The 480,233-nt window shown below is 34.0% G+C and overlaps 9 protein-coding genes across 20 annotated transcripts; 4 read left to right on the forward strand and 5 right to left on the reverse strand.

Annotated features, from left to right (window-relative positions):
- Nucleotides 1-6,012: 6,012 nt before the first annotated feature.
- LOC111047789 lies at nt 6,013-29,580 on the forward strand. 2 transcript variants are annotated; one of them, XM_039421004.1, is made up of 6 exons: nt 6,013-6,158; nt 16,269-17,265; nt 20,328-20,536; nt 24,116-24,262; nt 26,011-26,258; nt 28,362-29,580. In XM_039421004.1, the coding sequence occupies exons 2-6, from the start codon at nt 16,269-16,271 to the stop codon at nt 28,552-28,554; spliced, it is 1,794 nt and encodes a 597-aa protein (XP_039276938.1). In that variant the 5' UTR covers nt 6,013-6,158; the 3' UTR covers nt 28,555-29,580. The 2 variants fall into 2 exon arrangements, with proteins under 2 accessions (XP_039276938.1, XP_022189322.2); XM_022333630.2 differs by lacking the exon at nt 6,013-6,158 and adding an exon at nt 10,060-10,240.
- A 12,173-nt stretch (nt 29,581-41,753) lies between these two features.
- LOC111047788 lies at nt 41,754-50,774 on the reverse strand. Of its 2 annotated transcripts, none has more exons than XM_022333629.2 (3): nt 50,513-50,774; nt 45,895-46,012; nt 41,754-41,911 (listed from the first exon to the last, which is right to left on the reverse strand). In XM_022333629.2, the coding sequence occupies exons 1-3, from the start codon at nt 50,623-50,625 to the stop codon at nt 41,843-41,845; spliced, it is 300 nt and encodes a 99-aa protein (XP_022189321.1). In that variant the 5' UTR covers nt 50,626-50,774; the 3' UTR covers nt 41,754-41,842. The 2 variants fall into 2 exon arrangements, with proteins under 2 accessions (XP_022189321.1, XP_039276939.1); XM_039421005.1 differs by lacking the exon at nt 50,513-50,774 and adding an exon at nt 50,228-50,507 and having other exon boundaries at nt 41,762-41,911.
- A 1,791-nt stretch (nt 50,775-52,565) lies between these two features.
- On the forward strand, nt 52,566-68,018 carry LOC111047787 (general transcription factor IIH subunit 4). The gene is made up of 10 exons (XM_022333628.2): nt 52,566-53,082; nt 57,981-58,085; nt 59,299-59,430; nt 60,027-60,212; nt 61,616-61,796; nt 62,956-63,039; nt 63,639-63,826; nt 66,611-66,788; nt 67,396-67,533; nt 67,832-68,018. The coding sequence occupies exons 1-10, from the start codon at nt 52,934-52,936 to the stop codon at nt 67,901-67,903; spliced, it is 1,413 nt and encodes a 470-aa protein (XP_022189320.1). The 5' UTR covers nt 52,566-52,933; the 3' UTR covers nt 67,904-68,018.
- Nucleotides 68,019-68,881: 863 nt separating this feature from the next.
- Nucleotides 68,882-113,341, reverse strand: LOC111047786 (PAN2-PAN3 deadenylation complex catalytic subunit PAN2). Its single transcript, XM_022333627.2, has 21 exons — nt 113,142-113,341; nt 110,945-111,135; nt 109,282-109,451; nt 107,283-107,409; nt 105,839-106,035; nt 103,609-103,816; nt 101,345-101,643; nt 99,410-99,506; nt 97,705-98,004; nt 96,537-96,815; nt 95,146-95,308; nt 91,480-91,650; nt 86,349-86,515; nt 81,990-82,176; nt 80,838-80,995; nt 79,070-79,230; nt 77,536-77,750; nt 76,470-76,599; nt 72,076-72,297; nt 71,133-71,242; nt 68,882-69,367 (listed from the first exon to the last, which is right to left on the reverse strand). The coding sequence occupies exons 1-21, from the start codon at nt 113,197-113,199 to the stop codon at nt 69,195-69,197; spliced, it is 3,783 nt and encodes a 1,260-aa protein (XP_022189319.2). The 5' UTR covers nt 113,200-113,341; the 3' UTR covers nt 68,882-69,194.
- A 3,810-nt stretch (nt 113,342-117,151) lies between these two features.
- Nucleotides 117,152-238,220, reverse strand: LOC111047784 (PH and SEC7 domain-containing protein). 7 transcript variants are annotated; one of them, XR_002605870.2, is made up of 20 exons: nt 161,554-161,924; nt 160,261-161,169; nt 157,790-157,856; nt 154,993-155,046; nt 152,868-153,060; nt 151,641-151,894; nt 150,138-150,253; nt 148,726-148,901; nt 147,200-147,626; nt 143,634-143,759; nt 140,292-140,536; nt 138,517-138,710; nt 137,310-137,502; nt 136,476-136,687; nt 134,686-134,914; nt 133,403-133,547; nt 130,836-130,979; nt 127,407-127,567; nt 119,964-120,038; nt 117,152-117,538 (listed from the first exon to the last, which is right to left on the reverse strand). XR_002605870.2 is itself a non-coding variant. In XM_039421007.1 (19 exons), the coding sequence occupies exons 2-19, from the start codon at nt 160,402-160,404 to the stop codon at nt 117,490-117,492; spliced, it is 3,129 nt and encodes a 1,042-aa protein (XP_039276941.1). In that variant the 5' UTR covers nt 160,405-161,078; nt 161,554-161,924; the 3' UTR covers nt 117,152-117,489. The 7 variants fall into 7 exon arrangements, 4 of the variants coding, with proteins under 4 accessions (XP_039276941.1, XP_039276940.1, XP_039276942.1 ...); XR_005570459.1 differs by lacking the exons at nt 160,261-161,169; nt 161,554-161,924 and adding an exon at nt 237,831-238,187; XR_002605869.2 differs by having other exon boundaries at nt 119,818-120,038; nt 160,261-161,886.
- A 3,494-nt stretch (nt 238,221-241,714) lies between these two features.
- LOC120349851 lies at nt 241,715-303,058 on the forward strand. 4 transcript variants are annotated; one of them, XM_039421014.1, is made up of 7 exons: nt 241,944-242,119; nt 242,781-243,564; nt 248,098-248,197; nt 248,817-248,918; nt 250,595-250,750; nt 300,594-300,686; nt 302,798-303,058. In XM_039421014.1, the coding sequence occupies exons 2-6, from the start codon at nt 242,789-242,791 to the stop codon at nt 300,651-300,653; spliced, it is 1,194 nt and encodes a 397-aa protein (XP_039276948.1). In that variant the 5' UTR covers nt 241,944-242,119; nt 242,781-242,788; the 3' UTR covers nt 300,654-300,686; nt 302,798-303,058. The 4 variants fall into 4 exon arrangements, with proteins under 4 accessions (XP_039276947.1, XP_039276948.1, XP_039276945.1 ...); XM_039421013.1 differs by lacking the exons at nt 300,594-300,686; nt 302,798-303,058 and adding an exon at nt 252,211-252,706 and having other exon boundaries at nt 241,715-242,119; XM_039421011.1 differs by lacking the exon at nt 300,594-300,686.
- An 803-nt stretch (nt 303,059-303,861) lies between these two features.
- Nucleotides 303,862-410,049, reverse strand: LOC111050585. The gene is made up of 12 exons (XM_039420051.1): nt 409,990-410,049; nt 386,770-386,887; nt 341,456-341,548; nt 318,697-318,996; nt 316,510-316,638; nt 315,348-315,462; nt 313,411-313,709; nt 312,497-312,756; nt 311,626-311,776; nt 311,114-311,195; nt 309,632-309,859; nt 303,862-308,770 (listed from the first exon to the last, which is right to left on the reverse strand). Exons 2-12 carry the CDS (start codon nt 386,857-386,859, stop codon nt 304,776-304,778), a joined length of 5,742 nt encoding a protein of 1,913 aa, XP_039275985.1. The 5' UTR covers nt 386,860-386,887; nt 409,990-410,049; the 3' UTR covers nt 303,862-304,775.
- On the reverse strand, nt 386,872-427,343 carry LOC111050588 (kelch-like protein 31). Its single transcript, XM_039420052.1, has 2 exons — nt 426,514-427,343; nt 386,872-386,887 (listed from the first exon to the last, which is right to left on the reverse strand). The coding sequence occupies exons 1-2, from the start codon at nt 427,341-427,343 to the stop codon at nt 386,872-386,874; spliced, it is 846 nt and encodes a 281-aa protein (XP_039275986.1).
- Nucleotides 427,344-431,384: 4,041 nt separating this feature from the next.
- On the forward strand, nt 431,385-433,162 carry LOC111050586 (BTB/POZ domain-containing protein 6). Its single transcript, XM_022336931.2, has one exon. It carries the CDS (start codon nt 431,573-431,575, stop codon nt 432,812-432,814), a length of 1,242 nt encoding a protein of 413 aa, XP_022192623.2. The 5' UTR covers nt 431,385-431,572; the 3' UTR covers nt 432,815-433,162.
- Nucleotides 433,163-480,233: the final 47,071 nt, after the last annotated feature.

Genomic DNA, 480,233 nt, shown 5'->3' on the forward strand with positions numbered 1-480,233 from the left:
TAAGCAAGTTTTGGAAGTGGACCTTTGTCAAGTAGCTAGTTCTGATACTGTAAATGAATCAGGTCTGCTTTGGAAATCTAAAACAACAAAGAGCTTGAAGAAGAGGTTTAAAAATTTAAAACAGAATTTATTCAAATAAATGTTTTATTAATAAGCATATTGTAATAACACAAAATCTTATATGAAATGTTAAATCAATGAAATATTGTACAAAAATTATGGAAAAAATAATCTCTCTTCAAATATTGAAAAATAAGCGAGAACAATGTTCATGTAAATTATTCTATGACCACTTGAACAAAACAACCTCTTGAAAATCATTCAACTTTCAATGAACACAGTAGATTGAAAATAGCTGATCCCCTCAAAGTGACAGGTTGGTCAACAGTAATATATATATATATATATATAATATATATATATATATATATATATAATATATATATATATATATAGATTTTATATTCTGTAATATTGATTTTCACTAGATATAAAAATTTATGCCAGTTTTTCAGAATAAACAATATTGTAGGAGCTTACAACTAGTAAGCATGGCTTTTTACTTTCCTTGCCCTATTACCATAGGTAAGGAGAGTATTGCTTTCCGAAAAGAATTAAGGTACCCCAATTTCTAAATATCTATACGTTTCAAGGTCCCCTGAGTCCAAAAAGTGGTTTTTGGGTATTGGTCTGTATGTGTGTGTGTGTATGAGTGTATGTGCGTCTGTGTACACGATATCTCATCTCTCAATTAACGGAATGACTTGAAATTTGGAACTTAAGGTCCTTCCCCTATAAGGATCCGACACGAACAATTTCGAACAAATCCAATACAAGATGGCGGCTGAAATGGCGAAAATGTTGTCAAAAACAGGGTTTTTCGCGATTTTCTCGAAAACGGCTCCAACGATTTTGATCAAATTTATACCTAAAATAGTCATTGATAAGCTCTATCAACTGCCACAAGTCCCATATCTGTAAAAATTTCAGGAGCTCAGCCCCATCAATGCAAAGTGTGATTTCGGATTCCCAATTATCAGGCTTCAGATACAATTTAAACAAAAAATTTCAATTGGAAAAGATTGAGCATAAAAATATCTATAATTATGTTCAGTGACATTTCCACCTAGAATTAAAAATAAGCTCGAAATTCAAGAAAATGTGTTTATTATTTAACAAAAATCCTGAATAAATGCTGTAAATCACCCCGAAGACTTCTGCTACTGCAGACATTGACAACAGGGTTAACAGCTAGATGGAAATTCGATGAGAACTACTTTCCAAAAATTATTTGCCAGCCCGGGAATCGAACCCGGTACCTCCCAATTTCCAGTCAGGAATGCTTACCCTTACACCAAACTGACAATCTCTGGATAGCAGCTCTCATTTTATACAAAGCCATAGCGGCCAACCAGTTTACAGATGGAATTAAACAGAGAATGCATTTATTCAAATGCTAATTAATATATAATTATTATTCAACGAAAATCCTAGATAAATGCTGTAAATCACCCCGAAGACTGTCAGTTTGGTGTAAGGGTAAAGCATGGGGATGTTTCACAGAGACAAGTAGTGTTTTTGAACGATATTAGTGTCACAGAGACAAGTTTCACAGGAGCAAGTATTTCTATAAATGGCAGTCTCACAGGAACAAGTTCCCACAGAGACTAGCAGTTTCATAGAGATAAGGTCTCCGTCCAAAGTAGTAGCGCTATAAATGGCAGTCTCATAGAAGCAAGTTCTCACTGGAACAAGGTACGTGTTTCACAGAAGCAAGGTCAGTGTCGTAGAGACAAGGTAGCGAATGGAGGAAGAAGTTAGGCGTGCTGCCTACATCTGAACTTGAAGGCACTCCATTATTTGTTCTAGTAAATTTAATGTCTGCTGTTTAATCATGTAGGTATTTGATTATGATTAAAGGTTTATCATATAAGATAGGGATGGGTTGGTAACCTATTAGAATTAGATAGAAGATAGATAGAATTATGAAGATAACTTAAATAAATAAATAAATTGAGTTCTATGCAAATGTAATATTGTTTTGTAATATCCATTGACTTATTGACATCTTTGAATTTTTCTGCAAGTATTTGTATTATTGTATCAGCCCTTTTTATATCTCCATCATCAATAAACATTTTGTTGTTTGTGAATTATTCTAAGCCTATGTCAAAAAGGCAAAATGAAATCAGTCATTATTTCTGTAAAACTTTGTTTTGTATTTAGAAAAATCATTATCACAGGTATCAACTTAGCACTATTACATTTTTCAGGTTTACAATTACAATTCTTTTCAAACATTCTAGTTTCCAGAGTTAATTACAATTTGTATAACAATTGTAATTTCAATTTGGCACTTAGTTGGGTCTGTGGTGCAAGAACTAGACAAGAATAGTGTTAGTTCTTTTATCAAATTCTGTTTCTCACACCATATAGTCCACTCAAGTTAGGTTGGCTTTACAACCCAACCTGCCACGAGACTCATCAACAGTAGTACTATGTATTATTGTGAATAATAATTACTATTATAGCCCAGTCAATAAAGGTTTTTTCGATCCGAAAATTAAATAAAAGCTGAATCTTTTACCATCGATAGAACCCTCCCAGAGGGTCATTCTCCCAAAAGTCCCAAGAAATCCCCTTGGAGTTTTCCCCCCTAGCCCCCCTCAAAGTTGAGAAATGCAGGTAATCACGGAAAATCAATTATCTCTGTACCCATTTATTGGAAACAGTTCTATTATATGCCATTCGATTTGTTACATTATGGACTACAATATTAGTCATATTCATTCCTTCAATAAAATCAACATTTTTCTTGATAAAATAATATATATGTAGAAATTTAGGGGGTTTGCGATTTGATTTTTTTGTTTTCTTCGATTAACTTCAAAGCAAATAGTTTTAAAGATAAATGAGCCAAATAATTAATGTAGCCACTCTCATTGCAAATCCATTGATGTATATTATTATGTATTTGCAATTCGATTTGACGCCATGGAGGGGAAAACAGTCGACGCGGAACGGCGCGGCTGACTCTCTTAGCCATAGTAAACAGCAAACTGGAAATCAATTATCTCTGTAACCATCTATTGGAAAAAATCTATCATATGTCATTCGATTTGTTAAATTGAGGACTACAATACTAGTTGGATTCATTTCCTCAATGAATCGAAGTTTCCTTGATAAAATTATATAATTTAAAAATTTAGGGGTTTTTTGATTTGATTTTTTTGTTTTCTCCGATTAACTTCGAAGCAAGTAATTTTAAAGGACAACGTGATGGATAATTATTGTAGCCACATTCATTGCGAATCCATTGATGTATATTGTTATGTATTTGCGATTCAAGTTGACGCTGTGGAAGGGGAAACAGCCGACGCGGCTGACTCCCTTCACCATAGTAAACAGAATAATACTGCTGTCTACATTGCATCTCATTTACACTATGGCGCTCGAAACAATTAATTTTGTCTATTGTTTTGACATGCGCTGTATATAGATTTTCACTTTCAATATTCTAAAAAATATTACAATTTTCTTGATTTAACCATGCTCATGATAAAAATCAGGATTTCGTTGTTTGCTCACAGAATTTATTATATTAATTTGAAGTGTGCCTTCTCCATACGAGTCAGAGGTAACACAATTTGATAACTCTAGTTTCAGATGTTGATGTTTTTCAACGAAGTTTCATGATATATTATTATGTGTTCGACTCCTTCATCCTTATTTTGTAAAAATGAAGATTCAAAATTTCTTTTTATAGCTTTTCTTGTGTTTTATCTTGTTTCATCACTCTTCATAATTTAAACACTTCATAATGGAATGAATATCATCAGATTACGTGAACAGAAAAATAAAAGGGTGGGCCTACCTGAGATACTATATGATAACACTGTACTCCTGATAAGTTGAAAATTTTCAAGCTGAAAGTAGATTAATTTGTTGCACATTCGGTTCAAATATTAACAAATGTTACCAAATATAACCAATATTATCATATATAGTGAGAACGAATTACTCTGAGGCTTTCTATTCTCACTGAACATGAAGAGGCAATACCAAGCCAGAATCGCAGTTCCGTTCAAACTATTATTATTATCAGAGCTTCCAAATTGATGCAATGTAACTGTAGCTATGTTATCCCCATCTCACAATTTCCCTATTTATCCTTATCCTGATTCGGAATAAAGTAGTTGATCTCTATAATCACAAAAATCAATGTACAGTACCTATAATAAATAGTAAAAATAACAAAATTTCTAGTAATAATGCAACTTTTTATAGGACTGTCATATTGGACTGTCTAAATAATGTAGATTCAACTAGTAAGAACGGAAGATAAGCTACTTTACTGAGAGAATCATAGAAAGTTTCAACTCAACAAGCCCAGCCGTCTTTTTATCAACCTGGCTTGGAGAATATTAACTGTAGAAAACAGCAAACACTGCACGCTATGATTTTTCAGGAAATTGCCACTGTTAACACTATTTTAAATATGTATTATATTATGTAATAGTATGAATATTTTATCGGTTGCAAACAATATCTTTGTCTGTCGTAGAATGCATGATTTAGCACATATATAACAACAAAATGATTTTAGAGAATTAAAATGTAAAAAATTAGTTTCATCGCATGTCAAAAAAATAGACAAAATTGATTGTTTAGAGCGCCATAGTGTGAATAAGATGCAACTTAGAAAGCAGTAGGCCTACTACTGTATTTTACTGTTTACTATGGTGAAGAGAGTCAGCCACGCCGTACCGCGTCGACTGTTTCCCCTTCCACAGCATCAAATCAAATCGCAAATAAATAACAATATACATCAATGGATTCGCAATGAATGTGGCTACATTAATTATTTGTCTAATTTTCTTCATATTATTTGTATCGAAGTTGATCGGAGAAAACAAAAATCAAATCGAAAAACCCCTAAATTTTTACATATATATATTATATATATATATATATATATATATATATATATATATATATAATTTTATCAAGGAAACTGTCTGATTTATTGAGGAAATGAATACCGTACGACTAATATTCTAGTCCATAATGTAACGAATCGAATGACATATGATAGATTTTTTCCAATTAATGGTTACAGAGATAATTGATTTCCAGTTTGCTGTGGCTAAGAGAGTCAGTCGCGCCGTTCCGCGTCGACTGTTTCCCCTTCCACAGCGTCAAATCGAATCGAAAATACATAACAATATATATCAATGGATTTGCAATGAGAATGGCTACATTAATTATTTTAAAACCACTGGCTCATTTTCCTTTAAAACCACTTGTTTAGAAGTTAATCAAAGAGAACAAAAAAATCAAATCACAAACCCCCTAAATTTTTACATATATATATTATTTTATCAAGAAAACTGTTAATTTTATTGGAAAAATGAATATAACTTATATTGTAGTCCATAATGTAATGAATCGGATGGCATACAATAGAACTGTTTCCGATCAATGGTTACCGTACAGAGATAATTGGTTTTCCGTGTTTAACTGCATTTTTCATGTTTTAGGGGGCTGGGGCGGAAAGCTCCAAGGGGATTTCTTGGGACTTTTGGGAGAATGACCCTCTGGGAGGGTTCTATCGATGGTGAGAAATTCAGCTTTTATTTAATTTTTGGATCAAAACTGCTTTTTTGGACCTTCATTGACTGGGCTATTATTAAATAGGTAAATTACTATGCCAAATGTCCAAATACTATCTTGTTCTAAGGAATATTTGTACCTGTGACAAAAGATGTGAAGATGGGAAAATGAAAATTTTGAAGCACAAATCCCTCAACCCTGAACATCCTTTATCCTTGTTCAATACTATAATATCAACTGAAAAATCAAGAATAAAGTTTGAGTAGTTACTTGAAACTGGCGCGATGCAAATTCAGACTTGTTGTGTAGGGAAACTTTGGGGCAAATTTGTCAACATAGGGAAATTTGTCTGTAGTACTGGCACTCCTGGAGGCAAGCACAGCCACAGAACAAGCAATCGAAGCAAATGACGAAATTACAGACGAATTGGACTCTGCTTTCTCCTGCTTTGTCTACAACAATAATTATTGTGGAAAATAGCAGTTTATGGAGTTTAATTCAATTTTGTAGTATATAGTTGACTTTTAACTTCTAGATTTTTACAGGTATGATATCTATCTTTCCATAAACTAGATTAAATTTAAAGTGTCAGACGATTTCTGGAGGTTATGTTAACCTACCTTGCGATTTCCGGATTTATCAGTTTTATTCTCATAACATGATCTATGTTTAAAATCTTTTATAGTCTTGTTTTTTATCATAATCATAGAAGATAGCATCAAATTTCAAAATTTACAGAGATTAGTAAACTAGTAAGTTTTTATCAACTTTGTATAAAATAAACAATAACATCTTTGTAACCTCTGTAGCACGTGTTGATAAATATAATTTTCAGTTAACCAATAATATTTTATTAAACCACACTATTTCTGTAAAAGATTATTATCTCTAAAGTGTATACTGTATATCTTGTAAACTTATTTTTGTAGTTTATTTTTACAGCTTTGAAAGCATGTAGAAAAAGCCACAACTTTCTAAGCCAAACTAGTTTCTTCTGTGTTTTCAACATTTTTTGCTTGTATTGCGCCTTTTTTCCAAAAATCCTAGTTTATAGGTTTCTTAATTGAACTAACCATTATTTAATTCAAAATTTTCCCTATGAAAATAACAAAACTAACCTAGTAAGCATATTTGGCAGTACGTCTTTTATTCTTCTACTGATGGACATTAATTCAAAAGTAAGACTACTAAGTATATGCATTTATATAAAATATGAAGGTTTAAATAATACACTTATAATTATACACATAACATTATTTTATAATTGTAAATTGAACGATTATTAAATTTATTTGAAATGGGAAGATTTCAAAAATTAATTACAATTCAGCTGATAGCAATATCATATTTTTCAAAATAAAAGTAGGTACCTAAAATAAATTATGTCATCTCATGATGATAACACAGAATTATTAATCATTATTGTAAAGCTGTGTTTACACAAAATTCATTAAATGTTTATTTTTTCGTACTTATAGATTCTATTAGATTATAGTATTATACTATCAGATATATTAGTATTATATGCTGCTACTTACACCAAATTTATATTAATACCATAAAAAAATTTATAATATACCGTATACAAATATTATGATAAATATACTATATTCATTATATGCTGATGCTTAACACCAATTTATATCCATAAATTACATCATACATAGAATGTGTGATAGAATGAATGGGGCTCAACCAACTGACCCAACTCCCATTTGACCCAACCTACCACTAGACCCAATTTTTTAAAATAGAGAGAAACCGCAAAACCATTTGACCAAATAGACATCTGACCCAATATACCATTTGTCCCAACTCTATGAATATCAAAAACCAACTGACCCAATTGACATCTGACCCAACCTACACTTGACCCAACTACTGTGCTGCACTCTGGCAAAACGTCTGCAATGTTCCAGGCTTGGTTACTCTCTACTACGGTCTACTCTCCAGGTAAAAGTCTAGAAGGCCTTGAAACCAAGCACAACTGTTTTGACAGTTCTTGCTATCTTTGAGGTTGGATTTGTGTTATTTTGTGATTTTGAGGTTAGATCTGTATTATTAAATTTGGATGAGCATCTTATCAATCAGTAAATGATTGATGATTATTCAATTTGATATAGGTAACTTTTCACAACTAGATTTTACCTTACTCCAAGTATTGTAGTCTATTGTTGCTATCATAGTTTTATTAAGTCAGAAAAAAGCTGTTGACAGGTATCCTACAGCCTACGATATAAGTTCTGTAAGCCAATGGAATTGAGTTACTGTATTGGAAATAGAAATTGGAAATGAATATTTATGGACATTCCTTATAACCTAGGTTAAACCTACAACATAAATAATTGTAGAGAATGACTTTGATGGAATCTGCCTTAAAAAATTTCCTCACAAGTTTCTTCCCTCAGTAAATTTGGATAAGTGTTTCTAGAATACATCGATTTAGAGTAGCCTACCTACATAGTTTTATGAATATTTCAGAAGCTATGTTTCTGGTTGTACTATTTATTTACTGAGAAATAAACAATTTGCACAACGAAATTTGTAAAAAAATCAAATAATCTCCATGATATAGTACTCTACAATTCTCGGTTACCGGCACTTATGAGACTGCATTTCTCAGTTGAGTTATTTATTGAAGTTGTCGAAGGAGTACCACTCATCAAGAAGGCATTGATGTTTTGCACACCATAAACTATGCCACGAGAGCGCAGCACAGTAGTTGGGTCTAGTGGTAGGTTGGGTCAGATGTCAATTGGGTCAGATGGTTTTGTGATGTTTATAATATTGGGGCAAATGGTATATTGGGTCAGATGTCTATTGGGTCAAGTGGTTTCGCTGCTTTTCTCGATTTAAAAATATTGGGTCAAGTGGTAGGTTGGGTCAAATGGGAATTGGGTCAGTTGGTATGCACCCGAATGAATGATAGTCTTGTAGGGAAACATTCACAATTTCTGCATCAGCTATGATTTTTCAGGAAATTGCCACTGTTAACACTATTTTAAATATGTATTATATTATGTAATAGTATGAATATTTATCGGTTGCAAACAATATCTTTGTCTGTCATAGAATGCATGATTTAGCACATATATAACAACAAAATGATTTTAGAGAATTTAGAGAATTAAAATGTGAAAAACTAGTTTCATCGCATGTCAAAAAAATATACAAAATTGATTGTTTAGAGCGCCATAGTGTGAATAAGATGCAACTTAGAAAGCAGTAGGCCTAGGTACTACTGTATTTTACTGTTTACTATGGTGAAGAGAGTCAGCCACGCCGTACCGCGTCGACTGTTTCCCCTTCCACAGGATCAAATCAAATCGCAAATAAATAACAATATACATCAATGGATTCGCAATGAATGTGGCTACATTAATTATTTGTCTAATTCTCTTCATATTATTTGCTTCGAAGTTAATCGGAGAAAACAAAAATCAAATCGAAAAACCCCTAAATTTTTAAATATATATATTATTTTATCAAGGAAACTGTCTGATTTATTGAGGAAATGAATATGACTAATATTCTAGTCCATAATGTAACGAATCGAATGACTTATGATAGATTTTTTCCAATTAATGGTTACAGAGATAATTGATTTCCAGTTTGCTGTGGCTAAGAGAGTCAGTCGCGCCGTTCCGCGTCGACTGTTTCCCCTTCCACAGCGTCAAATCGAATCGAAAATACATAACAATATATGTATCAATGGATTTGCAATGAGAATGGCTACATTAATTATTTTAAAACCACTGGCTCATTTTCCTTTAAAACCACTTGTTTCGAAGTTAATCAAAGAGAACAAAAAAATCAAATCACAAACCCCCTAAATTTTTACATATATATTATTTTATCAAGAAAGCTGTTCATTTTATTGGAAAAATGAATGTAACTTATATTGTAGTCCATAATGTAATGAATCGGATGGCATATAATAGAACTGTTTCCGATCAATGGTTACCGTACAGAGATAATTAATTTTCCGTGTTTAACTGCATTTTTCATGTTTTAGGGGGCTGGGGCGGAAAGCTCCAAGGGGATTTCTTGGGACTTTTGGGAGAATGACCCTCTGGGAGGGTTCTATCGATGGTGAGAAATTCAGCTTTTATTTAATTTTTGGATCAAAACTGCTTTTTTGGACCTTCATTGACTGGGCTATTATTAATAGGTAAATTACTATGCCAAATGTCCAAATACTATCTTGTTCTAAGGAATATTTGTACCTGTGACAACAGATGTGAAGATGGGAAAATGAAAATTTTGAAGCACAAATCCCTCAACCCTGAACATCCTTTATCCTTGTTCAATACTATAATATCAACTGAAAAATCAAGAATAAAGTTTGAGTAGCTACTTGAAACTGGCGCGATGCAAATTCAGACTTGTTGTGTAGGGAAACTTTGGGGCAAATTTGTCAACATAGGGAAATTTGTCTGTCTGTAGTACTGGCACTCCTGGATGCAAGCACAGCCACAGAACAAGCAAATGACGAAATTACAGACGAAATGGACTCTGCTTTCTCCTGCTTTGTCTACAACAATAATTATTGTGGAAAATAGCAGTTTATGGTGTTTAATTCAATTTTCTAGTATATAGTTGACTTTTAACTTCTGGATTTTTACAGGTATGATATCTATCTTTCCATAAACTAGATTAAATTTAAAGTGTCAGACGATTTCTGGAGGTTATGTTAACCTACCTTGCGATTTCCGGATTTATCAGTTTTATTCTCATAACATGATCTATGTTTAAAATCTTTTATAGTCTTGTTTTTTATCATAATCATAGAAGATAGCATCAAATTTCAAAATTTACAGAGATTAGTAAACTAGTAAGTTTTTATCAACTTTGTATAAAATAAACAATAACATCTTTGTAACCTCTGTAGCACGTGTTGATATAATTTTCAGTCAACCAATAATATTTTATTAAACCACACTATTTCTGTAAAAGATTATTATTTCTAAAGTGTATACTGTATATCTTGTAAACTTATTTTTGTAGTTTATTTTTACAGCTTTGAAAGCATGTTGCATGTAGAAAAAGCCACAACTTTCTAAGCCAAACTAGTTTCTTCTGTGTTTTCAACATTTTTTGCTTGTATTGCGCCTTTTTTCCAAAAATCCTAGTTTATAGGTTTCTTAATTGAACTAACCATTATTTAATTCAAAATTTTCCCTATGAAAATAACAAAACTAACCTAGTAAGCATATTTGGCAGTACGTCTTTTATTCTTCTACTGATGGACATTAATTCAAAAGTAAGACTACTAAGTATATGGATTTATATAAAATATGAAGGTTTAAATGATTCACCAATATGATACAAGTCATTGTTTTAACGTGTAGTTGCCGATAGAGAACCGCTAAATCTGATACACAATGTAGGAACCAAGTTATCTTAGCTAGTGTTATTTCTATTCATATTTTATACACCAAATACTTAGTTCATCAAATAAATAACTTGAAATTGTATGTCGCAGACCTTCCCAAAAAAAAAACATTTGATCAGCTAAGCACTATTAATATTCATTTGAATTATTTAATAATGGATTTACATAGTAGTTCCAGCGGTTAGCGTAAAGGTATGTTTATTGGTCTAATAATATTGCCAAAAAAGCCTCATTTCTTCATATATAGTGTTTCTATTTTTTGCCACAAGATAAACATGACACGGCGTGAATGCTATTTTGCCAGTTTTTGATGATTTTTTTTTATATAAATATTATTTGAGCATAACTTATAACCAAAAGATTCAAGAAACGTGTGATATGGGAAATCAAGAGAAATTAGCGTTTTACATGTACATTATATTTTTTTATTCATCAATATAAGGCACAAATCATAGATATAATTGGTTAAGTAACAACAGGCACAACCTGAAACTGACAAGATTTTTTGCTGAGAATAATGCTTACGAAAGCTCTAGACTTGTGCGTGATTAATATGTGAGGAACTACATCTTTGTGATAGCTCCGAACCTCCAGGAGGGGGGGGGGGTGTTTAAACTCATAAGTTCGATATTTATAGGACATAGGAGTATACAGTCTGCACTGCATAGATAGTCCTTACAACGGGAGTAGCAGGCACATGAACATTGTATCAACTTGTAGCTAAGCGGCAGCTTATCAGCGCGAGCATGGAACCAACTGCTTTCCCATATTATACTGCAAATTTTCAAATTTGTATGCAGTTGATGTTTCCATATTATCAATTCGAGTCCAATATAGGTAATATTCCATTGCTAAATTAATGTGGAAGTAATTGGCTCAGTGGTGGCGCAGATAGGCCATAGTTGAGATAAGTTGAGGTCGATAACCACACTACTCCCGTTGGACTGGTGTCTATTAGAGAAGCCAACTCCGCTAATTTAATTTAATTTTAAGAACAAAATCGCATCCCGGTGGTCTAAATTCACATAAATCTGTACTATCACGCATCTAACTTCATCATCCTTTCCGTTGAATTCTTACAATTCAGATTGATCATAAATCGAAACAGAAATATTGCCTTAATATCTTCTTCATTTTTTCTTTACCCACACTTTAGCAATCAGTAGCCTAATATAGCCAAATACTTGAATACCTTTATCGAGTTATTTAAAATATTGAAATTTAGAAAATTGATGCAACCTTACTCTTTAAATACTAGATATTGATTTATTAAAAAATAATTGTTGTGAAAATCACTGAAACATACTCAAAAGGTTATAAAGTTATTATAGTTACACTCACTTCCAACTGTTATTCTTCCTTATAAATGAGATCAATATTTCCCAACGTTGAACATATTTTAAGTGAATTTCTTAGTTACTTTATCTAAAACTCTTTCACCGACCGGTGACCCATCTGTCCCGGTCCAACTGCCAACTGGCCAATGCCCCTCCAACCAGCAACCACCTCATGCACTAGTATTTCTTCGAAGCTCATCTGCTATTTTTTATGTCTGCCCTTAATTGTTCCTCTCTTCCTTACACTCTCAAGAGAGGCTACTCTCTACACTCATCCTCACCAACTTATTTACATACCCTAACTATTATTATTATATTATTATTATTATTATTATTATTATTATTATTATATTATTATTATTATTTGAAAATTTACATATTTGAGGGCACCAGGAACTGAATACCATTATTGCCCTCATAACACACATTGAGCATACAATTTGAAAATATAATACATTAAAATGAAAATATAATAACTTAACTAATATACTATTGAGTTTTAGAAAAAACAAAATACAAAAAAAAATAATAGAAAACCTTGCAAATATGAAACTTATAGTATAGCAGATAAAAGAAGAAGAACTAAGTATGTAACTAATACTGAAGAATTCAAGAAGAAAAGAAAAAAGAAACAAAGAAAAGAGAATTATGGAAACTTTGCAAATATGAAACTTATAAATAAAAACACTAATATATTATGTAATACATAGGAAAGAAAAAAAAACAAAACTTAACAAACATAAATCTTATTCAAGTCCCGCCTGAACACACTGTCTGAATCAAAAAAAATCTAATGCATCATTAAGCCTATTGTATAATCGAAGAGACCTAAACAGGGGAGCATTGTAACCACTGACCGTTCTACATCTGATAATATCAAAGGTGGGATGATCTCTGGAGTTGAACGCAGGAACATGGAACCTGATCAATGAGAGCAGCGAAGGAGAAGAAAATCGACCCCTTAACAGACCATGCACGAAAATCAATGATTCTCTCTCCCGTCGTAATCTCAATGATACAAAGTGAAAGGTACCTCTCAAACGGTCTGTAGGAAAACCCAAAGGACAGGATTGGCCGAAGCGCTAGTAATAGAGAAACCTTAAAAACTTATTCTGAACTACCTCAAGACCATGAGTACACAAATCAGTATAAGGGTTCCAAATCACAGAGCAATATTCCAACACACTCCGGACCAATGACACATAAACAGTACATATTGCATCAAGGTTATTGAAGTTAGCTGTATTCCTCATAACAAAACCTAGCATTTTATTGGCTCTAGCTATGCTATAGTCTATGTGTACTGAGAACCTGAGACAGCTATCAAAGATTACACCCAAATCCTTACATGTATCGACTCTTTCCAGATTCATACCATGTACTTCATAAGAAAAGTTCAGCTTCAATTTTTTTCTAGAAAATGAGATACACTTACACTTCCTAACATTCAAGTCAAGTCCATTGATAGAAGACCATCTAGCCAATCTGTCAAGATCTTGCTGCAACAAATTACAATCATTGGAGTTAGTAATCTCCATGTAGAGCTTTACATCATCAGCAAAGATCAAACATTTTGCTTTCTTTAACTGGAGAGGCAGTTCATTGATCAATAGAAGGAATAAAAGAGGACCGAGTACACTCCCCTGTGGAACTCCTGAAGTGCTGAAAAAGGGAGTTGATCTAGAACACCTGACCATAACATAATTGGTACGATGGAATAAGTAACTTCTGAAAAGATTCACAAGTTGCACACAAAACCCCAAATCATCAAGTCTCCTCAACAGTGCTCCCTGATCAACACGATCAAATGCTTTTGCATAGTCTGTGTAAATGACATCAACCTCACCTCCAGAATCCATTACCCTCGAAACATCCATAGTGAACTCCATCAAATTGGTGACCACAGACCTTCCAGGGAGAAACCCATGTTGACAGTCCGATATCAGAGGACGGGAGTAACACAAAATCTCACCATACAAAACACGCTCAAAAACCTTTGCGAAGACTGACAGCAGGGAGATCGGACGATAGTTATCAATCAGATCCTTTCTGCCAGACTTGAAAATGGGTATTACCTTGGAAATCTTCCACCTTGTAGGAAATAAACCTTTCGCCAAAGATAAATCGAATATATATTTCAATGGGTCAAACAACACATCTATGCAACCTTTCACTATGAATGCAGGAACCTCATCCTCACCAGGAGTAGTGAGTGGCTTCATTCTATTAATTGCCCTCCTTATGCTCTCAACAGAAACTGATGAAATAGCTAATGAACTGGAAGCCAAATCCCTTCTAATTCCATTTTCCTCACTAATCTGATTCACGTTATCACTAAAGGTGCAAGTAATTGGAGTATAAACCGACTTGAAGTACTCAGCAAAACCATCCGGCAATTCAGATCCCACAAAGGCCCTATCACCGAGCTCCATCCTCTGACAGATCCCCTTAGCCTCACGCTTACTATTCACAAACTTCTAGAACTCCTTCGACTCACCCTTGATATTTCTCTGTACCCTAGTCATATACTCATCATGAGAACAGGATATAAGATTCTTCAGCTCTCTTCTAAAATCGTTGAACCGATTTCTATGATAGGCCGAAAAATTTTTCTTCCGTGCGAGTTTGTTTTTCCTCTTAATCATCTGTATGATATTCCGATTAAATTAATGTGGAAGTAATTGGCTCAGTGGTGGCGCAGATAGGCCATAGTTGAGATAAGTTGAGGTCGATAACCACACTACTCCCGTTGGACTGGTGTCTATTAGAGAAGCCAACTCCGCTAATTTAATTTAATTTTAAGAACAAAATCGCATCCCGGTGGTCTAAATTCACATAAATCTGTACTATCACGCATCTAACTTCATCATCCTTTCCGTTGAATTCTTACAATTCAGATTGATCATAAATCGAAACAGAAATATTGCCTTAATATCTTCTTCATCCTTTCTTTACCCACACTTTAGCAATCAGTAGCCTAATATAGCCAAATACATGAATACCTTTATCGAGTTATTTAAAATATTGAAATTTAGAAAATTGATGCAACCTTACTCTTTAAATACTAGATATTGATTTATTAAAAAATAATTGTTGTGAAAATCACTGAAACATACTCAAAAGGTTATAAAGTTATTATAGTTACACTCACTTCCAACTGTTATTCTTCCTTATAATAATAAGATCAATATTTCCCAACGTTGAACATATTTTAAGTGAATTTCTTAGTTACTTTATCTAAAACTCCTCTTCCACCGACCGGTGACCCATCTGTCCCGGTCCAACTGGCCAATGCCCCTCCAACCAGCAACCACCTCATGCACTAGTATTTCTTCGAAGCTCATCTGCTATTTTTTTTTGTCTGCCCTTAATTGTTCCTCTCTTCCTTACACTCTCAAGAGAGGCTACTCTCTACACTCATCCTCACCAACTTATTTACATTCATACCCTAACTAATCATAATCAACTCCGGCTATGTAGATCAATATTATAATATCACTGATTAATAATCACATCTAGAAAAACACTCTTTGTAATTTGTCAAGCGACTTTGAACGCCTCTACAGCTCTCTACACCTCTACAGCTCTCGTTGTATTAACATCCTCTTACTCGATAAAAATGAAAAACCAATCTAAACTTATTCAATTCTATCTTCTGCACATAGGCATAAACCCCCATCTGAGCTGTCCTTCCTATACCTTATTTATTAATTGAGTTACAATTAACACACATCTAACAGTTTAATTTTCAGACGATCCTTCTTGTCTTTCCAATCACTCTTTGCAGGAATTATATTTGACGAAAACTCATTTGTTTTCAGGAAGCACATTTCTTGGGCTTGCAGCTTATGGAATGAGTTTGACTGTAGTTTTCTAAAAGTAGCCTATTGCATTCATCTGTTGTGCTAATTTTGTGTTGCCAGATGTCTACCTCAATGGATGGCGAAGATGATGTAAATAGTCAGGATGAGCTGAGTGAGATAGAGGCTCGTCTCTACTCCATAGTCCACTACAACGATCTCTCGAAGCCGCTGGACGAGAGCATCGCTTCTCAATACGACATCGAGGTCACCGCCGATCAGCAGATCATAGTCACTCTCAAAGGTCAACCTGATGAGGGGGGTGAGGCCAGTGAAGCCAAGCGACAGAAACTGAGTGAATTTGGGGGTAGCGGTGACTGTGCTACGGACCAAAAAAATAATCAAAGTAGTGCTCAAAGTGATGGAATTTTAGGAGAAATTGATAAGGACAAAATTACTTCACAAACTAAAACTTTAGGAGATATTGATAAAGGAGACGGTGATGTTTTAGTTTTAACCGTAGAAGAATCTGAAGGCTTAGATAACACATCTGAAACAAATCCTCCAAAACCTGATGAAAGGAGCAACCATCAACGATTTGACCCCGCTGTTGACAATAGTGTGAGTAATAAGGGTAATGAATCCTTTAACGGTGGTGTTAGTCCGGGTAAAAAGAAGAAGATTAAAAAGAGAGGGAGAAAGAAAGACAATGAGTGGGTTGTTGATTTAACGTCAGATAACGAGGATTCTGATTGTCTAGTTGTTAGTGACGAAAAAAAAGGTAACGTGGAGGATGATGGTTTGGTTTTAAATGTATTGGGTGATGTTGAAATTGAAAATGAAAATTCACTTCCGACTACAAATAAGACTGAAGAAAAAATTGTTGAAGGTGAGAAAAGTGCGGGGAGAGTTGATGTGAGTGGAAAAACTGTTGCTAATGGAAGTGTGGAGCGAGAACGTTTAAAGTCGAACAAAAAACAAAGAAGATCGAGAATAAAGATGAAAAGGAAAAGTTTCAATTGTCCGAAAACGTGGACGGCGTCAATGGTGAAATTCTACTGTAAGACTTCTAAACTACGAGAAAATTTCAATCATGATACGCTCCTCGTCAAAATGAGAGGTAATACCAATTCAATTAATTTTCATTTTATTTTTGTAATTTGTTTATAAATATTGTTTAATGCTACCGGCTTTAAAAATTCGTCTCAAAGAGTGAATAATCTATTGGTTAAATACTTTCTTTTGTTTTAGTGAAGGTAATGTCAGATCGAATTAAATTCAATTCACGAAATTTTTTCACAATTTCAGAATCAAATTACTTGAAATTGTCACAATCACTTTTTCAAGTTATTAATAAATGTAGAAACTAGTTTCAGTTGCTACGCCAACTTAACATTGAGCATATAGAAGCTTAAACTTCAGTTACTAATCTCTATTCACTATTCACTCCCAATCACTCTTCACCTGCCGACTATTCAATGTACCAATCCCAATCTAGATAACATGAGTGTCTGAGTCATCTCAGAACGTCTCAACGTCTGCTATTTGCCCCTTTTTACTCACTGAAACGACCCGACAAAACAGAAAGCTCTACGATTAGTTGATTGCCAAACCAATCAACCAATCTGAGAACATTCCGTCGTGTTGTGTCGGCGAGAAATCTGTGAGTATGAAAACGACCATTGGCAGAGATAGAAAGTCTGAAAGTTTTGAAAAGAATGGATTTGGTAATAAATTATGGAAAGTTTAAGTTTTTTATTGACGAAAAGGTAGGTGGACAAAAGATATGTGGATCCAGGTATTAAATTTTTACTTAGTACCAAGGTAGCTTAGGATAGGTACCAAGGAGATTACATTTTTATCGCCCAATTTTGTAGCTGAGAGTGACGATTACCCGCAACCCGCAATCATTCATTTCACTCTGGTAGAAAAGTTGCATCTCCGTACCTAGATGCTCTAGTAACTATTCTATATTATTCAAAACAAATTTTATCTCCAATACTCACAAATGTGTGATAACAAATAAATGAAAAGAAAACAACAACACATACAGCATAATTGGTAATAAATAATCAATAGTCGTTGACACAATAATCAATAAATACAAAGTAAAGGGAACAAAGGAAAAACATCTCGAGGCTTAGCCTGTGGAGGATGGGGATCAGTTTCATATACAGAGTGCTTCAGAAGTAGTGTCGAACATTTTAGGGTATTGTTCCGGAATGAAAGGAGACTACAAATGTCGTACAGTATTTGAAGTGTCCAAAACTAAGCGGTTATCCTTATAGTTGCCATTTTGTTTTTTTCACTTAGGAATTTTTATCTCAAGAACGAAATTTTGTATTGATCTGAAATTTGGTATGAATATTTATGCTATCAAGACTCAACTTGAAAAAAAAACATAAAAAATTGTCAATGTAAATTTTCAAAATGGCGGCCATTTTAAATTTTTTATTGCAAATTTCATGACAACTATTCACTTGACAAAAAAATTACAAGAGACAAACAGCAATTTTTATCAAGATTACCTTATTTATTGAAATTGGTCGAAGAATAACAGAGGAATTAGGCCTAATTCTTTTCGTACTGCATGCATGACCATTAACAAACAAGATCATCTGTAAAACATTGTAAATCAGCTATATGGCCATACTAGCCGTCAGGCTCGCTTCGCTCGCCATATCCGTCTAGCCAGGGGTCTCCGCCCCCTGGACCCCCGACTGGATCGTCCAGGAATGAGATCAGCAGGCTCGCTTCGCTCGCCTGCATTTTTCATTTGAGCATTTTTATCATATGTTAGGACAATCCAGTCGGGGGTCCAGAGTAAACGTCTGGCTAAACGGATATGGCGAGCGAAGCGAGCCTGACGGCTAGTAATATAATATTCCCAGGATTGAAGTAGCAGTGCCCAATCAATTTTTCCGCGATAAATGCATTTAAATCTTCAACTTGGTGCCAACCTAACAAAGTCAACTCAACTTAATGCCAACCTGACAAAATTATTAATTTAGTTGCCAGTTAACAACTGTTTCGAAGAGGTACTCTATCTAGATTATAGTTCTATAGTAACATATGATATAGAAATTTCAATTATAATTAAGAGATTGGGAGAAGAAGAATATACATGCTAAAAGACGAACTTTAAACCCTTAAAAACAACCCTTAGAGTTAAAATATTGCCAAAAGATTTCTTAGTGCGCCTCTAAAGGGCCAACTGAACATACCTACCAAATTTGAACGTTTTTGGTCCGGTAGATTTTTAGTTCTGCTAGTGAGTGAGTGAATCAGTGAGTGAGTGAGTGAGTGCCATTTCGCTTTTATATATATAGATGGAGCCATACCGAGTTTCTAAGCTTCATCTTAATACAATTGGAATTGATAATTTAATATTGATGTTTGAATGGTAAAAAGTTGTCATGTATGCAGTACAAGAAGAATTAATTTCTTTGTTATTCTTTGACCAGTCTTAATAGACTGGTAACCTGCTAACTCGCATCAATTATTCTGCACTCTCAATCAGTTTCAGACATTATTCAGGCTAAAAAAGAAAATAATTGTATGCGCTTGTTGCTCTATTTAAACTTATTTTGACTATTTAAAATAATTTCATCTTGAATGTATTTAAAGGAATGTACAGTATGTAGATTGCATTTTATTGCAGGCCTTATTGGTAAAATGTACTCCCTGTTGTTCATTTATATTATGGCAATGAAAAAGCTGCTGATGTCATCCATACAATAAGTTATTTGTTGTATATTTATTCATTTTTTACAATTTATTAATTCATACAATAATTACAACATCAAAATGATAGGAAGATAAAAAAATAAGGTAACCTTGTGCTATTCCTCTCCCAAATTTAGATAAGGTTACAGATAGTCCGAAATTGGTTGTCTTGTAGTTCTTCACTTCACAAAATGTTCAGTCCTTTATTATTTTCGCAAAGTATTTTCAAACCAAACATAGAAGAAATATTTCACATTATTATCACTAAAATAGGGAATATTCCACATATTAAAGAAATAATATGCCTCTTTGTTGATTTCCTTAAGAGATTAAACAATTTAGGCGCCAGATATATTAATTCTATATTACACTATTTCACTTCAATTTGTGGAATTTTGTTCGACATGATTAGATGTTTCTTTTGTAACCGATATGATTGACGTTCTCCTTTGGCAGCCAGCAACATTCCGCGTGACAAGTGGGTTGTCTCGAAAGTGGACAAGCGGCCGCCCAACAACCGGCTGTCCCACACGCGGTGCGACCGCTGCCGTCAGTTCGGTCACGTGAGCCGCTTCTGCATTGAGCCAGTCAAGCCCATCATCTGCTACATGTGTGGGGGCCACGGACACCGCGAGAGCAGGTGTCCTGAGCGCAAGTGCTTAAATGTCAGTCAAACCTTTCACCTTATTAGTTTACTTATTAGCTACTTATTCGTAACTCATTTGATGTTCATGATGGTTTGTTTAGGCTACTTCAAACTCTATTTTTTCTTAGTAAATCAGTGTTACACAACATCCATTCATTCATAGACAATACATTATAATGCGGGTAGATTCAGTTGGCCTGTATACTATAGTCTGATCATCGAAAGGAGAGACAAAAAATAAAGTTTGCGCTTGTGTATTTTTTTCATTGCGGTTGATGCCCACAAGCTTTTTTGCTTGTGGGTGAGTAATGGGAAGTGCGAGGGTGAATTGTGAGATGATCAAACGTCCATGCCTATTCGATTGGACCAGGTAGCACTAGCAGACTGAGGGTGCAACGCCTTAGTCAACTCGGCTATCTGGTCGGCCAGATTAATTTAAAAGTGGTTACTCCTATCAGCTATTAATATTGCTAAATTAATAAATAAATGAAAATCAATATAGGTATAAAAAACAAAATGAAGTTTGAGGTTGAGTGGTAGAGAGGTAGAGAAGTCTCAACTCCGCCTGATAGAGAATATTTTTTTATTTTCAAAACTAACAGATGCTTTGCATCGGGGAAGTTGGTCTTGTAAAATGCAATCTCCGTATGTCCAGGAAACATCAGAGAATAGAATAAATATCTATTATTTTGCTTAATCACGTGGATAATCTTAATAAGGGTTAAAAAGTTATGGCAAGAAACATTGGTTTTATCATGTCTCGAACCCACAATCTTTTTGATTCATGAATCGCGCGCGCTACGAACTAGACTATTGAGTCACTTGGAGGAAGCCCTGTTTTGTTAGGCTTCTATGGCTACGTATAACAAACTGGAAGCATGACGAATTGAAATCTTGACAAAACATGAAGACGATTTGACGATTTTTGAATGGACCTATAACCATCCTCGGTAAATGAAAAATCTATATGTAAAATTTTATGTTAATCAGTTCAGACATGATGATGCGTCATTCGTGAAATTCCTATCCCCTACATGTATAAGCCGACTCTTCTTTTTATTATATTTTAGTTAAGCTGATATGAGTCATCAATTATATACAAAAAAAGGTTTATGTTTGTCTCTTCCGATGAACAGACTATAGAATAATGTAACCTGCCCGCAAAACAGAATTAGGCTATTTAAAAACATCGCAAACAATATCAAAACTATCACAGTTCATTTGTATAAAGCTTGGAGATAAATATTCTTATAGATAATTAAATTTATCTTTTAAATGCTCTGTTCATAACCAAATTTTTGGAATATCTCAATCTATCAAAATATTGGGAAAGAACCTGTTTTGATATGTGCTTGTTCTTATTTTGCAATCATTTTTATGATTTGTGTACTATTATAAATGCTTTCTGTGTTGTGGTAGAAATTCATATTAGATAGAACTGTTTGAAATTACCACAACTTATTCATTAGGAAATTAGAAACTAGTTTCGGTTGCTTCACCATTATCAATCTGTAGAAAACTCCAAAAAACTGGTTTATTAGAGATAATAATTTAGCAAATGAGACTATTCAAGCTGTAACAATTTAAAATAGTTTTTTGTATTAAATAATTTACTTTCGTTCATGTAACTCATGAAATAGTGCTTGGTCCAGTACTGTAAAACGACATCAAAAGATTACTCTTAACGATTAGGCTACTAATTTTGGTTACTGTATCCATTTACGTTCTTCATTAAAAAAGCATAATACAATTCTTGTATAATAGCGAAACCACCTCCAGTTAGATTCTCCGGCCTCGGGAAAATGGTAACATTGCAAAAGTAGGTTCAGTCAGTCCGATTTTAAAGCAGTGAAAAGCAAGTCAAGTTGGAAGAAATAAGGTTAAAATGCATTGAGTTATTCAATGCATGCCGTGCAATTGCAGTCTAGCAACTGGTAACGTGAGATTCGCTTTATTAAGTCAGCATCTGATTAACACTGGAGTTGGTATCCTTGACTGTAATTAAACAAAGCAGACACATCTATCCTTTTCGTTGCCATATTGTTTTTAGACAATGTAGAAAGATAATTAATTACCAAAATTTCAGATCTCAATTATAGAAATTCCTTATTAAATCATTGAAAATATATTCTTTTGACGAATAAAATTTAACTGATTACGGTAGTATTAGAAAGAATGAACATAGGATATATTGGGAATGCTGTCCACTATAGAAGGCAGTGGTAACGCAGAGAATCGGTAATTATGTTGTCCTGGAATTTCCACTGATTTAATAAAGTGAATTCAAATACAGTAAATTGAATTCGTATGGCTTTTGATGGTGGGTAATCCCTTACGGGAAAGTCTCACCTCGCCTGAATATATCATTCAAGCCGTCAATGGGCCTTATGACTGTCATACTTCGGCCGGGACCGACATAGGTGACCTGGTCAAAAGCTTTTGGTTATGAGCCCGGGATCTCGGGGCTGCTAGCACTCTTTCCACTAGACCACAGATCACTCCTATTCAAATTCAATAATTTATTCACATCCAATAATACAAATTGTACAACAAGGCAGAGTCAGAATAGTTTATAAACATACAATAAAGCACTATAGACCTAGTATTGCAGAGTTTCCAGATCGTTGGACTAAACTTCCCATTTGTTTGTCATAATCAATAAATTGTGTCAGAGATACTTTTGCTCTTATGCAGAAGATCCTATTTCATCATACTATGAATCACCATATACCTAGTATTGCAGAGTTTCCAGATCGTTGGACTGATTTTCTTCAAGATTCAAGATTCGTTTTATTAACCATCAGGCTACAATTATAGCATTAGGCAAGTCATAATACATACTTTTAAAAAGTAGTCTACACACAATTGAACAGAAAATCGATACAAATTGAACAGATAAAGCATATCTACATTACATAAAATGAATTCAATTCAGGTATTCAGGTATTCCTCAAGTGAGTAAAAGGCATTATTTTTCAGATAACTGTGTACAATTTTCTTAAATTTGTTTGGAGGCAGATTCCTGGTTGTTTGAGGCAGTTTATTATACAATATGCACTGTTGGAAAGTATTGCTTCTCATAGTTTTAGTGAGTCTTATTTGTGGTGCTACAATGTTTCTACTGTTCCTGGTATTATATGCATGGTAATCTTCATGAATGGAAATTTTTTTTTGAGTTTTTCTTGACGTGAATTAAATTGGAATAAATGAAGAGAGATGGAAGGGTTAGTATACCCAAATTAGGGAAATGTGGCCTGCATGAATCTCGCTGTGTTAGTCCTAGGATAGCTCTAAGAGCCTTTTTTTGTCATAAGAACACTGTTTTAGCATGAACGGAATTACCCCATAGACGCACACCATAACTCAAATGTGAGTGGAAAAGCCCAGAATAGGTCAATATGAGTGTATCCAAATTCACGCAGCCTCGCAGTCTCTTGTTCTAAACTTAACATTTGTTTGCCCTAATCAATGAATTGTGCTCTGCTTTTATGCAGAATATCCTATTTCAAGCCTGAGTATAATTATTATTGTAAAGGTAATGTGGTGTGCTGAATTTTTATTTATATTTTTGTAATAGTTGATGTATTTGTGTTGTCAGTGTGGCAGAGAAAGTGACATCTATGTGGAGATGTGCGCCGAGTGTCATTGCGCCATCAGCGAAGGCATCCTCTACTGTGCGATCTGCAACAGTCTCACTCACCACACTAATCTCTGCCCCAACCTCTGGAGGGCATTCCATATGACTGTAAGTCAATCAATCAATCATTTTATTCAATAAAAATGCATTACAAAATTGGTCCTGAATAGATTTTACAACAGGTGCCTACAAATAATAAAATACAATAGCATGCTGATTATTTCATTCACTCACTTGAAAATGGCATTAATGTTGAAACATGTGAACTATTAGACGTTTTTAAAAAGGGTACTTGGATATTTTATATGTTGGTTAATAAGAGTAGCCCTCACCAAAAAGTTGATAATAACATGCTAACTTTGAACAGTATGTCTCATCAAACATGTTCATCAGTTGGAGGTATTCATCAACTTAATGTCTATAGAGAGAGGTCTTAATTTTAGAGAAGCCTCAATATGGCCGCTCCACATGTCACATCGGCCGGGACATTTGAAAATCTTATCTCTGGGGAACCTGAATAACCTAATTCCGTCGGAAGACTTATGATAACTGAGGTGAGCAATGGCCCGTTTCCTCTAGAAAATATAGTCTTTGTATACTAGAAGAAAAAGTAAGCAAACTTCAAAAGAAGACTCAATCGGCCATATTGAAGCTGAATGCTGCATCATTCATTGCCGCAATAACATAATTGAATCTTGGCTTGACCTCTTTCTACATACCTTGTACCAACTGAATCCAATTGTTTGTTTGTATTTTATTACTGCTGGATACCGCAATACAATTGAGAATTGTATTCAATTTTATTATGTAACTTTCGCTTCTGTTATCTACCATGCATATTGAAAATATTTTCATGTGGCGACTCCTGTATGAAATTGCTGCTAGTTTAATTCTGAACTCTGATATTCAAGTTAGTTTAAGTCAGTGGAGACGATAGGGAGACATTGTTGTCAGTTTTCTTTTTCCACCTCCTTCTATAGTAGATTGTTGTGATTCAAGTGTAAATCTGAACTGTTATTGTTGATTAATATCAACAACTAATCAATTTTATCTCAAATCTCTTTCATTTGTCAAGAAAAAAATATTTTTTAAATGATTTAATAATAAATTCATAATTGAAATTGAATATTTTGGTAGTTCATCATATTTCTACATAATTTACAATCAATTTGGCAACGTGGCGGAGTTGGAAAAATATAGAACTGTCTGCTTTGTCTTATGACACACGTATAGCAAACCATACCGGTTTTAATGTTAGGGCGTTACCATATTAGGCGTTTTTTCCAGGCCCTCACCCAATCAGCGAATTGTAGAGCTCCCTGTCCTGCAAACTCTAAGAACGCGTAATATGGTTTCGCCCTTGATCAGGTGAAGAATATTTTGTTATAAATCTAATGGGATGAATTTAGTAACAGCTAAGTACACTCAGTGGCAAAATGGAGTCAAAGAGATTTGGCAACCCTGTTCTATCTTTCTTCACTGCCATTATAACGTGGACCTCACTATAGAATCCAAACATCATTTTAAGTCAAGTCAAATCAAGCTTTAGGCCCGCCGCAATGTAGACCCACGTTAATCCACGAAAAGCAACACACGCCGTGGGATGTTTTGTAAACCATTGCTATAGAATTATTCATAATCAATCAGCTGACAAGTGGATTATTCAATGCATGTATTACACAGATGTCTGGAGAAGCTTAGCAATGGTTTACAAAACATTCCACGGCGTGGGTTGCTTTTCGTGTATTAGCTTGGGTCTACTTTGCGGCGGGCCTTATTCCAGTATAAAATTATAATCTTATTTCAATACTATCCATTGCTAGAATCTAAACATCATGCAAAAATGCATGTTTCAGACAACATCGGGCCCCCTAATGGTGCCGCACACGGACATGAGCCGACGAAAGTTACACTGCTCCAACTGCGCAAGCGAAGGTCACATGTTCCACGAATGCCGCAACACGTTCCACGTGACCCCCTTTGCGCTGTGCGCCGTCTCACCTGTTGTGCCCGACTACAGCCGTATTGCGCAGCACTTTGCGCAGTTGCGTGGCGACCAGCACTTGTGTATTGCGCTCCAGTTGAGGAACGACCAGTATCAACGGTAAGAAATTATTTTAAGCATTTTTTGAACTCGTAATTTGAAAATAGCTTGATTAATTAAACGAGCCTTAGCGAGTTCTCACTTTTGACTTATTCAAGGCCAAAGTCGGTGTCCGTCTGTATGTTCTACAATAACTTAAGAAAGAATTGATCAATCAACTTCAAATTTTGAACACGTATTCTTCGAACCTTTTCACATGTCAAGTTCGTTTGACAGCAAAATTGACTCACTCCTTCGTCCTTTTCTTTAATTGTTTAATTCATTTAAAAAAGCTGATGCTCTTTGTTGATTTGGAATTGTTAATTTATTCAATCATTCAGAATTACACAACTTACAGAAAAGTACCACAGGCTGTTTGGGAGTTATCACAAAGACTGTCCTTTATGCATTTTTATACCATGAAGATGATAGCTCTCGTGAACATGGTCTGGTGTATATTTTTGTTAAGGCTGTTCGGTACACCTTTTTATTTTTATTTAAATTGGATAATCTTTTTCAATATAATTGTTAAGATCGTTATAAGAGTGAGAAAAGTGGTAACTGAAATTTTCAAGTTATGAGTTGTTGAAGTGCTATAATCCGTTTTCTTTCCAGATCATAAACGGTTTCGAAATTTCTAATATGCGTTTTTTCGCGATTAATGCCAAAATAAACAAGTTATCGAAATTGCAATAAATGTTACTTTTTTATTTATGAACGATATGGGGAGTAAAATGTTTCAGTTAAAGATTCAATTTTTATGGGGAGTTCAAATAATATAGTCGAAACCGTTTATGATCTGGAAAGAAAACGCAATCTGAAAAGTTAGCACTTCAACAACCCATAACTCGCTTATTAGACCACTTGAAACTTTCAGTTGCCACTCTATTCTCACTTTTTCTCACTCTTATAATGATCTTAACAATTATATTGAAAAAGATTATCCAATGTAAATAAAAATAAAAAGGTGTACCGAACAGCCTTAATACTTACTCACTACATTTTAAGTTACTTTACTGAATAGTTTACTTAATAGTTACTGAAAAGTTTACTGAATAGTCATTTGAGTAAGTCGATGTAAATACTACTTCTGGTCCTATCAAAACTTCTCCAATTCCAACTCTGTTAGCGCAGTTCAGACGCAACTAATCTGTGTTTTTGTAGCATTATAACTCCAGATTATAATATTTGGATGCATTACTGAGAATTGAGAAATTAGTGGATTGTTGAGTAGTTTGAATTAGTCTGATGTGAGCACCCTACACCCGTCATCGACTTACGAAAACATGAATAGTGCACGTCGAAAATGGCTGAAATTTTAGTAAATATTAAAATATAGAAAAACGATACACCAAAACCTGCTAACGAGGGTCATATTCATGGTTAGATTGGGAACTTTTCAAACTGCCCTCGTACTCATTTAGTACAATCTTCATTCAAGATAATCTAGTTCACCCTGACGCCAGCCACTAACGTAGTGTTTTTCTGTGGATTTTCGACTGACAGACGAACAGTCTTCTGTGACAGATCACCAGTCAGGTTATTTCAGACTTTATATCCTACATCGGTTATTTTATTTTGCTTTTTATGGAAATTGAAATACTATGCTATTTGAGTGTTTTGAAATTTCTGCCTACAAGTTGATGCATTTCTAAAGAGTGATATGGGCATAAAAGTAATGTTGTCAAACATCTTTTATGCCGGTAACCACAGACTGTCAGCATGAGTGAGACAGAACATTGTAAACTGTGTTGAGACAAGGATAGCAAGCCTCTGTTAAAGTTCATGTTAGTATAACGTGAATTTCACTGTAGTCGACAGTTCTCTCTATTTAGAACAAAGAGTAATTGTACGGAAAAGCGCTGTTTTGACAGGCCTTGAAAGAGAAGGAAAACAGTTTAGAGCTATCATACCTGTTGTCTCCAAACTTTGTAAATAAATTTACAGAAAATTGAATAAATTTGAAAAAACATATATATGAAATTTAGCACATCCATGTTAACTAAAGATGTTTCAGTTATGAAAAAAGGTCAGTTGCAATTACACCGCTGCAAATTTTCTTGTGACTGAAGCATCTAGAGCAAAAAGTTTAGCTGAACTAATTTTCTTTTTTGTTTCGATCAGGTTGGCAGCAGCTGAGGGATGCTCGTTCCTGCAGGAGTTGAGTGATACGGAGAATGTGACTCTTCGCATGCAGGAGCAGAGCTTGACTATTGAGGGGGAGCATGAAGCCTACTACCCGGTGTGTAGGGCGGTCGCCATGTTTCTGGCTCAGGGTAACTGTGAAACTGTTGAAACTGTTTCTCTTTTGGAGTGATAGAGGTAATCAGTTGCAGTGTCTGAATACTGTTGTAGGGTAATAACAGTTCTGTGTAACTGTTTCATTGGTCATCTATTAGGGTTATCACAGTTACACTGTTCCTTGGCCAGGATAACCGCTAGAATACTAGATAACCGCTTAATCAACAGATCTCAAAATGGAAATTCATCCCCAGTTATTCTTAAGAGATTCCGTATGTAAATAGATTGGAAACGAAATCCATATAGGTGGCTGTGCTACTTCAACTGGTGACCTTGTCAAAAATGTACTCTGGTTAATCTGGGGTTAACTATTGCAACACCTACTTATAGAATATTAGTGATATGTTGTTTTTAGGAAGTCCCTTTTAACTGCTCGTGCTATAGTGATCCTCCTCTTTAGAAACGTATAACATACTTTACTGTATTGATGGAAGAGTACACCTGACAGATTGTTATCATGCAGTTGTGAACAGGTCACTTAATGTATTTATTAATTGAATAGAGCAAAAAATACAATTAGAAAAACTAATTTATTGACCTAGTTCTTTTCTCTTTCTTATTCGCTTCAGTTTATTTAATATTGAGAACATGCTAGTTAATTTTGAAGATCTGATTCATTGATCTAGTTTCTTCTCATTGTGATCAATTTAATAATAAACATGAGCGAGTTTTTTCGAGTTAACCCATCTATTTCACAATTATTCATCCATATTCTTTGTTACCATTCATTTAAGTAAGCTAGGCAGGAAATTGTATCCTTGTCTTGAAATATGATATTTGAAAATCAATTTCAATCTAAATGTCGAAATATTTGTCACATTTTTTTGCCTGTAGCATTTATCTTAGTAATGTAGGAGGGGAATTATTGTGAAGATAGTTCAGTCACGAGAATAGGTATGGCAAGTGAAGAATACGTGAAGCCTACGTGTGGTTGGCTGCCCTGTTGATTAGTGCAAAACATACATCAAGAGAAACAGAGCAAATATTCCCTTCTCATGCCTCTACAATTTAAAACATATATATGAACTATCTATGACATTATTATAAAAAGTAGCTTATTTACTAATACTTATTTATTGACCTAGTTTGTTTAGTTTCTCCTTGAACTGTTAGCAAACCTTAACAATAACACCAACATTTTCCATTCAATCATTAATGCTGGCAGTTGAAGTGAATCTCACTACAGCCGACAATAACTCTTATGGTCAGTTGAGCGTCTTTTGGAGTGGAGCTCTGCCCCTGAGACATTGATGTCACGGTCAGCCCTATTCACAGCAAACCTTGAATCACAGCAAGTTTGCACGTGTACTTTGAGACTTACTGAATGCAACAGTGCTCTGTGACATGGCTGTGACTTAGAACGGTTGAGACTGATTATCTGATGTGTCTCTCTGCGGCATGACTGTGAGCCAAAAAGGCTCTGTGAGGGATGACCGAGACCCAAAACCAGACCGCAGACTCAACTTGAGTTGACCTTTCTCCGGATTGGTTACAGCCTTCTGTCACGTCAATTAAAGCTGTAGCGATTGCTCTGATGAATCCGACATTGCAATGTCTGTAGTGAAATTCATACTATCAGTATTCGTTGAATTGGAATTGTTGATTAGGAATGTTGTCAGTCTTGAAGTGAATTTCACTAGAAACTATTATGAATCCGATATGATCGGTTTAACTGATAATCCGGATTAGCGTGGGTCTACTGTAATAGAAACATGCCCTAATCGATTCAACTATTCAGTTTTGTTACTAGTAAACTGTAATTATTGATGCACATATATGACTGATTCCTAGTTTGACATTTTAGAGTAGATAGGCATCAAGAAATGAATCCATTTTTTTCGGGTGATATGTGCACCTTTGAATCTTAAGGCTTACGATTTTATTTCGAACTAAGTTTGTTAATCAACTGGGTTTCTATTCCTAACCTAGGAAGTTTTAGGGATTGATCCCTTGTAGCGACCTCTGAATTAAGTGGGTGAACGAAATCGCCAATAAGCTAACTATGACTAGAAGAGAATAATAGAACTAATCAATGAGAATAGAACTTAAAGAGAGAATAAAGAACTCCGATTATAGAGATACTTACAACGTTATTACTCTTGAAAATGCTCCATCAACAGCTCTATGTCACTTTTGCACTGATGTGAATTGATTGTTTGTCTGGTCAGCAAAATGTTGGATGATGTTAGATCGCCTCGTTTCAAAGGGCCTTTGTTACATGTACAAACGAGAAAGTTTAATTTAATTTATTCTCTGAGTTTAATTTTGTAGAGTACACTTATTTACCAGCAGCCCATACAAGAATATTATCTTCAGCAGGACTATTATTTATAATCATCAATTAATGGCCTTAATACAATGGATATAAGCTTCTAACAATAGAATAATAGCTTCTAGTATAGAATATATACTGTAGGGCTATAAAATAAAACAATTTTAGCTTCAAACAAGGAATATAAAACCTTTCTTTACTGGACTGTGATATGGCTCATTATTTACTAATAACATGAAATATAAAAGCCATTAAATGAATTATTTGTGCAAATATCTTCTTTTTTTGTTAGCATCATGCATATGGATACAATATTCTAACATACAATATGAATCTACTACATAGAGCTCTTCACAAAAAAATTTAAGCCCACATACAGTATATGGCCTTGATGCAAATGGATCAATCTCCTAACATGGAATATTCATCTACTACAGATTGCTCTTTTCCCATAAATGAAGCTCTTATAATATAAAGCCATATTATGGCCTTGATGCAAATTGATCAATCTTCTAACATGGAATATATATCTACTTCAGGATGCTCTTTTCGTGAAAATGATGCCCGTATATAAATGGCCTTGATGCAAATGGATCAATCTTCTAACATGGAATATATATCTACTTCAGGATTCTCTTCTCGCGAAAATGTTGCCCGTATATGGATGGCCTTGATGCAAATGGATCAATCTTCTAACATGGAATATATATCTACTTCAGGATTCTCTTCTCGCGAAAATGTTGCCCGTATATGGATGGCCTTGATGCAAATGGATCAATCTTCTAACATGGATATATATCTACTACAGGATTCTCTTCTCGCGAAAATGTTGCCCGTATATGGATGGCCTTGATGCAAATGGATCAATCTTCTAACATGGAATATATATCTACTTCAGGATTCTCTTCTCGCGAAAATGTTGCCCGTATATGGATGGCCTTGATGCAAATGGATCAATCTTCTAACATGGAATATATATCTACTTCAGGATTCTCTTCTCGCGAAAATGTTGCCCGTATATGGATGGCCTTGATGCAAATGGATCAATCTTCTAACATGGAATATATATCTACTACAGGATGCTCTTCTCGCGAAAATGATGCCCGTATATGGATGGCCTTGATGCAAATGGATCAATCTTCTAACATGGAATATATATATCTACTTCAGGATTCTCTTCTCGCGAAAATGTTGCCCGTATATAGATGGCCTTGATGCAAATGGATCAATCTTCTAACATGGAATATATATCTACTTCAGGATTCTCTTCTCGCGAAAATGTTGCCCGTATATGGATGGCCTTGATGCAAATGGATCAATCTTCTAACATGAAATATATGAGAAGCCTAATTCCAAAAGGTACTATATCCACTTTGGAAAATTTTTCACAAACAGAGAAAAACACAGCTTCTTCACTTGAACACTCTTTGGAGAATGGATGCTCTTCCCAGTTGATTCCAATCTTCTGTAAAAGGTTTCGCACATCTTTTTTTGGAGGTGTTATGTGATCGGATTTCTTGACTCGTCGTAATGGTAGCACAATGTTTGAAACATGTATATTCTTTTTGAAAATATTGTGTTGAGTACCTGTTCCTTCTGTGTAAAACTGCCGCACTGTTATCAATCTTGGAGTAGTATGGCCAAATGTAATCACTTTAGCATCAGTGATATTGAAACCCTTATTAACCTTCAGAAATGGTTTGACAGCTTCATTCCAATTTTGAATTAATACTGTATTTGATGCATGCAGAGTTCCCACTGATTATAGTATTTCATTGTAGTCTTCAGAATCAATGATTTGTAGTTTCTTCCTCAGTTGTTTCTCAACCAACCCAAATGCTCTATCAGCGGGTAAATAGGAATGGCCTCGAACCGGAAACACCCACTCCAAGTTGATTCCTTGTTTTGAACAATATTTTGTAAGCATGAAAAGCATAGCATAGTTTTTATTTTGGCCCGTGCAAGAGTCACAAAACACACGCAAAGTTTTAATGTGTCTATTGAGAGGTGCTTCAACAATGATGGGTAAAACCCTATTCAAAAAATGAGATAGACAGGAGACTATCTGATTACTACCTCTCCCATATTCACTCTCCAACCAACTATAGAAATGAACATTTTCTTTTTTTATTGATGCCTCCAAGTCATGAATAATAATTCCAAACGTATAATACCATAACTGCCGGGAATAGTAGGCTTCAGTTATCTGAGTTTTTGGTAGTGGTTGGTTTTGCATAAGATCAAACACTATTGTTATGCTGTCCCTGGGTCGTAGGTTCAAATGCTTAAAAAAACATTTGCTGCGAGTTTTATGAAGAATGTACTTAGCAAGCAATTTCTTTTTCTCCTCAGGATCAGTTTCCAATTTTCTACTTAATTTGAGATTAACACATTCACTGCAAATATCAACCTTCTTTGAACCAAATCCCAAATTGAAGTTATGTGTGAAAACATTCCAATAAGTGCTGTATTTACAATCCATATCACCATACTTTCCTTTATACAACATCCACATATGTTTTATAGACAGACTGCTGGGCAGGTATGACCGCATTGGAGCGTTATTTCGGCCATAGTGTTTCTCTTTACATCTGAATGATTTGATATGGTCAATTAATGTATCTTTTCTGTCCTTATGTATCAGAGAGAGTCGTGCTCCTCCTCTCTTCTCAGTCATGTCTTCATCGAGTGTAGTAATTTTCTGTGCTGCTAATTCCACTTTCCTTCGATTGACTGAAAGTATGCTCATGAATGATCCCTCACAAACTTGAATTGGAGCAAGGACGCCTTGAACATAGAAGTTTGTAGAATAGTTCTTAAGTCTTTGTGTATTGTTTTCATTGATCCTTTGTCGTTTCACTGTGGACACCGTTATATTTCTTTGGATGAATTTCGACCGATCTGTTGCACTGGTTAAAGTCCAATACTTGGTATGAAATTGCTTGATCTCATCTTCTGATAGTTCACTTACCTTACAAAATGTGTTTGCTTTATGCTTACAAGAAATTTTACAGCCTTTATCTTTCTCCTTTTGTTTATTCAGCCTAGTGATTGTTTTCTTCCACAAAGTCTTATTCACAGTTTTTTTTCGCGAATGTTGTGGTCTAGTCTCAGTGCAGAAGTCCCAGCTATCCTCTTCTTCATCATGGACAACATGTTCCTCACAATCTAGTATTACCTCACTCACATCAACCGTTAATTGTAAATTTTAAGGAGTAAAAAGGTCTACTGTTATCATTTACAAATATAATGGTGAATCATTAAACATTAACCAAAAACAACACTGCCCAAGAAAGACATAACCAACGGCAACATCTGAGTTCTTGTTCACAACTCATTCCAACTTCAAAGTCAGTGTTGCCAATCCATTGTAGACCAGAATGAGTTTGAAAAATATTATTATTATTAACAATGTTAAATATAAATGAAACAAAATTCATTCTATAATTGTTATTATTTACTTTGTAGTGTTTTCACTCAATTTTCAATATTCAATAGGTATTAGTTTCATATCATAGAAATACTAGGTATATGACTAGGACATTGTACAGGAAAACTAGTTTCCACAGGTCATATTTTATCATTTACAATGGAAGATTTTTATTTAATCTGTCAGGTTGACTCTCCCAACAAACATTAGTAGGCTAGTGTAATCTAACAAAATATTGTACAAATTGATGTTGTTAATATTTTTTCCAACTATAGCAATACTCAAATAGGTTGCCATCTCTTTTCTAATTATTGTTGTGAATGCAGATTTTTTATTTGTAAATAATGGAATAAAATTTTTATCATACTGTATGTTTATGGTTTTATTCAAACGTTTCAGGTTTTGGCTTTTCATAATCTATATAAATAAAAATCGAGCCTCAAATTTTGACATTCAATAACTTTTATGTGTGCACCAAATTTGATGATTTTTTTAGTGGTGTTCGTTATGTTCAGGACCAGGTTTATGGCCTATCAAATTTATAATCCGACTTCAGGACTCTTTCCTAGGCTCCTTCAAAGTTTACATGTAATCCTTATGGGAGAAGATTTGAGAGCTGGCCACACACAGAAATAAAAAACAGCTGTTATAATCATTGCGTCATCCAACAGCCGTCGATAAGGTGCGTTCAGATATATGCGCCGCGAACATGAGCAATTCACTTTTAATCAGCTGATGCCAAGCTTTTTATATCTGTATCTTACCGTTTCTGTAAAAATACAGATATAGTCAGCTGATTAAAAGTGAATTGCTGATGTTCGCGGCGCGTATATCTGTACGCACCTTTAAGGTAGGCGCACACAGATCGTCATCGGACGGACGGCACGGATCGGATGATTAGATTGAATCACTCCAATTGAAAACAATGCATCAAATCTAATAATCCTAACTGTCCGATGCGTGCCGTCTGTCCGATGACGACCTGTGTGCGTCTACCTTTAGATAATAGACTAGAGTGTGTGCTGCTCCATAACCATCCATGTATTTTATTCTAAACGCCCCGACTAAAAACAAAATGACTGTTCTGTGTGTACGGTAACCATCCAGCAGTGCGGCCTCAGGTTAAATACATTGCTTTGTTTCGAATAATATTATACTGTCTTCAGTGTTTAAAATTAATTGATTTTCAGAAAATTATTTATTTTGGAGTTGAATAATTATCTATATAAATGAAATCCATTACAATTAATGATTGGAATAATATTAATAATAGCATCTAAAGTTACCAGCTGTACACTAGGCTACCAAGCTAAACATTAGTGTTTTCATTTTCTGCCTAATAATACAAAAATAATTGATTGGAGTAAATAAAAGTGTTTGGCTCATTTTTATAGTATGTTTGAAGTTTAGTAGGTACTATATATTGGTATGGAATGGCATATTTCGTACCTAGGGCCGAAAATGAGACTTTCCCGGCTGGAAATCGATTTTCAAGTCCGAGGCCGTAGACCGAGGACTAGAAAAGATTGAAAGCCGGAAAAACATTTTTGCCCGTGGTGCGAACGCTATTTTTCGCCACACAGTAAAATATACATTAATATATATATATGAGAATAATTGTTCATTAAGCACTTCCGAAAGCAAAAGTGGGAGGTCATAGCTCTAGCAAATCTGAGGTAATCTGAATATCAGGAAATTGTCCAAGTATTTTTATTTTTTATTCTGATTTGTCTAAATAACCTAAAAGATTATGTTCAATTATGTGGGAGGTTGAGTTTATACTTTTTTATTCTTTCATATGACAATAAGATGATATTATTATAAATGTTTTAATTATTGAATAATAAACACAAATAATGAAAAGTTTTTTGATAAGCTGTTTTAGCACACTTGAAATTTGGCCAATCTGAATGTCAAAGTCAACAATGCTTTTTGTCATCGACTTGGGAAGTTTAGGTTAGAAGTTCTATCCTACTCTGAAAATCAAATTTGGATAGTTTATAATATATATCTTATCTGTATTTCATTCATCCAAATAAAATGATAGTATATTATTGCAGAATACTTTATTCAATTCTAGAAGCATAAACTGATTCTGTTTTATAAATTATTTGTAAAAACGTTCAGCACCATGGATATTGCCCAAGTAGTTCCAAAATTATTCACCATGTTTCGTGATAAACGAAGTACTATGAGGTTTGAGGTTAGATTCTATTATACTCTGAAAATTGAATTTGAATAGTTTATAATATCTTATTTGTATTTCATTCATCCAATTAAAATGATTCTCGAAAGTTGTGAATGTGTAAAAGTCAATTCAATTTATTTCAAGAAACCAAAATACAATAGAATACAGTGCATGCCATGATAGCAGAGTACAATGTAGACATTTTTATTAATATTAAATGTATCATAAAAAAAATTTACTAAAAAATAATTTGGTTAGCAGATGTTAACATCCCCGAAGCCAGTTACTTATTTAAATATCAGTTACAGTTATTACATATTTTAGTTATAAAACTGCATTTGCACCAAAGTTATTAACAAAATGTTTATTTCTCCGTCATTATAGATTCTATTAGATTGAACATAACTTATCATACACAATCATGATGAGCATATGTGTTTGTCAAGTTCCGTTCAATCTAATAGAATCTATAAGGACGGAAAAATAAACATTTTGTTAATAACTTGAGTGTAAACGCGGCTTCTTAAAGCTGGGTTTACACCAAAGTTATTAACTTAATCCTTATAGATTCTATTATATTGAACGGAACTTGACAAACACATATGTTCATCATATGTATGATAAGTTATGTTCAATCTAATAGAATCTATAAGGATTAAGTTATTAACATTTTGTAATAACCCTGGTGTAAACCCAGCTTTAGTCACATATATTCAGTTATTTATTCAGGCTTATTATTAATCGATCTTTTTCATACTTAATTTACCGAGGATGGTTATAGGCCTATTTTTAATTCTTCAAGATTTCAGTAGGTCAATGTTTCATTTGGACTCTTGCGGAGCATGGACCTGCAAGTTTTTAATAAAAGTTGGTACCTATTTGAAGTTATTACTGATAAATGTAATCAATTGTACCATTGATTTCTATCAAAACCCTGGATTCTCCAATTATAATTACGAGATCAGGGTTCATCCTCACTCACCAATTATTTAAAAAGTTTGTGAAGCAATTTAAATTTTCCAGCTATTTTCCAGGAATAAGAATCAGAATAATTTTATTCCTTCAATGCATAACAATGCTATCGGAACCGTCAATTTGATAATAATACTGTACATAACTTCAGGTTTCAATCTCACAATAGTAAAATGTACATAATATAATAACTCAGTAATGATTGAGAGCTCGACGAGAGCGGTCGTATCGGAGTGGTTGCTGCGTCAGCTGTGCAAAGTTTAAACATTCCGTAACAAAATATTTCGTGTTAGTGAACCGTCTTGTCTTATTTGCTCTAAATCCGTTCGGAATTCAGGTGAGCTGATTTCATGTGTTGACTGTGAAGCGAATTTTCATATAGGATGTGGTCCTATAAATTTATTTGATCTGAATAAATACTGAAAATTGATGATTTGAGTGTGTAGAGCTTGAAAAAAATATTCTCAACTCTTAGAAATCAATTATTTAATTAATATACTCGTAAATGTAAGGTGATGTTTTAGACCCATTTGAATAACACTCTCTCTCTCCATAGCAACAGTTTGTTTAGAGACCAAAATGGCGTCGTAGCAACGGCCTACGTCATCACTTACATCGCCTATAATGAAGTTTCCCTCTTTGAAGTCATAATAATGATTAAACTACGACTTTCCCGAACAACATTCTTCAACTTGGCACTAGATTTCGTGGAAACCAAGACTTCAAAATCTTCACCAAGATCTCTCGTATAGTTACAGAACTGTTTTCCCTGACTATCTGTTAGAAACGTAACTCTCTGTCTCTTCTTGGGGATTACATTCTTACGACACTTTAGGTGAGCTGATTCAATCTGAGTTGAGAGGGGTTGGTGAATCTCAGCTGTCAATTCAAATCTATGCGGCATCAAGGGTGGCGACGTGTTGGAAGAGAGAACCGAAAATCTATTCTTTGTCTCAAAAGTATTACTCTCTCTCAGTCTATTCTTAGCCTATAACATTTCTTGACGTGATAAAAGTCCGTAGCTTCAATTGAATCCTGCTCTCAATTTATATCTCCTCTATCACGAAAACTATTTTGCTCAATTTGAAAAATATGTATTACAATAAAAATAAATATTAAATGCAATATTCAATTGCATTTTTATTTTTCACTCAAACTGCGTTTAGATGCTTCTAGATTCACAATTCGTGATTTCAGAAAATTTATTTCCTCGTCTGCTTTCCCTTCATTAATCAATGAATCTTCATTCGTCGAGTCTTCATTGTCTTCTTTGAAAAATATAAATAACGAATAGAGAAAGTTCACTGATAAGAAAACAGGTGTCCACTGCCGACAGTCAGCGTTGTCATAGCAACCGGGGGACGCTACTATTTTGCTATCAGTTACGTCAGCCGGCGCTTATCGTCCTGGTGTGAAATCAAGATAAGGGGTACGGTACCGTATGCTATGAAGTTGAATACCGCTTGCGACTACAGTACTTGAAAGCAGCTAGAAACTACGAAGGAAGAATTATCAAGCCGGAAGATTGAATGAGAGAGATAGTGATTGATGATCCAACTAAAAGCACAAAGGATAGCTCCGAAGATGTACAGCAGACAGTCAATCGCAACAATTGAGCAACAGATGAAGTAGAAATTGATACGGAAAACAGCGACGCTGAGGAGTATTCCTATTCCTTCTTACATATTACTTCACAATAGGATGATTATTGGTCTCAGTTTTTGTAGGGGTAAATTTATATTTGTTAGGTTCACTGCAGGGGGTTCAAATTTCATCAAGCTCGAAAAGATGTATTCTAATAATGATTCTCTTGCACTGTCAAGTAGGTTAGAAACAGAAGTCTATTACTGAATGATTCAAATTCCAATAATTACTCACTTGCTTCACACATTACTGCAAGGCCGTCACTAACTTTCTGAACAATTTATCAATTTTTGATGAAGAACTACCGAAAACACAATTAAATACAAAAAATAATAGACACAACACTAGAGCAACCATTTGAGGCAGCCAGTGCTACCAACCTCGACCAGAGTGCTACCAAACCCTCTACCAGATCAAGGTCACGCATTCAATTTTTTTATAAGAGTTTTAAATCCCCTGCATGTTTTACTTTCCTTGCCCTATTACCATAGGTAAGGAAAGTATTGCTTTCCGAAAAAAATTAAGGCACCCCAATTTCTAGATTTCTATACGTTTCAAGGTCCCCTGAGTCCAAAAAAGTGGTTTTTGGGTATTGGTCTGTATGTGTGTGTGTGTATGAGTGTATGTGCGTCTGTGTACACGATATCTCATCTCCCAATCAACGGAATGACTTGAAATTTGGAACTTAAGGTCCTTTCACTATAAGGATCCGACACGAACAATTTTGATCAAATGCAATTCAAGATGGCGGCAAAAATAGCGAAAATGTTGTCAAAAACAGGGTTTTTCGTGATTTTCTCGGAAACGGCTCCAACGATTTTGATCAAATTCATACCTAAAATAGTCATCAATAAGCTCTATCAACTGCCACAAGTCCCATATCTGTAAAAATTTCAGGAGCTTCGCCCCATCAATGCAGATAGATTCCCAATTATCAGGCTTCAGATACAATTGAAACGAAAAAAATCAAGTGGAGTAGATTGAGCATGAAAATCTCTACAATTAATGTTCAGTAACATTTTCACCTAAAATTGAAAATGAGCTTTAAATTCGAGAAAATGTGATTATTCAATTGCAAATTATTGTTGATTCTATTAAATCATTCACTATGAAGAGATAGCAGACCTCATGTGTGTCTCCAGCGTTATTGCCCTGTCACCAGCTGGCTGTAATCTTTGAATAGTAGACTTGAGATGCGCGGGAACACTAGCGTCAGGTGATCAATTTTCATAACGGCAAGGAAAGTTGTGTGAGTGCGCCACACCAGATTTTTGGGTATTGGTATGTATGTGTGTGTGTGTGTATGAGTGTCTGTGTACACGATATTTCATCTCCCAATTGACTTGAAATTGGAACTTAAGGTCCTTACACTATAAGGATCCGACACGAACATTTTCGATCAAATGCAATTCAAGATGGCGGCGAAAATGTTGTCAAAAACAGTTTTTTTCGCGATTTTCTCAAAAACGGCTCCAACGATTTTGATCAAATTCATACCTAGAAAAGTCATTGATAAGCTCTATCAACTGCCACAAGTCTCATATCTGTAAAAATTTCAGGAGCACTGCACCATCTATGCAAAGTTTGGTTTTAGATTCTCATTTATCAGGCTTCAGATACAATTTAAACAAAAAAATTTGAGTGGAAAAGATTGAGCATAAAAATCGCTACAATTAATGTTCAGTAGCATTTTCACCTAAAATTGAAAATAAGCTCGTAATTCGAGAAAATAAGATTAGTCAATTGCAAACTGTTGATTCTATTAAATCATTCACTATGAAGAGATATGGGTTATAGATTTTGAGGTGTGCATCCAGCTAAAAGTTTGTTATGAGATGCATCAAATATTTGGCGGTACGAAGTTCGCCGGGCCAGCTAGTTCAGTAATATTATTATTATTGATTGAAGTAGGTGATCCAGTCATCAGGTAACGAATATTCTGACTAAAATTGAAAGAATAACTCAATTTCATTGGAATTTGAAATTTATAGTAATATAAAATTTTAGTAATCTAAAACGAATATTTTAACATTAACGTTTCTATCTTTTTTGTTTATAACCACAAACTGATCCATTAAAGTAATCTTGATCTGATCTATAGTGTCATTTTGTCAGAAAACCTTTACTGTAGTGAGATCCACGTTATAATGGTATTGCTATCCTTGTCTATCATTCAACAAAGCGGATACCGCTATCTCTTTCTCGCTTTGCTCTGTTGCCAGATCGTCTTCCAACAATATAGAATTAATAAGTAATTACCACAAAATATTTCATCTTAATTATCAAAATTCATTACGGAATTATTGAAAAATATCATTTCTTGCTTAATAAAATATAATTGATTATTTTTAACGAGAATGAACAGTTAATATTACATCATAAACCTGTATCAATTACCGTCTAGAAGGCATTGGCAAGACAACTGCAACGCACTGAACTCTATACTAACTCTATGAACTCTAGTATAGAGTTCACTGCTGCAACGTTGTCTCCTATCTTTCTCCACTGCCATTATAACGTGGAGGAGATGGCTCCTGGTTTTTATCGTTTCAAATGTCAGTCAGGGGTCTTCTCCTGGTGTGGGTATTATAGCACTTCGAAATTTAAAATGTCTATGAATTTTTCTACATTATCAGGAAATTTACACTTTTACATTCGAAGGAGACAAGGATTAGAGAGGGAAAAGTTGACTGAAGATAAACGATCATGTACTTAGCGAATTAAAATTTATTGATTACAATTAACATAATCATACAACAAACTATACAGCACTATTGCACATACATTATTATAGGTACTCATTTCTCAGGGGGAATGCCAAGCTCTTCATCGGTCCAGTCTTGAGGAAACAGGTTTGGGAACTCTCCCTGTCGACATAAAAACCCAACAATCTATTAATAAGTCATTATTTTTCAAATTACAAATGAAATTAAGGAGACAAATTAATTTCATTGGATGCTAAGGAGATATTTTGAAATACAAATTATGGGTCACAAATCTGGATGTGTTCCAGGTATGATCAGCAGACCTATTTACTGCAACCCCAAGGTGGATAGATAAAAGGTATAACGTTCGTCATTTGATAAGAGCTTTTATGGTCGGTTTTATTTTTGCGTGACGTCACACTTTCCCGGTTTCAATTTATTATACATCCTCTCTTATGGGAGATAAAAACTAAATCTCTTATAAATATTGAAATAACACATGAAATCATATTTCCTTCCAAGAGAAGCTGTCCATAGCAATTTTCTACATGAAAAATAGGATGAGTAAAATAATATTATAATTCATCATGTAATTTATGCCCTGTAATAGCGGCGAGAAAGAGTAGAACTGGAGGAACTACAGTAACTATATTATTACCCACAGTATGGCCATTGACTGTCACGCTTCTGATTGGTTAGATCGGTCACATGGTACAAATCCGCTATTAAGATTCCAAACAAACTTTCAAGTCCTATCTTATAGCATTAGACATTTGGAACTTATCACTTATTTTACCGATTGGAAACATATTATGAACTTAAGATGAGTTTGATATATCATTTTCGAAGAGAAATTGATTATACTTTAATATAGACAAAAAAGATAACTTAAAAAAACACTAATAAAGCTTAAAACATCAATTTTCCTTCCCTCGGACTCCTCTCGGACCACTTCTAGAGCTTTCGCGGACAACTTATTGGGAACCAGTGATCTATATAAATATGTAGAAAGATGAATTTCAATTTTGAGTATTTCCTTATCCCATTTATTGGAACCAACTTCAAATAATCCAATTTCAAAATATTTTTTGTGGCTCAATTGAATATAACATTTTATGAAATATTTAACCATGATTAAGTGCTGATTAAAGACGTCTTGACTTCTCTGATTGATTCTCTTCAGGACTGAGTACCCTACCCATAACATGTTGGTACAATAGCTATTGATATGATTTTCGAGTTGCATTACCACGAGCAGTGGTTAAGGTTAGAAATATCACTAAATATAAACAATAATGGTTATGTGTGCTATTTTTCAATTTTTTACATGTTTATTGAATTCATTAAGTAGTACTATGGCTAGAATAATTGGCTATTCCAGAGTTTATATTCGATGTTGTGCTTTACAATATTTTCGTCAGACTTATTGGCTGAATAAAACAAACTATTTAAATGTTATGGAATCTATTGTGATGAGAATTCCATCATGCTTCTAGAAATAGATTTGAGAACTTTATTATTTGTCAATGGAACAAAATTTATTACAATATCATGACACATTTCAAAAGTTTTATGGTTTTTTTTGGAAATTCAGCTTTCAGGTTACGTTACCTACCTTTCATTTTTACTCGCTATTATCTACGATTTACTATTTCAAGTTCCAAAACTATATTGGGAATATAGAAAAACATGAAAGAAATTATATCGAAGTTAATAATCACAAAAATATACTTTAATAAGTAAAAGCAAGCGATTTTACTTATAATCCCATATAAGCTCCATTGTAAAATTCAAATATTAGGAATCTTCATGGCCGCGGCGGGAGAAAAAAATTCCAATGGCCATACTGTGGGTAATATAGTTACTGTAGGCTATAGTAAGGTCCAGTTATAATGGCAGTGGAGCAAGATAGGAGAACAGTGTTGCCGATTCTCTTCCTTGCCACTACCTTTTATAGAGGATAGCTGATACTGGTTTATCTCATGTAATAATAATAATATTAATTTTTCATTCTTGTACAAGATAATCAAATATATTTTATTAATCAAGAAAATATATTTTTCAATGATTAAATAATAAATTTCAATAATTGAGATTAAATATTTTGTTAATTATATTTCTACATTGTTGAAAAATAATCTGGCAACGTTACGGAGCTAGAAAAATAGCGCTATCTGCTTGATAGACAAGAAGCAACACCAATGTTAATCAAATACAGTACTGCCATTATAACGTGTACCTCACTACAGCCAAATTAGACTTAACACTTCCTTCTCAATTAATAGTTTCTCCAGATCTACTCTATATCGATGCTGTAAGCTGCAACCTACCAATATGGGTAAAATAACGACTTATCGTTTTCAGACCAAGGGCCAAGCAACACAAAGCGTTTTTAGTCGAATCGGTAGGACAGGAATCTCTCCGATTGGCTGATAGAGTTGGGGTTCGGGAATCAGCTGATAATCATCCAATAGGAGAGCTCCTGCCCTACAGACTCGTGTGAAGACGCTTGAAAAAACTTCGTGTAACTTGGACCTTACCTAACATTACCTAAATAATATATTCATTGGCATTTGTAGGCCGAAACTCGGAATTGTCCTCTGATTGGCGGATAGTCAGCTTTTGGTGAGAATAAGCCAATAAAAAACAACTTCTGAGTCTCGGCCGGCAATCGGTAAGTGTGAATGGCGAATGTCAAAATTGGTAGACACCCAAAATGAACGGGAGACTGGTTGCACAATCACATTGTATATTAACCAATAAAGGAATGATAGAAATTATGGAAACAGCTTGATATTTCTTTTACATGAAAGTTTGACAGTAGTTTCCATTGAGAATCCTATTTGAATAAAAAAACTACTTTTCTGTCGCTTCAAAATAATTTTGGTCTGCCATTTTGAATTTAACTTGATTTATTTTTTCAATGAGAAGGTGATGGTCATGAGAAATGATCTCGACACAGAATTTCAAGAGAAAGTGAATGGCAAGAAAACCTCACATAGATATCTCAAACTGTTTCAAAGTTATTCCGATTATAAGATACTAATAAATAAAGAAAATGAAATAAATGAGTAGGCTAATAGTTCAGACAATGAATGCTCAAAAAAGGGTATAGAGGGAAAAGTTGGGAAGACAATTTTTGACCCCACAGTTCTGTTAAGGGTAGTAAGGAGGTAAACATATTGAAAGTCCCCACCCCTACCCCCTGTGCTAAGGGGGTGGGGTGGTTTAAAGGTACCATTTTTTGGTTTCTCGCATAAAACTCAAAAACTATGTATCTTAAGGACTCGACTGTCATATAACAAATTAAAGTTTACATAATTTCCTGCAATATTCATTCTACAACTTTTTTTTCATAATCTCCTCTAGTTTCTAGATTTTCTCGCCGGGTCCGGTTTTTCGCCCGGGTGTGTGTCCTTCTCCATGCCTTCCTGTGTATTTTTCACTTCGCCCGGCAAAAAAACCGGCCGGCAAAAAACCGTTCGTGTTTCCCCGGCCTTACGTGTAAAACTCTGTAGCGGAATTATGTACTTTCTATTTAAAAAAATTAAGTTGGATTCAAAATGACTGTTCAATTGGATTCAAGATGGCGGACCAGAATTTTGAAGCGACAGAAAAGTAGTTTTTTAATTATTCGAATAGGATCCTCAAAAACCCTACTGCCAAAATATCCTTGTAAATTAAATATTAAGCGGTTCCCATAATTTCCACTAACCCCATATACTACTTTCGGTTGTTACATAATTACAATTTTATCAATTTAAAGTAATAATTATTATATGTCTGTAATATCTGGCATTCTCATACACATAAAATGTATTTTAACCAATCATTTATTGTCATATTGCAGGAGCGGTAACAATTTGTGCATTTAACATTTTTGAAAGAATACTGGAAGTTGAAAAATACCCGTTGTAACACTTATTGACAGTTGAAAATACCATCCAATTTTAATTTGATTCGTCGATTGATTTTCAAGCAAGTCTAACCATTTGAGCAAAGAATGCTGATCCATTAGTCAAAGAAAAGTACAGTAGTCAAAAGACATGACTTTTAAAATATCAAAATTATGGAAGTGTCAAAACTAAAAAAAGTTCTAGTTTCCAATGCTCAATTTTGTTTGTTGCAATTTGCAAAGTACTTACGGTGATCATATCATAGTCGTGCCAAATATGCCACAGGAACCACCACCATGCTAAAGTGCAAACACCTTGTGCCATTTTTTCTGATTCTGGTTGCAGTTTTCCCATTCGATAGGCAAAACTGAAAAATAGAAGATTGATTGTAATGCACATTAAGTTTAATAGAAAAACAGAACATAAGGAAGACTGATTGGATCAGAAAGAGGAAGGGGGAGGAAGAAGACTATGGACAGGTTGCAGTGGGGAAGTTTGAGCGTCTAATGAAACTTTCGATGAACTAGTGTTTGTGAGATGAATGGTGTGTTTGTGAGTGATTCAGATGAACTAGTTCATCTCATGCTTTCTACAGCTCAAAGACAAAATGGTTTTTTGTATGAGGAAAAAATGGTGTGTATATTTTTGTCTCTAATGATAGGTATTCTGAATCATGTCCAAAGATAATCTGGTCTCATAATTCTGATTTCAGTCTTTCCTCGTCCACAAATGCATGTTGTAGAGAGTTTTTTGATATCTGCTAAGAAATCAAGGTATCACTCGTTTAGTCCTTGAAATCTGGCTCGAGGACGTTGGCGTTCAATGCTTGTAACTGGTATAGGAGAAAGAAAAGGTTTAAGATTATTCACAATTTACCGTAAATATACCAAAATTCCCCACCCCTACCCGCTGTGCTACGGAGATAGGGGGGTGGTTCAAAGGTACCAGTTACTCGCATATATCTGGAAAACTATGCATCTGAAATATATGTTGCATGATCGATAAAGTAATTCTAGGATTAACTATCCTGTACAAAATTAAAGCTTACAAGATTGCCAACAACGTTTATTCCTTTCAAACCTCGTGTGGCATTTTTGAAAAAACACGTTGTCCTCCATTTTTTTTTGTTATTTTTTGTCTAATAACTTTTTAACAATTCATGATTAAAATCTATACTGAATATATGAAGAGCATACCTATAGAGCATTACATTCTCTTAAATTTGATGTATAATTTCTTCATTTTATGCATTTCCCCACGACTGTTGCTGCAGTTGTATTGTTGAGTGTGAAATCTTCACATTTGCAACAATAGATCAATTGACAACGGAATTTGGAGGGAATGTTTTGAAATCAAACTTTTTGACTTTGCAGCTCTGTTTGGACCAGTTAGGAGGTAAACATACCAACAGACCCCACCCTTCCCCTTGTGCTAATGGGATGATGGTTGTTCAAGACTTTCTTTTTTTCATTAGAGGATTACAAGCTTATATCTTGTGAACAATGCGCTCCATTGAATGACTAAAGTGAAAAATGACATGAACTCATTTTTTCGAAACTTCTATTAATTAAAGTTTGGTAGAAAGACAGTATCGGGATATGCCTGTTGTCTTCTCCCAATGATATTATAATATTGTAGCCTAAAAATGATTTCTGAATTACAATGAAATAAAAATAAATAAATAATAATATGGTAGTCATATTTTTCATTTGATCTCTGTTTTATTTTAGGTTTTTGCTATTGGAAAATCTTTTTTGTTTTTTCTCTCTCAAAACGAGTTATCACTCTTTAGTTTTTTGCAGTGATATGAAATAGTATTTTCTTGTCATCAACTTGATTTTATATTGTGTAATTTTTAAATTTAATATTTTGAATCGGACTTTTTGCGATTCCCACCAGCTGTCAAAGACTTTCTTTTGCTGGTGGTGTCTGGAAAATTTTTAGTTTTTTAGTTCTGGGTAGGCTAGTTATTCTATTTTATTTTCTTCTGATAAGTGTTTGATTTATCACGTTGTTAAATTTTGGCAATTAGGGATTGAATTGAATAAAAAAATAATCATCATCATCCGAAAAAAAAGCTTTGTAAATTTTCCACTATTTTTGTGATATCTCATTAGTTTTCGCGACATATGCACTTGAAAGTGTGAGAATTTTAAAAATACAGGTTTTCAAACTATTTTTTTCAGTTTCAAGGATTATAACTTCCAAAAATTTATCAAAAAATAAATAGCCTACTTAACATAGGGTTGATGAGAATTAAATTATTTTGTATTTCATGTATTATTTCACTATTTCAGGCTTTTCTCCAATCGTTATAGCAGCTTTAGTGTCGAGAGAGGATTCTTCAATTCAGTCACAATAGATTTTTTTAAAATTTCTATTGCAATTTAGTCTAAAAAGACTAATGAGCAATTTTTTCCTAATATGATAATTGGTTAAATATTAATAAGATAGGTAGTTCTCACCAGTACTACTAATTCTAGCAACTGACTTGAAATTATTGACAAAATATAATAATAGTAATAAAATAAGTTATCATGTATTAAAGATACACATTCACACTATCAACACTGCTCTGCTTTTGACACTTTCACTCCACAGCACCACACAACTCGAAGGGTTTGGTCCGCTTCAATCTGCACAGCATATGTGTGTTGTCAAGTAGCTGAGCGATTTCTTCATTTTCATGCCGTTGGATCCTGTCTGCATGCTTGTGTGCAATCTCTGTTGCAACGAACTCCACCTCCAGGTCTCTGTGGATGTCGACGTTCCGGCTGAATCTTGGAGCATCGACGATGTTCCTGAAAACTTTGTTCTGGAATCGTTGAATTACATCAACATTGCTCTTGCTGACACAGTCCCAGAGTTGGATTCCTTACATCCATATGGGTTTCAGGATTTGCTTGTAGATGTGGATCTTGTTGTAGGTTGAAAGAGAAGAATTTCGGCCTATCAACCAGTAGATTTTTCTATAACTTATTCCCAGTTCTTCTCTCTTTTTCTTCACATGTGCTTTCCAACGCAACTTTGCATCCAGAGTCATGCCTAGGTATTTGGCCTCGTTAGCAAATGGAACAGGTTTAACATTGATGGCTAGGGGAATTTGCTCAAATTTTCTGTTTGTGAAGTTGACTTGGACAGACTTGGTATCATTTACATTGATTTTCCACAGTTTAGCCCAACTGGAGATTTCATCAGCAGCATCTTGAAGTTTCCTCATAGATTCCTGACTATTGTCGCCCAGAGTTAGTACAGGAGTATCATCAGCGAATGTTGCCACTGTATCATTTTCCAACTCAGGTAGATCGCTAGTATACAGTAGATAGAGAACTGGCCCAAGAACACTACCTTCAGGTACTCCTGCTCTAATTTCTTTCAGCTCTGAATAGGCGGCTTCCTGCTTGACTCTGAAATATCTTCCCACTGGAAATGACTCCAATATTTCAGTGTATTCAATTGGGAGCATAGACTTTCTTAATTTTGCTAATAGGCCTCTATGTCACACCTTATCAAATGCTTGGGCAACATCCAGGAATACTGCACTACAAATTTTCTTCTCTTCAAGAGCCATTTCAATTAAATTGGTAATTCTGTGGACTTGCTCTATGGTAGTGTGTTTCTCTCTGAATCCGATTTCAAAAGCAGTTTTTCAAATAGTTTTAAAATTACAAGTAGGAGAAAAATTGGCCTGTAAGATGAAACATCATGTGGTGTTTTTCCAGGCTTTAAAATCATTATGACTTCTGCAACTTTCCAGTAATCTGGGACATATCTAGGCATGAAGGATGTATTTATAAGGAACGTAAGCTTCAAGATAGCCTTCCTGGGAAGCTGTTTCAATACATCTCCAGTTATGAGATCAAACCTTGGTGCCTTACTGGTTTTGATGCTACTCTTGATCTTATTTTCAATAGATTATTAGACAAAGTAATTTAAAGGGAATGTCTGAAACCAAATTTTTGACACTGCAGTTCTATTCGAGGTAAAAATATCAAATTTTTCATCTCTAACCTCTTACCTTGAGGTGTGGTACTATTAAGTTCACACTTGATGTAAAATTGAAGAATTTACCCCCGGCACTAAAGCTGCTATAACAGTTGAAGGAAAAATGATATACTGAAATAACATATGGAATAGAAGATAATTTTCAATGATCTCCAACCATGTAAAATATATTTAAATTATTTTGTTTGATGAATTGTTGAAGAGTTATAAGCCTTGAAACTAAAAAAACTAGTTTTAAAATTGCTCAAATCACTGATATTAGTATGTCTGTTCTTCAATTCAAGAGAAAAATTCCAAGTTGTATTTATTTATCACTCAATTGCATCTAGCAGGCAGCTAGGCCTGTACTATCTAACAACCTAGATAGTACGGTCCTTTCATCAAAAAGAACAAAGGGAGTCAATCTAGTTGGCTGATAAGCTCGATCTGTATAAAGCTGGATTATAACATAAATCAGTGACAGTAAAAATATTGATTAGACTGTTCCTACTCAGCATGGCTAAGCGAGTATGAATAATCCTATTATAGGAATATGAATAATCCATTAAAACTTATAGGTAAAACTTGCACAATGTACCGGTCACTTTCACTGTCTGATATGTGCAGCTTGAAAGTTTGAAAAATATGAGTCAAAGTGAACAGACGACTTGAGGCTCTAACTTGGGTCATCGGTAAGAACTTTCTACGCTCGTTCAAAAATCATGAAATGCACCCTAAATTTGATTCAATTCGAAAAGGTAATTTTGAATGATGATAAAGTACACGTTTTGATTCCTATCTGTAGAACCTATATATGTAAATAATGATAACCTTTCAAAAGTCATAGGCTAAAGAGGTTAGAGTGTCTGATACATTAACTTACCCATGATCATCGTGTGATGACCTTATAGCAATTCTCGTAGTTGGACTTTTTGGAGATTGTAGAACACATTTAAATTGTTTTGCTAATTTCAAACATCGAAGTACTGAGGACATTTTGAAAAAACAGTATTTTAAAAACTCAAATTCTGTTTAACTCTTCAGAGATTTATGGTATGGATACAAAATAAGGATTCCGACTTAATAAAAGAATTAACAGCTGAGCTGCAGCTGATATTAGATGTAAGCCACGTATTGACGAGCGCATAGGTGCATGGGAGTCAAGTTAACACTGACGCCTCAGCGAGACAATGTGCGTGCGTCAGTACGCGTTCCAAACATACCTCAGCATTCAAGAAGCTATAGTGAGGTCCACGTTATAATGGCAGTGTATGATTGACAATACCGTTGCTGTCTTTTTCTATCATACATAAAAACATATAGCGCTATCTCTCTCTCGCTTTGCGATGTTGTCCGTTTGCCAGAATATTTTATTTCTACTTTTGACAGTGACTGTACAAAAGTAAACAAACAATTCTCAGCCGCCATTTTTTTCTTCATTCTATCAAAATACTTGAGTAAACAAGTCGAATAATTTATTTTAAATGTATTTTTGAAACAATTAAATAATTTTTAGACATTACCGTAGGAGAAACATAAATTAAAATACCTGAAATGACATTTTAAAAGTTGATAACTAACCATCCTAGACTTCATCCATGCTTCAGTTAGCCTACACATATAGGTTAGACCTACTCGTACCGGTATAAATAATATTGAAATGTTATTTTTTTCGAATTTCAGGACAGAAGCAGTAATTTGTTTATTTTTGACAATTGCAGTTCACTTGGTGTATTTTAATACTTTCTATTTCATGAGGTTGTGTTTGGGCATTGGGTGAGAAAGTCATGAATACGCTTTTAGAAGCATTTAAAGTAAGCAGATGTTCATCGAGCCATGATTGTGCTACTCTGAGACCATTTTCTGCGCTAAGGCCATTTTCTGTGCTACTCTGAGACCATTTTCTGCGCTAAGGCCTTAGCGCACGTCCTCCCAGAAATTGCCGGTGAAAGTGAGAGCGGTATCATCAGCAAAGGATACGATTGAGCAGTTTCCAATGTCAAATTTAAGAAAATCATTAATATTTGTTTATATATTATATTAATCAATATTGTTTATATATTAATCAATTTTTGATTCTGCATTGTTGAAAAACGACCTGGCAACAGAGCAAAGCAAGAAAGAGATAGCGCTATCTGCTTTGTTGAATTATAGACAAGGATAGCAATACCATCGCTAATCACTGCCATTTTAACATGGACCTCATTATATAGGATATTCTTGTTTATTATTCAACAAAGCAGATAGGGCTATCTCTTTCTCGCTTTGCTCTGTTGCTGTATCATCTATTACCAATGAATAATATACATAAATCAAATTATTGAATGTATGATGGATGATCAATTAACAAATCAAATATTTTGTCTCAATCATAAGAATCCATCAAGAAATGATTGAGAAATATAATTTCTTGCCTTATAAAATATAATTGACTATTTCAAACGAGAATGAACAGTTAATATGACATCAATAAACTTGTATCAGCTACCGTCTATAGAAATCATTGACAAGACAGATAATCGGCAACATTGTTCTATCCTTTTCCACTGCCATTATAACGTGGACCTCACTATAGAAAGGGATTTTCTTCCTCAGTGCTCCCACACATGCCTCTGTGAATAGCGTATTGACGGGCGAACGCACGCCCATAGCCGCATGCCTCATAAGAGGCAACGCTCGTACGTACGCCGCTAGAGGGATTTCGATATCAATCTATTTTAACATTGATATCTTCGAGTCGATACTATACTACCAATTTAATTGTCAATATACCAGTATTCCGATAGTATCGATCTCAGACCAGACCAGTCTAAGGTATCGACTATCTTATATCGTTACAATCTTAACAACTATTGATAGGTTTATATCGATGTATTGAATGATTAATCTGACTCAAAACCCAGAATACCAGATAAGCAATATTATTTGAAATAGATTGATATAATACATATATTTGATATTTGGTTAGCAGCAAGTCCAAAAGTTGATTATTTGTTTTCTGCTTATCGAATTGAGAGTTGACAATGTCTATCGGCTCTCCCATCGAACAGTCGATTTTCCCCCTAGTACGGTATAGTCGAATACTAGCTTTATCATCCTTGGTTGAATTAGTCAATGTCAACTCAATAAATCGACTGTCTGCAAGAAATTCTCGACCTCTTTCTTCGACTTTTAATTTTTCGGAAATTTATGTTTTGCTTTTGCTTGTTGCTGTATGGTTTTTGTTATGTTATGTAAAATGCATTACTTTGTTGTTTTTAATTGAAATATCGTGTTATCTCAATTTATAAAATAAATTATAACCATGGGTGAACATAGCAAATCAACTCCTCGGCTCAACTTGAAGTCAAAAACATTACAGTGTAAAAATCTTCACGATTACTTGAAAACTTTACCGACCGGTGTGCTTGATAGACTTTACAATCATCCAACCACTTGTCTGGCCGTTTTTAAGTAAGTATATTTGTTTTGGTGAACTTCTTGTTCTTCTTGTTTAAGTTTTATAAATTATGATAGTTTATAAACATCTATAATCTATCACATTTTAGATGAATTTGTTTAGTTAGGTACGCTATATTTTCACCAAATTGTAGCAACCTCCTCAGCAAAAATTTATGTGAGACACAATCAAAGGCCTTGGTCGGATCACTGTGCACAAATTCCAAAGAATTTCTGGTCTTAAAATCAGCCAAGACCCTTTCCACAAAAGACAATAGCCTACTGCTGTTGAAGTACCTTTTCTAAATCTATGCTGGATCACTACAAACAACCTTTTCAATTCAACACACTTACTTTTTACTTTTTTGTGTCCGAGCGATAAAGGCATTAAATGCCAGCGGCATTTCCCTACCACAGGTCATCAATGGTGCATTTTGTTGGGCTTAGGGCACACTCCAAGAGATGTCCAGTGTCCTGGAGCTCCCCACACTCGCAGTTCAGGTCGCCATTATCTATTTGATGATATCTAGCCCGATTCACTCTTGTTGGCGCAACTCCAGTTCTGAGTTGGTTCAACACCGCCCATGTTCGCCAGTCCAGGTCAAGTCCTGAGGGTATTAGTGCTTGTTTTGGGAACCATGGAGGTGGATCGGCAGATGTAGAGTCCATAAAGCCCTTCCTAGATTTTAGCTTTGAAGGTGGTGGTTGCTCCATTTGGTAAATTACATGACGTGCATCAAAAGTTTGAACCGCTCTATGTATTCAGTTTTAGTTCTGCGTACTCCAGGTCTTTCAATGCCTGCTGCTCTGTGCAACTTCTCAATGGGAGTAGGTTTCATACACCCTGTTATTAGGCGGCAGGTTTCATTAAGTGCTGTGTCGACCTTCTTGGTATGTGCTGACCTATTCCACACAGGACATGCGTATTCACCTGTTGAGTAGCATAGTGCTTTGGCTGTGCTTAATAATACAGTTGGCTTTGCACCCCATTTACTACTTCGAAGTTTCCAAATTGTTTCTTGTGCTCACTTTGAGCATTGTATTTTGACAATGAGCTTTATATGTAAGCGATCTATCCAAAACAACTCCAAGGTACTTTGGCATCTCTGAGTGTTCTAGCAGCTGGTTGTTCCATGTAACATTCAGACGTCTCTTTGCTTCCTAGATTTCAAATGGTAGGCGCATACTATTGTTTTAGCTGGATTTGGTTCTAGGGAGTTTGCTCTATAGTACTCTGTCAGACCTTGCAGGCCGTTTGTAAGTTTTTCTCAACTCCCGGAAAAGTTTGATCCCTAAACCTAGCTCCGTAGTGCAGGCTGGATGCTTGTCTGACTCGGACTAGGCGCTGAGACAGCAAATAATAGCAGCGTTGGTGGGAATGCGAGCGGCCGCAGTAACATCTTCCACCCAGCAATGGTCGGCGTAGTTCTGCCTAGCGGACAGACGAAAGATCAATCCAGTCGGTTATTTGATCCCTCCAGCCAGGCTCAGCCAAGCAGCCGAGACAAAAGAACAATGGAGTGACGGTCTTATTCGCGTCATCAGCAGTTTTCTTTCTCACGATTATTTTTATTTTTGTGTTGCCTATAAACTCCAGTCACCAGTAAAAAGTTTCCAGAAACTTGGTGTACTACCATATTAATGAATTTTCATGATGATTTTTAATTATTTAAAAACATTGTTGACATTCTGAGCGTTTTGGCTAAACTTGGGGTCGCTGAGAACGTATCTGCAATCAGAATTTCTCTATCACGAAAAAAACCCAGCTGTTGATCTTCCGGCAACCGTTAACAGTCATCCTGCAATGCGGCCTAAACACTTCCAAGCCAGACACCCATTTCAAATGACAACAACGCCAAGCTGTGAGATACAATCCTGCACTGCGGCGCTAGGTTAACAGCTAATGCAAGATCATCCGCATACAAGAAGTGGTCTACATCTGCAAAGATAGGTTGGTCATTGGTGTACAGATTGAAGAGAAGGGGTGACAGTACACCACCCTGGGAAAGTCCATTTCTTTGGTTCCTCCACCGGCTTTTTTCCCCTTCAAAGCTGACATAGAAGCGTCTGTTCTGCAGTAGTGATCCTACTATTTTTGCTAACTGGTGGTTTCCTGTTGTAGTCGCCAGAGATGGCTCTGAAAAGTGCCTTTTTTTGGGTTTGTGGGACATTTGCCTTTTGCTCGGTGGTTGAAGGATTGGCCGTCAGTAATTTACTGTCGTTACCAGGGTACGCCCGATTGCTCAAAACTTGTTTAGATTCGCTTTCGTTTGCTTTTTTTTGCTTTAATCTCATGGATCGCAATCTTCGTGGAGGCTCCTTTCTTGTACTCCAATTCAAATAGACCACACATGAAAATAAATGTAAAGAAACAGTAAATCAAAAATGCACCTTCCTAATAAAGATACAAAAAACAGGCTTTATAGATAGTGTGACGTGTTGAATAGAATGAAAGGAAAAATAGATAGCCAACAATGGTTTCCCATGTAATAGGCTGGTAGAGGGTAAAGAGAAGGGTGAAGGAATGAGGGTAAGGATGAAAGGTGAAGAGGAGTGAAAAATGGAATGATGGGGGAGAAAGAGAGGAAAAAATAGAAAGAGAAAAAATGAATAAACAAGCAAAATTGGTAAGCAAGTCCAATTCTAACAAAAAATATAGCTAAAGAAATGTTGAAGAAATCATCGTCGATGTAGAATTCTTCTCTAAATGATTCACCAGCTGCTCCTTCTCAACTGACTCCATCATTTATTCAAACATGGGGCAATGGACACCGGCCTGTAATTTTTTAAAAGATTAGGATCTCCTTTCTTATATATTGGCACAGTTCTCGAGTTTTTCCGCTCATCGGGGAAAACACCTTCCCAAAGACAGCCATTGATTTGCCAAAGGAACTGCCGCAATGTCCACCTTAACTTCGAGGAAACTCCATACACATCTCGACTCTGAGAAATCCTGTAGCTCTCAACTATTCTCTCCACATGTACATGGCTTATCATCCTCCATGACACAATACCTGGAGCCTCACGTTCAACAAATTGTGTAGGCTCCGTGTTATTTTCATTCAAAATTTGAATTTGAGACCTAGATGATGATTTAGTCTCTATGAATATGACATTACAATTTCTCCGAGCTAGATCCATTTGCTTTCTATAGAACCGATTAAATTTTCCACATAGTCTTTGAAAATCATCATTATGCCTTTATCTAGGACAATATCAGTACACCAGTCTCGACCTGATTAGCCTGATCTGGACCCATTCTTCATGAGATTCGACCTGCTATATTATTTCAATGGGAAAGCGCCTTAATAAACACCTTGACAAATATTCAGGAATGTGGAAAAAGTTTCCTCTGGCTTCAGCAGTGCTGCAAGCTGCATGCAGGACAAAGCCATCCCAGTCTATCCTTAGTAAGGCTTCCTTCTGGCATGCAATATTGTCAACATTTATTTTTCTATGTTTAAACACATAATTTATATGCCTGTGTCTTGATCACTTTATGATCCGGCACACTACACCATAGTGATCAGCAATCAATGGGCCCACAACATCCGACATACAGAGTGTTTCAGAAGTAGTGTCGAACATTTGAGGGTATTGTTCCTGGATGATAGGAGACTACAAATGTCGTATTTGAAGTGTCCAAAACTCAGCGGTTATCCTTATAGCTGCCATTTTGTTTTTTCACTTAGGAATTTTTATCTCAACAACAAAATGTTGTATTGATCTCAAATTGTGCATGAATATTTATGCTATAAAGACTAGACTTAAAAAAATAAAATGAACAATTTTCGATGTAAATTTTCAAAATGGCGGCAATTTTAAATTTTTGATTGCAAATTTCACGAAACTTTACAAAAAAATGTACAAGAGACAATCAAGTTAGCAAATTTTATCCTTATTTATTTAGACTGGTCAAAGAATAACAAAGAAATTAATTTTTTTCGTACTGCATGCATGACCACTTGTCACCATTTGAACATCAACATCAATATTAAATTTTCAATTCCAATTGTATTTAAGATGAAGCTTTGAAACTCGGTATGGCTCCATAATGGTCATCCAGCTGATTTTACTATGTTTTTCAGATAATCTTGTTTGTTCATAGTCATGCATGCAGTACGAAAAGAATGGATTTTTCTGTTATTCTTTGACCAATCTTGATAAATAAGATATCCTTGAAATATTGATAAAATTTGCTAACTTGTTTGTCTCTTGTACATTTTTTGTAAAGTGAACGGTATTCGTGAAATTTGCAATCAAAAATTTAAAATGGCCGCCATTTTGAAAATTCAAATCTAGAATTTCTTATTTTATTTTTTAAAGTTGAGTCTTTATAGCATAAATATTCATGCCAAATTTCAGATCAATACAACATTTCGTTCTTGAGATAAAAATTCCCAAGTAAAAAAACAAAATGGCAGTTATAAGGATAACCGCTGAGTTTCGTACACTTCAAATACGACATTTGCAGTCTCCTATCATCCAGGAACAATACTCTAGCATATTCGACACTACTTCTGAAACATCCTGTATAGTCACATGTATTCAAGTTAGTGATTGCTGTATCCAGACACGCCTTAACCCTAGTAGGCAGCCTCTTTCCAATGAAAATTTCCAAACCCTGCTGCAAATTTGTGGAAGACTGGAGAGCTAGGAGAGCTGGCATCCAAATAATTCGCCACATATGAACATTATTTTGTCATTATTTGTACGAGTCGAAAATTTCAAACAGAGATCCAACGTCTCAAAGAATTCTTCCATGTTGCCATGAGGTGAGCTTTACCTGAATAGTTAAGCTCAGCTGAAGTGTCTTCAACTAAGGTGAATAGTTGTGCTTTTCTTGTCAAGGTTGAGTTTTTTCAGCTTTATTGTATAATAGCCTAATCATTTATTTTGCATTTTGTTTTCAGAGAACTACCAGATATTGCCAAACATTATGTTATTAGAATGTTGTTTGTAGAGCAGCCGGTACCTCAAGCAGTTATAGCTTCTTGGGTTTCTCAGCTACATGCTCAGTAAGTATTTTTTCAATAAATTGTATATTATCCTCATATACGACTTTATGTAGACCTAAATATACTATTCTTACCCATAGATGAATGTATTATTGGTTACATTAATTTATGGATAGTTACATAATTCATGCTTTAATTTAGAGATAAAGTTTTCTCCGGGTACTTGAGTAAAAGTAAATTCCGCTTGGTCAGCTGCTTCTCCTGTTGATGATAAACGACTTGCACCTGGTATGGATGGTTCTAACTTACTTTTTTCTGATGACACCACCATCATTGGTCAGGGCAGACGCCCCTTTGATGCCAAATTCAAAGCTCAGGAACTCTTTTGTAGGCCAAGAAGTGGCCTAGTTTTCCAATAATAAGCTGACGTTGAATGAGACAAAGGCTTAGGAGATAGAGTGTACTCTCAGCAGAACAGAGTTTTTCGCTGCCGAGTCTGTGACTTTACTTTGTTTTGGTATTGATAGCAAATTATCATGGGTGTCTCATATCACCAAGGTTGGCAAGAGCCTCGAGCATTGTTCATATACATCATCTAAGATGAGGGGACTACTTAGTGTTGAACGCCTGCTGTTGCTGTATCATGCAGTATTTTCCAGCCACATTCAGTATGGCATCTTGATATGCGGGCATTCGGCGCATGTGTAAAACATACTCCAGTTCCAGAAAAAGGCACTCCATGTAATGACGTTTAGTGAGTACTATGCATACTATCAGCCCATAACTTTTATTCAAGCAAGCTTGACTAATGTAATCTCCCTCTTACGGGGAGGTCCCACCCAGCCTGAATGTCAATGGGAGTAATATATAAGCCGGGAACGATAGTTTAACGTACTCATCCAAATTACTCCATTAGTGATCAACCCCCTAATTCGGTCTAGCCTACTACATTCACTTGTTTAGCAGATCTTCAATTTTTTATAATAAATACGATGTTCTAGAAGAAGTTTTATGATAGACAATAAAGTGATGAAAAATACGCTTTATAACTTAATAAAATAAAATAGTTTTATCTACATCCTAAGTGAACTTGAGCTCAACTTAAACTAGCGCCTGCTTGTATGTATTTAATTCTAACATTTACACTTACAGTTTGAATTGAGGTATAGTATGAGCATACTTCCCTATGACTTTCAAACATTAATGCTAGGTAAACCGTGAACTAAAACATTTTATTCTTGATTTCTAATGTTTTAAAAATGATATTTTACAGAGAACATAAAGAAGTAGCGAGCACATTGAGCGAATTGAGGGTGTGGCAGGAAGCAAGTATTCAAGGTGGTTTGCCCGGATGGATCCTGAATCCAACTTTCAAAAAGAACGCAAAAATTGCACTGCTTGGCGGGTGAGTCAATTTCAAATGTAATTTTGTGAAGTTGCTGTTAACAAAGAGTTTAGAGGCTAACAAGTGTCGTATGAAAGTGTTCACACATTGGCATTGGCAGACAGGCCGACACTAATCTAACAGTGTGTGAACACAATCATAGAAATCAATGGTTTGTGTTTTCAATAGTGTAATGTTTATGACCCAAAGAATGAATAATCAATCCTGTATAATTGAAGAGGTGGATTCCAATGCGTACTAAGTCAAAAAATGTAACTTTTCAATAATACAAAAATTTGACTGCAAACTGTAAATTATTATTTCTTTTACTCAAGTTGATTCCATTATTGTCAATCGTTTTTGTATCAATTTTCTCTGCACCATTTCTTTATGACATTTTAAGTGAATTTATCTGTAGATTTTTTTCCAAACCGAACTAAGTCACCTGACTTAGTGCACTTTTGAAAAATATCATTATGATTTGAGTTGTAATTATTATAACTCTAGAAACTGTAAATTTAGCTATTTATCCAATTTTCCATATGTCATTTCACAAGTTATTTATTCATGTATTCACTTATGATGCAATTGTCAAGTATTAACGTTGATTGATCTAGTGGGAAAGCGTGGACAATGTCTGCTGCGCTGGAGGCGGACGCTAAGCCGCGTGACGTGAGCTACCTGGACAAGTACGCGATGGAGCGGTGGGAGTGTGTGCTGCATTACATGGTCGGCTCACAACAGCAGGAGGGCATTTCCGCCGATGCCGTCCGCATTCTCCTACATGCCGGCCTCATGAAGAGGTAGGTTATCATCCCATCACACTGTCATAATGTTGATATATTTGTGACTGACTAACATCAAAAATATTAGGGCACCATTACACAAACATACAGAGTGAGTCATATGTATGGAAACCCTTCAATAAGTTGGAGAATGTTGTAGATATAATACTGTAACTTTTAGGATAGTTACTTTTCGAGCATCTTTTGAAACGAAATGTAAATAGTAGTAAACAGATTACTAAGTAAATAACCTGTTTATTCAATGTGTCTCATGATTCATTGGAAAAAGTTTTGTTTTAAGTTTCGTTACTTTACCAATAATTTCTTTAAAAAAACTCTTCAAAACTTCAATCAGCCGCCATTTTGGATACAAGCATAACATTTTTATTGATGTAATCTTTCTTGCTTTAGAAAGGCCTTGAAAATTATGTACTACACAATGGGTGTTTACATTTAAAATATTCGAGTTACAACCCCTAAGTCTTTCCCTTATGAGGGATTGAAATTCTGTTGTACGTCAAAAGGTAGAGTATTCGACCAATAACTTATCCTGAAAGTTACAGTATTATATCTACAACAGTCACCAACTTACTAAAGGGTTCCCATAAATATGACTCACTCTGTATTTATGATTGATTGATTTGCTGTCTCCATTTGAAACCCAGGAGGGCGAAGTTAGGGCCCTCTGTTACACTTAACCCTGCTTATCACTCAACTTAGCCCTTGACCCTTAACTTAATCAGATACAGTATTCAGATCGTAGATAATTGATTGTTTATGATCATCAAATATTTTATTTTACCAAGTCTGTACAGAATGAAATATTTAATAAAAGTTGTTAAAATATCTATGATTTGATACATGAAAATACATTTCTGATGTACGATATCTTCTAGGGATACTCAATATTTTTTGATGAATCAACTAGTAGCCCTACCTTACATTTTCATAGACCCGACATGTTTAGGCTATAATGCCGCTATCGAGTGTGAAATGAAATGATTCGGAAAATATTTTAATGTCATTGCCACTTTCTCTGTATCCTTTATCAATTATTACTGAAAATATTGAATTTTTCTCTATTATTCAGCATAGGCCTAATGAAAATCAATGCAATTATAATTTCAGAAGCTCATAATCTAGATACAAAATAGTTCTTTCATATTCATCTCATCATGTTAGTAGTTGGAAGTTGGAGGCATTCTGACCATTCTTAGTGATCCATGGTCTAAGAATATTCAGTGCTGCAAAATATCATTGCATATATATCTGTATTCTTCAGTCTACCTAAACCCCAAAGTATTATAGTTTTTGAGGGGCTCATAATTTCAATTAGCAATAGTTGTATGATTTCATAATTGTGGTTGTTATAATAAAAATCCATTTTCCAATAGGTAATTATTGCTTGTTGTATTTGTCAGAGATGAAGAAGATGGCAGTCCTGTGATAACCCGTGAAGGCTTTCAGTTCCTGCTACTGGACACACCGGCGCAAGTATGGTATTTCATCCTGCAATACCTGGACACGGTCGAGTCGAGAGGCCTCAACCTGGTCGAGTGTCTCACGTTCCTTTTCCAGCTCAGCTTTAGTACTCTCGGCAAGGTCAGCTATTTACGACGAAATATTCATAAATTCAAATAGTAACTGCAATAGAACCTCGATAGTCCATCATTTATGGGACCGGCGAGTGACTGGATCAGCAAAATGATGTTTACTTTGAGTTAACTCTACCTCAGTTTAACGTTTTACTTTAAGTTTAAGCCACGTCCTGGTCCAATTTAGTCTAAACGTTGGCAGTGCTTACTGCCCTTGGAAAGCAATGTGCAAAACATTGCGCATTCCTTGTTATTTTAATTAAGTTAAGTTTTGATAATGATGATTTGAATACTTTGTGATAGAAGAATGAATGAAAACCCAAAAGGAAAAATCTATGAAACAGTCATGGTTGACATACGGAGCGGAGACCTGAACAGTTAAAAAAGCCCATGAACTCAGACTGGAGGTCAAATGAAGATGCTGAGGTGGAGCTGCGGCGTAACTAGAAGGGATAGAATCTGAAATTAAATAATAAGAAACAGAATGAAGGTTACAGAAATATCAAAGAAAATATAATAAAAATTACTGCAGTGGTACGGACATGTGGAGAGAAGGGAGGACGATTATATGGGGAAAAAGATCGACCACTTAGATGTAAAAGGCACTAGGAGGAGGGGAAGACCTTGGAAGAAATGGGAAAATTGTATCGCTCAATATCTTGCAGAGAAGGGACCAACACCAAACGAGGCCCATGACCGAGACTCCTGGAAGCGACTGACTCGAAACCCCACTCCTGACTGACCCCACCTGAGTGGGAAAAGGCTGAGAAGGAGAGGAGAAAAAAAAGAAAACTGATAATGGTATGCTGTGTAAAGTTTAAGCAATGGTTAATCCGAAGATCTGCCTCAGGCCCTTCGACCTTGAGGAAAATCTCAAATTGTGAATTGAAAAATCTTCACAGATTTCACATGAACGTCGAGATTTTTCTTGAGGCTGGCCTTTTAATTGCAAGTTGAATGAAATAATAATATTTCTTGTATATTTCTTTGTACTTCCACAACTGTACCGCCACAGCTAGAAAATGTGCAGTAGGTCAAGTTTTACATTTATAAGAAGCGTATCCCTTTTGAAAGCTTCCTAGTGACTGGAAAAATATGGTTGTAACTTGATGTGTAGCATTGTTTCTCTTTTTAAAATGTAGAATTAAATCTATTTTCTTTTCTAGGATTATAGCACAGATGGAATGAGCGAAGGTCTACTGATGTTTCTGCAGCATTTGCGAGAATTTGGACTGGTTTACCAAAGAAAAGTGAGTTGAATTCTAATACATTCCATTACAAACTATTCATCATTATATATTCAGTACATTTTATAACTTCATCAATTTCAAATTTGCGAGATGAATAGTTTGGATGAAACCTATGTGTAAATTGGGTCTAATGGTGACTACCATCATCGACTATCATTCCTTTTGAATTGACATTTTTTCTTTCATATTGATATGCAGGCCTACATGAACTTAAATTAAATATGTCCATACTTAAATTATGTTCTTACTCCATAAGAACCACGACTAATTCAATAAGTACGATTGTGAACCTTTCCACTATTTATTTATTGATTTGTAAATTACATAATTAAAAAGATGTTGAGAGATGAAAACGGGTGAACCCTTCAATATTCTCTTAATATTTTGTATAATCCTGATGTTAAGAACAACTTACCAAAACATGGCTCCAACCCAGTAGGATCAAGTTAGACCTAAACAGTTTTTTTTTGTAATCTAGTTGAATAAATTAATGTAGTCCAATATTTTGTTCAATATTACTCACAAAATACTCGAGTATGGTAACACATTTGTCATCTTCTGGTCGGCTTAGTGATAATTTGTTGTGTTTTTGTGTTAAGAGGAAAGCAGGCAGATTTTACCCGACACAGCTGGCTCTCAATATGGCGTCGGGCGATAACAGGTCTGCGAGTCACGGCTCGGCCAGGGAGGGATACATTGTTGTCGAAACCAACTACCGCGTCTACGCCTACACCGACTCCAACCTGCAGGTCGCACTGCTTGGCCTCTTCTGCGAGATGATGTACAGGTCATTCATGATTTTCTACTTCTTATTACGGACTATATTAGGGCAGTATTGAGAGACGAATTTTGAACCGTTCTCAGGATCACAGTAGAGCTGCAATCGTAGAGCATATAAGGCAGCAAAGAATGTATCTGAAGGTAGCATAGTAGGTGGTTGAGAGTGTTTGAATATGCATCTAAAAACCCTCTGTGTTAGAGTGTGTGGGAGTTTATGCATGTATCTAATTGTTCTCGCCTCCTTCCACCCTACCCTCGCTACTCCCCCGTTTAATACGTGCATTATTCTCAGCACTCTCAGCTGCATTCTCTGATACCTTCGCCGGGTTTGACTCTTAGTCAGGTTTCCTTCTATAAACAAGCTTGAAATGAAATTTGTTCACAAACTGAAACTATGTTTAGTCAAGCATACATGTAACCTGACTTGAGATATTGTGACATTTTTCATATAATGTGTATTATTGTGAATTTTTAAATAACATACAAATGGTTGGGCTAATCTCAGTTGACTGATGAGGCGTATTTTCCATATATTTCTTCTAAAGCTCAAGTACAGCTCTCCTGTGCCTAGACTGCTTATTTGCTGGAAAAGCCTATTGTAGCGTGAGTTCACTTCCCGGTTGATGTCTATAAGGACTTTGTTTTTCTTATATTCTTCCAATATTCGAATTACATCTGTCCTGGTTTCCATTCTATGTAGCTCATTCTCAAGTCCAGCACTACGAAGTTTTTGGTTTAGTTGAGATATCCAATTATATTTCACTTTGTTTGCGAGCATCAGATCCAACTCCTGGAGTCTCTCAAGGCATATTCTTGGCAGCCTCCCGGTCTCCATTCTCTTTACTTTCAGATACCACATCAGCAGCATTTTTTTCAGGACTATACACTCACTGTGGTTCAATCCTAACTCAACGCGTATATAGTGCATTGGGGTATTCTTTCTCCAAAAGTAGAGTGATTTGAAGAAATGCTTATCGGCTGATTCAATCCTGTCACAGTAAGATGGTGCCCAGACTTCAGCTGCGTACAAAAGGGTAGATGCCACAATAGACTGGTGAAGTCGTACAATTGTCTCCAATTGGCTTACTCTTGTAGCGATACATATATCTTTTAGTTTATTTGCTGCCATCCGCGCCTTCTTACTAGCCTCGTCCATATTTGAAGAGAAGAGTCCAGATGAAGAAAAAACCGTTCCCAGGTAGCAATATCTACTTGTAGTTTCAATTTGCTGATCCTGAAAAGTGATCTGTTGTCTGTTACCTCAACCACCTCTTCTTACTGGTATCACTTTTTTTTAGAACATTCACCTACAGATTATTCAACGTAGAGTATCCCATCAAAATATCTGATGCTCTTCTAATACCCCTCCATGTCATATCTAGAACTACAAGATCATCTGCATATAGCAGCGCCACAAGATCTCTGTCTCCCCTCAAAATAACTCCTTTACATCCTCGATTTTCAAAAAAGGATACAATGTCGCTTATGAACATTGAAAAGAGTAGAGGACTCATTGAATCACCCTGCAAGACGCATTTGGTGACATTGATTCTCGATTCCGAGCCAGTGTTCAATTGTACAACTGCAATATCATATATGGACTTGATAGTCTTAATCATTTTTGTGGATATGCCAAGACTAGAGAGCTTAGGCCATAATATTGAATAATCCAAACTATAAAATCTCGTTTGTAATCCACGAACATGGTGAAAACTGTCCTTTTTTGGAGTCGAGTAGCTATGTTTGCAGGCTTGTGCGTGGGTAATGAGACGGATCATGAGAGATGTTGTCAGAGAGAGAGAGTAGGTTCCAAACCACGGGAAAGCGAAGTTAAAACTCTAAATATATTTTCAGAATAATTTATATTTTATATTCAGAATAAAAAAAATGTAGAAGTATTTTTTCAACTGATTCCTTTGTATTTTTGAGCGCTAAATGCAAATTTGAACTTTGCAACATTAAATTAGGCCTACGCCACAAAATATTCGCTTAAGCCAATTTTATTCTCTACTAGCCGTCAGGCTCGCTTCGCTCGCCATATCCGTCTAGACGTCTGGACCCCCGACTGGATCGTCCAAGAATGAGATCAGCAGGCTCGCTTCGCTCGCCTGCATTTTTCATTTGAGAATTTTTATCATATGTTAGGACAATCCAGTCGGGGGTCCAGACTAAACGTCTGGCTAAACGGATATGGCGAGCGAAGCGAGCCTGACGGCTAGTAATATAATATTCCCAGGATTGAAGTAGCAGTGCCCAATCAATTTTTCCGCGATAAATGCATTTAAATCTTCAACTTGGTACCAACCTAACAAAGTCAGCTCAACTTAATGCCAACCTGGCAAAATTATTAATTTAGTTGCCAGTTAACAACTGTTAATAGTCAACTGTTAGATTATAGTTCTATAGTAACATATGATATGGAAATTTCAATTATAATTAAGAGATTGGGAGAAGAAGAATATACATGCTAAAAGACGAACTTTAAACCCTTAAAAACAACCCTTAGAGTTAAAATATTGCCAAAAGATTTCTTAGTGCGCCTCTAAAGGGCCAACTGAATATACCTACCAATTTTGAACGTTTTTGGTCCGGTAGATTTTTAGTTCTGCGAGTGAGTGAGTGAGTGAGTGAGTGAGTCAGTCAGTCAGTCAGTGAGTGCCATTTCGCTTTTATATATATAGATGGGTGTTTGCACATACCATAAGTGATATTCAAATCATGATTAAAGTATTAAGAATAATTTTTCCACAGTTTATGGACTGATCAGACTAAACGTAATTTTCTTTTGTAGGTTTCCGAACCTAGCAGTGGGCATCCTAACCAGGGACTCAGTGCGCATGGCACTTCGCAGCGGAGTGACAGCTGCGCAGATGGTGGGCTTTTTGCGTCTGCACGCGCATCCACGCATGGTGCAGGCCGGACCCCCCACTCTTCCGCCAACCATCGTCGATCAGATACAGCTGTGGCAGGTATGCTTCGAAAGTATAGGTTTCATATTATATTGTGTGATCTTAAAGTAGTTATGGATAATTCAAAATGAGTCACACTAATGTTTCAACCTAGTTCGACTTCTATTTGTTTTGTATAAAATAATGAACGCCTTGATCATGTCAATTTAATTCCATTTATCTCAGTCAAGAACAAAATACATACATGTCTTTTGAAATCTTTCCAGCACACCACACCGTTTAGTAAATTGTATTTTCTATTGTTTTTTAATAGTTTTTTATTTTAATTATATTTCATTTGTTTTGTATGTTTAGATTATTAATATTGATAGTCAATAGTTCAAACCTCATAATTCACAGTATCCTAAATATTATAATTTTTAATCTTTAACACTTGCTTGGCAATTGATTAAAATTATGTTAAACGTTGAATAATCTCGTCGCACTGTGAAAAATAATAAAACTCATGCATTATGTTTTGATTTGATAAATAATAATTGGATGTTGAAATGGTGGAATTAATACATTATCTTAATATGCATTTAATTGGACAATAAATGTATGTTATTCACAATGGCTAAATGATATTTTGTTAATTTCTCATGGTTGTGATTATGTTAATTTGTAGAACGAACGTGACCGGTTCCTATTCACCGAGGGAGTTCTCTACAGCCAGTTCTTGTCACAGGCTGACTTCGAAGTGCTCAGGGACTATGCTCAGGACATAGGCGTGCTCACCTGGCAGAATGATAGGCGCCGAACTATGGTCAGTCCAACTTTCAAACGTTTCTTATCAGGTTTTCAATAGAGATTAATCTAGTAGGTGGAAGGCACATACGTCTATACTTACATTAAGTCAGCTAATAAGATGTAAGAAACAATTTGATATGTTTCTCTTGTCAGATTTCGTAAATTCTAACATCACGAGTATCTAAAGCATTCCTGTTTGCAGACAAGAAGTTTCTCAAGCAGACAGTATTGTGTATTTAACAAAAAATAATTTTTACCAATTTGTTAGCTGTAAATTTTGATGTCTGTATTTAATTGTTTGGATTATGTTTCAGGTTGTAACCAAACAAGGGCATGATGAAGTGAAAAAGTTTTGGAAAAAACATTCAAAAGGCAACGGTTCTTGATTTACAGGAGAGCAACTGTGATTATTCGAATTTCAACCAGGCTAGTTTAGTTATAAGTGTGTTTGTATATATTTTGTACCAAACAATGTACCAATTAAACTAATTGTACTATATAGTATTTTGATTTTATTTGCAACTTGATTCAGTTCAACTAGTAGTATGGTCTTTTTCAAGAGAGGAATAAAAATCTGCAATGAAATTTTCAAAATACAAGATATAAAATAGAAGAATACAGATACAATCGATTTGGGGTATTGAAAATTTCCATATTTCATATTGCACTTTTGCTCTTCCATAGCTCCTCTGTTTAGTAGCTAGTATCGCCAAATATATTTTTGCCCTTACATATTGTGCATATTTTAACCAAATCTGAGATAAATCTTTGTCAAAAAGTCTATGGATTTCCAAGTATTCTGAACAGATAATCAGATTTGATTGATAGACATATTATAAAACTGAAAATACATATATTATGTTCAGGAGATTCAGCAAGTTGAAATTGAAATTGCAGTTTTGTCAACATTGCTTACCAAAATTGCTGAAAATTCGCATTCTTATGCTCCTTCATGCGAGAAACACAAATCTGCAATGAGATTTGCGAAATGCGTTCTCGTTCAGTAGATATGATTATTTGTAAATATACGAATTTGATGTTTGCAGCTCCATAATTCAGCCTGTATAGTAACTAGGCCACGCCAACCTGTATACAATAGTAGGGTTTTCTGAGATATTTTATTATCTAGTAATGTTTCATCATTGCTTATTACTAACAATAGTTAGTTTTTCTGTTTCTTTGTATCAAACAAAAATCTCCTCTATGCCCTGAACTATAATAGTGAGATTCACTTTCAAATATGAATTTTCTGACTCCAGCGATTCTTATTCAACCACTGCTGACAGTTTCAAGTAAATATCACTGATGCTAATAACAATTTCTCAAATAATTTATGGAATAGGAATGAAATTGAATTAAAACCATTATGCTACCAAAAAATATAAATTCCAATTTATTACTATACACAGTAGTTATGACAGTTACAAAACATTGTTATCACTGGTACAACAACAATATCACATTATTAAGTACTTGGTGGAAAACAATCAGCTGGATGGAAATCAGCTGTAAAGTAGTCAGCTGGATCGAAATCAGCTTGAAAGAAGTCAGCTACACTGTACTATGCTATGCTGTACTTCAGCTGAAGAGAAATAAGCTGGATGTACTTTAGCGAAAGAGAAAAAGCTGGATGGAAATAAGCTATTGATAAATCAGCTAGATGGAAATTGACTGAATTCAGCTGTCGACACCAGGCACTTTCCACTGGACCGATTTGCCAACTTTGTACATCTCCTCCAGACTGGACTTCACCTTCCCCTCAGCCTCCAGCTTCTGGTACAATTCATAGAGCTGCAGGGCTGCACGCGCATCCTCGATTGAGTCGTGTGTTTCCGATTGGATTTTCATTTCTGCAAAATTAAATAAGAGAATATAATGATAGGAAATAGTTAAAATCAAGGAAAAGCCATCAAGTTGAATAAAAAAGCCTACATAAGATGTATCACAGATGTAGAATAAGTCTATAATATACAAACGCAACCTTTAAAAAATAATTCTTAATATTACATTTGTAGAAAGCTTAACAGATTTTGTCTATTTTGCATGCGTTTTGTATTATTGAGGATTATTTTTTTTAAAGGTTGCGTTTGATTATTATAGACTTATTTTACATCTTTCTCTTCAAAATTGAACTTTCTACAAGTTTTGTAGAATTATATTTTGTGTTTATTGTACATTTAACATGGTAAATCTGCTTCAAACCTAAACAAACTTGTTTTTCGGGACCAATTTTCACGCATTTTGTCACATATCTTAAAAACTACTGTAGCTACAGGTCTAGAAACTGTTTTAATAAATTTTTCAGTTCATTTTAGATAAAGTACGCTGAATGTTACATCTTAATTAACAGCCAACACATACCCGTAGGGATTCATTTCAGCAGGGGAACTGAAATTCAGACTTGGTAATTAAGCATTTTCGGACCTATGTTATTAGAACTGTTTTCTTCTTTTTATGTAAGGAATCACATTCTGGATTATGGGCACTTTTTAGAACATCCTGTATAATTGTAAGAGGACGGTGACACGAACTCCTTCCAAACGATTCGACGGATCCGTCTATGGAACCGTCACAACGCAGGAGAGGTTCAACTTTATGAGAATGTCGAAAACGTTAATCCCTTCAAAAGTTATTGAAAATATTAATATCATCGTAGTCGTTCATCGTTCTATTTGTAATATTGTACTATTTATTATCATCTTTTAGAATGATATCATCATCATCATCTTTTAGAATGTTTTGATGCTAGATATTACTTCACTGCGAAATGTTCGGATTGGCCAGCTAGTTACAATAAATATAATAATTTAATTTTGACTATTGAAAATGACATAAGTGCTCGAAACTAGTCTTGTTTATAAACAAAATATAACAGAAGGGTACTAGTAATTTTCTATAATTCAATTATTTCACTGCAATTTTACAAAATTTACAAACATATAGCAAGAATATGAACATATAAAAAAAACTTTATCAAGCTTAATAAATACGATAAATACAAACATAGTTTATCTCTTTCCTGTATAGTAATATAAATATAAAGAAAATAAAAATCTCAGTACCCTTTTTTAAAATATTTTATCACAATATGTTTCGGTCATTTATGCCATTTTCAAGTGATATGAATTAAATAAATAAATACTACTGGAAGATTCTTATTTTAATAAGAATCATGTAGTGATAAAATATTTTAAAAAAGTGTACTGAGATTTTTATTTTCTTTATATTTAAACATAGTTTAATTTAATCCTAGATTGGTACCACACAGTAGGTGCTACCATTAAAGCGTACGTATTGCATCCTTGTTGAGGAAGGACAGCATTTTAGAAAACTCATGGTTAAAGAAATACATCATCTTCTACATTTCCAAAAATCAGTTTCCTTCTACAACAAAAAATATAAAGTAATCTTTCATTTATTTATTCATATGATAAATAATTATAATATCGGAATGAAAAAAGGCGCTAGCCCAAAACTTGTCCCTAAATTTTGTCCAATAAAATGTTCAAAGTCGGTTTAAGACTTCTTAATTACTCTTATCAGTTATAAATTTCTTACAAAATGCTGTTTTTCATGAAATTCATGAAAATAATTTTTTTAAATGAGAATACTTGCCTAGATAGTGCCAGGCCAGAAAGCGGAGTGACACCATGCGTTGATGCTGCAGATGGAAAAGGTGCACTGTGTCAATGACCTGCTCAGGGGGAACCACCAGATTGATAACCCTAAAACACAAACATATCAATAAAAAATCACAAAAATACACAGTAAAGCAGCACCAGTATTTTTCAAAACACAGTGAGTTGGGATTAATTTGCATAAATTTCTAGAGCTAGAACATTTCCGATTACTGGGTATCTGAGAGTAGCTTCTTTTCAAAGTGTGTGTACAGCCCTACTTTTCAATGAATATCTACTCTCTTCAACAGAAAAAGAATATAATTGATTCTTATGCGAATAATCACAGATTGGCAGACTATAAATTGGTAAGCACTCCTAAGAACCTTTCTGCCCAGTACAGCAGAAATTTGTTTTAAAACTAGTCTCTTTGGGTCTCACAGCCAAATTCATGTATTACAATATCACGTCACTTGTACTCCTATGTTCATCATAGCGTTATTTATGTATGAGTGTTCCTAATACCATGCAATACGAGTAGATAAGTAAAGCATCAGCTCTCCTCACCTGAGATCATTTCCTCAAGCCGTGCCCAACAAACCTGACTCCGCTGTCAACCAAGTAGCGTAACTTTAGATACAATATTATTGATGCAAGTTCCAGAGTCCAAGCTCCTTGTATGGATTTGAGTAATGTAACCAAACAACAACCAAAACTTTTATTGTTTTTGAAGGGACGGATTCAAGGATCCAAAGGTTCAAAGAACCCTACACGTCAAGCGAAGCTTATTGTGTTTCCAAGTAGTATGTTACTTAGGAAAATCAATTCCTGTGTCCTTTACAAGAACCAGGAGTTTTTAAGATAACAACTAAACTCCTCGAAGGGGTCGTAGCCTATGAAACGTTGTAATAAATGCATGCAATACGAGTAGATGACTTCACCTGAAATCATTCCTCAATCCGTGGCCAACAAACTTGACGCCGCTGTCGACGAGGTAGCGCAACTTGAGGTAGGTGGACTTGAGGGTGGTGAGGTGCTTCTGACTGCTGTTGACGTCCAGGTCGCCCGGTTTGATGCCCGAGAACTGCGTCAGGTAGTCGGCCACTTGCTCCTGCGTCGAGATGTAGTCGTCGATGAACGGAGTGCCTTTCAGCGCGCCTTGGCTACAACATATAACATACACAACATACATCAATTCAAATTAAAAAAAAAATGTCTGCAACAAACATACTTCATCAATTCATAAAAATGTCAACCAATACCCTTCTATTATAGATAACCGCTCAAAAATAGTCTGATAAAAATTGGAGCAAATGAGCAACGACGTAGTCAATTCTTTAGGTGTATTATCAATTCAAATTAAAAAAAAAATGTCTGCAACAAACATACTTCATCAATTCATAAAAATGTCAATCAATACCCTTCTATTATAGATAACCGCTCAAAGATAGTCCGATAAAAATTGGAGCAAATGAGCAACGACGTAGTCAATTCTTTAGGTGTATTATAAAAATATTAATACTCATTTATGACCATCTGTGGACCACGTTAATCAACTCTTATTTGGCAATGTTCCACCCATATGTTTCAATTACTAGCAGACTTTTTTCAAGCGGTTGACTATATAATTTTTTTCTTTTTGGATAAGTATTATTTCTTTCATTTGTATTATTTTTATCACTTTTTTCATTTGTATTTTTTGTATGATCTTTAATGTAAAGGAGACATATTTGGGGAAACAAGTTGACTCCATTTTAGGAATGAATAAATAATGCATTACAGTAGTAATACTTAAGTGAATATAAATTTATTACTTTATTAACAAATAGCGTTACCAATTTTTTCACAAATTCAGCCTTAACCGGTTTGTGCACACAAAGAGCGATCAGTCATTCCGAGAAGTATTCAATTCAATTCATTTTTTCCTTCTGAATACAATTCAAAGCAGTTACATAGATTCTTAAGCAATAATATTTATACAATTAAATAATCGATATAATATACTTACTAAAATCAAAACAACGAAATATAGAAATATACTAAACAATAAAACTCTTGAGCTATCACAATTTTATTCTTGTATAAAATTCTAGTATCAGATAGGAAAGAGCTTACATAGGCAACTAAGGCCTGTGCGTAAGCTCGAGTTACAATAACAATATGCGTTATATCTATTATTATAATGAGAGATCTGAATTTTTATTAGAGATCTAAACTACATTGAAATAATTTTCAATGATGAATCTATAATTCTTATGCATTAAGAAAGGATTGAAAAAAAGTGGAAAACTAAATTATAAATAATGTTAAATTTATAAATAAAAGATGACGAAAACCAAGGAATAGCGAGGAAGGCTAAAATTTAAATAACAAATACAAGTCAGGAAAAGAAGAACAGACAAGCATGACAGAACAGAAAAATAATTCCTCTGAAGGCGCCCAAATTGAATTAAACACGTGCACCCCCAGTAACAATGAGTGAGACGGCATTATACTCTCTGATATCAAACAGCCAGTTCTTCAAGTGCCACTTGAACGCAGAGGTAGAAACTACATCCAATAGTCTATTCTGGTTGGAACGGAGAAAAAATTTCGGAATAAAATATGAGAAATGTAAAAGCAATTTGTCTTTGAAAAGGATCTTATTTGTTGAATTGTGTTTACACCTACTGCTGATGCATATCTTTTATTATAAGAATGTTCTGTAGGAGTAAATATTAAATGGGAATTATTATAGATGTAGATGTAGTAGTAGCCTTACATAGAAAAATCAATCAATCAATTTTATTTAATATTATGAGAAGCGTCTCTTTCTCGTACTAATTCAATAATTTAACAACTTGTTTCTAAGAACGCGGAATTAGGGGAGGTTAGAAGGAGAAGGAGTAGTGGGTAGGATAAGAAGAAGGAGCAAACGTTTATGTTGGAGAAAAAGGATAGTTAATAGGAAAGTAAAAGAAACAGATAAGGAGAGAAGCGAGAGAAAAATTGTAGAACTTTTGGCTGACCCTAGTGTGTGAAACTGGATACAAATAATAAAATGAAAATAATAAATAAAAATAATAAAAACACATAGTTAATTCGTACACAATTCCGCAGTCAATTTATTATCTTCGATATTTCAACTGAGAAAAAAGAGTTATGAAAAAGGAATAAATTAATGCGCCATGTGTTTGACCACAGTGTAATCAACTTGCTTCACGTCAATGACAAATGAGGTTTTCAAAGGTTCAATATAGATGGATTAATTCATTTATTAAGACAGAGGAGGACAGAGATGCATATAATAATGAAAAGAGAAAGTGTAAAATGTTATTGAAGAAGAGAAAGAAAATGCATGGGAAGGTTTTGTAAATAAATTGAGAGATGACGTGAAAGGAAATAGTAAAATGTTTTATAGGATAATGAAAAATAAGAAGAAGAAGAATGAGTTGCCACAAAGAATGGAAGGAGAAGACGGGAGAATTGTAGAGAAGCCTGAGGAAATAAAACTGTTATGGGAAGAATATTTCAGGAAACTTCTAAATGGACAAGATGAAGACAACAACGAGGGAGAAATAGAGGAAGAAGGAAACAACCAGTGGGAGACAAACCAGGGTAATATCAGCTGGAAGGAAATGGAAGATGCAATTCAGAGAATGAGCAGTGGAAAGGCACCCGGACCTGATGAATTATCAGTCGACATGATTAGGGCAGCTGGACCGATTGGAATACAATGGTTTTACCGAGTTCTGAAATGCATCTGGAAAAACAAAGTAATCCCAGAGGACTGGAAGAAAGGAGAAATAATTCCTTGTTTAAAAAAGGAAGTAAGAAGAATTGTAAAAATTATAGGGGAATCACCTTGATGAGCCACTGTGCGAAAATCTTCGAAAGAATATTACTAAACAGAATCAGCCCAAAAATCGAGCTTGAACAAAGTGAGGAACAATATGGTTTTCGACCAGGCCGCAGTACAGTAGATCTTATATTCTCCATAAGACAACTGATGGAAAAGAGCTGGGAATATAATAAGAAGATTGTGATGCTATTTATAGACATAGAGAAAGCGTATGATTCAGTGGATAGGCAAGGTTTGTGGCAGGAAATGGAAAATTTTGGGATTGAGAAAGAACATATTGGCATAATAAAGGAGATGTATAGGGGATATAAGTGCAGAGTAAGAACACAAAGTGGTTGTACAGACGAGTTTGAAGTAAGGAATGGGCTAAAACAGGGAAGTATTCTATCACCAGCCTTGTTCAATGTAGTTATGGAAGGAATGAATAGACAAGTGAGAGAGGAAGTAGGAGAAAGGGATAAGAAAATGATATTTGCAGATGATATGATGATTTGGGGAGAAACAGTTGAGGATGTACAGATGCAGTTGGATGCTTGGAGTAGGGTTATGGAGAAATATGGTCTGAAAATAAGCAGGGAAAAGAGTGAAGTAATGGTTTTTGGAAGGGATGACAATTTTGCCGGAGATATCAGATTGAATGGAGAACCCCTGAAAAATGTTGGAAGTTTCAGGTACTTGGGCAGTTAAATTGCAGATGATGGGAGAATAAACCACGAGATAACTAGAAGATTACAAAAGGGGGGGAATTTCTACCAAACAGTGAAACATTTGATTTGGGATGGAAAAGTACCAGAAAAGGCAAAGATTATGATGTACAAGATGTATTACGTACCCATCATATTATACGGAGCCGAGACATGGACGATGACGGAAAGAGAGTGGAGTCGAATACAGGCAGGAGAAATGAGGTTCCTCAGGGCAATAAAGGGGAAGACAAGAAGAGACAGAGTTAGAAATGAGGATATAAGAAGAGAATTGAACATGGGGAGTATAAGGGAAAAGGTTGAAAGTATGAGACTACGCTGGTTTGGGCACATGAAGAGAATGAGAGAGGATCGGCTGCCAAGGAGAATGGAGGAGATGAGGATTGAAGGGAGGAGACCAAGAGGACGACCGCGACGACGATGGACAGACTCAGTGGCCAACGAAGTGGAGAAGAGAGGACACCGATGGCGGCAGGTGGAGGACGAGCGATGGTGTGAGGACCGAACAAGATGGAGAGGCATTGTAAACACCCAGACCCGGCACTAGCTGGAACGGGACCCGGATATGTATGTATGTATGTATGTAATTCATTTATTGATTGGATGAGGTAAACAATACAATATTAAGAAAAGGACTAAGGGATTCACTCAATGAAGTTTACTTTGGGTGACATTGAGTGATGTTTAACTTGATAATTCAACATTCAATAATAAGAATTTGCATCACTTCAATCATTCATGAATTTATTTTTATTAATTAAATAATATTAATAAATGCAAAGCTACTCACCCTCTAACACAAGATATGCGGGCGACAGACATATGGGACGGCTTGGAGGCTGAACTCTTACCATCAGCACGAGAATCCTGATCTTCTTGGTTGAGGGTAACAAATTCAGCGTCCATTGCCACCAAGTCTCCTAAAAGTGCACACAGACAAAACCAATGTTATAAATTAAAGAAAAGCCTGTATAAATTTATTAAAATATAGCACATTCATAACAATCAACAAATTTCAGTTCACGGTAGTCAAATATCTAAGCGAGTATGACTGTTTAATGGCCCCCATTTTAGCTTCAAATTCTATTATGGAGAGAAGAAACGTATGAGATCGTCAAAAGCTGTTACTAGTGTACCAGACAGTTCTCCTTCAGTATTACATGAATTATTACGGGTAGAGTGGAAGAAAGGTGCTTCAAATTTGTTAACAAATCTTGTAATTTATAGAGTTTTTCATTAAAGATCTCTTCACTTTGACAGATGATTTCGACCATATAGTTGAAGTTACAAGTATCAAAATGGTTCTAATTTATCCAATATGTCTTGCCAAATTACCATAAGAAGCTATAGCGTTCAACAACAAGTAAAACGATTAAATTGTTTTATCAAAATGATAATTGTTCTGTGCAAGCAATGCTTCAAGAGCTTGACTCATTTTACGGTCGCAATACTTGTCCTAACGATAGGACTTATTGCAATGTGGTGAACAAATTTGAGAAAACTGGCTAGGTAAATGTTCGGACAACACCTTTACAGAAATGGTTTCCAAGAATATTGTCACTGTAAAATAATGAGAATGTGCAGGACAATCAGCAACAATCATGACGCACAAGATCTCGGCCTCTCTTCAACTTGGCGAATACAGCCAATGATTATCGACTTATTGTGACTTAAACTGGCCGATATGGATGTGGACAAAATGCGATTTTATCAAAACGATTCATGATTTGATTTCATTTTTTCACTATAAGAGAGTTTCTCAGGTCTGCAGCAACTCCTCCATGCGTACAGGGAAGCTTCCATTGCATGAGAGTTTATAAAATATATAATATTTAGTATTGATAAGGTTGGCTGACCAGGTCCAGGCAGTTCATCGGTTTCGAGGGGCACAAACGTGATGCCCTTGCCACAGCGAGCCAGCGATATGTCTTCGGAGAGGACATCGACGGTGATGGGGTTGGTGTGGGGAGCCAGGGACGCCTCCAGCGACCGATCCACAAAGTACAGAATGCACGGCACCTTCCAGTCCAGCGAGAACCACACTGCTTCTTGCCCGTTCACCGGCGATACGCTGCGGGTAAACAAATATCATGCGGGTAAAAAGATTTGAAAAAATCAATCCGGATTTTAATTTACTTATTGATAGGAGGTTACATTAATAATAGGAATGACTAATAAAATCTTTTCAATTCATTCCAGAAAACTTAAGTATTAACATAAGTATTTTAATAAGCCTAGTATGAGCTGGTTGATAATGATGATGGTGCTAGAGATGAAGAGTGAGTTACATTGCAACACTTATATCACTAATGAAATTAAACATAAGTATTTTAATAAGCCTAGTATGAGCTGGTTGATAATGATGATGGTGCTAGAGATGAAGAGTGAGTTACATTGCAACACTTAATAGCAGGTTGTCCAGACTAATATGATAACCCATAGAATTTTTGGACCGTACTATGCTAGCTAAAAAGCAGTTTTAATCAATATTATAATAAGAAAACAAAGATATTGTCAAATTTCACTAAACAAATTTGACAATATCTTTGTTTTCTTATTATGGAGAGATTTCACAACATCACCATCAATTCTACTAGTTTCAATCAAGTTGAACTTGAGTGATTAAATCACTCAACGATATGATCGAATTTCTTATAAGTTGGGTTCAAGAGTTTTAACCGCAACCTGATTCAATTCCGTTTAAACCTGCTTTGAGCTATGGGGGGCATGAGCATGAGCATATTCTTACACGTTGATTGAAGCACCAAGTTATGCAACAGAATATTTGAATAATAGTAATGTATCATTCTTATATAAAAAGCAACAGGAGGAAAAATTATACATTTATTCAAAAATCAAAACAGTAGGAGAGGAGAGAAAAATTAAGTCCAGAGCTTCTCTTCTTTTGAGATTCAACCAGAGTTCCAAGGTGATCATTGGTTAAGCTATTTTCAATTCTTCAAACCCCAAAAACTACATAATCTGTTAATTTTGAGACTATTCTCACTAGAATTCTAGATATGAAGTACTACATAAAAAAAGATGGAGCATCAATGGAAATACAAATACAGCTAGTGTGAGAAACTAGACATTATATACAACTAGAGAGATGAGAAGTATTTTGTTAGCGAAGAATTTTAATAAAGAAGTGAAATTCAAACTTCAATCAAGTACAACTCGTTCTAAATAAAAGGAAAATTACTTGAGTCAAGTGATGCACACGGAGACTTTAACCATACAAGAATTATAGAAACTAAGAGAACTGCTTTGGATAAATTAAATAAACAAGATGAAAACCAAGTAAATAAAATTAAGGCCAATGAACCCATAAAAATGACTAACCCGTGATAAATGAATGACTGAGAGCTTGTAATTGAATAAATGACTAACCTGAAATCGTTGAAGATATACCACTGTGATAACTGTTGGTTGGCAGATCGACTGTGATAGGATTGGCTTACATTCACTATCGATACCAGATTCTTCTTCTCCTCATTGATGTAACAGACAACTGCATACAGGTCGTACACTATCGTCTGTTTACCAGGAACCTGCACAACAATCAGAAATTATTGAATAAATACAACAAATTGATGGACTAAATAATAAACATTAACAATAATATTAGAATTGTGTTAAGTAATCAACATACTGACTGCTTCAATTTCTTCCCAGGGAGAGTTAATTGAGGGTGAAGCTGGCTGGCTCTCTCTTACACTCAAATCTCAAACAATACAGAAATTAAAGAAGTTTTAATCTATCATAGAAGTTTCAAGTTATAATAATTATTAATATAAATTACATATATTTGATATTAAAATTTGCCCTCAGCCCTCAATAAAGATTTGTTTAATTACATTACATTAAATTGTTACAGCCAGTTATTTATTGTGACTATCCTAAATAAATTTATTAATTGAAATTTCGTTTGAGTTGATGAATTTGCTATCAGCATTGAATAGTCATTTTTAATCATTAATTTAATGCAAATCAACACATCTCACAACCATTTATCAACGTAACTCCCTTGATTTTCATGGAACAAGGAAAAGAATAAGAATAAGTTTGTAAGAATAAGATTTTATTCGCCATTAGACATTAAACAAACATGCAATAGGCTTCGTCTTGATAAAAACAATACATTAAAGTATAAATTCCTTCAATAAATTATTAGACATTTAATCTTCAACAAATTTTCAACACAATCAGATAACAATATTAAAATCACAATCCATAAATTCTTTAAAGGTGCGTACAGATATACGCGCCGCGAACATGAGCAATTCACTTTTAATTAGCTGATGCCAAGCTTTTTATATCTGTATCTTACCGTTTCTGTAAAAATACAGATATAATCAGCTGTTTAAAAGTGAATTCATCATGTTCGCGGCGCGTATATCTGTACGCACCTTTACATTGTAAAATTGGTTTTATCTTAGCCATTTAATAATAACAAATTTGATTTTTTTACCGGTAGCATTCTTATCTCAAAAGGAAGTTTATTAAACATTGCACATCTCTGGTTTTTATGAGTTTTATGATAATCTTATCCATTATTCGTAAACTATTAGGAATAACTGAATAACAAGTACTTGAACACTGATCTAGATGCAATAATAAAGTGAGAATACAAGTAACAGGTAAGGTGGAAAGTAATAGATGAGTCCCTACCAGCTAAGACTGCCTTCAAGAAAGCAGACGGGGCCACTCCGGCCACTAATGAGGGTAATGAAGCGGAATCAGAGGACAATAGAGTGTGATAGTCGAGAGTTGGAGGATGAACCTTTTTGGAACAATAGCCCAGTGTACAGGTAGCGCGGCCCCGTCTCCTTTCTTTAACCCCTTTTACATTGTAAAATTGGTTTCAACTTAGCCATTTATTAATAACAAATTTGATTTTTTTACCGGTAGCATTCTTATCTCAAAAGGAAGTTTATTAAACATTGCTCATCTCTGGTTGTCTTATGATAATCTTATCCATTATTCGTAAACACTTTTCATGGAATGCTGCCTTCTGTGTGATCAATCAAGAGTTGCATATTTTTATAAAATAGAATCTATTTTTGTACCGGTGTCGTTCTTTTTCATTTCAAAACTTTCTCTAGTTTCTAGATTCATTTCAATCCTAGTATATTCTCTGAAAACTATTCATAAATACCTTATTGCTAGACAGATCTACAGAGTCGACTTCGGTTTTGGCCAGCTTCTTGATGGAGACCTCGCCTGTTGAAGAGAGATTCAGCTGAATGTGCTGCGGCAGCCACGAATGCGAACAGTACAGGTGACTTGGGCTCACGTTCGAACTGCTACTTGCTTCTGAAAACAACAATCATGCAAAGATAGTTCAGGATCAACAATTATTAATTTACACTCCTTTAATTACAATAATAAAAAAAATTGTGTTACATTGCAAAAATATCAGTTTCATATGCATCCGAAGTTGTGAAATCAAGATTAGAATGGAGCAAAGCACGAACAGAAAAGCTTATTTGAATCTGCGGTGTATAGGTGTATTATGTATCTAGATGAAAGCAACAACAGCGAGCAATATATGGAATTAAAATACTTTTCACGAATTTAACCCGAAAACCTGGCATTTAGCAGTCATTCTTCAAACAGAAAAACGAAAAACAAATAATTTACCCGAATTAACACAACAATTAGATACGAGTCTGTTGTCAAGCAGTCTCCGCACTGTTGTCAAATCGTAAGCAATCGAGAAATATTATTAGAATATTTTATATCAATTATAAAAATTTATTACTAAATTATTAATTATTTTTTGTGAGATATATTAACTATCAACATCAACAATAATCAACAGATGATGTAATCAACAGATTACATCATATAATACCGGGAAGATTTTAATCTAACTTTCATCTACAATAGAAGATGATAGAAAAAACTTGGCAAATATGCCTCCTATCATTCTCCACTGACTTTTTTTAACGGATTTCACTGTAGGCAGAATTGATTGGAAGAAGTCATTTTGAAGTTGTTCCAGGAATATGTTGTTAAATAATCAATAACGTTTTATAACTAACTTTTAATAATACTGTGTATGTATTTAAACAATCAAGAATAACATAAATATGTCCGGGAGCGAGCCCAAAACTTTTCTTAACAATTTGTAACTAGCATTGCTCATGACTCAACTTGTGGATAACTGTAATTATTGGTATATTTATTTTATTCTATTTATTATTCTAATTTTCACTGAATGGGAGAGAAAAACTGAGGATACTCCTTGTACTATTTCTCTCCCAAATTTAGATAATATTTTAAAAGTCCAAAATGAGGTTATGACCTTGACGTCCGGGATGCTTGAACCGACAGCCGACCCGGGTGCAGGCGTTGCCATAGCGACAGGGCTTGTTGCTGGTGGGACCGCCCCCTGTCCCCCCGCCAGGGCTCCCCCCCTCGCTGCCACCCTGCTGTGCGTCCAGCGCCTTCTTAACCAGACCATCCATCTGGTTCTGCCAGAACTTCTTCTCCTGCAACACAACATCACATTTTCATCTATTACAATATTATTATAATTTCGAAAGCAAAATTTAACTTCTTTTCACAAATACATCCCAATGAAATAAAAAGTTACGCCAGAGGCAGGCCTATAGTTCCAGCAAAAAATATCATTTTAGAACCTCTGAAATTGGAGGATTGAAAATTGAGTTTATTTTAGAATTTTATTCTTTTGTTCCTAAGTTATGTTAAAACGACCAATATCATTCTACATAAAATTCTATCAGTTATACTTTTTCGCCACACTGCACAGAAAGCAGCTGTTTTCCAGTCCCTACGTAGATCTGAAAGGCATAGTTTGCAGACGACTCTCGTCTGACGTCAGAACAGGTTTCTTTCCGGCTAAGAAACATTGAACCAAGAAAGGTGAAAGAGAAATGGTCTTTAGCATTGGGAGCTAATGTATCGGATTTTCGGATAGCTGATGCAATGCATCTATTTATTGTCTCTTTTGATTTAAAATTATCACCTAAGCCAAGCTAGATGACAACTCTACTTGACAACATCAGCTGTTGGAACGCACAAGAGACCCACGAAACCGCCTAACTATTTGTCGTCAGCTATACCTGTAGTGTGGCGAAAAATATCATACGCGACTCTCTCAGAAAGGTGTTTTCCTACAGATACCTTGAAAAGTGACCATTTCTGCACTGATTGCAGGCCGCAAAGAATCACTTTTCCGCTCTAGTGCGGGAAAAATTTTTTCTGCACTCCAGATTTGCAACATAGCAACACAAAATAGTTAGTAGGTTATATGGAGCACCAGTGCAGGAAAATGAAAATTAAGTTGGTAACTGTGGTATAGTGTGGTATAGTGTTGTGGTGCACGTTATAATAATATGAAGGCAGTGGACAACAGTGTATGACAGCGACAGCCACCACATGAGTGACAGCCGCCTTCATTCATTTACTACTACATTATTCAATTTTAAATAAATTAAGGGTTTTATTAATAACAGCATCAAAGTGCGCAAAGTTCCTCTGCTGCACTCAAGAAACCATTCCGCCCTCGCCTGCGGCTCGGGCGTGAACGTTTCTTTCGGTGCATCAAACTGTCACTTTGCGTACTAGTTGCACAAATAACTATTATGGTATTCAGAAAACATATTCCTGGGCTCGGCAAGCCTCGCCCGGGAAACTGCCCTCATACCGTAAACACTAACTTTCTGTGCTTGTAGCGTAATACACTATTTTGTCACAGTCATTCAATCTCAGCTGTTTTCCATGCATGAAATCAAGCCGGTAAACAGCTGTTTGCAGAACAAATAAACATATGATTATCATTACAGCATACTCTACAGTAATGAAACCATATGTTTTCTTCACATTCGAATATGTTTCCTAGTTCTGAAATAGGAGCAGCAAAACTGCTACAAAAAACACCTTCAGCGCTCCAGGAGGAAGTTTTGTCAACTTCCACAAAATTCCTGATTTGGAATTTGTTAACTAGGTTATGTTTATAGAATGCATATAGTAACTTCAGCACAAGCAGGTAATGTTTTCTATTTCTCAATTAGGGTATTCTTCTTTAGATTATTATGACAAAAAATAGTGTACGTTACATGGATGTGAATGTCTTTTGCAGTGCTCGAATGAAATTCTAGTCTCGCCTGTAAAAGGCTCCTTCCCGTCCATGTGACGTAAGATACTATTACAGACCAAGCCGTATAGTGTATTTCTTTTTATCTCTTGTAGTCATTTGATATTAATAAAGCACTTCATATCTCTATCTATATCAATCTATCTATCTACTGTTACAGATCGATTGATGATTGACCGGGGAGCAAGAGTGGAAAGCGAGAAGAGCGTGAAATAGAGAGGTAACATCTCGCGTAACGTTCATGATCGGAGCGATTGCGGAGCGAGTGCGGAGCGTGCGCGGAGCGTGTTGGAGGCGCGTATATCTGTACGCACCTTAATGAGCTTGAGGACTCCCATTTGTAATTTGTAAGTGCTCTTTCACAATTGAAATGATCAATTTCTTTGCAATCGTTGTATCCTGACCTGGACACTGTCCATGCCGCAGTTGACAGTGAGTAGGGTGGGCAGCTGCTGGAGTCGCCGCGACTGGAGCGTCGGCTGAAATCGCTCGCACTGGTCGCACCAGGCTGGCGTAGTCTGCTCGGGGCACAGACTCGAACGCAGCACCTCGCAGAAACTCATCTCGCCTTCTGTGCCACAAACAACAACAATCACTATTTCTATAAATTCTGCACAAAACAAACAACATTTATCACAATTTATATAATTTCTGTTTATAATTTATAAAAAAACAGTTACAAATGCAAAGCTTATGTGTGCATCATCCGCAATAAAAAAAGGACAGGAAGAAGACAAGAGAAGATGGAGTAGATGAAAATTGAATTCAATAATTGCCTTCATTAAGGACGGAGTTAGGACTCTATGTGCTCTCTGCGACACAACCCTTTACGAAAGGGAGAAAAAGTAGGAAGGAAAGTAAATGCATGAATTTAGACAACCATTTATTTAACAGAACTAATTATGCAGTTACTGAGTGTTGAACGGGCGAACACAAATGCTTTGATAATGAAAAAAAAATATTTTGATAAACAAAAACATACCTACATTGAAAAACGACGTGTCAGTTCCAGTACTCAAGATTTAAAAAAATATTTATTTATTTATTATTGATTCATTGTCGTGTGCATCTACAATTCATATTGCTCAACCAACATGAAGTTAAATTATGACTTTTATAACAGCTACCTATAATAAGATATTGTGCTTTATGCAGATTGGTAACGTCGCATAGTAGGCTAATTCCACTTGTCAGCCCGAGTCGAAAGTAGTGGAAAGTCCAAGAATGGTTGAAATGCATTGAGTTATATTGCATATGTAGCGTTGCACAGCACATTTCAAAGTGTTGTGCATGGTATTTATGAGGCTGGCCAGGGCCGCTAACGACAGACGACAGAACATGCATTATGAACATGTGTGTACACAAAGGAACACACACATGTTCGTCATGCATATTTTGTCATCAACGAGAGGCTTTGAACAAAACCAGCTCTTTGACAACATAAACCTACAGCAATATTCTACTACAGCTTCTAACATAGAATAAACAATTAATAAAATAAATAACCACCGGAAAATTACAAATTGTAATGATACAGAGATAATTTAACCTTAAATACAGAGCATCGAAGAGAAAATAAATAAAAAAATCGAAGATACAAAAACCTAACCTCACATAATTTTTTTCGGAGCCTTTCGCTGTGATGACACAACAATTTATTTTTTATTCACAAGTACGTAAAAATTTGAGTTTCACTCAAATAACAGGTGACATGTCAGTATAATCTAATAAAATTATTCCTATAGCTATCCTATAGCTTAACCTTCATCCACTCGCGCGGGCGGCAAATTGGCCGCATTTTAAGAATTTTTGTTATATTTCCTAATCTGGCAATTAGTGAGTGGTGAAAGTGCCATGTAATCCTCTCCCATTATCTTCCCTAACTTCTTCAGCCCTTATCCAGCTCAGTTGGTGACTTGCCTGAGCATAGGGGTGATTTTTAGCGTGTGACTACCAAATTATTTATACAGATATCTCTTCAATTTATCATTTCTATTCACATTACAATGCATCATTTTCATTTCAAACCAATTTGTAATGTATTTATTTTTTCAGGTCATCTCCTATGGCTTGTAAAATTGCAATAGCGTAACTGCAAGAAAACATAGATGTGGATTAGATACTTCTAAGTTCTAGTGGATTGTAAACTTTTACTCATTATCAAATACATTTATCAAAATTTGTAAGAAGTAACTGAACTTTTTTCATTTCAACCAACCCCTGATATTTCAATGTATAACTTTTTTACACGACTAGTACGGCCTAATATCGGCCTAATACTGATTCTATAACTCGAGCAGATCGATTGATGATTGACCGGGGAGCAAGAGTGGAAAGCGAGAAGAGCGTGAAATAGAGAGGTAACATCTCGCGTAACGTTCATGATCGGAGCGATTGCGGAGCGAGTGCGGAGCGTGCGCGGAGCGTGTTGGAGGCGCGTATATCTGTACGCACCTTAATGAGCTTGAGGACTCCCATTTGTAATTTGTAAGTGCTCTTTCACAATTGAAATGATCAATTTCTTTGCAATCGTTGTATCCTGACCTGGACACTGTCCATGCCGCAGTTGACAGTGAGTAGGGTGGGCAGCTGCTGGAGTCGCCGCGACTGGAGCGTCGGCTGAAATCGCTCGCACTGGTCGCACCAGGCTGGCGTAGTCTGCTCGGGGCACAGACTCGAACGCAGCACCTCGCAGAAACTCATCTCGCCTTCTGTGCCACAAACAACAACAATCACTATTTCTATAAATTCTGCACAAAACAAACAACATTTATCACAATTTATATAATTTCTGTTTATAATTTATAAAAAAACAGTTACACATGCAAAGCTTATGTGTGCATCATCCGCAATAAAAAAAAAGGACAGGTAGAAGACAAGAGAATATGGAGTAGATGAAAATTGAATTCAATAATTGCCTTCATTAAGGACGGAGTTAGGACTATATGTGCTCTCTGCGACACAACCCTTTACGAAAGGGAGAAAAAGTAGGGAGGAAGGTAAATGCATGAATTTAGACAACCATTTATTTAACAGAACTAATTATACAGTTACTGAGTGTTGAACGGGCAAGTCTAAACACAAATGCTTTGATAATGAAAAAAAATATTTTGATAAACAAAAACATACCTACATTGAAAAACGACGTGTCAGTTCCAGTACTCAAGATTTAAAAAAATATTTATTTATTTATTATTGATTCATTGTTGTGTGCATCTACAATTCATATTACTTTGCTCAACCAACATGAAGTTAAATTATGACTTTTATAACAGCTACCTATAATAAGATATTGTGCTTTATGGAGATTGGTAACGTCGCATAGTAGGCTAATTCCACTTGTCAGCCCGAGTCGAAAGTAGTGGAAAGTCCAAGACTGGTTGAAATGCATTGAGTTATATTGCATATGTAGCGTTGCACAGCACATTTCAAAGTGTTGTGCATGGTATTTATTAGGCTGGCCAGGGGCCGCTAACGACAGAACATGCATTATGAACATGTGTGTACACAAAGGAACACACACATGTTCGTCATGCATATTTTGTCATCAACGAGAGGCTTTGAACAAAAACCAGCTGTTTGACAACATAAAACCTACAGCAATATTCTACTACAGCTTCTAACATAGAATAAACAATTAATAAAATAAATAAACCACCGGAAAATTACAAATTGTAATGATACAGAGATAATTTAACCTTAAATACAGAGCATCGAAGAGAAAATAAATAAAAAAATCGAAGATACAAAAACCTAACCTCACATAATTTTTTTCGGAGCCTTTCGCTGTGATGACACAACAATTTATTTTTTATTCACAAGTACGTAAAAATTTGAGTTTCACTCAAATAACAGGTGACATGTCAGTATAATCTAATAAAATTATTCCTATAGCTATCCTATAGCTTAACCTTCATCCACTCGCGCGGGCGGCAAATTGGCCGCATTTTAAGAATTTTTGTTATATTTCCTAATCTGGCAATTAGTGAGTGGTGAAAGTGCCATGTAATCCTCTCCCATTATCTTCCCTAACTTCTTCAGCCCTTATCCAGCTCAGTTGGTGACTTGCCTGAGCATAGGGGTGATTTTTAGCGTGTGACTACCAAATTATTTATACAGATATCTCTTCAAATTTATCATTTCTATTCACATTACAATGCATCATTTTCATTTCAAACCAATTTGTAATGTATTTATTTTTTCAGGTCATCTCCTATGGCTTGTAAAATTGCAATAGCGTAACTGCAAGAAAACATAGATGTGGATTAGATACTTCTAAGTTCTAGTGGATTGTAAACTTTTACTCATTATCAAATACATTTATCAAAATTTGTAAGAAGTAACTGAACTTTTTTCATTTCAACCAATCCCTGATATTTCAAATGAACAACTTTTTATACGACTAGTACGGCCTAATACCGGCCTAATACTGATTCTATAACATAAATGAATTATAAAATGCCCTTGATGAAAAATATTACTGTTATATAATTACATTTATATATTACAATATAAAAATGTACTAATACCATAATATATCAACTATGGTCATGTGTCAATAATTATATAAAATGATCATAGATATTCAATAACAAGTCATCATAGTCTAATACCAGCCTTAAAACTTCACGAAGGCTACATAAATATTATAGGTAATTATAAGCTATATGATTTATCAAAATCGTATTATATCCCTGTAATAACTTATATTACAGGGTAGTACTTGTAATCAGTGACATTGGAAATATATTATACACTTTGGGAATGAATAAACCTAAAAAATTCAAGAGCGGCCAAATTTCCGCCGCGCGAGCGGAATTGTAACTCCACAAGGCGCGAGCAGATGAAGGTCAATATTGTAGATAAGAGTCATCTATTTACAAAGTCAAAAAATCTAATCTCTATGTATCAATGTGTACTAACGTATTAGATATTAGTAATGTATGAGGACAAGAGTGTACACATATGTTCATCATGTCCTTAGGCCCGCCGCAAAGTAGACCCACGAAAAGCAACCCACGCCGTGGGATGTGTTTTGTAAACCATTGTTAAGCTTCTCCAGACATCTGTGTAATACATGCAATCACATCCACTTGTCAGCTGATTGATTATGAATAATTCTATAGCAATGGTTTACAAAACATCCCACGGCGTGGGTTGCTTTTCGTGGATTAGCGTGGGTCTACTTTGCGGCGGGCCTAAGTGGCCTGCCTTAGGATCAAAACATAGTGGAGCGTCGCAGGTAGGGTAGATGGTGGATGCGGAAACATTAAGATACATGCATCAGCATGCATTATTCAGACACTCTCAGCTACCTTTTCTGCTACACTCTTCCTCCGACACTCCACTACATTTTACCCTTGGAAGTGGCTGTACTTTTATTTATCATCATGTCTACTGTTTTTTTACACCAAATGTTTCAAGATTTATAATGAAAGAAATTCATGGAAATGTCGAATGCGGAGACATTTAGAAAATTATCTCTCTTAGTTACTTTCTCTGTTAAACTCTACCCTCGACGCTCTACTATATTTTTACCCATGGAAGTGACTGTACTTTTGTGACTGTGTGACTGCCTCTATGATACATACTTTAGCACTGGTAAACTTTCTGTTAAAGAATTGTTTAAGAAATATAAGAAAAGGTTCAGAACATTACTCTGGGAATCTAGACGAAAAAAATGACGAATTTATCATATCCTCTGGCAATAAGGGCAAAGCAATATGGACTATCATAAAGAATGAATGTGGCAGTAAACGACGGTTTGAGGGTACTGTTGGTGATTTAACTTCAAACCAGTTCAACAGATTTTTTATTGAAAAGATTGATGAAATTGTAAATAGTGTAGCTAAAAAGGGATGTAGACAGAGCTCAGCAGAATATCTACAGTAACTCCAGACCTTCTTGTAAATTCAGTTTCAGACTAGTCAGTAAGATTGAGGTCGAGAATGTCATAAGAAACATGAAATCCAGCAAATGTGCTGATATCTATGGTATGAACACTTTTTAAATTAGGAATAGACTATCTAAGTGAAGTGTTAGCTCACATTATAAAAAGTTGTATATTAAACTCTATGTTTCCTGATGCATTGAAGTTTGTAAAGGTAGTTCCAATATTCAAGAAAGGTAGCAAATCTGATTGCAATAGTTTCAGACCTATCTCTTTAGTTCCAATTATATCTATAGTTTTTGAAAAGCTGTTAAATATTCAGATTGTTCAGTATTTTGAGGTGAATAATCTGTTCAGTGACAGTCAGTATGGCTATAGGTTGGGAATGGGAACGATTAAAGCGACGATCTCCCTATATGATCAGCTATTGGAATCTTTGGAAAATAAAAATCAGACTGATGTAAGACTTTTCGACCTGTCGAGAGCTTTCGACACAGTTTGCCATGAAGTTTTTCTGAAAAAAATAGAATTTTATGGTTTTGAAGAATCTGCTAGCAAGCTTATTCAGTCTTATCTGAGAGATAGGTTTCAGAAAGTGGTTTTTAATGGTGTTAGGTCTAATTACTTGCCAGTTCGTTATGGGGTACCTCAAGGTTCAATATTGGGCCCAACTTTGTTCATTATATATGTGAATGACATGCCTAGAGTAATTGGACCCTCAGCCAAGGATATTTGTTTGCTGATGACCTTGCAGTTTGTGTAAGTACAAAATCTACCTTGGCAATCAATAGAATCAGGTCCATAGAGAATATTACACTGATGATTGAGGACTGGTGTAACGCAAATTTACTGTGTTTAAACTTACATAAAATTAAGAGTCTTAATGTGTCTTATGGCAACAATGTTGATTTGAATGATCTGAGAATGGTTAATTTTCTTGGTTTTGATGCTGACTCTAGGCTGAATTGGAAAGACAATATTGATGAAGTGGCGGGTAAGCTGTGTAAGGGATTGTTTATGTTAAGAAAATTGAGAACAGGAGTAAGTCTATCAGTGTTGCGAATAGTTTATTTCTCTCATATACATAGTTATCTATCTTATGAAACATTATTGTGGGCTTCCCAAAAATATAGTATTAGATTATTTAGACTGCAGAAAAAAGCTGTGGGAATAAGATGTGGTCTTCCTTCAAGAGGACACTGTGGAATAGCTTCAAATTGATTGAAATTATGACACTTCCTGCTGTGTTTGTGTACCAATGTCTCAATCATGTCAAGGTAAATTATAACTCCTATGTTCAGCAGGGTATGTGTCACAACTATAATACTAGAGGTAGGAATAAACTAGTCTTGAAGTTTTGCCACTATGCAAATACTCAGAAAACTTTCTATTACATTTCTCTGAAACTTTTCAATGCCTTGCCTGAGAATATGAAAAATTACCATTAAAAATATTCACTAATAGAAGAGTTCTATGACGTAGTTGACAATATACTTGAAAATGAGTGAACTAGGCATATGATTATGTTTTATGAGTGTGTTTTACTTATATTGTTATGAAAATAAGTATATTTTTATGTTTTATAATTTATTGTAATAACTTCTTGTTTGTAATTATTATTCAATCTAACATTGACATTTGTAATGCAATTGATGTTCTCAATTAGCTGCTGCAATAAAATATTTTGACTTTGACTTTTATTTATCGTCAAGGCATCTGTTTGTTTTACACCAAGTGTTTCAAAATGTATAATGAGTGAAATTGATGAATAATATATAGACTGACCGATTTGTTCGGGATAGATGAGATTGCAGACGAGGAGAGAGGACTCGCGACTGATGGTGTGGCCACACGTGAGGCAGCGGTGGATGTGCAGCTGCTTGCTGCCAAACAGATTGCTGATGTCAGCTGATTCACCCTCACTCGATAATGACTTTGCGCTACTTGTTTCTTGTTCTGTCGTAAAGAAAACACATAAGCAAACTTTATTATCAAAATGATAATTTATCAAAAAATACCATATAATAATATTATTTCTTCATTCGTTACTTCACACAACAACAACAAAACTGGATACTCCCAATTTGAAAAAATAGTGATTGGGTCATATGCATAAAAACAGAGCATATGCTCATGAGCATGAGCATAGAGCATAAGGTTTTTCTCATGAGCATTAGGTATAAGCATAAGTATTTGCTCATTTTTATATGAATAAGCTTTACCTTATACTCTTACCTTATGTTCCTGAACTCTGGAGCAAATGCTCACGTATTTTAAAGATTTTTCATTAGCTGATTCGCCTTTGTGACCTTACTTTGTTTTTATAGCTCACGTAAGCGCTAAATATGTAAATATAGACACCGCTTGTGTTTGGTCGTCTGCTCTGTTCTCTATCCATGAATTGAGTTTTAGGTAAGTTGAGTTATGAATTTTGAAATAATAGCATGAAAAAATGTCATATCTATAATAATCTTTAGCATAATCTTATAATCTCAATAGCCTTCTTATACACTCTCATTTTCTTAAATGCCTATTTCCTATTCTGTGATAGCTATCTTTATATCGGCTAGGTATCTTTTGTATTTATTCTTTTGTAGGAATAATGGTGATATATATCATGATTGAATCTAAAAAGAGTTTTGTAGTTTTCAACTATTGGTTGTGATCGTATCTGGTATAGTTTCCTCTTACTCACACGAACTAGTTGAGCCATTTTACTATGAGCAAAAGGTGAAAAGCTGCTCCATACTAGACTCACCTTTTTGATTCATACAATTTTGAGCATAAGCTTTTACTTTTGAGCAAATTCTCAAACTATTTTTTTGATGAGCATGAGCAAAAGGTTTTGCTCACTTTTATTCATAGAAAATGAAGCATATGCTCCATATTTTAGAAGTATAAGCAAATGCTCATATAAGCGAAACTTTATTCATATGGCCCATTGTGTCAAATATTTTACTTTAGTTACTGCAGATTATTAATGAATAACTAGTTTCTTCTTCCTATTATAATTATTACAAATGAGTGGTTATGACAAATTTTGTTTAAACAAAACAAGAGTTAATAACAAGAAAATGATGGTAAAACTGTAAAACCGAAATAAATTCTCGTCTTTTTTATAAAACGTCGTGCATACTACAAAATGTTTATTCTTTAATAAAAAAATCACCTCCACGAAAAAATATATGAATAAGGTTGCTTTCAAAATTCTTCATTTTTAATTACACTTCAACTATTTAATGATAAAATGTTTGAAAATTGTGATATAAATAGATTCTTTAACGGAATTTAAAAAGAAATGTATCCTAAAATTGAGTTAGTGTAATTTGACTTATGTTACCAAGCTTGAACTGTTTTTCGTTAATTATTTATTTTAATGTAAGCCGTTTTGGGTGTATCCCGTGGCTTAATTTTGTATATACATTGTATTGTAAATATTTTTGGTGAATAAATAAATAAAAGTATTTCCAAAAAAGTTGAACTAAAATTATAGTTTAAACCATCAGCTGACTCAATTGAAACACATTGTAATAAATGCAACCATAAAATGATTAAACGGATGTAATAGTGAAACCAACTCTGAAGAAAGCGACCCTAAGGGCTATATGCTTAAACTACGTTTAACGCTAAACCACGTTTACTTGTAGAAATGATTGCATTTACCATAATATGTTTCATACAGGGTTTACGAGAAATGTCAGCTGTTCCTTTAATCGTATGGAACACATTATGGTAAATGCAACCATATCTACAAGTAAACGTGGTTTAGCGTTGAACGTAGTGTTAGCATATATCCCTAAACCAATATTAGTGTACTACTAAAATAAATAACATATCACAGCTCAAATAGAATTAATAATTTAATAATAGTTTCCAATACGGTAGATATAAAATCCACTCTCAATGATGACTCAAAGCATAGAAGAGCCTAGTTGAAAAAATGAAAGATCTATGAACCTGACAAAGCAAGTTTTATAGAAGGTGATGTTCACATGGAATCTAAATAGTATAAAGAATGTTTAGATACTATGAACAAACATTTTTAAGAGGGCTTCGAATCACCTAGAAAGTATTCAAACCCGCATAGTATTTCTTTTTAGTAGCCTACTCTTGTAAAAGATATTTGGCTAATGACGATAGATTTAAAGACGATACAATCATGAGTTAATAACAATAAATAAAGTGCTATCTCAAATGTTATCATATCATTAAATATGTTCATATTATACATAATTGACCGAGCGAAGTGAGGTCTAAGATTCAAGTCGACGGTTTGGCATTTCTCTTAATGTTTAAATGTTTATATGTTGCGCATTTATGGCGAAACGCGGTAATAGATTTTCATGAAATTTGACAGGTATGTTCCTTTTTAAATTGCGCGTCGACGTATATACAAGGTTTTTGGAAATTTTGAATTTCAAGGATAATATTGTAAAAGGAAAAAGAAGCCTCCTTAATACGCCAATATTAGAGTAAATATCAGAACATAAAAATTATTCATCATAAATCAGCTGTCTAGTGGACTATAATACTACCCGTTCAAAAACATCAAACATCTCGAAAATGTATCTTTCCATCAACGTTAATGAATAGTTGACTAATAGTAGTTCTGTGAACAGTAGACCTCACGCAGTATTCTCATCCACAATACCTGATTGAAGCTATAGACCTTATGGAAATACAGCAATAAACTGGCTTCTCCACACATCTGTGTAATCACTTGTCAGCTGATTTATGATGAATAATTCTATAGCCTGATTTTTACTCTAATATTGGCGTATGAATGAGGCTCCTTTTTCCTTTTATATATTATCCTTGAAATGCAAAATTTCCAAAAACCTTGTATATACGTCGACGCGCAATTAAAAAAGGAACATATCTGTCAAATTTCATGAAAATCTATTACCGCGTTTCGCCGTAAATGCGCAACATATAAACATTTAAACATTAAGAGAAATGCTAAACCGTCGACTTGAATCTTAGACCTCACTTCGCTCGGTCAATAATACTACCCGTTCAAAAACATCGAACATCTTTAAAATGTATCTTTCCATCAACGTTGTAGACAGTTGCAGCCAGACCTGATAACAGCGCTCACACTCACATTCCGGAACGACACGTCACGGTACGATAGGACAGAAAGCTCTATGTTTATTTAGGATTTTTCTAGACATTTTAAATTGATAAATTATTTATTAATTTTTGAGAAAACATAACAACAGGTCAATGTAACTTACTGAGCCGAAGGTCTACTGTTCATAGAACTACTAGTAAATTAATAAACATATTAAATGATATGATAAAATTTGAGACAGCAATGTAGTTATTGTTAACGAAAGAATGAATGACTCAAATATAAGTAAGCTGAGTTTACTAACTTATATAGGCCTAATCAGAATTGTCAAAGTAAATCATAAGCAAGCAAATGTGGAAGAATTAAAGTTGACTGACCGGTTGCTTCAGATTTTGATTTTCGTTTGGCTTGATTTTTGGATGGTTGTTGCTCAGCCTTGGGTGATTGGTTGTCTTTGATTGACTTTGGTGACTCTTTCTTGCGTTTCTTCTCTTCCATCAGTTCGTAGTGAATCTGATGCAGAATGAACCGGTTCCAGTTCTGTTGAATCAAACAAGCAAACTTGAATTTCATGACAATGATTGGTGGAAGTGTAATTAAGAATAATAAAACTAAATTAATACAAACAGCAATAAAAAAATATAAAAACTGGAAGAAATTAGAATTTTGTTAACAATGATAAAATGGAAAACTGTTGAGATTGTACGATTGTTCTCGATCCAATCTTAATTCCACTTCTAAGTTTTACTTGAGGTATATTATATATCTATTTATTCCACTATTATATTACACCACTATTATATAGACGGGCCACATTTTCTCAAACCAGCAAATAATCAATCTATTATATAAATACTTTGAAATAATCATAATCAAACTCCTCTGGTCGTGTTGTACCCTCGACCATAGAAATTATTATTAATTCTTATATTTAAACTAATATTTCAAGTACATCAATTGTGTCAACCCACTTCAGAAACGTTTACACTGTTAGACGGTTCTGCTTGTAAAATAATAAACAGAAGTAAGTTGTAAAGATGAATTTAAAAGGGTCATTCACTGCCTGTACGCCTGGTTCTCTTTAGTTAGCAGTGCAAAAAAGACAACTCATTTACAGTTTTGTACCTTTAACAGAAGTTTTGCATGACTCAACTCAGAAATAGATGTATTACCGTATCTTTTCTATTGTATCTATACATTTCTATGGCTTTATGTCGGTGGGAAGTCACTTACAGGAAGATCCCTCCTTGCCTGATATAATATAATAAATCTTAACAATCAATATTACATTCCAGCCGGGATTGCCAGCGGGGTTGTGTTCATCACTCATTTTAATAACTTATTATAGTATACTGTTTATTGTAATTATTCTGTTAGCAAATGTATTTATTTTGCGATAAACACCAATTTGTTTTAAATATCTCCCCACGATAGTTATTTTTCATGCCGGCAAGGTTAGCCGAATGGACTAAAGCGTTACACCCTTTAGTCTGCTAGCGCTGCCTGGTCGTGGGTTCAAATCCCACTGGAATACATGCACGTTCAATAAACTCATCATCACATTTCATTGCCCAAACATTAGCGAAAAGATTAACCTGGCTGGCTCAGGTCTGGTATCAGAGTTTTCAGGTCGCAACTGATCAATTTCAGGGCCTCTGATCTAACGACTGCTTTTCAGGCAGTCGGGACCGACGGACATCATCCGCAATGAAAAATAACGGATTTACAAGTACAATATTATCATCTAGACAATCAATAGAACACCGACCTGTATCAACGTGGTATAGTTAGCCTTGCGCTTATCGGCTGCACTCCCCCCACCACCTCCCCCACCCAAGTCAGGCACCTGGTTGCCCCCCTGGCCGGTGGCCTCGTGAGCATTGCGCATGCGCAGTGAGCGCAGAAAGTTGCCCGGGTGGCAGGGCTTGGGCGGCCGCGACACATCCAGCATGTGGAACAGGAAGGCCAGCTCACAGCTCAGGCAGAACTCGTTGTAGCACACGTGAGACAGCAGCAGGCGACGGAGGGGCTCCACAAAGTACAGCACCTGTGCCACATATTTTACATTACATTTTTCCTACAGTTACCATTGAATATGAAAAGTGGGTAATTAAGGGTAAAATTCCCTGAAATCCATCAAATGTTTTTCTGTGTAATTTTATTATTAATAAAAACCTTAATTTATTTAAAATTGAATAATAATAATTGAATTATAATGATTAGTAATTCAATTGAAAATTTATGTGGCTGCTTGAAGGGGGTTTATGTTATGTAAGCATTGAAATGACTATAATCAAGGCACATAATGGCAAGGCAACGCTGTTCTCCACTGCCATTATAACGTGGGCCTCACTATGAGTATTACCAACTAAATTTTGATTTTCCTGCACTGGTGCTCCATATAATCTACTAACTATTTTGCGTTGTCATGCTGCAAATCTGGAGTACGCAAAGTACTCACTTTGCGAACTAGTGCGGAAAAGTGATTCTTTGCGGCCTGCAATCAGTGCAGAAATGGTCACTTTTCAAGGTATCTGTAGGAAAATGGCATTTATACAGTATGTTGGAAAATGTTGTGAATAAAAGGTTTCAATGAAGGGTACTTAGATGCTTCATTTCCAGATAACATAACACACTTTTAATAAAATAAAAAAGTAAATATGAATCTGAGAATATTAAACAATACACGATGAAATGCAATTTGAAACTACTATGATATAATATTGTGTGTATCTATACAACTTTGACAGCGGAGATCTGGACAGCTAAGCATAGTCAGGGTTTCACGGCATCCACTCTGGTAACAAATTGAGTCTGGAGTAACTCATGTGTCAGGAGAATACGAATGTATTAATATATTTCCAATTTATATATTTAATATAAGTCCAAGTTATCGAGGATCTACAGAAGATTTGAATTACAAAACACCAACTTACCTGAATTAGCGAATTGCAGTAGGAATTAGGCAGATGTGCTTCGAGCCCACTGAAACAGGTCTTGTTGTACTGCAGATAGTCCAGTTCCTCTTGCACACCCGGCTTGCTGTACTTGACCTCCATCTTGCGATAGCGCTTTGGAATGGCCACAAATGTGTTGGCAGCACTGCTAGCCCCTCCCACTCCGCCGCCCACGTTGGCAGGACTGTTCATCAACGACCGCGACTGGTGGTCCATCGATTTCGTGTCAGACGATGATGTGCCGTTCTGCGGTGAATTGTGCACTGATATGTACGCTACCTGCAAATAAGTTATGGATTAGTTTACTACATTAATGGAGATTATAATGAATACAAGCTCTAGCACATGCATCTATTGAATTCAACCATCGTGAAATGACAGTATACTGATCACTGATCATGAATTTATTGATTATTCTTAACTTTCACAGCAATTAAAAAAAACACAATAATTTGTATACACCATGAAAATATATAAAAGAATCAAATGGCTCACAAGACTTTCGTCTGATCGTGAGCCTAAGGAAAATACAAACAAGAAATTACAAAAAGGTGAAAAACAACTATGGTAAGCAAATGAAGAACAGGAGGTTTGAAAAAAACTAAAGAAACTATAGTAAGATTAAACATGTTAACAAAAGAGAGAAAAGAAGCTAATAGAGTGTCGACAGATGAACAGAAACTAATACTAATTGGGAGAAGATGTATGAATATTTTGCCCTGCAGCATTTACCCTTCTCAAAGGATTAAACTTGCCTACATGTTCTCAAACTAATACCCTAAAACATAAACCATACTGCTAAATAGCTTATATTACGTAAATTACTTTACTAATGCCTTACATTATGTCTCCATATATGTCTGTAGACGTTTTAATCCATCTAAAGATTCCTTTTTAATATATTCATTGAAAAGCATGAAAGTCCTGCGGAACGGTATTTATCAGTTTATCACACATATAGGGGAATTGCATCCTACAAATCTGTAAACTAGTTTGTAGTAAACATTCAATGATCATGAGTTTTATCATTGTTGAATAAATTTTTTACGGCGATCATGTTTTGCGGTTATTCGCAATAGGAAATAGGTTTATGTTAGCCTACAACACAACTTAAGAGCTGGAAAAGTATTTCAGAGATACAATTTGATGATAGCATGATTGTATTTTACCTACATAGAATGATGATGTTTGTAAGTAGTATGAATATCTATTCTTGAAGGATACACGATCTTCCCAGCAACACTCAATGTTCAAATTTCAATTTGAATGATTTAAAAAATTGTAGAGATCACAAAGCGTTGGTTGATTTGAAGTGACAGTTAAGTGGGAATTATGCTCTATAAATGGATATCAAAGAAAGTGGGAATAATGATCTATAAATGAAAATCAGTGAAATAAATTAAAGACGAATAAATGTTGAACATAATGATTATGAATGGAATTTCAAACATGCATGTTAAATTGTGAGAGGTTAATAATATTTTTGGATATTTTTCTCGAAAGTTTTGGTAAATAGATTTGGATAAAAACGGAAAGCGGAAGCCTACACAGTAACTTCCCTTTGAATATAGATATTGAATGCAGTATTGCTTGATGGTTCGATTTGTGTCGCATAGGATAATAAATAATTATAAACTACTGAAACTACATAATTAGTATTAATAAATTTGTTTTCAATATTCACCTGATTCCTCAGTTTTGTATTCGGGTTGGGCGCGTAACCAATAGTTCCATTCATTTTCATACTCTGAAGAATTTCTGGGTCTATAGGCGGTGTTTGCCTAAACAATTCACAACACCATACTAAATAACAACTCGATAACACATTTAAACTAATACACTAAAACAACTTAACAAAAATCTAACAGAAACACACAAAACAGGAAACAATTAAAGCGTTTTAGGATTCAAATTGAAGCAACTCGAAATAGAAGCTACTAGCATCACGACTGAATGAAACAGGATTCTGAATATTTGATAAGAGTTTGAGAAATAAAAGCAAACATCATATCGAGCCTGATAATCTGAGATAATGACTATATATATCCAGCTACAGTGAGATTCACTTTAAACTGTCGGTAGTCCTTATTAATAACATCAATACTTCCCATTCATCAATGATTATTGTTGATATCGGCAGGAATGATAATTTTTAAACTAGCGATTATTTCTATAATAGAATTGATTGAATAAAATTGAAACCTTGTTTAGAAATGCATGTAATGAAGTAAAGAGGATCAGTTTTAATGGATTAATATTCTTAAAAAATACAGCTTTAGTTAGGTTGAGTTCTCCTAAATACTTCTGAGGTCCTCTCAATTATCCTTCAATTCTCATCTAATCTTCTTTATTCCTGTCAGTTCTTCTTTCTTTAAAGTCAATACTCTCCGCCGACAAACTCCGCTTGATGGAGAGTATTTTCATTTTACTCTCACCCATCATTTCAAGGAAAATGAAAGATGAATAAATTGTTATAGGGTTGGTTTCCGAGCTCGGGATCTGTAAGTTCTGGACTTAGAGTCTAGGACTGAAATAAGCTCTCGGGTCTAAATTGACTTTCTGAGTCACGATTTTATCTTCCAAACTCCGGAGTCTATCAAGTTCTCGACTTATTTGAGTCCAGGACATTAACGCATTGAACGTGAGGGAAATTCACAATATTTTGCTGTTGTTTTGTTGGCATTTTAGCAAAACGGAAACAGCTGATTACAGCGGGACAATTCAAATGAGCATGCTCTCCAAACCTTATTTTAAAAATACGTTCCGATTTCTTTGTTGGCTTATTCAAAGCAAAACTTTTGAAAGGTGAATGAATAAACATTTCATTTTACGTTATGCTATTATTGATCATTGATCCTAACCAGTGATTTGGAATAAAAATTTCATTAGGCTATTGAGTTTGAAAACATATTTGTTTTGAAAAAAAACTGGAGTAATAATTTATTATTGTTATTATTATTAATATGTTGAATATGACATTGAATAATAACATTCATATTGGAATATAAATTCCAAGGCAATCCTTGTATTATTTTGCTTGAACATTTTTAGGTTATGTTACAGTCGTAAAATGAGGTTCTTACGCATATTTCTGATACAATTTTATTCCAAAATGAACTTGCAAACTATAAATTATGAATTTAGATGGACTAATTCAAATAATTTAGGTATTCCATGATATCTATTTGGCTTTTTATCTACTCTAAAACAATAACTGAATTGTGTTTGCTCAGTTAAGACTAGAACTTGAATTTAAACCCTACCCCAGTCGAGGGTTTAAAATCACGCTGTTTCAAGTCCTGGACTTAACGATTTTTGATAAATCCTTGACTCAGAAAGAGGCGAGAATCTAATTCAAGTCCTGGACTTATAAGCCATTCACTCATAAAGCGAAATTATAAACTCCAGGGTCTAACATGATCTTTAAACTCCAGAGTCTATTTAAGTCCTCAACTACATTAACGCTCTGATTCAGAAAGCCAATTTTCTGACTCCAGAGTTTAAAGCCAGTTAAAGTCTAGAACTTAGTTAAATCCCGAGCTCGGAAACCGGCCCTTAGTGATGTAGATGATAATGAAATAATTTTTTAATAACAAAAGCAATTGACTTGCCCGCTCACCTGTTAACCTTTTGCAGGAACTCCTTAGGCCAATCAGACAACAGCTTTTGTTTTACTGTGGACGAGGGCGGCTGAAAGGCCAACGGCACAGCGGCCAGTATTGCCAGCCGGTCATCGATGCTGATTGGTGGATAGGTTTCGATGGGGTCGGCGAACTCGGTCGGCCTTGAGAATGTATTGAACAGCGCCCTGTCTGAGGAGGTGAGCAGGTGGATGGAGCCCCCACTGTCACCCACGGTTATCGCCTGGCACGAAGGCGAAACGTCCAGGGCTAGGCACATTGAGTTCGCGTTGTTCACCTGCCAAAAACACAAATGAAACTTAGGGAACAAATTTTCAGTTTATTCATTCATTATAACATTGGAACAGGAAGTCGTACAAGAACATGAAATACTACTTGGCTGAAATATTACGTCAGACATTTACGTTATGATACAACAAACAGTATCAACTGTGCAGTTATTCCAACAGTAAGATTCACTTCCTGTCAGATTTATTGAATGAGATGTGATAAGCAATGATATGGAATGATGACAGTTTGAAATGTATATCACAATACGTACAGTTGAAAAAGCTTACACACACTACCATGTACCGGATTAATGAGAGATCATAATGATTCTAATACTAACGCACGGTTTCTCAGTCGTTCCATAAACTATAACCATATTGTTTTGGAGACATCAGCCAAAAGATGTCAGTAGCGTAGGAAATAGCCTACCTACCTCACAACAAGCAGCATGGAATAATCAACCAAGATTTGATTGGTTACGGTACCATAACATCAAGGTCCGGTTGCACAAAGCCGGTTAAATTTTCACCGTGATTAATTTCACGAGAACCAATCAGAGAAGACGTTTTTAATAAGACGGCTTCTTGATCGGTTCTTTTGGGATTAATCACGATTAAAATTTAACCGGCTTTTGTGCATCTGGCACCAATATTGTTTACAAAATTGGCTGGTTTGGGATCATGCCATGTTGCCAGATTTATTGAACAGATAAATCGTTCCATAGCTATGGGTTCTATAAATATGTTTAAGAAACATAAAAAAATAAAAATTATTGAATACATAAAGTTATTGAATGAATAGGTATAGCGTTGTTTTTCATAAAATGTAATATTGATGAATGAAATACATAATGTGATGTTATTGAAGTAGAACAACTTATCACGCTGCTTACATACAGAGTACAACCGCGTAATAGCAACACAATGAAAGCTTGAGCAACTCCAAACTCTCCGCAAGTGAAGCAGATATTACCTCACTATAAACAGGCCCATTCAAAATTGTATGTAGCGGAAGATCAACTCATGCTTGTGATACGTTATTTTCACCCGTTTCCTTTCTTATGTAAGCAGCATTGAACTATAGTAATATTCACATTTTAGAGTAAGCACCTGATTGACATTGGTTTGCTATCCTCGTCTGTTATTGGAGAAAGTAGATAGCTCTATCTTAGAAGAAAAAATAGCATACGAAGATATTCCATGGTATAGGACGTTTATGTTCTAATTTTCAATTTTAACTCAGGCCGACAGTCCTAGTAGTTATTTTTCGTGAAGCTATGTGACGCTGGTAGTCTCTCATACTGAGCCGTTCTTACACTCTCAAAACATTAATCATAGACAGGAGTTGAATGTAATCGGCTTGAGTTAACAAAACGGCTTTAAATTAGGAACATAAACAACTTATACCATGGGATATCTCTTATGCTATATTTTCTCTATGTCTCTATCCTTAAACAACTCCGCACAATTGCTAAACTGTTTGTAGACTATGTAGAAACACAATGGACTACCAACATTTTTAATTACAATATTATGAAAATTCATTATTGAATCATATAAGCCTATCAAAAATATATTCTTGACGAATAAACTGTATTTGAGATGGGATTAACCCTTATTAACAAGAATCAACAGTTAATATAAGAAATAGAGAAATAGTACAAGGTATTCTTAGTTTTTCTCACCCGATCTGTGCTTCATTGTAAAAAGAATAAAGAATTAATATTTTATCAGATATAGGTACCGGGCGGGATGATTTGAAACAAGGCTATCTTCTATAGAAGATGATGATGAAAAAAGAAAAGTGACAAAAATTCATTCCTATACTTTATATTCCTATAATATACAGCCTTCCTTCCTACTTTGGAACATTAATGTGACAATAGGTGACCAAATGTATTTCTATACGAATACTGCCTTCCTTCCAACTTTGAAACGTTAAACTGACAATAGGTAAGGCTAAATGCGCTGACCTGATAGACGGTGAGATCAGGCTCGGAGATGCTGTGAGTGTCGACCAACTGCAGCTGGCCAATGGTGGAGGCGACTGCTATCCTCGAGGAGAAGGTGGGCATGAATCGCAGCAGCAGGGGGTCCAGCAGCAGTGGGATGGGGCTCACCACTCGCATCATACGCACGTCAAACACCAACAGGAACCGGTCCACGCCCAGGCTGCCTTGTCTGAAACAGCAATCACAAATTATAGTTATTAAACTACACTTGATTCTACAATCATTAGACACAAAAAATAACCACAATTAGTTATTTGTGCAACTAGTGCGCAAAGTGAAAGTTTGCTGCACCGAAAGAAACGTTCATGCCCAAGCCGTAGGCGAGGGCGGAATGGGTTTTTGAGTGCAGCAGAGGAACTTTGCGCACGTATTTCACATTAAATTTTTCCTACAGTTACCATGGAATATGAAAAGTGGGTAATTATGGGAAAAATTCCCTGAAATCCATCAAATGTTTGTGTGTGTGATGCTGTTATTAATAACAACCTTAATTTATTGTCAAATTGAATAATGTAGTAGTAAATGAATGAATGAAGGCGGCTGTGGTGGCATGTCGCTGTCCACGATGTCCTTGATATTATTATAACGTGCACCACAGCCACAGTTACCAACTTAATTTTGATTTTGCTGCACTGGTGCTCCATATAACCTCTTAATTATTTTTCCTACAGTTACGTTGAAAAGTGGCCATTGCTGCACTGATTACAGAACGCAAAGAATCACTTTTCCGCTCTAGTGCGGGAAAAATTTTTCTGCACTCCAGATTTGCAACATGGCAACGCAAAATACTTAGTAGGTTATATGGAGCAACAGTGCAGCAAAATCAAAATGAAGTTGGTAACAGTGACTGCTGTGGCTGCTATAGTGAGCAGAGGTGCAACGAAGCACAACGCGCTAATTATTACTATTATATATTATAACGAGGACAGCAACAGCACAGTGCCACCACAGCACACACCACACAGCCGCCTCGCCATTCAAACACTACTAAGTTATTTGATGGATTTCAGGCAATTTTACCCATAATTACCCACTTTTCATATTCAATGGTAACTGCAGGAAAAACGTAATGTGAAATACGTGCGCAAAGTTCCTCTGCTGCACTCAAGAAACCATTCCGCCCTCGCCTACGGCTCGGGCGTAAACGTTTTCTTTCGGTGCAGCAAACTGTCACTTTGCGCACTAGTTGCACAAATAACTATTGCGTTGTCATAATGCAAATCTGGAGTACGCAAAGTACTCACTTTGCGCACTAGTGCGGAAAAGTGATTCTTTGTGGCCTGCAATCAGTGCAGAAATGGTCACTTTTCAGGGTATCTGTAGGAAAAAATTCATACTCAATTATAAATTTTGGTTTTTATATACTTTGCTCGTATACTTTACGTGTAAAATTATGGCCTAATTGGCGAATTACGATTATTTTATCCGACAGAGTGCAGATCAGTAGATGCTCACAGCCAATAGTAAGTTTTTCTCTATGAAGTCAGTGCGAATGGTAGTACAGCATGGTTGCTAAGCTTATTTTTACACCGCCTTCGTGTTATCCCTATATCAGTTAGCCTCTATATGATTTTAATAATTGTTAATTCTTTTCAATAATGAATATTACATCATTCCAAATATATTATAACGATAAGAATATATATTTTACAATGTCTTAGGCCCACTAATTAATTTTCATAATTTATTTATTACATTGAGATTGAATATTCTGATATTTCATTACATTTGTACATAGATAACAAACATTGCTGGTAGACCTAATTTGGCACCGTTGCAGTTAGAAAAGAATGGGGCTTTCTGCTTTGTCTAATGAGACAGACAATGGTAGCAAACCAATGTTAATCAGACGCTGACTTTAAAGCTTTAGGATCTCTTTATAGGCCATTTTGATACAGGAAGCAGACTTCATAATCTCACAACTAATTTTCAAGTTCACTAAAAAACAATCATTATTTTATCTTCCAAAACAGCAATGATTTTACAAAAAAAAAATTCTTTATAAAACATTGAAAATTGTTGGTGATGGAGTGATTTTTTTTTATGGTTAGAATTGAATGAATAAGACGTTGATGTTGTCAATTATACCACTACGTTATACAACTGTATTAAATATAGTGACATTGACAACATCTTGGGAAAAAAGCACAACATCTCCAATACAATCAAATTATGGTTAGAATTGACTGACCGATTGGAGAATCCACAGGTGACGAGTAGGTTCTCGTGCACATCGAAGTCGGACAGACTGGCAGTGTGTGCCTCTAGGGTGTGCTCGATGTGCAGTGAGTTGGGGTCTCGCAGTGTGATCTGGCCAGCCGCGTTGCCACAGCAGATGAAGCGCGGGTGTTGTCGCAACAGCGCACAGCCCTGGTCACCCACATCCACCTACAAAACATTCATGCTAATTCAAATAGTCCAATACTAAGCAAATTGAATATTATCAAATTAAATCAATTTATTCCTCTCTATAAATACACATTACAAAAAATTATAGAAAGCATTATAGGAAATTTTCTTCACATGGGCTATGATGCCTGTGTGCGAAGAAGAGTCCGAATCATTTAATATATTCATTTTAATTCAGAGGAGGAAACAAGAGGTGAAACTAACTAAAGAGAGAGAAAAAAATGAAAGAATGGAAGAGAAGGGGATGAAAGAGAGAGTGAAAAGGAGACAGATAGAAAGAAGAAAGTACAAAATAGAAAAGTTTTAATTTCGGTCGTGGATCATCCATCAGGACCGCCAGGCCAGAGACGGACATAGCAAATTGAAAACAGATTATTATTTTCAAAAAACCTTTTAGAAATGGTAAACAGACCGCAATAACATCTCCGATGTTTCTCTACTCTGTTGGAACAGCCAAGAGAGCAACATTTTCTTGTACGCGGCATTACTGTATGTGTTAAAGATTGACAACTGAACAGGCATGTTGCAACACAAGCGATGACCATTATAATAGGGACATCGGGATGAGGCCAGACTCGTCAATCTAGGCATCCTTATGTTGCTAATGCTAGAGGCACGTGTGAAATGGTCATGATTTGATACAATTATATTTAGACTTTCCTTTCTTTTATGCATATGCACAAGTAGTGCCTTGATAAAAAGCTGTCGAATATCCAAAACCTGAAACTCCATGAAAAGCTGATCAGTAGGATAACGTCTTGGATGGCATGTAACATTATCGGATATAATAGAAAAATCTAAGCATAGATTGGAGTATACAGATTAAATTAGCTACTTATATATTAAGAGCGTAAAACGCGACTTTATTGTTACGCTAGAGAAGTTTACGCTCGAATTACATACATTTTTACAATAATACATAATATATTGTCGTCATTGTTGAGGTTATGGAGCTTACCCATCATGGAGCTTAGATAACTATATTATATCATACGGACAGAACCAGCAATCAATTAGCTGATTATAGACGAAAAATTATTAGTAAGTTATAATCTAAGAAAAATAACGTACTGTGCATACTCAGCAAGCGTAAAGTAGACTATTGGTTTCCGACCCAAAAATCAGCTATTCAGCTATTTTACGATGAGGCTTCGGTACATAGAGAAGTTTTACGAGCAGTTATAGAAAAAATATATATTTCTTTAAAGTTGTTAGTCACATCTTACCAGATTAACTTCCTGGCAAGTACTGAGATTGAACTCGATCAGATTGTGACTGTGTCCTGCCATCAAAAGAGACTGAGGTGATTGTGACAATTGAAGCAAGCACTGCATTTCTTCCATATTCGCTGATCTACAGAAACAAGAAAACAATATTAACATTGATAAATAATCGAACAATACTTTTCAACCAAGAAAACTATTTCTTCTATAGGCTTAGTTCAATTCCTACAGTAGAGAGAATAATTATAGCTTGCCAGTAAATGCAGTTCAGCTTTTATTATAGTGAGGTATCATAATTAGAACTAAGTCTAGTATTAGCAATTTTGTATGTATAATATAACAACTATGTATATGTTTTGTCAATAAACTCCTCTGGTTGCAATTCATTGGCAAACAGAGAAATTATTATTAATGTTATTAATACAAGCTATGATTGATTACTCATATTACTATTCTATTTAAGACGAGTGTTAGTGGGGTTTCACACCAAAGCTGGGCCGGGCCGAGCCGAGCCGAGCGGAATACGCGTGCGCGCTAACTATGCAGGATTGAGTCGGGAGCATTCAAATCAACGCCGGGCCGAGCCGAGCGGATTTGAGCAGTCGGCTTGACGCCCAACTCGAGCGTTTTCGGCCAAGCGGATTCTTCCTTATTTCACTTTAGTTCGATCACTCCACGTAGTGAGTTGCGCAGTATTTCATATTTTAACCTAAAAAATGTCTTGAAGCGAATCGGCAATCGGCTTCAGTGCGAACGCAGGCAGATTCCGCTCGGCTCGGCCCGGCCCAGCTTAGGTGTGAAATGGGCCTCAGTCTTCTGATGCTTACTCTAATTTTCTTATTGGCTTTTACTCAGTCTGTTCTTGCCTGCAGATTAAAGTAAAAAATAAACTGTACCACTCAATAAGCTGCATGTATATTTTGATTGTATTCATAACATCTCATCTTCAACTTTTGAATAGGTATTAGCAGTATTGCATATGCCTATAAAAATTAGATATAATTTTTCCAATGATGCTTAATATTTTTCACTCTGGTACTAGTACCATTTATTTTTTACAACATACGATTATAGACGGTTCTGAGGAGCCGAGAGACAATGTAAACAAACATGCGCGAGTGAGAGTGAATCTAGGAGCAGCTATACCGATCCACAGTAGCCAACTGACATATTTTCATAAACAGAGTAAAGTAAATTCGTATGGCTTTTGTTGGTGGGGAGTCCCTTGCGGGAAGGTCCCACCGCCTGAATATATATCATTTAAGCCGTCAATGGGCCTTACGACTGTCATACTTCAGCCGGGACCGACAGTTTAACGTGCCCATCCGATAACACGGGAGTAATCTGGTTAAAAAACTTTTGGTATTGAGAGGGTTTGATCCCGGGATCTCTATGCTGCTACGCAGGCACTCTATCCACTAGACCACGGATCACTCCTTCATAAACAGAAATCAATAACCATGCATAGAACGTAATGATTCAATGTGAATGAGAGCATTGTGAACTGGTATTTACGAGTCCAGCAACTGACTGAATATGATACGAATCACTCACCACTCTTAAAGTGCAATTCCTTAGCGGCGTCTCGAGACGCGTGGTTAGAGCCGTTGGGCTAGAGAACATAACCTATAAATTCATTAGATTCGATGACTCATTAGATTTTCGTGTTTTATGAACGTTATAGCAGCAGATGAAATAGAAGTGTTGGCTACTATATTACTTTTGTTTCATATCTAATGAATCATCGAATCTTATGAATATATAGGTTATGTGATCTAGCCGCGGCTGCTCTAACCACGCGTCTCTAGACGCGCGTCTCGAGTTAGTTCTCCTTTCTATTAATAGACTATAGCCTCGTTTATCAATTCATTTTCAAAAGTTGAAATAAATTCACTCAATAAATTATTGTACGACGATTGTTGATGTGACGGATTGTGCAACTCATGAAAATAGAGTGATGAATAAGAGAATAAAAATTATAAAGGTGATAGAATTTACTAACGTGTGAGTGAAGATAGGTATGCCACGCCGCATCTGACACCTGAGTGAGCTGGGAGTGAGTGCTAGTATGCCGTCGTCGAAGGTATGCAGACATCGCACGTCCTCACTGGCGTGGATCTGGAAGGAGGTGTGCTTCTGCAGGTCCGCGCCGTAATACGACGTCACGTGACCCTGAATGCAACAGGCAAAGCGTTCATTCATGAATTTATTGTACAAAACATTATAATAAATTCTAAATTCCTAGTTTATACATATTTTGGACTCAAAATTGGACAAAAATCGTGAAGTGTTAACATAACCTATTTTTTGGAAAATTCCTATCTAAATTTGGGAAAGGAACAGTTTTGGGCTTTAAGCCTGTTGTTCCTTTCCCAATCATTCATAGTTGAGAATGATATTGTAACCTATGTATCAATGTATAAATGTATAAATGTATAATCATAATATAATTATGACCATGGAAGAAAAACTATGCCGAGTCTTCATAATTCCTCTCCCAAATTTTAATAAAAAATTAATGTTGACTAATATTAGGTTATTAAATCAATTGGTAGTACAGTCTGAATAAACTACTTTGAGACTTAAACAATAAACTACTTTGAGACTTCAGCTTACAGTCAAACAAATATACACAAAGCCTCTATATTCGGTTAAATTGATACTTTCTTGTAGAAGTCCATGTGCCTGAATAAATTCAATGTGACAAAACTGTATTGGCTAACGCCAGCAATGAATATATTTAGGCACATGGGCATGAATGAGAAATTAGTATTTTCACAGTCTTAACCGCATACAATTTAGCAACGCTGATATTTGGTCAACTGGAAGCTTGAGTCTCTTCTTATTTTATTCAGTTAAGTCAGTTAGTAAGTCAGAGTTGAAAGAATCAACAAAAACTTGAAAGATATGTAAGAATGCATTGATATGAAAATCTTCCTTCAATTTCAAGATGGGGCCCGATGTCTTGAAAAAAACGCTTTACTCAAGTCGTAAGTACTGTTGTGAAAGTAAAACTCTACTTATTAAAACTCTACTCTCAGGTAACTTACGTATCTTATTAGACGCACATTGAATTAGCCTCTGTAAATTTACCGAGATGGAGAGTTGTAACCAAATATATCAAGTATATTGGATTTTTGATAAGTAATAATATTACCCAATAATACAACAACATGAAAATTTGTGGCATAACTTATTTTACGCATAACTCTTAAATTAATTCAATGATTTAGCTCGAATATGTTGAATAGATAGGATCATCATTGACGAATAAATATCACGTTATTAATCTGCAATACAGGATAGGATGAAAAGACATGGAAGTTGATAATAAAATTATTATCATATTTCACGGTGTGATGATTGTTTAGGAATATTTTATTAGCCCTTAGGAATATCACACTTTAATTCATTTAAAATACTGGATATACAGAGACATTAATTGGAGGCTTCCAATCGTGAACTCTAGCTGTAAAGTGTGTGCGAGAGATGAGGCTTCGATACAGATGAAATCTAATCTCCAACCAGAAACGAGCAGCTACAATATTGTATAAACTTTGAGTTCGCTACCGACTAACACCCGTTGACACAATTTTAATGATTTTCCATCCTGAACTAAGTAATTTATTAGTACATAATTTATGAATTATTTTTCTAGCACTGACACCCTGGTTGCCCATCCATAACAATTCCTCCTGCAGATCGAAGGCGACCGCCGAGACGCCGAAGCGATCCCCACCGTCCACCAGGATGGTTCTCCTCTCCTGGAATTCGGCCTCCACATTGGCATACTCCTCGAAGTTACCTTCCAAGTTGTAGGTGAAGCTTTCTTCGGCCTGCACCACGTCTTCATATACTGCACAACGAAAACATATTCAAAATTAGTCCTTTTTTCTCAACTAGCATCTTATTCAGTTACTTGACAATACTGAATTGACCGGTTTTGAATTATTGTTTATTATTTTTTCTCAAGTAACTTATCTTATTTGGTTAGGTACTTGAAAATACTGAATAAACCATTTTTGAATTATCGTCCTTTTATCTAAAGTATCAAATCAAATCAATTTATTCTTACAATTCACAAATCATACAGTACAGTTACAGTAAATTTATAGAATACACTTACGTTGTGAGAGTATCTTGATAAGTTAATTGAAAAAATGAATAAACTGGTTTTGAAATATTGTTAAGCTTGAAAAGAAGCATTTTGATTTTCGGAAATCAAATTCCGTACCCAAGTAACGGAAGATGAAGATGCTAGGCACTTGGTGTTGGGGTGTGTGCACACATAGAGCGATAAAGGTGGCCACAAATGACAGGACAAGTGTGTTGAACATGTGTGTACATGACACTTGTCCTGTCTTTAGTAGTCGGCCAAAGGCGTTTCGCGTTCTTGGATACTGAATACATGAAAACTGAAGTTTATTATTGAATTAATAGGAGAGAAAGAGAGATAGAATGAGCGACTCTTATCATATTATAAAATCTATACCGAAGATGAATAATATGCTAGGCTATGGTTTATTTATTTATTCTTATGGTTTTTATCGGCAGAGAGATCCTTTTGGATATGCCATGGTGAGATTCAGGTTAAAAAGCCAGAATCTGGTTAACTATGGTTTGCTATCCTTCCTTGTCTGTCATTTGAAAAAGCAAATAGCTGTATCCTTTTCAATCTTTGCAACGTTGCCAAATCGTTAATAGCCTATAAAGAATTATGATAAAATACTAGGATGTTTCAATATCTCAATTATGAGAATTTATTATTGAATCATGAGAAGATAGATTATTGTATTGGATGTAAAATATTTTAGATGTAACTTATTGTTCTTCTACAGGAGAATTCCTTCTACTAATTGAAGTGACACGGCAACTTGAAGAAGCTGCTTTTCTCAATAGTACACTTGCCTGCTGCTTTTTATGTATCTATTGTGATACTGTATTTGAAGTTCCTAAGCACATTCAGTTGGTTAACGATCATGACTTTTGAAAACACCAAATAAAAAAATGAAGGATCTATTATGTACTGTTATTCTATTTAAAATTGTCTTATACCATTCATTTCTCATCCACCCGTACAAAGCGTAATTTAGCTGGCCTCTGACCATCCAAGTATAAAGTTTGAAAATATATTTGAACCCATGTTGGGGCATGTTCAAGTTGAATTTTAAATTATTTCTGCAATAAAAGTTTGAGGCTTTAAGAAGCCAATAGAAACTATTGAACATCTTTATTGAAAATTTCTTATAATTTTTTTAAATATTTATAGCCTAATCATACTGACCGTGATTTCGACTTACCGCACCATTCTTGACCTCAATTAAACAGCAATTCTTACATGCTGAATATATAAATTTTAGGCATACAATTAAGATGGTGGTTAAGTAAATACAATGTCATACATAGGTAAAATTTTACGGTTTTTTACAATAAAGGACCATTACCTATAAAAATTAGCTTTGACAGAAGAATGTTCTGTATTTTCAGCTTTATATACGCAACCTCTCTTCAACAAGTATATACTTGAGATGGGCTAAATCAAGTAGGGGTTTTTATACAGATCTTGCCTAGTAACAACATGGTTACTGATATAAAACTATTGATTCAGAATTATTTAATAGGCTGGTAAGCCAAAATATTAAAATACTATAATGGTGAATTGAGGTTAGGTCGATAACTAAAAGGTTAGTAAAGTTTGTGCAGTTTATAGGAGTTTAGATTAGCAATAACACTTTGATTTTGAGACTCTCAAACACTTTATTTTTCAATAGTAACTAAATACTGGAAAACAATGCAATGAAGAAAAACTAACTTCTAATAAAGTTACTACCTGTTGGTAAATTAATAAAAAAATTTACTCACACAAAAGCTCTTCATGCCCGGTATCATACGGGCGAAGACTTCTTGATCTCAAATCCATATTACAAGTAAATTTACTTAATTTGTTTAGTAAAAAATGTTATTACATTGTCATAAATTAATTTGGTAAACAACTGAGAACTGACAAATTTGACAAGACAACCCGATCTGCAAGCGCCATATTGTTTTCAGTCTTCGTCAATCTTCGGCTATTATCGACAACGCGGTAACATGGCGGTACATTCAAAATAGTTTTTAGACTGTGGTTTGTAATGAAATAATTTAATTATTTCAAATTGAATTAATGTTAGAATGTTTATTAGTATATTTCTTTTCAAAGTGAAATTATAAATAAACATAGACTAGATCATTTTCGGAATTCTACAATAAATTTGATCATAATGGATACCGTAACATAAATAAAAACATTTATCAGTCAAGAATGTCATAGGAAATTAAAAATAAATTTTAATACCTACTTAGGTATTTAATTAACTCAACCATATTCTCTATAATTTGAGTAGCCTACGATACAGAATACAAATATGTATTCTGTGCCTACGATATCCTTCGGTTAGTGTACCGGTATTTCATTTCATTTTTCATCCCTCTGACCACCTATGAAAGGGGTAGCCTATACAGATTTGTCCATAACAATAGATTCTAACTCGTCAATCTTTTCATTTCATAATGCAAAAAGAATTCCTCACTGGAATAAGGACAAACCTGCAACAACTCCTCCTTCACCTTAATTCTAAACTTCACTTGTGAGAGCCTTAACGCGTGTTGGCAATGAATTATTATAAAGCCGAATTCCTGCACTCTTTACCCCCCTCTCATACATACTATAGTGAGGTCCACGTTATAATGACAGTATTTTATCAACTTTGGTTTTGCTATCCTTGTCTATCATTCGACAAAGCCGGTGGTACTATCCTTTTCTAGGTCCACAACGATGCCAATTATGTTTTTGTCAGTGTAAAAATATAATTATAATTAATGCAGAGAATCGGCATCGCTATTCTTTTATCTTTATCCACTGCCATTATAACGTGGACCTCACTTTAGTTCGATGAATGTCATCTCTGAGGTTTTGTCTATATCTGATATCGTATGAGTGGAACAACTCACCTGTATTGAACCTATCTTTATTCTTCTCAATAAAACAAAGAGCCTTCAAAATAATTATAAACACCTGGTAGTGGGAGAATATTTAACTATTTGAAATAATCTCTACAACTTGCTCTAATAAATTCACTTAACATCACTCTAACTGCCCATTTTTGGATCCTAAATATATGTATTGCATGAGTTGAATTGCCCCAAAATATAAAACCGTATGAAATAAGAGAATGGAACACAGCAAAATAAACACTTCTAAGCGTTCCTGTATTCAGCAATTTCTTAACGGTTCTAAGAACAAATACTGCCGAGTTAAATTTGCTTTTTAGTTGGTATAAATAAGGTCGCCAGGCCTATAGTACATATTCTATCTCTCGTTCGTCGACCGCAAAAACAAAAAAGAACCTTGAGGCATTCTAAGAATCTTCAAAAAATATGACTCCAAAACTAATATTTTCATAATAATTGTTTTTTCCAGTCAATGTGACAGTTATACTGTGTATTCTTGAACTGATCATATTTAATAACTCACTTATATATTAAATATATTACTCAAAAAATATAGTAAATATCACTTTAAGAATAGGTACAGGATAACTGTCACCAGTCACACTGACTGGAAGTAACAATTATTATAAAAATATTAGTTTTGAGTAAATTACGCAACAATTACTATTATTATCATACTTCTTGACAGACAATATACGGTATACGTGAGTGCTTGAATAGTATAGACGAGTTTCTATCGATAGTTTTAAAATTGCAATCTAGATTCTTTATGCACAAGTTCAGATCAATGTAGAAAAAACCAAACTCTATTAGTCTACTGTTAAGAATATTATTATTGTGGTTCGTCACTCTTCATATTTGTTTCTTCGTCAAATCCTTAGTACCTATTTAAGTTTAGTCCTTTTATTTTATTTAAGTAGCCTATATGTATGAATAGTTATGTTTATTTATTTATATTTTTAATGATATGTCATATTATAAAGAGTTTGTAATATGTCTTGAATATTCTAAATTGGCAATAAATTCTAAAAATTTTGTAAGTACTACACTATTAAGTACTGTATTTCCTATGAATGATTCGCAGGAAATATTACAGTCAAGTTCAGTTTGGTGTCCCAGCAGAAAAGCAACCATGAGAACGGTTCTAGAAGGTACTTGCTAGGCAATTGAAGCGCGTGCTTGGCTAAAAGAACGTTTTCTACAGTCTACATAAATCCGGCTCCTTTTTTCAGTTGAGCTGAATAACAGGGACATTTATTTCTAAATTTCTATACGTTTCAAGGTACCCTGAGTCCAAAAAAGTGGTTGTCGGGTATTGGTCTGTATGTATGTGTGTGTGTACACGATATCTCATCTCCCAATTAACGGAATGACTTGAAATTTGGAACTTAATGTCCTTACAATCAATATAAGGATCTGACACAAACAATTTCGATCAAATGCAATTCAAGATGGAGGCAAAAATGTTGTCAAAAACAGGGGTTTTCGCGATTTTCTCGAAACGGCTCCAACGATTTTGATAAAATTAATACCTAATCCCATATCTGTAAAAATTCAGGAGCTCCGCCCTATCTATGCAAAGTTTGATTTTAGATTCCCAATTATCAGGCTTCAGATACAATTTAAACAAAAAATTTCAATTGGAAAAGATTCAGCATGAAAATCTCTACAGTTAATGTTTAGTAACATTTTCACCTAAAATTGAAAATAAGCTCGAAATTCGAGAAAATGTGATTATTCAATTGCAAATTGTTAGAAACTGTTAATCATTCACTATGAAGAGATAGCAGACCTCGTGTGTCTCCAGGGTTATTGTCCTATCACCAGCTGGTTCAGATCTTTGAATAAAAGACTTGAGATGCGCGTGAACACTAGCTTCAGGTGATAAATTTACGTCATAACGTCAAGGAAAGTTGTGAGTGCGCCACACGAGATTTTTACAAATAACAACTTATTTATATACAACGAGATTCGATCACTTCAAACACTCGGCATTGTTGAATGGGGAGCAATGGTATTACAGTAGGCTAAGGGAAGGTGACAGTTTGAAGTGAATCCTACTATGGCTAAGGTAAATTACTTTAGTAAGGAGTGAGGGTGGAGTATTGTGAAATATGGTGATCAAAACACTTGAATTATTACAAACACTTATTAGATTAATTGATCTGAGATTCACTGTAAACTGTCGAACAGTATTAATGTTATTCATGAGAGATACTGTCGTATTGAATAAATAAGATGTATTTCGTTATACAGAGTGAGTCATATGTATGGGAACCCTTCAATAAGTTGGAGACTGTTGTAGATATAATACTGTAACTTTTAGGACAAGTTATTGGTCAAATACTCTACTTTTTGACGTACAACTCAATTTCAACCCCTCATAAGGGGGTGACTTAAGGGTTGTAACTCGAATATTTTGAATGTAAACACCCATTGTGTGGCACATCATTTTAAAGGCCTTTTTAAAAAAGAAAGATGGCATCGACAAAAATGTTTTATGATATTTGTATCCAAAATGGCGGCTGATTGAAGTTTTTGTTTAAAGAAATGAGGGGTTGTAACTCAAATATTTTGAATGTAAACACCCATTGTGTGGTACATCATTTTAAAGGCCTGTTCAAAACAATAAAGATGAAATCATAAATTGTTCTGATTGAAGTTTCAAGTGAAGACTAAATCTTCAATCAGTCGCCATTTTGGATAGAAGTATCATAGAAAATTTTTACTGATGCCATCTTTCTTGTTCCAAAAAGGCCTTAAAAATTATGTAGCACACAATGGGTGTTTACATTCAAAATATTCAAGTTACAACCCCTAAGTCACCCCCTTATGAATGGTTGGAATTCAGTTGTACGTCAAAAGGTAGAAAAAATAACAAATTCAGTTTTCAGCTTGTCATTATTATTTTGTTTTGCTTGTTTTCACTGTAAAAATAGTTTTCTATTTAAAATAGTGGAAATTTATTATTATTATATACAGTACAATATAAATAGGTATGATTACCTTACCTATTATCAAAGTCATCTTCGCAACTAATAATAGTCAGTAAAATAAATACTTCTTAATAGTATGAGTTGTTGATTATGCAGCTTTGTTTATTTTCCATGTAAGAGTTACCTAGTTATTTTTCATTTTATGAATATATCACTTTACAACTTTACATAGACGATAATTACAATTTTCACAAATTTTTGATCACTTAAGACGATGATGAGTGCTAGGAATCCCTCTTCTTTTTCTCTTCATTTTCCTCCTTATTGGCGCTTCTGTAAACGAGAGTAAAAACATAAGATGAAAAAAGAACAAGAAATAAAGAAATAAATTAATGAAGGCAATCGACTAAAAGAAATGAAGAATGAAATTGAATTATGTACGAGAATCATTTTCTTCCAACCTAAGATTGATCATAAATAAAAGACGAATATTATATGGATCAGCCTACCAAAACCCTCTTCATAAAATGATAACGCCAAATGAGTTTATGTGGGCTATGACGTTGTTTTGGAACTTCTAGTTAGTATGGAAGCTCTGCACTCAAAGTCATGTGTTGAGTTTGGGGAAGAGATATAAGTTACTGGTAGCCGAGTCAAGTTTGTATGGTGGGTGATCGAATAACGCTACGTAACTAGCACTTGACGGTAAACTCATGTGAGGCAGCTATGTTTGTGGGTCTATAACTCGACAAAAATTGACGATGTGGCCCCACCGATCACAGGGTATTTGGTGGAGATGATAAGTTGTTCAGCTCTGTGAAAGTCGCCCCCCCCCTCCTACCACTGGTCTGTGTCTTATATGAGATCGGAGGTTGAAAAAAATAATCCTCGTAATAAAATTCTCTTGATGAAGGAGATGTCATGGAATTCTCATTTTTTATCAACGAAACTCAATATTCCCCAATTGGATGAAATTATTGGAAATTCATTGAGTTAACAACAAAATATAATAATAATTATGAAATAAAATTGAAAAATCTTTAACCAAAAATATAAAGTATATTAATTTTATTACCATAAATAAATGATTTGTTAATGCAACAATACCTATTAATACTCTGAAAAGATTTTCTCTTGTCAGAAACAAGAGTGTGCCTTCTCTCTTTTTTGTAACATTATTGAACTGACCTATAAAAACATTAATACGGTATTAGACTTATTTTCGGTTTCAGATGAAATTTAAACAGATTCGAAAGATGTAACTTATCCTGCCTAATCAATGAAGACGGTATTTATAAGCGGTATTCAATCCCAATAACGTTCTGAAATAAGAACGTTTTGGTTGTCCAGCAACCAATCAGAACGATTCTAGTTACTTACTTGGCTAAAAGTTAATAGATGATCAAAATGAATGGCCTTGATAATCATTGAAAAGTGGTAGAATTTACAAATAAACAAATCTTAATACATATGACACATTGGAAATAACATTCAAAAAGCAGTAGTATCAAAATTATCAATTATTAAAAAAATTAGTTGTCAGAAAATTGAAATTTTAAGAATGTATTAAAAAAAAGTTATTCTCCTTCAAGTTAGTTTTAAAAAGGCTGTAACTCAATTGGAATCGAACAATTAGTTTCTTATTTTTGCAGAGAAATATGCAAAAACATTAATTAGACATTGATTTTTGAAGATTGAGGCAAGTAATTTAAAAAGGAAACAAATATGATTTTGCTGACATCAAATTTATAAAGTTACTTGGATGATGAACGTTAAAATAATTGTTCTTTCTTGATTAGACTATAAATTGAAGTAACTCAGCAAAGTATACATAAATAAATGGTAGTGATGATTTCAAGTCGTTTTAATCAGTATAAAGGGCATTAATGCGAGTCAGATTAGTCAGAGTTTCGTTGATAAATTCATTAAAAAACCAAGTGAAACTTCAGACTAAGCTGACATTAACAACTTCACAAATAACTTTGTACACCTTGTGAATTTATTACAAAGTACAACGTACTTAACAGTATGCAGTCCTACTGTAAAGCTCTGCTTTTCAATCAATTTCTTTACTGCTGAACAGAAAAACAATTACCATTGGTTCTTATTATTATTATTCTATTGATTCAATGAATAATAATTATTATTAATAATCATTATTATAAGTTGGAGGGAGAAAGATGGAACAAAGGAAAGAAAAGACCTAAAATGGCAAGTGAGAATATTTATCACAGTTGAGAGAGAGAGAGAGAGAGAGAACAGGGAGATTGATTATAATGAATTATTATTATTCAATGAATTATTAGGTTCTTACCGGTTCTTAACAGTGTGTTCATATATTGACACACTGAAAATGTGTACACTCTCATAGAGGAAATATAATTATTCTCTAGACTTTTGTGAAAAGAGAGATGAAAATGTTCGAACACTCCCATAAGAGCCAATGCTATTATTTTTCTGTCCAGCAGAACAGAAATTGATTGGGTAGCAGCAGGGCTTTAGGTGAGCTTTCCCCTATATTATTTAAAAGCTTTTAAATTTCATCAACTAGAGCCCAGAAATCAACTGGACCATATTTAATAAGATGAAAGGATAAATCAATATGTAATTACCATAGCAGGTTGATGTAGTACAGGTGAGACTAGAAAGCAATTAAAATACACTCAAACCAGCCAAAGCTCTTCAATCATATTAGTCTTCAATTCAGATTAGACAAAATCACAATTTTCAATAAAAAAGCAAAAGTTTGATTTCATACTGTTTGGAAAGCGTCCGATCAGATTATCAGGAGAGCCTTGTCAGAGTCTCCAACCATTAGCTGATCGTACAACATCTGAAAAATACCATTACCCAAGTCAACAAAGTAGGTAAGAAATTTACATTAAACCATGAAATTGAAATTCATTATTGGATAACGAAATTATTAACTAAGAAGAGAACCATGCAGCGATTACCACCCTAAACCATGAGTAAAAGAAACTCACATAAATGCTAGATTTTAAATAGTGTAAGATGAATAATTGATTAGGAGAGCTTCCGAATCTCACAAAAAATACATTCACCACACCTTAGCCATGGGTAGTTGGAGTATAAGATTCAATATAAAAAAGCTTATCAGAAAATAATTATCAGAAAAGCTTCAAATTATTAAAAAAATTATCGTCTATTCATTGGGAGAATGTAAAGGAATACTGCATTATGTGTTCAGGATCATCAAAGCTCTATAGTCCACGAAAACCAATCGACACCCTGTTCGGCCACTAATCCAGATAGTTGGGTAGTTATTGAAACAAATTACTGCAACTAAACAGAGACACCACTCGCTCGGACACTAGTGTAATACGAGCCTTAGTTCCTCAATTGTCTTCATTATAGTTTTTATATTCACCAATGCTTGATAAAGAAATTCAAAGATGTTTGATCAAAGCTGAGTAAATGGATACAAATATTTGTAATTTAAATATTACAAATTCAGGATGAATGGTAAAAATAGGTTTGAAAAGCGTTTTGTAAACTTGGATGGCCAACAAACTTAGTCTATTAGCTTGCTTATTCATAATCTAGTTTGGAATAAAAATACAGTTTTATAATAACAATATGCATTTATTAGATTGAACTCATTTCAATGATACAAATCACCACCTTCCTGCTGGAATACAATAATTATTTCAATTGCTTGAATTCAATAACACTGCGCTCACAATAATTCTCACCTTCAGGAATTAAGTACTCAAACAATTGCGTTACTAATTGTTAATTATTCGATAATAATTGGAGAATTTGGCACAATAATTACTCGAATATAATAATAATTTAGGTTATTCTCAATACATTAATTCAAGGTTTCGATTTCAAAGCAGATATTGCCAAGGAATCGAGAATATATTTCCAAAAGTTGAAAATGAATAGCATATCTCATGAATGTCAAGGAACTGATTGAAATTTTTTTTGAATGAATGTAATATGAGTCAAGATACTACATGAGACACACTTGAAATTTCATATTTTGAAACAAAAATATACTGTTTTCTTCATAAAATAAAGGTTGATGTTGTGATATTTATTATTGTGATGTATAATTTTCAGCATGTATAACAGTACAAACCATTGAACAAATTTGAAATTCAATATCGAATGAGTATTTTTTTAAAAGCAATTTATATAAAATGAAATAAGAGTATGATGCGATTAATAGGCAAGGAGATTGAAAATACTTTTCATGGTTTAATGATTGCTTATTCAATATATTTTTCGAGTATTCAAGTTTTAACTACCTAGACAAGAAACTTACAGTATTCTTTCACTCAAGAATTTTTCTCTCATTCATAAATAGGCCTTTAAATAGGAAAGATTCAGTGGAAAATACAGCTTAATAATAAACCTAATAGATTAAATAATCATTACAATACAAAATTATTGTTAAAATTATATTTTGAAATAATATTGCGTGAATTCACTTGGAAAAACTGGGGGCAAATTTATTATAAGCTACTTATAGCTCGAATACATTTATTAAAAATCGTATTCACCATTTTTTAATTAACGATATCAGATATATTACCAATCATTGCGAAATAACCTAATTATATAAATTCTTCATCATACTGTTATCCTTATCACAAAATAATACAATGATAATACTGAATATTTCATTTTAAAATAAACTACACAAATAGCCAAAGGTTGTTAATATGAACTAGCATTACATCATCCGTGGATTGGGTTATTTCGATGAATAAATAATTTTCATAAGTATAGTGAATGAAAATAAAATCTGTGTCTCACTAAGTCGTATGCATTTAATGCTAAAGATGTAGGAATAATCCTCAAGATTCGTATTTTATAAAGTTTCAAAATGTAATTTTGTTTGAATACTGTGATCCCAATATAATAAATTATTGGAAAGCGTAGCTTTTCATCATTAACTTAAAAAATAAGACAAACTAGTTGAATCCATTTTGAAATTGGCTGTACTCGCTCAGATTCCTAACCCAGATTCACAAATCGATCTTTCCAACAAATATACACAACTAAAACTAATGTAAATGCTAACTACTTAATATTCAACAAAAGGATTCTGTACAAATAATAAGTTAACAAAATTCAACAACTAAAATAGTATACATCATGAATGCATTCGAGTAAACTATACAGGCTAATCATTTGTCTGTGTATTTCGGGCATTATTGTTTTCTGAGTGATTATATTCAAATAAAGTGAGGGTTGTTTGATTCTGTTGATCACATTGATTGTAGTATGCAATAACCATAGGCCTACTTTACAAACTGAGTATATCTCACTTAACTCACGTAATTTGCAACAAAGTCAATGTCTTATAGAGAAGTAATGCATTTTTCAGGTTTCATTATTAATTTGATATATTATATAACAAAAAATCATGAAATGAGAGTAAAAGAAACTATCCAAAACGGTTACATTTCTGAATTTCGATATCTATATATTGTTTCAAAAAGTATTTTATAGTTTTAGTTCATATTTTAGATCTTTGTCTGTATAAGAAAAACTTTTATTCCTTTACATTTAAATTATATTTAGGTGGGCGAGCAACTAATGAAAGTATTTATGACGTAAATATAACTTCTCAAAAACTGTTATCATTCTCAAGTTATGAAATAATTGAAGATTAAATAATAACAGTAAAATTTAATAATAATATCAGGTAAATTACAATTCAAGAATTAAATAATAGGTGTTTTCAGAACTTTTTCTGAATATGTACATGGATTGCAATGATTTTTAATGAATTTACATAATAATAATAATCAATAGATTAATTAACGTGCCCTACATTTGGGGGGAATGTTTTGATTTTATAAAATTATATTTGATTACTAAAATTATTTTTACAGTTTTAGTCCACTTATTATAAATTAGACTACAGTTTGTATAAATTTGAATAAACTTAAATTACAGTATTAGAATTCACTAGTTGTTCAAGGTTCAATAATGGATATCATTGAGCTTGATTCAACGATAGCTAGAAAAAGATAGAAATATTGGATTTGTATTTTTCTTGATATGAGTAAAAGGCGCATAGCAATTTTAATTGAAACTTTTAAGCATCAATCTTCTTGGAAATAATAAATTATTTTAAGTTGGATGCAGGAGCTGATTTGGATTGTAGTATCAGTTGTAAAATTGTTATTTGCTGGAAATTCGACATACTTGATTAAAATACAATAGATTATTGGTATTTTTAACAAATTGGGAATAAAACTAGATGTATTAAAGAGGAGAAGTATGATTTTCAACTTCTGTCCACTTTCATCCTTAGTATTTTGTGTTTCTAATGTGTACCTTTGATTTTATTTTTGTGCATCATACATTATTTAAAAGGAGATATTTCCTACCTAATTAATCTAACCAGGAACTTAATAAATATTTAAAATAATTAATAAGAACGGGGGTCAAAATCATAAAATGGTGCACGAGATTAGTAGTTTAAATTTATAATAAACTCAATACGCTACTTTATGTAGTATGAAAGTTTGAATTTTCAAATTTCGACCAATATTCCATGTTCAACTGACATTCTTGGAAGTAGCTGTAACAAAACAGAGTGATTAAGACAGAAAATGAATTTAGAATTCAGGAATTGGAAAAACTTCACATGGAAGAGATTTATTCAAGATGCTTTTGTTGAACTTTTCAATTGATAGCATTTTTCTAAATTCTCTTAACGGTTATAAAATAAAATTATTCAAAACAATTTGACCAAAGTTGAAAAAATATTTAGCCGACCTGATTTGAATAGGAAAAATTTCGGCACGAAGAAGACTATATTGAAAAAGTACTGAAGTAGATTTTGTATTTAGTATTGAAGTAGATGATAGTATTGAAGGAAATGTGTTTTTAGTACAGAAGGCATTCTCTATTCGAATCAGAAAATTGCAGTCTCTATCTAGTTCTGTTACTGCTACTTCAAAAGTCAATTGAACATTTTTAAATGAATGGATAAACATGTTTTTCAAATTCCAGTCACTACATAGATGAGCCATCTTTACATTATGTAATTTACATTCATATATACTTATTATGTAATCTCTGATAACATCATTATTGAATTTGACATTGAAAAATATATTTCAATAAAATCAACCACAATAACACGCTACCCTCGAATCGGTTCTCAATCTCTAATCTAATATAAATAGGTTTAGTTTCTTATATCCAAGACGAAGACGACATTATTGAAATTTTACATTTAATTGTTTCCGAGGCTAAATATTATATTCTGCCCTAAGTTTTTATAAACTAAAACTAGATCCAATCAAAATATTTTATTCGTGATTTATATTTTTCGTTTGGGAAAAGGGTTTAGATACAGTAATAAACAGAAATTATAAATATTTTTACAATTCTTTTAAGATAAATATTAGTGCCTATCCATTCCCCTAGTCGTTAGAATAGAAAAATACCTATTGAGTCGATTACATGGGTCGTAATATAAATGCTGTAATTTTATTCAATGATTGCTTCAATATAATTGATAAATACAGTTTGAACGTCAACAGAGTACTAAATCTACCAATGCTTATAATAATTTATGAAGTATTCACTAAACGTTCCCTATATAATCGAATAAATTATACCATCGAAATAATTACGTTGTGATGCATAAAAAATTATTTATTAATACTTAAAAATCTAATATAATAGTATTTGGCAACAAAAATATATAAATTTGATGCGTTTCGAAGGAGCATTCAGAGTACATAGGCGCAATTTTTCAATGTTTGTAACTAAGTTAGATTATATTGTGTTACAACTAATTGTTTCAGAGTTGGAAAAATATTTTGATTAATGGAAGAGATTAATAATGATGGCATAGTGATTTATCACTACCTCAGAGCCACAGTATCGTAGATCACAAATGTATGGCTAATCATGATGAATATAAAATTTATCCTTACTTATGACTATTTATGGCAAAACTTTCGACAATTGGTTCAACTCTGATGATAATGATAAAGGATACGATAGAGACAATTGTTTGGAGTCCATTACAAAGTCATAATTATGTATGATAATAATTATATCTGGGCATAGATGTCCGTTAGTAGACATTAAATATTTTATAGTCTGAAACGAGTCAATATGGAATCAAATCTATGATATTAAGTTGATCAAGTATAACTATCATTAATATGTCAGATCAGTTGATCAGTTTACTGTGTAATGGAATCCTAAATTAGAGACCATCGTAGCATCCATACTTTTCAACATTCATGATTATTTTTTGGAACTTTTCCTCCATAATAATATTCAATTCATCAACAGGGTGTAAATATAGATGTAAAATTGATACATGAATATTCTAAATAATATAGGATTCATATAATCTAGGTGAATCAAACAATTAATCGATATTGAGTTTTTGTTTTCAGCCTGAAAAAACCAACAAGCCATTCTACTATTACTACCGATACTATAGCTCCAAGGTAGCCAAGACAGATTATACCAATATTACCAAATAATGTTAATAACCATATATTATTAGCTTTGATGTTATGAATGAACGTTCGGGCGTTTAATATATTAGTGAAGAGAATACATAATTTATATTATGTACACATGACTAGAAGTTATTATATACCCACAATGATATACTAACAGTACAGTACATTGATACAGCCACACCCATAGAGAAACCATAGGGATGCAACGCTCGACCGATTAACCGATTATCCAACCATGCCAGTACCCGAAAACGGCAACAAGCTAATATAAACTTGCTTGGACATGCTTTAGATCCGAAAAATATGACGGTATAAATTGGAATTCATTCTACGAATTGGTAGTTAGGTTGTCCCACCAAGTCTCATGAAAACATTCATTTCAAATTGAAAGCAAATGATTTAAGGATTAGTTCCAAGATTTATTCTAATGCTGAGTTGCGCTAACCGGGATCAAATTCAATCCGAGATCAGCGCTATGCTAAGTACGATTGATCAGCTGATTCTAGATAGTTGATCGGTTGGTGCATCTCAGCATCGAAAAGCTGAAGAATAATTTTCTCCAACTAATGCTTTTGAATAATCGTAGAGAGCATTTTCAGATGATGCACATAAGCATATCTCTAAGCTCTGTACAAGGAAATGAGAAAGTGATTTACATTTCAAGAGTTGTGCAAAATTCAGTAAGTAAAGGAAGATTCACAATAGTGATTATCGCAAAATGCAACTACTATTGTATATATTATTATAACAGAGAGAAACAATGCAATTTATTCATTTCTTGATAACGAGTTCCTGTATTACAAATAAATAAATGAAATTTACAAGCGAAAACTGATTTCAAATGTACAGGCTGACAATCAAACAAGCGCCGAGCTCTCAGTTCTGCCTTTAGAAGAGTGACTACTTTAGGTTAGCTCCAATGACTACCAGCTATGAATTTTAAAACCACTTGAACTGTAGTTCCATTCATCTCTCACCATTCACCTCTCACGCACAAGCCTAGAACTTATTTGAGCATCATCCTATGTGATTGTAACTCTAATTTATTGGAACCATTTTATTTGTTGACAATAGTTTTGGGAAGGTATTTTAATAATCATTCAATACTTAACAAATCATAGAAATAATTAAGAAAGAGACAGTTGGGGCACCACAAAACTGTTCTTTTCTCAGATAGGATCAAGTTTCAAAAATTACTTTATCAATTTGCCAACACTAAATTTAATTCTGTTATGCCAGTTAAATTTTTCCCAGGGGTTGAAAAGCACATCTGCCCCCCCCCCAAAATAAAATACAAAACAAATGTCAGTAATAATTTTAAACATTGCTAACCTATTTTGGGTCCTCTCCCAAGAAACCCCCTCCTATGGGCACCCCTAATTATTAAAATTAATAGTCAACTAATTCCAAAAATGAACTATTCTTGAACTAAGTTTCATTAATTACGTTTCACTTCATCAATTTGAGTAATTCGCCACTATCTTATTGCGTGATGCCAATTCGGTTAACTGGTTTGTTTGCAAATCAGTGGATCGGTCAACCGCCAGCCCCCCGGGCAGAAACAGTAGTTAACATGAAGTGTGAGTAAGTTTGAGCGAGATTATATATTATATTATCGTACAGTAATCTATTATTAGATAACACAGGCAGAAATCACGCCGAGAAGCCGTCACCCTATGTCCTGCGTATCTCTAGAGTAAATGGCAGCCCGGTAGCTGTACCTGTTTGAGATTGGCGGAGGGGCGTGGTCTCCCCCCTCCTCCTCACCATCACCCTCGCCTAGGGCCTCCAGGTCCCCCTCAACCTCCATCCCCCCTTCTAGTTCGGGGTACTGCGCTATTCGCGAGCGCAGTAGGTAGGCATAGGTTTTGTAGCGTTTCAACTGTTCAACAACAAACGAAAAAGAAAAGAATTAGTTATTGCCAAGATAGAGAATAAAATAGGATACATAATTCAGAGAAAAATTAAACAAAATACACTCAATAAATTTTTTTACCAAAACTAGTTTGACCCCACGCAATGCATAGCACTGCTTTCTATTAAAAAATCACTCATAAAAGGCTACAAAAACTGAGATTCAGTTTAAATTTTGTTGAATGGAAATAGTTATTTGTGCAACTAGTGCGCAAAGTGACAGTTTGCTGCATCGAAAGAAACGTTTACGCCCGAGCCGTAGGCGAGGGCGGAATGGTTTCTTGAGTGCAGCAAACGAACTTTGCGCACGTATTTCACATTAAATTTTTCCTACAGTTACCATTGAATATGAAAAGTGGGTAATTATGGGTAAAATTGCCTGAATAATGTAGTAGTGTTTGAATGACGGGGGGCAGCTGTGTGGTGTGTGCTGTGGTGGCACTGTGCTGTCGTTGTCCTCCATTATAATATATACTTAATAATTAGCGCGTTGTGCTTCGTTGCACCTCTGCTCACTATAGCAGCCACAGCAGTCACTGTTACCAACTTAATTTTGATTTTGCTGCACTGGTGCTCCATATAACCTACTAACTATTTTGCGTTGTCATGCTGCAAATCTGGAGTACGCAAAGTACTCACTTTGCGCACTAGTGCGGAAAAGTGATTCTTTGCAGCCTGCAATCAGTGCACAAATGGTCACTTTTCAGGGTATCTGTAGGAAAACAATATTTTTATATGACCACTGAATCATTGAATCATCACCTATTTTGTTAAAACTGAACTCCAGTCGTCTTGATTGGATTTTATTTTAGATTAATTGTTTAGATGAATTCATATCAAATGTCATACGCTAATGGTATATTCAATAGTTGTTGTACTTGTAAGTCGATTCATAATTTTTCAAAGTAAGGGTATAGTAAAGATTAAGGTATTAGAAGGGCGAAGCAGTGATGTGTGATTTCATAACTAATAATACTTTGGATAACTCTAAATTTTATCAAAATTTGGGAGAGAAATGGTTTAGACTCAGTCTAGTTTTTCCTCCATGATCATAATTATACTATATACTATTAGGCTATGTACAATGAATGGATAAATAAATGAATGAAAATAAAAAATATTATACCCTAACTATGAAAAATTATGAAGACAAATCAAGAGATAGAAGATGCCTTGAATTTGATGTGCTATGAGACAAAACATTTTACATTTTATTTTGTGCGAATTTCTTTTAACCTGTGGTACAGTAATGAATATTGAATAATATAAATGTGTGTTTTGCTCAAATAGTGAGACAGGATAAGACAGTGATTTGTTAAATCAACAAGTTTCGGATGGTCAAGTTAAGCCGTCGGTCCCGGCTGCCTAAAAAGCAATCATTGGGTCATGTCAGAGGCCCTGAAATTGATCAGTTGCGGCCTGAAAACTCTGACACCAGACCTGGAGCCAGCCAGGTTACTCGATATTATCCTTTATCCTATATCCGTTATCCTTATCCTTTATCCTATTAACAAGTGGAAAAATGATTAAATAAATTACGACTTTAAAAAGCAACAAGTGAAATCAAAAGTGCTGATGGAAATAAAAAAAATCCATATTTTTTATTACTATACTATTGCTATCTAGTCTTGAGACTAATGAGCAAATTTCATCAAACCTAAACTATTAAATAAAATACAGTGAAACTCTCACTACAATCTCTTACTGCTAATGATAATATTATGTGTATATTAAATAACTGTACTATAAAGTATGATTTTATTGTTTCACTCAATCACTGCTCTGCTTGTGGAAATAAACATATGATATTGCATTTGTCCGAATGCTAATAATTATTTATCCATTTAATTATTCAGAATTACAAAACTTTCAGAGAAGTACCACAGGCTCGAGTCCAAAACGGTTCCAAATCTAATTATTACAACAGTTGTTCAAATGTAGCTATAGTCCGAGAGATATTACTTTTTACACTGGTCTCTCTCGAAGACAGAGAGGCCCGATGCTCTTCCCTCCACTAATCACTCCCTCTACCAAACAGCATTTTCCCTATTTTTTTGTCAGCATCCAATTGTGCGCAGCATGCTTACTCCTTTCCACTATTCTGTCCATGCCTAAAACTGTGCAAGGAGAAATCTGTTTCTCTTCATGTTAAAAGTAACATCTCTCGGACGTGATGTGTAGGTGATGTGTCACTTTTACATTTTATTTTGTGCGAATTTCTTTTAACCTGTGGTACAGTAATGAATATTGAATAATATAAATGTGTGTTTTGCTCAAATAGTGAGACAGGATAAGACAGTGATTTGTTAAATCAACAAGTTTCGGATGGTCAAGTTAAGCCGTCGGTCCCGGCTGCCTAAAAAGCAATCATTGGGTCATGTCAGAGGCCCTGAAATTGATCAGTTGCGGCCTGAAAACTCTGACACCAGACCTGGAGCCAGCCAGGTCACTCGATATTATCCTTTATCCTATATCCGTTATCCTTATCCTTTATCCTATTAACAAGTGGAAAAATGATTAAATAAATTACGACAAGTGAAATCAAAAGTGCTGATGGAAATAAAAAAAATCCATATTTTTTATTACTATACTATTGCTATCTAGTCTTGAGACTAATGAGCAAATTTCATCAAACCTAACCTATTAAATAAAATACAGTGAAACTCTCACTAGAATCTCTTACTGCTAATGATAATATTATGTGCTTAAATTAAATAACTGTACTATAAAGCATGATTTTATTGTTTCACTCAATCACTGCTCTGCTTGTGGAAATAAACATATGATATTGCATTTGTCCGAATGCTAATAATTATTTATCCATTTTATTTAATTATTCAGAATTAAAAAACTTTCAGAGAAGTACCACAGGCTCAAGTCCAAAACGGTTCCAATTCTAATTCATACAACAGTTGTTCAAATGTAGCTATAGTCCGAGAGATATTACTTTTTACACTGGTCTCTCTCGAAGACAGAGAGGCCCGATGCTCTTCCCTCCACTAATCACTCCCTCTACCAAACAGCATTTTCCCTATTTTTTTGTCAGCATCCAATTGTGCGCAGCATGCTTACTCCTTTCCACTATTCTGTCCATGCCTAAAACTGTGCAAGGAGAAATCTGTTTCTCTTCATGTTAAAAGTAACATCTCTCGGACGTGATGTGTAGGTGATGTGTCACTTTCACATTTTCGAACTACATTTTAATTTTTAATACATGATAATTGCAAAGAGCTCACTTCGTAGTGAAGGTAGGCGTCCTTCTCCTTGTAGTTTTGAATGACTAGTGCTTTGGCCCCCCTCTCGATGGGATGCTTGCGATGCATTTCCAGCTCACTCTCCAGTCGCTGCACCCTGTCTTCGTGGTCGCGCAACTGCTCTCTCTGTCACACAAACAAATTGAAAACTATGAGTAAATTATACAAAAAATAGGATATGATCAGTAGAAAAAGAATCGTATTCTAAGATTAGGAAATAAGTTATTAGAAAATGAATTATCCGATGAAAAAAATGATATTTGGAAAAGAATTACAGTATTACTATGAGCATAGAATAGAATAGGAATGAAAAGTTTGTCGAGTGAGAGTGGAAAATTGAAATTTGGGCTTCCAGGTGCACGAGATTGATACTTTTAGAATCTATGTGCAAAATTTGGAGATCTAAATCATTCCCGTTTTTCTGGTATGCAATCCACAGTTGACATGTTTTGATGCGAACAAACACAACCCTACTCTCTCTTATTATATAGATAGATAACTGAAGAAGACATAATACTTGAAAACCTCACAGTATCATATTATTGATTTTTTCAATAAATAAATTTCAGTATCTATTAGATCCTCCGCAATTTGAATCAGGCAGCCTTTTGTTTCCCCAATTCCAAACAAAATACCTACAGTATTCGTTTCACTCCGAATTTGAGTCTGATAGTACATTATACCTCAATAATATAAATTATTTTTATTGTGATCTATTCATGTTTTTCTTATGAATTTCAAGGTTACAGCATGAAACCTATGTCCATTTCATTTTTACTGGTGGCAAAAGTTTACATTAAATAATTTATTTTATAAAATCAAAGTTCAATTGTAATGTAAAAAATTCCTTCAAAAAAATAATTTATAATAAAACGTTTCGAGGGAAAAAATTAAGATCAAAAAAATGTGGAAGAATCTGGATTCGATCCAAGAAACTCTTGCTCCAAAACCGTACTGTATGTAGCATGAATGATATTTAAACATTAATAGTTCTGAAAAATCTAGAAGGAAAATTGAAATTTGGGCTTCCAGGTGCACGAGATTGATACTTTTAGAATCTATGTGCAAAATTTGGAGATCTAAATCATTCCAGTTTTTTCGGTATCCAATCCTCAAGTTGACATGTTTTGATGCGAACAAACACAACCCTACTCTCTCTTATTATATAGATAGATAACTGAAGAAGACATAATACTTGAAAACCTTTCAGAATCATATTGAATTTTTCAATACATCAATAAATTTTAGTATCGATTAGATCCTCCTCAATTTGAATCAGACAGCCTTTTGTTTTCCCAATTCCAAACAAAATACCTAAAATATTCGTTTCACTGCGAATTTGTGTCTGATAGTAGGTACATTATAACTGAAGAATATAAATTATTACTTATTTTATTGTAATCTATTCATGTTTTTCTTATGAAATTCATTGATACAGCATGAAGACTATGTCTATTTCATTTGTACTGGTGACAAAATTTTACATTAAATATAATTATTCGATAAAATCCAAGTTCAATTGTAATGAAAACAAATTCATTCAAAAAATAATTGATGATAATAATACGTTTCGAGGGAAAAAAATAAGAACAACAAAATTGGGAAGAATCGGGATTCGAACAGAGAAACCATCGCTCTGAAAGCGAGTGTTTCACCGTTACGCTACACGGCTCCGTTCGAAAATGATTGACTTGTAACAGCATCATAACTTCCTCATAAAAAACACACTTCTGGGCTACATCAATGTAGCCTATGACGTATGGAACTTCATGTACGGTAGCATGAATGAGATTTGAACATTAATTCTGAAAAATCTAGAAGGAAAATTGAAATTTGGGCTTCCAGGTGCACGAGATTGATATTTTTAGAATATATGTGCAAAATTTGGAGATCTAAATCATTCCCGTTTTTCTGGTATGCAATCCACAGTTGACATGTTTTGATGCGAACAAACACAACCCTACTATCTCTTATTATATAGATATCATCAAGGATGGTATCATTCAATGAAAAAATGAGAATGATATTCGAACATCAACAGAAACCCATCATTCTACGAACAGAGAAAATATTTGAATAAGGAAACTGATAATTGGAGAAACTATCATCAAGTATTGAAAATTACAATTGAAAACAAATAATACTCTTCAACTCTAGGCGGAGTAAGTCTCTACATCACTTGACCTTGACGTTCAGAATGTGATTATTGTGTTATGGAAAAATACGAAAACCTATTTCAAACAAAACAATCATTGGGGTTCATTAAACCGTTCAATGAAAAATAAGATTGATAATGTAAATAGTGTCATGTTTCTTGGTTCAATATTTGACAACTTTACTAGGGTATCTCACATTGATAAACATTGTTTTACGCAAGCCGAAAATATTTTTGTTCAGCATAATTATTTACGCGAGTAATAAAGATGGTTAATTTGAGAAGAAGCAGGCAATTCCCATATCCCAGTTTGGAATATCGGAGCCACATAAAAAATAACTCAATAATGAAACATTTCTTTGTAAGTGTGCAAATATTTGTTGAAAATACTGACCAAATTGAGCTTAGTGTAGCTGCTGGGAAGCAGAGGCCGCTGGAACTTTTTCTGGGAGCCGACGGCGCCAGGCAGGGGGGGAGCGGAGAAGCTGGCGCACACAAAGTTGATCGTGTCTATCCACGACTGCAGCTCTTTCGAGTCGCTGCAACAAAAATCGTTCAATTATTAAAATTGTAGATTCCTAGTGATTGGTGTTATTTAAAATGTTAAATACTTTGTGGTATCTAATTTAATTTCATTTTCAAATCGACTACTTGAATTGATTTTATTCACTTATTTGAATTACACATTATTTGTGAGGTTAAAGGATGGTATCTCATAACATGAGATTGGATGGTACCAACACAACATGATGAGTTTTAAAATGTAAAGTAGGCCTACAGTGACCTAATTAAAAATTAAACTTTGAAGAAAATAATGAACATGGCTGCTTAACGTCTATGTATGTGGACTAGATTAAAGAATAAGTAAGAATAAAATTTTTGGTCTTGGTATGTTTCTATTATTATATATGATACAAACTATTTTTTTCATGAATAAATAAGCATATATGCTTTCGAAAAGCAAAAACTTAATACAGTATTGTACAAATTATAGGAAAGTCTGCGTCTCGAAATGCGCATTTTCATTGATAAGAACACTAGTATCAATATTACATTTTAAGAGGTAAAATGAGATAAAAACACAGGAAAGTTTTATGTTTCTCCTCCTTCTCTATACCTCCTTCTGCTATTGTAACTTAAATGAATAAAGAACTCTAACTGTAAAAGCTAGACCATATTAAGCGTTTCCAGTCGGCAGGGCAGGAAGCTCTCCGATTAGCTGATTGGGTTGACGCCTGAAAACGCTTAATGTGGTTTGGCTCTAACTCTCTTACAAGTTGTAGCTTTCTCATCCCGATACGCTTCATTTTCTAAATATTTCGAGTCATATGAATTCACATATAGGAAGATTCATATCAAACTGACGAGCATTTCTTTCGATAACATTAATGCATTCCATTCAACCAATGCTGCCAATTTAAAGCCATCCTCTGTATAGTTTGGAACAGTTATTCTCAAAAAATATTCTCTAATCTTTCGCAATCATAATCATCCTCATCATCATCATCATCATCATCATCATCATCATCATCATCATCATCATCTTCTCCTTCTTCATCTTCTCCTTCTCCTTCTTCTACGTCTACTCCTCTACTTCTACTTACTCGAAGTTTTCTAACTATGTTCATAGGGAACTTGTTTGCTTAATTAGCTGAATATTTTGAAGATTTGACGGACCTGGTTTGAAAGAGGTACTCGGCCTGGTCGGCGGTCTCTAGGCGAAAGACGTGCAGCTTCTTGGTGTAGTCGTGCGCCTTGGTGGCGAGCGAGTGGTGGATGCGGATGGCGTTGTGCAGGTTGTCGCTCAACTGCGTCTTGCGGAAGCCGTGCTCGTCCTTGTGCAGGTACAGCACCAGGTCACGCAGAGTGCAGTAGAACATCTTCCAGCCGCGTTTGCCCAGCGGTGCTGCAACAACCAGAACATGTTTACTAAGGCCAAGTAAGTAGACTAGAATCCCGGTTTTCAATGAATTCTGATATGCTTGGCAGAAAACAAGATATGGCAGTGTTCAAACATTGACACACTAGCTCACAACTAGAATAGATAGAAGAAGTGCTTGAAGAAATGTTTATCAAGTACAGATACGTAGACTAGAGTCCTGGTTTTTAGTCAATTCTGATACGCTTAGCAGGATACAAGATATCATGATTCTGATATGGCAGTATTCACACATTTGTAGACTAGCTCACATATAGAATAGATGATAACAGAATTTCAACATCATGCTTGAGATTTGTATTATTTCACTTACATTTGTTGTTCCTTTCCAATATGATTTGTGTTTATTTAAATTGAGATCTATCTAGATTGTAATGTTTTTTGAAATAAATAATTTAAACCCATACGATTCAGTGGGTGATTCTAGATATGAATCATATTTGTATTCATTAGTGATCACTCATTCGTGTGAAATCCTGTAGATTAATTAGTATAAAACTATTGGGTAACATAGAATATCGTATTTTCTATGTAACACAATACAATCTAGTACGTAAAGACAAAATGTTGTGTTTATGATCCGTTGTGGGACAATTCTACAACCTCTCAGCTATAGTCAGCAAGCAACGAATTCTTGGACGAGAAAATAGTTTACATTTTCTATTTTTGAAGATTACAATATATTAAATGCTGGTACAGAAACCAAGGTCTATAAATACAGGTCATGACACTCGTGTTCCTTATGGAGCGGCCATTATGTGGGGTCTTTATGGCGGTACATTTGAAATATTCTAATCTGCTCATAACAAAATCATGCATTATGCTTTTTAAAAACAATATTCTGGTTCAGATAATATGTAAATTCAGGTTTTCGATTTTTTAATAATAAAATTTCAATAATAAATGTTTCAATAATTCATTTTTTTATTATGAAAAATTGTTCTTATTCTTGTAACTTGTTATGATTCATAAGGCATTGGGACAAAAGGCAAACCTCAAAAAGAGTTTGAAGTTCCCAATCCAAAAATCAACAATTCAGTTCCTAGTTGGAATCTCAATATTATTATTCTGTGGGAAGAATTTATTTTACAATAATTCAAAGCTGAGCAATATTCCTTGAACAATATAACAAAATAACACATCATTATGTTCAATCTATAATTATTTATTAAATAAATAAATCTATAATTTATTATAACAGCTGATAAATTTGGAAATTCGTGAATTGGAACCTCATAAAATGGCGATTTTGCCATTTGCCATTTTGCCATCACGGGATTGTGTCATGACCTGTATTTATTTTCCCCCCTACACACAGATGGATAGTCTAGTAGGGGGATTCCAAAATATATGTTGTATATTTTATTTCTTATTCGTGTATTATGTTTTTTGGAAATAAACTGAATTGAATTGAATTATAGACATTGACAGAAACAATTACGTGACTATAAAATTGTTATATGTATTAAATCATTTTCTATCTATAACCTATTAAATTGTCACTATTTGTATATTATAATCGACTCACTCTTTTTGCCATTAGGCTCTATGCAGGACTTGCGCATGACGTAACCCTTCTTGTACTCAATGGCGGGGGCAGAGCTGGGCACATCGAAGAATCCCTTGCCTGTGCTGATCAGACCTCCACCGCCTCCAACCCCGCCACCACCACCACCCCCGCCCGTCAGGTCGTTGCTGCCTCCCTTGCCTCCGATTTCGCCGTCATCCGGGTCTTCGTCGCTGGAAAACCAAACCAAAACTTAATCAAGACCAACCAACAGTTAAGAATGAAAGTAGGTTTTTAGTCGCCGCAAAACGACAGGGAAAATGAATGTCTACAGATGAAAATTGATAAGAGATAGCACGCATTAATCAAAAATTAATATGTTTGAAGTGGGTTGATGATGAATTAGGTTCTTAGGCCTGTATGTACCATTTCAGTTAACGGAGGTAGATTGGGTGTTCTTTTAAACCCAGAATGAATAATAAATGCAACCATACTTTCATGTAATCGAACCAATTTACATTCTCAAAATCAAAATGAAGACTTGACGCCTAGACGGATTTTTCTTTCTATATTATTGTACAGTAACGTGATGATTGAAAACCTTTTATGGTTACTAGGGGGAGATGTTACTATTCATGAGTGTATAGGCTACCGCATTATTTTGGGAATGAAGATGATTGATACTCTATTTATGAAGTGGAAGGTATTTCTTGATTCAATAACAAATAGCGCAGCAGTCTTGTTAAATAACAAAAAATGGGAATTGATTCTAGCAATTGTGAAAATACCTTTCTGGAAGTTGAGTTATGTAAAATGATTGAATAAATAAATAAAAACTAGTAATAGTTAGCTTACATGGCCCATTCGAGCGGATAGGACTTGATGGCCTGGTATAGACACTTGAGCACATCTCTGGGGAAATTATCGCCGTCGTTCAGTTCGGACAAGTTCTCTATGAACTCGGAGCACGACATCTTGTGACCAATGCCCTGCCCGTTCAGGTCCGTGTTCAACAGCATTATTGCACATGTTAGCGTGTGGACAGCGTCTGTAATAAAAAGCAAAGATTTATCAATTAGTTTGAAATTAAGACATGTGTATCTTATAATTACTAGTGTCTTAAGTCCCAGTCTAGTGTCCTGATGTAAATACTAGCCCAATAGTACTCAACACAGTATATTCTGAAACGCTACTTTCGTATGATACTTACCGGTTAGGCTGAAAATAATACAATAATTATTGGTTCTTATGGAAATGTTCACACATCGACAGAAAGTTCGGCAAAAACAAGCGGGATTTGAATTTGAATTACATTATGAACCTTGGAAAGACGAAAATCAAGACTTGAATTTTTAAATACTTATGAAGTGAAAAATGCACTTACTATTAGTAGTGACGATCGTTTCGACCTGGTTTAAGGTCATCTTCAGACTGACGAAAATTACTCAAATGTCAAGTTTATGTCTATTATGTCCAATTTTCAAGTTTTATATCAATATGGATATGCAACACAGTAAAAATTAAGAGCTAGAATATTACAACTCTTTTTTCAATATCCCTTGAAACTCACCTCTATGACAATCAACGATGCAAATAAGCCCTACAGATTGAAACTAAGAGATTCATTACCAACGAATTCAATCTTTTCAAAACTGTTTACAAATACGGGTAGTGATCGTTTAAAAATCAATATTTTGATAGGCCTTTGAAGAAATACAGGATAAGCGACAAGCATTTAGTTCGTCATTGTTTCAAATGGTTCGTGTTTACTGCTTAAATTTCTATCGACGTGTGAACACTCCCATAGCAGACAGTAGTATTCTTTTAAGCCAAACTGTGCAACATCAGAAAGGAAACTCAGAAAGTATATTGAAAGATTATTAGTTAAGACAGTCTATTGTTGACAATTTCATACAGTTGCACTATCAACTTTTTTGCTGAGGACAACTCTTATTTATCTGAAAATTGAAAAATCCAAGTACCCTTTTTTATTTGTGATTAATAAAGTAAAAAACTGAAAAAAGGGTAATTGGATTTTTTATTGCAGTGAATCGGAACCGACCTTGCGAATTGAAGCTGCCCGGATTGCAGTCGAGATATCGCTTGGAGAAGTGCAGCAGCACGCGCTCTCGCTCCTGCGTCTCGCCCGATAAACTGAACTGCTTCAGGAACTTCCTCAGCGCCAGGTCCAGGGTGTCTCCTTCTAGCTCAAAGTACTTCAAGTACTCCTCGGCAACTGCTCGACTGAAGTCGTTGCTGCAACATAAACACAATTGGTCAATTGACTGGAATGAATTTATCTATTTATTTATTTTCAAAGGTAACTCCTCTCTACGAGTACTTTAAGCCCAGGTGATAATGAGGGGTTGAAAAAGTCGATTCCAAGTTTGAATTGCGCGAGCAGAATAGTATAACCTTGGTTCTTATTGAAGTGTTCACACATTGCATAATGATCAGCAGACAAAACGAGACACAAACTAAATGTTTTTGTCGTTCATTCTGCTCGTACCGTTCTTCTAAAGACCTATAAAAACAATGCTATGTTTTCCAAATGATTACTGTTTGTAAACGAGAAGTTCACACTTCGAAAGACAGTTCGGCAGGAGCAAGCGAAATTTAAATTTGAATATGAACCTTGAAAAGATACAAAGTAATAGCTAAAATAATACAATTTTTCATTCAACATCCCTTATAGTCCAGAATAGTACAGGCAGAGACAAACAAAAACTTACTCTAAAATCCTTTCTCTATGGTACAGGCTAATTCCGTTCTTGGTTTTCCGTCCGCAACGACTTGAACTTTCAAAATCAAGATTTGGCAGCCATACATTTATTATATCTCAAAGCCTTATTCTCTTTCAAAAATGAGTCAAGTTCTAATTAGTCCATCACAGGCTACTTTTATTAATGATTGATGAAAGGAATTGAATTTCACGGGAATTTTTCTTAAATATTGCAATATTTTTACCCAAGTTTGCATCTATTTGTGGTTCTAATGATTATTTTCTGAATGTATCCATACCTCTCGCTTCAGTTATTCTGGCAGCTGATATTCCATTCAAATAATTATGTGAACTAACCTATGGAACTAATGGTATTATATTCTGCTCGACTGAACAGATTTCATGAAAAGCATTCATGACGATTGAATTTGTAATTTCCCAAAATGCATAGTATTGTTGAGATTGTGTACCAATCTCTTCAGATTCTATCTGATTAATGCTTACTTTTTACTAAGATCCTAATTCTTCGGATAGTACTAATAGTATAGTGAGATTCTCACTTACTTATACAGAGTGTATCACGAAGACCATAGATTCTACATGAAATTTGCAATAAAAAATGTTCTCATATCGACCTAAGTTTTTGAGATCTAACGATTTTTTTGTAAAAAGCCATTAACTAGAAAACTATCAGTCAAAACCTAATTCTGAAGATATGGTTGGAAAGAGGAAGAGAGGTCCAATACAATTTGTAAATTTTGTTCTTTTGTTTGATTGTTTAATGATTTTGAATTATGAGCGCTAAAAGTTGAAGGAAATTTCATTCGTCAAATTTCTAACATTTTGAACGCTCATAAAAAGTTCAAAAACATCAAACAAAGGAACAGCTTGTATGAATCTATATGAAAGAATGTCTTCCTCTTTTCAACCATATCCTTAGAATTTGATTTTGACTGATAAGTTTTCTAGTTATTGACGTTTTCAAAAAATATCTAAAAATCGATAGATCCTGAAAACCAAGGTTAATATAAGAAAATTTTACCGAATATGTTTTGTTGTCGACTGACGTCTGAAGTGGAAGCTGTACAACGACTCATTGAACCAAAGCTACTCACTTTTTACTAAGATGCCGACTGACATCGGACTTCTTGAACCCATCGAGGGTGAAGAGCCTCTTGGCGAGCCTGACGGCCGAGGGCAGGTCGACTGCCTTGGGGCTGGGGCTCGGGCTGAAGTGGAAGCTGTGCAGCGACTCCACGTCACTCTCGTCGAGGGGGTCGCCGGGGGGGGACACGCACCGCGCTGCCAGGATGGCTGCTCCCTCCGACAGCTGCTGCAGGCACGCCTCTTCGTCCAGCGACTGCAACAACAACAACAATAATAATAATAATAATAATAATAATAATAATAATAATAATAATAATAATAATAATAATAAGTCAAGTCACCAAAATGCCAAGTCACCAGAGCAGCTTGAGAATTTGCTTCAGCTAGTCACTACTTTCAGCCAGAGCATCAAAATGAAATTAGGATTGGAGAAGTGTGCAGTACTGCATGTGAAGAAAGGTAAAGTAGTAGATACAGCTGAAGGGATGTTGACACTGGAAAATGAAATAGGGCAGTTGCAAATAGGACAGACATATAAATACTTGGGACTCCACCAGCATTTGAAAATCTCCCGTGTTGAAGTGTTTAGCCGCTTGGAAATTGAATTTAAGAGAAGACTAAGTAAAGTCATGAAATCTAAATTGCCTTCAAAGCATCTGATTAAGGCAATAAATTCTTGGGTTATTCCATCTCTGACCTACAGTTTTGGTGTTCTGAAGTGGTCTGACACTCGTCTGGAACAAATGGACAGGCTTGTGAGGACTCAAATGACGAAAAACAGGGTGCATCACCCAAGATCATCGATGAGTCGTCTATATATGCCAAGGAAGCTGGGTGGCAGGGGCTTGTCCAGGGTTTCAGATCTGTGTGCAAAACAAGAGAAAAGACTAAGAGAGTATTTCATTTCTGCTAACACAAATCTTCTCAGGGAAGTGTGCCGACTGGATGAAAATTATACTGCACTTAACCTGAGGAATCCTAATGGTCGAGAGCCCTTGACAGTGCATGATTACAAGGCAGAATGGCAACAGAGGGAACTGCATGGGCGCTACTGTAAGCATCTGAACTCTGATCATAATAATCATGACCTTTCAAGCAGGTGGCTGACAGATGGAAATCTTTTCCCAGAAACAGAAGGCTTTATAATTGCTATGCAGGATCAGGTTGTCGCTACTAATGCCTATAGAAGACATATCATCAGAGATCTGAGCATAAGTGATAAATGCAGGCTTTGTAACGCTGCAGTAGAAAGTATTCAGCACATAGTTGCAGGCTGCTCAATATTGGCACCAAAAGAGTATTTGAGGCGACATAATAATGTTGCAAAAATAGTGCACCTGAAATTGCAGCAGGAATTTGACTTCTTTGAAGAAATGCCCCCATACTATTCTTACTCTCCTCCTGCATTTATTGAGAGAAACCAGATTAAGATCTATTGGGATGTTCAAATGATCACTGACAGGCAAGTCATTCATAACAAGCCTGACATCCTAATGTTGAACATGAATGAAAAAGAAGCCTTGATAATTGATGTAGCCATACCAGCAGATGAAAATTGTCAAAGAACAAGAGGTGAGAAATTGAGGAAGTATCAAGAGCTAGCATTTGAGCTCAAAGATATGTATGGGCTCAATAATGTTAGAATAATCCCAATCGTAATATCTGTGAATGGTCTGGTTCTTAATTCAACAGTGGAGAGCTGTAAGGCTATTGATGTCTCAGAAACTCTGGTAGGGAAAATGCAGAAGTCTGTTCTGCTTGATACAGCTCGCATAGTACGCCAAACGCTCCAACATATTTGGTAAAATACTCCATCAATAATAGAAAATAATGCCAAGAGGTTGCATAAATTTTGCCCCTCTTCGCATAAGCTATCCGCAACTGCGTGAAAAAGAGAATAATAATAATAATAATAATAATTCTTTATTTGCCAAATAGCATTACAAAAGAAAACTTAATAATTCAATCAAATAAGTTTTTCAATACAAAAAATATATATTTCTTGTTGTTGAGAAATATCTGAATATTTCATATGGTAAACCTTACGGTTTTACCACAGAGTAAATAATCTGTTTTACATTATTGTGGTTGTAATAATAATAATAACGTTCATTAAGTTTTAGGTAGTGAGAAGTAAATATGCTGTTTAGTTCAGTGATTTATTTCCTACAAGAGTTTTTGTGACTTTTTTACTGATGGATTTGAAAAGAATTTTATTAGAAAGTAGATTTCAGTAGTATATGAACTGGTGTATACAGACAGATAGATTTATTAGGTTGACATTAAATGCATTTGTCGTTACTGGAAGGGTTAGGTAAGTTGTTCTTCTGGACTCAAGATGTTGGAAACTTTTATCAAGGTACAAGATGGTTTCAACAACATACGTTTGCCTAAGTGTCGGAACGTCAAAGTCATAAAATAATTGCCTACTAGCAATAAATCATCAGTTAACCGGAGCCCTTGTCCACTCTTCTCTCAGTCGCATCACCCAAGCACTAGCTTAAAGATCATAGAGGCATCGTTCTCAGCAAAAAAATAAATAAATCAATTCATCTTATCAAATGAAATTGAGAGAGATTGAATTGATTCAAATTCGCAATTAAAATTCAATCAAAATACTATTTATAAAAAAAATATGGAAAAAAGACAAATCTGGTCTGAGCCTGTTCACTCTCCCCCAATAATTAATATAATTCGTATACTATTCAGTGTAAATAGATGAATAATTTTATATATTACAAAAAAATATTATTGGGAGAGAACAACTGGTTTGGCCCCAAACCCGATTTACCACATTTTGATACAGCAGTAACCAATGTACACCTTGAATGCAATGTAAAATGTTTTCTACATTGGTAGTAGCGTGTTCAAAAACTAGATTTGTCTCCTCTTCAAACAATTCCAAATATAAGGTACCTATAGATAATTTAAATTTAGTAGTATCACATACTGGCACTGGCCGCGAACTGGACAAATACTAATTAATAATATTAAAATATTATAAAAAGGGTCTGAAAGATCAGATTGATTGGCATTATTAAATTTGAACACATAAGAAAATGGAACCAATTTCCAAACTAATAAAGTTTACACTGTCTTCAGAAATGTTGTGGAACTTCTCAATGATAAGGTTAAAAAGTTGCATATTACACAAATATTGTCAAATCCAAAGAATAAGTTTATTTAAAATCATATTTATTAATATAGTATTATATTCTTCATTATGGAATATTTTTACATACAAACTGATAACTATAAACTTTTTTAATCAAATTGTCATTTTATAGGCATTTAATTAACAACAATAATAGTGTATAGTTATAGACTAGTTGATAGTGGTAGTTAAATACCTGGTAACCAGATTGATCTGTTCCGTTATTAGTTTGTTGTTGTAGTTGTTCTTCTCTCGAAGACAGTCTTAAACTTTGAAGTAACCTATTTTGTGAAGCTAATGAGTCTTTCTCGGGCCCTTTCACCTTCAAACACACAATAAACGAATAAAATATTATTACGGGCTATTCCATTGTTATAGTAAGTTGAATAAATATAATAATTATACTGTCAATTGTTGTATAAGTTACGCGAGTATAGATGTAATATACAAATTGATTCATTGTATCATTATTTTTAATTCACTGAATAATTTATACAAGTGGATCGGGTGGTTTTAAAATACTTCCAATTCAATTTGTCATTCAATTTTAAAGGTATTGGATTTAAGTGCAAAAGGTGTAGTTACAATGGAAGGTTACTAATAGATATTAGTCAAGATCGTTTAAAAAATTAAAATGTATGAATTCAGGGCTACTTTCTTGTATTTATAAAATAGAATTACAGTCATCATCATCATCATCATCATCCATCATGGACTAGGCTTGTAAAGCCTGTTCCGGTGTCCACCGCTTCCTCGGTCTTCCGAGAATTACAGTACCCTTTAAAATTAATAAAATAATAAAATTAAAACTTGTATTCTTGTTTCATTATTTTATTAATTTTAAAGGGCACTATAATTCTATTTTATACATTTTATTAAAAAATTAAATCCATCAAATGTCCTCCTACTTCACCTACTTCTCCTACATCACCAGGAATTGATTATCACCACAGTCACTACATGGAAAATATCAAGTGGTTCCAACAAGATGGGGCAACTGCTCATAACGCTAGGATATCAATGCAAGCTAAACACGCTCTGTTCCCTGATTGTTTGATTTCCCGTAATGGATATTCCCATTGGACCCCTAGCTTACCGGGCCTCACGGCATGTGACGTTTTCTTATGAGGCTATTTAAAAGCAAGGGTCTACATGAAGATACCTCGGACCATTCAGGAGTTGAAGGCAGCAATTCACAACCAAAATACATCAATTCCTGGTGATGTGCTTGAACGGACAATGCGGAACGTCAAAGACAGACTCAAAGAATGCTTCGCTCGAGGAGGACAATATTGATGGATGTAATTTTTAAAAACTAACTTGACTAATTTTCTGTTGATAAACTTTCATTGTAACTATATGTTTTACACTTTATTTCAATCCAACGCATTCAAAGTTGATAGTTTCACAGAATTTTGAAACTCAGATCCATCTGTTCCACTCTGTAGTTGATCATTTGAGTTCTAAATCAAAATAATGAACCAGTAGGCAAAGAATATTTCACTATTTTGTCAATTTAAAAATCTCACATAGACAAAATCAGACTCAGATGTTGTCATGCAATCATAATGTGAAATCCATTCATTACAAAATCGAAGCGAATAAAATCTAATAACCTAATCAATAAATACTAAATTTGATTTTCTACCTATGAACAACTTCAATAAATGTTAATTTTTACATTTTCAATACTAAACCTAAATCTATCCAGGTGACAAAAGCATAATATTGTTTGCATCTAGAATGATAAAGCGGAATTAAATTATGCAGAACTTTTCAAACAAAGAACTGTAACAATCTAACTTTAGTAAAACTAGCTAGCTTGTAGGTCTGCATTTCAAACTATTTCCCATAGTTTCATGCATTATTTTTCCGGTAAGTAAGCCTTCACTGAATTAGCAAAGTTTTGAAATTAGTTTGCAAAAGTTCATACTTGGTTTCATAAAAAGATATTCACTTCAAACGGTCAGCATTGCTTGATTGGGAAACATTGAAGTTATCCATAAGGAATGCTAACAGTTTGAAGCAAATTTCAACTGTGTAGCATGTTGAGGATGAGACTATTTCCATCGATCTTCCATTTCCTAGTCATACAATTTGAATTTTAGAGCCTATTTAATACCTTTGGATATCTCACAAAGTTTTCATGTTTTCTATTCTTCTGTCATATCTCATCATGTATCTCACTTCTTCCATTTGCAATGTTAATTTCCCTTGTGAATAAAATAAAATGGGGCTTACACTGATCAATTTCAATAACTTAATCAAAGTTTATTTTTCGCAGTTTTAATATGAAACCTTTTATTTCGTCTGATCAACATCATCCTAGTATTCTCATAGTAGATTCAGGCATTAAAAAAATCATAGATATCTACAATATTTAGTATAAACAAGTTGCCTTTATCTGTTTTAAGAGCATTACCATTGAGAACTTTTGAAAGAATAGTTTCTGAATGATTGAAAGTAAAGGGGTCACTAAAGTGATGAGTTTTTAGACCGCTGCAACTTTGGAAGTTTGTAATTTTTTCATGTATAGATTTAAAGATTGAAGTATTTATATATTATAATAATGATATTTTATAATTGACGATGAGTATAGTAAACGTTTTATGCCTAATAATAATAATAATAAATATACCTTTATTTGCACAAAAATACAAGTTTGATAACGTCTAGATACATAATAATAGTAGGCTTTTAACGCGCAGAATGATAGCTCAGGGCCTTTTAACGTGCACAAGTCAATAATGCAAAAAAAGAAAAATTGTAATGGCGAACATAAATTATATATTGTTAATTTCTCTGAATTACCAGAGTTCCAATTACATTGAACCCTTATTGGCTTATTTGCAATTTGAATTTAACGTTTATTTCTTTAAAAGTATATAATTTTTAAAATAAAATTAAAATTAAAAAAATGTTCGATTTTATCGCTTTTAGATTTTTAAATCTCACTGTAGCCAGCCATAATACAAAATTACTCTCTCATTCTCTCTGTTCGTATTAAAACATGATAAAAGTTATTCTTCTTACTTGTTGCAAAATGTGAATCTATAATAAATAATCTTGATTGGTTATTATATTCTACAAGCCAAACCTATTCTCGTGACTAAGTTATTAAAGAAAATTTTCGATGAAACATACTACAAAAATTAAGAAATATAATTTTAGACAAAAAAATGTGTCAACTCACCTGAATCTATCTCGTTCTACATCAACCAAGACGATTTCAATAGACAAATATGAAGTGAAATAAACCTATTTATGGCCTCCCAAACTATTTACAGAGGATCTACACCAAGATTTTTCCCTATATAAATATACTATAAATATACAGAGTGAGTCATTAGGAACCCTTCAATAAGTTGGAGACTGTTGTAGATATAATACTGTAACTTTCAGAATAAGTTACTGGTCAAATGACCGGGGAATCGTCATTGTCCCTTGAATCGTCATTTTCTATGATACTTTTATCCAAAATGGCGGCTGATTGAACTTTATACATTATTTCTTTAAAAACTAAAGCTTCAATCAGCCGCCATTTTGGATAAAAGTATCATAGAACAAAGTATTATTAATGTCATCTTTCTTGTTTTAAAAAGGCCTTTGAAATTATGTACCACACAATGGGTGTTTACATTTAAAATATTCGAGTTACAACCCTTAAGTCACCCCCTGTTTGAAGGGTCCTCATACATATATATGACTCACTCTGTATATCTAAAATGATATAAAAAAATCGAATCAAATAAACAAACTGACCTGTATAACTATCCTATAATCGGCAGCCACCTGCTCCTTGGTGGGCACATTGTTGTTGTTGACGCCATTCTGCTGCGTGTGTGTGGTGGCGGTGCCCCCTCCCCCCCTGCCGCCCCTGTCGCTCAGCAGCAGCGTCGAGTCGCTGTCGCTAGGGTCGCTCACCTCCATCACCAGGTCGCGCGCGTTCAGAATCTCGCAGTTCTCGTCCTGGAAGTCGGGCGACGAAATGTTGGAGATGGCCTCCGACTGGCTGAGATCGGTGGTGGCCAGGTGGTGGTTGGTGGTCGGTGGCTTATGCGAGGAGGAGGCCGATGAGGAGGAGGAGGAGGAAGAAGAAGAGGAGGAGGACATCACAGAGGAGGAGACCGATGTTGGCGAGGCCGGCGACAGGGCGTTGTCCGACGAGACGGTTGTCGTCGACCGTGATCTAAAATCAAAGCAAATTGAAATTAAATTTATTTTTGTCACAATATTCCATACATTAGACAAATTCCTTTATAATAGCTTCAAGTTCAACCCCGATCTCACCTGAGCGGGAAAAGGCTGAGAAGAAGAAAAAAGGGATTCAAGTTTAACATAACAAAACAAACTATGGGGAATTTGAAACGTTATAGATGAAGTATAATTCAAAGTCTAGGCACCACCAAAAAAAAAAAAAAAAACGACTGTGACCGCTGGTTTAGTTGCAACATGTCCAAGGACTTGATCACTAAATATACCTGCAATATTATTGTTACAATATAGTACCTACTTATAACAAGAGGCCAGCAAACCGGCGAAAAACAGCTGCGCCCACCGCAGTGTCTATGACTTTTTCACCTTAGCTTTCCCCATGACTTGGCTTGTGATTATTGCAGGCCGTTTTTGTTTTAGTGGCATAATAATATTGATTTGTCACGAAAACGCATCCTCTGCCAAACAATTCTGACAACACGCGTTTGGGAAGAGCCTAGTACAGATGTGTGTCAAGTGTCACATTGGCTCTTGATATAACTGACTGAAATGCCTTTCCATTTGACATGTCATTTATAGCTGTAAGTTTAATGTCATTAATATTTTAAATAGGTGTTAAAAGCATCTTCGAGAATAGAATATTGTTTATTCAAATTGAAGTGAATTAATAAATGAGAATAGGCTTAAGACCATTCTCGGTTTATTCAGGATTTTTTTCAAGTGAATTAATCAATAAATAAGAATAGGTGGAAGCCTAAGACCATCGACGGTTCATTCAGGATTTTTTCGCCAAATTTCATACTGTATTAATCAGTGATGTACGTCACACAAACTAGAGATGACAAATCACTCAAATCAGTGACATAATATACGTCACACCAATCAGCAAATTCATCCTCATAAATATGGACAACAGGATAGAAGAGATTATAACGTTAACCTACGTTTGGACAGTAATGTCTCATCACTTGACCACAAAGATAGATAGATGCCTTTATTTTACGCATTTTAACACTACTATAAGCATTGTAGAGCCTCCTCTTCTACTTAACCCACAATAGGTTGGCACGCACCTGTCAGAAGAGTTCTCACAGGAGCTGTCGGAGGAGTTGTTTGTCCTCGAATGGCCTCCAGTCTTGTTGTAAGTCCACACAGGTCGCTGGTCGTCGGGCCGCGTGTCCAGCAGTGTGTTCAGTGACGACGTCATGTCGTCGTCTATGTCAATGTCCACGGCCGACATCGACGCGTCCTACAAAATTTATTTAATCAATCAAAGGAAAATACATACAAAGTTAAACTAACAAAGTAAGCATGATGTTATTGACCGAGCGAAGTGCGGTCTAAGATTGAAGTCGACGATTTTTCATTTTTATTTAAGTATGTAATACTTAAATAAAAGTCATTTGAATTTAAGTATGTTTCTATGCATGTTTAAATGCTCCGCAAGTTTTTTGACAGACATCTTCCTTTTTGAAATGCGCGTCTATGTATGTAAGGTTTTCAAAATTTCGCATTTTAAGGATAATACTATAAAAGGGTAAGGAATTTCCTCCATAGTCCAATATTAATGTGAGAATCAGACTATGGAGTTATTCATGTTTAATAAGCTGTCGAGTGGATTACCAATTGCATTCAATTAATAAATCAAAGTAAGATAGTATTTTCTCTCGACCTTTCTTTGCTTTTACTAGGGCTGACCAGTTGACAGTATGTCTTGTAGGAGTCTGAGCGTGGCGTTTAATATTGAAATTATGTTTATTTCTCTCAAAGCTAAAAGTGCACATCAAATATAAATAAATAATTTGAAGGTTTCTCACATGGGCTAATCTCGACACACGCGATTTATGATGACAACATCGAGTCATTGTGTGCGTGAAAACGGCCAATGTCCAAAAGAAACATTTACATTAGACAAGTTTCCTTGAATTTTTCTTGATATTTGTGTGAAATTATGTATTTTGCAAACTTTAAGTAAAGTTTACAAGAACAGAAACTTGAATCCACTACACCAATGTAGACTCTTATTCAAATTTTGTTTATGGGAGCCTAAGACCAATAACAAGCGTTTGTTTTTCTGATGATGTTCAACATGTTTAACTTTTTGGATTCACTTGAACCTTGAAGGTACAACCCAACCTACAAATGGGAGAATGAGATAAAAATAGTTGTCAGTCAATGTAGAATGTGTAAAAACAAATAAAAAAGTATGATGCAGATGGAGAAGAAAACTTTGAGATCAATTAGATTTTCAACTCCATAATTATATAATTTTGAGGTTGAGTAAACTTGACTTCAGGTTTGCAGAATCTTTCATTTTTCTCAAAAAATAAAAAAACTTAAATTCAATAAAACTTGAGTAATGTAAACGCCGCCTAATGTTGAGGAGCGAGTTCTGAAGACAAATTACAGCATTATAAGATGTTTAAAAATAAACGATTAAGTTTAGTTTTTTTATTCATCTTAGTAAAATAAATAAATAACTGACCTTGGTGAATTGTAGCTGGTCTTCGGAGCGTGATGTACGGACCACGTAGGAAGAGGAGGAAGAGGAAGTGGGGGCCGCTGTGCTCGGGGGGGCTGCGCTGGGGGTGGGTGATGTACCTGCCAAATCATAAAACCGAATCATCATAAATCCATTCATTGTATAGAAAACATACACTTGCCCATAGTTTTGGGCTATAAGCCTGTTGTTCCTTTCCCAATCATCCATAATTGAGGATGATATTGTATGTATCAATATATAAATAGATAGATAAATAAATAAATAAACAGCAACCCATACACGGTTAGGTACTACTTGACTGCTCGACTTTAGTCAAATATCTTTGATGGCATTATAGTTGTGTTTGTATCATTGTGATATTTCTACGTTAACAGTAAAAACAGACTAGAAGTTGTCAACCACATTTTAATTTTAAAGAAACAGATTTCATGGCATAATAGAAGATGAGCATGCCATGAAACCTGATTTAATTCTGTAAAACTTTGAGGAATTGAAAAGTAGTTGACAACTTCTAGTTCTTTGATGGTTAGCTTTTATCAAATATTTGATAATCTAACACGCGTCGAATAGGGATTTGATTCTCTTTGATAAACGTTGCTCAAAGATAGGGACTACGCGTTACCTGATGGCAAAATGTTTCAAATGTATTCTTAATCTATTAATGGTATTCATTGTACAGGGAATATATAAATATAGTCCAATAAAGTAGCTGGTTTTCAGCAAAGATCCTCAAATAAATAGATCCATTAACAGTCAAAAACTAAGAACATAACTTGAAAAAATTATCGGATCTTTTCATACTATAAATAGAGTAGGCACGGAACTGTTTATGTTCTAATATAATGTATATTGATTATTAATAAATAACTTGGTAATTAACTTGATTCAGTTTCTTTTATTTTATAAAAGATTTGACGTGCTTCTCAGCTCGTCATGACAGATCAAAATCATGTATTATGAGTCGCATTCGGTACAATTATGAAAAATTCAATATCGAGTTTACTTTAATCCCCATTTATTTGAACCAAAAGCCCTAATACTGTCTATCTTGTGAACCCTTCGTGATTCAAACTAATATTTAAAATCAATATGGTTTTTTAAATTAAATAATTTATATTTTTCAAACTAAATTTGGAAACAATAATTTCAGAGCAAAATTTTCTTAATTTATCATGTGAATAGAATGTGTGGAGACCGGATTCCTAAGCAGTACTTATTGTACCAACCAGTTGGGAAACGAGATAAAGGACGTCCAAGAAAAAGATGGTCCGATTATAGAGACTATGAGGTTCGGAGCAGGCAATGATGCCTTAACTGTGAAAGGAAGAAGAAGATCATGGCTTCTAAAGTTAGCAAACAGCATCTAAATATAAGCAAGATAAGAACTAGTGCCCTATTGCCCGCACGCCGCTGCAATCTCAACTGTTCACTCGTGACTGAATGGTCACCGAGCATAACCTAACCTACATATGTGGAGACACTTACCAGCCGACGACGTGGGCTTAGCATGGTGATGATGGTGGTGTCGCTCGGACTCGATGGGACTGGTGGGCACCGAGTTGTGATGGTGCTTGTGATGGTGGTGACTGTGGTGACTGTTGTGGTGATGGTGGTGGTTGTGGTGAGGGGGGTGGTGGTGCTGCAAGCTGTCCACCTTCTTCTGTTTGGGGAGCAGCGAGCTCTGTGCCGTCCGCGACAACTTCAGCACGCGGTCGCCGGTCATCAGGAACGCTTCGCACCTAATCAAACACAGAACAGTGACCAAATGCATCACAGAATAATAAACTGGTGAAAAAGAAATAATATTATATGCATGCGATATAACGACAACCTTCAGCCACAAACAAGTGAACAAATGAAACCAAAAACTAAAGAGCAAATGGAAAAGAGGGAATAGATTATATGACATAAAAACACTTCACTTATAAGGGCTACTTTTGTACAAATTAATAGAAACAATATAAACTTGTAGTACCCTTTATTATTAAAAACTTAAAAATATTTCAACAACTAGTTTCGAACAAGTTGAAAATCAACTTGAAAATGACCTAAGTTATTATTATTATGGTCGATTATTATTAAAAACGAATAATTTATTATTAAAACCTAATAATTTATTATTAAAAACGTTATAAAATATTTCAACGACTAGTTTCGACCATAACTTAGGTCATTTTCAAGTTTATTTTCAACTTGTCGTTCGAAACTAGTTGTTGAAATATTTTCAAGTTTTTAATAATAAAGGGTTTACAAAGGTCTACAAGTTTATATTGTTTTTATTAATTATATGACATGTATAAAAGAGCTATGAACACATGAAATGAAGAAAAATAAATGAGAAAATGGACAATAATCTACAAATTAATGAATAGATTATATGGCACGTATAATGGAGTATAAAGAAATGAAATGAACACAATAAAGAAGTGAAGCATTGACTAAACTACAGACAAATTAACATTAGGAAGGCCTCGTACCTTCAAAACAGTCACATCCGGTTGCACAATAGTCTGTTGACTTTTAATCTCGATTAAAAGCCACGAGAACCAATCAAAGAAAACCCTTCTCTGATTGGTTCTCGTGGAATTTAATCTACCTATGCAATAGAATGACGTTTTTATTTGTTGAAGTGGCGAAGTTTGGACAGTGATGTACACTCTTCTACACGTCGTTAGAAAAAATACAAATACACTACAAGCAATTCGCTCGTACCTAGGTTGCGTTTTGCTGTAGTGGTCCTCGCCGTTGCTCCGCGTGACATCCTCGAGGGAGGGCGGATGCGTGGGGGGCGCGGGGGCAGGGGCACAGGGGCAGGCGCCCCCATTGGAGGGGGCCGGAGGGGCGTCATCCTCGTTGGAGTGCTGTGACGACAGGTACGTGCGGACTTTCGCCTTCACCAACGGATCTAGTGCAAGTGCAAGTCATTCACATTTAGTATCAAACTAATAAGTAATAATGCGATCCTACCAAACCCGAAGAATTTTCTGCAGGTACCCATTACAAAACAATAGCATTATTGAAAATTGAAACAATAGTCAAACCCTTACATAATGTACTGCTAAACCCTAAGGTTTTTCGAAAGGTGCATATTACAAAACAATAACAAATATAGAATCATAATACAATAGCATTGTTAAAAATATCAAATAATAGGGGATCAGATTTGCTAAAGAATCAACTAACGTGATCTCTGGCTGGAAAATTTGCCCAAAGAAATTTAACATCTTCTCCATGGAAGCGCTAGCGTTCGAGCTTATGTCGAATAATTTTTAAACAAATTCATTCAAAGTGAGATTACTTAAGTGAATTTGGAATTAGGCGCTCAGCCTCTGTCATCTGATCTTCAGACCACATCTTCTAACACAGAAGCGCTAGCGTTCGAGCTTCTGATCCCCATGGTCCCCCAAATTATTCCCACATAGTTGCACCCTCAAAGAATAAAGGAATAAATTAATTATTTGAATAAAGAGAATATCGTTGTGAATAACGAAAAATAGATAGGATTCTTAATAAATAAGTTGGTATTAAATATAGGGATAATTGGGAGTAATAGAGATTAATATTGTAGAAAAAACATGGAAAAAACTACTATGAGAAGAAAGTCAGAGGAGATTCCAAGAATGAGCTCAAAGAGGTATAGTGAGGTCCACGTGTCCACGTTATAATGGCAGTGGTTGAAGATAGAAGAATAGCAATGCCGATTCTCTGCATCAATTAATTATATTTCTCCATTGCCAAAAACATAATTGGCATCGTTGTGGACCTAGAAATGGATAGTACCACCGGCTTTGTCGAATGATAGACAAGGATAGCAAAACCAAAGTTGATCAAATACTGTCATTATAACGTGGACCTCACTATAGTAGCTTCAAATATCAAAAGAAAACTGAGAATTTAATTCTTGCAATAATTGATCAAGAAAACAAACATCATAATTACATGAGAATAAAAGTAGGATAGCCAGCAGGGGAAAATAAGGCTCTAAACATTTAAATTTTGCATATTTTAAGAAAAGGTAACTTTGAAAGCAAGAGGAAACACAGTAATGAACTTTGCCAAGAATTGATACACACATGAAAAAAGTAATTTAAAAATCTGTGTAAATGGAATCTTGAAAGAATTGTGAAACAGTCCTGATTAATATTGTATTATTTGTAGATATTATTACAAAATCTAATCCAACTATTTAACAAAACATATTTTAGCTCATATATTAATATGGACTACTAGAATTTGTTATAGTCCAAGTATCATATGTATACACAACCATAGTACACGTACACAATGGCATGAGTATATGTAATATACAGTAAGCTATTTGAGTATTAAGATTTTACATGACATTTTATATCACCGTGAATGTGATGAATATTTTTCAACTCAATAGGAAAAAATTAGGAGCTAGCTACTAAAATGGAATAATATGCAGTTCTGATAACTAGATAAAAAGAAATTACTTTTTATCAATCCTAGAGCTAATAGCTAACTCAAACTACTATTATCTCAACATTCATTTGTCAATGGACTAATAAATCACATATTTATCTATAGAACATGTTTCAAGAAGATAAACAGCTCACCTAGTACTACAATAAAACACTTCTAAAGCAATTCCGAAGGAATACTACAGTATAAATCCCTATCATTCCTCAAAATTAGTCATACAATTTTTTGAGTGAACTAATGACGTTAGTCTCATATTGATATTGAAAGAACAATACAAAATGTTAACATGCATGCTCAGCATTTTTATAACATCATGAACTACTACTAATTTTATCCTATCAATTTTATCAAGAAGTTTAAAAAATATAATATATTTTATATTCCTACTCACCTCTTTTCAGTTTCAAAGCAACTGGATTCTCCGATAGCCTCAAACATTTTAATACTGCAAATAATAAAGATAAAACATTAATTTTCTGCAAAAAAATTTCAACGCAGCAGTAAACAGGTTGTCAAAGAGTTTATTGAATTATGAATTGGCAATAACAGAAGCCATGGAAAAATATCATCTATATGTAGTAATTAGCTGGTTTATTTATATTTCTGAATTTATTTATTTGGCAGGCTCAATATTACAAATCAAGTGAATCTATTAGCTGACAGGTAAAAGACTGGTATGTTATTGATAAATACAATTTGGAGGAATATTTTCAAAGTTCACTTTGTTAAGTTGCATACAGTTATTTCAAACAAATTAGGATCTGGTGGAATTGAATGAGAAGAATATATCAGAACTGATGTTTGATTATTAATTGTACTGTAAAACAGTTTAAAACTCAAAACTCAGAATCAATTGAACAAATTTGAAAACCCATTATTTCATGCTGATTTTAAAGTAATTAGCTTTTCTGAATCAGCAAAGCTAAATAAACAAGCTTCTAATATTGGAAGACCAAAATACAGTCTCATCAATATAGTATAGCCTACTATACTAATTTAAGTAAAATGTTAATAATGAATAGTAATCCTATATAATAGTAAAAATCCATGAATTAATTTAATTCTTTATTACTTCTGGGCTTAATTGTACTGTGAAGAATTTGACGATTCCACAATTAGATTGAGTCCAAGAATGTGATCTAAATTTAAATATTTTTATCAAATCATAAAAGGTCAAGCCTGCATAATCAATGCCATTAACATAAAAAACCTAGTTACTATTGAATTCAATTTTATAATCGTTCAAACAAATCACAAATAGCACCAAACTAGATTATAATTGAATATCATGGTGATATTTGTGAACATCATGAATCTCAAGAAAGTCAATAAGATAATAAGCTTTTTCTAAAGTATACATCATAAATATTCCAATTGATAGACTGTAAGTAGAATAAAGGAAATACAATTGAGTTATCAGTATTTTTTTATTGTAGAATGTTTACCAAAGTTGTTAACGTGATCTATGCAACTTAGAAACACAGGGTGTAGAATTTAATACGGTACATACATTACATTCTATACTTTATGTCGAGAAAGGTTTTTTATACAAAAATATTCAGTTAACAATAAGGTCAATCTATTTTATCATTTCAATCCTACTTGCTAAAGTATATTTTTTCAATTTTATAAACAGTAGATATTAATTGAATGCATTAAACTACAGTATTAAAGATTAATTCTCGCTATTTGAATATTTAGTGATGAGAAGTGAGGAATTAAATTTAATGAAAGTATGTTGAGGCTGAGTTGCAACTGATCTTTTCCACTCAAACCTGGATCATTCATATTCATGGTCAACATAATACAAATCTGAAATACTGCAGCTCAAGCTAACAACAGAGATTATAATACAATAACACAAAAATACTCTAGTGACATTCATTTCAGACTGTCAACATCGGTTGAATTGAGAGCATTGATGTTATTTATGAACATCGCTGACAGCTCAAAGTGAATCTTAATATAATAAATCAGATTCATATCAACACTGTCTATGACTTCCTATTCAATTCCCATATCATACTTTACTATAATAATCCCAGCAGAAATGTTGTGTTTTTAAAGCCAAATACGATATAGAATTAGGTCATGAGAGGAAATAACTGACAAAATAATATTCAATGGAACAAGGCCAAACAATAAATAAATAACTGTGGAAAAGCCGTACAATGCATGAATTATCTTTCCAATTTAATCAGTGCAGTTCTGTCACAATATTGAATGTTTTTCATACATTTTTTTAGTTTGTTATTTACTTTTTTAGCAACAAAATTTCCAATTTATTTTTCAGAAAACTTTTAAAATTTGTTTTTCACTGACTTGTTCCATTCTGCTAATTCTGAAACTTTTGAAAGTTTAAACTAGATTTGGACAATTCACCAATGCAGTTTTTGTTCAACAAGAGCATGTTGTACTGTTGAATATTGTGAGCCACATTGTTTATTAAATGAATTCATGAAAAACAGATTTCTCAATATTGAATCTTCTATCAAGTTCATGTAGATTTGAGAGTACGTTTACTCATGACAAGTCGCAAAACTGGAATCTCATAATTTTTTCCAATATTATTTATTTACGTACAGAGCTCATCAGTCCAAAAACTTGATACATCTTCATAATAGACTCATCTATATTATTCTCATTATTATTTTTGGACATGAAATTATCATGGGGAGTGGGAAATGAAAGTGACAAACTTATTTCGATTAATCTAAATTTGGGAAAGAAATATTAAAAGGTTTGCCTGTTTCCTCTTTCAATATCATTTCAATGATGAGTTATTATGTACAGATGGATGAATAAATGATAAATAAATTGTTTGCATAGACATTACAGAGCAAGTAAGCTTTAATTTTTTTCCTTAATTGCCGAATGTATGAATATCACAGTTCATAATGGATTAAGAAATAATCTTTTGAACTTGTTCCATAATTCTATTATTCTTTTGTACAGATGGATGAATCAATAATAAATAAATTATTGTTTGTTGAGACATTACAGAGCAAGCTCTCAAGGGAAATTTCAATTTTTTCCTTAATTACCGAAAGTATGAATATCACAGTTCTCAGTTCATAATGGATTAAGAACTGATTTTTGATTTTTTTTATATTCCATTATTCTTTTGTAAAAATCTCATATTATTTTGAAATTTCATTGAATACCTTTCAACAAGAAACTCATCTTACCTTCTTTAGTGTTGAACCTATTTACATCAGTATCATTTACTTTTAGTATGACATCTCCAGCTTCAACCTGGAAAAAATAGAAATAAATTTTATTAGATTTCGAATCACAAATAAGGACATGAATTTACTACAATAGAATGTAGGTAACTCAACAAAATAAATCAATCACAGTAATACCATGTACTAGATATCTCTTTCAGCACTCTTACATATTCCAAATCATTGTGAAAAAGATATACATCGACCGTTAATTTGGATCCCTTAATAATTGAAGAATTTAACAAAATTGACCTTATGAAAAATCATCACATTGCAGCTTTTAAATCATTACTGACATTATGATTCCACTACAATCATAGGAAAGAGATAGCATAAAAATATATCCCATGGAAAAAGTCTACTGTGTTCCGAATTTCACTGTTAACTCAAGCCAATAGTCCTAGTAGTTATTTTTCGTGAAACTATGTAACACTAGTAATACTGTGTCATTCTTACACTTTCACGCGGCGAAAACAATAATAATAGACAACAGTCGACAGTAATCGGCTTGTGTTAACAGAAATCGGCTTGAAATTTGGAACATAAACACCCTATACCATGTTCTTCTGGGATAACTTCTTATGTTATCTTTTCTCTAAGCTACAATTCAAAGTCCTTTCAAAATTTGCAAAATTTGATCTTTAATTTCATATATATCACATGTTTTAATTGTACGGAACATACTTTGATTATTATCCCTCACAAAGCGTCAGGTTTTTATGCCGGACCCGGTATATCTTATAAACCTGGAACCATTTGAGAATAAGCACAGTGAAAATTTTAAAACCTGTAAAAACTGTGATTCCACTACTCTTGATAGAAAATAAATAACTATAAAAGAGCCCTCACCCTTCGATTCAGCTACAATAAATCAGAATGAACATATATTTCAATAGATTGTAGCTCGAATAGTATTAATACTCTAAACCTTATCAATAAAAATCTTTTAATGGACGACACTCAAATTTGGCCGTTTCTCCCAAATTATGAATGGCTAGCTCTGATACTCTGTGGGTCAGTCCAGGGGAGAACACTACTGAAGTGTGTGGGATGGTGGGGGTGTGGGGGAGGGGGTTTGTCAGGGGGAGGAGAAGTGTCTGGAATGACGGCTCTGTATTTAATTAAGTCCGGATTACCGCAAAATTATTTGCATTCTGTTCAAGTGGCCCAGTCGCCATCATTGTTAATCGCGAATAGTATTGAGCTAAAATTGACACAACATACTCAATTCCAATCAACGAACAAATTGTGCTAAACTCATTCTATTCGTGATTTGTGGTAGCATTTTAACGCTAATCCAGCAATCATAACTATGATCAGTAGTGAGAATACACTGTAAGCAATTAAACTCAAACAAATAGATCAATCATTGCATTATTTCCGAAATTTTCACCATTCCAGCAACGAACGATTTTTTACAACGACATGCAGTTTTACATCATCAAATTAAAATACAAGGAATAATTTTTGAACAAATCCAGAAAAAAATATCATCTTTATGATTAAATTTTTTCACTGATTTCTAGAGGAAACTAGATTTATTTAAATCTAACTAATAGTTAACAATCAAAATCAGTAATTTCACGTTCACTAACTAGTGTGGAAGTGGTAGATTTGTAGTTTGAAATGGATTAGAGTTCACAGATTTCGTTCAATAACTCATTGATAACTGGACAGAGCTTACTGCTGCAAGTGTTATCTTCCATGAACTTTGTGCATGGAAAATGGAACATGAAGACATGAACTGAGGAAACATCCACCAGCTTATGCTTATACTATGTAGTTAATTATTACATAGGGTTAGTGAAAATTATGGAACAGCTTATTGTAGGAATACTGCGTATTACTTTTACAAGCACAGTTTGACAGTAGGTTTCATTGGTGATCTTTTCGAATAAAAAAACTAATTTTCAGTCGCTTCAAAATTTTGGTCCGCGATCTTGAAACCACCATTTTGAATCCAATTTCATTTTTTTTAATGAGAATTTGTTCATATGATACATGATTCCGATATAGAACTTCATGAGAAAATGAATGGCAAAACCACACATCGAATCCCTAACCGTTTTAAAGTTATTCACATAATAAAGATTCTAATAAATCATATAAAAATGAAATAAATGAGTACTGTAAACACAAAATCTAAAAAAATGTAATTGTCAAATTTCACTTTTCTAAGTGTTAGTAACACTTATGATATCATCTACTCACATATTCAACATTTTGTTCAAGTTGTAGAAGTTACTTTGTAAAAGTTTGTTCTATCACTTTGCCAACCAAAAAGTGCATGGCTAAGAACGTTCGTGAGAATAGTATATGAATAAATGAATCAATTAATTTATTCTCTTTAAAAATGTTTACATGACACAAAAGGAATTCGCCACATTCCAAATTCAATGAAATATTCAATAATTGTGAAAAAAATGTCTTACTTGATAGGCAGGTGTATAGGATGGCAATACAGAGTATCTACCATAGAAGAAAGCATAGTAATCTTCCTCTTCATTCTGCTCCGCTTTCATTTGTCTCACGGGAGCAGTCACTTTATATTGTTTTCTGCTACGTTTTGAGAACATTACGGTAATATATCACTTACTTCGATGAAAACTTTAATTCTTAAAAATAAAACAAAATTTCATTGAATATTGACACTATTTATTCTTACAATTTTTCTACACTCATTAGCGAATATTCTTCTCATTTCACTTCTCTAGCGAATATTAATCACTCATTTTCACATTAGAATTTTCCACTTATTCCATTATTTGAACTACATGTCACAATTCTTTATTTACTCCCATTATTCCACAATATCTTCAAATTATCTTGGAGATTTGAACTTTTCACTAATATTCACTTACTCCATTGGAATCGACACACAAATAAATTAGCAACTCTATTATCGTGACAGCATGACACAGTAGTCTTCAAATTTTATCGAGTGAATATTCCACTAATTTTTACTAATTTCAAACTAGTTTTTACTAATTGCTGGAAAAATTAATTCGTATACACGTGGTAAACCAATCACAGTTAACTAAACGAGTTAACAGTCACCGTTCACAGTCTCACGAGAGTTAGTTTAAAACTGAACTGATTCTTGAGTCAACTGTCAACTACACAAAATCATGAACTTTGTCATCAATCGATAACAAGTGTTTCAGATGAGACAGTCTATAAACAACTCATAGTTCACAATATACTTGGGGAAAAAGCCACTAAAGATTTCAATTTTACATGCTGAAGCAACCTTATATCAGATTCGACATTCAAGAAACCACCTCGCAGTTTAAATAATTTCTCCGATATAAAAAACATGAATGATTCATTATATTCATTCCCTATGATGGATTGTTCAGTTTGATGAGTAATGAAAGATAACAACGAAAATCTCGTCTATAATTTTCATCCTAAATAGAACTGTATGTTTGTAACTGTAAGTTACGCTAAAGAAGGGGCCAAATGACTTCAAACGCGTCAGGATATAACAGAGAAATTGTACGTACAATTGAAAACGTGGAATTAGCATTGAAATTGTATTAGATTATTTTCTATCATTTCAAGAAGCATGAAACATGTAGAAGAAATTTATTGAGATGAAATGTATCTATTTGTATGAATATTATTGACGATATATGAAAAATATTGGAATTATGTAAATACAATGCAATAATAGGTTTATCTTATAGACATGAAAATTTCTTATGACAATAAATATTATAGACCTTTATTTCAAGAAGGATGAAAGCTTTAGAAGGAATTTTTGATGATCACTGAACAAAAACCATTGTATCACACTGACTCATGAATAGATTAGCCTACTGTACCTATCCAATTACAATACTATTGTGTCAAACCCTGAAATTTCTCACAATACCCTACCCCTGCATCTACAAATCTCCTGAAACCTCACTACTATTGTGTCAAAACCGAAAATTTCAAAACGAAAACGCGACTGACGGCTCACATATCGAATCATTCACTGAGCAAATCGACTTTTGACTGGAGCGTGGGTGCATATTCAACTGACACTCCAACTCCAACACAACGGAAGTCGTACTCTGATTAGTCCGAAGCGCTCGCTTCCTGTCAATGTACTGCGTTTAGTCGGACTGATAACAAATCGCATTTGACCGATAGAGAGAAAGAGGGAGAAATAGAGAGGCAGTGAGAGTGAGTGAGAGAGACCACCCTTCCCTCCCCCTATCAATTCCCCCTCTCCTAAAGTGACCACATACTTTTTATCAATTTATTACCCTTTCCCTCAGTCCCACACAAGAGAGACGACTATGGTGAGATTCACTTCAGGCTGTCAGTATTGCCAATGAAATAACATAAGTGCTTTCTATTCAAGCAATTCTGACAGTTCAAAGTGAGTCTCACGGCAATATTATAACAATGACAATTTTGAAAAATCTTTTTCTTCCAATACTTATCCATGTATAGGTGCATACTAATAAGTTACAAAAAGAAAGTAATCCTCATATTTTACTATAAATTAATAGGTTGGATTAATTGTTAATACCAATCCAATTTTTTCTGACCTTAAATTTTGTAAAATGAGGCAAACATTTTTTTAAATAAATGGTGATATTTTTGTTTTTTATCCAGCTATTCAACAGTCAAAATTTAAAAATCGTAGATTTTGTTGTTTTTGAGTGAAAATGCACTAAATTTCAGAAAAGTAAAATCATAACTCTATTTCGGACTTTTAAAATGTTATATAAATTTGGGAGAGAAATAGCACAAGGGGAATCCTTAGTTTTTCTCTCCGCGTCAGTGCTTTCATGTGAAAGATAAAAATTAAATAAATAAGCTATATTCACTATAAGAAAAGCCTGATTCATTGAGTGAAGATTATGGGAAAGACAGAGATATAACAACTGTAATAATATTTGTATGTGCAAATATAGCTGTGTCCTGAGGAACAGAAGAATTGTAATTGAAAGTTGAAATAAAAGGGAATGTGAGGATAGGGATGGAAAAAGGATGACAAGAGAATGAGAAAAGAAGGAGCAAGATGAAGATGAAAATATAAAGAGGATGAGACGAGAAGAAACAAATAGACTGGAGGATGAGGAGAAGGAGGAGGAACAAATAATAATACAAGAAAGAAGGAGGAAAAGAGTGAAATAATGAGAAAAGTGAGAGTAAAGATCTAGTAATATAGCAGTGAATGGAAGTAAAGAAAGTAGGAGAAGGAGTAACAAAAACGTAGATAGATAACAATGGATTTTGGGATAAGAAATATTACAGGAATATGGCACAGGACATAAGAAAGAGAAGGCAATACTACAAAATGTTAGAAAGGTCAAAGAAAAAAAATTAAAAGAATGATCATGATCAAAAGAATAATAAGTGGAAAATATGTTTATAGAGACTAAAAGTGGGGAAAAATGACTGAAAACTATAAACAGAAGAAAAGTTAATAGCGATTCTAATGAATAGTATTAACAACTGATATGAATACACAACACAATATTGTAACAGCAAACCCGATTTGATGCTATTTCCACACTAAGATTGCAAATTTGATTATGCCATTGCAAAGCCACAGATACTCACGTTCGTGCCGTGATAGCTGTGTGATGTTTTTGTTGTATGGTTACTGCACTGATAACACAGCTATTTACTGACAAAAGTGAGCAATTGTTATCACTGCACTGAGTCTATAATGTGTTGGTCAAGTAGTTGAACTTGACATTTCCATTATCTGTTTCTTATACATGTTTATTTTCTAAGATAGATTACCTAGGAATCGAGAATAGAAGATAATTATTTGAATGGAATAAATAATTGTACAGAAAAACTTGTGCAATAATGTACTTCGTATCTTTGTACTAAGCCTATCTGAATTTAATTGAATAATTGATCCAGAAATATCTAATATAGAATTTTTGTTGTGATAAATGAGTAATACTTCTCGTTTACTTTGGAACTGCGAAGATGATACGACAGTTTGAATCAAATAAATAATATTTGTTTAATAATATAGTGATGCAAACTTTAAAAATCTGGTGTGGCGCACTCACACAACTTTCCTTGCCGTAAAGAAAATTGATCACCTGACGCTAGTGTTCCCGCGCATCTCAAGTCTACTATTCAAAGATTTGAGTAGTAAGATTAAAATCAAACTTTGCATAGATGGGGGCGGAGCTCCTGAAATTTTTACAGATATGGGACTTGTGGCAGTTGATAGAGCTTATCGATGACTATTTCAGGTATAACTTTAATCAAAATCGTTGGAGCCGTTTTCGAGAAAATAGCGAAAAACCCTGTTTTTGACAACATTTTCGCCATTTTAGCCGCCATCTTAAATCGCATTTGATCGAAATTGTTCGTGTCTGATCCTTATATTGTAAGGACCTTACGTTCCAAATTTCAAGTCATTCAGTTAATTGGGAGATGAGATATCGTGTACACAGACACACATACACTCATACACACACACACACACACACACACACACACACACACACACACACATACAGACCAATACCCAAAAACTACGTTTTTGGACTCAGGGGACCTTGAAACGTATAGAAATTTAGAAATTGGGGTACCTTAATTTTTTTCGGAAAGCAATACTTTCCTTACCTATGGTAATAGGGCAAGGAAAGTAAAAAGGCGGTATTATTTCTTGTTATAATTCTGTGCCTAGTACTGAATTGACTCATTGATCTAATCAATTCCATCACTTAGTTATGATTTATATTGTTGTCTACAAACAGTAAACTACCTTGTCTAGTTTCTACAAAAATTATCAATATTTAGAACATACTGAGAAATAAACATTAATATTGTAAACTAAAAACGTTATTACTATTTAGGTTTTTGTCAAATCTACTAAGTTTCAATCCTGGCCGTCGTTCAAATGTTTCTCTGTAGATTGTACAAGAACAGGACCAGTTGCTAATATTTGAAAATCCCTCCCTCTGTGGGCGTGTCTAGTCTCGGCCAATGTTAAAGCTCAAAAATCGAGTGGGAGAATATACGAAGCCATCTGATTAGTAGTTGGTTACCTACCAAGGTTGATGATTGTGAAGCTGTTCACATAATATGGGCGTGTCTTGTCTCAGCGCTCGGCCAATGATTACTGATAGTAAGAAGTTTCCATCTGGTATGATTATTCTGAGGCATTACAAGAAATACGATGATGTGTTTTCCAATGGTAGAATGTAGAATGATCCAAATGTCCAATGGTAGAATGGTCAAATGTGTTCAACAGTGGTACATTTGGTTATTCGAGTCATGAATCGTGAGTTCGTCAGTTCATGACAGAATTCTATGGACAGACACTTCGAGAACTTTCCTGATCTCGTTTATGTCACCAATTGAAGAACAGCCATTACAGAGATGAATCTAAAATCCGGGGGATCGAATGCAAAGTGCGCCATTTTTGATTCGTAAACGAATTTCCATCAACCACAGAGGGGAGTGGATTAGAGTACACTGGTCACCCTTTCCTCAGTCTGTCCTTCTCACTCTCTCTCTTTTTCTCTGTGTGTGCTATCAAGAGTGAACACGATAAGTGAGTGCATCAGTTGGACGAGAATCATTTTCATTTTCTCTGGACGAGATGTCAATAACTGAGCGCAGTAGAGACAAGTCGGTCACTGGATGGGGCGGAGGGATTTGAGAGGAGGTGTTAGTGAAAGGAAGGGAGGAGGATGAGGAGGAGAGAATCACTGATAAGCAAGAAACTTGGTGCGGTGGACCAGATTGACTATTTTGATGCGGAGGGAGGGGGAGATGACTCGCTGCTGAGTGGAATAAGGATGAGGATGAAAAAGTGGCAAAAGAGATGAATGGATACAAGTTTTATGATGAAGAGAGAAGAAATGGAATGAGAGAGAGAGAGAGAGAGAAAGAGAGATAAGAAAGATTAAGGATAATAAAAATAGCGTGAAGGGGATGCAATACCATAAAGAATAAGGATGAGGAGGTGGAAAAAGCAGCAGAAAGGAAAGATGAAGAGGAGAAGAAAAAGAGTAGAGAAGGAGAAAGTACGAATGTACGTGAAGAGAATAAAGTTAAGGGTAATAAGAGTGTTGAGAATGGGATGTCATTCTCAGAAGAAATAGGATAAGGAGGAAAGCAGAGAAGCAAAATGGATGAAAGGAAGATATGATGAAGAGGAGAAGGAAAATGGGAGACAAAAGAGAAAAAGTGAAGGAAAATAAAAGTGACGAGAAAGAGATGCCATTCTTATTTCAATTAGGATGAGGGAAAAATGTCTAAATGGAAGAAGGTAGTACGATCAGGTATGATGTGAAGGGAGAGATGAAGGTGGGAAGCTGGAGTGAAGAGTGAGAAGACAGAGAAGAAGAAAATAATGAGAGGAGGTTGAAAAAAGGGTAAGAATAATAATAAAAAAGGGGATGTCACAATGCTGTAAGTTTGACGATGGAGAAAATTTTGAAAAAAATATAAATAAGAAGAGAATGGGAGATGGATGAGAAAGAGGATGAGGAATGGAAAAGGAGAACCTTCTTGTTCGAAGAAGGCGAAGGGAATGAAAGAGAGAAAAGAGGGTTGACAAAATATGAAAAAAACGGAGGACCACTGAGAGGTAAAGGAGGAGGAATGGTGGAAAAGAGTAGAAGAGTGATGAAAGAAGAGAAAGGTGGATTGAAATAGGATGAAGATTAACACAATAAAGAGAACTCACAAGGGGAGAAGATAAAGAATGGAGAGGATAAGGAATCTGGAAATACAAGGGAGAGTTGAAAGGAAAGCGGATGAGTGAAAAAAGAGAGAGTTGGCGACTGTTAGTGGCCAGAGGCAGTATCAGTGAAAATTCGAGAGAGAGGCAGCTGACCCAAATATCCAACTCAAGCCTTTTAGGGGTGAGCAAAACTGGATGAACTCGCATCATCTCTCGTCATTTTATTTCTTCTTCATCTCCTTTTTCTTCTTCACCTTCTTCCTATTCCCCTCATCGTCTTTTTCGTCTTCATTTTCTCCATTCTTCTCTTTCTCAAATAAGTACCTATTTTCCTCTCTATTGAACTCCTTTTCCAATTCCCAGTCTTCTTCAACCTCTAACTTTCCTATTCTAATTATTATCGGGATTTTCTAATTTAAGTCTATTAAACCACAATACATTAAAAGCATCTACAGAGAAGTTAAACCCATCTAATTATTATGATTGGTATACAAATTCTTATATTATAAATTATGATAATTGTGATAATTATGATATGTCAGCTGATTTATGATGAATAATTCTATAGTCTGAATTTTACTCTTAATATTGGCGTATGAAGGAGGCTCCTTTTTCCTTTTATATTATCCTTGAAATGCAAAATTTCCAAAAACCTTGTATATACGTCGACGCGCAATTGAAAAAGGAACATACCTGTCAAATTTCATGAAAATCTATTACCGCGTTTCGCCGTAAATGCGCAACATATAAACATTTAAACATTAAGAGAAATGCCAAACCGTCGACTTGAATCTTAGACCTCACTTCGCTCGGTCAATAAAAGGAAAAAGGAGCCTCCTTCATACGCAAATATTAGAGAAAGAATCAGACTATAGAATTATTCATCATAAATCAGCTGACAAGTGATTACACAGATGTGTGGAGAAGCCAGTCTATTGCTGTATTTCCATAAGGTCTATAGTTTCAATCAGGTACTTGTGGTTGAGAATACTGCGTGGGGTCTACTGTTCACAGAACTACTAGTTTATTGATAAACAAAATACAATTCTTTTAAATGATACATACACTTGAATTAAGGTCCAATTTTCAGTCCAAACATTTGAAAACAGAAAAGATCCAATTTAGATTGTTTAAAAACCAAATTGAATAACAAAATAACACTCATTAATCACTTAAACTGCAAAATAATTATTAACTTTGAAAATTCTGATTTCAGTGCTTCAATTTAGAATGATATAGGTACCATGTTATGTCAACAAATCAGATATTTTTTATCGAGTTGATTAGAATTTCTTTTTCATGAGATAAGGTGATTGATTAAGAGCCCCCCAGCAGCTGAGTGCATCTGCTAAAAAAGGAAACATCGTAAAAAATATGTTATTATTTTTGATCAATTATGAATAATTTTACCTTTCAAATCCTTGAAGTTCTTTATCTTTTAGGTCGTGTTTATATTTTAAAGCTGGCTATACGTCAGTTCATGAATTTCGGGGATGAGATATTTTGATTTTCCACAGACGCACTTGCTGACTCACTTCCATTATCCACAGACGACGAATGTCTCAGTTGTTTTTCCAAGGATGAATTATCCTTTTAATGTCCTTCAGCGTGTTTTCCCAGGGATGAGACCTAGTGCAATCGAATTTTTATATCATAAACCTACTATGTTCCAAATTTCGTGAAAATCGTTCGAACCGTTTTCGAGATCCGTTGGACATAAATAACCATATAAATATATACAGAAATTGTTCGCTTAATATAATAGGATTTATTATCATCGCATGGCTCCATTTATAGTACATTATTCTGCTCCTCCATGTTCAAGATTTTAGTTTACCAGGCATGTTATCTCAATCCGAACTGGTTTCTAGCATTATCAATGAATTTTTTTCATCAACTCCAAGTCTATTTAAAATCATTTTCCCGATATTTGACACATTTTTTCATTACAAGATAACATGTAAACCGATTGAGATAACTTCCGAAATACCGCTCAATGAACACTAAACACAACACTAGTGAACTGTACAGATATCATCGCTGTAATTCAATGCTGCAATACATACTATAAATAGAGCTGCAATAAGCTTTGCTATAAATAAATGCCCTAATAGACACCAGCCTTGAATTATTATTCTCGTTTAGAATAGACTTCCACCAAAACAATTTCCTACTTTTTATTAAATTACGACTGATTAAACAATTTTTCCACTTCAAATAACAGTTGTTAGCTTGATGAAACCTTCAATTTTTGTCGCTTGCATAGAAATTGAATAATTGAAGTTGCGCATTGCTCCAGTTCGGAATAATCTTGCATCTTCTAAATTATTCAGATTGTCCTCCTCCTCCTCAACCACTTATTTCATCCGCATCCTTCAATATTCATTCATTCACGAATTTGTGTCATTACCCCAGATGCTCTCATCTGCAACTACTGTACTATTCGCAATTCCTTGAACAATAGTGCTATCAACTCATTCACAATCAATGGAAACAGAGGGTACCGTAAAAAACATAATTGATATAGGATAGTTTATTCCTATAGCCTCAGAAACGAACAATTATCAACCGTATTATAATTGAAAATACTGATCCGTCCCTCAGCTTATCAAGGGCTTAACCCTTTTCAAGGAAGAACCGCGATTTTAAATATCTTTATGTAATAACTTGATAACTAAAAATGCCACCACAAAGTTTCTCAATTATTTCATTTTTTTTTTGAAGCGAGTTACACATAGAGTTCAACTCAACCATTTGAAGTTGAAACGTTCTTATCAATTCAGTAGATAAGATGGAATTTATTGAGAAAGTAAAATGCCGGTTTGATGATGAAATTGGGGAACTAGGACAAGAACATGAAGGAAATGAATTAAAATCAATAATCTTATTCAAGACAATTCCTTAACAAGACAGTTTTTTTTACATGTAGAATACCGCGATGCCATTTACTTGGCTAACTCATTTGCAGATTCCACAACGATCTATAATAAGCATCTTTCACAGCTGATCATTCCTTCCCTGATCCATGATGACAATTCATCTAATTTGATAACCAGCTTCATGCAACCAACTTGGTGCAACCAATATGGTGCAACCAGCTTGGTGCAACAGAATTATAAATCACAGCATTCTTTATTAGACGAGGCTGTGTATGAAAGCACTGCATTGATTCAACAAAACGATAATTTTCGTAACTGATACTCTCCACTATCATTAACTGTAGTTACCATACTGAACGGCTATTAAGTGGATGGAAGCAAAATATGGAGACCTAGCTGTCACATTGAAGCGACGCGATTCGCTCGCACACTCTGTATTATAATGCCACTAATTAATTGAGTGAATTGCTATGGTGGGTTGAAAGGGGTGATGGGAGGGGAGGAAAGCCCCCAGTTTTATTCCCGGTAGAGAATGAAGCCATGAATTGTTTAGACGGGTCTGCCACCTCCTCCTTCTCCTCACTCCTCTTCCTACTACTCCTGTTCCTCCTGCATGTCCTAGTACTCATCATCATCATCCGATCTATCCGGTGGAGAGAATAGTAGTATGCGGCCTGAGAGGAAAATTGTCATGAAATTTTTCGTTCATAAGTTGAGGGAGAACTCAACTTAAAATTTGTTCGTGATAGGGAAAACTGACTGTTGAAATCTTCTTCTATTCAACTTGGAATAAGTACAAATAACCGTTCTTATACTCTGTACTAAATTACTTTTGACTTGGGAGGGACATGCGCAGCAGAGAAGGCATACAGTGGTAGGGATACAACGGCGGCGATGTTACCGTTCTGAACCGGCCAGCGTTCTCTAATTTCTAGTGAGTATTCAAGCGCTCATGTTAAACTTACGAAGTTTCCTCTCTGAAAGCATTGAGTCAACTGAGTCTAATCGACAAATTAGATTAGGCTCTATCCATCACTTTAATTGACTAATCTCCCTCCATTTCTCCACGCCGCATATTCCTCCAAGTCGAAAGTAATATTGTACTGAGTATAAATTGGTTGTACCCTTCAGTCTGCTAGCACTACCTGGTCGCGGGTTCGAATCCCGCCGTTAGGCACGGACATTTGATCAACTCATCAAAACACCCTCGCAATTTCCATTACTCACGCACAAGCAATGAGCACATTTGAGCATCATTCGTAATAAAAAATATGCAATTTTATAATCTGTTTCATTACTGATGCAAATAACATTGTACTGTAACAATTCTGTTAATAATTAACCGATTTGCTGGGTCTTTTAAATGCCTTATTTGCATTTTTACTTCAAGCCTACGTTGTATTTGTTATAGACTCATTGTGTTATAGAGTGATGTATTCATATTACAGTCTTCATTCACTGATAAAAACTATTTTTACTTTTAATGCCTTTACTTTTCATTCTCTGCAAATAAACTCATGAGGTTTCGGCACATAACCTAACTTCAGAATTTTAGCAGAAATTGGAAAATAACAGATTTCAGTTAAAGCTCGTTGTACCTTGAGTATTACAGTGTTATAAATGGATAGAATTACTCTGTTCATCAGAATACAAAAATATAATAACGTTGAATATGGAAATCAATGGGGTTTCATTTTCCATTTCCGGGATTTTGAGACTATTGAAGTGAAAAAGCTTAGCTTATTTTTATTCATTGAAAGCTTGTTACGTCCACTCAACTGTTTTACTACCGTTCATTACAAGCTCTCAATGACTTTTTCAACTTCTCCTTCATCCTTTGTTTCCCTCTCCCTTTTTTCCTAGGCCTTTCTTTCCCAACTTCTTCATCCTGTGTTTCCCTCACACGTTTTCATCCTTCTCTTTCTCTCGCTCTCTCTCCCCGGTCGTGTGTAGATGAGAAGGATTTTATTTCATATAATTTTCAGAGTCGACAATTATTTTTTGAAACACCGCCGATTCATGGACTAACGTTATAATATTATATTATCGATATTCGAATTTTGCATTCTATCTTCATACTGATTAATGATTTCTCATACTTTGTAAAATTCGTTGAATAATTATTAGCTATACTGTCATTTATTTTAAATTAGTGTTCAGACAAAATATATTATAATTACATCAATAAAGAACTCTAATCACTCCTGTACCCATCGCAATCCTTTCCTTCCAACTATCCTTCTTTACCACCTCTATCACTTTCCTTTCATTCTCTACTTCCTTTCTTATCCTCATTCATTATTTTCTCTCTTTCTTACGTCATCCTTCTTTCCTTCTTCCCCCTCTCCCTACTTTATCACCTCTTCCTTTTTCCCCAACCTATACATCTTCCACTCCTTCTGCTCCTGCAAACACCTCTCCCTTCTACCCCAATACTTCACTATATTCCCTCTACACCTACTATCCCTCCTCAGTCCTCCTTTCTTTCTTTTTCTTTTCTTCCTCTTTTCATCTTTTCCCCTTTTTCTCCACTTTCTCACTGCTCCCTCTGCTTCTTTCCCCCTCGTTCCTATTAACCGCCATTTCTTATCTTCCTTTTTCCCTCATTTCACGTTTCCACCAGTTGCCCTCATCTCACTTTCTCATTTTCGTCCTCACTCTCATCCCCTTCTCTTTCTCTTCCATTCCTCTCCCTTGTTCCCCTTCACCACCATTGCCCTCATTTCATTCACGACTTGACAAGCTGTCCTGCCCATCCTTTATCCCACAACTAAACCATAAGCATCTACAATCGAAGAATTTATTGGGATATGGTCCTGTTCAACAGCGTTTTTTGAATAAACCGTGGCTTTGCTTGGCCGTGAATGAAATGAAAGAATTAACGGGAGAATGGATGAATGTAACAATGCCCGCCCGCTTACAGTAGCCTATATATAGGAAACCTGCAAATTCCCCTTCAAACCGAAAATAAGTTGCTGAAAAATGTAATCTTGCAGCGCCAATTTATGCATCGATAACTTCATTGTGTTTTCGATAATGCGCTTAAAATTTTCCAGTCTGTGCAACCTTCTCCAAAAATAGGCCAGCTACAATGGAATCATCTAATATCAATATGACTAACTAGATACTGACTATACAAAAACACATAGGCCTACGTAGGGAATTCATAACCTGAATTTTAGGATTAAAATACAGAGGAAACAAATATAATAATGTATACGACTCACTTTGAAAAATACTTTGAATGTTCTTTATGAAGTTCACACTTTGAAATAATGATCTCGAATTGAATATGAATATCGCTCCAATACTTGCTGTACTCGTCTAATATTCAATTTTCAATTTCCAATGAATTTCTATTTAATCCAATAAATTGGATGTCAAAGTACACAAATATATTTCCACTATTGATACTATTGCTATGAAGTTTCAATCAAATTCAAGTGATATTTTATTTTTTAGACAAATGTTGTAACTTTTTATGTTTACTGAATTAGGATAGCGTTGTATTGAGACTAGAAGCTGGATCCTTTCCTTCTTCTTGCTCTTCCACATCTATTCATTATCGATCAACTATATTGGTCGTTGTAGGTAATACGGGCAAAATATCAAGAGCAACTTCAATATATTATATAATATATCAATATATTGCATAAACTTTATTTCTATTTGTAATTTATTTTTATAACCTGACGATGGTGTGGTCACCGAAACTAGTAGTTAATTTGTATACTATATTATATACTATATTTGTAATTTGAAACTATAATTTTCATTCTTATTCTATTATTTTATTATTAATTTCAAAGGGTACTATAATTCTATTTTATAAATACAAGAAAGTAGCCCTTAATCCATACATTTTAAGAATATATAAACTTCAATATTTTATTAAATCAAATTAAACGTATCCCGCATTATAGCGAGTATATTTTGAAGACTTTTGTATATAGACAGTCAGAATAAATGGGAAAGTTACTGATATAAAAAATACTCCAATGAAGTAAAAACAAATTAACCTAAGAAATCAATGAATAAACAGTGAAAACATTGTATGATGAGCTTGATCCAACAAGGAGACACTTATCTTTGCTTTTCAACTGAATCCATTTATAATGTGTAACGATACGAATTAGAATTACCTAGCCGAGTAATACTTAATCAAATAGATTGCGTTGTGGGATAGCGTAGCCTGATGCCCGTGTTAAACTAATGACCAAGCAAAGTCCAGCTGAATAAATTAGCATTGTTAATAATCACCGGTCAACCGACCTTGGAAGGAAGAAGTGAGAAAGAGAAAGGATGATGAAGCGGTAGAGGGAGAGAGGAAGTCAAGTCCAAGACAAAGCAATGCACCAATAATAAGCTTGCTAAGCCGTCCTATGTAGATGTGTTGAGCGGGTTGCATACTTGCGCGGTTTGCAGGCGCTATAGTAAAATTCTCTTTCAGCAGTGAACATTCCTTATGAATAAGATCAATTAAGATTATTATTTAGATATTAAAGAATTATCTAAATAACGATAATAAGAGTAATAATAAGATAATATTATTCTTCCCATTCAACCAATACTGAAAGTTTTCCCATTGAACCAAAGTTCATAATTCAAAGAGGATCTCACTATTTTAAAAATTTTCTTGTTCTGAGTGACAATGTTACGTAGTAACAATGAGTAAGGCTCGCTCTTTTACTAATGAATGTTCATTTTTTTAATAGCCAATACTATATAGTCCATGTTTTATAATATTTGATAAAGTTTGAATACGGAAGACTTGAAAATACTGAATCGATAGATAAATAAAATTTTATTCTGATAGAGACATTACAGGATAAACAAAGTCACAATATTCAGTTTAAACAAAACAAACACGGAAAAAGTAAGAACCGAATTTGAAGACAGGTGAAAAACAAAACTTTAGTAACCTAAAATGCAGATTTATACAAAAAGAGTTTCTAAATAAAACTAAATAATTTCAAATTCCTTAAATACTTGTATTTTTAACGATTGGAAATTTAATTAGACAGACTTCAAAAACTTTCAGTTGAAACTGAAATTCAGTTGCAACGGAGTTCATTTTTGTGTCTTCAAAAAAGAATAAAGTGTATTACAGTAAACCTATCAAGTAGCCATGTAGTAATGAATATAAACGACTTCATTCTATTTACGAGTACAGTATTTTAATATTGTAATCTATAATGTACGTAGGATCATCAAAAGAGTGAATATTTGAAACAAATTGAATTATATTCCGATGAATGAATGCCATTATATATGACTGATGAAAAAGCAATTCATGGATTACTAACAATAATAATCAATTCTTAAGGTGCGTACAGATATACGCGCCGCGAACATGACCTGAATTCAAGTGTATGTATCATTTAAAAGAATTGTGTTTTGTTTATCAATAAACTAGTAGTTCAGTGAACAGTAGACCTCACGCAGTATTCTCATCCACAAGTACCTGATTGAAACTATAGACCTTATGGAAATACAGCAATAGACTGGCTTACGTGCATGTCGCTGGCCCGGCCACATTCGAATTTCACCATACAAACTATGCCAAGATTTACTACCTATTTTCTACTATTTTCTACCTCCAATAACCGATTTTCTACCTCAAAGATAGCAGAGATATTGAATAAACTAAAGTGCCGGGCCAGGGACATGTTAGCCCGGCCATCTCTGAATTTCACCAAACAAACTATGCCAAGATTTACTACTTATTTTCTACTATTTTCTACCTCCAATAACAGATTTTCTACCTCAAGGATAACAGAGATATGAGCAAAAATATAGAAAGGTCAATGACCTCTCAGCCCGGCCATCATTGAATTTGACCAAACCAAAGAATTTAAACAAACCAACTATGCCAAGATTTTCTACCTATTTTCTACTATTTTCTACCTCAAACCAAACTGAAATCTAACCATTCATAACGGAGATATTGGCGAAAATATGTGTAGGTCACGTGCATGTCGCTGGCCCGGCCACATTTGAATTTCACCAAACAAACTATGCCAAGATTTTCTACCTATTTTCTACTATTTTCTACCTCAAACCAAACTAAAATCGAATCACGCATAATGGAGATATTGGCTAAAATATGTAAAGGTCACGTGCATGTCGCTGGCCCGGCCACATTTGAATTTCACCAAACAAACTATGCCAATATTTACTAATTATTTTCTACTATTTCCTACCTCCAATAACCGATTTTCTACCTCAACCCAAACGGAGTTATAGGGGATTGTAAGTTTTCACCCACCCCCCTCGCCTATCACCACACACGAAAACTCGTTTCTAGTCTTGCCATGATTGAATTTCTGAAAAACTAAATGAGCCAATATGTAGTACACAAGCTCTGCTATCATATTCCACGAAGAACGGAATCGATAGCTCATCACTAGACAAAGTTATTGAGTGTTTAAAGATTACCCCCCCCCCCCCCCTCGTAACAGCATGTCTCTGGCCCGGCCACATTCGAATTTAAACAAACCAACTATGCCAAGATTTTCTACCTATTTTCTACTATTTTCTACCTCCAATAACCGATTTTCTACCTCAACCCAAACGGAGTTATAGGGGATTGTAAGTTTTCACCCACCCCCCTCGCCTATCACCACACACGAAAACTCGTTTCTAGTCTTGCCATGATTGAATTTCTGAAAAACTAAATGAGCCAATATGTAGTACACAAGCTTGCTATCATATTCCACGAAGAACGGAATCGATAGCTCATCACTAGACAAAGTTATTGAGTGTTTAAAGATTACCCCCCCCCCTCGTAACAGCATGTCTCTGGCCCGGCCACATTCGAATTTAAACAAACCACTATGCCAAGATTTTCTACCTATTTTCTACTATTTTCTACCTCCAATAACCGATTTTCTACCTCAACCCAAACGGAGTTATAGGGGATTGTAAGTTTTCACCCACCCCCCTCGCCTATCACCACACACGAAAACTCGTTTCTAGTCTTGCCATGATTGAATTTCTGAAAAACTAAATGAGCCAATATGTAGTACACAAGCTCTGCTATCATATTCCACGAAGAACGGAATCGATAGCTCATCACTAGACAAAGTTATTGAGTGTTTAAAGATTACAGATTACCCCCCCCCCTCGTAACAGCATGTCTCTGGCCCGGCCACATTCGAATTTAAACAAACCAACTATGCCAAGATTTTCTACCTATTTTCTACTATTTTCTACCTCCAATAAAAGATTTTCTACCTCAACCCAAAGGGAATTATAGGGGATTGTAAGTTTTCACCCACCCCCCTCGCCTATCACCACACACGAAAACTCGTTTCTAGTCTTGCCATGATTGAATTCTGAAAAACTAAATGAGCCAATATGTAGTACACAAGCTCTGCTATCATATTCCACGAAGAACGGAATCGATAGCTCATCACTAGACAAAGTTATTGAGTGTTTAAAGATTACCCCCCCCCCTCGTAACAGCATGTCTCTGGCCGGCCACATTCGAATTTAAACAAACAACTATGCCAAGATTTTCTACCTATTTTCTACTATTTTCTACCTCCAATAAAAGATTATCTACCTCAGCCCAAAGGGAATTATTGGGGATTGTAAGTTTTCACCCACCCCCCTCGCCAATCACCACACACGAAAACACGTTTCTAGTAATATTTTCAAACTGTCCAAAGATCCACTGTTCCTTACTCAGCCGCCAATTTGTTACTCACACTACTATCTCAACCAAGGATTCTCAGACAGTTTCAAAATTATTTGTAGATTAATTTCGTACCCTGGAACAGTGCCTTGAATATTGGTAGGGAAACTTGGGATAATTGGTAGTGGTTGATTTTAAAAATAAGCATGTATTGAACTATGTTTTGAATTGTTTCTGATGAATACCATATAACAAATAATAAGTGGGAAATAAACATAAAACAACTTATTACATAAAAAATGCATTGCAAGACGTACCTTTATTTCATCAATAACTATAATTGAACATATGATACACTAATTAATATTTGAAATACCTTTATAAAATCACAACTAATTGTTCACATTCTGCAAACAGAAAGGAGAATAGAAAAAACATCTTTATTTGCAATGGAGGAAAATCGCAAACTATGTGAACATATAAGATACACAAATTAATATTTGATTACCTTTATACAATCGAAACTAATCGTTAACATTTTGCAAACAGAAAGATAGGAAAAATCATCCTAATTTGCAATGGATGAAAATTGCAAACTATTCGTTCATAAGATGCACAAATTAATATTCAAAATACCTTCATACAATCGAAACTAATCGTTCACATTTTGCAAACTGAAAGAATAGAAAAAACATCCTTATTTGCAATGGATGAAAATCGCAAACTATATGAACATATGATACACTAATTAATATTTGAACTACCTTTATGCAATCAAAACTAATCGTTCACATTTTGCAAACTGAAAGAATAGAGAAATCATCCTAATTTGCAATTGATGGAAATCGCATACTATATGAACATATGATACACAAATTAATATTTGAACTACCTTTATGCAATGAAAACTAATCGTTCACATTTTGCAAACTGAAAGAATAGAGAAATCATCCTAATTTGCAATTGATGGTAATCGCAAACTATATGAACATATGATACACATTAATATTTGAACTCCCTTTATGCAATCAAAACTAATCGTTCACATTTGAAAACAGAAAGAATAGAGAAATAATCCTAATTTGCAATTGATGGAAATCGCAAACTATATGAACATATGATACACAAATTAATATTTGAACTACCTAGTATAATTATAAATTTGATTCAAGTCAATGAATCAATGTATGTGAGAGTAACGTATTGAAGATTTAATAGAATAAATTTATTTGTTTCAAGCACATACAAACGAGTTGAGTTGAATACAGTCATTACATTCTATGATATCACATTACTGGTATGTATTAAATCATGCTTTAAATATATATCACAAGTAAGAGTACTTTAGTAAGTATATATGTTCCTAATATACAGAAGAATATATCTATCACATTCGACAAATTTGAAATTTTAAAATAAAATATCTATCTGTACATTTTCATGTAATAACAATCCGATATCTATCAATCATAGCACTCCCGTATAATATATATACCTATACATATTTTATAAACGTGCAATAACAGTTCAACTACAAAAAGTAATGAATTTTTTGTAAAATTTATCCAATACTACATTTCTCACATACTAAAAAATACCATTTATAGTAATCAACAATAATAACATTCCAGTTTTAAATATCTACCTATTCCTATTTTATAAACGAAACGAGTAATAACAGTATTAACTTCAACAATAATCAATTCTAGACAAATATATCCAATAATACATTTTTATATAATAATCCGTCACACATACAATAATCTCTTCCAACTATCTTATTTTAGAGCTCAATCTATCCCCATCAAACTTACTTTATTCAGCTCACTGCATTCCTCATTTAACCGTCTAAAATGAGCATCGAATACTTTTAATATTTTCAATGATAATCTCTGTTCCCTGACTATAATTATCGGACATTATTCAAGTGTTTATTATCATAGATCTGATTTCGATTGCTTTCATTGTATACCCATACAAACGGTTGATTTTCTGCTCCGTAAAGTTCGAAAGTAAAACCATGAGTTTGTCATCGTCAGTAACCACATTTGTAGTGAATTTTTCTAAATAGTGTCTTCTTATTCCACCATACATCGGGCACCTTAACAGAAAATGCTCAACATATTCCTTCTCTTTCAGTTTTGTACTAGTTTTCCTTCCTTCAACTTGTAAGACTTAAGAAAACTTTCCTCTGTCCTGCCAATCTCCAACCAGATTGCAACCCGCCAGATGCAACTGCTTCTTCAACAAACACACCCAGTTACCTTGGTTATCTTGATCCTGTTGCGCCAACTCGTATAATCTATCAATGCATTCTCTGGGGTATCTACCGTTAGCCATTGACATAACTCTACAGATGTATTTAATTGACTTGACGAATATAAAACTACTCAACCGTAGTCTTCCAGTCTCCAATCTCAATGACCAGCTGGGAGTGCTTCTATTCAACAGGAGTAAACGCTTTAGAAAATAAAGCTGTGCTTCTCGCCAGTGTGAACTTGGAAGAGCATTTCCTAGAAGTACATCCAAAATTGACAGTTCTGGATGCAGAATCGATAGTTCTACAGTTCCTGGAGATTAATAACGATAGTTCCATTGAAATAGTCGAAATAAATGGATTTGAAAAAATGCTCTTCCAAGTTCCACTAGAAAAATGTATTTTTGTCAGCAGAACACAGAGAAATGCTTTAAGATCCTCGAATATGAGAGTTCTAGGCAGAGGAGGTCAACCTGAATATAGAACAGATGAGTTCCAATTGATAAATTCAATTGATAAATTTTTATGGCTATTTGAAATTCAAAAAATCTGGTATGGTACACTCACACAACTTTCCTTGCTCATATTCGAAACTACGATCAGATTTTTGTATAAATGTGTATATATAATTGTTTTCAGAGTACTTTTTCCTTTGTGTAAATTGTGAAATTCAATGATTTTTTTAGTCGTCATTTTTTTAAAGTCTTAAAAACAGCTGTTCTACAGATGAAATATCTCGACTATGTGTTCTTTTTATGAACTGCTCTACCTACCTACCTCATGCACGAGAAGGAGGTTACAAAGTCCATTTCTCAAGGATGGGGTGGACCCCCCATTAGTTTCCCAGAAAGGAGACTCATGCCAGTTAATAGAGCTGATAAATAACTATACAGAGTATGAATTTGAAAAAAATCGGTCAATTTATTTTAAAAAAATCGTGAAAACATGGTTTTTTAGTAATTATCCGCCATTTTTCTCAAGAATATTACGGAGCTCCTGCAATTTTCCAAGGAAAAAACTCATGTCAATTTGATAGGACTCATGAATAGCTACCCATGGCTTGAATTTGAAGAAAATCGTTAGAGCCGTTTTCGAGAAAACCGTGAAAAACCTGGTTTTTGGTCATTATCCGCCATTTTTCTCAAGAATATTACGGAGCTCATGGAATTTTCCCAGAAATGAGACTCATGCCAGTTGATAGTGCTTATGAATATCTATCTATCCATGGTATGAATTTGAAGTAAATCGTTAGAGCAGTTTTCGAGAAAACGGTGAAAAACATGGATTTTTAGTCATTATCCGCCATTTTTCTCAAGAATATTACGGAGCTCCTGAAATTTTCCCAGAAATGAAACTTATGCCAGTTGATAGGGCTTAAAAATGGCTATCCATGGTATAAATTTGAAGAAAATCGTTGGAGCCGTTTTCGAGAAAACCGTGAAAAACATGGTTTTTTAGTCATTTTCCGCCATTTTTCTCAAGAATATTACGGAGCTCCTGAAATTTTCCCAGAAATGAGGCTTATGCTAGTTGATAGGGCTTATAAATAGCTATCCATGATATAAATTTGAAGAAAATCGTTAGAGCCATTTTCGAGAGAAACTTGAAAAACATGGTTTTTTAGTAATTATCCGCCATTTTTTCCGCCATCTTGAATTGAATTTTATTGAATTTCTTATTGTCGGGTCCTCATGGTATAGGGACCTTAAGTTTAAAATTTCAAGTCGATCGGTTAATTAGGAATGGAGTTATCGTGTTCACAGACATACACACACACACACACACACACATACACACACACACACACACCACACACACACACACACACCACACACACACACACACATACACACATACACACACACAGACCAATACCCAAAAATCATGTTTTTGGACTCAGGGACCTTGAAACGTATAGAAAACTTGAAATTGGGGTACCTTAATTTTTTTTGGAAAGCAATACTTTCCTTACCTATGGTAGTAGGGCAAGGAAAGTAAAAACGAGATAATTCACGTTTTCACCAGAAGAACACAGAATTCAAATATTTGAGAGATGGAAATCATAGTTCTAGGAAGGGAGGTCATCCTGAATCGAGAACAGCTGAGTTCCAATTGATAAATTCAATAGATACATTTTATTGCTATTTGAGATTCAAAAAACAAGATAATTCACGTTTTCACCAGAAGAACACAGAATTCAAATATTTGAGAGGTGGAAATCATAGTTCTAGGAAGAGGAGGTCATACACTAATACACACACACTACAGACCAATACCCAAAACCCACTTTTTGGACTCAGGGACCTTGAAACGTATAGAAATTTAGAAATTGGGGTACCTTAATTTTCTCGGAAAGCAATACTTCCCTTACCTATGGCAATAGGGCAAGGAAAGTAAAAGAAAATATAAACTATTCTGCCATTCTTCAGTAATTAATGATGCAATATGAACAACTCTCTCTCTCTCTCTCTTCCATATTTACAAGAATTTCCAGGAATGTCCCATTCGCATAACACAAGATATTCTTCAAATATTGATATATCACTACTATTCAATTAAATTTCAAAACAAGAATGAATTTTGTACAAGCACAGTTTTCAATGTTCAGTATTAGTGATAGTAGAGATAGATAGAAATATCTTGGAGAATCACCCACAAAAGTTAAGTGCATCACATTTCTATAGTTGTTTTAGAGTGAATGCAATGTTCAATAAGAAAAATGATCCCAATAATCCTGAGAACTACAGAGCGATTTCATTTACAAATGCAAATTTACAGTAATAAATATTTGTAAGTATCTTGTTGACAAGATTGGAGAAGTGGATATGGTCGAGAAGTCATTAGTGAGAATCAAGCAGGTTTTCGAAAAGGATACTCCGCAATAATTGATAACATTTATATTTTTTTCAACGTAATTAAACATTCTCTATTCATGTGTAATAGTATATTTCGCACCTAGGGCCGAAAATGAGACTTTTCCGGCTCGAAATCGGTTTTCAAGTCCGAGGCCGTAGGCCGAGGACTAGAAAAGATTGAGAGCCGGGAAAAACATTTTTGCCCGTGGTGCGAACGCTATTTTTCGCCACACAGAGAAATAAACAATATATATGAGAATAATTGTTTATTAAGCAGTTCCGAAAACAAAAGTGGAAGGTCATAGCTCTAGCTATTAGTATAGTTATTAGTATCTAGTTATTAAAGTATAGAAAACTGAAGAATACATAATACTTGGAAACCTCACAGAATCATATTGATTTTTCCAATACATCAATAAATTTTAGTTCTATTAGGATCCTCCTCAATTTGAATCAGGCAGCCTCTTGTTTTCCCAATTCCAAAAAAAATACCTAAAATACTCGTTTCACTGGGAATTCGTGTCTGATAGTAGCCTACATTATAACTGAAGAATAAAAATTATTACTCATTTTATTGTGATCTATTCATGTTTTTCTTATGAATTCAATAAATTATAGGCCTACAGCATGAAGACTATGTCCAATTCATTTGTACTGGTGGCAAAATTTTACATTGAAAATAATTATTTGATAAAATCCAAGTTCAATAGTAATGAAAACAAATTCCTTCAAAAAATAATTGATAATAATACGTTTCGAGGGAAAAAATTAAGAACAAAAAAATGGGAAGCATCGGGGGATTTGAACCGAGGTACCATCGCTCCGTAAGCAAGCTTCTTACCGCTGCGCTACTTAGACGTTGGTAATCGGTAGTCTTATAACCTGCTGATAAAAATACACACTTTGGGCTATGGAACTTCAATTAGCCTACGGTAGCATAGATGAATTTGAACATAATATTCTGAAAAATCTAGAAGGAAAATAGAAATTTGGGCTTCCAGGTGCACGAGATTGATATTTTTAGAATCTATGTTCAAAATTTGGAGATCTAAATCATCCCGTTTTTCCGGTATGCAATCCACAAGTTGACATGTTTTGATGCGAACAAACACAACCCCACTCTCTCTTATTATATAGAAGAAGAAGATATCTTACCTCTATTTCATTCATCCAAATAAAATGATAGTATATTACTGCAGAATACTTTATTCAATTCTAGAAGCATAACTGATTCTGTTTCATAAACTATTTGTTAAAACGTTCAGCACCATGGATATTGCCCAAGTAGTTCCAAAACTATCCACCAGGTTTTGTGATAAACGCAGTACTATGAGGTTTGAGGTTAGATTCTATTATACTCTGAAAATTGAATTTGAGTAGTTTATAATATCTTATTTGTATTTCATTCATCCAAATGAAATGATAGTATCTTATTGCAAAATACTTTATTCAATTCTAGAAGCATAAACTGATTCTGTTTCAAAAACTATTTTGTAAACCCGTTCATATCAAATCAGAATCAGCTGTTATTCAAGGTCATTTTACAGCCCTAGGGCCGTAAAGTTTTACCGGCCTGGTCGGAAAACAATCACTTTCGGCCACCATATGACGCACGTAAACCAGCTCATTACATCCAAGTGTGGCGAAAAAGATTATACTGTTTCTTCGTCGATTATAAGGCTGCGTTCGATTCAGTATAGAGAGAAGCACTCTTTTATAGACTGGCCGAGATAGGAGTTTCAAGTGAATTTGTTAATTAGTCCAGGCGCTGGCTTACATTGAGCATACATGAGAGAGGCAGAGAATTTGACTTCGGATTATTGTTAGGGGGTCTTTAGTGTATATGAAACTCGATTTCGTCACGTCCCAGGGTGGTCGACAGCTTGGGGGGAGGGGGGTAAGTTGTAAAAAACGCGCGTTTATAAAATCGCCTGTCCTGCAGTTACTATTCATAGTACAGCTTTTATTTTTTTCTCAATATCATGTACACATAACTGGCTTTCAATGTGGTCTTATACATTTTTGCGATAAACCGCATAGTTTTTCCGTAAAAAAATAAAATATCTCGAAAAATGTATTTTTTTATTATGGACTTTTTGTTATTTCTCGAATATTCAAGTAATTAGCCGACTTAGAGGAAAAGGCTCCCGATAAACGTAGTAGGCCGTTTCTTGCTGAATCCAATGATATATATAGTTTGAGAGTTACGATCATAGATGCGGCGGTGGGAGGGGGATAAGTAGCACTGTTACGCTGCGGCGCGGTCCTCCCCCATGATTAATGCGCGTAATGGCCTGTCTATCGCATCGCTCCTACTAGTCTATACATTCAAATTATGTATTTCAGGAACGCTATCTTATGTATTTTCGGTCGCTGAACACGATTTTTTTAACTCTCAAGCCTTAATAATTGATAATTCTCATCATAATGTACTAATTATGGTCAAAATTAGAAACTTCATCTCATTCTGCAAGGAAACTAAGAAATGACTGTTTGAAATGAACGAAACTTGGGTTTCAAGAAATATATTAGGATAGAATAAAGATAATATTCATATATGCTTATGTTCTATTGTTTTTATCTCAAATTAATTTATTGTGATGCGCTACAGGCTAAATTATATTATTAATTGCACACTGGCCACACTTACTTGATATAGTGGTCAGTTAATTTCCAAGAAATATTTGTGGAATTTCTTAGTGGAAATGGAATTAATCATTCATTCATTATCATAATGATTATGTTTAGTATGAAAATGTTAATCTTTCGTGAATCTTCAGTTTGTCGTGAACTTTTGAGAAATTATATCCAAATATAATAATAGATACCGTATGTGTCAAATCAAAATGAAATGAAAATTTAAATATTCATCCATATTATTTCTAACAGTATTATTATAATGATATTTCACCAACTTTTGATTGATTCATCCATTATGGTATTCCCGTTTTGTAGACTGTTCATGGTTGACTGTTTTGAAATGGTAACAAGTTATTCAGTATCAAAATTTGGGATTCGAATAGTTTTGGGCTATGCCTGTTATTCATTCCCAAACATATTTATATGATTTGTAATTTTATCCACAAATGAATGAATTTATGTATTCCTGCACGTAGCTAACGTATGGATTACTCCTTTATAGATTCTTGCATGTCACATTAATAAATCTCTGCCACAGATTTAGAAATCAAGTCTCGATGGTTTGGAGAGCATATTATTGGAGTGATTCTTTTACTCTGCTGCTTCTAATATGTTCACTACCTTTGTTTGATTTTAGACCATAGACATGAAAGGCTATGTCCACCTGTATCACTCCATCTTTATTGAGAATTTTCATAACTCTTCTCATCACAAAGAAACCATAATCTTGCAGCGTATTGAAGTTTTGAAAAGTGAAGTAGGAGTTGAATTCAGGAGAGCCATGTCATCATTATGCGAATTTGTCAACGATATTTAGGGATTTAGTCAAATCCACAACTAGTTTCACTTACAATTTTATGGGCCAAGTGAGATTAAGAGTTTTTTTTTCATATATCCATCAGATGTTGGCAGAGATTGCGGTTATTGTAGAAATGCATGCTGCACTAAAACTTCAATGCTGAACTATTTTTGAACAGCTACCCAGTAAAAATACAGAGATCAGATCTTTTTGTTCTAGAATTAACTAAGACTAGGATTTTTGTTTGATTGCATCGTGGAGAATGAAAGAACTCTGTTTCTTTTTATAGGTGAGAATACACTTTTATAATTTGCCACAACTATATTCAGATAAAAATCGTTGGAGACCGAATAACTATTCCTTTCTATACGTTCAAAAGAGAATCACATACTTCTTCACTTGCTTCCAGACCATTGATAACATTATGCAGATTCTGTTGTCCATCAGAGTCTTGAAGAAAATATGTTATGTTCTCTTGAGAAGATTATGCTTCTGGAAATCATTCTCACCTCCCATTATTCTTGTTTTACTTCATTAGATGACTTTCTTCACAATCTCCAGTGATATCCATAATAATGTCAACATACTTGAACAGAATATCTTTGATGGAAGATTTATTTAAATAGTAGCAACCATTTTAGGAAAGCCTTTGAAGAACTAGCCCAATCACTCAGTTTTGGATGATCGAATGAGGGTTTGCTCCAAAGGTTTCATTTGACAGAGAGTCAATGTATTGACTGTATAGATCTAATGTTCCCTTATTGGAAATTATTTTCTACTTCTATGGGTATTTTTTCATATTTTCTAGATATAACACAGACTTTATAACATAGTTTGTGTGATTGAATGAAAAAAGTATGGGATCTTTTCTCGTACAGTTTCTATGTGCAGTACCAGAGTCCTTCCTTATGAGCATGAATACAATTTAAGATAATTTAAGCTATGTTACAATAATCAGTCATAAATTTCAAGTAGTCATTGATTTTGATTCTAAAAAACTCCACAAATAGCTCCTGACTTCTTTCAAATATACTTTGACAATCTCTCATATTTGAACCGTTCATGAGTCCTTGTAGTTGTTTCATTGAATTGATTGCTTGCTCTCACACCTTAATTATACTGATCTCCCCTCAATAGATTTCCAACAGTATTCTCTCCAAATATTTTAAATTCAACAAAGATATCTCTCATTCCACTTTCATTCAAGTACCACCCCAAGACAATCAGTCAAACTCAGCCAGATGAAAAGTATCTATTCGTAGATATAAGTTACAGAAATCAGTTGATAAAGCTGCGTTTACACCAAGTTATCAACAAAATGTTAATAACTTAATCTTAATAGAATATCTATTAGATTGAATGTTAATAACTTAATCTCTATAGATTCTATTAGATTGAACGGAACTTGTCAACACATATGTCCATCATATGTATGATACGTTATGTTCAATCTAATAGAATCTATAAAGATTAAGTTATATTAACATCTCCTTAATAACTCTGGTGTAAACGCAGCTTTAGAGTTGTATTTCCTTTGTAATCAAATATTTAGTCATATCACATGGGAGTAATTGGCATTATTTGTGCTTCAACTGTAAATTTATATAAAGAAAATATTTTACTCCTGTTACACGGTGCTCCAAATGGGGGTAGCCTATATTATTTGTTTAACTTACTCCATTACTTGACTTTCGCAATTCCAACGTGATCATTGAACTAAATCGAATAATTTTTCTCTCCTAATGGAATATCAGTTTTTTATCGACTGAGAAACACATTAGGATTCCTAACCGGATGGTTTATCATTACAATATAATCATAAATAATGATAATGAGATGAAGTTTGTAATTTTGACCATAATTAGTATATTATGATGAGAATTATCAATTATAAGGGCTTGAGAGTTGAAAAATCGTGTTCAGCGACCGAAAATACATAAGATAGCGTTCCTGAAATACATAATTTGAATGCATAGACTAGTAGGAGCGATGCGATAGACAGGCCATTACGCGCATTAATCATGGGGGAGGACTGCGCCGCAGCGTAACAGTGCTACTTATCCCCCTCCCACCGCCGCATCTATGATCGTAACTCTCAAACTATATATATCATTGGATTCAGCAAGAAACGGCCTACGACGTTTATTGGGAGCCTTTTCCTCTAAGTCGGCTAATTACTTGAATATTCGAGAAATAACAAAAAGTCCATAATAAAAAAATACATTTTTCGAGATATTTTATTTTTTTACGGAAAAACTATGCGGTTTATCGCAAAAATGTATAAGACCACATTGAAAGCCAGTTATGTGTACATAATATTGAGAAAAAATTAAAAGCTGTACTATGAATAGTAACTGCAGGACAGGCGATTTTATAAACGCGTGTTTTTTACAACTTACCCCCCTCCCCCCAAGCTGTCGACCACCCTGGGACGTTACGACATCGAGTTTCATATACACTAAAGACCCCCTAACAATAATCCGAAGTCAAATTCTCTGCCTCTCTCATGTATGCTCAATGTAAGCCAGCGCCTGGACTAAATTTAATAAGAGCGCTATACGGTCCAAATGCAAAATCATCGATATGGTGCAAGGAGGAGCGTCAAACTGAAGACATAAGTATTGAAATCGGATTAAGGCAGCAGGGCTGTCTCATGTCTCCACTTTTGTTCACCTCATTTATTTATGATATTTGCGATATTTTGGGAGGGGGAATCAGGATAGGAGATATGATATTGAACGCTCTTTTTATGCAGAACTTGTTATCATTTCCGACAATGTTACTGAAATGCAGAGAATGATCCATGGACTACATTTCTATTGTAATCGTTGGAGTCTAGTTATTAATATGGATCAATCAAAGATGATGGTTTTTAGAAATGGAGGAAAGCTGTGTAAAAGGGAAAAGTGGAAGTATGGAGGTGAACCTGTAGAAATTGTGAAGGAATATAAGTATTTAGGTTTAGTTTCACATCAACTCTGTCTTTATCAGCACATTTCAAGCAAAAATTAAGATCAGCAAAATTTGGAATTCAGAGTTTGTGGAATAAATTGATAGCAAATGACGATGTGACTGTTTCAACAAATTGGCAAGCTTTCAATGCAGTTAGTATATGTACGGTTACTTATGCAGCTCAGGTGTGGGGTTATCAGGAGAGAAACGATCTAGAAATATTCCATAGATTTTTTATTAAGCGTCTTTACTGGTTACCTAGAAATACTCCTAATTGTATATTGTATTTGGAGACTGATGTAAAAGAAATGTATCTCCAAACTTTAAGAATGAACAGAGATTATGTTTTGAAAACAATAACATTATCAGATAACAGGTTTCCCAAAAAAATACAATTACGATGGCTCAAAGTAAGTTTCGATGGTGCAAGAGTGGAGAAGGCTGTTCGGTTTTAATGATATTAATTGGGTGGGACCAGTGACTCAGTCTGATGTATGGAATTGGAAAGCTTGGATATAATAATAAGATTGAAGGGGTAAAAGAAAGGAGACGGGGCCGCACTACCTGTGCACTGGGCTATTGTTCCAAAAAGGTGCATCCTCTAACTCTCGACTAGCATACTTCATTGTCCTCTAATTCCGGTTCATTACCTTTTAGTGGCCATCAGTGGCCCCGTGTGCTTTCTTGAAGGCAATTCTAGCTGGTAGCACCAACTTATCTATTACTTTGCACCTACTTACATCTGTTACTTGTATTTTCTGCAGTTATTGAATGTGAATCAGTGATCAAGTACTTGGATATTATTTTATATTCCCAATGGTTCATTTGATGAAATCAACTTGCTCACAATTGATTTTTTGGCGTCCTTTCAAATTCTATTAGATTGAATTGAACTCAACTTGACAAACATATGTATACGTGTATTATGTGTATGTCAAGTCCTATTCAGTATAGCAGAATTTCTAAGGACGCAAACAAATGTACGCTCAAAAATCGATGTGGGCTTTACTTACCACCACGTACGTTTGACTAAATTTGTACTATCATCGAAAGTAATGTGTGTGTGTTTATCCAATCACTGTAGGCTACCACTGGTTTACAGCTGGAAGTGCCTTTAAGTAATCACACTGGTCCACCAATATATTCCTCGGAATGGAAACCTTAACAATAGACCACGAAAATGTCGGAATTCAATAACAATCGGCGACCACTGAAGTGTCACTAGAACTTCTACCTGTCCATCCATTGTTTTCGGCGGCTCTGTTTCATTTTTTTAACCCGATATAAGAAAAGTGGACAAGAGATTTATAGAATAAAGCTGAAAAAATGATCATTATCACTCAATCTAAGCTGACCTCAGACTGGAGAATAATCAAATGAATAAAAGTTACATGAATGATAAGAATAAGATACGGTTCATTAGCAATATATTCAAAGCAAGATGATCCTCATTGCATTAAATTTCAGACCGGGTAGGGAGGAGGCTAATACAATATGTTCTTTGTGCAATAGTGGTGAAAGGGAAGATATTTATCATTTTATAGGCCGCTGTAAGGTATTGGGAGAGCAAAGGAAAAATTTGTTACAGCATCAAGTACTGGTAGAAGAAGTAGTGCGAAAATATCTTAACGGGGATGACTGGGTGCGGTTGGAGGGGTATTTAAGATCAGCGGGAACATAAAGAAATTTCCTCATTCATGAATACTATTTTAAACTGTAAAATAGTTTGTTTATATCTTTACCTAGGCTTGTCGGTAATATATTGTATTTATTGATGTTTACCCCTAAATCTTATCTTGTGAATGAGAATAAATTATTGGTTTATCAATTATAGTTGAATAATAGTTCATGGTAATAGAAGGCTTATAACTATTTTTGTACAGAGTAGGTACCGGAATCAATGACAATTGCTGAAATGTATCAAAATTTTTTATCTTGATTAGATACGAGATAACTTACTATTATCTTTGTCTACCAACTCTGGCTGACGGCTTCGGCCATGCCTAATGCATTTTTGTCAACCACAGAATAATACTGCGTGCTACTTCATTGGTTAAAATGTTAAGTGTTTGTATTATTCGATGTAATTGTGTATTGAGGACAGTAAAATTCTTTTCTATTCTATTCCATTCAATGTTCAATACATATCAAATCATTTTGGACCAAGAATGAATTTCGCTATCTTGAAAATTTGATAGGCTATTACGAGTTTGAACTATTGACAGGCACAATTTCGCTTGAGCTATATTCTTTCTGTTTGCAAAATGTGAACGATTAGTTTTGATTGCATAAAGGTAGTTCAAATATTGATTAGTATTTGCGATTTTCATCCATTGCAATTTAGGATGTTTTTTCTATTCTTCTTTCTGTTTGCAAAATGTGAACAATTAGTTGTGATTGTATATGTGTAGTTTAAATAATAATTAGTGTATCTTATGTTCAGATAGTTTGCGATTTTCATCCATAGCAAATAAGGATGTTTTTTCTATTCTTTTTCCTGTTTGCAGAATGATAACAATTAGTTGTGATTTCATAAAGTTATTTTAAATATTAATTTGTGCATCTTATGTTTACATAGTTTGCAATTCTCATCCATTGCAAATTAGGATGTTTTTTCTATTCTTTCAGTTTGCAAAATGTGTGTCGATTAGTTTCGATTGTATAAAGGTAGTTCAGATATTAATTTGTGTACCATTATGTTCAAATAGTTTACGATTTCCATCAATTGCAAATTAGGATGATTTCTCTAGTATTCTTTCAGTTTTCAAAATGTGAACGATTAGTTTTGATTGCATAAAGGTAGTTCAAATATTTGCGATTACCATCAATTGCAAATTAGGATGATTTCTCTATTCTTTCAGTTTGCAAAATGTGAACGATTAGTTTTGATTGCATAAAGGTAGTTCAAATATTAATTTGTGTATCATATGTTCATATAGTTTGCGATTTCCATCAATTGCAAATTAGGATGATTTCTCTATTCTTTCAGTTTGCAAAATGTGAACGATTAGTTTTGATTGCATAAAGGTAGTTCAAATATTAATTAGTGTATCATATGTTCATATAGTTTGCGATTTTCATCCATTGCAAATAAGGATGTTTTTTCTATTCTTTCAGTTTGCAAAATGTGAACGATTATTTTCGATTGTATGAAGGTATTTTAAATATTAATTTGTGCATCTTATGCACGAATAGTTTGCAATTTTCATCCATTGCAAATTGGGATGATTTTTCTATTCTTTCTGTTTGCAAAATGTGAACGATTAGTTTCGATTGTATGAAGGTATTTTGAATATTAATTTGTGCATCTTATGAACGAATAGTTTGCAATTTTCATCCATTGCAAATTAGGATGATTTTTCCTATCTTTCTGTTTGCAAAATGTTAACGATTAGTTTCGATGTATAAAGGTAATCAATATTAATTTGTGTATCTTATATGTTCACATAGTTTGCGATTTTCCTCCATTGCAAATAAAGATGTTTTTTCTATTCTCCTTTCTGTTTGCAGAATGTGAACAATTAGTTGTGATTTTATAAAGGTATTTCAATATTAATTAGTGTATCATATGTTCAATTATAGTTATTGATGAAATAAAGGTACGTCTTGCAATGCATTTTTTATGTAATAAGTTGTTTTATGTTTATTTCCCAACATTATTATTTGTTATATGGTATTTCATCAGAAACAATTCAAAACATAGTTCAATACATGCTTATTTTTAAAATCAACCACTACCAATTATCCCAAGTTTCCCTACCAATATTCAAGGCACTGTTCCAGGGTACGAAATAATCTACAAATAATTTTGAAACTGTCTGAGATTCCTTGGTTGAGATAGTAGTGTGAGTAACAAATTGGCGGCTGAGTAAGGAACAGTGGATTTTTGGACAGTTTGAAAATATAACTAGAAACGTGTTTTCGTGTGTGGTGATTGGCGAGGGGGGTGGGTGAAAACTTACAATCCCCAATAATTCCCTTTGGGCTGAGGTAGATAATCTTTTATTGGAGGTAGAAAATAGTAGAAAATAGGTAGAAAATCTTGGCATACTTGGTTTGTTTAAATTCGAATGTGGCCGGGCCAGAGACATGCTGTTACGATGGGTGGGGGGGTAATCATTAAACACTCAATAACTTTGTCTAGTGATGAGCTATCGATTCCGTTCTTCGTCGAATATGATAGCAGAGCTTGTGTACTACATATTGGCTCATTTAGTTTTTCAGAAATTCAATCATGACAAGGCTAGAAACGTTTTTTCGTGTGTGGTGATAGGCGAGGGGGGTGGGTGAAAACTTACAATCCTCTATAATTCCCTTTGGGTTGAGGTAGAAAATCTTTTATTGGAGGTAGAAAATAGTAGAAAATAGGTAGAAAATCTTGGCATAGTTGGTTTGTTTAAATTCGAATGTGGCCGGGCCAGAGACATGCTGTTACGACGGGGGGGGGTAATCTTTAAACACTCAATAACTTTGTCTAGTGATGAGCTATCGATTCCGTTCTTCGTGGAATATGATAGCAGAGCTTGTGTACTACATATTGGCTCATTTAGTTTTTCAGAAATTCAATCATGACAGGCTAGAAACGTTTTTTCGTGTGTGGTGATAGGCGAGGGGGGTGGGTGAAAACTTACAATCCTCTATAATTCCTTTGGGTTGAGGTAGAAAATCTTTTATTAGAGGTAGAAAATAGTAGAAAATAGGTAGAAAATCTTGGCATACTTGGTTTGTTTAAATTCGAATGTGGCCGGGCCAGAGACATGCTGATACGAGGGGGGGGGGGTAATCTTTAAACACTCAATAACTTTGTCTAGTGATGAGCTATCGATTCCGTTCTTCGTGGAATATGATAGCAGAGCTTGTGTACTACATATTGGCTCATTTAGTTTTTCAGAAATTCAATCATGACAAGGCTAGAAACGTTTTTTCGTGTGTGGTGATAGGCGAGGGGGGTGGGTGAAAATTTACAATCCCCTATAACTCCGTTTGGGTTGAGGTAGAAAATCGGTTATTGGAGGTAGAAAATAGTAGAAAATAGGTAGAAAATCTTGGCATAGTTGGTTTGTTTAAATTCGAATGTGGCCGGGCCAGAGACATGCTGTTACGAGGGGGGGGGGGTAATCTTTAAACACTCAATAACTTTGTCTAGTGATGAGCTATCGATTCCGTTCTTCGTGGAATATGATAGCAGAGCTTGTGTACTACATATTGGCTCATTTAGTTTTTCAGAAATTCAATCATTGCAAGACTAGAAACGAGTTTTCGTGTGTGGTGATAGGCGAGGGGGGTGGGTGAAAACTTACAATCCCCTATAACTCCGTTGGGTTGAGGTAGAAAATCGGTTATTGGAGGTAGGAAATAGTAGAAAATAATTAGTAAATATTGGCATAGTTTGTATGGTGAAATTCGAATGTGGCCGGGCCAGCGACATGCACGTGACCTATACATATTTTAGCCAATATCTCCATTATGCGTGATTCGATTTTAGTTTGGTTTGAGGTAGAAAATAGTAGAAAATAGGTAGTAAATCTTGGCATAGTTGTTTGGTTAAATTCGAATGTGGCCGGGCCAGCGACATGCACGTGACCTACACATATTTTCGCCAATATCTCCGTTATGAATGGTTAGATTTCAGTTTGGTTTGAGGTAGAAAATAGTAGAAAATAGGTAGTAAATCTTGGCATATTTGGTTTGGTCAAATTCAATGATGGCCGGGCTGAGAGGTCATTGACCTTTCTATATTTTTGCTCATATCTCTGTTATCTTTGAGGTAGAAAATCGGTTATTGGAGGTAGAAAATAGTAGAAAATAGGTAGTAAATCTTGGCATAGTTTGTATGGTGAAATTCGAATGTGGCCGGGCCAGCGACATGCACGTGACTGGCTTCTCCACACATCTGTGTAATCACTTGTCAGCTGATTTATGATGAATAATTCTATAGTCTGATTTCTACTCTAATATTTGCGTATGAATGAGGCTCCTTTTTCCTTTATATTATCTTTTTTATAAGATTTTCAAGAAATCGTCTGTAATTCTAATAATGTCAAGGATGTCGGATCAATTCAACCTTCAAGGAGTCTTGATTTCTTGAAAATCGACATATTTTTGCCGCCATCTTGTTTTTTTCATGATGAAAAACATTTTTGAGATTGCCATCAAAATCTCTTTCTGCACATCATTATAAATAGATTGATACCATTCTCAAGTCTGTACCTTCTATGCGTTTTAGAGGAAAATTGTATGAAACAAAAATTGTAGAGGAAGATTTTAAAAATATTTTCGTCTGAAAAAACGGTTGAATATCTTGAACGGTTATTGAAATACAAGCGATATAGCAAAACCCTGACAATTTTGGCGGCCATCTTGTTTCCGAGGTGTTTGCCTGTGATTTCGACTTATCATCAAAAATACGCCCGGAGGGATTTTGAATTATACATCTGAATGGTAACAATCGGAAGATATTGTTGATCAAAAACTGAAATTCATCAAAATGGATTTTTTCTTCAAATTTCACTTATTTTTGAAAAATCATAACTCAGTACTCATTGGAGATAGAGGATTCCGAATAATCTCATTTTATAATCTAAAAAAAAGGCGAAAGCAAATTTTTCTATCCGTTTACGAGATTTTGTAGAAATAGCTGAAAACTGGAAAATGAGCCGAAAATACGAGGTTATTGGGCCACCCTGTATCTAGCACAAGGAAATTTTGCATGAAGAAATTGGTTCTGGACTTCTCTTATGTACCCAAATAATATATTAAAAAAACAGAACTACAATATAAATTGCATGCACCAATGTAGATAGTGACTGGACTAATAGTGTTCTAGTACTATGTGTTTGGTTTAAATGTGTTAGCAGATAAAATATGAATAAGTTTGATTTGTGTCTGTTAATCCTGTTTGTGTTTGCAGAAAAATATCAATAAAGTTTAATTTGTGTTTAATGAACCTGTTTGTGTTGCCTAGCTTAAATTATTTATTCTACAGTACTACAATATAAATTGCAAGCACACCCCCTTTATTATGTCTATATTGACTGGACTATATTTCAATTTACTTCGATGTAATTTCAAAATTACATTAGTGTACATCTATAAACCCAATCGACAAGCTGGCAAATCTGAACTCACCCAGGAATTGCTTGCTACCCATTGATAAAACCCTGCAACCTTGAAGCAGCAACCGCTCCACTTCCACCAAAGGCCATAAATCTGAATGAATGAATGAATGGATGAAAAACGGTGCTTGATAAAAAGTGAATGAAGACTTTTACTACGCCATAGCGTCGGCACTGCAGTGACCTTCAATTATTGCGGATGTTCCACTTAAAAACTGAATTACTGTCCCGAATATGTGATCGCACAAACTTTATTTAATACATATTGTCATTTTACAGTAAGATTCACTGCAAATTGTCTGAATTTGTTGAGTTGTGGGCATTGATGTTATTCATTAGGGGTGCTGACAGTTTGAAGAAAACAATATTCAATACACGCTGCCGTTCTAAAATGAGATTTACCTGAGACTGTCAGCAATGGTTGAATAGGAAGAATCTATGTTATCTATAGAGTGCTGGGGTTATTGCATGATAAAATAGAAACTACCATTAGTCTGGTTTTTAGATTAGAAAAGTATTATTAGTTAATAATTTCAATTTATTTGCTTACATTTCATCAGGAAACAGGGCTAGTTATAAATTTATTCAAACCTAAAAGTGAATCTAGGGGCAAAATCATATTAAGCGTTTTTAGAGTTGGCACATTAGTCTTTTCATTCAAGTTAAGAAATCCAGTGGCACTTGACAAGTTTAAAAAATATTTTTTCAATGCTCATTGCACATTTTCATGACTTATGAATTATACTAATTTTGTATTACGCATAAAGATAAAGATAGTCTACCCAATAAAGTCTGAGTTACCTTGTTTTCTCCCTATAGGGTGGAATAATCTTACCTGAAAAAGGATTTTTTTTATCAGTATCAAGAACACAATTGGAACAAATATCAATGCAAAATTCTACATTGAAGTAGCATTTTAACTTCAAAATGCAAATGATGAATACTCATAGATCTCATTTTTATTAAAAAATGCTACGATTAATTTAGTCTACTCTGAAATTGTAATTACAGTAGTTTGAAGAGATTAAACTCTAAATTCAAATGACAGCCAACATCCAAACGAATGTCACACTATCCGAATAGGAAATTCAACTCGTCATAACTGATAGAATGAGACTTAAATCAAAAAGTCGATCGCAAACAATACGTGTATGCCAATGCCAATGCATGTGAATGAGAAGTTTTTATTTCTGGTGTAAATTAAACAGGAAATTAAAGCACGTCCAACGCCTGTATGAGTTGGTATGAAGCGTTGAATGCTAACAATGTACAGCTCAATATTTGCGGCATTATGTGTTCATGAATCAACATAGTAATAGATTAGCATTAAACTAGGATGCAAATTAATAAATTAGCAGTCATAACTAGTTGATTGGAAGTTCAAGTAGTTGAGACGTAAATTAGATCTAGATCAGAGTGGACTCGAATAAATTAGAAAAGTTGGCGGAATAGATTCAAATTTTACATTCAATCTATTAATTATCAAATGAGTCAAGATTTGATCATGTTTAAGTTTCTTATATTCTTCCACTATCACAACAGCGGCCATGGGTTCGCTTTCTGTACTAACTTCCATGAGTCTATAATTTCAAGGTGCATTATTATCACTACAATGCCACAGATTTCAGCATTAAATTGAATATATATTAAAAACCATACCATGATGTATCTAGAATAATTCGAATCTCTAATATCAGGTCGAAAATGTCAAAATTTGCATGATTGGCAAATTTGCCGTTATTACTGTTACCACAAACCATGTCAGATCTCTATTTGATTATGATACATGCCTCTAATGAAGGCATGAAATAGTTGTTAGAGACATATCTATATCATGGTAACATCTTAGAAGATGAGTGAATAAAGCTAACTCCAGTATCTATTGAAACAACAATTAATATATACAGAAAAGAATGTTATTTTAGAATGAGTTAGGGAGTATGCATGAGATGGACAGAGTAAGAGGAAGAATTAAAGAAGAATAAGAAATAAGAAATTAAAGGGAGTGAGTTAAGAAATGGATATAGAAAGAGTATGTAAGACATGAACGGTACGTGAAAGTGTTAGTATAGGGTAGTGTGTTGGTAAGACGCGTGCTAACTTATAATTTATTCATTGTTGCGTGTGCGCTGTAGTACACTGTCGTCCTAGCATGCCTCTTAATCTGCCCCTAAATCGTAATTTATGGTCATTTATTGAGGGTGGTGTTTGTAGACTGAATTCGACATCTTGTTCTTGCATTATTCACTTCACTCGATGTTGAGGAACACTTGCAGCTTATCAATTAGGCTAGGTGCTAGCTAGAATAACTCAATAGCTATGAAATGTTTCAATTATACTAGTTATTACTAATACTATATTCAATTAATAAACCGTTGATTATTGTGGTGATCACTTTTCCGAGTATAAAGCTGGATTAACACATAGCAAATGTTTGACACACATAGTAAATGTTTAAGTTTAGGCTTAGATAAACAATTGCTATGAGCAACAATTAGCTAATTGTTGGTCCAAACTTTTTAAAAGCGAAGACCATCAAGACCCTTGAAGACACGTTTGTCAAAAAATGTAAGATTTTGGGCCCAGCTTTACGTCCACTTTTACACAAGTCAGAAAGGATGATCACTAACTACGTTGATGATATAATTAACTTAATGAATGTAACATCTTGAGAAAATATACTACATAAATGGAGCCATAAACTATCAAAATTTCAATCTTTGATAAGGATTGGTAGTTGGCTGACCTATCCTACGGTACTACAAACATTAAACATGAATGAACGTTCATTTTTCATTTCCACAAACTGTTAAATGAATTGGTTAAAAATTATATGAATACAGACCGGTGATTCAACTAGGCATAAGTGATTGAGAAGCAAACGGAATCATACTTTGTTTCTGTACATTTTGGGGTCATACCTTCTTACCAAAACATCTGTCCAATGAACCAACCTTTTGCCTTTTAGACTAATTTCATTCTGTACCTTTACCTTCCAACTCATTCAGGTTCATTACCACGCTACTGAAATGTGAGCAAGTTATATTTATGAACAAGCTTTTCCTTCAGTTTTGAGTGGCTAGGAAAACCTAGTCCTACATTCCACGTTTTCCCGAGAGGAATTCTAGCAAGCATATGGATCGTGAAACGCCAGATTAGCAAACTAACCCTACGACCAACCACTACTATTTAATCCTAGATTTATATGGATTTTCATCAGAAATAGTTGATTGAACATTAAATCAAGTGTAAACTCTGAAAATGTGCACTGGGTTATAAATCAGTAGGTTGCACAGCGCAAAGGCTGTAATCCAATATCAGGAATGAATTGGGAAGTAGTTCAATACTATCCGGTTCTTACCCTGAGTATGAAGTATGAATGAGCAGTGCAATACCCGATATGAAGTATGAATGGGCTGTGCAATTAGTCGGATGCTTGTTTCTACATTTCGAACACTCTTACTCACATCCATTTCCCATAGAACTGAAATCCATGCATAATTCTTTGATATTTTCCTGAGCATCACGCAAATTGGAACGTGACTTCTATATGAATCGCCCGCAAATGAATTGGAGCTCACACGGCTACCAGTGAAGCAAACTATTGAATGGTATGATATTGATAAAATTAGAAAGGTTATTCATGATGAAAATCATGAGAAAGCTTGTATTCAATCATAGAAAACATAGACTATCATTAACATCATTCAAATTTCAATTTTGAGACTATTGCCTGAAAATTTTTATTATCTATATCTATGATTCAACCTAAATTTTCACAATATTTAACAGTGCCTTCTAGGGGATAGATTCAAGTCATTGAAGGTCATAGACAATAAAATATTGATAAAATAAATAGCTAATCTTTTTTCCCTCTATGAAATTACAAATTCTTTGCATACAATGTAGAAATATAATGAACTACACTACAATATTCATTCTCAATTTCAAAAATTATTTATTAAATCATGGAAAAATATTTTTGCTATGAATATCGACGATGCCTCTAATGGAGGACAGATTGAATAGTTTCTATTGCATTTTCTTAACGTTAGTATTCTGAGTGATTTGTTGATGTTTAGCCTTTTTCAATAATGTATTAGAAAAAGACTCATTCATTTTTAAAAACCTATACTACATTGTAGACCTGCATGTAGATATGTCGATGCTAAGACCTTTTTACAATGAATAAAATAATGCATTTGATAATGGGTCGTTCATTTAGGAACACTGTGTATTAACTATGAAGATGGTGTTCGGAATAATAATTATTTAAGCAGCATAACAGCCCCCTTTGCCCTTAGCCCAAGCTAGCAACCACACCGTTGTCAGACTCTTCTTTAAACATTCACCAAATCCTACTTTTCCTGTAAACGTCTCTCTCTTACACTTTTCTTGTAAGCCTTCCTCTTTCCTCAAGCCATAAAATGCACCTTCTTCTGCATATTTTACTCCCCTTATTTCCCGCTCTCCTTCTCTCTTCGTACTTCCCTGCTATTTCTTCATTCTCTTACTATTCCTCAATCTTCATATTTCTCTTTTACTGCCATCCCCTCACTTTTACACCACAAATCTTTCACCCACCACACTCACACCCTTATTCTCACTATATTTCTCCTTTCTTCATTTCTAAAACATTACGTGGCTCACATAGATTTGAATAGACTCTAGTACAATATAGATTACTTGAATTTTTCACATGGAATTATATTTTGTGATACAATTTAACATGTTTCCACATATATTCGAGAACACTTTTATAGAGAAATGATATCAAAATAGGATATATTAAGTATACTAAAGGAAGTCGATGTGTAGAATTACAAACAACTATTATTTCTGTATAAATATTTATTATAATCCAAAAAAGCATGATAAATCAAGAGTATACAAAACTCATATAAAAACTAAATGTATTATCTATTAAAATCGTATGTTACGATTTATTTATGAATTCAATTTAAGATAAACACTCCATATATTTGTATAAAAACTTCTTTTATTTAATTTTTTCTATTATAAAGCCGAGGAAGCCCTGATTCCCAAGGCAACCAATTGTATTGAGTCTATTAAATTGAAGGCCAATCAGAGAGTAGCTTACAGAATTATTCTAGGAAGAGGCAAATTTTTCAGAAAACCTCCTTCTTCTGGCTTAAGATCCCAACCCGAGAGGATGCACATGGAGTTTAGGGTTTTTTCTTCTTCCTTTTAAAAATCTTTAATGAACTATTAAGCCAAACCCTTTTTTAAATGTAATGTATGTTTGTTGAATGTTAATTATTTGTGAACTCAGTGCTGTCAAGGAGTTCGTAATTGTAAAGATTCCCATAAAAATGGCTTTAATTCGAAAGAAACTTATAAAAATCTGGATCACGCGTTAGCCCAGCAGTGACGAAAAGGAGCCTACCCAATTAATTATTGGAAATAATTAATTCAATCCACGAGAACATCTAGAACCTCAGTCAGTGAGTGATAAGTCAAACCAAACGAGCTCGTTTTTTCGTTTTTTCTACGTTCAGTGGGGGTAATTATTAAAACAAAAAGCGCTATTCCAATTAATTAGAATTAAAATAAAAAGTCACCACGTGTTGAACAATATCACATAGTCCATAAGAACATTTTATAAATTTATTTAATATATGTAGGAAGCTTACTTCCATGCACAGCCCGAATTCATATAAATCCCTGAGATCTCATGTTTGAATATTAATTTATTAATTATAAATTTGTTAATTGAACCAAGTATATCATATCAAACTTATAGACCGAACAGGTTTTTATTGGTAGAATTTTGTATTGACTGGAAGTCTAAGTACCAGTATTAAAAATAATATATTTATGAATTTGAAACTCACTATTGTGAATATTAGCAAAGCCTGTGATAATTATTCAGATTTTTGAAATAGATTATTTAAGTGAATTATAGTTATATCGAATATCTTATGCACATCTTTTTTGTGGGAATATATTTTGTGTTTTATGTCAGCATACAAATCGTAGAAATTTATTTTATCCTAGTTCATCTCGTGATATACAGTTTGAGCTGTTTTAATATCAACAAATATTTTGCAGCATTTAAAATTATTGAATCAAGTAATATTAACCTTATTCAGAGCACTCAATATTTATCATCCTTTGATGATATTCTTTTTATCAGCCAGAACAAGTATATTAAGAAATTATATTAATAAGGTTCCAGTTATATCATATAAGGATCCAGAGAGCTTCAAGAACTGGCGTTGTAAGTTCTAAGGAATTTTGAAAGGGTATATTGGTGAATACTTGTATTCACGACGAGCGTTTTAAGAATCAACTAGAAACAACTATAGTTGGTCCTGATTATTCTCTAGTGGTACATGGTTACTGATAATCAGTCATCAAATATTCTTTTAATTTCCTTACTGGTATTCTTCAAGAACTTCATAGAAGCAGCGGTAAGAATTACCAATCACCGATCACTGAACCTTATGGTGATTATTTGTATTTATAAAATTCATGTTTCTACCACTGAGCTAGAGCTGAGGTTTGAACCCAGTAATTTTGCGAGCCGGAAGGCCTTAATTTTTTGTGAATTTATTCGCAAAAGAGGGAATTTAGAGACTGCTCTTATAAATACCAGAAACATCGTATTATCTGTGAAGGAATTACAATCCACAACTTCTCACAATAGCTTCATAACGTGGGACTCTATCATAAGAGATAACCCCCCCAGGAGCACAACTTCACAAAGTATATTTGTAGAACCAAAAACAATGATCTATCCAATATCATAAGTTTTGTTATCTCCTACCTATTGTAAGTAGAAAATTTGATACTCAGTTTGATAGAATAGTTGATATGCTCATATATATTCTTGTCAATGGATCGAGAATGAATTTGCTTTGGAAAATACACATATACACAATTCGAAACCAAAACAATTCAACACCAGATAAAGAATCTTTTCAATCTGAACAAATTATTTTATCATTGGTATCAGCCACTGACATGATGTATCTTGAATTGACAGATCATATAGGAAAACATTGATTTTTCCTGTCATGTTAAAACAAAATTAAACAGACGTCATGTAATATCAGAGTAAAATAAAAATTGAATTGCATTTAATCCACAAGTGACACCAACATAGTAACATCATTATAGTATAGTGCACTGTGGATCGATCCCAGACTACGACTGATTAAGGTTGCGGCAAACAAACTGATTTGAACATTCAACACAATTTAAATAATTTAAACTCGCTTCAACTCATCTCAGTTGAGAATTTAATGCAATTGAACATGACTATAGGTAATTGGGAAAGAAACACAGCATTTTTTTGCTGAACTTTTAAACTATGACTACTTTCTATCTAAAGCTGTCGAGTATTTCACACCAAATTGGCTTCTCTATCAAATCTCTACCAGCAATCCAAATCCACTAACTATCATCAACGAGCAGGTAACCCGTGCTTCGCAAGGGTATAATTAAGAACTTGACAAACTGAAAACTTGACCTACTGAAATCTTGAAGAATTTAAAATAGGCCTATAACCATCATCAGTGAAATAAGAATCTATATGCAAAACTTCAAGTAAATCAGTGCAGTAGATCAGACGTGATAATGCGTTATTCGTGAATTTCCTATCCCGTGAATAAGCCAATTCTTTCCTTTATTACATTATAGATAATCACTCTTCTTCCCCTACCCTACATTTCTAATCATGTATCGCATCCCCTCTCTGTCTTTTCTCTTGAGAGCAACAGATTCTCCAAAAGCGACATTTCTCACGAATTGTGTCCAATACCAGTTTTGTCACGTGACAGCATCCCTTCAAAATAACCTGAACGCTATTCATTCAACCTATGCTGACAGTATGAAGTGGATCTCACTATAGCTGGGGTTTTTGCTCAGACAGGCAAGCTCTGAGTGCTTGCATGATCCTTTCTCACACCTCTCCTTCCTCTTTCACACTCTCTCTCTCACACACACACTCACTCTCTCATTCATTTTCTCTCTCTCTCACACACACACACAATTCCATTCCGTTGATCTTTCTTAGATGGCTCATGGGATTTCAGCCATGAGATTTGGAGGAGGCTTCTTCTAAACGACACAACATGGTTGATATCGCTTCAATCTGTCACCATTGGTTGAGTGGGAAGCAATGATGTTATGTAGAAGGGATGCTGCTGACATCCTCACAATACCAGCACCTGGCTTCATCACATCGGCATCAACATCAAACTGATGCTTGCTTACTCGCTTGCTTGCTTTTTGTCTTTATTTACATAATTTACTGAGTGCCAACCTGGTGTTTGCATCTTCACATTACCTGTATGTTTTGTTATGATCCTATTCCTCCATTTTATCCTTGTTCAACTCCTCCTTTTCTTCTTCTTCTTCTTCTTCTCCTGCTCCTCCTCCTCTTCCCCTCCTACTTCGTGTTCTTCTTCTCTTCATAATGCAGCTTCGTTTTACTTTTCCAATCTCTTTTTTTGCTTTCTACCACTAATTATTAATCTTCATCTATCGTCACCTTGTTTCGTTAACACAATCTCCTTCACTTCTTCTTCCACTAATCCTCCATTCTTCTGATTCAAGCACATATCTACCAATGATTCAATAAACACTAACCACCATCAACCATTGAGCAAGCACAAGTCTACAACTCATGTGGGCACCACTCTCGGCAATAGTAACATTCCACATGAATTAATTCATATTATTCTCTCTTCTATTATTCATAATAAATTATTTATCATGCTGTGTATTAATCTTGTATTGTTACAATTGAAATTGAGATATTGCACATCTCATCAAGTTATATGTATTGAACTTTAGGCGAGTTTCTTAACTTATTCACTCCGAATACAGTAGATTTGAGGGAATATAAATTAATTTAGGAGAGAGAAACATTACTTGATGTCTGCTGATGTCCACCCTTCCCACCATTCACTCAGTTTGGTTAACGAATTTTTGGAATAAAACAAAGTACCAATAAAAGTATGTAAGCAATAAAGAATACAAATAGAAAGCGAAGTGGAAATTCAAAAGTATTTCTAAATATTCTGCCACTAGATGGCCGGAGGGAGTTGGTGGGTAATATACTTCGAAAACAACGGACCAGTCACGAGCTAGAACAAGATTAGAGCCACGCCTCCTTGCAGCTCCTGATTGGTCGACGGTTCGAAGTTCAGAAATTCACCGATAGGTGGCAGCAATTATCGGGAGGGTTTTATTAGACAGGATGTAAATAGTGGATTCTATGAGTCAATTCATTGATCTAGCAAGTTATAATATCACTTTGACATTATATCGTATAAGTGTTACATTGTTTGTCATGGTATGTTATGGAATATTAGAAAAGATGAAATTCCGAAGTTTCTATAGCATTATCCAGAAAACATTCAATCCAACTTTCTTCATGTCTCTACACATTCATGATTTCTTCTTTTATCTCTTATCATGGGATGCCACATGTCTTCGATAAGAATCCTCCCTTACATACATGCTTATTCTATCTCGTTCTCAAGACAGAGGATAATCCGAGAATGGACATTTATGTTTTTAAATGACACTATCTTATATAGATGGAAAACTACAATGAATATTGATAATCATAATTATCATCAATTTCATTTAAATCTCATTTTTGAATAATCGATTTTGGTTTATATTTCCAAAAAATCCAAGAAGTAACTAAATAGTTATTTCATAATTTGTTATCATAACCTAATCCAATACACAATGTATTATGACATACATGTTTTGTGAAATCTTTCTCACTCTCTCTAACCTTCTCTTACTCTTTCTCTCGTTTTGAAAGAGAGTTAGTGGGGAGGATATTTTTAATATTCTTTCCGAAGAATGGACATTGATATGTCCAAACCTCCGCCAATTTATGTAGATGCAAAACAATATAATTATCTATAGTTATTATATTACAAATTACTTTTCATATCATATACAGTTCAATAATTATTTTCTTAGTCTATATTATGTAAATTCATCTATAATTTTGCTGTATTGTAAGCTATTGTATATAAGTGTATAAGCCAGTATATATTGTAATCTACATAAATAAAGTACTCAATCAATCAATCTCTCTACAAAACTTTCTCTAATAATCACAACACCCACTCAGGGTCCACACAAGATGACAAGAATGAATATGAATGAAAAGAATATTATGATCACCTCGTCACATATTGTTATAGTGGGGTATCATAGTTAGGACTAGTTTATTATAAGCAATTTTTGTATATGTATATGTTTTGTCAATAAACTCCTCTGGTTGCAATTCATTGGTAATCGGAGGAATTATTATTATTAATTTGGGGCCATGGCCCCACAACAACGAAGGAGTGAACAAATAGGATAAGAGAAAAACATGTAAGAGGAAATAGAGTGGAGAAGATCATGGAATGAGGGAGAGAGCGTGATGAACACAGTGTGAGAAGGAATTGTTATTAAGATGTGTATAGTATGAATCAGTTAATACTGTCAGCTTTCCTAACTCCTAGCATCAATGCTTCCCATTCGATCAAGGCTGACATTTGAATTGAGTGCTGCATTAGAGTATGCACCCTTCTTCCGTTCCCTGGAATGCCCATCATAAGTAATTCAATAGCCTAAAGCTGTTCTGAGTTTCCAGATAAACAATGGTAAGGTGTTGTAGAGGGGATGGAAATGGAGGGAAAATCGGATGGTTCTTCAAACCTGGTTAAACTATGTTTTCTGAGTCCATACACTTCCATAGAACAATTATCTACTTAACATAGAAACGTATCTACTAGATGACATATCCCTTACCTACTCTCTGAACCTGGTTAAACTATGTTTTCTAAGTCTATACTTTTCCATAAAACAATTATCTATTTGAAATAATAACTTATCTACTAAATGACTCTTATCCCTTACCTACTCTTCAAACCTGGTTAAACTATGTTTTCTGAGTCTATACACTTCCATAAAACAATTATCTATTTAAAATAGTAACTTATCTACTAAATGACTCTTATCCCTTACCTACTCTTCAAACCTGGTTGAACTAAGTTTTCTGAGTCTATACACTTTCATAGAACAATTATCTATTTAAAATAGTAACTTATCTACTAGATGACTCTTATCCCTTACCTACTCTTCAAACCTGGTTAAACTATGTTTTTTGAGTCTATACACTTCCATAGAACAATTATATACTTAACATAGAAACGTATCTACTAGATGACATATCCCTTACCTACTCTCTGAACCTGGTTAAACTATGTTTTCTGAGTCTATACATTTCCATAAAACAATTATCTATTTGAAATAATAACTTATCTACTAAATGACTCTTATACCTTACCTACTCTTCAAACCTGGTTAAACTATGTTTTCTGAGTCTATACACTTCCATAGAACAATTATCTACTTAACATAGAAACGTATCTACTAGATGACATATCCCTTACCTACTCTCTGAACCTGGTTAAACTATGTTTTCTGAGTCTATACACTTCCATAGAACAATTATCTATTTAAAATAGTAACTTATCTACTAGATGACTCTTATCCCTTACCTACTCTTCAAACCTGGTTAAACTATGTTTTTTGAGTCTATACACTTCCATAGAACAATTATCTACTTAACATAGAAACGTATCTACTAGATGACTTTTATCCCTTACCTACTCTTCAAACCTGGTTAAACTATGTTTTTTGAGTCTATACACTTCCATAGAACAATTATCTACTTAACATAGAAACGTATCTACTAGATGACATATCCCTTACCTACTCTCTGAACCTGGTTAAACTATGTTTTCTGAGTCTATACATTTCCATAAAACAATTATCTATTTGAAATAATAACTTATCTACTGAATGACTCTTATACCTTACCTACTCTTCAAACCTGGTTAAACTATGTTTTCTGAGTCTATACACTTCCATAGAACAATTATTATCTACTTGAAATAGAAACTTATCTACTAGATGACACTTATCCCTTACCTACTACTAATCAGAACGCGTTATCTACCAACTTCCAATGACAACAGCAAAAATCAGTTATTCAAATTGGACAATAGAAACAAAGATAGAAAAGTAGAATTTCCATTCTTGGATCGCATTCCATTAAAGAGGAGATGCACCAGAACAACACACATCAACAGACTGCACACATCGACTACAATGGAATTCACTCAATATCGTCAGCATTTATTAAATGAGAAACATAGATGTAGTATAGATGGAGATGGCCAGCAGTTCCAAGTGCATCTAACTGAACCAATTAAGGCGATTTGCTTTCTCTGAAATGGAAAGGAGAGCGCTAATTATTATTGCAGCTTATTATTGGGGAGTGCAACTTGAACAAAGAGAGTGCTACATGAGTGGAGAAAGAGGGCCGACTTTCTAAACGGTACCAGTCAAGCAAAATTACAATTATTCCAATGTTATCAAATTCTATCTAGGATTTGTTTAGAAATATCCTATTCAAGAATCGTTAATGTAAGAAATTATTAAGTGAGATCACTTTTCAAGTCAGAGGATTTCATAGGATAGCTTTGTTGTCACGTTTCCTTTTCCACCGCCTTTTATAGTAGATAGTTGTGATTCAAGTCATCCAGGTATATCTGATATAATGTTAATTAATTAATAATTGTTGTTAATAAACATCAAGTCTTTCTGAAATATAATAATACTAATTACTGAATAAAAAATTCCAAAAGCTATCACAAGCATTTGCTTTGTGTACTGATTTTTTGTCGAATAATTGAATAAAGGTCATTTATTATTATTATATATATATTTTTTTGAAATTGTCCACTGATAAGGAAATTGCTTTGTTTATTATTCTTCATTTTTTGTTTGTAAGATTTCTTTTTATAAGTGTATTTTTCATTTTTGTTTGTTATATTTTTTGTAATAAACTCCCTTCTTCTGGGAGTACCAGGACGGAGGAAAAAGGAAAACATATATATTAATTCAATTTTTTTCAGTTCTTTTCTTGTTTAGTGTGAGTGTATATACAGTCAAATTTTATTTCAAATTCGGAAGAGTACCCTGAGTCTCACATTATACAGTATAAGTTACTCTTAAAAATAATTGTAGAGTTTTAACGACTACAACTGTTAATCACGTAACAGATTCACCTGCACACCAAATACGTTTCTAGGACAGTAATATGGTTGAAACTCAATACTCTAGCCACTGAACCAGTTTGAATCGCTCATGAAATTTGATAAGAGAGGAATCAAACAAAGATATCATGAAACTAGATGCTACCTTGTTTTTCTCGATTTGAGTAGAAGAGTCACCAGTACTCCTTACCTGGAAAAAAAGAAACCAATCATTAATTACAAGTTACAAGGAAGTATGAAACATTCAAGTTATTTAAGTTAGAACTTGAAGAGTTCAAGCTTTAATAGAAATTTGAGAGATTTTATACATTCAAAACAGCCTTAATTGGAGGGGTAGAGTGGGTAATTAAGGAAAATTAAATTATTTTCAGAAGCCTTTACACAGTGGTATAATACAGTTAAACTAAAGAAAAAACGACATATTTCATGGGTTTGCTAAAATAATTTGATATATTTTTATTACTCATACTTTGATTGCCAAAATAATTTTCAAGACTCAGAGGTTAACTAACTAAAATCAAACTATAAGTTGGACTTTTCAAGAGTTAGATCTTACATAAGTTCTGTAATATTCTGTAGTAGAAAGGCAGGGAAGAAGAGCGAGATTGACAAAACATCAAACTTTGATGGATAAGAGGGGGGGGGGTAGCAAGAAAAGTTGAAACACTCATTGACTAAATGCTTTCAAACAATCCCAATTTTAACAATCGCCGAATTAATTCAATCATACTGTACATTCTATACTTTTCTATGGAGAACAAGACATTGCCTTTTCTCTTAACTCTTTCTCTTTTATTTTTCTATCTCTTTCCATTTTCTCTCTCTAACAATCGACACAGTTTCGGCCATAAAATTCACGCGATCCAACTTCGGAATGAAGCGTCAATTCAAAGTAACAACTTAGCACTTGTTTTACGATTTTACAGGAGAGAGAAGCGAACGAACAGCTACCATTCAGAAGTACCTTCTCTTCCAGCATCTTATGAATAAAATAACAGGTTTACACGGTTAGAAAACATTAAATTTCCAGATGAGCTGTTTTACAGCTTATGATAAAATAAAGAATATTGCTGTAGATTTCAGTTTTAATAATTCAGACTAATTTTAATAGCGCCAGCTACTTTATTCGCACTATAAAAACAGGGGGGGAATTTATAGTGAAGACACTTTTTGTTGCACTCACAGATTACCAAGTGAGAAATCTTAGTTTTCGAATTTCAAGAATGCCAGCAATTGAAGGGCGGCCATTAAAGGGATTCCTCGCTCATTGATCAATCACCTGATCATTGATAATAGATAATGGAGGCCGATACAAATAATGGTCAAATTACCTGAATCAAGTTTACTCGAACTAGTTTACATGAACTCTTCCTTAGCCAACACATGTTCAAGACTTTCAATTATTATCTACTTGTAAAATTAGCTACTAAACCCCTGAATTTACACAGTTATGGAAGTTCATTCAAATTTGTTTGATCGATGTAAAAACTCCTGAATTTCCATGCATTTGAGCAAGATGCCCAAACATTTGCTTCCATTGATGCCTCAAAAACTGTGGAAAAACACAATTCATTCATTGTAGTGAACAAATGATATCATGATCACATAGATTGGAACCTTGTTGTAATGTTCATCATTGTAATTGTTGAGACAACCCTAATTCATGTACATCAAATTGTTTAGCCTTCCCCCAATTCATTAATATAAAATTATCCAGCCTAACCCTTATTCATTTATATCAATTGTTCACCCTAACCCTAATTCATTTACAACAAATTGGAAAACGCCTACAAAACATTCAAGCATTCAAGAGAAATTAATATGAATCCTTCAGCAAGTCCAGACAGTGAATAATAAGTCTGGAAAACACTTCTCGCAGCCTGGAAAGGAAAAGAATGTTCTCTGGAGACTGACTCATCTGGAGAGCACCAATTACACAGCTCTTTCTCTATCTCACTCGCTATATTTTTCTACTCTATCACACTTCTTTCTCTTCTTTCAACTGCACAGCTATCTCTCGAATTTAATCTCTTTCTAGTCATTCAATGTTCCTCTTCCTCCTTTCCCATATTCTTCTCTCTGACAATTTTCATCTTTCTCTACATTGAGCATTCATACCATGAAATTTGTCTTGCGTCTTGCCCACTATGAATATTTTCAATCTCCTTCTCCTCTCTTCCCTGTGTCTCTTTCTCCTTGTTCTCCTTCATTATTCCCTTCTTTCCCTTTCATTCCTTTTCTTCAAATTACATATTTACTTTCAATTTATATCCGGCGCCCTCTTTTTCGATCTTTCAAACTTTTTTCCTCTCCATCATATCTCACACTGTTTCCTCCTCTTTTTCATCCACCTTTTTTCTGTTCTTTCACTTCATCAACAGTTCCTTTTCTTCACACATCTCTTCGCTTTGGACGCTTTCATTTTGCTTCTTGTGTCATTCTATCTCATTTTTATCTCATACTCGCTTTCGTCATCTCACATCCTTAAAACGTTACGTTTTCTACCCCTTCTAAACTTTCATTCATTTTTCAATTTATATAATTTCATCATCTGAGCTCTCGCCAATAATTTTTACTACTCTCAATAATTCTTTCTTTCCTTCAACTTCGTCCTCACCAACTTTCCTCATTCTCCAACCTCTCACTCCCTCAAATTCTCTTTTTACTTAGACCTAATAATAATTGCAAAACTTACTACTCTCGCTCACTCTCTCTCTCTCTCTTTGTCTGCCGCTATCTCTTTCACGTTTCTTCTTTGAGATTCACTCATCTTCTATTCTTTCCCTCATTTCGCTCTCTAGTCCTTTCTCTCTTTTCTATTCCTCCCGAATTCTTCTGCCATCTCTTGCACTCTCACACCAACTCTCACCCCCCTCGCAACACCACCATCGGACAACAACTCCAATTTCATTCACAACACAACCGCACAACCTAAATTAAAACAGCCCTCATCCCCTATACTCCATACTATCAGCACTGTTTGAATGGGAAGGGTTAGTGTTATTTATAGCAAATGCTGACAGTTTGCAATGAATATCATTTTAGACCCCCTTCAACCGTCAACCCCCAGACTCCATACTTCATGACAACAGACCACCGACCTCACTCAACCATGGCCGGTCATGGCTCTCATTTAGACAAATTTCAACAACACAATTTGGAAATCATCCAACAGTGGCATGCAGCAACGACGACATAAACACTGCCTCTCTATTATCTCCCTGCTCGTTGCGACCCCTGCTGACTCCCTCCCCCACCATAACCAGTAGTTCCTTCACGAAAAAAACACAGCACTTACCTGGTGTGCCTACTAAACAACTATACAATTATCAAAAAATGAATCTGGCAAATAACGTGTAACACTCCAGTATCATCTCGTTACTTGTTATTTATATTCAGATGGATACTTTTTTCTGAGAATGTTGCCAGTTTCTGAATTCAGGGCTGAAGAGTCAAAACACAATTCCATGATCTGGATTCCTTATCTAATAGTTTTTGTTCATTTTGATTGAAATTATTATAAACTAGCCGGCCCGGCGAACTTCGTACCGCCAAATAGTTAATGCATCTCATGAGAAACTTTAGCTGGATGCACACCTGAGGAGGCGCGATGCGGCATATTGCATCCTTCTTGCTTATTGGTTTGAATGGAAGAACTCACACACACTGAATCAAGCATGGCGTGGAACGGTGTGATAAGGCAATCTCCATAAGATTAACACTGTATCACAAAGCGCGCCTCCTTAGGTGTGCTTAGCCTGAACTTAATCGGATGCATCACTACATTAATTAAAAAGAAAAAGATCCGACAATCAGTATTTATAAATTTATATTATCTCAATATGGACTTCCTATGTGCTTAGTTAATTGTACAGGAGTTTGTATTTTTAGATATAGTTGAATGCAGCTTGCTGGGGAATTGAATGGTAGGCTATATCTCCTTGCTGCTGATTTTCCCGTCATATTCTAAATTTACAACATTTCGTGTTCTACGAACAAGTTTGGACGTCGTTCGTACCGCGGCATTATTATTAGAATTAACATTTTGTGAATCAGTAGAAAGGAAATAGAAAAATCTGGTGTAGCGCACTCACACAACTTTCCTTGCTCATTGAACTATTTAAAATTTTACATCTATTTTCGCTAAAAAACCTTTCCCCTTATTTTGATCAAATATTTCTCTTGTAAAAAAAACATCCACGGAACAAAGTGCCCTTTTTATAACCCTACCTTGAAATTTCCAATATAGTTCGCTAAATAAACCTAAGCCTCAATATCAAACGAGAATAATTTAGGGGAAAAACATAATGACGATTGACGGCAACATATTTGCAACTACGATCAGACTACTGTATATGTGTATATACAATTGTTTTCAGAGTACTTTTTCCTTTATGTAATATTGTGAAATTCGATGTTTTTTTTTGAAATTCGTCAGAACAGCTGTTCTACAGATGAATATCTTGACTATGACTGTGTTCTTTTTATAAACTGCTCTACCTACCCACGGTATATGGAAGAAGAAAAAGTAAAACCGTGTTCCTACCTACCTCATGCACGAGAAGGAGGTTACAAAGTCCATTTCTCAAGGATTGGGTGGACCCCCCATTAGTACCCCAGGAAAAAGACTCATGTCAGTTGATAGAGCTAATAAATAACTATACAGGGTATGGATTTGAAAAAAATCGTTAGAGCCGTTTTTGAGAAATCGTGAAAAACATGGTTTTTAGTACTGTCATTTTTCTCAAGAATATTACGGAGCTCCTGCAATTTTCACAGAAATGAGACTCATGTCAGTTGATAGGGCTTATAAATAGCTATCCATGGTATAAATTTGAAGAAAATCGTTAGAGCCGTTTTCGAGAAAACCGTGAAAAACATGGCTTTTTAGTCATTATCCGCCATTTTTCTCAAGAATATTACGGAGCTCCTGAAATTTTCCCAGAAATGAGACTCATGCCAGTTGATAGGGCTTATGAATAGCTATCCATGGTATAAATTTGAAGAAAATCGTTAGAGCCATTTTCGAGAAAACGTGAAAAACATGGTTTTTTTAGTAATTATCCGCCATTTTTCCGCCATCTTGAATTGAATTTTATTGAATTTCTTATTGTCGGGTCCTCATGGTATAAGGACCTTAAGTTTAAAATTTCAAGTCAATCGGTTAATTAGGAATGGAGTTATCGTGTTCACAGACATACACACATACACACACACACACACACACACATACACACACACACCACACACACACACACATACACACACACACACATACACCACACACACACATAGACACACACAGACCAATACCCAAAAATCATGTTTTTGGACTCAGGGGACCTTGTTGAAACGTATAGAAAACTTGAAATTGGGGTACCTTAATTTTTTCTGGAAAGCAATACTTTCCTTACCTATGGTAGTAGGGCAAGGAAAGTAAAAAGTACTCTGAAAACAATTATATATACACATATACAAAAGTCTGATCGTAGTTTCGAATATGAGCAAGGAAAGTTGTGTGAGTGTACCACACCAGATTTTTATCTCATACTTTCTTCCGTCATCGTACATCCTTAATACGTTACGTTTTCTACCCCTTCTAAACTTTCCTTCATTTTTCAATTTATATAATTTCATCATCTGAGCTCTCGCCAATAATTTTTACTACTCTCAATAATTCTTTCTTTCCTTCAACTTCGTCCTCACCAACTTCTCCTCATTCTCCAACCTCTCACTCCCTCAAATTCTCTTTTTACTTAGACCTAATAATAATTGCAAAACTTACTACTCTCGTTCACTCTCTCTTTGTCTGCCGCTATCTCTTTCACGTTTCTTCTTTGAGATTCACTCATCTTCTATTCTTTCCCTCATTTCGCTCTCTAGTCCTTTCTCTCTTTTCTATTCCTCCCGAATTCTTCTGCCATCTCTTGCACTCTCACACCAACTCTCACCCCCCTCGCAACACCACCATCGGACAACAACTCCAATTTCATTCACAACACAACCGCACAACCTAAATTAAAACAGCCCTCATCCCCTATACTCCATACTATCAGCACTGTTTGAATGGGAAGGGTTAGTGTTATTTATAGCAAATGCTGACAGTTTGCAATGAATATCATTTTAGACCCCCTTCAACCGTCAACCCCCAGACTCCATACTTCATGACAACAGACCACCGACCTCACTCAACCATGGCCGGTCATGGCTCTCATTTAGACAAATTTCAACAACACAATTTGGAAATCATCCAACAGTGGCATGCAGCAACGACGACATAAACACTGCCTCTCTATTATCTCCCTGCTCGTTGCGACCCCTGCTGACTCCCTCCCCCACCATAACCAGTAGTTCCTTCACGAAAAAAACTCAGCACCTACCTGGTGTGCCTACTAAACAACTATACAATTATCAAAAAATGAATCTGTCAAATAACGTGTAACACTCCAGTATCATCTCGTTACTTGTTATTTATATTCAGATGGATACTTTTTTCTGAGAATGTTGCCAGTTTCTGAATTCAGGGCTGAAGAGTCAAAACACAATTCCATGATCTGGATTCCTTATCTAATAGTTTTTTGTTCATTTTGATTGAATTATTATAAACTAGCCGGCCCGGCGAACTTCGTACCGCCAAATAGTTAATGCATCTCATGAGAAACTTTAGCTGGATGCACACCTGAGGAGGCGCGATGCGGCATATTGCATCCTTCTTGCTTATTGGTTTGAATGGAAGAACTCACACACACTGAATCAAGCATGGCGTGGAACGGTGTGATAAGGCAATCTCCATAAGATTAACACTGTATCACAAAGCCGCGCCTCCTCAGGAGTGCTTAGCCTGAACTTAATCGGATGCATCACTACATTAAAAAGAAAAAGATCCGACAATCAGTATTTATACATTTATATTATCTCAATATGGACTTCCTATGTGCTTAGTTAATTGTACAGGAGTTTGTATTTTTAGATATAGTTGAATGCAGCTTGCTGGGGAATTGAATGGTAGGCTATATCTCCTTGCTGCTGATTTTCCCGTCATATTCTAAATTTACAACATTTCGTGTTCTACGAACAAGTTTGGACGTCGTTCGTACCGCGGCATTATTATTAGAATTAACATTTTGTGAATCAGTAGAAAGGAAATAGAAAAATCTGGTGTAGCGCACTCACACAACTTTCCTTGCCGTTATGACTCCTGTTGATGTCTCTTCTGATGAATTCAATGACTTTTTTGTAGATTATGTTTCTCTGATAAGCAGAGATATACCTGTCAGTATTAATGATTCAACTTTCTATTTTAGCAAATTGCAACAGCCTAGTGTACATTTTTCATTTAAGCCTGTAACTGTAGAGAAAGTATTTGACACTATTTTAAAATTGAGTAATAGTAAGTGTCTGGATATTTATGGTTTAAATGCTTTAATCTTGAAAATAGCAGCTGTTAATATATGTGAAGTGTTGGCATACTTGTTCAATGAATGTGTTGTTGCTACTGGCACTTATCCAGAGGAGCTAAAAAATGTTAAAGTTTTACCTCTTCATAAGAAGGGATCAAGGAAAGAGAAAGGTAATTTCAGACCGATTGCTATTGTTCCTGTATTTTCAAAGGTATTTGAGACACTAATGTATGAACAAATGTCAATCTATTTTGAGTCCAACAACATTTTCTCTGAAAAACAATTTGGTTTCCGGTCTGGAAGAAGCACTAATGATCCCATACTAATGTGGTTAGTGGTGTAATTAGCAACTTAGAGAGTGGTGATTCTGTTGGTCTAAGGTCATACGATTTTTCCAAAGCCTTTGATACTGTGCATCACTACATTAAAAAGAAAAAGATCCGACAATCAGTATTTATACATTTATATTATCTCAATATATGGACTACATGGACAATATGGACTATGTGCTTAGTTAATTGTGCAGGAGTTTGTATTTTTAGATATAGTTGAATGCAGCTTGCTGGGGAATTGAATGGTAGGCTATATCTCCTTGCTGCTGATTTTCCCGTCATATTCTAAATTTACAGCATTTCGTGTTCTACGAACAAGTTTGGACGTCGTTCGTACCGCGGCATTACTATTAGAATTAACATTTTGTGAATCAGTAGAAAAAAAATAGAAAAATCTGGTGTGGCGCACTCACACAACTTTCCTTGCCGTTATGAAAATTGATCACCTGACGCATGTGCACGCGCATCTGAAGTCTACTTATAAACAAAGATCTGAGCCAGTTGGTGACAGGACAATAAGACTGGAGACATACGAGGTCTGCTATCTCTTCATAGTGAATCATTTTATAGAATCAACAGTTTGCAATTGAAATAATAACATTTTCTCGAATTTCGTGCTTATTTTCAATTTTAGGTGAAAATGTTACTGGACATTAATTGTAGAGATTTTCATACTTAATCTTTTCCACTCGAAATTTTTTGTTTAAATTTTATCTGAAGCCTGATAATTGGGAATCTAATATCGAACTTTGCATAGATGGGGCGGAGCTCCTGAAATTTTTACAGATATGAGACTTGTGGCAGTTGATAGAGCTTATCAATTACTATTTTTGGTATAATTTTAATCGAAATCGTTGGAGCCGTTTTTGAGAAAATCGCGAAAAACCCTGTTTTTTACAACATTTTCGCCATTTCAGTCCCCATCTTGAATTGCATTTGATCGAAATTGTTCGTGTCGGATCCTTATATTGTAAGGACCTTAAGTTCCAAATTTCAAGTCATTCCGTTAATTGGGAGATGAGATATCGTGTACACAGACGCACATACACTTATACACACACACACACACCACACACACACACACACACACACCACACACACACACACACCACACACACACACACACACACACACATACAGACCAATACCCAAAAACCACTTTTTTGGACTCAGGGGACCTTGAAACGTATAGAAATTTAGAAATTGGGGTACCTTAATTTTTTTCGGAAAGCAATACTTTCCTTACCTATAGGGCAAGGAAAGTAAAAACAAATCTACCGACGGCTGTTGGATGACGCAATGATTATAACAGCTGATTTTTATTTCTGTGTGTGGCCAGCTCACAAATCTTCCATAAGAATTGATTGTAAACTTTGAAGGACCGTAGGAAAGAGTCCTGAAGTCGGATCATAAATTTGATAGGCCATAAGCCTGCTCCTGAACATAACAAATACAACTAATAAAATCATCAAATTCGGTGCACACATAAAAAGTTATTTAATGTCAAAATTTCAGGCTCGATTTTTATTTATATAGATTAGGTTGTCAAATCATCAAATAAACATTACCAATGCCAATAAATTCTTAAATGATCAACTCAATTATAGTTACAGGCGCAATTCATACAATGATGGTGAGAACGAATCACCTCTCATGTAAGTTTATACATTTTTTCAACCGATTACACTGCATAAGTGGAAGATTCTAGAACATAGGCTATAAAACATGTTTCAATATATTATAATATTACCGCAATAAACTTTTATAACCATCACTGACATCATCTTCATCATCTTCACTAGCCATGACGAGTCAACTTATTTATTTATTGACTGAAATTACATTAAACTTAGGTGTTACAAACTCTTATCGCAGTGAACGATATTGAGATTCACGTTGAGATCCCAGCATTGATTGTATGGGAGCATTGTTGTATTTATAAGGAATTTTTATAGTTTGAAGTGAATATCACTAGATGATCATCTATGACAACATAACACCATCGTTCACTTATCATCATCACACATTTATCGTACACATCATCTTTGACAATATAACACCATCTTTCATTAATCTATGACCTTATCATCTGTCTTATATCCCAAGCGGCTTGTAACTCATATTTATAACTGAGATTCCATGCATATCAAAGATATAATGAAACTCGCTGTCAGCATTCGTTATGCACAACATCAATGCTTCCCATTCAACCAATACTGACAGTTGAAAGTGAATCTTTTTTGAAACAGCAGAGTAAGGTCATTAATAACAGTCCGAGAAAGCTAAAAACAGCAAAAGCTGGATAAGTTTTTGTGGCGAATAAATAATGATTGTGAAAAGTTTCCCAACCGCATAATTAACATTTCTTTGCAACTTCTTCTTCTTTTAATAGTTAAGTACGGAGAACTTCAACTTTCAAGTTATTTAGGGACGTTACTGAGAATCTAGCTCATAAATATCGGCGACAAAAACGATGAGATCCTTTAGAAAATCCATTTACGGCTCTGGATATGCACCTGGGTGGATAAAGGCTTTGTTGTAATTAGCTGTAGTGAGTTTCACTTTCAACAGTCAGCGTTGGTTGAATGAAAAGCACTAATGCTATTGATGAGCAATGCTGCCAGCTTGGGCAAACGATATAGAGAATATAAATTGCATGTAAATTCAATATTAAGCCTGTGCATCGTGATAAGTTAGTTAAAAACGTTGTTTCGATACGTATTTCCAAGATTAAAAATTTGATTTGAGTAGAATAAAATATGTTCTTGACTGGGAGGAACGTTCAATTTAGAATATTAATTGCATATGAATACAGAATTGATATCTTATCGGGAAAACACATTTTTATCATTTCTCAAGAATTGTGAAGAATACAAATTTCATTATAATAATGACTCTTTCTAAAGCGAGCAATAGCGGTTAAGCTCTGATTTCCAATGCATTTATGCATTGCTGGGCAAAAAGAGAACTATTGGTTCTTACGGGAGTGTTCACACATTTACAGTCAGCCAATGTATCTGGGATCTGGCATTTATTTTTACGGGAGTATTCACATATTCTACAGTGTATGTAAATGTTTGTGAACACTTCCATGAACCAATTGTATTCATTTCTTGCCCAGCAGAAATCAGAAAATCAATATTCGCTAGGAAGCAGGGCTTTAGACCAAGTTTTTTGGTTAGTTTTATGAATACTTGGAGGGTTCCTGATCTCATCTAATAGCAGAAATTAACAATTACATACATTTACAATAAGTTATAAAGAAAAGATGGAATCACCAATCCTCCATAAACACCATTGAACCATTTATAGCCAGAAAGATCAAATTTCAAATTTGATATATCTCCAATATTTGATTTTGGATGTGAATATTCCTGAAATATTACCAATGATGTTAATTTGGTGAATATTATTTTTGTTTTGTTGAGGGAAATTCGATGCATTTGATTTGAAGACGATCGCAGTCATTATTATACATTATTTAATATTATAATAAGATAATTATGATTAAATTTAATAATGCTTATAGAGTAAATACGATTTTCCATCTCAATACCGTCTATTAGAGCCGTCTGAAATTGTACTATTTTTCGAAAAGTATTTGTTCCAAACTCTGTCATTATTACTGGATTCGCACTCTGATATAATTATTATAGTAGTCATAGGAAATCTCACTTCTAGAATTTTTACATCTTTCTTGGATTCTTTTTTCAAATTCCTGCTAGACCAGTAGAGTATTATTAGGTTTGCATTGTGATTCAGTGGACTCATAGGAAATATCACATCATTCAGTCGAAAATAAATCAGAAAGCAGGAAACATTCCTAGTGTCTTTTTGGAAGATGCAGTCATCTGCTTTCTACTGTGTACTCAGCCAGTCTTCCTCATAACCAAAATAGATTTTTGTTTGTAAGTCGCGAAATAGCTTCCACAACTCAATATCAGAGAAATTTTGATCCTCATTTTGATGTGGAATTAGCAATGATTGAGATTGTACCTTATTGGAAGATACGAAAATTCAACAGCTATATCCACTTTTTGACGACTTTTCACATGTTTCATTTTTTTGTAATTCTTAATTTATAAGTAATTTGTATGAACTGAGTTGAATATGATTTTGAATCTAATTTGAATTGGACCACTTCATTATGGAAAATGATCTATTCACTAGAATTTATCCACTTCTGACGTTTTAAAGCTTACAATAATTATAATTCAACTCACCTTTCCATCTTAGATAGTAGCAGAAAGCAACTTGAATTGATGCTACAACAAATTTAGTTTATTTTTTTACAATATTCAGTAAATTAGTGAACTGATAGTAATCGCAGCATCAATAAATTAGTATTGCATTGTGTAGATGAACAATTTAATATTAATACTTTCGATATGTTGTTACACTCGCTTTAATTGTACTTTCATTGCAGAGTTGATATTTCATGAGTAGAAGCTACCAACTATAAATACTAAATAATATTGTTAAATCCTGGATTAATGTTGTAAAACGATTTACTTTATTCATATGCAAATGCTCAAGATTTAACCGAACTCATAGATGAATAAATGGATAAATAGATTATGCAAAATCGATTTTTATAATTATATTTTTATCAGACTCGAAAAAATTCTATAAAATGAAACAAATCAAATATTTTGATATTATATTCTGTTCATCTTTTTGTATATAATATGTATCTGTTATATGAATATAAATAGTTATATGGCTCATAACTTGCAATCATATCCTGGTCCAGATCAACACAAGCCATGTTTTAGTCTCCAATATGAACTCACTACTATATTTAGAACAGAATTCAAGCGCACAGATGAAACTTGGAGCGCAATAATTAGAAAATCTACTAACCTACTTAGCTCGATTGCTCTTTCATAAGCCTGCACTTCAAAAATGAGTCAACCCACCACTCAAATGCTGACACTTATTACTCTCTTCCATTAGATTATCACTCATTGAAGGCCCGATTTCATTTATGGTTATTCTATTTCAGGTCTTGAATAAATCCGACAAACTGAATAAAAATAAGGTCTAGAATACCTATTATTTTTATCCAGTATGGATAACTTTCACAATATAACCTTCCCAACTACTCAGAAAGTGTGAACCGGCAAAAAATGTGGACAAACTATTGCTATAAACAGTATATGCTTATATTGTCGGTTTACACTGTGTAGTTTAGTTTATAGAACCACAAGCGTTACAATATTGGAATGAGAAACAATCGCCATCTTTAACACTTCTAGGGAAATGTTCAGCGCCAAACCAATAAATTTCCACTTCAAGAATAAATAAATGAAACTATGTAATCTTTGAAATAATTTCTATCGTCCAGTTGATTTATAATCCAGATTATCAATGTCCAGTTGAAGTTTATCTATGTATCAAAACAGAATGAAGAGTGGAAGCCGCTGATAGGATTTGGAACTAATTGTAGTAGAGTGAATGTACGCGCATTTCAAGAAAAAATGCGAGTAAGTTTTGAGGAGAAGAACGGATAGAAAAAAGAACTGAGAAGGAAAGAAGAAAACGAACAGGATGTAAGAATAGAGGAGTATGATGATGAGGAGAGGAACAGAAACATGAGACAACGATGAAAAAAGAGGTTTAAGGTGAAAATAAGTACGCGTAAGAGGAGAGGTAGAAGAAACGGAGAAAGAGTAGAATAGTTGGAAGGAGGAGGAAGATGAAATAGGGATGTGGTACAAGAATTAAGTTGAGAGAAGATGAGGATCAAGGGTAGGAGGAGGAGAAGGAAGTGGAGGAGAGAAATGATGAGAAGTGAGAAATAGAAAGAAGAAATGTGAAGGAAGAATAGGATGAGGGAAGAGATGATGGAGGAGGAGGAGGAGGAGTGGAGGAGGAAGAGGGGCGGAGGAGGAAGAAGAAAAAGAAGATGAGGAAGAGGAGCGATGAAGGGAAAGCAAGCGTAGAGCAAGGGAGTAATGAGAGAGGAGAGGGTGAAGAAGGAATAGACAATGAAGAGTTAATACATATAGGAGTAGAATGAGAAGAGAAGAAAAAAGCTATGAAGAAGAAGCCGAAAGAGATTCAACTATTTAAACATTCAAATACCAGTAAAACCAGCTATAGTGAGGTCCACGTTATAATGGCAGTATTTAAAGATAGAAGAATAGCGATGCCGATTCTCTGCATTAATTAATTATATTTCTACACTGTCGAAAACATAATTGGCATCGTTTTGGACCTAGAAAAGGATATTACCACCGGCTTTGTCGAATGATAGACAAGGATAGCAAAAGCAAAGTTGATCAAATACTGTCATTATAACGTGGACCTAACTATAATACAATATCTGTCACCGAAAAAATTCGACTAATAACAAATAAGAATTCAGTGAAAAAGCTGAATTATGACTCTTTTCTCATCAGAGTCGGACGAGAGATTGGCGTGATGTATGACAATAAAGATTAGGACTATAGTGAGTTTCTCTTCCAACTGTCAGAATAGTTTGAGCATGAAGCATTGACGTTATTAGCGTGAAATACTGAAAGTTTAAAGAGAATCTGACTGTAGCGACAATACAGTGCTGTAAAAATAATCGTTACGTTAAGCCGCTCACAGAACCACATAACTCCTTGTTTCTAAGCTGAATCGGCCATAATTTTACAACTCAATCCTGGCTCATGATAATGAACCCCTACGGCTCATGATTACACAGATGTGTATTGTAGGATACTTTGTTTCAGAACGACTCACAATATTTCTAATTGTTTCCAGCCTGATAGTAGGTAATTGAGGACTTAGTCCGGATAGTTATTTGTTTTTTTTCTTTGCAGTGGTGAAAGTAATATTGTGGTGATGAAAAATTTGCCTTGAAATTGTATCTACCACATATTTTCCTCAAGGATTCATTTTTTATTCATCCTACATGTTTCAATGATAATGTGGATTTGTGGTACACATCATGTTTTTTTGTTGAATAAATATTGATGTGTGTCTACTGTTCTATTTTATTCTATTTATTGGAAAAATGAGAGCTATGTTACAGTGTTGTTACACCATAAATCTCGGGTCAATTATAATATTAAATTAAAAAATCTTAAAACAAATTCAGCAGATGAACTTGGAGCAGCATAATGTACACTGAAAATGAAGCCATATGATTGGTAGCTGACTGACCTATCAAGGAAGAAGGCTGTCATTGGTTGAGACAAGACACGCCCATCGTGGGTGAAGCATTCATAGTAAATCTACAGCATTAGTATAGTGAGATACACATCAAACTGTCAGAGTATTAGTATGCTCAGATGTAGTACGAATACTCACTCCCTCCCTCAAGCCTAAGAGTGTGTCTTCTCTCAACCAATGACAGCCTTCAACTAGATAGAGCAGCCAATCATATTGCACCATTTACAGATGCTGCACCATGTAAAAGATTTCAGAAACTGAACAGGTTTATCGTTAATAATGGAAGCCGATTTCGGGGTCAAAACATAGTGGAGCGGCTAGTGTAAGTGGGTATCAAAAAGGTAGCTGAGATTGTTGAAAATAGTACATGTATCCATCTAAGGGCTGGTTTCCGAGCTCGGGATTTGGCTAAGTTCTAGACTTTAAACAGCTGGAGTAAGAAAATTGGCTTTCCGAAACGGGGCGTAGTCGTAGTCATAGTCAGTCACGTTTAAATTAAATTTCGAAAAACTGGAAAACTTACACAAAATAAAATAAAGAGAAAATAGTGTACAGATTCAGATATTTTGAATTAGTTAGGAATGTTTCATTTCATCAGAGAGAAACGTTTTCAATTAGAAGTATGACAAAATAAAGATTCTTTTTGCCGCAACTATTTGCGGTACAGCAACTACGCCCCGTTTTGGAAAGACAATTTTCTAACCCCAGCTGTTTAAAGTCTAGAACTTAGCTAAATCCCGAGCTCGGAAACCGACGTTCACCCGATTTTTTATTAATGAACAATCAAGTCCATTGGCAAAGAAAAATTCATTAATGAAGTGGATTAAGACAATTCATTAATGATTATCCAGATAAGCACAACGTTATGAACAAACATTTATAGTAACCAGGTAATCTTACTCAGTCACCTGTAGTACGTACTACGTATACGGGAAAGTAAAGTGAATGAAACGTATTGCGGAATGAATAAACTGAGACTTGCAAGTCAATCCACCCTCTTGCCGAATTTTACTTCAGATAAAATTAAATATTACATTACATTAAAGTCCGTGTTGAGTCAACCAAGCCGCGTATCTGCGAAAAGTGTATCTGCTCTAATTGCGGCAGACGATAATTTGCGGCCTGCTCACTAACTAGTTGCTTGAAGATGGGTGGACGCTGCACTTGACAGCTCAAGCACTGCACAAAGAGAAGAAGCGAAAAACGACAGTAAATATGAATGAGGAGTGAACGAAAAAGGGAAGAGAGAAGGAGAAGGACAGGAGTGATAGTGAAAATAGCCGTGGGAGACGCAGAAAATAAAATGATATGAAAAAGATGTGGTGAGGTGAATGTGACGAGATTATTAGGGAGAAAAGAAGATGAAGAAGAGAAAGGAGACGAAGAAGAAGAAGGAGGAAAAGAAAAAGACCATGAAGAAGAAGAACAAGATTGCGAATAAGAAGAAGTAGGATGAGGAAATTAAAAATATGGTGAACAAGAAGAAGATTGTGAATAATAAGGAGGAGGAAAATAAAAATATGGTGAAGAAGAAGAAGAAGAAGAAGAAGAAGAAGAGAAGAAGAAGAAGAAGAAGAAGAAGAGAAGAAGAAGAAGAAGAAGAAGAAGAAGAAGAAGAACAACAACAACAACAACAACAACAACAACAACAAGATTGTGAATAAGGAGGAGGAGGAGGAGGAGGAAATTAAAAATTTAAAAGTATGGTGAACAAGAAGAAGATAAAAGAGAACAAGAAAGGAAAAAAGAAGAAGATGAAGATGAAAATTGTGAAGAAGATGAAGATTGTGAAGAAGAAGGAGGAAAATTAATAGATGGTGAAGAAGAAGAAGAAGAGGAAGAAGAAGAAGAAGAAGAAGAAGAAGAAGAAGAAGAAGATGATGATGATGATGATGATGATGATGATGATGATTATAAGATAGAGAAGCAGGAGGTGGAAGAAGAAGGAAGATGATGATGATGATGATGATAATGATGATGATGATGATAAGATAAAGAAGCAGGAGGTTGGGAGAAGTGGGTGAAGGAGAAAGAGGAGAGGATAAAGAAGAAGATGAAGAAGAAAGAGAAGTGAGGTGATGAAGGAGAGAAGGTATGATAAGTAGAGAAGGGTGGTTGTTCTGTTGCTTCTCAGAAGAAGGAACGTGCTATAATGAGGGTTGGTGTTGGTAGGCTGGGGAGCAGAAGAGTGTCTGTTGGTCTATTGATGGCAAGTTGCCACACCACTCTCACGCCATCACACCACATCGCCACCACACCGCGTTTACACGAGGATAGTAGATAGGTTAGCTAGTCAACTGGAGGCGGCACTTTTGTCTTTAATGAATAATTCGACTTCAAATTTCAACAAACACATTATTCATTTGAAAAGATAATAAGGACTATATGGAATTGTTTGATTTGAGAAACCAAATTTCTACAGTTGATTTGATATGAGATACTGGTTTTTAGTCAAGATAGACTGAAAAATTGAAATACTTCCGAATTGAATACTTATAACTGAATTAGTTTCGGCTGCTACACCATTATCAATTTGACAATTTCCAGTTGTTTCACTTTATAGAAATAACAAACACAACATCAAATTCTCTCCAGCACGATAACATTTGTCATCATATTTATTAGGCTCTAAAGGTGGAAGATTTTAATAGAAATTGCAGTTGACCAACTGCTGGAATAATATTCATGTATACTAGTCATTTCAAACATCGAATTAGTTCTATTTATATAGCTTTCATTGGATGTTTGAAATAATTATTATTAATAAGTTCTAATGTTATATTGTCAGACCTTGAATTGTTAGAATTACTATTGGCCTGGCGCAACACCCAGGTTGGAAACCGCTGCTTTGTCCTATACCTTACTAGGAGACAGCCTACATTACTGGTGCCATTCAACATATTTCTAATCTAAACACTACTGGCGTCATTTGAGTTTCACATCAATGAAGAACATCCAGTTTTTACTGGTTTCAAGTCAAGTTTACACTTTACATAGATGGGAGGTGACTATGCTGGTCAACTTGCATTCCTGCTCAGTATTTTATTTCAAGAGAAGTGCACTCCGAAAAGGCTTATGCCTAGGTGTGTCCATCTTTATTTCACTTCATGTTTTTGTCCTCTGAAGCAAAACAAATAATGTTGAAATAAGTTGTTTTTTCAAGGTGAATTTTCATTAGATTTTTATTTATTTAAGCTGGTACAATGTTTTGTAATAATGTAGCCTATTTTGTTGTGCGAAATAGATTAATTTTTGCATTGAAAAAATACGAATTGCATCGATTGGTTCTCCAGTTTTATGAAAACTACCAGCCTTCACAATCGTCCAGCCACAATGCAAGTAGGCAGTCAAGCTGATTGGTGCCAAACAAGTATCCTCATTAAACGATCATCTTCGAATGTATGATCACTAATGATTTTCTTTGACACTGAAAATTCATTCACATCAAGCCGCGTTTACACGATACTAATAACAGCCCAGCTGACTGGTGCCAGTCAACTTGCCTCATCTACTGATATTGTTTGATCACTCTCCTGTCCAATGGAAAGATGCCAGTCAAGTTCACTGACTTCAGAGCAGATTGCACGCTAGTAAAGAAAATATGGGATGGTATATTGTGAGATAAACATAGATATAGTGGGATAGAGTGGGAGACTGGAGAAAGGTTCGATATATTCCAGGCTGGATCGCATGTCTGGCCAAATCCAAAATAGCTAAGTCTTCTTTTCGTCGCCTCAATCTTTCCTCCTCTCCCTTGTTTTCTATTTTTTCTGTAGTTATTATTCTTTTTCTCTTCCTATTTCTGAAATTGTTCTATATTTTCTTCTCATCTTACAACCTTACTCTCTTTAAAATCATAATCCTACAATCTTTTCTCTCTTATTTCAACTTCATCTTCTTGCTTCCTCTTGTTTCTTCTTCATTTTCATTCCTAACTCTTCTTTCTTCTTCATTATTATCTTTCTTGCTATTCTTGCACTTCTTTATATTCTATTTTTTTATATTATTCTCCTACTCCTTCTCTAACTTCTTATATATATATCTGTTATCTAATCTATAATATATTTTATATAAAATTGATCATCCTTAACAAGAATCAGCAATTGATATTCAGATATTGAATATATTATTTTTATGTAAACAATCTTGCTAAATGGAAATAAGAGGAAGAAGATTAAGATAAGAAGATAAAGAAAAGAGGAGGAGGAAATAAGTTAGAGCGATAAGAAAGAAGAGGAGGAAGAAGGGGAAGACGGTGAAGATGAGAAAAAGCAATATGGATAAGAAGAGAGGAGGCGAAGCTAAGAAGAGGAAGAAGAAGCGAACGAAATAGTAAAAAAGAACAAGAATTAGAGAGAGAGATGATAAGAAGCAAGAAGTTGAAGATGAAGAAGAAACAGTTGCAGCCGTCAATATTGTTGTAGTAGATCGTTTTCAAACTTTTCACTTTTCAAAACAGCTTTCCTATTGAGGAGCTCATTAGCCTGAGTAGTTGATTTACAAGAGAGTATTGGCTGGCTCTCCGTTGTTAGTTCAACAACACAATTCACTGTCATGCTACCTTACTTTCCATTTCATTATTCGAGTGTTTGACTTGAGAGATCGTACAACAAAGTTGATTGAACAAATTAGTACTGGTAGGAGTAAAGTTTTGAATGAAGCTTTAATTATTTCGCTTGAAAATACATTATTATAATTTACTTATTCAACACCGATTTATCTTCAACACTACCGTCGTGGTATTTTTTGTATGTTGACAGCGACAAAGGCGGTGTAGAATAAAATTATATCATTCTGAACCAAAAAAACATCCTTGAATTATTTATAAACTTACAAACTTCAAATCGCACTATCTATTCAAACTCCTACTCCTGAATAAAGTCTACAAGCCATTTGGCAACGGTGGAAAAGGATAGAGCAATCTGCTTTGTCTAATAACAGACAAGCATAGAAACCCAATGTTGATCAGATGCTGACTTTAATACATAAATCTCACTACAGGCTACTGCATTTCATATTATATGATGAACGATTCCTTCCCTTATGTGGACATTACCATAGGGAAATTTAGCATAAGAAGATATCCCATGGTATAGGTCGTTTATGTTCCAAATTTCGAGCCGATTTTCTGTCAACTCATGCCGATTACTGTCTATTATTACTGTTTTGTCCGGGCGAGAGTGTAAGAACGGAACAGTATAAGGGACTACAAGCGGAACATAGCTTCAAGAAAACAACTACTGGGACGATTGGTTTCAGTTAACAGTGAAATTTGGAACAAAAACACCCTATACCATGGAATATCTTCTTATGCAATATTTTCTCTATGACAAGGTAAAAATTCACTTTATAACCATAAATTGTTGTAATTCAAATAGAAATTTCAATTCCAGTGCTCAACATAAACCTACTATTAAACCCTCACCAAACACCTATTTTTAAACCATCAAACACTGGTCCACTATCAAACAAGTAGCAGCAGATTTGGTAGTGGCAAGTCAATATTGGCAATCAGGTGCAGACAGAAAGGTGGTGGTCGTCTCCATCCCATTTATCAACATGGTGTCATTCCACTCTGTGGACTCTATAGTGAGATCCACTTCGAAATGTCAGCATTATCTACGAATAACACCAATGCTTCCCATACAACTAATGCTGACAATTTGAATTGAGCCTCACTATAGTCCATATATGTAACACTATTACCGGACGACTATAGTAGACCAGATACTCACCGATCGATTGATTTGGTCCACTCACTCTCTTTCTCTCTCTCTGGTCATCTGCTATTCGTGAATGGATCGGCTCCCAACGGAGTCTTCTCCGCAAACTCAATTACGATAAAATAAACTGAATTTTGACTGTACTCTAGCCATTAGTGTAGTTCTCTCTCATATCGGCCTCTTTCATGTATGAAGCAATGTCTCTTGCTCATTCCCACTTTGTGCTCACTCACTGAATTGAGAGTATAAGACAAGCATAATATTGTAATCTACATAATTACAGAATACAATATTAGATTTTTCTTTAATATTTTCTATCTATTCAATCTCATCGTTATAGCTGACTACTGTACCAGTACAGTAGTTGTAAATCGTTCTATCAATGAACATTATACAACAGGCCAAATAACCTAGCTACATTTAGACTGTTGTATAAATTAGAATTGGAACAGTTTTGGGCGTGCATAAGCCTGTGGTACTTTTATATAGGTTGTGTAATTCTGAATGATTAAATAAAAATAGACATTCATCATTAATATTTGCGTTGGTCATTTATGTAATTATCAGTCAAATGACATGCTTCAAACATTTGTTACATGAAAAAAATTGTGTGAGTTTCATAAGAGATTTATTGCACAAAATTATGAAACCTATTTTTTCTACAATCTAAGTTCAAGGAATGATGCTCATCTACCAACCCACACACAAGCGGAAATTGTAGTTTTGAAATGAAGTTAACCCTGTGTAACGAAGTTGATTATTCATTAGTTCGTTAGATGGACATGAAAAATAAGTAAATATTCTAGAATATCATGCTGTGACAAACAATCGTTACGAAAATGATTTCGTTATTTAAAGGTTCGACTGTAATTCTATAATACAAGCTTCTTATTCTTAATAATAACGTAAGTATTATTCCTATTATATAGCTTATTGCAGAACTTGAATACTCAGTATTGGAGTACTTGTTTGAATACACTCTCCTATTGCAATAACTTGTTCATAATACAAGTAGTCAACGCAGACTTTCCCCAACTTATTGCATCATTACAAGCAACGCTATCTTCATTTCTTTTCTTCCGCCTGGAGAAGCAGAACAATGCAACAGGGAAATTCAAGAAGCAGGGAAGGCAGAAAAGCGAGGGAATAAGTATCGGAATTCAAGACGACGTGAAAGGAAAGGGAAAATGGGGGAACTTGACACAAACATAACGAGAAGGATGAGGAGAGCTGCAAGAAATATGAGGTGTGTGTGTGAGAGAGAGAGAAGGGAGAGATAGAGCAATGTTTTCCTGTTTAGATCAGCTGACGTGGGCGATTCATGAGAAACAGGAACGTAGGAATATTAAGGGAGCAAATTTATTTCAGAAATAATGCTACAGTGAGATACACTTCAAACTGTCATTTTGCTTTATAAATACCATATGTGCCTTTTAAAATGTATTTAAATCTTTAAAATATATCAATTCTATAAATAAAAACCATTTATGCTTCCCATTCAACCAATTCTAAATTTTAAGAAAATCGCACTGTCGCTATTTAGTGTCGTAAAGAATATTGACATTTTTTGGCAAATTGAGGCCCGTCATACATTATGAGGATACATCAAATCAAATTCCAGTTTTTAATAAACGGCATGTCTTATATTAGGAGCAGAAACTTGTTTGAAAAAAAATGGAAGGTACAGTAAAAGACATTCAACGGTAGATCCGAATTGCTCAAGGAAAATCTCAAATGAGATTTGGATGGTAATTGACGGAAAAGTCAACAATGCTTGTTACATTGAAATATATACATAATTTCAAGTATTTTAATGAAACAAGATTGTACCAATTAGCAACTATATTACTTATCAGCAGTTAGCTTAATTAACTATATAATCAATTAATTCTTATTTAATTCGCTTAATAAGATTCGTAGCCATTACTACAAAGCTATCGAACAATTATTTTACTCACAAAAAAAGTTTATATATTCTTATCAGTTACTTGAATTGTAATCACTTAGCTTTTCAAATATTCAAATATTATAATCACTCCTCTCTAATTAGAACTTAGCTATTGGTTTCCTTGTTTTGTAAAGAAGAGTCATGGCTTAATTTATTGTTAGTTAGTTGGATTATGTAGATAAATTTACTCAAATTTCAATTATTTTATGTATTTAATCACTGCATTACACAAGCGAAATGACACTCCCGAATCAATAGATGGAAAAAGATGACAAATTGAAGATATTGGTGTAATAATAAAAAGTGGAACACCTAATAAATGATTCCATAGATGACAAAAAATAATAGAAAAAGTATGTTAGGCCTATTTCAACAATGGAATGACACTTGTTTGCCCGAATAATTCAAGAATCAAAGCTCTCTTACGTCACAAACCTATTATTAGGCTGTTAGTAAGAATATTGGATATTTTGAATGAGCAAAACAGAGAAAAATCTGTCATATAAGTGTATAAATAGCCTTCAACTTGAGAAACAGATCCGATGAGATCACTAGTAAAAGTATCCTCACAACAATATTCCTATAATAGAAACAATTTAAACTGTCATTATTCCTCATGGATTACATCAACGTTTTCCATTTAAATGATACTGACAGTGTGAAATTAATCTTACTAAAGTGGTCTTTTTAAAACCACGATTGAATCAAAAGGAAAATTAGAAAAACCACACCGAAGGTTACCTGTTATATCAATATGAAACAGATTATCTATTCAACGAAGATATTAAATTTCTCTATAGCATTGGCACTTTCGAAGCGATGAGAATGAATGCAAATAATAGTAGATAAGTTACATAAATTGAAATCCAATACGGAATAATATATTTTATGGAAATCAATGGAGGTGACACGTGAAATCTATATTTAATAAAAATCCATGCAAAGGAACTATAATCCCAAATAAATCCAGAGTTAGCTATTCTGTTTCTACAATGACTCACTCTCACACATACCTAGTTTTAGAAGACGAGTAAGATAATCTACTTGGGCACCTTTTGACCTTGAAAAACTAATAGCAGAAGGTCAAATAGAACAATCAGCCACGTTCGCCAGACAAATTCAATTATTCCAGGTGTCACGAATATGTAAATTGCTAATAGAATTTTTTCGAACACCCTGACCAGTATTTACACGTGCAAACAACAATTCAGCAGTGTTTGTCTTGAAAATATGACGTAGTAGATAGTTCACTTTGTATTGAATGGTTTCAATTGTTTTGGGATTTCCAAACATTAGAAATTCTTGGCAACATTTTGAAGCATTCTTACAAAACTTAGGACTGTAACTATAAACCTTAGACTGTAGAAGCGATTTGTACTAAAACATTGCTTAGCAACCCTGTATGTATGCTTTATTTAGGGTTCTATTTACATTTTGAGAAAAACTTCATTTCAGTTAAGTGTCTGCCTTTTCCATATATTCACCTTTAAAAGTTTTGAGTAAATGACCCCTTTTTCTCTCCTATTGTACAGTAGTTTGTATTGACTAGATACAGTAGTACAGTACTGATCACATGAGTAGTTGACTTTCAAACTATAGTGAGATTAACTTTAAACAGGCAGCATTAACTGAATGAGAAGCATTGATGTTATCTATATATGATTTCTGACAGTTCACAACGAATATCCCTATTGAACTGTTTAGGTAGACATAATATAATATTAAAAGTAACATAGTAACTAACTTAATAAGTTACTTAATATTTTCACAATAAAATTATTCCTTGGAGATTATGTTGGGGTTTCTTTCCTATTTCTATGCAGATATTTCTCTCCATCTCCCAATATCCTTTCTATTTGTATACAAGATAAGATCTACAGTGAGATTCACTTCAAACTGTCAGCATTGGGAAGATTGACAGCTTCGTGTTATCTATCAGGAATCCTGACAGTTTGAAATGAATTTCACCAGAGTATTCTCAAACTTCCCTATCATTCTCCATCCTCTTCTTCGTCACCTACTTCCTATCCACTCTTCAATTTTCTCTGTCTGGGTGAAGTCGCTTCAAAAGTTCTCCTTGTATCGCCATAAAAATATTAATCTAAATAGGTAGCTCCTTAATGACCCATTAGTTCGCCGTTTTTCTGTATGCTTTACTATTTCACACTACCTCCTTACTCTTTATACTCTTACATACAACTGTCACCCCTCACCCACCTATCATATAGTATTATTTATTTTGCTTGTTACGTCTGTGAGAGAGATGAAGCTGAGATGTTTGCGATACTCGGAGAAAAGAGAACATAATTGAAAACTAATAAATTGAAGTACTGTACTTTATTTTGTATCTTTTGTATGATTTGTTGTGAGTAATTGAAGAAATATTCCTATCGCAGAGAGCATATTCATGTATAGTACAGGTAAATTATTCTGTTTCATTGTTAATTTATTCGATGTTTTGCCATTCCTTAACAAAATAGTTTTTTTACTGGTCCAATGAATAATATGATCTTATCTTGAACAAATACTCATTAGTATAGTTATCAATATAATATATTTTGGACACACTCATTGAGTGTATTTTATTTACGAGTTTGAGTGAGTATTATCATAAAGATATTTACTCTAGATTATTTTTGTCTCTGGTATATTATTTATTGATGAGTACAATAATAATTCCTAATTTTCTTCCAATATTGTTATTTGAACTAATTAACAGTGACATGAAAACTTAAATATAGATTAAAATAGTGACCAAATTGTTATTTTTACAAGTAAAGACAGCAAATTTTCACATTGAGTAACAATAACGGTGCCCAGCCCTTCCAATTATATCCCCACACCCACCTAACCTTCAAATCTATCCTGCAATGAGTGGGCTGTCAGTATGGGTAACAAGACGGTTCACGGTAACCCACGCCTTACTCAAAATTGGAAACTGCTGGCAAGGTCGCACAACACAGTTAAATACCGTATAATTATATGCAAGATTTCCTTTTGATACACATGCACTAGGCTATATTATAAAAAGCTGATTGATTAATAATTGTGATTGAACATAATATATAGGACAACATGCATACTAAACTTCATTTCCTAGTTCAAACTAATCAAACATTTCATCAATGGTGTTTAAAAACAGCTGCCTAGGATCAACAATGTATATAACTAATTATAGCAATCCAAGAATAGTAAAACGACAATCAATCAGTCTCTCTTGTAATCAGTTTTTATTGCACGATTATTGGATCACTTATTGTGATAAAAAGGTTTGATGGAGGAATAGAAGTTTTTGTTGAGAAGATGCTCATATGATGGACTTGTGTTTTGAAATAGGAATAGAATATAATGCCTGCGTTTTTTTTTGCCTAATGGGATTATGCATTATGGTAATGGGAGGGATGATTATTATAGATGAATAAATACTGTTTAAGAAATTGGTTCCCTACCACTGAGTAGTGATTAACTTATCTGATACTCCACTTCGACTTATGATTCTAGAACCTTCTTCTGTCAAAAAACTAAGAGAAGGCACCAATATTCATTTTCTACTTTTTCCCCCCATTCGCCGACGAATTAACTCTTTTATTCGTATTTATTTGTTCAATCGCATTACTGTATTGGTAAGAGAAACAACTCTGAGGGCAGAGCTTGGCAATGAATTTGAGGCAGAGCTTGCCTACTAACGAAGAGCTCCAAAATAACGTCATAACTCATTTGGCGGCAGCATTTTATGAAGAGGGTTTTGGTAGGCTGATCCACTGGAAAGACAAATGCCTCAGCCTCCACGAAAAATATGTTGAAGAATAATCATCAGTGCAAGTAACTTTCAGTGAAAGAATCATGCTTTTATATACATTAGCCTCCTATTTATAGCCAATCGGAGGTTGAAAAAATGACCCTTACATTAAAGAAAAGTACCAACTTTTTAAAATTTACAAACTATTTTTAAAAATTGGGAGAACAATATTGTTCCGAGCCTGTTGTTCTCTCCTCATCATAACCTTATAATTTGTAACTCAAGTGGAATTGTGTGAGTGAATAAATGGAAATGTTGTTGGACACAACTATAGCTACTGTTACAAGTCTACAACAAGAAGAAAGCAAGCCTCACAGGGGCGAATTAAAATCAATATTCAACTCATGCCTTTTAGAAGCCGACATGCGAGGAATAAACGCCTACATTCAATAAACGGATTGTTTTAGTATTAAACAGAAACCAACACCACCACGTCTGAAGACTTCCTTCAGCATTTAGAATGCTAAGCAAACCAGATACAAGCTGCAAGCAACCAGATGATGAATGGGAAGTTAGTAATGGAAAAAAACTCCTGGATCTTGTAAAGGACACATGTATTGGTTTGGCCAACTACTTGGGACACACAATAAGCTCCGATTGACGTGTGAGGTTCTTTATACCTTTGGATCCTGGGTAGATAGTATCAAGTAGTTGCAAAATATAATCCAAGCATAATACATAAACTGTAGGCATCGCCATGGCCCAGCAGTTTACCAATAACCCCCTTTAACCAATAGTGGCTGTTTCTAATGAGTGAATGATCTTGAACACATTCGCTGGGCGCTTGAACATCCGCACAGCCAACACTGGAAAACTGTCCTACCCTCTTGATAGGCGACAGTGAGGCTAAGTTCCCCCTCCTCGAGTTTCATGACCATGCACTTTAAATGGACACGTTAAACCGTTGGTCCCGGTTGCCTAAGATCAGTCGTTAGGTCACGTCAGAGGCCCTGAAATCAATCAGGAGCGACCTGAAAACTCTGACACCAGAATTGAACTAGCTAGGTCACTCTAAGATATTATCATTATTTATGTAAATTCACTTTCTCTCTTCTAGTGAATGTGCAAATTATTTCCTGACATGTAGCCTAGGAGAGATGACAGTATTCTATCGGCCATTAACTGTATGGATGGCCAGACGCTGGGATATGAAATGACAGTGTGCATCAAATTCACTAAATGAGAAAAGACGGGGCAGCTTTTTCTAGAGCAGAAGTTTGCCCCTCAGCTGTACCAATTTCCATTGGACTATTTTTGTGCAGTTGACTTTAGTACCTAATATTGTCTACTAAGCTATACTCAGTTATAATGACAGTGGAAAAAGATAGAAGAACAGCGTTGCCGATTCTCTGCCATGCTACTGCCTTCTTAATAGGCTAACTTACTGGCATCGTGAGAACAACTTGGGCTAGTCTAGTTCAGCTTGTTTGTAACAAAGCATGCGTTTGATTAGCATAAGTGAAACTTCAGGACAGCGCACGTCAAGAAGGCACGTCTGTCTGATATTTGAAACAATGAAGAGGTTCGCTACCTACAGCAACAATTGAATGACTCTAAGGACCCCATTATTATTCGCATAGATATTTTACCAACCTTATCAAATAAGTTAATTTATTCCCTATTATATACGTGATAACTTGACAAGACAATAGAACACTTGATGACTATAAAGGGACAAATACCTATGCGATTGAGAAATGTGGCTCTGAGAGACAGCATCACTAAACTATAGTAAGTCAGTGAAAATAATAGAACTGCATAGTTTCCAAGTTTTTTTTAACGCCTTCTATAGTAGATGGGCTGTAATTCCGTAATGTGATATGAAAAATAACGATTACAAATACCGACATATTATATTGACCAGTAAAATATATCTTTCTATTTTAAAAATAAATTTTCATAATTAAATTGAATAGTGGAAAAATATAGTTATTTCCTACACTTCTATATGTAATATGTAATTATGTATCAAACCAAAGAAAATTAGCTGCTGACTTTATAACATTAAACTCATTATAGGTACAAGGTATTTATTTGAGCCCACCTAACTTTGGTACAGGACCTTTATAATTTGTATATACAGTACAAATGTACAAATTTTGTTCTTGTTATCAATTATTACACTAACTTTCATTTTCAAGTTAAAATTTGGCGGTTGTATTAACCTAACCTATATCACGCATCATAAATTTACCCAACAGATGTTACAGATTTACTAACCTTTTATGTAACCTAATATTGACCAAAGTATTTTGAAACACTAATAAACATAATAAATTATAAAACAAAAATTGTTCAAATCTACCAAAAGTACGGTAATAAGGTTGCAAATTTTAGTCATATTCTTATGAGGTAAGAAAAACACACGTTGCAATGCCATGAACTACAACCCTTCAGAACTGAATAAGGATACCACCAACCGGAAAACTAAATAGCCGGGAGCTAAACCTTAATACACATAATCTAGGGGGAAATGTAAACAATCCACTGATAAATCAAAAAAAAGTAATTTACAATAGGAATAACTGACTTTTTATATTATGTATTGTATGAAAGTATTCAAATATGGATAATATTTACAAATTAAGGCTTGAGGAAATTATGTTTACAAGTAAGTTAATATAAAAATGAAAAAGTGTATGATTAAAAACTTGTTAAAGAGGTTGTTGTAAATCATGTTTTGACATAATAATAATGTATGAGTGCTAATGAATCAAACAAACCTTTCCACTTTCAGCTGCAGGTGAATTTTCTACAATGTCGTAGATAATCGGAGGTAATCCAGGTGTTCCTAGCAATGAAAATCCTAATCCACAAGAAGGATCCTTCCTATTCAAAATCACCAATAACTCTTCAGCCATGATAACTTAGAACCAGGCTACACACATAATAGCCTGTCACTGCACATTTTAAGAATAAACGAGCAAATAGGGTACTTGCACCATAACATTTGAGGCTTGTTTTCACTAGTACACCGAAAGAGTGACAAGAATTTAGCAAATCGGCCCGAAATTTGGCAGAATGACATCCAATTGCCATCAAGCCCATGAAGGCTAAATTGAAACTGCGAATTCTGTAAACGACGATGGCAGTTGGCAACACTACTTGTCGCGACTACAGGCATTTCGAGGTACTAACCAATATAGACGCTTGTCATTGGTTAATAACAATTCAATACGTTGGATGATACACAAATCCTTGCGTTGCTTCTCATTTGCGTTATGATACAAAAGTATTATTAACCGAATAAATGCTTTTCAACTTTCATTTGATGGAAAAAACATTCGAGTTTTATGAATTATGTCAAACATTTTTTAGCTGAATAGGCAAAGTATGAGTTTTTATTCTTATTTACAGCAAATTTTCAAATATAACCTGTTTGTCTAAGGAGATGTGGTGTTGGTGCAACTGGCAGCACAATTGCGGGAGTTTTTAAATCTAGATAGACTGATAGAATAAAATTGCGATGCTATGTTGAATAACATAACTATAACTTAGGCTACATTATAATTTATAACTGTATCACATTTGATATATTTTTCTAGATTCATCTGTCTGTTGGATATTTTATCTGCTCCTTGGTTGCTTTGAATTACACCAGGACCTTCTATTTAAAGGAAGTCCTGATCACACTGAGCTTAAAAACAAACATCTTTATTCTCAAACTCCAAGTTGTAATTACACAATAACTTTAGAATAATTGATTTTCTGCAATCAAAAAATAGTACGTTCATATAATACTAGAATATTTATTTATAAAGAATGTTTTCGTAGATTTTATCTATATGTAGCTCCAAAAATTTTCAATACAATACCCACTGTTGCAAAGACGCAAACCTCCTGTCGAAAATTCAAAAATAAAATTAAAATCGCTTTTATCAATAGATAAGATCAAGAACCTATTAAAATCAGTTAAATCCTCAATTCAAACTGGCAACTTGCAACTATAATATTGAGGCATTCAATAAAAAAATTAAACATACCGTATTTAGGTACTGGTACATTGAATTACATCAACTTGGAAATCATAAACAGAATCAAAATTTTAAAGTAAAAACGTGAAAGATACGGAACGAACTCTTTTCTTTTAGGTTAAGTTTTGTTATTAGGTCATATCATCATTACCTACTACTACAACTAAGTAATAGTAGGTAGGTGATATCATCCATTACTTCATAATTATTTGCAATCACTCATCTCTCCATTATTTCATCATCCATCTCTTCATTATTGTAGCATTCATTTCTCATTGTACATATCATCAAGTACTTCAATCATATTACATTTCTTCTCACTATAATTCCACTTCCAGAGTATATTTTAATATATTTGCTCTTAGTTTTCTTGAACTTTTGCATCCCAATTAAGTTTTAGATATTTGCTTATCTTTTTATTTAATTGAAACCCTCCCCTAAGTTCTGTTGCTAGCATAGTCTTTATTTTTATTCATCTTATTTATTTTGTTTAAAACAAAAATAGTTGAAGATATTGCTCTTTGATGGCATCTCCCACATAGAAATTTCTCGGGAGTGTCTTTCTCAGTAAATTTAGAGATTATATTATTTAGAATACGGTATATATTATTGTAAGTGGATCATTTTTCTAATTTTACAGAAGCTATGCTATTTTTTGTTTGTAATTTTTTTCACTTTTTCTACTGAAGAATAAAATGTATTATTATTTATCCAAATAAACTTATGAATCCTTTTACTACAGTGTAAAACGCAAGCTACTCTCAAAAATTACCCTCAGCCTGATAGTATTATGGTGATCCAAAAATTAAGACAAACAGGGGTTGTCCTTGATGAAAATGCTAGGCCTACGGTACTTCTACTTATCGCTGATGACTTTCATGGTTTTGCTTGTTGATATGAGTTATAAACTTGAAGACGTCAAATATACAAATGTGTCTGATTGAAATGGTTAGGTCTCTTAGAAAAATGTTTCTGTAATTGTATGTGATATTTAATGCATAATACTGAATAATCTATAATAAAAAACTAATGGATTTTAAATTGTTTTGATTGTTAGGTAAAATGGACAACACAATTAAAAAAGGAAAACAATATATTTTGAGTTACGTTCCTGATGAATAAATAGATACTTTTCGTTTCACAAGAAAAAATATGTTACAAGACTTATTTGGATTAATTTTGAATTTACAAAAACAAAAAATATAGTAAATGAGTAAATGCATTTATTTGCCAAAAACAAAATACAAAAAAATAAATATAGTACTGTATATATATTTAATTGGGCTACTCACTTGGCTATTGTATGTAGTCGCTCAAGAAATTGTAACTGAAATTGGCGTGATATAAAATAAATCGTATTTTCTGAAATCCTACCTTTTATAGATCATTGATACCTTGGTCAGCTCCACCAGTCTTTTATGGTACTCACTACCAACGTTAAGAGAGAAAATAGTAGCCTACTTTTAAAAATGATATGATTAAAACACCAACTTTCCCTAAAAGATTCAAATCCTGAAAATTAAATGATTTAGGTTTAAAATTCTCAAAGCTGAGACACCCTATGATTGATTCTCAAGACAAAGACTTTTTCAGCCAATCAAAATGCCTCAAACAATCAATTGTTAATGACAAACCGGAATGAGCCTCCAGATGGAAATTCAAAAAGTATAATAAGGCTACCATGTGATTCCAAACAATAGGTACGGTACATTGATTTGCAGACCAGAATACCAACTCACTGTAGTTCCGTATATAGTTTGTAAGGATTAGAAACATAACATTGTCTCTATTACAAGTTTAAAGCTCACACATTGGACATTGCATCGTTTAATCATTTAACAGAAACAACAATTGATTCCACGATTCAACTTCCAACTCACAAAAATAATAAAGATGGATCAATGTCATGTACCGTATGATAATTCTAGTAGGTAACTCTGGAAATTAGTCTATGGGCTATCTGCAGTCTGCAGTAGTTATGATATTTAAACGTTTTCATCCATTTTAAGTTGATTCATCCTTGATATAATAATAATAAATTCATTTATTCTTCCAATTGATAGGCTACATTACACATAATCAGAAATTATGAAAAGTAGAGTAAATCACAAAAATATTGCAAATTATAAAAATAATACAATTACACGTTGTACAAAGAAATCACAATAACTCATCTACATCAATAGAAGAATAAATAATTTCTAGTACCCCGAGGACTAAAAGTCCTGGTTGGGTTACTATCATATTTTTAATTAAAAATATATACATGATATATTCTACTTAAAATGAGAAAAAGAAACACCAAATTTGCATTAACATGCCTACTCCTATATTTCAATTCTTGGACCATCATTTAAGAATTCAAAGATATATATGACAATGTGCGTCCTTGTTCGCTTATTATAATCATGCACATATGTTTATATTATATATGTTTGTATAAAAAAGCATATTACCAATATGGTAAGCATTATTACCAAAGACCACTCTCATCTGTAGATAGCTCTGACTCAACTCAATATAAAGTCAAATGAATTGAGGGTGTGGGTGATTAGTTAGAAATGATGTTTCATCATAATTGATAGAATCTATTCTTAGTTTATTATAAGGACTTGAAGTAGTATTTAGTTAAGTGTAGAGACATAAGTTAAAACCTAATCCACACTATAGGAGTGCCAGAAATATATTTTCACCTTAAATAAGATAATAGGCTGTGACAATAATTATAGCAATCACTCATATTTTCTATCGCTAATTTACGCATATAATATTCATCTAAATACTGAGGATTGAACTATTAACTATATCTTCAAGAAGAATGATTCAGGGTTGTAAGAACATAAAATAATTGATACTGGTACCAAAAAGGTGGAATACCTAATCAAGAAAACTCCAATAACCGTCATTATCACCAGAAATACTCTGAATAATTACAGGTTGTTCCGTTGTGGAATTACTTTTATTCCTGTAATTTCGGGAGATATAATTCGACAATAACAAAAGTATTCTGTTGGATAGCTGGTACGTCAACAGTAGAGGTGAGTCCTTTACAGCGATCTAGTAGCTTACTGGAGAGTAATCACTTGGATGTAAGGTGAAATTATTCGGAATTGAAACTTTAAAAAAATTGTTGATTGGTAGGTTAAAAGTTCGAAATTTTGGTTGGGGAGGGAATGGAGTGGAATTAAAATGCGTTTTATCCTTCACATTTTCATGAATATTATAACTAGAAATATTTTAGATTCTGTGTTTCTTATTCTTATTGGATTGATGAATAAATTCAGTAAACATTGTAAATCTTCACCAAAACTTTTCTTTTTGGGATTAAAATTAAATGATGAATAGAGGATCAGGATACAGCATTGATGTAAATATTTATAATATATTAGACAATTAGTTCAATTTAGAATAATATAGTGGATCAATTAGTGAATTAGAAAACAGATAAGTTCTAGATTCATTGTCTGTTTCTTTTTAAATTGATTTCATGAATTAAAAACTTTCAATGAAAAACTATCATCCATAATTTTTAAATTTGATATAGAATTAGTTGAAGAATAAAGAGAAATGTGTAATTGTTATACTGTATAAGAATATCTATGAACAATATTTTCATGGAGTATTTGCAAATATCTATAGCTTGTTCCTGTATCTTCAATTTTTTTGTAAAGACTGATAAAGGTATTGTAACTTTTTCAGAGGTACAAATGGAAAGCACACGTTTCCTGCAGAAGTTCACACACCACGTCCACTATGACAAACCATCCAACTCTCTACCACTTCTCACCATAGCAATACCATTCATCATTCTAATATCGAACCTCTTCATGGTGGTACTATACGAGCAAAATAACACTGAAAAACGTCTCAAAGCCGTAGCTGAGATTTACATCGTGACATGCTGTCTTACCTGTATAATACTGCGAGCTTTTAGGCCAGAGGAAGCTACTCAGAAAATAATTGATATGATTGGAGGAGAGCTCCTGGAGGATTGCCGGATACTATTCGTGTCTGACCGGAAGAGAAGGTGGGGCAAAATCTATTCCAACTACGAAAAGAAACGTAAGGATATGGATAGGTTGTACCAGAATATAAAAACTGCTACATCAGGACTGTATTTTGCTTACATAGGCAGAAACGCGTTCAATCAACTATTTGAAGAAAAAAGTAACTCTGAAAAATCTTGGCCCACTCTTTACAACTACTGGTGTCCACCAGGTTACGACTCTTTCTATGTTTTCCTGATGCTAGAAATGTTACACATCTATGTTTTTTCGTTTTCTCTCTCGGAAGCATTTTGTTTTATGTTGTCGACTTGTCTGGCTACAGAAAGAGTGCTTGCCGATTTTGAAACCATTTATCTGCTAATTGATGAAATGTCAGAGAATTTTGGGGAGCGAAATTTTGACCTGAGTGCGGAGAAAAGGTTGGATTTGAGGAATTATATGGCACTCCTGGTTCAGTGTCATCAGAAGCTCAACAGGTGAGATTTCCAAAGCAATTTGAAATAATTTCTTCAAAAAATGGAATCAAATTTAGCAGTTGGTCATAAATTAAATTAAGGACATGGTAACAAATTTCACTTACAAAAGTAGTAGGGGAGACCAGTACACAGTGGGCCACCGTACACAGTGGGACACTGTTCGAATATCGCGCTGTATTGCTCACAGCTGATTCATCAGCTGTACCCATAATGCAGTTTGGTCTAGGCCTCCTCCATATTGGAGATCATTGTTGTAACACAAGACAAGCATTCGCTATCCTGAGGTATGTATTTTAGTCATATAAAAGTTAATTTTTCTGCCTATTTTCAATTGTTTTATTTTACTATGGGAGTGCCCTGACTCCTAGTTGGTATTCTAGTAATGATGGGCATTATCTAAGGTACAAAATCATGTATGAGTTCTTTCCTTCAGATGAAGGGTTATTTCAATACAGTCCATGAATCATAAAAACAACAGGTTGTACACAGTGGGACATTAATTGGTGGTACACTGTGGGACGTCCTATGGGAAAACCATAGTACACAGTGGGACGTCCCACTGTGTACCATATCAAATTTACTGTTGAAGAAGCTTTTGTTAATAAATGTGAGAAAAGTTGTTTATTGCAACAAAATTCAAGGAACATCCAATTATTTCATTGGTATAATGTCAAGTTAGTTTCTTTAAGTAGTTTCGACTATCCCACAGTGAATTTACTCACATAGCTGAAGTAGTTGAATAGGCTATATCATTTTTATGTAACCCATTATGTAAGATAAAAATAACTAAGTGGCATCAATCACAACCACTGATGAGTTTTCTTACCTTGTTTTATTGGATAATGAAACAATAAAGCATGACTTCCTTATTTCATTGTTGCTACTTTTATTAATGCTAATCGTAGCCTATATCAATCAATTGCCTACTAGGACCATTATGCTGTCACCTGAATTGTGTTCTGCTACATGCTACTTTACTTTTGTTCCAATTGGGTAAATTACTAAACTTGTCCAAACTACTGAACTATTTTACTTATTTACTTGTTTCAGATGCCACGTCCAGAAAAGCCTCGGAAAATTGCCACCTTCAAGCAGGAGGACATGGGACGAGCAGTTGACCATGTATTGGATGGTGGGTCCATAAGAAAAGCTGCTGCACAGTTCAAAGTTCCACGAAGCACTCTCCAGCGTTATGTAGATAGAAAGAGGAATGCTCATCCAGGGACTGTAGTTAGAATGGAGCCAAATTATGCAGTGAATCAAATATTCAATGTGGAATTAGAGACTATGCTGAAGAATTATTTAGTTACTTGCGCAAATATGGCTTATGGTCTAAGCAGTTTACGGGCAAGGAAATTGGCGTATGATTTGGCAGTTGCTAATGGACTGAAGATTCCAGCTTCATGGGAAGCCAATAAAGCAGCCGGGAAAGATTGGTTCAGAAGTTTCCGAAAACGAAACACTCTATCCCTCCGCAAACCTGAGCCATGCAGCCTCTCCAGACTTACCTCTTTCAATAGAAAGAACGTAGGACAGTTTTTTGAAAATTTGAAAAAGGTGCTTAAGAAATATCCCGAATTGGCAGACCCTTCCCGTATTTACAACCTTGATGAAACCAAAACACCCACAGTCCAGGAGCCTCAAAATGTTGTTACAGAAACGGGAACCAAACAATTAAATGCAGCTACAAGTGGAGAACGTGGTATTCTGGTAACAACGTGTGCCATAATCTGTGCAACAGGAACATTTCTGCCACCAGTGATGATTTTTCCATGAAAATTCTTCAAAAGTCACATGATCAACGGTGCTCCAGCTGGGACATTGGGACTGGCCAATCCATCAGGGTGGATGTCCAGAGAGCTCTTCCCAGAGGTTCTGCAACATTTTATTACACTATCACATAGTTCAAAGGATCACCAAACACTCCTGATTTATGATAATCTTGAAGCTCATCTGTCCATTGAGGTCATTGAAAAAGCTAGGGCTAATGGGGTAAGCATTTTGACACTCCCACCGCACTGCAGTCACAAGATGCAGCCCTTGGACAGGGCAGTATTTGGGCCATTCCGAAAGGCTTATAACAATGAATGTGATAATTGGCTCATCAGCCATCCAGGAAAAACCATATCCATCTATGATGTTGCTGGATTAGTATCTTTGCCATTTGACAAAGCTTTTACTCCAATCAACATAAAGTCGGGATTTTCAAGCACTGGAATATTCCCCTTCAATGAGGATATTTTCACCGAAAATGATTTTCTGCAATCTGCTGTTACTGACAGGCCTCCACCAACATTGGAAGAACTGGATGGACCAATCCAAAATGTTGATGATGATAATAATCCTGCTGATCCACAGACAATACCTGATTGCTCTACATCAATGATTGCACCTACCTCTACACAGGTCGTATCACCAGAAGCAATTCGAGAATTTCCAAAAGCTGGCCCAAGGAAAATAGCTGATGGACAAAAGAAAAGGAAGAAATATTCAACTTTAATCACTAGCACTCCTGAAAAAAACCTGGTACCAGAAGTTGGCCCTGAGAAGACATCACTATTGGAGAACCAAAAAATGAAAAAAAATCCTGGGAAAAGAACGCTATTTTCATCATCAATCGGCAATGAAAGCAATGATGAGGAATCGGACTTTTCCACAAGTTCATCGGATGAAGAAGTGGTGGAAGACACATTCTTTGATAAAGATATAATTGCACTGAGCCTACCAAAGAAATGGGTGTTGGTCGAGTACAAGGGGAGAAAACACATGAGACTTTTCTATATAGGACAAGTTGAGGAGGTTATTGGTGACAATTGCAAAATAAATTTTCTAAAAAAGGGAAACAAACAATATACATTTCCAACAGTAAGGGATGAGGGGAATATTTCCTTAGCTCAAGTGAAAAAAGTTTTGCCTGAGCCACACATCAGGAGGGGGCACTATGATTTCAGATGTTCCTTCCCCAAACACCTGAACTTTGTTTAGAATTTCAATTCAATTTATTGAATTTTAATTGGAAAAGAAATGCCATTTCTCATTTTTTATATTGTTTTTTTCATGATTATTCATTTATTATTATTTCTTAAGATTAAAATAAAATACATAGGCTACTAAAACGCGTTTATCATTGGAATGAAGCCTATGTCCCACTGTGTACACCCACTTGTCCCATTGTGTACTACCATGGTACACAGTAGGACACTCTGCATGACTGACTATGAAAATTAATTACACAAGTATTTACTTGAAAGGACTAAAGTTTCATAGTCCATAGAGTAGCCAGATGTATAACCTATGTTATAGAATTGAAATTGTTCAATTTATTTCAAAATGGCTGCCTCACAATTGAAAATAAAAAAAACCGTCCCACTGTGTACTGGTCTCCCCTACTTACTTAGTAATTACCCACTAAAGTACTGTACTTCACTTTGAAAAAAGGGTTCATTCTTTATTAATGTTTCTATCATCAATAATTCAATACCGTACTAATTTAGGTAGAGAGTAGGCCATCAAATTTTACTTTTTTAACAGAAGGTTTAATAAACTACATCTACATGCTGTAAACATGTAGCCTACATTGAGCCGAATCTTCAGCAAAAACATGAAGTAATTTAGACTTTGATATTGGTAAAAGATGTATCAGAATTTTCCTTGTATGATGAAGATGAGGTCCAGAGCCTTGAAACACGTCTAAAAGTTACAGACATATCATGAATGTATCTAAACTGTTATAAGTTAAAGTGGAATATGTTTGTCAAATAATTGGTGTAATTATTATTGAATATTATTGACAATGGAAACCAATGAATTCCGTTTTTGCTGGTAGCAAATCATTGACAATAGGTGAATTAATCAGGATAAAAGTGAATTAAGACAATGCACTCAGTCCTCAAGGAGAAAAGAGTAATTATTATTTCCACTTGACTGTTTGAGTCAGTTTTGATGCAAACCGTACCAGTATAATATCAATGGTTTTTGTTCTAAATTTCATGGCCTACTACTTATTCCTACTTAATTTATTTCCATCGCAAGTATAAGTTATGTGAAAATTTGGCTACTCGTACTTAATCATTTCAGTTTTACTGCAATATTGTAATAGAAATATATCAATTTATACAAGTGTTCCAGTGAGGAAGAGAACAATTGAGTCAAGATATTGGGGTATCAATTCTATTTTGGACGTTTTAATGTTATCCAAATTTGGGAGAGAAATAGTACAAGGTATATCTTTAGTTTTTTCTTCCGATCTACACTTACTCTTGAAAAAATGAATACGGTAGATGAATAAATTAACTAAAATACCCAGACCCCTGGGATGTGATTACAATTTCAAATAATTTTAGAAAATACCCTAAGTATTGCTTTTTACTAATACGGTGAATTAACGTAGTGTAGTGAATAGTGAATTAAATATAAAGTGCATTGTACTAATACTATACCGTACGGTATTTCATTCAGTACATAGATTGTATATAGTATTTTATAGAATTGGAAAGTTTTAGGAATTGATAGAGGTTTTTCTTAATTTTCTAGAAACTTCAAGTATTGTGCTGATTACACGGCTTTTGGCACTCTTGCTATAACTTTTCCCATAAGTGTTGACACTGTCATAAGTATCTACACAATGATGAAGGTATTTTCAGATTAGCTATTATTATATTTTTAAGTTTGTAATTCAATTAATGAGTATAATGAATTATCTCCACACCACCCTTAGCACCAATTAAGTCTTAATATTTAAGTACCGTATCACTATTTAAAGTACGGTACCTATTATTTTCTCTTTTGTTTCACAGTTTATTCTATATCTTGTATACACTAAAATTTATTATGAAATAGCAGGTAGCCTTTGCTTTGCACTGGGGAAAATTGTGTACTGAAATCCTTGTGAAAAATTGCAATCTAGAAAAAAAATTATCAATAAGTCTACTATTTTTACAAAATTACGTGGATAATAATTATTTTCATTAGAGTTGAAGTTCTCAGCGAAAAAGGAGATTGATAGGCCTGGAACCCGCAATCTTTGATTTATGAACCGCGGACAAGTTCTACACATTCCAGTGTATAATTCTCCACTAATTTTATCAATTAAGATTATCGAAAAATGTTCTGTTTAATTCAGAAATAAATTCATCTATTTGAATAATAATCAAGAGCCTACATTAATTTGAAATTATAGCATGTTTTTTCTAGTTTTTTTTTATTGCAATATATCTTTTATTTGATTTGAGTTTTAATGCTTTCTTTTCCAGGCTAGTAATGTGAAAATTATGGCAAACTATGCTGTTGCTTGTGTATTTGTAAACTTAATCATACTATTCTGTTATCATAATGGACAGAAAATAGTTAACCAGGTGAGTCGTAACATTGTATACTGGTTCAGTATTAGATAAATAGATATAATATTTTCTAAAACCTGAATTCTTAAATTCTTAGTTCAAGAAAACATAAATTAACTGAAATTAACACTCTACTCTGATGCATGAGAATGACAGTAGAGAAGATTTATATTATGCTTACTAGAATACGGAAATTCATCTACTCCACCTACTTATGACAAGCTACTTAGTACTTATATTGTGATAAAAAATATGAAATTGACCGTGTATTGAAATAAGGAAATTAAGCTATTCAACCTACTTATGATAATTATTGAATTGACATACTACCTAATACTATAGCATGGCTTATGCTATCTTATCTCTATGCTACTAATCTATGACAAGGCATGTGCTATTTACTGGTGGAGTAGGCTACCTAGGTATCAAATTCTAACTGTTAGATTAGTAAGTGTATTATTGATGGATTCACTTTCAACTGTCAGAATCCTTATAAAAATGATACCAATGCCTTCTAATCAAGAAATGCTTATCATTCCTATACAGAACCATGAAATAAACTATCTTATTTTTACGTATCCTATTCCTATTCAACAAATGTTTGAAATTTGAAGTTGATCTCACTGACAAGTTAGTGAGTGTGTGTGTTTTTTCTAATGTGAGCATGTGTATTCAATATTCTGATTGTGATTATTAAGTTCTCAAAATAATTACTGTTTCTATGCTCTGTCCTTTATTCATTTATTTTATTCTTTATTTATTACTTTTTTACAATGAAGCACAGATCGGGAGAGAAAAACTAAGAATACCTTGTGATATTTCTCTGCCAAATTAAAAGTCCGAAATGAGGTTGTCTTCTAGATTTCCACAAAATTTTCAGACCAAACATAATATTTATACAACCCATTTGTATATTTTGTTGTATATATAAAGCATTTTGTAATCCTCCTTTGTTGATTTATTATAGTAACCAATCTTGTACCGTGTACTCTATTGTTTTTTAATTTATAAAATAAGTTAGTTATATGCTTATAATATTCCAAGGTGAAGCACAATTTGTGTGCTAGATGGAAATTACATACTATTGCGATATTGAATATTACAATAATTATATAAAATATACCACAATATTGAAGTATAACAAAATAAAATTATTACCGTATTCAATGTAATACATTTGTTTTTTGGATTGGTTGAAGAGCCAAAAGTCCATTATTTATTTTAGTTCATGTGTAAGTGCGGTATCTTCTTTAGTCAATGGATTATAAATTTGTACAAATTCAATTTTAAATTGAATAGCAAGTTTTTCTTTCTCACTGACTGAACTCTCTTCAAGTTCTCGTCTCCAATGAATTTCTGCTCTGCTGCGCAGGAAAAGAAAATCATTGGTTTTTAATGGAGGTGTCACACATGTTTATCTACTAATGAAAGAGAATAATATTGCTGGTTCTTGAGGGAGAGTTGACACATTGGCCGATTACAAATGTCTAAAAACTCCAATAAAAATCAACGATTGTTATTATTTTCTTACTGCTTAGCAGACAGAAATTCATTGGGCGTAGGGCTTCAGGACACATATTATCAACCGTTGAAGTCACCTTCCAAGTTTTACAAATTAACTATAGTCTATTATTGAAGACGTATAAATTGAAGAAACACCAGTCACTTTGTGAAATTTGATTGTTTTGCAGAACGATATTTTGCGCCAGTATCTGAGAGAAGTGCCCTGGATAGACAAACCACAATGGTTCAAATCGTCGCTGTGCATAATGATGAGACGAGCCAACATTGACACTGAGATGAAACCCTATGGTCTTTTTGTTCTCAACCACGAGTCATTCAAAAATGTAAACTATTAATGGATAATTTAAAACAACAATAACGAAATACATTTATAGAGATTCACTTCAGCATTCCTCAAAAAGATAATATTTTATCGTCATAGCACGATATTATAGAGTATAGAAAATTTATACGAGTTTCAAGATAAATATACAATTATGACATGATGATTTGAGTGATTATGTATAAATGAATATTATTAAATACTATGATGGTATTATACCTTAATATATCCTACAATTTTTAAGTGCTTATTGAATTCTGGTATACGGTTCTACTGTATTGAAGAAATGTATTATAATCAAACATCAATTTTCCCCATTAAATCAATGCTAACACCTGACAGTATGAAGTGAATCTCACTATCCTTGAGAAAAATAATAAAACAGCAAATTTAAAAAAAATTGAAAGATGGTTGATCAAAATTAAATAGATGATGAATATAATGAATAATAGTTGAATAAATGATGCAATAATTGAACAGATGATTCAATGATTAAATAGATGATAAATTATAGACCATGATTTAGTAAATGATGGTCTGTAGTAAGATTACAGAGTACAGTACGTGAAAATTTTGTATATAATTGTTTTATATTTTTTAGAATATTTTGATACAAGCTAATAACAAACACTTGTCGTTTATGCCTTGCTGTTCTTGGATATCCGGGGTATATGGATCATCTATTCATGTAGGCTATTGCAATAGATGGAGAAATATTGTTTCAACAGCTATGGCAACTCCAAATAATGGATAGACTTGTCTTTGGAAAAATGAATTCACTTCAATATAAATATTGATAATTTGTCATTAAATTAAAAAAATTCAGTTCATGTGTTCAATATGCCCAGTTACATTACCTGGATGCTCAAATGTTACATAATAAATTATGCTATTTTCCGAACATATGTAACTTACGAAAAACTAATTGTTATAATGTATATATTTGTAACTAACTTGTTTTTTGTTCGAATAAATAAATAAATGAGAATCTAATTATTTATATAAGCTGGAAAATATTGTTTCTCAGTGGTGAGAATTTGAACTATCTATGTTAACAGAAATAATAATGAATGCAATACTGTAGTAACTTACTCTTAGAAAAGACAATACCGTTTTGGTATTAAGAAAAGATGATTTCATTATTAAATATATGCTATTAGATCATTAAAGAATGATTTAGTTAATGTTAATCTGTAGGCTAGTAAGATTACAGTAACGTACGAGAAATTTTTAGTACCGTATATATAATATTTTTTCTTATAATATTTTTGTACAAGCTAGTAAGACAGTTATTATTAGTTATAACTATCAGGATGGTATAAGCAATACAGTTTTCGTGTTGTCTTTTCTGAGAGTACCATAGTACCGTAATGAATTTCAAATTATAAGATAACTTGATCTGGATTTTATTATGTAATTCACATTTAAAATTTATTATTGACTCTGATTTATTTTTTCCAGATTATAAAGGCAGCATTTTCCTATGGAAATATAATTTATTCTGTGAAATCGAGCATTTAATGGGATATAAGCTAATAAGAAATAAGAAACGTAAGATAAAGTATAGGCCTAATAAGATTATAAATTCATCACTTTCGACATGTCATTTCTACCTGGAACTTTCTAACGTGAATATGATCAATTAATTTATCACCTTATTTGAAAACAAATTCAATGCTTGATCTATCTCTAATTGAGCTATTGAATATTGTAATTAATAAACAAAACCTATCTTAACGATTTTCAAGGTGTTGTTTTGAGACAATGAAGAGCATGATGTAGTAATTCTAAATTATAAGAACGAACATCTTTTGAACAAGAGTAGTCTGCGATAGTTCAAAAATTTTCACTCATGACTTTGAATTATTGAAAATTCAAATTTTGTCCGTGAAAGGAAGAAGCTCCGCTCTCTCAAAATCCTCATCGTTTGAAAAATAAACATATTTTTTGCAATATACCTGGTGAGAATGCCTTTCTTTTAAGCTACAGTGCTAATGCAATACACTCATTTATTATAAGGTTATATAGATACTATTACTATTTTCCAATTCTGTCTATACCAATTCCTCTGAATGTTTTTATTTTATTTGTATCTTTGACGTTTGTTACAACACTTTCTGTTTTATGACAAAAAATTATTATTATTATTATTATTATTATTGATAAACTCTAGAATGTCAGCATTCCTTATAATGTAACATCAGTGCTACTCATCCAAACAATGTTGACAGTTGAGGTGGATCTCACTACCAATATAATATATGAAGGACATTCTTAGAAAGAGTGACATCATCAGTACAAAGGCTAGGAACCAGAACCAACAAAAATTATTATAAAAATTCATCAATAGCGTTTGTTATATGTTTCCAAACAATATCTCAAAATATAGAATATCAATATTACTTTTGATTTAGCTTTATAATTTAAAGAAAAATATCTCAACAGAAAGTTTAATATGTAAAGAATAGTTTTTTTGAAATTGCACATAAATTTAATAGATAGAAAAATTTAATTTTATTGCATAAAAAAATTTAGTATGTTGAATAAAAAAATTATTATTATTATTATTTTTTTTTTTTAAATGAATTGATGAATTGTTACATTTAATTTTCACATAAAATTTCAATAAATCAAAAAATGTTCATTTCTTTCACTATTGACGCGGTTGATTTTATTGATGCACATTTTGGAAAACAGTCCGTTAAGGCACTCAGTATGATTTTCAGTTAAGTGTGACTCCAATGTGATGACGTTAAGTGTTGGGCTGATCTGGATGCACGTAGTGTTGGGCTGATACTTGTAGTCGACTGCTGCATACAAACTCGATACAGGTGACATCTCAGTTAGCATTGCTTCATGTTTGTAGTAGACGGCTGCATTCCAAACTTGATACTGGTGACATCTCAGTTAGCATTGCTTCATGTTTGTAGTAGACGGCTGCATTCCAAATTCAATACAGAGTCACATAAATTTTGTATCATATTTGTAATTATACAATGTACATTTCAGGCTTGAAATGACAATGTAATTCGTTTTTTGGAAAAGAGATAGACGCTGCATACAGGATTATTTAGGTGAGGATTAATTTAGGTAAGTTTGGTTTTTTGATATTTTCAGCTTTCAAGGTTTAGAGTTCTGCATACAGGAATAATTTAGGAGAGGATTTTTTGAATCAATTCTTTCATGATACTGTGACTGTTCTTCTGAATTCAAAGTTGTGAATGTGAACATGGATGGCAATTACCTCCAGGTAATGCAGTAGTGTTGAAGTTTGAGATACAGAGTCAGCAATAAGCATTGGCATTGCTATTGGCGTATGCTTTGGTGTCGGCTTTGGCATCGGCTTTGATATTGGCATTGGCGCAGGCATTGGCATTGGCGCAGGCATTGGCATTGGCGCAGGCATTGGCATTAGCACAGATTTTGGCATTGGCGTAGCTATTGGCATTGGTGCAGCATTGGCGCAGATTTTGGCATTGGCGCAGGCATTGACGTAGCTATTGGCATTGGCGCAGGCATTGATATCAGCACAGGCATCGGCGTTGATATTGGCGTTGACATCAGCACAGGCATCGGCGTAGATTTTGGCGTAGTTATTGGTGTTGATATTGGTGTTGACATTAGCGTAGTTATTGGTGTAGGCCGCAGCGTAGATTTAGGCGTAGATATTGGCGTAGTTATGTCACACTAGTTTGAAAATCACCCAATGTTCTTAACACTCTTCATGGCGTTCACTTGTTACTGATTTCGAGATTCACATGATAACTATTTCAATGTTAATGTCTGTGCTGTACCTGTTATCTTAAAATGCTTATAAACTAAAAAGAAAAACTTTGATTAGGCTATCAATACAATCTAATACACATAAAAATTATTTTAAGTATCTATGAAATTGAAATTTGTTAACATCTTATTATACAGTCAGCAATACATAAATTGTGAAATATGGACATATCAATGATAAATTTAAAAAAAATTCATTTTCATCTATTCACTGTTCAAATATCAAAATTTTAATCCATTCTTCAAAATAGAAATATAATTTCATAACACCCTGTATCATTATCAAAATTGTAAAAAAAACATCAGATTATCACAACAAAATTTAATTTCAATACATATTTCAATAATTTCAGACAATTGGTCTTCTATTCACAATCATTTCATAATATATCTGCATTTCATTATCATTTAATATAACATTTCATTTATAGCATGTTCATTTCACATTTATGATTTATCATTCAGGGTTTCAAAATTATTTAGTTTTAATTTTGTTCAAAAATTGTATAAAAAGCAAATTATTTAATATTGTAATCATCGTTTGTTGGATACTATAGTTTATTTCGACTCTTCAATGTTCTAAACACAAACTACATTTCATGACAAAACTTTACTATCAAACATTAAACAAGAACCATTCAAAACATCAATAATATTTTGCTTCAAAGGCAAACAATATTCATCAGTAATCATCATTTTGCATCTATGGCAATCAACATTATTAATCATTATTTTTGCATCTATGGCAATCAACATAAGTAATCAATACAAAAAATATTATCTCATTACTGCCTCTCTAAGTCATAACCTCTGTTATTCCTTCTTTAGGCAATAATGGGTTTCCATCTCAAAAAACAATCACATACCAGCAAAATTCTAATCAACAAACCCCACTAAAAATTCTACATACACTCCAGCATCCATTTCAAACGATAATCAATCATATCAAAATTTATAGAACAAACAGTTTTAAAATTAAAAAAAAAATCAATTACAAAACACTTATTTCAATTAATAATATAACAAAACGTTTTAAATTAAACCAATTATTTTTTTTTTTAAATAATTTAAAATTTTAAAGACTGTATAATAAGTACAAACATTTCAAGATTATAATACAAAGACGATCAAGATGAATACTGGGTAAATAAGTTCCCTAAAAAATACAAAAAAGAGAAATAGAAAACTGGGTAAATAAATTCCCTAAAACAATATACACAAAATTGATACACTTCACATAAGTGATACATGATGAAAAAATATGTCACAAGCACACAATTCTTTACACAACAATGGATAGATTTTAGAAAAGTTAAGTTTTTTCAACAATTTAAAGATTAGGAAAATAAGCTACTATTTCAACTTCCAAAATTATTTCAGAAAAAATACAAATTAAATGACTATGGACAAGATTGGTTAAGATATGCATCATAGAAGAAATTTACTGAATATTACACAAAGACAGGAAAGAATCGAAAATTGAAAAGATTAAGGGCCAAGAAAATAGGCTACAGGAAAGAAAAAAGACACAATTATGGACTCTTACCATACACTGTGTAGCGATTATGCTATTCTGAATCCCGGCATAACACAGGATTCCTAATCATTGTGTGTTGGGGAATACCCTTTCATCATGTGATTCATTGTCATCATCTTGTAAATAAGCAACTTGAAACAACCTTTGAATACTAGCACATCAATGGAAACTTTGTGTTTTGTTTTCTTCAATAACATGATTTTATTCATGGGTTCATTTGTTTTAACAAAGCAATTTTGCTCACAAAAGTCAATCATGCTCACTTGAGAATGCATTGCATACACCTTTTCAATTCTCAGTTGAAAGTTGAACTCATCAACTTGACTCAAAGCAACATTCATTTTGTTCACATTGTTCCTAACCTCCACAGAAACCTGTCTCATGTAATCATTCATTTTATTTACTGTTTTCCTAACTTTCGATGTAGTAATCTGATCCATAGAAACATTCGATTTGTTTACTGTTTTCCTAACCTTCAATGTAGCAATAGTACTTTCTTGATAGTTGACTTTCAATGAAGACAACTCCCTACCTACTTCTTTACTCAATTCTACACTTTCACTATGGTTGACTTTTTCAACAACAGTAACTAGGCCTACACTGTCAGAAACTTGAATGAGTTGATCTTGTAACTTAACACTACTATCATCCTGCTTCAATTTGTTTTCATTTTCATGACTATCTTTCAATGTTTCATGTGCATCTTTCAATAGAAGGTTTATACTAACCTGCTCTAGTCTAATGCTAGCAAATTCTTGCTTCATCTCATCAAACCTAGCATTTTGATCTTGTTTCAAATTATCAAACCTAGCATTTTGCTCATCAAACCTTTGTGTTAGGAATGCTATAGATTTATCATTTTTAGCTCCTACCATACTTGTTTCATTTGATATTTCTACTACTTTCTCATGGATTGTTACATTTGAAACGTTTTCACTTACAGCTACACTATCGTTTGAGTCATTGTTTAAGGTTAGGTCTAAATCTTGTGATTCTTCATCTAAGTTTTGAATGTTTTCACTGGATAAAACTTCATTATTTTTATGCTCTCCATCTTGCTACTGCGTAAAAAATATTTACTCATTAGAACCTAAACTTTCTCGAACCGATTTCCCACTCAGCAGAATCTCCCATTTACAATCTATCAAGATATCTATCCTACCAATAATTTTTTATATAACCAGGGATATATTTTGTAGTTTGAGTCCCACACCAGGGCGTACCATTTGGGACATATTATTTTGTAATTCTGTCCCACCACAGGGGTAACATTTGCCGTGCTACCAATTTTTCCTTAAACGGTTGGAATAGCATTTAACACCTATCAACCTAAGAATAGTTGTCGGCTCCAATAAAATAGATTCTTGATAAACCGTGAATGGATCTATTGCCTATGAATGAGAAATCCAGTTTTCAGAGCAAATTAACTTATAATCTTCAGATGAATTTACACAAATACACAAGGAGAATATATATTAAGCCTAATTATTTCAGAGTTATTACGAACTAAAATACTTATCTAGTTTACAGTTGAAACACAGTGGCTATTGGCTTTACTACTCTAATAGCTAATTATGCACAAAATTTATATAAAACTCAATTTAAAACATTAATAAACGAAATGATTTAGAGCAAAACTCCACGACAATACTTGTAGCCAGCCATTTTTTTCAGAAGAAGGTCGAACAGGAAAAAAGACCACAAGTTGCAAGTCACGAAAGCCAACGCCTCGTTCAGTATCGATTTTTACAGACACGTCAACACAAAATTATAATTTACCAGTTTAGAATTCACATTCTACATCTGTTCTCAATAAAACTTTATTTTGAAAATGTTATTTTAATTTTTATACATATATTCTATTTAAATAAACGATTTATTTAGTAATTTGTTAACCCTGCCTCGGTGACACCATGGAACAATGCAACAAACATTTACGATAATAAATTCTCCGTCAAAAATTTGTCCGTCTATTGATAACTCTGACATTTACTATAAAGTTCGATTCCAATGTGAGAAGAAAAATGTAATATTACAAGCTACAGTGCTAATGCAATACACTCATTTATTATAAGGTTATATAGATACTATTACTATTTTCCAATTCCGTCTATACCAATTCCTCTGAATGTTTTTATTTTATTGTATCTTTGAGGTTTGTTACAACACTTTCTGTTTTATGACAAAAAATGATTATTATTATTATTATTATTATTATTATTATTGATAAACTCTAGAATGTCAGCATTCCTTATAATGTAACATCAGTGCTACTCATCCAAACAATGTTGACAGTTGAGGTGGATCTCACTACCAATATAATATATGAAGGACATTCTTAGAAAGAGTGACATCATCAGTACAAAGGCTAGGAACCAGAACCAACAAAAATCATCATGATTAAAATTGAATATTAACTTTGAAAATCACATCTTCCAATATAATACTGTATGATGTGAAATACCCTAATTACGATAATATAGGATATTACAGCAGTTAATATCGTAAGTAGGTTTGCAACATTCAAGTTGAAAATGTTATTCTCTTAACAAGATACATAGGCTATTATATTTTCATTGAAAAGTACAAAACAACGAATTATGAAAACACAAAAGGGTTTAAAATTTCTTCTGAGAATCTTTTTTTTGTTTTTTTTTTGTCGCTTGTAGGCTAGAACACCGTGGTGATATTAAGGAGACTTTTCCAGAGAACTTTCATCAAAATTTAAAAAGCCTTTCAGGCTAAATTATTGATCAACAACCCCCTGATCTGTTATTATCCGTTGAAAGTTTTGAAATTTGTGTGTTCAAGTAAAAGTAGAAGATGTTGTCGTGGATAACCATTTAAATCCAGCTTGAAATTGCCAGAGCCACTCATTTAATCATGAATTTTCATCTTGTTTATTGAAAATGAGATATATTACAAGTTTCTTTCGCTACATCATTATCAATCTCCAGTAAACTCCAGGTCCAGTTTACTAGATTGTATTTTGATTCATTGATAAATTATGTAATGTTATTGAAAAAATAATATCAATTATATCTGAGAAACTTTCTCGCTTTCACCACCCACTTATCTTTTCAAACAGAAAAGTTTCAAGCATGTAGAAAATTTCATGTTTTCTGCTTGAAATGTCTCGACATTGACGAATATAATCATTAATTTAAAAAAATAACCATAGGTCGGATAAAAATTATCCAGACATCAATAGAAAGGAAAAATTCTCCCTGTTAATTTGATATAAAATTATTACGCATTAAGACGCCTCATGATTCTGAGAGAAAGTGATATTCAAAAGAAAAACAAATTTCCGCGATGCTTCCAATTTTACCATAAAAGTTAAATTTCCTTTTGATCCTTCAAACCTGGATATTTTCTAGCACTATTAGGATATCGGGGATGATATTCTACATCTAATTCTGACGTTGAATTGGAAATTTGAGAAAGTTTACACGAATTGGCAACCATGTAATTTCTTCGGATGGAGGGCCAAGTCTCAACTTACTTTACACAAACTATAGCATGGAAACTATTGCATTTTGTAAATAATAAATGTGGGGACTAGTAGTTCTGTGAACAATAAGAGACCTCGCGCAGTTATAAACCACAGCCTCCTCTAATACTGTCCATCAGAGTAAATCCTGTCTGTATGTCGTGTCGGCGAGATATCGGTGTGAAAACAGCTAATGGCTGTTGGGGGTTGATGTAGCAAAAACACTAACATCAAGAGCTAATCACCTTCAAGACATACTGGCAACAGGACAGCACGAGTTCAAGCAGAGAAAGGTCGAGAGACAATATACTATGTTATTTTAGTTAATAATTGCATGCGTTATTGCATGCAATCAATAGTTTATTTAATAGTGCATAAAAATTGCATTCAATGAGGCATGCAATTGAAAATAGGTACACACAGGAGCTGATTTTTTACCAAAGTTACATTGAGATATTAATTGCATGCGCTATTGCATGCAATTAATAATCCACTCGACAGCTGATTTATGATGAATAATTCTATAGTCTGATTTTTACGGTAGGCTACCTAATAAACTAATATTGGCGTTAGAAGGAGACCCTTTTTCCTTTTGTATTATCCTTAAAATGCAAAATTTCAAAAAAACCCTTTAACTTATATACGTCGACGCGATATTCAAAAAGGAACATACATGTCAAATTTCATGAAAATCTATTGCTGCGTATCGCCATAAATGCGGAACATAAATATAAAAATTAAAACATATAAACATAAAGAGAAATGCAAAACCGTTGACTTGAATCATAGACCTCACTTCGCTCGGTTAATAATTCATTTTTTTAACAAAAATTGTATAATAGAGTACCGTATTGAGATACTTCATTGGGCACTATTTCCCATGGTTCTAAACACGTCAAACCACGCCATTCCAATGGGCCAATCAGAGAATTTTTATTTAAATTAGGGTCGCTATTGATGAGTGGAATTGGGAATTTGGGGAAGAAAGAGAGAAACTACTTGAAGATGCCGACCCAGGAAGACTGATTGGAAATCTCTTAAGGTCTTTGCTATTTTAAAATGCATTATAAAAATTATTTTATAATGGATGTAATAACTGTATGTAACTTTTTATTATTTGTAAAATAACTCAGTGATACAGCATTATTGTAAGAGTTATGTAAATTGAAGTCCCTAAAATTTTATGGAGATGAGAGACGAGCCAAGCTGCCTAATCTGTACCTGCTAATCACACTGATGGAGAAGAAGATGCCACGTTCGCTACAAGAACTTCAGAATTCAATCAAGTGAGTCTACGAATGGGGCCCCTATCAACTACGACCATATTAGCTGCGATTAAAGGTTTCATTCGGCAAATATTCTGATAAAAATTTGAAAACGAATATCAAGCTTGTATAACCTTTGAATAATTGAAGTGAAGTGGGGCAAACATCGTATTAGCTTGCAAGCTAGGTATATTATTCATTTTGAGTCATCAGTTTCATCTTCATCATTGACTGTTAGCCTAGTAATAATTTGGAAGGTGATACCTCTATTCATATCATTAACTTAAATCAGCAATATATAGCTTTGATTGAATCTATCTTGGAAATAGAAATTTCCAAAGATCACTTCAAGTATCAAATTTATCACAGATAGGCTATTACATTCATTATAAGGTCATCAGTACCCAGCAGAATAGCAGCCAGCATCAAGGATTATGAAGGTCAAAGGCATTCTTGATTATTCCTATCTTTGATCCTGTATGGTATCATTCGACATCTCTAAACAATTTGTCAAATGGCAGTGGATCGGTTTGGTGGTGGAACTAGATTTGTATTTTACAATCCTTGAAATCCTTGCATACTTTTTTCACTGCAGAGATGTTTGGAGCAGCTGGAGGGTAAGTACCCAATCAGCAAAATCAACTTGAGTCGAAATCAAAACAAGCTCGTTTTGTCAAACGTGAGGGCTTGATTCAAGATTTCGTTTGCATGCGTTTAGCTCGAAATAAGTTAATTTCAAGAGTCCGTTTATACATCGTTCAAGCTAGTTTCGAGCTCGAAATGCAGGCTCAAATCAGGCGGGTGCTGCGAGCTAAAATCAAGGTCGCGTTGCGAGCTTGATTCAGGCCCGAGATGCACGGTCGAATCAGGATTGAGATGCAGTCTCGACTCAGGCTTGAAACGCATGCTGGATGCAATCCCCCCCCATTCAAGGCCACCTGGCACACCTTTCACGAAATGCGATTCTATTGTGATTCTAGCTCAATTAGAGTCTGATTCAAGCTGGATGTTTAGAGTGAATAAATCCTGATTCAAGGCATACTGCCTTCTTGAAGTAAGCTTGTTTCAGCTTCGAATCATGAATCTGATTCAAGGCCAGTGCAATCCAATATCAATGCTTAATCATAACCCAAATTTCATCCAGAATTTGAAATAAATCTGTAATTCTTATTATTCATGATTCAATTATTCTTCCAAACTAATGCTCCAATCTTACTATTGCCTTAATACTCCATTTCTATACTCAGTGGATATCCATACATTTTATAGATAGATGAAATCTATATATTCAAATTAAAATATTCCTTAAAATTCTCCTGTGAATGGCAAATTACTTATTCATTCTCTCCTGTCAGGGCAGTCTATAAACTGTCTCTGGAGCTGTATGAATTGAGTCGAGATCGACCTCTGCTAACCAATAACAGCTTGCAGACTGTCCTGAGAGGGAGCAGTGCATGAGTCACTTGCCATTTGATGAATTAATTAAATCAAATCTGCTCTAGTTCAAACAGCCTCTATTCTTGCAACACCTCAATGGATACAGTTCATATACATCTGAGTAACACATCAATTATTACTTGAATATCTATTAAAAATTAAATATTATATATGAATATTAATATCTATATTAGTTTATTTTCTTTAAAGCTTAACTTCAGAGTATATCATTATGAGCGAAAAATGTAAATAAGAAAACATTATTTTCAATAAAATTCAATGATTTTTATTAAATATTACAAAAATTGAACTTTTAATTTATAACTATAATTATTTATTTTTACTTTGAACTGCTGTCGTCCTCGATTTGAGCTTCATGAGGCATAGTCTCTCTGCTCTTGGTCCTGTAAAATATGAAATGTACAGTTTAGTGGGATAACTTTGAGTAAAATTATGAGTAAAATATGAAATTTCTCGGTAATCAATTCTCAGAATGCTGATTATGTAGATTATCAACTCATACAGAGTGTCCCAAAAATACATAAATCAGTACTACCACAACCACGGTATTCTATTCTTCAAGGTATATTCTGAATCCTCCATAGTTTTCATGTAATCCGGAATTTAATTTTTTAAGAATAATCACCATATTTATTCAATGGATGAACATTTTCCTTAAAAATTTAGTATGGTATCATGTCTACATTAAAGTTTTAAATTTAAGTTTACTGTCTGAATCATTGTTCATCTTAGTTGATTTACATGAGTCTCTATGCCACCCAGGCATAACACGGTTGTACCACTGGGTTCGGAGTAAAAATTTACCCTACTCAATTGATGAAATCAGACGCATAACAAACTCCTGCAAAGTGTGTGCTGCTGTCAAGCTCAAATTCTTCAAACACAAAGGGACTCTGATTAAAGCCACTTCTGCATTTGAACAGCTAAATATCGATTTCAAAGGCCCTCTGCCTTCATCAAGTCAAAATCGTTATTTATTGGTTATAGTAGATGAGTTTTCACGGTTCCCTTTTGCTTTCCCATGTCCAGACATGTCATCATCTACAGTTAAATCAAATCTGAAAACCCTGTTTTCTACGTTTGGGGTTCCTAGTTACATACATTCAGACAGAGGAACATCATTTATGAGTCAAGACTTGAAAAATTACCTAAACTCGCATGGAATTGCAACTAGCAGAACCACCTGCTTACAACCCAGCATAGGTAATGGACAGGTTTATTTATTTTATTTATTCTTTGATATAATTACAAATCATATGAATATGATCGGGATAGAACAACAGGCATAGCCCAAAACTATTCTGTTCCCAAATTTTGATAAATAATGAAGTGTCCGAAAAAATAGGTTAATATGTTCTTACTGAGGAAATTTAAAGTTCAAAGTTCTGTCCAAGAATATATATTAGCTAGAAATTTTGAATTTAGAATGATTAAAATACCAAATTATAGTCAAATTTTGCACTTAATATCACCACACTTTGAATAAATTGAGTTATTTGAGCTAGCATTAAAATCACTTAATTTAGAAATAAATCAATGGGAGTCAGTTTTAGAAGATGCTCTTAGCTTAACAAGAACATTACTTTGCACAGCACAAATCAAACTCCTCATGAGTGTATGTTCTTACACCCACGTAGATCTGGAAACAATGGTGTTTCAGCTCCTTCTTGGCTTCTCAATTCCGGCCTTGTCTATTTAAAAAAACTCAATCGAACATCTAAATATGAGTCACTTGTTGAAGAGGTCCAACTTCTACATGGAAATGCTGAGTATGCACATGTAAAGCTACCTGATGGAAGAGAAACCACAGTATCAACACGTCATCTTGCTCCAGTTGGAGAGTACGAAAACCGAGATCTCAAAGAACAAACCCGATTCTGAAAATGATGATAATTCTCAATTACCAACTTCCGAACCTGAACTTGAATACTTCCATAATCCTCAAGCAACACAAAACCAAGAAAACGAAACTAAGTACTACTGCCAAGAGCTTACTGTTGGAATATAATAATTCATGTAAAACTATATTTTGTATTATTTCTATTGTAATGTCAAAATTATTTATGTGTTTGAACAACTATGGTGGCAGCACTGTCATGGTGATTAAAACGCAGTCGGTAATCGGTATGTAAAATCGTTTTCTTTGTGAGTTTCCCTCGTCAACTCTTTATTCTTTAAAAGTAAAACTAAAACTTTATCAGGTAATGGGCCCAGATAATGGCCAAAAACGTAAAAACAAGTAAAAAAGTTTAATCTTTAAACAAGTAAAACATGAAAAGTGATTATTGGTTTTTCTCTTAAAATAATAGTAAAAGGTAACCTTAAAATGGCGACGATGGAAGGGGAAAACTATGTGCAGAAGCTGAAGGATGCAGATTCATTTACTATGTGGGATTTTGAAATTAAAATATTACTTAAAGCTAAAGATCTGATGGATGTTGTAGATGGAACTGAAACTTCAGAGCAACAGGGTGAAAGTGCTGATAAGATTAAGATATTCAAAAACAAAGATGCAAAAGCTCAACATTTCATCTTGATGATGCTGGACAATGATGTAAAAATATATATTATATTGTGTAATAGCAGAGAAAACTCCTATAATGAGAATAACAACGTAGTGCATTTATAATATCACGCATAAGTTAGCATAAGTTAGTTCTGCATTGTCCCACCAGATCGCATAAGCATGTCAACAGTCGCTTGTAACTGCTTGTAATGAGTGGAAGGAGAAAAGTGGGCTGGCATGGGAATATGGAAGGAGAGTGTCAGTCTTTTGATCCGGTTTTTTATAGCTGCATCTGGCAGCCTGCCAGGCTTTCAACTCATTTCTGAGGAAGCCACAACAATAATATTGCAAGCACAACCAAAGGCCAATTAGTGGCCTATTATAAAAGACAAACAATTTCATTCCTTTGTGACATGTAGCTTTCTGCTCTGACAACACTAGAGCTGAATTATGAATATATATAATCTCTATTTTCCTATAATCTGTTGATATGATAAGTTCTTTAATATGATAAGGAGAAGAAAAGGAGGATGATAAGAATAATGAGAAAAATAAGAAGAAAATATTATTTGATGATCATGAGTAGAAAAGAGTAGGATGAGATGATGATAGTGATGATAATAATGATAATAATAATAAGAGAAGGAGGAGTGATGATGGGATATGACAGATAAGGAGAAGAAAGAGAAGAACTTCTGATCATTTTCTTTCCCTCTCATAATTATTATCCTTCTTCTCACTTCTTCTTCCACTATTATTCTCAGCTCTTCATCTTCTTCACGTTCTCTTCCTCTTCCTCCTCCATTCTCATCTTCATTTTCTTCTTCTTCTCCTTATTCTTCTTCTGCTATTTCTTTGTTTCTTCTTTTTCTCCTCCTCTTCTTCCTCCTCCTAGAAGAATAAGAAGACACGAAGAAATAGCAGAAGAAGAATAAGATGGAGATGAATAAAATGAAGATAAAAATGGAGGAGGAGGAGCTGAAGGAAGAGGAGGAGAAGGAGAAGAAGAAGAAGAATAAGAAGAAGAGGAAGGAGAAGAAGAGGAAGAAGAAGAAGAAGAAGAAGAAGGGGAAGGGGAAGGGGAAGAAGAAGAAGAAGAAGAAGAAGAAGGGGAAGAAGGAGGGTGATGGAGTAGGAGGAAGTGTGAGTGTTAACTATTGTTAACTATTTATTAGGAGGAGAATCTCTTTTTTCAGAAAAATTATGGCTTCCATATACTTGATCAGGAAATAGTTTTCTGGTTGAATCTCTCTAATTAGAAACTACAACAAAATATAAGGGTGAATATAATTATATTAAAGCATGCATACCGCGTGGGGAATTTTCAGTAATTATTGAGAATTGTATTGAATACTTGCTCTCGTATTGTGAAACACATATTTCTCATTTATAATTTGTGAGAGGAATTCTCAAATGATACTTGTTCTCTTATTGTTAAACTCTCATTCTTTATTTTTATTGTGAAAAGGAAAACCAACTCTTCATGATCCAATAATAATGTATTTAATAAAAATGAATCATTAATTGAAAAGTATATGTATGATTATGAATTCATACTATAAGTACCCTACATTATATATTCCTTCTGAAAAAATGATAATTCTCTAAGACAAGTGGATTGGTTGAATGCCTGTTTGAAAGACTACGAAAGGATGACAACGAAAGGATGATTACGATAGACCATTTGAGCCAAATAAAAAGGTGTCCTCAGCTCCACTCCATGAACCACCTGCGGCGTCGCAAAACCGAAGTTAGCTCTATACCGTGTAGGATAGGTATGTAAAATATCTGATAAAATTTTAAGTTTATTAGTTTTTATGTAGATCAATAAAGATTTAATGTACAATTGCCTTACATTTAAAACTGTAAATTCTGTAAAAAGTTGTGCTTTTGGATATCGGCATTCCTTATTCAAAACAGTTTTGATCATTTATCCTAATAAATAGGATGCAAAGAACTTATAACAGCTCGTCTGGGCGCCTAGATGTCTTCTGGTTTTCTCGCGCTAAATTCCGGAGAGCATTATATGATAATTAAATCTTGTGTAAGCATGATCTGATCAAATGAATAGTTGGTGTATAACTGCGCGAGGTCTACTGTTCACAGAACTACTAGCAGTTTTGTGAACAGTAGACCTCACGCAGTATTCTCATCCACCTGATTGAAACTATAGACCTTATGGAAATACAGCAATAGACTGGCTTCTCCACACATCTGTGTAATCACTTGTCAGCTGATTTATGATGAATAATTCTTTAATCTGACTTTTACTGTAATATCGACTTATGAAGGAGGCTACTTTTACCTTTCATATTATCCTTGAAATGCAAAATTTCCAAAAACCTTGTATATACGTCGACGCGCAATTAAAAAGGAACATACCTGTCAAATTTCATGAAAATCTATTACCGCGTTTCGCCGTAAATGCGCAACTTATAAACATTTGAACATTTAAACATGTGAACATTCTAACATGTAAACATTAAGAGAAATGCCTAACCGTCGACATGAATCTTAGACCTCACTTCGCTCGGTCAAATATCAAGTTATGATGTTCATTTCTCTTCTTTTCTGATACTTTTTTTAGCAGTCAGTCCAGTAGGAAATTCATAAACTAAAAAAAAACTACTCAAGTTTCATGATATTACGTGATAATAAATATTAATATGTTATAACAATAAAATAAATAATAATTTTATTAAGTGCAATGAAAGTGAAACGAGCTCTAATGTGTCTCCAAATTTATTATTAATCTTGGTAAACAGATCTTAAAATTAGCATTGCATTATGTTGATGATGTTTATTATTGTTATAAAATAATGATATTGAATGTTGATTGGCGAAATGGAAACATGGGTCTGATTTCTGATTACAAAGTTTCTTCCTTTAATTGACTTCTAATGAATTGCGTGTGTTTTCTGTGTGAGTTTACCAAGGTTAATTGAATGGAACAATATGCCCACAACCCGGATGTTACACCGTTAGAGTTTTCTGTTTGGGGGCATTAAGCATTGGGGAGTCCGATGGTAGCAAGCATTCAAGAGAGACATCAGTGTTTTCAACACCGACCATTGAACGATTCTTATAATCAACCGTGACAAGTCCTTTCTGTGTGAAACACAAAATGCAATAGCCAAAAAGGTATCAGAGAAACGAAGTTCTCCATTATATTATAATGGTACGTTACTCAGTTTTCAAAAAAGTGACCAGCACTGATGCCGACTCCATAAGGTCTGGGTAGATAGGTAGGTAGGTAGGTAGGCAAAAATATTTTGGGGGGGCTGAGTCCATAAAAAATTCTGATCAATTATATGGAAAAAACCCCTCCCCAGACCCCTAACCAATGAGCCCACCCAAAGATTTTGATAAGTCGGCGCCCATGGTGGCCAAGGTATAAAAGTGATAAATTCAGAATCTTCATGTTCAAATGCATGTTAAACAGCTCATTAGTTAATAATAGTCCAGTTACGAGATAGTGAAAAAGGGCAGTTTTGATAATTAGTTCCAAAAACGCAACATTTTTCGGGTAATGATTCTGGAGTATTGGATATCTTTACAAAAGTTGACCTTATAAAGCAAGTGAGAGAAAAATGAGTATATTGTGATTCCAGGCTATTAATTATGTATACTAACATCCTGCAAAAATTCAGCTTCACCAAATATTATGGATAGGGTGACTTATGTAGTTTAAATGAATGTAATAATAGTAATACATCAGCTTCTTCTTCTTTTCTCATGTTATCTTATTCTCTTCATCTCCTACTTATTTTTCTTCATCATCATGTTGTAGCTCTTCTTCTTTTTCTCCTTCTTCTGCTTCTTACTATTATCTTTTTGTCATCATGTTCTATTATTTATTCTTCTTCTTCTACTCAAAATCGTCATTTTATTCTTATCATCTACTCATCTTCTTCTTTTTCTTCTCCTCTTCTCCATCATTCTATTCTTCCTCTTCTTCTCCTTCTTCTTTTTATTTTTTCTTCTTCTCATTGAAGAAAGAGAAGAATTGGAAGGAGTAGCAAGATAGAAATAAGAAGTGGTAGAACATGAAGAAGATTAGATAGTGGAAGAAGAAGGAAGAAATCTTCTTCTTCTTCTTCTTCTTCTTTTTCTTCTTCTTCTTCTACGAGGAGGAAGAGAAAAAGAAGAAGAAGGAGTAGCATATGAGAGAAATAAGAATTAGTGGATCATGAAGGAGGAGAAGAGGATAAGAAAGATGAAGATATACTATACAATAGTGATAGAAAATAATAAATATTTAAAAGATGATGAACTGAAAACTTCATATTTCTTCTTCTTCTTCTTCTTCTCTTTTTCTTATTCCTTTACTTCTTCTTTACATAGAATTCTCATTCTTACAGAACACAGAGTAATATAGATGATACAGTCATGATTCAGCTGTGAGAATGTTGGAATGAAATGCAAAGAAAACAGAAGGCGGTTGAATAATATTATTATCACAATAGTCCTATAATTGCTATAATTGCTTCACATGTTGACAGTTGTCTGGTGCCGAGTTGACTGTGTGTGTGCATCTGTGTGGTGTGTGTGTGTGTGTGTGTGTGTGTGTGTGTGTGTGTGTGTGTGATAGTGTGAAGGAGTGAGGGGCGACTACCTGTCAGTGGAGTGGGTGATAGAGTTGTTGTGAGGACGGAGTGCGGAAGGGGGGTGAGCGAGACCGGAGTAGGGTTCTGCGCGCGCAGTCTACAATCTGGCAAAGGAACTACCTCGATTACGCATGAACAGAAAGTCCTATTCCGCTAGCCTTCTGTGCTATTATTAATTCTGTGGTAATAGTGCCAAGGAAATGTATGACACATTGTAAAATTTATTTAAACGTGACACAACTCATCAAAAATGTGCTCTTCTTCAAGACTTTTATACATGCAAGTTCTCTACAGATAAAGACATGATGGGTAACCTAACATACATTCAAAACATCGCATACAAATTGAACAGACTTGACCAGAAAATCGATGAAACAATGGTGATTACTAAAATACTGAGTGTACTCCCAGAACAGTATAAACATTTTTCATGTGCGTGGGATTCTACAGTAAACACGGAAAAGACTTTGGATAATCTAAAGGCTAGACTTCTTCAAGAAGAAATTAAATGGTCAGGTGAGAGCGAAACTCTGGCATTTAAAACAGTGAAACAAGAACAAGGTAAGATCAAGGCTTCTACTTCCAATAGTAAGACAACAAAATGCTACTCCTGTAATGAGAGAATATGGACACATTTGTAATAACTGCCCAAATAACAGGTCCAAACAAAAATTTTGTACTTATTGCAAAAAGTCAAATCATTATGAAAAGGATTGTTTTTTGAAAAACAATAGGTCTAGTGATAACAAGTCATGTAAAATCTGTAAAAAAACTAATCACAATGAAAAAGACCGTTACTTTCATAATAAGGCTCAAAGTAAAACATCTTTTCTAACTAAAGTAAATAGTTCAATGAGTCATAGCCTAAAAGCAACTGAGAGCCAGGATGTCTCCAATAAAGTATATTTATCATAGATAATGGTTGTATACCAAACCACATGACTAATGATGTCAGTAATGTAAAAACATGTAAACAAACGATATCTGTTGCCAAGAAAGATCAAAGTATGGTAGCATTAGCTTCAGGAGTTGTAAACTCAGAACAGTGTATATTTAAAAATGTTACATATGTCCCAGATCTCACTAATAATTTAATGTCAGTAAATGCAATTACCGAAAATGGTGGAAAAGTTTTGTTTACTAAAAGTAAAGTCCAAATCATGAAAAACGAAAGTGTTATTTTGGAAGGGAATAAAAATAAGCAAGGTTTATATGAAGTTCAATTAAAAGAAGAAATTAAAAATAATGTAACTATTGCAGAATATGCCAGTAAAATAGGTAATCATGACAAGGCTATATAGTGAATCATATTTCTAAGAAGATTGACAAAGATTCTAAATCCAGTTTCTCAAATCATTCAGAAGCAATGAATTGCCATAGGAAATTAGGTCATATTAGTTTCAAGAATCTTGAAAAATTATCCAAAATTTCAGTAGGAATTCCATCAAATGTATTAAATATTTGTGAAGAGGAATTTTGTAATATTTGTCCAAAAGCCAAACAAGTACGAAATCCTTTTAATTCCATAAGAAATAGAGCATCAAATTTTTTGCAAGTAATTCATTCAGATTTATGTTGTCCTATTGATCCACAAACTCATGAAGGTAAAAATTATTTTTTGACATGTGTTGATGATTTCAGTCATTTTTGTAAAGTCTATTTGTTAAGATCTAAGAATGAAACTGCTACTTATTTGAAAGAATATTCATATGAAGCTGAAGCTCATTTCAATCTCAAAGTTGCTAAAATCAGGTGTGATAATGGTGGGGAATATGTATCTAATTGCTTGAAAAATTGGTGTAAATTACGGGGAATTGTGCTAGATTATACTATACCCTATTCACCCCAACTAAATGGAACTGCTGAACGAATGAACAGAACATTAATGGAAAAAGCAAGATCATTAATTTTTGATTCAAATTTACCATTTGCCCCAAATGGTTATAGATTATGGGATCCAGTAAAAAGAAAGATTTTTATCTCGAGAGATGTTTTGTTTTATGAAAAAGAAAAAATGATCTATTCAAATGAAACTGTAAAAGACCAAAATGAAATGCTTGTAAAATGTAGACAAAATAGAAATGATTTAGAAAATCAGAGAGAACAAGAAAATGTACAAGAAGCAGAGATGATGAATGAAAAAGAACAAGAAGCAGAGATGATGAATGGAAGAGAACAAGAAGTAGAGATGATGAATGAAAGAGAACAAGAAGCAGAGATCAGGAATGAGATGAATGAAAGAGAACAAGAAGCAGAGATGGTGAATGAGGATCAATTAGAAGAAGTGAATCAACATTATAGTTTGAAACCAAGAAATAATATAAGACTACCTGCTGGATACAATGATGGACAAGTAATGTTAACATTTATGGAATGCATTGAGAGTGAGGACAGAGAAAAATGGAAGGAAGCATAATAAATAAAGAGAAAGTATCTTTGGAAAAGAATAATACTTGGAGTATTGTTGATGAAAAAGAAACTACAGGAAAGGAAATTTTAACAAGTAGGTGGGTATTCAAAGTAAAAGATAATGGGATATACAAGGCTAGGTTAGTTGTTAGAGGATGTCAACAGAAAGAAGGTTCAATCGATTTAAAAGATACTTTTAGTCCTGTTGTAGACAATGCATCATTAAGAATTTTGTTTTCAATTGCAGCGCAGGATAATTTGAAAATCCAAACATTTTGATGTAAAAACTGCTTTTTTGTATGGGGAATTAGATGATGAAATTTTTATGAGAATTCCAGAAGGATTTGGTGATGAAGAAGGAAAGGTATGTAGATTGAAGAAAGCCCTTTATGGATTAAAACAAGCCCCTTCTCAATGGAATAAAAAACTAACATCTTTTCTACAGCAAGAAGGTTTACATCAACTAAAATCTCATCAATGCATTTTCAAAGACAGTTCAAATGAACTTTATCTAGCCATACATGTAGATGATGGAATTTTGATGAGCAAGGATGAAACTAAAATGAATAATCTATTGGAAAAATTAATGAAAAATTTTGAAATGACAGTAAATGAGAATCCAGCTAGTTATTTAGGTTTGGAAATAAGACAAAACAAAGAAGGCATTTTGTAACACAGACAAGCTATTCTAAGAAAGTTCTTGAAAATTTTAGTATGACTGGCAGTAAATATCAAAATACACCCATAGTAAAAAATGACCAAATTGAAAAGCTTAGAATAGATTTTCCCTATAGAGAGGCGGTAGGTAGTTTGCTATACTAACAAAACAAGACCTGACATGTCTTTTGCAGTCAACTATGAAAGCCGGTACTTAGATAACCCTAGTGCTAAAGATGTACAAAATGTTAAGAGAACCCTAAGATATCTAAATGGATCAAAAGATGTTGGTTTATTTTTTCCCAGTTGTAAGTCAAATGTATTGAAAGTTGAAGCATTTGTGATTCAGATTATGCTGGTGATCTAAATGATAGAAAAAGCACAAGTGGGTATGTTATATTGTTGGGAGGAGCACCAATTATTTGGAGCTCTAGAAAGCAACCAATTATTGCCTTATCCACAGCAGAAGCTGAGTATATTTCTGCTGCAGAGTGTTGTAAAGAATTAAAATATTTGAAGACTATTCTTTCAGAATTGACTAACAAAACTATAAATACAGTACTTAATGTGGACAATCAAAGTGCTATCAAGCTAATTAAATCAGGTCAAATGAACAGGAAAAGTAAACACATTGATGTCAGGTACCATTTTGTAAGCGAACAATTTCATAATGACATGTGACAGAATCCAAAGTCAGGGCAGTGGACTGTGAATGATAGTTGGTATTAATACCTACAAATAAATCTCTGAATTCTGTGCATAAAAAACTGATAGCTTGAAGTGTGGTGAGTACGCCAATAAAAGACAAAATGAGTGAACAAGTTGAGATTTAATATTAATAAAATAATAGGCAGATGGCCACATACAAAAACAAGTGTATGTAGATTAAATTGAATAAAATCTTTAGAAGAATTTTATTACAATATGGAATAAAACCGTTAGAAAATAAGCGATAACAAAATTTGAATGAATTTAAGTCAATGACACTAATGACCATTGAAGACTGACAACAATTGATAAGGTACTGCCAATGATACCTGAATTGAGAATAGAAAATTTTAAATGATACAATAATAAAGTTAAATAGAACAATAGAACATCAATAGAACAACTCAGATATGAGAATTCGCTTGCAAGCCAAGGGTAGCTATCAAATACAATGAAATAATTGTCAATGTTGAATACAGGCGAAATAGGCCTTCAATGATTTGAATGTCAAGTAAGACATCAATAGAACAACTCAGATATGAGAATACGCTTGCAAGCCAAGGGTAGCTATCAAATACAATGAAATAATTGTCAATGTTGAATACATTAATACAGGCGACATAGGCCTTCAATGATTTGAATGTCATATTAGACATCAATAGAACAACTCAGATATGAGAATACGCTTGCAAGCCAAGGGTAACTATCAAATACAATGAAATAATTGTCAATGTTGAATACATTAATAAAGGCAACATAGGCCTTCAATGATTTGAATGTCAAGTTGGACATCAATAGAACAACTCAGATATGAGAATACACTTTGTCACTTGGTACTTTAATACCACCAAATATTTTAAAATGAACCAATGAATTTTAATAGAACTATAAAATGGAAAGAAGGTTAGACCTAGTCAAAGGATAAATCAACTTAAATCAAGTATTATTAGCGATTAGGAGTAATAGCATTATCAAAAACGATAAGAAAACATGCATAATTGTGATTCTATAACTATGAGAACCCATTGGTAAGATCAAAAAATTATAAAGTGGCTTACTTATTATTGGCGGATTATAAAAAATAAAAGTGCATGAACATTGAGGTTAGAATTATTTGTTTACATTTTGAAAAGAATTAGTCGATCTTGAATAAATCGATAATTATTAGAATCAATGCTGAACGAATCAGCTGATTATTCGATCAACCAGTATAACAGGTTGAATTATATAAAATTTACTCACAAAGGATATATTATGTATACTAAAGGAAGTCGATGTGTAGAAATATGAACAACCATTATTTCTGTATAAATATTTATTATAATCTAAAAAAGCATGATAAATCAAGAGTATACAAAACTCATATAAAAAACTAAATATATTAAAATCGTATGTTATGATTTATTTATGAAATCAATTTAAGATAAACACTCCACATATTTGTATAAAAACTTTTTTTTATTTAATTTTTTCTATTATAAAGTCGAGGAAGCCCTGTTTCCAAGCCAACCAATTGTATTGAGTTTAGTAAATTGAAGACCAATCAGAGAGTAGCTTACAGAATTATTCTTGGAAGAGACAAATTTTTCTGAAAACCTCTTTCTTCTGGCTTAAGATCTTGACCTGAGAGGATGCACATAGATTTTAGGGTTCTTTCTTCCTCTTTTTTAAATTTTAGAACTATTGAGCCAAACCCTTTTAAATGTGAAATATTTGTATTAAATGTTAAATTATCTGTGAACTCAGTGCTGTCAAAGAGTTCGTAATTTGTAACTATTCCCCATAAATATATCTTTAATTCGGAAAGAAACTTATAAGAATCTGGATCATGCGCTAGCCCAGCAGAGACGAAAGGAGCCTACCTAATTAATTATTGGAAATAATTAATTCAATCCACGAGACCGTCAAGAACTTCATTTAAGTGAGTGATAAGTCAAACGAGCTCGTTTTAGATTTTCTGCGTATAGTGGGGGAATTAATTAAAAGCGCTATTCAAATTGACTTAAATTAAATAAAAAGTCACCACGTGTTGGATAATATCACATAGTTCATAAGAACATTTTATAAATTCATTTGATATATGTAGGAAGCTTACTTCCACGCACGGCCCGAATTCATATAAATCCCTGAGATCTCATGTTTGAATAATAATTTATCAATTATTAATTTTGTTAATTGAACAAAGTATATATCAAACCTATAGTCGAACAGGTTTTTATTTGCAGAATTTTGTATTGACTGGAAGTCTAAGTATCAGTATTAAATATAATATATTTATGAATTTGAAACTCACTATTGTGAATATTGGCAAAACCTGTGATAATTATTCAGATTTTAGAAAACATTTATTTAAGAAAAATTATAGATATATCGAATAGTTTATACATACATTTTTATGGGAATATATTTTGTGTTTTATGTCAGCATACAAATCGTAGAAATTTATTTTATCCTAGTTCATCTCATGATATACAGTTTGAGCTGTTTTGGTACCAATAGATATTCAGCAGCACTTAAAATTGTTGAATCAAGTAATATTAATCTTATTCAGAGCACTCAATATTTATCATCCTTTGATGATATTCATTTTATCTGCCAGAACAAGTATATTAAAAAATTATATTAATAAGGTTCCAGTTATATCATATAAGGATCCAGAGAGCTTCAAGAACTGGCGTTGTAAGTTCTAAGGAATTTTGGAAGGATATATTGGTGAATACCTGTATTCACGACGAGCGTTTTAAGAATCAACTAGAAACAACTATAGTTGGTCCTTATCATTTTCTAGTGGTACATGGTTACTGATAATCAGTCATCAAATATTCTTTTAATTTCCTTACTGGTATTCTTCAAGAACTTCGTAGAAGCAGCGGTAAGAACTATTAATCACAGGTCACTGAACCTTATGGTGATTGCTTGCATTTGTAAAATCCATGTATCTACCACTGAGCTAGAGCTGAGGTTTGAACCCAGTAATTTTGCGAGCCGGACGGCCTTTATTTTTTGTGAATTTATTCGCAAAAGAGGGAATTTAGTGACTGCTCTTATAAATACCAATATCATTGCTCTATCATGAGAGATAATCCTCCAAGGGCAAAGGTTTACAATTTGACAACTTGCAAGCCAAGGGTAGCTATCAAATACAATGAAATAATTGTCAATGTTGAATACATTAATACAGGCGACATAGGCCTTCAATGATTTGAATGTCAAGTTGGACATCAATAGAACAACTCAGATATGAGAATATCCTTGCAAGCCAAGGGTAGCTATCAAATACAATGAAATAATTGTCAATGTTGGATACATTACTACAGGCGACATAGGCCTTCAATGATTTGAATGTCAAGTTAGACATCAATAGAACAACTCAGATATGAGAATACGCTTGCAAGCCAAGGGTAGCTATCAAATACAATGAAATAATTGTCAATGTTGAATACATTAATACAGGCGACATAGGCCTTCAATGATTTGAATGTCAAGTTAGACATCAATAGAACAACTCAGATATGAGAATACGCTTATGAGCCAAGGGTAGCTATCAAAATAGAATGTCTCGGTCGACATTAATGCAATAATTTAGATATGAAAATACGCTTATAAGCCAAGGGTAGCTATCAAAATTGAATGTCTCGGTCGACATTAATACACTTGTAAGCCAAGGGTAGCTATCAAATACAATGAATTCATATTATAACTTTGAAATAACGTAGGACAGTGCTCTGAATGAGACATACACTGTAACATATTGAATTCATGTACATAGGCTCGATTGCCGAAAGTATGGACAATTAAATGTTTTCAATTGACGTAAAAGCTGGATGATAGCTACAAAAATAATATGAATGCACATTAAAATGTTTGAATTAGAAATAGAGAACAACGTGATCCAGTTTCGACACGCTGTTAGTATTTTCATGAACAATTATGCAATACATGAGTAAAAAATGAAAATTGAATAAAACGATTTATGTAACCTGAATTAAATTTTTGAGGAAGAGATGCAGCCAGGCAGATAGGCAAGGAATCCACGGTACCCCAAGGAACAGGACGTTCAGCAAGCAATGATATGATGGCCACGTGATGATGAGAATGGAAGCGTCCAACACAGTAGGCAATTCCCCCAGTGGGAATGTGAACAGGAACATGTAGAATTCCAAACAAATAACTCGAATTCCAAGTTGTGGAATTATTAGATTGATTTCCAAACGGTAGAGATGATGAAATTGAAAGTTTGAGTTTCAAATGGTGAAGCCATGTTGTTAGAAGAATGGCGATAGACGCTAACACAATACTATGGAACTTTGACAAAGTTTATCAACGTAAATACACGAAGAAATTGATAAATAATTGAATCACAGTTGATGAATACATTTGAAGAATTAATTTTAAGGAATAATTCACAATTAAAATGTTCAGTAAACCAGATGAATTTGGATGAAGAAAAGTAGACCAGGAGCGAATGTGCACTCACCGACTAGATGTGATTGAAAGATGAGAAAACAAGCTAACGCCTAAGCAACAAAAGGGACAAGTCGGAAATGCCAGACACGTAGGCAAACGTTTGCAAACGTTTGATGAAAAAGTAGCAAATATCTAGAAAGTAAGATGCCCAAAAGACGAAATAAATTCCAAAAAATTGAATAATACAAATATTAAATTCGATTTGATTATTATAATTCAAGAAACGATGAATAATATTAGAAAACAATCTTGAGTATGACAGTGACGTGTAACCGTGACTGTGACGTCACCGGACAGTGCAAACTGACAAAATAACGGAATGAATAACGAAGTGGACCTGTTCCAATAAATGCTTTGTCAGATTCTACAGCATGTTTGAAATAAAATATTGTTGTTCAGAAAAACAGCTACCTAGCTGACATATTTACTAAACCATTATTGAGTAACAAATTTTCAACGTTTAAAGATATGTTGGTGACTATGTAAAACAAGTGATGATTTTCTAACAAGTAATTCTGATTAAAATCTTTATTATCATTTAAGAAATAACAATTTAGATGTAAACTGATTTTTTGTTAAAACATTTTGACATTAAGGAGGAGTGTTGGAATATAATAATTCATGTAAAACCATATTTTGTATTATTTCTATTGTAATGTCAAAATTATTTATGTGTTTGAACAACTATGGTGGCAGCACTGTCATGGTGATTAAAACGCTATCGGTATGTAAAATCGTTTTCTTTGTGAGTTTCCCTCGTCAACTCTTTATTCTTTAAAAGTAAAACTAAAACTTCATCACTTACAACCTAGACAACAGACTACTGGACAAGAAAACCAAGAAGAAGTTCTAGAAATAGAAACCTCCTAATTATTTGAATGACTACATTCATTAACTCTTTGGGGGGAAGAATGTAGTATAACAACATATGTTTTGAATTTATTATTACTGTTACTAAGTCTCCAAATAACAAACTCATTCCAATTCGAAACCTGTATAGTTCAAGTTATTAAAAACCTTTCTTTAAAAACCTTTTAAGGTATTAAATACTTATGTCATGTTTACTCTCATTCCTATTACAGAGACAAATGCTAAATAAACGTCTACAGTTTCATCAATGCTATATCGGCAATATGAAAACGCATGCAGTTAATATGTCTTTCAATGAAGGTGTTGTTATTTACATAAAGAAATTATATTCTTCCATTTTTATTTAATTAAAATTTCAAAATTATTCGAGCCCTGATAGAATGACTGACTCACTGTACATAGGCCTATTTTGAATTCTTTTAGATTTCATTACGTCAAGTTTTAAGAAAGACCCTTGCAAAGCACGGTTTACCTGCTAGTATAATAATATATTTATCTCATATTGATCAGGATTTTAGAGTTATAAATTTAAATTTATTGAACAGTCATCTGGCATTGACAGAAAGATTGTTTATTTGTTGTTGCGTGATATTTACTGTAGCTTCCCAATCAGCAAAATCAACTTGAATCGAAATCAAAACAAGCTCGTTTTGTCAAACGTGAGGGCTTGATTCAAGATTTCATTCACATGCGTTTTGCTCGAAATGAGTTGAATTTATGAGTGCGTTTATACATCGCTCAAGCCAGTTTCGAGCTCGAAATGCAGGCTCTAATCAGGCTGGTGCTGCGAGCTAAAATCAAGGGCGTGTTGCGAGCTCGATTCAGGCCCGAGATGCACGGTCAAATCAGGATCGAGATGCAGTCTTGACTCAGGCTTGAAACGCATGCTGGATGCAATCCCCCCATTCAAGGCCACCTGGCACACTTTTCACGAAATGCAAGCTCGATTCTATTGTGATTCTAGATCAATCAGAGTCTGATTCAAGCTGGGTGTTTGGAGTGAATCAATCCTGATTCAAGGCATACTGCCCTCTTGAAGTAAGCTTCTTTCAGCTTCGAATCATGAATCTGATTCAAGGCCAGTGCAATCCAATATCAATGCTTAATCATAATTCAAATTTCATCCAGAATTTGAAATAAATCTGTAATTCTTATTATTCACGATTCAATTATTCTTCCAAACTAATGCTTGAATTATGATTAAGCATTGATATTGGATTGCACTGGCCTTGAATCAGATTCATGATTCGAAGCTGAAAGAAGCTTACTTCAAGAGGGCAGTATGCCTTGAATCAGGATTGATTCACTCCAAACATCCAGCTTGAATCAGACTCTGATTGATCTAGAATCACAATAGAATCGAGCTTGCATTTCGTGAAAGGTGTGCCAGGTGGCCTTGAATGGGGCTCTAGTTCAAACAGCCATCTATGCTTGCAACACCTCAAATGGAATACAGTTCATATACATCTGAGTAACACATTAATATTATTACTTTGAATATCTATTAAAATATTAAATATTATATATCAATAATATATAATATTAATAATACGGTATTATATATTAATATTATTAACTAATATTATTAGTTTATTTTCTTTAAAGCTTAATTCCAGAGTATATCATTATGAGCGGAAAATGTAAATAAGAAAACATTATTTTCAATAAAATGCAATGATTTTTATTAAATATTACAAAAATTGAACTTTTAATTTATAACTAATTATATATTTTTACTTTGAACTGCTATTGTCCTTGATTTGAGATTCATGAGGCGTAATCTCTCTGCTCTTGGTCCTGTAAAATATGAAATGTACAGTTCAGTGGGATAACTTAAGAGGTTATTATGAGTAAAATATGAAATTTCTCGGTAATCAATTCTCAGAATGCTGATTATGTAGCTTATCAACTCATACAGAGTGTCCCAAAAATACATACATCAGTACTACCACAACCACGGTATTCTATTTTTCAAGGTATATTCTGAATCCTCCATAGTTTTCATGTAATCCGGCATTTAATTTTTTTAAAATAATCACCATATTTATTTAATGGATGAACATTTTCCTTAAAAATTTAGTATGGTATCATGTCTACATTCAAGTTTTAAATTTAAGTTTACTGTCTGAATCATTGTTCAATGGAAATGTGTATGATGAGTAAAATTCAGAACTTCCAATTCTCAAGAGAATTATGCCTGATTTTGTAAAATCCTATAAATTACTGAGATATAGTTATTTTTGTCTTCTAGCTTTGTCTACGTGTCCTCAAAAAAACTTAAGGGCAAGGTACCATATGGTTCTTGGAGTGATATCCATGCCATTTCAAAAATATCATGCAAAAAACTTTTATAAATTGGAGACTGTTATACACACTGTAACTTTCAGGATAAGTTATTGGTCAAATACTCTACCTTTTGACATACATAAATGAACTTCAACCCCTCATAAGGGGTTGACTTAGGCCTTCATAAGGACATCTCATTTACATTTATGACAGTTTGGCACACTGTCAAATGAGAGAAGGGGAGCATTTCGAGCATCTTTTGAAATTAAATGTAACAGATTACTAAATAAATAATCAGTTTTTCAATGTGTTCCATTATTCATTGAAAAAGTGTTGTTTTAAGTTTTATTACTTTTATCAATCATTTCTATAAAAACTAGAACTAAATCAGCCCCCATTTTTGATAATAGTATCATAGAACATTTTCATTGATGTCATCATTCTTGTTTTAAAAAGGCCTTTAAAATTATGTACCACACTATGGGTGTTTACATTTTAAATATTTGAGTTACAACCCCTCATCTCTTTAAAAACTAAAACTTCAATCAGCCGCCATTGTGGATACAAGTATAATAGAACATTCTTATTGATGCCACCTTTCTTGTTTTAAAAATACCTTTATTCCTTTATACCTTTATACCTTTATTTTTATACCTTTTTTTAAAATACCTTGGGTGTTTACATTTTAAATATTCCAGTTACAACCCCCAAGTAAACCCCTTATGAGGGGTTGGAACTCAGTTGTACATTAAAAGGTAGATTATTCTATCAATAACTTATCCTGGAAGTTACAGTATTATATCTACATCAGTCTCCAAATTATTGAAGGGTTACCATACATATGACTCACTCTGTATATGTGCATAAGTTATGTATCGTTGAATTTCAAAGGTTGTTGAAAAACTGTGTTTGAAGGAGGTTCCGTCTTTGGATAGCAGTGATTAGATATTGGATGCAAAAAAGCAAACATGTAGAAGAAATTGGAAAAGAGTATTGGGAGCAAGCGGTGAAGTGGACGAAATGATGGATTCTTCTTTGATTCAAGTAACTGATTTGGAATTTTTCCAGATGTATTGGGACCACCAATTCATGATTATTCCATACTTTTTCATCAATAACAAAAAATCATGGTTAGAAATGATCCCCTAAATAATTTATGTTGTAATTTCAAACAATAAAAAATTGTTCACTCACCTTCTCAACAACCTTGTTCTGGCTTGTTGAAGCCATTTCTATGCCAACGATCCATATTTCACTTCAATTGCAATGTCACCAAAAAACGTTTGAACAGCAACTGTAACAAAATTGGATAAGAAATAATATAGCGATACATTGATATATACAGTCATAGTGATAGTATAGCAAACAATAGACTACTAGATCACCTTTTTACATGATAGGTGGCAAATTAAAAATTGCATCAATATTATTGAACTCATGATGAAATATACCTTTTGGAGATTACCAACATCTTTAATTCTCTTAAAATGTAAACAAATGGTTTTTTTCCAAACTTCAACCCATATAATCATAAGTCAGAATTTATTCAAGAGGAGCACAGAATCCTATTGATGCAAAAATACTGAAAAATTGTCACAAAAAAATTCTAATGAAATAACATTCTCGTATGGTATGAAAATGAAAATATTTTAGCAAAACCTTGATCCCCCGCATCAATGAGCAAGAAGCAGCATAGGTTCAGCCTTACAATAGACCATAAGAATTATTATTATGCTCTTAATTGTAGAACTAGTTATAGCCTGATAGATAATTTTATGACAAAAAATAGCATTAGATAATTTTGATTTTATTTTTTAAATGCTCTTGTCTCAAAATTTCAAATTTTAGAATTATTGGTTCTTGTTCTAAGGTACAGTTTCAATGTTGGATATGTTACAAGAAGTTTGACGAATGAGTGAACTGGCAGAAGTGTTAACCGCGGCTAGAATGCCACCTTTAATCTTAGTGTTGTGATTACCAGAATAGTCCAGTCACTATATATAGTGCTTGCAATTTAAATTGTAGTTCTGATTTCTTAATATATTGTGCGGATACAGAAGAAAAATCCAGAACCAATTTGTTCATGCAAAATTTCCTTTACTAGATACAGAGTGGCCCAAAAACTCGTATTTTCAGTTATTTGTTCAGTTCTCAGCTATTTCCAACATATCCAGTAATCGGACAGAAGAACTCGCTGTAGCCTTTTTTTAAGATTATGAAATTCTGAATAAATGATATTATTCTCAACTCTCCAATGAGTACTGAGTTGAATTTTTCAAGAATGACGAGTAAAATTTTGAGAAGAAATTAATTTTGATGAATTTCAGTTTTTGATCATCAATATCATCCAATTGTTCCCATTTAAATGAGAAATTCGAATTCTCTGTGGTCGTGATTTTGTGCTCCACAATCTGAGATCAGGTAGAGTGCTCTATCTCATAATTATAGATTTGAATGGTAAAATCGAAAGATATTGATAATCAAAAACTAAAATTCAACAAAGTTTATTTTTTCCTTGATATTTTACTCATTTTTGAAAAATTGTAACTCAGTACGGTTCTCTTATTAAAGATAATGAGTTCCGAGTGATCTCATTTTTTCAGAATTTCATCATCTGGGAGATGAATGAATTTCTCTGTCCGATTAGGTACTGGATTTGTAGGAAATAGCTGAAAACTGGATAAATAATCAAAAATACAAGGTTTTTGGGCCACTCTGTATCTTTATAGCACAAGACAATTTATCATGAAAATATTGGTTGGTTCTGAATTTATTTATCCATTTGTGGATACAATCTCAAATAATATAAATATAATTGAGAAACAATAGCAGGCTTTGCCCAAAACTATTTTATTGCCAAATATTGATAGGTAATGGATAGTGTCCCAAAATGTTTTTAAGTTTTTACTGCTGAAAGTTCAAGTTTAAATTTTATTGATGTATCAAAAAATATAGGTATTAAAAATCAGAAATAGAATATAAATTGCTAGCAGGCTCCCTTTTCCATGTCTATATTGACTGGACTAATATGGTTGCAACTTTGAGCAAGCTATTGTGAACGCATTACCGTACTGGGAAAAAACATACCTATAGTATTTTTTCTTTAGGGCTACTCTTGAATAATACATAAAAATAGAAATCTAAGAAAAATAGGAATAGTATAATATAGAAACAATATTTTTATTTATAAGAAAAATATGCTAATTTTAAAATGGGTAGGCTACTTGAATTTCTGTTTGTTTTTATTCGTACATAGGTACCTACAGGTATGGTTTGAAAAACAAATATGGTTTGAAAATACATCTACTACAGTGCAGTGTAAATATGGCCTAAAACGCTAACCTTGCTAACATATAAATTAACATACAATAAAAATAAGTAACATCCATATTTACATTTCGCAAACCATTTTATGACTGATCATTTTACACAGTACTAATAAAATTGTTTTGATTTTTTTAGATAAAGCATATGAGGACAGTGGGGAGCGCTAATATTAGCCAATGTGTCAATAATATCTTGAGAAGATTAATGATTGATGAGCTGGCCATGAAATTCTCATATACTGGCCTTGCATCAAACGGGAACACAAAAACTCCATTTCATGGGAGTGAGATATCGAAATGCATACTGAGTAAGTAGGCTACCGTATTCCTTTATAGTCGAATATATGACATTTTTGGTTATGTAGGACATTCATTTCGCAAAAACGTTATTTTTGAGTGGAGCTCAGTTCTGTTTAACTTATAGTAAGATTATTCTAGGAAAGAAGCTGAAAGAAATCTACGATGTCTCTCAGATGACGCTCCAAAAATGATGCAGTAAAATGCGCGCGTGGGGGCCCTGCACTCTTAGACTCCCTATGTTCAATACAAATTAACAGAAAATTTCTTAACTATATTCACTATAGGGGCTATCTTTCCTATTAGTTGAAGAGATCCAAACATACAGTTACAGTATTTGACAATTCAATGTTATGTCTTCATGTAATCACGATTTCCACGGTTTGAGTTAATTTTAAAGAATAATGGTCGTTAAATTTTCTCAGCATTGAACTTTACACAAGTTCTATCCTTTCAAGATACAAGGTTATTATTAAATATTCAGTTATATTCCTTCCAAAACCTTGCGAATTCTGATAAACATTGAAGTTGAGCATATTTTACTAGTTCTGTTGAATATCCAAACAAATTTTGCGTTGGAAATAATCGATTCATGTCATCATAATGTCTCTAAAAGAAAAAAGTTATAAATTTGATTAGAGATCCATTTCTATTCATTGGAAATTGTATCGGTAGATGCGTTCCTTTTTTGAATTAAAAGTTTAAAATACTCCTCTGAAACACTTTGTATAACAAGGCATGAGCATAATGTACCTAGATTGTAAACCACATCGTCTTTGACTTTGGTGTAGGCTTACTTATCGGATAATACACTAATTGGATAAATAAATAATTGAATAAATAATTAAAGACATACCTATATAATATTTTTTCGTTGGGGCTATTCTTGAATAGAAATAAAAAATAAAACTCCAAGTACCCTTTTTTTAAATTGTTTATTTACGAAATGTTTCGACCTTGATGCCATTATCAAGTAATTGAATAAAATAAAATGAATAAAAAATAACATTGAATAAATACTATTACAAGCTTCTTCTGATCATAGCTAGTACATTCATATGATTTTTCAAACTATAAATGTAATTTTGAATTTATATTTAATAATGATAATAATAATAATAATAATACTGAGGATGATGCCCACATAAGCTCATAGGCTTGTGCGTGGGTAATGAGTGAGAGGGATGATGATGAGAGGTGACTACTTTTTAGTTAGTCAAGACCGTCGGCTAACTAAAGCTATCTAAGGTCGCTCCTCCGAAAGAACAAATCTATGTGATTGTGCTGTGGTCAAAAACTTTTGCCCCCGGTCGAGATTAGAACTCGGGTTCTCTTGATAATTAGACCGGTTCATTATCACTTACTCTAACAAGCCATCCAGTTAAATTTGCATGATTTTATTAAAAAAAAGGATTATTGATGTCCAATTGAACTGAATTTATTATTTTATCTTCCAGTTAAATTTGCATGATTTTATTAAAAAAAAGGATTATTGATGTCCAATTGAACTGAATTTATTATTTTATCTCTGTTTAATCATGGAAATATAAGTGAAAAACTGAGGCCCTGAAACCTGCACTGAATATTAAAGAAGAATTTCACATTTATGTGCCGGCAAAATTAATAAGAGATAAAATAATAAATTTAATTCAATTGGACATCAATAACCCTATTTTTGATAAAATCATGCAAATATAAATTCAAAATTTACAGTCCTAGTCTGGAAAATCATATCAATGTACTAGCATAAGTGATCAGAAATAAGTAGCTTGTGATAGTATTTATTTAATGCTATTTTCTATTCAATTACATGATAATGGCACTGCTGCTTCGATCAGAGCTATTCCTGGGAGTATAGATCATTTTTATTTTTCATAAAACAAACTTTTATGACGGGAGTTGCTTCTATCAATAATTGATCCTATTCTATGAAGACTAATTTTGATAGTATATCCGACGGATCGCGAAAACTGCTTGAACAATTTCGATGAAATTTTAATAATTCAGTATGATATATGGAGGGTATTTTTAAAATTTCAGAAGTGTCCGTTGTGGACTCTGTTTGCAAAGAATGAGGAAATTCGGCCAAAATTTAACTTGGACGAAAGAAAGGGGTTATTTATTAAAACGGCCAAATAGCTGTTGTTGCTTTTCCTAAAGTAAGAATATCTTCCATAGAAGTAAGGCGCTTTTCCCATGAATCAATTATTCTCAACATTGATTGTTGAACATTGAGATTTTCAAACATTGAAAAAATAGAAGTTAGCTTTCGAAAAAAATATTGGAGAATATGCATAACAGTTCTTTGACTGTCAGTATTCCTCATTTATAGCATCAATGCTCCCCATTCAAACAATGCTGACACATTGATGTGAATCTTACTATAATTTGATTACTTGAGATCAGATGAAGATAATAATGTCGATGATCGCTACTGTTTCAATTTCAATCATGTTTGACATTTTTACTTTTGATGCCAGCTGTTATTATTATGTGAAATAAGCTCTCATTGAATGAAATCATAATCATTGAAGTTAATTATACTAAGAAAGCAATTTTGTTTGAATATGTGTGTCTGTATGTATGTCGGACGGATCTCGAAAACGGCTCTAACGATTTTGATTAAATCAGGAATACAGTGGGTTTACGACGAAAAACATTATTTTGGAACAGGTCTCAACTCTGGGAAGATTCGCTGAAGTTCCTTGAGAAAGGATTATTGGTACCTCAAGTAGCAGCTGATCAGAAAAAAGGTTTCCATAGTCTGTTGAGAACGTAAGAGGGTGTGAGCAAATGAAAAAGATTATAATAGTTGTAGTTGAGTTACCAAATTTGGTGACCTTATTTTAAAACATTGCAGTATTCATGGAACATCTGGAAGAATAGGTTCAGAAAGTGATCTGATGATAGGAAAAGAAATTTAAAATCGATCTTTCCAAACATATGGTAGTTGAATGTAATGTTCATTGTAAGGTGATAGGAATGCGATTAATTTCTTCAGCTTCTGTTGTATTGGTTCCTCTGTTGATCCATTCATGGATACGCAGTCATGGCCTTGAGAGAGCCAGTTACACTGTCTGTTAATGCATAATCCGGACTGACCACGAGAATCAATCAGAGAAGCCTTCTATTAAAAAAAGCCCCTGCTCTGATTAATTCTCATGAAATTTAATTGTGATTGAAATTGAACAGGCTTTCGTGCTAATGGACCTGATATTTTCATGTTTCAAAATCAGCTAAAAACTAAATCGAGAAAAAACATGATATTCCATCAGCTGCTCCTATTTCCTTCCATGATGTCATTACATGACACATGACAAGTCTATTGATAATGGATCACAAGTAAAAAATAAAGTTGTCAATTTAGATAGAAATTAAATTGAGTTACATGTCAGTTTACATCTAAATTTTCTTCCCTAAGCTTTTGGTTCAAGCTAAGATCAAAGAAAGAAATCATATAATAGTATTTAATAAACAAAGTGATTGAATAAAGTCTATTCAGATTTATGCAAATTCACATTAAATTGATCCCACTTTAATATTTATGATAGTAGAGTTTAGGACATGAGAAATCAGCCACAATAATAATGTTATACTAACTATTATAGTCCAGTCAAATGGTCGTTTTTCAGGAAACAGCCCCGAATAAATTTTTCTCGACGGTTCTATATGTATTTTGGGGCGCTGAATTCGAATCTGAAATGTGCTGACACGCCAGAGGGCGGCTTCACCCCCAAAACTCTCAAAAACCCCCAAAATTTTGGACTTTTTCCAATTTTTCCATTTTATCTCGTGAACCTTGAGTTTCTCAAGAAAAATCATTCTAGACAAAATTAAAGAGAATAAGATTTCCAATAAATTGAGTGGTTGCGCAGGATTCTACCATTTTTGGTTCCGGAGCTACGAGTTTTCAAAAAAAGGGGTATTTTTAGGGGTTTTCAAAATTATGCAAACCTACCACTTCTACCCTATATACAACATGGATATTTTTCTAGTATAGATGAAAAACCTAGTATAGATAAAAAACCACTCATCACGTGAAAGAACAATTCATTATGAACAGGATTCCTTAGAAATTTTCGAATTTAGTAGTGGTGGGAGGGGTGATATACCCAAAAATAGAAAATCATGTCCTACAGCCAAAATACAAATTTTCCATTATAATACCTTTTCAAGGCCTTCCAAACAAAAAATACATATTTCGACAGAAAGGCCTTGAAAAGGTATTATAATGAAAAATTTGTATTTTGGCTGTAGGACATGATTTTCTATTTTTGGGTACATCCCCCCTCCCCCCTCTACTAAATTCGAAAATTTCTAAGGAATCCCGTTCATAATGAATTGTTCTTTCACGTGATGTGTGGTTTTTTATCTATACAGTACTAGAAAAATATACATGTCGTATAGGGTGTAGAAGTGGTAGGTTTGCATAATTTTGAAAACCCCTAAAAAATACCCCTGTTTTTGAAAATTCGTAGCTCCGGAACCAAAAATGGTAGAATCCTGCGCAACCACCCAATTTATTGGAAATCTTATTCTCTTTAATTTTAACTAGAATGATTTTTCTTGAGAAACTCAAGGTTCACGAGATAAAATGGGAAAATTGAAAAAAGTCCAAAATTTTGGGGGTTTTTGGGAGTTTTGGGGGTGAAGCCGCCCTCTGGCGTGTCAGCAAATTTCAGATTCAAATTCAGCGCCCCAAAATACATATAGAACCGTCGAGAAAAACTTATTCGGGGCTGTTTCCTGAAAAACGACCATTTGACTGGACTATTATGAATGGGCTCTTATGTATGAATAGACTTCCATGTAAGAAAGAATCAGTGGATTGGCTGCTTTTACACTTTTGGATAAGTGAAATGAAAAGTGAGCGACAGGCTATGCCAAAAATTCCAGAATAAGCAAGAGATCCATGGATACCAGAGTCATAGAATTCCGAATCAACTTAATTTGGAATTTCATCTTCAATTGCATCAAGCAAAAGCAAAAATAACATGATCACTGCTGATTTGATAACTGTCAACGGAAAATATTAATTGCCAAAGAATAAAGTCGAGGTTGACTTTTAAGCCCCGCCCAATATTCTACAAAATTCGCTGCAATCAGACTAATATTCTACAGAACACCTCCAACACATCAATTCATTATTCGAATGATTTGACTCAATAATTTTCATGCCAAGTTGTGGCCTAATCTCAAAAACTATTATAACAATTTTGATAGAATTTAGATTATGAATGTTTCACAAAAATAATCTTATCTTTTAATTCCCGTAGCGAAGCACGGGTGCCCTGCTAGTATTATATATACGACTAGCTTGCCCGGCGAACTTCGTACCGCCAAAAGTCAATGTATTTCATGTCACACTTGACTTTATTTGGTGAATCATGAAATTTATCTGACAATCGAGGTATTTTCATTTACATCTCAATACGGACTTCCTATGTCATGTCATACAGCATTAATTATTCTTCTCAATCAATTGGTAGTAATATCTATCAGTAAAGTGCTGATTTAAAAAAAATAGATTGGTTAAATCAGTGTTTCAAAGATGAATTTAATGTTTTCATAATTGTTGATTATCGATAAATGGTCCAAGAAATATGCGATGTACGATGAATTACACAGAATTCCATATTCTTTCCATCTCCCATTTAATGTTTTCTACCCTTTCAATACCAGTACACAATTTATCACAGGGTGACGTGTTTATTATAGCTGGTAGCTTCATGCAGTTCTGTCAAGTAGATTTCAAGTCTAAAGGGAACAACAAACAAACACACAAACAGACACAAACAGTATAATGATAAATTATATCATAATATTATTATATATATTTATTTTATCGAGTTTCATCCCTTTTGAATCCCTAGATCTTTTTCATTTTATTATTGAATAGAGAAGATATTGTATGAATAGTGTCTGGATTATCCACCTTCATTAAAAACTATTAATAGGTACTCTCTCCAGCAAGAGAAAACTAATAAAGTATTATGATACTTATGGGGGAAGGGATGTGAAGAAAAGCCATCAAGGTGGAATATTATTAGGTAGTGTTATACTGTATCAACACACGACCCTTCTTTTCTCAAAATTTCAATTTAAGCTCTTCAATGACTGGAACTATATTTATTCAAGCACTTGAAGGTTCATTTGAAACTTTAAAATTGATATTGTTGTGATGAGGAGAGAATAACAGGCTCAGACTGTCCCAAAACTGTTCCTCTCTCAATTTTTTTAAATAAATAGATAAAACACTCCGGGAGTCATCGTCATTGTAGTGATCATCGAAAACAAAGAGATGAAACAGGCTGCCAACTGTATAATATTGAACATAATTATGTACAAACATAAAATATCATAATAAATTACACCTCCTCACATAATTTACACTAGTGGATACCGTGCAAGAGGTCTCCTTAATCGAATAGGCTAGTCCTAGCCTGTGGTACATCAGTAACAATAGGATTCTTAGCAACTCGTGTTGAATGGACATTTTTGAAAAAAAATCTTTGAAAAAAGTAGAATCCGAATCACCAACATCATTGTTCGCAATAGGTTTTGAGTTTTAAGAGGAATCATTAGATTACGGAATAATCTCACCATTATTGTATATCACCGTATACATCTGTAATATCAGTAGAAAAATCTTCAAAATCGATGTTATGTACATTTCTTCATTTGGTTAGCATGTACCTGAACAGAAAATTGTTAAAAATTGTTAATCAACAGTAGAATAATTTTACCCTATATTGAAAAACCAATTTTGCCTTCACAACACACTTGAATTCCATTTACCTTTATTATTGAAATTTCTGAACAAATAACTGTGCTCATTAACATTAAATATTTATTATATTTTCAACAGCAGAGATATGGTAGTATATAAATGCGTAATTCCAAGAGATTAATGAAATCTGGATTACGGTAAGTATCAGTTGTAAAGAAAACTGAACTGATAATTTGTATTGCAAAAATGAAAAAGTTCTGTATTTGAAAAATAAACAGAGGCATGATTACATTACCCAAGACCACTCTCATCTCTAGACAACTGTGACTGAACTCAATATAAAGTCAAATGAATTAAGGGTGTGGGTGATGAGTTAGAAAGTTGTTTCATCATAATTGTTCAAATCTATTTTCAGCTTATAAGGACTTGGAGTAGTATTTAGTTAAGTATAGAGACATTAGCTCATTCCACACTATAGAAGTGTCAAAAAGGTATATTTTCACCTTCAATAAGATAATAGACTGACAATAATTATAGCAATCACTCATCTTTTCTATAGCTAATTTACGCATATTATATTCATCTAATAACTGAGTATTGAACTATTACCTATCCTATCTTTAAGAAGAATAATTCAGGGTAGAAAGAACATACAATAATTGATATTGTTACCAAAAAGGTGAAATCAAGAAAACACCAATAACCGTCATTTTAACCCGAAATACTCTGACTAATTGCAGGTTGTACCGTTGTGAAATTACTTTTATTCCTGCAATTTCGGGAGGTATAATTTGACAATAACAAAAGTATTCTGTTGGATTGCTAGAACGGTACGTTTTCAGTACGGTAGAGTTTTGTCCTTCACAGCGATCTAGTAACTTACTGGAAAGTGATCACTTGGATGTAAGGTGAAATTATTCGAAATTGAAACTTTGAAAAAATTGTTGATTGGTAGGTTGAAAGTTGGAAATTTTGGTTGGGGAGAGAATGGAGTGTAATAGATTCTGTGTTTCTTGTTCTTATTGGTTTTCATGAATAAATTCAGTAAACATTGGAAAACTTCACCAAAAAGTTTCTATTTGGGAATAAAATAAAATGAAGAATGGAGGATTAGGATACAGTATTGATATGATTATTTATTATATATAAGACTATTAGTTCAATTTAGAATATAGTGGATCAATAATTATTATTGATGAATTATGAAAGAAATTAGGTTGTTTTAGATTCATTGTCTGTTTCTTGTTGAATTAATAGTTTGAACTAAAAACTTTCAATGGAAAACTATCATCCATGAAGATACAAATTTGAAATAGAATTAGTTGAAGAATAAATATAAATATTAAATTTATACTGTATAAATTTGTATTTACATAGTCATGTATTTTACATTGAAGGTAGTAGGTTATAGAGTGAGGGTAATTTCCAGTGGTATGTATTCAACAACTTCGGCCTATTAGTTACCGTACTGATATAAGAAAAATTTCCATTAAAAGAATAAAAAAATGTAGGCTAATCAAGTTTTGTTGAAAAATAAAAATATGTATGAACAAAATATGGAGTATTTGAAAATAATTATAGCTTGTTCCTGTATTTTCAAATATTTTTCTTGAAAAAACTGAAAAGATGTTGTAACTTTTCAGAGGTGCAAATGGAAAGCACACGTTTCCTGCAGAAGTTCACACACCACGTCCACTATGACAAACCATCCAACTCTCTACCACTTCTCACCATAGCAATACCATTCATCATGCTAATATCGAACCTCTTCATGGTGGTACTATACGAGCAAAATAACACTGAAAAACGTCTCAAAGCCGTAGCTGAGATTTTTATCGGGATATGCATTCTTACCTGTATAATACTGCGAGCTTTTAGGCCAGAGGAAGCTACTCAGAAAATAATTGATATGATTGGAGGAGAGCTCCTGGAGGATTGCCGGATACTATTCGTGTCTGACCGGAAGAGAAGGTGGGGCAAAATCTATTCCAACTACGAAAAGAAACGTAAGGATATGGATAGGTTGTACCAGAATATAAAAACTGCTACAACAGGGCTGTATTTTGCTTACATAGGCAGAAACGCTTTCAATCAACTATTTGAAGAGAAAAGTAGTTCTGAAAAAACTTGGCCCACCCCTTACAACTACTGGTGTCCACCAGGTTACGACTCTTTCTATGTTTTCCTGATGCTAGAAATGTTTCACATCTATGTTTTTTCGTTCTCTCTTTCCGAAGCATTTTGCTTTATGTTGTCGACTTGTCTGGCTACAGAAAGAGTGCTCGCCGATTTCGAAACTATTTATCTGTTAATTGAGGAAATGTCAGAGAGTTTTGGAGTGCGAAATTTGGACCTGAATGAGGAAAAAAGACCGGATTTGATGAGTGATTTGAGGAATTATATGGCGCTCCTGGTTCAGTGCCATCAGAAGCTCAACAGGTGAGATTTTTAAAGCAATTCAAAATAATTTCTTGAAAAAATGAAATCAAATTGAGTTGTTGGTCAAACATCAAATTTGTCACACGGTTCAAATTACGTTTTCAACAGTAGGCCTACCGTACTTACTTAGTAATCACCTACTAATTCACTTTCAAAAATGAAAAGTTCATTGTTTATTCATGTTTTTGTCGTCAATTATTCAATACCTACTAATTAGATGTTGAGCAGGCCATCAAATTCTACTTTTATAACAGAAGGAATACTATCTACATGCTGTAAGCATGAGTCTAGCCTGCATTGGGCCAAATCTTTAGCAAAAACATGAAATAATTTAGGCCTTGATACTGAAAAAAGATGCATCAAAGTTCTCCTTATATAATAAAGATGAGGCCCAGAGCCTTCAAACACGTCTAAAAGTTACAAAAATATTATAAAAGTTAGTATCTACTGTTATATGATTTGAAATCGGAATATGTTTCTCGAATAATTCTTTATTATTGAACTATTGACTATGGAAACCAATGAATTCCGTTTTTGCTGGTAGCAAATCATTGACAATAGGTGAAATAATCAGGATAAAAGTGAATTAAGTGCATTTGCACTCAGTTCTTAAGGAGAAAAGAGTAATTATCATTTCCAGTTGACAGTTTGAGTCAGTTTTGATGCAAGTACCGTACCAGTATAAATATATCAATGGATTTTGTTCAGAATTTTATGGTCTACTACTAATTACTACTTAATTTTATTTCCAAGAATGTGAAATTTCGTTACGGTACTGTACTCATACAAAAACATTCTAGTCTTAATGCAATATCGTGATAGAAATATACCAATTTATGCGAGTATTTCATTGAGGAAGAGAAAAATTGAGTCAATATATTATTATTATTATTATTATTATTCTATTTCGGTCGTTTTAATGTTATCTAAATTTGGGAGAGAAATATCACAAGGTATCCTTAGTTTTTCTCTCCCGATCTGTACTTTTTTGTAAAAAATAAATACAATAGATGAATAAATAAACTAAAATACTCAGACCCTGGGGATGTAATTATACAATTTCATTCATTTTAGAAAATAATTCTTCTTTTTTGCTAATACGGTAGTACATATATGTAGTGGATAATGAATTACATTTATAAAGTACATTGTACTTATACTATAATACATTTATAGTAAATTATAGAACTGGAATTTTTCAAGAATTGATGAAGGTTTTCTCTTAATTTTCTAGAAACTTCAAGTATTGTGCTGATTACACGGCTTTTGGCACTCTTGCTATAACTTTTCCCGTAATTGTTGACACTGTCATAAGTATCTACACAATGATGGAGGTATTTTCATATTACCGCACCTATTATATATCATATTTTTAAATTCAATAAAATAGTATAATGGAGATCTCTACACTGCCCTTAGTACCCATTAAAAATTTTTAAAACTTGAGTATCACCAGTTGAAGTTCCTATTTTTTTTCACTTTGGTATCACAGTTTAGGCTATATCTCGTTTATACTCGCAAATTTATTATGAGCTAGCAGGTAGTCCATGCTGGGGTAGTCCATGCTAGCAGGTAGCCCGTGCACTGGGGCAAATTTTGTGTTGTACCGTAATCCTTGTAAAAAATGCAAGCTAAAAATGTAATAATTATATAAATTATTATTTTGTCAAAATAACGTGGATATAATCTTAATAAGAGTTTAAATTCTGGATAATTCTTAATAAGAGTTTAAAAAAAAAGATTGATAGGTCTGGAACCCGCAATCTTTGATTCATTTCCCGCGGACAAGTTCCACACATGCCAGTGTATTTGCCAGTATATTTTCAACTCTGCAGTATGGGAGGTAGCCTAATCGATGAGAATAGGAGAGAAGTTCAAAAAGATACATTTACTAGTGTCCCTAGAATAATAATTGATAAACAAGGGAATTATACAGATAATTGTGTAGACATTTGTAACTTTTTCAATGAATATTATCAACAGGTTGCAGATAATCTTCAAAATACGTTAAATACTAATACCGGTATTTCAGCTAAAGTTATCGCTGAGCCAGTTGAAATGTTATTTAAGTTTATTCAGTATCAAAAGATGAGTTGTGAAAAATAATCAACAATTTGAATATTGAAGAAACAATTGGATTGGATGGGGTCTCAAGTAAAATGTTAGAAGAATGTTAGCATGTCATCCTTACATTGAGAAGATATGTAGCCTAATAAGATTTCATCTGGGATATTTTTGTCTTGCGGTGGCCTGCTAGGTTGAATGATAAAAAAAATACTGTTAACTGCTTATCATGGTCTTATCACAATGTCTCACTATCACATATTAGGTATGCTATTTTAGTATGGGGTAATTCATCTTAACAAAATTTGGACAGAGTGTTTAAGATTCAAAAGAAGGCACTCAAGTGTATAGAGAAAGTAAATAGGTTAGATTCTTGTAGGCCTTTCTTTAAAAAAACCTGGCTTTTTGACTGTACCATATTTGTATATTTATGAAGTTATAATGTATGTAAAAACGAGTGGAGTGGACCAAAATTCAAATATATACGAAACAGAGCTGATTATCATATAATGACTCACAATAGTACCTACATTATTTGAACAAAAAACAGATTATATTATATTGGAAGGAAATTCTATAACAGGTTACCACAACCCCTTAAAAGTAGGCCTAATGATGATTTAAAGATCTTCAAAAAACATTTGAAAGAATATTTAGTTGATAGAGTATTAATAGTGTACAAGAGTTCCTTTCAAAACAAGACAAGATTTGATTTACTTGGTGTTAATTATGTATTGGGTATATAAAATTATTGACCTGACTTGTCTTATACTCCATAACTGGAGTCCTTAGGACGTAATCTTTAGAAAAATAAGTTTGCCACTAATTTTATCAGATAAGATTATCGAAAAAAGTTTTGTTAAATTCAGAAATAGATTCACATATTTGAATAATATTAATAGCCTAAATTTATTTGTAATTCTAGCATGTTTTTTCTATATTTTTTGTTCATTGCAATAGATATAATTTCTATTTTTGATTTGAGTTTTAATGCTTTCTTTTCCAGGCTAGTAATATGAAAATTATGGCAAACTATGCTGTTTCTTGTGTATTTGTAAACTTAATCATACTATTCTGTTATCATAATGGACAGAAAATAGTTAACCAGGTGAGTCGTAACAGTTCAGTATTTATTTATTTATTTATTTAATTTCCAACAAATGTAATTTTCTTGTATTAGATAAATAAATATACTTTCTTCTAATAACCTAAATTTATGAAAAAAATGAATGAACGGAAATTTACACTCTACACTGAAGACTCAGGTCTAATGCATGATAATGACAGTAGAGAAGATTTTTATATTATGCTAAGGTACTAGAATAAGGAAATTAACCTACTCCACCTACTTATGACAAGCTACTTATTGTGATAAAAATTATAAAATTGATCGTTTACTAGAATTGGGTATCTACTAAGATCGGTTATTAAAATAAGGAAATTTAGCAATTCCACCTACTTATGACAATTGAAAAATTATGAAATTGACCTACTACCATAGATAAAAGATAGCATAACTTATGCTATATTTTCTCTATGCTACAACTCTATATAAGCCATGTGCTATGTACTGGTGGAGTAGGCTACCTAGGTATCAAATTTTAGTTGTCAGATTAGTAAGTGTATCATAGATGGATTCTTCTTTCAAATGTCAGCATTCTTATAAAAATGATATCAATGCTTTCTAATCAAGAAATGCTGATTATTCCTATACAGAACCATAAAATATAGAATCTTATTTGTATAACTTTTCTCTGACAGAACGTACTACGTACTTACTACGTTTTACGTATCCTATTCCTATTCAACAAATAATTTTTGAACTTTTAAGTGAATCTCACTGTCAAGTTAGTGAGTGTGTGTGATGTCTAATAAAAGCATGTGTATTCAATATTCTGATTTTGATGTTTTCAAAATTACGGTTTCTTTATGCTTTTTCTTCCTCTGTTGTTAAATGTAGTAAACAATCTTGTACCGTGTACTCTATTGGTTTTGATTGAAAAAAATAATAAGTTAGTTATATGCTTATAATATTTCAAGGTAGAAAACAATTTATGTGCTAGATGAAAATAATATACTATTGCGATATTGAATATTACAATAATTACCGGTACATAATATTGAAATATGCCTATAACAAAATAATATTGTTTTTTAATGTATAGCACCTTTGTCATTGGATTGATTGAAAAGCCAAAAGTCTATTTGTTCTCAGTGTATGTGTAAGTATGGTATATCGTTTTTAGTCAATATATGGATTATAAATTGGTACCTACAAGTTTCAATCTGAAATTGAAATGCAAGTTTTTCTTTCTCACTGATTGAACTCTCTTCAAGTTCTCGTCTCCAACGAATTTCTGCTCTGCTGGGCAGGAAGAGAAAATCATTGGTTTTTGAATAATGGAGGTGCTCAGTGGTGTAGCAACAAAAAAATTTGGGGGGGGACATCATAACATTGGAGTAGAAAGCACTTGAACTTTGAGGGGGGCACCGGGGGGTGTGGGGGGTATGGAATACACCAAACCAAAGGGGGGTATAAATATACCTTCAATATGGTGCGATTTTACACAATTTCCACTTGAAAACAAAAATTCCATTCAATTTTTTTTGGTGATCAGTAGGTAGGTCGATTTTCCCTTGAAAATTTCATAGACCTATTGGTTTTTGATTAAATAACAAATAGAATGGAATGGAGTTGAATTCTATTTGTCATTCAATTGTTAAAAAAAGTGATATTGTAGAAGGCCTACTCATTATTATTCTGATAACAAGAGAGAATGCTCAAATTTTGGCTCCAATAAAGCACTATTTCAACCAACTTTATGGGCTTAGAGCAATATATAAGCTATATTGAATTTCTTTATAGTAATAGATGGTAAAAAGTTATCTAACTTTGAAGTGCTATCTGTAGTTTCTCTATCCTTTGCTATCTAGTACCTACGCACTAGACCACTCGTCACTGTCTATAATAAAATAGCTCATTATTATTATCATTGCTATTGCAGTGCTATTCTCTCATCCCTTATATATATTTCCCGACTTACATAGTGCAATATAACGAAAATAAAATGATATTAGATGCTAATTTTTGTGGCTGATCCAGCCACAAAAAAATCATTTTCTGTTTCGGGGGGGGGGGAATACATCCCCATATCCCCCCCCCTGGATACGGCACTGGGAGGTGCTACACATGTTGGTATACTAATGAAAGATAAATACCATTGGTTAAGATAATACCATTTGGGAGATTGAAAATGTCTTAAAACACCAATAAAAAACAATGATTGTTATTATTAATTATTTTCTTCTTAGCAGAGCAGAAATTCATTGGGAGCAGGGCTTCAGGACACATCATCAACCGTTAAAGTCACCTTCCAATTTTTAAAACAACTAATTTCATTGATTTATAGAAATTCACTTCTAACTGTCAGCATTCCTCAAAAAGAGCATATTTTTTCGTCACAGCACAATATTATAGAGAATGTCTCTGGAGTAGGCTGAGAAAATTGATACAAGTTTCAAGATAAATATACAATAATGACATTATGATCTTGAGTGATTTTGTATGAATGAATAAATACTAATGGCACTATATACCTTAATAAATCCTACAATTTCTCATGTGCTTTTTAAATTCTGGTACGGTACTAACTACCGTATTAAAGGCATAATATATTAAAATATAACATCCTTTTTCCCCATTCAAACAATTCAGACACCTGACAGTCTGAAGTGAATCTAAATATAGTTAAAAACAAGTTAATAAAACAGAAAATTTACAAAATTTAAAAGATAGTTGATCTCAATTAAATAGAACATGAACATAATTAATAATAATTGAATAAAATATTCAATTGAAAACACTAATGTGTTTTCACTGAAAACACTGAAGTATCACAACATCACTCACAACACAACTGTAAGGAAAAATATTCAATTATTGAACTGACCAGTAACTACTTTTTAGCGCGAGTTTTGTAATTAATTTTATATATTACCATGGTCATAGCCACCTGTAATACATGTATTAGAGATGGCTATGTCATGGGTCATTTCAAACAGGTCTAGTACCTCGAGAATAAGGTTGGCAGTTCATTTTATTTTGTAATAGTATTTTCCCATGTTGTGAAAGTTGTATTGCTTTTATTATGTAGGCCTATTCCTAAGATGTTGTATTTTTTTATTTCTGCCAATAAGACGTTTCATTTCATTTTAATTATTCAGTGATTAAATTTAAAATAGATTATTAAACGGTGATTTGGTAAATGATGATCTTTAGTAAGATTATAGAGTACAAGAAAACTAGTAGGCCTATTTAATTTTTCTTCTTTCTTATAATATTTTGGTACAAGCTCATAACAAACATGAGTCGTTTATGTCTAGATGCTCTTGGATATTCTGGGTATATGGATCATCAATGTATGTAGGCTATTACAATAGAAGGAGAAATATTATTTTAACTGCTACGGCTACTCCAACTGGATGGACTTGTCTTTGAAAACATGAATTAAATTCAACATAAATTCTCATATCTGTGATAATATTCAATACACAAGAGTACGTTTTGTATTCTTAGAAAATACAATACCGTTTTAGTATTTTAAATATATGTTATTAGATCATTTAGATCATTAGAGGATGATCTAGTAAATATTAATCTGTAGGGTACCGTAGTAAAAGATAACAGTACCGTACGTGTAATCTTTAGTACGGTACCGTATATACATTTTTTTCTTATAATATTTTTGTACAAGCTAATAGCACAGCTATTATTAGTTAAATTATGATGGTACAAGCAATACAGTTTTCGTATTGTCTTTTCTAAGAGTACCATAAACGTACCACAATGAATTTTGAATTATAAGATACGGTAACTTGATCTTGATTTGATTACTCAACTCGCATTTAAAATTTATTAATGACTCAAATTTATTTTTTTCAGATTATAAAGGCAGCATTTTCCTATGGAAATATAATTTATTCTGTGAAATCGAGCGATTAATAATGGGATACAAGCAAATAAGAAATAAGAGACGTAAGATATGGTATAGGCCTAATAAGATTATAAGTTACTTTTGGTATTTTATTGTTTCCTGCAACTTTCTAACGTAAATATAATCAATTAATTTAATCCTAAATTGAAAACAAATTCAATGCTTGATTTATGTATCTCTAATTGAGTTATTGAATATTGTGATGAATAAACAAATAACCTACCTAAACGATTTTCATATTGCAGTTTTGAGAACATGAAGAACATAGTGTTGCAGTAATTCAAAATAATAGAAATAATCATCTTTTGAATAAGAGTACTAGGACTATTTGTCTGCGATAGTTCAAAATTTTTCACTCCTATAAAACTTTTGGTTTCATATACAGTTAGTAGTCTTGAAAAAAGTAACAATGCTTCCCATAAAAACAATGCTGACAGTTTTAAGTGAATCTCACTCTACCTTCTCATGAAGTACCGTAACAGAGACTTAGAAAATAGCGTAGTCTTTGAAAAAATATTCTTGCTCTTGACTATTATTGATAGGAATTCAATATACAAAGATGGTGAAAACTATGAAAACAGCTCAATATTTCTTTCACTTTCTTTGTATGTTCACCCTTTGAGATGAATCAAGATTCAGAAAGTAATGGATCAGATAGAGCGCTAAATTGGGTTACGCAATATCAGATCATCCAAAGAAATCTATTAGTATTAGTAAACTATGACTGTATATACTTTGCAATAGTGGTTTAGTACTCAGACAAGAATAAAATCCTTTGTTACACAATAAACAGGGTATTTGTATGAAAATGTAAAATCAAAGTATACAGTAAATCACTCACTTGAAAATGGCATTAATATGTCGAGAGAAGTCGTGAGTAATAAAATAAAGTTTTGATAAAAAGGTACCGTACACATTGATTTTTTTAATTTTCACATAAATACGAGTAGCACTCATCTAAATAGTTAATATTTATAAGGTATAGTTATATTGAACTTGACAAAAATATTATTTCAGCTGAATAACAGTGTAGTTATAAGCCTCTAGCTTTCAGCGGTCACTACTTCTGAAAATTTATGGCTTGTATTATACTAGGCCACCGGGCTGGGTCACCAGAGAGAGAGAGAAACCATAGGCTGCCGTGCGTAAAGCAAGATGGACACCACAGTGAGACACCTGCTGGATTGTAGACACCCCTAATGTAATGACGAGTGTCATAAGAACTAATGTCCGGCGTCTCACCAAAACTTCAAACATCCGAGATTGATGACCTGATGTTATATCTGCGCCTGAATGGCTCATTGTACTTGGGCTACCACAAACCAATAATTTCGGTTGAGTGTCATATGGTTTACCTTGCGGCCTCTAGTACTGTACTAACATTGTAGCAAACTGTAATATCAGCAAAAGGTGGGGAAGATTCTAAGCATTTACCACTGTAAATGAGTAAACCTTATGAGCCCCCCGGGCTGGAGAACTTTCTAAAAATGTCAATTATATTCTGTCAGCTGATCTATTAGTTTCAATCTTAGACCAGAAACTATAGTTCTATAAATGGTCCAAGGTTTCAATAGTGGGAACTTAAAGTTCAAGTTGCATTCAATTTATAATAATTACATGCAATTATTAATTCAGCTGACAGCTGATTTGTGATTAGTAAATGAGTTACAACATACTTTTTGTAATTCACTTTTAATAATGTTATCCTGCTCCTGTAATAGCCTCAAAAAGGACGAAGGAGTGAGTCAATTTCGTTGACCAACGCACTGGATGTGATCAACTATCAGCATCAGTTCTAATTGCACTCGTCATTATAATTTATCAAGGTGGCCAAACCAGACACCAATCCGGTTGTCTCACTGTGGTGTCCCACAGTGCTTTACGCACGGCAGCCTATGGTTGCTCTCTCTGGTGTCCCACTGGTGAACCAGCCTCTTGGCCAAATATAATTTGAAAAAACCAATTCAGGCGAAATTATAGTTCATAGCCTTTGGTTTGTAAGAATCCGTTAATTTTTTGAATTTTGTTTGTCATGTAAAGTAGAAGATGCTGTCGTGAATAACCATATTCAAAATCCGGCTTGAAATTTTCAGAGCCATTTATTTCACCATGAATTTTCATCTTATTTATTGAAAATGAAATGTCTTATTAGTTTGAGGGAAGGAATGCGCGAGGAAGGTCAAGAATGGAGTATATAGAACAACTGAAGAAGTATCTGAGATGTGCCAGAGACCTCAAAAGGATGGCGGATGACAGAGAGGCATCGAGATGAGTTGCCGCCAACCAGCCCAACGGCTGTTAACCAAACAAAAACTAGTTTGTTTTGCTATATCATTAAAAAACTCTAGTAAACACCAGGTCCAGTTTACTTGATTGTATTTTGATATCCTTTCAAAATTAATAAATGAATGCTTGAAACAATTTGAAGTCGGTATATTTGATATTTTGGAAGTACCTAAACTAAGTTTCAGGAATAGACCTTGACAGATGAACCGAACTATAACCAAATTTATTTGATAATAGGCGAACAAACTGTAATGGATAGAAGTAAAGGCTCCATGCCTTCTATCAGAAACTGATTTTTTATTTTTTAGATATAATTTTAGCATTGCGAACATCAGGTCATAATTGAAAATCATCATGATTATGATCTTGTCAAACTGTCTCAATAGGCTCCATGCCTTCTATCAGAAACTGATTTTTTTATTTTTTAGATATCATTTAGCATTGCGAACATCAGGTCATAACTGAAAATCATCATGATTATGATCTTGTCAAACTGTCTCAATAGGTCTGTCTTCTGTGTGTACAGTACGGTACGACTCGTTTCTATTATTTCAATTCAATTTCTGAATCTGAGCCTACCTTTATACTTTATAGTTTTTCATTTTATGGTGGTATCTTAAATGGCTCTGTGCAATTTGTTCTCTCTTCAGAATAATTAATATAGCTATAACCTAGCTGTTAGATTTAGATTAGAAAGGTCCACTTTGAACTACCAAATTCCCTTATAATACCTAATACTTCTCATTCAACCAATTCTGACAGTTTCAAGTGAATCTAACTCACACACTACTAACTTGTACTACATGTCTATGGTAAGGGTAAAAGTAAACACATAAATATTCAATATTATTTTATTAAAAGCGGGTCTGCCATACTTTTAAAACAAAGTACATCGCCCTCAAGCTCATACTAATCAATATAGTTATAGAATTTACAAATGTAACATTCAATAATATTTCCAATATCTTTCTCCAAAACAAAAACTAACAATTAAATCTGAGATCTTAAACTTGTCCAAGAATTTTCCCCAATAAATGTAGCGACGGTCTACGGTCATATTCTCAAAAATCAATCTGAAATCACAATTACACTTCCAAAGTGAATATAATGAAAATATAATACAGAAATACACCTTCAAGGAGATTTGATCTTATTAAAATTTACAACAAAAAAAGTAGTAGTCCTAAGTAATTTATACAAAAACAAATGTTTTCTACAACATTCATAGTAGATAAATGCCCCTATGATACAATATTGTATGATATTATACAGAATAAGAGAATACTGTACAGTAAATTAATAATAAAATAATACTATTTCGTAATATAGGATTTAACTGTACCTTTCATATTGTACAGTAGTACTATACAATACTACAGAATAATACATTTTCAACAAGATTTTTTTCTCATCAAAATCTACAACTTTCACATGAGTAGAGACTTACTTCATAATAGAGCCATGCAATAATACGTCACTACTTTCAATTCCCACACGAAAAATCTTAAAATTTGCAAAAGCAATTCATTACTTTACAATTCACATAAATCATTCCTAAACTACACGCTGCTGCATCTATAGAGCGAACTACAATGAACACCTCACATCAACATCTTACTAATTTCCAACTTACTAACTAATCAGGTACTTATTAATAAAATAATTCAAATTTGATTAAAATCAAACTTACCAATCTGGCAAGTTGTGAATTCCTATCTTGTATCTCCAAGATTTCACTTAATTTTTCACTTCAAACTTTATTCTCACTAAGAAAATGTGTTAATGGGTACAATGTATGGACGGTACATTTGAAAATATTTTGTAAGTTTGCAAATGTTTAGATTCTAATTTTTCACTTTGAACCTAGACATGTAAAAGTCACAATCTGTACAGTATATAGATGGAGCTATCACTTGCTTCTTTCTGCACAAATGACACGGAGTAGTCCTCATATGATTTGTGGCGGGGAGATTATTGGTCACTTTGCCATTTTCGGGGATATTCTTAGGCGGGGGAGGGTGTTGGTAGGGAGGGTGGCATTTCACAGGTTGCGAAGTCCCCACTGGGAAGTTCATAGATGTGTTTTGGTTGTAACTGGGTGATGCGTTTGAAGTCGTATCATACTGCTGGTAATAACATCCACCATTCTGTGGCGTTATTTGAGATGCATTTGTGTGTGACAGCTGATTTGTGATTGGTTGTTGGCTAGGCGTGTAGCGCTGATGATAAGTCGGATCAGAGGGGTTGGGAACCCGTTGATAGATCTCCGATCTTGCAGGGTTTTGTTTGGGTGGTGGGGGGTGTTGGTACTCAGGCGGCGATAGATCTTGTTGGTACATTGCTTGGGGACGTCCGCTCCTCACCGGTAAACCAGTTGAAACCGGTTTCGACAGATTTTCTTGCTGCATGTTGCCACAAGAGTTGGTCGGCCTCAGAGGCTGATGAGCTAGACCCACCCCCTGAACACTTGTATCATACAAACCCTGGCTCCCATTCTGAGGCTGCAACATAGGTTGCGAGTTCATTTTCCTCAGATCACCATGACAACCGTGTGTTGCATTCTGCATGGGCCTCGCCATCACAGGAGATTGCTGGGGCAAACCCACAGTCTGAGAATGTAACGCACTTTGAGTTGAGATCGGAGAATTATGTGCCTTAGTTTGTTGACAACCGTTCATCTGATGGTACTGAGTTGTCGCTTGTGATTGTTGGTGCATTTGTTGGTGTATACTGTGCACATACTGGTAGGGCTGATGGTGGGGTGACTGAGGCGGCCTGTGTATGATATTCTGATGTGGATGGAGAGCTTGATTATTATCAAACTGTTGTTGTCCGGAATAATTAGAATGTTGATTGATTTCTTGATTGCCAACCTCCTGCTGTGCATAGTTGGACTGCATCCCATTAGGTAGTCCACTACTATTTGCAAACTGATTTGTACTAGGACTCTGTTGGTTAGCAAACTGTTGTTGATTCTTGTAGTTCATAGCACAAGATGTCGGTTGCCTATTAAGGAGAGGAGATGGGTGAATCTTTTGTTGGCCATTCTGTTGATACTGCTGTTGACTGTATTGTTGTTGAATATGTTGTTGTGGGAGCGGTTGATTATGTTGTGTACCAGGCTGTTGACTTTGTAATTGAACATTCTGATTATGCTGTTGGCCTGCTTGTTGATTAAGCATTTGTTGTGATTGAAGTTGATTATGCTGCTGACTTTGTAGTTGAGCATGTTGATTATGCTGCTGGATAGTTTGTTGATTATGCATTTGTTGTGACTGTAGTTGGTTATGTTGTTGAGGATGTTGATTATGCATTTGTTGTTGGTTATGCTGCTGACCTGATAACTGACTATGCATATGTTGCGATTGTAGCTGATTATGCTGTTGACTCGATAATTGATTATGCATCTGTTGTGATTGAAATTGATTATGTTGTTGACTGTGTATTTGATTATGCATCTGTTGTGATTGTAACTGATTATGCTGTTGACCATGTTGTGCTTGTAGAACATTTTGTTGTGGCAACTGTTGATGATTCTGCAACTGATTGTGTTGTTGCAGTTGATGATTCTGTTGACCATGCATTGGTTGTGATTGCAGCTGATTACTATACTGCTGTTGTGGCTGGTTGTATTGTTGTTGTTGTTGAATACAACCTTTCCCAACAACTGTCCCCCTAGAATCACTATTCTGTTGTTGGTTGTTGGAAGATATACTCTTCAAATTTGCATTGATAAAGTTCCTAATCGAATTATTCTCACCATTAACCTTTACATCTTTGGTGATATCTTCAAAGAACTTATTCTGGCACTCATCAGTCTTGTTGGGCTCTTTTGTTGACCATGACGGCGATTTCTGTCCACTATTTAAGGAGTCGGTTCTCTTTAATGGCACAACTGACTGGACGGCTATCTCACGATTCTCCTGGGGCGAGTCTTTATGCAGAACCGACCTCAATACCCTCTCTAGAATTGGGTTTGGTATGTAACTGTCCACCTCATCCTCCTCTGCTGTCGCTACCAAAACCACCTGTTCACAAAACGTCACATTCTTCTTTTTCCCCGATTTTCGTCTCTGATCATCACCCAGCGACAGATTACTCACCTTTGTATCCAAATCTTGTCCATCCGTCACATCACAACTGATAATCTCATCAAAATTATGTTGTTCATCCACACCATTTTGTGAATACTTTTGACACTTGTCCAACTCCGAATTCAACTTGTTCATCTTGATCTGTTCAAAACGAGATTTTAGATCTTTCACAGATGATAACTGTTGTTGCATGGCACTCATACCTTCATGAAGTGAAGATGTAACAGGACTGGAGCGTTCCTTTGTTTCATGGTAGTAAACTGGAGAGATTTCTGCTGGTTTCGAAGTGGAACTACTTGAATACTGATTGTTGTTAGGATTGTGAGTAGTCTTATCACTGGAAGACACATTACGTTTCCCTCTAATGGCGGCCTGTTTAGCTTGCAGCTCCCTCAGCCATGTCTCCCCTCCTACTGCTCTGGCCGCCTCGTATGTTTCCTCAGCCCTCCTGTCAGCTTCCGACGACAAAATTTGCTGACGTTTCTCCTGCAACTGAGCTAAAAGGTTGCCAGGTGTTGGTCCAGGACTAGACCTTGTGAACTGTTCAATCTCTTTGCTCTGCAGTACATCCAACGTGGGTGGTGGCGGGAAATCTTCACTGGCTTGCCGTGAGTGTGTCACAGAGTTCAGGGGTGACGGGTATGGTGGGAGGGGGAACGAGTTCAAATCAGCTGTTGTCTCCTCTCGTTCAACTGGTTTCTGTGGAGACTGTTCCTGGTGTACCATAGCGGTTGTCACCAGTTGATTACACATCTGCATGCCATTCGCATAAGTTACAGCTTCCACATTGTTTTTCGCCTCATAACTAGGTGGGATATACGGGAGAGATTGAGCCTCTAGCATCCAATCATCTATCCTATTGTTGTTTTGCGCCGGCAATGGAAACGGAGGTCTCTCAGATTTCGACAGCTGTGAAGTAGTCCTAACCGGTGGTGGAGGAGGAACCTTCGCTATATGCAACATCTTACTACCATAGAAACTTTTTCTCATAAGTTTACTCCTCTCCAGGTTGGGATTCCCGGAGAACTCCAGATGTCCCTCAGACAGATAGCCACTGAGGGTTGGTTGTTTTTCAGGTGACTTACTGTCCAAACTAGAATCATCCTTGGTTATACCTTTGGGAGGCACCTCATCCTCCCTTAAATCCGGCATACTTCTGTTCTTACGTTTGATTAAACCTCCCATCAACAATTTTCTTCTAATCTTGTGCTGCTTCTTACCCTGTTTTGGGTCCTCCTGTTTCGCATTCTTATTCTTGGCAGACTCCTTAGCTAAGGCATTCGAAACAAACTCTTTGTCTTTCTGGTTCTTCACGTTCCTTTCCTCGCTTTTAGCTCGTTTCTCAACCTCTTTCTTGCCACTACCTTTACTACTACCTCTGTTTGCATACAGACTCCTTCCTGGACGATCGTAGAGTAGATACTCCTCGTCTTCAACTACGTTTTTAGGGGTGGTTTTTGTGGCTCGAGAGAGTAGCCCTTTCTTGTTCTTGGGTAGGGTGGCGTAGATTTCGATGTTCTTGTGTGTGGAGGGTGAAGATTGCTTGTCAGGGGTGGTGTTGGGTGAGTCGGTTTTGGCGGGTTTCGACTGTGGCGCGGCAGTCTGCTGCATGGACAGATTGGTGAGCAGTTCGCGGCTGTTCTGCCGCGAGTGACTGCCCTTGTCTCTGCTGTTCTGGCGGGAGTGGGAGCCGGACCCGCGTCCGCTGCAGCCACTGCCTTCGCGACTGTGCCGGCCTTCAGGATCTGCAAGGAGAGAAAAAAAATTGTTTCAAATAACTTGGGACCTGTTTCCAAATTCAGTACACAATATTTATGATAATTGTATTTAAGGAGCAATACTCAACCATAAAAACCAATATAAAAAATCAATTGTTCTACTGAGGTCCAATTACATCAATATTAACACAAGAACTATTGTAAATTATTCGTCTAATTTTCAGTTATCAATTGTTTATATTGATCAATGATACGGCTCATTTGTTATGAATGAAAATATGACATGTAATGTAATAAATGATATTAGGCCTAGGTACTTTGCAACAAATTTTTATATTATTCATAATTTGATATATAACTTTAAACTATTGACTAAGACGGAATAGAAAACGCGTTTCCAATTGTATCATCATTAACACCTAAATAGTTTAAATTATTGTAAAAATTTAGATACACCAAGTGAATTTGACTAACCAGAAAACCAAACTCCAACTATAACTATGTCGTAGAATGAATTAGGCTACTGTATAAATTTATTTGAAAAAGTAGTGCATAAAAGGAATAGAAATTTCCAAGTTGAAGAATATACTTCTAGAGTGGATAAGAAAATGAAAAATAGTAATACATTATAACAGTATACTACAATATATATAATCCATTTGCACAACAAGTGTGCAATGGCCGCCATCTTTGCTAAACGAGATTGAATTTGTCAATTAATTAACATTTTTTGTGCTGTGTAATCAGTGCAGAAGTAGACTCTGATTATTTTTGCTTGTATTATCTTCTGTCTTCACAAAAGTCAACTGACTTGCAAATCGTCGTAGGTAGCCTAACTGAGGAATGTCTAAGAGAACTATAGTTATTGAATGTTGGAATTCTACTCACGTCTTGGCTCCTCGAGCCTGCGATGCAAGCTGCGTGCCTTCATGACACAGGTGTTGTGCTTCATGCGTGCCGCAGTGGCAGTCTGTGGGTTGCTGTAGGGCGCATCCATGGCGGCACGCGCCTTGCCCGCGGCTGCCTGGCACAGAGTCAGTGCCATCACCAGGTCCTCCTCAAGGTCACACTTGCCCAGCAGCTGGTCGGCCTCGCGACACAGGCGTTCGCAGTCGTCTGTCAATTCAAACACAAATTAATAAATCAAATTAATCTATTAGTGTATTTATATATCTATATGTACAAGATGAGAAAATACGGAAGTAATGACATTTTTGATCCTTATTCCGGGCTATTAGTATATTATGATTGTCATATTTTACTGCATGTATTCACTAGTAGGTATATTTGTATTAAATCTCGTGTTTGTAAAATGAATGCATGCAGATTAAATAAAAAAAAATTAAAAATCTTGTTTGATTTGTTCCATAAAGATAACAACAATGACAATGGTTAAAATAATAAAAGAAAGTTAGATAATTTTTGTAATTTTAGAACTGGTGCACTCTACTTTCATTTTTAAAAACACATTACATACAAAATACTATACACAAATTACTTATCATACTCATTACGGTATCTCATTTTCAAGAGTATCAAAATAATCTTATTAGTGAGTGAAGTTTACAACTAAGTTGAACAAAAGGGTACTATTTGATTCATTCGAATAACCTTTGAGAAAATCTGTGAAATACGGTAGATGAATGAGTGGTAGGCTACTGAGAATAAGTGATAGAATGCTACGATATATTAATACACTAGCAGTAACACTAGTAGTAGGTACATTTTATTAATACAGTATTATTTAAACTGTGAAAAATTATGAAACCTAACATTGCAGATTGCAGGAAGGTAAATATAGACATGATGAAAGGAATTTTAGACAATCTTGGGAAATTTCTTTATTTATTCATATACAAATACAATCCAGGTAAAAACAACAGGCATTCGCCCAAAACTGCTCTAAACCTTAATTTGGAATAAACAGTCTAGAGGTTATGTAAATATGATAACTTAATTCACACACTATTTTTATTCCAAAAAATGTATCTACTACAATTTTGAATTTATTAAATTTCCTGGAGTATATGCCAAAGTTCAACAAACAATATATTGAGTGGGATAGATAGTCAGTTAAAATGTTTCAATTTAGTGATTGTGTAATCATCATTAAGATTAATCATAGAAGTGAGTGCTTCTCTATACCGGTACATTATTATCATGTTCAATTCACATTACATACGTGAGGTCTAATTAAGGTTATTAATTAAAAATATTCACTTATACTATAATTAATTATTTTATCAGAAGAAACTGATTTATTTCGAGTCCCATTATGAATGTATATTCTTGGAAATGGATGTGAATATCCTTCTTATCAACATTTATCCTTAGTAGCCTAGGTTTAATATATGAAGAAAGAAAGCTTACCACTGGTGAGTCCATTCTTCATAGAGTAGATGTCTGAAGCAACTCCAGTTGGAGACTGATGTCCTTCCGGAATCTGAGCCAGCTGTTACAAGAAATTTACAGAATAAATCGATTGAATATTGAAAAAAATAATACTAAAAAACGTAATACTCTTTCAGAGAAGTATAATGTGACATTTTTCCACATTTCGCGGACAGGTAGCTCCAATTTGGAATACTTTGTGTTATAAATTAACCATTGAATTCATCAATTGAATTAATGAAAGCTTATTCTTGATAACATGGAATATGGCAAAGAAGAGTATTACGGTATCAATTGAATGAACCTTAGGACCATTAGCGAATACTGTAGACAGTTAAATTATTATTGAATCAAGAACGTCAAATAGAGGATTATGCTCTTAGATGTTTAAATTAAATTTCATGATTGAACTTTATTGTAACTATATCAATAATACCATATTATGATTGGTGACTGGAGAATGGAGGATGAAAATGGAGGTGTGAGTTTACCTGGAGATTGTGCTTGAGGGTCTGCTGCAGAGGAAGACTGTCATTGGAGGAGAGAGAGTATGAGTCATAGCCGGGGTCACAGTGACCACTGGAGCTAGAAAGCTCTCCAGATTTTAGGCTGGTTGGACTACGGGGTACGCTACCGATGCCGCTGCAAAACAAAAATAAATAATTATGCATCACAAAATTATAAGAGAAAATGATATATGCTATTTTTATTTTTGAAATGAAAATACATGAAGATAATGAAATAAAATCAAGCCGACGTGATATTTTTCCTGACCAAGAACACATTCAGTCAACCTATCTTCACCACTGTTGATAATAGACTGTTTATGGAATCCAAAATAAGCTTAGAGAGCAAACAAATTTATTTTTCCATTCATTTGATGCTCATAATCACATAAAATCAATGAACTATTAAATATACACTGTAATAATAAAATTATTAAAAAAATGAAACATCAGGAAATATTACTCGAAAAAAGCAAGCTGAACATTAGGGAAATTTTCCATTACATTTGAATAACTGACGGATGTCAGTAGAAAAGTGAGAAAATTGTTTTAGGGTTTACATTGTCCCAGTACTCTGCCCCACTCTTGATGGTGCCCACTGTCATGAGTGATACACGTGCAAAAGTATTCACTTGTGCAGGGTGGAGAGATCATAATTTATTAAATCATCTTCTATCCAAGCGCTTTGCTCGATTTGAACACTGTTTATCTATTTATTGATGGAGGCAACAGGTAGAACCCCATTTTGCCTCCTCCAAACAATAAAATAATAAACCCATTATCCTTCATGAGTGTGTCTGAATTAGTCTGAGAATGAAATCAATGCAATTGGTTTTATAACTTTATGTCAACTGACCGCATCTGCATCTTGCCGACGATGTACTGGTAGGGGTTCTCGAGTGAGGTGGAAGACGAGGAAGAGGCACTGTTGCGATCGCCACTCCAGTTGCCCGAATCACGTCGCTGCAACTCGACTCGGTGGCCGGGGGAAGGAGGAGGGTAGCACAGGGTGAGGCCGGGAGGGGGTCCCGACTTCTGCTGCTTGCTTGGCGAGCCGAACATGGCCGCTTGCAGATGAGAGAGGTTCTGGTAGTCGTTGGTCGTGATTAGAGGACGCTGTGGACAAGATAATAAACATGATTAAGATTTGATATTAACAGTTTATCACAAACATTACTTTGTTTATATGACAAATAATCTTGTAGATTACCAACAAGCTATTAGATTAGTTAATTTGTGAATCAAGGGACTGTAAGTTCAACATTTGAGAGAAATGTTTTCACCCGATGATGTAGTTGGGAGCAACAATTTCCACAAAAGGAAAATTAATATAACCCCTCAATGCATACACTTTTTTTTCCACCCACACATTAATTTGTAGAAATTATTCAACTTTCTTTCGAAAGAGGGAGTCGATCTTTGCTTAGTTATCCTTCCTTCCTTATTTGTTATTAGAAAAGTATCCTTTATTATCCTTGATCAGGTACTTATAAAAAGCATTCATAGTAGGTAATCTTTCCAGTTTGGTACACCAGAAACGTGCAACAGTGGAAATTCAATGATTCTCGGACATACTAGGTGTCCCAGACCAGGTTTACTACTGATGCCTGTAGTGGAATGAGCCCCAAAAGAATTAATGACCTGAAACTTGCTTGGACACTGATATCTCAGCATTGTGACCTAGTGCAATATAATGAGTCCATGTTACATATAAGACTTAGTTACATAACAGTTATAATGATCAACTGCTGATTAATATCATTGACTCACCGCTCTGCCAGCGTCCTGACTCTGCTCAGGATTGGGCGTGACAGCCCTCCTCTGATTCATCACACCCAGTTGACTCGTTGGCTTCTCGGGACTCGGAGTCAGCGACCGCCGTCCTCCCAGCAGCGCCGAGTTGACTCCACCCTGTGAGGCGTGGCCAGGGGCGGGGCTTGCCCTGGGGGCACGTGTCACCGCTTTGGGGGCGGAGCTTGTGTCGAGGGGCGTGCCCTCAGGTGTGGCAAAGAGAAGCAGGAGTGGCTGGTAGCGACCACGGCGGCATTTTTCGACCACCTGTGTGAGGAGAAGATAAATTTATATTTGAAAAACAACCAAATAAGGTAAACCTTTCAAAGTAATTGTAAGAAATACAGTTTTATAATACATGTCATATTATACATAATATTGTGTCATGCTAAACAATTGTAGGGAGAAATAAATTATTATAGGAATATTTCTACCCTTTTTAAACTTTTTAAAAACGTTATTCCTATAATAATCAAACAATTCAAGTAACCCTATCAAAATACTTTATAAAACAATAAGATAAAATTGCTTCATTACAGAGTGACTTCCATAATTTTTCTATCAATTTTTACAAGTATGAGCATAAATACTGAATAAACATTTAGTCTTGAATAAATGAACAAAGTCTTGAATGAATTAAAGTGTAGGTGAAGTAGTTATTATTGGCTCAGAACAAATTAAATAGGGAACAATAGTTTTCATCATCTAGCATCGAAGCGAGCTGAGTTGTGTCATCATAGCCATATTTTCTCAGTAATTACCAAACTAAAAAAAATAATAATAATACAAGCGAATTGTTGCTAATTCATTCAAATTTCGAATACAGAAAGAATTGAAAAGCCTTCTCTGAACCTGCATGTAGGAGTGAGCATCATACTTGGGATGGCATCATTTATTATTCTCCTTGATGAGTTCAGAAGTTCAAAAAAAACTGTAAGTTTTGATGTTTTGAGATAACATTAATAAATATTATTTCAGAAGTTGTGTATTACAGGCTAAAATTAAAAGTAAGGACACTTCTACTGTATTTATAGAACAACATCAAATATGAATGTAGTAATGCTAATGCATATATTTGTATAGAATATTAATTTAATTATATCGAATGACCCAAAATACCACCATAAAGCTCAGTTCCTATAATAGTTAAACAATTCAAGTAGCCCTACTTTTTTAGACAATAAGATAAAGTTGCTTCATCATGAAGTGATTTCTATCATTTTTCTATCATTTTATAATCATGAGCATGGACTAGATGAAAATTTAGTCTAGAATAAAAATGAACAGTCTTGAATCTGTAGTACGACGATGAAGGTAATGCAGTTATTATTGGCTCAGAACAAATTAAATAGGGAACAATAGTTTTCATCATCTAGCATCGAAGCGAGCTGAGTTGTGTCATCATAGCCATATTTTCCCAGTGATTTCCAAACTTAAAAAAATTAGAATAAATTTAATCGAATTGCTGCTTATGTTTTGCAAATTTGGAATACATGAAAGAATGAGAAGCCTTCTCTACTCAGTAGAAGTGAGCATCATACTGTGGATGGCATCATTTATTTTTTCTTCTGGATGAGTTCAGAAGTTCAAAAAAAACTGTGAGTTTTTGATGTTTTGAGATACCGGTAACATAAACAAATATTATTTTCGGAATTAGTGTATTACAGGCTAAAATTGAAAGTAAGGGCACTTCTATTTATAGAAAAATGAATGTATTAATACTTATATTTGTATAAAATATTAATTTAATTATATAGAATGACCCAAAAGACCACCATAAAGCTCAGTTCCTATAATAATTAAACAATTCAATTGACCCTATTAAATACTTTATAAGACAATAGGATAAAATTGCTTAGCTATGTAGTTATTTCCATCATTTTTCCTATAAAATTCTCACAATCATGAGCATAGACTAAATAAAAATGGATCCAATGAGGGCCTCTCCGAGTCCCATACCACGCCCACCGAGACGATCTCGGGCCAATTGGTCAATGTCCGCCGGATTTGAATTTTGGCACCACAGGCACTCTACAAACATGGCGGATGGTTAGTCAAATCAAAGCATTGGTTGTCAAAAAGCATGATAATGTCAATGCAACAATGTCTATATCATAGCATGAATAATATATCCAATACTGAGAATTTCAAAATAATATATAATATAATGACTGGCAACATGAGAAGTCTGTGATATAACATGCAAACTTCAAACTAAGATTGAATTCTAGAAAACTCATCAATAATAATTATAATTGTGTAGACATTTTCTGATTTGAAAAATAGCAGATGATATCTATGAAAAAACAATTGAATTGTTAGTTGACATAAAATTGCCAGTTCTTCAGTGTAATTCTGTAATGTATCTGACCCTAACATTCCACTTACTGTTTAATAGGTATGAAATGGGCAAACAACCTCGGATTGTAAGCAACTCTATAGAAAATAGTATGTAGTACCAATTTAAATTGATTTTTTTGACTAATGAAGAAATCATTTCATAGTACCCTTCTTTCAAATCTTTTTTCTCCTTTTCATGAGGGAAAAAATGCAATAAAAGAAGGGAACCTACTATGAACTAAATTGTTTTTAAATTAGTTTATAATAATAATTTTAATTATTTATTAATTAACATTACAAGTAGCCCTATTATAATACATAATAAGTAAATTTATTGAATGAATTTCAATCCAGGATAAGCAAAGTGTATAGAATTCAGTTAATCTAATCATTATTGAAATGAAATAATACTTATTAATCCATTAAATCTCGAGTGAAAAGTAGCATCACTTTAAATCATGAAGAAATAAGTGTAATAAACTGTTGATGACCACTTGACAATCATCATTCTGCTCATCTTGCCAATGCTGAAGAAATATGTAGGACACTTATACAAATAATGAAGTTATTGATTTCATTAGATATTACTTACAGCAGAATATAAATTACAGTTGTTTTTAGATTAATTTTCTCATTTGATCAATAAATTAAGCTTGACTTTTCCATATTTTATTTTCTTAATTTCTGGATGTAGCCTAGATAGCTTTCATTAATCATATTTTATTGAGCACAACTCACGGGACAATCTCTGATGTCACCCATTCCTCCAGCTTTCTTGAGCAATTGGCCGAACAAGTCAGGGGAGGCACACGACGCTCCCTGCTTGGCTTGAGATGTGAGCGCTGAGGCCGAGACATAGTGCACCATCTGCAAAAAATTAATTAAATTCAAAATTTATGATAATTATTGAGTGAATTCACAATAGCTGTGATATAGCCTTAAAATTATTATTCCTTGTTTGCTCGGATTCAATTATTAAATATTACCTGTTCAATTTTCACACTATTATTTTTAAATTGAATTCAAGTGTCTCTATTCATGAATAAGTACCAATTTTGGTTATCCATAGAATTATAATTTTATAAATAGAATAGAAATACTAAAATAAGATAGCAATAGTCAACAGAGCAGGGAGTATTACTTAAAATAAATAGCTTCATTAGGTGGTTCTCAAACTAGTACAAGTCCTAACAACGTTAAAAGCAGTGTAATTATTTATTTTGTGAAGAAGGTATAGTTCACTTATTTGAAGAAGGGACGAAATTTTGTATCATTAGTCATATCATATATTTCGTATTTATTCCAAGAATTCAAATGATAACAATTTAATTATTTCATTCTAAATAGAATTTGAAGACATCAATACGTTTAGTACTATTTACTTAGAGCACAACTCAATTTCCACATGGGCTAGGACATAATGAAAAATTAATTCAGTCCGATTGTTCCCATATCAGTAACCCGATTGTTTCAAGCAGGCAAGGTGAAGAGACCGGCCAAATGGGGATGAAGATTCAGGTGAGAAAGCAAACTTCCTATAGAAAAGCCGCTGTCAGGGGAGAAAAATGGCGTAGAGGGTGGCAAACAGGTACAAAAGACCATTCAGCCGTAAATCCTGGCCGGCTATTCATCCAGCATGCTTTTTGCCTCACAATTTCACCTGCCCAAACAGAATCACTGAAATTTCAAATGATTCTCAATAGTTACTCAAACGTTTCTTCTCATAGTAAAACTCTTAACGATAGTCACCTGTGATATAAAATCTCAACGGTTTTCCCAGGCTACATGACTACACATCTATGATGGAGATTATAAACCATACAAGGTGCAGTGATTTTCAGAATTGTAGGGCTAATGGATGTTTGTGAACTAGTTTTGTAGAAGTATACAGTGTTCATCAATTATTATAAAGACAGATAATAGTGGAACACAGTAATAGGTGTCTCATTTTAAACTCTGAAATCAATAAGTACATCTTATACATAGTACTGGAAGGAAGCATTGATTAATTGAGCAATCAGTGCTCAAGTGTCCGTCAAATTAAAAAAATGAATTTCTGGTACATGAATGTATCTTATTGTCCACCTAAAAATTAAAATAAAATAGGGACAGTATCGAACAAAATGTAAGTCATAACCTATAAAATTGACAAAACTACTTTACATCAGTATATTAAAATTATGATTATTACTGAATATCAGGGGGAGTGGTGAGAAACATTCTGTGTCATGTTTATTTATTTATTTTATTTATTCAATCATTCAGAATTACACAACTTTCAGAAGAGTACCACAGGCTTACGCCCAAAACGGTTCCAATTCTAATTTATGCAACAGTCCAAATGTAGTTAGGCTATGTGTCACTCATTCTCCTATTACACACTCAATTTACAATTCAAAACACACAAAAATTATTTTCAAATTGAAAATACTTCAAAATTTAATTAAATCAATCACAATTAATTAGAAAATTCCAAACTTTGAAAAAACTATAAAATTTCGAGACCGAAAAGACAAACACATTATTTAGAACTTATCACAGCTGTAACTACAAATTAACACAGATTAACTGGAAATTTCGCATTATAATATTATATTATATTTAATTAAAACAGAAAATAATTCATTCCCCCAAAGCTTATTTTTATAGAAATCACAATATACTGGTTTACAATCAATTGTTTTATAGCATGGAAAACAAGGAAAATAATAAAGCCTACACGTGAAACGAACATGGAGCATGATTTTTTGAAAATCGAAATTTTCTCTGAATGTGATTTTTCAAATTTTCTCTGACATTTTCCTCAAGTGCACTTTTCTATGTTTGTTGTACACAAACATTGTGCAAGAGCCAAATTTCCCTTTTGCAAACATGGGCGCTTTGCACACTTGCTGGACACAAAATTTGAGTTTAGACTGAATGTACCTGTGTGAATGGCAACGGCTCCGAGGTGGCCCCACACGCGCCACACACACTCTGCTCGACGAGAGTCATGGCGAACTTCTGGTGGGGGATGCAGTGGGGCGCACTGCACATGTCCTCCTGTTGGGCGGAGGCCAGGTGCAGGTGGATCCTGGTGAGGATGTTCTCGAAGCACTCTGCCGCGTCGTCCATGAGGCCGAGCTGGAAGCGCTGCTCGTCCAGGAACGACTCGGCGAGTGCTCGGCGCAGCGCGTCCGGCGGCAGGGCGCTCTCATGGCTGAACTGCAGTTGCGCGAACAGCTCCTAAAACACACAAATCAAATAACATCCATATGAAATGAAGAAGTATAATCCATGAAAAATACAGTATCACAATTTAATACAATTCATTCTTTATTGTCGTGAGTATTTATATACAAAAATACATAGACCCTAAAAGTCAACTGACAATATTTTATAGAGATACATTCTGAGTGGCAGTGAGGGGTGAAGGTGTTTTGTCGTATCAAGTCACTTCCAACAAGCCAATACACCACCTAGTTTGTCCTACGTATGGCTGAGAATCAGCTATTGGTAAGAATCAAGTCAATACCGGAATGACATCCAGTCAATTTGTAACTGAATTTGGGTGCTCAATCAGAATGTCTAATGACACCCGATCGGCTGATTCTCACCAATAGCTGATTCTCAGCCAATCGCAGGACATTCTGGGTGGAGTGTTGGAACGATCGTCAGTGGTCAGCTCCACATTTATGTATATAGAAACTGAAAACTATTGATAGAACAATTTGTGAATTGTTATCAATTAATCCGGATACGGTATTCAGTTAAGACAAAAGTTAGGAGAGGAGACGGAGATGAGGTTTATACATCTTATTTCATTAAAAAGTGAAAGTGGTTGTGACAAACAACATAATATTCTACAATATTCAAGTTTATTATTACTCGATTATTTATAAAATATGAGATTCACTAGTATACAGAAAATTGCAAGGAGTTATTTAATAACATTTTGAAAATATCGTTATGATATGAATAACTAGCAGTAGAAAAAAATAATATAAATGGAATTCATCCAATTATTCCATTAAAACTGTATACAAAGCAATTCATTGTAGGCATTTTCACCACATGCAATGGGCCATCAGGGGTAAGCAATTAGTACAGTAGTATTACATTTCTACTCTCAACTTTCTAACTTTGGATATAGTGAATGACATAATCCACCAAAGAATTTTTCAAGTGAATGAATGCATGGTTCTCTATGCACTCTATGGTGACTGATGAGAATATTGTCTGAATGAAATAATCCACCGAAATAAGTTATTCATGTGAATGAATGAGTGATGCTTCTACACTGTTCTCAGTAATGATGAGACCGGGTACCATGTAATACAAACGTGTACAATAGTGTTTCGTAAATGTAGCTAATATTTAGTGAGTCTCCACTACTTGGGGTACCAACGTACCATACAGGGCTATCTACCAGTTTTTAGTTCCATGACACTGGCTGTTCTAATTGCTTGGGAAATTCACACACATAGACTTCTCCACCATAATCTTCGCTTCTTCCGGTCACACGAGGTACCACCGCTTTTGTTTCCAATTCTGCTCCTTCATTTTTCTTCATCAACATCTTCCTCTCTTCCTCCTCCTCCTACTTCTTCTTTTCTTTTTCTCTTTAGTGGCACTAACCTCCTTCACCTTACCTCAACCTCCGCCGGCTATTAAAAACTAACCATAATAGGCTGCTCTAATTTGGAGAAGAAAAACTTTTTAGCCAACCAAATTAGACCTATACAGTGTGAGAGAGTACTCACTACACTACACTACACTAAAGTGAGATTCACTTGGTTAGAAGGGAAGCCAGTGCCTAGTGCCAGTGTCTAGGGTGTGTGCTGACAGTTTACAGTGAACCTCTCACTACAGACTACTGTCTCTGTACTGTCATTATTGTTCCAGCTTATGTCTGTCTTTGAGTGGTGATTTTTATCTAAAGGAAGTGGAAAATGGTGATGGTGGAGGTGGAGGAGAAGAAGGATGAGGAGGAGGAGAGGGAGGAGAAAGATTGAAGAAAAAGAAGAAAACAATATAGACTAAAATTAATTGAGGTAATATGCATTACCTTGCGATCTAGACCTACTAAGTGTGATTCGCATAATGAAATACTGTATATAACAAATCATAACAGAGTACAAGCTAAACAAAATTCAATCTGAGCCTGAGCTGATTGAAGCCAAATTACTGTCGAAGACTTCTGAGACGAAATATCCATATCACTTCAACCCACGAACTTTACATTTAAAACACTTGAAATACTCAATCTGCCTATTGGAATATGCAAATGAATTACACGAATTTCGTAATCGTAGTTGAAAAATATGAAAATCACTTTCCGATGAAAAGGCAAACAGCCGAAATTGTGATTTTGAGAATCAGGCGATCTCACGGCCATGGAAGCACGCGTTCATGATGGCCACAGGGCCTAACGCAGCATCCGTTTCCAATCTTCATCTATTTCTCCTTCTTCTTCTTCGTTCAATTATCATCAGCGTCATCAATTTCATATTCTTGTACTTCTTCTCCTTCTTCCGCAATCTTCTTAGAAGAGAGAAGTGAGGCATTGCAAGAACGTGGGGAATTTCCTGTTGATCGGACTACAAACATGAATCACTCACTACCTCCCACAAGCCGATAAAAACATCTATTTTAGAGGGAAAAAACTAAAATTGTCCATTAAAAGTAGGCAAATGGATTTGAATGGTCGAGATACAGAGGATCACGAGTGCTTCTACGAAATCGAAATTTGGTATTAAAAATGGTAATAACTTTGAAAGTTTATTCGTGCCGAAGTTTGGAGGTCTTCACTTTAAAGTGGTCACGCTCTTGTTTATATAACTGTAGTGAAAATCTGTCAGCATTTACTGAATGGGACGTATTGATGTTATCTATAAGAAATGCTGACAGTTTTATATGATTCTCACCATGAACGGTGCGGGAAATACTATTGAATCACATCAATGATTCAACCGCTACCAGTGAATCAAAGCTGGAATATCGCTTCTTGATAACAGTGATTCAACTTCCAACAAATAGTGAATCCAAAAGTTTGTTACAAAATTTGTTCTAATACCAATGACAAAGTTTAAATTATTATTTAAAAGAGATAAGTAAAGTTCCCATCAATATTATCTCTATTCTACACTCAATCTTGTTTATTCAGAACTATTGCTCTATCCATCTGAACTATTATAGTTGACCGCAAATAGATGAGTCCCCCCTCACCACCCCACATCAATAGACATTGTTAATTCGTTAGTTGTATTATAAAAATATCAATTTTTATTTATGATCAGGAAAACGTTGATCAACTCTTATTTGGCAACTTTGCACTCAACTGTTCCAATTTACATAGAACTATTTCCGTTCGGTTCACTATATTAATCTCAATAGTTGATTGTTATTATAGTGGGCAAAGCAAAGCAGCAAGCTAGAGCTGTTAGTATAATCAGAGACAAATTAATAATTTTATCAAATACTCTATGTATATCTATCTACTCTATTATGGTATGGTTCACTATTAAAAAAAACTGTTTTTCGGAGCACACAACTCACAACACATTGTAGCACTTATCAGGTTCACAAAAACTCAGTTGTTCCGTGTTTACATTATAAAAAAGAACCTAATTCACATGACACGTTTGTAAACATGTAACAGAAATTATGTTGTCATAAATGTTCATAAGGATTAAACATAGTCTGGCATGTTTATCCTAGTTTTTTCCGAAGTGTATAATTAAAGCTGACACCTCTCAAGGGAGTGAGAGAGATAGTGACAGGCCATCTGCTGGACGATAGACGTGTTCATCCAAGTGGGACAGTGAATATTGATGACTCATGATGGATAGCAGATTTTTGACACTATTATAATATCACTTTTGGAGTATTTTGAGACGTAAGGCGTTTTTTCGAGAGACTCTTCTTCATCTCTAAAATTTATCCAAAACCTTTGTTTTTATCTTTTGCTTCTTCGTTTCCTTCCTTTTTCTCATCATTTACTATTATCTGTCATCTTCACATGGTTATCCTTTACCCTGTTGTAGTTTCCATCTCTTTTACTATATGTATTTTCGCCTGGTATGTAATCTTCTTCACATAACCTTAGAATTAACGTATTTTCTATCAACTCTTCTCCTAATTGATCCCTTGATTCTAATTCTGAATAATTATTAACCATCAATAGTTCAATTTCTTTCACTCTGCATTTAGGATTATGCCTATAAAGAGGAACCTTAAATTGTGCATGGATAATGAGAGGGATGATGATGATTATGAACGGTAAAATTTTAGTAGGCTACCTACAGTTTTTATGTGTATGACGTTTGTACCGTATATGATTCATCTTAAACAATCAGCATTTCCTATAAATAACAGGATAACATCAACCAAATCTGACAATTATGAGCTGGTCTCAAGCAGAAGCAGAAACTCTTCCAACTAGAGCTCCCTTCTTTGCAGTTTAATTTTAGAAGGAATCATAAGATCAAAATCATTTTCTAGATAATTCAGACAAAAGTAATTAAAAAAAAACATTTTGGTTGTAGGATTACTGTAAGAATGAAAAATCGGTTGAATGACTGTTTACTTCTACGAATCCTGTCATTCAACTATTCTTCTTACTTCTCCTCCTTGTTTCTCTTTTTATCCTCCACCCTCTTCTTCATCTTCTTCTTCTTCCTCTTGTTCATCATCTGCCACGATCAGAAATTGATTGATTCGTCGCGGTCTACAGAGTATACTACAGAGTTTAGCCATTGCCGCGACAGTCACGCCAAAGAGAGACAGAATGGACGAGAAACAGGAGAGAGAAATGAGAGGTTGAGAGAAAGAACAAGAGGACAATCACTTCTGGCGGCCATCTTGAATCTGACAACAAACTTGCTGGCTTGTCGTGGCTGAGATTGCAGACCGCAAGTCCTCAACTTCTACTTCTTCAGGTTGTTCCTCTTCTTCTTTTACTGCATCCACTACTTCTACTACCGCATCTTCTTATTCTTCTCCAGCATCATCTGCATCAGCATCTACTACAACTTATACTACTCTTTTTTGTCTTTTTACTCCCATGTACAACTTCACTGTTCACTCTACAGCACTATCAGTCAGTACTACTTTCCCACTCACACCTTAAAATTTCACTATCTCTTTCCTCTTTGCCTTTTCAGTCTTCATCAATGTTACTTGTCTCTGTCACACACACGTTCTCTCTCTCTCTCTCTCTCTCACCTTCTGTACTCTTCCTCTCAAAACACAACCTCCACTTTACTCTATTTTCTTTTTTAACTTTGGACTTCATTATTTTATAATCGTTTTCAAGGTTGTCCCCTGTCGCTTATTCTTCTCAATACTTTTTCTCTCCTTACATCGTTCTCTCTCTTCTCCTGTACCTTCACACATCATTCTCTATCTCTCTTTCTCTCTATTTTTGGTAGAGAGTTGATGGGGAAGGATATTTTTAATAATCTTTTCGAAGAATGGACATTGATATGTCCAAAAGCTCCGCCAATTTGCATTACAAATTATTACAAATTGCTTTTTTCATATCATATACAGTTCAATAACTATTTTCTTAGTCTATATTATGTAAATTCATCTATAGTTTTGCTGTATTGTAAGCTATTGTATAAGTGTAAAAGCCAGTATATATTCTACATAAATAAAGTACTCAATCAATCAATCACTCTCTCTTTCTCTACTTTTTTACATTTGTATGAAATTTTCTCTCTGTTTTGGTATCTCTAAGAATGTTCTTCTTCTTCAATATCATTCTATTCCTTATTAAATAATTTCTTATTAATAAGATGTTAGTAGTATTTTGTGATTTTTCGTGTAGCATTTTTCATTTCTCAGTCACGTGTTATGTGGGGAATCAGCTTGAGAGGATACAGCCTTGCAAAACCCATCAACATCTAATTTCATCTATCCTTAGGCCTACCTCTCTTCTTCTGTACTTTAATTAAAAACATATTCCTCCTTCTCCTCCAGCACCTCTTCATCTTCTCAGCCTCCTCCTCATACTTCGGCATCTTTCTATCTCCTATTCTCTCAGCAACTTTCCATAACCCACTCAATCAGTTTCTTCCATATCTTTCTTCTCCTTCTTCTTGTTCTTCTTCCGCTGTAGCCAATCAAGATTTACGAGCTCACCTCAGTGAGATTTCTCTCGTGGAACAGTACATGCCCATTTTCCCGCCAAATACACCCTTCAACCGCCCTTGTTTAAGAGTTAGCGCGGGAAATCTGGAACGGGTTTATTGTACTTTGATTTTTCTTTTTCTAATTACATCTCCAATCCTCAAGGGCTAACCTGGCCGGACTGGATAGTTTCAAGGTTGAAAAAGTTAACCGCGCAATTTGCCCTTCAACTGCCCTTGGGTTTCGGGACGCGGGAAATCAGCTACAAGTTTTCGTTTTCTACTTATTTTAACATCACTAACTTTATTCTATCACGATGCTACTAGACCTTTTAGGACTTCGTGCTTGCTACATCGTGCCGTGTTTTCTTGAATATTTTATCAAACTCTCTAGTACAGGAGAGATCGATGTAATTTGGAAACAGAAGTTAATGTTCAGTGGAATAATGGATGACCATCCCTGATAACCAATGAAAAAGCAGTCATTTCGACGTAATGACGTGAACCTATAAAAATGTTTAATAAAATTAAAAATGTAGTGAGATATTGTTCTTAGGGAAACTGTAATAGAATTTAACCAATCAAAAGCTGAGGAATGAGAGCGAAAAGATTCCATCGTATTGACAACAGCTAATATGAGTTCAACCGCAATCACAAAATTAACCAATGGGAGAGTAGCGATTTTGCTGTCATGTCGACTGCCAATGAGTGTTGAGAAAAGTGAGAATTTTATCAAAAATTTATTCTGGAATCGATATGGCTTTTATCGGCAGAGAGAGCCTTGCCGTATTAACAAATGTCATATATTTCCCATTTACACAAGTTTATAGGTTATATATTGATTAAATCAATATTATAGGAACGATTAATGAACAAGCAGTCACTTTTTTCAGACCTGCTGCGTCATATTTTAATCAGAAGCTTACTCACAAGTCGAACTATATAATAATTTATAGTATATTTTATATACTAAATAAATTTCTTTATTATCTCACTCACTCCCTTCTTCTCTACCTATCTCTATCTCTCTCTCTCTCTTACTGAGTTTTTCTCTTTCGCTCGACGTGATTTGCAAAGCACGCACGCGTGTAAACGCGCAAAGGTTGAGTGAGAACACCTGGTGAAGAGAACGGTGCATGAGAGGAGGAAAGCGCAAGGAAAGAAGAAGAACAAAAAGAAGAGGAGAAGGAAGAGGAAAAACAAAATAAGAACTGTTGAACTTTCTGCATGAGACGTTTAGTGAATCGTTCGCTTAGAAAAGGTCAGAATACACTGTTGAGTTGTTTTTAACTCTTGTGTTGATTTTTAGTTTGAGCTTTTATTCTCATACAGGAAAAATAATTTGAAATTGGTCTTTTAACTCGAAAAATTGAGAGAAACAACTCTATACATACAAGAATGGGAAAGTAAAATAAAATTGTAAATGAATGGTGGAAGTAATCCTCCTGTTTTTAAAATGTCTACAATAAATTAATAAATTTTTAATAAATAATAAATAAATTGAAATTTAATAAATTGAAAAATTGAAATTGAAATTGAATTGAAAAATGCAAAATTATAATATATTCTGTACGTGTATTAGTATTCTTCATTAATTATGTTTCAAAGTATTTGATTGTTATCATGAATGATATATTTCATCTACAGTGAAACTTGACAGTTGTTTTGAAATAATACTTATTACAATTTCCTATCACAATGGAAAGACTTCAATTGTACTGGGAAAACATTCCGCTAACCCTCTTATCACAGCCAACTCAAAAATCGAAATATTTTTACCATATTATGTTTCACTACCATTTCCGAGAGAATATCTTATACTAAACAATAACTATTGTATTTCCAGCTGCCTACACAATGATTCTTCTCCAATTTCTATCGAACAATGATAATCTCCAATATTTGAGTGACGATTCTCAATTTGAATCCCAAGCTTAGAATTCAATAGGAAAGATAATGTTACAAAAGGTACGAAAATACGTACGACCTATACACAATATCCGAGAATATTCTTCGTCAATTGAACAGAATGGTGGTTTGATTGAATTTTGAAAGCGATAACTGAAATCATACTGTGATGCAATCTAATCACACAGATTGGAGAAAAGAGAGAGGACAGGAAATACGATAGAAAAGGAAGGAAATGAGTGGATGGACGAAAAAGGGTGTAAAGAAATTGTCCGTATCGAAATTCGTATAGGGATATTAGGCAAAAAGCGGCAAGTTTGTCCAATATAAATGGAAGGATAATGATAGTCGTAAGAAGAGAGTTTGTGCGTGAAATTGTAGCGCGTGTGCGAGCTCAGAGCTTTATTTAAGCTATTAAGTCGGCTGCGGGGGTTCAAAGCAGCAAAATCGAATTTCTGAAACACTGGATCGATGTCTCGTAATAAAATTCACAAAGATATTATAAAGTTCACAATTTACAAAGGCAAGGTGACCGAAGATGATACTCTCAAGGTGATGGATTGGATATACAGTTTGGAAAAAAACTCAAAGTGGAAACTCTTGGGAAGTGAGTCCAAATTAAATTAAATAGTACAATCCACAACCACCTTAACCTGTGATCGTTACCAGCAATCATACTAAGGTTTTGCTGATAACGCTAAATGATGATAAAAAATACAAGAATGTTCTGTCTAGTTATAAGTACAAATTCTAAGTACCTCCTATATCACATTTAATTCATTTGTATGGCAAGAAAATTTTATTTGATTTTGATAAGAATATCTTGTAAAGATTGATTCATCCATAATTTCTTCAAGGCAATACATTTTGAATAGCTTTGTATTGTTTCTCTAATCCCATTCCATACAACGAGTCTACTTTTTCAATCAGACTACATTTTATTGTTCTTCTTTCAACATAATATTCCTTATTGTCTTCTTTGTGCACTTTGATTAGCATTGCATGAAATGAGCTGCTGGATTCGTCCATCTATGTAGTGAGATCAGTCAGCATTGTCTTAATGGGAAGCACCAATGTTATCCTGAATAAATGCTGACAGTTTTAGGTGAATGTGAGCATCTATTGAAGACACCAGACAATGACCAAGTACAAAAGGGTATCGAGGTCTCCATCCTGACAGTTCCTGGATGAATTCGTTTCGCTTCTCTCTTTTATTATAAGCTGCTCAAAAGATTAGAAAAAAGAATTAGATCAAGAATATAGTGCACAAGAAGGAAATGTCCGCCAAAACATAATTATTCGCTTCTCTTCCTTCATATAACCTGGTTGAAGATTTTTTCTCAATTCATCCTTCGCAAACGAGTCTTATCGAATTTCCAGGTTTTGAAAATAATAAAAGACTTGCAACCGTCAGTAAAATGGTGGACCATTGTTTTTCGCGTCCATTCTTTGAAAACCTGTACTTTTTTATGGAAAACTCCTAGTCGTAGTAGCTTGCACTACTAATACTACGAGATTTATAATATACATCTCATAATAATGCATGAGGATTGATTTATTGTGCAAACGATGACGATCTAAGTTACCAAACTTAGGATTTAGGTTGTTGCAGTTGTAGGCATTTTTCGAAAAAAACAGTGGAAATTCAGTAATTTGGAATGCTCAAGTGAGATAAATTATTGAGATAACTTTGTAATTGGAAATTTTGTTGATGCAAAATCCTCTCACGCTCTCGTGAGCCTCAAATTAGTCAGATTTCAATAGAAATTGCAGACATGAGAACTAAATTTTAAATACAGAACTAACAAAATATAATGGGATACCGCACAAAGAATCAAATTGTGACATGAATTTGTGAAAGACAGTAGCAAATAGCTCCTTCACAACATTACTGAGTTCAGTCAGATGAATCCTGTTATGGCGATTATAGTGCCAATCCAGGCGATGACAATTTAACAAGACTTGTGTGCCTGCTAATCCAATCACTGAACTGTCAGCATTTCTTATAAATAACAATAACACTTCCCATTCAACAGATGCTAACAGTTTGAAGTGAAACCTGACTTGCTCTCATCTCTCCAGAGATTCCGTCTCGCAAACTTTGAAACGAGAATCAATGTGAGCACTAAAGTGCGACTCACTTCACATCAATAACATCAATTCTTTCATTCAATGAAAGCTGACAGTTTGAAGAGAATCTAACTATAGTTGAAGAGGATGTAGTGCGGCAATTAGAAGAGAGTAATGTTATCGATGAGATTTGTGTTGTCAATCTTGTTCAGTCTTATCGTTTTGTGTTTGTTTTTCTCTGTAGCTCGTGCTAAGAGCTATTTAGTGCTATCAGAGCTCACTAGACTATTTGAAGTGCAAGAGCTGGTCATCAATTTATTGATTCTCGAGCTGTACATCAAGAGAATGTCAAGTCTGCCTTCCAGACTCTTCAATTGCGAATTGTGGATTTTTCTTTTTCTTCGTGCTGTTTTTAATTTACTTCTTCTTCTTCTTCTTCTTCTTCTTCTTCTTCTTCTCTTCCTCCTCCTTCTTATTCAACTTATTCTTCTAGTTCCCTTCTACATCTCAAGCTGTTAGTACTTAAAAATGATGAGATTTCTATCAAATCTACCCTATTAAGATTGCTATTAAGTCAGATGTTGTCCGGTGAATTGACAAGATTTGAAGTTCCGATTTTCATCATTTTGAGACAAATAATCATAAAAAAGTTCACAAAGATACCAACCATTATTAAACGTGGTTTCTATACCTAAACTTGAAGCTACTAGACTTCCACACCTATGAACAAAATAATATGCTATATTATAATATCAACTTCTCTCTATTTTCATTTGTTCTACAATTTTTCTTCGTTTGTCACCGAACAATACAGACAAGTCGATGGACAACGTCTTATATTTAGATAGTCAAACATTAGGATGGTCCAATATTTATATAAAGATCCTGTAGGCGCAGACTGAAGCCCTTTCATGGAGATTGCGTTTGAAGTGTCAGCTGTTTGCAGACGATGATGGTGATGATGATGATCATGATAGTGGTGATGATGACCAGGTATAAAAATTGAACGTGACTGTACAGAGTTATGGACTCGTGCCGTGTCGTAACAGAGTTAGTGACTACTTTTGAATCGGACTGTACCAGTTCTGGCTTGCAGACTGGTGGACTTTGGACTACGGCTGCTGCTGGGTACAGCCACACGAAGTTGGAGAAAAGGAAAAGGGAGTAGGAGAAGAAGAAGAAAAAGGAAGAGAAGTAGAAGTTGAGCAGGGGGAAGAGGTTCGATATAAGAAGGAAAACATGAAGAAGAAGCGAGAAGAATAAGAAGACGAAGGAGAAGAAGTTGAAGAAGAACTAATATGATAAATAAATGAGGAAGAATAAATGATAGGAGAAAGAAGAAATAATAGGAGAAAGAAGAAGAGAAAATAAGAAGAATAAGAGAGTGAAAAGATTGAACAAAAGGAGAAAGCTGAACAGAAGAAACAATTAGAAAAATGAAATAATGAAGGGGATGAGGAATAGGAACAGTAGAATAATTATTGAAAGAGTAAGAGGGGGGAAAAGAGATGATGATGGGATGATGGAGAGGGATGAGGTAAGAATGAGGATGGGGAGGATGAGTATTGAGTAAGTGAAAAGGAGTAAAATAAGACAAAAGAGAATAAAAGAAATAATAAGCAGAAGAAGAGATTTGGAGGATTAGGAGGAGGAAGAGAAAATAAAAAGAAGAGTGATGATGAAGAGGAGGTGAGGATGTAGAAGTTTGAGGTCATAAATGAATAGAAATTATTAGAGAGGAAAATGGAAGAAGAGAATTAGGAAGAGATAGCGGAAGAAGAAATACAAAAAAGAAGAAAAAGTGAGTAAGCACAGGAGAACGTGAAAAGATAGAATATTGAGGAAAAAGAGGAGAATAAGAATGAAAAAGAAGGAACAAGAGAGGAAAATAGAAGAAGTCGATAGAAGCAAAGCAACGTAGGCTACTCCAATAGAACAGTGTCAGATGCCAACGCCGTGAGGTTGCAGCCTAACAACCAATTATGTGGAATTTTGAATTTATGGAAGCTCACGTTCACAATCAACGAAAACATAAACTGAAAATCAATTTACAAGTGAACATCAATAAAAACTAAACATTCAAACCGAAGGTGAAGAAGTGTGAAGAAGTTTCTTCGTATTGTCTGTTTTCTAGAGTATTGAATCAATTGAATCATTTTAAATGAACAAACAATTAATCCAAATAGAATCTTCGAGACTGTGGTGTATCTGGTTAGATTATTTATTCATGTGACTGTACAATAATGCTTGTCATTTTCCTTACAATAAGGAATAAGACATATTATGGACCATAAGCAAACTGAGGAATAGATCTTACTCAGAACAAGAAACCTTTAGGTTTTTTCATTCAGGGAGATCGTACATCATACAGGATTTTATCAATTTTCCAAGTTTCTTTCTCTTCGAACCAATAGACTTTATTCTGAAGTTGTCACTACTATAATGGATTACTTATTACAGTATACTCTACTATGAAGTATAATAAGATATACTCTAGACCTACTGTAATAACACATATTAGACCTACTATAAAGCATATTGCCTTTGTAGTATACACTTCTCTATGCAGTTTATGCGACTATTGTTTCATAATCTATCATTTTTAACCCACTATCATCCAATTACAGGACCTATCAAATTCTAAAATTACAAGTTTGCTATTTTTTTTCATACAAAAGGAGCTCTCGATCTCTACCTGCCTGAAAAGGTTCCTTTACCTGCAAACATCTTGGAAGCTGGTTTTATTTACAAACCTTCTAAACTACAACTAAACAAGGCGCCACTCAAACTTGGACACAAAATGTTTTTAATACAAAACTATTGAAAACTAACTTCATCCTCATCGAAAATATTGACAGCAGAGACTCATCTTTGTCGTTTAATTTTATTTTTTTCAAATCAAGTACTGTAAATCACTTGAAGCTTTTTTCAAGTTTTTTCTACTCCTGAAAGCTCTAGAGAGACATATTGTAGGACAATTATTTTTCAAACAAAGAATAAAACCGATCTCAGTTATCGATTTTGAAACTCTCTGAATCTGTTTCTCTTCTTCCAGTTTTACATTTTTTTCCAATTTTTCATTTTTCCATTTTTACTCCTAGAGCACCATACACATAAGATCAACCCACAAATCATCCCACGTTACGTTTACTCACCGATTCGATTCAGACCTTGAAAATTATGCAGAGACGTTTTTCACATCCCACAAATGAAGACTTAACGGGCAGTCCTTCGCCTATGTACAGTAACAGTTCACCGGCTTTAGTGAAATTTAATCATTCAGTTCTCGTCATGGATAGCATCAATGCTACGAATCCATCCAATGCTGACAGCTTTAAGCGAATCTCACTACAGTTTTATCACTTTTTCTATCTAAACCCACCATGATCACTAGAAAAGTAAATAGTGATTTAAGAGTGGGAAGATTATTGATTTATTTGAACGTGTATGTAAAATAATGAAATTACTGTAATTCGTTAAAACAAGAGCCTTGACTTTGTTTGCAGAGTAGCTACCGTAATGAAGAAATCCTCCGTTAGCGTCTCGCCTTTTAACGGATTCAGCCGTTCTCTTCCACAATTACTTCATTCAATAAAGGAATGACTTGGAGAAGTCAAGTAACTACTCAAATAAAGGAGGAGGGCTTGAGGGAGGCGAAGAACTACTTGAAATTACAAGTACTATATGATAGATGCTAGAGATCTTAATGACTATATTTAACCTAATTATTTTGTTTTGAATAATCTTGCATACATATTTTTTTTGCTGAGCACAATGTAATGTAATAAAGGGTACTCATAAATTTACACACAAATTTGAATTACCAAAGCATCTTTCGATCTTTTATTGAGGTGAAAGTTAATATACGCGTATTATAATGTTTTGGTATTAACAGGACATCAAAGTCTTGTGGCTCAAACAATTTTTTACAATTACGTATAATTGAACAGTTGAACTTCAATTCATCCAAGTCAATGTTGAAACTAGCATTATAATACATGAAGTCTGCAATCAAATGATATAACTTACAGTAAGTTTACGCAATAGAACTTGTTGAACTCCATATGTGGTCAAAATTATTCAAATCTGAATCACAAATCATAAGTAAGAGTGGCGTGTGGGAAATATAAAAACAGACAAGAAGGAAATAGTACCTACTAGTAGTGGAACAGAGACAGTGACAACAAATTAAACAAGGAAAAAGACAAAACACTGCTAGAGAGTGAGAGACAGAGAACTGAGTGGAAGGAAGACAATACATATAGACAAGGATGAAAGCAAAATAATAGCAGTGAAACAGAAAAAGAACGCTGCGTGGGAGGGAGACATAAAAAGTACTGATTACGGTTATAGTGCTGTTTTGATGTTAGTTGTAAGCGAGTAAATATATATTTGTACCATATAGGTATAATATTTGAGCGTAAGGTACGATGTAAGCAACAAACGAAGATGGAAAGTAAAGTAATTATATTCTTTTTCTTCTGATGATGATATAATATCTGATGGATGATGAATAACCCTACGATTTTAGGTGGGTTCCTAACTACAGAGAAAATAAATCGAGTGTGCTTGCAAACAAGCAAATTAAACTAAAGTAAACACATTTCTGATATAGAAAACTTCTCCCATTTTCATTAAACCACTCATATAATTCATTCTCGTAAAATCATACTACTATTACAGGAAATGTACCATTGCATTATCCTTCTCTGCTATGACTAATTCCTCAGGTTCTCTCTCATTTGATAATCTTCAATTCTCGCTCGTTTTTATTAGTTAAATCAACTAAAATTTAATTCCAGTTGTTACTTGATAACTAATTTGACAATTTGGTTCATATTAGAAGTATAGTGAAATATACGTATAGTGCACTCTTATGAATGATGTTTCAAGATAGGACCTAGAGCTTTTTGAGCTCTACAAACACTCTACAACATAACCGTTCTTCTACGAACGACCGATCAATTCTAAAAACATAGACTTACGTCACAAATGTTCAGTAGCAGTAGGTACAAGTTAAGCTTAGATAGTTGCACACCTTGACTTTGTAACCTTGATCTTACAGTATGTGATAGGCCAAGTCTCACAATACACTGTATTGTATTCTTCAGATAAATAATGATTTTACACGTAAAGATCACATCAATATGCATTTGCAAACTGTAATAAGAAAATGCCAGAATAGTAATGACAATTACAATAGCCTACTATTATTGTCGCACGAAAGATTTATAGATTCAAGTTGATTAGTAGATTATGTCGGTGTTAGCAGAGATAATGTATTAAAATCCTTCTGTGGTTATACCTTATTACAAGCATATAATTAAAAGCGACATTTCAGAGAAATCAAATGCCTGTTCTCAAGAACAAATGTGAAGGAAAACATTTATTTGATTCCCAGATGTTCTCAAGCCTTTGAAAATTTTCAACCCCCTGTTTAGCCAGTATTGCACACACATCGATTTTGGACGTACAATTTTTTGCCGTCCTTATGATTTCTATCAGATTAAACGGAGCTTGACAAACATAATCTGCTTGACATCGTCAGTTCAATGTAATAGAACTCATAAGGACGACAAAAAATTGTACGTTCTAAACAGGTTATCCACGGAGAATTATCAATTTCATTAATATATTTAATGGTGAACCATAGTGTTCCACAGTAAACTCGACTCTTAAATTTTCCACTTTTCTCTCGAGCACCCTCACATCCTCCACACATCCACTGCACTCCATCTATACTTTACTTCCCCCATTACCTTCACCGTTGATATTATGATAAGATCTTGTTCACACTATAACAATAGGTCTACCCGTGATAGCTTCCAGCAACGATGATATGGAAATATAGAGTGGACAGGTGTGTGAGTGGGATGATCCCTTTTCTATTCAAACTGTCAGCATTGTTTGAATGGGAAGCATTGGTGTTAATCACAAGGAAGGCTGACAATTCGAAGTGAATCTCTCTCCCACTCACACTCGGACCGGAAGTGAATGCAAATCAAAATGTAAGTGCAAGACAGGAAGAAGCAAGTGCCCACTATATATAGTGTGAGTGTAGAAGTACACTATACTTGTACATTTACACTAAATACACTATGAACATGTTGTTACAATTGGGATGACAACCTGCAATTTGTCTTAATGTCTTTTCCAAAACTAAATTTTGGCTCAATTAGCGTTCACTATCAGGGTTGAAGGTCGCACTTGACTATTCTTCTTCTTTTTTTCTTCTTCTTCTCCACTTCCTTCTGCTTCTCATTTGACCTTTACTTCTTTTTATCATTTATCTTCTTTTACACCATTTTCTTCAGTCTTTTCTTCTGCTTCTCCTCCTCCTTCTCTTCATCAGAAGTCTTTATTCAACACCTTTCGAATACTCAATTTTCTTTCTCATCTACTTCTCCTTCTTTCCCTCCTTCCTTCTTCATGATGGTTTTGTTTTTCTTATTTTTCATCTTTTCACTTGGATTTTCTCATTAAATCTTTGATTTTATTCATATTTTTCTAACTTCATTTTCCACTACTTCCTTCGCCTTGTCTTACTCTCTCTCTTCTGCTTCATTCCCTCCTGATTCAGAACCTAATACTTTTCCCTCTTCCTTGCCTCCTTCTTCTTTCGTTCCTCTCCTCCATCTCATTTCAAGTGCTTCTGCACCAAGGATATTATATAGCTATTCTATATACTATATATTATTCTTGCTTCTGCACCTGCTGATTATTTGTTCTCTCCATTCCTTATATTCCCTCTCTTCATTTCTCTATTATTATACATTTCCTCTTCTTATTCTTTTTCATCCCCCTTCTTGTGTTTTCATTATTTTCTTCTTCTCCTCAGTTTTCGTCTTCCACGTCTTCTTTTTCACCTTCTACTACTCTTCCCTTTCCATTTGAAAGATTACTATATTCCCCTCTAACTGTCACTCAGTCTTTACCACTCATCTATCCCCTATTTTGAACAAATACAATTCTACCTCCTTTTTCCCCCTCTCATTTCCACTCATGGAGCACTCTAAATTACAGTACAAATCTATTAAAGTGACTCACTTCCTCTACAATTTGGAGTGCTGGTCGATTATCATTCAACAAAGGCCAGACGACATTCAAATCGGTTATGTTTCTCACTGCTGGCACTTGCAACATTACCATTGTTATGAGTCACTCTTTGTGAGACTCCAGTTTTCAGCTACTTTGACTGGAGTCTGACTTGAGAATGATCAAAGTTCACTTGAGAATGAGCGAAGCATGACTTGAGCTTGACTTGTGAATGGTTTAAGATTTTACTATAAAATGGCTCAAAGTTATCAATTTGTCACATATGTGAATTTTTGTAGAGGTTGGTGATACATCAAACGGGAACTAATAGGCAAAAAACAAAAAATACTCATAGAATAGCCTTCTCTCATAAGTTTCATGTTCGAAATTCATCCAGAAATCGTCACTTCGGAACTGACTTTGTTTCTACAGTCAATTAACATTCACCAGAACGAAACAAGCTACTAGAAAAAGTCGTAGAAAAGAAAAGAGTTCCTTCCGTTTTCTCAGCATTGAGACTAGCCTAGAGTCACACTATATACATTACTAGTTATAGTTATAGTTACTAATAACTAATGGAGATTTCTTTGTTCCAGTTTCATAGAGTTGGTGGTTAACATTTGCCTCAACTTCACTTCAACTCTGTCTCGGAATTATAATCACCACTCGACCAGCTATAATTCCCATGACATTATACCTATATTTCTAGCGTTACTACAGCTGTGGTTATCAAGTTTTCATGGTGTTATAGCTGTAGTTGTTATGAGATTATGGATAGCTACAATTATTTCAGCATTATAGCTATGTAGTTATTACAGATGTAAGTGTTCTCTACGGTAGTTGAGCATAAGATCTCACTGATGCAGAGTATTGGGACATTTTCAAAGTGGCTTAGCACCTTTCTTTAGTTAGATTCACTTTAAGTTGTCAGCATCTGTTGAATGGTAGCATGGATATCGACAGTTCAAAGTGGATTTCACCACAGCATCTGATCGAGTGACCTCCAATCACTCTCTCAATTATTGCTATTTTTGTCTCTCTCTCTCTCTCTTACAAATCTAATCTATCTACTCTACTCTTTCTTTTAGAATCAATCCTGCTATTCTTCATCATTCTATTCTCTGTTGTTACTAACACCTCGTTCCATTGGAATTTCTAGCATTAGGTTAATAAATAATAAGTTTGTTGTAAAAATAAAAGAGCATGATGACATTTTTCAATCTTTCATGTGCACTAAATTTTCTTCTGAATCTGCTTATTATCAAGATACAGTACTACTATTTCTTCAACCTCCTTGCATTTCCTTCCTCTTCATATTCATTTATTTTCTATGAACAGTCTTTTCCTTTCATACTAGACTCTTTTCATTTATCACACTTCCATACTTTATTCTTAATTTCTCTACTTTATAATTTTCTTCTTCATTTTATTGTCCTCTCTTTTAGTCTTCAATTATAGTTTCTCCTCCCTCACTTATCTTCTCCTCCTTGTGAAATCTTTCTCTTTCTTTTCGCTTACTCCTTTTTCTTCTTCAACAATCTTTCGGTTACTCTCTGACACCCTCTTCTCTTTTCTCACTACTCTACCTACATTTATGATGTCGGAATATATTGTAACGTTGGTGTCGTGCAAAATAAATAATGCAAAGTAACATTATGAAGTTATTATTACAATATATTACCTATTATTCTCTTTCGTTCTTGATCTTCTTATCCATATCTCTTCCTCTGTTTTCTCTTTATCTTGTGACCATCGATCTCAATTCTCTTCTAATCCTCTCACTATTTTACCTATCTTTCTCTCTCTTACTCAACCGTTCCATCCACATCTCTTCCTATCTTCGCACTTTCTCTCTATCTCTCTTCCTCGTGACCATTACACTTGGTACACTCTTCTAATCGTACACAGTCCACTAGAGAAAGTAAAACAGTCTTTCGAAACTGTTTCTTTCGTCATTAAGCTCTCGACAACTCAAGCACAGAGAACCACGAAGCTTTAAAACCTATATCTATACATCTCTTGGTTTCAATAAGAATCACAAGTCCATAGATATATCCATATGTCTCTGAGATGTTTTATATCTTAGACTCAGTTGAACTGTTGATTCCATTAATTTTTCGCCACCTCAATCCGAGAACAAAGCATTAGCTGTTGAAACCATGGTAATATATTTATACATAATGTTACAAATACATAATATATTACTAGAGTTGTAGCAGATATTTCCAGAGAGACCTCTCAGTTCTCTCAACAGGCAAACTCCAAATAGGTTGATACATACAAATATCTATGTATCTCTTGAAAATTTCATATCTTGTTTACAGCACGTGCTACAACTATATAATATATTTATGTCTTCAGAAAGGTTTACATTTTGATCACAGTTGAAAGTTTATTCCATTAGTTTTTCGCCAGCGCAATTGGAGAACAGAGTACTGAGTGTTGTACAGTATATAATGTTGGAAATACATATATTACTGTAATTGTAGCAGACATTTGAAAAGACACCTCTCAACAGACAAAGACCAGACTACTCAAGGTTTGAAGTCAACCCGCCCCCTCTATAACGAACACAAGGTTTGAAAGTCCGCCCCCGCTATAGCGCAAGACACATGTTATATACATTATGTTATATGTATATAACGCCTGACCGATGTCTGGTCTAAAGGCGGGCGTCAACGCCTCTGTGTTTATTTAATAGGTTTGGAAACTGGTCTACTTGCAATTCACTCTCACTAGATCTGTACTGTTTGATTACCGTATATGTATGTTTGTAATATCCTCAAACCAATTTTATTTTACTTGTCACTTCCAAGACATTTTCACCACTGTATTAATATTTTAATTAATAGCGATAAAATTAGATGATTTTGTCCCACTCCATTTAGTTCAGTTGATTAGGTGCGACCTGAAAACTTTGGCACCAGACCTGAGCCAGCCAGGTCACGCAATATTATTGCTATTCTATTTAGTTTCTCGCTTGGGATGTTTGATAAAGGTAATTGAAATTGAGCTCGACTGTAGCATAATCGAATATTATTGCAAAAAAGTTATTATTATTGAAAGTTGTTTTAACCAGTTGAAAGTTTTGAGATGAATGTATTTGGATTCTAAGAGGCTTCAGAACCAAGGGGGAGATTGATTTACAAGGTTATAGCTTCAGTGAAGTCAGTTACCTTTAAATAAGAGTACAGAGAGAATGTTTATAATTTAAATCAAAAAGATATGATGCTGAACTTTCGACTGAGAATGTTTATAATTTAAATCAAAAAGATATGATGCTGAACTTTCGACTGAAATGTTGTGGTACAAAACATTCCCATGCAAATAAAGGCTTCATTCAGCCAGAAATACTGAATCCACAGACCCCAGATCAGTAATGTAAATAAACATGGATTCATCAGACAAGAACCAATAAACAACCAATGTAAACACGATTAAATAAAAACTTACAAATTCACGACTCGTGCTGAAATACTGGACTAGCCTTAAATTGAGAGTCTGGGTGGTCCAAATCTTTAGTTTCTTCTTATATTTATAGTTTTCGAACAGTATTTCACATACGGATACATATTATATATATTCGATAGACCATAGTTAAAATCTGTTTCTTCATCCATTTAGTGCTATATCTATACATTGAAAACCGCAAACAGTGATATATCCATCCAATGAAAGATATAGTATATATACAGAGTCTAGCCTTCAAATGTAGGACACAATAACATGCGTTCTCCAAAGTGAGATTGGACTAATGACAGCTCTATAGTCTCTATACTCTATAATGGCTAGATCCATTTAGTTCGAACAAATCTAGAACAAAGTGAAACTTATCATTTGCTTAAGAAACAAATAGGTTTTAATGGAAAGACCCTGAATTTGGACAACAATGGCGTATGTTTCGAGAGAAAAAGTATACAATAATTGGATTTAGTAAAAGGTGTTGATGAGTGTCGGAATTATTATTGCTGAAAATTATATAGTGAGTACTTTTTACATTAAAAACTGTTTTAGTTATAGTTACACAGTGAATGAACTTCGAGTATGCCAGATTGGCGCAGAGTTACACTTATTACAATATTTCTTCAAGGCCTAAACATGACAGTGATCATGATATGACTTGATGATTCTCGTACTAACATCATAATAGTTCTGAACAATAATAGTTCTGAACAAACACATTCATGTTTAGTGGATTTGCTAATAATTGTGAGGGTGTTGCCTACAATAGCTTCAGGCTTGGTGTGGGTAATGTAAAGAATTTTGTTGAGCGGACCAGGTAGCTTCTGAACCGCCAAGAACATGAAGCGATTTCCAACTCAAAAATGATGTTCAGAGAAGTCGGCTCCACAAGTGGTCACAGGGGTTTGTTATTAATTACTTCAATGTTTGTTATTAATTCATTGATATATGAAATCATGGCTCATGTCCAGAGCCTACTTGTGATTACAATCGGGAGCTTTTGCTAGTTGAATTCATGAACGCTCATTTCAAATTATTTTTATTTGGTTCAGTGAACACCAAGTGAAATTTGATGAGTATAATTAAATATAAATATGTATAATCAACATGAGTATAATTTGTGGACTCGAGTGAAATTTTTTTGTGATTGTGAAGGAAGATTTTTGTTTGGATTTGTATTTTGAAATTAATTAATCAGATAAATTCAATATTATTGTAGTACATACATTTTTGGGACTCAAAATAGTGTGTGAATCAAGTTATAAATTACATAACCTCTAGATTATGTATTTCAAATTAAGGTTTGAAGCAGTTTTGGGCGAATGCCTGTTGTTTTTGCCTTCATTGTATCTATTGTCTATGAATAAATGAAATGAAATTAATTAATTTGTTATAAATTGGAATACTTTCATCTGAATAAAGCTATCCGAGAGTTATATGAAAATCTGAGATTTAGCCTAGTCGTAGATTTTATACTAATCAATTTCCAATAATTTTCTTCCAATTCCATAATGCCTTATTTTTTAAATTTTTTATCAAGTTTATAATGAAATAGGATTGAATCTTGTGTCCCAATAGAATCTCGGATTCAAACAACAAAAATTTACAAATTATCTTCAACGATTAACGTTCATTGTTGCAGTTAGCAAAGCATGTATTATGCATTGATGCTTCTCACAGATCACAAACGAAATAAATTTCACAGCCCATATGTCAAAGTAAAACAATTGTCTAGTTACCTAATCTGCTAATCATTATTCAACTAGGTTTACTAGATTCTCACCAATTGTCATAGTTCAACCTAATTCGCCTATTACGTTTTTGGTATCTAGGAAGCCGACTGCTGGAAATGTTGAGTGAAGAAAGGCTGATTTTTTTCGTAAAACATAAGAAGTTAATTGAAAAAAATTGGTATTCATTGCTGCACTTAAAATTTAAATTGAATCTTTGTGAAATTACAAATACACACGCCAAATAAGGTACATTCTGATAAACACATTTGCGTGTGAATGAAAGAAGTATAGTCTATTGTATAATTGAGTTAGTTGTCGGTGACTTGGATGAAGTTTTTACATGAAAAATGAAATGTTTCTTACCTTGAGAGCGCAGAATATGCATGATTCAGCCATACATGTATGACCAGAGAGCTCGCGAAAGCTCCTCCGAAAGATGTCCAAGTGCCATAAGACCTGCAACAGGCAAAATATACCAATCACTACAAATAAATCACATCAAAAAAGTGATAACAGTTCTAGTAAACACAACAACAGAAAGGAAGTCAGGATACAGGAGTTCTTTTAAGAGACTCAGCAAGCATCCTGTATGTTTTTTATTTCTAACCCCGATTGCACGTATATTAAACGTGATTTCATCTAAATCAATCAATGCCACGAGAAGATATGAGCGAGGCGAACGACAATGCAATCATTTACTATTAAAGAGTTCAATCGCGGCTAATTTCAATACATCTATTCACAGATGCATGCTATTCCCATATTCTGTGTTGTGAAGTTGAGAATACATCTCTTAAATAAATATATATATTTCTATCCAACTCCATTTTCCAATTATGCACTCATATTCGAATGGATCCGTAAAATTCTTTAGTACATTATTGAACTAGTACAACAACAAACAGAATCGTAGCACGGATTTTTCAAGAATGTTGATGGTGCATCCAAAGTTGATACTGAGACCCAATTCAAATTGCCAGCATTTCACATAGGATATACATCACTGCTTCCTATTCAACCAGTGCTGACAATCTGAAGTAAATATAACAACAGGAGAAAATCAAGATCTTGGAGTGCATCATCACGACACAATTCGAATAAAGAAGATAATCAGCAAAATAAAAATGCAACGAACAACAAATCAACAGAAATGCGACTCATGTTTGACCGAGTGGAAGGTTATTGAGCTGATTTCGTGTTGCTGACTTTTCAATTTCAACTGTCAGCATAGGTTGGGAGGGGAAGAATCAATGTTATTTAATGTGGAAGTGCTGACAGTTTAGAGTGTTGCCTATTCATTCTGGGCCAATCACAGTCAAGAACGCAACAGATGATTGAAAAATGGAACGTGAATGAATGACAGAACAAAGAACATTACGAATTACAAAATTTTACCGATAAAAATCTTGTAGATCCGACAGAAAACTAGATCTCTCATCGGATGGGAATGAAGTTTCTTTTTTGTTTTCTCCAGCTGAGATCATCATAAACATCATGATCATTGAGAATGATTGACTGAAAGTGTCATTATTGCAGTGTAGTTATAGGGTAACAGGAAAAATAACCTACTTCCTTCTTCAAAATATGAGTACCTATGAATAACATTAATGGATAGTAGCACAGACAAACAATTGAATCAATTGGTTGGATCTGTGATAGTAGTGGATCTTTTGAACAGTATTCACATCAGGAATGGTTGGAATGTAAGATCTCAGCATGCAAATATCAATAGTCTAGACATAAGGTGTTTAATGCTCAACCTTTGACGTTCCTTGCCCTACTAACATAAACAAGGGGAGAAATATTGCTTTTCAAATGTCATTCTAGTTAAAGCATTTTTCCAAATTTTAGTTAGAAATTGAGTTAGAATTAAAACTATCTCATTCTGATGGAGTTGAGGTTCACAACACACTATTTGAACAGGTTTGCAACATAGTCCAGGTTTGCAATGATTGAGCCTAAACGAAACTAGATCGATTTACAAAATTGTTTATTGTCGTAAATCAAGAGAATATTGGGAGATCAATCCTTGTTCTGTGACTTGAGCAGTGGAAAAAATGAGGAAAACTCAGATAAGCAGAGCTTAGATTTGCAATAATTAGGCCACAACGACACTGGATCAGCTCAGTTCGGATCGACTGTTGAAGTTTAGTTGCCGATGACATGAAAGAACTCAACACGGTCTGATAATCTCGGCTACAAGCCGTTGACTCTCCAGCCCACCTCAAAACCTAACCTAATCTAACTCAAACTAACCTAACTTAAACTCAATTCTCATCGTGAGCGCTCTCAACCTTGACTAGTCTCATGACATCACATTAATTTGCTAAAGTCAACGCTCCAAGTTGATGTTCTAGCTGACAGCTTTTCGAAGTGAATCACACCGTGTTGTGAAACTGATATCAGAAAAAAATGTATAGGTACTAATATAAAAAAAAACAATAATATTTGATGAAGTCAACTTTGAAATTCATGGATAGCCTGACAAGCTCTTCATTATGAAACCTACAACCTTAATAAATCATCACTGTCGATGTTTGTTGATGATATCTGCATTGGGAGAAGAGAGGATTTGAGGGAGATGTTGAACTGACAAATGCAGTATTCATAATGAACTGTTGAATTTAAAATACGGAAGATTGGAAATGATGACAGAAGAAAGACAATAATTGCCAATTCCAATGTAGCAATAACTCAACTTATATGCAAAGATTTGATGGATTATCATGAGAATTTCAGTAAACAAGAAGGGCCATGAATATGTTGCCACCAGTACAACCCCACACTGATTGGATGATGATGAAGAAGGAAAAGAAAGCGTAAGGAGGGAAACGGGAAAAGAAATAGGGTGAAAACTTGGAAGATGGCGAAAATGACGAAAAGAGGTAGTATAAAAAAATGATTATCATATACGAGGAGAACAAGTGATGGTGATACAAGAAAAAGAAAATTGAGGAAATAAGTACGTTTAGTGGAAAATAAATGGTAAAGGAGAAGGAACATTAGGACACTAGGAAACAAATTATTATTAAAAAAATGGAAGAAAGAGGTGTTGAGGAACTGAAGAAGATACATATGGAGGAGAGAGATCTAGAGTGTGTGTTTGTATACATGAGAGAGAGAGAAGAGTGGTACAAACAGAAGAGATAAGAAGCCAGCAAAGACAAGGAACGGTACACAAGTTGTACGATGTAGAGTCGAAAACTGGTTTCCTCCAGCAAACTTATAGCAGTTGTAAGTTGGCTTGAATCCAAATACAGTATTGACTGGATCAAGCACTGCATAAAATCATTGATAATAAACTTAGCAGCAAAAGTAGAATTACAAGTTCAGCTGGCAAGGAGAGAGGAGGAGGATTAAGTTGAACATGGCTATAAAAAGTGGAAAGTCACGGAATAAATTATTTGTATGCAATTTATTCTTTTTGGCTCTTTAACAACTGAGAAAATGTGTTTTTTATATCGAATAACAACCAGTTTCAAATACAATTTTTTATTTCTGATTATTTATGAATGAGAGTGTAATTATTTGACATTTGCTAGGGAACGGTTTCAGGTTACATAACTCATACGTGAATGGATTAAAGTGTCATTCATTTCCAGTAAATATACATCATCAGTTAAGGCAAGGCATCAAGGGTCGCTTTATCCTAAGTTGGTCTAACTATTAAACCCTTCAATCAATGTATTGTCGCATTAATTATGAGGTGTTTGAATCGAAGGCTTAAACTAGAATATTGGTTCAATTTTTTTAGAGAAAGTGATCCTAAGATTGGCCAGGAAAATTTGGGCATTGAAATTTTAGTGAGATTCACTTCAAACTCTCAGCATTCCTTAAAAATAACTTCAATGTTCCCCATCAACCAATGCGGACACATGGAGTGAGTTTGATTTTACAATAGTGTGTAAGAATCAAAATTGTAAATATAAATATTCATCTAACAGTATAGGTTTTAATTTGAATGCATGCATCAACCTGGTTGTGAAGCAAAATAATTCTCTTGTTCGTAGGAAATTTATTAGCTATAGAGAGGTCCACGTTATAATGGCAGTGTAGGAGAAAAGGGTTGCCAGATCTCAGCCTTGCCACCCAAACAGCTGATACTGGCATATCTTATGAATTTAACTGTCATTATTGTTGAAAATAGTTATTGATATTTTATTTGTCAAGAAAATATATTTTTTAAAGATGTAATGATAAATTTTCATGATTGAGATTGAATATTTTGTCAATTAGTTGAAGTTCTATATTGTTGATAAACGATGTGGCAACATCGCAAAGCGTGAAAGAGATAGCGTCATCTGCTTTGTTGAATGATAGACAAGGATAGCAACACCATTGCAAATAACACACTGCCATTATAACGTGGACCTCACTATAGGTCCTCATTTTAAAAACGAATGAGTAAATTCAAAATAGTTATTCTACTCTCCGATAACGAAGTATAATTATATTTTTTCCAAAAGAATCTAAACTGATCGGAAGTACATCTGGGCGAAATCTGTGTTGAGTTATCAGGCGAGTTAATAAAAAGATGGCGGCTAATATCCAAAAGTCAGTTACTAGATAAGAGGCTGTTCTCGACGGGGGATTTGGCTGCGAGCAAAGTTAGCATTCCAAGGCATGCCCAACTGCAACACACCCAGGTCCCCGGACCCCGGTCCTACCGGTTTGCAAAGCTCTAATCACACTATTCTGGCTTTTTCTATGGCCCAAAAGTTCCTCCTATAACATTTAAATTTACATGCTTCTATAATCTACTATGATAGACCACTACTTGTATACTTGATAGTTTGAAATTGTATACTTGGGTATGTGGTGTTAGTTGTAATGTATATAAAGTTAAATATACTATGTTATTTATTACATCAATAGAAAAATTACAACGTATACAAGTTGATTGGTTACACAAACAGAAACTAAATTAATAAGAAAGAAATGAGAAAAATAACAATTAAAGTTTGGGACAAACATTATGAATAGAAAGTAACACAAAACAAAAAAAAAATGAAAATAACTGAATAAGAGAGTAGGTAGTAAGCCTACATTAAGAAAAAGAAAATAATTATATAACTTAAGTATTTCAGGTTTGCAAAATTAATTGAACATCTAGAATCAAAGAGCTTGATACCATTTTTCACATATTAATACTCCATAGCCATGTTCCAATACCATGTCAAGATAAGATAGAATTTGGGATAAATTTCATTTTTTGATTGGAAGACTAAAATAATCTAGTGACACCAAGCTCACTATTCACTTGTTTTGAGAGCTCAGACAGCAATCAATACAGCTACAGGCTACTAATTAATTAGACTCATGTTCATCAATTATGATAAACTAATTATGCATTCATAACGCCGAAATCATCACTGCTAATTGAATGTGAAACTAACTGTAACCGAGAAGATCCTGTTATTCAAGAAAGTGATATTCATTTCAAGCTGTCAGTATTAATTGCATAAGAAGCGTTGATGTTGAATATTATTCATGAGTGCTGACAGTTTGTAGTGAATTTCTCTGCCAGCCCCTGGCACAATTCAACAAATAAACGGTAATTATGTCACTTCAGTAGTGAAGAACACTAGTCAAAATAAGGAAATAGTCAGGAGATTGGTAATATATGACAGTAGTGCGGAAATAACAGTAAATATAGGTGTATGATAGTGCCAGTGGATGATATTAATAGTAGTAAGTGTCAATATATTCATTCAAGACAGAAACCGAATTTCAAACCATAAATTATCAATTCCTAATTGAAGTGATTAAATTAAGAGGGACCTAAAGGAGGACTGAATAAGTAAGAGATTAAATTTACTCTCGAGTTTACTCTAGGTTCATAGATCAAAATCTGGTTCAAATACACGTAATGTGGAGTTTACACCTTGGAGTTGAAATTATTGTTTTAATTGTGAGTTTTGACCAAAGGCCAAATAGGGATGATTTACAAATAACTTGAATTTTTTATAATATGACGATTATTATAGTATAATCTTACTATAAAACTATTATAGAATAATTGATAATATACTCTCAATCTTTCCATCAACTCTCAACAATCTTTTACTATTCACTTACAAGTTTTCTCCTTTTTTTCACCATCCTGAACAAAAAGATGAAGGGATATAAATATGCCATTTGGATTTAGAGAATGTTTTTTTTTAAAAAAAACCGGCCAGGCAGAATTAAAATCAGTCACCAGCCTTTCAAAGTTTTATTTATCCACTTTTTATAATTACAATTTGATTCTTTCATTCTCAGAATTGGAAGTTGCCGGTGATTTATTTGGAAATACAAAGGCTGTCCCACTTACACATTCTAACACATCCGTCACCAAACTCCTACAAGTTGAAGATGTAGATGAAGTAGAAGGTTGTAGGTGCGTTCGTTTGGTTTTGAATTACTCATTCCAACAACTGTCGTAACAGGTAAATGCAAGTGTCATAGTCTTTCCTGTTCATTGGTCCGTAAACTGAATCGTTCTACTGTAATGATTTCTTTTATTTTTTCGGGGCACCTTCTGTATTCTGTAATAAGCCGCCTTCTTTTCAAAGGGCCGTCTCCCCTCGTGTTCAGTAATTACTTTATGTTACAACTTTCAATGGCTTGTACCAGTTGGGAATTTGTCGTTACACTCTGACTTTCCATAACTTTAAGAAAAGTGTTGCTTCTTGAAACAGTTTTTTAAAAGAGCTTTGAATAGTCGTTTGCATGTTATTCTACTTGTAAATGCAGAGCATGTTGTGAGAAAGCATGCTATGCTACCTACCTACAACGATCATTAGTATAAAATGTTACTAGAGTGAGATTTAAAACAAAATGACAGCATTGTTACTACCTTTGCTCTACAACAAAGCTCGGCAATCTCAATAATTTGATCACACATCACAGACTCCATAGAAAATAGATCCTAAAAATGAGTTATTGACTAGCAGGTAACCCGTGCTCCGCGATGATCTAATAAAGAACTTGACAAGCTAAAAAATTGATGTACTAAAATCTTGAAGAATTTAAAATCATCCTATAACAATCCTCGGAAAATTAAAAATCTATAAATTATGCAAAATCTCTAGTTAATCAGACGTGATGATACGTCATTCGTGAATTTCCTATTCCGTACGTTTATAAGCAAGTTTTTTACTTCATTATATTATAGATAAATAATGATTATTCATCCTCAATATGATAAATCAAGAACTACAACCTGCTCCACATCTGACTTATTCCATTTCATAATTTTTGACACTTCGTTTCTGGAACCGGTTGAAAATTTAAATTTTGTTTTTTTTCTGCTTCCAGATGAATCTTCCAATCTCCTAAATCACCAAGAGAGAAAAAGAACCAGTGGAGAAGACGTGAAGCAAAGGAGAGAAAGACGAGTAGAGAAGAGGGGACCGAGAGTTAGACGAGTTTCATGTTTCTCAGTCCCTTTTCCTATGGAGATTAAACCTTCAGTTCGAAAGATTATTATCATGTCATTCATCATATCATATATCTGGATGTTTTTTTGTGATGACTTATGTATTAGGTGTGTAATTTCCATTTTAAATATGTATTTATTCAGTTATCAAATGAAGCATAGCTTATAGGAGCATGGTGAAGGTAGGGATCCGATCCAACACTCATGTGGAATCAAGATAAATAGATAGATAGATATAATCTTAGTAATAGAATATTTTAAGCTATAGGCCTATTTGAGTAAACGATTTTACGTTTTTGAATCAAGAAGCGAAGTGCAGTAAATACATAGGACTAACACATTTTCGTTTCACTGTACACCAGAGAAGAATCACATGAGATAAAACAAGTAGCACATTTTGTAATGAGCTGTAGTACTTCAGTAGAGGTGAACTGGTTGAGAAACAATACTTACAAGACATTTGAACCCTTTGTAGTATGACATTAGAGATAGGAAAAAACATGATAACATGGGAGAATGAGAAATAAACTCTGCTGTTGATACGACCCAAGGTAGTACAGAGATAAGGAACATGGTGAGATGAAGGTTGAGTTTACATGAAGTAGGCCTATTTGAGACACAAATGATGGAGAAACGAGAGATAAAGTAAGAGAAGGTTCAAATGGGAGTATTCAACAGTACAGAAGATTGGAAGAGAACTTTTTACATTGTTTATTGGAGGTCCCGGCGTATCAAAAACTGGAATTAGCTTACTGTAAAAACGTAATTTCTATAGATTCATCCTACATAATAATCATTAATGATAAATATATTAATCTAGCAAGAGAGAATCCGAATTGGCGTGCACCATTACCTATTATTTCCCCACAAATGATAAAAATCAACAATTAAAGGAAGCCTACACAACTAATCAACCAATCTCCAAAAACTATTACTACATAGTGGAGTTTTATGAACAACGTTTTTACAAGTGACTATAAATCAGGATAAACAAGTGATCATTCAATTATAATCAAATCAACAATAATAATTGAGAAAACTCTGTAAAAGAATAACAATTTAAGTTAGGAACACCTCTTATAAAAAAATATTCATCTCCAAAATCTGAGTTATTCATTTCACAAAAGTAGATTTGTACAGCAGCACTACCCTACAGGTTATTAGACCACCCTTGGGTAACTAGAAAAAAATCGGCTTCAAAAACAATAACATGAATAGGATATTGTCTGACAATCAAAAACCAACATTCAAGAAAGCAATCATAACTAATTATTTCCAAAATTAATTCATTGAGGAGCAGATTTGTATAGCAGCACAGGTGACTACCCTGGAGTTCGGTGACTTGAACGCTGCCACAAGAGAAGTCAACAAACAAAATGGCGCTGGCGCTCTTTAGGTGCGCTCCAAACAAAATATCAAATTTGACCACAAATCTCACCTTAGTTATCTGGAACAACGACTTCTTCGATCTGCGATTATCCTTCATGGCTACAATCACACATAACGTTTTGAAAAATTGTTTGTTCTTAGAAAAAACTATTTTTTCCCCGACGAGGGAGCGAAATGATAGTAAAACAACACACGCACTCACACTATAATACGACTCGACTCACCGGAGATAGTAACAGTCTACCTTTGTTTGGGACTCCGCAGAGCCACAGGTAAGGAGAGCCAGTGGTCGAGAAAACTAATGGAAGGGGGAAGGGTGAGGTGTGTTGCGCTATCTATCGTCAGTGGCCACCAACTAAAGTCAAGGATACGCGCGGGGATATTTTGTTCCTCCATGGTGCTGCTGGAAATGTGGCGGGTAGTAGATTCTGCCCCTGCCGGTTGCTAGAAGCAGAACTGAGTTGTACAATCTCCGTACTGTCTTTAGTCAGCAAAAGGGAACTGTTGTTTGCTGATTAATAATCTAATGAGGTACGGAATTTTCACAATTAAAACAGAGCTTATTTGATTTATGGGGAGAGTACTGCTCCCATCTCTCATGATCCTCTGAGTGACTAAGATGAAGATGATAAGATGGAGCCCTGTGTCAAAGACTACAACCATAGATAAAGGATAAGCTATATTTCTTGTCTCTGCTACAACACAGTGAATAAAGAATTGTCAATTGTAATTGTGCTCACATATTTCCTCATAAAAAATAGAGACGTTATCACTTCTGTGTTTTGAACTCATTCTCACAATATCCATTCATATCTCACAATAATGACTTTCCATTATATTATATCCACGAACACTAATAGTTCGTATGGGCATCATCCTTAGTTGAATTAGAATTTCCACCTGAGATGCTTGACTGATATTTTTCGATATTACAGTGATACTTAAAAACAATAAAAATACAAAAATTCCTAATATCACGAATTTATTTTTGAAAAAATTACAGACATATTTCGACACAGGAAGAAATAGAAATCTAAGTACCCTTTTTTCAAATTGTTTACTTATGGCATGTTTCAGCATTTAAGCCATTATCAAGTAGATGGATGAAAAAAGTAGAAACATAAGAAAAGGTAATTAGATTATTATTTCTTTCTATTCAAGAGTAGCCTTAACGAGAAAAGGTAACTGTTTCGTCACCTATAGTTTTTTTATCAGTGAATTGGAAATTGATCAAAATAATCACATTTGGCCTCTGTAAGAAGGGATACACATTCAAGGTTTATTTCCATTTCACACATAGAAGACTTCATAATAATTATCATAGAAAATACGATTACCGACATTTGATTTTCAAGTTGATAACTTATTATTATAATGTAATAATAACGATAGGAATTGATAGAAAAATTCTCCCTTATCAAATTTATTGTTTGGTTTTGAACAACTCCACAATTGGGATAATAATTCATGTATCTTGTAACCCGTACAAAAACCACTTGAAAGAGCTAATTTCGAGAGTCCCCCAACAAAATCAGGTAGCATCTTCACCTCCTCCTGAGCGAAACCCGAAGGAAAAAGGTAAAGAGGGAAGAAGATGCTTTTTGGAGGGAAATTTAGTTGTAAAGATGAAACAGGTCGTTGCACCTGTCGAGCGGGTAACCTGTCTTGCCTGAGGCCATCCTGGGACCCGGTTTACTATCATTTTACTACGAAATTACCTGGGCCTTTTTCGCTTTTACTTCTTCATCATCCCTTCTTTTTCTTCTACTACTACTTCTTTTACTTCCACTTCATTTTTTTCATTTTTCTTCTACTTGGTCTTCTACTCCTTCATGTTGTTCCACTACGACTTCTTCCTCTTCTTCACCGTCATCTTTTCCCACTAGTACCTCTTCATCTTCATCCCCACACTGTCTTTTCGTAAGCACAATCTTCCACTTCTTCACCAACACTCTCCCTCTTCTTCAGTCATCTTCTACCTCCCTCTTATCGCTAATTTCAACTTCAACTTTCGAACTCTTCATGCTTTCTTCTTCCAACTTCTTGTCATCAATGTCATCAAAGATATTGACTTCACCAATGACAATATTACTTCACGACCGCAAAAACATATCAACTTTTTCCTGAACAACTTACAACAACCAATCTTCTTCCGCCAATTTTCTTCTTCTCCCTCACCGTTTTCTCTTTCTTATTCTCATTCTTCTTCTCTCTTCTTCTTCTTCTTCTTCCTCTTCTAAAATGAAGGAGTTGTATACCTATGGACATGATGGGGTCTTCTTCGACAGGGTTCTCCAATTAATTTTTGGAGGAATCTGCGGAAAGCAATTTTTGGATGGTGTAGAGAAAGAAGGGGATTATGGTGGTCGTCTTCTTCTATTTCTTTTTCTCTTCCCTATTCTTGAAGATGAAGAAAACCACCATAATCCCCTTTTTTCTCTACAACATCCAAAAATCCTTAGGAGAACCCTGTGGAAAATACCCTATCACATCCATCTCTAAAGGTATACAACACCACCATTTTAGAAGAAGAAGAGGAAGAAGAAGAAGAAGAAAAAGAAGAACACCCCATCATGTCCATAGTTATACAACTCCTCCATTTAGCCCTGCCATCTTATAGCTTCTATTTTTTCTTATTTTTGTGTCCCTGTTCGGAACACGTGGTGTGTGTGTATAAAAGGACATCACCATACTGAGATACACCCTACACTGTCAGCATTGGTTCAATAGGAAGCATTGATATAATATACATAAGGATTGCTGACTGTTTAAAATGAGTCTCACTATAGTGAAAATCACTCCACACTGGCAGCATTCCTCAGCAACAACATCAACGCTTCTCGATCACCCAACGCTGACTGACTCAGATGAATCTCTGCATTGAGCCAAAAAGCCGGCTCGATCCTCAGGTAGAAATACCGGTTTCCCTTCTTCATTCTACTATACATCCCGTAAACATTGAGCACAAACACAGATTTATCAGACTTGTGTACACACCGAGATGAAAACATTCGCCAGCTTCTATTGAATCGTTCCAACCATAAAACCTTCCATCGTCCTTCGTTGCTGAAATACCATTATATATAGTAACTTATAGTTTAAAATTATTGCAAAAAACTATAAACAATAAAATTGATTTCAAGTAATTGAGAATGATCATTACCTATGCTGTTGATTTATTCTTAGAATTTAACATATTCCAACATGTATGACCAGTGCTGCTTTCGTAACAATATAGGTTCTAGCATAGAGAAAATATAGCGTAAGTATCAGTTGTCTCTGGTTCCAGTATGTGATGTTCCTTTTATGTGTCTGGGGGATATCCAGAAAGGGCTCCATCCCTGGGAAAACGTTTTAGATGTAGTCTCAAGAATCTTGATTGTAGCTATTTGAAGCAATGAAAAAACGCTGAGTGTTAGAAATTCGAAAGAGGAGAATCGAAATTATTTAATTTAATTTTTTGTCCTGAGAGTTACCAGGTAACGGCGCGTACCGTCTCGAAAACAGTACTGTGCAGTATGCCTATATCGACATAGACTAAAAGAACAAATCTTGATTTTTGTGATATCGAGATAGGCTTGGATAGCTGATATCAGCTTTGAACGAAGATCGTTTTCGTAAATTACCCTTTGCCCTCTGCACATGACCCAAGTGTAGATTATCTCCTAAATTCCACATTCTAAAAAACTATTACCGTATACCGTAATGTAGCCTACTATTAGTTACATTTTCATAAGTTACTGTTACTTGTTCCTTGGTATCGATCTCTCCTATTGTCTCTTTCACTGTTATCCATTTCTAAATTCCGACTGAATCTACTGCAATTATCTAGCAACTCAAACGCATCTCTCCTAGAATACAAACAAGTTCTTCGTTTTCAAAAATCGGACTTCCTCCACTTTTCACTAATGACAACATATACCCACCTATGGAAAGTTCATTTTCTACGTTAGTTGCACTTTTTGTTTTGTTTCATTTGTTTGTTTGTATTTTTGTTGCGACGGAAACGTGTTTCCTGTTTCCGCGATTTGCGTTTGTGTCGTGTGTTTTGAATGTGTGTGAGTGTCGCTCGCTTTTTTTTCGAGAGGCCCGGAAATGCGTAAACTTGTTAGCGACGCTCTTACATGAGGCTGGTCATTACGCTACAAGTCAGATTCACTTCAAACTGCCAGCATCCGTTGAATGTGAAGTATTGATAGTATTCAAGTGAGATATGCTGACAGTATAGAGTGGGAGGGATGACGCAGTGAAAGTGTTTGACGCATCCCGTGCTAAGTATGATGTGTCTTCATAATTTAAATTTAGAACAGCTAGTTGATGAATGGAGATTCACTTAAAACTATCAGCAACCGTCAAGAATAATACAAACACTCAACATTCAATCAATTCATACAGATTAAAGTGAATCACACTATCCACTGATGTAGTCCACGTTGAGTTAAATGACTTGAAAAATGATAAGTTTTTACACAATTGCTAGATCCTTTAAGAGACTTTCAAGTCAAAACTGTTTAAATAATAAATTAATAAAAACAATATAAAAATCTTATAGTACACTTTATTTTTTAAAAAACTTTAAAATAGTTTATTTTTTTAATAAAGCGTACTACAAGATTTTTATATTGTTTTTATTAGTTTGTTCAAAAGTAGCCCATGTGAGTGAAGAAGTGTTTAAATAATTATGTTGCTCATCAAACTCTTTCAATTTCAATGCACATTCACATTCTATTTGTGTCTAAAGAAAAGAAACATTGAGATTAGTTTCCACACTATTTCCCTTCGAACCTATTTACCTTTCCTTCCAGCAATCGCAGTAGGCCTACTAACATTAAACTTTATCAGTGGCAGAATATAAGCAAGTAATAAAATTTACACCCGTTTTAACAAACAACTTATACATATTACCTGAGGATTCTTCATCTTGCATCGTTCTAAATCTGATCTAACATCCATTAAAACAATTAAAAAGCAATATTATAATCACAATTACGGTTTATAACAGGTGAATAGGCCGTTATAATATTATTTTATAGTCGATCCTGGGAGTGGTTGGAGTCAAAATGACACCAATTCAACAGAAGAACAAAGCTCTGTATGTGTTATTCAAGACAATTACACCAAGGCAATAACACCACCTCAATTTTTACCTGTCAGCATTCCTCATAAATAGAATCAATGCTTTCCATTAAAACAATACTGATAATTTAGAGTGAATTTCACTAGAGAAGAATCCAATTGCAGCCAATGGGGAGAAAGAGAATGCCGTTGCAATTTAGTGCATTATACTGCGAGGCGAGTAAATGCATTATACTGCAGTGCTACTGTTGCTGCACTTTTTACTGCACTCTGAGCTGCAGTAGTTCTTAAAATTAGCTGCAAGTCCCGGTTCAGTTTTAGGCCTGTACTATTATTTTACAACGCAGCTTGTGATTGGTGCAGCAAGTGAACGCGATTATTGTCTTCAGTCTGCTCATTTTTTATTTCTCCTCTTTCTCCTGTTACTTCTCCTTCTTCTTCTTCTTCGTTTTCTTTTTCTAGTTCACCAGCTTAGCGTGATTTGTGTTGAACAACGTGTTATTATTGGCTCAGTTGCAAAAATAGTTCGCGGAATTCAAATGTATTTCTTGGACGGTTGGCAACTTCCAAGATTTTTATTACAAGTGCATTTCTCACTCTAGATATATAAATTAAATATTTTATGCTTGTTTTGTTTCTTTGACTATTTTCAGCTCTTGAATTCAACAAACTTTCGTGAATCTTCAAGTACTCGAAAGTAAACGTCCATCTCGACTCGAGTCCAGAGTTTTCACTCTCTGTCCTATCGAGGAATGTAACAACTGTCAAACTTTTCATTGCATTAAGTACATATACTGCAAGAATTTTCCTCAATGCCAGATATCCGTATTCCAAACATACAAGTAAAATTTTCTTCATGCATGTTGACATAAAGCAGCTACATGAACGTTGACACATACCTTCCGTGACCTAAATAACAATTCATGTGATTTCATCCCGTTACTGGAGTGGCAAATGTTATAAATTCACTTTTCCATAATTCCGAGTATCATTGTCTAAAGGTCTCTCGTGTTAAACGGCTCGTGAGAATCAGGTTTCAAGAACAGACGTCTAAGGTTCATATTATTATTTATCACAAGAGAAAAGAGTGCAGAGCTATACTGTCGCTCTTGTGCTATATAGTGCAATAAATGTTGCACATTTGTAGCAGATTATGAGATTGAAAAATGATAATATAGAGGATTTTTACTTTCTGTAACATTGTTCAAAATTGAGAATTCATAGTGAAAAAGCATAGCATAAAAAATAACGGTGACCAAACGCCTCGATCATTCGACCTTTAGTTATCCGACTATCATTTTATCCGACCCAATCTGATCCGACCCGTGCAGATCGATCATCTTTTCGTCTTCATATTAAAATATCTTAAACGTCGATTTGATTCATTCGATAAGGATATCCTATAATAAATTGTTTTTTCACTTTGTCGTGAGAAAAATTATATTTTTCAATATTGTGACCCATGTATTAGATGATTAGATCCCAATGATTGGACAGGGGTGCTCCCCTCCCCTGAATTCGAGAACAATCTATTCTGTTATTATAAATGTATCAAATGGTTTATTTAAGCTCTCAAATGTGAAAGAATATACTATTCCAAATAAAATACAAAAATCACAAACACGCACAATTCTGCGTGTTACCCTACCAACTCGATTATCCGATCCTGCCGCTGCTGGATTGATTCGGATTATCGAAACACCTCCATCTTCATTCATATAAATATGTCTGATCTGAGCAGCCTACTTATATCGTAGAGCAAATTTTGGCTATGAGCCTTGAGCCAGTTCAAGAAACTTTTGAGAAACCTACAAGTTCAAGGTTTTTAATTAGGAACTTAATGGTGTTGGGAAAGGAGAAGACTTCTATCGCAGATATAAATCTAATATAATAGACACAATTGAAGGAGAAGAGGGGAGGTGAGCTATTAAGTGCATTACTTGTTGCATAAAATTATTCGGCCCAGTGATTGGTGCACTGACTCATGGCGTCTCTCCACCTGTTCAACTACTCCACTTTGGTTATAGTTAGTTTTATAGTTAGTTGGAGTTTATAGTTGGCGAGGAGGGAGTTCACACACAGGTCTCGCTCTGTGCACATTCCCACACTGAAGTGAAGTTGAGGAGGAGGAGGAGGTCAACTAGGAGGAAGAGGAGGACGAGGAATAGAAGGAAATGTAGCAGCTGGTGGATGAGGAGGACAAGGATGAGAAGAAGAAGAAAATGAAAAATAGAAGAAAGTAGAAGTAGTAGGTATTTAGGAAAAAGTAGTGGAAGAGGTAGAACAAGAAGAAAAATGTATAGTATGGAAGGAGCCGATGAATTTAATAGTGTGAGGGTGAAGAGTTACACAAGAAACAGTGAAATCATATATAAAAATAAATTATATTATTGAAAAATGATATTCATTAATAATATTAATAATTTTTTTCTATTCAAATTTCTCTCACATTACATGAATGATAAGTTTTACAAATTGAATTAATCATTATACATATATCATCTTATATCTATCATACGAAGTGAGAATCTATCAAATAATAATAATAATAATACTAAGGATGATGCCCACATAAGCTTTTAGGCTTGTACGTGGGTAATGAGTGAGAGGGATGATGATGAATATGGAGGATATTGGGATAAGAAGGAGAGGAAAACGTTTAGAAGAAGGAGGAGGAAAACAAAACGCCAATTGATACAATGAGTAAGGATGGAGGTTGATAAAAGAGGAGTGGAGAATGAAATGGAAAGGGAGGGAAAAGGAGGGTGGGAAAAGAAGAAAAAAGAGGTGGTGGGAGGAATGGAGGAGAAACAGAAGAGAGAAGTAGCAATGAAAACATCAGGAGAATAAGTGATGAGAACAAATGCCGAGGATGTAGAATAGGATAATGAGTAGATGAAAATGAGAAATATAAATAGATAATAAAGATTAGATGAATATTTAAAAAGATGGATAGAATATTTAGTGACTTTCAGTAGGATAGAGATAAATTAAGAGAATTGTGGAGAAAGTCAAGTAATATGGATGCTACTATTAACTTTAATGAAATCATCATCATATTCGCTCTAGGTGAAGGAGGGCTGTGATAAAAAGGAAGATGAAGATCGAAGAGGATAAAACTAGAAGAGAAGAAGTGAGCTGTTCCCACAACCTCGATAGCTCTTGAGGCAGTTGTGGTCTACAACCTTATTTAGCCTGCAGCCTCGGGACAAATTAAAATATGTATACAGTGAGATTCACTCCAAGCAATCAGCATTCTCTCCCTACAAAAACATCACTGCTCCCCATTGTACCAATGCTGAAAGTTAGTAGTGAATCTCACTGTAGTGGTCGCCAGCCGGCAAGTAACAACTAATAGCTGGTTCCAGGCTGGAAGTAACCACAAAAATTCTAATTAAACGCTGTCAATTACAGTAAATTGAAGGTTGCTGACAACAGTTTTGATTCGGAACGTTTAATTATTATCTTTCGAGAATGGAATAACAGATGCAATGGGAAGTCTTCATTTGCAGTGGTTTATCCCACTAGTATCCATTATAATTATTATCATGTAATTTTATGTGCGTTTTCAGATTTTCGTAAAAAAAGTTTTAAAATAGATACAGTTCATCATACCTACTCCTTGGTTCATTTTAATTATTATTATTGGAAGTGGTAAGAACTATAGTAATAAAATAACTTTAATATCAACGTAATATAGGCTAGATATTTTCCCCTAATAGTTCGACATCTTATTTTTGGAATTATGATCTGAATTCTTGAGTTCTGTAATGCCTTTTCTTTTACTTTTGTTATAATGTAATTATTGCTACTCCTACTGGCGGACAAGTTATACTTTTGCCAGTAGAAATCCACTATGTAAAGTAAATAATACAGTGTAATATGTATATTAATAACTATGTTATTTTGCTTTTGAGAACTTGTATTTTGATTTTGTATTGTGTACGTTTTTGTGGAATAAATTTGAATTTGAATTTGAAAAAAAATCTATATTAATCTTTATTATAATAAAGGAATGAACTGGCTTATACACGTACGTTATAGAAAATTCACATCAAGTCTGAACTAATGTACTGATTAACTTGAAATTCTGCATAATATAGATTCTTCATTTACCAAGGATGGTTATAGGGCTATTTTAAATTCTCCAAGTTTTCAGTTTGTACAGTTTTTAATTGGTCCCTTGTGGAGCACGGGTTACCTGCTAGTTTATAATAATCTTAAAATAGATACAGTACCCATACTACTCCTTGGTTCTCGTAACATACCACATTCATTCAGATTATTACTAGACATTATTTTATTAGAAGTGGTGAGAAGTATGGTAGTAAAATCTATGGTAGGAGTCTATGATAAGTAAAAGTAGCACAGCTGAGACCAAAATTTGATAGTAGTTGATTTTTTCTGCTGAGGGTTATAGTCCAGGCAACGAATGCTTAAATAAAGGTATAGTGGGAAAAGTTTGGAATACAATAGGAAAATGCGTGAAATAGTGAGAATATACATCAAATTGAAGATAATTCGATGCTCTATCAGCTCATAATCAGCACGGATTTTCTTCATCAATCGTTCAAAAATTATAAGGCTGAAAAGATGAAAAACTTGAAGGCAGAAGTGTTTTTTCAGAAAATGTCTCACCTTCAAGGGCGGATATCTCAGAAACTATGAGAGATATGGAAAAAATGTAGAAGACAAAATTTGTTGTTAATTTTGTAAAAGGTATAAATGTTCCTAAGATGCATAGTTTCCGAGAGGTATGCGAAAAATGAAAAAAATGGTACTTTCAAACAACCCCCACCCCTTTAGCACAGGGGGTAGGGGTGAGGACTTTTGAATTGTTATCCTCTTACTATCCTTGAAAGAGCTGTGGAGTTGAAAATTGTGTTCCAAACTTTTCCCTCTATAATCTTTCGTTGACTGGACTATTATTCCTCATAACCTCTATGCTTGTGTGTGGATAATAGGAAGGATGGTAATGATTTAGATTGTACCTACAGTTTAGATGGGTTCAAAACAATTTAAAATGAGGAAGCAGTTCAAAACAGTTTCAAATGAGGAAGAAATTTTCAAACGCATGTATAAAATTCAGCGGATTCGTCTCCTGAAGCCAGAGAAACCTTATACGATTGTTGACTTAATACGATCAACTTATAAAATTGAAAACTTGAAAAATGGAATTATTTTACTCAATGCAGAAGCGTTTTCAATTCCAAAAGGAGTAGCAGGCTGTAGTAGAGTGGAGCATGAATGGTAGATTGGAGCGTGGAGGATAATCCTCAATGGAACCAATGGATGCTTATCAATGGAACCAATTGTTTGGTGAGTTATCAAATAGTAATTCAAATGAAGGTTTACAAATATCAGAATTAGCGGCAGTCTACAATAAATAAACACTAACACCCAGTTGCACAACTGTTAACTTCTAATCGTGATTATATACCACCAGAACCAATCAGAGAAGCATTCTTAAGAAACCCTTCTCTGATTGTCCCCCGTAGAATTTAATGATTATTAAGATTCAACAGGTTTTTGTGTAACCGGGCCAAAGTCTTTAATTCTGAATTATACTACAAGCCAAAACAATAGATTTTAAATTAAACAAACGGGTGAATAACTCATTTAAACCACATTAACATAATTAGACAATGAAGTCAATTAATTGAACGCTAATTGACTCGACCAGAAGCTCATCATCAATAGTGGTGGGCGTAATGAAACAAATCTGTTAATTAGTTGCATTTTCAATTGTGAATTAACCTACTATTATATAGAATACTGTATACAGACTCTACTATTAAGCAGGCTAATTTAGTGGAGTGTGGGTCGACCCACAAATCCTGTGAGTACTGAGTAGGCTGTGGTGGCTACAGCTTGCTAATGGGTGTGGAACAGAAAGAGAGAAGTCTGAAGATCATAAAAGAACTGGATGGAATGAGGAGAGAGCAAAAGAGAAAAATATGGAATGAGAGAGAGAAGAAAGGAGAAAAATATAGAGGATAGTGGAATGAGGAGAGACCAAAAGAGGAAAATATGGAATGAGAGAGAGAAGAAAGGAGAAAAATATAGAGGATAGTGGAATGAGGAGAGAGCAAAAGAGAAAAATATGGAATGAGAGAGAGAAGAAAGGAGAAAAATATAGAGGATAGTGGAATGAGGAGAGACCAAAAGAGGAAAATATAGAATCAGAGAGAAAACAAAAAAGAAGAAGAAAAAATACAGGGAAGTGAAAAGCAAGAACAAATAGAAAAGAGAAGGAGAACAATATAGAAGAGAGAGAGAGAGAGACAGGGAAACTGCAGAAGTGGAAGAGAGGGGAAAAGAAGGAAGAGAGGAGGGAGATACATGGAATTATAAGAAAAGAATGAATAGGGACGTACAAAAGGAGAAAGAAATAAGGAGAAGGTGAAAGAAGATAAGATGAAATGAGTGTAGAAGGAATAAAGGAAGAAGAAAGAGAAATGAGAAAAGAAATAAGGCAGTATATAAAAATACAATGAGGTAGAAAAATGAAGGATGAAGAATGGAGAAGAAGGAGAATAGAGTGGAATAGAGGAAGAAGACAGAATTGGAACAAGAAAAATATAGTGGAGATGGTAAACGGCAGAGACAGAATGGAGAAAGATCCAGCAGCTCAGAAGTGTGTAATAAAATATGAAAAAGAGAATATAATGATAAACGTAGAACAAGGGAAAAGAGGAGTAAGCAATCGTCAAGGAATATAAAAGAAGACAGAGTATGGACGAATAGAGCATAGATAAAGCAAATCACATTGAATGAGGAGAGAATTTCAAGAAATCCACCAGGAAAAAATATTAAGATAAAACAGAAATTACATATATGAGATATTATAATATTAAGATAAAACAGAAATTACATATATGAAGCAGGAGAGACTGGAAGAAGTAAGTATGGACGCAAAACCAAAGAAAATAAAAGAAAAAAGATTAATAACAAATGAGAGTAAGATGAGTTTGAAAGAGCGATTTCACCTACTCACAGTTTGAAAGGGGGCGCACCCACGGTTACTCAGCCCCCAGACCCCAGACTACACACCTGAATTCAAAATCTCATTTAAGAACTTTTTGTGTTGCAAGTGGCTTTGTATGGATGCCTAGGCGCCACTTTGTCACCAACAGCCACCCACTGCTCTCAACAAAATTGGATGGATTTGAACAAAATACCCAAACAATGCAACGAAAAGTTTCTCTTCACTTGCAGTGGAATGACCGTTGGTGCAGTTCATCAAGGATGGGAAGATAAATCTTTGCTGTCGAAAACAAAAAAGGTATCAACGGAGATATTTTTTCACTATTTATTCGAGGGATTTTACAAAAAAAAATCATAATAAATAGTGTATTTCGTTTTTAATTCTAAATGAGTGCAAGTTTATGTTTCAATTTCACATGTTTTGATGCTCAGATGCCCTGTGCTTGTGAATGGTAGATTGATATGAGTGATTTGGAACCACTGAGAAATGAATTTGAAGCATATTACCAAATCGAGTAGAAACATTCTTATCAACTTTGATGTAACAAAGTAAAATAAATGAAATGTAAACAAATGAATAAATGGATAAATAGATGAATGAATAACCATCTGTTAGTGAAGCTGGCCTCAAGCATTCATCCACCCAACGGGAGTAACAAGGACACGTTATGTCGTATCTCATTTTAAATCCTCAATTATGTTTCAGTTGTTACTTCATGAAGGAACTTCAAACTAAATTCTTTAAAGTGCTGTTACATTAAAAAATAATAATTAAAAGTACTCAAAATCGCGCAACCGACAATCTTTGAAGGGTTTAGCGTTATCGAGACATTATTTTTACCGAAAATCATAGACTAGTATATCTTCATTTTCATGTAGAAAGTAGTTGTAAGTTGTAGTCATGTAGAAAGTTCATGTTCACGTGAAGTGGACTAGTTGAGACAATCCTTTTCTTATGAAGCATTCGAATCTCATCATATTTCATCAATTTCTCTATTATTATCTACACCATCATTGAAGAATTTCCATTGAAATCCAGATAAAGTAGCTGATTTTGTAAATCTTCTGCAGGAGGTCGGTTCATTGGTATTTCGGACGACAGTAGCAGCCACAATGAGTTGCATTTTCGAGTGAAAAGTTCAAACCCAATCAACACAATATTGTCACATGGAGAGTAAACAAACTCTAACAAAATAAACCACAAACATCTTATAGAGCCAACCCTGAAGATTTCTGTCTCCTACTCTAGAAACCTCAAGAGATGACTAGTAGCTTTGTCATAAACTATTGACATCATCGTCATCACCATCTTCAATAACAAACACAACAGCAATAACAAGAAAAAACGTCATTATTATCAACATCATCATCATCATCATCTAGATTCTGGATCATCTAGATTTGGAGATGCGTCTATTTGTCAACCGTCTGTGAGTTATCATCTCTAATTGCCCCCGAGACTGCAGCCATAGTTCCAGTCACGATTCCAAATCGTCACACAATGTCAACCTAATGACAGACCGCGCAAGCGCACACAAAACGTAAAAAGGTAACAGGCTTCTTGTTGCCCTTCAACTCTGGTCACAATTTCTAAATTATTACACAACACACGCCTACGAAAACATAGTAACAGAAAACGGTTCAAGGCCTGTGCACTGATTGGATCTGTTTTCTATTGTCATTTGATAGAGTCAACAGAGTACAGCCTTGACTCTTAAGATTCGTGGAAAAGTTCAATGTTTCGATTGTTTTTTTGGGGCCTCGAGAATGTGAACGAATGTACGATTAATAATTGGTTTTTGTGAATTTTGGGTCTTTTAAATAAGGCATGTTGAAAAATATAATTGCTTATTATTTGTTTGTATTTGGGAATCGAATCTATGAGCTGCTGGAATGAAATTTATCTCTTTGGAATAATATTTTTAATTGAACATTTTTCGAGGAAAACACTATATATATTATACAATATACTATGTCTAAAAGTTTGTACTAGGGTAATAATAGGTGAATAGACTATTCTAACAAAGTTTTAAAATCGAATGATGATATGAGAAATTGTATTTAAAATTATACAAAAACTATATACAAGGTACAATACTCGAATGATTCGAAACAGTGTAATTGAAATATTGCTTTGAATTGAAAATGCTGCTCTAGAATAGAACAATGCTTTCAAATACTGTAGCAAGTTTTTTAAATAGTAAATTTTAGAACCTCAATAAAGCTGAATAATTGATTATGATAATAAAATATTCCAGAAAATGAAATTTATGAAAATTTATTAACAGAATACTTCTATCATACAGAAATGAAAGTAGTTGGATAGATGGATTGAGTTCAATCAGAGATAAAAGAGGATTACTAACTCCTCTCTGGTTCAATAGAGCTTAGAACATCAATGCTAATATCAATAGATCTCTGTAGTTGAACAGGAAACTCCAGTCCGTAATTCGAAACAATCGCTTGAATGATTGGATTGTAACTACTTGTAAGAGATTATTATTAAATTATTAATATTATTATTGTAAATATAATTATTAATAAATTAATAATATTAATATTGCTATTAATAAATTGTGAATATTAACTGTAAGAGCTTTTATCTTGAGTATTTGTACAGATAAAATATAGAAATATTCTGGAATAGAGAAAACATCCAATTATTGTGAACCAACACTTCGATGAAAACCAATTAAAACTTTTGCTTTATTTTGGGCAAAGGAGTTATTATGGAGTTGACAATATCACTCAAAAATCTGAAAACACTATGTTCTAACATGCAATCAACTAAATAGACAAACAACAAACAAGTAAGTCGATAATGGAGTCATAATGATTTCAATCTACTACTGGATCGTCTCAACTGAGTTCAAAAATTGAAGAGCACTTTGAGTAGAAGTCCTAACTGGATTCAGATTCACCTTCAACTGTCAGCATTCCTCATAAATAACACCAACGCTTCCCATCCAACCAATGGTGACAATTCAAAGTGAATCTGAGTATAGTTAGTAGTGTTCCGCTAGCATTGTAGCCTTGGTAACTTGAACCTCAAACCACGGCACGAGTTTTTTATTATTTAAAACTGGACTCCAACCTGCTAAAAGCTTTCTAGATAAGGATGAACTAAAAGAAAACAGACGCTCGGTCCATTAAGAGGAGGGAAACATCCCATTGAAAGATGGAGACAGCATCTGTTTATTCGATATAAAACATAATAAAATACTGAATTTGTCTCGGAATTGGTTATTTATTTTTTGAGAAGATAGCATCGACTGTTTATTTGACATAAAAATGAAGGAAAGGAATTAGCCCTAACTTATTTATCTATTTTTTGGAAAAGTGAATTATTTATAGCGATTTTTAAAAGTCCTTAAACCATCGGCTGAACTGCGATCTCGGATCTTTAGTAGAACGATTCGGAATTGTCACAACTTAGTATTTACTGTATCCTAAAATTGAGTAACTAGTTTTGCAATTATAATAGTACATGCGGGGAAAATGTTTTCCTATTGATGATGGTTTATTGCCAAGTGTTTTTACTAAGGAAAAAGATACTTCGGATTGAAATATCTAGTAAGTTGACAGCTCAGATATAGAGCAGTTGAATATAATAATATAGTGTAATGGAATAAAGTAGAATACCGTAGTGAAATAGTGTGCAATATGATTGGAAGTTGGTTGGGGGCGTGTCCTGTCCAGGCCAATGGCAGACGTTATTCCTGCTGTTCGAGCTTTCATTGGCTCCTTCTGCACTACTCATTTTGCTGCTCTATGTTTAAGCTTTCAGTTTACCAACCAAAAATAATTTTCCAATAAATGAGACAATTTCAAGTCGTTTTATCAAATATGGATATCTACTACATCAACTCCACTTCTACATAGAACGCTATTCAATTATTTCTTCAGAGAATGTTTTCAAGAAACATAAGTTTTATCAATAATAATTTTGGCTGGTATCAATGAGAAAGAATAAGAAGTGAAGTGAAGAGGTAAAAAATATCGATTGATTGGGTACTTTATTTTTGTAGACTACAATATATACGGTACTGGCTTATACACTTATATACAATAATACAATAGCTTACAATACAGCAAAATTATAGATGAATTTACGAAATATAAACTAAGAAAATAATTATTGAGCTGTATATGATATGAAATAAAGCAATTTGTAATAAATATAGATAAAATAGATGATATTGTTATGCATCTACATAAATTGGCGGAGCTTTGGACATATCAATGTCCATTCTTCGGGAAGAATATTCGAAGTATCCTTCCCACTCACTCTCTTCCATCGATAAGAGATAAATAGGGATAGAGTATAGAGTATTGATAGTAAAATAAATTTATAGTGAATAAGAAAAAAAATGAAAATGATGGACTTGATAGGGTAGATTCCATAATATCGATACTGCGATACATCTTCCAATTTCCCGTATCTAATCAGACTTCAAATAATGTATCTGAGATTGTCAATGAATCCAGTAGCCGGTTCTCATAGCCTTGTAGAAATTAATTGGAGGGAAGTATGTAATTGATAATTATTACTGTCCTTTAGCAGTCATTCATTCCAATTGAACAAAAGTGAAGTGGTTTTCTTTTTTCATTCTCCTGGACAGAATTCCCACAGTTGTAAAAATTATTGACCGCAACATCCTTTTCTTGAGACCGCCACAGTAATGACTAGTAACAGATTGAAGTTATAATTCAGCCTGGCCTTGTATTATAATATCACCTGAGTTCAATTTCACTTCAAGAATTTCTGACATTTCACAAGTTACAATGGATTTATTTCTCAATCGTATATTATCCTGATTCTTAAAACATGAGTCAATCAATCTATGTTTAAATCAAAACCACCAACAGTTTTTACAGTATTATACATATAACATTCCGCAAAACTAATGACAGCCACTGTAAACCTTATACTAATGAAGTAGGCTCGTTTGTACTAAAGATTAGCAGTGTTCCAATATGTGCCGGTTTTATTTGTAATTAGAAAAATAATTATGTTAATTCGCGAAAATAGAAATTAATGGTTGTGTTATCTCGCAGCTTCTCACAGAACATAGGCCTACTGCTTGGAAATGCTAGATAAAGTATTAAATGAGACAACGTCATGACTCTAGATTCGTATTAAAGAGTTATTACCTAGGAATCAAATAGTACAGCATTATACAATACTACACAATAATTAAACAGTAAATAATATCTCAATATTGCGGTATTTTGTTTAAATAAATATCGATTTGAGAAGCATGGGAAAATAGTTTATATTTATTTAACTTTAGTAATTATTTTCGATAGTCCCCTCCTAGGTTATAAACTATATATTACCATCTATCCATTTCATCTATCAAGGTTCAAAATTGCTAATCTATCCACATCTAATCGTTTATACACCATATCAGAAATCAGACGAAAGCCACAAGTTATCATTCAATTCGACCAAAGCCAAATTGGATCACTGTTTCAATGCACAAGTCTATAATTAAATTGCATTATGAAATGAAAGGCGTACGGCTTTCACTTTTATTTGGTACGATTTCGAACAAAGGATGCTGAAGATTGGGATTTAGGAGTCTGTCATGGCAACGCAAGAGAGAGGATGATAGAGAAAGACGAAGATAGCTATTGAATTTGAAAAAGAGAGAAAAAATGAGACACAAGTCTGCAGAAAAGAGAGATGATGGTTTCATACAGATATTTGTATCAAGTCTATTATGGTGAAAAGAGATAGCAGAAAAGAGAACGAGTGATAGGTATGAAAAGAACAGAGATAAAAAATTGAGAGACAATGACTGCAAAAAAGAGAGATGACAGCTGCTGTAGCAATTTACATAAATTGTACAAAACCAATGTCATCAAGATACTCTGAGATCGTACTAATTTGCATATAATGAAAAGAAAACAATCGAGTCCAATTCTCGATGTTGTAATAATTCAAAAAGTGAGGCAGCCCAAGGTATAATCGAAATCGATGCAAACGAATATCCGTACTAAGAATACAACTATAGTACTACATACGGTGATATATAAAACAACATATATTATCTGAATGTATTCCCTGTATATATGTGTGTACAGCTACAGATATTCATGGCATTGGACCAAAACTGTAGTCGACATGTACACCTTGTATATATGTTGTGTACAAATGTACTGTGGATATAACTGTAGCAGTTATTACTCCAAAATCTTAGTACCTACGCCGCGAAAACCAAAATCATTTAGGAGAATCGCTTTGAACCTAGCCATTGTTCTCAAAATTCAAATAAGCTGCGACATTTTTCTCCTCTGACTTGAGCCGACTCCTATAAATCACAAGCTCTCTTCGTTGAGTTACCAGTGACATTCACTTCAAGTTGTCAGCATTGTTCAGATGGGAAGCATGTATGTCATTTCCAAGGAACGCTGACAGTTTTAAGTGATCGTGCACTTCGTTTCAAATCCTCCCAAACTCAGTTTCAAATGCCATAATACGCGTAAGGATGGGTTGGGTGCACAAATGATGGTAATGATGTTATTGTGAGGAGGAGACCTCCTCAACTCATGCATATGCGATTGTGTTGGGAGTCTCTCTCATGCCGACAAAGTATGATAGAAGCTCGACATCTTCTGTAGGTTGACAGATGAGTTGTAAACTATCTATTCTGGAAAAGATACGATGTAAGCCTGGATATCTTCTATGCAATCTTCTATGAGATGTTAACTATATCTATTCTTTAAATTAGTATGGCTTAAACTGTGTAATGGAAGAAACATTTTAGGAGCTGGAGTAAATTGAAAGAAGCAGAATTTCAGCCTTCCAAAATCCTATGACAATATCCAATTAACCATGTTAGAAATGAGTAGAGCACTCTAGGATCAGGAATCTAGAACATAATACAGTACCATACTTCTAAGAGAATATTGAAGATAGGATGAGTACGCAAGTTCACAAAATATATCAGAGCGACAGTGCCTACAATTTTATCTGATGATCACTTGATGAATACTTGACTTTGATTTGGCCAATCCTATCTACGTGCAATCTGAAATACATTGTGCATCCTTTTTGCGTATCATAGAAGATTTAGGACATTCAAAATATGTCTATGAGAAGTAAACCATTCAAATCTCCCAATTTATCTTGATGTGCTTCCCAGTACATCAATAAACCAACTCTGTACATGCTAAAGTCCAATGTACCCAACTCTCATACATTAACATCTCAATAATTGTTTCTCAAGAAATTTCAAATTCTAATTGCCAACTCGCATGTCTACTAAAATAAGTCAGTGAACACATGTGAGTAACAAACGAACCTAATTGTGCAACTTGCTGAGGAGTTACAGAGCTGACACGAATTGGCTGCTATTATGTTAATAGTTTCTTACTTTATGTGTGAGAAATCCGGTTGCTTTTTTGAGAGATAGTTTTAAATAGTGGGCACTGTTTTTACTTGAGCCATTACTGAGCTAAGCCGCAGGCTATTTACTGTCAGTAGTTTATAGGATTACAAGTAGCTACAGTCTGGACTTGTTTGACCTCCTTGTTCCAACTTATAGTAAAATTCACTTTAAACTGATAGCATTCCTTGTAACATCATTGATTCCCATTCATCCAATACTGGTTTTCAATCATACTATCAAGTCTGAGCATAGAATAAAACAATCATAGTATAAGTTTTCTTCAATCTGAGTCAATGGGGATGCAGTAGCACAGTAGAAAGAAAATGGAAGAGTGAGAGATGTGAGGAGAGATTGATAGAAATCTGAGGTGAATATTTGGAAAAAGATAAAGAATAATATATATAATTATTGATGAGATTAGAATGATAAAGTGCTCTCAGAATTCCAGTCGAAAGAGTGACAGCTTGAGACTAGCTGCACTAACTGACAGTTATAAAGAAAAGGAGGAGAAGGAATAGGTAAAGGATTGTTGAATACGAGGATGAAGAGTGATGAGTGAAGGGTTGGAAGTAAATATTCCAGTGATGGATTGGAATGATTAGAAACGAATAAAGGATAGGATAAACAATGGAAAAGATGAAGGTAGAACAAAGTTATGAAAGATTGATAATGAATGAGAGACAGAGAGAGACAGACACAACTTGGAAAATTGGGAAGGAAAACTGACTTGAACTCTTAGAACTGTTAAGGCCCATATTTGCTGCATCTGAAAGTCTCACAGTTATGAGTATACATGTAAGCAATCATTCTATTTTGAGAGCAGAAGCGGTAATTAGCGCCAACATTATGCTAACAAGTTTTTAATAGTGCGTTAAAATGAAACCGCAGCGCCAGAATGCACCGATTCACACGGTTGCAAACAACCAACTACGCACGCGTATCACCCCACCGCATCACTTCTACGTCTTCTTCTTCTTTTCCTCCTCCTCCTCCTCCTCCTTGACAAAATATGTATATTAATCTCAAAACCATTGTCATTCTTATTCTCTGTACTTTCTTCATTCTTATATTTCTTATTCCTCATTTATCTCTTCTTCTCTACGTTTTTCTCACGGCGTAGGCGGTCAACCGCGACCCAGGAGCTCCGGAAGTTGGAGAAAGAGGAAGTCGGACCCCCTCTCCCCTTAAGGGCTCCAACAGTAGTACACCAAGGACCCAGGACCTCAGACGATATGTACGTAATTTATTGTTTTCTGTGACAGGACACTCTAAGGACATGTTTCAACAGTCACCAGACCGTCTCTAAGGAGCTGAGAAAAAAATCAATTACCCAACGTATTTTCAAGGCGAATTGAACGAGAACTGTACAAGCGTATCGAAGTACTAGACTGCGACTCCCTGGATCATTATTTTTCTAGGGCTCAACCTAGGGACAAATCTTTAGCATGTAGTTGACATATTTTTCAGTATGTCTTCCATTGGAAACTGACGTATGTGTCAACTTAATAAAGAGATTTGTCTTATTAATACAAAAAGATATCTTTGTAGATAACTTTGTAGGTTATCAGAAACATTCATTGTTGATAATGCAGAATCACAATCTATTATAGAGAATTGTCATAGTTGAATGAAAAAAAGTGGTAAAAAACTAAATTTACTGTACTATCAATTCAATCACATATTTTTGTATTTCTTGATATGAGAGTTTTGCTAGCATGAATTGCTTCTGAAAAATGAACACTCAAGTAATGGCGAATTTTTGTATTAATGGATTTTTTCTTAATATGACTGGTTAAATTTTGAGCTCTCTCCCCTTTTATTATTTTTTATCAACACCCTCATTCATCTTCAGTGCACATCGAATTATCTCAGCCAAGTATTTGAAGTTTTGCGGTAACATTTTCAACCAAATTTAATTCATTTATTGTTGGTTTTCAGCTTCCCAATGCAATATGAGTAATCCGATGTTTGTGCCATTCTTCCCAGACTCTCCATTGCTGTTATCAAACTTTTGTAGAGTTATCAAACTTATTCATAGTTGTTATCAAGTTTGTTATCAATCTCGTCCTATGTTCAAATCAAATAAGCAATAAGGCCAAATTAATCGATAATATTGTCTTTCATTGCATGCCTGCCTGCTCCTATCTTTGTTTTCATTGGATTTTGATAGTCTTGATAAAATAAGAAAGGATAAGTTTTACTGTTTTTAATATCAACATCAATCTTTCCATTGAAGCCCAATAGACGATCAACAAAATGTTATTACTCTACAAGTGAAAACTTTGAACTGTTACATTATCGCTAATGTGTACATTATTGCTTCCGTACTTCATCGACCTGTAGCAATTACCCCCAGAGGATGTAGGTGGGATCACCTCAATGCCTATGCCGATATAAATCAAACGATAATTTACGGGCGAAAGTTGTGTGCTATAGTGAGATTCATCTCCGAATGTCAGCTTTAGATGAATGAGTTGCATTGGTGTTATTTATGAGGAATACTGACAGTGTAAAGAGAATCTCACTATAGGGGTGCACGGAGAGGAAGTATGCACTGTGTCACACATTATTCATATATGTTCCACCAGAAAAATAAATAGATATAAAACATATGAACCTCAGCTCCAATTATTGCTAGCACCCTCCGGTAGCTTCTCAAAATGTTGTAACCTGCTGCTGGTGGTTACACTATTAACCTGTCCCTAACCCATCCCTTGCCTCGCCTTTATCATTATTATTTTGATGATAATCACTCGCACGCTCATACTTCCGTTCTATCAAACTATTCTATCTTTCTTCCTCTCTCACTCCTCAATCTATTCCCCATCTTTGTCTCACTCTTCCTATCACTTTTTCTACCGATAACATCCCTAAATTCTGTATTCGGTTTTTGCTGATTGGATCCTCCATCTCTTCCTTGATTTTTGCAATGTTTCCCCACGTTATACAATACAAATTAATTTTAATAATTTTACAATACAATACGTTCTAATCTAATTCCGACTTTCAGTTCTTAATTTGTCTTCTAATTCTTGTTTCCTCTTCAATTTTGTTTTCTCTTCAAATTTCTCTCATTCCTTTCTTATTTTCATTCTTGTCTAGTGCTCTCTATTTTTTCCATGACTGGTTTTACGCTCCTTGTTCTCTATCTCGTCCCTTTTCTCCTTCTTCTCTTCTCTCTATTCCTCTACGCACCAAAGAGTGTTTTCTCTCTCTCTTTTTCTTTTTACCCATTTCTTCTCCTCTTCGGTTCCTATTTTTCATTTCTCTCTTGGGCTTTCCAATAATATCTTATTCTTCTCCACTTGGATACTGATCACTCAATTCTTTCATTCGAGCACGATATAGCAAGCAGCTCCAGCTGTATATTTTTCCTCTCTTGATCTTACCATCCTTTGCTTTCACATACCAAACAGTCTAAACTAACTTATCATTTTTGAACCTCTCTTCGTCTCCTCTTCCCAGCCTTTTCTTCCTCTTCAATTATCTTGATTATAGATCTTCCTGAGAATAATTATATTTATTGAATTTGCTTTTGACAGTGAACTATTCTACTATACAGAAGTTGATTTTGTGTATTTTTTAAAATTATTGTTTGATAATATATTGTAAAGCTGTTTTGTGCAATAGGTCTGTTGAAACCTTCATAATAAAAATCAATCACATCATTTAAAAAATCAATCAATTTTATTTATTCATAAAAACTTCTCGCTCCTTCCTCCCACATCTCTGTTCCACTCCTTATTCTCTTCATGTTCCCCTTGGTCACACTTTTTCACTTCGTATCTGTTCCACTTCTAAACATCCACAATCCAGCCCTGAAGGTAGCTTCACACTTTTTCAGTTCTCCATTTCTCCACTATTGAACTACGGTTCACCTAAGAATATGGTACGTGCCGTGCCACTCGGTGCCTTGCACCTCACATAAAGGGCCAACAGATGAGGGTGATACGAGCAGGCATTTCGTAAAGTAATTACGCTTCTGACAGAGCTACCGGTTGACTAGGGACCCTCCTATAAACATTATACACTTGCCGCCCTATTATATAGGAAATACGGTGATAGTTCGGTTCAATCATTCTTGACAATGAGAACAGAGTCGCTTAGCAGAGAAAGTATGTCTATTGGATAGGCTACTTGGAAATCAATTCAAATATAGTCAATGTGTTTCATGGAAAGAAATGCAATCAGATGACAAAGAAAGTAGGCTTATTGAGAGTCACAAATACATTATTTACATCAAATGAAGGAAATGTATTTTGTATTCAAGACAAAGTGGATTACTAGTGGAAGCTGTTAGCCCAGCGGTTAGCATCATAACTCAAATTAGACGAGTGACGTGCTTCAGAGGCTGCTCAAGAGTAGCTCCATAAATTGAAAACTTCAAAAATTCAAAATCACTTCCCCATGATTTGGTTGGAGCTCACCTAGAAATGTATCCCCTGAAACGGTCCATTCATTTCTTATAGCATATTCCTTCCTTAATCACGCCCCAAATAAGATATGTCTTGGCTTCAGGTAGAATATCTACGAGAATTTGTCAGTTGGGGTTGATTTACAGATAAACATTAGTGCATTATGAAAAACTGAACACATCTTCAAAATATAGAAACAGTTCAGATATTCCAGATATTCAGAACGAGAAACTAAATAATAAATTCTATGCTGATAACTTTCGTTTTCCCTGTATTATCAGTCAACAGTTTGATCGAACGTAATGACAACAGTCCTGATCCAGTTACACACACACCGACTCTTGGACGTTCAATTTTTTGCCGTCCTTATAAATTCTACCTGATTGTACGCAACTTGCCGACCACATGATTTGTGCAGATACGAATCTACTGTAGCAATATCGTAGAAAGATCGTGGGATTATTTCATAGAACCAATACAATCAATACCACCACAACGAAGTGACGTCGGTTCCGCTGATATATTGATGGAAAGAAAAAACAGGGAAAGCATTGAAATATGTTTGCACTCTCTTCCTTCCTTGGAAATACATCCCCTTTCCTCCATTACAATATCCTACTACTCAGGAAGGATATCCTATTGTTCAATCCCAGTTCCCCCGGAACAACATGTCTATAATTGCTCATAATACAGCAGTAAAGTATTAGTATTATAGTATTCAAGAGACACACGCTCCTCATTTGTACAACAAACTCAACAACAATAGAAAAGTACTGAAATAATCACACACGAAACTAATGTACAACCAGCGAATTGAATCAGAAATTTGTTTCATTTCACATTCTTTCCATGATTTAGATTCACATTCTTTTCATAGTGAGTTCAAATTGATACGTGCACTCCATTATTTCCCCTATTCATTCATTGGTCATCTGTTGCTCATTCATAATTATTGTGACCTCTTCCTGTGAATGAATGTGTGTGCACTACTACTACCATGTAATATTATAGTAAACATCCGCCACATTCAAATCGAGATTCACTTCAAACTACTGTCATTGGTTGAATGGAAAGCATTCAGGTGCTATTTACAATGAAATACTGACAGTTCATAGTGAATCTCGCCATTGATTGTTCCATTGAGAACAGGAAACTGTATCAAACGCTGCGGTTACATTTACTATCACTGCTCTCTTATCCAATTAGAGGTTCAGCTCACTTTCGGTTTTGCAATGAAATGTGTTTGGTTGTTAGTGTATCCGTTATTGAGTAACTACATATAAATCTAAAATGATAAAAAATACACCTTATAAAATAGCTCTCGATTTGTTCATGTATTCTCATGTAATAATGAGGGAAAAATGACCTAATATTACCATGTATCATGATAATAATGCAAATATCATGTCCATAACAATTGAAAGATAACGTGAACACCATAGAACTGTTCCTATTTTGAATGAGGATTCTCAACCCAACTGATAACAATACACTAGAAAATCGCATATAATATGAAAGTATTCTGTAATAATCTGAAAATTACAACAATATGATTTAATTTTAACATGTTTTACCTATCCTATTATTTAATTGTAACATTATATCTTATCAGTTTGTCAAGTACGCTAGAAGCATGCTTAGCATCACTATACATGACATGTATCGTCTTTTTTCGTTAGGGATACTTTAGAATAAAAATCTAAGTACCATGTACTCTCAATTGTGAGTAAAAAGTTTTACAAAGGGTACATAAATTATTATTTTTATTTCTATGACATGTATCGTATGATCATTTAAGCAGATTGGAAGAGCAACAGTAATTGCACTGAACACTGTCTTAATAATGAAGTATATCACTAGATTATTCAAGAAAATTCAATTTGTAAAAATATCAATAGCGTGATACAATAATACTATCAAAATAAATCACATTTGAAATGATTGACTTTTTATTATCACAAATGTGCATCTACATGTTCATTTCCTGCTTCAACTTTTAACCTGATTAGATTATCATATCAATAGTTATATTAGTCACAGTACATTAGATCATTGGTTATGCAAATCATAATAACGTTAATGAAACTATTAAATTTATGGAAGAATCTGTTTTGTAAGATAATGAGATAGAAATGCAATGAAGATGGTATTTAATAAAAAATAAGGTAATGTAGTATCAGAATTAAGGAATAGTTGGATAATCGTCAATTTGTAATTGAGATTATTATGAACATGCAATGCTGAACTGGATCTGCCGAAAATTACCAAAGAAACTAAAAGTAGAAATATTCTTAAACACTAGCCTTATTAATCCTTATTATATGATCCCTCATTAGAAAAAGACTTGGAAAAATGTTTTGAAAAAAGCTGGATAGGGCACATTATTCATATGACGTGACTCTTGATACAATTATCATAATTATAACACCATCAACATCAGAATAAATTAAACTAACAAAAAATTGTGAATAATGAAAACCGATTAAGATTCAAAATAGAGTCGACATGCAATAATAATAATTAACTACAAAATTTCAACTTCCAAACATGATTTTCAAAAACCAAACAGCACGCAATACATACCGTGTCGATAATCGGTGATAAATTGGAGTCCATTATGTTCACGAAAATAAACAAACATATTTCAATAATAAAAAATAACACGAGGTATTGAGCGCTACTAAGCTGGGTTCGTATTTGTTTTTCCTAGCCCAAAATGGAGAGAAAAAGGAGAAGTTTTGTATAAGATCCATTAGAAAAAAGACTAGATAATTACCACAAATTGCTACTGAAAATTCTTCTGGATAATATTGCGTGATCACTCATGAATGTACTGTATTTAACAAGAAGAATCTGTCAGGGCACAAGTCATTCACCTGTTCAATTGGCATGATTCGTGCTTTCTTAGTAAATTGAGGATCTGAAAAATGGAAAGGTTCTGGAATACTTAACCAGGATAAGTATTTGTTTTACAACAGAATTGTGAATATGTTTCTCCACATAGACGAATCTGTGTGTGTGGGCAACAAAACAGGAATTTTGATGAAAGGTGCTGTACAATTAACAACATGAAAAGAGTTATATGAAATTTTAAAAACATTTCTCAATTAAAAACTAAACTTATTATCATTGAATTCTGATACAATTTGGAAGTACTGTATTTAGAAATCACTTTCTGAAGTTATATTATAGGCTTCACAACTTCCAGTAAAAGTAAAACTTAAATCTAGACTTCCAATTAAAACAATCTTTTTGGAGCGACGTGTGACACTACTGAGAAAATTTCTGGTTCTTTCAAGGAACGTATGAAATGTCCGACGTAATGGAAGCTTTTCATTGGCTGAAAGAAATAGGCTACTGAACTGTGATTGGCTGTTGTTCGCCCTTCCCCTTTTCAAAGAGAGGAGGAGCTCAGCAATCGACTTCATGAATACAACAGATCTGAATTTCTAAATTGTAAAGTTTCTGTATTTGTAAGAAATCAAGTTTTCTATTCCATTCTATAATGAAAAACACTATTCTAAATCTTATAATTTCTAATTATTATACAAATTTTATCCATGATAAATGGCAAAGGGATTAAATATTCTGTAAAAACAGAAGAGCATGGATAGTGAATTAATGAATCGAAGTAATTTTCTATCCAGCAATATCCCAACAACAAAGAAATTCTGATACCAAAACATTTTTTCCTGATCTTCATGAAATTATGATTTATACCTTGTTCTCTTCTAGCCATTCCACTTCCTGCATATTTCTCCATATAATAAAACAACACCTAATATCTACTAAATCACCACCACTATTCACAGTTTTTCAAGCAATCAAATACTGAAATTTCGACAGAAGTAGGCAGTAAATTTTGAAAACTTTCACTCCATCACACACTAAAGGCAGTGCGATTCACTTTGGACTATCATCATTGTTATAATGGGATTCATTGATGTTTTTGAGGTATACTGACAGATAAAAGTGATCTCACAATAGACAGAAATTCAAAATTCGGTGAGTTTATGTAATAGGAAACATACACCTCGTGACATTTGGAATACTGTACTATCAATGGAAATGCTATTGGAACAGCGGGCTAAGATTTGACACCTACTTTCCTTATTATGCTTGACGCCAGCAGTTAGCATTTAGACTGGAAACTTGTTTTTAGAAAAACCGTTCAAGACAAGACGATAAACAAAACTGGATACTGCTTCCGTGTTTTGAAAACTGCCGAGAATATAGTTATTAATGTAGGAGAAATCCTATTTGGTATAGGCCTAACTGATAATAATATTACTAACATGTTTTAGCACTGTTTCCAAGAATATTTTGAAGGTAGCTGTTGAAAAGTATATTTTTGAGTTATCGATATTGAAGACATTACGCATTACGAGACAATAAAAAATTGTTGCCTTTTGATCTGAACAAAGTTGCAATATCACGAAGTAGGCAATTTAGGTTCTGAACAAGAAATAACCCAACATAACATTTATGCCATGAGATGCCATTCATGAATGATTTACAGATATTAAAATACAATATAATTCAGTTTAATGCATGCACAAAAGCAAAAATGTTGCTAATATGAATTTGTCATGACAGGTGAATCATCTTCTTAAATCAAATGATCAACGCTAACGTAATACTGTATCCTATTTCTGGCAGGTTTCTTGGATATTTCTCACATGAGTTACTAACATGTAATGTGTCAATTCTCATCCACATTCGTCAATTCTACTTCTACATATATACAATTTTTTCATGTGAGATTCATCTAATCCATATGGAAGCATCAGAGATATCCATAAGCATTCATATCGCCTGTGATGATAAGTAGTACCATCAGAGAAAAATGATAAAATATAAAATATCTTTATTCTATGGTACTGTAGGGTAACTTCGTAGATAGAACTCAAGAGTTATAGCTGTTTAAATATAGCATAACATTCATGCTACCTATATGAATATAATGTTGTAGCATATGACGGGACATATATTGAGTTAATTACAGTTTCGTGACTAAAATCCATCTCGTATAAACTTTGGATACTTCTTTCACTAGTTCCATTATTCAATATTGAAGCATGTTAGCTATTATAATTTGTCATAAGATAAATTGAACACTACTCCTTGAAAGCGGAGCTCTTACATCTAAAATAAATCAGAAATGTGAAATCAAATAGTAAATCATCCATCCCACAGAAGAATGTCATGAACATCATGAATAGTTGAATACATTTATTACAGAATTATTTCAACTAACTCTGAAGATAATTATCAATTAATACATTGCAGATTTACAACCATGTAACTTGGAAGTGCCTGTTTTTAGAGTCATGTACCACTTCCACTATGACTGAAAAACAAGCAGTGTGTTCCAAAATCAATGTACTTCAAATACATTGGGACTGCAATATTGTTAATTGCAACTCAAAAATGAAATTGCCAATATATTCATTAAGACTGATCATGTTCAACATTACACGCAGTAAAGTTTGAATAGATCATTCCAATTTCCCAGCTAATTTTCATAGACAACCAATTATTACCCGATCCTAATAGAAACTATTTTCTGTTCAATACTTCAAGTGAAACTTGAATAACCGATCCTGATAGACACAATTAGCTGTTCATGATTTCAAATTTAAATTAAAGTTGAGCGGATTAAATCAATTAGCGATCAGCTACAGCTACGGGCTACGGGCATTGAACAGTAAGCTACCCTCCTATAATGGATTATAAAGATTGATGAAATCGAGCTATTAAAATCTGCTGAGCAGGAACAGTATATTATTGATGCATATATGGGAGTGTTCATTCATTTGCAGGCTGCCAATTTGTTGAAACGTTCATGAGAATATTACACAGTATTATCTTTCCACTTAGCAGAGTAGAGATTCATTGAAAAGCAGGGCTTATATAGAACATTGGGTCTCCCGCAGACTAAAATCACCAATGAAGTTCTGACACCAATATTTTTTGCTTTAAACCTAACCAGCAAGATATTTTGAACAGTTATGAGTGATTTAGTTGTATGTTTACATAATGCAAAACTTATGTGAGAACTATACGTGCTCAGGGACTTTCACTTTTGATAACTGACACAGGATGAAGAAATCAACATCAATACATTTCAAGCATGATTATAGCTCGGGGGACAAAGCTAACGTACAATTTCGTATGTAGATGATAATATATCAATCTTGATCAGGATTGGATGGAGGCTGTTGCAAAGCAGAATCGGGACAAATAGAGATACAAACTTACAAGTGTATCCTTCTCTTTTTTCTTTCCTTCTGCTTCTTTTCTTACTTTATTGTACACATCCTGATTTTTAATTTGCAGTCTTGTTTCTCAACTAATACTAAGATATTTCTACTTTACCTTCTTCTATCTTCTTATCATTGTTTTGAGTTATATTTTCATTTCTATTTTTCATGTTCTTCTCATCATCTTCTCCTCCTCTTCCTCCTCATCCTTCTTCTTCTTCTCTTCTTTTAATTTGCAGTCTTGTTTCTCAACTAATACTAAGATATTTCTACTTTACCTTCTTCTATCTTCTTATCATTGTTTTGAGTTATATTTTCATTTCTATTTTTCATGTTCTTCTCATCATCTTCTCCTCCTCTTCCTCCTCATCCTTCTTCTTCTTCTCCTCATCCTTCTTCTTCTTCTCCTCCTCCTTCTTCTTCTTCCTCTTCTTCTTCTCTTAATCTTCTACTTCTTTTTCATCATTTTCTTAATCTTCTACTTCTTTTTTATCATCTTCTTAATCTTCTACTTCTTCTTCTTCTTCTTTCAAACATCAAAATAATCTAATCTAATAACATCACTATCATAATAAGCTTCACTATAATCTACTGTTTTTATTTTATTATAAATAATGATCATTGCCATCTTTTTCGTGGCCTACCTATCTCTCTTCGACTTCTTCTTCTAATTCTGTTCCTCTTCTTGTTCTTAGTCTATTCCTTCTGCTCCTATTATTATGATGTTTTGCTCTTAAAATTCTTCTTACTATTCAATATTCTCTATCTGTATTCTCTTTTCCTGGATCTATTATATATTCTATTATAGCTCCTTTCTACAACTATTCGTAATTAAAATTCTCTTCTTCTTTGTTTTTTGCTCCTTTCAGCATCTCACTTGTTCTTATCAGTCTTCTTCTTCATTTGATGCTTCTCAATTTTGCCATTTTCAAGCTTCTCCTTATTTGCTGCTTTTTCTTCTAATTTCTCTTGTGTTCCTCGCCTATTTCTTCGCCTCATCCTCCCGCTTCCATCTCCATCCAATCTTTCTGTCTAAATTATCTTAAATTCTAAAAGTTTCTTATTCTTTCTTCTTTATCTTCTCCTTTTATTACACCCTTTCTTCCTTTTCCCACTACTCTTTTTCATCATTAATAAATCATAAAGGTTAGCAATTAACATTATACAGTCCAGAGCCCATACTATAGATATGATAAAGTACACCTTATAGGGTGCTACCAGCGATAAAGTAATAAAAGATGTAAGATATAATCAATAATACAGCAATACATCTCTGTGTTGGATAGGTATAACCAAGGATAGTATATAGTATATATAGATCAATATACTATTCTTGGGGTATACCTATTAATACACGTTGGAATGATTACTACAGCTACTGAAGTAGAGAGCTCCCGATGCTTAATATCATAACCGGTCCTCACTTGAAGGCACGATAATTGATGAGAGTTAAAAAAATCGGATTGATAATCTGCATTCCAGAGCGGTTTGCATCGTTCAGAAGCTACCAAGTGATGTCAAGGAATTCAACTCACATTCTGCACATCATCGTTTTCAATACTAAATTATATTCTTAGACAAATCGTTCCAATTCGAAACAACTGGATGCAGAGTGAGGATATTCCAGTTCCCTTTTTTGCAACAAAATCTAGCTATCTCAATCATCCTAAGGTCTAATAATGTAATTTTAATTTGAATTATTTTGTGAGAATTGTAACGCACAAAACATTAAACATAGTTGGAAAAGGGAGAAAAGCTCAAGCCTTCATTCTTTGCTTATTCTTCTTCAATTTTCGTTGAATGCTACAAATATTCAATAAAAAACTGATAAATTGCATGTAAATTCTCTTTCTTCAGCTGATTTGCGTGAACTTGAAAACTAGAGATCAATAATTTGAATCAATCAAAGAACTAGAAATCAATCATTTCAGAACACCACTGTCACAAAGCCGATTACACCAAAAGCTTATCATCAATTCAATATCACAAAAATATCAACTCATCAAAATATTCTAATTGATTTATAAATTTATTAGCGTATTATTCCAACTACTTCGCAATAAAGGCGACAAAATTTCAATTCTTTGAAGAATAAACACGAAGCAGTGTGTGATTTCATAAACTCAACCTTTGGACAACATTAACTTTTTATCAAAATTTTTAAGAGAAAGAGAAATAGTACAGGCTCAGCCCAGTTTTTCCTTCAATGTCATAATTGTATTATGATTGTAGTATTTTGTACAATAAATTAAATCAAAAAATAATCCATTTTCAAGTAAGAATAGCCTTGATTACTAATTCATCAACATTTGTCAGTAAAAGGAGCCCCTGATACCTCAACGTTTCAAGTGAAAATTACCATTTACGTTATCAAAATTAGTTAGAGAAGATATAACAATAATAGCAAGGCAATCTGCTATGATTCCAGATGATATTAATTCAAAAGAGAGCATTCAACGAATTCAAGTCTTTGTCTTGAACTATCATGTCTTGGAGCAAAAAACAAGAATAATAATTCAAGTAATAATATTAGTCAATGAAAGAAGGTACTCCATAATAATTTGAACCTTTCTGAAGTCTTGGAACAAAGCGTTTCGACGTTTCATCAGCATCACGTTCGAAAAATACCATTCACGACTCATTCCATTCTGTAACCTCGTCACAACTTATTCTACATCCTCCCTGCTACGTACTACCACATACGTGAAAGAATCCATCACTCAACGAGGTGTGTTTCACTACAATGAGATTCACTACAAATTGTCAGCATGGGTTGAATGTGAAGCTATAATGTTACTTTTATAGGGAATGATGACAGCCTTTAGACAAGAAACTACTATGATAAGATTCACTAACAATTGTCAGCATTTGCAATTAAATAAAACCATTGCTTCGCATTGAAACAATACTGACAGTTCAAAATTAATCTCACTGTAGGAGGGAAAGTGTATGTGTCTATGATTAATTTTCTATATCACAATGATCAGACATAGCTTCACACTTCAATAGCTATTTGTTCCTATTGTCATACTTCAATGAATACGTGTTGATTATTATTTGTTACCCTCTTTGTTAACTCTTGATAACTGTGTGCTGCTACGATCTCTACCCTCTCTATCACTCTTGTAGAGCTTTTGAACTTTAAGATTAATTTGTACTCTCTATTCCACTTCCACTTCAATAAGTTGGTTGTGATTCAACTTCAATAACATTCCATTCTATATTTATTTTATTTCGCTGCAATGAATCCTGTTTTCTATAAACCGAATGAAGTCAATAGGTAAAATTTAAAATTAGATTTTTTGAAAATTTGTGATCTTGGCTCAACTTCAATAAGTTTCTTATGATTTGAAATGATCTACAACTTCAATTGTTCATTTCCATTCATTCATTTCAAATTCATTCCATAAATCCAATAATAGTATTTTTCGGCTTGATAAGAAGGTTCTTAGTATGATCGATCTGTAATTGTTTCACTTTACTGACTCACTTCAATTTTATTCTATTTATTATGATTATATTCATTCTATTCTTCCATACATGAAATAGCTGGAAGATGGCTTGAGATTTTCAAACATTTTTCGTTCCAAATTGACTGTTTTCCGTAGAGGTTGCAATCCTAATTGCTTTGGTTGGTAAGATGCGGTTGAACAGCATATTTTATTTGTGTTTGGCAAGATTTGTGAAGCCTAACTTTATGTTTTTGTCAACGTAATCATTAGCAAAGTGACAGCATCATCATTTACAATATTCAGGAGAAATAAAGTTCTCTTCCAAGATCATTTCCTAACTTCGAGTATTTTGAAAACAATTTACATTGAAACTGAGAAGTAGAACAACACTATAATGAGTTTAATGAACTGATCTCATTAACCAAATCAATTAGGATAACAATTTCCTCATCGCAAACAATCAACACTCATCAAGATTTGCTGAAAGATACATAATGATGCATCTCATATGCTTTTTCTCTGTCAATTAACTTACACTAATTAAAAGTTGAATTTTTAAAGCACGTCACATGATTTGCTGCATTTCAGAACTCTTCACCTGATTTATGAAGTTCATTTGAAAAGTCAAACGTGACTAATTTTTGAATACAAAGGTTTCCATGTAGTGAACCGAGTACAATTGATGATAATCCAGTCATAAATGTCAATTCTCTCTAATTCGTACAAGAGATTGTGCATCGTGAAACTATAACTGTACACCTATATAGGTTTATATAACTTAGGTTTACTAAATGTGCATAAGATACTACTATATAGGTTCACTAAAGCAGGGTACCTCTGATGATTTGGACTTATATTTCAATTCTCTTCCAAACTGCAGTCGATAGGCTACCTATGTAGAGTAGTTCCTACTCCACAGTCTACAAATGAGAAAAAAATCTCATAAAATGAACAATATTCACTTCTGAAGAGTGCACATTTCTCACAAAAGTAAACTTTGAGAGAGTAAATTGAACTCGCAAAGAATTATCGATGTAAAGTTAACTTGGGAAAATAGATCGGAGGATCAGAGCTCACAATGCATAATTATGCTAAGGAGCTGAATAAAAATAAATCATAAACTCGTAAAAGCCGAGTTACGATTCACGTCTTTCAACAGTCAATAAACTTACAAGAATATCATCGAACATGTACGGATCTGTTCACAGTCTCTACAGCGTGTGACCAAAATTATGCACCAGACTTGAAAAAATAGAAGACAATTACTTCCTTCCGGACCGAAATTAATTGAAAACCATCACTTATTTTGAAAAACAACAATGCAACTGTGATTGCTATCTGGTAGCGAGTTCTCATGGGGTGGGATGTTCAGTATGCTAGTAGAAGATTCAGTATGGTAGTAAAACAGAGCTGTTGTCGTCATTAAGTTGACTAATTAGAAGTGGTTGAAGTTTGAGGAGTGGGTGAGAGACTTCTCTTGTTAAAGTAAATTGAATTTAGTGTCTCATTTAAGGGTCATATCATATCAGTTAGAGTAATAGAATCAGGGGATATGGGGAAACGATTCTTAGTGAAGTAAAGCGAGATAAAGGTAAGTGAGTGAAGTATAGTGGGAAAATAGTGTAAAGTAAGTTTGGAAATTGTTTTTAAGTTGATCACGTTTGGTGTGTTTTGGTGCCTCTTGGTGATGTTTAATGAGTTGAGTAAAGTTGGGGGATTAGATGCAATTTGATATTGGATTCGATGTATATTGCATTGTATCCGAATGGAATGTATTCTATCTAGGTGAAACAAAGAGTTTTCAATGGATACGATACGTCCATTATTTAAAAAGGCCATCTAACTTATTTTTTTAACAATAATTAATCGTTTGTAAGTTAAGAGGTGGATAAGAAGATTATTTATTGAAAGACGATTTTCCAGCACATTTTTAATACTTACAAGAGGCTGCTGAACAAGAGAGAGTGTGAGTGAGAGAAATGGAGAGTGGATGTGAGGGGCAGTTATAGAGGAACAGAGAAAAAGATAGATAGAAAATTGAATAGATGTCGAATTGAAGAACAATTTTTTTAGAAAAATGTGAATGCTTAGAGGCTGCTGGATAATAACAATATAGTGGAAGATATATATAGTGAAGAGAGACATTGAGGAGAAGGAAGGGAGAGATAGAGTGAGGCATAAAGATTGAGGGAGAGGGACTGAGTGAGAGAGAGAGGCATAAGATCACCAGAAGCTGCAGGTGCTCCACCAGATTAGGAGGAACCACTCGAAAGAAGGGATGTTTTTGAAAAGAAGAGTGGTTTGGCACGAAAACACATCACCTGCCAGCTGCCAAGATGGTGGTTTTTGGAAGAAAGACCTCTTCAATGCACCACGTGGAACCAAAAGGATCTCTTTTCGGTAAAATTCACCGGAAAGAAGAATAATAGTTGGAGATGTTCCATCTGTCACAGTTCAATGCCGGTGATCTGAATTGAGGCAAAATATTGCGACATTCCCTTGAAATAAAAATTACGAGAGATGTTACTACATAAGGGGTTCCGATAAAACGATATCATTCGGTATTATAACCCATCTATTTCAAATAACTTTGAACGTTCTCGTTCATATAAACTCCCAAATGCCAAAAATATATACAGTTCATGGAACTGTATATTATATTCTGTGTCTATTACGTCTTATGTGTTATATTCATGGAAACATTTACATCTTCTTCCATACCACACAGAACACCGGAATATTAATGTGGTTTAAGGTAGAAGCCAAAATACATAACTAACAAAAATTTTTGGGGTAAGATATTGGTTTTAGGAATGAATTTAGGAGCGAGATTGGATTCTAATTGAGGACCCTACTTAGGAGAGGAATCCTGAATAATTTGTGATAGAATAATAGATCTTGCATCTATGAGAAAAATTATTCTCTTGAATAAGCAAGGGAGATTGTGCTGAAATAAAAATAATTTTGCTTGATCAAGTCTCCATCTAGGATAGAACTGAGCTTAGTAAGAGTGAATGATAGAGCTTAGTGAATGTTCCCAGGGAACATTATAATTTATTGTAAACGTATTTTATGAAGCCTACTGGCACAGATTGGTGGATTAAACAATTATTATTTCAAAGATGTCGATTGACTTCAGTGAAAGTTATCAGTTATCAGTAACGATTTCAAATATTCATACTTTGAGAATATTTGAACGGAAAAATCAAGTTTTCGAAAACCAATAATTGAAGAAATCACACAGACAATACTAAAAGTAAACAAGAAACAAGACTCACCTGTACAGCACTGTTGAGGAAACAGTTGTTTTGGCCGGGCCCATTTAGTAGGCCCTTAGAAAAGGCCACTGAATCCCTTGAAGGGGCCATTACACCTCCTAATCAGCCGCCATCTTGTCTGTAAATAAAAACAAAAACCATCATTTTACTGACATTCATTTATTTTAATGCCATTCAATCGAAACTTTGAAGCACTAAATTGGGCGATAAAATGGAAGTGAGGGGACTAACGAACCGATTTATTACTCATTATTTATTGCTATAGAAGCTTTATAAAACTGAGTTTTAGTTGAGTTTAGTGAGAAACGAAAGTAGAGATTTTATAGATTAATTAGAGATCAATGGAAGACAATTTTATGTGGAATTTATGATTAATTTCTTGATCAGCCAGACATTGAGCTATGATAATGATTGTAGACATTGGAAAGTAGAATATTATCAGAAAAAACTCTGGTTAGTTAATATGAATATAGATTAATAGTCAATTTTCTATCAATACTGTTCTAGAATTACTAGATATTTATAAATAGCATATCCAATCCCCAATGATGTGATATTTGAAATAGAACTAGTACCAAAGCACAACGTCGGATGATTTTAGAAAATATCAAAATAAATAGAGGACAATAAAAATTCAAGATTCTTGAAAAGAAAAAAAATATGGACTCAAATAAATGGCGTATGAATGGAAATTATTAATTCAGATGGTGTGATTTGTATCTGAAGTTACTATTTATCTTTATGAGCAATAACAATACCATTAAAAATAATCAGGCTCCCTCCATAACTAAATCTTCCTAGATACGATTCCATGAATCGATCAGATTATAAACACAGTTTAATTACACTATAACCACCCACACTCAACAACAAAACTAATATGGAACCCTGAAACATAATCTGCAATAAACAATAATTATTTAGCTCTCATAAGGTGGATATTCTATATTTTTCTCTTCAAATTCATCCAAGTTATCTATCTATAGTAGGATTTACTTTAAAATGTCACCTATTGTTAGATGAAAAGCATGTTATGTTATAATGATGGCAGTTAAAAGTGAAACACTCATATTTTGTACTAAAACTTTGGCTTGAACAAATCAGGAAGATCAGTTCCCATAAAACCACAAGTTAGACGAGCCAGAACTGAAAAAAGGTGCAATTGACCAGCCTTTTCAACACTTTAGTACCCATAACTTTTTAATAATCCCGGCTTAAATCGAATCCCATTCAACCAAGCACTTAAAAAATCTTTAACATTTATTGGCAAGATTCATGGCGAATTATTAAAGAGTTTTAATTTTTATCTGGTGAATTTTATGGCAGCCTTCGTTATGAAAACACCATAAAGTACCAGGTTTCGAGGTCTAGGCGAGACTACAGCTATAAATTTCACGAGATTTTTATGGTGTTGAATCGTATGGTTTCAGTAGGCCTATACCTTCTCCAGTGGAAGATGATGAATACTTCAGTGAGATTATCTGTCAGCATTTGTTGAATGGGAAGCATTGATGTTATTCATGTAGGAAATGCTGACACTTGCAAGTGAATTCCACTGCTATTCAGGACGATATTTAGTGGAATTGATGACCGTGAAAAGGGCTAACACCCGGGAATCACGTTATTAACGATGTCAGCAACCAAAAAGTTAATAACGGGCGTAAAATTATTTTTGAAGTGTACGTCAGGATCGAGAATAACCCCTTATTAGTTGGTGAGTTTCAAGCGTTATTTTCTGACATTGAATATCATCTAACAACAAACAGACCTTATAACTATTGAAAGAGAGTAGCTAAGGTCAACTACTGTAATTTTCGAGAAATAAGGTGTTTTCAAATCAAATTAAACTTATAAGATCTGCTTTATATTGCTTCTTAGGGCTGGTTTCCGAGCTCGGGATTTAGCTAAGTTCTAGACTTTAACCGGCTCTGGAGTCAGAAAATTGGCTTTCCGAGTCAGAGCGTTAACGTAGTCGAGGACTTAAATAGACCCTGGAGTTTAGAGATCACGTTAGACCCTGGAGTTTATAATTTTTCATTCTGAGTGAAGGGCTTATAAGTCCAGGACTTGAATTGGATTCTCGCCTCTTTCCGAGTCGAGGATTTATCAAAAATCGTCAAGTCCAGAACTTAAAACAGCGTTATTTTAAACCCTCGACTGGGGTAGGGTTTAAATTTAAGTTCTAGACTTAACTGAGCAAACACAATCCAGTTATTGTTTTGGAGTAGATGAATGGACAAATAAATGTCATGGAATACCTAAATTATTTGAATTAGTACATCTAAATTCATAATTTATAGTTTGCAAGTTTATTTTAACAATAAAAGTTTAATAATATAACAATAATAAATTATTATTCGAGTTTTTTTTTTTCAAAACATACTAAATTTTTTATTCTAAAATCAATGGCAAGGATCAATGATAAATAATAGCATAACGTAAAAATCTGGTGTGGCGCACTCACACAACTTTCCTTGCCGTTATGGAAATAATTGATCACCTGACGCTAGTGTTCCCGCGCATCTCAAGTTTACTATTCAAAGATTTGAGCCAGCTGGTGACAGGGCAATAACGCTGGAGACACACGAGGTCTGCTATCTCTTCATAGTGAATCATTTAATAGAATCAACAGTTGCCAACAGTTCGCAATTGGATAATCACATTTTCTCGAATTTCGAGCTTATTTTTAATTTTAGGTGAAAATATTACTGAATATTAGTTGTAGAGATTCTCATGCTGAATCTTTTTCACTCGAAATTTTTTGTTTGAATTGTATCTGAAGCCTGATAATTGAGAATCTAAATTCAAACTTTGCATAGATGGGGCGGAGCTCCTGAAATTTTTACAGATATGGGACTGATGGCAGTTGATAGAGCTTATCGATGACTATTTCAGGTATAACTTTAATCAAAATCGTTGGAGCCGTTTTCGAGAAAATCGCGAAAAACCCTGTTTTTGACAACATTTCCGCCATTTTAGCTGCCATCTTGAATCGCATTTGATCGAAATTGTTCGTGTCGGATCTTTATATTGTAAGGGCCTTACGTTCCAAATTTCAAGTCATTCTGTTAATTGGGAGATGATATATCCTGTACACAGACGCACATACACTCATACACACACACACACATACACACACACACACACACACACACACACACACACACACACACACACACACACACACACACACACACACACACACACACACCACACACACACACACACACACACACACACACACACACACAGACCAATACCCAAAAACCACTTTTTTGGACTCAGGGGACCTTGAAACGTATAGAAATTTAGAAATTTGGGTACCTTAATTTTTTTCGGAAAGCAATACTTTCCTTACCTATGGTAATAGGGCAAGGAAAGTAAAAATCTGGTGTGGCGCACTCACACAACTTTCCTTGCCGTTATGAGAATTGATCACCTGACGCTAGTGTTGTCGCGCATCTCAAGTCTACTTATAAACAAAGATCTGAGTCAGCTGATGACGGGACAATAAGGCTGGAGACATACGAGGTCTGCTATCTCTTCATAGTGAATGATTTAATAGAATCAACAGTTGCCAACAGTTTGCAATTGGATAATCACATTTTCTGGAATTTCGAGCTTATTTTCAATTTTAGGTGAAAATGTTACTGAACATCAATTGTAGAGATTTTTATGCTCAATCTTTTCCACTCGAATTTTTTTGTTTAAAATAGTATCTGAAGCCTGATAATTGGGAATCTAAAATCAAACTTTGCATAGATGTGGCGGAGCTCCTAAAATTTTTTACAGATATGGGACTGGTGACAGTTGATAGAGCTTATCAATTTCTATTTTAGGTTTGAATTTGATCAAATTCGTTGGAGCCGTTTTCGGGAAAATCGCGAAAAACCCTGAAAAACCACTTTTTTGGACTCAGAGGACCTTGAAACGTATAGAAATTTAGAAATTGGGGTACCTTAATTTTTTTCGGAAAGCAATACTTCCCTTACCTATGGTAATAGGGCAAGGAAAGTAAAATGAAATGCTTATTTTTTATTCATATTTCAACAGGTTAGGTTTTGCTTTGAATTTATCACAATTTCTACACAATACTAAGAAATCGAAACGAAAATATTATTTTCACAAAACAGTTTGGAGAGCATTTGAATTATCCCGCTGCAATCAGCTGTTTCGCTATAGGCCTAATGCCAACAATACAACAGCAAAATAATATTGAAAATTTCCCTCATGTTTACTGCCTTAAAGTCCTGGACTTAAATAAGTCGAGAACTCAATAGACTCCGGAGTTTAGAACATAAACCCTTGACTCAGAAAGTTGAAGGGTTAAACCCAAGAGTTTATTTCAGTCCTGGACTTTGTAAGTCCAGAACTTACAGATCCCGAGCTCGGAAACCGGCCCTTAATGTTCTTTTTTGTACGGCAAGCTTTAATTTTTAATGATATTTTTTCAACATTTTATCATCATGATTAAATTTTTGATTGACATATGAATATGATTTCATTTTGAAAGTTCTATTTATAATACTGTACTTGATTTTATTTGCATCTCATCATCATCATCATTATGTTTATCTTTATGCTCCAAATATCAAAGGAAAAGTATTAGAATGTATTCCTATTGATAATTTTGCAACATTCCTTGTGCAAAAACAACAAATTCACTACTACTATGTGTAGTATGTGTTGGTTTTCCATTTCTCTAACCAGCTAATTCATCATTACTTCAACTTCTTCGAGTAAATTCAATCATCGAGATTATATTCCAAGTCTATGAATTGGACAAGTAGTCAATCTATTCTCCTGTCTCCAATTCTATTGCATGGTGGATGCATGTAAGACCACGCCCACAAACACTCTCATTGGCTGATGCCAATACTTCACTGTGCAGACTTTATTTTGTTGAAGGAGCCCAATAAATAGAACATGATAATGTTATCATTCCAGTTCGAATATTGAAAATTAAATATCGGAAAAAAATTTAATCACTCGAGTTATAACACAAAGCGAAAAAGATAAAAAAGTAAGAATTTTTTCACTGATTACAATTATTGAATTTTGTAGTTTCAATTGAACTACAGTATCAATATATTATCAAATACTGGTATTCAGAATCACATTCCTTTATTCATGTGTTTAACAATACAAAATTGAACTTACGTTCTAGCGTTAAAAATAATTACCAGTAAGAGTAAAATAGCATGATGTTTCAAAGACAGACAGTTTTACAATAAAATTGAGCAAAGGAATACGATGAAATATACGAATATTACTGTAATGTTTTCACATGAAACGGTGAAGTTAGAGAGGAAAAGAGAAATTGAGGTTTAAGGGAAAATTTATTAAGAAGTAATAGTTATATTTAGGTGGATATCCGTGAAAATATTTTTTTATGTTAGGACTATTACAAACACTTACAATATTAATAAATTGCAGTAACGAATAATAATAGATTGATAAGTGGTTGTAGCAGCATCAAATCGTTTATTCATAATCCGTCGATCATTTCACTCTGATGTACAATCAATCAATACTCATCTATTTCAATAAACATTAATATTTAAAGCACATCATTCATTGTAATCCTTACTATTCTTTATCACATATCCATATTCATTACTCATCCTTCATTGACTTCTTTTCCACTATACCATATCCTGTACATTAGACAACCAACAATAGCAAAAAATGTAGACTAGTTCTTGATTTAATACAGATCAGCTGTAGATTCGATCAACAAAAACTAATTGAAAGTAGAAGTAAAACTACAAATTTATGCTGAATAAGACAAAGGAATATACTCTACTCAAGAGCTTTTGATCAAAATTCATTGGTGTATTACGAAGAGCATTATTAGCTTCTTTATATTCGGATGGTATGAAATAGACACGAATTTTACGGCTAATACTTATTCAAGACAACAGGCAACATGATGTAGAACGTTTGTATGAATACTAATAAAATGCATGTGAACAACAGTACAAGTGGTGCCATCCTTAGAATAAATATTACATGAATTAATGCTGGTTGGTTGTCTTTCAATGCTTCACATGTAATGAAATAAAAAGTTCCGTCACTGGAATAGATAATAATTTTCTAGGGATTACTTCTTGTTTCTTTTTACTTCAGATGAAGTGAAATAAAAAGTGACATCTTTAGAAAGAATAATTTTATGCGGATTACTACTGATATTTATTCCTGAATATATGAATTGAGAAAGATAAAAAATTTAGGACTTGATATGAGAGGATTAAAATACAACAAGTGAGTAAAACCCATATGCGGGTGTTGATGAGATGAAAAGTTGTTTTTAGTTTGTAGATAAACATGATTTTGAGTGAGGAACATTTGGGGACATGAAGACGATCGCTGGTACAAGCTATTAAGAATCGTTTTTTGAGAGTGAAAAGGTTGTTTGACGTAAAAGAAACATGTATAGTGTATACTGATCAGGTTTCCTGAATTTCCTGAGGTTTAGTTTGATTTTTTGTTTGTTTTCGGTTCTGTTAGTTTGTCAAACTACTTTGTCAAACTACTTTATCTTTGTCTACTACTTTATACTGAACTGTTGAGTCTCAATCATATTTCAAGCAGAGTACACCAACTATTGTAAAATATAGAGAAAACATAGGTCTCTCTATCCTCATTCTATGACAAATAATAATGCAATGGTCACAAGTAAAAGAGGGAAAACATTTATATTGGGGGGGATGTAAGGGGGGGGCCCGGGCTCCCCCGAAATAGTGAATATAAAGGAAAATGAGTACAGTAATCTGAATTTTTGACGGTAAAGGTATTTTTGACAGCCTGATGGTAAAGTAAAAAGGGCGTTCAGCGCGAATTGCCCTCTGAATATGAGCTGTAAAACTGATAAAAGTATCATGAGGTGTTTACTTAAAATCACTTAAGCTTACATTAACCTTTAAAAAATTTATATTCTATATTCGCCACTGATTAATATTGATTTGTGATTCAATAATCATGAAGATGTTCAGAAAGGTGCAAAAAGTAACTTTACTGTTCAAGCTTCAAGGTTTGATTTATCAAATTGAGAATTATCGTTTCAGACAATGTACGTAGAGAAAATTCACACATATTCCTTCAATAAACCATCATTTGATGGTTTGGTTCATTTCCATGAAAATGTACTTGGAAACATCATTTGGACATGAAAATGTAATTGATTGTTCAGAAAGATTCAGTAAATATAATAAGTCCCACCGGCTAATTTCCATTTCTCAACAACAAAAATGACCTTAAAAATATTGAGTATCTTACTAATTTTGATAAGAGAAAGAGAATTGCATGTGATTCATTATAAGAAAGTATCATTTCGCGCTATATTAGGATTGCAATATTTTTCCATGGTCCTAGAAGGATAGATTGATAAATACGGTTTTATGGAAAAATATTTGAAAGTAGAAAACATTGTGGGCTCGAAAATAGTATGATATGTAAAATAAATTTCCGAAATCTAAAGGCTGTTACCCAGTAGTGGGAAGTGATAGTAATTTACTACAGTAGGATTCAATTCAAACTGTCAGCCTTACTCATGTATAGCACAAATGCTACCTATTCAACCAATACTGGTATTTCAAAGTGAATTTTGCCATTGTGGGTAGAATAATCCGTAGGCGACATAATATCACTCGAGAGCAAAAGGTGAGAGCATCTCTTATAAGAGCACTATTATAAAAGAGTCGTACTATGATTGCTATCATGAGTTCCATACAAGGTTTGAGGGAAGGATGAATCTATGAAAAACATCGTACAAAGTTTGATACGAACGAACAAAAAGATCTTTTACACAAGTGTACTTTAGGTGTTTCCCTAAATTACTTGATATACGCGTGTACCTAAAAAGTACCGAATAAAGCAGAAAGCGAGGAATAAGCGCTGCTCATGATCATGCGTACGAGTAATTTAAAGTTCAATGGAAAGAGGAGAGTTCAAAATACGATGTTTCAGATCGGTTATGAAACAATGGTGAGTAGTTTTTAACCTCATAAAACTGTCAGTTGGACTGTCTTGACTGTCCTCAAGAAGTCACACTTCCAACAAATGATCCACATCACTTATCTAATCTGAATGATTAGTCATTACAGATTAGAACTAAATGATCAGAACTAATCCTGGGTCAAAAACTTTTTCAAATTTCATTACTGTTTTAGTTGATATAACATTCCAACAATGGGATACTCTGTACCAACAATGATGAAATAGCATGAAACTTAATACAGTAGTTCTAAAAAAATATTTCAAACGCAAAATATGATTGTACTTTATAAAGATTGAATAGGAATGTCTCATCGAAACTTATTCAATCATGTTTCAATAAGCCAGTGATAGTAACAATAAAAGTAGTTTTTATTTTTATAAGGATAAAGTATCCATAACCACTTCCGCAATATCACTTTCACTACACAAATAGTTATCTATACCTATATGGATTTCAATTCAGGTAGCCCTTGAATATCACAACCTAAATGGAGTGAGAACTACAATGTCGTCTACAGTATTCCATGCACATATAATATATAGTACATTACAATTCAAGTTTTGAGGGACCAATTTAGATTCAGTATATCTTAACATGAGTAGAATTAAGAATACTCAAAGCACAAGTATTATACAATTTGAGTACATAAATTGCTGTAGTTATAAAACTGTTTTCAGATTGTCGTAACCTAAGACAATGATACAAGTCAAAGTTAGTAGACTGTCTACTAACTTTGGATACAAGTACTATAAAGATCACATCAAGCACATTACAGTGATAATGTTCTCGGATTACAATATTCATTTTCATACGTTATAATTCAGCTATATATGTATGTAACAGCTGATACCAAACTACAAAATTATATATATAGGTATACCAGAAGTAATACGAGAGAAAGTAGTCCGCTGTGGCTCATTTACAAATTGCCTCCTCAGACGAGAAAGTAGGGTGCATTCTTTCTTGATTACCGATCCAAATTGGACATTTAATCGATGCATGCCTCAAGTCCACAACGAACAAAAGACGTCTTTTGAAATATGTTGTGAGCACGAGTCATTGTACAGAAGTTACTAAAGCCGGTTACACACACACCGATTATTGAACGTACGATTTTTTGCCGTACTTAACATTTCTGTCAGATTAAATGGAACTTGACAAACATTATCTGTTTGACATCATCTGTGTAATCTAATAGGATCAATTATGACGGCAAAAAATCGTACGTCCAAAAATAGATGTGTGTGTAGCTAGTATAAGAGCCTTACTACGCAATCATAGATATTATGTTTCATATGTCACATATTCATAAATTTATTCATGTATTGATTAAATGAAGCACAAATATTATTCATTATTGGTTGGGCACAGGCACAGGCCAAAACTTTTTCTCCCCCAAATTTTTACTCATATAAGGGTACAAAAAGTAGTTTGTTTCTTTCACTTGGAAATTTTTGTTCAATTTTCAGAGCAATTGAATTAAGTAGAATTAAGAATACTCAAAGCCCAAGTACTACGCAATTTGAGTACATAGATTGCTCCAGTTATAAAACTGTATTCAGATTGCCGAAGCCTAAGACAATAATTCAAGTAGTATAAAGAATATATCAAGCACACATGCATACATATGCACACATATTTGTGCACTTACAAACAAGAAATTCTCAATCCAGATAGATTAAAAACCAAATTAAATAACCAAATTACACTTACTTAGCTCTTGAAACTGTAAAATATTGAGCTACTTTGGAAATTTGCTCTGAGCTGTTTTGGAAATAGTGATAAGAAATTCAAAAACAAGCTTATTCATTAGAAGCACATTAAAAAATCTATACAGTTAGAAACTGCCGTGATATTCTTGAGTAAGGTTTCAAATTCACGTTGTTTTCCACTTGAGTAAGTATCATTATTGATACGTCATCGAATACCGTTTTCTGTTTAAGCTGAATTATCTTAGTAAACTTGACTAGGAACGCTTCAAAAATCTCTGAATATGTCCCTAAACAATGATGCTTCCATAATTTATGCTATAAAATCATTGATTTTCCAGGATTCTCCTGAATAATACATCAAAAGCAATATTCTATTTCACCAAAGCTACATCAAACAGGCCTCAGAGTGAATTATGAAAGTTTTTATCACTATAACGAAAGCGAAAGAATGGGTTATTGAGATATATTATTATCTTAACAAGATTGGAACAGAGAAGAAAATTTCGATGTGAGTAGTACATGAGTGGGAAAAAACTTTTAGGTTGTGACAGAATAGATTATTGAGATGTATTATCCTAACCACATTCAAAAAGAGAAAAAACGTTTGCTGAAAGTGACACATAGTGAAGAACTCTATTTCATAACAACATCCTGAAATTAATGTAAAAGAAAACTGTCGACTACGTGAGTCGAATGTAAACTGGTAATATCTATAGCAAAAAGAGTCTTTATATTATATCATTATTATACATTAAAGAAAGTGTCTCCTGAGCATATGCATGGACAAATTCAGTAGTATGACGAATTGCTCAGAACGTGAGATCTGAAATATCCTGCAAATCTACGTTTTTTGCAACTATGGTTAATATATTGCATTATCTTTGTAGAAGAATTGTGCTAAACATACTGGTAAAGAGTTTTTTGCAGAGATTTATGGACCTTTGGACCTGCAATTAATGGTGAGCTCCGAACTAACGGGAATAAATATTGAAAGAAGATTAAATTTGAGTATGGAATGTTATGCTGCAATGCAATGATTTAAGTGTGACAGTGAAGATATATTGTTCACATGAAAAAAAAACTATATTGAGTATCTTTTTCAGAATTTTTTGAAGCTATGAAGTGAATTTTGAATAATAGATCATTATTTCATAATAATGATGACTAAATACATAAATTCGCTTATTGCTAGTGCATTGTACTAATTTGGGATGTAATCCAATATGCAAATTATTCTCAACCAATATACGAATACGCAAAAATACACCGTTAGACGGTATCTAAAATTAGAACCAACAATGCAAAATTTTCGATTAATAAGGGAAACATGATAAATGTATTCATCAATTTTAATCGTTGATCAGCATTCAAAATCTAAAATTAAACAATGAAGAAGGTAATTGAACTGGTTAACTATGGTCGGTTGAACCATGGAACTTTAGCTAAATGATTTGATTTCATGAGTAGGAATAAATCGAAATAAATTTTCCATGGTTCTCAGAAAAAAGATCATTTTCTTCTTGATTTAATTGTAATCCAAAACTTCTATCCTTCATAATTATAATTTCAGTAATCAGTCATAATAGTTATCTAGTGAATGGGACAAAAATTTTTCTCAAAATGACTACTTTTGTTTTGATAAAGTAAGTTTTCAGCTGCAGTGGTTATTGAGATAAATGATCGATTAATTATTGTAGGATGAAACTTGGTAAGGGAATGTCCTCAAAGGATTTGAGTGCTAGATTGACAATTCCAGTGATATTGAAGTGTTTTTCACGATTATCAATTTCTGAGAATACATTTTTGATAGTAAATGGTGAAAAGGCAATCAAATTCTGGAAGTAAAAGTTAAAGAGTCAACAAAAGTGGAAAATCAGCATTCTATATGACAGTTTTGTAATCAATTCGTAAAATCAGTATATTGTATTGATAAATTGGCAAATTCTTAGGAATCCGCCATATGTCTTGGATTTCTATCATCTCCCACCTCATTCATTACACACGCTAAAGTTATCAATAGAAATTGATATGTACCATCACCAAAATAGAACTCAGATAGCTCTCAGTTGCAATTCTCTCTCCTCTCTCTTTCTAGGTAGATTTGTTCTCACGCTAACCTATTATTGTAATTGGTTTGAAAGCGAGTAATGAGAGTGGAGCAATTGAAGATATATTTAGTTACAGCTATAGTAACTAGAAAACTACAAGTTACTGAATAATAGTGGGTAGTTGTGGCACTCTCTTTTATTCAATTCGGACATTATTAGCATGCAGCGGTCACGACGGTAGTAGTTACAGTTTTCTCGTTTTTCTTTTCTCAAATCCAGCATGAAAATGGGCGGAAAATCAACGCATCAGACAGATGAGGAGGGGAGGGGATGAGACGGAGTCTGGGTTCGAAGGCGAAATCGGTTATCAGTAGTTCCGTTAACTTTTCCGTCTTCTTTTTCTCTTTCATTTTCTTCCACTTCCTCTTCGACTTCTTGCACATTTTTTTGTCCTGCTCTTTATACTTCTACTCTTAAAATTTCTTATCCTGCCAGTATTTTTCGAGTTCTTACCATGGTTTATCTATTTTTTCTTCAAATCTCCTTATCCCTATACACAGGAATAACTGCTGATTTTTATAGTTGACTGGCAGGTAACCCGTGCTCCGCATAGGTCTATTTTAGAACTTTACAAACTGAAAACGGTTAATTAAGAATTTATATGCATAACTTCAAGTTGATCATTCCAGTAGTTCAGACGTGATTATGCGTCAAACATAATTCTCCTATCCCGTACGTGTATAATATTATTATACTATTATTATTATTATTCCCTTTATTTTATTATAGTATGGTTAATAAATATTAACCAACAAAAATTCAAATTAATCGCTGTTATCAACACTATGTTACTGCAAATATTGGTAATAGAAAGAACATCAAAGAAACATAATGATTAAACTGTCTATTATGAGGTACCTTCGACAGGGATATTGATCAGCAAACATTGTGTGGCATGGGAAAAAATCGAGTCATTCAGAAATATATAAATTTCCGAATAATAATACTTGAAGTATTATCTAATAAATAAGATGTAACATTTTTCATGAATGATTTTCCAGAAATTTTGATACAAAAATGTAATTATTACCATTAACCGACGATATCCACATAAAACTATTGTTGAAAGCAGTTTTGGGAGAATGCTTGCTGTTTACACCTAGAATGTATCTGTGTATATGAGTGAATAAATATTTCGTTAATCATATTATTTGTGTATTTTCATTAAATATATAATAGACTACACAGCTATAGTGAGATTTAATCCATACAGCAGTCCTTTATAATATCATAAAGACTAAATAAAATCTCACTTTAGTAGATATCGTCTTTGAAAATAATTTCTTTGCACTTTCATAGAAAAATAATAAAAGTAATATTTTTATAGGAGTACTTTAAAGAACTTTCATACGATTACTTGAGAAGATAATAATGCATTGTTGTATGCTACCACTTACTCTTATTATGAGTAAGCATTATCTTCATTGAAAATCTCTACACTTCTCATATAGGGTTTCGAAGCTCTAAAGTTCCAAAGTCAAGCAATTTGTAAATCTCGGGCCCTTTTCCACCCAACCATTTTGAAAGTAACCCCAATTTTTTTTAATGAGATCCGAAACTCATGATTAACTGCAGGCTTGCGCTCAGAGCAGATGATGCAGAAGATGATAGATGGATATTGGCATCCAACCCCCCACACCAAAAATCAGCCGGCTCGAAAAATTAGGGGTTTTGAGGCTGAGAGGGGTTTTCCCTCCTCACTTGCTACAAGCTCTCCACCTGTTTTTTTCTGGTTCTACATCCAGAAGGCCGTCTTGTTTGGGTATTTTTGAACACCTGCCTTTATATTATTTTTCTTCATTTTATTCTTCTCTTTTCTTCCCTTTCTCCTCGAGACAGAAACTCAAACACTCAAATCCCTATACCGAATATGTAACATCATATAAGGTCTCGATCAAACACATAACCAAAATTTATGTTCTCGATCCAATCCAAATAACTATGTATATGGATAGTTGAAACCTCTCACCTAATGCAAAACATTTTCTTATACTGTTCTAAAGTTTGAGCTACTGTTATGACTCAAGAATAATTATCATAATTTCTAGAGTATTATTCCCTCGCCTACTCCAAGATGATATTCTTATAGCGTTTCATCGTATGTGCTACTGTTATGGCTAGAGTAGTCTACGATAATTATCATCTAGGATGTATTATAATGCCGCATAATGAATAGGAAATAAGTCACGGTTTATAGTATGGAAATTTAGAAGTGAGAAATATAAAGAGAAAGCTGTCTTCCTTGTGATTAGTTCTAAAGGAGTCTAAATAAGAGTGTATTGTGGATTAATATCATAGTAGTTGATTGAATATAGAATAGAATATTATAATAGAATTGCCAGAAACTTTAAATCAATCTTGACTGTCTGAACAAATAGAACGTAAATTGAAAAACATTGTTAATAAATAAATGCTTATTTAGTATTTTCAATTATATTTCCGATTTGAGCAATTGTAATTCAAAAGTTAATATTTCCAATACGAGTAACTTGATAAATGGATATTGAATCAGAACTTTGTGTAGAAGTCAAATTTCAAGCAACTTTACTAAACTTCAAACTCATCTTCCCAGCTTCAAGTTTGTGCATTGTGCCACTTACTTAAAGGGCATTTCAAAGTTCTTTATGTTGAGAATCCTGCTATAAACTTCTCAAATACCGTCTCAAGGCTACTGAGGTGATCAAGTTCAGTACATGCCCTTCGGCTGCCTTGAGCCTTTAAGCCTTCCACTTCTTCTCCATTATCTTCGTCTCCTTCTCTTTTCTCTTCTCCGCTGCCTCTTTCAATGTTGTGCGCTCCTTTGTCCATCTCATCGAGTCTCTGCGGTTTCTGACATGGTTGGTCATTACTCATTCCACACACGCACTCTCATACACACACCAACATCTTCTGTGTTATAAATTAACAGCCTTGTTTAAAGGCGTTCGGTTATGGGGCACGCGTGATTAAAGAAGAAAAGGGGTAGGGGGCAGGATAGGGTTAGGGGGGGAGGCAAAAGCAATCCAGTCTGAGATGACTCCGTCTGCTGAACCAGAAGCTTCCATATACATGTTTATTATTATGTTGTTTTTTTTTAATTATTTTCTCTGCCATGGAGCTTTTTCGACCTCACCAACCCATTTATTCTCTTCTTGTCACTCACCTTCTATTGATTTTCTTTAATTTCCTTTTCTTTGACATCTGATATTTGAGATTATTTTTATGATGCTGTATTTCTTGCAGTTCCTCTCCTTCTCACTATTTTTTCTTACAGTTTTTACTTTAAATTTCAAGGTCAAGTTGTGAGACTTTTCTGCTACCTACTTGTAACACACTCGTATCACAAATTTGTACAATTCGTTTCAAACTTCAATAATCAAGAATTATTCTTTTTCCCTGAATTTATAACACCATAGCTGCATAGATTATGATTTTTGAAAGCATTGTCTGCTGGAATATTAATTATTATTCTATCGATAACATCAAACTTAACAATATATTATCAGGAGAATTATGGCTCTTGTTCAGCAGTTCAGCTATTGACAAACTTCAAACATTTTTCCTCCCATGTAGACACTATCAAAGACGGAGTTCATTCTGACGTGAGAAATAAGTTGTCAGAATCAACATAAAGTGGAAGAGTGGTGATTCAGTGAGTCAGTGATTCAGAACGAAGCAATAATGCAACGCTTCAAGTGATTCACTGTTTAGCCAATTTCATATTTATACAGCACTTCGTTCCAGAGCAGTGACTTGAGGTAATAAATTTAATAAGAGCACCTGTTTTAGGGCTCAACAAGACAATTTTTTCCGCAAGCTTTATTCCCAGAAAATTGTGTCTGTGTCTGGGAAGAGAATTTTCTCGGTATTCTCTCAGGAATAATCGAATTCAGACTATGATGCTCTTGGAACGTTTGTGCTATAGTTATATTTACTTACAACTGTCAGCAATGGCTGAGTGGGAAGCAGAGATGTAGTTTATGAGGAAATCTGACAGTTTTAAATGAATCTCACTCAAGTCTTTAAGACTTAAGGCTGTAAGTCACCTATTTGTTTCTTTTTATCTTGACCTTTACATGAGTGATTGATGGTCATGCATTTTCTTTACGCCAGTAAAGGCGAATACCAACTTAGAAATATGGACGAAAGACAGGGCGGAGGGCCATGAGGGTGGAAAGTTGAGGGGAAGGGCAAAGAGAAGCGGGGAGTGAAAATATTTATGGGATGAAAGGAAGGATGTAGAAAAGAATATTATGGGTAGAAAAACAAGTACATACTTTAAAAGCAAGGGGGTGAGGTATGAATCGAAGGTGATTGAGACGATGAAGAAGAAAGCATACAGAAAAACAAAGTAGAGGAGAAAAAGGGACAAGAGATGGGAAAATTAATACATTGAGTAACTTTTTTAACTTCAAGGATTTTATTCAGATTTTTAAGGCGTTTTGGAAAATTTATGATGTAAAATCCTGTTTCCCATCAAAAATGATTCTCCTGAGCTACAACAAGCAAAAATTCAATTAATCATCAATTCCATAACTCTCAATCACTGATTGAATCTTTGAAAACAATAGACCAGCACCAATCTGAGGTGAAGATGTAGCTATGGATTTCCAGACAAAGGTTACAGCCAATCAGAATGCGTTATTTCATGACAGATAATTTATCAGACACCTGACAAGGAGTCAACCTCCACTGTACTGTATTATAGGTATATAATATTGTTTACAACACTATATATACTGTGAAGGTGAGGCTTTATCGAGACATCGTTCCTTCAATGGAGGAACATTTATCATCTTCCAAATCATCCATCATTGTACTTTGCTGTTATAACGATATCTGATACTTAGTAGGATGTTTCAAAAGATATAGGATCCATTTAAGAGCTGCATACCTATAGATTGCCCAAACTTTGAGATTTGTGGTTGGTTATTGTATAGTCACATCCCCACTATCCACAAGGAAAGCTATAACTTATTACTTATCATTGTAATTTGCTTTTATAAATGATAACTGAGACTTGGAAGAATATTTCTGAAGATATAGAAGGAGTATTGTAAGGCGTCCTTCTATGGGATTATACATATATATCTATAGATTGTATTAACTTTTGAAATTTTTACTCGGTTGTTGAGGTCACATCTACAGTATCGACAAGGAAAGCTAGTTTATGAAGATATCTTGTCATGAAGATAGATTTACAAACTTTATGCTGAGAGAACTTCCAGGAGAGACTGAGGTTTCATTAGGATGGGACATTGTAGTGATTAATCAATAATCAAGGAACACTTGAAAGATTAAAATTCTGAATCTTCAATTCAAAACAATATTACTTGCAATATTATAAATACAATAAATAATAATGATTCCTTGAGAACTCTTTCTAAGGGTCCCTGAACATTTTCTAAAGAGACTTGAAAGAGACTTGTGGGAACGGAAATTAAAACAATTCGTAGTTGATCAAGGCTAGAAGTGAAAAAAATTGAAACAATTGGGGGATTAGTTGAGATTGAATGAATTAATAAAGATTAATTGAAGCAGTCATATAATGCTAATACTAAAGTCATGTACGAGGTGGAAGATAAAGAATATAAAATGAAAATGTAGCAAAAACACTACTTGTCAAAAATATTATTTGACAAAGAATTTATATATTGCAATGCTTATTTTCGTTGGCTTAATAACTAATGACACTGAAAATAGGAATTGGCAACCCATCCAGTTCAATGACAGACAAGTAGCACATTTTGTTGCAGTGCGCAAATAAGTTGCACAGGCTAAGGAATGTAGATCATTCTAAAAATGAAGCAATTTCAGTGACATGTGTCATGTATGGAACGGATACAAAAATAGTGAGAGTTTATCAGGAAGAAGGAGAGAAATTGGGGAAAGGGTTATTGAGAGAGAGAGAGAGAGATGGATAGAGAGAGAGAGAGAGAGAGAGAGAGAGAGAGAGGAGAGAGAGAGAGAGAGAGAGAGAGAGAAGAGAGAGAGAGAGAGAGTGATGGTTGAGGAAAGATGAAATGAAGTAAATGGTTGGAGAAGGATAAATTGAGAGCGAAAGCGCAAGAAGGAAGTGGATGAAAAATGGAAAGGAGGGAACTGTGCGAAGAAATGCAGTACGAATAAGACTAATTGATTCTGGCTAAAAAGACTATTCAGAAGGAAATTGATTAGATGTAAGGAGTATAATTAATATAAAACTAGACGACGAAGACAAAAATATGCAAGGAGAGGATGGATTCGAGAAAGTAGATGAAAAAAACTGAAGATAAAAAGTAGATGGAATTATGGTGTGAAGTAAAAATCGAACAAGAAGAGAAATTAAAGGAGAACATAAAAGAGGAGCAGCAGAGGAAAGAGGAAGGAGAAGTAGTGAAAAGAAAGATTGAGATAAGAGAAATGAACAAGGAGTACTGCTAGAGATTGAAGAGATAGAGAATACAAAAATCAAGAAGAAAAATGAAAATAAAAAAAAATTGCCTCCCATAAAAAAGAGTCATTTGTTAAATAATATTGTATCCAATGAACAGTACATAAACTGTTGAAAAATTCGATTTAGCTATTATTACTGGTGATAGTAAAAACATTGACTGATTCAATCATCATAATCATCAATATCATATTGCGAGTATATACATACGCTTGTGGACTTCCTCGGTCACTGTCCCTGATGATTAATGACACCCAAGTCCTCCCATTCATAGCGTCTGCCTATCCTTATTGTTATTCAAAACAATGGATCGCTCAGTGAACTACTTTTTCCCAGATTGCTCATCGGAAATCGCTCATCGGACGACACCGAAAAATTAGGGGGAAAAGAAGAAGAAGAACAACAACAATATCAACAACAACAACAAAAAGAAGAGGAAATCAAAAGGAATGGGAGAAGAAATGGATAAAAAATGAAAGAAAAAATAAACGATAAGGAAAAAATGAGAGGGAAAGCAAGAAGGAAGGTAAAACGATTCAAAGAGTGGACGTTGGAAGAAAACGAGATAAATGCAATAAGAGAAACGTGCATAAGATTTAGAGAAAAAGGAGTAATTGAGCAAAGAAAATTTTTATGAAAATTAGGGAGAGAATTGTTGGAAACAAGAGCAATGCGGTCAGAGAGAAAAAGTTGGAGATTTAGAAAAAGAGAAATGTCGATTGAGAAACAGCAAGTGAATGTTGTACAGTTGTAGAGAGACTCACTTACAGATGAATGGGAGGCATTGATGTTATATATATGGGATGCTGACAGAATGGAGTGAATCTCAGTTCAACAGAATGCAATCTGGACCGGACAAATTAAATTTTGGCAAATGTGCAAATTTGGCCCAGTGGCCCAGTCCACTCTGAGGGATTCTGCTCATTTCAGCGAATGTGTCGATCACACTACTTACTGCGTGTCCGAAAATATTATTCCAAGTTTATTCACCTCTCTCACTCTCTCTCTTTTTTTTCTTCAACACCCGGTCGTGTGTGTATTGATGGGAAGGTTTATATCCTTCTTAGAGAATCGACAATTATTTGTTGAAATACCGCCGATTTATGAAGTTGCATCACAATCTTATATCATCGTCATTCTAATTCCATTCAATCTTTATTCTCATTGATTAATCATTTATACTTAGAAAAATTCGTTAAATAATTAGCATTACCGTCATTTAATGTTAATTATTGTATAAGTCAGTTATATTGTAACATACATAAATAAAGAAATCTAATCTTTCTTTCTTCCTTTTTTCAGCACCATTTCTTTCTGCTCTTACTGACTGAATCCCTCTTTCAACCAGAATAACAGGGAATGCCAAAATAAACCGACAAGAACATTGTGAGTTTTGCTCCAATGACAATCATGATTGATGGAATGCATTCGACATGTTAGTACTAAACTGACTAAACATACTATAAATACCTTGACTTTCTGCTAAAATTGGGTATCAACTATCAATTCATATATCATTCATACTAAATATCTGAGAAATAATGCACGAGAGTGACGAAATTTGAAATTGATTGATTCATTAAGAAGAAGGGTTTTTGGCAATCAACAACTCACAGATACATCCAACAAGAAAATTGGATGTATCCTCCATTAGATGCTCAAACAACATCTAAAAACTTTGCAATTCATTCCAAAGTATGAAGAAATTCCATATCAATAATTAGATAGTTGATTGTTGGAGAATCAACAGCCCTTATGTGATAATAAAATGAATTATATTATTATTGAATCTAGAAGTGATAGAGGTCATTCAAAGCTGATTGATTGTCTCACATATGCTATGGGACGGTTGCAAAAACGTCAATTAGATGCTGATCTTAGATCTATAGTTGATGCTTGATTTGAGATCAGACTTTGATTGGCAGTATATTGCAATGGGGAAAAAATCAAAAGAAAAACCGCCAGGAAATTACAGATAAATACTAAAAATTATAATTAATGGAGAAGAGAGCTTCTTGAAACAGGAAAAAATGAGAAATCTATAAATTATTGAGTTTCTAGCTGAAGGACAATGATATAATATTGTGAGATTTACTGTATTTGTCATCATTCCAAATAGATAACATCAACCCTTCCCATTGAACTAATGCTGACAGTTGGAAGTGAATCTAACCAGTGCACAGTCTAGCTTGCACATTCCTTGGACTAACAGCTTGTGAACGATAAGAATTTAAATTGGCTTCTTGGAAAAATACCTTCCATCCAGTTACCCTTGACTATTCAATAATCAATACACTTCTCCGGTATTACAAAGAGTTGCCGATTACACAACGCAAAAACATTTCAATTGAGTTGACCTTGAGTTTGAATGAATGAGAGGAATTTGCAGGATAGTCTTATCAACTGTTATCTATTATCATAAACCACAAAGGAATATCAAATACATACGGTACTGTACTGTTTGTAGCTATGGTGGAGAGACTATGATCTATTGTTAAATTGTTATAGTTGAAAAACTGTTATTGAAAACAATATAAAAACATGAAGTACACTTTTATTTAAAACATTTCAAACTTTTTAATAACTTTATGTCAATATGAAAAAAATCATTCAATAAGGAAATCGACACTTGACAACATATCATAAATATGATATTTTTACTAGTACATGCAACTATATCAATGCAAAATAAGGATTTCTATTTGATTAAGAATTTTCGATGTATTAGGTGTTACTAATAATACTAGTACTAATTATACTAATAATACCAATTACTAGTAATAATTATACTATAGGACTACAATTTCTTACTTCTGATTTTTACTTAAAATACTTTCCCATCAATCTTTCCCACTATCTCTCTCTCATTCTCCCTCTTATTCCCACCTTCACTCGTCTGCATTCTTCATTTTGTATTTTGTATTTTTTCTTCATCTTTGTATTTTGAATTTTTTCTTCATTTTTGTATTTTTAATTGTATCAAATAGGATTGGGGAAAGAAGCTTTTTCCAATCCTCTTTGCTTGTATCAAAGAGCAATATAAATGGTAATAACACTTCGATCACATACAAATTCAAGGAAATTAATCACACCAATTAATAACTGACAAAAATGACCAACAAAAAATACAATTTTCAACTCAGTTTAGACATAATTAGGTTCCAGAACACTTAACATCAAACTATCCGACGCAAATGACTAAAAGGTTCTTGAAGACAAATCACAGAATCCATCTTGTGATTCAACTTTTAATGTCAGCATTCCTTATGAATAATATCACAGCTTACAATTCAACTAATGCTGACAGTCTCACTATACCACCTACAGCGTGAAAACACGGCTTTCACATGACAAATTGGGGACACTCAATCAAAAGAAGTGACTCAAGCCACTGCAGTCATATGGAATCCTTCATAATGAGTCATTAGGGTTATTCATCTGGCATTTAAGATTGAAGACATTCGAAATTTGGTAGGCGTTCTATCATTGTAGAGGAACTCCTTCCATATCCCTTGTTCTCCAAGATTTTTTTCTATTTAGATTTTTGGAAGATATTTTTTCCACATTCTTTTCTAGTATATTGGAGGTTGAATCGCTACATACAACAATTTCGTGATGTAGTGGAGATGGAGAAGATTAACCTTTTAAAGATTTGAATAAGAAATAGAAATTAATGAGAGGTCTACTAAGGATAGTTTGAAATGGAAGGACTAAAATGGTCGTTTTTAGAAAAAAAAGTAAAATTATTCTGACATTTCGGCAAGTTTTTTAAAGAGTGGGTTAATTCTATTTTTTGTATTCCTGTCAATACTGGATTCAGTACGAATTGTTCGTTGTACGTATATAATATAGCATCATCTGTGAGTGGTAGGCCTATGTTTTTTCATTCTATAGTAACTATTTACATGTAGGTACAGACGTACAGTATTAACTTTTTGAATAGGGCTACTTATTATCAATAAATAAAACTGAAAAATCTGAGTACCCTTTTTTTAAATTTTAAAATGTAAGATTCACTCACTTGGAAATGACATTAATGCTGAAACATGTTGTGATTAAAAATGTTTAAAAATGGTACTTAGATTCTTTATCTTATTGATAGTAGTACAGTATTATTTAGTTATATACTGGATTTCACTTGCAATGTGACGGTTTTTCTTTTTCAAATAAAGTAATTGAAGTGAATTGGAGATATAGTATAAACATGATTTGAATTGATTATTGAATTGTATCATATAATGAGTTATTAGCTTTATTGTTAGAACAGCTAGATTCAGTATTGGAAGTTTTGTCCAAGAAAATCAGATAGAAGGGAGCGCTGGAGGACTGATGAGAATTTACATGAACTAATTCATTCCAATACTGCATTAGTGAGGAATGAAAAAGAGAAAAAAATTTATAATTTCGAGTTTTAGTGGTAGAGAGGACTAAAAAGTCCTAAATCCGCCAAATAAAGAGAATTTGCAATTCATTTTATAGCGCCATTCGTATCAAGTCACACATATATGCAAATCAAGTTGGTATTTCCAAGAAATTGCATGAATGAAAGTAGACTATATGACTGAATGGACAGCTCATTCATCATTTCATAGCAGGTTGTAATATGTAAGGAAAGTTGGTGGAGTAACATTGTAGGCTACGTGAGAGTTGCCATAAAGGTTGTGAGATGTGAAATATCGGAGATTCCAGGCTAAATATCATGAATCAGAATAGAAGTGGGTGAAGATTAATGCTACTAGATTTCTACATCAATACTGTTGTTACACAGAGGAGATAGCATGGAATAAAACTTGCTCTATATTCTCCACCACGTAAAAACTTCAGGTCATCAACAGTCAACAGTCATAAATATTTTGATTTTCATGTCCATTGGTAGAGAGAACAGAAAATATCATCCCTTGTCTTTAATTTCTTATGTAATTGAAGGAAACATTTTACGATTACCTGATCTACAAAAAAATGAAGAATTGTAATAATTAGCCTACTTACATCAGCCCTGGCGACTTTGAAGAAGCGGGAAAGGAGACATCAGTCACTATACACCTGTAACAAAACTCTGAATAAATATCGAAATGATACAAACTAATAGGCTATTATAATGTGTGATATAACAATCTACAACTCATGTATCAAGGTGTGAATCTTTCATGGATGCATGGAGCTTTTCTACAGTAGATACATTTTCAATACAAAATGGGTATACAAATGGTCCGTACAAAATTACTTCTAACTATGAGGAACATGTGGCGCAGAGTAATAGAGGGAGATCAGCTAATTACAGTGATTAATAGAGTGATAGGTAGAAGTGCAGTTGCCAATTTGTCAGTCGTCTGACTGCTTTCAGACAGGAAACTTCGCATGTGTAGCATGAGTTGGAGAACGCTGGCCGCTTCAAAACGGCAACATCGCGCCTCTGTATCCCTCCCGCCGTATGCTTTCTCTGCTGCGCAGGTCCATCCCAAGTGGGAAGTAATTTTGTAAAGATTATAGGTTTTCTTGTTGGGGAAGAGATTATATTATATTGTCTTAGTTTCTTCAAAATTAATGAAATATCAATGTAGAAAAGGACTCTGAAACTGGAATAGGGTATTCTACCCTATAGGTGAGTACTATTTCATATGTTATGATTATTATTTCACAAGTAAATTATTGGTATCTTTAAGGTAGAGAATATGTTTTTGTGACTAGGCTAAAACAGTCGTGATTGCATTGAAATGGCCCATCAATATTGTTATCGGAGCAGGAACTGTTCACTTGAAACTGTCAGCTCTGGTTGAATGGGAAACATTGATGTTATTTATGAGGAATAAATAAAACTGTCAGGTTCCAAGTGAATTTCACTATAGCAGTGTTTTCCTTTTTCTTGCACGTATCACTAAATTCTGGAAAGTGCTGGCAGTCACGTATATGGTTGAATATATTGTCAACCTTGATGAAAGAAAAGGAGAAACTGAACACTTTTCAAGTCATTATTTGCAAACATGAGAGGACCTTGACAACATATTCACAGCCAGGTTGAGCAGATTGGAAGAAACAAAAACGAGAATGGTATAGGTATGGGTCCACGTTATAATGGCAGTGGAGAAAAAAGCAGAACAACGTTGCCGATCCTCTGTCTAGTCAATGCCTTCTATAGACGGTAATTCATACGGGTTTATTAATATTAACTGTCCATTCTTGTTTAAAATAATCAATCATATTTTATCAAGCAAGAAATTATATTTTTCAATAATAACATAATTAAGATGAAATATTTTGTTAATGAATTAATTAATATGTGGTATTAATACTACATTGTTGAAAGACGGTCTGGCAACAGAGCAAACCGAGAAAGAGATAGCGCTATCTACTTTCTTGAATAATAGACAATGCCATTGCTAATCAAACACTTCCATTATAACGTGAACCTCACTATAGGATAGGGAGGAAGAGGATGAGGAAAAGGAGGAGGAGGAGGAGGAGGAGGAGGAGTAGGAGGAGGTGGAAGAATAGGATTAGAAGCAGTGGTAGAGGAAGATGTGAATAAGGATAACAAGAAGGATTAGAAGATGAAATGGAAGAGGAATTTGTAGAAAAAGTTGCAAATAAGAGATTTATCTCTTTTGTTATAAATCTCTTTTATCTACCTCTTTTTATCTCATTTTGTTATAGCAAAAATGTAGCCTATAGCCTATGTAAGGAAATCGAATGGTGTAAGGAGAGAAGGACGGCAGAAAAAATATGGGAGAAGAAACGGAAGGATGAAGGAAGGAGGAATGTCAAAAGGAAGAAGACGATGAATCAGAAGAGAATACGGATGAATTAGATGGAATGAAAAAGGAGAGAATGTATACAATGGAAGAGAAATATAAATTGGAGAGAATAATGTGATGGAGAATATGAATAAGGTGAACAAACATTTTAGAAAATTATTGAGATTAATTAACAAGAATAAAACAATGAGAAAAACACATTACAAGAAGAAGACTGAATAGAAGCATATGAATAAGAATGCGAAGCATTAGAAACTATATACTGTGAAAACCGAGAAGTTAATAGGTATAGAATACAGTAACTTGAAGAAGCCCAAAGTGAGGGAATATATACAAATATATATTGGAGTACAACATAAGGAAAAAAGTGAGACTAATGCAAAATCGTGGAGAAAACTGAGTCCAAAAAAAAGAAATAGAAGAAAATGCGAACAGCAAACACAGAATGGGCAGTAACAGAAATATAGACTAAGTTACAATTAGGAACGGAAAGAGACCTGAGACAAAATAACATAGGAAATCATGAAGAAGAAGGAAAAGAAAATGAAGAAGCAAAGGAAAATAGAGAGAAGAAAACACAAAACTTGGCTAACAACCTAACCTCTCAACTCCTACGATATGGGGAACGACCGAGCTCCAACTTATGGGTGAGGCAGTCCATTAAATTTGTTTCTTTTGTTTTTTCAAGGGATAAGGACACACCCTCCCCTCTTATTCATCTCTTCTACCCCTCTACCCTTTCTCTCTCACACTTCATATTCACACTATCTTATTTCTCTGTTTGTCCCCTTTAACCCTTCTTTGGAAAGATAATACTCGTACTCTACACATTCACTGTCTTGGTTTTCCATTTCTCCGAAATGGGACTGTAGTTTACACAATAATAGTACATTATTTTCTTTATATATATATATATATATATATATATATAGCAGTACTTCTCAGAGCCAGGACTGTCCAGTATATACAGTTTCAAGTATACTACGTCGTCGTAAATATAGTAACAGTGATACAGTATGTACTCATTCATTCAACTTGAATGAATCGTGTTCTCTCCGAACTCTGCGAGAACACACACAGAGGTTTTGTAGATTTTTTGTGTACGAAAAAGAGAGAAAATGACAGTAAGAAAGAAGAAAAAGCTAGAGAGCAAACTGATAATGCAAAATATAGCCATTGTCACCAAGTGAATTATTGTCATAGTATTCTACAGTTGAGTTTTAAATATCATCGGCTTTGAAGCATTCGAGCATCTTCAACATAATATCTCTTGTAATAATTAGTGTACCGGTAATAGGCCAAGATGATACATTTGCAGCATCTCGACAGTTTTTACATCTCCATTGCTTCACAGAACGTACCTTTGTCTCTTCGTTGTCATCCTCAATACAGGATATATTAAAATATTAATATACATTTAATGATCTCTTGCAGTTACCGAAGCAATCTATAACTTCCGAGGGTCAAGATCGATACGCCACAGGTAGCAGACATGTTAATTATTGGAAAAAAACACTTGGAAAAATGTCGAAAACAGGCTACTTCAGACTGGAACACGATTGTTGGTTACCGCAAAGCAGTATTAACGTTTTATTGGCACGGCTGCCTTGACTAGACTGAATTACTACTATTTATAATTATATTTTGTAATATAATATATATCTATCATTATAATAAAAGGTCATCTGAAAAGGTCAAATTCATTCGCCCTTTGTCATATTTGACAAAAGCATACATCACCAATTTGATGAATTATTCATCAACTGAAACACAAATTCCGCCCTTGATTAGTCCAATACACATTACATGTTATAGGGGCACCGATTGACATGAATAATAAATAAGCTGAACCTTGAGAATGGAGATTATAGACTAGCTCTAATTCTAATCATTAAAATAGTCAAACTACTCACACTAATTTTAAAATCACACAAATCATAGTAGTATAATTTAAATGTTTAATAGGGAAGAACAGTCGAATGAACTCTCGAGGATATGAGGGAATGACAAAAATTCCCTACTACAAACCTTGTAAGTATCATCTTTATTTTGTCAATCACAAAGTATGACGACCTGAGTAGTAATATGAAAAAAGAATATTATTCCTAATGATATGAAAATATATCACACCCCATTATTCATCTCATTATCTATTGTATTGGACTAATAATGATGCTTTATTGATTCGCTGCCTTTATTGTAAAGTAATAACAGAGAGTTTGTTTCTCTCCAACTATTTGAATAATTTGTGAATCAATAAATATGACAGACAATAGCAATGAATATTCATTTTTTAATAAACTTGACATGAATATCACTGGTCAATGTGTCTATGTGAAAATGACCGACATCGAATAGCCTACATCTTTCCTAAATATGTGAAACATAATATACAAAACTTACAGTAAAAAAATTACCGTCAAGTTTCATTCACTTCATTCTGCTAGAAAATTTCTTCTGTTCTGAAAAACTTCATTCTGTTCCGTAAAAATTTGCTTTAAAACTGTCCAAAATAAAAATTTGGCACAGTACATGCAAATGAATTACTATACAAGTTGCCAAAAAATATCACACTTTGACCAAATGAAAACAATTTTATTCAGTACCTCCAAATGAAATACTGTACAAATTACCAAAAAATATTACATTTCGACCAGAAGAAAATTACTTTCAAATGATAGAAAGACACAGTACTTTCAGATGATATGCCGTATAAATTAGCATAGATTACAAGTGAAATGATCGTAACAGGTGTTCAGGTAGGACTTGAGGTGGGGATACCTGAATGGAGATATATACCACAAAGATATACATACATATCAGTCTGAGCCTGACCAGACAGATATGAGACAAGGAATGTGGTCTGTTGTAACGGTATACCTTAGGCTGGACTCTCTGTAACACTTTCAGAGTTTAGAGTCCGCGTTGTAACCTCTTATTGAAGTCGCGCTTTGCCGGTATACTACCAAAAGCAGAAAGAGGAAGAAGGATAGGTTAGAGTGATGACGTGAAGGTTGGGGAGGAGGAGGAGGTAGTGGTGGAGGATGAGGAGAGAAACAAGGAAGAGTTCGTCGAAATATGAAGGAGTACTCCAACCTGGCTAATAAACTCCCAAAAGGAGTAGAGAAGAAGTGTAGTAGGAGAAGGAGATAGTGGAGGAGGGAATGAAAAGGAGAAGGACGATTAGGACAAGGAGGAGAAGTACTAAGAGAGGAAGAAGGAAGAGTTCTTCGAAAAATCAAGGAGTAGTACAACCAGACTACTACTGGATAAACTTATGACACACTTATAGCAGAAGTACAATCGGGGTCAAATTCTTCTTCTTCATTACATCATGTGTGCTTATTACTTGTTATTGCTTACCGAACAGTAATCGAAATATCTGTGGCCTAATCTAACAATAAACGTCCGTAATAAGTTTGATCGATCTGCAATAACCGAGACGTCATTTAGGTTATTTTCAATGATCAAGTTAAATCAAATTATGTGTAAATTGGGTTACGCGGTTGAACTCGTATTATGATATAATCATAATATTAAAGAAATAGTACTGTAATAAGCTTATTTGAGAACTCACTTCATGTCTTGGATGTTTCCATCATTAATCGGTATTGTTTGAAAAACTTATCATAAGTTACAAGGCAATTATAAGCCATTATCATTATAAGTTTTATTTTTTAAGAGGCAATAAAGTCATCATCCTATGTATGTTTCATATTATCAATATTTGTTCTCCCACATTTTAAACCTTCATTTCTTGATTTTCATCTCATTAATCACAGAGATAACCCCATTAAACTGTGATTAGGAAAACGAATGGCAAGGATTAACCATTTTGATGTTCAGACATAACTTTCCAAACATGGAATCATGGACATCAAAAATATTGCTACTTTTCTTTATTTTTAAACTCTATAGGTGTAGCCTACTGAGAAAGCATGATAACAACAATAATTAGTTTATAATATCCAAATATTATAAAATCATGATTAATTTTGAATTCAAATCGACAATTTCCTAGAAAATATTAGACAATTACCAAGGCAATATAATGAGCGTTGATTTATAATTAAAGTTTGATAAGAATATATAATCTAGTGAAATCACACTTACTAGTAGGCTACAATACATTTATTCATTTATTCACATTTTATAATACATACGAATAAATTGAATTATATAAAAATCAAATACATGATCAGAAAAGGACCAACAGGCTAAGGCCTAGCCCAGAAATATTCCTTTTCCGAATTTTTATAGAAGTATGTCTAAAACATGACTGGTAGTACTCATACTTCTATCAATTTATTACTCCTGAATGATAAATCTCTTCCCCTTTAACGTACTCTACTCTTCTTATTCCTCTCCATCTCTATCATTATCTTTCTTTCCTCCTCTACAGGCAGAAATATTTTAATCTAAATGAATAGAGTAATCTAATCTGAACACTCTCTGAATTTATTAAATGATAATTCTCCTCCCCTTTAACGTCTTCTACTCTCCCTCATCCTCTTCATCTCTATTTTCTCCTCTCTATCTTACTCACAGGCAGAATATTTTATCTGAATGAATAGAGTAATCTAATCTGATCCCCCTCTACAAAACTATCATACTATTCCAACATTTCTACTCTCTCTTCCACAGCCTCATCTAGCTCCATCGCTAGCCTCTTCTCACACCTTCTCTCACTCCATCTCATTTACCTACTCCCTTCATCCGCCACCTACCTTTCTCCATTACTAATGAGTACTGACACATTCTCCAGCACACTTCTTCTTTTTCTTATTATACCTCTTATTGCTCTTCTTCGTTTCTTCCCCATGATGGCTTCCCTTCTTTTCTTGCGCACAATGGCTGACAGCTGGAGTCCAGCTAATAAAAGTGGCCTACAACTCTTTTGTGATTGACACCTCATTAACCATCAAGTCTATTCATTGCTCACACTCTTGCTGTCACTCAAATTCCACTGGAATATACCTATAGTTTACTACTATTATAATTATACTCCTATCATAATTTATTTTCCTATACCTATAATATATATATGAACTACACTGAAACACTGCACTACAACTATATGTACGGTGTCTTCTTTCTTTATGGCTACTTTTAATATAAATAAAAGGGTTGCCATTTCAACTTGAAAATGTCATTAATGTCCGATACATGTGGTAAAATAATTTAAAAGGGTACTGAGATTTATATATTTATTTTTATATCTACGTTGTATTTAATTACCAAACTGATGTAACCGTACTATACCACTACATACGGATCGATATTACATTATACGCACATAATATGAACTATACATTTTATTTATTTTACTCTTTTGTACTACACTAAAACAAGACTATGTGCCGGTTGCACAAAAGTTGGTTGAATTTTAAGCGTGATTAATTCCACGAGAACCAATCGTCTTATCAAAAAGGTTTTTGATTGATTTCGTGAAAATAATCATGGTTAAAATTTAACCGGCTTTTCAGCAACCGGGCTTATATCTCTAGCTCATCGCAATCTATTATGTATAGAGATATTCACCACAGCATTGGTTGAAAGGGAAGCACTGATGCTATATAATATTATGTAATGCTGACAGTTTAGAGAGAACCTCACTACACATGCTGGAAGGATTCTAATCACGTGACCATTCATGGTCCTGACAAAAGGCCAGCAACCATTTACACACTGCATTGTAATTGACTGTCAGCATTTTTTATAAATTGCACCAATGCTGCCCATTCATTCAATCCTGACAGTATAAAGTGAACCCCACTTTAGACAGCATGTTCTCACCTTTTGTCAGTAGTCTATTATTTTATTTTCTATTCTTCACCTTTGTCTTCTCGGTCGCCTGTCAGCTGTACTCATCATCATCCCTGAGGAATTCCTCCACTGCTTTCATACTATCACGTACTTTCGTGTTGGTGGACAGTTTTCTAGGATTTTCATTAGGAAATTCTGAAAAGTTCTGGATGTGTTTGCGTTCGAACCCTTGAATGCAAGTATGTGTGATGCCCTAGGATCCACCAAATGTCTTGAAAATGCATTGGAATTCATTGTGAGAATATAATCGAGAATACACATGTGTATTAAAATGAATTACTAATAAGACAATAAAAATACCACTTCAAAATGATAGAGATTGACAGATTATTACATGTTCGATTGATTTTATAGATAAAGCCCTCAACTTCAATCAAATTACACTAGATTTTTAGGAGCTGAATAGTCAGATTCACATCGAACAGTTCAATCAATGCTCATTTCTTACATTCAACCAAACTTATGGTTTGAAGTAAATCTCACAATGGAGATATTGAATTGAGTCAATGATTAAAAAAGAAGAATGATTGATGGTTCAAAAAATTCCTAATAAATGGGATTAAATTCTCAGAAGACTCACACACACAATAAATATTGGAAACAGAGGAATAGCTGTAGTAAATTTAAATGAACGCTGCTACACGATAATATTGACCGGGCACATTGGAATGAAGTGGTCGTTTTTTCAATGCCTTTGCAAAACATTTGATTCTCAATGAAACTACATCCAATGAAACTAGTGAAATGTGACACTGCAACACAGAAAACCAATCAACAAACTAGAGAACGAAACCCAAATTGATTTCATTTCAAGTTGATAATAATAAGAAAATTGAGGGAAGTTTCATTCCAATGTTTTATTTTGAAGAATGAAAATAATCTGAACACACACTCCTGAATGAACCAACCAATAACGCACGTGATAATTCCCCCTTCCCACTCACAATCTAATCTCTCTCACCCCGGAGCCTATAATAATCTCGCCGGGTCCCTAGCACCAACACCTCGCTTGATTGACCCGGCAACACTCTACCAAAAGTAATCACAGATGGACATCACAGTGAGATACTGAAAACTGTCAGCATTGGTTGAATAAGCCGCATTGATGTTATTCATATTGAATGCTGACAGTTTGAAGTGAATCTCATCATGGTTTTTTTCTCTACATTACTGAAAGAGAAATACCACAAAACATCGTTTCCCACGAAAAATGTCTTAAAACACCGACACGAGAATTCTGATTTTTACTTTTTTCTAACCATTATACCTACATGAACCCTAGGCTCATAATATGTCCCCATACAATTACACTTATAACCTTATAATAAGTGAATATATTGTAAGGAATAATCAAGAAACATGAATAAACTTAGTTTTGGGTAGGTATTCAAACCACCTAACTATGTACTGGTCGGAAATTCAGATCAATTACGATTTGAATTTGAAAAGAGTTGAATCAGCTTAGAATTTTGGGTGGATCCCGAACCACCAATTCTATATTTTTCCAAAATAAATAATAATTAAGGATGACCTGTAATATAATAATAGTTATCTTGTTATTATATTTCTACCATAACATGAACAATGAGGAGAATTATAAAATATGTAGGCCTATTTATTATAATTACCGATAAATTAATTACAAAGGATACCGATACTATTCTCCCTCATATAATATTATGTTACTGTATATAATCTTCATTATACAGGAAAATAGCTATACATTTTTTTTAAAATATATAAAAATACAAGGTAAACTGTCTCTGTATAATCTTATGTAACACAGTAATAGAATTAATTATACATATTTTAATTTTAATAAAAATTTAATTAAAAATAATAAATTATCATTTTTCAAGTTAGTGTAAGAATCTTGATTCTACGTATCTTGATTCGTATTCCTTCACATTCACTAAAAGCAAAAGAAACCGAAATGTTCTTTGTCCTTTTCTCTTTGTTATATATTTGTAATAATAATTGTTTGTGTGCTATACGTAAGCTGCATTTTCAAATGAACACAGTAGAGTACAGCTTTAAAATTGAACTCAAATCGCCGGACTCTGATACAAGAGATAATTATCTCCAATATCGGGATTAGTTTTTATGAGAAGATTAATTTCAATAGAATTGTGAAATTTATGACAAATGAGTTGATGTTATACATTTCCTAGAGTAATGAGGTGTTCAAAATGTGAAATGTCATGTGAGAGTAGCATTATTACTGTATGAAAACACCATTTTTTCTATTAATATAATAATTTGGACTATACTATGATTAGAGTTCATAGAAAACCTGAATATAAGATCTAAATACAGCATTCAATCGACTCCAATCACCATTAAGTTTAGTCAACTCGAAATTGAAAACGTCAACTTGATAGCATTCAAATCAAATTCGATTCAAAATTGGATATAAAAGCAAATGAAGCCTTTTCACGGGTTGAATTAATTCTGTGGAGAATTAAAGTTGAATTGGTTTATTTAAATATGAATGGAACATGACTGAAGTACTAATTTCCTGTGCTACTGTGATAAAAAGCGGGCTAATAGTAATTTTGTGTCCACATCTGTGTTCCACTTGCAACAGTTGAGTCCCTTTCCATGAGCCACTTGCAATATTATCCGACCTCCAACCATAGGTTTTGCTTCAATACCTTTCAATGTGCAGCATGCCTTTTTTGCCCCATGTCACATAGTTATCTCCCATGTCTACAGATGTAAATTACTGAGATATTGCAATTATTCAAATGCTAATGAATTTATAATTATTATTAAACAAAACCCCAAATTAAATGCTGTAAATCACCCTGAAGACTTCTGCTACTGCAAAAATATTGACAACAGGGTAAACAGCTAGAAGGAAATTCGATGAGCGCTACTATTCAAAAATGATTTGTCAAATAATTTGTTCCCGGTCTGACAAATAATTTTTGAATAGTAGCGCTCATCGAATTTCCTTCTAGCTGTTTACCCTGTTGTCAATATTTGCAGTAGCAGAAGTCTTCAGGGTATTTACAGCATTTAATTAGGATTTTTGTTTGATAATAATTATCTCCCATGTCTCTAGATGTACAAATAAAGTATTGAACCATTGCATGTCATTCTCCCTTCATAGCAGTTAGCACGGATATTTCCGTATGTGAATGAATTTGTATATATAAACTTTTGGCCAGTTGTCTGAAAGTAGAATTTAACCGCCGTACAATGACGTCATGTTGCTGAACCAATGCGTTGATAAACAATTAACCAATCTGACATCAATGTAATGACGTCATCTTAAAACGGTTGAATTCAATTGTATTATTGTTCAACTGCCCCTTATAACATGTAAAAATTGACATTAACATTCATTATTCAAAAAATAATTTTACAAATTCAACCCCATTATTATTAAAGAGAAGAATGATTTCCCTACAAAATCTTGATGACACTCATAATTCTATGTCTGTGGTTTCAACATCAACACTGTCAAGAAGTTAAGCAACCTGAATCATTCTTTACTTTAATAATAGTTCAAGTAATTTAGGTTACCGCTCATAATTATAATGTAGCAAATTATATAGAGACGAGAATGTATGATTTTTATTATATTTTTATACTCTCCCACATGCCAACTAATCGTCATTTTTTCAGATTATAGATCCCTATATTGAGATTAATTTCAAACTTTCAGCAATGAATGAATATTCTGCATTCACTTAATTCATAATGAATTCTGACAGGTTGAAGTGAATCTTATTATACCACTCTACTTTTTATGTAACAATATTCAAAGCTTCAGACAAAACGATTTTCGAAGGTTGTAGACACATGAAGGTTGTGAACTCGCTCTCTTAATTATTGATGTAGTATTATCATCTGAAACAAAACGTTCAGTTTTCCTGACTCTAATGAAACATTATCTAATTGGTTTTCCTATTTTAAGAATTTGATAAGTATCTAACAACTATTAAGAATGCAGATCAGCTTGACCGGAGGACATAATTATACATTCATCAATAAATAATCATGACAAGAAGAATAAAATCTAAAATAAAACGACTCGAAAATATCAGAGCCACTTTGGAAAAATTAGATTTTTTAATTTGTCACAGCAACAAACTTTGAAAGTTATTATTCATTGGAATTTTGAGTTTTGTTGGCTTAATTTTTAGCATTTGTGTTTTTATACCTTCTATTCCGATTTTCTCAATATTTTCGTTGAAACATTTTAAATTATATTCCAAGGATGAATAAAATGTATGCATTCTATCATTGTGATTCATGAACAATAGAAGAAACAAACCATATTTCATCTTCAGATTCATTGCAGACTGTCAGAATTCCTTAAAACTCCACCACTGCTCCCCATTGAGCCAATATTGCCAGTTTAAAGTGAATCTCACTGTATAATGATTACGTCAACTCATCAATATTTAATACATTGTCTTTTTTCAAATTAACTCAATTAGTTTTCAAATACCTTCTCCAAGAAGATTATTTCAATTTACAAGTCCAGTACTTATTGTTCGATTATAATTTGCACTCGGAGTAAAACCACTTCGGTTTCAATAGAACCTGTATTGAGCAAGAAAGGCAAGCGGCCTTGAAAGTTTCAACACCAAGAAGATGAGCCTGAATATCCTGAATGCAACCAAATTGCATCCATTAAATGCACCTAAATAACCAAGCATTATAATCAAATTCAATTGGTTACATCAAGGTGCACTTTCATTTTATCTGTTGAATCTTCGTCAGGTTTGATTGCATTTTTTATTACAAGTGATTCAATGCGCAACTGTTTGATTGATTGATATAATTGGGATTATTTTTCGAGACAGAGAGTTTGCAAGGTTGATAGTTCCTCCTCAAGTCCCTATTCCTTGGAGAATTTCAATAATTTTAGTTAATCTCCTTTTATTTTGAATGTGATTACTTCAGTTCATATCATATGTAATGAAATTCAACTGAAACTGATTAATAAACTGAATAATGTTACCAAAAATGTAGAATTAATCCATAATATTTTTGAAACACTCCTATCAGAATTTGAAAGAGAAAAATTGTTGGGCTTAAACTCTTATTCAATTCTTGATCTTCCATATGATTTGTGAATAATTAAATTTATGAAAAAATATTGAATAATAAAACAATGAATATGTTGTGTTCACCAATAAGTGACTAAAGGTGCGTACAGATATACGCGCCGCGAACATGAGGAATTCACTTTTAATCAGCTGATTATATCTGTATGTTTACAGAATCGGTAAGATACAGATATAAAAAGCTTGGCATCAGCTGATTAAAAGTGAATTGCTCATGTTCGCGGCGCGTAAATCTGTACGCACCTTTAGATGAACATAAATGAAAACACAATAAACATATTGTTTTGAGATTGTTACCATTCAGATGGATATGTCCGATGGTGATAAATGTTTTTAGAAAATTTGTTTTTCAATGTTTTTGGGAACTTTTGTAGCTATGAAAAAAAATATTTCAGTTAAAAAATACATATCTCATCGTATATCAAGTTCCCATTTCAATAGTAAGTTCAAAGTGTTCAATCTTGGCACGATATTGCACGATATTGAATGTAATGCGGTAATGAAAGTTTTTACTCAACGAAGAATGATATCGCCTAGATTAGATAAGATTTCAGTAGACTACTTTTGTACCAGGAAGACCATGAGTAACTACTTCAGGTACATACTATTATTGTATTATTTCCAATATTTTTTCAATCATCTGACTTGGTGTAACAAGTAAGATAGGAAATATTCCAAGTCGGAAGTCACATCAATATTATCACATAATATTAGTAGCTATGACCTTTTTTCATTGCAGATGATGCTCACATGAGCTTAGCTGTGCATGGGTGATTGATGAGATGATCACTTCATAATGATCAGCTTGATTATCACTTTCTGTTCGTTTGGGAACCACCTAAAACTATGACACCATTCATTCATTTACACAATGTAAACTCTCGTTAATGCTCGTATGCTGAAGAGTTTAAACCAAGTTTAATTCAATCCAGGATTAAGTCGCATTAATCATATTGTATTACAATTGGTTGATTAGCTGATGGTTGTAACTTGAAATTTGAATAACCACTATTCAGCATAAAAACCTATGAAAGATTAACTGAACACTTCAATCACCTTATTTTATGTCACTTGAAATGTCCCAAGATCAAACAAGAGTCTAGGACTCAAGTGGACATCATCCTGTCCAGAAATACTGGGAACACAAATCGACTTGAGTGTTAAAAAGTGCTTTTCGCAAAAAATGCAAACGTGATTCGCCATTTTGTTTTTTTTTAGTAAGGGCATTTGATAATGAATGGCCATACAAACCTACCAGCAAACTTTTAATGAGAAATATGGTTTATTTTTTACATATTAAACCATGATAGAGCGTTGATGAAATATTTTACCACATAATAATAATATGATCTTATAATATATCTTAGTTAAGTCAGTCATGTTATATATTACAGGGTGATAAGGGTACGTAATGTAAATATCATATCCAGAAGTCTTCTAGTGATCGAGATATAAATATCGTGAGTGGATCAATATTTTAGAAATGAAAATTTCTATTTAAATTTCTAAATTATTTTTATAACTGCTGCCATGTCTTCAAAAATTATTACTGAAAAAAAAATTTCCTTCCATGAAGGTTATAAAATGATGGCATAATGTGTTAGCCAACACTAAATATTTGTATTGAGCCGAATATAGTCAAATATGATGTAGGAAATAATAATCAAGAATACTTGATTCGATATTTCAATGTATTTTATTAACAAATAATTTTATCAAGAATCAAGAATTCTATTTGTCATGAATAGTTATCCACAAAATACATGAACATCGTCGTCAGTAACACAACAATTGTCTAACATGGATAGTGTAATATCCATGTATACAATACATGTATGTCATACAGTATTGGATACTATAATAATTCAATCAATAAATTAGATGCACGAGGATATATACCGGTATTTCTCCTACAGTTACCTTGGAAAGTGACCATTTTGAACATTCCTGCACTGAAAGTAGCAGGATATGTAAATACATATTTGATGTTATTGTCTTCAAAAAATATGCTGGTACAAATCTAAGAAATAGCACTCACAACTACAATACACGATATGGTCATATTACAGACAGACACAAATTAGTTCTTTTTGAGAAAAAACATCTGTAGAAGAAAGATATATTTTAAAAAGCTACCAACCAATTTGCAAGTATTAGAAGATCCTCAAATATTTGTAAAGAATTGAAGGAATATCTGGTGAACCTATTGCTATACTCTATACTATAGTTTGATGTTAATCTTTGACTATTTTAGTTGACAATTTCTTTTTTATTCTTTTTTAGTCTTTGTTAAAGGCTAGCCTAGCTTTAACCTTTAAGCTATTAAAACGTCCATGAATAGAACATTTTCAATTTCAATTATTCAGATTATAAATATCTTATTTTATTCATTTCTTCTTGCTAAGAATTTTCAACTTCAATGATAGTTATTCATTGCCGTATAATTTTGACAAAATAAACATTTAAAATTGATTGATTTAATATTGGTAGAGCCTAATTGAAAAATTAAATTAGTTCAGTCATTATTAAAAAATTATTGATTTATCATTTATAGGTAACCTAAATACTTAAACATTAAAAATATTATTATAATATAATCAATGAATATATAAAAAATATATAATAATTACGGTATATATTGTAAATATGATAATTATTTGATTATTTTGGTTAATTTAGGCCTAATTGTTTTGAAGATTATTTGATTTTAATTGAATCAATTATCAGTTTAATCGATTTAATTTATTAAAAAATGGTTATTAAGATGTTGATTTTAAAATCAATTATTTGTAGAACTATCAATAGGATTGAAATTTGATCATTTTAGATTTATTTAAAATAATTATATTAAATATTTAAAATAAATAGTGAATTGATATTTTTTTGTTCCAGTGCATAGATAAGTTTATTAATAAACTGGAATTAATAATCACTGGAATATTGTAGGTCTATTTGACATAACTCACTTTTCAAGTAGAAAATGATGACTTATCTTTTAGATGAGATATCATAATCATTGAGTTTGAGATAACTGAAATTTCACCTCTATGGTCATTTATATACACCACCTTCTGAACATTTTTGTTTGGAATGATTGCAACCTTCATCATGAGTCAAAAATAAACTACAAATTCACACAAACAAACATTATTTGATGAATTACAGAACATTTCTACCCCTAATTAGTCACTTTTCACTAGTTACACAAAAATAACTAATTATCAATTGAATTGATAGAATATTTTCTCTTGTTTCATGAATGAAAATCGTCTAATAAATTATATTATTCAATTTGTTTAAATGGGAAAACACGTCTAGGTTCACAATATTTGTGGAAAAATGTTGAAGGAATAAAGTATAATTTATAAAATCAAGTCATATGAAGTAATCAGTATTTTTTATACACATTGAGTTTCTTTGACTTTTACCTTTGAATCATTCTTGATGGTTTCCCTCATGAATAATGTATAATATTCAATGAAACTTCAATTTTAACTGTGTCACTAGTGTCTCTCAAAAACTTTTTATTTCTAAGTTTCCTAATAGGAAGCTTTGCAAAATTTGTCTTAAATTTTTTGGTATTATCCCAGTCCAGAACGGTGAGAAAAACATTTTCGAAAAAAATATTGTTATGTTTTTCTTCAGCTAATACTCTAAGTTTTGATTCTATTGTGATTACTTCAATCACGTTCTCATCACATGATTTTCTAAATTCAGAGTGGAAACAAATAAATTTACCCATACTTTTAGTACATGAAATTATGATAGGGAGACTAGAGTATTCAGGTTTTTCATATGTACTAAATGAACTACGAAGCTTATCAATTGAAATAATGAATTCATGTTTATACACATAAGTCTTTGGTTTCGCAGGAGGAACATTGAATTTGCGAATTTCTTGTTCAATAGAGAGGTATGTCGGCATTGGCTCTGGGTTGGAATCCATCAGGTTCTGTAGAATAACATTTTTCTCATCGGGAGTCATCAACGAAGACCCAGATACGCGAGAAGCAAACTCTTTCACGTTCATAGTAAGAAACCGTATGTGTTTTTTAAGATTGTTGAAGTATGATGGCATTAAATCAACATTGATGCTCTTGCGGTCAGCTTCAGCTTGAGCCCATCTTTCAAAATGTTCAAACACCTCGCTTTCTGATTCCAACTTCAAACCAGGTAATTTCAGCAACAATTCGATTGTTTCAGTTTTTGATGACAGAAAGAATTCACTAGCAACCACTTCGTTAGTCTTTTCTTGGATGACTTTGCAACATAATTGATCGAATTCTGAAATGTGTAATGCCTTGCAGGACTCGTAGAACTGTAGCACTTCCGAAGGCTGAATGTTTTCGATTACATATTTGATACACTTTTCGTCGAGATCATGAACTGAGTATTTACGGGCTGCCGCGAATGTTAGCAGAGCATGAATTGCTGATGTGAAACTCACCTCGCCAGAGTAGATGAACTGTTTCATTGATTTAAATCCTACCGGATCCAAATCAACCACTTTGACTCGGGTTTGATGTTTGAAATCGCAGTTGAACATAGTTTTGAACTCATCACTGGCCGCTGAAAATAGTAACTTGTGTCCTTTGACAACTTCTTTTAGAGATCCAACAATAAATTCGCAATCAAAACACTCTAAACGAAGAAATCGTTCAAGGAATCTATCGGAAGACATTTTCAAGTTATTTATTATCTAACTTTAAACGTTTGGGAAATGACCACGACCAATGTATATTCTTACCACTACACTCCCCACTCCAGTATTGAACAAAGAAATTTGACCACTCGAATAACACTTTTTCAATAAAATAACATGTTGAGTATTAACATAAACTATAACATCACACACGTAGTGCTACGTGGAAGCATTCGTAACAGACTTGTCTGTTGTCTCGTCAACTAACCAACTAACTCAGTTTTCTCAGATTGAAATAGGCCTGCAGCAATTTATTTCAATCCTGCTCAAACACCAGTATTGCGATTAGACCAACAGTTTTAGAACATTGAAAGAGATAACTTATAGTCAGATTCAATTCAAACTGTCAGTATTAATTGGATGGGAAGCATTGGTGTTATTCATAAGGAATGCTGACAGAACAAAGTGAATCTAACACTATAGACATTTGTTGAATTCAAAGGTAAATTGTGATAGATTCGATTTATCTTCATTTGTCAACAAAACTATAAATAGTAGTTTGAGGCCGAAAATGACTGCTCTTGAATTCAATCGTTATTACAGAATATTTATTGAATAATATGCTTGTTGGATTATGAGTGAAATTTCAATTCTTATTTGAAACCATAATAATGCTCAATTCATTTTTCTTTATTCATTTCTACAAATGACAATTGACAATTTAGGGCTTTACTTTACTTAACTATTTTACTTTAGGGCTGGCTTGTACCGGGTGAATATAGGATAGAGCCATAATAGACGATGTGGAGAGATGAGACCTACAGTTTTAGGTGGGTTCACATAATTTTAACTTATCTTCCTAATCCTTCTCTTATCGTATATTGACAAGAGATTCTGAACCCTGGCTCATTACTGAAATTGATGGATAAATAAATGGCATTATGTTTTGTTCAACCAAGTGCGACATTAGCAGTTGTAATGAGATTCACATTATTAAGTCAACAATATTGATTGATTTTGGTTTGCTATCATTGTCTGTCATCAGACAAAGCAGATATCTCTATCCTTTCCCAACGCCGTACCTTAGTCAAATTGTTTGTAGCCTGTGTAGAAATGTGATGAATTACCAGTCTATTTCAGTTTATTATCACAAGGATATATTTTATTGCCGAGTAAAATACATTATTGATATACGATTGAATTTATTATTATTATAAAAGAATCAACAATTAATACCAGGTTAGATTTACAGGAATAACTTGAATCACAACAACTATCTACTATAGAAAGCGGTGGAAAAGGAAAAGCTAAGATTGGCTACACTGCCTACATATCATTCCCACTGACATTATAGCGTGAATCTTACTATTGATAATTATTCAACTTCTCTACGGTTCATATTAATTTTTTTGAAGTTAATTTCACCAAATTCAAGTACCGTACTGTATTTAAAATTACTTCATTACTATTTGCGTTAACTACAAATTCCAACGATTGTATGCAAATGCTACAAATACATTCTTCAGAGGAGAGTTGCCAATAAAATATGCAAATCATCAAGGAAATTGTATAAAACAATACAACTCATTAAAACAACTAAAATCAAGACATTGAAAAACCAGGAGTGGTGCCTGAATATTTCTAAAGTGAGATCCATTTCTAATTTTCAGCACGCCCTATATTATACGATGTAAGGAATCCCATTAAACCTATGCTGACGGAATATAGTGAATTTTAGAATGTGATTACTTGGACTAGTGCCAAGTGAAGGAGTATTTCAAACGAGTTTTTATCAATCTCTGTCCAAGAATTAAAGATTGAACTTGTTTGCTATATAAAGTAAAACTTTCCTTACTTGTTCAGTACTATATAATATATTGTACTATATTGGTCAGTATATCTACATAGAAGTCTATATATAGAATGTAGATATAGAATATTTACTATATTGTTCAGTGATCTTTGTCACGATTCTATCAATGAATGAAGATTGAAGTATACAGAGTGCAGAGTGTCCCACGAAAGGTGTAACAGCCGAAGACCATGGATTCTACATTGAATTTGCAACAAAAGATGTCCAGTAAAAATTTCTTATATCGACCTTATTTTTCGAGATATATCGATTTTTCGATATTTTAGAGAAACGTCAATAACTGGATAACTATCAGTCAAAATCTGATTCCGAGGACATGGTTGGAAAGAGGAAAAAATTTCAAATAAGATTCATATAATTTGTTACTTTATTTCACGTTTTTGAACTTTTTATGAGTGTTCAAACTGTTTGAAATTTGGCTTTGAACTCGACGAATGTACTTTTTTCAACTTTGAACGCTCATAAAAAGTTCAAAAACGTGAAATAAAGGAACAAATCATATGAATCTTCCTCTTTCCAATCATGTCCTTGGAAATAGATTTTGACTGATAGTTTTCTAGTTATTGAATTTTTTAAAAAATATCGAAAAATCGATATATCTCGAAAACTTAGGTCGATATAAGAAAATTTTACTGGACATTTTTTGTTGCAAATTCAATGTAGAATCCAAGGTCTTTGGCTGTTACACCTTTCGTGGGACACTCTGTATATTAAGATTAAGATAGCTCAGTTGTTAAATGGATTAAATCAGAACTCATCAGTTTCATTATCTAAGAATCGGAATATTTGAATATAAAATATTTTCAATATATTCAGATCATGGAGTAATCATAAGAATGAGCTTGTTATCATATTTATTATCTATAAAAATCGATATTTACGGTAACTAGGGATGGATATGTTGATGTGATGAAGAAACAGACGGTAGACGGGAGGCGGGAGACGGGAGACGGGCATTAGAATTTATTTATTCCTCCAATCAATATGAATAAAATGTAATAATAGTTATTCGTGTTATAGGATGGGCACGTAAATTGTCGGTCACGGCTCAAGTATGACAGTCGTAAGGCCCAATGACGGCTTAATAATTATATATTCAGGCGAGGTGGAAACTTCTCGCAAGGGGCTACCAACCATCAAAAGCCTTACGAGTTTAATTTTTCATAATACATGAATAGATTTTAGAAACATAATTATTATTATAAATCAATTATTTTCGAATGATCTGTCTTGCGAACATCATAGAAGGTTTTCAAGAACCTCAATTTTATAGCACTACTCTTACAATATTTCTTCAGAAGGATAATGATGATTTATGAATGGAGTTACAGTTTCAGGTGTGTTCCTAACCATCTTGTAAAGGTCATAACTATAACGTAATGGAGCTTGCATTGTGCAGCCTCCCTTTTAACGAGAGAACCGACAGTATACTGCACTTTTTCTGACCTGAGCAATGAGATAGAATATTGGCTTTCGGTTCAACCACAGTTTCCAATATTCTTTAACTGACTTTTCAGAAATTAGAACTCATCTGAAACTGCAAGTATATTAAATTTATCAATCATCTTCTTCATTTAATTGCCCGAACAGAATCATCTTCAGGAAAACAGCTAAGCAATCACAGCTTAAATACAATACCATAATTGAATATGATAGTAATTGTATTGTAAGTGATGTGGTATTTCGTCATACTGAATAAACACAAAAAATGAAATAATGTTTGTAGTTCACCTTTATAAACAGTAGTTGACAATATTTATTTGTGTCTACTCACTATTTGCAATAATTTCATAGTTTTATATCTACAAAAACTATTTAGCATCAAATCAAAAGGCTGGCCAAAGATTGATTTCAAATTCAATTGGATAATATAGACCTACTTCGAGCATTTGAGAAATACTTTGAAACCGCAATAATTATTAGCCTTCAGTAGTAATTGATTGATAGTTTTATCAATTCAATTTCAGTTATTTCTGACCACTAACCATTGTAACTATTGTAGACGCTGATTAGAAATGGAGGTAAATCGAATGGATTCACAGAGTTCATTGATTTTGATCAAATTTTTCGAATTGATTCGAAATTGTTAGAAGCTATTGTGCTTCCTTGTCTAAACATTCAATTTCCGCTTAATCTAATCATTATCGTTGAGTGTTCGTTCGATAGCACAGAATTGAAATTGACTATTTGAACTTTCAGCTGAATTAGTTGGCGACTCGAGTCTGCTTTGAACGATACCACCCACTAACGTTGCAATATTTATCACGCAACAATACAATTTTGCAGAGGAATTCTCAGTTTTATTTCGGAGTTCACATATGTTGGTTTAATCCTCGGAGATTAGTACATACAGACGTTTAATAATCATTATAATAAATAGATTAAATCTTCGAATATGTGTTCAGACAATAAAAAGTTTCTTCGTTTAGAGAGTGTTGGCATCGATAGTGATTGTGAATTTGTTGTTGGATCTCTAAATGAAATCGTCAAAGGACACAAGTTACTGTTCTCAGTTGCAAGTGATGTGTTCAAAGCCATGTTTTACGGCGATCTCAAACAGGAATCACCAGTCAAAGTGGTTGATTTGGATCCGATAGGATTTAAATTAATGAAGCAGTTCATTTACACTGGTGAGGTGTGTTTCACATCTGCAATTGATGCTCTTCTAACATTCTCTGCAGCCCGTAAATATTTGATTCCTGATCTCGAAGAAAATTGTATCAAATATATAAACGGAAACATTCAGCCATCGGAAGTTTTGGAGTTCTTCGAGTCTTGCAAGGTATTGTACATTTCAGAATTCGATGGATTATATAGTAAAATTATTCAAGAAAAAACAGATGAGGTAGTAGACAGCGAATTCTTTCTAACATCCAAAACTGAAACAATTGAATCTCTGTTGAAATTACCCTGTTTGAAGTTGGAATCAGAAAGGGAGGTTTTTGAACATTTTGAAAGATGGGCTAAAGCTGAATCTGATCGCAAGAGTATCAATGTTGATTTGATGCCATCATACTTCAACAATCTTAAAAAACACATTCGATTCCTAACTATGAGCTTGAAAGAGTTTGTTTCATGTGTTGAGAAGTCTTTTATACTGACTCGGGAAGAGAAGAATGCTATTCTAAACAATCTGATAGAGTTCAACTCAGAACCAATGCCGAAATGTCTCTCTCTGGAACGAGAACAACGCAAATTCAAAACTTCTTCTGTGACACCAAAAGATTATCAATATAAACACAAATTCATTGTTTCGATTGATAAGCTCTGTAGTTCATGTAGTACATACACGATACCCAAATTTTCTAATCTCCCTATCAGAATCACCTTCACTAAACCCATAGATGGATACATTTGTTTCCATGCTGAATTTCTAAAAAACCGTATTGTTGACGTCATTGAAATAATGAATGTAGAATCAAGACTTACAGTATTAGCTGAAGAAAAACGTAATAATTTAGTTTTTGAGAATGTGTTTTTCACAGTACTGAACTGGCATAATTCAGACAAACATGAGATGAGTTTTGCAAAAATTCCTATTAGCAGACTAAGAAATGAAAAGTTTTTGAGAAGCACCAGTGACATAGTTATAATCGAAGCTTCATTCAACATCAAACTGGAAACAGGAGAGGAATGATTGTATGATGAATTTCAAAACAACTTTATGGTTTATCAATTGAATAACTCCTCAAAAAATATTCGAAAGCGAAGCATGTTCATTTTTTAATTTAAACGTTATTAATTCAATTAAGTTTAAGTTTTCAATTCAATAATTCTATGCCTTATGATACATAAAGAACATTCCTATTCCAATCGAACAATTTATTCACCTTATTGATAAAAATATGTTACTTTAAGGGAGAATTATCAATAAAGACATTTGAAATAGAATAATTCTAAAGTGTTCAAATTTATTCCCACCACTAAACAATCTCTAGCTATAAGATGTTCAACACAAATGAATGAAGTGTTGGCTAACAAAATATTTGGTTCAACGTGAATAATTATTACCAATTTTATTCGTGATACCTACTAATTTTATCGAATAATCTATTTATTCAGCTATATTTGAATCAAGACTGGTATGCAGTATACTATTGGCTAAGACATTTTGTTATGAAGATAAATATCAAATTTGTCTCGTACGGATTCCGGGAATAGCCTAAGTTTACTGTACTCAACTTCATTGATATAACTTACTAATATGTTCCCATTCATGATTTGTAAAGACATATTTCCCTTATAGAGTAAAATAATTCACTATTATTGAGGGGAAATTCTAGCTTAAAATTCACCACGTTGTAATTAGAAATCGACCTAAATCTATATTATGTGTATTTACTTATATATTCATCAATGCAATCACCAATAATAATCTATAGGTATGACTGGGCGAGAGCAACAGGCCTAGTCCAAAATTGCTCAACTCTTAAATTTTATAAACTCAGTAGTAAAATTTCTAAAAGATAAGTTATTTTCACTGCTAAAAGTTTGAGATTAATTATATGTCTGAAATGAAATATACATTCATCTCTAATCATCCCTCCTATTACCAATGCATAAACCATGTTATGGGACATGTGTGGCTTTCAGCAAAGCAAAAAGAAACATAAAAAGTCACGTTTTTGCTGTTCTAGGATACTGAATACTTCGACATATTTTCAATGGATTACAGAGAGTTGCGGCATCAATTAAGACAGTGAAAACTTATATTTTTCCTCTTCCTACTATCTAAAGACTTACTTTACTCATTTAAATAGCATGAAAAGCAACTCTATTGGTCCATATCTCTCTTAGCGCCTGTGTTGGAGATAGGTAGGAAGGTAGTAGCTCAAATAATAGACTATCTAGAGTTTTTTAACGAAACATAGATTGATATTATCTGTGGTTTTAGATTGAGTTTGGAGTTTGATCAAACTTAGGAGAGCTGAACATTACATTAAATATTTTTGTGAATGTAGGTGGAGGAGAAATGAGTACAACACGGGACCAAGAGCGCTTTTCCTCCGTCGGGGAAATTGTGAGAGGTGTGGGCTTTGAACCACTGGGAACTTGGCGAGGCATACAAGCGTTTTTCAGACGAGTCGGCAGCGCAGAAAGCTCTCCCTCTCCGATTGGCTGACTGGGTTGGCGTTCGAGAATCAGTTGATGCGGGAAGCTGGCTGATCGAGAATCAGCTAATTAGAGAGCTTTCTGCCCTGCTAACTCGTCTGAAAAAAGTTCGTTTGGCTTGGCCCTTGACGTGGCCTTGAAGCTTTACAACTGTCAGTAGAGCTGGCTGGCATCAAACGGTCATCCTTCCAAGTGAGTAACGTGGTTACTCTACGTGCATGACAGTAGTAAGATAAATAATTAATGGAGGAAAATGCCTGAAATGGCCCACCATTGGGATAGCAAAGCACACAAAACTTATATTCCCTACCAACACTCAAGGGCATTGTACCTGGGTGAAAAGCATATCTAAATAATATCATTTTGAATTGTCCGGATGTCTTAAGTTACTCACACAGCGGCCATTTTGCTTTTTTCACTGACTTCCGGACAATTCAAATATGATAGTTAGATATGTTTTTTTACCCAGGAACAATGCCCTAGAGTGTTGGTAGTGGGTTGGTAAACACTCTGTATGTGAAGATGTGATATCCAGAGGAGTTCTTCAGAAAATAAACCCCTTCTAAATAAAAAATGTATAATAAATTACTAAATGTATAATGACACTTGACAAAAGTTGTTGATGAAAAGTTTTCAAATTCAAATTCAAATTTATTCACACTCATAGATACATATACAGAAACCAAATAGAGTCTAGCTTGACAAATACAACAATAATCCATCTTAAATTTAATAATAGATTGAAAGTAATAGTATATAATATAATATAATATAATATAATATAATATAATATAATGTCCGTGAGCAGGAGTTGAGGTTTAATCGGATATAGGTGGAGAAAAAAGCCTACACATACACACACACAAACACACACACACATTCAATCACCATCATCAAGTAATTTTATTGATTGATTGTAGCATTTCCTCTCTTTAAATATACTTATATTATGAAATGTAGTTCAAACTGCGAAAAAATGGGAGGAAGAATCACCAGTATAATTTTTTCAACATGATTCATGTTTCATTCATTTTTTCATTCATGATTCAAGTTTATGGAAATACCGTACCAACAACCAAAGTTTATGAAAAGTTTATGGAAAAGTTCAAAGTTTAGAAGTTTATGGAAATATCGTACCAACAACCAAGTTCTTGTACTTGCTCCTTAATTTTCAAAAAAAATTCTGATGGAGGTTCCCCAGATCTCTCTCTTGCACCTATAGTGCAAAAATTTCATTCAATTACGGTACGGAAAAACTCAAGTTTTTTGGAATGATAAATACTCTGAAAACAAATATTCAGCTCGCCAGAAAACAAAGATTCACCATTCCTAGCAAAAGATTCACAATTTATATTTTTAGATTTGGTTTGATCATCTTTTCAATTTTAATAAGATTTTGGAAGTTTGTATATGGATTCCTACATATCGGTATCAGAGTCAGTGTTCGGATCTTCCCATGAGTTCTCACTCAGCCCGGCCGAGCAAATATGAATAGTCCCATTAGAAGTTTAGAACCCAAGAGAAGTATATTTTCACTGAACCGGACACGGACTCGGACTCTGATACTGATATGGGAATCCAGTTTGTATTTGATAAGTTGGTTTCAGTAGAATCACAAAGCAATAATTTAACCTCACTTGACGAGGTTTTTATCTCAATTACAATTTGCGAGTCTATACGGTACCTAGTCTACAACATCTCTCAAGGTCAGTGACTGTAAATATGCTCGTCTCAAGTTTGTTGTTGATTCTGAAAGCCGTGAGCTAAATTAGATTTGCTAGTGCGCAAATCAATATTGCGATGCATTAACCTAGTCCGTAGTTCTGTAATTCAATAGATTAGTGAACAAAAAATAACGTTATGAAAGAAAACAGTTGAGAAACCGCTAATATTTCATTTTTTCAAGAAGCTGATATTATTATGAAGTTCTTATAAGATCATTATTACACATATCTGTTTTATCTAATCGAATTATTTCTAATAGGACCACAACTACTAACAGTAGCCTACCTATTAGAAAACCGTAATCCTAGTTTGGAGATTATTTATTGAATAAAAATATAAAATATTAGTTAATATCAGGCTCTATACAATTGGATTGTAGGCATTGTAGCAGATTGTAGCTTTTGATGTAGCACCGTCTATATTTCTATTCTATATGTAATTATCAGTGAATTTGAATTGTAACATTAATCTAGGATATATTATGATACATAAGAACATGAGAGCAGTAATAAGCAGCATGTTGAAAAACATGAGACAGGCTACGGTGTGGTGCATACTTGAACGAAATATAAAATTATACATCATAAGAATAAGACAAGTTAAAAGTTTACTTTTTACTCTATACAACAACTTTCTGCTTTACTGCACCCTGTTCTGCAATATCATAATAATTATACAGTTTTATCATTCACAAAAAAATAATTAGATCACGAAATACCAACAATGAATAAATATTCAACTCATTTTCAAAGAATCAATCTAAGAAATGTTTGGCATGAAAACAGAGGTTATTTCTCACGAAAACACAGAAAAACAGCGCGATATACCGTACATTGAGACTATGCTACGCCGCTCTGATGGCCGTTCCCCGATCGCTTTGCTTCTGCTCATGGCTCTACGAATCTCGGCATCCCCTCCACAAATTTCGAGTTTGTTTACTTCTTCAAGGTAGAGGAACTGTCAGTGTGCCACTCGGGACTCCTCTCTTCTTTTACCACAGACAGAGAAACGAGAAAGATTTCTGGTTTGGTTTCATCGGCACTAGACTGTCAGCATTGGTTGAATAGGAAGCTTTGACGTTATCTGTACGGATTGCTGACAGAATGAAGTGAATCTCACTAGACATACACAAGCCTTTCTTGTCAACTTCTTGGATATTCTCTTCTCTTGTCTCCTTGTTCATTTTCTGATCTCATTCGTTTTCTCTTCTTGCCATCTTGTCCCCATATTCATCTTCTCTCTCACTTTCGTCATCAGGCTCTCTGAATCTTGCTTTGGTCAGTCTCTCTGTTATTGTAAAATCTTGAAGATTGTAAGCGCGTGCTTACCGCTCCGCTGTGAAAACTTTGCACATGGCCATGGGTGCGGCAGTGGCGTATCCAGGGGGGATGTATCCCCCCACACCGAAACGGGAGCTAATTTTTACTGTGGCCGAATCAGTAGCTAATCAGCTTCCAATCAGAGAGTAGAGAATGTTACATACTCTCTGATTCTAATGTCATATATGATGTCAGAATGTTACATTCTATACTCGTCTCGGCTTCTAATGGCATTTATTTGATTCAAATTGTAGGTATACATCGAAAAAATATATAATATATGAAAGAATAGCACAATGTTTACTATGAGCTAGACAGAATGGGTGGACTAATATAGCAAAAAAAACATATATACTATAGTACTTTGAGGTACGTCATTTTCACTTTTCATCATCTATTATTATAAAGAAATTCAATATAGCTTGGTATAATTTATATCCTGAACAATTATTTCATTATCTTCTCTTGATAAATGATTTGGAAGAGTCAATACAGCTTATGTGGTTTTATTTGATTATAGTTTATTTAGTTTCATGCCTATGGTTGAAAAGTGTGACTGCCTGTAGTATCATATCCTCGAACAATGCTCTAGCAGCTTTTTCTAGACTAGAGAGTACTCAACGGGCCTAGTTTCCACCGTGGACAGAGGGAACATCCTCCCAATATTTAAGATGATAGTTTTATCGACCCCCCCCCCTCCAAATTAAAGCTCGAGCACTAATGTAAAAATCATGAGAACTTGAAATTGACTATTAAAATTCTATACTATTTCATTTTATTTGTCATTTCAATCTATACCCCCACACACCTTAGTGTCACCCTCATGGTTTAGGTGCTTTTCATGCCAATGTAATGATCCCACACGAGATCCCATGAAATAGGCCACCGGGGTGCGGTTGGATAATATTATTTTATAGCATTCTGATTTCAGGGCAGCCAAACATGCTGTGATAGCACAAGATCTCACTAGCAAGGCAACACTTATCTTTGAAGATTGGTTTTTAGTAGTAGTAGTAGTAGTGCAGGGGTGCCCAGCCCCCCCCCAAGGCCAATGGCGCATGCCCCCCCCCAATTCAAGTGTAATGCCCCCCCCCAATCCATGTGTAATGACCCCCCCAAAGTACCCCAACTCCCAACTCTTTAGTTTTTAACATTAGTCAGTGTATGACAATAAAATTCACATCTTAAGGTGCTTACAGATATACGCGCCGCGAACATGAGCAATTCACTTTTAATCAGCTGATGCCAAGCTTTTTATATCTGTATTTTACCGTTTCTGTAAAAATACAGATATAATCAGCTGATTAAAAGTGAATTGCTCATGTTCGCGGCGCGTATATCTGTACGCACCTCTACATTCTAATCTTCCAAAGGACATTATTTACCTTTGGTCTTGTGAGGAATTCTTTCTGTTTTCATAATATTGTAAAAATATATACCATCGTTTCTTATCTCTTTAAAATAGAAATAAAGTATTTTTTTGATATTATTTTTGAGACTAGCAGTGCACCCGTTCTTGTTCGGGAGGACTAGAAAGAACTTCATTACATCAGGAAAAACTACATGACACATATTTTAATAGGATATTAAAAGATAAGTAAGGGAGGCTTTGCTTTTTAAATGTTAAGGTTACTTATAAAAAGTTGAATAATAATATCATTGATAATTCTTTATTGCAAAAGAATATTGCATAGCAATCTTGGTAAACATTCATACAAATTTGGAACGATTTTATTCATACAATATATAATGTCGGCAAGTTTAGGTATTCTAAATCCTATACTATTAAACGAGCAATTTCTGTTTAGATGTTTTGATGTTTAAATTTTTAGATGTTTATATGTTTGTATTTCACCGGATCTCGAAAACGGCTCTAACGATTCTCACGAAATTCAGAACATAGTAGGTTTATAATATGAAAATTCGATTACACCAGGTCTCATCCCTGGGGAAACTCGCTGAAGGACATTAAAAGAATTTATTCATCCTTGGAAAAACAGCTGATAATTTCGGCGTCTGTTGATGATGGAAGTGAGTGAGCGAGTGCATGTGTGTGGGACTGAGACAAAATTATGACTCAGCTGTTGAACTTTTGTACATAATTCAATCAGGTACTTAGTGACAGTTGTACAAAAGCCGGTTAAATTTTAATCCTGATTAATTCCAGTAGAACCAATCAGATAAGCTATCTTTTTGAGATGGTCTTCTGTGATTTGGTTCACGTGACATGAATCAGGATTAAAATTTAACATGCTTTTGTGAGAGAAATTTTTGCATTCCTCTGCGAATTAATCTCAATCCACTGTGATTAGATAGAACCTTTCTGTATGAACTATGAATATTTATTATAATTTCTTCTTTCGTAATAATTTTTATATGCTTTTGTAGGTACTCTAGAGCGGAGCTCGGTGCCCCGATATTTATCATGAATTGGAATAGGTTGTCACTGATGTTGTGTTGTTGGTAGTATTTACTTTTTAACATTACAGGAGTAAATAACACAAGTCGAACAAAATGTATCTTTAAATGGTTTGGTTTTTGGAATAAAGATATCATCTGAACAAGTACATTTTGTAAATTCTATCTATTAATACCAAATATCGGGGCACCGAGCTTTGCTCGTTATTTATTCATTGATAAACAGATTTATTTCATTGATAATCATTTCTTTAAAATGATTGGGGAAGTACTAACAGGCACAGCCCAAAACTGTTACTTACCCGAATTTTGATTTATTCACTACGAAAAATATATTTCGTCTGTGATTTATTCACAGACGAAATCATCATCTGTTTTTCCAAGGATGAATTATCCTTTTCATGTCCTTCAGGGAGTTTTCTCAGGGATGAGACCTAGTGCAATCGAATTTTGATATCATAAACCTACTATATTCCGAATTTCGTGAAAATCGTTAGAGCCGTTTCCGAGATCCGTTGAACATAAATAACCAGATAGCCAGATAACCAGATATAGAAATAGAAAAATATAAACAGATATACATAAATTGCTCGCTATTATAATAGGATAACAACTTATAGTCCAGTCAAATGGTCGTTTTTCAGGAAACAGCCCCGAAATAATTTTTTCGATGGTTCTATATATATTTTGGGGCGCTGAATTCTAATCTGAAATTTGCTGACACACCAGAAGGCGACTTCACCCCAAAATTTTGGATTTTTTTAAGTTTTCCATTTAATCTCGAGAACCTTGAATTTTTCGAGAAAAAGCATTCTCTATATAATATTAAAGATAATAAATTTCCAATGAATTGAGTGGTCGCGCAGGACTACTTTTTGGATTTTATATCTGAAGTGTTCCACAAGATACGCAACTTTGAATGTGCGAGAAATTTGTGATATTTTCCCCATTCTCACAGTCTGGCATATGCAACGTTGCGTATCTTGTGGAACACTTCAGATGCAAAATCCAAAAAGTGGTCGAGGTTGTGATGAATTTTCTCCTCTTTTCACTCCCATGAAATATACTTCTGTTTTCAATACCGTTCAAAAGTTACAGCCAATTGAATGATGATCTTTATTTTCTCATTTTTCTTGCGATTTTACTGTTATTAAAGAGTCTCTAAAATGAGTACAATGCATGATAGAAACTTGCGATTGGTCTTAAATGAGAGAAAATTTCATGCTCTATAAGCTGAGTTGCCCTAAATTGATCTTGCATTACTGTTTATATCGAAAAACTGTCGAGACTGTGAAAATGAGAAAAATATCGCATATTTCTTGCAACAGCAAGGAAACTCAAACACAGGACCATTAAAAATTAAAATGAAGCAAAGGAAATCAGAATAATAGTGGATGATGAAGTTATAATTTATTTTTGTCAAAGATTTACCTTCAAACTCATAGGCTTAAAATTACTAAAATTCCTGCATACAAAATATTATCAATTGTGCTTATTTTTTAAATGGGAAGGTTGTCATGCAATACATGATTTCTATACGAAATTTCAAGAAAAATGAATGGTGAAAACCGCACATCGATATCTCAAACCGTTCAGAAGATATTCACATTATTAATCAATACCACTTATGTATTTCATTTCTGATATGCATGATATTGATTAATGATGTGAATATCTTCTGAACGGTTCGAGATATCGATATGCAGTTTCCGCTATTCATTTTTTCTTGAAATTTCGTATCGAAATCATGTATTGCATGACCACCATCCTATTTAAAAAAAATAAAGGTGCATTCAATATGGTGGATCCAAGATGGTGGACCATATTTTTAAAGTCATAGTAAAGTAGTATTTTCAATTTGAGTAGAATCCCCGATCACAACCACCATCAAATTACCTTTTGTGTATGAGATATGAAGCCGTTCTCGGACTTTTTTCTCTCCTTTCTGCTTTGAATAGTATTGATTAATAATGTCAATATCTTCTAAACGGTTTGAGATATCGATATGCGGTTTTCGCCATTCTTTGTTTCTTTGAAATTTCGTATCGAAATCATGTATCGCATGATCACCTTCCTATTTAAAAAAAATAAAGTTGCATTCAATATGGCGGATCCAAGATGGCGAACCAGATTTTTGAAGTCATAAAATAGTATTTTCAATTTGAGTAGGATCCCCAATCACAACCACCGGCAAATAACCTTTGTGTATGAGATATTAAGCCGTTCTCGGACTTTTCACCCATCCTGTATGATGTCATTAACTGTTAATTCTTGATTGAAATAATAGATTATATTTTTTAATGATTTTAATAATTGAGATTTAATATTCTCTTAATTAATTATAGCCTACTTTTACAATGTTAAAAACGATTTGGCAACATTGCGGAGCTAGAAAAGGAAAGCGCTTTCAGCTTTGTCGAATAGAATCAAAGCGAATAGATCAAATTCAAATACTATCTGCTTTGATAGTCAAGAATAGCAACACCTATGTTAATCAAATACTGGCATTATAACGTGGACCTCACCATACAATCATCTAAGCGATTGTTTTTGATTAAACCTTTTTGTTCTTTCAATATATTTCCAATGAGATTTTATCATTGCTGTAGCCCAGGAGGAAGCTCCAACCTTCTTGCGACACTAACATTTTGGATGAAAGGAGGGTCACCAAGGTGGGGGGCAGTAATGTAGTCTACTGTACCGCCCACCCACCATCAAAAACTTCTCTTATCAAGAGCTCAACTCAATAGTGATTTTGATTATCAGGCTTCCTTTATTAAATTTATATTTTTTATATGTGAAAAACAAACATTGATGGGAAACATCCAGTTTTTAAAATCGTATAGAATTTATTTAAAAAATGAAAAAAAAAACTTTTTTTAAATCTATAGCCTTAGGTTGGAAACCCTTGCTGTAGCCAATCGAATGCGTTTGACAGTTTTCAACGTTTAGCAAACAATATTGTAGTGTCACAAAGTAAAATTGTGACGAGAAAATAATAAATAATATTATTGAAAGACGCTCGGCTATCAGCAAGGCTAGCCGACCGCGGAGATAAGGAAGGTACCGATGGCGCATCATCTTCCGCGCATCAAGACGATTTCCACCGCCTCTGGCGGCGGCACTACTCCATCCCCTCCACTTTGGGGGAGTATTTAAAGGCCGGACGAGCCCCAGACCACAGCATTCCGCTCACAACCTTCCTGCTCCTTGTACAGCGGCCCGTTGGCTGCCGTATGTCCCTGACCTCCTGTCCTGGTACAGCGGCCCATTGGCTGCCGTACGTCCCTAACCTTCCATCTCCCTAGGGCACAGCGGACCGTTGTCTGCCGTCCCTGTCCTCCCATCTACCTAGGGCACAGCGGACCGTTGTCTGCCGTCCCTGTCCTCCCATCTCCCTAGGGCACAGCGGACCGTTGTCTGCCGTCCCTGTCCTCCCATTTCCCCAGGGCACAGCGGACCGTTGTCTGCCGTCCCTGACCTCCCATCTCCCTAGGGCACAGCGGACCGTTGTCTGCCGTCCCTGTCCTCCCCTACCTAGGCACAGCGGACCGTTGTCTGCCGTCCCTGTCCTCCCATTTCCCCAGGGCACAGCGGACCGTTGTCTGCCGTCCCTGTCCTCCCATCTACCTAGGGCACAGCGGACCGTTGTCTGCCGTCCCTATTCTTCCTTCTCCCCAGGGCACAGCGGACCGTTGTCTGCCGTCCCTATTCTTCCTTCTCCCCAGGGCACAGCGGACCGTTGTCTGCCGTCCCTATTCTTCCTTCTCCCCAGGGCACAGCGGACCGTTGTCTGCCGTCCCTATCCTTTCTGTCCTTCCTTTTCCTACTCCACTGGAGCGGAACCGAGGCCGTAAGGCCAATACAAAATTACATCAAAGTGGTGTCATCAGAGAAGAGAGCGACCTTCACGCTGTCAGAAGCACCAGGAGGTGCTGTTCACGCCAGCTGAGGAACAAAGAAGAAGGAAGAGGAACTTCGACTTGCCTCCTTTCCCCGCCCACATTACGACTGAGCGAAGTCATCCAGGAGCAACACCTAGGTATCAATCACCCACCTCTGAAGCTACTCAGGGTGTACGTGATAGATTGGCGCCCGCACTTGGGGCACGAGGCAACGAAGTAAGAATCATGAGTGAACATGAAGAGTCTGATTCAGATTCTCAACACCAGGAGCTGACAGAGGATCAGTCGGTCGAGGACATAAACCCCGAGGTGATAGCCGACCCCAGAGTTTCCTGGATCTATAGATTGAAAAAGGATGAGGCATTCAATCTTCTACAAGATTGGGGCATAGTGTCATCTGGAACACTTGCTGAGTTGAGAAAGTTGTTAGTAGAACAACATAAGAAGATGGCTGTACATTATCCCAGCCCAAGACCCGGCATAATGAGCGGAAGCAGTGGGGAAACTAAACACTTGGTGACAGGTACCTATACTGAGGTTACAACCAATATTCACACAAACCCCCTCATGGATCCAGGGGCGGTATGTGACAAGGTAAGAAGCTGGAGACTGTCATTCGACGGCCAATCAGATGCTCCCAGCTTCTTGGAAAGGCTAGACGAGCTACAACAAGCCTATGGGCTCACTGGCAACCAGCTACTAGTCGCGCTGCCTGAATTACTGGTTGGTAAAGCTACTCTATGGATGCGTAATCGTCGTGACCAGTGGAAATCATGGGACAATTTTGTGACAGATTTCAGATCACGCTACTACCCACTTACCTATGAGGAGGACATCGAGAATCTAATTCAGGCAAGGAAGCAAAGGGAAGGTGAATTGTTTGACGAATTTCTCGAAGATGTACTGACACTCATGAGGCGTCGAGGAGGTTTCACAGACGAAAATAAATTACAGAGAGTGTATAAGAATCTCCTCCCATGGTACAAATTGTATATTCGGCAATCAGATGTTCATAGTATCAACGAATTGGAAAAATTCGCGAGGGAGTATGAACAAATAAAAGCAGAGGAGAAACAGAATAGACAGAAATCGAGAGTTCACATGATTGAGGACACGAAAAAGATTACAAGGCTCAAGGTTGAGACAGTTATAACCCCTACTAGTAACAGACCATCTCTTAGTGAGTCTGAACCCATGTGTGGGCAATACAAGAGACCGGGGCACTGGAGATCACACTGTCCCGATATCCCACCATGTAAAAAATGCGGAAAGAAGGCACAGAACTGTGTCTGTGACATACAAAAGGGGAATGAAACATCGAACAAGACAGCAGTGGTGCGAACGACACGGACGATTCCTGTGATCAAAGAGTCATCAAGGGACAACCGACTATTCATTGCCGTAATAATCGGCGGTAAAAAGTGTCAGGCCTTGCTAGATACGGGTGCTGAAGCTAATTATATGAGCAACGAGGTCTATGAAGTCATCCGGAAAATAGGGATGATACGGAAAGAACCAGCATGTCACCGCGCGATATTAGCTGATGGACGGTCAACCCCGTTAAATGGGAAAGTGACTACTAATGTGACCATAGAACAAATCACAGTTCCACTAGTGGCATCTATAATGGAAGGACTTGAACAAGATCTGCTATTAGGCATGGAATTTATGCGTAAAAACAGAGTGAATATTCACACATTCACAAGAGAGGTGGAGTGGGATCCTTGCCAATTGAATCCTTCAAGACAGCCAATTATGTTGCGATCACCCTTATCGGGGAGTAGGACAACAAAAGTCCCAACAATATCAGCTGTACATTCCGAATCTCAGGACAACAAGGATCACGACAAAAGGATATTCATGCAGGTTGGTTTGAATGGAGTTGAACTCAATGCTTTGATTGATGCCAGGGCGGAATTGTCATATATTCCAGAAAAAGCATCTTCGGGCAACATAGTGATGGATCACAGGAATGAGATGAATGACTCTGAACGGCGGGCCACAATTCATGCCCCAGCCACCAACACAAGTGGTAACTCCAAGAGTGATGTGGAAAAGTTAATATCACCCCCCACGGTCATGGATGTGAACGAGACAACACCACCCCCTACTGTCATGGATGTGGAGGAGTCAATACCCTCCTCAACTGATATGGATGTAGAAGAGCGAACACAGTCTTCGACTGTTAAAGAGGTAGTCTCACAGTCCCAGGATCCCAAACCAGGACTCTCAAGGAATAAGGATCCAGTGCTGTGCCACCGCAACACAACATCAGGTAAGCGCAAACGGGCTGGCAAGCCACATATAAAAATCCAATTACCGGATGGACGGTGTAAATATGTGCCTGTAGACCAGGCATAGATGATGCCCATAGGCAGTGGCATACACCTCTAAAGGTGATGCCTGAGTGGCATACACCTCTTAAGGTGATGCCTGGGAGGTGTACACCTCTTAAGGTGATGCCTAGATGGCTCACGCCTTTTAAGGTGGTGCCATAGAGGGCTCCGAACACCCCCCACCCAAGTAGGAGTGGGGTGTCACAAAGTAAAATTGTGACGAGAAAATAATAAATAATATTATTGAAAGACGCTCGGCTATCAGCAAGGCTAGCTGACCGCGGAGATAAGGAAGGTACCGATGGCGCATCATCTTCCGCGCATCAAAAATATTGAGCTCCCTATAGACCTTACCTATTGACTATGCCAACATGGATTCGAAAGGGAGTGAAGGTGTTTCTTTGGTAATAAAAAACCAAAAAGGAGAACGGTGAGGACTGAAATTGTTTTTTGGGTGTTTAGTCACTGGAAAATCATTATTAATAGGTACTTATTGTCAATGTATAATACTACTTTTCATTCCATTAGTCTAGTTCCAATACCTATGAGTATTTCAGTTATTAGTGGACTCTTTACCATTTTCATTTTCTATTTCTTCTCTCTCCTCCGTTTTCCACTGTTTCACGAACATTTCACTCCAAACTCCAAACTGTTTTCGCCTTTTATATTGCTTTTTATATTGATAGCTAGTGAGACATGGACATGCTTGTAGCATATTCTATAGTAAGGTCCACGTTATAATGGCAGTGTGAAAAGATAGGAAAACATCGTTACCGATTCTCTGCCTTGCCACTGACTTCTGTAGAGGATAGATGTTACCGTACCAGTATATATGATGTCAATTCTTGATTATTGTTCATTATTGTTAATTCTTGATTGAAAATTTATATTAAAAATAATATAATCTATTTATATTTTTTAATGATTTTAATAATTGAGATTTAATATTCTCTTAATTAATTATAGCCTACTTTTACAATGTTAAAAACGATTTGGCAACATTGCGGAGCTAGAAAAGGAAAGCGCTTTCTGCTTTGTCGAATAGAATCAAAGCGAATAGATCAAATTCAAATACTATCTGCTTTGATAGTCAAGAATAGCAACACCTATGTTAATCAAATACTGGCATTATAACGTGGACCTCACCATACAATCTAAGCGATTGTTTTTGATTAAACCTTTTTGTTCTTTCAATATATTTCCAATGAGATTTTATCATTGCTGTAGCCCAGGAGGAAGCTCCAACCTTCTTGCGACACTAACATTTTGGAGGAAAGGAGGGTCACCAAGGTGGGGGGCAGTAATGTACTGTACCGCCCACCCACCATCAAAAACTTCTCTTATCAAGAGCTCAACTCAATAGTGATTTTGATGATTATCAGGCTTCCTTTATTAAATTTATATTTTTTATATGTGAAAAACAAACATTGATGGGAAACATCCGGTTTTTAAAATCGTATAGAATTTATTTAAAAAATGAAAAAAAAACACTTTTTTTAAATCTATAGCCTTAGGTTGGAAACCCTTGCTGTAGCCAATCGAATGCGTTTGACAGTTTTCAACGTTTAGCAAACAATATTGTAGGTATGCCTAACAACATTTTTCTGAGGTTATTTTACGTAGTGCATCTTGGACCTTGGATTTTTGGGCTAATGAGAGGGTGTTATAACTTGCAAATCCACGCCACTGATTTGATATGGTTTAAATTTGATTCTGCTGATTCTAGTAACAGTAAAAACGTACAGTGGTTGACAGAACACTATTGGTTGTTGGTTCCATTTTCATTAAACGGATCCATTGCCCATTTTTGGAAATAGGATTGAGAAATGGAAAAAGAATTTGAAATAGGAATTGATAAAACAATATTCTGGTTGTACTTTTTACCGTGCTCAAAAAGATGTTGAGAGAGAACGGTTTTCATTTTATTTGCCAAATTTTTCTCAAATTTCTCCATTTAAAGAAAAAAAAATATTTTTACAGAGGACTTTTCTATTAAGATGTGCCTTCTAACAAATTTGAAAAGGAAATAAAAAATAACTATTTAGGTCAATATTTAATTGAAAAGATGTTGAGATAAAACATTTTTTATAATATTCTTTCTTTTATCTTCATGATTTCTTTCACGTTTTTTATCTTATTTTTCACTCAATCTTTTCCGAATATTTCATGCTCAACTCTCTTTGAATTTCTCCATTTTTTCAGAAATATTTTACAGAGAATTTTTCTATAAATATATGCTTTCTAAGAAATCAAGAAAAAACAATACAGCAATTTAATCCATTTGTGAAAATTGATTAGTTGGCTTTGAATGTGCTGAACTCATCCCATGAGCAAATCCCCTCTTATAAAATCAAATTATATAGGCTTACAATGAAAATGAAACTGAAGCATAATTGAGAAATTTCAGCATGATTCCATATTCCTTTGCATGGACTAAAATTAGATCATTGCTTGTTCAGTTTATGATGATTGGGTAGAATAAAACAAATTCCTCTCTTTTATGAAAAAAAGTTTTGTATTGTAATGCCATCTAATCAAAGTGATCTATGCTGTTCAATATGACAAGCCTAATTTTTTTTTCAAATTTCAGCATTAAAACAGAAAAAAATACAATATAACTTAAGGCTGGCAATTTTGAACAAGATTTTAAACTAGAACAAATTTCAATCACTTTGAATCGTGGATGATTACCTGAATGATTAAGACTACTGATGAACCGAACTATAGTACCACAGTTCACGCTCTGATAAAAGAGAATTTGAATAAAATGGAAAATGTTGTTCTTCATTTGAAATTGAGAAATAATTTCGACTGCTTTCCAATAACAACTTGATGTTTGTTGTTATTATCGTTTAAATGAATGATGATTGAAAAATATAGGGAAAACAATTTCTAAATAGATGCCTTTTATTGATTAGATTCGTTTTAATAAAACGAATGCAATACGATTATTTCTCGATTGCATTATAATAATATAATGGATTGATAAGTGTTGAGAAGAGAGGAGTGCTGACGTCACATTTATGTTTCTTTGGACTCATAATTGATCAAAATTCAGGAATGAAATAGTAAACTCAATCTATGTTTTCATTCCAAATCATTCTATGATTACCGGTGTGTATTTTCATCATTAATGCATAAATAAACACTCAATTATTTCTTCCTTTTGAACTCCCAATAAGTTCATATTTATTTATTGATTGAATTATTCACATTTCATGAAGAAATATTGGAGAGTTGGAGAAGAAACAGAACACTGTATTTCTCCAATTTTTTTTACATGTGTAGCCTAGAAGCCTACTGGTCCAAAAAGTAAGTAATTTTTTGAGTCGAGTTCCCAGTCCATAAACTCAGAAACAAAGATGTTGACTGTTTATAGTACAGTAACTAGTAATTATATTACCCTGGGTAATAAAGTTACTGTAGTTACAGTAGATACAATCTCTGTGAAAGCGGAATTTGATAATCAAATTATATTGTGTTTGTTTCAATCCAAAACATGTCGAGTAGGCCTTTTATATAATTATAAAAAATATACAATTAAAGAACCTATTCAATGCTTTATACTTCAATTTTCATTATTAGAGAATTGAGCAAGCGTTATCATTTTAAAAAGTATTTTTATCAATGTAGTGGGAGATAGCCATATTGAATTGAACAACTTGAAATTTGACACAAGTCACAACCAATATATTGATAAAAACATGATAAAATCAGTTTTGTTTGATGCGCCATTATTAAACATGATAAACTCTTGAATTCACAATAAACTATAAGACGGAATCAATTCCTAATCTTACAGGAAATAAGTGATTGTATAAATTTCTAATATTTTTCTAAATGGTCATAATAAGTCACATAATAGAATAATAACTGGAAAATATATTATTTGTGCAGATAAATTGTGTTTAAGCTATGTTTTTGCTATTCAAATTGACCAATATTTGGAAAAGTAAAGTTGACCGAGCGAAGTGAGGTCTAAGATTCAAGTCGATGGTTTGGCATTTCTCTCAATTTTTAAATATTTAAATGTTTAAATGATGGACAGGTAGAAGTTTTAGTGACCCTTCAGTGGTCGCCGATTGTTATTGAATTTCGACATTTTTGTGGTCTATTGTTAAGGTTTCCATTCCGAGGAAAATATTGGTGGACCAGTGTGATTACTTAAAGGCACTTTCAACTGTAATCCAGTGGTAGCATACAGTGATTGGATAAACACACACATTACTTTCGATGATAAGTACAAATTTAGTCAAACGTACGTGGTGTGTAAGTAAAGCCCACATCGATTTTTGGGCGTACATTTGTTTGCCGTCCTTATAAATTCTACTTTACTGAATGGGACTTGACATACACATAATACACGTATACATATGTTTGTCAAGTTGTGTTCAATTTAATCTAATAAAATTTGAAAGGACGCCAAAAAATCGATTGTGAGCAAGTTGAGTTTCATCAAATGAACCATTGGGAATAATAAAATAATATACAAGTACTTGATCACTGATTCACATTCAATAACTGCAGAAAATACAAGTACGGTAACAGATGTAAGTAAGGTGCAAAGTAATAGATTAGTTGGTGCTACCAGCTAGAATTGCCTTCAAGAAAGCACACGGGGCCACTGATGGCCACTAAAAGGGTAATGAAGCGGAATAAGAGGACAATGAGGTATGCTAGTCGAGAGTTAGAGGATGAACCTTTTTGGAACAATAGCCCAGTGCACAAGTAGCGCGGCCCCGTCTCCTTTCTTTTACCCAAATTTTTGTTCATTATTTATTATTATATTCTTTAATTTTTATAAATTTTGAATTCCCAATTTGTTTCATTTTTACTTTTTTCATCAGTATTTGAAATCTTTGTATTTTTAATTTTTGAACTAGGTGGTATTTTCATTGTTTGTATTATTTATTATTGCATAAGTTGGTATTATTTTTATCATTATTTTTCTTTTTTCATTTCTATCTGTAAAATTATTGTTATTGTTAAGGAGACATATATTTGGGAAACCCATTGTCTCCATTGTGAATAAATAAATAAATGAACTATTGATTGCGTGCAATAACGCATGCAATCAATAACTAAAATAACATAGTATTGTCTCTCGAACTTTCTCTGCTTTGAACTTGGGCTGTCCTGATGCCAGTATGTCTTGAAAGAGATTAGCTTTTAATGTTAGTATTTTTGATACACCAACCCCAACAACCATTAGCCGTTTTCACACCGATATCTCGCCGACACGACATTCAGACAGGATTTACTCTGATGGACAGTATAAGAGGAGGCTGCGGTTTATAACTGCGCGAGGTCTACTGTTCACAGAACTACTAGTTAATGAAGGAATTTTGATAATGATAGATAATGAATAAAAAATAGCATGAACAATTTTCTAGTTTAAATTTTGATATTATGAAATATATTTTGTATTTTTCTCTAGTGTATCCAAACAATGATAATAACAGCTAAATGTAGAACATTCTTTCTCCATATAATAGGCTATATAACACTGGAAGTGAGTATTTTAATGTTAATTCTATGAATGTTAATCCTACTATCCTCAATTTAGATTACAATATTATTGTCATCAGAAAAACTCCACTCCACCCAAAAAATTGGAAACTTTTCTCATATACAGGTTCACTCCACAATAATGAATAAAATCTTATTCAGAAGAATGGAAGGAATTTGATGCAGCTTTATTGAATGACTAGTTTTCCTTAAAACCAAATGATCTCATTCATTGCAGAAAATATTTTTGATATAGTTTCAAGACTATTTCATTTTCCATTACAAATAAAAGCTTTTAGCAGCATTTCTTTTTATTTTAAGTATACAAATCATGAGTCATAGCAGCTTTGCATTCAAATTGATGATTAGACTATATCGAATACCGCTTACTGATAGCAAAATTCCTGCATGATAATGCTTCAGGGAGTGCCCACTATTAGGCCTATTGCTTTGATAACAATAATAGGTAACCTACTATGAGTTATGTAATGAATTTATAAGTAGGCTTCACATTTCAAATGCGTGGAGTAATTTTCATTTTTGCTGTATTTTTAGAATAATTTTTTTTCGTCCCTTCTTCAAATTTCTCTAATTATAAGAGAAATTCATTCTATTTATAAGAATATGCAGCAATATTTCCTTCTATATTTGGTTTTGAAAAATCCAAATCTGTTTTGTGAAAATATTTCTTCTATGTTTGGTTTTGAAGCATCTAAATTTTTAAAATCTACTTTGTGAAAATAATCAAGGACTGAAAACTATGTGAACAAAAGACTTAACTTATTTCGGACCATGTGTAACCTTATCTAATAATTTGGGAGAGGAATAGCACAAGGTCACCTTATATTTTTTCTCTACCTATCATTTTATAGATGTACTTAATGTAAAGCTGCGTTTACACCAAAGGCATAAAAATAAACACTCAATTATTTCTTCCTTTTGAACTTCCAATAAGTTCATATTTATTTATTGATTGAATTATTCACATTTCATGAAGAAATATTGGAGAGTTGGAGAAGAAACAGAACACTGTATTTCTCCAATTTTTTACATGTGTAGCCTAGAAGCCTACTGGTCCAAAAAGTAAGTAATTTTTTGAGTCGAGTTCCCAGTCCATAAACTCAGAAACAAAGATGTTGACTGTTTATAGTACAGTAACTAGTAACTATATTATCCTGGGTAATAAAGTTACAGTAGATACAATCTCTGTGAAAGCGGAATTTGATAATCAAATTATACCTTTAGTACTCGGTTTTGTGTTTGTTTCAATCCAAAACATGTCGAGTAGGCCTTTTATATAATTATAAAAAATATACAATTTAAGTAAGTACCTATTCAATGCTTTATAATTCAATTTTCATTATTAATATAATATATAATATTAAGATATATATATATATGAACTTAGATATATATGAACATATATATAATTGAGCAAGCTTTATCATTTTAAAAAGTATTTTTATCAATGTATAGTGGGAGATAGCCATATTGAATTGAACAACTTGAAATTTGTCACAAGTCACAACCAATATATTGATAAAAAACATGATAAAATCAGTTTTGTTTTATGCGCCATTATTAAAAATATAGTCTTGAACTACTCTTGAATTCACAATAAACTATAAGACGGAATCAATTCCTAATCTTTCAGGAAATACCGTAAGTGATTGTATAAATTTCTAATATTTTTCTAAATGGTCACATAATAGAATAATAACTGTAAAATATATTATTTGCGTAGATAAATTGTTTTTAAGTTATGTTTCTGCTATTTAAATTGACTAATATTTGGAAAATTATAGTTAATGAAGGAATTTTGATAATGATAGATAATGAATAAAAAATAGCATGAACAATTTTCTAGTTTAAATTTTGATATTATTAAATATATTTTGTATTTTTCTCTAGTGTATCCAAACAATGATAATAACAGCTAAATGTAGAACATTCTTTCTCCATATAATAGGCTATATAACACTGGAAGTGAGTATTTTAATGTTAATTCTATGAATGTTAATCCTACTATCCTCAATTTAGATTACAATATTATTGTCATCAGAAAAACTTCACTCCACCCAAAAAATTGGAAACTTTTCTCATATACAGGTTCACTCCACAATAATGAATAAAATCTTATTCAGAAGAATGGAAGGAATTTGATGCATCTTTATTGAATGACTAGTTTTCCTTAAAACCAAATGATCTCATTCATTGCAGTAAATATTTTTGATATAGTTTCAAGACTATTCCATTTTCCATTACAAATAAAAGCTTTTAGCAGCAGTTCTTTTTATTTAAAGTATACAAATCATGAGTCATAGCAGCTTTGCATTCAAATTTGTGATTAGACTATATCGAATACCTCTTACTGATAGCAAAATTCCTGCATGATAATGCTTCAGGGAGTGCCCACTATTAGGCCTATTGCTTTGGTAACAATAGGTAATCTACTGTGAGTTATGTAATGAATTTATAAGTAGGCTTCACATTTCAAATGCATGGAGTAATTTTCATTTTTTCTGTATTTTTAGAATAAACTTTTTTTCGGCCCTTCTTCAAATTTCTCTAGTTAAAAGAGAAATTCATTCTAGTTATAAGAATATGCAATATTTCCTTCTATATTGGGTTTTGAAAAATCCAAATCTGTTTTGTGAAAATATTCCTTCTATGTTTGGTTTTGAAGCATCTAAATTTTTAAAATCTATTTTGTGAAAATAATCAAGGACTGAAAACTATAACAAAAGACTTAACTTATTTCGGACCATGTGTAACCTTATCTAATAATTTGGGAGAGGAATAGCACAAGGTCACCTTATATTTTTTCTCTACCTATCATTTTATAGATGTACTTAATGTAAAGCTGCGTTTACACCAAAGTTATTAACAAAATGCCAATAACTTAATCCTTATAGATTCTATTAGATTGAACATAACTTATCATACACATGATGAACATATGTGTTTGTCAAGTTCCGTTCAATCTAATAGAATCTATAATAGTTCAGTTATTAACATTTTGTTAATAGCTTTGGTGTAAACACGGCTTAAGAATGAATATAAATACTGTCCAAATATCATCCACAGCAATGAATGCTGTTCTAGAGAATTTGATAATAATTCAAATCAAATGAGAAGAAATTATAATATTAAGATTGATGACTTATTGATTATATTGCAGAATCATAAAATGCAGATGTTACAATATATTATTTTGTTATACTATTTACTTGAGGATAAGAATCAAAATTCATTACAGTACCACAATAACTTTTTGAAATAGGCTTATAACTCTCTAGTTCATTAGTGCGATTACAATATTGTATTATTCATACAGTTGCCAATCACTTGAATGTCTCAGGCCAGCTCTAGTTCATTAAATTAATTTTTTATTGTTCATTTTAGAACAGGAGGGGGCGGTTAATTGATTTAACATTATTGAGAGGAAAACATCAGTGCTATATGTATTAGGAATGCTGACATTACAAAGTCTACTCACAAACTCACCATAAAATTTCCTTCTCTGTTTTCCAAGTTTTTTCAAAGGTAGATGGAATATAAACTAGGCCTACATCATGATAAAATGCATGTACTCTATCTACCTTGGTTTTCTTCATTACAGTTCTACCATTTTCAACGACCAGAAAATAATATAGTATTACTGATGGAAACATTTTCACACGAACAAAAGATCGATGCATCAATCAAATTTGAAACTTTCTAATTCGAGCAGAAGACGTGACCATGATATGCTCTTCCGTGTGATGAATAATCTTTTTATATTGCTAGATTCATTCAAACTACCAACATTGCTTGAATGGTAAGCACTGCATTGGTGCCATTTATAAGCAATGCTGAAACATCGATGTGAATCCCACTAGTATAGAACTACAGTATGTTTGATCGATACATTCTTCTCAACGTCTTTCATTCTCTAACTCCAAGAGCTTGTAGTGTAGAGGAAAGGCTGTCACACACGACACACTAGAACTAAATCTGGAGGTACAAATTAATATAACGTTCGACAAGCCAAGTTGGTTTATCCTTTCTTGAAGTCCAATTTGGATAGGTGTGTAGCCTATCTTCAAGTCCAATTTGCTGTAGTCTTTTTTAATTGTAATTTATTTGCCTTGTAAAAATTTGCAGTTATTCTGATCGGATAACAATGTATTTTAAAAAAGGAAAAAATATGGATTCAATAATCATTGAAATTTTTGACTAATTCTTAATTTCTTGTCGTTTCCTCTACTGCCTGGCAAATTAAATTTGTTTATTATTATGGTTGATGTTTATAATCCAATTAATTAATTTTCTTGTTTCTACGAGTACCTACCTGAAATAAGATATTTGAAGAAAAATATTAATAAAATATAATTAATTCCACTTATCACCAATTATGGAGAAGATGATAGAGGATGAATTCTTTGAATGATCTAGGAAGGGACAGCATGAAATAGTGGTGTAAAGAAAATGAAGCAGGTATGCTACGGCAGCACAAACATTCCAATTTGATCAAGAAGCTGTTTCCAATCTGCGGAATTAGGTGCAGAATGGAGTCGGTTATTATTTTAGTGAGTTAAAAATACCACAGCTACAAATTTAGCCCCACTTTCATTATATGTGCTTTTTGGAGAATTGTCCACCTAAAAAAGATGGATATGTTCTACAGCATCAATATGTGCTATCAAAATTTATGAATGATAAAATACTGAATCTTTGCTTTATTTTTATAAGTAACTGGATAGATTTTTGATTGGAATAACCAGTATCATAATAATCAGTCGTGTCATGACATAATAAAGAAGAGTGGGATTAGGTACTTGTTTACAATGAAAAATTGAAACATCCACTTATCTATCATCAAAACATTAAAAATGTCAAAGATTATTAAAGTTTTCAATGATTTTATTGAACACATCTGCCCTCTTATAAATAGTGAAGTACCTATATTATTATTATAATATTGTGACCTCAATAAGTGACGTGACTCCACTCTCTAAAACTGGATGACATTCTGTCATACAGGAAGTGTGTAGGCCTACTTTTGTACCACAGTACCATTATACCGAAGTACTTTTTTACTAGACAGGAAACGCGAAAGATGCACTGCCCTATTCATATGTCTTATAGGGGTGAAAAGTAGCATTGAGATGTCACGTGCCAAAGTGAGATTCACTTCAAAGTGCCAGCATTGTTTGAATAGGGAGCACACTGATGTTATTTAGAATGAATGCTGCTGACAAATTGAATTTGTATTGAATATATTTGCCCTCATATAAATAGTTCTAAAACTAAACATAACATTGTGCTAAGCAATTTAAAACCCTACTATAATAGAAGTAGGCACTTTATGTATAAAAAATAATGTTGAAATATTTTTAGGATTCACTTTGTTATAATTGTAGATTTTGATCTGAAGCAGAAGAGCATTGTATAGTGTATAACATCTCAAGTCTAGGGACTATACATAGTGGTTACTTACTATCTACATGGGTGTCATAAACTGTATTTATAGATCATCCAAACTTAGATTAATTTACAATGCTCATGCTATCATAGTCAGTTGTATGTCAAGTTTTCTATGAATAAAACCTACAACAGAACAAAGCATTTCAAATTCAAATTCTTTATTAGCAATTTCATATTCTTACATAACATTTACAGTATGTAGAGAATTTCTGCTTTGTCAATATACAAATTAGAATCAACATAACCAATTACAATCAATAAATGAATTAATCACAAATAAAAGTAAAAATTCTAGAACTAAAACTAAAAACACACTGGAGGCCTTGAAAAAGTTAAATATTAACAACTTAGGTAGGGCTACTTGTTGTATCCAACATTTGTTGTGAATAATTATCTCATTAGTAAGTGAAATTGAATTGAATTTCGTTATCTAGATACCCTACTGAAAAAAATCACTTTATTTTATTGTGAATGTGAATTGTGAAGTAATAATTCAACAAAATCTACAGTGCCGAATCTATTGCAATATTAAGCTGCGTTTACACCAAAGTTATTAAATGAATAATGTTAATAACTTAATCATTATAGATTTTATTAGATTGATCATAACTCATCATACACATGATGAGCATATGTGTCTGTCAAGTTCTATTCAATCTAATAGAATCTATAAGGATTAAGTTATTAACATTTTGTTGATTTTTTTTTGAAAGTTTTATTGATTTCTAAGTTATTAATCTACGGCAGGTAATAAAATACATTATGCATTATTATAGTATTATGATGATAGTTGATAGCATCTATTAATTTCCATTCCATAATAATACTAAGACCTATTAAATAATTTGTAAACATTTGAACAATTATTGCAAAATATCATACCTGACACTTGACTTATTTCCATAATTTACGTTATATAGGCTATATTGACCACCAGAGAGCACAGCACGTTTAGGTACCGTAGGCTATGCAATTTGTCAGACACAGAATTATGAGGATTCCCTACCGTAGGTACCATAGTTGTAGTCTGATAATTCTTCCACTAATTACAATGATAGAATTCCAATTCCAATGTTGTGTAGCATAGGGCCTACTCCGGTGTGGGAGATATTTAGGAAATGATGATATTTTTGTGATGAAATATCACAAAATATTTTGGAAAAAAAGGTAGGTATTGTGAATATTTGATAATATAGCATATTGTTAATAAAAAACAAATTGTGGTGAAATGTTTTAAGATACGGTAAATAGAACAGAATTCACAATTCACTATAATACTGCAAACTGCATACTGTACACCTGCAATGCTGAGATGTTTTATAATTATAATATGTATTAATATTGGAGTACGATTATATAAGTAGCAGAGGAGTCTGCGAAGTATGTCTTTAAAACTACTGTAAGTTACTTTTCGAAAGCTGTTTCTAAGCAGAAGATTCATATTTTCCAAAAAAAAATACAAGTTTCATGCATCCAAGCGTACAACCTGACTGCTTATGGAAGCTCATATAATTTCTTTAAATCGGGTCACCGAGCTTCGCTCTTTATTTCTATTTATTGATAAACAGAACCAGGGGTGCCCAGCCCCCCCAAGGGCAATGGCGCAAGCCCCCCCCCCAATCCAAGTGTAATGCCCCCCCCCCAAAGTATCCCAATTCCCAACCCTTTAGTTTTTTGCATTAGTCAGTGTATGACAATAAAATTCACATCTTACATTCTAATCTTCCAAAGGGCATTATCTACCTTTGTTATAGTGAGGAATTCTTTCTGTTTTCATAATATTGTAAAAATATATACCATCGTTTCTTATCTCTTTTAAAATAGAAATAAAGTATCTTTTTTATATTATTTTTGAGACTAGCAGTGCACCCGTTCTTGTTCGGAAGGACTGGAAAGTACTACATTACATCAGGAATAACTACATTACAAATATTTTAATGGGATATTAAAGTATAAGTAAGGGAGGCTTTGCTTTTTAAATGTAAAGGTTACTTATAAAAAGTTGAATAATAATATCATTGATATTCTTTTATATCAATTTTGGTGAACATTCATACAAATTTGGAACGATTTTATTCATACAATATATAATGTCGGCAAGTTTAGGTATTCTAAATTCTATACTATTAAACGAGAAATTTCTGTTTAGATGTTATATGTTTGTATTTCACCGGATCTCGAAAACGGCTCTAACGATTCTCACGAAATTCAGAACATAGTATGTTTATAATATAAAAATTCGATTGCACTAGTTCTCATCCCTAGGGAAACTCGCTGAAGGACATTAAAAGAATTTATTCATCCTTGGAAAAACAGCTGATAATTTCGTCGTCTATTGATGGTGGAAGTGAGTGAGCGAGTGCATGTGTGTGGGACTCAGACAAAATTATGACTCAGCTGATGAACTTTTGTACCTAATTCAATCAGGTACCTAGTGGCAGTTGTACAAAAGCCGGTTAAATTTTAATCCTGATTAATTCCAGTAGAACCAATCAGATAAGCCATCTTTTTGAGATGGTCTTCTGTGATTTGGTTCTCGTGAAATTAATCAGGATTAAAATTTAACATGCTTTTGTGAGAAAAATTTTTGCATTCCTCTGCGAATTAATCTCAATCCACTGTGATTAGATAGAACCTTTCTATATGAACTATGAATATTTATTATAATTTCTTCTTTCTTAATAATTTTTATATGCTTTTGTAGGTACCCAGAGCGGAGCTCGGTGCCCCGATATTTATCATAAATTGGAACAGGTTGTCACTGATATTGTGTTGTTGGTAGTATTTACTTTTTAACATTACAGGAGTAAATAATAACACAAGTCGAACAAAATGTATCTTCAAATGGTTTGGTTTTTGGAATAAAGATATCATCTGAACAAGTACATTTTGTAAATTCTATCTATTAATACCAAATATCGGGGCACCAAGCTTTGCTCGTTATTTATTCATTGATAAACAGAACTCAATTCTTTGAAATGATTGGGGAAGGACTAACAGGCACAGCCCAAAACTGTTTCTTCCTCGAATTTTTATTTATTCACTATAAAATTTATAGTTGGAATATTTAATCTTCCAAAAAGTAGGTTATGTTTCATAGACTTGAATTCAAGTGAAATTTTCAGTCCAAATATTTGAAAACATAAAAGTTCTAATTTAGATTGTTTACATACCAAATTGAATAACAAAATAACACTCACTAATCACTTAGAGCTGTAAAATAATGATTAACTTTGAATATTATGATATATACCATCTCATGTCAACAAATCAGATTACTGTATTTTGATCGAGTGAATTAAAATTTCTAGATTTCTCGCGAGATACGATGAGCTAATTGATTACACAGCTGATCTCCCACACAGGCACACGCATCTTCTGTTATCGACAGACGACGAAATCATCATCTGTTTTTCCAAGGATGAATTATCCTTTTCATGTCCTTCAGGGAGTTTTCTCAGGGATGAGACCTAGTGCAATCGAATTTTGATATCATAAACCTACTATATTCCGAATTTCGTGAAAATCGTTAGAGCCGTTTTCGAGATCCGTTGAACATAAATAACCATATAACCAGATAGCCAGATATCAGATATTAGAATAGAAAAATACAAACAGATATACAGAAATTGCTCGCTTAATATAATAGGATAACAACTTATAGTCCAGTCAAATGGTCGTTTTTCAGGAAACAGCCCCGAAAGCATTTTTTTCGATCGTTCTATCTGTATTTTGGGGCGCTAAATTCTAATCTGAAATTTGCTCACACGCCAGAGGGCGACTTCACCCCCAAAATTTTGGACTTTTTTAAGTTTTCCATTCAATCTCGAGAACCTTGAATTTATCGAGATAAAGCATTCTCTATATAATATTAAAGATAATAAGATTTTATTTCCAATGAATTGACTGGTCGCGCAGGACTACTTTTTTGATTTTTTATCTGAAGTGTTCCACAAGATACGCAACTTTGAATGTGCGAGAAATTTGTGATATTTCCCCCATTTTCACAGTCTCGCATATGCAACGTTGCGTATCTTGTGGAACACTTCAGATAAAAAATCCAGAAAGTAGTGGAGGTTGTGATGAATTTTCTCCTCTTTTCACTCCCATGAAATATACTTCTGTTTTCAATGCCGTTAAAAAGTTACAGCCAATTGAATGATGATCTTTATTTTCTCATTTTTCTTGCGATTTTACTGTTATTAAAGAGTCTCTAAAATGAGTACAACACATGATAGAAGCTTGCGATTGGTCTTAAATGAGAGAAAATTTCATGCTCTATAAGCTGAGTTGCCATAAATTGATCTTGCATCACTGTTTATATCGAAAAACTGTCGAGACTGTAAAAATGAGAAAAATATCCAAAATTCTTGATTTTTTGAATCAAACGTATCTTACTTCACGATTATATTTTTACAAAAATCATTCATCTCACATAAAAGAGGAGATTCTTTTAGTTTGCAATGTTGTTTATAATTGCATTCCCATTTCAGAGACATTAATATCATCATAAAACGCCTTCGAAATTAAAATGATTATTAGATTAAAATGTACATTACATTTAACTTATCATTGTGCTTTTAAGAAAATTAAGTTGCAACAGCAAGGAAACTCAAACACAGGACCATTAAAAATTAAAATTAAACAAAGGAAATCAGAATAATAGTGGATGATGAAGTTATAATTTATTTTTTTCAAAGATTTACCTTCAAACTCATAGGCTTAAAATTACTAAAATTCCTGCATACAAGATATTATTATCAATTGTATTTTTTATGCTTTATATTGAGTTACACTTTGCAGAATATAACATTGTAAAGGTGGGAAGAAGTATTAAAATTAACTACATTAGGATATCTCTATTTAATACCTTGATTTTTTAGCCATGATTCAAAATGTTGACATAAAATATAAAAAAAATCATGCCCCCCCCAAAAATGTTGATGGCGCAAATTGCGCCATGCCCCCCCCTTGTGGGCACCCCTGAACAGAACACAATTCTCTAAAATGATCGTGCTTATATTTCACAGCTGGCTATACGTCATCTTATGAATCTCGGGGATGCGATATTTTGCTTTTTCACATACTCACTTTTTTACTATCCACAGCTGTTTTAGCCAAGGATGATTTATCCTTTTAATGTCGTTCAGCGTGTTTTCCCAAGGATGAGACCTAGAGCAATCGAATCTATATATCATAAACCTACTATGTTCCAAATTTCGTGAAAATCGTTAGAGCCGTTTCCGAGATCCGGTAAACATAAATAACCAGATATAAAAATAGCCAGATATAAAAATAACCAGATATAGGCCTATAAATACAGAAATTGCTCGCTTAATATAATAGGATAAAGGCCTATTGACCGTACCTACTTTAATAATCATTCCGGGCACCTTTGATATTAGAAAGACCGTGACCTTTGAAAGGAGCTCTAAATCATTCAGGATTATCCCAAATCCATGACAGCAGCACCAAATTCTTCAGTGTTACCCTCTCTGTCTAAACTGTATTTAAATACCGGTAGTCACAAGGCTCACAACTGGAATTATCATTATTTTTAATAGTGTATAGTGTTAATAAACCCTACCATAGGGGAGGCAGGCATAGACATGAACCACAGATGTGATAAGGAGTTTAGGCTATATTATGACAATACCTCAACACGGTGGTCTATATGTTGAGTTGGAGAGAAGAGGAAAATAATAGGAAGAGAAGAAAGCTAAAACAGTGATGCTCACTCCATCTAAGCTTTGTAAGCTACTGGCTACCGGTATCTATAATATAAATAGTTTACCAGTTTTAAAGTTTGTTTACTACAGTGAGATACACATTATAATGACAGTATTTTATTATCATTAGTGTTACTACTATCCTTCTCCATCATTCGACAAAGCAAATAACACCATGAGTAATACACTCGTATCAGCTATCCTCTATAGAAGGCAGTGGCAAGGCAGAGAATTGGCAACGCTATCTCCTATCTTTCTTCACTGCCATTTAAACGTGGATCGTTTTTCAAGAATATATAAATATAAATAATGAACAAAATATAACATAATATCAAATATCAATTATGAAAATTCATTATTTAATAATCGAAAAAATAAATTCTCTTGACAAATAAAATAGCATTGATTATTGAACAAGAATTACCAGTTATAATGTAACATCGTCATAACCGTTATCAGCTATCCTTTATATAGTGAGGTCGACGTTATAATGGCAGTGAAGGAAGATAGGAGACAGCGTTGCCGATTCTCTGCCTTGCCACTGCCTTCTTTAGAGGATTCCTGATACCGGTATATCTAATGTATATAATAACAACTGTTTATTTTTGTTTGAAATAACTTAATTATATTTTATTTATCAAGAAAATATATTTTCCCACAGATTCCTTTGAAAGTGGCCATTCCTGCACTGATTACAGAACGCAAAGAATCAATTTTCCGCTCTAGTGCGCAAAGTATTATTTTGCGTACTCCAGATTTGCATCATGACAACACAAAATAGTTGGTAGGTTATATGGAGGATTAGTGCACGAAAACAAAAATTAAGTTGGTAACAATGACTGTGGTTGGATTGGATTTAGATGAGAATCATTTCAATGACTACCGGTACCCTACATTTATGATAAAATCCCAATCTAGAAATCCAAAACAAGATAATGTTAATCTAAATCATAATTAAATAATCATCATTTACGAATTCTCATCATTTAATAATAAATAATAGTTCTTTTCTATTGATAATTATTATTTCAATTGCAAGCAATGAGAAAAGTAGCAAATATACATTAAAAATTCGAATTTTGAGGTTAAATGATTACTGTTCAATAACCATATAAATAAAAAAAATAAAAACATAAGAATACTACAATAAATATTCTCTGTTGTCTATGTTATTTTTATAAATATTTTTCAGTTTACTTTGAGCATTTTTCTCGGTAATTTGAGCAAAAGTCTAAATTTCTGAATCCTGTTTCAGTACTTTCTAGCTGGATGAAACAAACTTAGGTACGATTCTTCCCGCTAGGTCGCGCGCTTGTCGGTTCAGCCATCTTGCAGCCATCCCAATCAGCTGTTGGCGTGTATTTTGAATGCGAATTTTTTGTTCTATCTGTATTTTTTCTGATTCTTGAATGAATAAAAATGAGAACTTTGGCTGAGAATTTTCAACTTCAATTGGATTATTAATTTTTAAATGAATTAAGTTCATTAATAACAGCATCACACACACAAACATTTGATGGATTTCAGCCATCATTTTACCCATAATTATTCACTTTTCATATTCAATGGTAACTGTAGGAAAAATTTAATTTGAAATACATGCGCAAAGTTCCTCTGTTGCACTCAAGAAGCCATTCTGCCCTCGCCTACGGCTCGGGCGTAAACATTTCTTTCAGTGCAGCAAACTGTCACTTTGCACACTTGTTGCACACTTGTGCAAAATTATAACGTGGACCTGTCTATAGACCTTCTTCTATAAACTTTGCTCATATATTATAGCAAAGAGAAACAATAGCATAAGTAGATATCCCAAGGTATAGGGCGTTTATGTCACAAATTTTACTGTTATTTCAAGCCGATTACTGTTGATTATTGTCGATTTTTACTGTTTTCACTGAGGAAGAGTGTAGGAGTGGCACAGTATGAGAGACTATCAGTGTCATAAAGCTTCACAGGAAAGAACTAGGGTAAGTGGACTATCAGCTTGAGATAACAGTAAAAGTTGCGACATAAACGCCCTATACCTTGGGATATCTACTTATGCTAAAATTGTTTCTCTATGATTTTAGGCTCAGAACCGCTTAGCAAAATTTAAGTAGCATGATGCGCGATACTATTGATTCTTCAATATGGATAGTACCATATAGTACTTGAGCAATTGCAGTGAAATCAATGAAAAAAACAATATTATTTATCTATGTAGAATGTTCATTCCGAGAATACGAATGCATACAAACTTTGATTTCAATCATTGGATATTTTTTACATGGGTTTTTACATTTTTTACATTTTTACATTTGAATTGAAAAAAAAATTGAAAATTAAAAGTTTTAGTTTAATCAAGTTCTATAAAAACTATTTCTAGAACTTTGTTTTATTTATCTACTAGCCATCAGGCTCGTTTCGCTCGCCATATCTGTCTAACAAGGGGGCTCCGCCCCCTGGACCCCCGACTGGATCGTCCAGAAATGAGATAGGCGGGCTCACTTCGTGCGCATGCATGTTTCATTTGAGCATGCTTCATTCCATCAGAAAGTCAAAGTACCGTACTGAGATAATGCAGAAAATCTGAGAAAAATGCTGATTTTGGGCGTATCTTTGATGAAATATTAAAGTCACCTCAAAACAACATTTTTAGACCCTACCTAATCCTCTGTCTAAAATTTTGACATTTTCTGTCTATTACTTGATGAAAGAACTGAGAAAACGCAAAAAACGCTAATTTTGGGCTAACTTTGGCGTTTTTTCGAATTTCTTCTGACAACATTATTATAGGCTACCCTAGCTGAGCTGTACCAAATTTGAACATTTTCTGTTCATTTGTTCTCGATAAATCTGAGATAAAGCAAAAACATGCTGGAAAAACGCTAATTTTGGGCGTATCTTTGACGTTTTTGCAAATTCCTTCTAACACAACATTATTACACCCTAGCTGAGCTGTACCAAATTTGAACATTTTCTGTTCATTTGTTCTCGATAAAGCTGGGATAGCGCTAAAAAACGCAGATTTTGGGCGTATCTTTGGAAATTTTTCCAAATCCGTTCTTAGTGCGCCTCTAAAGGGCTAAACATACCTACCAAATTTGAACGTTTTTGGTCCGGTAGATTTTTAGTTCTGCGAGTGAGTGAGTGAGTGAGTCAGTCAGTCAGTGAGTGAGTGCCATTTCGCTTTTATATATATAGAAGATTGATATTAATAATAAAAAATCTGGTGTGGTACACTCACACAACTTTCCTTGCTCATTGAACTGTACTGTAAGCCTCATTTTTGAACGAGAATAATTTAGGTTAGGGGAATAACATAATGACGATTGGCGGCAACATATTTGAAACTACGATTAGACTACTGTATGTGTATATTATCATTGTTTTCAGAGTACTTTTTCCTTTGTGTAAATATTGTGAAATTTGATGATTTTTTTGAAAGTCGTCAGAACAACTGTTCTACAGATTAAATATCTCGACTATGTGTCCTTTTTATAAACTGCTCTACCTACCTACCTACCTCATGCATGAGAATGAGGTTACAAAGTCAATTTCTCAAGGATGGGGTGGATCCCCCATTGGTTTCTCAGGGAAAAGACTCATGCCAGTTGATAGAGCTGATAAATAACTATACAGTGTATGAATTTGAAAAAAAATCCGAAAAGTCATTTTTGAGAAAATCGTGAAAAACATGGTTTTTTAGTAATTACCGGCATTTTTCTCAAGAATATTACGGAGCTCCTGCAATTTTCCCAGAAATGAGACTCATGTCAGTTGATAGGGCTTATAAAATAGCTATCCATGGTATAAATTTGAAGAAAATCATTAGAGCCGTTTTCTAGAAAACCATGAAAAACATGTTTTTTTAGTAATTATTCACCATTTTTCTCAAGAATAATACGAAGCTCCTCCATTTTTCTCAGAAATGAGACTTATGTCAGTTGATAGGGCTTATAAATAGCTACCCATTGTATGAATTTGAAGAAAACCGTTAGAGCCGTTTTCGAGAAAACCGTGAAAAGCATGTTTTTTTGGTAAAAATCCGCCATTTTTTCAGCCATCTAGAATTGAATTTTATTGAATTTCTTATAGTTGGATCCTCATGGTACAAGTACCTTAAGTTTGAAAGTTCAAGTCAATTGGTTATCGTGGAGCGCTTAGCTCTAGAGACAAACTAATTCCCCTAAATCGCTCCAGTTGTACTATTCACTTGCTGCCCAAGCATAGCAGGCATAAAACCATGCTTTAAAGGTACACATACCAGCGGTTATTATTGTGTCTATAAAAGAAGTTTAAGCATCAACTTTATTCATTAAGAACAGCGCTACAATTTGCTATGAATTTGAAGTCTTGTAAGAATATAATTTGGATTTTCCTCAAAATCTTGAAATGAAAGGAAATTGATAGGTCTCGGACAAGCAGCTGTATTGTTATCACCAGATACGGTGTCAACGGTCTAGATAAGATAATAACGGCTCTCAAGGCTATGATTCTGATCAGCCAAATGAAAATAAAAGTATTATTGCTATTTATTTAATAATATAAAATATATAATATTTTGAGGTTAGATTCTTTGGTATTTACTAGTCGGCGACCTTATAGTAATTGGTCGAGTCGTATATTTTGAGAATTAGCCAGACACCTTGTGGCAAATCAGTTGCATAAAAATAGCATTCGCTTGGACTATGATCAGAGGGTTTAGTAAGCAAGCATGCCAAATCAATGTAATCAAAAAGCGTTTTAGAGAACACAAAGATATTTATCATATCAAACGAGCATGAACAAAATATAAAAAACAAAATAAAAAGATGAAGGAAATGGGATGTAACTTTATTCAGTGCATGGATACATGATGCAGTTTTGGGATGTACCAATCACAATGCAGTATTTGACTGGCAGTAAAAGCGAATTAATTTAAAATATACACATATTATTTATATAAATAATAAGAAATTGTAATCTTTATAGAACATATAGATTTATGTATGGTAACTAATGTAAAATAAAAGTTTAAGACTAGAATATTCACTCTTTGGATAGAAATATGTTATTGTTGTTTGGACTATTTGACATTTTTGAATTACGTCATAGTGGAGTATTTAAAATCCACCAATGAGAAAGGATATTTTAATTTTATGTAAATTAAAAAGTTGGAAGTATGGTTGTAATAGAATAGGAGAGATCCATAACCACTTGCTTGCCAGAGGTCACCAGGGACATCCACCAATTTATAGAGCAAAAGATTAGATCCCTTTTTAAATAAATTTTAAAGTTGTTTTTAATTAAAAATTAAATTTCATAAGACTCAGTGAGGTCATAGTATGACATGAGTCATTAAATTTGAATAGTCCCATAGGAGAAGACAACAGCAGCCCACCAGAAAAGGCCTAGGACATCGGAATGAATCCGGATCACCATCATAATTGTGAAAAATTGACATGTGAGTTCTTTTGTAAAAGTTATTAAGGAGGGCCCTCAGTGCTAGGAATAATCACAATTAAATAAAGCTAGCTTGTCAAAGGGTTATTTAAATATTAAAAGTAATATCAAAACTTGTGCAAGTCTTAAAACGTAAAGGGAATATTCTTAGGAACTATTTATGAGATTAACTATTTAAATATGCACAGATGGAATATTTATTAATATTTGATTTATTATAATTATATGCTCACCCATATATCTTTTTATCAGTAATTTATCAGAAGTTTTATGAAGCTCATGTTCATAAGATAAATTGATTTATCTGATTTTCACCAGAGGCCAAACCAGCCCTGAGATATATCTGAGTTGCCTAATATCAAAGACATCTGCAGTTTTGGTGAGATTCCACCACAGCTACATATCTCTCCTGAAATACTATTCTCTTCAACTATGATATATATTTTTCTCCTTAAAATTTAGAGCCAATGGAATCATATGTTATAGCATCAAACATCAATATATTAAATATACAGCTGTATTTCCACTTGAAAAATACAGATGTCCATTTTTGAAACAAAAAGTGGCAGAAGTCCGTTTTTGATGTGAATTGTATTACAAATGTCTGTTTTTGAAACTAATCCATCTCGACAAGACTCTTGTCATTCATCATAGTATTCATCATTGTTTTTGCCTATGAATTAATATTATTGAATAAAAGAGAGGTTCTGAAAATATAGTCATATCTATAATAATGCTTATAATTAAAACTTTTTTCAATATCATATAGTTTAAAACTTTCTTTTAACACTCATCACTGGTATGGCTGGTATCATGTATAACGCATGACTGGTATTTTATTAATTAGGTTTTAGGTAATACAAAAATTAAATAAATTGATATAAAAATTGAATATTTTTATTAAGAAAAAATCGAGAATGTAAATTATTTATGTTATTAAATTATTTCATGTTAATTATTTAGGTGTATTGTCACAATTCTCCCATCATCGACATTGTCATTATCTTGCAATTCAATGCACTCACACTCATTATTATTTGCTGTGTTCTCATCTTGAAATCCGCTATCCGCATCAATCACATTGACATACCACTGAAGTGTCTCCAGGCTTCTCCAATTATTTCCAAAATGTTTCTCTAGTAGTTTAGCAACATCTGTTAACTTTTCAGGCTTCAATGGAACACCGACAGACATGACTGTTGGATTTATATCAGCAATAGAATGATTCACTTTAATAATGGGTCTCTCTCTTCCAGTCAATAAACCATATCCAATTTCTCCTCGGACAGTCACATTTCCTGACTTTGTTTTCCATAGGATGATGCGTCTGCATTTAGAAATTTGGAAATGAAGTTGACTTGCCGATTTGACATGCTGGATTGCCTGCTCTCTCCAATTAAGTAGTTTCCAATCTTTTTCAACCAGCTTCAATTTCCCATACTTCTTGAAGATTTCATGATATTCCTCTTTACGAATGAAATTCTGTTTCTTTTTGAATTCTTTCTCCAGCAGGCCAAATACTCTATCAGCTGGCATGAGTGAATGACCAGTGACAGGGTAAATTATTTCCAAATCTTTTATTGACTCTGGCGCATCAGTTGCAAGCCACTTCATGCACATTGTCACAACAATTACATTTTTATTTTGACCTGCGCATCCATCTGCAACCAGTCAAATAGAATTACAATCAGACAGATCAGTTGTTGTTAGCTCATTATATACAATGGATGCAACTTCACTGGAAGACTTCTTTGCCTCATTCTCAGTCCATGAATAAATTGAAACATTGTCACGTTTCAATGAGTCAGTTGATAATCCTCTTACAACAGACAAGTTGTAGCAATACAGTTGACGGGTATAGTAAGCAATTTGGTCACCTACTTTGGGAAGTACCAGGTTTTTTTGGCAGTCGAATGAAAAAATAGCACAACCTGGTGGTTTCTCTCGCAGATGGTCAAAAAACCGATTAGCTTGCTTCTTATGCAGTTTTAATTTAAATTGCAATTCAGATTTCTGAGCATCGTTTTTCTCAATAGAGATTCTTTGAGTAAGCTCAATGCATGTACTGCACTCGTCTACAGCAGGTGCTGAGAATCCTATGTTGAAGTTAACACAGAAAACTTTTCTAAAAAAACACTCTGTCACTTGTTCATTATCAGGCTTATCATTATTAAACATTGTCCATAATTTCTTCACAGATAGCTCTGAGGGTAGATAAATGTGTGTACTTTTCTCCCTTGCATAATGTAATTCACAAGCCTTCAAGGAACTGATTAAAGACATAACTGCCTCTCTTTTACTAGCAAATTTAGCTTCCTTGTGATTCCCACCCCTAGTCTCAACTGGAACATGGTTAATACCGTTCTTGAACTTTGTAAATACACCAATAACTCGATGTTTGGTAATGTTCAATACATTGAGGAAAGTATTTCGGCAAACTTTCAGATTGTTCCCAGCTTGGTTCACAATGGTGTATTCATAAATTGTAGATTTGCCCTTGACTGGTAATTTCACTTTTCTTCTTGGATTCGGTTGCTCTGCACGGCAGTATTTCAGGATAAAAGAGTCCTGCTTACCTTTCTCCGGGATTGAATTAAAAGCAGCATGAAAATCTTTCACATCACGCATTGTCAGCAAAGTACATTGAAAGCCAACCCTGTGATTGCATGTCGGGTAGTCCTTTAGCACTATACCTGCAACAGAGAAACACAGAAATTTTTTAGATAGATTACAAACAAGAGTAGTACCGGTACCTGTATAGCAAACTTCACCTGAATTAGTAGATGTCAGGATACTGTTTTCTGTTCTCAGCTCTGCCAGGACAGTCTGCAAGTGGTCTGCAAGACTGTATTGAGTCGAGAATAACACCAGAGATGAACCAATATGCTCTCAAAGACTGTTCACAGACTGTCCTGACATAACATAATACCAATTTCTGCCAAATTAGCTGGAATCTGCTGTATACCTTTCAGTGGTTAATACTAGAAACCATAAAGTACCATCATAGGCTAGTAGGCTAGATAATAAGAATATTTTTGTTGAATTTTATCTAGGTTATATAATAAAATGTTATCTTTTCTCTCATATGGACAATACTTTTTACTGAGTATTACGTTCTTATTTGATCACATAATGATTTAAAACAGGAAGAGTAATGACAATTGAGCTTACAAATTCAGTATTGACAGGTAGGTCTTCAAATTGAAAATTCTTTAAAAAGTCACAGCATAGTACATAATGAAAACATTATGAACTGATTAAGAATTAATTTCTTATAATTTACTGATATGAAGATTAGTTCTCACTGTGAATAATAATTTAGAAATTGAGTTTGAATGTGAGTAATAACAATATGATAGTGTATGAGCTGGGTTATGCTTACTTTTTTCTCTTTTCTGTGTTTCTTTTCCATTTCTCTGGCTGTGATTTTTTCTTGTGACCACTTTCTGGATTAACTGGTAATATTTCCTGCTCCATATTAACGTAAATTATTACTGAAAATGCATTTAAATTTATTAAAAATAGCAAACTATAAGTCGATACCTCCTTTACTATCTTTGCAGTAAACACATGTATACGCCATGACAGTTTTGTTGGTCACATGATCTGATACTCCTTGCTCATTGGTTCTTCATCTTCGTATCTACAGGTGTCCGTGTTTGAAATGAAGCATTACTAACAGCTGTCCATTTTTGAAACAGATGTTGGAAAACATGGATGGGAATAGCATATTATGAGAAGACGTTTTTGATCGAAATGGAATGCACCATTGGAAAGAGCGCCAAAAATACTATAAGAATCAATAATAGTTAGTTGAATTTTGACCAGGAAGTCAGATGACTGTCCGTCTTTGATATTAGGCTACTCATCTATATTTATATATACCCTATTTTAATATTTATATTTTTCATATTTATTGGAAGTAAGATTTATATGTTTTATTCGACAAGCAACAGCAAGTCGACAACTGAGCTGTATAAGTTGAAAGTATATATGCTGATTAAAGAAGCACATGATATTAATTGATGCTAATAAGCAAAGTAAATCTTTTAGAGAGCTATCTGTGATATTTTCTACTATATATATTTTCTCATATTATTTTTATATTTGTTGCTCTATTTTTTATTGTTGCTCGTTGATATTTCATGTAATTATATTTTTTATGTTTGTTGAATGGTTTACCCTTTATTTATGATCCTATCTTCATGCATGACCAATCTTGTTATAGTCTATTTTATTACCAGTATTGACGTATTATTTAAATTATCAACTATATTCTTCACCGAATAAGTTGGATAAATCAGCGATATACAGCATTGATTATTAAATCTTTGGAAATATTACATTCTCAAGATTTACGTAAATTATTCAGAACTATCGCCTCCGATTTGGAAGAACTCGAGGGTCATAGTATTAAGTTGCAGCAGCAATACAAATTAATAGCATTTATAAGGTATTCTGATAGATGAGTATCGCCTTTGATTCCACTCAGTATCATCTTACATTGCTGACCACTTTGTCGGATGGTGGCGGGTGGCATTGGTGACGATACCATATTGTCTAGTACAAAAATCAGAGCCCTTATATCTATCTACCTCTCCTGCATCTCTATTTGTGGAGTCAACCAAATCAGTCATAAGAACTGTGAACTGTTAAAGCGGCCGACGTTTGAAGCCATTGAAAGCAGTGAATTGTTTGAGCTCCTAGAAGAGCTGGTAAGAAACTGGTGGTATTTTTCTTTCAAGAGTCACAAAAATAGTAAATCTATTAAAAAATCTTTGCTCTACCGACTGCGGCCAAGCAGGGCACAATATGTGATGTCAAAAATAACGTTACAGTCTATAGAATGAACATTGAATGTGAAAAAGGAGTTTAAAATGCATGAAAATTTAATTTTTTTCAGATTTTCAAAAACAAAGTTGACATAATTTTTGCTATATTGAGGAGGAGACTTGCATATTATTTTCCTCAAATTTTTCTGACCAGTAGTTTTTGTAGGGTATGTTGTGTTCCATCTGCCTCAAAAAAGTGACTTTTGAAGCCCTATTGTTAGCTAGGTAACAGAAGCTGATAAAAATATTCCAATAATTGCATAGATTAGCCTATGTCCTAAGAACCTGTCCAATAGATTAGAGTTAGTGTGTTCACAGACATACACACACACACACACCCAAAAATCATGTTTTTGGACTCAGGGGACCTTGAATCGTATAGAAAACTTGAAATTAGGGTAACCTAATTTTTTGGAAAGCAATACTTTCCTTGCCTATGGCACAGAGGAAAGAAACACTACTTTATGCTTATTCCGTGCCTATGGTATGTGATGAATTTTTCAAATAGATCTCATGAAAAGAGAGAAAAATTGTGATTACCTTTTAAAATGAAAGAATTTGCTAAAGGAATAGTTAGCGACCGAGCGATAAAGCTTACTTATCAATAGCTGTATATTAGATAAGAGTACCGTTCTGTACTGAATATTTTTCTAGGAAAATTATTCAATAAAATTATAATTATTTTGCGAATAAAGCACAAATTATTTATGAATCGCTCACTGATTTTGAGGTTACACTTTGTTTACTATCGATCAGATGTTTTTAAAACAGTTCGAACGCAGCTGACTGATTCAAAGCATTGTCAAATGTCATGCCGGTTTTCATGCAAGGTAAAATATCATTCCTAAAAATTATAAAACTGTTAAGTCGGTTCTGGTAGTTAGTCAGCACACACAAATCATTATTAAACTTCATTTATTATAATCAATAGTAGTGTATAAAAGAACATCAGTAATGGACATACAGTAGGCCTACAACGCAATCAACGCAAAGCAGAACAAAAGCAAGAAATTCTTTCATTGCATGTCTTTGTACATCATTTCGTTGTGCCTCAACAACCTTATCTGTAATATTAGGTAACATCAAGTCTAATCTAGAACGAATATTTCTCTTCATGAGTAAGTTACATGGACTTTCTCCAGTAGTAGCATGTGGAGCTTTTCTATAGCTCATCAAGAAATTGTTCAATTTGAATCGTAATTTTTCATTATTAATCATACCTTCACAACATTTGATTAATCCTGCTTTGACAGTTTGTACACACCGTTCTGCCTGCCCATTGGAAACGGGAAAGAAAGGAGCACTAGTAATATGCTTAATACCATTAGTAAGACAAAAATTTTTAAATTCACCAGAAGAAAATTGAGTACCATTATCAGAAACAATAGTAACTGGTAACCCAAATCTAGCAAAACAGTCACGTAAGTGTTCAATTGTTTCTTTGCTTGAAAGAGTTTTCATTATGTAAGTTTCAACCCATTTACTATAACTGTCAACAATTATCAATAACCAAATTCCTGGAGAAGGATTTGCAAAATCTACATGTAATCGTTGCCATGGGCCTGAAGGGAACTGCCATGGATGCAAATTTACATTAGATTGTTGTCTAGAGTGTTTAACACAATGTATACAATTCTTAGTAACAAGTTCAATATCAGAATCAATATTTGGCCAATATACATAACTTCTTGCAAGACCTTTCATTTTTACAATTCCCAAGTGTCCCTGGTGTAATTCGTCAAGAACTTTTGATTGCAAAACTTTTGGAACCATGACTCTTAGACCTTTCATAATACAACCTTGTTCAATCGAATATTCAGCAATATTTTTATTGTATTCAGAATTTGCAGTACCTAGGACCTGCCTGAGTAATTTACACATGTCCGGATCTTTAATAGTTTCTTGAGCTATTTGTTTTCTAGTAATAGGTAAAATATTTATTTGATTCATTTGCACAACTTGAACCTCATCAATAGCATTGTCATTTACCTGTTCAAAAGGAAATCTTGAGCAGAAATCAGCATTCATATGTTCAGTAGTCTTACGATATTTTATAGTATAATCAAAACCTTGTAAAAACAATGAATAATGCAGTAAACGTGTTGCACTGATGGAAGGAGTAGTAGCATGAGCATTCAATATGCTTTGTAATGGTTTGTGGTCAGTCAGTAACATGAAATGACGACCAAACAAGTAATTGAAAAATTTCTTCACTCCCCAATAAATTGAAAGAGCCTCTTTATCAATCTGAGAATAATTACGCTCTGCTGATGAAAGACATCTACTAGCAAAAATTATTGGTCTTTCAACCCCTTCATCATCTAAGCAAGAAAGTACAGCTCCAATTGCATATGCACTTGCGTCAGTCGCCACTATGAGAGGCTTTGTCACATCAAAATGCGCAAGAGTTAGTTTTGTTCCAATATTTTTCTTTACAGTTTGAAATGCAGTTTCACATTCGTTTGACCAAGAAAAAGTAGTATTTTTTCTGAGTAAGTTGTAAAGGGGTGAAAGAACTGTAGCCATACCCTGTATGAATCTCGAATAGTAAGTAACAAAGCCTAAAAAAGATTTCAATTCTGAGACATTTGTAGGACGTTTAGCATTTTTAACAACTGCAATCTTATCATCAGTTTTATGTATACCATTTTTGTCAATTTTGAATCCTAAATATGTAATTTCAGACTTGAGAATTTCACATTTTTCCCATTTAAGTCTGATACCATTTTCACGACACATACTAAAGAAAGAATGTAAACGTTTCATGTGAGTAGTAAAATCAGGAGAAGCAATTTTGACATCATCAAAAAATATTTGTAATCCATCTATTTTATTGAAAAGAGTGTCCATATGACGTTGCCATTCAGCAGGAGCATTATTTATGCCATACATCATGCGATTAACTTGATACAACCCTTTAGGAGTGTTAATTGTAAGAAGTTTTGCTGTATCTTCGGTAACTGGCATATGCATGTAGGCTTCACGTATATCAAACTTTGAAAAATATTTACACCCCCCAGACTTTGCCAAAATTTCTTCAATATTGGGTATAGGGTAATCATGTACTTGGATACAAGGATTGATGGTTACTTTGTAATCCCCACACAAACGAATACTACCATCAGGTTTTGAAATCGGTATGATGGGAGTAGCCCATTCAGAATATTTACATTTAGTAAGTATGCCTAGGTTTTCCAGGCGATCAATCTCTGAATTTACTCTATCAAGGAGAGCATATGGTACAGGTCTAGTTTTCATAAATTTAGGAGCACAATCAGGTTTTACCTTAATATCTACTTGACAATCTTTCAGTTTACCTAGTTCATTTTTGAAAATATCCTCAAATTCTGTGATTAAAACATTTATTTGCATTTGCTCACTTGTAATTTCTGAAATGTTTTTCATCTGTAAGGTATTTGTAAGATCAGTTTTTTTAATGTCAGACCAATTGAACTGTAATTTGAAAAACCAATCTCTACCAAGTATTGTATCAAAATCACCCTCAACTACAAACAATCTACCCTCGAAACATTGGCCCTCGTAATTTACTTGTACATCTACACATTGATTGATAGTAATTACTCTTCTATCATAAGTTATTAAATTCAAAGACGGCTTCAAAGTTTTGTAAGAAAGTTGAAGGTTCAATTTCTGTAATGTACTTGTCGAAATGAGACTATGAGAAGCCCCTGTATCAATTTCCATTTGTACGTTTCTATTTTCAATATTAACAGTAACCATTATTTTCTTATTACGACCACCTATTGTAAGCTGACCAATTTCTAGAAAATCGGTATTGATTTCATCATGATTTAGAGGTTGTTGTCCATTGGACTCTATCTGAACCGATTTTGTATTGATAACTTTATTGTTGTTGAGGTTAGGTTTATTTAGAATTAATGCATTTGGATTACTCCTACATACTTTTGCTATGTGACCGATCTTACCACAAAAATTACAATTGGACCCCTTGAATCTGCAATTAGTGGCAATATGCGAGTTATTTCCACAACGAAAACATATGAAAGAATTTGTATTAGTAGATTTTGAAACATTTGAATTGTGATTATTGTATTGAAATCTTGAACTTGAACCAACCTTTGTGTTTTGCCTTTGAAAACTTGATGTAGAAGTAGATGTAGTATTGTTATTTTTGTACATAGAATCTATTTTATTTACAGTTCCTTGTGTATCGTTGAACGATCCTTGACTCTGATTCAGTAGGGTTACACCAACACTTGCTTGTTCATCGGCGAATGCTTTGTCATGCACCATAGAGTAGGTTAAGTCTTTCGTACGCAGAAAATAATTTTGTGTTGCCTTGTCACGTATACCAAAGATGATTTGGTCTCGTAATTCTTCTTTTAGTCGTTCCTCGCCCACAAATCCGCAAGTTGAAGAAAGTTTTTTAAGATCTGCAAGAAAATCCAAGTAGGTTTCGTTGGGTCCTTGAACTCTTGCTCTGAATCTTTGACGTTCAATACTGGTCACAGGAGTTGGTGATAAAAATGGTTTTAGTAAATTAACGATTTCAGTAAATTTCAATTCCGTGGGTTTTTGTGGCCACGCTACAGTTCGCAGTTTTGTGTATAGTTCAGGTCCAATGCAAGTTATTAGAAAGCGTACCTTCTTTCCATCATCAAGATTGTATACCTCAGTATGGCACTCAAAACGTTCTAAATACGAGTCGAACGGCTCTAGCTCACTGTTAAAATGTTCAAAATTTGGTATAAACACATTCATCGTTGCTTGTTGTGAAGGTCTACTCGGCTCAGCACTTTCCTGTTCGTGAGACATTTTTAATATATTCCAGCTGTAACGAATCCCATCCTCGTCGCCAAATTGTTAAGTCGGTTCTGGTAGTTAGTCAGCACACACAAATCATTATTAAACTTCATTTATTATAATCAATAGTAGTGTATAAAAGAACATCAGTAATGGACATACAGTAGGCCTACAACGCAATCAACGCAAAGCAGAACAAAAGCAAGAGTAAGTCTTAATAATTAGGTTGCAGTGCAGACCAAAAAGGCGCGCAAAATCAGGCTGCCAACATTACTAAGTTTAATAATATAAAATACAATATAAAATGATAATAATATATGACAAAAACTATCAATAAAGGATCAAGAATTTCAAAATAAAAAATAAAATGTATGTATTATTGTTGAAATTATTTATTATTTAAGAAATTATATTATACGTCAGGTCTTATTGTAACTAAATAGGTCATAGCATGAAATTATATTATTGATAAAATGGCAGAAATTAATTATAATAATCTCAAACCTAATAAAAATTGTACAAGAATATTAATTTATTAATAATTTAATTCAACTGAACCACATGGTAATTAAATCTCTATGGCAGGTCTAAGCCAATCACAGTGCATAGAAATAGCACCAAGACGGTGATCGTTTGAAAGCAACACATTTTGATCTAAAGAAGAAAACCACGACCGCCAAGGAAATTCACGTGAGTTATAAGTTTAAAAGGGGCCCCAATCTACGCTTCGAAAATATTTCAGTGCAGAAAAACATAAATTTTTCTTCGTTAAATTATTGGCCACGCCGACAAGCGCTTTAGCATTTAAGAATCTAGAATTTATTCATATTAAATTTATAAGAATTTGTAGTTGATTAACACTATCCTCCGCTGCCTGAACCACGACCCCGAACATTTTTTTTTTTTAAAATATTTTATAATTCATTTTTTCACTATTCTTTCAAAATTGTTCAATTTTATCAATCGTAAAATTCTGTTGAATCACGCATGGTATCATGCAAGCACAAGAACATTTTTAACTCCTTCTGTTAATGCTGAATTATTATCAACCTGTAAATCAAATTCTGAATCTGCACTGTATGATTGCATATTTTATTGTAATATATTTCAGTTTTGTTAATTCGCTTTCTGAGTTCGATTATTTCTTAAGCCTGTCAATTATTGTGTCTGATACATTCTATATTATCAAGAACCGATCGAATACGATCATTAGAATAATTGAATTAAGCTGGATATTGGAACAGGTCTAAGTGGATGTAGCGAGTGGGGTCAGATCAAGATATTTATTCTTTGTCCTTACCTGCTCATATATCAGCTTTTATCTGTTACCTACCTCGACTTAGGAGCGAATGCATCAATTGTACAGCAGAGGCAGCCATAGATCATATAAATTCCTACAATAGAGCTTAAAACCCGACAAGACTCTGTTCTCGAAATATATTCTGAACAATATTTGGTTCAAATACCGTATTTTAATCCTTCAGAACTTATTAGAGACGCAGTCCCGTAAATTAGCTACATCGGGATTTTTGCTCGACCTGTATGATTTTGTATGCTCATTCTTCACAGGTAATAATTTTAGGTATCCGTATTCAGTGTTTAGCGATCGCTACACTACTTATAAAAATTTCATCACAATACAATTTGTCATTAGAAGAATCAAGGGTGAGCGAGCGTTTAGGCCTCCCACGATTCCGACAATTGTATTGAATCTTGTAGTGAATCAATCCGTCTGGTGTACACTCAGCGTCCACACACGCAATTACAAAATTTATAGCCGCTACACCATTGACTCAGTACAAGATTCACTCTACATGTGTGAAGCCTTCAAATCACGCTCCACAGGTAATAGGGCAAGGAAAGTAAAAAAAGTTACCAATTGTTGTATCGATGTATCGCTTCACTGTCGAGTGTCGATACTTTTCAAATCGATACTGACATTGCTCTGTGTTCTGACATTAAGGCTCGGCGGGAAAGCCGGGCAAATTCAGAATCCATTAGCCGTTCCTATAAAAAATAGGTTTGGCTAGAAGAAGTACAAAATCTCTGAAGAAGGCATGTGTGTTTGTGTGAGTGTGAGGAGTGAGAATGCTAGAGAGAGAGAGGATGTGTCAGTCTTTCGCTAACAGGGGAAAGAACTCTCCCCTAATGAAAAATCTATTCACAGTTACAGGCTTCCGTAACTAATTGATTGTTGTAGGTTAGGAACTGGCCTAAAAATGTTTATAGCCCTGCTGAAAAGTTTTGAGAACTAGACACTTACTGTGAGAAGATTCACTTTCTACTGTCAGCACTCCTTATGAATAACATCAATGCTTCCATTCAGTCAATGCTGACCGACTCAGGTACTCTATAGTGTAGTTCACCTTCAACAGTCAGCATTCCTTATGAATTACATCAATGTTTCACCTTTAACTAATGCTGACAGTGTCTCACTTTAAAGCTGCTTGGTTGTGCGTCAGCGTACCTTTGAATAACATCAAAGCTCGTCACG

The sequence above is a fragment of the Nilaparvata lugens genome, chromosome 2, assembly GCF_014356525.2.
Source record: "Nilaparvata lugens isolate BPH chromosome 2, ASM1435652v1, whole genome shotgun sequence".
Lineage (NCBI taxonomy): Eukaryota > Metazoa > Arthropoda > Insecta > Hemiptera > Delphacidae > Nilaparvata > Nilaparvata lugens.

What these genes read in the sequence shown, in the direction of transcription:
- LOC111047787 (XM_022333628.2), top strand. Translation starts at nt 52,934, where the DNA reads ATGGGTGAACATAGCAAATCAACTCCTCGGCTCAACTTGAAGTCAAAA. An exon ending in ACTTGTCTGGCCGTTTTTAA is followed by an intron (nt 53,083 to 57,980) that starts GTAAGTATATTT and finishes TTTTGTTTTCAG; the next exon opens with AGAACTACCAGATATTGCCA. An exon ending in AAAATTGCACTGCTTGGCGG is followed by an intron (nt 59,431 to 60,026) that starts GTGAGTCAATTT and finishes TGATTGATCTAG; the next exon opens with TGGGAAAGCGTGGACAATGT.
- LOC111050586 (XM_022336931.2), top strand. Translation starts at nt 431,573, where the DNA reads ATGTGTTCAGACAATAAAAAGTTTCTTCGTTTAGAGAGTGTTGGCATC.
- LOC111047784 (XM_039421007.1), bottom strand. Translation starts at nt 160,404, where the DNA reads ATGTTCTCAAAACGTAGCAGAAAACAATATAAAGTGACTGCTCCCGTG. An exon ending in TGCTTTGAAACTGAAAAGAG is followed by an intron (nt 153,061 to 154,992) that starts GTGAGTAGGAAT and finishes CACTTGCACTAG; the next exon opens with ATCCGTTGGTGAAGGCGAAA. An exon ending in CCTCCGCCAATCTCAAACAG is followed by an intron (nt 117,539 to 127,406) that starts GTACAGCTACCG and finishes TCTCGTTTACAG; the next exon opens with AAGCGCCAATAAGGAGGAAA.
- LOC111047786 (XM_022333627.2), bottom strand. Translation starts at nt 113,199, where the DNA reads ATGGATTTGAGATCAAGAAGTCTTCGCCCGTATGATACCGGGCATGAA. An exon ending in TATGGATGGGCAACCAGGGT is followed by an intron (nt 109,452 to 110,944) that starts GTCAGTGCTAGA and finishes TGTTGCATTCAG; the next exon opens with GGTCACGTGACGTCGTATTA. An exon ending in TCTGGCCTGGCACTATCTAG is followed by an intron (nt 69,368 to 71,132) that starts GCAAGTATTCTC and finishes TTAATTTTGCAG; the next exon opens with AAATGAAAATCCAATCGGAA.
- LOC111050588 (XM_039420052.1), bottom strand. Translation starts at nt 427,343, where the DNA reads ATGTCTTCCGATAGATTCCTTGAACGATTTCTTCGTTTAGAGTGTTTT.
- LOC111050585 (XM_039420051.1), bottom strand. Translation starts at nt 386,859, where the DNA reads ATGGCCCCTTCAAGGGATTCAGTGGCCTTTTCTAAGGGCCTACTAAAT. An exon ending in TCCTCAACAGTGCTGTACAG is followed by an intron (nt 341,549 to 386,769) that starts GTGAGTCTTGTT and finishes TGCCTGTTGCAG; the next exon opens with GTCTTATGGCACTTGGACAT. An exon ending in GCATATTCTGCGCTCTCAAG is followed by an intron (nt 318,997 to 341,455) that starts GTAAGAAACATT and finishes TGTGTGTTTTAG; the next exon opens with GAGCTGTTCGCGCAACTGCA.
- LOC111047788 (XM_022333629.2), bottom strand. Translation starts at nt 50,625, where the DNA reads ATGTCCTCAGTACTTCGATGTTTGAAATTAGCAAAACAATTTAAATGT. An exon ending in TCATCACACGATGATCATGG is followed by an intron (nt 46,013 to 50,512) that starts GTAAGTTAATGT and finishes TCTATTTTTCAG; the next exon opens with TTTTGCCTATCGAATGGGAA. An exon ending in ACGACTATGATATGATCACC is followed by an intron (nt 41,912 to 45,894) that starts GTAAGTACTTTG and finishes TTATGTCGACAG; the next exon opens with GGAGAGTTCCCAAACCTGTT.
- LOC120349851 (XM_039421011.1), top strand. Translation starts at nt 242,789, where the DNA reads ATGGAAAGCACACGTTTCCTGCAGAAGTTCACACACCACGTCCACTAT. An exon ending in GTATCTACACAATGATGAAG is followed by an intron (nt 248,198 to 248,816) that starts GTATTTTCAGAT and finishes TTTCTTTTCCAG; the next exon opens with GCTAGTAATGTGAAAATTAT. An exon ending in ACCACGAGTCATTCAAAAAT is followed by an intron (nt 250,751 to 302,797) that starts GTAAACTATTAA and finishes ATGTCTTATTAG; the next exon opens with TTTGAGGGAAGGAATGCGCG.
- LOC111047789 (XM_039421004.1), top strand. Translation starts at nt 16,269, where the DNA reads ATGTCTACCTCAATGGATGGCGAAGATGATGTAAATAGTCAGGATGAG. An exon ending in GCTCCTCGTCAAAATGAGAG is followed by an intron (nt 17,266 to 20,327) that starts GTAATACCAATT and finishes CTCCTTTGGCAG; the next exon opens with CCAGCAACATTCCGCGTGAC. An exon ending in GGAGGGCATTCCATATGACT is followed by an intron (nt 24,263 to 26,010) that starts GTAAGTCAATCA and finishes TGCATGTTTCAG; the next exon opens with ACAACATCGGGCCCCCTAAT.